General features: G+C 50.8%; 6 protein-coding genes across 14 annotated transcripts; 2 read left to right on the forward strand and 4 right to left on the reverse strand.

The window, feature by feature from the left end:
• Positions 1–57,828: 57,828 nt before the first annotated feature.
• Positions 57,829–78,571, reverse strand: OAT (ornithine aminotransferase). Of its 2 annotated transcripts, XM_032423376.1 has the most exons (11): positions 78,483–78,571; positions 74,387–74,473; positions 72,762–72,989; positions 68,579–68,803; positions 68,379–68,474; positions 65,069–65,196; positions 62,996–63,118; positions 62,240–62,368; positions 61,358–61,471; positions 60,141–60,285; positions 57,829–58,864 (listed from the first exon to the last, which is right to left on the reverse strand). In XM_032423376.1, the coding sequence occupies exons 3-11, from the start codon at positions 72,958–72,960 to the stop codon at positions 58,704–58,706; spliced, it is 1,320 nt and encodes a 439-aa protein (XP_032279267.1). In that variant the 5' UTR covers positions 72,961–72,989; positions 74,387–74,473; positions 78,483–78,571; the 3' UTR covers positions 57,829–58,703. The 2 variants fall into 2 exon arrangements, with proteins under 2 accessions (XP_032279267.1, XP_032279268.1); XM_032423377.1 differs by lacking the exon at positions 74,387–74,473 and having other exon boundaries at positions 78,483–78,548.
• Positions 78,572–94,844: 16,273 nt separating this feature from the next.
• NKX1-2 (NK1 homeobox 2) lies at positions 94,845–99,616 on the reverse strand. The gene is made up of 2 exons (XM_032423349.1): positions 99,366–99,616; positions 94,845–97,726 (listed from the first exon to the last, which is right to left on the reverse strand). The coding sequence occupies exons 1-2, from the start codon at positions 99,577–99,579 to the stop codon at positions 96,981–96,983; spliced, it is 960 nt and encodes a 319-aa protein (XP_032279240.1). The 5' UTR covers positions 99,580–99,616; the 3' UTR covers positions 94,845–96,980.
• Positions 99,617–113,728: 14,112 nt separating this feature from the next.
• LHPP (phospholysine phosphohistidine inorganic pyrophosphate phosphatase) lies at positions 113,729–234,118 on the forward strand. Of its 4 annotated transcripts, XM_032423086.1 has the most exons (8): positions 113,729–113,915; positions 130,169–130,356; positions 134,472–134,625; positions 140,217–140,280; positions 141,191–141,283; positions 159,510–159,601; positions 219,512–219,598; positions 233,390–234,118. In XM_032423086.1, the coding sequence occupies exons 1-8, from the start codon at positions 113,791–113,793 to the stop codon at positions 233,484–233,486; spliced, it is 900 nt and encodes a 299-aa protein (XP_032278977.1). In that variant the 5' UTR covers positions 113,729–113,790; the 3' UTR covers positions 233,487–234,118. The 4 variants fall into 4 exon arrangements, with proteins under 4 accessions (XP_032278977.1, XP_032278979.1, XP_032278980.1 ...); XM_032423088.1 differs by lacking the exon at positions 219,512–219,598; XM_032423089.1 differs by lacking the exons at positions 219,512–219,598; positions 233,390–234,118 and adding an exon at positions 193,899–194,919.
• A 4,018-nt stretch (positions 234,119–238,136) lies between these two features.
• Positions 238,137–356,062, reverse strand: FAM53B (family with sequence similarity 53 member B). Of its 3 annotated transcripts, none has more exons than XM_032423484.1 (5): positions 341,606–341,770; positions 309,852–310,116; positions 301,835–301,889; positions 287,791–288,569; positions 238,137–242,289 (listed from the first exon to the last, which is right to left on the reverse strand). In XM_032423484.1, exons 2-5 carry the CDS (start codon positions 309,927–309,929, stop codon positions 241,921–241,923), a joined length of 1,281 nt encoding a protein of 426 aa, XP_032279375.1. In that variant the 5' UTR covers positions 309,930–310,116; positions 341,606–341,770; the 3' UTR covers positions 238,137–241,920. The 3 variants fall into 3 exon arrangements, with proteins under 3 accessions (XP_032279375.1, XP_032279376.1, XP_032279377.1); XM_032423485.1 differs by lacking the exon at positions 341,606–341,770 and adding an exon at positions 355,982–356,062 and having other exon boundaries at positions 241,921–242,289; XM_032423486.1 differs by lacking the exon at positions 341,606–341,770 and adding an exon at positions 311,827–312,080 and having other exon boundaries at positions 241,921–242,289.
• On the reverse strand, positions 355,229–378,015 carry EEF1AKMT2 (EEF1A lysine methyltransferase 2). Of its 3 annotated transcripts, none has more exons than XM_032423487.1 (6): positions 377,856–378,015; positions 376,780–376,845; positions 375,650–375,764; positions 362,160–362,267; positions 359,686–359,902; positions 355,229–356,168 (listed from the first exon to the last, which is right to left on the reverse strand). In XM_032423487.1, the coding sequence occupies exons 1-6, from the start codon at positions 377,990–377,992 to the stop codon at positions 356,074–356,076; spliced, it is 738 nt and encodes a 245-aa protein (XP_032279378.1). In that variant the 5' UTR covers positions 377,993–378,015; the 3' UTR covers positions 355,229–356,073. The 3 variants fall into 3 exon arrangements, with proteins under 3 accessions (XP_032279378.1, XP_032279379.1, XP_032279380.1); XM_032423488.1 differs by lacking the exon at positions 377,856–378,015 and adding an exon at positions 377,652–377,819 and having other exon boundaries at positions 375,646–375,764; XM_032423489.1 differs by lacking the exon at positions 377,856–378,015 and adding an exon at positions 377,652–377,819 and having other exon boundaries at positions 375,646–376,845.
• Positions 378,016–384,274: 6,259 nt separating this feature from the next.
• On the forward strand, positions 384,275–412,067 carry ABRAXAS2 (abraxas 2, BRISC complex subunit). Its single transcript, XM_032423339.1, has 9 exons — positions 384,275–384,378; positions 388,287–388,377; positions 392,152–392,188; positions 395,038–395,104; positions 403,625–403,815; positions 404,619–404,738; positions 405,247–405,331; positions 406,868–406,982; positions 409,395–412,067. The coding sequence occupies exons 1-9, from the start codon at positions 384,280–384,282 to the stop codon at positions 409,862–409,864; spliced, it is 1,275 nt and encodes a 424-aa protein (XP_032279230.1). The 5' UTR covers positions 384,275–384,279; the 3' UTR covers positions 409,865–412,067.
• The last annotated feature ends 16,622 nt before the right edge of the window (positions 412,068–428,689 follow it).

The raw sequence follows: 428,689 nt of genomic DNA on the forward strand, positions 1-428,689 counted from the left end.
ACACACACACATATACCACATACATACATAGACACACACAACACAACACACACAACACACACACAATACAACACACACTCCCCACATATACACACAGATACACACACCACACCACATACACACACCACACCACACACACACACACACACACACCACACACACATAGACACAACCCACACACAGGCACACATCCTCATATACAGTCACAATCTCAGGCAATGCACACGTGTTCACACATGTAAGCACACATGTATTCACACATACACCATCACATACACATACACACTCAATACACAGATCGTACACCCTGGTTCCCTCAGGGTCATACACATCCACAGCACACACCCACACATTACCACACATGCACACACACACACACACACACACACCCCATCCCCACCAGCTTCCTCCCAGGGCCTGGCATGTGGCTGGTGCTCTGTCAGGGTTGACAGCATTGATGAAACGTCAATCAGGGGAAACTGCATTCGGGGATCCTTTTTTCCAATTAATCTTTCCGGGGGTTGGCCATTAGCTCCTGAGCATGTGCGGTGTGCAAGCAGAGGCCTAAACTCATGCTGCTCGGAGTCAGAGAAAGATCATTTCTCTTTCCCACAACTGCATCTGAACTGACCACGCTTTAGGGGATTTTTCATGAAATATGACTTTTTAAATTGGGCCATTTCTAAGTCCTATACTTTACTCAAGCTCTTAGGCAAGGGGGAAGTATAAAAGATTCTCTCCAAGCAAACCACCTCCCCCACCTTTTGGGGGTCTTTGTAAGGAAAAGGGAAACTTTCGGAAAAATTGCCCATGGCATACCATCCACCAGGCTAGAGGCTGCAGCTTCCAAAGCCCCCCAGACTGAGCACTAGGAATGGAAGCCTCCAGGAGTAAAAACATGGCTGAATTTGTTGAACTGTGTTTTCTAAGGAATATCCAAAAAAAACATGCATTATTTTGTAATAAGTTAAAGGTTATTCTTTAGAAGAGGAAAGGAACGATCCTGTTGACACAATGAATGTAAAGAATTCAGCAGAGTGCCTGAGAAAAATGGCTCCTAAATGTTATTTTTTGGTTGTTTGGTTGTAAAGAAATCGGCTTCCTCGACCATTTGATGCCCCTTCCTGGAGGGCCTCAGAATCCTCCTTCTGAGACCAGGTTTGTGGGCAGAAGGCTCCAGTCTCAAGCTCGATCCATGATACCCACTGAAGAAGGAGGCTTTCCACATAAGCTAGTCTTAAACCCCTGACTCAGGATGTGAGAAATCCCAATGAAAATACAGCAACGCTGGAAACACTCCCACGATGCTGACCTTAATATCCGCCTCCCGACAATTCCCTGGTATGTTCTCGTTTATGACAGGGCCCCGCCGAGCCTGCTGTTTCTTATTAGAGTGTTATTCTTTATTTGATTTCAAAATTATTCTTCATGTGTCACCTTTTTCCTTGGGCCATTTTCCCCCTCCAGTGAAATCTTGGCACCCACAACAGCTCTCAGAACTAAATTAATTATAAAAGCATATTAATGTCATCTCTATAGCGATGAAATTAATTTATTCAATACATTCAAGAGGAAGTCATCAATTATGACCAGTGACTATAGCATTTTGTGTTACAGCATTTACTATTCGTACAAATTTTAATATTTCCTCTAGCAAGAATTGCCATAAATATCATCTGCTGTGCAGCCTTGATTTATGAATTAAGTGTACCTTTTAGATGCCGCTAGTGTTCAAACACTACACATTCTATTCTTATCAAGTGTGTGTTCTGGAGGGGAGTTTCTCCCTCTCTGAAAAATAAGGATCTCCATTCTCTTAGGGATGACCTCTCCCCTTAGGATGTGGAAATAGGCACCAGAGATTTTGCTGGGACATATATGAATTTCTTGGAAGTGCTTCCAACCATCCTAGGTTAAATTTCCCAAGACACACTATAAACTCAATACAATGGAAATCTATCTGTGCCTTCACGTCAAGATCTGAATATTACTCAGGGCCCCATGTGGCACAGTCTCAGAATGAGTGAGACATTCAAAGAAACATAGTCTGGTCTTCATTTGTGCCCTCCCAAGACCATTGGAGGAGAGCCACGATCCATGGCAAGTCTTGTTAAACCCCTCTTCCCATTCGATTCTTCCAAGTCAACCACATGACCCATAGCTAGCCAGAAATCCTCTCTCAACTGTTCCCCAAAATTCCCCAGGAAAAGACAGTTGACATATGTCTGAAAAATAACTTGTATGCCAACTATATAAGAAATACCTACAGAGCAAAAAGAAAAAGGCAGGCATCCCAATAGAATAGGGCAACATGTTAGAACAGGCAATTCACAGAAGGGGAGGCCCGAATGGGCACTAGGCATGTGAGAAGGTGCCTGGCTTGGTGATCCTCAGGGATATGTCAATTAAAGCCACAATGAAATTAAAACAGAACACACTCCCTAGAGTGACTGCAAAGAAATAGCAGAAAATGCCAAGTATTGGTGAGGATACAGAGCAACTGGAACTTTCACACACTGCTGGTTAGAGTGTAAAAGGGTACCATTTGGAACAGCTTTTGGCAGGATAGACTAAGCTGAACATATGCATTCCTTATGACCCAGAAATTCCACTTCTAGGTAAATACCCAAAGGAAATGAGTCCATATGTTCACCAAAAGACATGTATTAGAATATTCACAGCAGCTTTGTTCACAAGAGCCCCAAACAGAAGACGACAAAATGTCCATGAACAGAAGACTGGAACAGGGTTGCCAGATAAAATACAGGACACCCAGTTCAATTTGAATTTCAGATAAATAACAGACAATTTTTCAGGACAAGCGTGTCTCGTACAGTAATTATTACCCAAAATGAACTACTGCCATACATAACATGGATAGGTCTCTCAGATGCGATGATGCACGAAAGAAGACAGACACAGGAGAATACAGACGGAGTAGTTCCATCTATATGACACTCAACACAAGCCCAAACTCATCTACGCTGTACATAGAGGTCATGATACAGGATAGTTAAGGGGGATGGGTTGTTCCTGGATGGGGACACCAGGGATATTTTGGGAGCCTGGAATGTTCTGTTTCCTGATATGGGTGCTGGTTGCACAAACAAGTTCCTGTGTGAAAATCCATCAAACCGTACACTTAAAATAGGTGCCCTTTTATAAGAGTGAGACATGCTTATAGAAACAGAGCTTGTTGTTTTGCAGTGGTTCAAATTTAATAGAAAATCGTGCATTTTACCTCACTACCCTATTCCATTCTCCTGTTAATGGACATTTTGTCTATCAACACGTATCATGAATGTATTTTATACATCAATAAATGTTAGGAAAAACCTCATAAGGCACTGCTATCCATATGGGTCCTCCCATCTTCCCTAAGAAGGGAGAAGAATGTCAGTGGGCAAAGCTGGGGTTTTGCGTGAGTTGGTAGGAGGGTCAGGGAGGAAACAGGACTGCACATACTCAGCAGTAGTAATTTTTGTAACACAAAAAATAAATCTTCTGAAGTCCAGAGACATAACCCCTCTTTCCATCCTCTTAGGATTTCAATTCAAATTGCCTCCTAGGGACCTTCAAACTGTTATCTGTTTTGCAGAAGGAGGGAGGGTGGTGATCAGTTGAACATGTGTATTGGAGTCCCTCTCCCCCTCCCCCACAACCACACACCTGGCTCTGGGGTTGGGATTGGGGAACTGGTGGGGAACCCCAACACAGTCAAGAGAGATGCTAAGAAGTGCAGCTGCTTATCAGAAGGTGTCCCACTAAGGTGGAAACAAAGCATGGAGGGAAAAGGGACACCAAGATACTAGATCCAAAGGACCAACAGGCAGCCCAGGAAATGTGGTAAGGGTGAAGGTTAGACTTGGCTCCAACCGTCACAGGAGGTGTGTCCTGAGCACACTATCCACCATCTGAGCCTCCATTCCTCATCTGAAAAGTGAGGATAAAAGTGGTGCCTGTCTCATTGAGTTATGGCAGGAATTGGGTGAGATAACGGGTGGCAGACTGTATCTTCTGAAAGTGACCGCAACATATTTCTTAGTAAGCAGCCGGGCCCGTCTTCTGCACCGTAACTGGGGCTTCAGGGAGGAAGCATCAGTGAAGGCTTTGGCTGGGGAGCTGTCCCCGCTAGCTCTGTCTTTGCCAGCCACTGTCACTCCCGAGGCACAGAAAAGACCTTAAGTGGACGCTTGAGAAGCTTGCACAGTGGGACTGGTCCTCTCTTACTGCTGAGACACCAGCTAACAATCTCAACTACCAGAAGTGAGCAAAGACACCTCCAGATTATTCCAGCCCCCAGCCATCAATACCCCAGGTCATCAGCCCTTGAGTCATCCCAGCTGGGGCTCCAGACAGCACGGAGCCAAGACATGTCATTCTCGCTATGCCCTGTTCAAATCTCTGATTCGTATCCATGAGCACAATAAAATTATTGTTTTGGGACACCTGGGTGGCTCAGTCAGTTAAGCATCTGCGTTCGGCTCAGGTCATGATCCCAGGATCCTGGGATCAAGTCCCACATCGGACTCCCTGCTTCTCCCTCTACTTCCCCCCTGCTAGTGATCTCTCTCTCACTCTCTCACTCACCCTATTATTTATTTTATAATAAATAAAATCTTTTTTAAAAAAATGATTGTTTTAACAATTACATTTGGGTTTTTTTTTTCAAAAGATTTTATTTATTTATTTGACAGAGAGAGACACGACAAGAGAGGGAACACAAGCAGGGGGAGTGGGAGAGGGAGAAGAAGGCTTCCCGCAGAGCAGGGAGCCTGATGCGGGGCTCGATCCCAGGACCCTGGGACCATGACCTGAGCCGAAGGCAGACGCTTGACGACTGAGGCACCCAGGCACCTCTAAGTATGGGGGTTTAAGTTAAGTTTGTTATACAGCAATAATAACCAAAAAATAATGTGTTATATCAGTTAGCTTTTGCTGCATAACAAACCACCCTAAAATTTAGTGGTTAAAACAGCATGTATTTATTTAGCGCATGATGCTGTGGGTCAGTTGGGCAGTTCTCGTGTTTGAGCTGATTCCGTTGATCTCGCCTGGGCTCTTTCCTGTATCTGTGGTCAGCCAGCGGGCAGGCTGTGGCTGCATGATCTAGGATGCCCCACTCACGTGTCTGGCCGTCAGCAGGCTGTCAACAGAGGGACAGAGGCAACTGGGCCACGGGTCTCTCTTTACCCAGAAGGCTGGCCCATGTTTCTTCACAACGGAGCAAAGTTCCAAGAGCAGCAAGAGAGGACCAGTCCCACTGTGCAAGCTTCTCAAGCGTCCACTTAAGGTCTTTTCTGTGCCTCGGGAGTGACAGTGGCTGGCAAAGACAGAGCTAGCGGGGACAGCTCCCCAGCCAAAGCCTTCACTGATGCTTCCTTCCTGAAGCCCCAGTTACGGTGCAGAAGACGGGCCCAGCTGCTTACTAAGAAAAGACTGGCACCGTGCGGGCCTGAGGTCAGCCTGTGCAAATTACCATCACTCAGGTTCTGCACTTGGCTGGCCCGGCAGGTCGGCGGTGCTGTGCTTATGAATGTGCTTCTCGAAGGCTCATGCTGGGTGGCGCTGGCTGGTATGACTTGATGTCCTGCCGTGGGGCGGAGCCAGGGTGTGGGCCCAGCGGGCGGCATTTAGAACTGGTGCACTTGCCAAGGGCTGCCGCCCGCAGTGGGCTGCGATTGTGAAGGTGCACACATCACACGGTCACACCCACCAGCCCCCTTACCACATGGCATGCCATGTGTGTCACTCGCTTGCAAACATGCCATCTACTCTGGGACCGCTAGCCCAACCATTGCCAGGCTTTGTTGCTGGGGGACAGGTGAAGGCATTCCCAGAAGAAGGAGCAACTCATGAAAATACATGGAGTTGCACGTGGGCCTGGGGGACCAGAGAGGTGCAAAGTTTTGTGAATCAAGTGGGCACAGGAGGATCCCGACTCCCTGCCCCCGAACACTGAAATTCAGCTCATGGATATTAAGGGGTCAGGGAGACAGCCAGGCATGCAGAAGGGTTTCAGGACCACCCCCTGGGGACAGTGTGGAGGAAGGAGAGACTGACCATGCTGACCAGGTCAGCGATGTCCATGGCCCAGCGGGGAGCGGCTGGGGGGAGTGCGGATGGAACTGAGGACCTTTCCAGGCTGGTGTCAGCCTCCTCGTGGGGTGTGGGCGTGGGGACGCCGGAGGAGCTGGGGCAACGTCAGGTTTCAGGATGCACAACGGGGTGGGGTGGGGGCTGTTACCCCCGTCAGAGGGCACAGGGGAAGGAGCGGGTCTGGGGGGAAGCCAGGCTCTGTTTGAGACGGTTCGAGGGTCTGAGCTGCTTGTTCAGCATCCAGGGGCTCATCATCTTTCCTTCCCTGTGCTGCAGCCCCTCAAGACCTTTCCGCTCCCTGCGAAGGACAGACGGGCCCCACTTCCTACCCCTACAGCCAAGGCCTTGGGGAATGAGAAGAGAAGTCAAGAAGGCCCGGGTGAGAGGCTCAGGTGACCGTGTTGGAACCCCGGGCACACATGCTGTCTCCTCCGTCCCCTGAAGGTGTCTGTCTTCCCTGGCATGTGTCCCTCCAGGCCTATGCCCCTGCTACAATAAGCCATGATGCGCCATTTCTCACCGTTGAGCAGGAGACCCTCCCAGGGGTGCCTCCTCCCTCCCACCATGTCCCAAGCCTGTCCTGGGCTTGGACCCATAGGCCGCGCATACACATCCGCACCCCGGCCCCACAGATGGTGAGCACAATGCAGAGCTGTGAGAGAGGTTATTTTTGAAACTTATTTGCAAGGTAGATTTCTTGTAAGTGCAGAAAAGCAAAGCCAATTCTGTAGATTTTTTAAAGGCAACACACAGAGCGTGGATGTTCTCTGAGGGCACGTTTGCAGCATCATTTTCCTTACCTCATGGCCATACCTGTTCAGACCCTACAGTCACTCCCGCCCCAGACCATCAGCAGCTCTAGGAAGCTTCCACCGGACACCTGTGGGGCAGGAGGCAGGGGGGGTGGGGTTGCCACAAGGAGGCATGGGGGGCTCTCGCGTCCAGCGCACAGGCAGTGACAGGCTCAGGGCCCTACCAAAGAGAAGGGCAGAGCCCGGGCACCGATTCTCAGGTTGGGGCCTCCAGTCATGGGAAGGGACATTCATCTACTTTGGGACCCACAAACTCTGGCACTATCTACTCCAACACCCTACTGCTCCTTCCCTGGGCGCCCCATCTTCATGAAAAGGACCACCCCCATTTCCAGCACACAGCCTGGAAGAGGGGAGAGATGCCGTCTGCACTGTTTCCCCCCCACTGCCCCTCTTCTGTCTCCTGGTCCTGGGAGTCCACCCTCTTGGGCTTCTCCCTTCTATCCTCCATCACCCTTCCAGTCTCCCACATCTAACCTCTCCTGCTCTGGGCACTCTCCACATGGCAACAGGAGAAGCTTGCCTGAAGCACAGTGTATCTGGCATGCTCTCCCTCACTAACCTTCTGTGGCTCCCATTGCCTACAAAATCAAGCTCCCACTCTTCAGTCCTGCAGGACCTGGCCCCACTGCTCCCCCAGGGCCTCAGACACTTTGCCTGGACTTCAGCTCTCATGCTATGCTAGATGGGGCTCCCTCCCTAAGAGGCCTCTCTTCTCCCTTAGCAACTCTGAAATGTCCTCTTCCTGGTTACATCCTCCATGAATCCTTCCCTGGTCCTGATGAGACCTCCTCGGGCTCCCCCACATCTTTCCCTAGGCCCTAAAGGTACTCATCCACTTTGGGTCACAGCCTCTCATGTTTGCTGTCCTCTCTGACCCTTGTGAACCCCAGAGGGAAGGGGGGCCTTCGATCTTCATCTCTGAAGCCCCCTTGATCAGTTGAGGCAATGCTAGCTACCATCACAGAAGAAGCTGGACTCTCACCGGCCTGACACAGGAACACGTGAGGCCTCGTGTCACATCTGTGGTCAATGTTCCTGGCCGGGCAGCCTTCCACAGGCTCACTCAGGGCCCGGGGCTCCGTCCGGCCTGTGGCCCCACCCTCCTGCGGCCCTTGGAGCCCTCTCTATAGAGATGGCACGTCTGACTTTTGGGGTTTGTTTTTATTATGGTAAAAAAAAAAATACACAGCATGAAATTTACCATGGTAACCACGTTTAAGTGTACAGGACAGCAGAATTAATTACATGTACCTTGTTGTGCAACGGGTCTCGAGAACTTTCTCATCTTGCACAACTGACCTTCCATCCACTGAACGACTCCCTCCCCCGCTCCCTGCACACCAGTTTTCGATGCTGGCCACTAGGACAGGTGTCACCTCCCCTCGCGTTCTGTTAGCAAGAACTCACCACATGGCCACACCCTGGGGACCAGGAGCCTGCAGAGGGGGACACAGACGAGGCTTCAGTAAATGCATGTGCACCAGAGAGGGGAGGAAAGACAGGCTTCAAGGCGGGAAGGAGGAAGGGTTCGTGCCCGCGTTTCCCGAGCACCTACTGTGTGTGAAGCATTGAGCTGGGCACAGCGACACACGTGAGTGCTGAGCAGCCCCATGGAAAGAGCCCCAGACCTGGTCCAGTCCTGGTTTCTGGGCTGGAGCAAGTTCATGAACTTCCCCGGCCTCAAGAGAGCCCTCCATGAACCGAGAGGGAGCCCACCTCCAGGATGGGGCGATCACATGAGATGAGACGAGCAGAGGGCCTGGCACACAGTAGGTACTCGAGAGCAGACATCACCGTCACCATGGATCTTCCACAAATCCTGCAACGGGAAAACCCAGTCTCAAGTCGCCTGGGCCGCCGGCGCCGTTGATACGTGGTAGGGCCGGATCTGCGCCCGCACCGAGGCGGCAGCCAGCCCCCCAGGGTATCCCCGAGACATCCTCTTACTTCCCGGCCCTGGCCTGATGCAGATCGGGGAGCTGGGGGCCCCTCAGACCTCATAACCTCCCTCCACTGACCTCTTGCCCACAAAGCCCCGTGGAATCTGCCAGATGCCGCCCACTCCGTCCCCACCCTTTTGAAGGAGCTTCCCCTGACAATTCTCAATAAAAACACTGCAGAGCCTGGGCCAAGGTCTGCTGACGTCTCTTGGTCCAGCCCATCTCTGCCTGGTGAGTGAGTCCCTGTCTTCTGCTGCGGACCCTGTCCAGGATTTATCAGCCCCGGGCCCCCTCCGGGACGCAGCCTTCCCCCCACCCCCAAACACTTCATCTTCGGGCTGGTGCAGCCAGCAAGCCCACGGAGGGGTGCTCACAAGCACCACGCCAAAGAAAGCAAATCAGAGCTTGTGTCCCCGAAGGCCAGCCACGCGTCTGGTGGCAGTTCCCCGGGAAGCAGCGCGTGCCGCAGGGCTGATGGGGAGCAGGACTGTCAGAGCTGACCCAGCATCGGCCCCCTCGGGACGGGATCAGAGGCATCCTTGAGCTCCCGCTCTTCCTGCTGGCCACTCCCTAAACGCCGTGATGATCCAGGAGACATTCACGCCTCCTCCCCTCTGCCCAACGGCCGCGCAGGCCTTAAGCTTCAGAGAGATGCGGAGGAGGGCGAAACTGTAAAAACCACTCCTTCCTGCGTTCCTTGGAACATTCTTACCTCACTGGCACGAGGCAGCTTATCGCGGAAGAATACTGATCTGTGGTCAGTTTCTGGCACTCCAGGGCTCACTTTCATGTTTGGGGGGCCGGGGGCTCAGAGAAGGCCCCTGCCCACAGCCCTGCTGGCCGAGCTGCGTCTGTGTTGTTTGATCCCCGGCCAGTGAGGCTGCAAGGCCACAGGAACCGTGGGCGGGAGGCTGGGCAGCCCCGGGGGGCCCACGGCCCGCACACCACCTTCCAGGCCCCGAGGCTTGTTAATGTTTGATGCATGGTGGTCTTTCATCTACGCCGAGGTGCCCAGCAGAATGGAGGTGAGTTAAATCACCCGAGCCCTGGCCCAGGCTCAGGAGGGAAATAAACCTCGTTGTTCTTCATCTGCACCCTGGGCCCCTGGCTGGAGGACCCCGCCCCAGCCGGCGCACCCCACACCCCCCCACCCCCGTGCATGGCCATCTCCCTCACCCCCCACACCATCCTGGAATGAGGCAGGACATTTGTCATCTTCGGGTTCTCAAATGTAAATCCCAGCAAACCCTGTTTCCAGCTGCCTTGCTTCTTCTAGATGTGCCGTGTGTTTTCCAGGCTCCGCGGGGCCGGGCCCTGTCCGGGGGCTGCAGAGGCTCTGGCCACAGTGGCCCCCAGGACACACTCGGGGCTCAGTCCCAGAGTCAGCACCCCGTCGGTTCCCTGCCCGTGACACCCCAGGCCCCACAGCAGAGCCACCCCTTTCCCCCCACAGCCGCAGGCCCACCCCCAGGCCCAAGGTCATCAGCACCAGGAGAGGGATTATCAGCAGCCATGACCATGGGAGGGGAAGGATCCAAACTCCATCACCTGGGATGGGGAGGAGGTCCAGGACCTCAAAGCAGAGCATGATACGCTGGGGTCCTCGGTGCTCCCGGAGATCCTTGCCTCCGGGCCCAGCTGGTACCGTCCCCTCTGCCTCAGACGCTCTTCCCCACCCAATTCACACCGCTCATTCCCATCACACTTTCAGGTCTCAGCCTGGGTGCTGCTTCCTCCAGGCAGCCCTCTCTGACCATACCAGACTCACACAGATGTCCGTCCTCCTTCTCTCTCAGCTCCCAGCACTCCCCACCCCCATGCTGCCCCTACCACTCTGGGAGGGAAGATCCTGTTTGTCTGTCTGTCTCCCTCTGCAGGCTGTGAGCACCATAGAGCCCTGGTCAGCTTTTCACGGCCCCTGACACAGCATCCGCATGAATACCTGCTGCCTGAATGAAAAGACAAAAAGAATTAAATGAATGAATGAATGAATGAATGAATGAGTGTTGGGCTTGTCAGTCCTTCCCAAGGACCTGTGCTGACCCCAAACCAGAAGTAGGCAACCCATGTGGCATGGACAAGCTTCTCTCCTGCCCTAGGTGCCCTGGCTGTGGGACGCCCACCTCAGCCTCACTCCTGAGCTTCGGGACCTACAGGCCAGTGCCCAGCAGCCCTCAGCCCATGGAACTAAAGCCTTCCACAACTGGCTGGCCCCACTGGAGGCTGGTCCCTGCTCGGACCAGGCCCCTCCCACGACAGGAGTTGGCGGTGTGCCTGTCCTACTGCTCCCCATGGTGGAGGGGATGGCTGAGCACCTCCCACACTCACTGTGCTGGCCACAGCTGGCTTCCCACCATTGTGTTCCCCTCCCTCCAGGAGGATCCACAAGCCCCATCTGAGGACCCTGCCTCCAACAATACAATGAATGCTGATAGACCCTGGGGTCCCCTGCCCACCCACCGGCTGCACCTCAGTCCTGTCCCTCCAGCCTGGACTCCAAGAATCAGCTCACTTAAACCTAGGCCCCATTTCTCAGACCTTGGAGCTCCAAGGTCCCATCCTCAGGGCGCTGGGCTTCTCACTGCACTCTTTCTTCTCAGTTTTCCCTTCCCATCTGTCCCCTTTGGGTGAAAAGACTTCCACACTCACCCCATCTGGCCTGAAGATTTCCATGCTCTCTCAGTCTGGTATGAAGACTTCCACACTTTCCCCATCTGGGTGAAGACTTCCATACTCTCGCCATCTGGTGGGAAGACTTCCATGCTCTCCCCATCTGGTGTGAAGAATTCCATGCTTCTCCCCAACTGGTGCGAAGAACTCCATGCTTCTCCCCATCTGGTGTGAAGAATTCCATGCTTCTCCCCATCTGGTGTGAAGAATTCCACACTCTCCCCTTCCAGAGTGCACTCTCAACACTCCACCTCAAAGCCTTTTACCACCTCTTTGACTGTCAAATGTCTACAGATCCTTCAAGAACATTCTCCAATCTTCTCCCTCATTAAACCATTCCTGATCACTCTTATCAGAATGAGCTTCTCCTTGGTCTGGACTCCATTTACTCATCCAAGCACTTCCCACAGGGGCATCATGTCTCTATTCCTTGCCTCTTATGGAATGAGGTAAAATCTTCGAGGGAGACCCCTCTTCTCTATCAGCATCCCCTTACCCTCATCTAGCCAGTGCCGTCAATGACTTGGGGCTCCTCTCAGCTGATCTGCCCACTGACCTGAACCTTGCTGCCCAGGTCTGGTATCCCTGGTTCATTTCCCACTCTTAGCACCAGGTTTTCCTCTACTCGGGTCAACAAATCAGGGACAGCACACTGGGCTGCCATCTTCTTTTGGATTTTGGTTTGGCCCCTGGATTCTGCCTCTCTTACCACATCCCCATCCTATACTCGACAGATTCCACTCCCAGCCACAGTTTACCTTCAGATTTCCTGTCCTGTCCAGAGCCCTAGATTCCTGCCCATCAGGGGGAGAGTGGGCCATCCAGATGAGACAGATGCCCACTGTTTTCTGGAAAATGTTCTTTGCTCCCAATTCCTTCTTCTCTCCCACCCTTACCATGGGATCCCTGTGGATAGAGATATTGTGTTCCTCTTTGTTGCCAAATAATATTCCATCATATGAACAGACGACTTTGTATTTATTAGTTGATGAGTATTGGGGTTGTTTCTACTTTCAGCTATTGGGAATAATGCTGTTATGAACATTTGGGGGCAAGTCTCCTTGTGGACACGTGCTCTCAGTTTTCTTAGATATGCAGGTAGCTGCAGAATGGTGGGTCTTCACGCTCTGTGTTCAATTGTTTGAGGAGCCGCCATGCAGAGAACTTCTCTCCCCTCTGCTGTACTTGAACCTGGGAGGACACACACTGCTGGTGGCCACCTCATTTCTCAAGGGAGAGCGTGGGGAAGAAATGGTGAGAGAGAAAAAATCCCGTCCTGATGATGTCGGACCAGCCAGTCCATGGACATCTCAGTTACATAAGTCACTGCATGCCTTATTCATTTATTTCTTCTGGGCTCATTCACTTTATTTAAACCAGTTTGAGCTGAGGTTTTTGGTACTTGCCATGAAAATTCTTAACTGTCAGCCTCACTCTTTGTGCTGATTCCCAGGTCTGGACGCATTCTCACATTGGTTTGAATCCCAAACAGAACCCACAGCAGGCGCCCAATCTCTGCTGGCAGCCAAGGCTGTGGGGGCCACCACAGCGTCACTGTGCTGGTGTAGGGCGGTGGGCAGCCGGGTCGGGTGCTGCCCTTCTCGGCACTCATAGCTGGACTGACCTCACGGGCCTTTTCCCCTCCACATCATGCACCCTTTCACCACCTACTTCTGCTCTCCACGCGGGGCTCCCTCCTATTCATGGACCTGGCCCATCACTTGCCCGCACTCTCCACGCCCAAAGTCAGTGGCCCAGGCCTACTCACGAGGCCATCTCTGTAGAGCCCCGTGGCCCTTGGGGTGCTCTATGACTCTGCCCAGATGGAATTCACAGATGCCAAAACTACGACATCCAGTCTGCTAGAGGACTATTGAAAATAGTTCAGTTTGAGATGGAACAGTAACCAACATTCAGGGGTTGCCTTGGGCACTATTTTCCTCTCTCCTTATGCACACAGCCAGGCTGAGCGGCCAGGAGAAACACAGGCAGAGCCTTGCCAAGGAGGAACTTGTCCCTCACTCAGTGACTCCTCGGGCTCAGGAAGGCAGGACTGCTCCTGCCCGCGACTTAGGCTAGAAACGCTCGGGCAGGTCCGCACTGGCTGGGTCTCCGGGCCCTGCCTGCAGGCATGGACGGTCAGAGCAGAGGTGTGTATAAGCCCGTCTGAGAAGGGCACAGTGACACCTCTGAAAGGTGTCACCTTGATCTGCAAATTCTCCGCAGATCAGTGAGCCTGTGAGGAAGGGTGGGCAGGGGCGCCTCACCAGTTGGAAAACCCAAGAGTAAAGTGCCCACCCATTTGGGGAACCCACAGCACATTGTGAGAGTCTCATGTGGCCAAGGATTGGCCAGCACACTTCACTTTGTGCTCCCAGAGTGCGATCAGTGTCGGCAAATGTTGCCTTGGGTTAATTAAACTTATGAAGAAGATGTGCCAGAAGGCGAGCCAGCTCCCTGCCATGGCTTAGGTATTTCCCGGGGAGCTGAGGGAGGGGAACTCTGCCAGCCCCCAGCACCATTCCATAAAACTAATCACCCTGAAGACTCATCACATAAGGCCCTGACACAGTGCTGGATATTCGAGCTCCTTAAGGACGCAGACCAGGTCCCACTCATCTCCAGTTTCCAGGGCCTTCCTCAGCCAGGCTCACAGTCGGGCACCAAGAACTCCTCCAGCACACTTTGGGGAGTGAGAGTAGGCTCCCTTTACTATGCCCCTGGATGTGTGGAAGAAAGGATCATACCCACAAGAGGCTTCCTCTTAGACTGTCCAGCACGCACAGCAATGCAGAGATTGAGGCTAAATGATCCTTTCATTTTCCCCCAAAAATATCCCATCAGACCAAGTGAGCCCACCTTGAATGGGCTGCAGGGGCTTCCTTCTCTTCCTCCCCCCCACCAGTGTCCTGTCCTTCTCCTGACTCCTCCACCACCCCTGAGCATCCCACTTGTTCCTCACCCTGGCCCATGTCCATCTCTCAGTCCCACTGGGTTTGCCGCCTCCCATGAATGGAAGAGCAGGGAGAAACTCGGGGCCCTGACAGATGGTGGAGAGGGGTTCCATGCAGCTCCAGTCTCAGGAAGACGTATCCACTGGCAAACCTACCTCATCCTGTTCACTCTGACTGCCCTTACCTCTGCACCAGCGCCATGAGCCTTGGCTCTTCGCTCTACCCTCCTGCTAGCCTCACCTGCAAAAAGCTAGTGCTTTGCCCGCCTGGAAGTGGCACACGGGTGTGCTGGGCACACGTCACCACGTGGGTTCGTTTCTCCCGCAAACAGCTCTCGAGCACTTCCTCTGGGCACTGGGCAGGCTGCTGCAGGCAACAAGAGGGGAGTCCCACAGGCCCCTTCCCGCGTCCAGGAGCTTCCAGCCCGGCATCAGGTGCCACATACGTTATAGGCACGTGGTACACTCCAAGATTTGCCAGCACAATCTGGGGGACGGCCTCCCAGTGGGAGGATGGGCCCCAGGGTCCCCTCAGCACACACGTTTCACATGCAACCTCGCTTTTAGCCTTGGGCCGACCTAACCGGTACAATTATCACCCCATTCTTCAGATCAGGAAACTGAGGCTCCAAGACGAGAGGGAACTTGTCCAGTGGCCAGACTGAGATCTGACCCCAGGTCTGAGCCCAGACCCTCAGGAGCTTCACCCGTGGCCTCTGAAGCTGTCCCAGTCCTGGGTCATGGGGACTGCATGAAACACAGGGTCTACAAATGTCCTTTCCCATTTCTCATCATGAATCTTGGCTCCTCCATGGTTCCTCCGGGCCAGATGATTTTTGTGGGAGCTCAGGGTTGAAGCTGGGTCTGCAAAGCCGTGTTTATACCTTGCCCTATCCTCGCGGAGCCTCCAACCAGACATTTTTGTGCTGTGACCTGCCATTTTCCCATGACGTGACCAAGTATGCTTTCCACATCAAATCATTTACTTTCAAAATATGCATGTTTCTCTAGGCACGCTCATGTCAATACCTTCGAGAGGCTGATGGGCTTGCAGAGAGAACGCTGCGGGCCTCAGCTGCTCTCCTGAGCCTCCCACGGCTCGGGCCCCAGCAGCCGGGTGGAGGCTGAAGCCACAGCAGCCAGCCCAGGGCAGTGACGCTCTGGTGCTGCCCCGTGGCTGGCAGGGCCACCAGCTTGCTAAACACCCTCCGGAAGGGGTCTGGGCAAGTCCCGCAGTGGGACCCCCCTGCAGGAGCGCTGGAGAACCCTCACCCAGGACACTAGAGTCAGCGCCAAGGGGCTACACAGAATCCCCCTGCCACCCCGCCCCCTCCTTCTTCCACCACACCCCCCCACCCAGCCCCAATCACCCCAAAGGGACAGGGTCTCTGGGAAGTCAGAGAGCACAGGTGCAGGGAGTTCGTGAGCACAACACCCTAGGTGAAGCCATGAGGAGCGGCTGATGTCAGCAGGAGACTGGTCTGCCTCCCAGAGGGCCACCTGGGAGAATCAGGAGCTCCTCCCGCGAAGCCAGGGGAAGACCAGGCACCACCCTCCCATCCCCACCAAGACCCAGAAGACAAGGAATGCCAGGGACCCACCGAGATGAGCTCTACCTGGCCACGTGGGTAACCAGTGGGAGGATTTCCTTCCAGGTCAGACCCACAGGCCTGCCAGCCCCAGCAGGTCTGACTCAGGGGAGTCACACGAGACAGGTCACAGTGTCCCCGTAACACAGCATCATGACATCACCACGTCACACTGTGATCATGTCACAGAGTCAGCACTGGTACCTCTTGAGTTTTCTGGGTGCGGGGAATGGCTGTTGAGCAAATATTTTCAGGAAAGCCATCCACACCCAGCTACGCCCCAGAATCCCGGCTGCTACAGAGATAAACATCTCTAGACCTTGAGGTGGGCATGCGCTTTCACTACAGGCTACAGATCCCCTGCGGGCTTGGCAGCGTGAAAGGTTTACGTGACTCCCTTTGGGGTTCAACCTTAAACAGTGCCAGAAATTATTTATACATCTTCCTGAGCATCAACTCAGGAAGAAATTCCTCATCAACACATAAGTAAGCACAGCCAGATCCAGAAGCATGGTGACCTGCAGCACCTCCCGTCCTTCTGCCTTCCTCCAATTGTCCCACTGGGCAGAACAAATGTCTCTATACTCACAGACCTCTGCTCCCAGGGATCATTGTCTCTCAAACAAGACAACCAAAAAAGCAGTGGACCCCCGCACCCTGAGCCATGGCCCTGGCCATAAGAGAGAGCCACTGTTCACTGCACGGACGCTTCTCTAACGACCCGTCAGGAGCCAGCCTCAGGCAGAGTACCAATTGGGAGTCCCCTGTTCTGACTTCCCAACCTCCCCACTCCAGGACTCTTATCCCACACACCACTCACCTGCAACTACCAGAACAGGCTCATTTCATGAAGGAAGAGCACCCCAGTGAAAGCAGGTGGCCCAGAGCTGCAAGACCCGGGCCATGACAGCCAACAGATAGACAGAAACAAAAATGGCGCCTCCAACTGGAGGCTCAGCTTGGAGGAGCAAGAGGACTATCTTTAAAACAACTGTCTTTGAGGGGAGAAAAAAACGTAAGGCTCAGACACCTACAGGGCCACTTCAGCTGGTTCCCCAATGTCTGGCTCAGCTCGGCCATGCCACCTGGGTCACTGAGAGCCACCTTGTTGCAGCGGCAGTCGGGCCAGCAAGGCAGCCCATCAAGACACGCACAGCGCGATGCTCACATTTACTGAGCAGATTCTATAGGCAGAGCAACGGGCTCGGCACGGTGAGTGCGCCAGGTCAGCTGATCTTTTGCTAATCTAGGGTGAGGCCTTAATCAAGATTAGGCCTCATCCTGATCCCCAGTCCAGAAACTTCCCAGCACCTGCTACCTCACTTTCGGTCACTTGCTCCATCGCTGGTCATCTGGAACCCACAAACGATGTAGCCAGCTACTGGAGCCCCCTCATCCTGTCTCTGAACCTGCTTCCTCGTCTGAGCTAGGGATGAGAGTACCTGTAGGGATGTTTCCCAGGTTAAGTGATAGGTATTAAGAACTTGCCATGGTGGGGCACCTGGGTGGCTCAGTCGTTAAGCGTCTGCCTTCGGCTCAGGTCATGATCCCAGGGTCCTGGGATCGAGCCCCACATCAGGCTCCCTGTTCGGCGGGAAGCCTGCTTCTCCCTCTCCCACTCCCCCTGCTTGTGTTACTGCTCTCACTATCTCTCTCTCTGTCAAATAAATAAATAAAATCTTTAAAAAAAAAAAAAAAAAGAACTTGCCATGGGACACCTGGGTGGCTCAGTCGGTTAAGCATCCAACTCTTGATCTCAGCTCAGGTCTTGATCTCAGGGTCATGGATTCAAGCCCCACGTTGGTCTCCACGCTGGGCAGGGAGCCTACTTTAAAAAAAAAGAACTTAGCACAGTCAATTATATTTCAAAAAAAAAACAAAACTGGGGGACCAAAAAAAGATGAAATGCAAAAAAAAAAGAAAAAAAATTTAAGAAGAACTTTCCAAGAATTAGACACTCTTTCGAGGACTTTGGTGAAGTATTTCATTTACTCCCTCCAAAAGCCTTATACAGAGGGTACTATTTTAGCCCCATTTTCCAGGTGAGAAAACTAGGGTTCAGCTAAATCCTGTGACTTCCCAAAGGCATACACTGGGTCAATGTAGAGCCCTCACATGACCACTGGCCCCAGGACCGTGCAAGAGGGGTGCTCTCATGATTATTTAATTAATCCTTAGAACCTAAAAGAGACCCCAGGCATAGAGTTGTACCTCCTGGTCATGGCCAAGAGTAATCCAAACCTCCCCCAGAGCCAGCAGGGCAGGCACAACTTCCCCAGTCCCTGTCCCCAGAACTCCTGCCATCAGCATGCATGGACCAACACCTGGGGTTGGACTCAAGAACCCTCCTTACCGGACACCCAGTCCCTGAAGGACAGGAACGGCCAGGTTGGTGGCTCCAGACAAGGGAGCTCCAAATGCCTGGGACAGGCAGGTCCTTGCAGCACTCCTCCCGGAACGAAGCAGAACACAGCAATGGCCCCACACCAGAGCCCAGCACCTACTCCAGGCTCTGGTCCCAGCCCTTCACGGATGATGTACTTCTTTCTCTCTGCAACTCTATGAGGTAGCTGCAGATGGGGAAACTGAGGCACAGCAGTTTAGTGACTTGTCCAAGGTCATGCAACTAGAAATGGTAGAGCAAATATTTGAACCCCAGGATCCAGCTCCTCGAGTGGTACCCAGGTCTGATCCCTATGCAGGGATACTCAGCCTAGCAATGGCCCAGCTGGCCATTTATCTCCACACCGAAGCCAACCTGGGCCTCCCAGAGCCGAGTCCAAGCTCTAGAATCTGAGGACAGTTACTCCTGAAGATTGCTCCTGAGATCCAGGCATCGGCTGGGAACAACACTGGACATCGGACGCTCACAGCAGTGAGGAGCAGCCATCTGGCCTGGGATGGGCCAGACCTCTCCTGGGCAGCCAGACAGCTCCCAACCTCTCGGGTTCATGCTCCAGCTCGACTCTTCCTGGCTGTGTGACCCAGGCTAAGTTCCTTTACCTCTCTCTACCTCAGTTCCCTCATCTGTAAAATGGGGATGATAAATGCAGATCAATCTAAAAACAGCTATAGAATTACTCTGTAAGGGGAAGTTCTCCCCAGGTATTGGCAATATGCGCTAGGAATTGGTTGCTCTGTGCTCCTTGGCATCGGGAAAGGCAAAACCTGGCCTTTTCCAGGGGCCCCGAGGACATTCGTCCCTCCTGGGCATGTGGCACTCACTGCCTGTCCCTACGTGGGACACACATTCATTATCAGTGCGCGCCGGAGAAACAGAGATGAGCTGGGGGTCAGTCAGACTGGGGCTTTATTGCAGTGACCCCAGAAACCGTGGTCAGCTCTCCCATGTCCTGCTTCTGCAGGGAAGCCGCGGCCCACCCTGACAGCCAGGCTGGCTTTCCCTCTGTCGCCCACACACGCCCGTCACGCATGCTCGCGGCCTCGTGACTCGCTCAGGCAGCGCTGGGGGCCACCGGCAGCCACACGTAACCAGGACTTGGGAGGATGCCCCTCAACGTCAAAGCTCCTAAGAGCCAGGGCAGGGAGGAGGACCTGAGTAATGACAGCAATCGCCTTCGTGGAACCCGCCACCCTTGGCCAAAAGAAGCCAGGCATCATGGAGAGCTGGCTCCGCGTCTTAGCCTGTGGCCAGGACAGTGCTAGAACGACGGTGAGCAGCCGTGGCCAGCGCAGCCTGCATCCTGACAGCCTCGTCCTCGCAGGTGGGTCACAGTCCCCACCGCCCTGTCTGTCCTGACTCCCCCTGACTCCTCGGGGGCTGCTGGCCTGCTCGGAGCCATGCAGGGTGGAAGAGAAGGTCTCTGCAGGGAAGCTTCTGACCAAGAGAGTAACGGGCCCTCGGGCCTCTCCAGGCTGGGCAGAAACAAGGGTCTGGGCCACTGCAAAGCCCCAGAAACAAAAAGCATGTTAGTTGGTCCCAAGCACCTCTGCAGAGTGATCAGAACAACTTCAGGGCACCTGGGCGGCTCAGTCGGTGAAGCGTCTGCCTTTGGCTCAGGTCGTGGTCTCGGGGTCCTGGGATCGAGTCCCGCATCGGGCTCCCTGCTTGGCGGGGAATCTGCTGCTCCGCCTGCTTGTGCCATGTGTGTGTCAAATAAATAAATAATCTTTATATATTTAAAAAACAACAACAGCTTCAGTTCACAGTTTGCAGACACCCACCTCCTGAGTTCTGGAAATTTCTCCTTCTAGGTTTCCAGCCCTTGGCACACTCATCTCCTTCCCCACCAGCTGCTCCCTCCCAGTCTCTTCTGCCGCCTCCCTAGCACTGCCCCCTAAATGTCAGGGTTCCCTCATGGTCCATCCTTAACCCTCTTCTGAGTCTGCCCTCTCCCTGGGCAGACTCCCTTCATGGTCTCGGCTTCAGGAATCCCGCCGTCTCTAGCTCCACCTCTGGGCCTCAGGCCCCACATGCCCCGCGGCTGGCAGGTCCACTCTGGCCCTGGCTGGTACAGTGGATCCAGGCCTCCTCTGAAGGACACCCGAACCAGGGGCCTCAGACTCCCACTTCCAACACCCACAGAGGTTTCTCCACCCGCCTCCTTGACCTCAATCCCCAAAAGCAGGCCATCAAGGCAGGCAGTGCCTTGCCCAACCCTGAGGCTCCCCAGCCAAGGAAGGCCTGAGAGCCCCAGCCCTGAGGACCTTGACCTCACGGGCCACCTGCTGTCTGACCCAGGGTGGCCTCAGAACCTTCGATCGGTCCTCACTGTGAGCTGTCATTATGCAGCAGTAAGTTCCCAGATGGACACACTCCCCTCCAAATACCCACACACACCCGTGCCTAGGCCACAGACCGGATAAGCCACGGGGATTTCTCACCGCCTGCTCCCCTTTGTGACGAGGCCCAGGGCTCTAGGTGCAGGTCCAGTCTGGGGCTTTGCTGGGGCCTCCCAGCCTCCTGGTACAGAAGAAGACAATCTTTACCCTCGCATCTCTCCCTTCTCAGACGTCTTCTCTGGCACTCCCAGAATCACCTCCCAGCACCCAGACTGTGGGCACAGGACCACATCTTCTATGTTTAACTCCTGCTATTTTTTTCTAGAATCAACTGATGCCTGAAGAAATAGAAAAATGTAAATAAGATTATTCCGGCCACTGCCCTCACCTTCCTTATACACTAAGATTCTGTTACAAATCTGTATCCACATTTTTTTATAGAGAGATGTTTGTAGATCTCTAGATAGCTAGAGGGATGGACGGAGAGGAGGATGGATAGATAGAGAGAGAGAGAGAGAGAGAGAGAGAGAGAGATAGATAGATAGACAGACTGGAGGCAGCCCTGAGCCAGTCCAGGGATTACCCAGAGCCCCGCACCCCCAACCCTGCAGCCCTGGCTGCTGACAGGTCCTGGGGCCACGGACCGTGCTCGGCCACAAATGCTGTGAGCCCAGAGCACTGTGGGAATTGGGTGTCCCTGGGGGCAGTGCTGGGCCAGCTACAGGTGGGCCTCAGCCACCTCACCCCTCAAGGAACCTCCCTCCCTGGCTCAGGTCTCCACTCCCAAATACACAATCCCCCAGTCCTGGTCTCTTCTGGAAGGCAAGGCAGGAAGGATGGTGGGCAGGGCGGGGGGAGGTCAAACCAAGACAGGGGGCACAGGCTCAGAGAAGCTCTCGTAGGTGAGACAGAAGGGGGTGGGAAGGACTTAGGATCTCAGGGCACCAACATGTCATCTCATTCTCACTGTGGTCCTTCCGGGTAGCTGTAATTATGTCCATTTCTCAGATGCGGGAACTGAGGCTCAGACATGCCCCAGGTCCCAGCCCCTGGACCACGAACAATGCTTCCAGGCAAAGGGAGCAAAGCTAGAAGAAATAGCATGTTCCTTGGGAGTGGAGAATTTCATCCATTTTATGAAGGTGGTATGGCCCCATGAGGTCCATGAGGGTGACGAGCAGGTGGTCATTGGGCAGGACAGTGTTGTGTCCCTCTGGCCCCTCCCTGAGACAGGCCCCCGGGCGCCTCAGTGGCCCCAGAACACGGACAGCGCTGCCCATTCCCCACACCGAACAGCCTTCAAAAAGCCCAGTGCTCAGCTTTCTTTTTAAAAGCTCAGCTAATTAGAAGCATATTTTATTTTCTCAGGGGAGGCAGCTGTGGGATAAAAATCGGAAGTGTAAACTCTGGTGGTGGATGAATCATCATGTTGCTTTTTATTAATTTTTTTACGGTGAAGTTTTTATGGTTTTCTAAGATCACATGGAAGAAGAATAAGGCTCATCTCTCTCATTATTGCCCACGGCTGTTTACAGTAGAGTTCAAAAGGCCAAGGCTTTGCTGGAACAATCTCCGGGGGGTTAGAAGCCGCTGCTGATAACTAAGCTCCACGTGTATCTCAGGGCACTGAGGGCACCTGCCCGGGGCCCCGGCGGCCAGAGGCCAGCGGTCAACACCGGGGACCTCAGGTCCTCCCATCTGCACGTTGTAGGTGTCCAATGAGTCATATGGGATGAATGAGTGAATTGACTGATTCTACTAAACCTTCCGTTTGACCGAGGTAATTAAAATAATTGACCTATCGTGGCCCATTAATAAGATAGAATATGATCTAGCCATAAACTTAATGATTGGGATAATGGGAAAGTATTCCCCTTCTATTACTAAGTGAAAAAGCAAATGATAACATAGTGTGTAGAGTAGGATGCAAGTTTTATCTTCAAAATATAACCTATACGTATATAAAGGCACAGAAACGTAAGGCTGGGCGCCAAAGCTGTTGGCAGCTCTCTCTGAATGGTGAATAATGAACGGTTGGTCGTTTCTTCCTCCATATTTGCCAGTTTTCAGTAATGAGCCTGCGTTACTTCAGAAATCAGGGAGAAAAAATGTTCTAGTAACAATAGGAAAAAATATCATAAAGTAATTGACAGCTTGATTTCCTGGTGTGAAAGGTGGGCATGACTTGTTGGCGTCCTTCTCGGAGCTCCTGGGTGTCCGTCCCTGAGATTCCCCGAGGATGCCTGGGAGGGAAGGGGGCAAGGTGTGGGCAGATAGTGCCTCATCCCCACATCCAGCTTCTACCAGGCGGTGCATGCTCGGTTCAGCATGGACTTTACTCGGAGGCACCAAGAAATGACACTTCATATTTTTCAAAAGCAAATTAAATCTGACCCCATGCTCCCATTCCTCTGGGCTAATGGCAAATTCACTCTATCATTATCAGGGATCCCTCTCTGACCAGGGTTGCTAGATTTAGCAAATAAAAATATCAGATGCCCGGATAAATAACAAATAATTTTTGGTATAAGTATATCCCATGAAATACTTGAGATATACTAAAATATTCATGGTTTATCTGAAATTCATATTTAATTGGGTGTCCTTCATTTTCTCTGACAACCCTATCTCAATCTCCTAAGGGTCCTGCAAAGACCCCACAAGGGTATTCAGGCCGCCAGGACCCACTGGCACCCACTGTGAGTTCGGAGTCTATCATGGTTCCCTCAGGGGCAGGAAGCTCACCTGTCCCCATGCTGAGTGGGGTGATGGGAGGCATCTTTGCCAAAGCCGGGCACCTGGTGACCAGAGGTACAAGTTGGTCACTGCCCAAGGCCCTGCCACCTCTCGGGACACTGCGGGCATGGGGCCTAGGTGTCCACCGCTGTTGGGACCCCCTGTGCCATCCCTGAATCAGTCCGGGGCCTGACAGGAGACTGTGGCTCATCAAATTGGGTGATTCGGGTAAGGCTCATAAAGAGGCCATTTACAAAACGTGGGCCCGAGGACTCAAGCCTACCAAAGGGGTGATGGGAGGGCATGCTTTCCAGAACCTGCCACAGAGATTGTGAAGGCGGCTGGCAAACAGAAGCTAAGACCCTCAGAGGCCCCAGAGGGAGAGATCCTGGAAATAATCACTCACCTCCATCTCCTTGCTCCCACATCTCCTGGGGTGCCTCCCTCCCACAGGCCAAACCAAGTGGAAGCCAGGGGCCAGGAGTGCCCTGGGGCCATCCCCAAGGGTCCCCTTCTGGGGGCCCAGAGCAGGCGGGAGGGGCAGAGAGGGCAAATAGATGACATGCAGCTGCATGGTGCCCATAGATGGAGAGGACTCTCCTTCCCAGCCCCGCCTCCCACCACCGCTGCCTCTCACTCCCGGGGTCCCCTGGGAGAGCCCCCCACAGTCCCTCAGTGAGGGGAACAAAAGGCCAGGGACAGGCATGGTCTTCAGGCAACAAGTGGCCCGAGGCAAGAGAACAGAGCTGCCTGAGACGTCTTAGAGCAGGGGACGGAAGGAAATGCAGGAGAACAAACACTCATTTCTATCTCATCTGTTTTGATCACATCTGATTTGTGTTGGACTCCCACCTAAATCCTGGCTCAAAACGGTGTTGCAGCTTAAAGAACAAAGAAGCAAAACAAGGGCTACAAGCAAACCAAATAGACAAACGCACCAACTCAAAATTAAAACTCGTCCGCTTGGAAATGCGCACGTAAAGGAAAGCACCGCCGGCTGCTCGGTCTTAGCACGACGTTAATTAGTCATTAATTAGCCCCGCTCCACGGAGGATGCCTTCCTGGTCTTCTCCTGATCCAGGGGTGGAGCTTATTTTCACAAGCCAATCAGCAAATCCCATTTTCCCTGGATTCAACAATTGGTTTGGGAATGAGGACCTAGGCCAATCACAATCAGGGAGACCGCTTCTTCTATAAGAAAGCAATTTAGGGGGTCTCCTGGGTGGCTCAGTTGGTTAAGCGGTAAGTGTGTGTGTCTTCAGTTCAGGTCGTGATCCCAGGGTCCTGAGATCAAGTCCGGCATCAGGCTCACTGGGGATTCTGTTTCTCCCTCTGCCCCTCCCCACTGCTGGTGCGCACTCTCTCTCTCTCTTTTCGCCCTCTCAGATAAATAAATAAAATCTTAAAAAAAAAAAAAAAATCAACTTAGAAGAGACTGGACTTTTCCCACTGGACACAAATAAGGATGGATGTAGCCCCAAGCAGTCATTCTGTGCCCATGAAGAGAGAATCTGCCTGAAAATATGCCAACACCAAGGAAGCAAAGTCGAGAAAGGAAGAGAGAAGCTAGGCCCTGGTTATATCTTTTGAGCCTGGATCAAACCATCCCTGATACTGCTGAGCACCAATAAAATCCCATGTTTTGCTGAAGCCAGTCTGAGTTAGGCCTTCTGATACAAGCTGGATTCCTGAACAGCATGTGACGTGTCAAGGATCAGAAGCATCACTCCCACTTCTTTCAAGGCCAAATACGTAGAAAACAACCAGCTTCCTCAAGAAGAAACCACTCCATCCAGATAGGAACCAAAATATCAGCCTCTGAGGCAGGGACCAGAAAGGGACAACCGGGACCTGGACTCATCATAAGGAGCAGTAGAGGGAGCCCCTACTCTGCCCAAAGTGTTGAGGCTTCTCGCAGCTCCTTTGCAAGAAGCAGGACAGCACAGTGGCTGTGAGCAGGGACCCAGGGCCAACTGGCTCTGACCTCTGGGTTTGATCCCAGCCTTATTCCTTGCTAGCTGATCATCTTGGGCAACTTTTGTAACCTCTCTGGTCCTCGGCCTCTGCCCCTGAGGATAATAGCACCTACAATGTGGACAGTCTCAAAGACTACATGTGGTAATAACCTGTAAAGTGCTTAGAACTGGGTTTAGCACAGAACTAGCCTTATTAAGGGATTTTTCACTGCTGTTGTTGTTATTAACACATATTTTCCAGGGCACTTGGGTGGCTCAGTCGGTTGACTGCCTGACTCTTGATTTCAGCTCAGGTCATGATCTCACAGTCGTGAGAGGGAGACCTGCGCCGGGCTCCATGATCAGTGCGGAGTCAGCTTGGGATTCTCTCACCCTCTGCCCCTCCCCCACTCACTCTCTAAATTAATCAATTAATTAAATCTTTTTTAAAAAAATAAAACCACACATGTGTCCTCCTCAGATGAGCTTCACTCTGGAGATTTGTGGCCCTCCAGCTGCATGCCCACACAAGGGGTTCTCCTGCCTGACCTGCATGGGCCCCAGGACACACCTGCAGAGCATCTTGCATCAGCGCTCTCCCTGCAGGCCCCACCAGCCTCACCCTGTCCTGGACCTGGTGGGCTGCCCTGGGCCCCCGCTGATGGTCCAGGCACATACAGACTCAGTGATCTGCAGCCTTCCCCCAACCCCAGACTGTGCTATTTTTCTGTTGCAAATTACAGAAACCCTCCATGCCCTGGGTTAATGGGGGAGGTGACTTTACTGTCAGGATTCAGGGGCCCCTGAGATGTTGTCACCACTCTGCCTTCAGCCACCTCCCTTAGCCATACTTACCTCTGGGTTGGTTATGATGTAGAAATTGGGCCCCAAGCTGAAGGCCAAGAAAGAATTCTTGAGACATCTTCAGTGCAAAAAGGTGGTTTTATTAAAACAGGGGGACAGGACCTGTGGGCAGAAAGCTGCGCTGGGGTCATGAGGAGTGACCCATTATATACTTTCAAGTGGGAGGGGGTTAGGGATAACATAAATCCCTAAGGAATTTTGAAAGCAAGGTTTCCAGGACCTTGAGGGGTCTAGCTATTGTTGGGAAAAGGTCATTTATTACTGTCTAATAACACCTTAATCATGAGACCCTTCAGATGCATATCAGTGGTCCATATGCTTAGAGGATGATTGCTAACTTGTATCTTGGGGGGTAGAGATAAAGGAAGTTTCCAAAGGAATTTTTGTATGTTAAAGTAGACTCACAGGATCCTGGGGTGGTTGGGATAATGTCAAGCTAAGATTGCCTTTTGCCTTTAGCAAAGTATTAACATCAAGGCACTGAGTTCCTAGAGGAAGGTCATTCCAGCTGTTTCAAGGATTTGCCGATGGGCTGTAATTAGGAAGGAAATTTAATTCTTTCTTTTCCTTTTGTCTCCCACATCAGGTTATACTTCCCGCAGGTTGTTTTCAAGTCAAAGATAACTTTTTTAAAGTCTGAAAGTTTAAAAGACCATCACTTTAAAACTTAGAGGTAACAGGAATAGGGGAAATCATTTAGAATCGGCATTCTAAATGTTCAAAAGTACCCCAAGAAAGCCAAACAATAATGAGTATACTACATGTAAAAAATTCACAGGTCATGGCTAAAGCTGCTCTTTGAGGAAAATTCAAAGCCATTAATATATTAATCGGAAAACAAATGAGTTTAGCTCAAGGGGCTAGAAAAAGAAAAACTAACCAGCCACACTCAAGGCACAAGAAAGACCTAAGTAAATAGATAGGACAGAATTCAATAAAATCAAGACCAAAACAGAAATAACGAACACAATTAAAATACAAATATATAAGACATAAAATGGAAACAGGTAACAACTCAGATATAACAACTATAAATTAAACATTTGAGGGATATTATCACAACCATAGGCCAATACTTAAAAATGCATTAAATGGATACATTTCTAGAAAAAAAAAAATGAAGTGCCAAAATTGGCTCAAGAGAAAATAGAAAAGTTGAATAGATCAATAGCCATAAAAGTAAAAACCCAAGAGAACCAACAGACTATTAGAACTACCAGGAGCACTCACTATGGTTGCCAGAAACGTAATCAACACACCAAAAGCAACAGTGTTGCTCTGTTCCAGCAAAAACTCATTGAAAAAATGTAGCCAAAAATATAGTGCATCTAGGAATTAGCCTATTAGAGAATGCACAAGATCTCTATGGAGAAAATTTTGTATTTCGTAAAGGCACAAAAGACTGTGTGAGAAAATGCGGAGATGTGCCCTATTCATGGATGGCACAGCTTAACATTGCCAAGGTCAGTGTTCCTCAAGCTCTTCTGTAAACTTAAAACAATCCAATCAAAGTCACAGCAATACATTTTCAGGAACTTTACAAATTGACGTGAAAATTCATATGAAAAATAAAGATTCACGAATAGCTAAAAGATCAAAGAAGTGGTTTTGGCAAGGGAACAGATCAGATGATCAAAGAAACAGAATAGAAATTCCAAAATCATACCACAATGGTCGTAGTGGCATCAGAAATTAGGGAGGAAAAATGAATTATTTAAGAAATGAAGCTGGGGATTTTGGCTCGCTGTGTGAAGCAGATGCACGCTCCCACTACGTAGAGCCTATACTCCAAACGGGGCCCAACATTTCATCCACACCCTGACTCAATGACCTCATCTACCAACTAAAAATGATTTGCCCATTTGACAATCATTAGTTTGAGTATTGCAGCGTGTCTTATAATTTCAACATACATTCACAATATTTTTCAATGTTGACTGCATATTTTTTTAATCTTTTTTTTATTTAAGATTTTTTATTTATTTATTTGACAGAGAGGGAACACAAGCAGGGGGAGTGGGAGAGGGAGAAGCAGGCTTCCCACGGAGCAGGGAGCCTGATGTGGGGCTCGATCCCAGGACCCTGGGATCATGACCTGAGCCGAAGGCGACTGAGCCACCCAGCTGCCCCTTGACTGCATACTAAGTGCTTAGTAATTCAAACTTTTCCTGTGTGGAAGAGCAGTTGAATGTAGCAAGTTCAAAATGAAAGGCAGATTCTTGAAATCCTTTCACCGAATTAAGCAAGCAAATAATCAGACAGGTTTAAAGGGAAGATAAGCTGGTGGAGCATTCAGCTTCTCAAAATGGGGAGGTAAACTCATCAAGATGGACAACGGTCCTCCAATTCCAACAAATTAGCATCAGGAAAGCAGGAGACAAGAGGTATAAAGAAAAGTATTTGCCTTGGATATTTTCTTCCTTTGGAAATAGAGATACTTCAGATTCTCAGTACAGGTTATGAAGAAAGAAAACAAAAGCACTCTTCTAGAGGGGAGGGGGTTGGGAGAATGGGTAGCCTGGTGATGGGTATTAAAGAGGGCACGTTCTGCATGGAGCACTGGGTGTTATGCACAAACAATGAATCATGGAACACTACATCTAAAACTAATGATGTAATGTATGGGGATTAACATAATAAAAAATTTTTTAAAAAAGAAAAAAAGAAAAAAAAAGCACTAAAGTTCTTTAGAGGCAACCATCAGGGCGCCTGGGTGGCTCAAATGGTTAAGCGTCTGCCTTCGGCTCAGGTCATGATCCCAGGATCCTGGGATCGAGCCCCGCATCGGGCTCCCTGCTATGCGGGAAGCCTGCTTCTCCCTCTCCTTCTACTGCTCCCCCTGCTTGTGCTCTTTCGTTCTCTCTGTCAAATAAATAAATAAATAAAATCTTAAAAAAAAATAGATGCGACTATCAATGGTATCTGGAAAGTCTTCATATTGTACCTAACGACGAGACTGCAGGAAGCGCCTGGCTGGCTCAGTTGGTAGAGCAAGTGATCTCAGGGTCATGATTTCAAGCCCTACGTTGGGCGTAGAACTTACTTAAAAAAACAAAAAAACTGTCCACAGAGACAAGAAGATAAAAATGAAAACTATTACATATGTTTATATAATATCACATGATAGTATGATATACTATAATCACACACATACATAGTTTAAGGATTAAAATATGTAAATTAAAGTATAAAGCTAATAGAAGAGAAAAAGCTTTATGGTCTCAAAGGAAGACTTTCTTGAACAAGATGCCAAAAGACAAAGTATGAGAAGATAAATGACAGATTCAACTTCATCAAAGTTGAAGATTTCTATTAGATAAAGAACACCCCAAACTAACCCCCGCGCACACACTGAACAGATGAGTGACAGATGGAGAGAAGTTTTTCCTCATTGTCTAAAACTGATGAGGAATTATCATGCAAATTACACAAGTAACTCCTACAAATCAGCAAATGAAAGAGAGTCAGCCCCTCCGGTAAATGAGCAAAGGTGTGAACGGAGATTAGCGGCGGGGAGAGCCCAATGTCTAACCATAAAAGGAGAGCTTTACCTCTCCAGTCACCAGACCGGGAACCTGCCTGTTCGGCTTCCCCCAGCGCTCCGGTTCACTAGAAATAGAAGGTCGGACAGCTGTGAGCTGCGGAAACAGGTTCCCTTCCCGGCTGGGAGGGCGGACTGCTGCAGGGCTGCACACAGCCAGGCAGGAGGACCCCCGAAAGTGTGTGCACCACCCCCAGACACGGGGTGTGTCTCCTGCGGATGCGTGACCCTGACGTGCTTGCACGGCCACCAGAAGCACAGGGAAGGGGGCACAGCGTGATTTGAGGTACAAAGAGTGTAAGGGCCCATCACTCAGGAATGGGGGTGTGTGTGTTGTCTTTGTCCATCAGGGCCACTATAACCAAATACCATAGACTGGAAGCCTCTTAAACAACAGACATTTATTTCTCATGATTCTGGAAGTCCAAGATCAAGGTCCCTGCAGATTCAGCATCCCATGAGGGCTTCTTCTCTAAGAGTACTGATCCCATTTGTGATCCTCCACCCTCATGACCTAGTCACCTCCTGAAGGCCCCGCCTCCTAATACCTTTGCGGGGTGTGTGTGTGGGGGGGGGTTAGGTGCAACATCTGAGTTTTGTGGGGACACACACCTTCAGTCGAAATTATACATAGACTCACACAGTGAAAATTCCATGCGGCCATCAGATATCCTGAACCACATTACCTAGAACAAGGACCTATCTCAAAAACTTAATGTCTGGTGAAAAAAAATAAGACAGAAAATGAAACTTATGGACCAATACTCTCTATGTAGATTCTAAAACACACACGACATGGCACTCAATCATTTTCAAAGAGTCACTTATATTTAAATGAATGTACAATGTATTGACAATGGATCGGAAGGATTAAACTCTAGTGAATTAACTGCACTCAGTGGGTGTTACGGGGAGGAGGGAAGGGGAGCGAGGAGAGGGAAGGAGGGTGGGGAGGGGGTAAATACAACCTAAGTGCAGCCAGGTGAAGTGAGCCAGGACCTGAGGGGCGGGGCGGGGGGGGGGGTTGGTTTTGTTCCAGGATTTCCCAGGGCAGAGGACCGGAGGACCGAGGCCCCAAGGCCACGGGGCCACAGGGCCACCAGGAGGCCGGGATTCACCTGCAGGGCCTTCCCAGCCAACAGCTCCCATCCTGCTTCCCTCCGCCAGCCTCAGGTGAGCCCCACAGGCCCAGGCTGGCATGTGGAAAGCCCAGCTTTCATCACCAATCAGCACCAGACCCCAACCCCCTGTTTCACCCAAGAGCGTCCACGTCCCCGATGAAGCCTCTGAGGCCTCTGCCCCCTCAGCCCCCCACCGCGGGGCCAGAGACCGGCTCAGATGAGCAGAAGCACTGTGGGGGGCCCCGTCAGAGGGGGGCATTTGCTTACCTTCCTGCTGTTACCAACTTTTTGAGGGTGACTGGGCAGTGGGGGGGTCTTAGGACAAGGTTGCTGTACCTCACCCACAGCACCGGTCCTGAGGACCCGCCTGTGGAATCTGGAAGAGGGACAGGATGGATAGAAGAGAGGAGGGAAGGCAGGAGGGAGGGAGGGAAGGGGCGGTGGCCACACAGAAGTACAAACAAGCCAATCTCAGACACACCAACCGAGCCAAAGGAGGCAAAGCCCTTGGACAACAGGGGCTTCCATGCACACGTCTGGGGTGGTAGAAACCTGCTTCATCAAAATCTGGAGAGAGCTGAGCACATCTTGAAATCTTCAGGCAAATAAAATTTATCCCTTTAAGCACCAGTCTACTTTAACCATTTAATGTTGCAAAATGTACTCATGGTCCCTGCCTTTAGTTACGCACAGGACACCAAGCACAATGTGATATTTTCTCAAAAGGGTCGTCATCTGGAGCATTTGTGGGACATCACGAGGACCCCCCCACCCAGGGCTGATGAGGCCTGTGTCCCACCTGCCTGCCCCACCTAACCCCCAAGGCCTGCCGCTCTCCGAGCCTCCTTCTTCCCGGCTGACCTCGGGGCCTCTCATAGACTGTTCCCCCTGCCGGGACAACTCTCCCACGACTGAGAACCTGAGAACCATTGGCTCAGCATTCGCTTCCACGCACACTAGGCCAAAGCCCTGGGCTCCATCCCCATGCCCAGCTCTGTGCCACTCAGCGGGCTGCAGGAGGACCTGTTTCCTACCCGCTTTGGGGGCCTGGCAGCCCCTTCTCTCTCTGCGGGCTGCAGGGAGGACCAAGCGCTCTGTCCTGGGCTCCAGATGCAGAACTCTCAGCAAGCCCTGGGCTGAGACGGGGTGAGGCTGAGTGAAGCTTGCGAAGACCCCAACTCAGAGAGGAGGGGAATGCGGGCGGCCCCAGCAGGACAGTTGGCATTCTCCGCTGAGTGAGTTTGTGGTCACGTGGGACAGCTGCAAGGGGGCGGGTGTTAGAAGCACGTCACCAGCAGAGTGGGAGAAAGGCCTGGCCCCCAGCAAACCCCACCTGCCCCTTGCCAGCCCCCTACCTACCCCCCCACCCCACCCCCCGGGGCTCAGTCTCTCATCCTCTTCTCTCTCCACGCTCAACCTCGTTCATCTCATCCAGTCTCAGGACTTTAATGTCACCCGGGTCTGAAATTCCCGAATCAACCTTTCCAGATGGGATCTCTCTCCTGAACTTCAGGCTCACGCATCCAGTGGCCCACACAACGGATCTCTGCTTGGATGTCGGATAGAGATCTGTGTCCATCATCTATTGCTGCGTAACAAACACCCCAGAACGTAGTGACCAAAAGAACGATTGATTATTTCTCATGACTCTATCGGTCGGGACTTTGGGCCGGACTCATCGGGACGGTTCTTCTGCTCCATGAGCTGTGGGCTGGGGCCACCCCGGGGCTGCATTCCTCAGAGAGCGCGGCTGGCACAGGAACATGGAAGAAGGCCTTTCTCCCGTGTCGGGTAGGTACTCACTGCCATCCACGGGCTTCTCCAGTTGGCTCCCTCGGCTTCCTTTCTGCTTGGTAGCCGAGTTCCCAGAAAGCCAAAGCAGAAACTGCCAGGCCTTATCAAGCTGAGGCCAGGAACTGACCTAGCATAATTTCCCCATGCTCCCCCGATCCAAGCAGGCCACAAGACCAGCCCTGGTTCAAGGACGGGGAGGCAGGGGGAAATAATGGCCGAGTGGCATGGGGACAGGGAGATGGAGGGGAGGAATTGTCAGCAGCTCTCCTTGGAGATTCTTCTACCAGGACATCTCACACTCAGCCTGCCGAAATCCAACTCCCGCCCTTCCCCCACACCTGGCACCCATGGCCTTTCCCAGCCTGGTGGATGACACCTCCATCCTCCCAGTCTTCACGCCAGAACCATGACATCTGGTGCATTATAAGTCCCGTCGGCTCTGCCTGGAGAACATTCCTGAATCCTGCCCCTTCCCTCCAGCACCACTGCGGCCAGGTGAGTGAGTCACGATTCCTCATCAGCCTCCTTGTCTGCTCTCCCTGCTTCCACCCTTGGAGTCTCTTCCCAACAAAGCCGCCACGTTGATCTTTCTATACTTGAGGTCAGATAATGTCACTCCTCTGCTCAAATCTTCCAGTGCCTTCCTATTTCTCTGAGTAGAGCCGAAGCTCTGACAATAACCCCCAGGGCCCTGTGCTGTCCGCATGCCCCCATACACACTAGGACATTCCTGCTCCAGACCTGGTTTCCGAGCACTTGCTCCTGTCCTGGCTACCCTGACCTTCTGTCCGGAGCGCACCCTGCAGACCATAAAGCATTCTCTTAGCCAGGAGCAGCTACATAATCTGCAGGGCCCGGGGCAAAATGAAAATGCCAGCCCTTGTTCCAAATGATGAAGAATTTCAAAGTGGCAACAGGAGAGCATGAAACCAAGTGCAAGGTCCTCTGAGCATGGGGCCCCATGCACCCGCACAGGTCAGATGCCATGGAGCCAGACCTGCCCGTACCCCTCATCACATCTGGCCCTTGGAACAGCCCTGTGAGGCAAGCAGCATAGAGATGATGGTCACCTTCTCCAACTCCAGATAAGGAAGTCGGCTCAGAGAGGGTAGGCACATGGCCAGGGTCACGGAGCTGGAAAGTAGAGGGCCAACTCTGGACCCTACACCTCGGCATCAGAGTCTGGACTCCTTCCTCCACACCAACCACCCTCCCCTCTATGTCCGGGTCCAACCTGAGAGGAGAGAGACTCTGGGCGCCCCCTTCCAGGCTCCCCTGCGCAGCCCCCAGGGACACTCCCCTCCCACCCACCCCGGGTCATGGTCAAAGCGCCTCCTCCCAGAATTACTAGTTGGAGCTTGCAGCTGGAAACGAGGCCTAAGAAAGAGAGACAGAGGAGAGCAGAGCCCAGTAGGAGAACAGCAATTCCAAGGACTGGATTAAGATACAGAAGGAGAAAACGCACAGGAAAGGGGAGAGAAGGTCTCAAATAGCATAAATCCGAGTCCTCTGGCTCCGAGCCCCAGGAGCCCAAGAGCCCTGCCAGGACACAGGGCAGAGCCCCGCAGGGCCGGGTCCGAGGGGACACAGCACAGGGCCAGAAGCCCAGGGGCCCTAATTAGGGGATTACACAAAGCCTGGGAGTGGGACCACCACAGGCCCCAACCTGCGTCGGGACAGACTTAATGGCCTGGGCTGGAGTCACCACCAACATAAAATAGTCTTGTTCCCCGGTGATTTTTACAAGGCATTTATGGACCTGGGACAACTTTGGGACAGCACTCAGCTTATGGGGCCGGGTGCCCAGACAATGGGGGCAAAGAGGCAGGTCAGCACAAGGACCCTGTGATGAAAGCACAAAGGCAGGGAGAACTGAGGGGCATTCACCCCGTGTGCAGGGCGCAGGGCCTCCCCCACCTTGTTATGTACAGCCACGGGGCTGAGCCCAGCAAGGGACCTTCACCCCTGCAGACCAGGGCGTGAGGCCCCAACATCGTAACTGGATTCCTGGGGCCTGGGAAGCCCACCACCAGCACCAGCGTCTAAATGTAGCCCCAGTGGATACAAAAGCCATCAGGGCAGGGCCTCTGAGCTGCTGTCCCCCCCCCCCAACAGCACCAAGGACCCTGGAAATACCATCAGCTCCCATAGACCACCCCATTGTTTCAATCAGCTCCCGTGCTTCATAGTCATTAACTTGTTGTCCCCTCCTTGCTAAGCAAAGACAGCCATAACTAGGTCCAATGTGTGTGAGCTAAGCCCATATGCAGACGTGACTCCAGCTCAAAGCGGAGATGGTGGGTGCCCGGGCTCTTCGGGCTCCGGTGACGGTGGACAACTCCATGATTTACTTGTGTGTAGCTACCAGCTACTGAGGACTTCCCACGTGCAAGCCCCAGGAGGGGAGGCTTCGCAGGAATCATCTCTTTCAGGCCTCATGTCCCCTTGGGAAGCAAGCCCAGCATCCTCAGCCCCAGCTCCCAGGTAAGCAATCAGGTTCACAACAGCCCAAGGACACTTACTGGTAGGCAATGGGCCCAGGACTCCACCGCGGATCTGCAGCAGGTAACACCAGGCTCCGTCCACCCCCACGTCCATGTTCACCACGCCTGAGAGGCATGGAAGGTGCCAATATCGGGAAGGAGAGGCCAGCTCCACCTGGCACAGCCAAAGAGGGCTTCCTGGAGGTGGCGATGTCCGAGTCAGGCCTAGAATGACGGGTAGGGTTGGCTGAAAGAGAGGAGCAAAGAGAAAAAGAGAGCATGTGTTGGAGCCTGAGCACGGCAGGCAGGAACCAAGGCGTCCTGGAGCCACGTCAGTACACGGCCTTGGAGCCCCCGAGCTTGGGAGTTCTGTCCTACCGTCATCAGTAAGCGTACCAGTCACCACATGGCCCAAACTTACCGTTGTTCTTATAGAATTCTATTTTATCCGCACAAATATCCTTGCAGAGAAGAGCAATGCTTCTCCCCAGAAGACGGAGATGCAGGAAGGCTGAGGATCTTGCTGGCTGTGTGATCTCAGGCGGGTGGTGGAGTGGGTCTAGAAGGTGGGCGCCCCTGCAGCCGGTGTCCACACGCTCAGCCGCCCCGCAGAGAGGCTGCTGACGGGCGGTTTGTGTGAGCAGGCAGAAACAGTGTCGGACTCGGAGCAGCGAAACCCCGGTTCCACTCTCAACCCTGACACTCACGACCCAACCCCAGGCCAGCAAGTTCACCTCTGGGCGTCCCCGGGCCATGCAAGTGCTTTGCTGAGGATGGGAGGCCGAATAAGGACCCCAAAGTGGTCCAATCCTAGTCCCCAGAAGTGTGACTGTGCCCCTTTACATGGCAAAAGGGACTTTACAGATGCGCTGGGTAAGGATCTAAGGACAGGAGTCGATCGTGGAGTATCTGGTGGGCCCCCTGGAATCACAGAGGCCCTCGGGAGAGGAGACAGCAGGCCAGAGTCAGAGAAGTGATGACAGAAGCAGAGGTCAGTGCTGGGCTTTGTAAATAGGAAGGGGTCACAGTCTGGGGAACGCAGGTGACCTTGAGAACCTGGAAGAGGCAAGGAATAGGCTTCTTCCCGGGAGCCCCCAGCAGGAAACAGCGCCACCCGCACCTTGACCTTAGCCCTGTGAGACTGATTCTGGACTCCCGACTCCCAGAACTGTAAAATAACGAACTCGTGTTGTGTGAAGCCACATTTGTGGTGCTTTGTTACAGCAGTAAAGGGAACAGGCTCTCCTACCGCCTCACGGGGGAGCAATTCCTGCGGGGACGCTGCGCCCGGAGACTCTTACAGAAGGGCCTCTTACGGTCAGAGCAAAATTATTCTGAATTCTGCTCCTGGTGTATAGAAAAACAAGCTTCAAAAAATAAAAAAATAATAATAAAAATAAAATTAGAAAAAAGAAAAACAGGCTTCAGATAATCCCATTCTACTTCTTGGGAAGGGTTTAAAAAAAAGAAAGGAGATGATGGGGCGCCTGGGGGGGCTCAGTTGTCAAGCGTCTGCCTTCGGCTCAGGTCATGATCCTGGGGTCCTGGGATCGAGCCCCGCATCGGGCTCCTTGCTCAGTGGGAAGCCTGCTTCTCCCTCTCCCACTCCCCCTGCTTGTGTTCCCTCTCTCACTGTGTCTCTCTCTGTCAAATAAATAAATAAAATCTTTAAAAAAAAAAAAAAGGAGATGAAAACTATATAATAACTTTAAACAGCAACCGACTCTTCCTGTTTTCCCTAAATAAAACACATTTCCTTCTCCGAGGGTGGTTTTAAGCTGCTTTCTGACAAAATTGAACCTGTTTGGGTGGAGGCTGCAGCCCATCCCCAAGTACCTACATCTGCCGGCGGATGCCGCCCCATCGAAGCCAGGCGGAAATAACAGCTCTGGGAAAGGAGCACTGTTGGCCAAGCAAAGGCTTTGGCGGGGTCGAGGGTTTGAGGGTTTGAGGCTTTGGGCAGGGAGTTTTCCAAGAGCTATAAATATAACAAGTCAACTTTACGGGCAGGGGGATGTGGCCATATTTTATTAATAAAGCTAATGAAAATTTACAGCGGGCAGGGGGAGGCCGAGCTAAGGAGATGCTGCCCACACTGACCACATAGAAAACAGGATCCTATGGATGGTCCTGGACCAGCTCAGGGCATTGATGCCTGGCCCTGGGGTCTGCCTTCCTCAACCCTGCTCTGAGCACAGATGGGCTCGGTGAGCAGAGCCCCAGGAGATCTGACCTGCATCCTGCTAGCCCACCAACCGGTCACACCCCTGCCAGGAAAGCCTCTGACTGTGGAGGATGAGGCCAAAACAGGGGGACCAGAGACCCAGAGATGGAGATACACACACACACATAACCTCCTAGTGGTTCTGCTTCTCTGATCAATGTCACTTTTTGGCCACCCAGCATCCTTGCATGCCCTTTCCCTATTTCATGAAGCTTGGAGTAAGGCAGGGGCCCCATCCCAATTCAGAGGCTGAAAATGCCAGAAGCCCCTGCCTTCCCAGCCTCCTTTGCAGCCATTTGATGGGTTCTGCCAGGGGCACCTGGGTGGCTCATCCAACTCAGGCTCAGGTCATGATCTCAGGGTCCAGGGATCAAGACCCGCATCAGGCTCTGCACTCAGCAGGGAGTCTGCTTCTCTGCCTCTCTCTCAATTGAATAAATAAACCTTAAAAAAAAAAAAAGTGTTCTGCCAATCAGGGGCTCATGGAAGCTAGTGACACAGAGTCTGGCCACCACGCTGGGGAGGTTGGGGGCAGCAGAGATACCCACATGCCAGTTCTAGAGGCTTCCAGGGTTGGGTTCAAGCAGCAGTGGCCAGCTCATTCACTAGCAGGGTCACAAGCACACGTGGCGATGTCCATCCCCACTATCCCAGGTGTCTTCCCGGGGCAGCTCTGCGGAGTGATTCTAAACATTGTCCCCAGCTGCACAGCCTCCCACCCTAGTCGTCTGGCAGTCCTGTGAGCTGCTCCCTAGCATTTAATGCATTTCTGGTTGGCTTTAATGAGCAAAATTAGCTTCAGCTGCTTGCAACTAAGCTCCCTGATTGACGCACAGTTTAGTGCGCACAGCTCTGCCGGCTTTTGCTTGCAGCCGCTCTGGCTCTAGAATTCTGGTGGGAGGGTTTGGGAGTGGGCCAGGGACTGAGCTCTGTGTGACCTCCTGCATTCGAGCTGGGCTGCTGGCTCGCTCCTTTCCAATGAGCGGTGCTCTGAGCTGAACTGCGCCCCACGCCCTGCCAAAAATTCAGATGTTGAGGCCCTAACCCCCAATGTGACTATATTTGGAGATGAGGCCTTTATGAGGAACTTAAGGTTAGCTGAGGGCATAATGATGCCGCCTAATCTGGTAGGACTGGCAGCTTTGTAAGAAGACGGGGACAGGCATCCCTCTCCCTTCCATGGGAGGACACAGGCAGAAAGTATTATCTGCAAGCCAGGAAGAGAGCCCTCCCTGGAAACCGCCTGTGACAGGGCTTGTTCTGGAACTTTCCAGCCTCCAGAACAGGGAGAAAGTTAATTTCTGTTGACTGAGCCCCCCAGCCTATGACAAGCCCAACCAGACTAATAGAAGTGGTATAAAAGAGTGGTCTGAGCATGAGCTTCGGCAGTAACCAGCCTGGGTTAGGATCTTGATTCCTCGATGGCTTAGGTAAGTGTGTTCTTGGGTAAGTTACTGAGCCTCTCTGAACCTTGGCTTTATCTGTAAAATGAAGATAATAATACTGAAGATTTGTAGGAGACCTCCAGGATTTACTGCCTGCCCAGCAGCCCTACTCCAGCTCCTGGAGATGGAGTCCATCTTTCCTGGGGTAAATTCATTCATGACTTGTTGAGGATGGGCGTGGGTCTCCAGGCTCATTAAGATTTCCCAGGATTTTTCTGGTTAAAAAGGACTATCTCGGGGACACCTGGGTGGCTCAGTCAGTTAAGCATCTGCCTTCAGCTCAGGTCATGATCTCCAGGTCCTGGGATCAAGCCCAGCGTCAGGCTCCCCGCTCAGCAGGGAGTCTGCTTCTCCCTCTGCCTCTGCCCCTCCCCCACTTGTGCTTGGGCTCGCTCTCTCTCTCTCAAATAAATAAATAAGATCTTTAAAAAAAAGGACTATCTGACGGTGCGTGGTTAGCTCAGTCGGTTAAGCATCAGACTCTTGATTTAGGCTCAGGTCACGATCTCAGGGTCATGAGATCAAGCCTCGTGTGGAGCTTCGGGCTGGGCATGGAGCCTGCTTAAGATTCTCTCTCTCTCCCTCTCCCTCTGCCTCTCTCATCACCACCAATCGCACGCGCACGCTCTCTCTTTCTCTCTCAAAAAAGGAAAGGACCATCTGTGTTTGCTGGGGTTGCTGTGAAGGCTGAAGGCAGCCATCTTGGACATAATGCAGAGAGTGCCCTTTGGGGTGATGAAGAGGGAGACAGCGGAACTGGGATTCAGCCTCTACATGACAGCCAGGGAGATGGGGCATGATGACCCCTTCCAGCCCCTGCATCTAGCTGGGCTTGAAGCTAATTATACTACTGAACCTCTTAGTTCCATGAGCCAATCATTCCTTTTTAGCTTAAGCTGGTCTGAACTGGGCCTTTTCATCTGAATAGAGAGTCTCTGAGGATTAAATGAGAAAACACAGGGAAAGTGTTGAGCATGGAGCCCGGGACAGAGTCTGCCAGGTTTTCTTTCCCAGGACACTTGGCAATGTGGTTGGACTCCAGGCTGACCCAGGTCCCAGGCCCCCTGTCACTCTCTCCATTACCCCAAGGGCAATCTCTGATCATGGCCCATGACCACCTGCAACCAGGATGCACTTCAGCCTGCCCTGCCCCCCAACCCCCGTGTTAGATGAAGCTTAGGTTTATTCTGGGGCCCTGGCTACACATAATTTTGCATCCTTCCTAACATTTTGCTGTGGGCATTATTAACCTTAAAAAGTAGAACTGTGAGTTAATTTACCAGCAAAAATGGTTTTATTCAGGAATAGCAGAGAATTACAATCCAGGACAAGCAAGCTACTGCAAACCACAAGCAAGCCCAGAGAACAAAGAAGAGGAACACTCTTTTATAGAGGAAATAAGGACACTGGGAAGGCTGTTATAAACAAAATGTCCATTGGAATAACTGGGAGTTTGGAGTATGGTGACTTTTCATTGGCTGATTTGTGACCATGTCTCATTGGCTGGGCTGTTGCCGGGGGAGAAGGAAAGTCTTCTTCCTCCTGCTGGGAGAGTAAAGTAGCATCCACCCTGCCAGGTCCCCCTCTTGCTGTTGGATTTGCAATTGACAAGGAAGGGTAGAGCCTGAGAGCTTCCTCTGCTAGCCTCCCGACTCCAGTCTAAACCGGGTTCACTTTTATTAATTTTCACATTTCCCCACATCATTAATATTCTTTGAAAGCCTGACTTTTGGGCGCCTGGGTGGCTCAGTCGTTAAGCGTCTGCCTTCGGCTCAGGGCGTGATCCCAGGGTCCTGGGATGGAGCTCCACATAGGGCTCCCTGTTCATCAGGGAGCCTGCTTCTCCCTCTGCTGCTCCCCCTGCTTGTGCTCTCTCTCTCTGTCAAATAAATAAATAAAATGTTGAAAGAAAGAGACTTTTAATGTCTAACCCTCTAAAATGAGGGTTTCCCATCATTTTTGTTAGCCATCCTCTTGTCTGACACTAAGGCTGTTGCCTATTTTCTACTTTATAAGTTATGCTGTGAAAGCATATTTGTACACAGAATTTTGACTGCATCCTGGGCTACTTTCCTGGATGGATTTCTAGAAGAATGAGTAGGTGGTGGACATTTGTAGAGGTCTTGATAGCCGTTGAGATATGCAGTTTTGAAGCAGTATGCACATCCTTTTATAACACCCCATTGCACTCTTAGCCAATCTTCATTGTTCAAATTTCTTCCATTAATTTCGTGCTGTGGGCTGGGTACTAGAGTAAGCATTCTGCACGCCTTTTCTTATTTATAACAACTCTATTGCGTGGATAAGATTACTGCCCAGTATTAGGGGCCCCTGGCTGGTGCAGTCAGTTAAGTGTCCGACTCTTGGTTTCAGTTCAAGTTGTGATCTCATGGTGCTGAGATTGAGCCCCACATCAGGCTCCGCACTCACCGTGGAGTCTGCTTAAGATTCTCTCTCCCCCTCTCCTTCTGCCCCTCTGCTCATGCTCTCGCTCTCTCGCTCTCTCTCAAATAAATAAATAAGTCTTTAAAATATTATAAAATAGTCTACCTGGGTGGCTCAGTCAGTTAAGCATCTGCCTTCAGCTCAGGTCATGATCCCAGCGTCCTGGGATCAAGTCCCGCATTGGGCTCCCTGCTCAGTGGGGGTCTGCTTCTCCCTCTGCCCTTCCCCCTGCTCGTGATCTCTCTCTCACTCTCTATCAAATAAATAAATAAAATCTTTTTAAAAAATAAATAATAATAAATAATAAAATAAAATTTAAAAAGATTATTGCCCAGTTTTAGAGAAGAGGAAACTGAGATTCAAAGGAGGTTCTCAACTTGCCAAAGGCAACACAGCTAGAAAAGATAGAGGCGGGGCGCCTGCATGGCTCAGTCAGTTAAGCATCTGCCTTCAGCTCAGGGTCCTGGGATCGAGCCCCACATAGGGCTCCCTGCTCAGTGGGGAGCCTGCTTCTCCCTCTCCTTCTGCTGCTCCCCCTGCTTGTGCTCTCTCGTGCTCTCTCTCTGTGTCAAATAAATAAATCTTAAAAAAAAAAATTAAAAAAAAAAGATAGAGGCAGGATGGGTTCTAGGTTTGTCTGACTCTAAATCCAATGCTGCTCTCCCATTATGAAACTCTCGGAGGGAGGGATCACTTCCTGCTGAGAGTCCTACCTGAAAAGAATTCCCCCTGCTGGTGCCTGGGTACTACCTGTGTAACAACATGAACTATCCCACTAGAACCACATCCTAAATTATCTTAGGTCTGCTGTCATGCAGATCACACCTTAACATAATCAAGGTTGTTGCATTGAGGACCCATTCTATTTTTTAATTTTATTTAAATTCAATTAATTAATATATAGTGTATTATTAGTTTCAGAGGTAGAAGTCAGTGATTCATCAGTTGTATATAACACCCAGTGCTCATTACATCACGTGCCCTCCTTAATGCCCCTCACCCAATTACCCCATCCCTCCACCCTCCTCCCCTGAGATTAAGAATTCCTCATATCAGTGAGGTCATATGATACATGTCTTTCTCTGTTTGACTTATTTCGCTCAGCATAATACCCTCCAGTTCCATCCACGTCGTTGCAAATGGCAAGATCTTATTCCTTTTGATGGCTGCATAATATTCCATTGTATATATATACCACATCTCCAGAAATGGAATCTTAAACCAGTTAATCAGGGGGCGCCTGGGTGGCTCAGTCAATTAAGCGTCTACCTTCAGCTTGAGTCATGATCTCAGGGTCCTGGGATCGAGCCCCACATCGGGCTCCCTGCTCAACAGGGAGTCTGCTTCTCCCTCTCCCTTGGCTGCTGCCCCCATTTGTGCTCTCTCTCTGTCAAATAAATAAATAAAATCTTAAAAAAACAAAAAACAAAAGGGACCCCCTGATCAGTGCTAATTAGGTCATTTGCCTGATAAACCCCTGCCATCCCCTAAAGGAAAGTGACTTTGCAATAACCAGCCCTGTTTTTTGCCAGTTTAACCTCCTTATTCCCACTCCCTTCTGCCTGCAAGTCTTTTATTTTGTGCAGCTCCTTAGAGCTCCTTCCTCTCTGCTGGAGCGGATGCTGCCTGATTCTAACTGATTTTTGTTCAAACCCTTAAAATGTTGAATATGCCTCAGTTTATCTTTCAACAGCTGTCAGGTGATTTCTGCAAGAAGGTGGGCAGAGCCAAGATGCATTCTAAGTCCCCAACCCCTGAGCCCACCAAACCCTCTCCAGAGTGCCTGCCCGTGGATGGCAAAGCCCCACTGGGGTTCAGGGGCTGGGATTCCCCTTCTCCCTCCACACCGATGTCCCATGTGATGTTACGGGCTTGTGAATCTAGGTATGAAGGAATTCTTTTTTATGATTCCACCTCAAAGAGCTGATGTGTACTCCAGCGCTCACTTCTGGGCACCCTTTCTTGAGGGATGGGAGGTGGTATCTTTCCCAGCTCCCCAAGTCCCTGCAAGGGTTGTTCGCAGAAGTTATGTCTGAGTTTTGTCTCCAGCATGAAAAACCCTACAGAACAGCCTTGGGAGTCTATGGTTCTGCCCCTCTGTCTGGGCTGGTGCCCACGGTCCCCAGGGGCCAGGGGAGGGGGTCCCCTGCCAGGCTGCCGTGCTAATTTTAGAGGGCCGGCTGTTGCACCAAGTAGCACCCCGATGCTGTGCCCTCTTTGTGGGTGAAGACCACATGGGGGTGTTCAGGGCCTTCCTCCCAGGGCCCTTTCCTTTCTGAGATCTTTTTTCCTCCTTTTCCACCCCGGCCCCCATCCCCCCCTTCTCCTGAATCAGCTGAGTGTCCGTGGCGATTGGCACAGGCCCAGTGCTCTGGGCACTGGCAGCTTGGAGGAAATGGAGAAGAGGGAGCGGGGTACGAAGATGGTGGTGGGGAGCACCCTCCCTACCCTTCTTCTTCCCTAAAGGGTCTGGAGACCCCCAGCCAGTGGAGGAGAAGGTCCTCGGTGGACCGTGGGTCCCTCAGTGGCCAGTCCAGTGTTGAGCCGGCATCTGGGACAGCAGACCCTTGCTTGGTAGCTTCCCGATTTCCACGTGTGTAAAGTAGGTGCAATCATAATTATGTAATAATATATATAATGTACTGTGTATAATCACATATATGTGATTATAGGGGCTTGGTGTCACCCAGCTGTGGGGGCTGGTGAAACGGTCTCTGGGAGGCTGGCCCTGCTCTAGCTGGTGACCATTGGCAACCTGTCAGGTTTGACGTCAGCAGTGAAGGGAAGGTGGGTGCGACGCAGAGGAAGTCAGGGGAAGCCAGGATGAGCAGAGCCCACAGGATGGACTAGGCTTACCGTGCATGATGGCAATGGCCTGCTTCTGGCACCCTTCGTCCCAGCCAAACGGCCCCTGGCCAGGAGCAGCAGAGGCTGAAAGGGGCGCTGAGGCCAGGCCAGCCGGGTAAGCCTGCGCAGGAGCGATGGTGTGTGTGAGCTGCCGGCGCCCAAGGCCCTGCTCCAGTCTCCCCAACGGAAGGGAACATGGCTGCCACCGGACCCCAAAATCTCAGGCAGGGGCACCTGTGGCTTAGTCGGTGAAGCATCTGACTGCTGGTTTCAACTCAGGTCATGATCTCAGGTTTGTGAGATGGAGCCCCACTTCAGGCTCCACGCTCAGCACAGAGTCTGCTTGGGATTGTTTCTCTCTGCCCCTCCCCCTGGCCCCTCCCCCCTCGGCCCCTCCCCCTGCTTACCCACGCACTCTCTCTCTTTCTCCCTCTCTAAAATAAATAAATAAATCTTTCAAACCAAAACAAAACTCAGGCCAAATATCTGTCATGGCCCCAGCCAACCCGGAACTATGGAGGGAAAGGAGTTCTGGGGAACGCATCTGCCACACACGCATGTCCTCTACCCCCAGTAACTTGGGCCACCGGACACTGCAGCTTTGCCCTGGTGGACAAGAATGACCAGAGGCATCCTGAGCCGCCACCAACCCTACAACCAGGCTGGGGCCACACTGGGTCACCCCAACCAATAGATCTCCCTAACTCGCAATCTTGGGCAGCTGGGAATGGGGACTTGGTGCCCAGCCTCCTCCCAAAAGGCCCTGGTTCCTTTTATGTCTCCTCTCTAAGAACCTCAAGATGCACCCTCGCGCCCCCCAGACCTAGGCGCCTGCCTGCTCTTCATCTGCATCACTGAGCGGGGCTACAGATGGGACTCTTCAGGTAAACACAGATGGTAAGTTAACTTGTGCCTTATCAGGCAGTCTGTTACCCATGGTGTTCCGGTTTGGGAAGGAATCGTTATGTGAGGGTATAGACAGAAAGCCCGGAAGGAAAGATGCTGGCATATCACCACGAATTCTCTCAGAGAGATGGGATAATGGATGATTTTTCTGCTCTCCTGTATTTTTTTCTATATCATTTTTTTCAATGAGCATATATGACTTTCAAAATAAAAAAGTATATTTATAATACAGTCAGGCTTCTCTCACCCTCTAGTCCACTCGGAGCAGATCAACGTATTTAATGCTCGAAGGCCCAGCTAAGGAGAGCTTGGGGCAGGGCGAAGTCACACGCTGTGCTGCCATCCGGGACCGTGGACACAAACAGTAGCCACACAACGAGGCCACGTCTTGGCCTGTCAGGGGCGCTGAGGCCAGGCCAGCCGGGTAAGGCTGCGCAGGAGCGATGGTGTGTGTGAGCTGCCGGAGGGCATATCGGGGGCATGAAGCCACAGCAGGTGTAATCATCAATCCCTGGCCTGACAGGTTGCCAATGGTCAGCAGAGATCTCAGGGTAGGAAGCTGGGACCAGCATCCTAATGTACGTGAGATGAGCAGGGGTGGGGGAGAGTGCCAAACATCCCAGGTGCTGGGGTACAGCCAGGGCCTCTCCCTGCGTGGTGGAGGTCTAGCCCAGAGCACACTGTTTCGAAGGCATGAAGGCTGGGGAGAAAGCCTTACAGAGAGACAGCTTGCCCAAGGAACAGGATAACCAGCCAAGGGAGCCGGGGGTCTGAGCCAGCTTCTCGAAGGCCGTTCAATTCCAAATCGCCTCCTCAGAGAGCAGCGCTCAACCCCCTCACTGCATGGATGCCGAGCAAAGAGGAGGATGTGCATCAGGGTCTCCAGGCCTTCAGCTTCGAGGCCCAAACTCGGGTGGACCTTAGCTCAGGGCAAGTGCCCAACTGTAAAGGCTAGAGAAGCAGCAGCTACCTTCCAATTGACATGCTTGATACACATTTATTTGCTGAGCGCCTACGACCTTGAGGTGCCATCTGTCTTCTCTTCGCTCTCCCCCTCTGGCCCCTGGCACCGTTCCTGGCCCCATAAGCACCCTACAAACCCTGGCTGACGTTGAAACTGCTCGTCAATCTCTGAAATTAATCCATCTCAAGATTCCTCGGCAGTTTTCCGTAAATTGACTCAAGATGCCCAGCTGGAGAGGGGAGGGCAGGCACGTTGAGGAAATCAGAAACCAGCCTCTCCCACCTCCTCAGGAAGCCTTCCAGACTTGGACTCTTCCGTTTTCCTTCACATGTGCATTTAGGGGCGCAAATATCTGTGCTGGAATAAATACGCAGTTCCTTGTGAACATCCGTGCTGTAAGCACAATAAATCAGCAGAAACAAGAGGCCCCTCCTTCGTGGAGGATGGGCCTTGCTTTCTAAGCACTATCAGAAAGGCGGCGACCTCAATAAGCCACCATCACAGTTGAGGGCGGAAATCAAAGCCTGTCCTGTGGAGGGTCCTCTGCGCTGCATTCGTGGGACGCACCCTGGAGAGACTTGGGGACGCTTCCAGTGGGAAGCTCAGGTGGTCACAGGGCCAGTGATGTCCGAGCCAGGACAGGCACCCAAGGGGCACCCCCTGAGGACAAAACTGCAGGAACAGGGGGCGCTTGGGTGGCACACTCTGAGCGTCCGACTCTTGGTTTCGGCTCAGGTCATGATCTCAGGGTCCTGGGATCGAGCCCCACATCGGGCTCCGCGCTCAGCTCCGATTCTGCTTCTCCCTCTCCTCTGCTCATCCCCCTGCTCATGCTCTAAATAGAGAGATGATAGATAGATGATAGATAGATAGATGATAGATAGATAGATAGATAGATAGATAGATAGACGCAGCATGCATCCCACCCGCACAAACCCCAAACCTGTCGCTCGCTCACTATCCCTCAGAGAACCAGAAGCTTATTCTGCTTTGTGCCCCCGACAGATGCCTCTTAGCAGGACAGACAATGAACAGCTAAAGGCAGCTTCCTGGCCTCTGGGGCTGCTCTCTGGAGACTCCCAACTCGGCATCCCCCGCCTCCAAGGTAGGTACTCAATAAAGTTGGCTGAATTATGGATTCCAAACTCCCCACAGCTGGCTCATGATCACAACAAACACGTGGTCTGACTTAGTCCCAGGAAAACAAAATCTGTCCACAGTTGCCCAAGATGAAGTCATTCAGTATTCAGGGAGTGGACGCTTCTCTTCATCGCATCACTGACCAGACTTTCTGGATTTGATCATCACATTTTTGATTGGAGGGTTCTCAACCAAAGCACCTGGGAAGTCTGCTAGAAAGAGGCATGTGGGGGACGCCCCTGCTAGAGTGCTCCAGAGACTGAGGACCACTGGATCGCAGAGGGACGGGGGGGGGGGGGGACAGGACACTGTCCCAGTTCCACCTCTGACATTCTGTGTATTTGGTGTCAGTCACTTTACTGGTCCTAATCTCTGCTTTCTCGTCCGTAAAACAGATGTAGTAAAATCCTGCACCCCTCGACCACGTAGGTCTGCCTGAGACACAGAAGCTCACTCTGCAGACCTCATAAAGCAAGTTGTCAAGCCACAAATATTATTTAATTTATGTGACGAGGCTGTCTTTGCTCCATGACACCCAGATTCAAGAAACATCTCACTTGATAATTTTTCCAAATTACCTACTTCCTCATGTTGAGTGAAAATGTCATTAACACATGAGGGTTTGGGTCTAAAAGAAAGCAGACACAAACCAGTCTCCTTCACTCTGATTTCCGACTCCAGAGAGAGCACTGGGTTGGAAGTCCCATGACCTGGGTTCAAGTTTAGCTCCTGCTACTAACTTCCTGCATGTTCTTGATTACGTCTCTCCTGCCTAGGGCTCTTTAGGGTCTTCTAGCTCTGAAGTTCAAAGTCTCTAGTTTAAAGAGGAAGACCTTACAGGGTCGAGGAAGTCACAGATTTATTTCCAGATTCTCTCATCTTCGACTCCATCCGCCCACTGATGCTTCATTCAAACCCAGAGCAGAGGTGGGGACCCCAGGCAGATGTCAGATTCCCCAGAGACTCGGACCCCCCCCCCCCTCCCCGGGGACCTTCCTGGGCTCCATCCAGCCTTGCAGAGCCCCAGCCACACTCCCTCTCCTGCCTCGAGCTGGAATGAAAAACCTACCAGGCCTTAAGGGACGGCTTGAGAAACAGCAACCCACTTTTCAATCCAAATTGAGAATTGTTTTGGGAACAACCTGCTAGCTAAGCAAACCTTTCCCATTTTTTACCTGTCCAAGCACATTCTTCTGCATCCTTGAGAGAGAACAATGGGAATGAGCTCTCCCCTCACTTGGGTCATGGAATAATTCACACGGGAATTCACTGTGTGTGTGGCCTCTGTGCAGGAGTCTGCCCATCACCACCAGGCACCTGTCACCAAGTCGCAGTGTGCAGACCCCTGAGTGTATTGCAGGGAGCCGCCAGGACCCCCCTGGCGCAGGACCCCTCAGCCCTGTTGGAGCCCACTCACCCTCTCCCTGCTTCTGGTGGGACCGCCGCGCCCCGCTCAGCCCCCCACACTAACTCCAGCAGCAGGCAGCTGGCTGCTCCACTCGGTGCCAGCCCTGGGATCCATTCGCTGCACTCCAAACTAGCCTTCCGTGGGTGTCTACTGGGAGCCGACCTCCATGCCAGGCACACAGGGTGGGCCCAAAGTCAGGTGACCCTGAATGAGCCCACCGATGCCCACCAAGATTCCTTAGACCATTTCTAAGCAAACAAGTTCGTGCTGTTGTAATAGTAGCCCCAACTCCAGAAGGGTCTAGAAATGACTCTCAGCTGCCACTCTGTGCATGGGTCGGCATCCCTACACAGAAGTGGGTCCCTTTTCCAGGAAGCCCCAGGGACCCCTGGGGCCTATCTTCCTGCTATCAATCAGCACATCTACGGGAATCTCCCTCACCTGCCCCACCTAGAGCCCTGCGTGGCCCTGACACTTGTCCTGTGTGCAGTGAGGCCACCTGGAGTGGTAGCGAGAGGTTATGTGGCCCGTCGCTCCCCACAGGGCTGCACAGTCCAATTGCTGTGGAGTTTTCCACAACATCACATGCCCAGGCCCCATCCACCCCCAGAAGGCAGACTCATGGAGAAGGTCCCAGCCCCAGCACGGTGTGACCTTGGACAAATCGGTTAACCTCGTGGAGCCTCGGCTTTCTCACCTGTGCAATGGGGACAACATCCCGCTATGAGATGAAATGAAAGTACCTGGTGCTTCATGACGTGCTCACGACCAGACACATAGAGAACGAGAAATATGTGCACAGTGCACTGAGTAAAGGACCACACTGCTTGGGAGCTTCCTCCTGCCCCCGAGCCCCACCCAGCCACCCCAGAGCTAGAGGGGTCTCCATCTCTGCCCCTGTTGCCCAGGATGCTGAGGGGAGCAATGTGCAAGCCTGAACCTCCCAAAGCACCAGGTAGGGATCTGGTATATATTAAGCCCACCACCTAGGGCTGGGTTTTGTCATCTCATCAGGGAGGACTGGGACAGCATTGCCATTTTTTAAAAAGGATATTTATTTATCATTATTTTTTAATTTAGAGAGAGAGAGAAAGAGTGAGCAGGGGGAGGGGCAGAGGGAGAGAGAGAATCTCAGGCAGACTCCCTGCCAAGCACGGTGCCCGACGCGGGACTCGATCCCATGACCCCAAGATCACGACCCGAGCTGAAATCAAGAGTCCGATGCTTAACAGACTGAGCCACCCAGGAGCCCAGCACGGCCATTTTTTAACAAGCTCCCTGCCTGGTTCTGGAGCAGCCGGTCTGCAGGGCCGGGTTTGGACTTTGGGTTCTAGCTGGTCAGAAGCAGCAGGCTCTTCGGCAATTGGGCCACAGTCTCCCCCACCCATCCCACCCTTTCCTGCAGCCCACCCACTGAATTAGTAGGCAAAGCCCGTTCTGGGGGAGCTGAATGGGTCCCTTCTGCTCCGAGGACATTCCTCACAGTGTCCCTTTGTAGCCAGCCGACACCCCAACCAGGCCAAACTGGGGCCTCCGCTGTTTACCCTCCATGCAATTGTGACTTTGCCTCCTGGCTCCCACCTTCAAGATCAGGGCCGTGCTGGGGCTGCCGGGGGGCTGCGTGTTCCTCTGGAAAAGTGGCTGGCCATGGGCAGGGCTAGGTCTGGCTGCCACAGAGGTGCCCGGGGCTGGCTGTGTGCAGGGGGCGTGTCAACCCAAACACACGTACTCTGGGGGTGAGAGCACAAACAGCCAAGGCCAGGCGGGAGGGGAGGCTGAGTGCTGGCAGATGGGGCCAGGTGCCGCTCCTGCAGCCTAACGAGCTCCACACCCACGGAGGCAGAGCTCCCCCACCGTGAGGTAGAGCAGCCTAAAGAAGGCTCCACGGAGACAGACATTCCTCCAAATGGGGGGCCAGACTCCTCCTCACTGCAGGAGAGAGCCCTGGCTACACCCAAGGGCAAACTGGCAGAACCTCTCCAGAGAGGGCCATGCTCCAAGTGGGGTGGCGTGGGGTCACAACTCTGCCTAGGGACGGAGGTTCAGCCCACGCAGCAGAAACAGGTGGGGGGCACAGAAGCCACGGGGGGGAGCCACCTCCCCCACCCCTGGCCTCTAGACCAGGCTGCACCCAGCCCCACCCTGGGCCCTGCTTACCAACCCGGCCCCAACCACTCTTGGGTTGGAAAACACGGGGTCGCTGTTGTCGTGAGCATGGGGTTTGGAGTTTCAGTTAACTCCACTGCACACACCGGGCTACATGGGTACCAGACTCCATGGGGGTCAAACTTCAACTCCTGAAGTCTGAAGACTCTAGAGCTGTCTGACCTCCCTGGGACCCGGTCTGGGAATTACCTCCCTAGGCAGGGCTGCTATAGGGATTCGTGAATCTAAAGCATGAACTGGCCCTCAGTGAGGAAGGACAGGATCAGCATTCACTCATCAGGTTGAGACCCATGGGGACAGGGACGGGCACTGGCAGGTGAACCTAGGATTAGGACCCCCAGGCCACCCAAGCCCAGGGGAGTAGTGAGCCCTCCTAAGTGAAACACTGACTCACGTCCTGCCCAAAGTTGCCCACCCAAACCACTAAAATCCCTCACTTTGGACAAGGCCTTGTGGGTTAATGGGTTTGGAGGTACCTCCCCCACGCCCCGTGACCTTAGCACCCCCACACCCCCGCCCGGTGCTGTGGCCCCTGGGGTCCAGAACCCCAGGAGGGTTGTTCAAAGCAGGATTCCTGGGGCCATCCAGACCTACAGAAGCCACCCGTGGAGCAAGGCCCAGGACGCCTGCATGTTTATCAAGTCTCAGACCATCCCAGTGCCCTCCAGAGCTTGAGAATTCCCAGAGGAGAGGTCAGGGGCAGAGGCGGAGACAGGCAGGACCAAGAACCCAACACTGTCCCCGACCCAGCGCCTCGCTCCCATTTTCTAAATGAGGAAACTCGTCCAAGGCCATGGAGCTGGTAAGTAGCCTCCAAGGACTCCGAAGCAAGCTTGCCCCGCCCCCTCCCGCAGCACCTGGCTCCTCCCTGGAGGGGGAGGGATATCACCCCTCTTGGCTCCCCACTCCTCTCCCCCGCATCCAGAAGCACAGCGGCAAGGCCGGGTCTGGGCCGCAGGCACTGGCCTTGCCCTTGGCACCCACACACCCACGGCCTGCCAGACCTCGCTGGCACGGGACCGTCACGATCTCAGTGACCCACGGCAAGATTAGTGAGCCACGGCCGGGCCAGCACCAGGACCCACATCCTGCCACTCACTGTACAACTCCCTCCCCCAACCAGCGGGACAAACACGGAGGCCCGGAGAAGCCAGAGAACCACCCCTCCACCCGCCACCGTACGCCCCATCCCACCCCTGCACCCCTGCACAGTCCCTGCAGGACCCTCGAGCCGCAAATGCCTCCGGTCACAGCAGGGCCGGGAGCCCGGGAGAGAGGCCCTCCCGTAGTGTCAGAGCGCCCCCTGCCCCCTGCCCGGTGGAGGCACGGGCGGCCGGCACTTGCCAAGTTGGCCACGGGGCTCTTTAAGTCACCGACCCGGCGCGGTGGGTGATTCTCCAGCTGCTCGGGAGCCCGCACCTCTGCACAGTGAACAAAAGGGGTCCAGAGGGGCGCAACGGGCGGCGTCTGGGCTCCGAGAGGGTGGAAGCGATTCGCAGACCCCCGACAAGCCAGAAAGCCGAGCCCCGGAGGCACGTGTAGGCGCCCGGGGGTCCCCCAGCAACAGCGCTCGTCTCTGCGGGGAGCAGCCGTGGGAGCTTCTGCATTTCCCAACAAGGAGCATAGCTAATAGTAATAAAACGACGTTCACGAAAGCACACTGCATTCCGCGCGCGGTCGCGAGGCCCGGGCGGGTCGCCGCCGCCGCCCCTGGACCTCCTGCACCGCCCGGCTCTGCAGCGCAGGGACGCAGGGAGCGCCGGCGACCCCCGGGCCGCCCCAGACCCCGCCCCGCCCCGGCCCCCAGCGCACTCACCGGGCGCGCGACCCAGAGCTCGGGCCGGGGAAGCAAAACTTCGCGGACAGCGCCCCCTGCCGGCCCGAGGGGCCCTGGGCCCCGAGCCAGCGAGCGGCTCTGGCCAAACCCGGCTCCCGGTTGTGCTGAGAGGTGCTGGATGTTGGGGATGAGGGCCAACTCGTCACAGCCCTGTCCTCCGCCCGCAGCCCGAAGCCTCTTCTCCGCAGTAATGGGACTTCCCATTTCCAAGGAGCTGACTTAGAGGAGTAACTAGGTCACAAGAGGATCTAACAACCTGAGACGGGGAATGGGAACCTCACAACCTGTGGGGGCTGTTTTCTGGCAGGTTCCTATCTGAAACCTTCTGCCGGGGGTCTCAGACCCCTGCCTCCTCAGCGGGCGCGGAAGGCGTGCGGAGAGCCCAGGGGTTGGGGTCCCTCCTGGGCCTCACCTCCAGAGACCCACTCAACCAGAACCACACTTTAATACTGGCTTATACCCCACATCTCATAAAGGGCGGACAGGCGGTGACTTGCCGAAGGCCACAGAGGGAAGAGCCAAGCTGAAGCTCTGACAGCTCACCTGCCACCCCTTCCCTCATCCCACAGTTTGGGAAACCAGGAGGCGCCGCCAGCTTCCGGTCCCAGGCCCCACACGTTGGCCCTGTGCCCCGGGGCAAGTCCTCTCCCCTCCCCCAGGTCTGGGTGCTAACATGAACCGATAGGCAGTAGACCCTCCATGGCTCTAGAATTCCTCACCCAGGTTCAAGCAACCAGGTCCTCCAGCTCTGGATGTCCTGCAGCTCTGTGTGCTGTTTGCATTTTTATTTTGAAATCACCCCCAGGAATAATGACTTCCAGATCATTAATAACATGGCTTGGCACTCAGGAGTCACTAAGTTAAAGTGCTTTGTGATGAAAGGGAAGGTAGAAGAGATTGGGGGCTGGTGAATCTTACCAGCATCTTTCACTTTCCATCTCCAAGAGGAAGATCCACCCTACAGGCCTGGGGAAAGGCCACCCAGAACAGGCACCTGGGACCCCCACAGCCCCATCACTCAGCAGCCAAGCCACAGTCCTAGCGAACAGGCTGCTTTGAACCCAGTTCTGCTCTACCCCCACTTATCTTTAGCCACCATCTGCTCTGCACTTAGGTTTTGTGATGCAAATTATAAAAGCCATATTAGCTCAGATATTTCATTAACGATTTGTGGGACTTAGAGTAGTGCTGAGGGGGAAAAAAATTCTCATTTGCACATTAATCAAAATAAAGGCTGGGAGCTAATAAAACTCCTCTGAACCATTATACATGCATGAAACAGTAGAGTAGGGCCTGAAATATATTTTACAGTTTTTCCTAAGTGGGCTAAGCTGCTTTTTTTATATATTACTCATCTGAATGGCTCCTGCTGGTATTTTTCAGAATCCATTCCCCAAGTTAGAAACAAATTGAAATGCTTTTACACATACTGAGGGCCATTCAACCACTCCTTAGACAAATGGAGGCACTGTCTGTCCCCCACCCCCTAGTCCCTGGGGCACCTGGGACTACCCCCTCCCTCCTCACAGAAGCCTAGCCCAGACCACTAGGGCTCCAGGCCTCCACCACCTATTACTTTAATAACTTAAGGCAAGTTGCTTTGCCCTAAGACTTCGTTTTCTCATCTGTGAAATGGAAACGATTGTGCTGTGGCAAAACAACACACGTGGAATAGTGCTTGGCACATACTGGGTAATAAATGGGATTTCTTTGAAGCACTGCCTCTCCTCCGGGGCTAGCCAAGTGGTACTAAGTACTTTACAAATAAATGTACTGACTAGGGGCGCCTGGGTGGCTCAGTAGGTTAAGTGTCTGACTTCGGCTCAGGTCATGGTCTCAGGGTCCAGGGAGTCTGCTTCTCCCTCTCCCTCTGCCCCCCCACCCCACTCCTGCACTCACGCTCTGGCTCCCTCTCTCTCTCTCTCGCTCTCTCAAATAAACAAAATAATTTTTTAAAGTGTACTGACTAAAAAAACCCCATGAAGTCCTTCTCTTTCACCAGTGGACCCCAGTGCAAGCCCAGTGCCTGGCATGGTGAGTTGAGTGAATGACACCCGCATTCACACTCATCCACTCCTACATCTACCTTCAACACCCACTTTGCAAAGGCTGCGCATTAGAATCCCCCGGGGGCATTCAATATACAGTCGCCCAGGCCCTCTCCCCAGAGATTCTGATGCAATTGATGTGAGGTGGAGCCTAGATGTTGATATTAATTTTTTTAAGCATACCAAGTGACCCTAGTCTGCTGCCAGCATTAAGCACAGATCTAAACCTACAAGTGGCTCCCATATGGTGTGTTCCCCTCTTGTAGGGAAGAGGCTGGGAGCTTTAAATTCCTAGTGCCTCAAATGCACTGTAATTTCGCCTCACGTGCTAGCCTAGGTAAATCAGATGTCTTACCCAACCTGAGTTTTCTTATGTGTCCAATGATAAACTTAGACCAGGTGTCCTAGGAAGACAAAATGCAAAGAACAAATCATCGTTGGGGTTTCTTATGGGCTGAATTGTGCTCCTCCCCTGAGATTAATAGGTTGAAGTCCTAACCCCCAGTACTTCAGCATGTGACTGTATTTGGAGATCAGGTCTTTAAAGTGATAATTAAGTTAGAATGAGGTCATTAGGGTGGGCCCTGACCCAGTGTGACTGGTGTCCTTGTAAGAACACACACACACACAGAGGAAAGACCATGTGAGAGTTGCCCCCAGAAGTAACCAGCCCTACAGACACCCTGACGTCAGACTTCCAGACTCCAGAACTGTGAAATAAATTTCTGGCATTTATGACACTCAGTACTTTGTTATGTACTAAGTACAATGGTACTTATCACTGGAAGTGCGAAATAACACCTGGATTATCTTTCTTTGGGCGATTCAACCCAGGGCCTGTACCTGGGCATCCCATGCTCTCCATGGCTTCTGCTTTAGGCCACTCCTCCCCTTCAGGGCACAGCCAGCTCCGCCACCTCTACCCCATCTCTCCCCCTCCCGCTAGCCCCCTCATCTAGAGGTTCCCTCTTCCTCCAATTGAGAGTGGCGGGGACCCCTGACTGTGATCACATGCCCTAGGCAGCATCTGCACCTCTTAGGTTAGCAACTCGCTTACTAATCTACGCCTCTGCCGGGTACTGTGTGGGGACTTTACCTATCCCATAGCGGTTCATGCCCGCACCTCTCTGGAAAGGTGGGTATTGTCCCACTTCCTCTGAGGGGGAAAGGGAGGCTCTAAAGACAAGTCTATAGCTCTGACATCCCAAAGCCTCTCCTCCGTCCTGCCTCCCCACTACCTGGGCTCCCCCCATCACCAAGCGCCCCCTCCACAAACTATAGTGAAGCAAGCACGTGGGTCTTTCCGCCTCGCTCTCCACGTTCCACACAGCCAGCCCCACAGACGTGGCTAGCAAACCAGGAAGCGTGCACTGGGTGAATGGGTCTGCAGCATCCCCCCTGGCAGGCTTGTCTAATATATCTGGCGTCACCCCACTTCCCTGCTTCCCATCCTTCCTCCACTGACGCCAAAGGAATTCCAGACTCCCCAACATCCCACCTTCTTGCACGCGAGGTTCTAACTGCTCCCCACGGCACCCTGTGCTTTCCTACAGGGTCCTTTCTCAAACTATTAGGCCCACAGAGGATTTAGCAAGAAGCTTGTCGATTTCTTAAATTCACCTGGCCTTCAGGGCTTCTCTGATGGGTGAGAATTGCTGAATGCACATCAAACGGACTCCTGCCTGATGATCATAGGCCTGAAGGCAGCATCAGCATCTGCCTCTGCAGGGACTGGGGCCCCCTGAGCACTCACTGGAAATGCAGAATTTCAGCTCTGGCTCACACTGAATCAGGATCTGCATTTTAGGAAGACCCCTGAGCCAGGTTTCTCAACCCTGACTGCACACAGAATCCTCTTGGGGAGCTTTAAACTTACCGGTGCTTGGGTGCCAGCCCGGAGACTCCGACAGCCCTAGTGATGCTAAGGGGCAGCCTCAAGGCCGTCTGCAGGTTCCAGTCAGGGGCCTCCGGGAGGTTTGGAGGGAAGGCTGAGACACTGGTACCGGTCCTGGAGTGCAAACCAGGGATGGGGAACTGGCAGCCTCTGCACGTTTGAGGAGGAACGTCACACTCCCGTGTGCCATGTGTCCTACAGACAGACCTGTCTAGCCGCTGCCAACACTTTAACCAGAAACTCCCACCCAGACCAATAAGCACCGCCACTGGTAAGAACAGACCCCCTGTAACCGCCCACACGTTCAGTCATGAACCCCCATGCTGCTACGAGGTAACTCGATGGAACCTGGGGGTGGCAGGGAGCCACACAGCACCATGGCACGTAAAAGTTCATTCCCGGGGCACCTGCGGCTCAGTCAGGAGAGCCTGCGACTCTCGATCTCAGGGTTGTAGGTCCGAGCCCCATGTTGGGTGTAGAGATTACTTAGAAATAAAATATTAAGGGACACCTGGGTGGCTCAGTTGGTTAAGCGTCTGCCTTCAGCTCGGGTCATGGCCCCAGGGTCCTGGGATCGAGCCCCGCATCAGGCTCGCTGCTCGGCGGGAAGCCTGCTTCTCCCTCTGCCTGCCACTCCCCCTGCTTGTGCTCTCTCTCTCACTCTCCCTGATAGATAAACAAACAAACAAACAAATAAAATACTGAAAAAAAAAAAGAAATAAAATATTTTTAAAAATAAAAATAGGGGCACCTGAGTGGCTCAGTCGGTTAAGTGTCTGCCTTCGGCTCAGGTCATGATCCCAGGGTCCTGGGATCGAGCCCCGCATCGGGCTCCCTGCTCAGAGGGGAGTCTGCTTCTCCCTCTCCCTGCCACTCCCCCTGCTTGTGCTCTTTCTCTCTCTCTGTCAAATAAATAAATAAAATTTTTAAAAATAAAAATAAAATAAATAAAAGTTCATTCCCTTTGACACAGCAATCCACCTCTAGAGACCTCCACGAACACAGACTGTAGGAACATAAAGCAGACACAAGCTTTGTTTAAAGAAGGAAAAACTGGAAACAACCCAAGTGTCCCCCAGAATGAAATTATAATATATCCACAGGACAGTCCTCACACGCTGAGATAAACTTGTAATTACTGACATAGAAAAGCCTCCAGAATACTATGTTCAGATAAAAAAAAAAAAGTTGCACAATACCATGCATAATAAGGATACTTTAATAAAAATGGTAAATACCAGTATAAGCACAGGAAAAAAGCAATTATTGTCAAAGGGGAGAAGGGAGTATATAATAACAGACTTTCTTTTTATAATGTCTATTTTTCTATCACCAAAGACGCTGAAATGCTCTTAGAAAACACACACAGTAAAGCAAAAACATTCTCAAACAGCTTAAAAATGTTAGGTAATCAGAGACACCGCCATCGTAACAGATGCTTAAATAGAGGGTTACTTTAAATTTAAAGAAAAACTGAAAATAAACCTTTCTTACAAACTGTATCACTTAAAACATAATCTGGGAATGTTAAACACTAATTCCTAATTAAACATGACATTATAGGATACACCCTGGTGCTGGCCAATACGAAGTTTCCTTAAATCCTAATATTTCATGTAAGCTTAACCATTAATCCTTCCTAAAATTCAGTGATTATAATTTAACTTTATAAGGTTAAGCAAGTCTTCCATGTACTATCCCATAAAACTTTTTCAAATACAAAACATCTGTTCAGTAAGGAAATTATAAAAACATAAATTACACTGCAGGGCTTGATTAAAAGGCTCTCTATATACAGGTAGGTACATTTCACCTTAGAAGAACACACGCACACAGAAACTTAATCGTACAGAGATGCCATTCCATTCTCTTACAGTCGCATTACACAGCACACCGTGTGTTTATAAATGCCACTCTATTATGCATGAACTGAAAAAAAAAAATGTATATTAAAAAAAAGTCCGTGAAGACACCGGGGAATGGTGCGTGCCTCTGGGAGGTACAGGAATGCGACAGAGCTCACACGAACTGCTGGCTCCAGCTGGCTCCGGGCACCACTGGAAACAGCCCCTCCCCTCAGAAAGACAGGATGGTCTTGTTAATGATTTCCACCGACTCCTGAACCTCATCCTCCTTGATCACAAGCGGTGGGGCAAACCTGATGATGTCGCCGTGGGTCGGCTTGGCCAGGAGTCCATTATCTCGAAGCCGTAGACACACATTCCAAGCATCATAATCTAAAGAAAAATGGCCAACATGCATGCTGATGAAAGACAAATGTTTGAGCATCCCCTTGCAGTACAGATGGGCAAGAGCCACCTGGCAGAAGAAAACTCCCAGGGCTTACTAAAGAAAGACGCTTAGAGTTGCAAGAGCGCTTTGTTCTTATTCTCAAAAATGAGGTTATTTTTCAGCAAGTGCATAACTAGGTTTGGATGGTCTGATCAGACATACAGCTTTATTCATTTTTCAAAAATGAAAAACACCAGGCAAAAAAATTATGTGCTAAGGCTGTCGTATTAATTATGAGGAACCAGTGCAAAAAGAATCTGGGCAGGACACAGAGAAGTTAACAGGCAGAGAATGAGCAATACTCAAACTCAGGGAACACTACACATTCCTAAGATGGATCTGCCTCCTGAGCTTGTGGAAAGAGACTGTCCTCATTTTAGAGTATAATTCTCAACCCTGGCTGCACGTCAGAATCACCGAAAGGGTTGGGCCAATGCCAGGGCCCCGCCCAGACCCATCAAATCAGAATCTCTGAGGGGAGCCTAGGTTTGGATTGTTTTTAAAAGTTCCTCAGGGGGGCACCTGGGTGGCTCAGTCGTTAAGCGTCTGCCTTCGGCTCAGGTCATGGTCCCAGGGTCCTGGGATCGAGTCCCGTGTCGGGCTCCCTGCTCAGCGGGAAGCCTGCTTCTCCCTCTCCCACTCCCCCTGCTTGTGTTCCCTCTCTCGCTGTCTCTCTCTCTGTCAAATAAATAAAATCTTTTAAAAAAATAAAAATAAAAAAAAATAAAAGGAAGGGTTATCACAGGAAAATCCAGCAAGGAGCCCTCGACGGCCAGGACAGATGATGTACTGCGACAGCCCACACGCAGCAGGCGGCGGAGGGGGAACTCCGGTCACCGCCATCACTGTCACGCGTCGCTCCGACTGCTACTCCCGCCACCTTCACTGCCGGAGCAAGTCCGCCGGGAGGGGGGGGAGCACAGCGAACAGGAAGCCCCCCAGGGAAGTGCCGTGTGCAGGCCGTGGCAGCAAGTAACCGGACACCGCGTGCTGCGGCACGGGCCCAAGGCAGAACGGTAAGTGACGTCGCGGAGCAGTTCAGTCCTTCCCGGAGGAAAGGGCTCTATTTCCACAGGCCATTAACAGAAGTCAGATGAGACTCTGCCTAACAGACCTGGTCAACCATTTCAAACAGGGGAACCCAACAACCAGAGAAAATACCGCAAGTGTTTCAGTCCTTCCCATAAAAATAACATCTGGAGTAAAATGTTCGCGTCGTACCTTTGGTTTCCCGAATAACAATAGCATTTAGCAATCCTTTCCCCCTGACGGCTGTGACAATGTCAGACGGCAGCTTCATGAGCTCATTCCTCAGGATATTACCCATCTTCTCTGCATTTTCGGCAAGGTTTTCTTCTTCCAAAACCTGTGTTTAACGAGAAATTACACAAGTGCTAAGATTGCCCTGGTTAAAGTCATTCTTTGGAAAGGAACGTGGACAATAAGCAAAGGAAGAACACGATCAGATAAAGACCAGAGTCACTGAACTTTTGTTTGTTTTCCAAAGTCTATCCCAGTTTCATTTTTCTTTTAAGTACGCTCCGCACCCAGCATAGAGCCCAACATGGGGCTTGAACTCACGACCCTGAGATCAAGACCTGAGCTAAGACCAAGAGTCAGACGTTTGACTGAGCCACCCAGGCGGCCCAACCAGTTTAGTTTCTAGTTAAACATATACAAGCCTCAAACAGAGCTTGCTTTAGTCACAAATCCATCATCAATCTGATTTCGTGGCAAAATAAGAATGAAAATTTGTTTAATGCAACTGATATCTTATTAGCTGAATAAATCAATGGACTGAATATACTTTAATTTTTAAACTACAGTTTCATTTACTTTTTTCCCTAGAAAGTCCATCCATGGAGATCACATAATTTTATGCCTTGTAGTAGGCCCCTAAGGAATAAGTCCAAAAGTGTTCAAATCTACACTTTAAAAACAAAGGAGGGGGGAGCCTGGGTGGCTCAGTCAGTTAAGCATCTGCCTTTGGTTCAGATGGTGATCTCAAGGTCCTGGAATCCAGCCCCGCATCGGGCTCCCTGCTCAGTGGGGAGTCTGCTTCTCCCTCTCCCTCTGTGCACTCTCTCTTACTTTCTCTCAAAATAAAATAAACAAAACCTAAAAAAAAAAAAAAAAAATAGCCTTGCGGGCCAGGTCTGCTCACAGAGTAAAAGCTCTGAAAGCCACCCAGGGCCTCTGGCCCCAAAGCTCCAGGTGACTGCAACTCAGAAAGCCCCAGAGGAGTCCCGTCTACAAGACCAAGGTTAAATTACTTTTTGAGAATGCCTTGCCCCTAAAGACCCTCCTCTGGACTTCATGTTCTATGATACTTGGTAGTCATTATATTTCTTATTACGCCCCTGGGCTCAAACTTAAAAGCCACGTCGACACCACCCAGACAAAAGGACACCAGACAAATGGTCTGAATCAGCTGTTACCTCCAGGGCCGCAATGGCCACTCGGCAGCCCAGCGGGTTGCCTCCGTACGTGGACCCGTGCTCCCCCGGCTTAATGGTCAGCATTACTTCATCGTCACACAAGACCGCCGACACCTACAAAACAGAGAATTCGGGACCAACCAAGTCATTTCCCGGACTGACCGTTCCCACTCTCAGCAAATATTTATGAAGCTGGTATTAAATGTGACATGAAGCTTCCACAAACAAGGGCTATGCATCTTTCATCCTAACTGCCAGGGACGAACTGGTGATACCCTGGGCTCAGTGCGAGCTCGTCAGGCACGCTTTGATGGCTCCGAACAAGAGCATTTCGGAACCAAGAGGGAAGCGGTTTCTGCAACGACAGAATTTAGAATTCTTTCCACTTGCCAAGTGAAATGCCTGGTTTAACTGCCTAGAAAACAACAGTCACGCGCTACGGTCAGAGCCCTTTACCTGTCATCCAGTACAATGACTGGCTCTGAACAGTAAACTCAAGGACGAAGCTACAACAAAACATTACTCTTTTCCCAACCTCTACATGAATCAGTCACGGTTTTAGACAATTGGTAATGCTAGGTTTCTGAACAACGAGAAAAAGCACAGGCTTCTACAGAAGTACTTCTGGGGTAAAATGCTTCCATCCAAAACAAATGTCGGAGCAAATTCCAAGGTACATGCAGTTCTCCGGGTAAAGTTAACGAAGCCGATCGGCCCCCTGGAATGCCGAAATGTTCCTATTACACGTTCAGGGTGCCTTGCAGCGCACTCCGTATAACCAGGCCATGGGAAAGGCACATTGTCATGATTGGCTGACGTAAAAATATCTTAAGGGCAGACTTCACAAGAGTAGGGACTAAAGAAGCTGAACCTTCAACTTACAGGGTACAAGCCACCGGAAAGCGCCTTTCCCAGAAGAACCACATCAGGTCTGACCCCTTCATGATCCACAGCCAGCCACCTTCCAGTTCTGGCCAATCCTGTCTGTATCTCATCAGCAATAAACAGAACCTGTTAGAAAACAAGGGAATACATTAATTACTGATTTTGTTTCCACAGGGCAAACAGCGAACATTTCCCCACACAAATCTGTCATTCTGACATTCCCTCAGATTGGTGAGAACCTTTTAATTACCGACTTAAGTTCAACAGCATCCTATGGAAATCCTGCAGACACACAATTATCTCCTGTGTCAGGCCACTCCCTCCCTGAGGCCCATTCTGCTCTATTCCACAGGGTTTGGATAGAACTACTCTCTGGGAACAAATTAATTCACTTGCTTATTCCAAACATTTCTTAAACAGTTACTTCTTAAATATGGACTAGCTCGGTGGGAAGAGGAAGAGAGCAGAGGGATACAACCAGGGGCCTGGGGAGGATCAGAGCACAGGCTGCTGGAGTGGAGAGGAAGAAACCACCCTTGGGCCCGGGAAGTCTGCAGCTCTGCCTGAGCCCAGGCTTGGCCACTTTCCAGAGCTAGTAAAAAGTCAACTTCTGTGTAGGCCGCTGACAGAGCGTACTAGAAAGTTCTGAAGCTCTCAGAATGAGGTCTCCCCCTAGTGGAAAGGTGATGTCATCTTTGCTTCCACACTACCGGCCCAGCCCTGAGCGAGGTAGACAGGTGCAAGGTGGGCGACCTGGTGCCGGGTGCACAGCTCTCGCACGCCCATCAGGTAACCGGGATCTGGAACGACGACGCCCGCCTCACCCTGAATTGGTTCTACCATGAACGCAGCAACGTTTGGATCCTGAAGAACACGCTACAAAAAGATATGAATACATTTTAGTAGCTTCCTTTTTAGCCTATTTGGTTAAATAGCCTAAAAATAAGTTAAATCTGAAATCACACACTGCATATATTTTTACATTAAGTATGCTAATTAAGTTTTTGTACTAACTTATACCTGACATCAAAGTATAACATTTCCGGGTGGCGCAGGCGGCTGGGTATCCGACTCTTGGTTTTGGCTCAGGTCATGGCTGGGGTCTCGGGACTAAGCCTACGCATCAGGGTCTGCACTCCAGGCAGAGTCTGCTTGGGACTCTCTTTCCCTCTCCCCTTACCCTTTCCCTGCCAACATGCGCTGTCTCTCACTCTTAGAATGGATGTAAATCTTTACTTTTTTTTAAAGATTTTATTTATTTATTTGACAGAGAGACAGTGAGAGAGGGAACACAAGCAGGGGGAGTGGGAGAGGGAGAAGCAGGCGTCCCTCTGAGCAGGGAGCCCGATGCGGGGCTTGATCCCAGGACCCCAGGATCATGACCTGAGCCAAAGGCAGACGCTTAACAACTCGGCCACCCAGGTGCCCTGGATGTAAATCTTAAAAAAAAAAAAGTATAACATTTCTGACACTCAGTTACCAAGAGCTCCAAATATTTCAGCTTTAAGCTACTCTATCCTTTTTTTTTAAGATTTTATTTATTTATTTATTTGACAAGAGAGAGCGAGCGAGCGCACAAGTAGGCAAAGCGCAGGCAGAAGGAGAGAAAGAAGCAGGCTCCCTAGTGAGCAGAGAGCCCGATGGGGGACTCGATCCCAGGACCCTGGGATCATGACCTGAGCCAAAGGCAGACAAAGGCAGATGCTCAACCGAGCCACCCAGGCTCCCCAATATCCTTTATTTTCTAATACATAGTTAAATGTACTATAAAAACTAAAAAACATACCTTTTTACTTTTTTGTTTTTAAGGATTTTATTTATTTATTTGACAGAGAGAGACACAACGAGAGAGGGAACACAAGCAGGGGGAGTGGGAGAGGGAGAAGCAGGCCTCCCGCCAAGCAGGGAGCCCCATGCAGGGCTCGATCCCAGGACCCTGGAATCATGACCCGAGCCGAAGGCAGACGCTTAACGACTGAGCCACCCAGCCTCCCCAATATCCTTTATTTTCTAATACACAGTTAAATGTACTATCAAAACCAAAAAAACATAGCTTTTTACTTTTTTTTTTTTTTTTAAAGATTTTTATTTATTCATTTGCGAGAGAGACGGAGAGAGAACAAGCAGAGGGAGAGGGAGAAGTAGGCTCCCTGCTGAGCAAGGAGCCCGATGCGGGACTCGATCCCAGGACCCTGGGATCATGACCTGAGCCGAAGGCAGACGCTTAACCATCTGAGCCACCCAGGCGCCCTACTTTTTTTTTTTTTTAAGATTCTATTTATTCATCTGACAGAGAGAGAGCACAAGCAGGGGGAACAACAGAGGGAGAGGGAGAAGCAGACTCCCCACTGAGCAGGGAGCCCGACATGCGGCTCAATCCCAGGACAGGATCCCAGGACCCCAGGATCATGACCTGAGCCAGAAGACAGACGCTTAACTGACTGAGCCACCCAGGCACCCCAAAAACATAGCTTTTTAAAAGACATTTTCAGTGAACCTTTTTATTTTACAAGCCCTCCACTCATAATTTTAAAAGGCTAGCTGAAAACTGAGTAATTTTATCTAATAAAGTAATTAAACATACACTATCCAAGTTACTTATGCAGGATACAAAGAGAAAGTAGCTGGTTCTCAGGATTAGACCATGGCACCTGACTTCCCCATGCTGGAAACCAACAGACCATTACAGAGACCAGTCTGAAATCTTGGCCCAACTTATGTTAGACAGACGTTCATTACAGTCCCATATCTATTTTCAATTCATACATTCAACAAATGTAATTTCTATTACTCTGAGCTAAAGCACTGTGAGGCTAAGTGCAGTACCTCAAGAGCAGGCAGATCATTATATGGAATGATTTCAAAACCTGGCATAAATGGTCCAAAACCATCATAGCTGCTTGGGTCTGTGGAACTGGAGATAGCCGACAATGTTCTCCCCCAGAAGTTTCCAGCTGAAAAGGAAAAATAAACAGAGATTATTTCAAACAAACCCCCAAACTTAATAAGCATGGTCCCCAAAAAATACCTTAAGAAGTTTGATTTTTTTAAAAAATGAGGTTTTGCTTTACACAGCCTCCGGTGAGCTTTCGTTTGTTAAAATAAAACCTGATATTAGGGGGAAAAAAACCACCCCGCTATTAAACACCATGGCTCACACAACCACCAAGGCCTGGCCTCACAATTGCTATTATAGGCACTTCTCTACTGAACGTCCAGACTGTAATCTAGAGCCCCAGAGGACAAATACTGGTCTTTTCTTTCAGTAATCCCAAACCCTAACAACTGAGGCATTCAACATATGCTTTTCTAGACACAGTGAATTTATAATAGCAATAAGAGAAAAAGAATATCCTTTACAGAGAATTAGTATTTTCCTTTTAAATACCCAATACTACAGAATGAACTTTAAATTTCATTTGCAGATGAATGGATAAAGAAGATGTGAGATATATACATATATATATAATGGAATATTATGCAACCATCAAAAAATGAAATCTTGCCATTTACATTGATGGGGACTGAACTAGAGGGTATTAGCTAAGCGAATAAATCCATCAGAGAAAGACAAGTTCATATGATCTCACTGATATGAGGAATTTGAGAAGCAAGACAGAGGATTACAGGGGAAGGGAGGGAAAAATGAAACAAGACGAAACCAGAGAGGGAGACAAACCATAAGAGACTCTTTAATCTCAGGAAACAAACTGAGGGTTGGTGGAGTGGTGGGGGGTGGGAGGGATGTGGGGGCTGGGTGATGGGACATTGGGGAGGGTAGGTACCATGGTGAGCACTGTGAATTGTGTAAGACTAATGAATCACAGACCTGTACCCCCGAAACAAATAATACATTATATGTTAATAAAAAATTTTTTTAAAAAAATTTCATTTGCAGAAAACATCCCCAGGCAATCTAAACACTTTCAATTTTGCCTTCCTTGGTATTATAATCTTTTTTGTGCTAAATGACTGACATTGTTCTTTGTTCAGAAACATCTTTTTACCCATTAATTTATTTCATTAATAAATCTGAGGCCCTACTATGTGGGGCACTGTCCTTGGTGTTGGGGACAGAGTGGTCTGCATGGAGCTTGCTTACAAGCTAGAGGGAAGAAACACCATAACCTGAAGCAGAGTAAAGCAAATGCATAAGATAATTTGAACTGGGTCATTCAAGCAAGGAAAGAAACAATGTAGCATAACAGAGAGGCTTGGGGGCTCCCCTACTTTTTTTTTTTTTAATAGCTTTCTACCGCCTCTGCGCGCACCAACCCAATTAACCCAGTACTGAATTACTATGTTTTGGCTTAAAGCGTCCCTCAACACTACTCTTGCAAAGGATCTCTCACATGAGTGACCCCCACTCTCCTCGTCCACCAGTCACAGCACACTGATTTTGACCAGGCTTGTGAAAGAGAAAATGCACCAGGGGCAGCCGGGTGGCTCAGTCAGTTAAGTGTCCGACTGCTGATTTTGGCTCAGGTCATGATCTCAGGGTTGTGGGAATGAGCCCCACAACGGGCTCTGCACTGGGCATGAAGCCTGCTTAAGATTCTCTCTCTTCCCTCTCCCTCTGCCCCTCCCCCGCCTCAGCAAGTGCACTCTCTCTAAAAAGAAAAAAGAAAAGAAAATGCACCAGTCAGCCCAGGAGCCTATCTGCTCTCCCCCTAAGCAGCCTCAGGAGTCTCCTCCTCTGTGGCTTACTCTGCGGGTGGGGGAAGGGAATTTCAGTTGGGAACAGCCTTCTCTGTCTCTACCCAACTGACTCACCAACTGCTTTCAATACTCAGGTGAAAACACCTTTGCACCGTTTGCTAATATGTAAGAGACTAATACAATCTGTAAGAATGAAAATCACCAGAAATGCCATTTTTGTTTGCAAGAAAAGTTATGTTATGCCATCCTACCACTAAGGCACGAGATTCCAAAATGGCAGGTCACAGAGCTGAGCAAAGATTTCTTCTTTGGGAATAGTAATTTGTCACCCCCAAAATCAACTACACCTGGTCGTCAGAATATTTAACAATTTCAACTACTGAAAGAATGCATTTTGACCATGTGCAATGATGAATTTATCCATACTTTATGTTTTTAAAAATTAAAATCAAAACTTTATAAAAAAGGCAGAACCTATCAACTGAACATCATTATAAAGATTCCAAGAGTCAAATTATATCATGCAGAGGACAAACTGGTGGTTTCCAGAGAGGAGGTGGGTGGGGGTATGGGTGAAATAAAGGGCATCAAGAGCACACTTATCACAATGCGCACTGAGGAATGTACAGAATTACTGAATCACTACATTGTATACCTGCAACTACTAGGACGCTGTACGGCAATTATACTTCAATTAAAAAAATGAATAAAAAGTACAACTAGTAATAATAAATAAGAGGACAAAGAAACTTTTGGAGGTGGTGGAAAGGGTAGCGGCTTAGATTGTCATGGTGGTTTCATGGGTGAACACCTATCTCTGAGCTCAGCAAGTTGTCTACATCAATTACAAACATCTTTTGGTATGTCAAAAAATAAAAGCAAAATTTAAATAAACAAATAAGATGCCAATACAGGGTGGGTATGGAGGAGAAAGGTCAGATTCCATCATCTGAAGTAACTGTTCATCTCCCAAATCAGTATCCAAGTCATTCCTCTCAACCATTCCCAGAAATCTATCCAGGGCAACTCCAGCCCTCCTCTTCCAACAGCTTCTGAGAACATGATACAATAACACATCAAATACTAAGATTCAAACTCCATATCATGCCTAGGACACGGCCCCATTCTAACACAACCCAACCTCAACAACCTGACAAAAATGCTCTACCAGTAAAGACCATCTAGTTAATGAGAAACCTGCTATGAAAAAAATCCGATAAGCAGATGATAAATAAATCATACAGTCATTCATTTTAGGGAGTGAGGAGTAGGGAGTTACTTAGCAGAGAAAAATCCCATTTATGTAGAAATACTTGGAAATAACCCCAAAAGAGGAAATCTCTCAATTTTTATGAAACATTTAGCAAATAATACATCGCAGAGGAGGCAAACACACTGGAAATATTCCATCAGTAAATTGAAATAATAATGACATCGTATGATGACATCACAAAGGCTAATGTTGAATTTCACATACCTGCAAAAACAATCTTTGCTTTGTACTTTGGAATACCCTTAACGGTGTAGCCCCACCTACGAGCCAGTTTGCAAGCGGTCTCTCCAGCCTCCACTCCTATCAAGAAAGAAAATTTTTCAGTTAAAAAAAAAAATCTTAAATTATCAAAAAGTAGTAAGATTGTTTTCTTGGCTATTTAATGTAAAAAGGAAATATTTTACCTGTATTCATAGGAAGAACTTTGTGGTAGTTGAAAAGTTTAGTAATATACTCTTCATATTCACCAAGCACATTATTATAGAAAGCCCTGGATGTTAAGGTCAGTTTGTCTGCTTGACTTTTCAGAGCATTCACAATCTTCGGATGGCAATGCCCTTGGTTGACAGCACTGTAAGCACTGAGGAAGTCAAAGTATTTTCTGCCTTCTACATCCCATACATAAATACCTAAATATATAAAGAGAGTCATTTTAGAAAATCACTGAGTTACATAAAGTTCAAAGATTAAGACTGTTGGCAAGCCTTCTGAATACCTACACATGAACCTTTACTTAATACAGAATTGTGGTTAAGGCATGTTTTAGCTCAAGCATAGTCTGATTGATTATAAATAACCTGGTTTATAAGGAATTATATTTTATCTGTCCAGCTTGAAATTACACCTTTAACAAGAACACAGTAACATGAAAAGGTTTATAAAGTCTGGAGTGAAACCCTCACTCCCAGAAAACTGGCATTTGGAATTTAAAAGCAGAAGTTATACATAACATAAAAATCATGATTAGTTGACTGTAACTATCAGCAGAATGAGAAAATATATTTCCAGATCACAAACCTATCTACTAAGGATCTAGTATCCAAAACACAAGTCAACAACAAACAACCCAATTCAGGGGCGCCTGGCTGGCTCAGTCGGTTAAGCGGCTGCCTTCAGCTCAGATCATGATCCTGGAGTCCCGGGATCGAGCCCGGCATCATCGGGCTCCCTGCTCAGCAGGGAGTCTGCTTCTCCCTCTCCCTCTGCGCCCCCACTCGTGTTCCCTCTCTCTCTCTCTTGCTCTCTCTCTCAAATAAATAAAATCTTAAAAAAAAAAAATTCAAAAATGGGCAAAGAACATGAATGGACATTTCTCCAAAGAAGATATACAAATGACCAAAAAGCACATGAAAAGATGCTCAATATCTCTGTCACTACAGAAATGCAAATCAAAATCTCAGTGATAGCATTCTACACTCATAAGGATGGTTATAAGAAAGAAAGAAAGAAAAAGAAAGAAAGAAAGAAAGAGAGGGAGGGAGGGAGGAAGGAAGGAAGAAAACAAGTGTTGGCAACGATAAGGAGAAATTGGAACTCATGTATTACCAGAAACTGCAACTCATATATATTGTAAAATGGTGCAGCCGCTGTAGAAAACAGGTGGGCACCTCCTCAGCAAGTCACACATAAAGTTCCCATCTAACCGAGCAATTCCACACCCAGGTATATACCCCAAAAAAGTGGAAGACATGTGTTCAAACAAAAATTTGTACACAAATGCTCATAGCAGTACCATTCACAGTAGTCAGAAGGTGGAAACAACCCAAATGTCCACCAACTAATGAATGGATAAACAAAATGTGGTCCATCCATATAATGAAATATCATTCAACCATAAAAAGCAATGGAGTACTAACACATGCTACATGGGTGAGCCTTGAAAACATTACACTAAGTCAGAGAAGCCAGACACAAAAGACCATGTGTTGCAGCCATTCCATTTATATGAAATATCCAGAACAGGCAAATCCACAGAGACGGAATGCAGGTTAGTGGCTGCTGGGTTTTAGGGAGAGGGGAGACTGTAGAGTGACTGTTTAATGGGTAGAGGGGGGGCCTTTGGGGGTAATAAAGTCCCAGGACTAGCTAGAGGTGATAGCTCTACAATACTGTAGATGTACTTAGTGGCACTGAACTCAACGATAAAAATGGTAAATTTTAAGTTATGTATGCTTAAAAACAATTTTTTTAATTGACTATAGATTTTAAAATGTCCTGGGTAGCTTACCAGCTAACTTTTACCATGTACTTAACATAGTGTGTTATAGGTACTTCTGTATCTTATCAAGAAAACCCTATTTAAAAAACAAAACAAAACAAAACACCCCTGAAAGTATTACCATCCTACAGTACAAAGATATGGAAAGAGATGCTTGGACTTAGAATTAGCCCAAGCTGGCACATACAGAACCAGGACTTCACCCCAGGCATTCAGATTCCAGAACCCACACTCTGCTAGTGCAGGAATATTTTTACAGACAGTTTCCAAATTCATAACATAGAAGTCTAGATTTTCATTTGTTCAAAATCTAGATTACAGTGCTGGTCCTAAATAAAAATACAGCAAAATGATAAAGATGTTTAATACTCTTATACATCATCTTCTGGCCCAAAGCTAAGTAATAAAGTTTGGTTTTATTAGGTTAAGGCTGTTATTTCAAAATGTGCATTAAATCACCACTTGGCAAATATCAGTAATCATTTATTCAGGTAGAGAATAATTAATGGATGCTAAAAGTGTGAGTAAAAGTTTGCAGAGTCTCAAATCATGTCCCCACAAGATATTCAAAAGGACAAAACAGTATCTTTGTAGTGAAGAAGGCTGGCAGTCACTACCTTACCAGCCAACTTCCAAACTGAGGTTCATTCTACAAAATTATTGACCTGTACTATTTAAAAACATCAAGATCAAGAAGACAAAGAAAGACTGAGGAACTGCTCTGGATTAAAGAAAACTAAACAGACCTGAAAACTGAATGTAACCCATGATCTGAGATTTTCCTTTTACGATAGGACAACAAATGAAATCTGGATCAGGTCTGTAGATTAGATAATGGTGCCTTACCAACGTTAACTTCCCTATCTTGACAATTAACACTATTATTTGAGAAAAGTCCTGTATTTCAGGAAAGACACACTAAGTATTTAGGTGTAAAGAGACATCACGGGCGCCTGGGTGGCTCAGATGGTTAAGCATCTGCCTTCGGCTCAGGTCATGATCCCAGAGTCCTGGGATCGAGTCCCGCATCGGGCTCCCTGCTCCGCGGGAAGTCTGCTTCTCCCTCTGCCTCTCTCTCTCTCTCTCTCTCATGAATAAATAAATAAAATCTTTAAAAAAAAAAAAAAGAGACATCACATGTCTGCAACTTCCTCTCAACAGTTCAGGAAAATATATAGCGCGTGCGTGCGTGTGTGCGTGTGTGTGTGTGTAGAGAAAATGATAAAGTAAATGTGGTAAAATGGTAGCACTCAAGAAATCTGCATGAAGACGCCTGGGTGGCTCAGTCATTAAGCGTCTGCCTTTGGCTCAGGTCATGATCCCAGGGTCCTGGGATCGAGTCCCACATTAGGCTCTCTGCTCAGCAGGGAGCCCACTTCTCCCTCTCCCTCTGCTGGTGCTCTCTCTCTGTGTCAAATAAATAAATAAAATCTTTAAAAAAAAAGAAAGAAAGAAATCTGAGTGAAAAGAAAGAAAGGAAGGAAGAAAGAAAGAAAAAAGAAAGAAAGAAGTCTGAGTGAAAAGAAAGAAAGGAAGGAAGGAAGGAAGGAAGAAAGAAAGAGAAAAAAGAAAGAAATAAATCTGGGTGAAGAGTAATAGAAAATTCTTTGGGTGCCTGGTGGCTCAGTCAGTTGAGCGTCTGCCTTCAGCTCAGGTCATCATCCCGGGGTCCTGGGATTGAGGGGTCCTGGGATTGAATCCTGAGTTGTTCCCTGCTCAGCAGAGAATCTGCCTCTCCCTCTCCCTCTGCCCCTCCCCCAGCTTGTGTTCTCTCTGGCTTTCTCTCTCTCTCAAATAAATAAATAAATAAATCTTTAAAAAATAAAAAGAAAATTCTTTGTACTATTATTGCAACTTTTCTTTAAGCCTAAAATTATGCCAAAATAAAAGTTAAAGGAAAGAAACGACAGCACTATTATAGTACTTTCCTTTTTTTTAAAGATTTTATTTATTTATTTGACAGAGAGAGACACAGCGAGAGGGAACACAAGCAGGGGGAGTGGGAGAAAGAGAAGCAGGCTCCCTGTGGAGCCGGGAGCCCGATGCGGGGCTCGATCCCAGGACCCTGGGATCATGACCTGAGCCGAAGGCAGACGCTTAACGACTGAGCCACCCAGGCACCCCCTTATGTATCTTACATTCCCTCCTGGCAAGGTCCATAATGGTAAAGACAATGAGTTCATCTTTGTATTCGCCCCCTTACCTAAGACTGCAAGCACTAGATACTCAATAAATGTTGAATTAACTACATCTGCAATATAGAAATTAAATGCATCTGGAAAAATGTATACTGAGAAAACTTAAAAACAATTTTTATAAAAGGTTTCAAGCAAAAGGGAGAAGGGGCATTGGATTAATTCAAAATGTACCTTTTCCTCTCTCCAGGGCTACAGGTAAAGGATGGTAGTTGTGTGCACCATATTTAGATTCTCGCTCAAAAATGTAATCAGAAGATGGAGGGCCTTGGATTGTCTTTTTAGTCGCAACAGACGTAGCAGAAGCCACTGAGGAATGAACTCCACGACGAAGCACAGCAATGGTCTGCAGATGAGCTAGTCTGGAAAACATCGTGTCCTTCAAGTAGGAATACCACCCACCTGTTCAAAAAGAAGAGAAGGCAGTAAGAGTAAAAGTCTTCCCAGAGTCAGTGCATGTCGGCTTATCATGTGTTGAGCATTTACCAAAGTCCGCCAAAGAATCAAGAAAATGAGGGACGGGCGCCTGGGTGGCTCAGTTGGTTAAGCGACTGCCTTCCGCTCAGGTCATGATCCTGGAGTCCCGGGGTTGAGTCCCACATCGGGCTCCCTGCTCGGCGGGGAGTCTGCTTCTCCCTCTGACCCTCCCCCCTCTCATGTGCCCTCTCTCATTCTCTCTCTCTCAAATAAATAAATAAAATCTTTAAAAAAAAAAAAAAGAAAAAAAGAAAATGAGGCAGAACAAAGACCCAGTCCTTGCCTGGGGAAGCTTAACGGAAATAAGCACATACATGTTGAGAGTCAAACCTGACAAGGACTACAGCAGGATGTGCACAAAGTACTACAGGCAAGGAGGCCAAGAGAATAGGTAAGAAAATCGAGAAAAACTATGGATGGGAGGTCAGGGGCTTTGACTCTCACTTACACTCTTCTCTTCTGTGCCACTCGCGTGTTCTTTACTAAGCACACATACTTTTTTTAAGTCATCAGTACTGAGAGTACATCAAGGACAAGGAACTCACTCTGGGGGAGTCAGGCAAGGCTGCACAGCAGAGGGGCTAGAGAGGTAGTACCTGATCTTATGGAGTGAGCACCTGTTATAAAGGGACTGCTGTGGGGCCGGATCCTTTCAAATGGGCAGTCCCCTCAGTACGCAGACCAAATCAGAGAAGGAGGTGGGATCGGGCCCCACATTGGGCTCCCGGCTCAGTGGGGAGCCTGCTTCTCCCTCTCCCTCTGCCACCACACCCCCACCCCCCCCCCCCCCCTCCGCTCTTGCATTCACTCTCTCTCTCTCTCTCTCAAATAAAAAAACAGAATCTTAAAAGTTGCCAGGGGCACCTGGGTGGCTCAGTTGGTTAAGCTTTGGACTCTTGGTTTGGCTCAGGTCATGATCTCAGGGGTGGAGCTCTGCACTCAGCAAGGAGTCTGCTTGTCCTTCTCCCTCCCCCTCTGCTCCTCCCCCCTCATTCAAAGGGAGGTGTGCCCTCTCTCTCTCTCTCAAATTAATAATTTTTTTTTTAAAGTTTACAAACACTAAGCATACTTACTATGTCTATATTTTTTTGTCTATACTTTTTTAAAAAGACTACTTAAGTAATGTTTAGACAGAGTTCCATGAATGACAAGTCAAATCACACAACCTCCTAGCACTCATTTTAAGCTGCCAAATTAGCAAAAACTTAATACTTGGAGTTTGGCTTACTTCCCTTTCAGCTTGGCACGACATGGTAAATCCAGTATGTTCAGGAATTCACAGTTACTAAACAAAATCCAGCACTCCGTTTGCCCAAACTCACCAACTATCCTTTCTTCCCACAGTTCAGATGAGAATACAGATTTTTAATCTGAGATGCAGAGATGGTGTTCAGAGGATCCAATAACTCCTGAAATAAAAGGCAGAATTGTATGCATAAGTGCATTCTCCGAAGGAGAAGGTCCTTAGCTCTCACCAGGTTTTATCCGGGGGAGGCACGTTATATAGGAACTAGCAGACAGGGGACAGTGGCTAGCAAAATGCAAGGTCTAGCTATACAAAATGAGACAGAACTTCCCCAAAATACTACTGTGAAGTCTAAAACATGGATTTTAACTTTATTTCTTGGCCTTTTATGCTCTACGCAGTAAGAATTAATGCTCTGTTCGACCAACTAAAAAATTAACAATTTCTGCCTTGATCAAATTAGCAATAAAACACAGCATTCCATGGTGGTACTCTGAACTAAAACCCTTTTTGAAAAGAACTATAGGGGCGCCTGGGTGGCTCAGTCAGTTAAGCATCTGCCTTCAGCTCAGGTCATGATCCGAGGGTCCTGGGGTCGAGCCCTACATCGGGCTCCCTGCTCAGCAAGGAGCCTGATTCTCCCTCTCCTTCTGCTGCTCCCCCTGCTTGTGCTCTCTCTCTCTCTCAAATAAAATCTTGAAAGAAAGAAAGAAAGAAAAGAAAAGAAAGAAAGAAAGAAAGAAAGAAAGAAAGAAAGAAAGAAAGAAAGAAAGAAAGAAAAAGAAAAGAACTGTAGTCCTTATCACAGCCTTAGAAGGGTTTGTACTCTTAGACCAGTAATTTCACTCCTAAGATCCTATCATAAATACTCAGGAATGTGGAGAAACATTCATGCATAAAAGATATTCAACAGTAGGAGAATGGATCAACATAATCACATACATAACAACATGCTGTCACTTAAAATAATTATAGTATAACAGCACAGAGAGGTGTTTTACGATGTGTTTAAGTGAAAAAAAACATATATACAATACTTTCAAGATTATAAATAAAGAAGTAATATAAGGAAAAACTACCTGGAAAGGCACAAAAATGTTCACTGTGATTATCTTTCTACTATTCTCTACGTCCCACATTTATAATCAGAAAAAGAACTGTTACAAATGAAGCTGAATGTCTGCCTAGGTTGTCACATTCGACAGAGAAAAAGCTTAGGCAACATATAAAACAAAAACTAAGGGGGAAAGAAGTGTTTGAGAAGCTCTGAGAAAACGGTCTGTGGTTAAAAGAAAGGCAGAGGTCATTTCCCCTAGGAAGTGCAGCCTGGATTACAAGTAGGTCTAGAAGTTCATTTGTATGAGACAGGGTCAAATTCTAAGATGAAAACTACTCTGTAGTGATTTTGCTATCAAGGTCTGCAGCTCTGTGACCAGAACCATGCAGAGAGGCACTATGAAAACAAACTGAGGTATTAAAAAAATACTAAGAACTCTCTTAACTAACATTTTTTTTTTTAAGTAAGCTCTACTCCAAACGTGCGGATTGGCACCCCAAGGCCATTAAATTTAATGAAGTGAACTTTTTTTTTTTAAGTTTTTATTTAAATTCCAATAAGTTAACGTACAGTGTAGTTTTTTAAATAAAAAAAATAAATTAAAAAAATAAAAAAAAATTTAATGGCCTTCAAGAGTCAAAATAGTATGTGTAAGCCTGACCAGTCCAGGCTGTTGTCTTGCCTTTAACCAAGGCCCACACTCAGGTGCGGGGTGGGGGACATGACAGGATAGACAAGCTGCCACTGACAGGAAAAATTTTATCATTGTTTTCAGTAATCTACATAATTCACAAAGCCCTTCTTCAAGCTATTATTACTCCCATCTATCTAATCCATCCTGTCTACATGAAAACATACCTAAAATAGAATTTCCATAAAAGGCTGCATTTTGAAGAGTTAATTTAATTTAGCATACACTATGAAATACAAGTTTTTTTAAATAACTCTAAGAAAAACCAGCAGAATTTCATCAAAAAGCCACTTAAAATATTCAACTTGTGAAGTAAATTTGACTTTCCTATATCGGTCAAATATTTACTTTTCTTGAGGTAACCATTCACAAATACAGTCTTTTTTTTTTTTTAAAGTTCTGCTAACAAAAATTTGTGGGTTTTTCTTTTTTTTGTATGTAATCTGGCTAAAATTCAACTCAAGTGCGTCATTGGCACAAACACCTTAACCATTACTATTGAAAAAGGACTGGCTCTGCCAAACCACACCCTCCGCACACCTCCAAAATTTGGTCCATTCCTACTTTTTTTTTTTTTTAAGTAGGCTCTGCGCCCAGCGCAGAGCACAAGGGGGCTTGAACTCACGACCCTGAGATCAAGATCTGCCTAACTGACCGAGCCATGCAGACACCCCAATTCCTCTCTATTTTAAAATATATGAGATTCAGGGATGCCTGGGTGGCTCAGTTGGTTAAGCAGCTGCCTTCAGCTGGGGTCATGATCTCAGGGTCCCAGAATGGAGCCCCGCATCAGGCTCCCTGCTCAGCAGAGAGTCTGCTTCTCCCTCTGACCCCCTCCCCACCTCACTCAAATAAATAAATAAAATCTTTTTTTTTTAAGTATATTTATCTTGATGAGCGCTAATATATGCAACTGTTGAGTCACCACATTGTACACCTGAAATTAACATAACACTTTTAACTACACTGGAATTAACATTTTTTAAAATGTTTTTAAAATTAAAAAAAAAAAACAACGGGCGACTGGGTGGCTGAGTCATTAAGCGTCTGCGTTAGGCTCACGTCACGATCTCAGGGTCCTGGAATCAAGCCCTGTATGGGGCTCTTTGCTCAGCAGGGAGCCTGCTTCTCCCTCTCCTCCCTGCTTGTACTCTCATATCTCTCCTCCCTCTCTCTCTCTCAAATAAATAAAATCTTAAAAAAAAAGAGAGAGAGCAACAGACTCTACTTTCATACTTGGATCTTTTTCATAATCCGGAACTAGATTCTCTGAAGATGAAACCAAGATATTCTAAGAAAGAAGTCTATTGTTTATTTCAAATAGGTAAGATAAAGAAATTGGATTACATAAAGAACACTTTCAGGTTCAAACTGAGAACGAGTTTACCTACAGAAACTCTTACAAACCCAAAGAAGAGATTTAGAATTGAGAAAATTACAGATTAGTAATTTATTAAAGCCAATTCATTTCAAACTCACTTTTCTCTCTTAATTTATCACCTCATCAAAGAGGTAAAACTGAAACCAAGAAGGTAAGAGTTACAAAAGGTGGAGACCACAGGTTCCTGAGAGCAAGTGCCCCACTGATTTCAACCAGAATTTACTGATGTTCAGCACTGTTGGCAAAGAACTCTACGGATGAAGTCTTCCTGCTGAAAGCCTGTTGGCCCCAATCCCTTGACACCATCCAATTAGTCTGCACGTTACTGTAGATAAGGCTCTACTTCTGCAATTTTTTATTTGGACAAAGACTGGAGGGAAAAACGATGTTGGGGGAGGGGAGAGATAAGCAGGTTGGAGGCAGGGCCCAGGCACTACCCGGAAGGATTCGAACCCTTTTCAAGGGTCCATCGGCGCCCTCCGTCCCATTACAAAAGCCACCGTTTACTGAGCAGTTCCCCCAAATCCAGAATGTACCCTTCTGGTAGACCTCGGGAACCCAGGGTGCCCGCGGTGCCCGGTGCCTCCTCCCCACGCGCTAGCGCCCCAACACCTTCTTCTCGCAAACCCGAAGGCGCGCAGCCAAGGCGCAGAGACCCCGCAGCGCTGGGGGGCCGCGGGCCGGGGGGGCGGAGGGCGAGGGCCCGCCCGGCGGTGCCACATCCTCAGCCTCTCTCTGCCTCCTGCCTCCCTCGCCCGCCCGCCCGCCGCTCCGGGCCGGATTGCGCCGCGCCCCCGCCCGCCGAGGCTGCGCGTCCGCCCGCTGCCCCCGGCCCCGCAGTGCCCGCCGCCCGCCGCGTAAAACGGCCGCAAAGGCGGAGCCTGCCCCCCGGCAGAGGCCCAGCGCGCCCCCTAAGCCCGTTCCCCACCCCCCAGACCCCCGACCCGAGACCGAGGCCGCCTGCGTCGGCCGCCTCGCCGGCCGCGGTCGCGGACACCCCGGTCCCGGCCCGAGCCGCGGCCCCTCCGCGCTAGCGCGGATACCTGGCGGGGCTTCCGACGCCGGCCGGGGACACGCGTCGTCGACAGCACAGCAGCGCGACGGTGGCGCGTCACAGAGCCTAAGACGCGGCTTCCGCCCCGCCCCCGGGACGCCCTCGCCACCCATTGGCTGGCGACGGAGAGCTGGGCACCAATCGCCGTGGGCCCGCCCTCCGCCCCGCCCGCCCGGCTGCGGCGCGGCGCGGACCCAACCTCCCACCGCGGTTCGAGCGGCTCCCGCATCTCCTGGGCGGGGCTGCTCTGGGCCGCCGCCCGGTCCCTGCGCTCCCGCGCTGGCCTGGCCGCTGCCTCTCGGCCGGTCGCTCACTGTCCGCCCTTTGCTGGAGGGACGACGAGGCCCGAAAGGATGGAATGTCTGTTGGGCCTCGGGCTCCCGGAGTTTCCAGGATCCCAGCCGCGAGGGTCTGGATGACTGGCAGGACCTCCCGCCCTGCGCTCCCGGCCATGCTCCCTGTCCCTTGCCACGCGGAGCCTTCTGTGGGGCGCCCACCCAGCTACACCCCAAACACAGCTGCGGGACCCCTCGAACCCTGTTGCGCTTCTGAACCCACCCCCAGAAGTCATCACGGCAGCTGGAAAACACACTGCCGACCTCCTCGTGCTGCGGGTAGACACTTAAATGACCGCGACACACCCCGTGTAAGTTTCTCTGTGGCGCCCTCCACAAGCCATAATTAAAACTCAGAACTCAAAATGGACAGTCCAGGACAATCTCGTATGAGAATAGGAAGGGACTTGGACATAATTTTGCCTCCACCATTTTTGTTATATATTGGAAACCAGAGACTGGGAGAGGGAAAGCGACTTGCCCAGGGTCACCCTGCAGGTGAGAGGCAGCCCAGCCCCGTGTGCCACTGCCCTTCTCAGTGCGCAGTCCAAGACAGCTGCAGGGACAAAGGACTGCACCGTGTTTCCTTAGACCATCGTGGTCAGGGGCGCCTGGGTGGTTCAGTCTCTGGATTTCGGCTGAGGTCATGATCTCTGGGTGGTGAGATGGAGCCTGGGAGCTCAGCGGGGAGTCCGCTTGAGATATTCTCCCTCTGCCCCTCCCCCTACGGGGGGGTGCTCTCCCTCTAAAATAAATATATAAATCTTAAAAAAAGAAAAGAAAAATAAGAAAGAAAGGAAGAAAGGAAGAAAAAGAAACCATTGTGATCAGTCAGGACCCCAGCTGGAAACATATGGCACACTCCAAATTGGAAATCTGAAGTGCATTTGTTAAAGGAATTATTTAAGCATGGACTGGTAAACCACAAGGGTGGGGAAGTAACCTGGACTCAGTGCACCATTGTCAACCCTAGGCTGGTTCCCAAAACCCAAAGAGAAGAAGAAAGGAGAGGCTACCTGCCTGAGCTGTGGTCATCAGTGACGCCACTGGGAGGGCTCCGAGGTGATAAGCATCCCGACCTCCCACCTCCTACCAGAGTTCTCCATGGGCTGGACACGTTAGGAAGCCAGAGACCTAGGGAGCCCCTTTAAGGAAGTCTCTGCAGGTTACTCTCCAAGAACACAGACTCAGTGGGAAAGGGTGGAGAATAGATGGGGTAGAGAGGCAAATGGAAGACATTCAACACACGTAAGCAACTGAGATTAGTCTTAGCTGAGTAGAAAGTAAAGTCAAAGCTACAAGGTCAGGGCTGGAAAATGGTGTGGGCACAGAGGCAAAGCTGTAAAGAGCGGAGCCCATGTGTGCAGATGTCCAGAGCAAGACACCAAAAGGGATTCAGTCCTCCTTGGCTCCCCCTGCCCTAGACCAAGGTCACTTACTCCAGCTGTTACAGCCACGCACTCTCTGGAGCTCACTGAGAGCAGGACTTTGCCTTTTACTTCTTTGATGTCCCTCCACAACCCTGAACACTGTGTGATTTCTTGGAAGTTAGGTTGTTCTGCCCAACAGGTCAGAGAGGGATCATTTTCTCTAAGGTCCTGTTCTACAAACCTGGGCAGGTATATAGAGCCAAGCCCAGCTCTTGGATATCTTACAGAGCCCAGGAAACCTCTCCTAAGCCTTGGCAAGTAGGGGCAGGTGTTTCTGAGTTCATGAAGGGGAACATGACACCCAAGATCTGAGTGTAACATCAAAATATGTCGCATTGGCTTTGGACTCACAGACAAGATGCTCTTTAACAAAAAAGTTTCCATACGTAAGAAACTCCTGAGAACGTCTGGGTTTTATCTCTTCTCTCTTATCAGAAAAATGCAATAGGTACAAAGAACATGATAATATTTTATGGTTTCTCTACTACCAGGTTATTTTGCAGCATAATGTGACCTTGGAGCCCTGTACTGAAAAGCAGCTTATTTTCAACCAAGAAACAGCTATTCTATTTGTATGCTTTTTACTTGTACAATCTAGAAACGTTTAAACAGAACATACTTTACAAAGATTTTTGAGCCTCTAAAGCTGTTCATAGATTCAAGTAATTAACTATTCAGGAGCCATAAATCTGGGAGATATAAAGACTGACCCTATAGGGGCACCTGGTGGCTCAGTGGTGTTAGGTGTCTGCCTTCAGCTCAGGTCATGATCCTGGGGTCCTGGGATCCAGCCCGGAGTAGGTCTCCCTGCTCAGCTGGGAGCCTGCTTCTCCCTCTCCCTCTGCTTCTGCCTCTCGCCCCTGCTCGTGCTCGCTCTCTCTCCCTCTCAAATAAATAAATAAAATCTTTATTTAAAAAAAAGACTGACCCTATAGCAGATACCCAACACCTAAATTAATTTCATTAGTTCACTCAACAAAGTCCTTTGAGAGCCTACATGCCTGGTTCTGCAATAAGTTTTGAATCAGGCAAGAGCACATGGGTCAATTTAGTGAGAAAGAAGTTCAGGAAGCGCTCTTTCAACAGGAGTGAACTGGATCTGGCAACCTGGACCATCTAAAAAAGCTAAAACTATACAAAAAGAGGAAACAAGTCTTCATTTTTCTCCCATAGGCAACTCTGAATTACTCAGTGACCAGAAAAATGGTTTATGGATTCTGCAGGCCTCTGACTTTTTACTACTTCTTTCATTGTCCAACTTGTTATTTCTTGTTATTAGTACAGCTTACATATACTTGGCCTTGGATTGATTAAAAAGGAAAAATCCAAGCTGACAACCAAAGAGAAAGCCTGGTAAAGAGACTCAGAAGATAAGTATTTGGTGATTTTGACCTAGCAGGAGAAATTTTCCTTCCCCCAGATTATATTCACCCTAAAAAGATATCTTCCCACAAAAAACTCAACAACACACATGACTTGTCCCTCCTGTTGCTACTGCACTGAGCTGGGGCAAACATTTGTATCTGGAGGAGAGTAAACCTCTTTAAGACAAGAAGGGATCTGGCAGGAGCAAGGTAAGCAAAGTAGTAAAGAGCGGGAGAGGAGTAGCTGGTAAAAGTTCTGAACTTGGTTCTGAACTGGGGACAATAGGCAGAGATTCAGAAATTTTGCAATTGAAATACTGGTTCTGATAGGAGAGTCTGCCTGCCAGGAGTACTTACTTTCCCTCCCCAGCAGCTGAATTCCACTTAAGAAATCTAGGTCCATGGGGCACCTGGGTGGCTCAGTCGGTTAAGCATCTGCCTTCAGCTTAGGTCATGATCCCAGGGTCCTGGGTTCGGGCCCCACATCAGCTTCTCTGCTCAGCAGAGAGCCTGCTGCTCCCCCTGCTTGTGCTCTCTCCCTCTCTCTCTCCCTCTTTCTCTCTGTCAAATAAATAAATAAAATCTTAAAAAAAGAAAAGAAGGGCGCCTGGGTGGCTCAGTTGGTTAAGCGACTGCCTTTGGCTCAGGTCATGATCCTGGAGTCCCTGGATCGAGTCCCGCATCAGGCTCCCTGCTCAGCAGGGAGTCTGCTTCTCCCTCTGACCCTAACCCCTCTCATGTGCTCTCTATCATTCTCTCTCTCTCAAATAAATAAATAAAATCTTAAAAAAAAAAAGAAAGAAAGAAAAGAAAAAAGAAATCAGGTGCATGGGGCACCTGGATGGCTCAGTCAGTTAGGCATCTGACTCTTGGTTTTGGCTCAGGTCATGACCTTGGGGTTGTGCGATTGGGCCCCGCATCCAGCTGCACACTCAGTGGGGAGTCTACTTGAGATTCTCTCTCTCTCTCTCTCCCTCTGCCCCTGCTTGCATGCACACCCTTGCTCTCTCTAAAATAAATAAATAAATATTAAAAAAAAAAAAAGAAAGAAATCTAGCTGTAGCACCTGTCCTCCACATGACACATTCCCTGGTGACAAAGGCCACAGGGGTCATTCACCTGCAGTCCTTGTTTCACTACCATATACCTCTAATTCTACCTATATCTTATCATCCCACCGAGACTCTAAAGCTCTTGAAAGTTGAGCCTGTTTTGCAGGATTTTTACAGCTTCCCAGAACCCATCTTCACAGTGTTCTTCGTAGGAATGATTATTCTACACAAATTCCGGACAATCCAGAAGCCCATTCCTGGGGGCAGGAATTCGTGGCACAGCCAGTGGCCATTATGGGAGTATGATCCTGGAATTCCAAAAGCCCAGGCTACCCAAAGCCCTCCCCACTCTTACACTAGTAACAGCCATTCAGATTAAAGCCCTAGAAGCTTGGGTTGAAGAAAAGAGGACACTTTTTTCTTATCTAAGTGCTGAAGAAATGTCACTTGGTGTGGTTAAGTTTATAAAGTTGAGTGCTGGAGAGAAGGCGGTGGACCAGTCCCTAGCACGGGTCATAAGATCTCCATATCTCCAGGAGACAGAACTGGGTCCAGAAGGGGAGCCTCTGAGAGGGCTGTGTGCCTGGAAGGCTAAGTAGAGAAAGAATGGGAAATACCAAAAAGAATCATCAACCACGCCAATTCGGTTCACCCACCTAGCGGGGAAGCCCATTTCAATCAACTCAACAGCAAGTGTTTAAAGAGAGACTCAGCTCATGGAGCTGAAAAGTCAGCTAATTCCATTGATTTTGGCTCAGGTCATGATCTCAGGGTCATGATCTCAGGGTCTTGAGATCCAAACCCCTGTCAGGGCTCTCCACTCAGCAGGGAGTCTGCTTGACATTCTCTCTCTCTCTCCCTCTGCCCCTTCCCCACCTCCCTAAAATCAATCAATCAATCAATCTTTAAAAAAAAAGAAGGAATTTCAACTAAGAACAAAAAAGTTAAAGTAAAAATTTTTACAAAAATTTAAGTAGGGAGTTTGCAGCCATTTACATTAGAAAATATTTGCCTTGCTAATTAATTTAAAAAATAAGAGAAACCTCAAGTACTAGTTAAATATTTACATCCTTATCTATCCAGGTACTAAGAAGCTCAGTGTATTTTGCAATGATTTTTTTATTGATTCCATGAAGGCCAACCCTGAGTGCCAAAACTTGGATAACTTTTATTTGAAGTCAGACAATCCGGAAGCCCATCCTGACTCCACTCCTTAGCTGGGTAGCCTGAGACCCCATGGCTCACTTACCCACCTTGTAAAATGGGTTGTCCTGAGGATCACAGACAGATGTGACACTCTAAAACACCCAGCTAACTCGAAGCTACCCAGCGGTTCAAACCATGGTGGCATTATTATTTTTATTTACAGTGATGAGTAAAGGTTCTTTTATAAGTCCTCATGATCATCATCTGGGCTTGACTCTTCCATCTTCTACAGATTCCTACTGAAATCTGGGTAAATCGTGTATCGTACTTAGAAAGCTAGAGAAGTTAAACAGGCAACAATATTTTACGACTGGGATCTGCTGGAGTAAATTTTATTTGGAAAAGGCAACTTCTTTTTAATAGTTGAAGTGTTGCTCAGATGCCTCAGACGCTGTTCCCACTCTGGGCCGACACATGACCACCATAGAGTTTTCGCATAGCCTCCTTGGAGTTTGGGAAGCACAGTCGGGCTGGATTATATGTTAAGAACTTGACTCTGAGCTGGCCTTCTTCTGGTCCATGAACAAGCTCTGGTCATACCTTCCCACATGTTTAATTTTCTAAAGGAAGCTTGTGATAAATCCGGGGAGGTAGCCCAGTGCCCCACTGGGCAGATTGTTGAAAGACAGTCCCAATTTTCTTCTCAATTTCCAAAGAGTCGTATTTGAAGGAACTTTGGAAACCTTCCAATTGTGTAAACTATCTAGCTGTTTTTTTTGTTTATTTGTTTTTTTGTTTTGTTTTTTGCTAAGTCTGTAGATCTACTTCCCTGACACTTTCTCTCCCAAACAACTTCTTTTTGTTTTGTAAAAGTTAATGCCTTTGCCTCATTTACAAATGAACAGTACACCCCAAGAAGTCTTCCTCCTGCCCCAAACCAATGCAGTCGGTATCCCCCACCGTGGGCAACCTTTTATATTAGCTTCTTGTTAACCCTCCTAGGGATACTTCATACAAATAGAAGCAAATACAAATGCATACCATTATTTCCTCCACTTTCTAACACCCGAGAAAGCAGGTTACATGTGCTCTTTGTGCCTTGCCACTTAATATGGCCTGGAGCTCCCTCTAGGTCAATACGGAGAGATGGCCCACATTCTTTTGTTTATAGCTGCATTCATAGCCCCATTGCTGGACACCTGGATTATTTCCAATCTTTTGTTATTGCAAACAGTGTCGCAAGTGATAACCTCCTCTCTGACATTTCATAAAGGTGTATCTGTAGGATAAAGTCCTAGAAGTGGGATTGCCGGGTCAAAGGACTGGCCTGCATTTCCAATTTCAAGGCTAAGACTCTAAATCCTGGTCTCAGAGGAGAAAGAGTAAAGCAGGCTACTCCTTGTGTGGTCCCTGGACTGGTGCTGGTCTGCAGTGGGTAGTGCAGAAACTGAAAGCTGTTGGAAAACTTAGAGCAATTTCCCGCTGCAACATTTACCTGCGTGGTCATTTTTCTAAATAGTTGGTTTTATTGACCTTACCCACCTCGGATGACTAGAAAGAAGAAAATTACTTCCATTGCGAGGAAAAATTATGAACAACTTCTTTTTTAATGTGATGTTGACTCAGATTTGTTACCCAATTTCTGAAAAAATTATGGAAAAATAGAATCATCCCCAGACACCAAAGAAAACAACAAAATCAGACTAACCAAAAAAGTGGAAGAATTTTCAATCCTTTAATAGCAATTGATTGAGTGCCAGCATATTCCAGTGTGAGAGGTAAAAAGATCCCCAAAATATATGCGTGAATTGGCAGGGAAAGAGAGAGACAGAAAAAGAAACAGGCAGGCTCTCCCAGATGAAAGAAGCAGACAATGACAGAATATAAAATGTAGCAGGTGCTAAGTGATATGCTGAGACATCCCCTGCAGAAGGAGCTGACCGCCCAGGCAGAGAAGGACAATGTGTCAGGAATCATCTTGTCTGCCAGGACACCAATCTTTATTTTATTTTTTTTTAAAGATTTTATTTGGGGCGCCCGGGTGGCTCAGTCGGTTAAGCGTCTGCCTTCAGCTCAGGTCATGACCCCAGGGTCCTGGGATCGAGCCCCGCATCAGGCTCCCTGATCGGCAGGAAGCCTGCTTCTCCCTCTCCCACTCCCCCTGCTTGTGTTCCTGCTCTCGCTATCTCTCTGACAAACAAATAAATAAAATCTTTAAAAATAAATAAATAAAGATTTTATTTATTTATTTATTTCTTATTTATTTCAGAGAGAGCAAGAGCACAAGCGGGGGGGAGGGAGAGGGACAAGCAGACTCCATGCTGAGCCCAGAGACTGACACGGGGCTCGATCTCATGACCCTGAGATCATGACCGGAGCCGAAATCAGGAGTCCAGGAGTCGGATGCTCAACTGACTGAACCACCCAGGCGCCCTCAAGATACCAACCTTTAAAACATAAGAAGGGAGTGTAAGATGAAATAGGGATGTGCAGGAACAAATGTTCGAAATTCAATTTATATTTTATAATCTCATCCTTTTCAAAGTATATTTTTATTTTGCAATGTAAATTATCTACTAGCACTGTAGTAAACATGTAGAATTTAAGCAAATACATATACTGGGGGTGCAGACTCACTATGTTTTATTCTGAAAGATCAGAGATCAAAAAGGCAGGAAGACCACTGTGGCAGGACTGAAGGGGAGGGATCTGGTCTGTCTTGCTCACCATTGTACTCCCAGGGACACAGTGCCTGACCCACAGCAGGCAAAGAAGGATCATGTGGGGTCTGATGTGGCTTTGAAAATAAGTATCTGCATCGAGGGCCCAGCTGCTTCTGCAAGTATGGTTGCTAAATATTTAAGCTTCCAAAGAGAAAGATAGGACAAAACATCTTATATCTGTCCTGCCACGAAGTTGTCATTCAAATACAGTATTTTTGCCGTCTGGAAGTGAAAGAAAAATTAGGAATTAGCTGGCAGATCCAATTACATGGGTTTATACTCCATAAACCTTGCTGCCAGGAAGGAATACATTTCTCTAAGCCAGTGAAAGTAGTTCTACTTAAAATTATTTTGGGGGCGCCTGGGTGGCTCAGTCGTTAAGCGTCTGCCTTCGGCTCAGGTCATGATCCCAGGGTCCTGGGATCGAGTCCCATATCGGGCTCCCTGCTCCGCGGGAAGCCTGCTTCTCCCTCTCCTACTCTCCCTGCTTGTGTTCCTGTTCTCACTATGTCTCTCTCTGTCACATAAAAAAAAAAAAAAAAAAAAAATCTTAAAATTATTTTGGGGGGCACCTGGGTGGCTCAGTAGGTTAAGCATCAGCCTTTGGGTCAGGTCATGATCTCGGGGTCCTGGGATCTAGCCCCTTGTCACCAGGCTCCCTGCCCAGCAGGGGGTCTGCTTGTCCTGCTCCCTCTGCCCTTCCCCCCCAACCTGCTCTCTCTCTTGCTTTTTCTCTCTCAAATAAATAAAATCTTAAAAAAAATTAGTCTGGAAAACCATGATGGAGTCTGTAAGGGGAAGTCTGTAAGGGGAAAAAAGCAGTTATGACTTATCTCAGGAAAACAAGTAACTCTGATTCTTTGAACTTACCCTGCTAATACCATTAACTTCTACGGTGATGATGCTTTGCCACACCCTGGGAGTTATAAATGCCTGGCGAGACCTTTGTAAAACATAAACCAGATCGGTAGCGAACAAGCATGGCAAAGGCGGTGTGAGTGGCATATTTATTTCCAGCCTGAATTCCAAATGACATCAGTGCAAAGGAGAGTGTTCCTTCATGCAGAAACAGCTGATGAGAAGGCCATGGCATTTTCTACACTCTGCTGCACCAAGTGCACAGCTCTCTGTGACTTTCACTCCCCCGACCTCCCCTCCCGTGCCCAGCCAGGATCGTTCTGTTGCACTTCCGGATGCTAGAGTAGCACCTGGCGCACAGCTGGTGCCCAAAAAGTGTTTGTGCAAAGGATGGGAGGAGTCTTTGGACTATATGTTTATTTTCATGTACAAAAAAAGGGGGGAGGGGGATATGTGGTTTGAATATATAAAGAATTATTAAAATTCAACAAAAAGACAACCCAATTAAAAAGTGAGCAGAAGGTTTGAAGGCACATTTCTCCAAAGATATATAAATGGCCAACATGTACATGAAAAGATGCTCAATGCTGTTGAGTGATTAGGGAAATACAAATCAAAATTACAATGAGATACACTTTACATCTACTAGATTGGTTTTAATTTTAAAACAATAATAATAAAAAGTGTTGGTAAGGATATGGAGAAATCAGAACCCTCATACATTGCTGGTGGGAAATGTACAATGGTCTAGCAGCTGTGCAAAATAATCTGGGATTCCTCAACAGCTTAAACACAGAATGACCACGTGAGCCAGCAATCCCACACCTAATTACACATCGAAAAGAACTGGGGCGCCTGGGTGGCTCAGTCTGGTAAGCAGCTGCTTTTGGCTCAGGTCATGATCCTGGAGTCCTGGGATGGAGCCCTGAGTCAGGCTCCCTGCTGAGCGGAGAGTCTGCTTCTCCCTCTCCCTCTGCACCACCCCCCCAACTCATGCTCTCTCTGTCTCTCTCTCAAATAAATAAAATCTTAAAAAAAAGAAAGAGGGGCACCTGGGTGGCTCAGTTGTTAAGCGGCTGCCTTCGGCTCAGGTCATGATCTCAGGGTCCTGGGATGGAGCCCCGCACTGGGCTCCCTGCTCAGCAGGGGGCCTGCTTCTCCCTCTCCCACTCCCTCTGCTTGTGTTCCCTCTCTCACTGTGTCTCTGTCAAATAAATAAATAAAATCTTAAAAAAAAAAAAAAAGAAAGAGGGCGCCTGGGTGGCTCAGTTGGTTAAGCGACTGCCTTCGGCTCAGGTCATGATCCTGGAGTCCCTGGATCGAGTCCCGCATCGGGCTCCCTGCTCGGCAGGGAGTCTGCTTCTCCCTCTGCCCCTCCCCCCTCTCATGTGCTTGCTCTCTCTCATTCTCTCTCTCAAGTGAATAAATAAAAAATCTTTAAAAAAAAAAAAAAAAAGAAAGAAAGAAAAAAGAGGGGCACCTGGGTGGCTCAGTTGGTTAAGTGTCTGCCTTCAGCTCAGATCATGATCCAAGCGTCCTGGGATGGAGCCCCGCATCGGGCTCCCTGCTCAGCGGGGAGCCTGCTTCTCCCTCTCCCTCTGCTGCTCCCCCCTGCTTGGGCTTTCTCACTCTCTCTCTGTCAAATAAATAAATAAATAATCTTTAAGAAAAGAAAAAGAGAAAAGAACTGAAGACAGGCATTGAAACAAAAACTGTTTCACAGATGTTCATAGCAGTACTATTCACAATCACCAAAATGTGGAAACAACGCAAATGTCCATCAACTGATAAATGGATAAACAAAATGTGATTTATCAATTCAGCCACTAAAAGCAATGAAGTACAAACACATGGATGAACCTTGAAAACATTATGTGAGAAAGAAACTAAGCGCGAAAGGCTACATGTTATATGATCCCACTTATATGAATTATCCAGGAAAGACAAATGCATAGAGAAAGCAGGTTAGTGGCTGCTAAGGTGTAGACAGGGGAAATGGATAGTTACTACTCAATGGAAACAGGGTTTCTGCTTGAGGTGATGAAAAAGTTCTGGAACCATATAGACATGATGGTTGCATTAACATCGTGAATGTACTTTTTTTTTAGGATTTTTATTTATTTATTGAGAGAGAGAGAGAATGATAGAGAGCATGAGGGGGTGAGGGGCAGGGGAGAAGCAGACTCCCCGCTGAGCAGGGAGCCCAATGCGGGACTCCATCCTGGGACTCCAGGATCATGACCTGAGCCAAAGGCAGTCGCTTAAACAACTGAGCCACCCAGGTGCCCTAACATTGTGAATATACTTAATGCCACTTTAAATTGAACACTTTAATGGTAAATTTTATGTTATGTATATTTTTCCACAATTAGAAAAACAAAAGGCTTCGGGGCACCTGGCTGACTCAGTCAGTGGGGCTGAGACTCTTGATCTCAGGGTTGTGAGTTCGAGCCCCACCATGGGTGTAGAGATTACTTAAAAATAAAATCTTTTAAAAAAATAAATAAACAGGGGCGCCTGGGTGGCTCAGTCGTTAAGCGTCTGCCTTCGGCTCAGGTCACGATCCCAGGGTCCTGGGATCAAGCCCCGCATCGGGCTCCCTGCTCCGTGGGAAGCCTGCTTCTCCCTCTCCCACTCCCCCACTTGTGTTCCTGCTCTCGCTAACTCTCTCTCTGTGTCAAATAAATAAATAAAATCTTTAAAAAAAATAAAAATAAAAATAAAAAATAAAAAATAAATAAATAAGCTTAAAGAACTTAAAGTGTTTTGAAAGATTAAGAAGTGTGACTCACATGTAAGGTATTTTTATTAAGTCAGCTTGTGAATTTATCAGACAAGACATCTTTGTGGTATCGCCTGAGTGATTGCTGTTTGCTCCTATTCACCAATATTACTGTGCTGATTTATATGGAAGGAAGCTAATTTCAAATCAGAGAGGTGCTTGAACTTTGTTTTGATGTCTTTAGAAAGATTCTGTCAGAATCTTGCTTAGAGGTAAGTAGGGACTTTTAGGCTCCAAGAGGAGTTGATTTGTTTCCTTCTTCCCGTAGAGATATTCCTAGGAACTAAGTATTCTGAATCCCTGAGAATTTAGGGTGACTTAGCCAGCCACGATAATGATCTACCAAAGAGAGCCCCCTATGCAAAAGGAAAAAATGCATTTGTGAAAGAAGAGAACTTTCCAAAAGGGGGTAAACTAGCCTTTTAGTGATTATTCTTAAACCTTCCTGCACATTTGTGGTAATTTGTGGTAATGCTGTTCTGAAAATGCGATCTAAATCTCCCCCAGACCAGCCCCTTCTGCCTCAGGATCTGCCAGTTATTCAGAAGCAAAGAGAACATTTTGTAAATGTATTGACTATACACAGAAGAAAATGGCTCACAAGAAGGGAATTGATTTTGTAAAATAAGTAATTTTCTAAGATCGTCCACTCAGCTCTTTTGTGTGGACTGTCTACTGTCCTCTCCCGCCCCCAGTGTTCTTGGCCAGGTTAAGTCTCGCAAACGATGAGTGTTGCGTGATCAGCTGCTGCCCGGAAGACCGTTTATTTAAAACCTAATCCCCAGGGTGCCTGGCTGGCTCAGTCGGTTACCTGCATAAGCCAATTTATACATTGGCAGGAAGAACTTTAACATTTACTGAGAGCGTATTATGTGCCTCTTAGGCTCAGAAAACTTGCGGAAACTCACATCAGATTGCAGAGCTAGTAAGTGGTAGAGAGGAAATAAAGGGTGGTCCTCTTTTTGGCTCCACAAACCACCATGGTTGCAGGAAAGATAGGAATACACAGACTGTAATCTACTCTGTGCCTGGGAACTCAATAAATCAATAAATTCCCACCATCCAAAACAGTTGGCACAGAATGGGTGCTCCGTACAGGTCTGTGGCAGGAAGAGGCAGGGGACAGAGGAAGGAGGAGCAATGGAATACCTTTTCTTTCTAATACTGACACTTACCTGTGTAAGTAAGTATTACAAAATGCCCAAACAGCTGTCAGATCATTAAAAAAAAAAAAAAACTTACCAAATATTTTATATGATTGGTGGCCCGATGTACAATTTAAATCATCCTGATTACACCAGGAGGGATCTGATATCAATTTGTCTCATTTGGTGAAGGTCAAGGTGATATCCTCAATTTTACCATTGTAGAGAAACCCCATTTTCATTTGTAATTAATAAAGTAATTTATGGGGTGATATTTGAGACCCTGTGAATATTCCCAGTTAAAAAAAAATTTTTTTTTTTTAAATCGTCCTGGAGTTATTAGGCCCAGCTTTCAGGTTCTGCTCTTCTCTTACTCTCTGTGTGACCTTGGGTAAGTCACATAACCTCACTGCATCTCAGTTTCTTAGGTAACCCGGACGACCTTGAGTAAGTCACCTCCTCTCTAAGACTCAATTTATTTCACCAGTGGGCAGATATGAACTAGGCACTTCACCAAAACAGATCCCCAGTGGCCAACAGGCATCTAGAGAGATAGTAACATCATAACCCGTTGGGAAATGAAATTTAAAACCAGAGTGTGACATGACTACATACCTTCCAAAATCATCGAATGACAAAGGTGGTCATTCCCATGTGGAACACCCGGGACTCCCCTTCCTTGAAGGTGGGAATGTAAACTGTTACAACCACACTGGAAAACTGATTGGCTGTATCTACTAAAGCTCGGCATATGAGCACCCAGGAACCCCCCTGCTGGATATATTACAAATGAAAGTATGAAGATATAGTTAACAAAAGAAGTGTGTAAGACGGTAATCAAAATAATGAAAGAGTATTTGATTACCCACCAACAGTAGAATGGATAAATAAGTTGCATATACAATACTATGCCAACAGCAGGAGGAATGAATCATCTACAACCATATACCACAACATGGATGAAACTCATAAATAATGTTGAGCAAAGACATCCAGGCACAAAAGAGTACATACTGTAGGATTCCATTTTTATAATCAGAAGAAAAGAAAACCAGGCACGACTCATCAATGCTGTTAGATGTCAGGATAGCGGTTACGCTGGGGGAGGTAATTATTGGAAGGGGACACAAGGGGCCTCTGAGATGCTCATCATGTTCTGTTTCTTGATCTGGGTGCTGATTATAAAGGTGTATATATTTTTTAAGATTTTGGGGCGCCTGGGTGGCTCAGTCGTTAAGCGTCTGCCTTCGGCTCAGGTCATGATCCCAGCGTCCTGGGATCGAGCCCCACATCGGGCTCTCTGCTTCGCGGGAAGCCTGCTTCTCCCTCTCCCATTCCCCCTGCTTGTGTTCCCTCTCTCGCTGTGTCTCTCTCTGTCAAATAAATAAATAAAATCTTTAAAAAAAAAAAAAAAAAAAGATTTTATTTTTAAGTAATCTCTATACCCAAAGCAGGGCTTCAACCTACACCCCTGAGATCAAGAGTTGCACGCTCTACGAACTGAGCCAGCCAGGCGCCCCTATAAAGGTGTATTCTGTTCGCAAAAATGCACCAAGCTGTACACATCTGATATTTTCAGTTTCCTGTATGTTTATTATACTGCAATAAAAATTTTGTAAGTGAGGTGGTTGGGCTAGGGAGAGCATGCTTAATGTCCTTTCTAGCTTCAAGTGGAATAACAATTCCTTCATTGTGCCAGGCACTAAGCTCCGTGTTTTCCACACAGATACTGTGTAGTCACGTATCTACAGAGGGGTAGAAGTGGCTTTGAACATGTAGTCCTTGAAAATCACAGCCCACGAGAGGGTTAGGTGTGCAAGCATGGCTGACCCCGAAAGCGACCCTCCTTCCAAGGCTCTCTCTCCCTTTGTCTCCACAACTGGGTTCCTCTGGGATTTGCCTCCAGCTTCTAGCTGGAGGTGGGAGGGGGCACTTCTGGTTTCTCTTTGCCTGAGTCTGGGTCTTCCCACTTCATTGACTCTTAGGTGCTTCCCTTCAACTGACTTTAAGGTGGAATTACGTTTTTAAAAGTGTACTTATTAGCGTTTACTGAAGAATATCTTTTAGCCTACTCATAACGTTTAAAGGTAGTTAAACAGGTCTTATCAGTTATTTCTAAAAAGACAAATACACTTGGGACACCTGGGTGGCTCAGTCGTTAAGTGTCTGCCTTCAGCTCAGGTCATGATCCCAGGGTCCTGGGATCGAGCCCAGCGTCAAGCCCCACGCTGGGCTCCCTGCTCCACGGGAAGCCTGCTTCTCCCTCTCCCACTCCCCCTGCTTGTGTTCCCTCTCTTGCTGTGTCTCTCTGTCAAATAAACAAATAAAATCTTAAAAAAAAAAAAAAGACAAATACACTAAATTGATCTGTGCCCATAAAATGGATGGGGATTTCTCAATGTATGGCAGGCTTTCCACTCACTCCCTTAAACTCATGTGGCTCCTTGGCTGTGTGGTTTCAAGTGGGGATCTGCAATGGTCACTTTTTTTTAGATTTTATTTATTTTTGAGAGAGAGAAAGAGAGAGCGCGAGCAGGAGTGGAGGGGGAGGGGCAGAGGGAGAAGCAGACTCCCCGCGGAGCAGGGAGTCCAATGAGGGACTCCTTCCCAGGACTCTGGGATCATGACCTGAGCCAAAGGCAGATGCTTAACCGATTGAGCCACCCAGGTGTCCCTGCAATGGTCATTTTTAACATCAGAAATCTACGACCAAGGGGCAACATGGTCATTTTTAACATCAGAAATCTACGACCAAGGGGCGCCTGGGTGGCTCTGGAATGTACTTCCTTTAGTGGCAACAAGCTTTATTTTTAAGAATAAATCAGAGTCAGGGGCGCCTGGGTAGCTCAGTCGTTAAGCCTTCGGCTCAGGTCATGGTCTCAGGGTCCTGGGATCGAGCCCCACATCCGGCTCCCTGCTCGGCGGGAAGCCTGCTTCTCCCTCTCCCACTCCCCCTGCTTGTATTCCTGCTCTCACTATCTCTCTCTCAAATAAATAAATAAAATCTTTCAAAAAAAAAAAAAAAAGAAAGAAAGAAAGAAATCTACGACCAATGGACAGCCTAAGCCTAAAAAGTTATTTACCTCGCTCTTTATGGGGTATTAAGAATTTGTAACATAAGTCTACCAAGTTAATGTCCTAAATATCTGGTACTTAGGGGTTGATCTAATTTGTAGCCACTAACAAAATTCTGTAAGCTACTTCACTTTTGCTGTGAAAATGGCCCTGTGTGTTTGTGGATACTGCGTGCTAGTGTGGCCACTGGGTGTCTATCCAGCATGGGCTTGGAAAAGTATCTAGCATGGCATGAGAAAGTCATGTTAGGGTAGAAATACCCTCTATTTGTGGAGACTAGCTGGTGGGGGGAGGGAGACACATCTATACAAACTCCGATAATTATAAAATTAGTTAAAAACTCTGCTAATAGAGAACAAGAAATAATTAAATGAGAAATCATTACAAAAAGGATTTATTAGACAAACACATCAATCGATTGAGTCTAAGGATTTGGTCGGAAAGCCACTGGGCCTTTCAAAGCAGCAGAAGTCCAAAGTCACACACTTGGAGCATTACTCTGCCACAATGTGTAGAAACCAGAAAGGTCAGGAATGACAGCATTCCATGCTAGTCCACAGACAGATAAGCCTCCCGCCTCCCTCCCTAGTCCCTCTCTTCCGCTGGAGTCTTCTGTGATGCTGGTACCTGAGAGAGACGAAATGTTCCCCACATCTTACAGAAATTCAGCTTCTTGTTACAGATCTTGACTCTGGGCACTTGAACTGCCTGTTCATGACACATGGGATGTTGCTTTTCAAAAACCAAAGAACAGTTGTTGAGGGAGTGTTTCTCAATAGGTAAAGTGAATAAAACATTCTCAACTACAGTAACTGCATTTTTAATCTCATCTGGCATCGTCTTTTAGAAAGTTACAATGCGGTTGTCTGGGGACACTCTTCTTTAACATAGAAGGAAACAAGTAATTAGCACGTCATATGTAATTAAAGGATACCCATTCTCAGATCTTGTAAGCATCTGGTGAATATGAAGTTTTCATTTAATTTGGCAGAAGGCGGGATATTTTCTATCATTCCTGATAATAATAGAACTAGATATTTCAAAATTATAATATCATGAGTTCATGACACCAAACTGGGCTTGCTTTATCAGAAGACTTTGATCGTTAAATTTAATTGTTAATGGCACAGGCTATCAAAAAATAGCAAACAGTATGGTATCCGTGTAGATATCAGCCGACCTCAAGCAACAAAGGTAAGAATGAAATAGACATGACCTGGCTGGGAACCTCGGGGTTTCTGAGATATGAACTCCAAACATATCACATAGAAGACTAAAGGCAGTATTCCAAATAAATCTGGCATGAGAACTTTATAGAATAATTTTTTCAGGGACATAATAAAAGTAGCAGTTGGAACTAAGGGCCATACAGTAAGTTCCCACGGTTGAATTCATTATGGGAATGTTTTTGCTTGGACAAAACATTGTCTAAATGACAGTCCTCCTTTAGCCCAAGAACTACTTCCTTCACACCCTTGACAACCTCTTGCATGTTGTGCCATCCCGGAGTCTGTTGGGAACAAGAATGGCTCTAGATGAAGCTCTAACAATGTTGAGTTTGTGACTTTAAAAAATAGTCCAATTTATGACTGTCGTGTGTACTGGGGGAGCTGTCCTTTCCCAGCTCTGTTCACTATTTGGGAGCCTAGGAAATGCCAGGACAGACCAATGAGAGTATGAAACACTGCCTCAGGCATAAACTTCAAGATTTTAGTTGAACCATTGGTCCCTTCATTATCAATTTTAAGCACGTGAGGCATTGCCTGTTGGTCAAAGCTGCTCTCAAAAACCTGCAAGACAGCCGAACCGCGCCTGCGTCAGCAGCTGAGTCTAACCACAAAGCCGTTACATTGCCCAGCAGAAACTTCTGGTCTTCTCAGAAAAGTAAGATACCTATTCTCTCAGGAACAGCCTGTGGGGGTCTGTTTGGAACAAGAATTGCGCTCAAGTCTTAATCTTAAATGAAGATCTAAAAATGTGCAGTTTTGTGCATTTAAAAATAGTCCATTTCACAGCGGCAGTGTGTGCTCGTGGACCCAGCTCGTTCAGTATCTGGGAGGAATCACTGGGTTTGGGCCAATAACCAAGTATGAAAAGGGAACCAATACGCTCCAAAAGGGGGAAGCTGCTTACCCTCTGAGTGAGCTAAAATGTTCGAAGAAGATTCCATCCTAAGTGTGAGCGACCGGCGGGCAGGAAGTCTTGGCTCCCTGGCATCTCCATCCCCGCAGCCGTGTTAGCCCTGCTCAGGGCACCCAGACTCTCGGAAGGAGCCCTTGGACGGAACTGAGCCTGACCGAAAGTGAAGAGCCGGGGTCAGAAACCGGAAGCGTTGAGGACAGCCTTCACTCCGGACACTTTTAAAGACGGCAGATCCCTGACCCCCTTTGTGGACCGCGTGGATTCGGGGGGTCTTCGCGGCGGGAAGGGGCGCGGCTGGAGCGGGCGGCGCAGACACCCGCTCACCACGAGGGGGCGGTCCCTGCGCGTCGGCGCCCCTCAGTGGAATGGGGAAACCCGCCACCACGCCAATCACTCGTGAGTCCCGACGAAGTGGACCCCCGAGAAGCTCCGGGTTCATAGGTGCGGAGCGTAGAAAGGGGTCAGGTAGGAGGGCCCGAGGAAGGACGCAAAGGGGCCCCCGGCGGCTGCGGCCGTTGGCGGGAAGGAGGTGGCGGCCGGAAAGAGGACGTTGGCCGCCGCGTAGGAGGGGAAAGTCTGGAAAGGCAGTGCGCCCGGGCCCGGGGGTCCGGGACTGCCCCCCGCGCCGCCGCCGCCGCCGCCCGCTCCAGCGGCCGTCCCGGGGGCCCCGGGCTGGGGCGCGCCGCTCCCCGCCTGCGCCGCACCGTCGGCGCCGGGGTTCTGCTTCTTCCACTTGGTCCTGCGGTTCTGGAACCAGATTTTGACCTGCGTCTCAGTGAGGCTGAGCGACAGCGCGAGGTTCAGGCGCTCGCACACCGACAGGTAGCGCGTGGCCCGGAACTTGTTCTCCAAAGCCACCAGCTGCTCATAGGTGAAGGCGGTGCGCGCGCGCCTCGGCTTGGCGCAGCGGGGCTCGGCGCGCCGGCGCCGGGGCCGCGGGGAGCCGGGCGAACCCGGGGAGCCCGCGAGCCCGCGGGTGCCCCGCTCCCCCGCCGCCAGCGCCGCCTCCCGGGACTCGGGGGAGCGCGCCGGGTCCGCTTGCAGGCGCGCAGCGCGCTCCTGCGGCCGCCGCTGGCCCGCGTCCTCGGCTTCCTCCTCCTCCTCCTCCTCCTCCGCCTCCGCCTCCTCGGCCTCCGAGCCCTCCAAGGGGGACGACGCGCCCGCGCCGCGATCCTCAGCATCTAGTGGAGAAGGAGAGGGTGACCAGAAGCCCGGAACGACCCAGCCCCTCCGGGTCGCCAGACCCCCTCCTCCTCTTCCCCAGAGTCCCTAGCTCTGCCTCTCTCCCGCATCTCGCTCCCCCCACCACCCCGCGATCACACATCCTCGCAAGCCCTTCCCAGGAGTTGAGGTTTAGGGGTGCGGTGTCCTCTTGCCCTTTACTCATTTGCTATCTAGTTGACGTCCAAGAAATGAGTTTTGAATGAATGAATGACAACCCCCATTAAGAAAATATAATGACCATATTGGACAGTATTGGGCGGGTAGGATCACTGTACATTGAGACATCGAGATGTCAAGCGCGTTTAAGGCTCTGTCTCCCTAGTCGCTAGAAGCCTGTTTTGGTCTGGAACTCCTAGCAATTAAAAAAGAAGTTATTAAGCTCCCTCGCCCCCTCCCCCTTTTAAAGTGAAATTCCCTCTTTCCCATCTTCTCTCTCCTGCCGTGTTAATAGAGTTTCAGATTTGTGCGGGACCGGATCGATAGATGTCATCTATTAAAGGTAAGTTTTAATCGAACAATATTAGGATCAGACAGGGAAAGGGGGTTTGAAGTCGGTACCTGCAAGCTGCGGGCAGGAGATATGCAGGCGCCAGTAATAGAATATCGATCACGGCTGTGGGGGGAGGGGAGAGCGGCCCCTCCGAGGGGCGATCCAAACAATTACCAGGCGGACTACCCGGGCCCAAGCACAGCCGCCAGAGGCGCCCCGAGCCCCAATCACTGCCAAACTTGGGGAGGAGAAGCGGGGGGCTGTGCCGCATCCAGCCTCTCTCGGACTTGCGCCTCTGACTCGGAGTCCCTCCAGGGAACCTCCTGCCCACGCTCCACCCAGCACGGATCCTGCTGTCTTTTGTCCGTCTTTCCAGACACAAACTCTCCCAGACCCCTCATCAGGTGCCCGCCAGAGTTAGGAGTAAGTGAAAAAACCTTTCGAAGAGAAAGGACCAAAGGCCTCCCATTACCCCGCCCCACCCCTGCTCCCGCCCCAGTCAACGACTGGGTCTGGAGAGAGAGAGCAGAGCGCGTGGGGCAGCGGAATCTCTGCAGGTGTCGAGATGGTTGGAAGTGGGCACTAGGTGCGTAAATCTGACTTCGCACTCCCTTCCAGACACCGACACATGATTTAGCCTCAGCTTCCTCGTCCATAAAATGGGGGCAGTATTCATCATGTTGTCTACCTCGCCGTTTCTGAAGTTTTCCATGACTTTTATCTGTGGTCTAGGCCCTGGCACGTGGTGGGTGCGTTATATGCCCGATAAATGAATGAGCCTGGATAAGGTGGACGTTGGCTGTTTAGTTTCCACTGCGAGCAAAACAGAGCTGTGGTGCTTAGTGGTTTGGCCGGTGAGCAGGGACGGCCTTTGGGAGGCAAATCCCAGACCCAGGATGCTGGGGGCCTCTTTTCTGCCTCAATTCAGTTCCAACACAGAGACAAGGCAACGCTTTGCACTTCGTCCTGTGAGCCTTCTCCCTTTGGTGAAGGCTCCGCTAACGGCCACTCACTCGGTCCCTGGTTGTCCACCCACCTCCCAGCCACCCCATCGCATCATCTGGGCTGGGGCTTCCCGAGACCCGGGGGCCGCTTCGCATCCTTACCAGAGGTCTCCCGCTGCCGAGTTGAGTCCCCTGGGCTGGCGTCCTTCCCCGCTTCGGCCTCTGCCAAACTTTTCTTGGCTTCCCGGGGAGCAGGGCGCACGGCCGGGAGCGCAGCGCGGGTGAATTTCTGCGGATCCAGGATGTCCAGGACAGAGAAGGAGATCTTGTGGTGGGAGGGAGCCGCCTTGGCCCCGCCGTCCTGCCATGCCAGCATGCCCGCCGCCCACAGGCCCGAGGCCGGCGGCGCGGGGTCCGGGATGGCCGCGCTCTGGCTTGCCTTCGGCTGTGGCCGGGCCGCAGCTCTCCAGCCAGTAGGAGGGTCGGGGCGGCCAAGTGGATCTGGGGAGGGGCCCGCGGAGGCGGGGCTGGGAGAGAGCCGCAGGGGCGCTGCGCCCGGATTGGCACTTGCGCGGCCCAGACCCCCGCCACGTGCAGAGCGCGCTCGCAGCGGCCCCGAGACTGCCCTGCACCGCGCCGGGGCAGCTCGCCTCGGCTCGGGGGCGCCTGCGTGAGCCCGGTGCGCGCGCCCGCCCATACACCGCCGCCGGCTCCGCGCGCCTCTGCCCGACCCACGGGGACTCCGGATGTGCGCGAGCGAGGGATCGCGGGACCATTCCATCCTGGGGATCCCCCCCCCCCATACACACACTGATTTGGGCTTCGGTTTGTGACTTTTCCCCGGTGACTTTGAATTGGGGATATAATTGAGGCCAGCAGTGATTACTTGAAGGCAACGCTCCGCACATCTCCTGCCCCGCCAGGGAATCACAGTGATGGTCTCAGACCTGGTCACCTCAGATTTAAAAGCTCTAGTGTTCCCACAATTTACAGTTTACAAAGCCCCTGGGCTTGCGCGATCTCACTTGGTTCTCCGAGCATCCCTGTGAGGAGGGAGTGGCCTGGCAACACTATCATCCCCATTTAAAGATAAGGAAATTGAGATTCCAAGGTGAGAAGTCCGTTGCCCAAGGTTACTGTTGACTGGTGACAGCGGCCGGATTCAAACCGAGAGGTCTTCTTTTCCCGGGCCGGTACCCTCTCCAGGATATCCTGCCATGTCAGAAATGGAGGAGGAGAATCCTGCCCTGAGTCCGAGGCTTTCCGTTCTGCCCAGAGCCGGAGCCTAGCGGCGCCGGGTCACAGAACAGCAGGGGTTTGGGGGAGAGGTCCGAGCCCCCGCTAGGGTGTCCCGCCGCTTTTGGGAACCTTGGCGGGTTGCGGGCTCAGAGCCAGGCGAGATGAGCCTGGCTCGCTGAGCCGCCAAGCACAGCCCTGATGCCCTTCAGTCCTTCCTCACAGTCACAGATTCAATCATGTGCAACAGAAATTGGGTCTCTGGGACCCAGGTTGCATCTTTGAACCCCCCATCCCCTTCTAGCCCCAAGAAGAAGGGGGGAAAAAAAGTTAAAAGATGCTTGTCTGGTTTGAATGTACGGTCAGAGAACAGATAATCGAGCGGGCTCCCATCTGCCCCGCCAAGTCCCCTGGAATGATGAACATCAGTCCTTGGGGGAAACTTCCACCAGCCAGACCCATCTTAACGTTCCTTCTCCTTTTGTCGCTTGGGGAGTAGTCTGTGAGCAGTAAGCATTTACCCCAGCAGCAAATTCTGAGGCTTCTCCTACCCCTCTGCCCAGAACCACTTCTAATTCTGCTGTTCCTTTCTTCCCTGCCCCATGGGGCTTCCAAACAATGACTTGGCAATTAATATTGTCCGAGAAGGTAGCTGTAGGAAGAGGAGGAGAAACTCGCTCATTAAAGTGCAGGGGTGGGTGGGGCGCTGTTAATCCCATCTGTTATGGAAGGGAAGACCCTACGCGCGGGTTTCTTGTAGCTTTTCTCATTCAAACCTGTGGCCCCTCCCAGAGGCGGCCCCTGTATTCCCTGCCGACTTTAAAGCCCTGCCGAAATTCAAACCCGCTCTAGTCCTAAAGCTCTGATGGATTGTGCTTTTACAGGAAAGCAGGAAGGGAAGTGCCCTGCCCGAGCCCCCGGCCCACCTCCCACCAGAGGGAATGCACGCCCTGTGAAAACCAAAGGAAAGGTGACCCTGGAACTAAACGGTGGCACCCAGGAAACTGGATTGCAAATCAGAGAACCTTCCGGAACACATACTGATAGGGTACTTGGCTTTCTGTTTTGACAACTCTTTCTCACCCAGATCTCACTTGATTTTTGTTTTTTTAATTTCCCTTTCTTTTTCCTTCCCTCCCCATATTGAGCTCACCCATATTGAGCTCACCCTCCTGTTACTTTTTTCCCCGCGCACATTCATATTTCTTCCACATTTGGGTTCTTCAGAGTAGAAATAGATCTCCCTAAGGTAGCTCCAGAAGGGATATTTGCGGCCTCCCACGATGGGTCTTATCTGTTCTGTTAGCAATCTTGCAGCCATTTTCCTCCGGAAGGTGGGCTGACATTCCAGAGGCGCCCTATACCCAAACCAGGGAGACAGGGAAGGCTGCAGACAGCCAAGAGCAGCCCCAATCTGGGTCATTTTCATTTCGCTTTATAAATTGCCTCAAAAAATTTTTGTTTAAAAGATATGAATCACCTTTCCTTTGAAGTCGACAGGTGTTAAATATAGAAAAGGAGCAGCAAAGGGAGAAGCAACAAATTAGAGACAAAGACAAGAGCATATAAAGGCCACGTTTTTTAAGACTCAATCTTAAGAACTTCTTTTAGTTCTTTTTAATTGTTCTTGTCCTTTATTTTTTTCCCCTCTATTTCTGATATGCGTGCTCAGTTCAGTACAGGTTACCGTGTGTGGCTTCTGGAAATAGATGACGCAGAAGAAACAGCGTAGTGTCTCCCATCAACATTGAAGGGATAGAAAATGCTCCCTTTGACTCACCTAACTCAGAAGTCCCCCACCCAACAAACAGGCAAAATTCCTCAATTTGGTGAGGGGAGGGGGGCCTTAGGGAATTGTCTTTCTGGCCACCTGCTTTGTAAATGACCAGGAGCTAGTGAGACCTCCGATAGGTACAATTTGGTCTTGTGTTCACTCACTAACATCCTCCCACATGTATTTATACCTGAGGTGTTCCTATATCCAGCAAGCCACCTTCCCTCTGTGCATGGAGTTGATTTGTTTTTCCAACGTGGGCATTAAAATTCTGCCTGAGTGCTGTCTTTAAATTGCTTTGATGCTAGGTGGGTTCCAACCCTGACCTGTCCTGATGGCAAGTGATGGCTGTAACAAGCTCAGGATCAATATTCATAGCGGGTGTCCTGGGCTGATAACACTATCCAAGACAATGTTCACTATCAGTGCAGACAGCTGAGATATTGCGCCATTAGGGATGTTGTGTTAAATAACCTGATCCATTTCTGGGGCTATTTAATGAATTTCACAGTTTAGATAGTATCTTTAAGGAGAAGGCAAAGGCTATTCTGGAGGCACTGATGCAAATCGATGGTGCCAAGCTTCCCAAGCTATTCCACAAACAAAGTGGCCTATAATTCCAGCACAGCCTTGAAGAGCTGCTGCCCAAGACGTGAACAGTGTGAACACGGAAAGAATTTGCTGTTTATGCAGAGAGAGAGCAATATTATGAGCCGTGTCAAAGCACCTTAGATAAAATCTTATGTTCCTGAAATAAAATAAACAAATTCTCTAGGTAAAACCCTGCAGTTTGGGCCAGCCCCCTGGGGAGGACATAGATGCCAAAGAGACAGCTTCATAAGACATAGCTTGGTGACAAAGGGAGAGAAGTCAACTGCAGGGATAGCCGTGTGGGCAACCCCATTACTCACGACATTAGCCAGCTTTCCCCAGGATGTATTTCAATTCAAAAACAGGTCTGCAAAATGGGAAGGGGGAAGGTGCTGGATTATAAAAGGCAACTAGTGATCCTAGCAGAATCAGGTGTTAATGTTTACTTGACTCTACACCCCTGTTGCCCGGCAGAGTTCATTTACAATTAAAGGCTAGCATTTACAGTTTACCACCAGGGCTTTGAACTCTGGCTGCCAAGCCGAGCAAGTATTCCTTTTAAAAACCCACCTCGGAGGCTTTGATTTGTGAAAGCTCAAAAGGTAGCCTTCCCACCAAACCCCACTGCAGCCAAAAGAAAAGTGGGTACTCAACATTTTTGCTTTAAGAAATCAGTATTTCTTCTTGGAAATCAACAGGTTAAAAAAAAAAATCAACTTTTTTTTTTTTTTAAATCAACTTCTTTATCTCAGAAATGTTGAGGAAGCATCAAAGAAGGGGATAAAGCAGCAGTTATATTGGTTAGTTGAATACATGTTAATTGCTTCTGATAATGACAATTAATATGAATAATAGCTGTTCTTTTTGAGGAACTTGCTCTGGACCAGGCGCTCGGCCAGGCTCTTTGCTCATTTTGGTTACTTCATTCAATCCTTCCCAACCCCACAAAGCAGGCATTGTTACTCTCCCCAATTTGCCCACGCCCCCAGCGCTAGGAGGTGGTGAAGCTGAGATCTGAACCCAAGCAGTGAGATTTCAGAACCTGCTTTGGGAAAGTTCTGATCAAGGAATCACCTTCCGGCCCCAGGGTGATATCTAATCATAGACGTTTACGGAATGGTTTTCCTTCAAAGTTACACCGAGGGCTGGGATGCATAAGAGGGCCTGCAGGAAAATAAGTGAGCTCAGCACTTCTTGGGGGGGGGGTACCGTGGTGCCCTTTTGGGGATCCAGCTCTGGCAGCTCTTACGTTCCGTGTTTTCTAATGTTTTAAGATATTCCCAGGAGGAGCCCAAGACAAAGGAATTGCCAGGCAAACCAAATTGCTCTGGGCATCTGGAAAAGTAGAGACGTAATTGGAAGAAGGAGAATGGAAGGAAAAAAGCCAAATGACAAGCTGAGGACATATGGGGAGAGAACTGGTGAGGGACAAGGCCAGAAGGAGCAGGGACACGAGTGCGGTGTGGGCTGTTGCTGACTGTGACCATCAAATGCCGTGTTAAAGCCTTTCCCAAGGGAGGCACATGAAGAATAAAGACAAGGAAGCAAGGTGGGACTTTGCAAGTACATGAAGCACCTGCTTCCCTGTTGAATGGAGGTAAGTATGCTCCGTCATTTTTAGGCAGTCTCCTGCAAGGTAGGGGTCAAAGCCCTCTGTTCCCCACATCTGTGTGTAAATTTCATGCCTTCAGAGGCTTTTCCCTGGTCTCCCTGCCTCCGGCCTTGCCGCCTCCGCAAGCTCTTCACCTCGCGTGGGTGTGCAAGCTCCAGCCCTCAGAGGGCCAGGCCTGGCCTAGAGGAGCAACACCAGCTGGAATGCCAGTGTCCTATGACAAGGGGATGCTGATGCTCCACCTGGAGGATGACGACCTTGTAGGAATGCTGATCAGAGCTGCCAGATCTCCATACTGCCCCAAAGTAGCTGGGAAGCTGGATTCGTATGTGGTAAGTCCAAAGTTTTAAATGCTGGCAACCAATTCAAAATGTTGAAAAAAGCCCATCAGAAACATGTCCGTGGGGGCGCCTGGGTGGCTCAGTCAGCTAAGCATCCGACTCTTGGTTTCGGCTCAGGTTGTGATCTCAGAGTCCCCCTGTGATCCAGCCCCACATTGAGCCTCATGCTCAGTGGGGAGTCTGCTTGAGGATTCTCTCTCTCTCCCTCTGCCCCTGCCCACTCTCTCTCTCAAATAAATAATCTTTAAAAATAAAACATGTCTGTGGGTCCCAAGTCTGCCACCTCCACTGTGCTCATGCCAAGTGACCTCACCTGATTCACTGCTCATGGCATTTCCATGGCTACTGTGATCCACCGGGTGAAGACAAAATGCCTTAGCTCCAAATATGAGGTCCTTCACGATCCAACCCCACTGTTTGGGCAGCTTTGGTCCCTGGACTGAGATGTTCCGTGTTAGATGTGTGTGGGTTAGAAGGCAGGGCCCATGCATGCTGCCTTCTCAAAGACTTTGCCCAGCCTCTGGGTCCTGGTGAGTGGGCAGTGGGCCAGGCTGGTGGGGGCGGGGAGAACCCCAAACCCTTGGGCTGGCCCATTCCTGGGCTGCCCAAAGCAGTCAGCTCAACCATTGAGCTGGACCAGTCAGACCCCAGGAGTCTGATCAAGACCCACGGGCATGTTTCCCGCCCATGGTGGGTGGTTGAGCTCACTGGGCGAGAAATATGGAGATGGGGTGACTGTTATGGGGCCACATGAGCACAGAAGTAATGAGGAAGTAGAGCTTGGCAAGAGCTGGGGAGCAAAACAGAACAGATGTGCAGAGCAAAGCAGGGAAGCTATGATAGGCACAGGCAGATGGGCGAGCACCAGCGGCTGTCTGAGCTCCATTCTTCCAGAGGCCGGCTGTGAGGCTGCTTCTGGGTTCCCGGTGAGCCTCTGTGCATCCTTACAAACCTTCCTCCTCACTTTGATGGGAGCCACCCTCATTAGTCAGGGTTCTGCAGGGGGCCAGTGCCGATAGGCTGTATGGATACAGAGACAGAGATAGAGAGATACATTGAGATATGGAGAATTTTTGAAGATTTTTTTTTAAAGATTTTATTTATTTATTTGACAGAGAGAGACACAGCAAGAGAGCAGTGGGAGTGGGAGAGGGAGAAGCAGGCTTCCCGACGAGCGGGGAGCCCGATGTGGGGCTCGATCCCAGAACCCTGGGATCATGACCTGAGCCGAAGGCAGACGCTTAACGACTGAGCCTCCCAGGCGCCCTGAGATATGGAGATTTTTTAAATAAGGAAGTGGTTCATGCAGTTATGAAGGCTGGCAAGTCCCAAGATCCGCAGAATGTGTGGGCAAGCCGGAGACCCGCGAGAGCCGATGGTGTAGTTCTGGTCTGAACGCCGGCAGGCTCAAGCCTCCGGCAGCGCGGCTGTTGCAGTTTGAGTCTGAAGGCAGGAAAGAAGCCATTGTCTCAGAGTGAAGGCTGTCAGGCAGGGAGGACTCTCCTTTACCTGGAGGAGGTCAGCCTTTGGGCTCTACTTAGGCCTTCAACTGATTGGATGAGGCCCACCCATACTGGGGCAGGCAATCTGCTTTACTCCATCTGCCAATTGCAATGTTTATATCACCTAAAAACCACCTCACAGACACACCAAGAGTAATGTTTGACCAAATATCTTGGCACCTCGGGGCCTAGTCAAGTTGATATACAAAATGAACCATTACACACCCTGGGAGGGGCTCTAGTCGTGGCAACGAGAGGAACCCTGGGTAGAACTCGCTCTCACACCTGTGTGTGTCGCTCCAGCAATGTTCTCTCCATCCCACACCCGCCAAGGAGCCTGCTTTCAGCTTCAGGTTTCCTGTGTTCAAGTGCTCCTTCCTCTGGGAGGCCTTCCCTGCCCTGCCCAGGCTGACCCCGACACTCCTTCCCACAGGGTGCCCAGCCTTCTGGCCAGCCTTGGTAGGCATCGCTTGCCTTTGCCTGATCAGCATCCTCGCCCCTTTTCTGGCATCGGTAGTTTGACTTTGCTCAGGTCACCCCACCTCACTGCCCTTCCTATGTGGGACTGCCAAGCAGGGCGCCACCTTGCCCTGGCAATTGGGTGGGAGTGGGCTCCTGCAGGACTGCTCAGGCTCTCTCCCCTGGGAATCTGAGGCAGTGTGACACTGAGCTGGGGCTGCTTGATCTCAGTAGTAATGCCTGAAAGAAGTCGTCTGCTAATTCTCACTCTGGAGCTGATGGTTCTAGTACTTTCTGAGGTCTGGTAATCCAGCATTTTCTTTGATTCTGTAAATCGTCTTACAGCCTTCCCAACACATTCACTGTGCCCCCTTGCATTTTGGAATTCAGTTAGCCAGGGTCCAGGAATGCTGATTGGCACAGCTTTTGTCATACTGTATGGGGGACAGACTGTCTGGTCCTTGGTCTTCCCTAAAGTTGGAACCCACACTGGGGAGCCTGGGTGGCTCAGTCAGTTGCATGTCTGACTCTTGATTTAGGCTTCGGTCATGATCTCAGGGTCGTGGGATCAAGCCCCTCATCGAGCTCTGCACTTAGCGGAGAGTCTGCTTGAGAGTCTCTCTCTCCCTCTGCCCATGCCCCCACTCTCACTCTGTCTCTCAAATAAATAAATCAATCTTAAAAAAAAAAAGTTGGGGCCCAGCATTTCCCTCTGGTGTGCTCATTAACACCCTGGCATTTAGCAGATTGAAGATTGCAAAGGAATAAATGGTGGCCCAATAGCATAAACCCAAAGCTCTATAGTCTGATTAAGAGGGATTGGAAACCCCATACCTTCAGAGCTGGTACAGGCTACGCTGAAAATAACAATATGATCCAGAAGTGTTTAGAAATGCATATGGGTTCATAATGGATCCTCCTTCCTCCCATGCACTTGTGGAACAACTTTTATGCTTTTAAGCAGGCCACGTATGCTGGGCAACCACGCCCTTCGCAGAAGAAAACTGTCAGGGTAGAAGGGATGGGAGGAAGGAGATTACTTTATCTCTCTCACCCGGCTTCAGGTTAGCAGCACCTGTACTCCTTCCCCGAAGGCCACAGGTCCCCCAGCTGCAGCTCTCGTGCGGCTGGAGCAAGAACTCGTCCGGCCTTCCGCTGCTGAGTACAGATTTTTGCTCTTTCCCTTACTCCCGCCCACACCTTTGGGAGTAATCTCTTCGGTACAACGTACCGCATGTGAGTGCCTCAATGGTCTGCTTGCCAGAGCCTCATAATTCAGTGTACTTATTTAAAACTGCTAACTCCCCGCTCTTTGTACAAACAGGGAGCATGTCTCCATGGCCAAAGATGCCGAAGAAATATGGCAATCCTGGGAAACTATCACACACTGTGCGTCCTCTCCCACACACCTTTACCCGAGTTGCTCAAAGGCATTAGAGCTGACAGCCTGAGCCTCACCTCCTTGTCTGCTAGGAGATCCTGCCAGGCAGTGACAGGAGGGAGGGAGGAACCAACTGATGAGCATCATTTACGGCCTGTCCAATCAGTACCTCTACTAACAACATGCACATACGTGGGCAATGTCTTGGACACGTTCCTCTACAAAGTGATCTCTTTTTAGGAAAAAAAAAAAAAAAAACCCATCACAGGATCATAGACTATCAGAGCTGCCCCCTGGATGGGAGGTCATTCTAGAGTCTGGAATCTAGGCTTGTTACTTAAAGTATGGTCTCTGGACCAGCAGCAGCTGCCTATCCGAGGGCATGTTAGAAATGCAGAATCGCAGGGCACCTGGTTGGCTTGGTCGGAAGAGCACACAACTCTTGATCTTGGGGTTGTAAGTTTGAGCCCCACATTGGGTGTAGAGATTACTTAAAAAATAAAATTAGGGGCGCCTGGGTGGCTCAGTCCTTAAGCGTCTGCCTTCGGCTCAGGTCATAATCCCGGGGTCCTGGGATCGAGCCCCACATCGGGCTCCCTGCTCGGCAGGAAGCCTGCTTCTCCCTCTCACGCTTCCCCTGCTTGTGTTCCTTCTCTCCATGTCTCTCTCTCTCTCTGTCAAATAAATAAATAAAATCTTTTTTAAAAATTAAATTAAATTAAATTAAGAAAAAAAAAAGAAAAAGAAATGCAGAATCTCTTTTTACCCCGGACCTACTGAATCAGAATATGGATTTTAATAAGTTCCCCCAGGAAATTCACATGTATCTTAAAATTTGAGAAACGTTGATCTAGATCCAGAGACCAGCAGCATCAGCATTGCTTGGGAGCCTGTAAGAAATGCAGGTTCTCAGGCCCATCCCAGACCTCCTCAATCCAAAACTCTGAGTAAGTCCTCCAGATGATTTTAATGTACATGAAAATTTGAGAGGCGCTTCTCGACCGATGGCTCCTTACTTTCTTTTCTACTATGGCCCACCTCAGTAACACAGAAGACCCCTTGGCCCACCCAGACCTTTCTTGGTCTGGTCTCACTTTCCAGGGGAGACAAACTTTGATAAGAATAGAAGGTTCCTGGGGTGCCTGGGTGGCTCAGTTGGTTAAGCAGCTGCCCTCAGCTCAGGTCATGATCCCAGGGTTCTGGGATCGAGCCCCACGTCAGGCTCCCTGCTCAGTCGGGAGCCTGCTTCTCCTTCTCCCTCTGCCTACTGCTCTGCCTACTTGTGCTTTCTCTCTCTGTCTCTCTGTCAAATAAATAAATACATTCTTAAAAAAAAAATAGAAGGTTCCTGTGGGGGACCCTAATTTTGCCTGCGCAGTATCTCTTCCTTCTTTTTCTTATCCACTTGGACTACTTAAACAAAATGCCACAGACTGGGTGGCTTCTACACAACAGAAAACTATTGCTCCCAGTTTTGGAGGCTGGAAGTTCAAGATCAGGGTGCCAGCGCAACAGGGTTTGGTCCAACTTCTTCCAGGTTGCAGACTGCCTGATTTCTTGTAGTGCTGTCACAGGATGGACAGATGAGCTAGCTCCCTGGGTTGCTTTTATCAGGGCATGAATCCCATTCATGAGGACTCCACCCTCATGACCTCATCACTTCCCAAAGGCCCCACCTCCTAATACCATCATGTTAGGCGTAGGATTTCAACTTCTGAATTTTCTCGAGGACACAAACTTTTAGACCTTAGCGCTCTTGTAATAGTGCCCTGCTTTTTGCTGGGAGGCTCGCCCTCCCAAATTCCATGTGTGGTAAGACTGTGAATACCAGCCCTGGTAGGGTACCTAGGTCAGGCTGGATCATCATAGTACCACTTCCCTCTGAACACAGACATGAGGAGTTTGGGGGCTCTGATACAAGAGGGCCAGAGTTCTTTCTGGAAGCGTCAGACCAAGTTGAGGAATAAGTTCTTCCCCATGTGGTTTACCTGGGATTCTTTTGGCCTGGAACTGTCACAGCTCTCTCTCCCAGTTGCCTGGAGAAAGCCCGACCACACTGAGAGAGAAGGAAGTCAACCCAAAGATGGGGCAGAGCCAAGAAATGGAGAGTCGGAGAGCCTAGGATATTACCATTTAAGCCTTGGAACCAGCCATGCCTGAAGCCATCAATTGCTCGACTATCTGGTTATGGGAGCCAAAACATTCCTTTGAAATTTAAGTCATTTGAAATTGGGTTTCTGTTACTGCCAACGAAAGAGTCCTAGCTAATACAAGCAAATCTAGAAGGATTATACGACATCTACTATAGTCATAGAAGATTAGATGGATTCACATTGGAGTGGAAATTCAGACATGATTTGTAGACTTATAATTGGAAATATAACAGGCCCGAAGCTCTGCACACTAGAGTGTTAACTGAACTAGCTCTGGCCCAAAAGATATAAACAAGAGTCTATTGGATCAGGATTTTGGGGAAGCTTTTGTTTTCTTGGTATAAGGGCAAGACTCAGCTGTCACAGGTCCTTTGCCCTTTTCCTTCCCCTTCTTCTTGCCTGAAATGCAGACATAATGTTTTAGGGATGCAGTAGGCACCTTGAGAGCATGAAGGTGAAAGCCTCATGTTAGGGATAGAAGAGCAGGAGAGGGAAGGAGTCTATTCCCTGATATCCCTGGAAGCTATTGTACCTGCCCAGGCCTGCCTCCCTCTTGACTTCCTGACATATGAGAAATGTATCTCTATTTTGTTGAGCAACTCTAGTTGGGTTTCCGTTACACACAGCCAAATGAAACCCTAACTTATATAATGCCTTTCACCCATTATATCCAAAGAAAGGTCACGGACTTTTAGGCTAGGTCCAAGTCCGTCAGTGGTTCAAAATACCATGTTGTCACCTTGGACCAATGTCATTCTTCAGATGAGGAATCTGAGACCCTGTATTCATTTCCTATTGCTACTGTAACAAATTGCCACAAACGTAGTAGTTTAAAGCAACACAAATTTATTATCTTACAGTTCTAGAGGCAAGAAACCCTAAAATCAAGGTGTCAGCAGGGCTGAATTCCTTCTGGAGGCGTCAGAGGAGAATCCATTTCTTTCCCTTTTCCAGCTTCTAGGGGCTGCCTGCATTTCTTGGCTCAAGGCCCCTTCATATTCAAGGCCGTTTTCGAATCTCTCTCTCTCTCCCTCCCTCTCTCTTTTACTCCCTTCCTCCCTCTCCCTCTCTCTCTCAGCTCTGCTTCTGTTGTCATGTCTCCTTCTCTGACTCTGACTCTCCTGTCTCCCTCTTTCCCTTATAAGGACTCTTGTGATCACACTGAGCCTATTTGGATCATCCGGGATAACCGCCCATTTCAAGATCCTTAGCTTAATTGCATCTGCAAAGTTACTTGTGCCAGGTAAGGCTCTGGAGAGAAGGATGTGGACACCTTCTAGGGACATTATTCTGTCTACCATAATCCTAGATATAGAAAGTGATTTACCCAAGGTCATACACGGCCGGTAGAAAGGGAGAACCATGGGCAGGCTCCTCACCACTGGCAGAAATGCCCTTGCTTCTCCTCCTTGGCAGGAAGCTACTCTTCAAGGTCCACTTCAGGCTGTCCCTCGGCTCAGAAACCACTGCTGCCTTCTCTGGTTAACAGAGCCCATCCTCTTGGCTGTGTCTATGTCACTCCTTGGCTTGGCACACATTTAATCAGCAATCTTCAAAGTGTACGTCTTGTTCTCTGTAGTCTTGACTCAAAGGCAAAGATCACACCTTCGACCTTTTTGCATTCCTAGAGCCCTGAGCCCACAAAGTAGACGTTCAATACATGTATACAGAGCATGATGTTCATGCAGATTACCCAGACTGACTCACTCAGCTCCTGTACCACAGAATCTGGACAGCTAAAAACTGCATTTTCCAAACTCCCCTGCAGCTTGGACTAGGTTCTACCAAGCTAGACATGGTGAAAGCAAGGTAAGTGGTAGCCACAGGTGTAGAGAATCCTTCAAAGGCATGGTGGTGGGTGGATTTGGTTCTTTGGGGCCTGTACTGTCAGGTCCCTGGTAACTTAGGAGCCAAGTTACCCCAATGGAACAATGCAATCGGGCATTTCTCATAGCTGCATGGCTCTTGGCTATATAGTACCTGAGCTTGGTTCTCCAGTTCCCGTGGAAATCTGTAAGTTTCTCACTGCCTGTGTAAACCTTTAGTGGGTGTGGTTTCTATTTTCTGCAGCTAAGACCCATGGCTAATATTCTTTTTTTTGTTTTGTTTTAAGGTCTAATATTCTTTTCTCCCTCAACCAGATTGTAAATTCCCAAAGGGCAGGAACTACATTTTACATTCCTCCTGTAAAATCAACAGAGTACAAAATTCCCCAGTAAACTTAGCAATACAATATGCACAATTCATTGAATTGAGTTAAAATTCTAAGATTCTGACAAATTCTATGTCCCGTCTGTGACTGAAGAACCTAAAATGAAGTGGGCATTCTAACATGGTCTTCTTTTGATACCTCAAAGCTAAGTCAGGCCCAGAGGAGTCTGATTTTTTTCAAGTTTCTTTTTTTTTCAATTTAAAGATTTTTATTTATTTTTTATTTGAGAGAGAGAGATAGTGAGTGAGCAGGAGCACGAGTGTGTGGGGGGAGGGGCAGAGGGAGAGAGACAAGCAGGCCCCCCGTTGAGCAGGGAGCCTCTCGAGGGGCTCCATCCCAGGACCCCAATATAATGACCTGAGCCGAAGGCAGACGCTTAACTGACTGAGCCACCCAGGGTCCCCTCAAGTTTCAATTTAAATACTTGGAAAGGTCAGAGGGGCAGTCAAGGAAACGTCCCCTTTTCTATCAATTTCTATTTATTGCAAAAATGAGGTAACATTTAATGGATTGTAACAATTCATCCAAAATGTCATTGGCCTAACACGCTGCAATGTTCCCATTTTCTTCCCAGCCCTATTCCTACGCATCCTTAATTTTGCAGGGCTGTGGTCTACATTACTGCCTGGTAATGTAAAATTTACTAGTTTTGTAGTCTGCTTTCTCCTATGTTATAACACAAGCAGTTTCCACGTTGTTACCTAGTTTTCATTGTTGGTGGCATAATATTTCTTTCTGTAGCCATGTTACACTTGTTTGCACACTGACTCTTCCTCCAGCTTGTTCTGGCCTGATAGCTTACACTGCACTCACCGTCTTTAGAATCACTTCCTTAGCATCACTTCCCAGGCGTGGGATTATCCGCCCAATTGGTCTAACTATCTCCATTGCTTTTAGGGCTGTCACACTCTCAGCAAAAGGATGAGGACACCAACGAAGCACTGATCTCTTTAATGTTTGCTGCTTTACAGGTGCCTCCTTGTCTTGATTTGCCTTGCTCTGGTTTTTAGGGAGGTTGACTATTTCCCAGGGGCTTGTTTTTTGCTCTTCCTGCCTTTTGTCCACTGAGCTCTCCTGCGGAGATGGCTCCGACTTCGGGGGCGTGGGACCCGGGAATGGAGAGGCGACAGCCAGGGGTCCGTGGTTTGCGCCCCGCGGTTCCGGGTTTACACCCGGCCCACCCCGCTGGCCCCGCCCCGCCCCGCCCCGCCCCGCCGGCCTGCACAGCCCAGGACTACACTTCCCAGGCGCCCCTGCGCGGCGAGCCCGGCCGCAGTTCCCAGCCGGGGGTGGGGACGCGGAGTCTGAGGCGCACGGCAGAGCGCAATGGCCGCGTGGGGGGAGCGGCTGGCCGGCGTGCGCGGGGTGCTGCTCGACATCTCGGGCGTGCTGTACGATGGCGGTGAGGACGGCGGCACGCCGATCCCTGGCTCCGTGGAGGCGGTGGCGAGGTGAGTGGGCCGCGGTGGGCGCGAGGCTCGGCGCTCAGCCGGGTCCCACCGGCGGTTTCTGGCCCGTGCCGGGGTCGGGGGCGGGGCTGCGGCTCTGGCCCCGCCCCCGCCCTCATGCTGGGACCCCACCGGGGCGGGACCCCGCCGCCGCACCCCCAGCTGAGTGCAGGGCCTCTGCTGGTCCGAGGTTCGCTGTCCCACCGGGCGGCCCCTGCCTGCTGCGGCAGCTGAGCCCTTAGGATAGGGCTGGTCTGAACTGAGTTGTGCGGTAAGTGCACAGTCCACGCCGGATTTCGAAGACTTAGTGACAAAAACGTAAAGAGCTCTTTGTGTTGCTTTATAGGGATTACATGTGGAAGTGATAATAATTTGAATATATTAGGTCAAATAAAATATATTAAGTAGATTCCACCTGTTTTTTACATTTTAATGTAGTTACCGGAAAACTTGAAGTTATGTATGTGCTGGCATCATTTGCTTGGTGGTGGAGAGGAGGGGGAGGGCATCTTGCCCACCAAATCTTGAGCACAGAAAACCACGCAAGGAACACGGTTGGCGCCACTGGACCCTCCGCTTTGTAGTTGCCATTGGCAGGACGGGCCAGTGCTGCCATGATTTTGATGGGCAGCCAGGAAGGGCTAATTGCCCAGGACTTGGCTTCCCAGATTCACTGGTTGGAGGACCCTGGGTTAGTGGCTTGACCTCACTAGGATTCAATTTACGTATCTGTAGATGGCAATTAAGTGAGCCTCTTGGTCCTTCTCAGGGAGCCCACCCTACCAGTGTGTACAGGAGCCAGACTGTCCAGTGTAGCAAGGTTGGAGGTGTTTGAGAGGCCAGGAACTCAGAAAAGGGAGACATGGCCACAAGGAGCGCGTGTGAAGGGCATCCCAGACCTAGGAGACTCCCCACGGCCCTGGGAGCTTCATTTCCTAAAGTCCAGGTTTAAGTTCTGCCCTTTGCCTTAGTCTCTGTTTACCCCCAAGGCTTCAGACAAACTCCGTCATGAACAAGAACATTATGTGATGGCACTTTATGGTGTCAGGAACATTATGGGAATGCAGCAGAGGGCACTGGCTATATTTTGGGGTTAAGTGAACCTAGTATGGGGAAGCATGAGGCCACAGTCTCAGGGCCGTGACTGAGGCAGACAAGTCTTCATGGGGCTCATGTATGCAAGGGAAATGGACAGTAAACTTGGATGCAGACGAGTAAACACAGGATTTGCTGAAAAAGTGACAGAGGGGAGGTTGGACTTCTCTGAGGAGAAGGCATTGGACTCAACCAGAGGGTACAAAGGGCCACCTGGGCGAAGGAGCAGAGGAAGTGCATTACAGCTAGAGGGAACAGCAGCTGCAAAGGCCTAGCAGCAGAAGAGAGCTCGGCACGTTCATGTTCATGGAACCAAAGAGGAGCTTGGCTATAGTGGGGACTTGTCGCGGAGATGTGCCTGGATTTTATCCTGAGCGCAAGTGGAAGTCACTGAAGATTTCAGGCAGGAGTGTCATGTGATCTGATTTATGTTTTAAAGAACTTGAAATGTAAAAAGCGAAACTGTATAAGTACCAAATGAAAACAGGAGAGATTTCCTTTGAAATCTTAGAGTAGAGGACCTTTATAATTAGGCCCCCAAATCTAGAAATCAACAGCAAAAAAAAAATCAACAGCCTAAGAGAAAAATGCACAAAAGATATAAACAATTAGTTCACAAGGAAGAAAAAGTAAATGACCCCTAAGCATGGGAAAGATGCTCAGCCTTACTTAGGTAAGAGAAATGCAAATCAAAACTATGCCAAGGTGCCATTTTTCATCAATACAAGAAAACTGGCAAAAATGCACAACTTTGAGCATACATTCTCTTGGTGAGAGTTTGCGGAAACAGACCCTGTCAGACATTGCTTGTGGAAGATACATTTGGCATTATCTCTCACCAGCTCCACTTCTGGAAATTGCCTTGCCTCATACATGAGAAAGGACATCAGTGCGAGGTCATTCATGAAAGTAACTTTTGGAAATAGGAAAACACTGGAAACAGCTCAAACACCCACTAATAGGGGAGTATCATGGTCCATTCGTCTATTTAGGGGAACACCATGCAGCAGAAAGAGGAATGAGTGTGCCTGTCATATCGAGGTATCGTCAGTGAAGACAGCAAAGCACAGAACAGGCTGTGCGGTATCTGTCTTTTGGGTGGAAAAGGCAGAAATGAGGGCCTGTGTTCCTGCTGCTGTGTTTGCTTAAGGAAGCTGAGGGAAGAGCTTCACTGTTTGAAGAGCTAGGGGGCGGACAACTGGGGAGCGCTGGGGGGGTTGATTCTTCACTGTCCAGCTTTGTGTATTAACTTTTTTAAACCTTTTTGAACCATGTGAATGTATCTCCCATTTGAAATTTTGAATTCTTTGTGAATCATATGTCAGTAAAGCTGGAAAAAAGGTACCGCACCAAAAAAAAAAAAAAAATTACAAATATTTTAAGATCGCTCTAGTTGCAGGGGCGCCTGGGTGGCTCAGTCGTTAAGTGTCTGCCTTCGGCTCAGGTCATGATCCCCAGGTCCTGGGATCGAGCCCCGCATCGGGCTCCCTGCTCAGAGGAGAGCCTGCTTCTCTCTCTCCCACTCCCCCTGCTTGTGTTCCCTCTCTCGCTCTCTGTCAAATAAAAAAATCTTAAAAAAAAAAAAAAAAAAAGATCGCTCTAGTTGCAAAGTGGGGAACGGCCTGGCAGTGGGGCAGACAGCAGGGCTCAAGAGAGGAAGCAGGGAAAGCAGTTAGGAGACCATCGTGTGGTCCAGAGAGAGGTGGTGGGGCATGGACCAGGGATTTGGCAAGAAGGGAGTGAATGAAAGAGATGTTTTGGAAGTAGGACCAGGAGGGCCTGCTGATACAGTGAGTATTGTGGGGGCCAGGGAGAAGAGGAAATAAAGAATGGCTCCGAGTGTCAGACTAGAGCACCTGCAAGGATAGACGGGGTGGGAAGGGGGTGCAGGGCAGGTGTTCTGATAGCTCATGTCAAGTTCTTGGCCCAGTGCTAAGTGCAGGGTAGACCCCATGACAGCACAGTATACATATATACATACATACATATGTTTATTTAAGTTACGGAATTTTTTATTGAAGTATATATGCAACCTTATATTAGTTTCAGGTGGACAGCATATTGATTCAGCAATTCTATACATTACTCAGTGCTCACCATGATGAGCGGAGCTGCCAACAGCCACCAAACGACCTTGTTACAATATTATTGACTATATTCCCCGTATTTCTTTTTTTTTTTTTTAAAGATTTTATTTATTTGACAGAGACACAGCGAGAGAGGGAACACAGGCAGGGGGAGTGGGAGAGGGAGAAGCAGGCTTCCCGCTGAGCAGGGAGCCTGATGTGGGGCTCGATCCCAGGACCCTGAGACCATGACCTGAGCCGAAGGCAGACGCTTAACGACTGAGCCCCCCAGGCGCCCCTATTCCCTGTATTTCTGGGCAGGCGAGGCTGCTCTCAGAGGCCGCCTGTTCTGTGCTAGGTATTCATGCTTTCCTCTCACTGTCTTCTGTGGTCCCCTGACAGTCTGCGGTGGGGAGGGGCTGTGCTTCGCCTTTATCAGCTGAAGCCACTGGGGCTCGGGGCTTGCCAAGGTCTCCGCCGGGATGGCCCAGGGACCATGGGGATCCAAGTCTGCCTGACTCCCAGCCGCTGTGCCCGAGCCATACTTCGAGTCCTTTGTGGGAGGAGTGGCTATTGAGAAAGGTCTGGGGCTTCCAGCAGCCCGTCCTGAGTAATGCTCCCACCCTGACACAGACCTGTCCAACAAATGCATGCGCAGGTCGCGGAGTGTGGCGGTAAGGAGGGGTCCCTGGCCTGTTCACCTGTGCGGGTTCTGCACCGGCACCTTCCCACCCATCCCCAGGAGGGTTTTGTTTTGATTTACTTTAACTCAGGCTGATTTAAGTAGCTGGGATGTCTCTGCTAACAGCTACAGTGTAGGAATCTAAAGCCGTATAACAGCAGTCTTAAAATACATCAGAGCCAGTTTTGTGGCTGAGGGGGATTTCCTTCTCCAGGGCATGTGGGATTTTTTTCGGTGAGGGGACATAGTGCTACTTACCCTGGGAGATTTTATCATCGTGCTGCCCAGGGGCCTAGAGAACTAATGGCCTCGTCCCTCTGAAACCTCCCGGGTTCCCAGGCCACAGGACCAAGTCCCCATGCCTCCTCCTAGTCCACCAGGGCCTTCTCAAGTGAGCTTCGTGGCCCCTTGTCCACCCCCTTGCCCACTTCATCCCATTGCTCCCAGTCACAAAGACTTCTGGGTAGGGTTTTCACTGATGAGCCCCTTTGTGGCCAAGCACCCACCGAGCCTGGGCCCACCCACACCCTGGTGGCTCTCTGGACATCCTTTTCTCTTGGGCTCTTCAGCCCGGCCTCCAGTGGCCCACTGATCACACTCAGGCCTTCCTTGTGGGTGGCCCTGGGCAGGCACGAAGCCCGGCGTCCAGACGCTCAGTGGTGGTGAGAGTGGTGCTGGAAGCTTCCCCCTGCTTTTGGAGTTTTCCATGGGGATGTTTCACACGTGCGGGATACCCCTATTTTGTAGCATTCGAGCCGAGCCTGGACTCTCCCAGGAACCTTTTAAGGGACAGGTTCTGCCTGCCAAGGTGAAGAACACTGTGTGTTCTTTACACCCTGCACTCTGTGGCCTCCTTGATATGCGAGGCTCACTTTGATGTCCCAGGAGCTCAATGGAAGTCCCTGGGGTGAGGGCAGCTGCAGAGAGACAAGCATGATGGGGAGGGGACGAGGTCCTGGGGGACCGGTCACCCCATGGCAGCTCCCCAGTGCTGCAGGCTCCCAGCAGCACCGTCCATTTGGGGAGCCCTGGAGGGGGTGGCTCCCTACTCTTCTTCCTAGACTTTCTGTAGTGATATGTCATCCCCAGGTTTTCTGAAAGGTTCCCACCGTTTTGGGGACATGGAGCACATGCGGAGGATAAACCCTGCTTTCCAGAACCATGTGGACCACAGTCATAGCGGACGCAGTGATTGAGGGAGGCCTGTCGGGTCCTGCCTGGGTGCTTCCCAGCTGGCCCCCAGGTAGGGATTTCGGGCCCCTTTACAAAGTGATGGAGGCGCAGAGATTCAGCAACTGGCAGAAGTGAAAAAGGTGGCTGGGCCAGGTTAACTCCTGGGTTCCTGTGACCTGGGGTCCCGTGACTCCAAGGCCTCCATGTCCCTCCCAGCACCACACTGCCTCCGGTATAGGCATTTGCTCCTTCATGCACTCCCAGCCAACAAGTGTTTACTGAGCACTTCCAAACTGCCAGAACCCTCGGCCATGAACGAGGCAGAGAGAAGTCCCAGCCCTCTCGAAGCTGAGGGTTCAGTTGGGAGAATCAGTGTAAACAGCACCTGGAAAGGCCCATGTCCGATGGGGGTGGGGGGGACCTGGCCGGCAGGGAGCCGGGGAGCTGGGGTGGGGGAACATAGCCTTGCAGGCCCGCTGCGGTGTATGCTGGGATCTGCAGATGTCATCTGTGCCAGGAGTGTCCCCGATGGAACCGAAGGCCCAGGCTTCTCAGGCCACGCCGGCTGCTTCCTCGAGCTGCTGGGGACGGTGCTGCGAGCTCTCTCACTGCTCTGGGATTTGTGGGCGGGCGTGGTAATGGGACATCTGCAACCAGCCCGGGGTGCCCCCAACAGGCCCTTTATTGGAGCCCATTCTTGGGCATTTGGGCTCTCGGAGGGGAGCCATTCAGAGGCAGGGCCGGGCCCAGCGGGGGCAGCAGGGGCTGGCCCAGGGGCTGGCCAGCACAAAGGAGAGCCCCAGAGCCATCTGCATGTGAAAGGCAGGTGGGCATTTACTGCATCCTGTCTCAGGCCACTAAAGCACATCTGCTGGGCCCAGCGCGGCCCAGCCTTTTTGTGGCCAGCGGAAGGAAGCAGGCCTCGGCCCAGGGTCGCTTTATAAAGCAATTCCCACCCAGGGACTGCCAGACCCACAACCCATCCTTCCAGGTGGGGCCTCTCAAGCCCCGGGGTGCCCCGGAAGCCCTGGGACCCTGTTGACACCGAGGCCCCTCCCGGCAGGTTTTAGAGCAGCGACGGACGGGGCCAGGGGCACCTTGTCGGAAGTCGCCAGCCTGCAGACCTTAGGACCAACCCTTCTTCCCCTCCCCTCCTCAACGCTGGGCCACCGTGGCAGCATCTGGGCCTAGGAGTGGCGATACTAAGAGCTGCTAGGGACCGAGGGACAGTCGGGAGCCTCCCCTGTCAGGCTGCCTCATCCCATCCTGCCGGAGGAGGTCCCTTGGGGATATTGGAGGGGGCAGCTGCTTGTTTGAGCTTGTTTAGGCCAACAGGAGCTTTCCTCACTCAGCCCAGACCTGCGACAAAGTGTGTTAGGACAAGACGGCTCCCTCCTTGTGAACAGTCCCGGCCAGGGCATGAAGGTATGGAGTAGAGTCCAAATCCTTTTGTCACCAGCCCTGGCCCATGCATTCCCCCAGGGTGAAACTGTGGCTCCTTCCACACCCCTTCCTCTCGGTTTTGAAAGCACGGAGGACTTGAAGGCACAATGCTTCCCTTTCCTGACATCACACCCTCCTCGCCTTCTGCCCCACCTTCCTGCCTCCGCCCTGGTGCTCCCAGGTCACTGGAGCCTGAGTCCCTGCAGATCCCGAGCCAGGACTTTCCAACCTTCTGTAGCCTCAGAGCATTTATCCCCCAAATGAATCTGCGGTAGGAACACCCCCCCCCCCCCTTAAAAACAAAACAAAACAAAACAAAACAAAAGAACGATGTTTGACAAATGTATATTTTCTCTGTTCAAATCTATAATTGATGATGAAGCCAGTCAGTGAAAATGATCAAAGTGTTTTGATGAATAACAATATTGAAGTCAGGGCCAGTGGCCAGCCCAACAGTTTATTTTATTTTATTTTTTTTTAAGGATTTTATTTATGTGTGAGAGAGGATGAGCAGGGGGAGGAGCAGAGGGAGAAGGAGAGGGAGAAGCAGACTCCCCACCGAGCAGGAAACCCAACGTGGGGCTCGATCCCACGACCCTGAGATCATGACCTGAGCCTAAGTCAGACGCTTAACGTGCTGCACCACTGAGGTGCCCCAACAGATCCACAGTTTATATGTTTATAGTTTCGTGTGTGTGTGGCTGGGAAACGAGCTGCATGTCTATCAGGAGAAGAGGAGGGAATAAATTACGGTTCACCCAGACCGTATAGTATTCTGCAGCAGTTTGATGTTGACATTAGTTTATATCACATGAATGTTGTATATAGTCGGCAAAAGATGTTCTAGAATAATGTGTATAAAATACCATTTTTGTCCAAAAAGTAGAGGAGACCCGACAATCCACACATATCGGAGATAGAGCAGTAGAATCGTGCACCTGACCCACACGGAGGGAAACAGGGATGTTGGATGGGTGCATGAGGCCGCACCGGACAAGAGTTGTTTCTCGGGTTCTCATCTCAGCACGGGCGGGCAGGGTCACCATATGGAAATCAAGGACAGCCAGGCTAGTGGTTCTGGAACAGAGTTAATGGTTCACCCCAACCATGCTGCCTCTGGTAGGAAGCCCCTGAGATTAGGAGGTCATTGTGGCATGGGTCGCTCAGGAGGCTCACAAAAGGAGTTGTGACCACCATCCCCCCCACCCCGCCCCTAGCACCCCAAGAATGTACGGAGAAGGCATATTGGCAAACCCAGCCTGAGCCCTGGCTGTAGTGGTGTGTAGGGCAATTTCCCACGACCGGGGGGCTGATAGGATTCTGCCCACTTGTAGGGAAGGAACCAGAGAGTCTGGCTTAAGGATGCCTCGCCGGGAAAGAGAGTGGGGCAGGTGTGCTCCCCAAAACAGGTGCTGCTTCCTACCTGTCACCTCAAAGAATGCAGGTGTCAGCTCTTGGAGGAGAGGGCCTGGGTTTTGAGTCCCAATGCTGTCCTGTGATTGTGATGTGGTCTTGGGCAGGTTTCATAGCCTTTTTGTGCCTGTTTCCCACGTGCATCACTGGGGGTAAGTTAAGTGGGATATTTTCTCTTAAACCACCATTTTACTTGTGCCACCTCTAGGAGCTAAAGGAGCATTTTGTGGCTTGAACAGTCAGATAATGGGGAAGAGGTGGTTCTTTTGCAAATATGAAGAGTCTTTTGGTTGTTGAACTTGGTGCTGATTCAACCCGAAATCACTCAGCTCTGCCCAGGTTATATTTTTCACATTTGTATACATTTTCATGGGGCCAGTTCATAATAAAGGGTTCTTTTCTGTGTTCTGCCCCTGAATAAGGCACTCAGCCCCTCCGAACCCCAGGTCCTCATCTGTAAATGGGGATAGAGACCCGTCTCCCCAGTTGTCTTGAGAAGTCACTCTGAGCCTGGGGGGGTGCACTGGGGGGCTGGGGAAGGTGCTGGCAGTCAGTGCCTGGGAGCTGTGGCTACCGTGGGGCTTCCTTTTGTCCCGGGGGCCCCAGGATTTTTGCCCCAGCCTCCCTTGGCTGGGTTGAATTTTGCTCTCTTTCTTAATGATGCTCTCTGGGCTCCCTACGTCCTGGCCCCTCCTGGCCCTGGTTCACTGGGCATGTGGCTTCCTGTCAGACTGCCTGCCTCGAGGACCCAGATGTCCCCAGCCAGAGGTGTGGTTGACACTGTTGCTACCCACGTCTTCACTGGCATTTACTGAGTATTTGCAGCGTGCTAGGTGCTTCTGATAACGGTTTGTAAATATCGTCTTCACGACAGCCCGATCGAGTAGCTGCTGGCAGCGTCCCGTTTCATAGATGTGCGAACCGAGGTTGGAGAGGGTCAGGTCAGAAGCCTCAGGCACACAGAGGTGGCGGAGGTACAACGGGCGTGTTGCTTTCTGAGTCAGGCTGTCACCTCCTGCCACCTGGCTCTGGGTGTGCCTGGTCTCTGTCCCCTGCAGCTCCTGGCCCGGCCCAGCCTGTGATGGCACTCAGGGACGACTGGCTGGTGAATGGTTCTGCAAGGTTAGGGAGTGGTCCGAAGAACCCACAGCACCTCAACACATGTCCTCAGGCACCTTGCGTCCCTCTGAACGCCAGTCTCCTGCTTTGTGAAATGAGCCCTTGGTGGAATGCTATCCAAGCTCTCTTCTGGTTTCTAGATTCCCTGCACTTGATTTTAAGTTGTGTTTATTAATAAATAGTACACTGATGTCTGTGGGCTCAGCATGCCCCTTTGGTCTGAGCTCTGAGGATCTGCCAGGTCAGAGAGAACATGCTGGATGGCAGGTGAGGCGGTCACAGGCAGGGGGAGGAGGTACCTCGTGTTTCGTAAGGGCCCTGGCTTTGGAGCCTGCCCGATGTCTATCTGACCTCATCGCTGTTCTCTGAGGTCACTGGCCAGCCGGCCCGACTGAGAGGCCCAGCCAGGGCCCGGCCATGTGCGTCACCTTGCCCCTTGTTCTTTCTCTTCTCTCCAAGGATTCCGTTTCTTGCCTGGACTCTGACGACATGGTGATGTGCATGGCTGCCCACAGAATGTCAGATGGAGAATGGGGAGGGACCCTAAGGTGGGGGAGCAATTGGCTGTCAGCCTAGCCGAAAGCTCTGGTGGATCAGTGGAAGGAAGGGGGAGGTGTGGCGAGCCCAGCCCAAGCTACTGGCAGAAGCTGTTACAGGTGCCCCTTGGCGTTCCCGGTCCGATGGTGATACCAGCATGTGGGACGGCTCACGGCATGCGCAGTCCTGGAGGGCAGAAGACCAGGCACTGCTGTTACCCCATTTCATGGCTGGGACTCTGGGACCCCAAGAGTCTGGCCTCTGGATGCCTGGCATTCTCAGGGTGCAAGTGCAGGACCCCGGCTGGGAGGCCAGACCCTATTCTCATGGCAAAAGCCCTTCCACTGCTGCTCCAGCCGCGAGGCGCCTTCCTGACCCCAGCTGATGCCCATCACTGGGGCCCGCAGGGACCTGGGCTGGGTCCCTCCCTGAGTCAACATGGGCACCTCTTGGTACGTGCGAATGACTGTGTTTTCCTGCACGCAAAATGCAGGACTGACCACATAGCTGTCTGTGCTCCACTCACGGGCTCCTGTTTGACCTTCTATTTAAAAAAGAAGAAAAATGGGTTCTTAGAGCAAGTAAGTACTTTGCAGGATTCACCTCTTCCAGATGTGTGTTTTCAGTCTCTGTGGCTTCCAAGAGAGACAGCGGCTGGCACGGCCGAAGAGCCCTGCTAAGGCTCCCGTCTGGGATGGCGTCTGGGGGCCATTAGGGCGGCTGAGACCGACGTTCGCCGAGGGCCTTGGCCAGGCGCTGCCGCCCGCGTTCCGGTCACAACAGCCCCCTGAGGTGTCGTGAATGTCCTTTCTCTCTCTAAGGAAACTGAGGCATAGCTTTACTTATCTGCTGCTATTCCCCTTTTAGTAGTAACAGGAACCCCCCACTCCACCAGGGCACGTCTTGAGTTGTGGCCCCAGGGGCAGAGCAGGCTGAGGCAGGAATGGGGGACTCCCCCTCCGCACCCCTCAGTTCCCCTCTCCTCCTGGTGTGTTTCTCCTGTGTCCTGGCAGATGTTCTCAGCTGGGACGTAGCGAGCGCTCATCGTGTGCCAGGCCCGTGTAGGGACATCACAGGTCTTGCTGGAGCCTTGCAATGTGAGACAGGTGCTGTGATCATCCCCATTTTACAGATGAGGAGACTGAGGCACAGAGAGAAGGGATAGCTCGCTGAAGGTCCCACAGTCATTAGGTGGCAGAGCTGGGACCCTGTTCACAGTCATCAGACTCCAAAGTGCCTCCTTATCACCACGGGGCCACCTGGCCTGCTGCTTGGCAGTAGAGCGTCTCTCAGGCACGTCTGTTCCATCTGTTCCATCCGTAGCCTGCATAAAGGAGCGACTCACTCCGGCACCTTGTGCGTAGGCTCAGCCTTCCTTTACCTATCTGGACGCGTCCAGCTCCATTGTGCTTTCTTCTCTGGAATCCTCTAGAAACTTTGCATCAGAAGGATTAGAGACGGATGCAGGAGCAGTGGTGAAGCAATATCGCCCAGGGGTGGGATTAGCTGTGAACGTGGGTTTTCTTCCTGAGGTTCTCTGGATCCAGGAACAATGTGGTTCCTTTGCCAGGTGGGCCCATCAGATCTGGAATTCGGATTAGTTAGGGACTTCCCACAGAACGGCATTGCCACACTCCAGGGGTGTGAAAGCCAAGTCGAAGATGAGCTCTGCCTGGACAGACTGGGGATGGGGGCCCCGGGGCGGGCAGGGGGCGCTTCCTGGAGGAAGGGAAACATGAAACACGCCTTGAAGGATGACTGATTGGGCTCTAGGGGAGGGTGCAGCAGACTCTGGGTGACTGGAGGCCTCCCTGGGTCACACGAAGGTGACAGCTTCCCAAGGGCAGGGGGTGGGTGAGGAGGGAGGATGGGCCCAGTCAGGAGGGCCTTGTCTGGGGCAGCCTTCTTGCCCCCCTGGGTGGCCTCCCCTCCCAGCCCTCTGTGGCGAGCCAGAGAGGGCAGCGGGCTGTGGAGCTATGCCAAGGTCGGTCAGGATGTCCAGTAATCGCCCTAGTGCTCTACCTGCTACCGAGCCGTAATGAGAGGGTTTCCATTATTTTCGGGTGAGCGCCCCTGGCAGATGCCGACAGCCAGCAGATGTGTGAGGTCCGAGGTGATTTGCAAGGGACCAGTTCATGTGATGCACAATAATTGCACCAGGCGACGTTGCCACTCAAAGGCTTGTCCTGGCCTGCCGGGATGAGGTAAAGGTCAGTTCAAAGATCCGTTGTGGCCGCAGGAAGTGGGGGCAAATCCCACTCTTGTGGGACTCCTGGGGAGGGGGCAGCGGGCTGAGGTCGGGGCTGGGGTCTCCGGGGCAGTCTGGTCCGAGCCCCACTCTGGGATGCCAGGGCCCTGCGGGAGGACACTGGTTCCGGCCTTTTTGGGTTTTGGTGGGGTGGGGAACACAGCCTGGCCCGGAGCTGGGCCCAGCCCGAAGCTGAAATCCTTTACATTGGCTTTCCTGGGAAGATGCAGGCAGGCTGTGCTCAAGTCCAAGGCCGTGCTGCGCTGGGGCTTTCCTGACGGTCTGAAGCCTTGCTGTCCCGGGCCCCTGAGGCCAAATCTGACGGCTGCAGCAGACCCACCAGGAGATGCTGAGGATTTGGTTCTCTGGCTGTCTCGTCTGTTTGCACTGCCGCAACAGAAAACCGCAGGCCGGGGGGCCTAACAGCAGACATTTATCGGGGAGCCCAGATCTGGTGCCAGCAGGGTCCGTTTCTGGTAGAAGTTCTCTTCCTGGCTTCTGGGGCCCGTTGTCCTCACATTGTCTCTTTGCGTAGCGGCGAGAGATCTCTGTCAGAAAAGGACACTAATCCCTATCCTCTCATAACCCCACCCTTGTGACCTCACTTAGCCCTCATTACCTCCTTAGGGCTTCAACATAGGGATCTGCGGGGGGGTGGGGGGACACAGCTCAGTCCATGTGTGCCCCCCCCCCCCCGCACGCACCTGGGCTGCTGGGTCTTGGCTGGGGGCGCCGCGCTCCCCTTATTGGAAACATGCAGGCCTGCACTCACCAGCGTGTACCTGCCCCCACGGGGTTGGTTCACAGCTTGTGGGCTCTGCTGCTTATAAGCTGTCCGACTTTATTGGTCTCTGCCCCTCAGAGCCTCCGCTCTGTCATCTCTAGAATGGGGACAGTGGTTCCGGTCTCCCGGCGCATTGCTCAGTCAGCTCGTACTCAGGGCACCCGGCCCAGGGACATATGTAGGGAATAAAGCATGTGGTTCTGGGCCAAATCAGATCACAGACACTGAGCCCTGAGGCAGGGCTCAGTGTAACGTTGTATTCGTGCTTTACTCTGTTAATAACCCACACTTTTATTATTTTCAGTGATTACGAGAAACAGAGAGGGGACCTGGGACTTGTCCCAAATGTTCAGAAAGGGGGTGCCGTCGGTGGTGGGGGGAAGGATGAGCAGACCCACAGGGAGGGGACTTGCCAAACATTTTGCACTAGATTTTTTTTCAGGGACTGATTTAATCCTAAAACCAGTACTTTGATTTTAAAGCATATGTTTTGTGAACTTCGGTGGGTATTTCAGAGGAGACCCGTGGCTGAAGTGTCCCGAAGTGAGCTGTGCTATTTACTCATTTGTCATCGGCATCTGAAGTTGCGTCCTGAATAGGAGATGGGAGGCACTGTCACACCGATTGTTCACTGTTCTGAGAAGGTCACATCATAATTCATGAGCGATAATTAGTCCCCCGACACCCCTGCACTTCTTCACTCAACTGCTCCATTAACTTGGGTGCGAATCACACATTCCAGGCGCCAATCAATGAAGATCTGTGCATAATGCACAAGGTGATGCTATTAGTTACAACATATTAACTGCCTAATTTAAAAATACAAAAGCTGTCTTTATGAAGGGCAATTAACCACTAAGCGTAATTGATCATTCATAACCCTCTGATTAGGAAAGACAAATATTAAGAAAGGACTGAACCACCTGGGCTGTTGATTAAGACATGGTTAGCCTCGAGGTGTGTGTTCACTCTGTTGTCGGTCGATCTACAGATTTCTTTTCAAGTGGCACCTGTCAGCTCCAGTGCATGGAGGGTCAGGAGGCTCGTCATAATGTGGGAGCACCTGCCTGTTTCCGACGGGGCTTGTGAGGGGGCTGCAGGCTCGGGACACCCTTGGGTGCGGCAGTAGGTTGTGTGGTCGGTGTGGTTCTGAGGAAGGGTCCCTCTCACGGGCTGTCATGTGGATTTTCCATCACTCATTCAGTAAATGGGAGCCTGCTGTGTTCCAGCCCTGTGTGAGGCAGGGATGCCGAGGAGCATGGACCAGATGTCATTGCTGATGTCATGGAGCACGTAGGTCTGGGAGAGAGACAGTAAACAAAGATATAAGTCAGATGATTGGAGATATTGGTGAACGTTCAAAGAAAGAAAAATAAAGCCAGAGGTAGGATAAGGACAGCGTCACACAGGGTGGAAAGGGGGACATTGGACAGGCTTGCCACCTTTTCCCAGTTCTGTTATCGCCAAGGAGCGTTGCATGTGGAGCTCCCTCCATCCCGGGATGGAACAGATGGCCTGAGGCATCCCTGCCCGCTCAGTGACACTCCGCTCCAGCCTCATTTTCTGGCTCAGCTTCCATATACCCAAGGCTGCTCGAAGATTCTGAACCTGACTGGGTCCTAGGAGGGCGGGGCCTACCCTGCACCTGCTCCTCCCTCTGCTCCGCCCACCCTTCCCTGGCCAGCTTGTCTGCTCTGCAAGATTCCTGTTGGACCTGGCTCTTCGGGAAAGTCTTTTCCGAGACCCCATCCTGGTAGGAGACCTTTCCCGCCTTTGGCTCTGGAGGGTAGTTATGGTGCTGTTCCATATCAGTTCCAGGATCCGTGTTGGGGTCAAGGAGGAATTAGCCCATATCCCTAGCGCCTCAGGTCCAGGAAGAGGAACAGAAGGTACTTGACCTTCTGAGATTCAATGTCCTCACTCGTAAAGCAGGATAAAAGTATGTTATCGCTAGGGTTGAGACAGAGTTTTTAGTTGGGGGTCTCACTTATTTGCCCAAATGGAGGTTGATTTCAAGTCCATAGTTCTGAGTAACTGGGTCTGCTCTTTGTGTTATCTCTGCACGTGAGCACAAAATTGGAGCACTTACCTCTCGTACATGTGTATTTATTGATAAATACTAAATGACAAATTACGCATTTATTAACTGGATCAAATGTTAATACAATTTATATTACAAAAAATGTAAAACTTGAAAGGATGGCTGAAAAATAAATATGTCTTCCTGCGCATTTGGAGACCATTGACATGGATGTGTTTAGAGACCTGTTTACGAACAGTGCGAGGTAACGATTAGTGCCCTCGGTTAATTTTCCTAGGGTTTCCCAGGCCTCCTGACTTGTAGCCTGGTGTCTTTTTCATGACCCCACGCTGCAGCTCTGTGCAGATGCTGAGTAGGACTGCCGTCTTGCCGTGGCTTGTCCAGGGAGGGCTGTGCGTTCCTGGCCTGGGCCCGCGGGGACATCCGCCATCACGCTGGACCCCTTGCTTGTGGGCTCAGCCATGCCAGCCCCTTTTCCTATGCAGCCCGAGTCCATTCTTCCCTCTGCTGGGCGCTGTTTCTTTGCCTCCTGGCCCGCATCTGTCTCTTCATCCTGTTCCAGTCCTTCAGAGCACCTCCCTGTTCACAAGCACAAATCCCCCTTCCTTTGTGAAGTTTCCCTCCCACCCACCCGGCCTGTGGCTCCAGCTGGGAGCCTGCCTGTGATCAAGGTTACAGTTCTGTGCACTGGCCCCCAGCCAGGCACTTAGTAGGTGCTCAGTAACTATTTGTGGGAGGGTTGGATGTTACTGCATTTGGGACCTCTTTAGGTGTCCACCTTGTGGCTTTGTATTCCAACAACCTGCCCAAGCGCAACCAGGATGCAGCAGGTGTTCTGGGAGCTCAGGAGAGAAGAATGTGAGTACAACTGGCCAGCCACAGCACCGAGGTTCACGCTGGGCTTGCAGGGGCTCCCTGGGTCCTGTCCGTCCATCCTGGGATCGTCCAGGTACCTGATGACGGTCTGGCAAACTTTTCTTCAGTGACAGCAATGAGAAGACACACCTGAGCTTGGTCCCTCCACCTTTGCACTTTAGGGGAAATACGGAGCTCACATGCAGAGAGGGAATGCCGATCGTGGTGGAATGGTCCAGAGAAATTGCTGCGGATGTTCGCGAGAGACCTCTAGCCAGGCCAAGGGGTTGGAGTGGTGGAGGGGAGATACCTGGTGGGTCTCGGGAGATGGGAGAATTGGCATGTGTAGAGAGGCACCGTGTCCCAGGCAGAAGGAGTGGAGATGTGTCCCAGGTGGAGGGAGTAGGGACATGTCCCAGGAGAGGGAACAGAGAGGTGTCCCAGGTGGAGGGAGTGGAGATGTGTCTCAGATGAAGAAGTGGGGGGTGTCCCAGGCAGAGAGAGTGGGGACAGAGACGTGTCCCAGGTGGAGGGAATGGGGACATGTCCCTGGCAACAGGCTCAGTGAGGATGGAAAGGAGGGTTGTGGGGCAGGGTCGGGGTTCCCTGGAAGGGGTCAGCTCCAGCTCAGCAACCCCATCCAGACGCCGGGGTCAGCCGAGGCCGGCCTCAGGGAGCCCCGGTGGTCTAGCCCCGCTGGCGGTCCTGGTTGCCCTTGGGAGGTAACCTGGCTTCCTGCTCGGAGGCCCCGTGCTCCACGTGCGGACAGTACCTTCCGCCTGTCGTGTTCCCACCTCCAGACTGAAGCGCTCGCAGCTGAAGGTGAGGTTCTGCACCAACGATTCGCAGAAGTCCCGGAGAGAGCTGGTGGGGCTGCTTCAACGCCAGGGCTTCGACATTTCCGAGGGCGAGGTCACCTCCCCGGCCCCAGCCACCTCCCTGATCCTGAAGGAGCGAGGCCTGCGGCCACACCTGCTTATTCATGACGGTAGGCCTGCTGGGCCCTGGGCTTGGTGGGGGCCAAGGTGCCTCCTTTCCAGGTGGGGGCTGAGGGACGGTGTCCCTCTCACCTGGGTCAAACCACTGGGGAGGACACGAACACTTGGCTCATGGGCCTGTGGGGTGGAAACCTCGTGGGCTCCCTGCTGGGGACCAGACCCGTTCCATCCCTGACTGAGTACCAGAGGATCCTTAGAGGCAGGTTCCAGATGGAACGGTTTTCGCAGAGGAAAATCCTGAGCCTGATTTCTTTGATCTAGAATGGACCAAGAGGGCAGGGAATTGTCACAGGGGCAAAATTTTAGCTTCTAGGGTTTGTGGGGCGGGGGGGTGGGGGAGGGGGAGGAAGGGAAGGAGGATGAGGGGCTAGATTGAAGTCCATAGGTTTGTGTCTGCCACCCCCCATCCCCTCCACTCCCCCTACCTCCCCTGTCCCCCTCCCCCAACCCTGAACTTGAACTCTATTTGTGAATACCAGCCCTGCTTTCTGGCAAATGGCATAAGGTTTACATCCTGATCTTCGTCTGAATGCAAGGAAAGAGCCCTTTTGACCCTCTGTGGAGAGTTTTTCTGGAAAGAAGTGGAAGGAGCAGTATTATCTGGTGCCTTCTGAATATTTAAAAAGAAGAAACATAAGCACTTCTTCAGAATTCAGGACACTTCCCTGTCGTTGCACTGAGCCCTCTTTCTTCCCCTGCACCGGGTATTTTTATTTACAAACCACTGGCAGAAGCAAGCATACTTCTCTGCCTCCCGGCAGGAGTGGGGCCCCCAGAGGTTGAGGGTGCTCCCTGAAAGGCCTGAGTGTCAAATCCATAGCTCTGGAGCCAGTTGAGGGCAATATGCCCAGCCTTTAGAAATCCTCTTTCTCAAAATCCTTCCTCTGTGATCTGGGATCTCTGCCAGTGTATTTAGAACAGGTCCTCAAAGAAAGAGAAAAACTTAAGAAAGAAAATCCCCACCCCTGGGGCAAAGGGAGGAATGGGGGTGGAATGAGCTGGGAAGGGGAGGGAAATTCAGTGTTTGCCTTGAAGGGGGCATTAATCGATATTAGAGCTTGAGCAGGCTGGAGGGGAAGCCAGATGCACTCCTGCATCTGTTTTCCATAAATATGCCTGCTTTCAGACTTGCAATCTTTTTCCAAGTTTTATCGTTGATGAATTCCACCCCCCGCAACATTTTATTATGAAATTTTCAAACATACAGCAAAGCTAAAGGAATTCTACTTGAAATATTTGTATGCTCATCACCTGACTTTACCAGTGACATTTTACTATATTTTCTTCGTTACGTCTACCCATTCTTCTGTCCATCTTTTCATCTTATCTTTTTTTCTTAAGATTTATTTATTTATTTGAGAGAGAGAATGAGAGAGAGAGGGAGAGAGTGCTTATGTGGCAGGGGGGAGGGGCAGGGAGAGGGAGAGAGGAACTCTAAGCAGACTCCTCGCTGAGCGCAGAGCCCAACGCAGGGCTGGATCCCACAACCTTGAGATCATGACCTGAGCCGAAATCAAGAGTCAGACACTTAATCAACTATGCCATCCAGGCGCCCCATTATCTTATTTTTTTGATGCATTTCAAGGTAAATAGCAGACATTGGGACACATCTCGAAAACACTTCAGCACATCATTAACTAGAGTTCAACATCTGTTTACATTTTTTTATTTTGATACAAAATTTATGTACAATGAAATGCAAAAATCTCAGGTGTACTTCTGAGTTTTGACAGATGCACACGTCTGTGTATCCCAAACCCCTATTGTGATGCGATCTAGAACTTTACCAGCACCCTGAAAGTTCCCTCACGTGCTGTCCGGTCAGTCCCCATCCCCTACGCTCTTGGAGGCACCCGCTATTTTGATTTGTTTCATCATGAATAAGTTTGCCTCATTTAGATTTTTATATAAATAGTATCATGCAGCATCTAGTTGTGTCAGGGGCTCTCCAGACCACCTTCAAGCTTGACGATTTGCTGGAAGGACTCACAGGGCCCAGAAAAGCTGTCAGACTCAGTTATAGTTTAGCGCGGTGAAAGAACATGGATTGAACTCAACAAAGGGAAGAGAGGTGTGGGCGAACTCTAGGAGAATCCGGGCCTGACCTTCCAGCGGTCCTTGTCCATGGAGTTGCCCTGAGACGCACTTAATTCTCCCAGCCGAGATGTGTGACCATACCTGCAACATGTAGTCACCCAGAGGAGCTCACTGGATCCTTGTGTCGGGTTTTGAGTAGGGGTTGGTCAGGTAGGCACGCAGCGCCTGTGGACTGACCTTGGCTACTTAGTGTCCGGCCTCCCAGGGCCTCAGGCTTACAAAAACACTCTCTCTCTCTTTTTTTAAAAGATTTTATTTATTTATTTGAGAGAGAGAAAGAGCGCGCGAGAGCATGAGCAGGGGGAGGAGCAAAGGGAGAGGGAGAAGCAGACTCCCCACTGAGCGCAGAGCCCGACCTGGGGCTCGATCCCAGGACCCTGAGATCATGACCTGAGCTGAAGGCAGATGCTTAACCGATTGAGCCACCCCGGTACCCTGAGGACCACCTTTCTTTGGAATCTGCAGGGTCTGAGCAGCCCCAACATACTGTTGTTGAGATGTACCTGTATGGTTGCAGTTATCAGTAGGTTTTTTTTCTTTTTTGTTGCAGAGTGCTATTCCATTAAGTGAATATGCCACGCTTTGTCCATTCCCCTGTTGAAGGACACCTGGCTGTTTCCGACTTTAGGCTATTAGGGAGGAAATCCACTACGAATGTTTCTGTGCAATTCTTTTTTTTTTTTTTTTTTTTTTTTAAGATTTTATTTATCTATTTGACACAGAGAGGGAGACAGCTAGAGAGGGAACACAAGCAGGGGGAGTGGGAGAGGGAGAAGCAGGCTCCCAGCCAAGCAGGGAGCCCGATGTGGGGCTCGATCCCAGGACCCTGGGATCATGACCTGAGCCGAAGGCAGACACTTAACGACTGAGCCACCCAGGCGCCCCTCTCTGCAATTCTTTTGGGTAAATACCTAGGAGTGGAATTGCTGGGTCAGAGGGTAGGTGGCTGTTCAGTTTTATCAGAAATGGCTAGCCTTTCCCCAGAGGGCTGTGTCATTTCACATTCCGGCCAGCCAGCTCTTAGAGCCGCTCTGCTTCCCCACCAGCACTTGGCGGTGTCAGTCTTTTTAATTCTTGCTATTCTGGCAGGTTGGAAGTGATATCATGTGGTTACTTCCATTTTTTAATCCAGCAAGGTCAATATCTAATACCAAGATAGGTGAGAGTCTGTTTCGTCCTAGGAACTGAAGACATAAGGCTGATGACTCAGTTTAGTCTTGCAGCGTTCTCGGTTTTAATTTAAAATTGGGGAGGGTAGGGGCGCCTGGGTGGCTCAGTCAGTTAAGCGTCTGCCGCCGGCTCAGGTCATGATCCGGGGCTTCTGAGATAGAGCCCCGCATCAGGCTCCTTGCTCAGCAGGGAGTCTACTTCTCCCTCTGCCTGCCGCTCCCCCTGCTTGTGCTCTTTCTCTCTCTGACAAATAAATAAAATCTTTAAAAATAAAATAAAATAGGGGAGGGCAGAAAAGGCAAAGGAGGAAGAGGCTTTGCTAAGGGTATTGGTGAGCAGGGGGGATCAGCTGCTACTCCTCTCAGCACGTCTGTATGTCCCCGCTCTCCTGTCTTCCATGGGGTTGGGCTGGAATGTTCGATGGTCTTTACAGTTTGGGTCCAGCAGTACCGACCCTGTAAAGGTTGCCAGCAGCCTCATTTCACCCGACATCTGGGAATCTGTGTCTTCCAGGCAAATGCCCCTTCTCACTTGCAGAGCTATATGTTTCCTGCCTGGGGGATTGAACTGAGTAGCCCCTGGGGTAATGCCAGTGTTGGGGTGGGAGCCCCAGGGACGGGCCCGTCTTTCTCCTGACAAATCCTAACTGTGGGGAGTGGAATTCTTCATCTGTAAAATGGGAGTAAAACCCCTTCCTTACCCACCTCCAGTACTGGGAGGATCAGGAAGCGTGTCTGAGGAAGGGGCAGGGCCCACATGGCAGACAGAAGGTGTCCCTGGTAGGAGACGGGACATAGGCCACATCTCCCCAGGGCTTTATCCCTCTTTTTCTTTCCAGGAGTCCGCTCAGAATTTGATCAGATCGACACGTCCAACCCCAACTGTGTGGTCATTGCAGATGCTGGAGAAGGCTTTTCTTACCAAAACATGAATAAAGCCTTCCGGGTGCTCATGGATCTAGAAAAGCCTGTGCTCATCTCTCTGGGAAAAGGGTAAGTCAGCTTCAGGAAGAATGTTTCCAGCTGCTTTGGACGACGCTCTGTGGGTCTCTGGCTTACAGAATCAGTATATAGTGCAGAAAAATGGGTGTGGGGTGGGCACGGGCTGCCTTCCTTTTCCCTCCCTGCTTTTTTCTCGCTTTTTCCTTCATCCTTCCTTTCTTTTAATAATTTGTGAGGAAATGAGAATCCTCTGACTTCGGGGGAGCTGGCTGGTCAGGCTTCCGTGTGGACGCTGGGCTGGGAGAGGCTGAGGCCGGGGAGGGTCGCTGCGGACGGAGGCCCCGTCGAGGTCTCAGAGTGCGGGTGCTCACTGTCCCAAGGTTAGGTGTGTTTGCACAGGATACAGCACGAGGCACTGAAGGATTATCTCCAGGGGACACCTAAGTAGTAAAGAGGAGGCTCGAGGGCCTGGAGGAGTGCTCTGGGCCAGGCTGCACATCTCTGGCCGCAGAGCACGGTCTCTGTAAAGTCCTGATTTTGTTACCAGCACTTTTGTCTGAGTCTTTAGCACAGTCCTCACTGTCTCTTTCTTTAAAAAAACCCAAGCCAACCGTGTTGGTTATTTTTCACAACTTCTTTTACCACCAAGACCGCGCATGTTCGTGGAAGGAAAATTAGAGAAAACAGATGAGCAAAAAGAAGAGAACAGAAAATATTTCCATTCCGCTGCACAGGTTAACAGCTGTCAGCACGTTGGTGTGTTTCTTCCAAGTGGTTTCTGGCGCAAAGAAATCATTACAAAGGGACGTACTCGGAGCATCAGTGTCAAACCTGACCTAGTTTTGTCAGCCGGGTTTTTGTTGTTCACCAGATAATAATTTGTGAACAACTTTCAACTCAATAAATAAATGTCTCTGTGGCACAGTTTTGCTGTAATCATTTTTACAGGATATCCTGTAGTTTCTTAAACCGATGCCTGCTGATGGACATTATTAGGTGGTTTCTGATCTTATGCCAGAGTAAGGCCGCGATAAGCATCTTCACGTTTAGGATGATGTGCGTATCCGAGGCTCTTGATCCATGTTGCCAAGTTGCTTTCCAGAAAGCTGTGCAGACTTACTCTGTCATCACCAGAAGCGGCACTAGGATTTGAGTCACGGGCTCTTAAAGTTGCAGGGACCCTCTGGAGCCCTGCCCCAGCTTTTCGTGCCTGGCAGGGATTTGGGGGCCGTGTCTGGGGAAGCCTTTCCCAGCTTGGGTGCTTCTGCTGATCGGGAACTCCCTCCCTGTGTCCGCCGGACGGGGCTGGCTATTGGAGTAGTCAAGGGAGGGACCTTTTTTTTTTTTTTTTTTTAAAGATTTTATTTATTTATTTGTCAGAGAGAGAGACAGAACACGAGCAGGGAGAGAGGCAGGCAGAGGGAGAAGCAGGCTCCCTGCCGAGCAAGGAACCCGATGTGGGACTCGATCCCAGGATCCTGGGATCATGACCTGAGCCGAAGGCAGCCGCTTAACCGACTGAGCCACCCAGGCGTCCCAAGGGAGGGACCTTTTGTTCGTCCAAGCGCCATTGCTGAGCACTTTATGTACTCCATTTTGTTTCATTCCCACCACAACCCTGTGAGCTGTAGGCAATAGCAGCGCCATTTTGGAGGTGGGCTTATCGAGGCCTAAGGAGGTGAAGTAAGCCAGGGTCCCGGGCCAATAAATCCTGTCACTTCCAAGCTACATTCGAGAGCAGATGTTTGGCCCTCACAAGATCTTAAATTTGGGGGGGGGGGTGTGTTTAAAAATGGGAGATTTTATATAAAATATACAGATTTCTGGATTCTTCTTAAAAAATCAGAAGACCTAATAGTTCAGGGCCCCACATTCCACCACACCCAGAAGCTTAGCTGAGGCCACTGCGTCCATTAATTCCAGCTGACCGCAGACCCCACCACTTCTGTTGTCCCCTTCACCAAGCTCAGAGTCTGCTCTCACTTTATGTGCGCTGTTTTGGTTGTTTTTCTCATGGTATTTTTTCATGGCTATGTCTCTGTCAAAACAGACAAACAGAAGAGATTTCAGGAATGAGAGGACAGATTTCTTTTAGGAACTAAAAATATTCTAGTGTGTTTATCATGCAAATAGAATGTGTCCTGTATTAGTCAGGATTCGTCCCAGAAACAACCAAGAGAGGCTAGGTGAGTCCAAAATCTGCAGGGCAGGGTGGCGGGCTGGAGACCCAGTGAAGAGCTATGGTCCGAGTCTGAAGGCTCTCTGCTGACCGGATTCCTTCTTGCTCGGGGAGGTCACACTGTTCTGTTTGTGCCTTCAACTGATTAGAGGAGGCCCACCACAGAACGGAGGGCAATGTGTTTACTCAGAGACCACTGATTTAAATGTTAATCTCACCCAAGAAAGACCTTCACAGAAACATCCAGAATAATGTTTGACCAAATATCTGGCACCTCGGCCCAGTCAGGTTGACACATAAAATTCACCATCCTAGCCCCTTTCTGACCTCACAACCTTCTACGGTGTAGAGCACTATAAACCATGGAACCTGGCCTGCTTACCTCCTTATGTTCCAGGCTTGGTCCTTCAGGCGTCCCTAAGATCACCAGCCCCTCACTAGAGAACAGCATAATTAAGAAGCTCTGTTGTAACTGATTTACGTTAAAACTTTTTTCTTTAAAATTGTCCCTAATTGTTAAACGTTATTGTTCCAGATTGTGGGTAGTGGTCAAAGTAGATATGTTGTTGAAAAAGAAAAAGAAACAGAATCAGTTGCTTTTTAGCTTCGTCATTCTGCAGTAAATTCAAGAGTAGGCAAGGGTTGGTTTTACAAATAAGCGATTAGGGGTGCCTCTGACTTAATGGGGCTTCTGACTTGGGCTATGGGTTGGGCGCTTTGAAACGAGGGACAGGAACTGAGAGCTTTCGGGCCCAGGTCAGCACTGGGACAGCCCAAGGACCCATGAAGAGCTGCTGTCCTGTCCAAGTGGGGGGCATGGACGGCGAGGGGTCATCCTCCACCAGCATGGGGCCGCACGGTGTCCCCAAGGAGGCAGGATGGCGGAGGCACTGGGGCAGAATGTCCTCCTCCTGGAAATGGAGTGATTTACATGTGGCATCTGTTTGGACTGAGAGTGGGAATTGCCTTTGTAATTTCTTCTGTCATGCTGCCGTCAGAAAATTAAGCTGTTTACGCGACAGACTATGGAAGGTTAATGGTTCTTGTGGGAAAGGTCAAGTGGTCATTTTGAAGGGAGGTCGTGCTGAGTAATCGGAAGGGCAGAAGAATAAAGCATAAAATCTATCTGACTGCTTCTGCCCCCAGCCCTGTCCTGTCTCCCCAGCATCCCCAGTTTCTAGTTTGTGGCTGGAACACTCACGTTCCAGCCAGGCCTCCTGTTGCTTTCGTGATGCCAGTAACAGAAGATAGAATATCAGATCTCTTAGGTTTCGGGAATAACCTGGGCCTTTATATTTAGAAAAAATTAACTTAGGTACTTGTATTTCCTGTGTCTCTAAAAATGTTTTCAGCTAACAGATGGCCTTCAAGGTGGCTTTTGATTTTCCTGAATGAGTAAGGAATAAAGGGAAATTCTGGACGCTGTAAAAACAAACCCAGATTCAGTTAAAAAAGAAATTGTAAGGTTTCTAATTTTGATTTATGGAAGTCAGTTTTTTCTTTAGGCTCTAGACATGAGTGTAACAAAGACAAGGTTTTGATTATGTATTTTAAGCTGCATGCTCAGGTTTTTCCTTCCATCGGGACTAAATTTAAACTTCAGAAAGTCCAGGTTCCTGTCACTTGGGAAGAAAGACTGGGGAGTATGGGCCAGGCAGAAGTTGTGCCGTGGAGGTGTCCTTGGAAGGTTTTTCCAAAGGGAGGTACACCCAGCTCAAGTTGGCCCAGGGCACTGGCCAGAGGCCCCCAGAATCCTCAACTCCAAACAGAGCTGTGCCCGTTTCAACAAGGTGGCCTTGTTTTTAATTTGTCCTTTGGCTTCTGGGTCAGCCTCTCTCGTGCTTTCTGCATTCTCTCCTCACCTCTGTCCTTTGTCCCTGGCTCACCTTGACATGTCCCTTCCTCAGGGAGGCCCTCCCTGGTCCCCCTCCTGTCCCTTCTGGGCTCCCACTGCCCCCTTCTTCCCCTCCCACAGCAGTCATCACACAGAGGGCGAGGGGACGAAGCTGAAGCCTGGGCCTGCAGCATCGTCTGGCCCATGGGGTCCTCAGCAGTGCTGCTGGTTGATTCTAAAAGCCTTGCAGGCTGGCCTGCATGGAGCCAGAGAATGCTGAGTGCTGGGTGAGAGTGGGCAGGCGGTCAGGCTCCTGCAGCCTTCAGGGCCTCAGGTGGGGCCGAGAGGAACAGGCGGGACTCCTGGGTGCGCAGAGCTGGAAGAAAGGGGACAGCCCTGCGGCAGCTCCTGGGAAGCTCAGTTCTAACATTTCAGTAGGCACAGAACAGGTTGCGACTCCCACAGATGGGAAAGACTTGTGTTCATCCTTTCTGGCCCAGCTCATAGCTTACTGCCTGTAGCCTGGTCCGGGTAAACAGAATAATAATATTTTCTAATATTTTTTGAGTGGTGTCTGCATGTGAGACGTCATGTTAAGAACTTTGCATGCATTATTTTGTTTGAGCCTCGCAACAATCCATGAGGTGGGCACTGGGGCCCCTGCCCCCCCCCCCATTTTACAGATTAGGAAACTGAGGCCCAGAGGACTTCAGCAACCCAAAGTCCCACAGTTAAAAAGAAGTAGAGCTTGGATTTGGGCCCTGGAGTCAGCGTGCTTCACTCTCTTTTCTTTGGGTCTCTGCGTACGCGTTGTTCAATGTTTCTCTGACTCAAAGGGCATGGGAAAGAGAGGACACCTGACGTGATGGGTCTCAAAACATTTGAACAGTCCTGGGCTCCCATTAACCCTGTCTTTTGAGCGGCACAGATTAAACTACCTTTGCCCCTCTTTATAGTCAAATGGCTTTGCTCCGAGGGAACCGGACTCGGTCCACCACGTGTCCTGAGGGGTCTGTGTGGCCCGGGGTGGGCCAGACGGTGGAGGCCAGGGCCAGCGCGGGGCTCACGGCAGTCACGAAACTGTCCTCAGAAAGGCGCAGTCCCGCAAGCCGAGCAGTGGCGGTCTCCAGTGAGACAGGGAAGAGAGAGTTGTCCTCTCGTGAAAGCATCTGGCGCCCCTGAAACCTGGCACCTCGACCTCCGGCTAATCGGAGATGCTGCGGGGTGCCATGGAACTAATGGAGTTTTCTTCGGGCAGCAATTAAGGGTTAATTATTAGCAGGTAGGGGTTCACCACATGCTCTGTGGACCTTCTGCCCTTTCCCAGAACACAGGCCACTTGCCTTTCTGTTGCTGACAGGATCCGTCTGCCCCTGGGGTCCCCATAAGGCTGGCAGCAGGGGGCCACTGGGACTGAGAGCTGCTGGCCCACTGTCCCTCTTGCCCGGGCACGGTGACCCGCCGCTGGGCTCTGTTGTGCCGACCTCCGTCGGTCGTTCCCAGCGTGGCGTCTGGACTGACCCTCACCCGTGGCTCTGCTCTCCTGAGCTGGCAGAACCAGGACAGGGCAGTTTCTCTTGGCACAGCTCCCGGGCTCAGCTCACCTTGTTCCCTCCTGCTCTTTTGTAGACGCTACTACAAGGAGACCTCGGGCCTGATGCTGGACGTCGGTGCCTACATGAAGGCGCTCGAGGTACCTGCCCTGAGTCTGTCTGTGCCTTCTTCAGATCTCAGGGCTGTCTGGGATGTTTCTGGTCTTTCTGGAGAAGAGGGTGTACTCCATGTCTGAATCACCTCTTCTGTTTCCACAGTAGGGCCTCCTGTTTGGGGCTTCAAGCTGAGCGCCCGCTCTGCTCCAGAGCGTGGCCCGTCAGCCGCCCTGGTTGTCACTGTGCTCTCCTGTCCCTCCTGCTCCTCCCCACACCCTAGCCCGCCTGCCGTGGACCCGGCTGGCCTCCAGCCTGCTCACTGCTGCTGTCCTCTCAGACTCTCGGCTTCCGTCTCTGTGCGGGCCACCTGCTTCATCCCTGACCCTGCTCATCTGCAACACTTTGAGCTTGATGTGTCCTAATGGGACTCCCTCCTGAGTCCGTCCTCCAGTTTCCAGGGCCGGGCCCAGACGGGGCTCCCCAGGGCCCACTCTGACCCATGCCTGCTCAGCCGCCCCAGGTCAGCTGACCTGCCATCCTCATTGCTACATAGGCTCCTGCCTACCCGCACTTAGGTGGGAGGGCTGGGCAGACTGACCGATAGAGCCCTGGGCCTTTTCCCCTGGAGGGCCTGTGACAGAGTTGGGGGCAGGGGAGAAGCAAGTACGCAAATGAGAGCACCAGCCAAGGTGGGGGTGGTGGTGGCCCACCTCCTGCTGTGCTCAGGTTTTTGAGCAGATGTCAGGGGGCCTGGTGGGGGTGCCCTGAGCATCCTGATGCTCTTGCCTCTGAGATGTGTCTCTCAGCCCAAGCGTCCTGCCTCTTGGAGGCCCCTGGCCCGTGGGTGCACATTTGGGGCACTTTTCCCTTGATTCCCCAGAGGGAGGCCTTCGGAGCAGTATTCGCCTGTGGCTTCATCCTCAACCCGTGCTGTGTCCTTTTCTCTTTTCCCAGTATGCCTGTGGAATCGAAGCCGAAGTGGTGGGGAAACCTTCTCCTGAGTACTTCCAGTCGGCCCTGAAGGAGATGGGGGTGGAAGCCCACGAGGTAGGGTGGTCTCTCAGGGGAGTGTGTGTGTGTGGAAGCCAGTCCGTCGGGGACGGCCCAGAGCATGGGCTGGAGGGCTCGGGCAGCCTGTGGAGGTTGGCTGGGCAGCCAGGCGTGGACCCTTCCACCCACGAGAGCTGATTTTACTGGGAAGGGGGAGAAGGACCACAGAGGAGGCCCACTGAATGCTTTCAAGCAGTCAAATTAGTTTCAGCGTAAGAGTAAGACACAAAGGCCTATGGCCGTTCCTAAGTGACATCTGCTTCTTCTCTGGAAGGAGAAGAACTGACCAGCCCTACCAACGTGTTAAAAATAGTTCGCAGAAGAGGCGAGGAGCGGGCAGCCCAGGGATGGGCGGAAGGCGTGGGGGGCTGGCCGAGGGTCGTGGGTTGCCAGGCCGTGCTCGCCCCAGTGCTGCGGGGTACACGCCATCACCCGCGGTGGCCCGGAGGTGCCTTCACACGTTTGGGTGGCGGAGGTCAGCAGTCAAGAGCAAGAGCGCCTTACACCGGGCGCTGCTCGAGTTCCTGGTGTGCCTGCCCTCTGAGAAGCGGCTCAGATATGAAACATCGACCAACGAATTGATGAATGAAGAATCGCGAAGAGCCCATCCCATTATTGAGGGGATTCCTCATATGGTACCGCAGGCGGCTAGGAGGACACGGCAAATCAGAAGCAAGAAGAAATGGAGCAGCTCTAGAGCATCGTGGAAGACAACACACACAACTGAATTTTCTTTCTTTTTTTTTTAAAGATCTTATTTATTTGAGAGAGAGAGACAACGTGAGAGAGCGTGTGCAGCATGAGCAGGGGGGAAGGGCAGAGGGAGAGGGAGAAGCAGATTCCCCACTGAGCGGGGAGCCCGATGTGGGGCTCGATCCCAGGACCCTGGGATCATGACCCGAGGTGAAGGCAGACGCTTAACCGACTGAGCCACCCAGGCATCCCACAACTGAATTTTCTTAATACTACTTACCTTTTAAAGAGTCCAAGTGGCAGGGAAGACATGGGGGAGAAGAATATCTCTGCCTTTTCCTACATTGACTGTCATTCCGTCGGTCTCCTTGGCAGGACTGTTCGGTTCTGCCTCCGTGGAAGAAAAGCTCATACGAGGCTGCACCAGCCCAGCCAGCCTGGGCTTTTCCAGTCGGTCCCTGCCCATGACCATAGCCGTGTGTGTGTTCTTCCTCTGCCTTTGGACTTGGATGGCCATCTCACTCTGCAGGCATAATTAATGCAACCAGAGCCACTGGGGCGCCTGGGTGGCTCAGTCAGTTAAGTGTCTGCCTTCAGCTTAGGTCATGATCCCGGGGTCCTGGGATCGAGCCCCATATTGGGCTCCCTGCTCATCTGGGAGCCTGCTTCTCCCTCTGCCTGCTCTGCCTGCCGCTCCCCCTGCTTGTGCTCCCTCCCTCCCTCCCTCCCTCCCTCCCTCTCTCTCTCTGTCAAATAATTAAACAAAATCTTTTTTTTTTTTTTGTATAAACAAAATCTTAAAGAAAAAGACAACCAGAGCTGAGATAATGTATAGATTAATGATACGTCTTGAGTGGTTATCTCTGAAAGCTCAACTACATTGAAATCCTGGAAACCTACTTAATTTGCAGGAAAGGTGCTCTGCCTTGCTGCTCTCAGAGATTTAGGGCTATGGGAGGCCTAAGCTGCAGAAATTTCTTTCACTGCAGTTTGGTTCTGCCCTTGTTTTTCGAAAGCTCTAATTTGTAACTACTATATCAGAAGAAACATTTCAACCAAGTTTTTCCTTGGAAATTAACAATCCTGCCTGATGACTGTCCCATCACCTGATGACTTTATTTCTTACCCCATCCAGCGAAAAGTTAATAATTACAATTTAATATGTTTATTCTAGACTCAGAGTATTGGGCAGAGTCCCATGTTGAAGCTGACTGAAATAACTCCGAAGGGGCCGTGCGGGGGTGCTTGTAGACAAGTGCATTTGAGCTAGTGTGGCAGAAAACCATGATAAAATGGAAATTTTATGTCCTTGCAAACCTTCTGAGTTTGTAAAACTACCTTCATCTCTTTGACATCAAATGCTTACGTTAGTAATGATAAGAGGACACTTTTCCATAAAAAAAAAAACAGTTCATTGAAAAAGACAATACGTAGCAAGATTCAAATATGTAAGAATAAAATCATGCGTCTTGCCACCCTTATAGGATGACTGTTTTTGAGACAGATGGCCTCCCCAACATACGTCTTTAAAAAAAAAAAGCAGTTATGATTTTGATGTCCACAGGGCCCCCCATTTCCCAGGGGATGTGGAGTTGGTCCCCAGCAGCAGGTGGTTTATGGAGAGCGTCGTTGAAAAGACAGTGGGCACATGTCTGCAGCCGGGTAAGGCTGCCCTGATGTCTGTTTTGGACATGATGCTGGGGACATTGTCAGCACCCTGCGGTGAGGCGAGTGCCCCCAGGATCACTGTGATGCTCCCTTCTTGTTGGATCCGAATTTCCCACGTGTTCCTGTCTAGAGCACTGGTATTTCACGATGCATGGAGAAGGCTGGCTGTCCGCCCCAGAAGTCTAGAACCTCTGCCCCCAAGCCTCCTTGACATCTGTGAATGTCAGGGCACAGGGAGTCAGGGGTCCCCAGGAAGAACCCAGGAAATGCCTTGTGAGCCTTGTAGGAGAGGAGAGGCTTGTGTTTTGAATGAACAAAGACCACAGGCTTAACGACCCTGGGTTTTCACGACTTTGTTTCCTAGGGCAGAATTTCTTTTTTTATTGTGGCATATTTCAGAGGGATTCTCCCCATATATCCATCACTCAGATTTAACAATTAAAAGATTTTGCCACATTCCCTTCTTTTTCCTTTTTCTTTTTTGACTTGGTTTTTTTTTTTTTTGCTGTTGTATTTTATTTATTTTTTATTTTTTTAAAAGTTGATGGTATTTTGAAGGGTTTATTTATTTATTTGACAGAGAGAGAGATAGAGCCAGAGAGCACAAGCAGGGGGAGTGGGAGAGAGAGAAGCAGGCTCTGCACTGAGCAGGGAGCCTGATGTGGGGCTCGATCCCAGGCCCCTGGGATCATGATCTGAGCCGAAGGCAGATGCTTAACCATCTGAGCCACCCAGGCGCCCCTTGCTGTTGTATTTTAAATCCCAGATTTGTTGTTATTGTATCCTTTCATGTTGTAGTATGTCTTTCCAAAAAAGGTGGTTATTTTTGAGCTAACTACAGTATGTTAATACACCTAACAATGGCCAAAAAACACACAAAAAGATACTCATTGTCATTAGTCATTGGGGAAATAAATGCAAATCAAAACTACAGTGAGATCCCACCTCACACCCACTTGGATGGTCATCCATAATAATTTTTTTAAAAGATTATTTATTTATTTATTTGACAGAGAGAGCACAAGCAGGGGGAGGGCCAGAGGGAGAAGCAGGCTCCCCACTGAGCAAGGAGCCCGATGTGGGACTCGATCCCAGGACCCCAGGATCATGACCTGAGCCGAAGGCAGACTAAGCCACCCAGGCACCCCTATCCGTAATAATTTTAAAAACAAAAGCAATGGAAGATGGCCGGTGTTGGCAAGGATGTGGAGAAATTGGAACCCTCATGTGGGGACACTGGCCAGATGTGAAATGGAGCCAGCCACTCTGGAAAACAGCTTCTGGATGAGGTAAACAGAAGCACCATATGACCCAGCAATTCCACTCCTACGACCGCATCCAGAACAATTGAAAACAGGTGTTCAAACAAAAACTTATGCATGAATATTCAGCAGCACTGTTCACAATAGCCAAGAAGCAGAAATAACGCAAACGTTCATCAGCACGTGCACGGATCAACAAAATGTGGTCTGTTCACACAATGGGATATTTCAGCTATAAAAAGAACGAGATGCTGATAAATGCTACACTGTGGATGTACCTAGAAAACATCATGGTGAATGAAGGCAGCCAGACACAAAGGGCCACATTTTACATGTTATATGGCGTTTATATGAGATGTCCCGAATAGGCAGATCAGAGATACAGAACAGATTAGCGGTTGCCGGGGCTGGGGGAGGGGGAGTGGGGACGGGCTGCTGATGGGGACAGTCTCCCTTTGGGGTGATAAAAACGTCTGGACCTGGACAGGGATGACGGTCATACAACATTGTGAATGTACTTAATGCCACTGACTTGTATGCTTTAAATGCTTACATTGGTAGATTTTGTGTGTGTGTGTGTGTGTTTTTTTATCACAATGGGAAAAAATCTACCTACAAAATCAACAGTGATTCCTTAGTATTATCCAATAATCAAATTTAAATTTCCCTGGTTGTCTCAGAAATGTTCTTTCATGTTGATTTGTTTGAATCAAATCCAGACAGGGTCCATATCTTGCATGTGGTGGTTTTGTCTCCGAAACTTCTCATTTTAACTTTTTAGCATGGAACATTTCAAGTAACTATGCAAGTAGAGTAGTATAATGAACTCCTAGGTACCATCACCGAGCTTCGCTAATGATCAACTAACAACCACTTAGAAAAAGCTTATTTTTAACTGTTCATTTTGAAGAATTTCACACTTAGAAAAGTTGCAAAATTAGCACAAAGAATTTCCTTATGCCCTTACACCAGCTTCCCCAAACGCTAACATCTTACATAACAGTCATTGATCAGTGATAAAATCAGATGTCATCAGCCAGCCCACCAGCGTCTTTGTTTGGGGCACGTTGCTTATTGCAATGGGATCCCCCAGGTCCTTCCTTCTGGGCCGGTTCCTCAGTCTTTCTAGTCTTTAAGGACGGTGGCATATTGGAAGAGTACTGGCTGGTTATTTTGTAGACTATCCCTCAACTTGGTTTTTTTCCTCATGTCTCCTCATGATTTAATTTAATTTTAGGTTACGCATTTTTGGCAGGAATGTCCCAGAAACAGTGCTGTGCCCTCTCGGTGCATTCCATCGGGAGGCACATGAGGGCACGTCTCCCCGTTGTTGGCTGAGGTTCACTTTGATCAGCGTGTCGGAGGTGATCTGTGCCAGGGTTCTCCACACTGCAGAATTACTACTTGTCCCATTTAACTAATAAGTATCTTGTGGGAAAGCATGTTGACTGTATAAATAGCCGCTTTCCCATCATTCTTTTGCCCTCTTAATGTTTGCATCCATTGATAATTCTTACCGAAGCAGTTATTACAGGGTGTTTGCCAAACAATGAATTTGTATTTCTATCATTCCTTCTATATTTATTAGCTCGAATTTACTATAAGAAAGAGCTTTCCTTTTTTTCCCCATTGATTTGTTTATTCCAACATGGACTCAAGGATATTTGTTTTATTCCCTAAGTTACAGTCCTTTCCTATTGTTATTAATTTTGTTGCTCAGATTGTCCCATATTTGGCCATTAATTAATCTTCAAGATTAATAGCCGCTTGTTTAATCTATACTCCATCCGTTCTTCTCCTCTAAATTATTTTGAATCATATCCCAGAAATCCTGTTACTTCATCTGTAAATATTTCTGTGTCCCTAGAAGATAGGAATTCTTTTAAAAATCATAGATAATGCCATTGCCATGTCTAAATAATACCAACAATAATTTTGTAATATCATCAAATATCCAGTCATTGTTCACATATCCATGGTCTTAAAATTGTTTTATGTTGCTTACAATTTGTTTGAATCAGATCCAGATGAGGCTCTTGCATTGTGATTGGTCAATGAGATTCTCAAGTGTTTTTTAATCTACTGATTCCCCCCAGCACCCCCCCCCCATCTCCCTTTTGTTTTTCCTTGCAACGTTACGAAGGGGAAACGGTGGTTTGTTGTATGGAATTTCCCATGGTCCGGATTTTGTTGATTGCACCTGTGGTACACTTTCATGTTCTTTCTGTCATCTGTTCTCTGAATATTGATAGTTAGATCCAGAAGTTTGGTCAGAATCTGGTTCAGTTTTTTGATGACTACTTTATAGATGGTGGTGTGTCCTGCATTAGCAGGCTGAGAATGTCCAGTTTTCTCCTTTTGTGTTATTAGCTGCTATTCATGATTGGTGCTAACTCCTGTAATTCATCAAGGACTGTAGAATGGAGCTCTTTGAATTCTGTCATTCCTTCTTCATTTTCCCCTCTGGATTACTTCTACATAGGAAAACTTCTCACCAACTGTTTGTTACCCTGAGGTACAGTTCACATAGGGAACTCCAGATAAATGCCTGTTTCTTTCTCATTGTTCATTAGTTTTCAAAATAATGAGTTGATTCTCTAGCATCCTTCCAAGGTAATGAAGGAGATTTAAAACTACATATATCACTATAAATAGATAGACATAAGCAGATTTGATGTGTTTCAATCCATTGCAGTCATGATCTTATTCATGTAGAAAGTATTTCATCTTTGACCAGTGGGACCCCCTTAAAGTTGGCCTCTGGGTCCTTCTGACCTGACCCTAGTAGTCTTTGAGGTTCTTTACTTTCTGTTATGACAGGATGTTCCACACCTGCCTTGCACATTTCCTGTCTCAGGCTTGGGATTCACCTTTCTTCCCAGGAGCCATGCTTACCTTTAGTGGAAAATGGTATTTAGAAACCATAATTGGAACATTAACAGTTCTTGTTGCTACTGGGCTGATCATCATTTCTAAGCCTTTTTATTTATTTATTTTTTTAATTTAAGATTATTTATTTATTTTGGGGGGAGCACGAGTGGGGGGAGGGGCAGAAGCAGAGGGAGAAGCAGACTCCCCACCGAGCAGGGAGCTCGATGTGGGGCTGGGTCCCAGGACCCCAGGATCATGACGTGAGCCAAAGGCAGGTGCTTAATCAACTGAGCCACCCAGGCACCCCTTTTCTGAGCCTTTTTAGTCACTAAGGCTCAGAAAAGTATCTATCTTTAAACATGAACTACATCTGGAGTTCGTACTGAAACCTCTGATGCATCAGGCCTGTGGGTTTCTACTTGACCTCATCAGTCTTCTATCTGTATTTCCTTTTTCCACATCAAAAATCTTGGCTCTCAAGGATACCAACAGAATCAGTCCATTTGTTTCCGTCCATAGTACACATGGGAGTCTTGAATCTCAGAAACTGTGGGAAAGAACCAAACATGAGCAGTGTGGTGCTGCCACGGGACTAGCAGTGCCCCGAGACTGGGACACTGTTGTGGCTGGGGTCCCAGTGACTGGACGGCCATCAGTGTCCCTGTCCTGACTGATCGCTGAGTCTGATGGGACCAATTACCCTTATTGCTGAAGATTTCTTGTTTGGACAGTTCTTTTTTTGTATAGAGCACCTCCCTCTAGAGATTTACAACCAAAATGCTCTATTCTAGAGCCACAGGTATAGTTCTGTCTGGATGGCCTGGCACCAACAGGACCCTCTTTGAATTTGCTTGTAATTTTTAGGGAATTGGTTTTCAACATTTACATTTTTTTATAGTTATGTAAAATATTTACTTGGCTTCAAAATCAGATCCACAAAACGAGATAGTCAAGGAAGTAGAGCTTCTGTCCTTTTCTTTCTCTTTCTAATCATCTCATTGGAGCCCTTTTTATAAATATTATGGCTTACCTTTTCATTTCTTAAATATAAACAGCTATGTGTATATATATATATTCATTTATTTTTAAAATATTTTATATATTGGGGCACCTGGGTGGCTCAGTCGTTAAGCGTCTGCCTTCGGCTCAGGTCATGATCCCGGGGTCCTGGGATCGAGCCCCACATCAGGCTCCCTGCTAAGCGGGAGCCTGCTTCTCCCTCTCCCACTCCCCCTGCTTGTGTTCCCTCTCTCGCTGTGTCTCTGTCAAATAAATAAATAAAATCTTAAAAAAAAAAAAGTTAGCTCACGCGAGCAGGGGGAGGGGTAGCAGGAGAGGGAGAGAGAGAATCTCAAGCAGACTCTGCGCTGAACATGGAGCCTGATTTGGGGCTCAATCCAACGACCCTGAGATCACAACCTGAGCCGAAACCAAGAGTTGGATGCTCAACCAGCTGAGCCATCCAAGGTCCCCTGTATATATTTATATTCTACTCATAGGATAAATTTAAGAGAGAATAAATTCTTAAGATAATTTGTTACGGAGTAGGAGAAAGGCTAATGTAACTTGAGTTTAAAAACCAGTATTTAGGGGGCGCCTGGGTGGCTCAGTCGGTTAAAGCGTCTGCCTTTGGCTTGGGTCATGATCTCAGGATCCGGGGATTGAGCCCCGCGTTGGGCTCCCTGTTTGGTGGGGAGCCTGTTTCTCCCTCTCACTCTCCCTCTGTGCTCTCTCTCTTTCTCTCAAATGAATAAATAAAATCTTAAAAAAACACCCAGTATTTAGAATTGTACGTCATGACATTATCATTGGTTATATTGGATAGTTCAACCTGGCATGGTTCCCCTCTCCCTTTTTTGCTTTTTGGCACTTTTCAGTTATTTTCGCAGCGGGTAGTTTTTACATTCTGAATGAGAAACTGCCCTCCCCGCACCTCAGAGAGCAGCTGAGGCCCGTATGGGGGGCAGGTTAATCTGGGCATCTCATTTGGCGGGGGCTGGGGCTGTGGGGTCGGGAGTGGGGGGCTTCGGCTTGGGGATTCCTCGGGAATCTCTGTGTGTGATGAGGTTGAGGTCCCTTCGGCAGTCGATTGTGAGCATCGGAGGCCCTGGGTAGCTGAGGGATTGTTTTCTCTGGCGGCTCTGAGCACAATCTTATTTACCTCTCACATTATCGTTCTCCCTTCCCCCCTCATGTGTCATTTCTGTCTCTCCCCTTGACAGATAGTTGAGCCGTAACTGCATGTTGTTAACGCTCTCACCCCGCCGTTTTTCTAAAATGTTCGTTAATGTTGTTTTGAGCCTCAGGATGTGTAGACATTTTAAGGCAGTATTTTGAAATAAGGCCATTTCAAATGAACTGTGTCTTATGCACAAGGTAATAATTCTCTGTTCCTGCTTCTTTATTTTTAATGAAAAATGCCTATGAGGAGCGATCCTCAATGCCAGGTGGTAGCAAATCTTAAATTTTTCTTTTTTTTTTTTTTTTCAAAGATTTTATTTATTTATTTGAGAGAGAGAGTGAGATAGAGAGAGCATGAGAGGGGGGAGGGTCAGAGAGAGAAGCAGACTCCCTGCTGAGCAGGGAGCCCGATGTGGGACTCGATCCCGGGACTCCAGGATCATGACCTGAGCCGAAGGCAGTCGCTTAACCAACTGAGCCACCCAGGCGCCCCAAATCTTAAATTTTTCAAGCTGCTTTAATCAATAAAGTTATCACCAGTCATTTCCCTTGATAACTGCTCCTTCCAGGCCCTGGCACTCTTCCACTGCTGAGTCCTCTGCCTGTGCTTGGAATGGACATAACCACCCAAATCCAATTTTCACTCTAACCTTTCCTCAATAGCCTAGAAATAACAGATTGCTGGTATTACTCTAATAGATTGGAAATTCAGACCTCTTAGAGGTAACCAGGCCCTTTCCGGGATTCAGTAATAAGGCAAAGAATAATATACCTTAAAGGTTACTTCTAGAAATACCTAATTTCTCATGGCTTAAGGCTTCAGAATCCGTGGGTGGTTTTATAGCTTCATACTGAAGCCCAAATGATGTGAAGGTTTTGGCAGTTTTCCATAAACACAGAAATTGCGTCCATTGCAAATTATGCGGGTTTCGTGGAAATTGGGACTGTTGAAACCAGAGGGCTTAGTTAGCACAGGAGCCAAGAAGCTGGGGGCGACCGTTTAACAGATGGGGGGCCTGAGGCTTGGAGAGGAAGGACCTCGACTACCTGGAGCACCGCATGTGCTGGGCACACCGGGTACCATCATGTATCTGTTTATTTCACGAAGTCCTTACTCCAGTCCTTGTCCTAGGTACTTGCATTTCCATTAGGGCAGCATTTCCCCACCTCGGCACCCTTGACATTTGGGGGCCAGATCATTCTTTGTGGTGGGGGGCTGTCCTGTGCAATCCTTTCCCTAGTTGTGAAACCACAGATGTCTCCCAATGTTGCCAGATGTCCCCCCGGGGGCCAGATTGCCCCCAGTTGAGAAGCACAGCATTAGGGAGTAGTCACAGAGACCCTAGTACTGAACCCAAGATTACTCTGCTGATGAGGCATGTGGCCACGAACCTGTCCCCTCCAGGCCTTTGCTGTACCCCGGTTCTCAAGGAGGGGGCCGACCACATAGCAGGATTTTTAGGCTTGGTAATTGAACTTTGAAAAGGTGTATTTAGTAGTACAGGATCAATTGCTGTTTTGAAAACTACTAAGTATCGTTGGCAGAATACATACTATAGACAATAAAGTTAGACAGGATCTTAGGTGGGGAGGGTAAATGCCCTCAGGACGGCCTATCGAATATGGGGGGCAAGATTTGTAGGTTTATCCTGAGAGGGCTGGGCATAAAACATGGACGCTGTCATTCTGCTCACTGGTTCTCAGATCATTCATTCTAGCTACGTGGCTATGGGGACAGGCTCTTACCCTAGTGGCGAGACCTGTGGCTGGGGAGTGAATGTCATGTGGGGCCACTGGGGGCCACTCATTTCTCTCATGGCCTCCTCCGGCTCATGGATTTCCTTGGAAGGCCCATCCCCAGTCCCCTCTACGGCTCAGGCCCTGCCCCCCATTTGCGTGCACACACTCGGCTGTCAGTTCAGGGACACCTGGCTGGGACAGTGTGAGCCTGGAGCACCCGGAGAGAGCGAGCCAGGGGGAGTGGCTCATCCGCTCCTGCAGCCCCGATTGGAACGTGAAGCTCTGTCCCCAGACAGTGACGGGCCTAGCACTGCAGCCTCGGGTTTGAGAGCATCTGGAGTTTCGGGAAGTTACAGCTCTGGGTTTGCCCTTGGCTTATATCTCAGTCACAGGTGTGTGTAAAACCTTTAAAACCTGACTTTTCCTAAGCTGCCCCCCTCCCCGCCCCTGCCACCAAGAGCCTTTTTTAAAATAGATTTTCTTCTCCTCGAAGCACAAGAATTTTATCGTATGAAGTAACTGATGTTCATTAAAGGAGATAGGAAGGGACACCTCCGCAGGAAGCCTGTTTCTCCCTCTCCCGCTCCCCTTGCTTGTGTTCCCTCTCTCGCTGTGTCTCTCTCTGTCAAATAAATAAAATCTTAAAAAAAAAAAATAGGAAAAATTCAGAAAGTACAAGGAAAAAAACTTCATCGTCCCACTAAACTAGAATAACGCAAATCATGCTTAACCTTTCCAGTTTTTTTAGTTTCTATATATATATATTTTTAAAGATTTTATTTATTTGACACAGAGAGAGAGCACAAGCAGGGGAGCAGCAGGCAGAGGGAGCAGGGGGCCTGATGTGGGGCTCGATCCCAGGACCCTGGGATCATGACCTGAGCCGAAGGCAGACGCTTGACCGACTGAGCCACCCAGGCGCCCCAGCTACTGTGATGTTCTTTACCATCCCCCACTGTTGGACATTGAGCCTCTCCCAGTTTCCCTCTTGTACCCAACCCTGTGAACACCCTTGAATGCACGTCCTTTAGTATGTATCTGATCATTTGTGGAGAAATCCCACCTAGTGGGGAAGTTGTCAGGCCATGATGCACATTGCTTATTTCTGTTTCAGAAAGGTGGTGTCAGTTTACTTTCCTTACCAGCAGTAATCCCCCACATCCTCACCACACCGTGTTTCTTACTTTCTGTAAAACAGTGGTCTTTGAGTTGTGCTGTGTTGGTATTGTTCCTGACGAATGCGGCAGACGGTGGAGGTGGGGGGGATTACTTAGCAGTGAGCCATCTGCAGGTCTCTGTGGGGGTCTGGGTGCAGGCAGAAGACCTGGGGCTTCTCGAGTGCTCGATGTCTTCTCGAGGTGTCTCCCCGTGGGTGTGTGCGCCCCTCGGGCTGAGATCCGGACGGAGTCCAGCGCTCCTTCCCCGCCAGCCCTACTGGCCCGCAAGAGGGAGAGTGCTCCTGGGCAGAGCCCCGGGATGACCAGAAAATGTGTGCTGCGTGGGCTTGCTTGGGAAAGCTCCTTGGCACTGAAAGTTCCACTTCCACACATCATCACCTGTTAGAACAGTTTCTTCCCCGGGCACCCGGAGGGTAAAGAGATGGTGGCAGGAAAGATTTCAGAAAGGTGAACAAATCCACGTTAGGGCTCGAGCCAAAAAGCCCGCCGGCAGGGCTGTGGTGCGTCCTCCAGCCCTCGGGATTGCCGTGCTCCCTCCGCCACAGTGCAGTCAGAGAGGAGGTGCCTCCCGGGCCTGACAGGTAGGGGTTTTTTATTTCCCCCGACAGTGCACCTCTTGACCTCTATCTTCTTGCCAATGATTTTTTAAATCCTAAATGATTTGGCAATAATTGCTCCTCCTGGCGTGATTATTGCCCTTCACCGATAGTAAATCTGTGAAATCCCCAGGGGCCCCAGCGCATTTTGGTATGCGGAGCCCACAAGCTGGCCCGGACAGGCATCACTGCCCCAGGCAGCTGCATACCCCGCGCCTCCGGCACCCCTGCGCCCCCCCAGCCTCACTCGCAGCTTCGGGGCGCTGCCTGGGTCGGGCGGCGGCTCATCGTGCACAAGCCCAGCTGCTGCTTCTCCAGAGTGCTCCCTCCGAGGGCCCAGGTCTCTGCTTCCATCTTTGGGGGCCGCAGCAACAAATGTGCTTACCCCCAAAGCCCTGGGGGGGGCTCTGTTCTGAGGGGGAAGAATTTCTGCTGCCTTGGGAGTGCGTGGGCACACAATTTTCTATTCCCCACGAGCATGGAAGGCATCAGGCTTGACCTGCAATAATTGGAAGGCCTGTTTCATTTCCAAGGAACTTCTAGCAAGGTGGCCTCTGGAGCCTCGGGGGGCAGTGGACAGGATCCTAAGTTGGAGTGTTATGCGTGTGCGCTGGCCGACTTAAGGGTTTCGGGACAGCGCCTTGAGAGGGCAAAGCAGAGCCTCATCCTGGAGCTTATGGCTGGTTCGGCCGCCTGGGCCGAGCGGCCCCCCTGCTCCAGCCCCCTCCTCCCAGCCGAGGCGTGTGGTGGCCTGGGTGACCCCGGCTTGCAGGATCACGTGTGTACAACAGGCTCTGCTGCTCTTCCCCCGTCAAGTCCGGATGCACACGTTGCTGGCTGTTTCTTCTTTTGTGATTGATGATGTCCCCAGAGCTGCGTGGGAGCTTGATGGACACACGAATTACACCCGCTTGGCTTTGGCCGTGTTCTCCCCAGCGTCAGTCATTCTAGAAAAAATTTACAATTTTTACCATATCTGGGTACTTGCCACCGGCACTTTTATTTACTTCATTTTTCTTTAAATCAGGGTCCTGGGATCGAGCCCCGCATCGGGCTCCCTGCTCGGCCGGGAGCCTGCTTCTCCCTCTCCCGCTCCCCCTGCTTGTGTTCCCTCTCTCGCTGTGTCTCTCTCTGTCAAATAAATACAATCTTTAAAAAAAAAACACATAAAAACTTAAATAATTAAAAAAAATTTTTTTAAAGAGGCTCCATGCCCAGTGAGGAGCCCCAACACGGGGCTTGAACTCACGACCCTGAGATCAAGACCTGAACGCTTAACTGAGCCACCCAGGTGCCCATAAATAAATGTATTTTATTTTAAAAATTTACTTATTTTTAAAGATTTATTTATCAGAGAGAGAGAGCAGAGTCAGGGGAAGGGCAGAGGGGGAGAATCTTCAAGCAGACTCCCCGCTGAGTGGGGAGGCCGACGTGGGGCTCAATCCCAGGACCCTGAGATCATGACCTGAGCTGAAACCAAGAGTTGGACACTTAACCAACCGAGCCACCGAGGTGCCCCTAGATAAATGTATTTTAAAAGGAACTTTGATCACTCCTATAAATGGAAAACCAGAATCACTTACCATAAATAGATTATTCAAAAAATAAACACAAACTAGTTACATTAAAATGCATGTCCTTGTTCTACCTAAAATCAAATAGTGTGTCTCCTGTATGACTTTGGGAAGTGTGGGATTCGAGAAAGGATCTGAGGGCATTAGTGAAGCATATAAAGTTTAGGATATTCACTGGAAGAAATGCAGTTCATTTCAAGTTCTTCACGCATCTTGCGGGGCGGGAGGGGTGCTGTAGCCACTCACCTTTGGCACAGTTCTTAGCTCTGGTGGTCATTGTCCATGTCCAAGCTTCCTCCTGGGGCCAGCATCTGCCTGTGGCTTCACTGACGAAGGCCCCTTCAGCCTCTGCTTGAATATGATCGAGTGACGGGCTCAGTACCTGCGAGACAGCCCGAGCCGGTTGTTAAAAGAGCCTCGTGTGCACCCGGAACTACCTCCCTGGCCTCCAGACTGGCGCCAGCTCAGTCTTTGGCCTTTTCCACAAGCTCCTCCTGATTCCTCCAGCTATTTGAATGCCTGTTCAGATGTTTTCAAGGACAGTTGCTTCAGGCTCATTAGCCTGTACTTTGTGGAATTCACTGTATGGCTTGCCTTGGTGAATGATGGCAGACGGGTTGTTAGTACACATGTGGTGTCCCCTGCTGGGAATGCCTTCACCCCTTTCCCTACCTCCTAACCTGGTTGGCCTCTTTTGCTCTTCAGGTCAAAGCTCAAAACCTTACCTCCTCCAGGAAGCCTTCCCTGACCACCACCCCCTCACTGCCTCCTGTACTTTTTCATAGGTCTTGGCTGTGTATTTGTGAAATTACCTAGTGAACATCTGTCATCGTTTTGATTTTCCTTGATTTTGGCTTGTGGGTTCGTTCATTGGTTTGCCACACTTGGCATCTGGATTGCAGAGAGGAGACTTGTGGAGTAACTGTTGGTTTCGAAGCTTCTGTCCCGGCAGCATCAGGACACCTGCCTTGTCACAGGAGTCTGGTTTCTCAGGCCTGTCTGGCCTCCAGCCACGTAAATTCCTGACTGGACTTGAGAACAGATCTAGGAACACGTTTCTAGATGTCTGAGGCGTTGGACTGATTTCTTCCACGTCTTCTCCTGAAAATATTTTGAAGCTTTTAATCAGAGTTCTGTGGTAGTCGAGTGAGGGAAGCTGCTCTTTTTTCTTTAAAAATACATTTATTTATGTAAGAAAGTATGAATCAATTTGAACAAGAATATTAATAATACATATTGATATTGGCAAAAGGAAGCCCACTAATGACTAAAGTTCAGGCAACACTGACGTAGACTCTACCTTGGTGACCAGTGAAGAGTCCGGTTGGCTTTGCCTCCTACCTGTCTCCGGACGTGGACAGCCACGCCTTCATCCCGAATACCGATCCCCTCAACAGGCTTTTGTTGGTCATCAGAGAAGTGCCGGCATCAGCATACATCCCTGCCTGTGGGAGCTCACACGTTGCTGGAAGAGAGAGATAACCAGTACAATGCAGTAGCGGGCGTGCAGCGCAAGGTGGTAATCCAAGGGCTTCGGGAGGGCCTTGGAACCCAGACGGGTTCAAAGGTGGTAGTCTTGAAAGCCTGTTGGGGGTTGGCCAGTAGACGAAGGGGCTAAGTGGACAGAAAGGTCAACATGCACCATGGGTCACCTTCTCTCTTTTCCTCTGTCAGATCCATATTTCCAGTTAGTACTCTTTTCCTTTCACCTAAGAGACTTCCTTTTACATTTCTTTTGTGTGGATCTGTTGGTGATGATGTCTTTTAGCTTAAGACATCTGAAAATATATTTCACCTTTGTTTTTGAAAGATACTTTTGCTGGGTATAGAATTCTAGGTTGGCATTTCCCTCTCTCGCAGTGCTTTAAAGATGGTGCTCCACCGGCTGCTCACCTGCACTGTTTTCAGTGGGAAATCTCATATCTTACCTTTGTTTTTCAGTATGTAACATGCTTTTTTTTTTTTTTTGCTCCAGCAGTTTTTAAGATTTTTGCCTTGTCACTGACTTTGAGCGATTTGATTATGTTGTGCCTTAATGTAATTTTCTTCATTTTTCTTGTGTTTAGTGTTGATTGGGATCTTGGATCTGTGGATTTATGTTATTGTGTTTGGGAATTTTTCGGCCATTAGGAGAGAGTCAAATATTGTTTCTGTCACCCCCTCTCATCTTACCATCAGGGATTCCAGTTACACGTGTATCAGGCCCTTTGAAATCATGTCATAGTTTGATGATGCTCTGTTCACTTTTTTATTTTTTTATTTTTTATTTTTTTAAAGATTTTATTTATTTATTTGACAGAGAGATAGACAGAAGAGCACAAGCAGAGGGAGTGGCAGAGGGAGAGGGAGAAGCAGGCTCTGCACTGAGCAGGGAACCCGATGCGGGACTCGATCCCAGGACCCTGAGATCATGACCTGAGCCGAAGGCAGATGCTTAACCATCTGAGCCACCCAGGCGCCCTCTCTTCACTTTTTGAAAAGATTTTATTTATTTGAGAGAGAGAGAGAGCGTGACCGGGGCAGAGGGGCAGAGGGAGAGAGAGAAGTAGACTCCCTGCTGAGCAGGGAGCCCAATGCAGGTCTCCATCCTAGGACCCTGGGATCATGACCCAAGCTGAAAGATGCTTAACCAGCTGAACCACCCAGGTGCCCCACTCTGTTCATTTTTGTTAAATTATTTTTTCCTCTGTGTTTCATTTTGGATGGTTTGTATTACTGTATCTTCAAGTTCATTAATCTTTTCTTCTGCATCGTATAATCCAGTATTAATTTCATCCAAGGGGTTTTCTGTTCTAGACATAATGTATCTCAGGTGCTACCTATGTAAATGAAATGTAAGCATTATTTAGTACTGCTCATTTGCCCTTAGTTATAAATATCAGTAAGTTGCACTGTTACTAGTAATTAAAAATAAAAGCAGTTCTTCTCCATTGGAAAAAAATCTGGTGTAGTTGCCATCTCTAGAACTTCGATTGGGATCTTTTCTTTTATCTTCCATGTCCCTACTTAACTTTTGGAGCATATGGAAGATAGTTGCGGTAACTAATTTAATGTCCTTGTCTCTAATTCCCACATCTGTGTAGTTTTGGGTCAGTTTAGACAGACTGATTTTTTTTTTTTTCTGCTCATTATGTGTGATATTTGTCTTCTTTGCATGTCTGATCACTTTTTTAAAGTAGTTGCCAGACGTTGTGAATTTTACTTTTTTTGGGTGCTGGATATTTTCATATGCCTGTAAATATTTTTGCACTTTGTTCTGGGATGCAGTTAAACAACTTGGAAACAGTTTGATCCTTCCAGAGCTTGCTTTTAAGATTTGGGAGGCAGCAGCAGAGCAGGTTTTGGTCTAAGGCTAATTACTCCTCACTACCGAGGCAAGATGCTTCTGAGAACGCTACCCAGTGCCCTGTGAATTATGAGATTTTCCAGTCTGGCTGGTGGGAACAGGCACTATTCCCAACCCCGTGTGAGGTCTGGGCAGTGTTTTCTTTCATTTTTCAGTGTGATTTTTTCTCTGGCCTCGGGTGGTTTCCTCACTCACGTGTGCTGATCAGCAGTCTACAGAATGCTGCCTCATTCAGAGGGACCTTCTGCAGATCTGCGCCCTTCCTCTCTCTCTGGGTACCCCCCTCCTCTCTGATACTCTGTCCTGGGAACTTTAGCTGCCTTGGTCTCCCAGCCCCTAGCTCTGTCCCTCAATTCCAGGAGTCTGCCAGGCTCCGTGTGGTCCTGCCTCCCTGCACCCACAGTCTGGAAACTGGAGGCACTTAAGGGCCTCACCTCATATGTTTCCTGTGTCCCAAATCATTGTTCTTCACTGCTTGATGTCCAGTGCAGTGACTCGAAAACTGTTGTTTCATTTGGTTGTCTGGTTTTCTAGTTGTTTCAGGTGGAAGAGTATATCCCACAGGATGCTTTTTGAAATGACAACCAGGCTGCAAGCATTTCCTCTGTGTGTGTGTGTATTTTTGTTTGCACGTTATTTTGGTTTTTATAGGTTAACGTCTTCATTATTGAAAGCAAAACCTCCTAAACTGTGAGCTACAGAGATTTGCCAGAAATTTAGTTAGTTTTCACAGAACTAGTGGTTGGCTCCTGGTTACAGAGTATTTAGCTGCAGGTAAAATCGAGCCTGTGTTTGAGTAGAGGGAAGATGGGGTCAGCCTCCCCACACATGCCTGTGACACCATATCACCTTTACACCTGCTGACTGATTTCACGTTGCCCACATATGCACTGTTGGAGCCACTCGGCTCTTGGGCGGGGTGGGGGGGGTGCAGCAGGAGATATAGTCAAGGTGGGTTGACTTTTAATCAATATGATGACAATATTGCCTTGTTTAATTTGTATGATGGTGGTTTTAAACATCAAATCAAGCAATTGATTATGTCGAAAAAGATGAAGGCGCACAGAATAAACTGTCCTGACATCACTTCTGAGCCCATGTCCCTGCCTGGCAGGCCATCATGATTGGAGATGATATCGTGGGAGATGTTGGCGGTGCCCAGCGGTGTGGAATGAGAGCCCTGCAGGTGCGGACGGGAAAGTTCAGGTGAGTGCCCCACACGTGGTCAAGTTCACCTGCCTGCCTTCCTCCGTGGATTCCTGGGGTATCCGTGTTTTTGTTTTGTTTTCTTCCCCAAAATAAAGGGGGTTGTTCTTTTCAAAAAGAATGGTATATGGACATCTGCTGACCCCTTTGTAACTGTCCTCTAAGGACAGGCCTCACTGATCTTTTCATCACAGAGAGTGGTCAGGTAAAGCAGCTTTTGATACAGGGTCCAAGATTCAAAACTGGGATTTGAATAGGGTGGAGTGTGGAGACGAGAGCAAGGGCTCCAGCTGCCCCAGGCCACAGCAGGTCGGGCTGAATTTGGGCCGTGCTCCGTTGGGCAAGGTGGTCAGAGCCTGCCCTGCCCATGGAGCTTCCAGCTTGTGGGCAGTTGGCTCCTCCTGGTCACCCTCCTTCTTCTGCTCTGCCTTCTCCGTTTGTGGGGGACAGAGAACCTAGGGACGGCAGGCCTTCAGCAAGGGTGAGGTGATGTGACGGCGTCGGTGATAGTGCCTCCCTCCCGGGGACAGCCGCCTGGCCTCTACAAAGGAGGCTGGGTTCTGTGCGCCTGACAGCAAGTGGGGGACTCTGCCGCGGGTCACTCTCTGGAGCCGCACTGTTGAGCACGGTGGTCACAGGCTGCCTTGAACTGTAGCTGCTCTCAGTCGGATGTGCTGGAAGTACAAAATACAGATTTCAAAGACTGAAGGGGAGAGAAAGAACGTGAAAAAGCTCACTTGTCATGTTTTATACCGATAGCATGTTCAGAGGCTGGTATCTTATGTTAATTTCACCTGCTTATTTTTATTTTTGTCAGTGTAGCTGCTAGAAAGTTCTTGCTTGCCTCCTGGCTCACATCAGGGCTCAGTGCATTTCTGTTGGGCGCGGGGGCCCCTGCACCTCCCCCTTTCCCCTGCAGATGGCACTCGCAACACACAGACCCCAAAGGACAGCCGGAGAAACCATGTGCTCTGCGGGCCCCTGTGGGGCTGGGAAGCCACAGAGGCCTCCATGGCACCCTGCACAGGGACCACTTCATGGTGTTCTCTGTGGTTCTTCTGTGTGGGTCTGCTTCCCTCCAAAACGCAATCAGGTCTTCCTGAGCTGACCTTTATCTAACTGGAGTTACTGCATGTTTCACCAAGCATAGCTGGTTCTTCCTGGTGGCCGTGCGTCCTCCGTGCTATGAACACACCCCACTCTTCCCCTTCCCTGGCAGGGACACTTGGGTGGGTCCCGGTTTGGCCGTTCTTTGAAGTGCCGCCAGGAACACCTGATCCATGTTTCCTGGACACGTGGGCATGAGTCCTCGTAGGGTAGGTCTGCTTAAGGTGGAATTGCAGGGTCATGGGGAATGCATATGGTCAACTTTACCAGGTAATGCCAGACTTCCACACTGGTGGTGTGGGTTTATGCTCGGCCTGCAGTGGGCAGGGCCCCACCTGCTTCCAGCCTCTTTCCCACTTGGCTGTTTTGAAGGGGAAGCCTGTGTTCTTGCTAGTTTACGGGCTTAGGGGCCTCAGGGGCAGTGTCAGCACCTGGCAGTCCAGTCCACCCGGATGCTGGGCCCCCCAGGGCAATGGGGAGGGACCCACAGGGGCCTCGGGGGAGAAGGCATGGGAGAGGCAGAGGTGGGCATGGGTGGTGAGGTCAATGCTACGAGGGTGGGAGGGGCGGGGGGGGCAGACATGCCCCTCTTGGCCCTGCCCTCCGGCTGTGCCTGGGTTGGACTTCCTCCACACCTGCTTGGTTTACCTGCTCTTTGATTGGCTGGTGGTGGGGGGACAGTGTCTGGCCCCTCATTTTAGCGCATGTATGCCCAGTAGGGGTAATATTGCCCCCAAGGGGGTCAGAATTCCTGTTAAGGATGAAAAAACTTAGAAGTACCGTGGTTGGGCCCTTCTGAAGGGCCATAGTACATAAACAGGGTGGGGTGGTGGGCACCTTTTGTTTCTGCCTGTGCCGAGTATGATTCTTGTGTTCCTTTAGGGTCACCCTTGTGCCCCCAGCCCCCCAAAGGCACAGGCCTGGGCATGGGACTCAGGCTTGGCCAGTCTGAAGCCTGCAGAGCTCCTGGCCACAGTTGATGGGATTGTGATCTGAGTCGGGCTGGTGAGTTAGCCCAGGATTTTCCAGAACCCCTAGGAAAATGGCCAATGAAGTATAAGCCAAGAAGTTCCAGTGGCCATTTTTGGTACCCCAGAGAGAACCCTGATCGAGGATGAAGTTAACAGTCAAGAAAGCAGAGTCTAGAGATGGGGAGAGAGAGATTTCAGTGACATCGTTGGAGCATCTGGATCCAGCTCTGCCTGAAGCTGATCCCTCCTCTAGCCTTTTTGGTAAAGTGGGCCATTAAATTAGGATTTTTATGAGCAACACAGCAAGGAGCACGGTGGTACCTCGGCATCGGTGCATACAGCTCTGCGGTCTCCCTGGCTGGTTAGCCCTGTGGGCTTCTTTCTGATGGATGCCCACTGGGGAGCCTGCCCCAGGGCTCCCCTGTCTTTACATGCCGATGATGTCCCCATGCTGCCCTTTTCAAGGGGCAGACAGAGACCTCCACAGTGGCCTTCAGCTCACGCCACTGCTGGCTTTCTCCCTGCTCTAGAAAGTCCTGGAAAGAACCTCATTTAACGTCAGAGGAAACTGCCCACAAAGGTGTGCCAGAGCTGTCTCAACATGGAATGAGCTGCCTGGAGAGGGGGGTGTCCTCATCACTAGAGATGACCTGCAGAGGCTGGTGGACCTCCTCTGGGGAGGCTGAAGAAGGGGCAGCAGCAACATGCGGCGAAATGAAGCCTCAAACCCATCCTGAGGCTGCCGATGTTGAATCAGGTCTTTTCTGTGCCTCTGGTCCCTGGGACCAGCCCAGGAGGCTGGTCCTGTTTCCCCGCTGACAGACACAGAGATTTCAGTGCCACACTGAAGGTGGAAGCTGAGGTGGAGGTGGAAGCTGAGGCCCTGTCATTCAAGCCTCACATTCTACCTGGGCTGTGACCTCCTGCTCTAGGTCCTGGGCTGTTGTCACCAGAGCTGGAGCCCGGCCGTGAAAGCCACAGGCAGAAATGGAGCCAGGTGTATAGACATCCGAGTAGCGAAGAGACTGGAAGGAAGGACAGCTGATTGTTACAGATGATTTAGTTAAGTGTCTTCTCAGTATTTTATGATGAGATTCCAAACAAGAGTTATTTTTTTTTAAAGATTTTATTTATTTATTTGACAGAGAGAGACAGCGAGAGAGGGAACACAAGCAGGGGGAGTGGGAGAGGGAGAAGCAGGCTTCCCCCCAAGCAGGGAGCCCGATGCGGGGCTCGATCCCAGGACTCTGGGATCATGACCTGAGCCGAAGGCAGACGCTTAACGACTGAGCCACCCAGGCGCCCCAAGAGTTATTTTATAAAGTACACTTGTGCCCCCCACCCATAGGTTTGTGAATTTGGAAGATTCCAAAAAAGAAAACCACCTAAAAGTACAACTTCAGGGGCACCTGGGTGACTCAGTCGGTTAAATGTCTGACTCGATTTTGGCTCATGTCGATCTCAGGATCATGAGATCGAGCCCCCCGTTGGGCTCCGCACTAAGCATGGAGCCTGCTTAGGATTCTCTCTCTCCCTCTGCCCCTCCTCCCCATCTGCTCGCACTCGCTCGTGCTCTCTCTTTCACTCTCAAAGAAATTAAAAAAAAATAAAAGTACAGCTTTATTAGTTCACAAACAGAAACCAACCCAAGTACCCCAATATCCCCAAGCCTGCGTGCAGCTCTACCCTGACCCCCCGTGCCCAGAGAGGACCCCTCCTCACTCACAAGACTAAGTCACCGAAAATAGGTCTCTTCATGATGGAAGTCTCCCACCCCCCAGCCTGGCTGCCCCGGTGACGGCTCACCCAGCTCCTTCTGCCTCCCCTTACGACGTGACACAGCCAAGGTGCATTCTGCACCCTCCGAGGTGTTTCATCCAGAAGGGATCAGGGCGAGGGGCTCCGGTCCCTGTGGCAGTGAAACCAGGGCCTTCTCTGGGCCACCACACACGCGCAGCGGTCTGCGACCTCCCCGTGGCCATTCCCTCCCACAGGCCCAGCAGGGCGTGGCCTCATTGCACCCTACACACCAGCTTACACACACACACACACACACACACACACACACAGTTTGACCTGTGGAAGAGTGGCAGCCACACAAGGGTGGCTTCCCAGGCGCCCCAGCACGGAGGGGGTGCTCGGGGCTGTTTTCTCTGGCCTTGTAGCCTGTAGACCCCAGAATGGGGTGGGGGGCTTGGCGTGTCGCCAGCAGGGGGGCCTGAGCCCCAGCTGGAGAGGGGGCGTCGGAAGTCTGTCTCGAGCTCTGCTAGCTGAAGGGCCACGCCAGCCCAGCTGTGTCATCTAAGAGGGTCGGGGTCACCATGAAGACCTGCTGCTCCCTGAGCAGGGCCCCGGGGGACGGTGCAGCCTGGCCTTCTCTGTGTTCTCCAGGTTCACCCCTGCGCTCTTCCTTCCTGTTCTCATACGCTGCCCATCCCGTCTGCCCTGGGCGTCGTGCCTCCTCCCAGATCTGGTAGGGTCAGCTTTCATTTTCCCTTCCTCCCTGCACTGCCTGCTGCTGGGGCCGCTAGAGGGCGCCGTGCTGCCGGTCCCGGGAGGGGCCGGATGCACACCCACTCACACGTGACATCCCTGTCCCACGCACTCACACCAGGTCCCACGCTCAGCAGACTCACGCCCAGGTCCCACACCCTCACACATACATACCCAGGCCACATGCACTCACACATATCCACACCCAGGCTCCCCCCACTCAACGCTCACACCCAGGCCCCCTCAGACTGCCTGCTGGCCACGCCCACTCGCATGCCCCCGCTTTCTCGCAAGCGGCTGTGTGTCGGTGCTAGGACTGGGGCGGCAGGCCTGGGGTCCTGCCCTCCCTCCGGGCCCTCGCCGTCCTCTGCTGCCCTCCAAGGCCTGGAAAACATGGAGGTGCTGCGTCTCGGGGTTTTGCTGCCAGCTGGGGCCCCAGGAGTTAAAACAGGTGGGGCAGCCTCGCATCAGCTCGCCAGCCCTTTTTCTCTTTTCCATCTTGCACCTTTTCAGGGGAGAGGAGCCTGAGACCCGCGAGTGCTCTGAGCGCAGGGGCCTCCCAGCCTAACCTGCGAGCACAGTAGAGGCCAGGCCTCCACTTGAGGAGGCAGCCCTCCAGCCCCTTGTGCCCTGTCACCTCCAGGCCTTTGATCACACTGTGCCTGCCACCTGTTCCGCTGCCCCTTCCTCAGCTCGCCTGAATCCTGCTGTCTTCCAGCCCTTCCCTAATGAAGGAATTCCCAGAGTCCTCGCACAGGGAAGCGCCCTGAGGGGACCCCCCGGCTTCATATGGGGTACTGAGAGGAGCAGAGGGGCCGTCTCAAGGGCAGGGGAAACCCGTGGCCAGCAGAAGCCTGTGACGGATTCCACGCCAGGGCCCTTTCTGCTGTTCCCCAAACACACCTCACCTCCAGAAGAATTACCTGGCACTCCCTTGACTTCCCACAGCCTTCTTATTTTCCAAACCATTTTTGAGATTTCCAGAATAGAAAAAAATTGCATGTACCCATCCCCTCGGGCCGGACCTGGCCACGCTTCACCCGTTGGTCCCTGAGGTCCTTTGTAGCGAGGAGCGTCCAGTCTGGGGGCAGGCAGCTCCGTGGGCCTCTCTCTAGACTGGTTCGTTGGTCTGGGGCACTTCGCTGGCCAGACCTCAGCTCTCAGGACACTGACACTCTTGAGGATCACAGGACACGCGCTTTACCTGACGTTTCCTCGTGATGTGACCTAGGTTATGCACTTTGGGCCAGAATGTCACAGAAGTGGTGCTGTGTGCTTCTCAGGGCGTCTTATCAGGAGGCGCGGGATGTCCATTTGCCCCGATATTGGTGGTGGTAACACCGATTAAGATGGTGACAAGTTGTGCAAACGTACGGGCTTTCTTCCCTTTTTGACTTATGACCACTTGTGGGGAGATACGTGGGGACTGTGTGAAATCCCTCTCCTCACCCTGCTTCTGTCTGTTGGCTCTAATGTCTGTTGGTACTTCTTGAATTATCTGTTTCTATGATGGTTGCCAAAGTCATTCCCTCTTTTCATTCTTACATTTGTTGTTGGCATTCTACCGTAAAGAAGAATGTTTTCTTCTCCCCATTCCTTTACTTAAACCAGTGTGGATGTATGGAATTCTGTTTAATTCAATGGGTTACGATCTGTTACTATCAGAATTTATTTTGAGGCTCACATGGTCCCCGATATGGCTAGTGGCAGCCCTTTTCAGCCAGCTGTGTGGCCTTTTGACCCATCCCCACCATTCTCTGAGCCCTTCCTTAATTTTCTCGCACAAAATAATGTTCTGTCTTTGCCTCAGCCCTGGAGCCATCCACTTCTCAAGGAGCCCTGGTTCCTTTTACTGGAAAGTGATATTTGGAATCGAACCCCAGTGCTCTAGACACGCTTCCCATGGCTCTGGGTATCACTGCTCTCTGACCCTCTCCATGGACAGAGGTGGGACACGTACGCATGGGTGTACATGTGCGTTCACACGTCCATCCTCCAGAACCTCTGTATCCGTATCTGTCGAAGACAGCACATTCCCCCCAGCATCTCTGATTCCAGGCCAACACTGCAGGCTTCAGCCCAGCCTTATGCCTTTGCAGATTTGTGCCTTCCTTCTCCTACGGGGAGAAGCCTGGTTTACATTATTCTCTCTCCATTTGCGTATTTGCTCAGTCTCCTTGAATATAGCCAGCCTGACCCTGCTGGGCTGCTGAGTGCCTGCTCCTCACCTCCTCGACTGCCCTCCCACCCACCGCCCCAGAGCCTCCTGATGGGGGGCTCTGGCCCCCTTTTCAGGCCCGGGTGCCACGGGCTACCCTCCCACAAGGAAGGAGGGAAGACACCAGACGTTGGCCACCTCATCTGCCTCCCTGCTCTCTCCCACCCTGCTTCTTGAGCGAAGGGATGGGTCTTTGCCATTTTTGCTTTCCCCACAATGCCTTGCACGTGGTGGGCGCTCAGCGTTTGTTAAACTGAGTGGGAGAGCGGCCCTTCAGCTTTCCAGCCACTTTCACGTTGGTGGCCCCCTTCCAGCCTCGCGGTAGGCATTTGAGAACGTGCTGTTTTCTGGGGAAGGAGCTGACTCCCCCAGGGTCCCCCCGACTAGTAAGGCAGCTCCCGGGAGGTTGCCAGCATGTCTGTCCCAGCTGTCCCTGTGCCTGGATGAAAGCCTAGCCATGTCGCGTGCGTGCTCGTATGGGAAGAGCGGCCCTTTGTTGCTGGCTCCCGGGCGCTCACCTGGGCTGGTGCTATGTGGCAGGGCGTGTCCTCCCCCGACAGACAGGAGCCCCAGGCTCACATCCGGGCTCTGCCACTGTCCAGCTGGAAGAGCACTGAGCCTCAGGTTTCGCATCTGTAAAATGGGGGTGGAGGGGGGAGTATTCCTTTGTATCCTGAGCAGCTTTGGTACAGCAGGAGCTCCATAAATACACAGCTGCAGGAGAGAGGTCAGTGAGATGCCTTGTCTGCCCATCACAGCAGGGCCCGAGGCTGCTGGCCTGACCCTCCACATGCCTGGGGCATTCCTGAGGGCAGGCTCAGCCAGGCCCCCACTTCTGGGTGCGATCACAGGGGTCATGCCCCGGGATAGTCGTGGCACCACTTTGAAAATTCGCCCCTAGAGACCGTGACCTCCGATTTCCAGAACATTCTCACGGACCGGCTCCTGGCCTTCCCTTTGTGTGGGGGAGGGTTGGCAGTGCTCAGGAGTTTCTGTCCTCGGGCGGGGCGAGGGGAGAGTCCAGGTACAGCCCCGCTGGTTTCTCCTGCCGCTCCGAGCCTGTGGCAGGCAGGCAGAGCTTGGCGGGGCTCAGCGCAGGGCCAGCCTCACCCCGAGGAGAGGGGCTTGATGGGAGACGTTAGCTTTTCTTTGAAGAGGGTGCCGTTGGCTGTACCCCAGCTCACTGTGCGGCCAGGAGCAGGTGGCTGCTCCCAGCCTCCCTGACCCCCATGCAGGGAGATGGACCCCGCTTTGCCTCAGCTGCCTGCTCCTGCCACCCGGAGGGCATCTGGAAGGCAGCTCAGCTTTGCAAGCACTCGCTGTGCGCTCAGCAGCGTGTAGGGAGAAGAGTCCCCAGTCCAGTGGGGGCACGGAATGTGTGTCCGGGGGGCGGGGGGGGAGGTGGCTGCTGGGGGCTCGGAGAGGCCTCTGTGAGATGCAGAATGCAGGGGGATGAGGTGTCTAGGGTGAGCGTGGCAGCACAGGGGATCACCTGGACGGCGGGGCCGTGTTGGTGGCCCTGCTTCCTGTCCTACCCGTAGTAGGCGCAGGGCCGGACCCGCTGCAGGCTCTGCGTGACAGAGTTCGGGGATTGGGGCTGAGGACCCAAGGGGGCCTGGGGTGGGAGCCTGGGGATGGTGGGTTGGCAGGAGCAGAGCCCTTCGCTGCAGCAGGTTCCTGTAAAGGCCCCAAAGCGTGACCGAGAGGTGGTGGGCTGCAGGAGAAGGCCCCGAGGCGGGGTCACCCGTGTTTCAGGAGCAGACGCCCCTCACGGGGCCAGCTGGATGGCCACTGCTGGGGGATTTGTGTCGCTGTCTTTCCCCTTGTGCTGGGGAGCTCAGCACCTGGAGGCAGGCGCCGGGTCGGCCTGGGTCTCACCACAGCATCTGGCGTTTTCTCTGATCGTAGACCGTGTCCTGTTTGTGGGATTGTAAGGAGAGCTGATGGCAGGGAGGGGCAGCAGTGGTTTGTCAGAAGCTGCAGCGGTGCGGGCAGGAGGCCCGGAGGGGTGCCTCTCGGCCTGACCAGCCCTGGCCCAGGCACAGGGGGCGCCGGAGGAGGGCCTGGGCTTTGCAGCCCGGGGCAGGGGATGAAGTCCCTGGCGTGTGACCCTGCATGGGCTAGCTTACCTCTCTGTGCTCCATCTGCATTTCACAGATGCTCTTGCGGGATGCTGGGGAGTACAGTGAGCCTGCGCTGGGCCCTGTCTCCTCCCTTCCTGGTGCCTGACTGGAGAGCTCTCATGGTTTCTGGCTCGGGCTGACCCAGGGCTGGGAAGAGCTCATTGATCCACCTGTAAACATAGCATTGAGGCCTTGGAAATACTTCCAAATAAAGACTTTCACGGAATCTGAGTCTTTCTCCTGTGCCCTGGTCTCTGGAGCCTAGTGGGTAAGCACGCAGGTTCTGGGACCTGCTGCCTGGGTGTGAATCCCAGCTCAGCTGTTTGGCCTTGGGCTGGTTCCTTAAGCCCTCTGGGCGTTAGCTTCCACACTGTAGGTGGTGGAGTAATGTGTCTTCTTCCTAAGGTTGTTGGGAAAACACAGATCATGACAGCAACAGACGTAGGACCTCCTGTGCCAGAGATTATTCCATTAGTTCATTTACCCTCAAAGCAACTGTATGGGATGGTTAAATTACTTCCGAGAGGTTGAGTGACTCGCCTGGGGTCACAGAGCTGGTGAGAGCTGGCCTTTGAACCCGGGTTCCGGCAAGAGCAGCGTTACCTATGATTACTGTTGCTCTGTTTGTTTCTGCACTGTTTTAAGTTAGCCCGGTGGATTTTTAAATTGAGTCAGCCACCAGGGACATGTGCTGTGAAGTCCTGCTAGGCGGGGGCTGGTGCCGGGAGGAGCCACTCACAGCGGCCAAAGGAGCTCCGAGCCGCAGGGCAGAGAGAATGTGGGCTCAAGGTCCTCGGGCTGGGGGCCCCAAGCCTCAGTTCTGCTTTGGTCCCTCGGAAATTAGCGGGATCCAGGTGGGGCTTCCAGACCCTACCCCTAATTCAGCCGGAGCAGCTCTCCTGTCTGTATCGGGCTTCCTTGTGAATTCCTGCTGTCCTAGCCCCCTAGTGTCCCAGCAGGTTCTGCTGCTTTGAAGCATTTAAAAGCTGATCTTCAGATCCCATCCCCACTCCACCTGCCCTTTTACAGGTGCGGAGACAGGCCAGGAGTTGAGTTGGGGGCTGGCAGGGCACTGGCCCCAGGGCCCCCACTGTGTCCTTCCCATCCCCGCCCGTGCATGCAGCCCCAGCACAGAGCCGAATGGGCCTGGCCGTCCTTGGGCTCCCTCCCCAGCATTCCACCCGGAGGTCTCATGGGTCTCATGGATACTGTGTGTCTGGGGGCTGGTAGGATCCAGATGGCGTGTGGAAGTCATTGCTGGTTTTGTTCTGGCCACAGTCAGCCAGGAGGGAGAAGAGGGGATTAACCTGTTTGGAACCTGCCAGTAAAGGGGAAGCACCAGTGTCTTCATATAAAATAGCTTAAGGATATTTTATTTTTATTGGGGGGTGCAGAGGGAGAAGGAGGGAGAGAGTCTTAAGCAGGCTGCAAACCCAGCGTGGACCTGGACTCCAGGCTCAATCCCACCACTGTGACCTCACGACCTGAGCTGAAATCAAGAGTTGGCTGCTTAACCGACTGGGCCACCCAGGCGCCCCACCATATAAAGTAGCTTTTTTTTTTTTTTTTTAGATTTTATTTATGTATTTAAGAACGAGAGGGGGGAGGGAGAGAGAGAAAACGAGCAGGAGGAGGGGCAGAGGGAGAGGGACAAGCAGACTCCCTTCTGAGCAGCAAGCCCAACTCCGGGGCTTGATCCCAGGACCCTGAGATCATGACCTGAGCCGAAGTGAGGAAGTGAGCCAACTGAGCCACCCAGGTGTCCCCTTATGCAAAATAGTTTAAATATACTCCTGCCCTGCCTCTCCACACGCCAGGATGGAAGCTCACCAGTGCCTCCTAGTGTCCTAGATCCTCTCTGCAGGCCTGAGAAGACCCCCACCCCTGCTCCCAGACCTGGGAGCGGTGGGCACAATGTGTAGGCAAGCCAAGGGACCCTGGGGCCCCAGGGAACCCAGCTGGCATGTCCTGGAGCCAAAGTAGAAGTCTCCGGAGGTTCTGCGAGCCAAGGCCTGGGGAGGCTCAGGGTTTCAGGGCCACTGTGGAAGGGACCCTCTGAAGGCAGGCAGGAAGCAGGACAGGCCCCCATTTGGCAGAAAACATTGGGAATCTGAGATATTTAGGAACAAATCTTGTGCTGCAGCTCTGAGCCCGGGAGAGTTGGGTCGGATCTGGCAAGGATTGGTTTGGATGGTGGCTCTTGAGCGGCCGTGTTGGAAGCTGTCAGTAGTCCTTTAGCTGCTGGGAAACGGATGGACTGGGCCGTGAGCGGCTGGGCGCCTGGACTGTGCCTCCTGGCTCTGCTGTGGGCTGCCAGGTGGTGGCTCGGGCCTCCTGACCTCTCAGGTAATGACAAGAGTAGCTGTCTTTCTGGAATAATCCAGCATTTACCAGGTGCCAGCCGTGGCACTTTTTCTTCTTTGTGCAACCAGCCTGTAGGTTAAACACAGTTTTCTGGTTTTTTTTTTTTTTTTTTAAGATTTTATTTATTTGACAGAGAGAGACACAGCGAGAGAGGAACATAAGCAGGGGGAGTGGGAGAGGGAGAAGCAGGCTTCCTGCGGAGCAGGGAGCCCGACGCGGGGCTCGATCCCAGGACCCTGGGATCATGACCTGAGCCGAAGGCAGACGCTTAATGACTGAGCCACCCAGATGCCCCTAGTTTTCTGGGTTTTCAATGAGAAACTTGAGCATCAGGTTTGTCTGACCCCAGAGCCTCTATTTGCAGTCCCTGCTGAGTGTGTCCAGACTCAGTTTCCCCACCTGCCCTCTCTGCCCTCTGGCTGCTGAGAGAGGTCCCGGGAACACGGGAGCTTGGGGCTATTGCGGGCGCCTAGGAGCACGTTGGGGGTGTCAGAGCTCAGGCCACGTGGTGAGGCTCTTCATTGTTGCCGCAAGTGGGGACCCGGGCTGGAGGCCCGAATCGGGGTCACTGAGAGGGGACTGTAGGCACACGGTCGGGAGCAGGCTGTTCAGGCAGGCGAAGTGGGAAGGCGGGGCCCCCTGGAGCACCTGCCTCCCTGCCCAGCCGCAGGCCGGAAGAGGACAGCGGCGGCGTGAGCCCGGAGCTTCCCTGAGCTCTTGCACAGGGGCGTTGAGATGCTACCTACAGGCTCCGCCCATTGTAGACCACGGCAGGGCCTTACGTCACCCATCCCACTGTCCCCACTCTACAGAGGAGGGATATGGAGGCCAGAGAGCCAGGGGGCCAGCATAGGGCGGCCCTAGGAGCCGGGCTCCCCGTCTCCTGCTCCTGTGGCTCCCCTTTCTGTGCCTACCGCCTTGGGGGTGGGCCTTGGAGAGGCCAGCCAGGTGTGAGTACGGTAGGCTGCGTCGTAAACAAAAGCTGCTGGGCCTCTTGCCCAGGTGCATGTGTGTGTGGGTTTATACCCCAAACGTGTGCCGCCGCAGAACGGAGACAGGGCTGCAGGCAGGGCTCAGATGTGGGGCTGTGGCCCAGGTGACGAAAGCACCTCTGAGGACCTGGCAGGGTCCTGGGCCTCTGCTATGGCGAGCCCTCTGGTGGGCACCACCATTCCAATTCCCCCTTCCTAGGGGACCCCCCAGAGCCTCCCAGCCCGGTGCGGAGGGCTGGGCCCACCCTGCCGTTCGCTGTCGCTTTTCCTGCGGTCTGCAGGTCTTGCCTCCGTGGGCCCCACTTCCAGAGCGTGGTCTCCCGGTTGCCTCCTCTCCTCACTCCATCGGGATGTTTCGTGTGAGGAAAAGAGAGGCGCAGGGCTACAAGGCTCTGGTCTGCACGTGTCCAACAGCTTCAGGAGAGCAGGCTGCCACTCTGAGCCCCCCTGCCCTGCTCTCCTAGGAGGAAACAGCGGACAGGCCTCTGTCGCCTCCCTCCCCTGAGACAGAGGGCCACGCACGTCTGCCCTGAGCTGTGTGGATGCCCACAAAGGGCTTGCGACGCAGATCTGGAAGAGACCCCTGATGGTGAAGATCTGGGGACTGGTGTTCCATTTGTTGGGAGACTCACGCATCTAGGAGAACCCTTAGGAATTCTCTGGGTCCTCCCCCCACCCCCCAATCTTACAGAAAAGTAAGCCTCCGAGTGGCTTCTGACGTGCCCTGCTCACCAGCGGTTGGAAAGCTGACTGGATCCTGGAGTCTGGGCGTGCTCACCAGCGCACACACTTACCGCCTCTCAATTCCTGCAGCAGAGGCGTGGTGAAGGAAGGAAGCACTTCCTGAGAAGTTTGTGCTACCTCCCATGACATTTCAAGGCACTTTATTTCTCAAAATATTGTAGGGATTGAGTTATTTTTAGCCTGGCCTCGCGGGATCGGAGAATACAGACTTCTAGTGTAGAATGCTTATTCACAGCCTCTTTCCAGGGGAGATGGATGGTTTGAGGAGATGCGGCGTGCCCCTGAGGCGTACCAGAGGGCCCCCATGTCTTCCCTGTGGCTCACCCACCATCTTTAAACCCAGATGCTCGCCCTCCCCCTGAGCTCCCCAGGGTGCAGGTTGGGGATGGTGGAGGGGAGGCAGCAAAGCATCCTCAGTCAGAGCCACTCTCTGTGTTCCCGTCCTGCTCCAGTCCCTTCAGGCCTCAGTTTCCTTATCTTTAAAATGGGAATAATGAGGGCGCCTGGGTGGCTCAGTGGGTTAAGCATCCGACTTTTGATTTTGGTTCAGGTCATGATCTCAGGGTTGTGAGATCAGGCCCCTCATCGGGCTCTATGCTCGATGGGGAGTCTGCTTGGGATTCTCTCCTTTTCTCCCTCTGCCCCTCCCCACTCTCTCTCTCGACTCTCTCTCTCTAATAAATAAATAAATCTTAAAAAAATAAAAATAAAATGGGAACGAGTGTTGGCCCTCGGGTGGGGAGAACAGAACAGCATGTTCTGCAGGAATATTCAGCACATTTCCTGGCACAGAGCGTGTGCTCAGCGAATACTAAGTAGTGTTATTATCACGGGTGCTCCCATCACTGTGATTATGTGAGGAAACCAGCCCCGGGATCACTGTGGAGGGACTTGCCTTGCAGGTACCTGGGCGCATCTGTCCCTGCACCCTCACTGCCCTTCTGTGGCCAGGTGAGCCCCTGTTTCTGGGGAGATGCTCTGGGTGTGCCCATGCCGTCAGCTTCCAGAGGCCAGGGGTCCCCCACCCGAGCAGGGGCCTGCAGCCCAGGCACATGGCCCTACCCTGTCCCTCCTGGTCCACGAGGCCCCAGGTCCCCACCATGTGGTGGTGGGGCTGGGAGCAGGGGAGCCACACAAGGAGGGACCTTTCACTGCAGTCTGGAGCCCTGCACACACTGAGCTCCGGAGTTGCTCTCAGTGTATTCTGGGGGAAGTCACCGACAGAGAGCACAGTGTCTCAGGGAGCTGGCTCCTTCCACCGGGCACCCATACGGTTGTGGTGGCCCAGCCTCACGCTCCCGGCCCTCCTCGTAGCCTGCTCTTTTCCCTCTGCTCTGCTCTTCACAGTTGAGTCGAGTTTTTGCTGGGGACCCTGGGCTGCTGGGGCCGGCCTCTCGCACCCAGGGCTGCCTGGAAAACCGCCCACGGTTCCCGGTGCTCCCGTGCCGCCCAGCACCCCAGCTCGGCAGGCGGGGCCGGGGCAGGGGCCTGAGGGCTGCGGGGAGCCCGCGAGTCTTCTCCAGCAGGCCCTGTTGTGGCCCCCAGCCCCCAGGGGCCGTACGGGTACAGGTACCAAGACCAGTGGGTCAGAGTGCTTGGTAGTTCGTAGAAGCCATTTGTCCCCTTTCCTGTCCCCTAGGTTCTGGCCACAGGACTGGGCTCTTGTCCCCCCAGGAGTCGGAGCCTGAGTGCCCAGGGGGCAGAGCGGCCTGTGTCCACACCAGTCCCTGCCCCGATGGGTGGAGGCAGAGAGGGGGCTTCGAGGGGCTCTCTTGAGATACACCTGCAGCTCACACTCCTGGAGCTGGAAGCGCCTCCGGACTCGGGGGCCATCTGTGGGGCTCAGCCACAGGGTGACTTCTACTCATTTACTGACTTACGTGGTTACAGATAATGTTCCCAGCAGCCCAAGGTGAGACTAATGTAGCCCCATGTACAGGTGAGGAAACTGAGGCACAGAAAGATTGGGTTAGCCACCAGCCGCTAGTGGGCACTGGTTCTCTGTGTCCAGTCCGAGCGCTCAGGCTGGGGCTGTCTAGGGCAGGTGCCGAGGGGCCTCTAGGGGCTCCCCAGGGGCTCCCACTCTTGTGGCATCTCACGGACTGGAGAGCAGGCTCTGGGGAGGTGGAGCCGCCCTCCTGCATCCAAGCCTGTTCTGGCCTCCCTTACCCGAGGTTCTCCTGCCCCTGCACGCAGGGACCAGAGGGACGGGCAGGACAGATACCAGCAGGGGAAGGGGGCAGTTGGGGGGGACCAGTCTTCCACCTGCACCCCAGGGCTTGGCCATGCTGGAGGCCCAGCTTTCCCGGAATCCTCTTTCTGGGCCTCATTCCTCCTGCTCTCGCCGCCCTGCGTGCTACCTTCCTGATGGCTTCCTTGCTCTGCCTGTTCTGCCCCCTAGTCTGGCCTCCCCTCACTTTCATGGGTCTTTCTGTGGGCACAGCCCACCTGCATTTCACCACTGGTGTCCAGTTGTCTGCCTGAGGCATGCACACCCCACGGGGACCCGAGTTCATGAGTGACCTGAGCAGGGGGCACTGCCTGTCCCCCAGCCCCGGGTGCCCCCTCAGGCCTGCCTGAGGCCACATCATCCACATCATCCACATCTGGGACTGCATACCCCATCCGGGAGCAGTCATGCCGGTGGGACAAAGCAGAGATGCCCCAGGAAGGCCGAGACTTAGGAGCCTGGGAACAGGGAGTCTTTCTGGGCTCAGGGCCTTTTTCTCAAGATGGAACATCCTGGATGCAACACGAATTCAGTTGCTGGTATGGAGCGTGCGCTGGGGTGTATCTTGCATTTCTCATCTGCTGTGTGGTGGGTTCCGTGGGGCCTGTCGGGGCTGGAGCATGGCAGCACGTGGAAAAGCCATTTTCACCCCAAAGAGCTCCATTAACCCTCTCGGGGATTAATGTTTTTGATAATGCCTCTAATGTTTGTGTTTTCTTCCTTTTTAAAAAATTAATGTAATTTTTCTGATTATAAAAGAAATCCATACCTTTTTGGGAAAATGTAGAAAAGCACAAAGAGGAAAATCCACAAAGGGAATCACGGTTGGCATTTTGTTTTACTAAATGAGACTGGGAAGCCTGGTTTTGGATTTAAGATCATACCCAAAGACTTGGCTTGCCTCCCAGTGCGGTTCCATCTCTGGGATGCGGTTGTGCCCTCGCTGAATGGCAGCCTCCTGGCCTCCCGGCCAAACTCCCCAGGGTCCAGCCAAGTACCCCAGGGTGGAACCAAGTTCCCCTGGGGTGGAGCCTGTCCCGGAATCTGCTAGCCCAGCAGAGCAGGGGGGCAGGCTAAAGGCCCCTGAGGCCCCCCCACCCGCCCCGGGCTGACCGGACAGAGAAGGTCTGAGCCTGGCATGTTCCTCTCCTTCCCCTTTGTGCAGAGAAAACCCTATTGTCCCATCCTGTCTCCTTTTTCTGGAACCCCTGGGTAGGAGGAATTGTGCCCCCCCCCCCCCCCTGAACATTTTACAGCTCTGGACATGCCTGCTGGTCCACAGCGCCCAGAGGCCAGGAGCAGACTCACTGGTGGCACGGAGGGAAGGGATGTGTGGCAGATAGGGACAGTCTCCAGTGTCTATTTCCATGTACCTATTCAGGTGTGTATGTGGTGGGTGGCCACGGAGATCCTGGGGGGGGGTCTTCATGGGCCTCTCCTCCCTCCCTCGTCCCTACTCAGCCTGGTGGGGCACAGCCAGCCCTGGACTTACCCTCCATGTGGGGTGGCCTATGCCCTCACTCCCATGGGCAGCAGGGGCAAAGGGCCGAGAATTGGCGCCCCTGAGTTGCAGCACTGGCCGGGCTAATGGGGGTGATGAGCGGCCTCCACACACCCCTGGCTACTGTTAGCCTCTGGGCCAGCGTCCCATTTATGGTGGTCAGGATTCTTTTTCTATTTTTCAAACTGATTATTGACATGTAACATGCAGAATAGTGTACAGAATTTAGGTATACGAGCTTAACACATTTTTATTAAGTGAACACGCTTGTGTAAGCAGAACGTGACCAGCCTCCCGCACCCAGACCCCTTTGGGTCTCTTTCAGTCACTTTGTCCCCTGAGATAACCACGACCCTGACGACCTCTAACAACAGAGGTTAGTTTGCCTGTTCTGGAACTTTCTCTAAAGGGAATCATAGCGCACGTACTGTTCTTTTTCATGGTCAGCCTTTTAAGGGGGATCTGCAGGGTAGGGGGCTGTGCTGTGTGGTGTCAGGTGGAGCCTGGCTGTAGTTCTGCAGGGTGAGGGGGAGTTTGCTGGAGGGACGAGAGCTGGGGGAAAGGCAAGTCAAGAAGAAGAGTGTGAGCCTTTGTTTTCCCCATGGGCCCCCACCGGCTCATACAGATGGCAGCCACATCCCTGGTCCTGTTCTTCTCGAGACTGGGACCAGGAAGCCACATGTGAAGTGGGAGGCCTGAGTGGTGCTCGCTGCCCACTCAGCCCTCAGAGGAGGCCCATTCAGCACCACACGTCCTGTGTTGGACCCGTGCCTTTGTCTCCTAGACTCTAAGCCCACCGCACACGAGATGTGCCATGATTCCCAGGGGCACCAGGAAGAAGCTGCTGCTCAAAAATGTCTCCTCAGCTTCTTCCACCATGAGACCTAAGGGTTAAGGCAGATGCTTATGGGAGGGGGACAGAGGGTACAGGACAGGGGGTGGTGTAGGACAGGGTGACTTGGCCCGGCCCCGCCCCTTGCCGAGGCTCCGGAAGAGGTAGGAGTTGGATAGAGAGGTCTCTCAAGGTCCCTTCCGGCTCTGACCACCTCCCAGTTAGATCTGACATGGGAATGACTGCAGGGCCCTCACCCACAGTGAGAGCTTGGGACGCAGGGCAGTGTCCCACTGTAAGGCCTTGGGTGCCCAAATGTGCGTGGGCAGGGAGGGTGGGTGTGCTGACCCCCAGGGCCCAGGGCTGGGCTTCAGGGGCTCACGTGCAGAGATGGTGTAAATGGGACACTGGGGGTAAGGAGCTTTGTGAGGGGCTGTCATCGGGTTCTCTGTGTGCCTGGAATTACGGGTACTGCTCTGTGGGGCAGGGGTGCAGGAAGGGCTGGCCAGTGGCCATTTGCACTTTTGTCCTGGACGGACCCTGACCTTGGCAGAGGCCTCCAAGACGTGCCACTGAGTTGAGTCAGGTTCATACCCCACAGGGGCCACTGATCTTGTCTTTGTTTGAGAGAGGAGCACCCTCCTTCTTCCATCCCAGCCACCTCCCAGGACCCCTGTGGGATGCTAAGTGCAGGCAGGCCAGGCTGCTCGAGCCAGCATAGCTGCCTCCGTTCCTGACAGGCCCTGACATCACCTCTTGGCTGGCAGCCCCTCCCTGCAGGAGCCCTGGCCTCTGTGTTTATATCTTATCACCGCGATGTTGTGTGGGGAAGAGTGTGATCAGAGCTGTGCATACAAGCTTTGGCACGATGGGTGGCTGGGCTGGGCCTCCATGTTCTCATCTCTAAAATGGGGAGAAGGGTGCTGACCCCACAGAACCTGACAAGTAAATGCATCTGGTGCCAGCAAGCCTTTGGTCAGGGTGACCTTTTCTTGGCATAGATGCCAGCACTTGGTTGCCAGTTGCGTGTCATCCGCCCATGGACTTGGGTCCCATGGCTTGATGGCACCCATGGAGGTGTGACACACGGGTCCCGTTGTGCTGCATGCATGGGCCGGCTCCCGGGCACTGTGGCTCCCAGCCTCATCCACTGTCTTCCCTTACCCCAGGCATGTCGGTGCCTAGAGCCGAGCCAAAGACAGAGCTTCTCCAGGGGCAGCTCTGCTGGCAGCCTCCCCCCCGGCAGCCCCCCAGTACAGGGTGGAAAGACGCCCTCAGCCACTACCTGGCCCCACAGCCCTTCGGAGGAAGAGAGCTCTTGTGCCGGAGGGAAGCTCAGAGCTGGGAGTTGGCTCCTCGGGGCAGGCGGCTGAGCAGGTAGGTGTGCACCCCTGCAGACACCCACATCCTCCCTGGACATGCGGGGGTTTGATCACGCGGCCTTCGCTGGCTGTACGGGATTGAGGGGGATCAGGCACGGCGCAGAGTTAGAAGCGTGCCTGGCTCCCCGTAGACACTCCGCAGGTCACTGCTGCGTCCAAACCGGCTGTGACTTCAGCTCACCCGTTGAGGGCCATCTTGCAGTCCCGCATCAACCTCCGGCTCCGCTCCTCCTGAGGCTTTGTACTGGTTTTCGAAAACAAAATCGGAAGCCACAGGCGACACGGTCAGAAAGCGTTCCTGAAAATTACCGCAGATCCTCAGGTGTGACTCGGGTCTCGGCGGTAAAGGCTGACATTGTCATTTTGTTGAGAGTGAGGTGAGAAGTCCCATGTGTGGGGGGCGGAGGGGCATGCAGCCACCTCTGCGGTCAGCTCACCAAGTCCACCGGTGGACGGTGGGCGTCCCAGCTGCAGTGCCACTAGGAGGCAGGACGTGGGGCACTGAGGAGGCGTCTGTTTCAGGGGTATGCTTGGAATCGGGGTGTTCCTCCCTCTGCCCGCCAGGCTGGTGGGAAGGTCCAAAGTGTGTAGGACTCCGTGAGGGGCACCGCGTCTGCAGGGGGCATCTCTCGGGGCAGTGTGGGGTGGAAGGGACGCGCCACTGGACCGCCACGCTCTCCTGACCTTGGGTGGCCGCTAAGGGACAGGGTCCCTTCGTGGCTGCTGTGCCTGGAGCAGGGCTGGGTGGTGCACACGTCACGCCTTCCCTGGCGGCTGGCCACTCACATTTATCAAAGGCCTGTTCTCTGCGAGGCCCTGCCAGGCACTGGGATGTAGCTGCCAAATATTTGCTCAAATTATTAGCTAAATAATAAGACAGTGAGTTATTTTGTTGTACTTGTGCCCAAGAAGTTGCCGGGAGAAGTCCGGAGCCATCCTAAATTCCTCTTCGGTCATGTCCTGCGGCCGCCAAGTCTTATGCTCTCCCACCTGCAGATTTCAGGCCAGCCACCCCGTCTCCTCAGTGCCGCTGGCCTGGATCCCTGTCATAAACCCCTGGTCCCATCAGGACGCCTTTGGCCACAGCTGACAGGACGCTCCACCAACAGGGGCTTCAACCCTCAACCCTTAGTTATTTACCTAAGAACAGCCAGCGATCCTCAGACTCAGGGTTGGCACTGCCGTTAACAAGGGCAATCTTTGTCTTTCTGGTCCACCAGCCTTCATGTCAGCGTAAACCCAAGTTTTTTAAGGCCTGAAGTTTAGAGAGCTTGGACAAGGGGGACATTTTAAGAAAAAAAAAAATACAACATTAGGTTTAATGAATACAAAATTAGGTTAGAAAGAATTGAAAACATATGTTCAAACAAAAACACGGACGTGAATATTCAGAGCAGCGTTATTCATGATATCCCCAAAGTGGAAACAGCCCAGATGTCCATCAGCTGATGCAGGGATGACAGAATGTGGCCAGTGTGGCCCGCCCGCACAATGGAATGTTGTTCAACCATAAAAGAGAACGAGGTCCTGTGGCAGGCGGCACCACGGATGGTCCTTGCAGACACTGGAGTGAAGGAAGCCAGACACAAAAAGCCACATGTTGCGTTGTTCCGTTTATAGAAATGTCCAGAATAGGCAAATCTGTGGAGATAGAAGGCAGATTCGTGGTTGCGAGGGGCTGTAGGGGAGCCAGGACTGGTGAGTGACTGCTTCATGGGTGTGGGGTTTCCTTTGGGGTGATGAAATGTTCTAGAAGTAGATCGTGGTGATGGGTGCGTAACGTGAACGCATCAAAAGTTACTGAAGTGTACACTTTAAAATGGTGGATTTTATGTTATGTGAATCTTACCTCAATTTAGAAATGGCCTTTGATGTGAACACATTGTCACCTCATGGTCATAAGATGGCTGCCATGGTACCGGGTGTCACGGTCACCTTCAAGGCAGTGCCAGTGAGCTCTCCTCCCATGAGAGTCCCTTGCAAGTGGCTACAAAAGCTCTCCCAGAGGTGCCCCCCAAGAGTCTTCCAGTCATGTCTTTGGGACTGGGTCACGTGACCATGCCAATGCTTCCTAGCTCCCTCCGGAAGCACTGGCCTTGGAGCTCCCGACAGCCTGTTCCTCCACGGCTGTGGGCCTTTGCCGTGGCAGGGACGTTGATGGTGACGGCGGTGATATGGATGAGGACGGCGGTGACGTGGCTGGCAGGGAAGTGCTTTCTATGCACTTCTTGAATCCTCTCCCTTAAAACTCAGAATCAGATGATGCTTTCAGCCCCATTTTATGGACAAGGGACGGGGTGCTGGCGGGCGAGTTCCTTGTCCATAGTCATGTGGCGGCGGCAGGGCGGGTGGGTGGTGCTGGTGGCAACAGTGACCTTCCCAGCTCCGTTTTCTGAGCCCTCGGGGGGCTGGGCCCGTGGGCCGTGGGTCATCTGATCAGAAACAGCCCTCATTTGAGAGTTAAGGAGATTGTGGCTCAGGGCAGGGTGGGGTGCTGCCCGGGGTCCCGAGCTAATGGGCGGCAAGGCAGGACTCAGAGCCAGGACCTCTGAAAGCTGTGCTGTCCCGGTGTTGGGAGACAGACCGGCTGTGGGAGTCTGCAGCATGCCAGGGCCTCGCCCAGTTGGGGCCCCGCGGGCATCCACATTGGGAAGACACCCATGCCTCTTCCAGACCCCGAGGCCTTCCCCAGGCTCCTGCGCCCAGCCCAGGATTCCCCCTCGCTGACCTTTCCAACCCAGCCTCCTCACACGAGACGTGCCTGTCACTGAGCATACGGTCCCCATTGTCCACCCCAACTGTGTCTTTCGGCCACCCTCCTCTGTCACTGAGTCACCCCTACCCGTGGCCTGAGCTCACTCACACCGCCATGGGCATCCGGTCCCCATCCTCCCCCCCAGCCCATCTCCAGTCCATCTTCCCTGGGAGGCAGAAGGACCTAAGGTGTGCACTCCATCACCCCGCTCCCTGCCTTGAACACCCTGTGGTTTCTTGTGGCGAGTACTGGTCTTCTGTGTCCCCTTGCCCTCCGGTCTCACCTTCCCCGAACGTCCCTGTCCTTATCACATTCCATTCCCCTTCCTTGTCCATAGGCACATTGACATCTCGTTCGTATCAGTTTGTAGATAACATTATAGTTAGAATTCTGTGTTCTGCCATTGCACTTAACATTGTACCACACATACTGTTTTTATTATGGTTTTTAAGATTTTCTACACCTGTTCCCCCTTCTCTCTCCTACCCCCACCTCCATCCCAGAATAATCTGTCTTAACCTGCTCAGCCTCTCTCTCTGCTCACGCGTGTACACCCCCACCCCCCCCCACACACATATGGGGGCTCGTCTTGTTTATCTTTTAAAGAATGGAATCATACTGTTTTTCTTTGCACCTTGATTTTCTCACTTCACACCTGGATACCCGCCAAGTCCCGGGCAGAAGTGCTAGCTCATACTTTTTAATAGCTGTGCGCCTGTCCCTGGTGTGGATGCTCGAGCTTACTCCTCCAACCCCCTACTCATGGATATTCGCGCTATTTGCTTTCTTTTTTTCCATTACAAATGAAAAAATATGCTCTCTTAAGCTTATTTTCATGTTTTAAAACTGTTTAAATTTCATGTTTCCAATTTCTCATTTCAGAGGTTTGGACTTTTAGATTCTCGTAATGATTTTATTATTTCCATTAATGTAAGTCTTTGTGGAGAAAAGAGAAGTTTTGGTAAGCATGCAGCTTGCCCTCCCCGGTGTCCACTGGGTGAGGTGTGAGCGTGCAGAAAGGGAAGCCTCTGTCCACCGTCCCTTCAGGTAGGTTGCACCCCGGGTCTCCCTGTGGCCCGTGCTGAGTGCATGAAAAGCCCCCCTTGGCCCTTGAGGCCCCTGACCTGGCTCCGTGCTTGGTGACACAGCATCGCCTCAGAGGGGAGGGCTTCTGGCTGCGAGGAGGTCCAGGCTGACTGTCTCCCTCCTGGAGAAACAGTTCCAGGGGCAGCAGGCCCGCCCAGGCTGGTGAGGGTGCGCACAGCGCTGAGAACGTGACCTTATTTGGAAAGAGTCTTTGCAAATTTAATTAGTTAAGTCAAGGCCCTACTGGAGTCTGATGGGCCCTTAGTGCAATGCAAGAAGAGGGGAAGAGACAGAAAGACACGGTGAGAAGTCCGCCATGCGTAGACAGAGGCAGAGGTGGAGCGACGTGGCCACCAGCCAAGGAGCACCTGGGGCCACCAGCAGCTGGAAGAGATAAGGAAGGACCCTCCCCAGGAGCCTTGAAGGCAATGCAACCCTGCCAGCACCTTGATTTCAGACTTCTGGCCTCCAGATCTGTGAGAGAATGAATTCCTCTTGTTTTAACAGCCCCCCCCCCCCCCCGGCAGTTTGTGGCGCTTTGTTACAACTAGTATTAGTCAGGCCTGTCTAGCACTGACTGAAACAAATACGGGCATCCCGTCATTTAGTCTGAAAACACTTCAGTCCAGAGCCAGAGACTGGCAGGCTGTGGAGGGCAGGGCAGGGGAGTCAGGGAGACCGCACGTCTGGGGCCTGAGCAGCTGGTGGAGGGCTGGGGGTGGGAGCTGGGCTGGGGGCTGTGGGGAGGCCTGCCTTGGCCTCGTTACGATGGGGGGGAGGCCTGTTAGACACCCAACTGGAGCGCCCCCCCCCCCCCCCAGCAGATGGCTGGGCCTTGGAGGCTTGAGCTCCAAGTGACAGACCAGGATTGAGATCAGCCACACAGCTTGTCCAGCAGCGCCTCTCAGCCAGACCCTGGGCCCGGGACGGCAGGGTCAGCTCTTCTGCCACAGGCCAAGCCACCCTGACCCGGAAAGAAAGGGGGAGGGGGACAGTCCAGAATAAATATATGCATTTTTAAATGCATGGCCTCTTTTAACTTGTAAGTAGCAGTGGTGATTATCCTGTTTAAGCCCGAATGGGAACTGAGTCTAATATAAAAATCTAATTAACTTTTCCCCACAAAAGGATTTCCAGCAATGCATTGTGGACATGAAAGCCCTCTGATCAGTGAATCTTATCTGCTAAATTCAGAAGTGTAAGGGAAAGAAGGAACTGTTTCTGAGCCTTCCTTCTGAAAACCAGCTTTCTTTCCTTTTTTTAAAGCTCAAGTCTTATGTGTAAAACCTTAGAAACTCCTAGAAGAAACCACTTGGTACTCTTTGCCCTTAACTGGAGCACAGGATATGGGCTTCCTGTGGTGCTGTGATTGGCAGGAGTGGGCCTCCTTTCCTTCATGGAATAGTCTGGAATAGTCTGCCAGGCTGGGCCGGCCTCTGGCTGCATCGGGGGCCTGGAGTCCGGAATCCGAGGCTCGGGTTTGAATCCTGGCTCCGTCACTGCCTGATGGGGCACTTTGAGGCCAGTGACAGACTCTCTGAACCTTGCTTTTCTTGTCTGTGATCGGGGATGGTAATGCTTCTTTGTTGGCTGTTATGAGGATTAAATCGAATCAGGTTGTGTCTGTGAAGCGTCTGGCTTGGTCATTGCTGGCCGTGAGGGCGTGGGCGGCACAGACGTCCTGACTTTGGTGTGCAAGGCAGATGGCCCATCTCCCAGCCCCTCACAGGCTTGGGGGATTGGATGGACTCCTCTCCTCTTGGCGCCTGCCAGTGAGGCTTGAACACTTCCAGCGCTGGGGAGCTCATTCCTGGCCACGGGAGCCGGGTCCACCGTCAATGCCGTTGTCTCTGGACCCTCTTGCCCGATCTGTGCCTTGTGGGCTCAGCCTCAGGCAGCCGTGGGGCGGGGGGCTTGGGATGACCCTGGTCTTGTTTGTTGGGAGGCCTGCCCCTGGCCTCCCACCCTTTGTGTGCTGTCAGGAGAGAGGACCCATCCCCACTCTCCCTGCGGCACCTGTGTCGAACAGTGCCTCTGCTCTCGTTTGTCCACAAGGCTTCTAGAATCGTGTGCGGTGGAGGGAGAACATCGCGTGCTTCATTTATAGGGGTGGCTCGGCTGCAGTACGTGGAGGCCACCACACCATGTAAGGGCCCAGCCCCAGCGTGTTCATGCACCGGACCCTTCCTTCTGCATGTGAACACGTGTGTGTGTGTGTGTGTGCACGCACACGTGTGCGCACACAACTTTTCCCCACAGTCACTAACTGGGCAGGAGACAGACCTGCTTCCCCTCTCCGGGCTGAGACTCTGGGAAAGGGTCTCTGGAAGGCCAGCTAGGGGAGCGGAAGCCGGGGCAGCAAGGAGGGGCCCAGCCGGCATGAGAGAGCTGAATCGCCTGCTCCCTGCCCTGCCACCACCTCTGTGCCCTGGGGTAATGGCTTCCTTGGCAGCGAGGGACCGGCCCTGTGCCCCACAGAGGGGCGTGAACTAGGTGGGGATCTAGAGCCCAGCTCTGGAGCCCAATAGCCTGAGTGAAGATCCCTGGTCCGCCACTGAATAACTGGCGGTCTTGGGTTCTCTGTGATCTCGCTGTGCCTCTGTTTCTGCATTACCCATCTGTAAAATGGGACCACAGGAGCTATCATTTCCCCTGGTGCGGGTTTTCATCATCATCATCATGCCCACTGGCATCAGTGCCCATCTGCCCCCTGGGGTTCCTGAGGAGACAGCCCCACCCCAGGCTCATTACCCACCTGCCTCAGAGACCAAGCAGAGGGCAAGGCAGGTTGACTGATGACTAGCTGGCCCATCCGCAGAGGTGTGGAGCCCTGCTCCCTCTGCCCTGCCACCCCTCCACCCAGAGTCCAAGCCTGCCTACCACCCCCTGGGCTCTGGACTGCTACCCTTCCGTGCCCTCTGGGAGGTCGCACTCCGCCATTGACAGACATCCACATCCCAGACCCTCAGACACCCATCCTCATCCCAGTCCCCTCATGGAAGCCTGCTGATCTTGCCCAGCCCTGTCCCCCACTGCCTCCCTGTGGGCTCTTCTCTCACACTGCATGTTTGGGGGGGCATGTTCGGGGGGGTGCGTTCCCTCCCTAATCTCGGGGAGGTGAGGGCCAGTTGATGGGATACAGTCCCGAGAAGGATTCAGAACCACAAGAGCCAAAGTGCGTAGCGGGGGCCTGGGGCCCGGGGCTCAGGGCCCGAGGACAGAAGTGCCAGTCTTCTGAGGTGCTGTCGCCGTGGTTCCTGCCCGGCTGGCCTGGCCTCCCTGGGAAGAAAGTGCACGTGTGTGCGGGCCGGTTGTGACAGGCACGGGAGATGCCCAGGAGATCCCTGGCAGGCCTCCTCAGGGAGCAGTGTGGCTTTGCCCAGACGGGGGCTCCCGCCTCGGGCACGCTGCTGAGCCGCAAGTCCCCCCTCGGAGCCGGGACTCATGCTGGGACAGCCATAGGGCGCGGCGCCCAGCTGCCTGCTCTGAGGTCTTGCAAGTTGTAGGAGGGACCCTGCGAGCAGGTCCAGTGTCCTGAGGCCCCAGGACCCTTCCCATCCCCTCCACCAGCTGCAGGCACTTCCTGTCCTCTCCCCCTGCTCTGCTGGGCTGTCCTCTGGAGCCTTGCCTTGCCGTCCCCCTTGTCACCCCATTTTCCAGGCTCCTGGGTGGGGGTTCCTGGCACTCCATCGCCCTGTCAGAAGAGGGGGCTCTGCCCTCCTGCCCTCTGGCCCATCTGGCCCCTTGGCCTCCTCACTCCCCACCCTGGAAAGTAGGTTAATAATATTCATCAGCCCTCTCCAGAGATAAGGAGAGAAAACCATCTCTTCCTGGAGGGGCCGAGCATCATAATTAACGGGCTGATGAGTGTCCTGATCTCCTTGAGGGAAGAAAGGGGCCCGGAGGTGGGATGGGGGGGCATGCTCCAGCGGCCAATCTGGGCACAGCTCTTAATCCTGTAGACACTGCTTTGCAAGCTGGGGCCCTGCCATCCCCGCCTCCCCGACAAGGCCTAGACCGACCGGACGCGTGGCCCCCGTCCTTGGGAAAATGCCAGAGATCATGCAGCCCACCCTTCTCTTCCCCTCCCTCCAAACCCCCAGATGCCCCTGAGCCTGCGAAGGACCAGCCCCTGCATCTAAACAGCCTGACCCTGAAGAATTAGGAGGACCCCCTTGCTGATTTATATGCTATACACTTGGGGTTTAATTGGAGCATAATTGTAATCCATATGCCTGTTAAGGTAATTACACTTATAAACCTAATATAATCCATAGATCAATGGGTTCTGAGCTAATTAAGGCAACTGTAATTAACATTTACAAAAAACCTTGCAATTACTGGGATATCCTTTAAGCTGGCCTTCCGAGCTGATAATGAGGCTGGCTCGGCGCTCTGTGGCCTCCTAGAGCTCTTGGCTTCTGCCTCTCAGGCCTCCGGGCTCGCACCCTACCTTACAGGGGTGGGGTCACCCGCCGTTACTGCCGCGGGGCTCTGCGGCAGGCGCCCGGCTGATGACAGCAGTCCCCGGGGAGGCAGGCCCTCTGACTTGGCTGTCCCCAGGGCCCAGCTCGGGCTCTGGTTCCTAGACGCATCCTGGCAGAGCAGCTCTTGGAGAAAGAGAATGAGAAATTCACGTGTGGAACTATAAAAACCAAACCCGGGGAAACATGGAGTTTCCTACCTTGGCCTCCGAAGTGTCTGGTGGCAGTGGGGGGCGGGGGGGTCCTACCTTCGGGCTTTCCTCCCACCCCACCCCCTGCACCTGCAGCCAGGCTACCCCTGTGCCCTTCTCACTGCCCTGGGGGTCAAAGTGGGGTGGGACTGCCCTACTCTTTCCCCGTGGGTGGGGAGTTGGGCCTGGTGGGTGTGAGGGGGCTGCATGCGAGGATCAGGGGAGCCCAGCCAGTGCCCAGAGGCCGTGTCCAGGGCTGATGCTGAGGGGAGCCAGCCAGGAAATCTAGATAGCCTTCATTGCCGGTGGCTTTTGCATGGTCTCTAAATTGGTGTGTCCAGGAAAAGGAACCCTGACTAATACAGAATGTTCCAGACCTCACCCCTCTCCTCTCTCCACCCCTTCCCAACCTCAGGAAAAGTCCAACAGCTGCATGCTAGGGCCAGGATTGCTCCTGTTCCTGTATGTTGCCTGGTTCCTGGTAATATCAGCTTTGTGAGCTGCACCGAGGCCTGCCAGCCTCCCCCACCCCCCAATCCGGAGCGGGAGATAAGCGGCCGCCTCAGCAGGCAGTGTCCGTGGGGGGGTGGGGGTGGGGAGGATTACCGCAGGCTAATCTGTCTGGAATCTGCCCTTTTCCTGCCCAGGGAGAGGGACAGGGACCTCCTTTTGTCCTTGCAGCACTGTCCTCCGGGAACCAGGTGCTCCTTTAGACAGCACCCTATGGTTCCTTCGGGAGGGATTCCGGCGCAGATAGAAGGAGCCCTCAAGCCGGTGTTAGGAGGGAGTGTGGCAGGGCTGTTAGTAGCCTGAGCTGCCTGGACTTAGCTCCTGCCTCTGCCACTTGAGCTGGTATGACTTCGGCAGGTAGAAGTTCTTTAACCACTGTAAGACCGGTTTATGTAATGGGGCTACGATGACTAAAACAATGTGCATAAAGTACTTGACATAGTGCCTGGTACACAGTAGGCGCTCAGCTAATGCTCCTGCTGTTGTCATCTCTGTCACTGATAGGAGCTCTTGGGGAAACGGGCAGATGGGCGCAGGGCCTGAGGGAGGCAGCGGTGTGGGGGGGAGGGGCCAGGTGAGACAGGCCCAGCTGGGGGCAGGGCCGGGGTGGGGGGCGCCGGGGTCTCCGCTGTCCCCACCACGCTGGTTGTAGGTCTGGTGTATGTGGTGGTCCCAGTGCTGGCTCTTCTCCCTTCTTTATTTCCGCACACTTTCCTGTCTCTGAACCCCGGAGACTTGGCAGCTCTGGCCGAAATTTCCAGATGGGACCAGGTTCTCCAGTGGAGGAGCAAGGCCCACAAGTACAGGGTATATCTCCATGGGAACCAGGTGGTTGGTCAGGGGTGGTACACACGTTAGGGGAGAAAGCGACAAATCATAGTAACAGCTGTAATTTACTGAATACCTCCTGTGTGCGAGACTCTGGGCTAAGCATTGCACAGACTCACTCACTGACCCCCGGCGACAGCTCGATGTGGCTGGCCTTCCAGTCGCCTTCTGTGGATGATGAAACGGGCTCAGAGAGGTTGAGTCATCGGTTTGAATTCGTCCAGCAAGGGAGTGGCTGGGCCAGGATTTGAACCCCACCATTCTCACCACCACTGTGCTCTCTCCCTCCCAAGGAGAGTCCCCTACCCTCTCGCGCTGTCCTGGGCCAGCCAGTGGGGCTGAGCAAGGGGGTGGTCATGCAAATGCTTCTCCTGCGTGGAAGAGAACAGGAAAGATCTGGTTGGGCTGGGCTGCAGCCCCCACCCTGTTCCTGTTCCTGCTCCCGCTCCGTCGGGCAAGGTGAACATCCCCTGGCTGGACCAGAGGGAGGAGCCTACAGAACACTGGGGGAAGGTGCCCTCTCCAGGAGGAATGAGAACTGCATCCTGGAGACCTTGCCCAGGGCCTGCTGGGTGGTGGTGGTGGGGCGTCTGCTAGGCACCCCTCCTTCCGAGGGCCCTGCAAGGATGGGGGCATCTGCGGACAGGTCACCTGACCCTCCCACAGCCTGGGTTTTGAGGTGCAGGGCTCTGGGGAGCATGGATGGACCCCCTTTCTCTGCACGGGGCAGCTGGAGGGCTGGCCTCATTGCTCCCCCTCATCTGGGACCACAGTTCTGCCCTGCCTGTCATCCAGGGCCTGAATACTGTCGTTTCACATATTTTATCCCATCTTCTGGTTGCCTCAAGGCAGGAGAATCACTCTTGTGACTGTTAGCCTCTTTATTTTCTCAAAACTTCCATATAATAATTCATGATTTTTCTTGTTGATGATAAAACTGTGGGCATTCCTGAGCCCCTCTTCTGGGTGCACACGGAATTGCTGGGTGCAAAGATGGGCAGACTTCTAAGGTTTTTGGTGCTTCTGCAGAGTCCTCCTTCCCCATGTCTGTGGCACCCCCTCCGCATGGACCACCTGCTCTGTGCCTCCACATTCTCACCGAGGGGTAATACCAGTGAACAGCGTCATCAGCTTCTCAAAAACGTCTCTGTTGATGGAAAAAAATGGTAGCGTCTCTGATTACTAATGAGACTAAAGGTTTTTTCTCATCTTCTTTGGTCACTGATTCTTGTTCCTTCTCTAAATTGTGTATTTCTATCCTTTTCCATTTTTATTGTATGTTTTCAAAACCAAGGCTTTTCTTTTAACGAGAAATCTGTATTTCATCAAAGATGGAACGCAGAGTCTGTGGCTCATTTATTCCCTAGAGAAGATGCTTGTGTTTTGTTCCCTAATCTAATAAGATACCAGAAGATGTTGGCAAATTACTTTGCAGCAGGCGGGGCTGGTAGCCGGCGTGCGGAGGACCGTGGTCTCACCGTGCCCTGCTCACAGCTGTCTTGACAGGCCCCTCTCTGCACTAGGCCCAGGAGCAGCTGGACCCCCAGACCAGGGCTTCTTCCTTTTCCCCATCCCCAGTGTCCAGGCCAAGGGGGGCCTGGCATGCACTCCAGACCCGGTTTTCAGCTGCTGAAGGAAGGAAGGAGGCCCAGCAGCGTGGCTGGTGGATCGGGACCTGGTGCTCAGCAGATGCCAGTTGAACGAGCAATGGTGCTCACGGGGCCCGCGTGAGCTCCGGCCCAGAAGCCCACTGGTGTGCCTGCAGACGCATGCATCCCAGCCCCCTTTGTGTTGGGAAAGTGAGTCAACGTATAGCTTCTTGTGTTTGCTTTGTGCTCCAACTCCTGTGTCCCCAGGAATCGGAGAAGCAAGGACACATAACTAAGTGATTTCTTAGAGTAAGTCACTGTCCATTTGGAAAATCTATTTCCTAGAGGAGGACTAGGGGTGGCTGGTCTTGGGGTGGGGCTTGAACCTCATGCGACTTCGCTGTTGCCCAGCCAGTGGGCTCACCCCCTGCCCCCCGCATGGCCATCGATGGGGCCAGGTGTCCTTCCTGTTGTGCCGTGATGCTAGGCCAGGCTGGCCCCAGGGGGAGAGGGCCCAGAGTAGACTCTGGGGGGACCGAGGGGCGGGGGTCCCACTCGGTGGTCCTGGGCATGTTGCCAGAACACGTAGGACCACAGGCCGCCTAGGGAGTTCAGGGCGTGTGCAGGAGTGGGGGAGGAAAACCCAGAGGCAAGCAGGGGGTACAGCCTCGGCCCCCTCTTTCCCTGATCCTAAGGATGGTCGAGTGGAGCCTGTGACAGTCCAGGATGCACAAAGCCGGGAAGCAGTCGCATAGTCCCGCGTTCTCTGCCGCTGCTGGGCCACGTGCACCAGGGGATGGGCCCAGCGGCTCCCTGGCCGTGCACTTGGTGGCCTTTGCAGGGGGAGGAAGTCATGATGACACTTCTGGAATCTGAGCCCCGTGTCGGGGAGCAGCTGGCAGGGCTTCCATGTCCTCCCTAGTGGATGTCCTGTCAAGGCTGGTGGACCTCCTTGTCCCGAAGGAGCTACCATCGACCCACACTTCCAGCACACTCACACGTAGCTACACGCCGTCCGTGCAGGTACGTGCATTGCTCGGCACAGCCCCTGATTGTAATCCCACTTTCCAGGTGAGATACAGAGAGATGGGAGGGATAAGTCACGTGCGCAGGACCCACGGTGGGAGGTGGACGGGGCTCAGCCCCTTGGCAGGGTGACCCTGGAAGCCAGGCCCTGAGCTGCTCTGTTTGTCTCCCTCTTGGTTGTGGGGAGTCCTAGCCTCTCCCGGGGGTGGATATGCTTGACTTGTGTTTGTTCAGTTCAGACACAGAACCTCCTGGAAAGGCTTGCAGGGAAAGATCAGGCAGAAGGCCTGAGCCGCTGTCCTGGCCAGCCCTTCGGGGGCCCTTGCACCACCACGCTCCCCACTGCCCACCAGACATGTAACAGAACGGCTCAAGACCCACTCTTATTTTGGTACAGCTTTTTGTCCCCATTTCCATGTTTTGTTTTTCCTTTATAGTCCCAAGTGTTGAGCCTAGCAGAACACAGCTGTCTCACCAAACAAAAATAGATCCCATCCGAGGAGGGCTCTGCGGCCACAGACATTCTCATGCTCTCAGCAAAACCAAGTTCCCTTGCCAAGCGCTCTTTGAGAGGATGTTTGGAAAAAATGTCAAGGCATTCATTTTTCTCTCGACCTTTTCGGTTGGAATTGCGGGGCCTTAACACTGGAAGTAAAAGAAGTTATAAATAAAGGCGCGGCCAATGGCCAGGCCTGGCCGTGCTCTCCCAACTGGCCGTCCGTGGTTTCTCCACAGCTGTTAATGAGCACGAGGGTCCCCATGTGGCCCTGCCTCTGTAACAGGAAGTTAACGGATGTTTCCAGATAGCAGAGGGCCAGAGAGCGAGGGTTCCACACCCCGCAACCGAAGAGAGGGAACGCTGTTGGAGGACTTACGGGGGCGTGGCTTCCTGCAAGATGGTGCCATCTGAAGATGTTTCCACTCTTGGAAGGTTTGCTGAGTCTGTCTAGGATTTTGGAAGTGCTGATTCTTTATTGCCCTTCGGCTCTCTGACAGCACTCTCTGCTGGAGGAATCTGGGTGGGTCTCAGGGCACCTGCCCCGGATGCAGACCAGCTGCCTCTTAGCTGTATTCACTTTCCTGCACTTGCCTGGCTGTGGGTCCTAGACTTCCAGCCAGGGGGCCATCTGGTTTCCCCAGGGCCCAGAACCTTCCAGGGAGGCCCCAACCCTCATTGCGTGCTGAAACGGAGGCCACCCACCAGGGCCGCAGAGGGGGTGTGGTGGTGGGGCCGAGGATGTATCTGCCGTGGAAGATGCCCATGTGGGCCCTAGCCTGCCCGGGCTGCAGGCCATCTTGCCGTGGAGCTGTCTCACGCAGGACAACGAGCATCTCTGTTGTCTTCATCCAAGGGGGCTTCTTCGGGCGAGTCTGGGGGAGGCTGTGGTAAGGGGCGGGGGGTTGATTCTCGGAAGTGCTGCATTTTACTGCACTTTTGGTCCTTTGGTGGTGCTGTCTACCGTGGAGCCTGAGAGCTCCTGCACGGGGTGCACACCCCTGACTCTGTAGCCCCCAGAGTACATTCCATGGCGTCCATCTTCAGTGGCATCTGCAGAGTGACTCCCTGCAGGGGTGTTACCCCCTGATGCACCCCCGACGCTGGAAGGCCTGGGGGCAGGGGCGAGACGGCAGCTTCAGGCGCCCAGGGAAGAGGCGTAGTTCCACTTGCAGGTCCTGGGTCTCGGTTGTATCACGTGCACTGCCATCACAGTCCTGCCTTGACCAGAGCTTGTAGTGTTGAGGAGAGAGCTCAGGTCCGGAGGAGACCAGCGGCCTGCGATAGCTTCAGACAGGCTAGTTTGCCTTTTTTGGAGGGGAGAGGACTGGTTTTGGTTTCAAATTTTGATTTTTAATTTTATGAACATGGTATGTTCGTACGGAAAATTTGGAAATTATAAACAATTCTTAAGTAGCTAAAAGAAATCCTTTTGTGATCTACCAGTAACATCGATTATCATTTTGGAATGTTTTCTCCCAGCGCCCTTCCCCCCTTTAGTATTTTTCTTTTTTTTTTTCTTTTTTTTTTTTTAATTTTATTTATTTATTTGAGACAGAGAGAATGAGAGAGAGAGAGCACATGAGAGGGGTGAGGGTCATAGGGAGAAGCAGGCTCCCTGCCAAGCAGGGAGCCTGATGCGGGACTCGATCCAGGGACTCCAGGATCATGACCTGAGCCGAAGGCAGTCGCTTAACCAACTGAGCCACCCAGGCGCCCCCTTTAGTATTTTTCAAACACAGTTGAGATTCTGTTTCATGTACAGTTTTACAGAATGTACTTGTCAACTTTGAAATAGGCTCATCTGCGTTTTCGATATGGGCTACAGGGAAAAGACCAGATTGCCGACGCTTAGCTGTGGGAGAAGGAAATCTAAAAATACCCTTTCGTTGGCCTGGCACAAGGAACCCCATGGCTCCACGTTTTCCTCCCAGGAGAGTAAAGGCAGAATTAGCCAAGACGAAGAGTGGACCTTCTGGTGGGTGTTTGGTGTTTACACTCACAGGGCACATGTCGTGCTGTCCCCGTCAGGCCCAGAGATGAGGAAGGGGCAGTCACAGGAAGGAGCACTGGAGCATGGCCTGGCCTGGCTGTGGAGAGGGCTGGAGCCCAGCGCCTTCCTCAGGAACCTCGGTAGCTCTCCAACTTCTTCTGCAAAGCAAACACTTTGCAGGGAGCTAGAGAGGTCTTCTGTCAGACGCCCGCTACTTTCCGATTCCTCCAGCTAAGTATCACTAAAAACCCTGGACGTTGGGTATAAAACAAACATAAGAAGACTCTGGAAGGTGGAGAGAAGAAGGCACACAGGCTAGTGACCTTGGGACCCGAGAAATGACACAGCAGTGAACTCCCTGGGTTGTCTTTTTGTGTCCTAGATCCCAGACTTGAAGTTGAAGAGGCCGGACGCTGGAAGCATCAGTGGACACAGACGGAAAAGCCCCACAAAGCCTACTCTCTCTAGCCTAGGAAATAGGCAGCCTAGCAAGACCGCAGACTCGTAGACAATAACCGTTATGCCAGCCAGATACCACAGCAAAGCTGTGGTCTGTCTCCATCCGTGCCAGCCAGGGCTGAATGTAGAGCCAGAACTTCCACCCTCATGAGGCTGTCATGAGCCCCCACCACTGGGGAGGGGCAGTATCAGAGAAGGCCAAGTAGGGCGCCAGGAGCCAGGAGGTAAGGAGAGCCCCTCCGCTGGGCTAGCGGTGGAGACCACACAGAGATCCCCCCATCCAGTGGTAATAAGGCCATCTCACCCCCTCCTCCTTCCCGTACGGAAAGCAGTTATGAAGCATTTCTCTTCCTCCCAACTAGGGTGGAACTCCCACCCTCGACTAGCAGTAAGAAGAGCCCCTCCCCCACATCAGGGTCAGCAGAGGACAAGTGGGGAACCTGGACTGCTGCCCTCCCTGGTAGTAATGCGGCAGCTCTAACCCCCTTCGCCTGCCAGAGGTGTGTCCAAAAACCAACTAAAAGGGAAGGTTTAAATAGGATCTAGAGTCTCGTACCATAATATCCCAAATGTCCAGGTTTCAATACAAAATCATTATCGTGCCAAGAACCAAGAAAATCTCAACTTGAATGAGAAAAGACAACCAATAGACTCCGGCACTGAGATGACACAGATGTTAGGACAGAGATTTTAAAGCCGCTATTACAAGAATGCTTGAAACAAATGATAAAGTCTCAGCAAAGACATAGAGGATGCAAAGAAGAACCAAATGACAGTTGTAGAACTGAAAAATACAGTAGCCGAAATAAAAAACTCAGAAGTGAGGGGACAGAGGAAACAATCTGTGAACATGAAGACAGAGATAGAGGTTATGCAGAGGAGAAAAAAACGGGCTGAAGAAAATGAACAGACGTTTCACCAAAGATGATATACACAGATAGCAAATAAGCACATAAAAAGATGTTCAGCATCGTTAGTCATTAGGGAGATGCAGATTAAAACCACACACAATGAGGTATCACTACACGCTTATCAGAAGGGCTAAAATAAAAAGATAGTCACCAGAACACAGGCTGATAAGGATGCTGAGAATCTGGACGGCTCTGGCCTTGCTGGTGGGAATGTGAAATGGTACGGCCGCTCGGAAAACAGTTTGGCAGTTTCTTAAAGAATCTAAACATGCAACTGTCATAGGACTCAGCAGTGGTACTCCCGGGCATTGCTCACAGAAAAATGAAAACTCATAATTCACAGGAAAGCCTGTACGTGAATGTTCATAGCAGTTTTTCTCCAAGCCCGAAACTGGAAGCGATTCAGATGTTCTTCAGTGGGTGAAGAGTTTCACTGTATATCCATTCCGTGGAATATTGTTTGGCAAAGAAGAGAAACAAACCGTTGATGCACTGGATAAAATCTCCAGTGAAAAATGCCTGTCCCCAAAGGTTATGTACTATCTGACCCCGAGTACCTAACATTTCAAAATGATAAAATCAGTTTTAAAATGATAAAATTATGGTGATGGAAACCAGACTCTTGGTTGGCAGGGATTAGGGAGCGGGTGTCGGGAGAGGGGAGGGGACGTGGCTACAAAGAGCATGAGGGATCCTAGTACTAGGGATTGAAACCTTCTATGTTTTGGATATAAGGATGTCAGTATTTTGGTTTTGATGCTCTCCTATAGCTTTGCAAGATATTACCATTGAGGGAAACTGGGTAAATCTGGGCTTACTAGATTTCTCACAGCTGCGTGTGAATCTACAATTACTGTAAAATAAACAGTTTACTGAAAAAGCAGTGGAACAAGGAGGGGGATCCCTTTGTATGTAGCAACCAGAAAAATGCCTGTGATGTCATCGGAAGTGCCAGGGGCTGATGACGAACTGTTTAAGAGTGATGCTAATTCTGGAATAAGCATGCTTGTGGGGAAAGACTCTGGAAGACAACCTACCCAGACGCTCAGGTGGCTGAGTTGGGGGACTGGATCCACCTGTCTGTCTGTCTGTCTGTCTGGTTCCTCAGTGGGAGACAGATGAGGAGGGGGCAGTTGTGGTGTGATGCGGGGGAGGGTGGGCAGCGGATTGTGCTGTGGAATTATGGGTAATATTTTTTCTCTGTCTCTAAGTTCTAAACATGTGTCCTGGTTATATTATTATTATTATTATTTATTATTTTTTTTTTTACGATGGAAGAAGTTACATATTAAAAAAGGAAACCACATGAGCAAAGTTAAGGTCTTCTGCTAGCCATTCCCAGAGAGCTCGTAGGGTGCGCTGAGCCACCAGACGGTCATCTGACAACAGCTCTGGTTCTGGGGAGCAGAGGGGGACAGAGCTCTGCCTAGTTTGCTGCTGGGGCTTTGCCCTGCACTTCTCGGACACGAGCGCGTCCCTGGCCCAGATGGCTGGTGGTGGGCCTCATTTGCGCCACACACACCTGTCCCGGCCTGTCTTCCCAGCCAGCAAGAAGCCGGCAGGCGGGAGCGAAGCGGGGCTGTTACAGGATCCTGTGTGTTTCCATTCCAGTGATGTCCTCACCCCCATGTGTCCCGTGTTAGGCTCTGTGATACTGTGATTTATAATAAGAAATAAAGATTTGGTCTTCATCTTCGTTTCTGGCACAGAGCTCCTAAAACCTTTGGAATCCCCTCAGTGGTGAGAGCATAAAGGTGTCTCATTCATAACAAACCCCTTTCAACCACCTCTGAGTTTTTGTTAATGAGATGACTTTGGAAACTTCTTAAGGATGGGACTGGTTGCCATGTTGGTACTTGGTGCCTCACCCACCAGCCCCCTGGGGGAGAGGAGAAGGAGATTGACTACCATGGCCAAGGCCAAGGATTTCAGCAGTCATGCCTGCGGAATGAAAACTCCCTAGAAACCCGGAAGGATGGGCTTCCAGGAGCTTCCGAGTTGGTGCAGCCGTGGAGGTACCAGGAGAGGGACGTGCTCGGAGAGGGCGGGACAGCTCTTCACCCCTTGCCCTGGACCTTGCCCCGTAGCCTTTATAACACTCTTTATAATAAACCGGGAAGCATAAGGAAATGTTTCTCTGAGTTCTGTGAGCTGCTCCAGCAAATGAACTGAAGCCAAGGAGAGGGGCGCGGGAAGCTGAGTTGTAGCTGGTAGATCAGAAGCACAGTGACAGTCTGGGCTGTGATTGGCGTTGGGGGGGGGGGGCACGATCCCTTGACCTGTGGGATCTGAGGCTGTCACCAGGTAGACAGTGGCAGGGTTGGGTTGGATGGGGAGCCACCTGCTGGTGTGGGAGAACCGCCCGGCGGTGTGGGCAGCTCCATGCATCCTGCAGAGGTCACACTGGGCCCACCTGAGATTCTCAGAGGTCTTTGCTGGGCGAACCCCCCTTCCCATAGCAGCTTCAGCCAGCTGAGAGCACGTTTGAGAAGGTCTTTTTTCCTCCCTTGGAAATCTTTTTTGGTTGAGTTGGACGGTTTTGTCTGCTCCCTGGTTCTTTAGCCACTTGCAGAAGCCAGGAGTGGCTTCCTGCGCGTCCTTTCCTGGAAATTGACAAAAACACAGGTGCCTGCCGGCTCGCTGTGCAGGCCACCATCCCCAAGATCTCGCTGGCCTTTCTCTACGAAAGTGTGTTTATACATAGGGTGACGGTTTAGTTTGTGGGGAGCAGGACCTGGCGAGCTGTGTTTCCAGATTTTGCACCTATTTTTAAGAAGGGCACTATTTTTAAATTGATAGTCTCCAGCCCAGAGTCTATGTGGAACCCTGTGTCCTTCGGAGCGGTCACTGGGAGAGGGCCCTGTACCCAGAAGCCTGATGAGGAAGTGAGGCCGCCTCCTTGGTGGCCACCGTCACCCAAGAATTGCAAGGTGGTTTTCTGGGATCAGTTCTTGGCCCATCCGGTTCTGTTAGGTGGGGGTAGGAGCACAGCTCCCGTCGTCCCGGCATGCAGCGGGAGACCTGGGCGGCATTTGGCCTTGCTTGAGGTCACCGGGAGGCAGCTGAAGACACTGGCGCCCAGAGCCTGGAACGTGGCCACCTGCTCGCTGCTCCAGCCGCACATCGTGTTCCCGCTGGCCTGAGCCGGGTTGGAAGATCACGGCTGCCCTTCCCTGCTTGTGTGTGAAGGAGAAAATTGGCCTTGATGCCTTCAGAAAGGCAACAAAACAAAGGCACCGAAGTGGACAGTGAGCGCCCCTGCCGTCCTCGGGGGACGTCCAGGGAGGTGGGCTCTGCGCGGGTAGCCTGGCCCCTGGGGGGCCCGCAGAGCTGGGCTCAGCCTCTGTGCTGTGTTTGTTGTGGGGGTTGTCAATGCCACACTCAGGCATCTCGGCAAGCGAGGCTCCGGGACAGGTGCTCGAGCCCAGTGATTCCCCAGCCCAGCCGGGCCAGCGAGTGGCACCTTCTCCAGTTACTCCCTGGGGTGGGGGGGGGTTCCTGGAGGCTGGACGCCACGTCATCATACCCCTTCCCCATGCTCAGGCACCCTCATGGTACCAGGAGGCTGCTTGGCATCGCTGGGTCCCCAGGGAGACCCACTCTCAGAAGGGGTTGTCCTGGCCCCCCAGGGGCATGCTGCTTACTGCGCCCCCAGGGGCACGAAGCTGGGAGGCCGTGGGTGCTGGCCACCGCTGCTGGGTTTCTGCCCACTGTCCTCTGGGTTTCCCAACGTTGACACGAAGCCTTTTGGCTCAGGGGACGCGTGTGAGGGGAATCGCGGTCCGCGGAGCGAGCTGGGGCCGGCTTGCACATCTCTCCCCCACTCTCCAGCGGTACCGAGTCGGCGGCCTGAGATCAGCCTTGGCGAGGTGTTTGGCGCGGCGGTCGGCAGATGCTCACGCCCCGGGGCTTGCTCCCGCCCCCTCAGGAAGCTGCTTTACTGGCACACCTCTAGCTTTTGGGGTCTTTCGTGCAGAGCGAGTGGAATCCCAACAGAAATTTGGCCAGGTCTCCTCTCCGTGAGGCTGTTAGGCTGAGAGGTGGGTGGGCAGCCGAGGCCAGGGGTCTGGGGGCGAACAGCCGTACCTGGAGGCTCTTCATCCCGGCCACCCAAATGGTTTCCACTGGATTTCCCCAGGTGGCCCCACTTTGCCCAGAAGCAGCACCCTACCTCCCCAGGTCAGGCACCCCGTTTCTGTGGGTGCTGGCACTCTAGGCCACACACCCTTAACCCGGCCTGCAGAGCTCCCTGTCTAGTGAGGGGGGTCCCACAACGAGGAGTGCAGGGGAGGGGAAGGGGGAGTTCCTTGGGACTCCAGAACCTCAGAGCTGGGGCTTCCGCCCTGGTCTCAGAGTCCCCGAGGGTGTGGACCTGGCAGCCCCCTCCTCTGGACCCTCCAGCCCTTTGTCCCGACCTCTGCTGGGGCTGACTACTTTTGGCACGGTCCCCACAGTGGACTGCAAGCTTCCTGTGGGCCAGGTCCTGCCTTGCTCAGTGCTGCGCCGTTTCTGCCACGTCTCTAGGATGCGGATGCAGGCATGTGGGGCCATGAGGAATAGCGTAGCGGAACATTCCTGCGTACAGGGTGACGCACCTGAGATGCACTGCTCCTGGGCGTGAGCCTGGCGGTGGGAGTCCTGTGTCGGACATTGTGCTTCATCACAGGCCCATGGGGGCTGGGGGGACACACCAGTCTCATTTAAACTTTACACCGTCGTCCTGCTGGTAGTGACCTTTCCCCCTGGGAAGCTGAGGCACAGGAAAATGAAGTGACAGCAAGTACCTGGGGACACTGCTTCGCACCCCGGTGGTCTGTAACGAGCTTGTGCTGGTAACCACCATGCCAGCACCGTCCCTCATCACCCGGCTGTGGGCGTAGGGGAGTCACCTCTGCTTTATGAGAAGCTGGCCCATAGTGGGCCAGCACAGGGCCAGCCGGGGAGGGGGCTCCAGGCCTATGTTTTGGGGTTCTGAGTGCCCCTCCACACACGCAGCCTGGGTGAGGCTCCTTGCAGCCCCGGTCAGCACCCCTGCGACTAGGAGTGTGTCTGTCCTGCCTTCTGTCCCCCACCCGCAGGGAGCTGCTCTCGGCTTCGTCTGGACGTGGGACTGTGGGGCTGGGCAGCTGGGAGGTTTCGGCTCCTGCAAAGACTGGGACTTCTTTTCTCTTGATAGCTTTGGGTCAGGCATTTGGGGATGTGCAGATGTAGGTACAAGGCCTCTCGGCCCCTTCAGTGTGTCACCAGCTACGCAGCACGGTGGCCCCAGTGGGACGGCCATCAAGCTGATTCTCTGCGGCTGTCCTGGGTCGGGCCAGCGCTGAGCTTGGTCATGCTCCGTCTGAAGGCAGAGCTGAAAGAGCTGAAAGAGCCAGGGTTTCCAAAGCCAACAGGACGTGGAGGGCACGACAGCCTGAAAAGTTTGTCACATGTGACTCGTTTGCTAAGAAGTATTTGCCGGGTGGCTCGATGCGCCTGGCAGCCCAACTAGGGGTTCGCTGCCTTCAGGGAGCGCAGGGTCTAGAAGGGAGACAGGTGCCATCACATCAGATGTGATGAATGCCGTGAAGGGAAAGACCCAGGGCGCACAATGTTTTTGGGTAATGACTGTCAACAGTAAGTTTTCTCTTTCTTTTAAATATTTATAACGTACAGTAAAATGCATGATTCTGAGATGTTCAGCTTGATGAATTTGTACATGTGTACCGCTGTGAGCCACCACCCGGATCCATCTGTGTCATGCTCCGGGCCCCAGAAGGTTCTCACGCCCCTTCCTGGCCAGCAGTCCTCTCCCCTCCCCAGGTAACTACTGTTCTGATTTCCCGCCAGTAGATTAGCTTTCCCACTTTGAGGTGTTCCTCACAGCAAGTGAGCTTCCTCACTTCACTCCTTCTTACGGCGGAGTAATGTTCCATCATATGTCGAGACCACATCTGACGTCCCGTTCATCAGCTGATGGACACTTGGGTTGTTTCCAGTTTTCGGCTCTTGTGTAGAATGCTGCTGTGAACATTTGTGTACACATTTTTGGTGGACATGTATTTTTAATTGTCTTAGATATATGACTAGCTGTGGAATTTCTGGGTCATAGGGTGACTTCATGTTAAACTTTTTAAGGAATGAGCAGCCGTTTTTGAAGATTGGATAAAAATATGTAAGGAAATGGGGCATCTGGGTGGCTCAGTTGGTTAAGTATCCAACTCTTGATCTCAGTTCAGGTCTTGATCTCAAGGTTGTGAGTTCGAGCCCCGCGTTGGGCTCCATGCTGGGTGTGGAGCCTACTTAAAAAAAAATATGTAGGTGCGCTTGGGTGGCTTAGTCAGTTGAGTGTCCGACTCTTGGTTTCGGCTCAGGTCATGATCTTGAGGTCGTGGGCTCGAGCCCCGCATCGGGCTCCGTGCTCAGTGTGGAGTCTGCTTCAGATGCTTTCTCCCTCTCCCTCCTCCTATGCCCCTCCCCCCTCATGCATGCTCTCTCTTTTTCTCTCAAGTAATAAATAAATAAAATCTTAAAATAATATGTAAGGAAAAGACTAAATTTATTCACTTCCATTCAAGAAACTTGCCAAATAACATGCCAAGATCTGAACCTTGTCATTGGTGACAGAGGCCAGCTCATCAGTGAGATCGAAGAACTCTTCAGTGGAAGTGTTTTTATGGTGTTTTTACACTGAGACATTCACTCCTTTAACCTGCGCTCACGGGCCGGCCACTTGGTGCCAGCCCCCGACGCGCTGGGCATGTGAGAGGCGTGAGTCCTGCCTCGAGGACCGCACGATCGATGACGGGTGATAGGGATGCTAAGTAGGCAGGTCGTATTGTGGGTGAAGAGACGAGAGAGGCTCCTGACAATGAACGGGGTGCAGGCGCCACACTAACACACGGGGTCACGTGAGACTCGAACAAAGCCTTGGAGGAGAAGGTGGGGGCCGTGCAGATTGCTGGGGAAGGAACGGCCCGGAGCAGGGTGGCTGGGGCAGAGAGAAGGAACAGAAGCATCAGCCGGCGGGAGAGGGGTCACGGCCTTGCAGGCCTTCCGAAGGCTTTCGATTTCATTCGGCAGAGATGGCCCATGTCAGGGTTTCGCACAAGGGAAAGGTATGGTCCGACTTCAGGTTTTAAAGGGGTCCCTCTGCTGCTTTGTTGGTAAGATGAGGGGGGTGAGGACAGAAGCAGGGAGACCAGGTAGGCGGCTTCTGCAGTCACATCATGGCGAGGTGGTGGTCACTGGCACAAAGCAGCATAAGGATGTAAAGAAACGCTGTTCTAATAACGCAGAAATGCGTCCACTGCCAAGCGATGTCGCCTCATTGTCACCCTCCCGGAGATAATCCTCTCTCTTACGGTCTGACGTCCGTCCTCCTGGACTCTTTTATGTGCATACTTTTTTACTTTAATGGGATCATACCCTGATAAAGCTCAGTAGTCCTGCTTCCCCCACCAGAATACCCCGGTGTCTGTGTCGACACACAAGGAGCCTCTTCTCCGTCTTGCAGCTGCACGCATGTAGGACACACTCGCACTGTTGTCTGTTTAACGATTCCCAGACTGGTAGACGGTGCTGTTTCGAGCTTTCCCCTATTTTAGACAGTGTTGCAGTGAAAATTCCCATGCCAACATATGTGTGTGTATTTTTAAAAATAAACTTTTTATTTTGGTATAATTTCATAGCTCCAGAAAAGTTACCAAGATGGCAGTGAGTTCCCGTCTGCTCTTCACCCGTTTCTTCTCTGGTTAACACCTTGGGTTTCCGTGGTCCCGTATCACAACTAATGAACGGCCATGGTGCATCTATTGGTTTATTTTGTATAAAGTCTAGACTTTATGTGCATTTTACCACAAACATGTTTTTGTATACTCATTTGATTGTTTATTTTTTAATTTTTTTCAAAGATTTATTTATTTATTTTAGAGAGAGAGAGTGAGTGCGCGCATGCACGCATGAACGTGGAGGGGCAGAGGCAGAGGGAGAGAGAATCTCAAGCAGACTCCATGCTGAGTGTGGAGTGATGCGACGCTCAGTCTCACGACCGTGAGATCACGACCTGAGCCGAAACCAAGAGTCAGACAAGTGCTTAACTGACTGCACCACCCGGGCGCCCCTGATTCTTTAAAATAAATACCCCGAAGTGGAATTGTCGGGTCAGAGGGAACATTTATTTATTTATTTATTTAGATTTTATTTATTTGAGAGCGAGAGCTGGAGAGCGAGCACAAGCAGCGGGAGGGGAGGGGTAGAGGAGAGAGGGAGAAGCAGGAGCCCAATCCGGGGCTCGATCCCAGGACCCCGGGATCATGACCCGAGCCACTTAACCGACTGAGCCACCCAGGTGCCAGGTCAGAGGGAACATTTAGAGGTGCAAGGTGAAGAGGTCCCAGCTGCCAGTCTTGCAGCAATTAGTCAGAGACAGGATGGAGCCAGGCAGCTTCCCCACACCACGCCTGGGACACAGAAGATTCCACGTTCCCAAACTGTGATTGCCTGTCCCTGAGACTGGGCAGGTCTGAGTTTATGTTCGAGGCCTGGGAAATGGAAAGCCACCCTCAGGGCCTCAGGCACAGGGGCCCCAGGCCCGCAGCTCCGCTAACCCTGCGGTCACCGTGCTGTGCCCGTCCGAGAACACGCCAGGCTCGGGCTCGGCCACCCCGGTGTGCCTTGGGAGTGGTGTCTGGTTGTGCCGGGCATGGAGCAGGTGAATAGCAACGGGCTCTTTCTCACGCCTCTGTGAGTCCCCAGAACTTCCCACACGGAGAGCCTGGCTCGGAGGACTGACGGGGGTTTATCGGCTTTAAACTTGACAAGGTGTCCTGTGTGCAGAGGGGTGGGTACATCGGGACTGTGGAAAGTCCTAAAGCTCCAGATTCACAGGGACTGACCCAGGCATCGGTGCTGTCCCAGGGCCACAACCAGAGTCCTGAAGAGTCTGGGCTGAGGGAGGGGAGTGAGCCCCGTTCAGTGAGCCCCTGGGATGGCCCCGGGGGTGCAGCATGTGAGGTGGACCCCGGAAGATGAGAGGGAGGTTGTGTGGAGACAGGAGCAGGGAGGGCACGGAAGGCAGGGGAGGGAAGGGTGTGGGCAGAGGTGCGGAGGTGCGAGACAGGGGTCTGTTATCTTGAAGAACTAAGGATAGATTCCCGTGTTTCACCGGCTGAGGCCACGTGTCTTCTCATGGCCTCAAAGTGTGAGGTAACTTACGGGGCTTCTTCGGTCTCCCTGCTGTCCCCGCCCCTTGCTGGTCTCCAGATGTCACAGGCTTCAGGGCTTGGCTTAGGCCCACTGCTCTCCTTCTCCATTCTCCCCCCAGGTGACCCACACAGGCCTTAAACCCAGCTTCCCAGACCTCTGCTTCTGGTAGCCTCCTGATCTCTGCCCTCGCCCATCATTAGACATCTCCAGCCTGGCAGGTTCCAGACAGAGCCCTCTAGAAGTGTAAGCAGAAACAGGATATTTGCATGGCCTTAACATGCCAAATACTCAGCAGTCACAAAGGGAAAAATAGGAAGTTTACAGTGGAGGATCTGGTAGATTGAACCTTAGCCTAGTGATCAAGGTTAATGGCACTTACGTGCTCCTGAATGTGCCCTTCTCAGGGCACCTCAGCCCCGTGTGTCCTTCCCCATGAAGCGTGGGAAAACCTCAGATGTCACCACGTTGAGGTAGGAATTGCAGGCAGGGACTTGAACATGTGCCCGCAGCACGCTTCCTCACAGTCACCAAGAGGTGGAAGCGACCCACATGTCCATCAGCTGGTGAAGGGATAAGCACAATGTGGTCCGTCTTGATGATGGCAAATCATTCAGCACGAAGTTCTGACACAGGCTGCGACACGGATGAACCCGAAAGACGTTACGCCGGGTGAAATAGGCAGATGCAAAAGGACAAACATTGTAGTATTCCACTTAGGAGGGAGTCCGAAAGCCAGAATAGGCAAATTCGTGGAGACAGAACGTAGGCTGGCCGTTGCCAGGGGCTGGGGCGGGGGATGGGATGTTACTGCTTCCCGGGGACAGACTTTGTGTCTGGGGTGATGAAGAAGTCGTCGAACGAGTTCGTGGTGATGGTGACACAGCATCGTGAATGAAGTTAATGCCACTGAACCGTACACTTAAAAATGATTAAAACGGCAAATTTTACGTTCTATTTATTATACCACAGTTTAGAAAAATTAATACGTAATATACCCAAAACCACTGAGTTGTCTGCTTTCGGTAGGTGAAGTGTATGGTATGTGAGTCATATCTCAAGAGATCGGTTATAAACACACACAGTGAGGAACATTGTACAAAATCGTCACTGTATTCTCAGGAACGTTTCCTCCTTCCCTTCATTCTGCTCAGACACCATCTATCAGTCAGCTCCAGCTGCCGAAACAAAACAGTACAGACCGGGGCTGAAACACCAGACATTTATTTTCTCACAGTTCTGGAGGCTGGACTTCCAAGATCAAGGGGTCGGCCTCTGTGGGGTAAAAGATGAAGACGGGGGGCTGGCCCTTGTGTCCACCTTGTCCCTGCGTCCCTGACCCCTCCCGTGTCACCTGCCTTGGGTTGCGGGGGCCGTGTCCTATTCCTCCACCCCCTGGCTGCCGAAGGCCTTGTGTGCATGGAAGAGTGAGTCCGGGTTCCACCCTGTGGCATGGTGGGTGTGTGAGCGGGAGTGGTGGCCAGGGCAGGACAGCCAGGGCAGGGGGAGGTGGGGGCGGCCCGCTGGCCCACCGAGAGGCTCGCGCCCCTTGGGTGTTGTGGTGACATTAGCCGTCAGCAGTTCCTAAAACGGGGGCACGAGCCGAAAGCAAGCATGGATCTCAGCTGCATCGGTCACTCCTCTGTGGTCCAGAGCACTTGGGCCTGGTTTTCTTAATCGCATTGTTCTCTGAACACCCACAGTTTTGATTATTAGCTGTCGAGGATGACTTCATGTGGAGATTTTACTGCCTAATGGAGTGCACACATATTTAAAAAAGAAAAAAAAAAACCTGGCAGGACAAGAGTAAAAATACAGCTTTCCCAGAAATATATTTAAAGAAAAAAACCCATTAAGAACCCAGAAGAACACAAAGCGCTAGTGTGAAGTGTGAGGTAGTGAGGGAATTCGGGGGCACGCTTGGGCCACAGTGGTTGGCCCAGACCCCCCCCGTATCCTGCTCCCAAGGTTCCCTGCCAGAAACACAGGGTGCAGGGAGCTTCTGCATAAACACACACAGCCCTCCTAACCACCCAAGCCAGGGATGGCAGGAGGACCAGGAAGAGCTCCAGGGTGAGGTCCCACACGGGGCGCTGGCAGTCAGTGTCCATGCTGCCGAGGGAGACCCCACCATCCCTGCTCCCTCCTTCCCCAGCCTTTGCCTCCCCCCCCATCTGGCCCGTGCCTGGGTGGGCTGCTGAACCCGGGCCTGGGTCAAGGTGACTAGGCTGTTGATCGCTGCCCTGAGCTGTCGGGTGCGTTGCCCCATCCACGCAACAACCTCTAAAGGATTCAGAGCAGGAACCATTACTTGGATTCTGAGGATGGGGAGATTAATACTAGTGCCCATTGAGCACTCACTGGTGTTAGGCCTGATGCCAACTCATTTAATCACTACTAGGAAGTAGGTGCCATTATCATCCCCACTTTAGAGCTGGGAGAATAAGGCCCCGAGAGGTGCGAACTCGCCCAGCTCTGTGGTTGACCAGGAGATGAACCAGGTGCTCCTGGCCGCCAGGTTCCAGGCCCTGAGGACCAGAGCTAGGGCGGCTCCCCAGGCTCCAGCCAGCTAGAGATGGGCTGTCCCCTGGACCCACGCCAGCCTCCTGGGCACAGGGGGCGCGTCCATCCTCAGCCCACCCATGCGGCCTTGTTCCCCATCTAACCTTTTCTTTGAAGCAAGACATGCCCTGGAATGAGCCCACCCTGCGATTTTATTGATCCAAAGAAAAAAGTTAATGAGGTTTGTAAACTGTCACTCTTGACACTTTCCAGAGGGCCTGCCTCTGGCTTCCAGGGCCCTGGGGAGGCCGGGGCCTGAGGCAGGCGGTAGGCAGGCTTGCCTCTGTCTGCCCCTTACCTCCCTCTTCAGACGAGGCCAGGTGGCCTTCGAGGCCCGGCCTGGCCCTGCCTTCCCCCCCTCACAACATGGTGCCGTGGCCGCCTCCCCAGCCCACACGTGTGCACGCGCCTGCACACACCTCTGTTCCTGACTCCCTTCTCTGCAGACAGCTCGGCCTCTCTCAAAGCCCCTTGCATGCTGCGAGTAGCTTTCTAACTCCCATGTGGTGATTCGTGCATGTGTGTCCCCCCACCCACCCCCGGGCTGTGAGCCCCCTGAGGTGAGGCCATACCGTCATGGTCACCAACGTCCCCACACCGGCCCAGCCAGGGAAGCTGGCAGAGGGAATGCTAATGCCACCAGGATTCGGTGGGTCAGGCCATTCGTCTTTTGCCCCTGCTGCTCTTTCCAGAGGCTGCCTGAGCCTTCCGCGGTGCCCGGCCTCCCATGGCAGTCACTCTTGGCTTGCACACTGTGGTTTGGACCTTTGGAAAAAGAGCCTTTTGCATCATCTATCTTTGGCCACACCCATGTCAGGCTGCTTGGAGGGCCCCTTCGAGGCCCAGAGAGGTTTCTAGTAAAGGAGATTGCATGGAAAAGGGCTTTCCTGGGCTAGTAATCTGGGGAAAGCTGGCTGCTTTAGGCTAACGTGGACGGCCCCGGTGCTGAAACACGTCCTCCCGAAGGCCTTCCAGACGCTGTCACTGGGTCTCCGCCTCTTTTAAGGCAGGTCTGCCCCGTGCTTATCCTAAGTACACACGTGTCCTGGCTGGCTGAGCGGACCCCAGAATCCCTCTTTCTAGGAGCATCTCACGGCACCAGGGTTTGGCGTGCGTTTCGCAGAAGGAACTCCCGCTCGGGGCAGCGCTGCCACCACCAAGGGACTGGCGAGTGTGAGTCACTGCCGCCTCTGGATGGAAACAGCTACTGGGAAGGTAGAAGAATCGTAGCCCTGAACGCCTTCCAGTTTCCCTTAGTTGCATTCATGCGACATGGCAGCAACAGGGAAAATCGCACATAGGACCTATTTATTTAGAGGCCTGGCCAGCTCCTGGAAAGGAGCCTTTCAGGCTTGGCCAGGAAGGCGGCCAGAGTCGCGTTACAGCATCTCAATGTATGGCTGTCCTGCAGCTCGCATTCCAGTCTCCCGTTGATGGACGGGTAGATGGTTTCCAATTTTTGCATGATTATAAATCATCCTGTGCTGAACGGTGTCGGCAAAGCTTTCTTGTGCAAATGTGCTAGGTTTTCTTTGGGACAATTTTCCCCCCACTTGCCTGGTCATAGCATCACTGTGGAGAGCTGGTTAAATACACATCTTACCAGGTCTGCCCTGGCAGGTCTGACTTTGGAGCCGGGAATCTTTGATTTCTTTCAACAAAACTTCAGTGATTCCTGTTATCGGGGAAGGTTAGCACGCCCTGACCCAGAAGCAGGGGAGCTGGCTCGGAGCGGACCAGCTTTCACAGTTTACTAACTGGATATTGCCGGCCACTCCACAGTGGATGTGCCCATTTCTGTCCCCTCCAGCAGTGGGAAAGAACCCTATTTTCCCACATCCTTGCCAGTTCTTGGTACTGTTAAGTTTTTCAAAAGCTTTTCCAAATCTGGAGTATGTGTAATAATATCTCATTTTAATATAAACAGCACTCCCTGTACTTTTCGTGTGGTTGAGCTCTTTTTCAAATGTTTCATGACCGTTCAAGGTTCCCTTTGTGGATTATCTATTCATATCCTTCGTACACTTTACTATGGAATGCTTGTCACTTTTAAAATTAGTTGACTCCCGGGGCGCCTGGGTGGCTCAGTCGGTTGAGCGTCTGACTCTTGGTTTCAGCTCAAGTCATGATCTCGGGGTCGTGAGATCGAGCCCCGCATCAGCTCCTCCCTCCATGTGGAGTCCGCATAGGATTCTCTCTCCCTCTCCCCACCCCCCCGCTCTCAAATCAATAAATAAATCTTTAAAAAAAAATTACAGTTGGCCCTTGAAAAACACAGGTTTGAACTGCGTGGGTCCACTTATATGCATGATCACTTTATTATATAAATACAGTATATAACATGTATGACACGTACAAAATGAGTCAACCAACTGTTTATGTTATTGGTAAGGCTTCCAGTCAACAGTGGGCTATTTTGGGGGAGTCAGAAGTTATACATGGATTTCCGACTGCTGGGAGGTCCTAACCCCCACGTTCAAGAGTCAAGTGTAGTTTGTAACAGTTCTTAATACATTCTTCTCCTGCTCCTTTGTCAGTTATTTGTGTTGCAAATATTTACGCTCTGTCTGTGGTTTGTATTTTTTTTAAAGATTTATTTATTTGAGAGAGAGCACGAGCTGGGGGAGGGACAGGAAGAGAGAGAGAAGCAGACTCCCCACGGAGCAGGGAGCGCAATGTGGGGTTCAATCCGAGGACCCCGAGATGATGACCTGAGCGGAAGGCAGACAGTTTACCAACTGAGCCACCCAGGACCCCTGTGGTTTGTATTTTTACTTAGTTTATGGTGTCTTACTGAATGAAAGTTTTAAATTGAAATACGCGTTTTGTGTCTTGTCCAAGACATCTTCCCCTCCCCATCGTTAGAAAAATACTCTTCTGCATTCTCCTCCAGGAGTTTGAAAGTTTTGCTTGGCACATTCAGGTTCTAAATCTACTTGAATTTGACTGGTGTGCATGGCATGAGGTAGGGATCTGATTGTATTGTCTATACAGTAACCAGCGGCTATTCAAACACCTCATTTCAGTCACCACCCTTTCCCCCACCGACTTGGAATGCTCCCTCTGTTGTGTGTCAGCTTTCCATCTTTGTTCTTATCAGTCCCTTTAAATGTGTTTTTTAAAAAATAAACAGCTTTATTGAGGTAAAATCTATAATCACATAGTTTACCCATTTAAAATCTATAATTTGAGAGTTTTTAGTATGTACAGTCACCATCACCATCGGTCAATTTTGGAACATTTGCATCACCTCTAAAAGAACTGTGTATACCACCCTCCCCATCTAGCTACCCACCCCATCTCCCCAGCCCAAAGCCACCACTAATCTACTCTCTGTCCCCTGTAGGTTTCCCTATTCTGGACATTTCGTATGAATGGAACAATGTGAAAAGTGGGTCTTTTTTTTACTGGCTTCTTTCACTTGGGTATATACCTCAGAGTGGAATTGGTGGGTCATATGGTAACTAATTTTAGTCATTTGAGGACCTGCCAGACTGTTTTCCAAAGCAGCCACACCATTTTACATTCCCACCAGCAGTGTATGAAGGTCCTGATTTCTCTATATCCTCACCTGCACTTGTGATCATCGGACTTTTGATTCCAGCCGTCTTAGTGGGTGGGAAGTGATATCATTGTGGTTTTGATTTGCAGTTCCCCTCCCTTTGACAAATCTGAGGCCATGAAGACTTACCTCTGTGTGTTCTTCTAAGAATTTGATGTGTTTAGCTCTTCCATTTAGATCTTCGAGCCATTTTTTAAAACTGATAAGCATATTTTATTGAGCATATATTTTGTTCCAGCTACTGTTAAGCATATACAGATGATTTTATTTATCGCTTAACATGGTCCTAAAAAGTCATTTCCATGGCAGTCACATTTTTACAAATGGGAAACCAAGTTTTAGATATATCGACTTAACTAACCATGATCACAAAACATCATAGGTGAAAAAGTTCAGTTTCCAATTCAGGTCTTTCTGGTGCCAAAAGCCCTTGGTGCTTTTTTTTTTTTTTTTTTTTTTACCATATAATGTATTATTAGTTTCAGAGGTACAGGTCTGTGATTCATCAGTCTTCTGTAATACCCAGTGCTCATTACAACACATACCCTCCCCAATGCCCATCACCCAGCTACCCCATCCCCCCACCCGCTGCCCTCTGGCAACCCTGTTTGTTTCCTATGATTAAGAGTCTCTTATGGTTTGTCTCCCTCTCTGATTTCGTCTTGTTTTATTTTTCCCTCTCTTCCCCTATGATCCTCTGTTTTGTTTCTTAAATTCTACATATGAGATCATATGATAATCATCTTTCTCTGATTGACTTATTTCGCTTAGCATAATACCCTCTAGTTCCATCCACATCATTGCAAATGGCAAGATTTCTTTTCTTTTTTGGCCGGGGGGGCGCTGAGTAGTATTCCATTGTATATATATACCACATCTTCTTTATCCATTCATCTGTCAATGGACATCTGGGCTCTTTCCATAGTTTGGCTATTGTGGACATTGCTGCTATAAACATTGGGGTGCACGTACCCCTTCGGATCCCTACATTTGTATCTTTGGGGTAAAATACCCACTAGTGCAATTTTGGGTCGTAGGGTAGCTCTATTTTCAACTTTTTGAGGAACCTCCCTACTGTTTTCCAGAGTGGCTGCACCAGCTCGCATTCCCACCAACAGTGTAGGAGGGTTCCCCTTTCTCTGCATCCTTGCCAACATCTGTCGTCCTGACCTGTTAATTTTAGCCATTCTGACTGGTGTGAGGTGGTATCTCATTGAGGTTTTGATTTGTATTTCCCTGATGCTGAGTGATGTTGAGCACTTTTTCATGTGTCTGTTGGCCAGATCTTTGAGCCATTTTGCGTTTATGTTTGCCTATGGTGTGAGGTAAGGGTCCAGTTTTATTCTTTTGCATGTGGTGATGCCGTCATCACGGTGCAGGCAGGAAAGAGGCCACGGCCCTCCTGTGGACCTCCACCTTGCTAATACTGATTTTAATGACTCAGAAATTTTTATAAATTAAAGGTTTGCTCATTTCAACAGACCTTCGCTGGATGAACAGTAATTAGGTTTTATTGTCATTATCTTGGAAATTGCCCTGCCGTGCATCTGTGAACATGGGCTTATTCATATGTGAGCATATAAATCATTGTCTCAGGGAATTGTTTTTACCTAAGAGGAACTTGGAGGATTATCAAGTTCAAGTGGTGTGCTTTAAATGTAACAACTAGCTCTTTGGAGGGAAGGGGAAGCCCTGATGGGTAGCGCTTCCCACTTACCATGGCATAAATACTCCCAGCAAGGCTGGTGCAAGCCACCAAAGCGAGCTCACGGAGCGTGGAGTTGGGGGGAGATGCGCGGTCAGTACGCACCGGCTCCCGCACACCGCCAAGTGCACCCCGCTGCATTTTTGTTCCGAAAAAGAAACTGGTCCCACAACTCTTTCTGGGGCAAAACTCGTCTCTTTCAGCAACGTCATCATCAGCTGGTTTCGTCCCCAGTGCTTGTCTGTGGCAGTGCTGCCTGGTGGCCCTGGGAGAGGAGAGGAGGCTTGGGAGTCTGATCTTTGCAGGGAACCAAGAAGCAAAGCGGTTTCTGAGTGGGCTGTAGGGCAGGCACAAGAAGGCAGAAAGAGCAAAGAAGTCCCAATCCCTTAGGAAATGCCACCAGGAGGAGCATTCTCTAGGCTCTGAGCCCTGCACCGCCCACGTCAGATCCACTTAGAGATGCTTAGAGAGAGGGGAAGGCAGGTGTCTGGAGAACAGCCCAAGGAGTTCAGAAACCTCCAGGTTCGGGGGCGTCTGGATGGTGCAGTCGGTTAAGCATCTGACTCTTGATTTCAGCTCAGGTCATGAGCTCAGGGGTGTGAGATCGAGCCCGGTGTCGGGCTCTGCACTGGGTGGGGAACCTGCATAAGATTCTTTCTCTCCCTCAGCTTCTCCCCTTCTCCCTCTCTAAAAAAAAAAAGAGAGAGAGAAACAGAATAAAAAAAAAGAAAAAGAAATATCCAGGTTCAGGAGATTTGCCCGCAGCCACACATCTCTGCTCCTAACCTCTGAACCCTGGTTCCCGCCAGCAGTTCCCCTAAGACGCAGCGCCAGCCGGAGCTCATATCAGAGCTGGTATGCCAGCTGCCCGTTCCAGCCGTCATTCCTCGCTCTGGGGCACAGAGCCCCCAGCAGCGCCTTGGAGGCTTTGCAAGGACTCCCAGACCGCCCTCCCCTCAGCCCTCCTCACTTGGGACTCAGAGTGGGGAGGTGGGTCCAGGGTGCGGTGGGAGCCTGGCCGGGCGGGGGACCCTGGGCACAGGGGAGGGGTCCCCACGGAAGAGTAAGGCTGCCCCCAACTCAGTACGCCATGGCAGGGGCTCAGCGAGCAGCCTGCCCTGTCATTTTGACCAGGGTCACCCTTCCTTCTCACCTCAGCTCCTGTCACTTCACCTTCTGCTCTCGATTCTGTGAATGCTTCTCTCACCCTGTTCGATTCACTCCTTTCTCCGTCCCCCCCATTAACTCTGAGGCCAGGGGGCCCTTGACAGTGACGTGACGAGACAGGCCGCAGGCCCTACCGTGCCCTGCCTCCTCCCAGTCACCACGGTCCCTCCACTCGGCTCTGTGCCCTTTGCTCTAGCTCTTTATTCTCCAGGGTGGCTGGAACACACCCTGAGTTTAGAACAAGAAAAGCCAAGAAACATTTGCTGGGACGTCGGGGGCTGGCCCTGACCTCACAAGTGTCTGCAGCTCAAGTGTGCCGACCAGGGGGGCTGGCTCTGGGCCTTTGTCACCATGGGCATCCCAAACCCGTGGGCCACCCCTCTGGCCTGCCAGCCACAAGAGGAGGTCTCGCTGCCCACTGTCCCCTTCCCAGCAAACCATGCTCACAGGAAGAGAAGATACGACCCACTGAATGGCCGTTTGTTGAGGTGTAGGGGCTCCGTGCGTTCTCAGTCCACATGAAGCCATGGACGCGGCCGAGTTAGCCTGGGCCTCGCCTCCGAGGTGACCGTGGATTCTGGCCCACCTGAAGCATTGCTCTGCAGAGCAGCAAGCTATGCTTTTTAATTAAAAAAAGTTTTTGCCAATGTTTGCACAAAAATATCCATATTGGTGGGTTCTTGCTCCTCAGGACCTGCTCTGACAGCTTGCAGGGGACAAGTTTGCCTTCCGAGGGGGGAGCATTGGAACGTGCCCAGTGCCTATCTTGTCCCTTGGGGGGCCCTGGAGGGCACAGGGGCTGGCCCACATGGTGCATGTGCTCTGGAGCTGAGGAAGGAAGAGCAAAGGGTCGGCAAAACCAGATGCTCGTTTTCTTGACCAGCTGTGTTGCCAGCAAAATGTGGTTATTCATAACCATGGTGGAGCATCCGTAAATCCCGGTTTCCCCCCAGCAGTGCAGCTAACGAGGACTCTGAAATGATCTCAGGTGTCCCTCCACCAAACCATCTTGGAGGATGGCCTGTAGTCTACAAGAACCGTGGCTTCTGCCGAGCCTGTGTAGACCCTGGCCAACCGTGTCCCTGGGCCGCAGGTTTACGAGCAGCGTCTGGGGCAGTGTGTGCAGGAGCAGTGTGTCGGGGTTTCCAGGGGCTACCCAAGGCAGCCCGGCGGGTGGAGCGGAGTCTGGGTTGTGCGTGGCAGGCGCCTTTTCCTGCGTAAAGCAGCTCAGAGCTGAGAGATGGCGCCTCCTCGGGGCCCGCGGGCTTCCGGCCTGCATCCCAGGCCCTGACGCTTTTTCCGCTCCATTCACGAAAGCTCCAGCTGCTGGGTTGAGCTGTGCCCACCACTCTGGCTTCAAAGCTGCCCCCAAAGTTGAAGGCCAGTCCGAAAAGATTAAAACTTGGCTTCCAAAAGGTGACGCGGGCTCGGCCGGAGCAGCTCCGGCCCGGTTCACAGCCCGTGTGTCCACGGCAGGACTGCAAACGAGAGACGGTGTGGACAGCCGCCCGAGGGCTCAGCGTGACCGCTCCGTCCAGGGCCTGGCGTGCAGGGAGGAGCTGGGCCGCCAGTTGATGTGAGAACCCCACTCTGGAGGCCACGGTGCCGCAGGGCTCACCCCTGTGCAACTTCAGTGTCCGCCGGGGACTGGCCCCCCACGATTCCCAGGTGCTGGGCTAACGACACGGAGCGAGGCCTTTTCCTGACCATCCCGGACAGCCCTGTTGGCCACACCCGTGCGTCCCCATGGGCAGCCCCGGCCTCGGCGGCAGAGCTGACGTCAGGCTCTCGGTGCCCCCGGGACCCCTGGGGCTGCAGCCCCTTGATGTGCGGGCCCCCTGCGTGCACGGACTCTCCAGCGCCCGGCTTGGCTTTGAATGGGTTCATTCTTCCCGACCCTGCCTCGGCGTGCCTGGCCGCCAGTTTCTTCAGGCTGGCGGTGCTCGGAAGCTGGCCGCTGCCAAATCCAGTTGTTTGGCTTAATGTTTCAAGGCCAAGTCCTTTCAGGAAAGCTCTCTCCACCCCCACCCTCCCCTTTAGAGAAATAGATGTGCGATTGATTGGCTTTGCAGGGTTTTAATCCATCATTCTCTGCAGAGAATGGCGTGAACAGCCCATGCGTTCGTTCCCATCCCATTCTCCCTCTCTCCTTCCAAATGTCCACAGAATGGCAGTGGGAGAGTGTGGAATAGGAACATTTCGAGGCTGGGGGTACAGAGCAAGCACTGGCTGAGGTCTGTGCAGAGGAAAGTGCCACGGGCTGCCAGAGAGTGACAGTGCCCATGGGTGGCCACGGGGAAATGCTGGAACCTTCCACACAGGGTTTGCTGCAGCTGGACATCCTTGCTGGCACTCCTCTCTCTGCCTGTGATGTTTTCAAAGGCCTGGCTTAATAATCCATCTCTGTATGTGTACGCCCACCTCTTCCCCACGGTAGGAGGGGCAGCGCCGTGCCGACTCTGGACTTGGCCTCTCCTTGTCTTTCCTGGTGTGAGGGCATGAAGGGCACACTGTCAGGGGTCTGTCTTGAGCTCCGAAGGCGCCATCAGAGCCAAGAGAATTTTCCTGGCTCCCAATTCTGAGCCTGTCCTGTCTGCCTGGAGCTGCATGATGGGCCCATCCAGGCAGAGGCACCCGGCGATGCCCAGATGAGGGACGGGGGGAGACATTGGACCCAGAGACAGAGGGGGTCTGGAGCCCAGCACTGCCACTTACCTGCTCTGGGACCAAGGGAGTTTACGGCCCCTTTTCTGAGCCTGCTCCCTCATCCATAAAACAAAGGCTAGATCATAATACGGTGCAGATGGAGGACAGAATGGGTTCCTAGCATGGGCTGTGCCCCATAACGTTAGGGAAGGGACTGTGGTTTTAGCACATGCTGTTGCCCACCTCTTGGAAGGAAGCAGGATCCCTGTCACAGATAGAAAAGATCTCACCCATCACCCTGCTTTCATGAAGTTTCTGCAGGAAAGCTTGAGGCATTCCTATCTCCAATGGCTGTCTGCACGGGGAACACAGAGCAGCCTCCAGGGTGTGGAGGGAGGGGGCAGAATTTGCAGAACACAGCCAAGGGGAGAGTGGGCTGGGTGTTATCGTCAGTGCTATTTGGGGGTCCAGGCTTGTTCATTAGAGAGGAGGTAGGGCAGGAGGGTCGCCCCTCCCCCCGATGCCTGACCATCAGGGCGCATCCTCTTAGTATCCTAGCATGCTAGCATGTCCTGAGTGTCTAGTTGGGATGGGAGCTTACAGGGAGAAAAGACAAAACCCTGGGCCCCAGAGGGAGGAGTCCGTACCGCCCCCAGGGGGAGAGGTGGGGAGGCAGGACTCCTGGACTGGCAGCCTGACTCCCACCCTGCTGCCCCCAGGTTTGTCTGGGAAGCCAGGGCTCCAGACAGCACAGGTGTGCAGTGTCAGCTGTGGGACCAAGTCCGGTGTGGAAACTGAGGCCCAGATAGGTGGAAGGGACTTGCCCAAGACCACACAGCCAGGCTTTGCAGGCATGGAAACTGAGGCAGCATCTCGTGAGGGCAGCCCTCAAGGGGTCTGCACCTGGGAGCGAGGGGGGGGTGCTCTCCACCCAGGCTACCCATTAGAAGCACCTGGGGAGATTAGACCACCCAGCTCCCAGGCCACACCCCGGACCAACCAAGTGAAAAAAACCTCTGGGGTAGGGTTCAGGCATCAGCATTTCTAGTCGGTCTTTCTGAACAACCAGCTGTTTGTTTCAATAACATTCTCTTTCTGTTTTCAGTTCATTGCTTTCTGCTGTGATCTTTTACGAATTCTTCCCTCTGTTTGCCTTGGGTTTATTTTGCTCTTCTTTCTCTAGTTTCTTAAGGTGGGAGCATAGATGAGGGGTTTGAGACTTTCCTCTTTCGTCTCTAATGACATGAGCATGCTGCGGTGGCTGCGGAGCTACGAGTTTCCCTCTGGGTCCTGCTTTAGCAGCACCCCACAGCTTTGACACCAGGTGGTGCTGCCGAGCAGCGGGGTTTGAGAACCAGCGTCCTCATCTCGTGTGGCTCTGGGCCTCCCCACCGGGAGCTGAGAGCACGTCCCAGGCCACTCTCCAGGGTCGTGAGGAGGAAACTGGGTGTGGCCTGCTGAAGAACTTTGTTTCGGGACGATTTAAGACACTGGCGGGCCATCTGTGCTGCTCTCGCCTTCCCCCACCTCGTTGCACACACTGGGGAAGTTAGTTCTCAAGTTTATATGGAAAACAAGTGAATAGCAGGCCTCTGGGGGTGGGAGCGAGGAGAGAACCAGACTTACCTGGTGCTGGAACAGTATGGAACGGTAGGGTGCCCGCACGCGCCCGGGCCGAGGGGCCAGTGAGGGACGGTGTTCCTGCGCGTGCCAGGCCCTGTTCCTGGCGTCTGGTGCCCGGGAAAGAACGGTATCATGGATGGCATGCAGGGCCCTGCTTCCCACTGGAACTTCAGCCCACACAGCACCCCGAGGAGGCAGTCCTGGTTCCCTCCTCCCACCCATCACCAGACGGACGGCTGCCTGTTCTGGAATCCTGGCGTGCCCAAGCCCTTCCAACATACTGAACCTCGGGCTCGAGCCCTGAAAGCCTCTGGTGGGGAACTGAGGCAGTGAGGCTGTTAGGGGCAAGTTGGGTCACTGGGCCGTTCCCAGAACTTGGGGAAAACCCTGGCCCAGAATCCCGAGCCTACATGGCTGCCCACGTCCCGGTTCCCCCTCTCTGGGCCTCAGTTTCCCCATCTGCAGAGAGGACAGCATCCCCCCGAGGATCACTGAGTAAATGCAGTGGAAGGTCACTGCCATCCCCACCCACAGCCCGAGATGGTGGATGGGACCCTGCTGGAGCTGCTTCCAGAGCTTTCCGGAGGCTACAGGGCAGGCTTGTTTGGGGCTGGTTTATGGCTTCCCTGTAAATCGGACAGCACCGGGGTCTGAAGAAAATCAAAGCAGTGTTGAGTAAATGTTCTGGAGGAGCAGCTTGTCTGCCTGCCTGGGGATGGAATGGACGAAAACAAGATTCCGTCTAGGAATCGTCCAGGGCACGGCGGCCCGCCAGGAGCCAGGGCAGCTTGGACGGGGTCCCTGCATGCACAATTGGCCCACTGTGGGGCGTGCTGCCCCGGCAGGCTGGCGTCCCCCCGGGCCGGAATGAATGGCCCCCTCGTCAGGCGGCTTTGACCATTTACGAGGTGCCGTCTGGACTGTGATGAATGAGGTGGCATCCATCAACTTTTCGGGGAACCTGGCCGGGGAGGAAGGTGCTAAGTAAATAGGGGGAGGGGCACTGGCCTCCTTGCTGGGTCACTCTAGGCCTTCCGTTTCTGTGCCTTGGTTTCCCCATCTGTATGGAGGAATTGATGAAGAGACCCCGAGCCCAACCCTAGCTCCCATGTCGTAAGTACGGGCAGGAGAGAGAGGGTCCTGGGAAGAAGGGAGCCCAGGGACCCCCTTCTGCTCGGGGCTTTGCCATGTGGGTGGCAGGCAGACAGCCTGGGTACCCAGAGCCAGGCTCCGCTATCTAGAAGGACACCCTCCTCATCTTGGGTGCAGTCTGGCTGGGCCATCTTGGGCCAGCATCTGTTCTTCCTGGGCCTCGATTTCCTCACCAGAAAAAGGAGGCGTTGTGCCCTAACGTGCCTCCAGCTTTTGGGGCTCGTTTGCTCCTCTCTCTGGTTGTGTTTCGTCCAGCAGGTTCAGGGAAGGTGGTGTACTGGCGTCAGAACCGGGGTCCAAGTCCCGGCCCTCGCCACGTGACCTGAAGCAAACCCCTTGTTCCCGTGCCCTTCTCTCCGGGGATGCGATACGAAGTCTAGGCGGGTATGCGTGAGGTGCCACACGGTTATGCTGGGCAGACCCGTGGGACTTTCCATCCTAAGGGTGCTGGGTGTGGGCCTGTCCAACACCCACCCGATGGCTGGCAACCGGGCAGAGGGGCCACTGGAGGACCAGCCCGGGGGTGATCGCCGGCGGCATTTGGGGTTCCCCCCGGGGTTACCTTAGCGCACCTGGGCAGGCCCCTGCTCTGTAATGAACTGATACGCTCTGCAGAGCAGGTGGCATTGGCCATGCCTGACCAGGTGCTTGGCCCCAGGGACAGGGCTGGTCTGGACTGTCATCCCCATGGCTGGCGAGCCCTGGGTCCAGGCAGGGTCGCTGGTGCCTCTCGTGCCTGTCTGGGCTGGAGCATCATCTCTCGACTTTCCAGCCTCGTTAACGCCTCTGGTGAAGCGGTGGTGAGCCGAAATGAAAGACTGTTTTTACTATTATGCGCATTATTAGGACAGCATTACTGCAGCCTCCAGGGGAACTTGAAAGACAAAAGGCTCTGTCTCTGATCCCTCCACGCTTAGACAGCTGTTTATCTCAGGTTTCCGGCCAGCTCCCCGCTGCATCCGAGGGCACGGGCATGCATAACCCTCTGGTCTTCTGCTTCCCCTTCCTCCTGCCTGTGCCCACAGCTCTGGCGTCTTCCACGGAGCAGAGAGAGCAGACGAGGCTTCCGCGCTGCCCCACGCTTGGGCATTTGGACTGGTTCCTTCTCTGTTGTAAGTACACTGTCACACACGTCTCTGAAAGTACTTTTTCCCTCCATTCAGCAAACTTTTATTAAAGACTTTCCCACGCGCCCGACTCTGTATGAGGTCTCTTTAGAATTAAATCTTCAGGAAAGATTTCCAGGAATGGGGTTAAAGAACAGAATTCTTTTTAGCGATCTCCACATCTACAGCAGACGACCCCCAGCAGGAGCACTGTCCGCTTGGCATGTGCGGGGAGGAGGGCGGCGAGGGAGAGCGCGTGGCACAGTGTGCGAGGACAAGGGGCAGAGCCACGCGTCCGCGGCAGGACCACGCGCAGGACAGGGAGGCCGTCCCAGAGGCAGGGGTGCTCCGCAGGGGACAGTCCTCATGAATCAGCATGTCAGTTTGAAACCAACGAGCAGCCCCTCTGGAGGGTTCCTTGATGCCCCCTCTGGATGATCTGGTCCTTTTCCTGCTGCCTGGTTTCCCGTCTGTGGGGCCAACAGCACCGCTGCCTCGCACCCCCCACCCCCCCGAGTGCTCGCGCTAAGTACCACCAGTCAGCCCGACCGGCACTGTCCCAGAGCCCACTGCTCACCCACGTGCCTCGCACACAGCATCCACCATCGTATTCAGTCCTCACAGCAGGGGAGGTCACCTGCTCGGGCAGGATGTGGGCCCTGGTCCCCCAGGTCCAGAGCCCGTGGGCAGAATGCTGCAGCCAGGGGCCCTCCCATCAGGGCCCCCGGCGACCTCCATGAGGACCGGGAGGCTATCGTTCTCTCCCTTTGCACGTGAGGAGCTCACACTCCGAGCTCGGTGGCAGGTGGGAGCCAGGCCCGCAGAGCCCTGCTCCCTGCCTGGCACGGCATGTCCTTTCCCAGCTCCAGGACAGAAGCTGGCACGGGGAGCTGGTCGTGAGTGAGCGGGCGGCAGTTTGTCCTCCACCCTCGCTGTAGGGCCAGGGGCCCCTGATGATGGTTAGTAAGGGACAGGCCGTGAACGCAGGACCAGAGCCCACTTCGGCGCTCAGTGCCCAGCATTACAGTGTTTCAGTTACGGTCTCATCGAATGGGGCCAGCTGCCTCTTGAGGACAGAGCCAGTCCTCTCTCCATGTGACGGTCTCGGGTTGGCCTTTGGAGGGACTTCTTGAGCACACTGGGGCCCGGGCATTGGAGACGGATCCACTCAGCCCATGTCCGTGCAGGCCCTGGGCCAGGCTGGGTGGATGAGGGCAGACGGCAGGCTGCCAGGGAGGGGAGTGACTGGCGCACCACCCCCCGGGGCAGGGCGGGGGGGTATCTTCAGAGACCTGTTCTGTGCAGGATCAGGACTGAACAACAATATCCCAGCATGGGTCTCATTAAACACAGGCTCCGAAACTCTGCTTGGTTCCCAGGACCTCTGCTGGCTTGTCTACGCTGCAGCAGCCTGGCCCCGGCCCGCCTCCCCTGTCCCACCTGTCCCAGGCCAGCATCCGCCTGTCCCCTGTCGGCCCCTGAGATCAGACGTCCATCCACAAACTGGAGAGAGGGGTTAGAGGGCCAGGAGCCTCCGCTCGTCTTACGAGTGGAGACTCCAAAGTCCAGAGAGAAGAAGGGACTTCCCTGAACAAGGGGTGGCTGGGGCGACCTGGGGAGCAAGTGGGAGCTAGTTTGGAAAAACCTGGGCTGAACAGTCCAGTGACCCGCTGTGCCAGGTGCTGGGAGGTCAGGGGAGCGGGTGGAGCCAGTCCTGGCCCCAGCCCGTAACAGGCTCCTTGGAGTGCGACAGCCAGGAGTCTGTTCATTTGGGAAGGATGACCTCTGAGTTTCTGCGGACAGCCTGCTGGAGCCTCACTGCCCTCACGTAGGGCAGGGATAAGACCTTCCTGGTCTGTGCTGTGAAGAAGGGCATCCCTCCTGAACCATCAGTGGCTCCCATGTAACCTTCAGGTCTTCCCCCTTTGCTTTGGCTGCCGGGGAACTCAAAGCCGCAGTTTTTGGCTCTAGTTCCCAGGCCTGTGGTATGGGTATTTCCCTCCTTCTTCACTGTGGTTTCTGAACCATCTCTCTGACTTCCCCCGGCTGTCCTAGGAGAACCATCGCTGTGTGCCTTTCTGAGCCTCCTGAGACACTTAAAAAAAAGCCAGCTCTGTCTTATCCGTGTTGTTCTCTGTAGCAGGAGCCTGTTTGTTTCATTGTATGACTGGATCACATCCTGCCGCCGTGGACAGACCCTGGGGTGGTTCCCAGTTTGGGGTCATTGTGAACAGAGCTGGGGGGACGTCCCTGTCTCCATCTCTCAGGGAACAGAGGCTCATGGCCGCGGGGCACGTGCCCAGGATGGGCTCGCCGGGTCACGCGGTATTCACGGGTTTCCAGTTAGGAGATATCTGCCAAGCGGGTTTTTTCCAGAGGGCCGTGCCGTGGGCCCTCCCGCCAGCCACGGGGGAGAGTTCCTGTTGCTCGCGTCCTGCCCGCCTCAGCATCCTTCCCTCCGGCTGTTCGGGGGGGGGGGGGTGTGTACTGCTCCAACTGGCTCGTGACGCTGAGCCCCTCTCCGCGTGCACCGTGGCCAGTGTAGACCTGGCTTGTGAAGTGCCGATTTTTAACCCTGTGTAGGTGGAACATGCACCAAGGCTGGTAAGTCAGAGGTCCCACGCGTGTCCCTGCAAGACCGTGGGGTTCATGAAACCGCATCTCTGAGGTCACGTTGTACTTTCCCACACGTTGGACCCTAAGCAGCACCTGGGGAGGGGTGGCGGCCTGGCTCCTCCCCGACTTCGGAGACTCTGCTCCCAGGCTGACAGACCAGGGCAGAGTTTGGGGCCGAGCCTTGCTCTGCCACGTGAGCACCGGGCACCTTCCTTGACCCATCCTGAGCCTCAGGCTTCATGTATCCGGGGGGCATACCGGTGCCACCTCCCGGATTAGCTGGAGGAAGTGCCCGCGCGGGGCCCCCCTCACAGCAGCCCTCCGTCAACAGCAAGGTCCCCGGGCCCGGTCACCTGGGTCTGTGCACGGTGATGGAAATGACACTAGGCCTTCAGTGAGCGGGATTCCGTGACCCTTCCGCCCCCAGGCTGGAAGGCACCACCCTGCAGCCCCCCTCTCTCCCGGGCCACCTCACGAGAGCCCAGAGCTCGGGTGTGCAAGCCCAGGCTTGCTGGGGGGGGGGTCTCCCTGACCTCCTGTGGTCCGGCCTCCGAAAGAGACGGGGGGTGTGGTGGCTTTCTGGGGGAGGCCGGGAGTGAGCGCCCTGCCCCGTGCTCCCCAGGGCCTGGGTGGGAGCGCACGCAGCCTTCTGGGGGGATTGGGCCGTTGGAGAGCATATTGCCGGGGGCTGGGCCGGCGTGTCTTAAACTAAACACACACCAGGTGTTCAGCGTGTTTTTATCAAAATATTCTGAAGAGCTGTCAGGAGTTCCTGTGCGGGAGGCCAGATGCCCAGCCCCCCGAGGGCCCGTGCCTCTGCCAAAGCGAGCCTATTTTAGGTGAGGCCCCCCCTTGCTTGCTAGCCCAGCCCACCCGGCCCCTGGTGGGGTCTAGACCGTGCTGCAGGAGCTTCCGGCCAGGCTGGGGAGGCAGACAGGCTCAGACCCTGGCTCGCTGAGCCCGGGCAGGCCACTCCCCCTCTCTGAGCCTCCCTCTTGCCAGCCATAACATGGGGGCAGTAGCACCTAGGTCTTGGGCCGCTGTGGACACCAAAGGAGCCGAAGTGTGCAAGGCCCCTTGCCAGGTCCCCGGAGGGAGAGGGCTCTCAGTGGTCGTCACTGTTATGAATGACACCATGAATAGTGCGTCCTGTTGGCTTGGAGAAGTGGGCCCCAAGGGCAGGCTTGGGGGGCCTAGGCTAGGTCAGCAACTGCCCAGTGGCTGCCCCCCCCAAAGGAGTCCAGAGTGGCCCCTTGCCCCCTGTCCCCAGGCACATCCACACGGGGCATCGGCCACCACCGGTCACACTCAGCACCTGCCAAGCAGGAGCATTGCGCTCGTCCCTGCAGCCTGGCTGGGTTCTGTCACGAGTCCCTTGGGAAAAGCCCCCCCGAGATAGTTGGCCCTCAGGACCCACCGCCTTCTCCAGAGATGGCGCCTGCTCTCCAGACATGGAGCCCAAGGTGAGCTTCCCAGGAGCAGCTGTGGACCTTGCCCGCCCCCCCCCAGCCCCCCACCCCCCCGGCAGAGGGGGCCCTGGAGGGTTCTTGCCCACCCCGGTGCATCCACCCAGATCGCACGTCTGCTGCGGGCCACACCCTGTGCCAGCTTCATCGTCTCCCCCCCACAGCCTGGGGAGGGGGGGTCCCCTCAGCCACAGACGACAGGCTCTGAGCGGTGAGGTGTTTGCCCAGGGTCCCACGGGGGCAGGGCCAGCCCAGTGCAAACCTGTGGGCCGGGACAGTGGGAGGGCCACACACCCTCTGTCTGGCAGCCCCGGCCCTCCCCGCCCCTGCCCAGTCCCCGCCTGAGTGGGCAGCCCGAGCCCTGCGTGCGGCTGTCGTTAGGGGCCTCTAGGGTCAGGCCTCAGATGCTCTCTGGGAACAAAATGGGGGAAGAAAAGAGAAACCAGCCTTGCTGTTTGGACGACCTGTGGGAGCCACGGGGGTGTGTGAAGGCTTACTGCTCGTGCCCGGCTGGGGGCACCCCCGGCGTGCCCTGCTGCTCTGGGGACAGAGCTCTCCACTCTGGTACTCTAACCACAACAGTGCCAGGCCTCCATTCTGGAGCGTCCCAACTGGGTTCCCTGGGCCTGGGTCCCAGAGGCACAGGTGTCCATTCAGGGGTAGGATGGGTCCTGGAGACCAAGGGGGGGGAGGGTCCCCTGAGTCGGGCCTTGTGGGGGAACTGGGCATGGGCAGTTTGGGGGAGCCATGGAGTTACAGAGGAGAGGAGAAGTGGGGGTGGTTGGCGGGCTCCTGGGCCACGTTAGGGCGGGTAGATCTGGTGTCCGTGGTGGTGGGGAACCGTTTGGACCCATCCCTCCGCTTCTGTGGCGCCCTCGGCTTCCTGTGCACCTGCTGCCAGCCCCGGCACCTGGCTTAGCTCAGAACGCGGTCCTCGGGCGCGAGAGTTTGCTTCTCGGGGTTCACTTAGACTGGCCACATACAGGGCTGCCCAGGCTGGGTGTTGGCCCTGGCGTGGGGTGGCATTTTCATGCTTCTGACTGTCCGGGTTGGGGGTGAGTGGTTCTCCAGAAGAAAATCCTCTGTGGCCCCACACTGCCACCCAGACTGGGGGGAGCTCAGATGCCTGGGGGCTCAGCAGTGGGACTTCCTCCAGGGAGGGCCAGGAAGGTGAGACCAGACCAGGCCAGGCCTCTCAGGGCCCTGGGGCCTAGGCCCTTCTGCCTTTCACCCCTCAGCTACAAGATGGACTGGCCCTCACGCCTAGACCTCTAGGACGGCTCAGGCTCAGAAGGAGCTAGATGCCTTGGTCATGGCCCACAGCCCCCGGATGGTCAGAAGGAAGGAGGCCACCTGCTTGTCTGCTCAGAGTGCCGGCGGCGTGTTCCTGTCTCTGGCAGGACCAAGGCCTTATGCCAGGAGTATGAGACCACCATGGGGTTGCCCCTGACCTCAGGGAGTCCACAGTCTGGAGGGACATCACACAGGTAACCAGGCACTTGCAGTGGAGTGATGGGTGCTCTGGTGGGGTCAACACGGGGGCCGTGGAGCATAGAGCGGGCACCTAACTGAGGTGAGGGCTAGGGCGAGGGCTTCAGGGAAGGCTTCCTGGAGGAGTTACTTGTTCCTTGGGAAATGGGTCCCAGATAGCAGCGCTGTAGGGCAAGGCGGCAAATCCAGATGCCCACAGGGGCAGGCAGGAAATGCAGCGGAGTGAACAAGCCCGGTCTGAGAGCCGGGACACACCAGAGAGTGGGGAGCACGACAGACTCGAAGCCGCTCGCCCCATTCGGGGGCCACATCAGCTCGTTTCCGCCTGTGGAATGCCGGCGGGTCGTTACTGGACCCTCTCGATGTTCTGGAGAAGCCAGATTTCCAGCTTCTGTGTCTGCAAAACACTCTGTGGGCCGAGCCCGACATGTCCGGAGGCCACCGGCTTGTGACCCTGGCCTCACTGCGCGTGTGAGCTGAGCAAAGCCTGGCGTGGGGGCTCCAGCCAGACCCGGGGGCTCTGGGGACCTCTGTGGTCCGTGTGAGGGAAGCTGCAGGTGACGGGCACTGAGAGCCGCCCAGGAAACAACTGGCTCCGGGGGTGGCTTCTGCTTGACGGGGCGCCACCAGGCCGAAACACACCGTGAACGGGCCGTTTCCTCCCTGGGGACGGAGTGGCCCTGAGGCGGGGTGCCGGGGTCCACGGTGACCTCCCCCCCCCCCCGGCTGGGCTCGGGCCCCCACTGCCCTCTGTGTCCCCCCGCCCCCCGCCCTGCTGGTGACCGCGAGGCCCATAGGAGAAGTTGTCCCGGCAGCTTCTCGGCTCTGCTGGGCCCAGCCGCGGGGGAGGCCGCACGCAGTGTGAACTGGGCCTTTTCTTTCGTTTTCCTCGTTGGTTTTCCCCAAACCCTGTGCTGTCCCCACTGCAGTTGTTGAAGCTGGTGGACACCTCCCGGGGCCCACCACTGTCCCGGGGCTGAGCCAGACGCCTCTCAGTCTGGCCGGAGGTCGGCCGGCACATCGGTGATCCCCCCCCGCTGCAGAATATGTCCTGTGTGCTAAGGGAAGAATCGCGAAAATGAACCCAGGTTTAAGTTTTCCAGAAAGCCAGACACAGGAGGTGTGAGGCCCAGCGCTGCCCTTTACTGCTTGCAGCGTCAGGCGCGTGCCTTCCCCTCGTACATCCGTGTCGTCCTCTCTAAAACAGCGAGTCGTGGTGCCCACCTCATGGGCCCTTGTGCAGGGTACGTGGGAGACTGTCTTCAAAGGCACCTGCCATGGGGGGGCTGGCACACGTTGGTGCCCTCATCCTTGGGTGCAGCATCTGCAGCTCACCCATCCCCCAAGCCAGGAGAGCTTTGCTTGCATTCCGGGGCCTGCCTGCTGGCTGGGTGGGAGCTCTAGTCTGTGGCAAGTGTCTTCCCCTGCCTCAGTTTACCCACCAGGGCTCAGAGCCCCTGAAAATTGGTCCAGCAAGTGCTTTCTCCAGCTGGGAGAGACTCCCGGTCCTTCCCAGCTGGAGGATGGGTCAGCCAGGGTGGACTTCTGGGCCCTGGGCTGCCACCCACCTGAACGAAAGGGGTGTCCAGTTAGCCCAGCACTGCCCCTCACCCCAGCTCACCTCCATGTCCAGATGAGGGTTGGACCACCGGGAGACCACAGGGCCTCACTGGGTGGGACCTCCGCACTCTCTGGGGGGCAGCCCCGTCCACCACAGCCTACAGTGCTCATGCAGAGTGTATGTGTCCCAGTGGGTGGGCACGGGACCCTGCCCTACCTTGACAAGCAGAGGGGGAGGGCGGAGGAGACGGCCAACCTGCGGTCCCCTGCCCCCTCCCCCACTGATGTCAGGCCCCTGGCTCAGGGTACAAGGAGGTTGGTGGGAGGAAGGCGGAGTGAGGTGGGTCAGACCTGCATGTCGTCCCGGGCACACCCCTGTTCTCGGCATGGGGGCACCGGGAGGGAGGGTTACCTGTTGCCCCTTCCCCACCCCTACCCATTACAGGCGAGCAGACAGCCAGACGAGGGGAGGCCCAGGTGCCCGCCAGGGATGGGAGCCATGGGGTGTGGCCACCTCCCCCAGCGGGGTTCTGACCCCAACAGAGGTCCCAGCCAGCAGAACTGTGTCCCCATTTCCTCTCCTTGCTTGGTTGCTGTGGGCCTGAGAAGGGCCCAGGGCAAGTCCTCTTTCAGGCCTGGGTTTTTCTTTCGGTGTGTTTTCCCCATGTGATTTTCAAGCAGGTCAAGGAGCCCCTGTCTGCGTGAGCTGGTTCGGCAAGGGCAGGGCCCGGGGGCTCCAGGCCAGCTTGTCCCAGGACAAGCGGTGGGGGACACAGGCCTGAGGGCTAGGTGAGGACAGGGACCTAAGGCTGCAGCCCGTGACTGCCCGGCCCCTGGCTCTTGTGTCCGTGGTGACCTCCTTATTGGCAAGGACCAGGTCAGAGCCCCTTGTGAAGTGGGGGCCCAGCAGACCTCGGCTGGATGAAGGCGCCGGCTCGGGGGCAAGGGGCTTCTGCAGTGGTTTCTGTTAGCAGAGGGCCCAGAGTTTTCCCAGAGGGGCCCTAAGTCCAGGCCAAGCCCATCCACCCCACCTCTGGAACCCAGGTCCCGTGCTGGCCCAGGGGACCGAGGGCTCGAGCAGCCATCTGAGATCGAAGGCCGACTGCCCTCCCGGCCACCGCACTGCCAGGTCACTGACCCTCTGGCACCTGCCAGCAGCCAGCCCGGGTCAGGGGGCTGCTGGCGGCCCCTCGGGCTCCCAGCCAGCTGCCCTTCTGCCAGGCGGCGTCCTGGGCCAGCAGGTGCACGCTGGGAAGCGTTTGCAGGCCAGCTCTGGCCCCTGGGGCTTGGACTCCTGGGGCTCAGACGGAAAGACACCCTTGGCCCAGGCTTGTCACCTGTGGCCCTGTGAGCCGACACTCTGTGTCCTTTCCTCCAACTTCGTCAGCCCAGCCTGCTTGGCGTCACTCTCTGAGGCCAGTGCCCCGTGCCCTGAACTTGGCTGGCCTGCCCCCAGCGCCTGGCTCTTCCAGAACAATCAGGGCAAGGACGTGTGCCCTCCCCATGTGGGCAGGGGCCGACCAGGGTGGGGAGGCGGGCCTGCCACAGCGGCGCTGACCCTCCAGAGCTCCCCGAGGGGTGGCTGCCCCCAGGTCCCCGCACTCGCTAGCCTGGAGGTGGGGGGGGTCTGGCCGCCATTTCTCTTTGGCTGCTACAAAGACCGTCCCTGTAAAGCCGTGCTGGCCCGCGCACAGATCGGCCTTGTTCTCTGCCTCGGTCTTCCCTCCTTCCCTCTGCTCACAGGGCACGAGGGGGAGGAATAGCTGATGACAGGCGGCGCCCTGCCCGGGCGGGGGGGCCTTTGTTCATTCACTCGATGGCGGACATTTCCTGGGTGCCTGCTCTGGGCCCGGCCTGCGTGGGCGACCACCAATGGCAGGAAGCCGGGCTCCCCCCTCTGGGCAGCCCAGGTCAGCAGAGCACCTGCCGGAATGGCCTGGCGGGGGTGGGGGGTGGGAGCGCGTGCCACGTGCTCAGAAAAGAGAGAGCAGCGGGCCCTGTGGGGTCGAGCTGGAGGTGGGAACGAGTGAGGTCTTGAAGGGTGAATAGGAGTTTGCAGCTGGAGCAGGTTTGAAGAGCATTCCTGGACACAGTGTAGACAGAGGTGTGGGAGGGCAGGGAACACCTGAAGGAGCAGCGGGCCCTGGACGCTGGCCCGCAGATGGAGGCCCCATGAGGGTGGACTTGTCTCCTGTGCCAACGAGCCGGCCGTGGCATTGGGCGGTAGGGTCACCAGTGGAGTTTACCCAGGCAGAGGTGGGAGCAGATGAGCATTTGGAGAAGCTGCTCTGACCCACCCACTGGATCTGGGCCCGGCCAGAGACACCTGAATGCCACCCCAGGAGCCCAGGAGAGCAGAGAGGACTACGTTGGCCCTCTGCAGGGCAACCCTCCGGGGGAATCTGCCTCTGCCTCTGCCTCAATCCTCGGGCCAGGATCGGAGGCCATGCGCCCCTGCCTAGTTAGGGTGACATCCGCAAGGACCCATGTGTCCATGCCAGCCCCTGGAGGGCGGTGAGGGCAACGCAGCGGGTGGGGATGGTGGTGTCCAGACTTCGTGTCCCTTTTTCTGGAAGCTTCCCTGGCCCCGCAGCTCCCTCTAAGTGCCCTCAGAGCCGGGAGGGTTCTGTCGTAACCATGCTCCGTTCTCAGAGCAGCCTCGAGAGCTGGGTCATGTGCCCACTGCACAGATGAGGACGCCGAGGCTCAGGGAGGTAAAGAGACAGCTCATGGCGGGCAGAGCAGCGGGCCCTGGGGAGGGGCAGTGCTGCGACCCCACAGGGACCCCATGGGGTACAAGGAAAGGGGGCCTCCCGAAGTCACAGAGGGGCGGGGGGGTAACCAGGACACACGGGGCCGAGAGCAGGGCCCCCGAGGCTGCCTCTCGGCGCGGGAGACTCCTGTGTGTCTGCCTCCCCCTCCCTGCCCCAACTTTGTGCACACTCGCCGTCTCTCGGTCCCTTTCTGCCCATCTGTCTTTCTGGCCTCCTTCCCTCCACCCCGTCTCTGTCGCCCTCCCCCATGTCACTGTTCCCCCTCCCCCCGCTCTCTCACACCTTCTTTGTTTTGCTCTTTTGCTCTTTTCTCTCTCTCTGTCTCTCTCTGACTCAGTTTCTGCTCCCTCCTCCTCTTCCTCTGTGTGTGTGCATCTGTCTGGGTCCCTCTGTCCATCTGTCCCACAAACCCATCCTGCCGTCACTGCCTGGCTGTGCTCTTCTCCCCCTTCGTCCCCCCACGTCCTGCTCAAGGCCCGAGGGGTCTCTTGGCCCCTTTCTCCGTCGCCCTCTCTGCTCTGTTCCCACTGCACATCCTTGCCGGGTCTCCTGGTTCGGCCTCCATAGCGCGGCGTCTCTGAGGCCCTGCAGGGCCCGGGTCACCGGCCGGCGCCGAGCAGGACCCTCTCCCGCTAGTCCGCTGTTGGGCCAGTCCCCTCCCGGTACCCCGGCTCCCGAGCCACAGCCCACGGCAGCGTCACGTAATTAAGACATAAAAGTCCGTGATTTCCTCTGTGTGTTGGCAAACACCGGCTTGCTGCTAATGCAATCCTTTCTTTTAATGGATTCTTGAATTTAAATGATATGTAATTAAACCTAATTAGCCGGGTACGCCATTCGGCTAGGTGCCGTGCGCCGAGCGAGGCTGGCGAGCAGCTCGTTACAGAGCATCTTCCTTCCTGGGCGGATCTCTTGTTCCCTCTCAGGGTCGAGTTCATTTGACTGAACTTAGGTAAGCCTGGCCCAGGGGCCTGGGGCCGGGGTCTGAGGAGGGGGGCCCCGGGCCAGCCATGCAGGGACTTGGAGGATGAGCCGGGTGGGGTTTGCTCTGAGAAGTTTGGTTCCTTTGAGCTGTCACGCGGACCTCGCTTTTTGGGGTGAAAGCTGGGAATGCCATAGGAACGGGGGTTGGGGCACAGAGCAGGGGCTGGGGGGTCAGCACCTGCCCGGGCACGACCTGAAGCCTGCCTGGCCGTCCCACTGGCCCCAACAACCCCCTCGTAGGCAAAGGGCTGGGGCACCCCCGCCTCGTTGGCGAGTGGGGCTTTGGCTTTGGAGCGGCCCCTGGGCCCCAGGGATAGCCGAGGGAGCCCCCAAAGGGCACCTCCAGGGTGGCGCAAGACTCAAGCCCCGTGCACACAGGCCGAGCGAGAGGGGAGAGCGGGGGTCTTCCTTCTGCTTGGAAGCAGGGGAGCAGTGACAGCGGGCCGGGTGCCTGGCCTCCCGCCGGCCACTCCCTGCAGGGACCTGGAGCTGTGCCCTCAGGTGCGGGGACTGCTGGGACTCCGGGCTGTCGAGACATCCCCCCCGCCGGGGTTCTGGTCCCAGCCTGCCTGCCCCTCCCACTCCACACAGCCCCCCTCTTTGACTTCCCTGTACCCCATATACTAAGGTCTGTCCCCCCACCAGCCTGTGTGCCCAGGGCAGGGCCCAAGGCCGGGCCACCACTCCGTCTCCCTGCCGGCCCAGCTCCGGCACGCAGTGTGCTCCCCGACGGCATCCGGGCTCTCAGTAATTGAGGTAACACTACTGAACCCCCCCACCTGCTCCTCGCCAGAGCCCGAGCATGCGTTAGAGACAGGGACGCCAAGACACAGAGGTGTCAGGTGTTTGCCCAAGGTCACATGGTGGGTAGAGGGTGAAGCCACGCTTATCCTCAAGGCACAGATGGGGAAACTGAGGCCGACAGTTCGCCGGGGTTGGGTTTACAGCCTGTTCGGGGGCTCTGCCTCCGTCTCTCTCGGGCCCTCCCGCACGCCTGCGTGCCCAGCTTGCTGAGCCCTGCGGTCAGAGCTGCCCGAGGAGAATCCCCCTCCCCGCCCCGGGGCCTGGGTGGCGGGGGCGCTGCACACTCTGGGGCCAGGGACGGCCAGCAGCGCCCACCGGATGCTTCCGCACACCGGGAGGGCCTGAGTGGGGAGCGCTGGCTTCCCAAGGATGAGGAACGTCCTGCAGGAAGGGCTGTGCACAGAAGCCCTGGGCAGCCGGGAGGCATGAGTGCCATCCTGGGTGGACGAAAATGGAGATGCCCGTGGATGGCGGGTGGCCAGAACCAGAGGTCTGCAAGACTGTGGGGTAGAGGCCCGGGGAGTAGCTGGTTGAGGCTTTGTGAGCTGAGTAGTGCATATTCCTTTCTTTTTACAGCAGCTTGAGGGCTGTGCAAAAGCAGGCTGCCGGCAGGATTTGGCCCAAGGGCCACAGAGACGAGCCACAGTGACGGGAAATAGATACCTCGTGCTTGTCAGATTACACGTGACTCTGTTACACACCCGTTTGTGTATATACGTAGAGAGTACCCCGAAAATGAACAGTGTGATGTATTTTCCCATGTGCCATCCGTGTAACCGCCGCCCAGGTGAAGATCTAGAACATCACCAGCACCCCTGATCACGTTCCCCCGAGAAGTAACCATGTAGAGACTGGCTGTGCCTGTTCCTGAACTTGGCAGAAATGGGTCGTCCAGCTGGGGTTCCGGACCCGCGCACACTGCAGCGCGGGGAGTAATTCCCTCTGAGTAGGATTGTCGCGGTGTTCTAATGCGTGTTTCTCCATCCGCTGTTGACGGACATCTGTGCAGTTAACCCTTTGTGCTGTTATCGCCAAACCTGCTTGGAACGTTCTAGTACGTGTCTTTTGGTGAACACGTTGATGCATTTTTGTTATGTGCGTACCTGGGAGTGAAACTGGTGGGTCACAAGTAGGTGCCGACGCACAGTTTGCGAAGTGCCCACGCCGTATGTAACATTTCGATGGGGACAAGTACGTATTTCAGTGCTGCTGTGGGATAACATACCTTAAATTCCCACGGTCACTGGATTGTGTCTGTGATTGAAAGAGTGAAACAATCCCTTAAAATACCTGCACCGACAGGAGAGCTCTTCTCGCTCGAGTTGCGGGCCCAGTGGGTGGTGGTGAGGATCCCCGTGCACTGAGCCCCTTGCGTTGCACCAGCCCAGGGGGTGAGGTCCCAGCCCTTCCCACAAGTGTTGAAGACTTGTGGGATGTCCCTAGGAGCCCACCCCAGGTGCCTGCTGTGGCCAGGACTCCAGCCCTAGTACAGTTCCCGCCCACGTGCTCACCGGGAGCCCTGCTCCACCTCAGGACTCCGGCCACAGCCCCTCCTCCAGGAGCCCCACGGTGGGCTGCCCTTGGTGCCGCACGGGCCCTGTAGCTGCTCCCCTTTATGGCGTGGCCTCACTCACCTCAGGAAATATCTGGGGCTTTGGACAGTTGTAGCCCCGCAAATCTCACCCAGCCAGAGAGCTACTTTGCCAGGAGCACCCCCTCTATCGTGTGGGAGCAACCTCGGAGGACAGGGACCGGTCGGCATGTGGACCCCTGGGGTTTGCATGGGAAGGCACTCAGAGCAAGGCCAAGCTCATGGCCCTGCTGTCAGGAATGTGACCTTTCCACTGGCAGCAAGGACCCCTCTGTGGGGCCCTGAGCAGGCTTCGGGTGGAGAGGTGACCAGGTGGAGAGAACAGGAGGGGGGTGTGTGCGCCCTGACTGGGGGTGGCTGAGACGGGGAGTGGGGGGAGGGGGGCATCTGGTAACGGGGCGCGGAAGGATCTGGAGGCTTCCTGAGGGCCGGCCAGGCCTGTGCTAAGATGTGGGGAGAAAGAGGCTTCAGAGGGGTCACAGACAGTCTAACCTGTGGCCCTGCTCTCCAGGCCGAGTGACGAGCAGCATCCGGAAGTGAAGGCTGACGGGTACGTGGACAACCTGGCAGAGGCCGTGGACCTGCTGCTGCAGCATGCCATCAAGTGACGAGCCTTGTGGGGCGGCCCCCAGCCTCGCGCCTCCCCCCGCCCGCCCCGTGCCTGGGCCAGGTGCCCCTGCTTCCCCCCCAACTCCTGGGGAGTTGTGGCTCCCCGGATGGCCTGTCCCCCCGCCCCAGTGAAGTCTGAGGGTGGGACAGACCCCTGGGTGCCTCCGGGAACACCCTCCAGCCACCTGGCCCTGTGAACATCCCCGCTAACTGGACTGAGGGACCTTTACCCCCTGCCCCTCTATCACTCATTCTGTGCATTTGACGGAGGAACCTGGGGAAGGCGGGGGCTTCCTGCTCCGTCCATGCGGCCCTGGGGGCTGAGCCAGCCTCCCTGGGACTGCCCAGCAAGCCCCCGCCCGCCTCCTGGCCCCCACCCAGAGTCAGAGTGGCCACTGGGCACCCCCTCCCTCTCCTACCCCAAAAAGCACCTTGGAGCCCGAGGCTGGGGCAGCTCCCGGGGCACTGAAGACGGCTGTCCTTCAAAGCAAGAATTGTAACAGCGAGGGGCAAGGCTGCGGGCCCAGAGGGTGCTTCCGGGGCCCTAACTTGGTAGACTTGAGTGTGTCACGCCCCACGTCGGCAGGGGCAACTACTGTTAAATAAACTGCCCTGACCCGACTCGGCCTCTGACTCAGAGTTTGATGCCTGGGGTGGGAGAGGGAGGGGGTGTGCAGGCCCCAGCAGTGGCCCGGTGCTGCCACGCGCTTGAGCCATTGAGCAGCAGAGGGCCGGGGCCCCAGACACCCGAGCTGCCCCAGCCCCTCCGGGAGAACGGAGGCCCTGAGGGGACAGCGGGCTGCCCTCGGCCCCACCAGGGACAAGCAGGCCCGGGCGAATGCTGGCCGGCTCTCCCGGGCCGCCCTGCGGAGGGTGGTGGTGAGCCACAGGCTTCCAGAATTCACTCAGAGCCCAGGGTTTCAGGTTTCAGAATCAGTCAGCGGAACAGATCACTTGATTGCTCTGTTTCCCCTCAAATCAATCCAGAAGTCCCTGATGAGTCTTGGGCGACAACCGCACATGAAAGAAGCCCTGGGTCCTCCAAAACAGGGTTTCCACCAAGCGGAGGCAGGAGATAAAAGGCTGGACCCTGAGTCCCGCCCGACTTGCCCTGGCACCAGAGCCCCGGGCCCGGGGGGGCTGTGCTGTCCCCAGGCGGGCCGGCCACCATTAAATCAGGATTAAGAGGACCCAGTGGCCAAGTCTTTTCATCAGGAGGAGAGGCCACCGGCGGGGCTGGTGTCCGTGGCGGGCGGGGGAGGAGGGTGTGTGGCCTCTTGGCTGGGAAACAGGCACATCGCCGGCCCCTTGGATTCCCCTCGTCACAGCTTGTTAGGAGATCAGCGGGCCGCGGGGGGCTCAGCACGCCAGGGCTTGGAGGGAGCGTCAAGGGGACGGGCCTGCCACGTTCCGGTCAGGTTGTCTTGCGGGTCCTTGGTTTTCCTCTTTCTCTTTCACGGGCTGTCCCGGCTGGAGCTTGCGGCCCGGGCAGCGCCCCCACCGCCCAGAGGCAGCAGGCTCCTGTTGTCTGTCCACGGACCAGCTGCCTCGCAGGAGGGGGACAGGTGTCCGAGGGACAGCTCTGGGTGGGGGGCGGCGCAGACATCTGCTGGGTCTGGCCGGAAAACGTGCCGCCCCCGGGGCCATGGGTTCAGCAGAGTGGACATCCACACTCTCCCCGTTTTACAGACAAGGAAGTAGAGGTGTGGACAGAGGACCCGCCCACGGGCTGACAGCTGGTTAAGGGCAGAACTGAGACTCCGACCACGGTCTGACCCCACATCCCATGTCCTTTCTAGTCCCTCCTACAGTCCTTCCGGGGGGGGGGGGGTGGCCTGTGGTGGCCCGGTGGCCATGGCTTTCTTGGTGAGCCTGGCACACTGGCATGCCCCCTCTGGAGATGAAATGTTCTTGGGGACTGAGGTCCATTCAGCCCTAGCACGGGGGGCGCCCTCTACAAGCTTCAGCTGCCTTGACTGTAAAAGGGGGGCCTTGTTTCCTGAACAGGCATGCACAGAGCCCTGCGGGGGACCAGGCCACGCCAGGATGTCCTATCACCTGGCTGGGTCTGACGACCCGTCCTGCTGCCACTCTCCCTTTGCCCGGAAGGGAGAAGGGGGGCCTCCCTCCCTTCCAGGGTCCTTCTAGCTGCCCGCGGTCCACCTGCAGCCGACCCTCCTTCCCCAGGTGGGAGCAGTTCCCAAGCCACGGACTGACGGAGCCGTTGGCCGTGGGTGGGGCTGGAGTTCAGGGCCGCCAGGGGCCTAGTTACCTGTCTGCGGTTGGGAGATGCACCAGGCCTGCCGCTAAGAAATAGACCCTCCGAGCCCAGGGAACAGGCCAGGTTGGCTCCGTGGGCCCTTCCGGCAGAGCCCTGGAGTGAGTAGCGGCCTGGGCCCGGCCACGCTGCCCAGCAGGACGTCCCAGGCTCTGGCGGCCACCAGCCCAGCCACGTCTGGGAGGGGGAGGGACAGATGGGGTGCAGAGGGGAGGACAGTCTTGCAGGGTCTTCAACGGCTTCACCTACAGCCCCCAGACCTTCCAACGCAAGCGTCCACATGGTACCGGCCTGGGGCTGCATATGCCACCGGTGAAAACCCGATTCCACCTGGGTTAATCATGCAGCAAGAGAGTTTATGTCTCACCTCATTGCCAAGTCCAGGGCTGGCTGGATCCGGATCCCAAGGAATTCCCAGGTGACCCTGAGGCAGGGCAATGGCAGCCCCACCCAAACTTCCCCGAGAGAGGAAGGAGGCAGCGTGGCACCGGGAGGACAGATGAACGTGACCGGAGGCTGGGAGCCGGGCCCGGAGTCCGAGCCTCAACACCAGGCACGCACGCCCGTCACGGGCCCCGGGCGACTTCAGTGCTCCTCTCCTCCTCCAGGTCGGGGGCGGGGAATAAGGCCCCTCCAAAGGCCTGGGCCTTCCTGCGGGGCCAACTCTGCCCCTCCCGGGTGGATAGGGGCGCAGAGGTGGGGACAGAGGGCGGACACACGTGCCTGCCTCCTGGGGGCTCGTGGCGCCACCTCCCACCTCGGCGTGATTATCCCGAGGGCGTCCCTTCCTCTCTCAAAAGTTCCCCATTTAGATGGTAAATATATTGGTATAAAAAGAAACCAAAAGTCACTCAGAGTCTGACCTCTGTTACTGCTGAGGGGCATTTCCTTTCGGCCTTCTTTCCAGGAGGAATGTTTTTAACACTCTCTGGACCGTCCAAGTCCGCTGTGGTGCTGGAGGTTTGGGGCACGGACTCTCGTGTAAGCCCCGCAGGTGTTCCAACCTGCCCACGGCCGCAGAAGCCGCTCGGTCAGCGCGCTGCCTACCATCGGGTGCAGGCGTGGGCCGGCCCGGCGCCGGGGTCCGCAGACCCGCGGCCGGACCTGTCAGACGGCAGAGGCCGCGTGCCGCCCCGCAGGCCGGGCGCCAGTGCCCAGGGCAGAGTCCTGCTTTCGAGCAAATCTGTAGGCACAGCGGCTCGGGGGGCAGTGTCCTTCCCCTGCCACTGGGGGAGGCACAGGGTGGGCAGCGGGGTGGCCATGGCTGGGCCCAGGCCGAGCTGGAGGCTGGGGCCCAGCCGGGGACCGCCGCTGAGGGGGGCTGGACGTCTGTCTAGGGCCGCTTGCGCGGGGAACAGGAGGCAGAGTCCCCGGGTCCCTGGGCCTTGGCCGTGCAAGGATGCCTAGGGAGGGGCTGAGGGGCTCCCCACCCCCCCAGGATTCAGCCACAGCAGCCTTGCGTCACCTGGGGCGTGAATTCGGTGTTCTGCACCATCCTGGAACGGGGGCTGCTGAAAAGAAACCCAACGCACAAGAAGCGTCCAAACACAGTGCTTTGGGGCCTCATGCCCGGAGGGGCATCCTCAGCACCTAGTGGATGTTCGAGGCGAAAACTCTGTGGTCCGACTTTGTGAGCAAAACGTTGGGCTAGAAATTTAAACAAGCCTCTCAAGCCTGTCCTCAAGGCTGCAAATGTCCTGACTCTCCGGAGCTTGGTTAGCCAGGCGGCGGTGATCTGGAGGGCCAGGCCCAGGGACCGTGTGCCCCGGAGCCCACTGTGGGTCCGGCTGGGAGCACGGGCCCCCCCGGCCCCGGGCGGGAGCAGTGCAAGTGGGAGCCACGCTGCCCTGGTGGGGGACGCGCCTAGCCGGGAGGGGGGTGGGCTGCAGGGCGCCAGGCCGGGCCTTCCGTGGGGCACACAGCGCTGCGGAGGGCCCCGCCGGTGACTCGTGCAGGCTCTGCGGACGGCGGACTCCTCTACCACGCCTGACTCGGAGGTCACACGTAGCAGGCGTCTCCGCTCTGCCGTCCGGGGGTCCCTGGCTCCCGGCTGGAGGAAGGGGCTGGGCCCCTCCACCTGCAGACACGCACCCGTGTGCGCACACGCATCGCTCTGGGGGCCGGGCGGCTCGGACCGTGCTCTAGAAGGGCTCCCCCGTGACCAGCCCTCCTGCTCACAGTGGCTCGCTCCACCTCCCGCCTCCGAGCCTCAGGACAGCTCTGAGATGTCTGCCCGCCCCGTCTTACAGACCCGACCCCAAGGCTCGGAGGGGACAGAAGGGCCCGGACTCTGCCCCCTGCCAACCCAGAGCTACTGCTCCCATGGACGGAGCGGGGGAGCCGACAGACCACACAGCAGGCTCCCAGAGGCTGGGTACTGAACCAGGAAGCTTTATTTACACCAGTAAGAGTAACAAGCAAATTCCTGAGAGACTAGAGCGGCTCTGGTGCAGGACAGTCATGGCCCGCGCGGGAGGCCAGGCAGCCGCGGGCGGAGGGGGCGGCGCGGGCCCAACGCGACTCGCTCCGGCCGCCTCACTTCCTGCAGCCCCCGCGTCAGCCCACGCGCTGTCCCCGAGCCCGGGACATCTCCCCCACGCACTGAAAACACAACTTGTTTGCCAAAGAGACTATGCTAGAAGATCAGACTATCCTACCTAGGCTACGGGATCTCTGCTGTGGTCTGGGTGGGGGGTTTTCATGATCTTTTCTCTTCTTTTCTCTTTAAAGATGAGGCCATGTTTTCTCTGACTGGAGCCAATGGGAGGGGTGTGACCAACTGCGCGGATGTGGCAAGATGCGGCGTCACTACCTTTGGGGGGGGCAGAGCGGCCGGCCGAGCCCCGGCCCTGGGGCACTGCTCACACCCAGGGCCCAGGCCCGAAGCGGTCATCGTTCGGGGAACGGCCCCAAGGCCACGGACAGCACGTGACTCTAAGCTCACGGGCAGACATGGAGGCTCAGGCCGGGCCCTCGGCAGAGCGCCCAGGGCTGGGTCTGAAATACCACGGAAGCTCGCTCAGAGCGGCGGTGCCCCGAACGCCCCCCCCGGCCCCCCCGCCCCCGGGCAGCCTCAGCCGGAGCAGGGAGCTCGCACACCACCCCTGCACTAGGAGACCCATCTGAACATTTGGGTTTGTTTCCTTTTCAGTGTGGACCTTTCCTTTATTTAAATTCTCTTTGCGCGTACGAATTCACAAAACTTTCCTGCTACAAACATTTTGATGACAAGTAAGGCTTTCCAAGAATGAAAATCTATGGATGATCGGCACAAGCGCCCCCGTGGCCCGGATGTTGTGTCTGCCCGCGGGCCCCGCACCGGGCCCGGCCTCCACCGCGAGTAAGGCAAGAGGGTTTGTGGTAAACGGTGAGGCTACGGCCCTGACCCCGGCCCCGCCCGGCCCCGCGGGCAGACAGCGGCTCCGGTCAGTCCTGCGGCCATAGAACATGCTCCTTCTGGAATAGGTAGGGATGCGCGCGACAGGGACTCTCCTCCCCACCCCGCTCTCCTGGAGCCACGACTCTGCGTTTGTCCTTCAGGGTCGCAGGCAGGCAGGCGGCTTGGTTCAGCCCTCCCTCCTGGCTCGGAACATCCTGGGTCTCCCTTCAGAGGCAGGAGCTCCCGGGCATCCCCTAGGAGGGGCAGGGCCTGGACGACGGTGGGGCTCCTGCACGGTGAGCCTGCCAGCCCGCCCACGGCCGCACGGGGACAGTCACGCGCGGTCAGAGGGAGCCCCTGGGTGAGCCTCCCTCCAAGAGCCTCCAGACCAGAAGTCCTGGTGTCAGCAGGGCGGAGCACGGATATGCCTCCCTGGACGGTGGGGTGGCACCTGCCACATGGGGTCGGCGCTCTCCAATCAAAGGTGAACATGAAACGACCGAAGGGCATTTCTTTCTCTGAGCAGAAGGGACAATGGCCATCCTCTTCCCCCACTGCTGCTGCTGGGGGCTTGGGCTAGGAGCTTCAGTGGGAGTGAGGACAGCAAAGAGGGGCCTGAGGATGCTGGAGGGCCAAACTCTGCCTTGGGCTGGGGTACCTTCTGCCCGAAAGTGCCCTGGGACTGGGTTTGTGGGTCGATGGGACCAGCTTGGGAGGCGGCAGGAAGACTTGGCCTTCCTTGCCACCAGGCCTGAGAAGGGGGGAGATTGCCGGGCAGGGTCTGAAGGCAGGTCACCTGCCCCATAGCCCTGTGACACACACCCACTACCGTGTGCCTCCCCAGGTGACTCTGAGGAGAGGCTGCTGGGGGTCACCGCTTAGGCCCCTCTGGCTCAGCTCTCGGTCCCTCTCTGTGGCCTGGACCAGGAGATGGGGCCCCGCCTCTCCTTCCACAGGAAGGACTGCTTTAGAGGCCACTGTGGCCACTCTTGGTGTGGGCTGGGTGCCAGGACTGCCCACCCCAGGCTTTCTGAAGACACGAGGCACCAGTGTGTGCTCCAAATTCATAATGCTGCCAGACGTCACCCAACAACGACCCCAGCCTCCTCCGGGTCTGTTCTAAGAAGACATGTCCTCCATGACCCATTGTGTGGGGATCAGGCAAGATGGCAGGTCTACCCAGAGCCACCAGCTCCCTGCTTTGTCTCTCCAGGGCCCTGAGGGGACGTGCCTTTGGTGGGAGCCACGGAAGGGTAACTGGTTCCGGCCCCAGGACCTGCCATGTGCCCACACAACCACGATGCTATCCGACCTGAGGCTTTGAACATAATCTGGGAGGGCCATGGAGTTGAGATTTTCTCTACAAGCATCTGATGGTTGATTTTTAAGAAACACCACCCTATAAATCAGAACTTGAGCACCACGCTTTTGATCGGGTAAAACAGTGAAGGTGTAAGTAGAGTTTCCCAAACAGGGTCCTTCTTTTGGGGAAAGAGGGTGAGAACCATTCGTACTTACGCTGTGGAAGAGAGGCGTTCGCTGTCCACAAAAAATGAGCAAAAGCAAAGAGACTACGAACGTGCCTTTGTTACGTGTCAGCAAACTCAAGAGAACACACCAGTTATTTTTAGCCCCACGGGGAAAGGACCCAATTGCTACTGTCTGCCGAAGACGCCAAGTTCGCTACAAGCCAGACTCCAAGAGAGCAGAGCCCGTGTGGGGTGTCTGCCAGTCGGGCTTCCTGAGAGCGAAACCTCAGGGGGTCGGGAGGGGCGTTGGTGGGGGGGGCGGGGAGTCCGCAGGGGTGCAAGGAGCTGGGGACGCAGCGGTAGGCACCCTGCTCCCCCGGCTGACCAGCAGGGGTGCTCGTCTGGAGGTGGACGGTACACGCAGATTAAAGCCCGCAGTCCCACCGACCAGCGCGAATGTGCTTAGAATACTGCGGGGCCTTGCGGGCCCCCCCGAGCAGCCAACAGACCTCCTCCACCCCCGAAATGTGCACAGGGCCTGGGTGCATGTACCTGCTCACAGCTCCTGCCTCCTGAGGGCATTTTCAAGAGGTTGCCTGTTACTGGTGACCTCTCCCCACTCACCGGAATCAAGCTAATCACTCAGTGACAGGTTCGCCAGAGAATGGCCACCATGTGCCAACCCTGCCCAAGCGGCAAGTAGTTCTGTCTTTTCGGCCAACAGATCCACCCACGTCTACCCAACGCAGACGCCCCTAACGAGCAGCCCAAGCTGTTCCCCAGGCCCCCAGAGTTCCGACATGGAGAGCCCCCGGCACCCCAGGGCCTCTGTATCCCGCACTTGGAATTAAGGCCAAACGGTTCTGATGTTACTACAGAGGAAAGCGTCTCCCGAACCTTCCCAAGCCTGAAGCAGGGAGACCTGGGAGAGAAGGCACGGAATACAACGGAGTGAAAGAAGCTGTGGGGCCGACCCCCCGAAATGAACCTGAGCAGGAGGCCGGGTGGACCTGAGCACAAGCCCGCCCCCAGCAGCCCCGCTGGCAGTCGCGCGCCGGGCAGCAGGCCCTGTGGGACCCCAGCGAGGCACCCAGCGGAGGGGGTGGCCGGCCAGCAACAGGGGGAAGGGGCCCAGACCGGGAAGCTGCTGTCGGGCTCCGGGGGCGCGATGGCCGCGGCCGCCGTGCGGGGGAGGGGCGGGCGGGCAGGCGGGCCAGCCTCTCCGGGGGCCACTGCGCTCGCTCGCCGGCACCCACCGCCCCCAGGGAGCGCAAGTCAGGCCCGGGACGGGGGCTCCCCACCGCCCCTCAATTGTTCTCTATCTGTTCGATGTCCAACTCGCCGTCCAGGGAGCAGGGGCTGTTGCCGGCTGCCCCGCGGTCCCGCCAGGCCGAGGCCGGCCCCCAACTCCTGGCACAGCCCTCGGCCAGGGCGCAGCCGCCCGACTCCTCACAGCACTGCTCCTCCTTGCAGGCCAGCTGGTCGTCGAAGGCCGGGGGCAGAGGCTCGGGGACCGGGGTCCCCGCGGGGGTCCTGCCCCCCAGGCTGGAGGCCGAGGCCGAGAGCAAGGCGGTCCAGGACCTGGTGCTGCTGACGTGGAGGGCGAAGGGACTGTGCGGGCTGCAGTCCTCCATCCCCGCGCTCAGGCAGCTGAGGCTGCTGAAGGTCTGACAGTTCTGTGGGGAGACAGACACACCGGTCACTGAGGGTCCCATGCCCGTCCCGAACCCAAGGGCCGCACGCCGCAGACGGCTGGCTGCAGCCCCTGGGGCTATGTGGCGATGGGTCCGCTGGGCAGGGGCAGCCCACCGGAGCCCGGCCTCCTCCATCATCTGGGCAAGAAGAGGGGCCATCGGCAGGTCGGCAGGAAGAAATCTGCCCCAGTCAATGAACACTGGGTTAACAGACGCAAAATCCAGTGACCCACAAATTAGGAAAGGGCCCGAGCTTGGCGCCGCCCGGTCGAAGGGAAGCTGCGGTAGGAAGGCCGGGCTCCGAACCCTGCGCAGACCACCCTTCTAAGCGGTGGGCTGACAGAAACGCACCACCTCCCTTCAGCGGGCAATTTCGCTTCTAGAATTTCCATCTACAGAAAACACTTCAGGATGCATGCAAAAAATCAGCAAAATGACGACTCCTTGTCATACTGTTGAGTTGAAATGAAGCACAGGTAATCCGAATCCCCCATGGTAACAGTTCCATAAAGCATGTCTTTTCAGACAAGGGGAGGCGAAGGCTCTGCGGCCTTAGAAAGAACACTGCCGGAGTGAATTTCCAGACCGAAGGGAAACCTCATCAGGCTGCAGAGCTGCACAGAGGGGTCTAAGGCCCACCGACCCCCTCACCATGACCGGGAGTGGGAGATGGGGCCAGGAGGGTAGCGCTGACATCCCAGCCATCCAGAGAGCTGCTTCCCATGTGAGCCTGAGCCCCGCCTGGAGACACCGATTCTCTAGTGAGGGTCAGGCCCCTGTGCCCTCAACAGGCACTCGGTGGTGGATGTCGCAGCTCTGCAGGTGGGAGGCTGGGCTCACCAGCTGGGGCCTCAGGCAGACCCCTCAGTCACCCTGGCCTCGGCTGCCTCACCTGTTAAGAGGCAAATAACGGTCCCTACCTTTCTGTAGGGCTCTTTGAGGGCCCAGTGGGAAATGGTGGCTGCCCACCAAGTGCTGCCTCTGTGTGGGGCCAGCCTGGGGAAGGAGGCAGCCGGGGGCCTCCCTGAGTGGCAGGCGCAGCTCATACAGGACCCAAGCGTGCTTGGGGACACCCGTTCTAGAGAGGGGGCAGGCCCAGCACTGTGCACAAATGGCTTAGGTTAAACGCCTGCTTTCACAACAGAGCAAAAATCGGGACAGAAGGTTGTGACGGCTAGGGGTGCCCACAGCCTCGCCCTGGGGACCCCCCCACAGGACCAGCAGCAATGCCGTCCCTTTCAAAGGGGACCCGAGGGGAGAGATGTGCTGGAGGACAGAAGAGAGGCCTTTGGGCTCCGGCTGCTTCCCCGCAAGCAGACAGCACGCACGGGGGAGCGGGGCGGGGACCTGGAGTGCCGAGGTCACAGGCCCGTCCCGAGGGCCCTGGTCCTTTCGCAGGCTGCGGTGTTCACAGGTCACTCTGAAATAAAGATGACCACCAGCTGTCACGGCAAACAGGCTGCTGAAACAGGCTCAGCAAACGGAGAAGAAAAGCCGCTCTCTCTGGACGAAGGTGGCTATGCCGTCGTGTGCACGCTCATTGTTCCTGAACGCTCCAGAGCAAACTGGTCTCATGGGTTTGCTTTTCTTGGAATCTTTTGATTAACTGAGAAAGGTGAAGGCTGGGGGGCTGGCCGGCTCTGGGAGAGAGCACTAGGATTGAAGAGAGAAGGGCCGGGCCACCGATGAGACCTGCGAGGCTGGCCCAGGCCTGGCGGAAGCCCAGGTCATGGCCCCGGCAGCCTGGCGGCCCTCCAGTCCCCCGGTCCGGGGCCACCGTGGGGTTCAGCAAGGCCTCCGTCCGCACAGTACACATTCCGTTCCCCACCACAGTGGAGGGCTGGAGGCGGCTCCCAGATCAGAACACGACCTGACTCTTGGCAGGTAGAGGCCCCAGACGCCCCCAATGGGAGGGTCTCTGGGGCCCCTTCTGCCTCCCAGCCACTCTCTTATCCTGCCTAGACCTGAGCCAGGACGTGAGAAGGTGGGCGGATGGCCTTGCCTGGACAGGGTCGTCAACCCTCCACCTCAGCCTGTGTCCCCGGCTGCCCTGGGCAGGAAGTGTCGTGGAGCCCTGGTGCCCGGGGAGCCCGATCCGGCACCCCCACGCGGCTGAGCAGTCAGCCTCTTCGCCCTAGAGGAGCTGTGGTCTGCCGTGAGTGGCGACACGAGTCCTGTTATAAAATAATAATGTCCATCGCTTCTCGGCCTTTTGGCTAAGATCAAGTATAAAATAATAATGTCCAATGTAAGCCAGATGTGCTACGAAGGGGTCACAGGGAATGCCCCTGGGGATCAGCCACGACTGTTCACCCCGGGGTGCGGGACCCCCGCCGCGAGCTCTAACACGCCAACAGTGGGAAGCGCGGTACAAAGCTGAGCGGGAACCGCTCCCGAGCCTGCATTCCCCTTCCCCGGCTGCTCAGACGGCCCCACCCAGACCGACCTCGGGGGTTAAAGGAGCAGGTGGGTGGGGGTGGAGGGCTGTGTCTGGGCACTAATCATGTTAAACATTAGCCACACCGGCAGCAGGACGCTGGGGACCCCAGTTTGCTGGGACCCTCCTCCTTTTGCCTGAGGTATTCCCTGAAGAGAGCTGAGGTCAGACAGGCTATCCCAGACCTGGACTCTGCCACCAGTGAGTACCAAGGCTTCAGACAAGACCCTCTAAGCTATGGACCTCAGCCCACCTGCCAAATAAGGGGTGGCCCCAGGTGCAGCTGTCTGGAATAACTGGGTCCTTTCTGCTTTGCAGCAGGACAAGAAGCTGCCAGGTCTGGTTGGTGAATGTTGTCACAAGCAGACCCCAGGCTGTCACTGAACCCCACCCCCCCCAGAAGTCCTCAAAGGCACCTGCTCCTTGACTGCAAAGCCAATGTCACCTTGAAAACTTTGTTGACTCAAAACTCAGCCGTTTCAGCCAGAGGAAAAACCAAGACCAGCCTGCTGAATGCCCCAGCTGGTGGCAAGCCCCACCTGCCAGGGAGGAATGTGACCGACACAATGGGGCAGTGTGTGTCCCGCCCAGACTCCATCCCCTGGTGAGCCTACCCCGAGCCGACACCCAGGGCCTAGGGCTACCCGGTGCCCACCACGCCCTGGGGACAGGGTCCTGCCTAGCCTCTCCTGGCAGCTCACCCTCCCCAGAAGCCCAGCTCCCGCAGAACACTGCTCGGGCCTGCTGGAGGCCCGGAAGCCTGCGTGCCCTCAAAAATGTCTGGGGAAAGCTGCTAACGAGTTCAAAGCACCATGTGAACACATCATTCCATGGTGAAATGGTTGCTCCAGGACAAACAGTCCCCCACCCCAAACTCTGCTCTCCTGAGGCCCAGCCCTGGCCCAGGGATGGGCCACCCACTTGGGCACAGGCCCGCTCAGGTAACCAAGATCAGAAGGAGCCATCGTTGTGGCCTCAGGCTAGTGGCTGAAAACATTGTTCAGCACCCCAGTCCTAGAGTCTGGGGTGACTTCCAAAAGGAGCCCCTAAATGTCAAGATGTTCCCATCAGACCCGCCAGACCTCAGCTCTAGCCAGCACATTCCAGCCCACCCCAACCGTACCCCCGGGCTTTCCCAGTCAGGAGCAACAAGCCCCCCTTCCACATTCCTACATCCTCCTGGGTGGGAGGCCCTTGGCCCAGCCCTGGGGACAGAGACAAAAGTCCTCACCTTCCGCAGTGCACCCCCAGAAGAAGTCTGTGTGGTCCTCCTTGAGGACGGAGGCCCATCAGACCCTGAGCAGCGACAGCACCTCAAGAGCCAGGCCCAGCTCCCTTCTCTATGCCCAGTCTCCCCCACCCACACTGAAGGGTCCAGGAAGGTCACAGTCCCTCCAGATGGAGGCACCTGTGCCTGGGGCTGCAAGCTAAAAAAATACCCCCCTCCCCCGGAAACTCAAGTTAACTCAATAGACCCTCAGCCCCATCTTGCTGCACGTGCCAACTTGGGCCCACAAGCTCCTGCCCTCCTCTAGTGTTATTGCTCTGAGGTCAGCCCGGAGAAGCACAAGGGAGGGAATCCAGAATCGTCTACTAGCTGAATTGCACCACAGGCTTAATCAATGAAGACACAGAGCATAAAGCTGGGGGTAGGGAAACAACACACTTGCCCCGAGAAGAGCTCGGGGATGCCAGAGTCCCCCTGGAGGAAGGGGTGGAGGCAGCCCACAGACAAGGACAAGGGTCCCCTTTCTCCTGACTGTCCTACCCTAAAGGGGGCAGGCTGTTCTCGTTCCCGTCTCCCTGGGCACCCACCCCCCCACCCCCATGCCCTGAACCTAGCACGTGTGGTGGAGCAGCTCGGGAGGGAGCTTCTGGAGTTGGAGGAACTGGGCCCACGTCGGACTCCTCCACGGCTGACTTTCCAGAACAGCAATGCAGGTCCTGGCCAGAGGCGGACTGCTGAGTCCCGCAGGAGCCCGGCAGCCGGGAGCCAGCCATCTGCTGTTTGCTGGGGCCCCTCTCCTTGGACGTCCTGCGTCCTGAGCATGGTGCCCCCACAGAGCTGCCCTTAGCATCGAACTGAGACAAGACATGCCCCTCCACCCCCGAGGCACACCCCTTCCCAGACAAGAGCTGTGGCAGAGCCCTCCACTCCGGCTTTGGCCGCTGGTCTTCTAGACAAGCACACTTGGCTTTTCCTCCATTGAAGGCTGTCCCCGCTCTTTTCCATCCAACTTTACAAATCTCTTCATGTTACACATTTTGAGGGAGCTACCTGCAGTACAAAGTTGGGCATAAAGAAGCCCAACTCACAAGTCAGGACGGTCAGACCCGGTACCGTCCTGGCCTGAGCTGCCTGGAGCCTTGCAGCTGCTCTGCTGGAAGTCGCTGGGCCCAGGGCTCTGGCCAGGCAGAGGCATTTCCTCCCCAAACACTGTGACGAGAACAGAACTCTCCAAGTATCAAGAGAACACCAGGCCATGAGAATGGCTAGCGGCCTGGAAATTTTCTAAGTCTCATTTATGCTGGAAGTTGGCACAGAAACAACCAAGAAGAGAAGACATGAGGTTTCCTGGGGTGGGTCTTATTTTTTGTTGTTGGTTTTTTTTTAGTATCTCAGAGAAGAGAGAAAGGTCCCAACACACGCTGGGCCGAACGCGAATCCCTCTCTGGCAAATGTGAATTTGCGTGAAGGCCAGCTCTCTCCGAGGAAGCCCCTGGGGCCCGAGGAGTCAGGTGCGGGGGCTGCTTCTCCCAAGGCCGCCCTGGGTCAGCGCTGTGGGGGGTCGTGGGGACAGGCCGGGGCTGGAGATGGCGGCCGCCAGGGGGCTCGGCCCTGTACGGGCTGGCCCCCGCTCTGGGCACCTCGTCACCATGCCCCTGCCACAGCCCAGCCCCACTTCCTGCACGGGACGGGTCAGCTGTCCGCCCAGGCCTGGGTCAACCCAGCCCACTTCTGTGCAATGCTTACCTTTGGACTCCACGAGAGGCAGCCTTTTTGAGCCTGGACTGTTTCTCCACCCACGGGAACAAGGGAAACCCAGATAGGCCCTGAAAAGGGGAGCCTCTGGGGCCCAGTGAGCCCTGCTGATTGGCACTGGCTACCCGGGGCTCTCCTCCAGATCACAGGTTCTAGAACCAAACAGCCCAGAGGGCCAGGGACTATCTTTGGGGCATAATGATGGCCCTGGGCAGTTACTAGGATGTCCCTGGCTTCCTGGGCCACCGCTTCCTCAACTTACTTCTGCGGAGTCCACAGTTTGCTGAGCACCTCTCTACCTGACCATCCGAAACCCAGCTTTGCCTCGCCCCCTCTGAAAGCCATCCGCGAGCCTGTGTGCACCGTGCCTAGCCCTGAGCAAGTCCTGGCCCTCCACCCCACTGCCTGGCCTGGGCACCGGCTCACAATAGGTGCTCAGGGCAGCCTTGGGGGATGAGAAGGAAGGACCCACCTGGTTCGCCCCACTAGCTTGGCTGGTGTGCCCGTGCAGCCCGGAGGTCCCCAGGGTACGGGCAAGAACAGGCCTTGGTGGCCCAGAGCCCGGCAAGCCCTGTGAATGGTGCCTCTCCCCTCCTCCACCAGGCCACACTGCGACAGACATGGTTTCTGCACCGGGCCCCCAGGGGGGCAGATGGCCTGCCTGGACACAGAAGGTGTGGAAGCCAATGCGAAAGGGCCTTCCAGCACTCAGGCAATCAGAAAACAAACATTCTGTTTCTGCGGCGTGCATCCCAGCCAGCACACACTCAGGACAGGACTTGTGAAACCACCTCGCTCTCGGGTTGGGGTAAGGAGAATTCCTTGCCTAACAAAAGTCCAGGGACCTTTCCAAAGCACACAAGGGCTCTGGCAGGGGGCCAAGGTTTAACAGGCTGCTGGGATGCACGAGGTGTTGGGGGACGGCTTCTACAGCAACAGGATTGGGGGGCATGGAAGGGGGGCCCTCGGAGGGCATGGTGGGCATGGTTTCTGTCCAGCTGCCTGGAGCTGGGTGCTCTGAGGGCCACATCGGGGCACAGGGAGCCAGGACTACAGAATATCGGGGCCCTTGCAACTCCGTGTCTCTGTTCCAAATAGTGGCTTCCAGAGAAAGAGGATCCTTTTTGGAAAAATGAGTAAATTGTAAACCAGTTTAACAACTGTATTTGCAGACTGGCAGACTGAGGTCAAGACCAGGGATGAGACTTGCCCCCATTTGCACGGCTAGTTGATGTGCAACCAGACCTCTGACTTCCAGGCTGCGCTCAGGAGAACATCTGATCCTCAGGCAGGACGGTGACCCAGAAAGGGCTAGACAAGCCCGGGCTGGAATCCCAGCTCCCGTGTGCCCTCTGCGGGACCTTGGCAAATCATTAAACTTCTCAGTCTCAGTTTCTCATTTGTACCAGGAGGCTAAGAAGAGCCCCAAAGTCATAGCATTGTTTGGAGAACTGACTGCAATGAGAGCACCAAGGAGGCCAACGAAGGTGCTTGGCAAACCTGAGCTCCTCCCGCCCTCCCCCCTTCACCCCCCGCCACACTGTGCTCAGGCCCAGCGGGTGTGCCCAGGGCACTCTGGGGACACAGCACTGCACAGCGAAGGCGTCAGGGGGCTCAGCTTTTGGAACAGAATCTATACTACGGGTGGTCAAATCCAACTGCCCTTTTTTTTTTTTAATTTTTATTTATTTGAGGGAGAGAGAGAGTGTGAGAGAGAGCACGAGAGCAGGGTGGGGGCAGAGGGAGAAGCAGACTCCCCATGGAGCAGGGAGCCTGATGCAGGACTTGATCCCAGGACTCTGGGATCATGACCTGAGCCGAAGGCAGACGCTTAACCGACTGAGCCACCCAGGCGCCCCCCAACTGCCCTTTTTAATCCAAACCTGCTTTCAGGAGCAAGAAGACACGGCAGTGACACAAAAGGTAAAATCTCTAGGAACAGAAACAGAAAAACTGGCAAAAATCATACGAAGAAAACCATCAAGAACATAAACGCAGGCTTGAACAAAACAGAATAACACAGTGTGTTGCAGACAGGAAGACTCAACCTCAAAAATTCTGTAAATTCTCCCCAAGTGAATTCCTAAGCTGAATACTATCCCAATCTAAAATATCAACGGCAGCCCCCCCCCCATCTTCAAACAAAGTGATTCTCAAGTTTTTTTTTTTTAAAGATTTTATTTATTTATTTGAGAGAGAGAGAATGAGAGACAGAGAGCCTGAGAGGGAGGAGAGTCAGAGGGAGAAGCAGACGCCCCGCCGAGCAGGGAGCCCGATGCGGGACTCGATCCCGGGACTCCAGGATCATGACCTGAGCCAAAGGCAGTCGCTTAACCAACTGAGCCACCCAGGCGCCCGATTCTCAAGTTTTTAATGGGAAATAAACAGGAGAGATTAATCAGGAAAACTGTATGGAACAGTGAGGAGAGAGTCTCTACCAGATGCTAAGACATACAAGAAAGCCTTAATAACTAAGTACCCTACCACGTGAGGACACAGAGACTAAGAGACCCAGCTCAGTACACCGTGCAGGTGGAATCTCAAAGCACAAAGCAAAAGATGGAATTCTCGTCGCTGGTGTTGAGATAAATGGGGGGCCATTAACAAAGAAAAAAGAAAAGTGGGCTCCACACTCATGCCATATACACGATAAAGTCCATCCACACGGACCAAAGATTGCAATATGAGCCCTAGAAACACGGGAGAATCCCTTTATAATCTTGGGATAAAGGGGCCTCTCTAAAGCTCAACATCTAGACCCATAAAATAATAAATTTGATAAAAACACACACAGGTCAAAAAAATGCCACAAGCACTGGAGGGAATGTAAAATTGTACAGTCACTTTGGAAAACAGTCTGGCAGTTTCTCAAAATGTGAAACACAGAGTTACCATGCAACCCAGCAATTCCACCCCTAGGCACACACCCAAGAGAAACAAAGACATGTCCACACAGAAACGTGTGCACGGGTGTTCACAGTGACATCGGTCATCTTGTCCCCAAAGTGGAAACACCTGCACTGTCCACCAACCAGTGAACAGATCAGTAAGACGCAGTCTGTATGGACGACGGAATACTATCCAGCCACAGAAGGGAGAAGCCCTGACACCTGCTGCCACAGAAGGGACCTTGGAAACACCAAGCTGAGTGAAGAAGCCACGCAGAAGACCACGTGCCGCACGATTCCAGTTACACAGAAAGTCCAAAACGGGCGACTTTCAGTCCAGAGTGTCAAATACAGGTTGCCCAAGGTTGGGGGCGGCTGAGGGTGATGGGAACTGACTGGGGGATACAGGGCTTCTTTTGGGGGTGATGAAGTGTTTTAAGATGGGTTGCAGTGACCCACTGGCACACTGATGGGAATACAGAAATTCAGGAATATATCAAAACCACTAAACTTGTACACTTTAATTTTTTTTAAGATTTTATTTTTAATTTATTTTTTAAACGCATTTTTAATCTCTACACCCAACATGGGGCTCTAACTCACACCCCTGAGATCAAGAGTCACATGCCAGATGCCCCTGAACTTGTACACTTTAAATGAGTGAAGTGTACAGCATGTGAATTGTATCTCAATAAAGCTGCTAAAGAATGGCAAAAGCAAAGTCAAAGACAAAGAACAAATCAGAGATCAAGATCTGTAACTCATATCATAGGCAAAAACTAATCTCCCTAATACACCATTAAGAAGAAAAAGACCAATAACTCAACTTTTTTAGAAGGACGAATGAACACAGCTCAGGACATCCGAACAGCTTTCGAAAAGATGAAGAACAGAGGCTCGACTGCTAACAGAAAGGCGAACTGACACAGAGAGACCATATGTCACCCATCCACTTGGCAAAACCCGAGTGTGACCAGTGTGTGTCGGTGGGGACACGGGCCACCTGCAGAACCCATGAGGGTGGGCGGCTCCTACAACGTCACCTGGGCCACATCCTCAAGGCGACACACACATGCAACCTGTGGCCCAGCACCCTCCTAGTGGAGTGCATCCCCCAGAGGATCCAAGAGCCCTGCAGCTCACCGCTGAACACGCCTGCTCAGGCTCGGGGGCCTGGCAGGGGGGCCTGGGAAAGACAGGCCACATCGACAGGGCGGAACACCTTGCAGCTCGTTTCTGACATGGAAACACCTCCAGGATCTGTCATTTAAGAGAGTAAAGTGCAGAAAAGTAGATACAGCAGTTATCTTTTGTGTAAGAGAGGAGAATAAAATAAGAAAATTCTTATTTGCTTCTATTTACACAAAGGAGTTCTAGAAGGATCACAAGAAACAAAGTAGCAATTAACCTGAAGGCAAGACATTCCACTATTATTTTAATTTTTGAACACGTGAAGGTACTATCAAAAATTACAGTATGTATGCGTGTGCGTGTGTGTTTATTTTAAGAGGAGGATACACACTAAGTTAGAAATTAAGAGAAGGATGATCCACAGGCCAAAATCTTATTCAAATGGTCACTTCCCTTTTCAAAAAAAGGAGGTCCCCCCCATCTCTCTATTAAATCATTTTGATGTTTCTCCATCAAATTTCTTTTTGACTTTCCTTCTTTCCTTATTGGCAGGAACGAGGCTTGTACATTTTTGAAAATTGCACTTTGCACAACCGTGCAGGAAAAAAAAAAGCCCCTACCAGCCCTGAGTTCCTACACTTAATAATCACCAAATTAAATCTGAGGTTCATACAAGAACCGGATGTGAAAACATCAGGAAGTGCCAGCCCCGAACTGGCGAGTGGGCCACACACGTGCCAGACATCTGCGTGCGGGCAGGCAGCGCACGGGCGTGCTCACCGGGCTGGTGGGCGCTTTCACGGAACACCGCTGGGTGGGGGGGGGATCCCTGGAAAACGTCTCACCGCCGCAGGGGTGCACGTGGCTCCCTGCCCCCCCGCCCAGCAGAGGCTGGTCTGGGGCTTCCTGCTCCATGGGGGAGCGCGGCCAGGGTTGGTGGGCAACCCCAAGGTGGGGCTGGGGGCTGCTGTGTGCCCCAAACCCTGGCTCTCCCGGAACAAGGCCCGTCTCTCGGATGCCGCCGACCCTGTGCAGTTGGGCCTGTGTCAGCCACTCGAGCAGCTGCCCAGCCCTGCCCGCAGGGGGCACTAGGAGGAGGCTGCGTGTTTGCCAGGAGGGGGTGGGGAGGAATGGCCCCTCGTGCCTGCGACAGCCCCGGCACCGAGTGAGGGGACCTGAGGACATTTGGGCCAGGCGTCCACGATCGTGGTGTGTGCGCTGGAGCCCCCCGTTTCCAGCTGCCATCATGTTTCTACATCTGGCAAAGAGAGGAGAAGCAGAGATGAAGTTCAAAGTGTCAAATTCAGCTGTACTTCCTTCCGATTTGGTAGGGGGAGAGCTCTTCTCCACCCCCACCCCCCCACAATAAAATCTAAACCATGAGAAAGGTAAGCAAACACTGCAGGAACATGACTACCTGATTTATCCGCTCAAACAGGCCTCACATGGAAAACTGCAGAAGCAACATCATCCAGAAGCTCCTCACGGGCTGCCCCTTTCAGGTGACAAAGTGCTCCCCATCTTAGGATGAGCCTGGCTTCCCAGTGGGTACCCACACCCCTCCCTGTTCACTCCCAGGAGCCAGCATCCTGACGGGTCACAGACACCACTGGCTCTCCTCACACTCAGCACCTATGTAGCCAGAGTGGGAGGGCAGGCTTGGGGAGCAGGGATGTGGTGGAGCCCCAAAGCAGGGGTGCCCTGCTCTGCCAAGCTGCCTGAGAAGAGGCTCCACAAGACGTGTACAAAGTGTCCAGCTCTGCTCACTTTTGCAGCACGAAGGTGGGCTCCCTCCCCAAACCCAGAGAGGCTCCTCACTGACATAGCTGGCCATGGCAGGTGACATGGGTCCCCTCCCAGCTCTGTGACTTGGTCAAAGGCCAAGAGTCCAAGGGCGACGGCTCCCCGGGAAGGCGCTGCAGGTAGGAGAATGGTCCCCGGTAGGGGCAGCACAAACGAAGTCTAGGTGCCACTCAGGAGGGCCTCGGGCCAACCGTGCCCGGCTCTGGGCCTCCATCTGCCCTCTGTTCTGGGAAGGGGTGGAAGGGGTGGCCCAAGGGTCGCCCCTGCTGGCTCTGGGCCTCACAGCCGGCTGCAGAAGGCAGGAGACAACAAACATACTCCAAGGGCAGTGTAACCCAAGATGCGTCTGATGGGGATGCAGGCACCTGGCTTCTGGCTCCAGCCCGCCACACACCAGGTGTGTCCTGGGAAAGTCCTGCCGGCTCCGGGCCCATCTGCGCAATGAGAAAGTCGTCCTGCCTGGGCCCGGGGTGTCCCCGCCCTGCCCTGAGAAGCCGCTGCGCCCAACCAGCTTTGACGCGACTTGAGGCCTGGCACCAAATCCAAATCAGAACTGTCCCTCTGCCCCAGTGGCCCCAAATGGCCGCCCTGAGGCCAGACCCTGTTCCAAGTTCCAGGCCCGGTGGGTCCCATGAATGTCCTCACGGGCCTCTCAGCTCATTATGGCTCAAACCTGACCCAGCACTTTCCTCCCTGAGCCTTCACGAAGAGCAAACACCTCACGCCAGGGCCAAAGGCCCAGTTTTCGGCTCCCGGCAGCTCCATTCCCGCCTCGCCTGCGGCCCCCCTGCCCACTCAGCTCCCTCTGGAAATACCCTCCCTCAGCCAGGATCACCCCTTTCCCAAACCTCTCTCTCCCCTTATAGCCCAGCTACAACCCTCCCCGGCCCCCCGTGCGCGCCATCCTGGAGCCCCCACACCCAGACCCGTGGGCGCTCTGGTGGGCTCTGGAGGGCCCAGGCAGGCAGCAGGCCCTCCGCTCATGCACCCTTGATGCCTGGAGGAGTGGGGTCGGCTACTGGGTACAAGGCTCAAGTGGTGACCCAGCTGGGGCGGAACCCTGCCTCTGCCGCCAGGACGGGGTCTCCTCCGGCTCCTTATGCAACTTGTTTCCCTTTCCCCATCTGTGAAATGGGGAAATAAAACCGCTCTCGTGGGGCTGTGACGGCAATGAAACGAGATCACACGCAGGGCCAAGTCAGCGGGGTTGCGACACCACTTCGCCGTGCCCAGCTGCGCCAGGACGGAGGCGCAGGGGCCCGAGCTGCGGCCCCAGGAGGAAGCGGCGGCGGGACTCACGGCGAGAGCTGAATCGCAGGCACGCCGGGTGAAGGGGCGGTGCGGGCCTGCGCTGGCCACCAGAGCCCCGTGGGGGCGAGGGGCGGCAGCGGCCCAGCATGTCCCGGCTTGCCCGAGCACGGCAGGTGGCCACGGACACGCCTGCTGGCACCCGGTGCGGCAGGACATTCCCGGGCACATTCCGCTTCTCTGGGCCGGCTGTCCCCACCCACGGAGCCAAGGTGAGTGGCAGGGACGCTGCGCGTGGGGTCCTGGTGCTGAGCCCCAGAGGCCCCATGAGAGGACTGCCTCACCCGAGGGCTTCATCTCAGCACTGGCTTCGCTTTGGGGTGGGGATGGGGGGCTCACCCTGGTCTCTTGCCCACCAGGTGCCCTTCCCGGTTCCATCTCTCCAACCAGATCCAAAGCTGCAGCAAGGCAGGGCTTGCATCCCAGAGCAGCTAGACCAGTGGACCTGGCTCAGAGCCCCAGCTCTGCCCAGCGCCCCATGGGTCACCTGAGCAGGTCCCATCCCCTCTCACAGCAGCTCCTCTGAGCTGCAGGGAGGGACGACCAGAGACCACCGTGGGAGCCAGAGGGTGCACAGATCTGGGAGGCCGCGCTGTGCTTACTGGACTTCTACACGCCTGTGGCCGCCAGCCCAAGGCACTCCTCAGTCTCTGCTGACCGGGCACCCCTAGTGCAGGGGCTCCTGGGCTAAAGGATGGGGCACCATGGGAGGGGGTCCTGGGTTCTCCAGAACCAGGCCAAACCCAGCCAGCAGGAAATCCAGAGTCCAGGGCAGGAGCAGGAATCGGGAGACATTTCCTTAAAGGGCACTAGAGGTGCCAGGAGGTCCGCGAGAGGCTGTCGAGGAGCCCCATCTTCAGTAGAAAGTGTGCGGCCCTGAGCACACAACCAAACAGAGAGCAGCGTCTGCGCTCTCTAGCTTAGTGACTCTGGACGAGTCATTTCCACTCTTAGAGCCAGGATGGGAATCACGACACCGACCTCGTGTGGAAGGGAGCGTGTCGATGGCCCAGTCAAGGCATCCGAGCACCAACAGAATGTGGTTCCCACTTGGGAGGCCTGACCACAGGCTCCGGAAGGGCTGGCCAGGGCGGGTCTCGTTTTCTTTGACTTTCTCAGGGACACACCTCAACATAACTGTTAATTTCCTGATAGGCTTATTTTTTCCCTTTCTATTCTTTCTCCTCTGTTCGTTACTGTTTAAGTGTTTGGCAGGATGTGCAAACACAGCACCCGCATCTCGAGGGGCACCCGAAGGCCCAAGAAGCCCACGCGGTCTGAGCTAATATACCTGAGGGGATGCCCAGGGCCGGCACCTCGTCCCAAGGGACGGGCTCTGCCATCAGCCCCGTGTACGTGTGGACAGCCCAAGGCTGACTCAGCAAACTCCCACAGAAGGGGCAGCGGCAGGGCCAGGCTCAACCCGGCTCTGTCTGTTCAAGGCCTGTGCCCTTATCCAACACGCTACAGAAATTCAGAACAGAAACCCAACCTAATTTCTACCCAGCTAGAGCCACCAGCCATCCTCACCTGCTACTTGAAAACAATTCCAACAGCCAAAGGCTCCTGGGACAACAAGGGCTCCAAGAGGGCCCCCGGGGAATGTGCAGGGCTGGCTTCTGCCCTCAAGCACTCCGAAGTCCAGACATTTCTTCACGGATAGGAAACTGACTCACAAGGTTGAGCTATCGTCCATTCCCCCCATTGTCCCCTGGACTCTTGTCTTGCTCAGGAACAAAGTCAGCATCTGGGGGGTCGTTCTCGTGTGCTGGCAGCTGAGGGACCTCTGATGACAGGGCTCACGTCTACTAAGCATTTACGGCGAGCTTCTTCACAGGGACCGTCCTGCTGAACCGTCACAACCACCCCGGGAGAGGGGCAGCGCGCCACTGTCATCAGAGGGTCAGGAAGGTGCCAAGGCCCCACAGGGAGCGAGTCGGCAGTCGGCCTCCAGGGCCGAGGGCCCAAGTGCGGGAAGGAGGGAGAGAGGGGAAGGACAGGGCCTCCCTGATCCAGGCCGCCGGCAAAGCCGCAGCCAGGCCAGAGGCCGGCGGGGGGTGCGCCCAGGCTGACCCCACGCAGGGCCAGATGGGAGGAAAGGGCAAAGGCCGTGAGTACATTACTTTCCTCTGGAGCCCACCCCCAGGTGATGAATGATGTGTCAGGGCGAAAAGGCTGAAAGCACCAAGGAGGAGGCAAACCAGCAAGACAAAACAAAAGAAACCAGCAGCGCGCCGTTACGACACCCTCGATGCGCACAGAATCCCAGGCGTCTTCCCGAGGGCTCCAGGTTGGCCCTTGCTCCCTTCTTTCCCTTAGATGTAAATGCATGCATATGCATGTGTGTGCGCACATCCCTCACTCGCTCTCTCTCTCTCTCTCTCACACACACACACACACACACACACACACACACACAGCTCCGCCATCTTGTAATCGCTTCAAGATGCTGTGGCTCCCACAGTGACTCAGATGATGACACGGTCAATTTGACTCTGACCCTCCAGTGGCCCTCCTGGGCCAGAAGGGTGAGGTGAGCTGTAGTGGGGCAGGGGAGGTGCCCACCAGCCGGAGACCAGCTTCCAGGCCTGGGGCCCCAGCCTCTGGCCTCATACCAACACTGGCTGAGTTCAAGTCAGGAAATGAGCCTACCTCTCTTGCAAAAATAAAAATGTGTAACAATTTGAAAAAAGCACAGAACCCAGGGGGAAGTCCCTCACTGTCCATCTGCAAGTGGCTGGGTGTCATCGGCAGAGGCCCGCGCTCACCTGGAACAGGGCGCCCAGGGCCACAGGGGCCTCGAGGGATAGGGTCTCAAATCCCTGCGGGAGCGGCCACCACAGCCTCGGACAAGAGCAGACCGAGGCTGACCCACCCCCAAGAGAGGTCCCTGCCCCTTGGCCCCTTTCTACCCTCTGTCTTCCAAGCAGAGAGGTAGGTGGATCCTAAGGAAAACAGCGGCTGACACACATGCTCCCTTGCACTGGGCATCTACTAAGTACAGGCTGCAGAGACTCAGTGCCCGTGGCCTCACTTGTTCCCCTCGGCCCCCCAGAGGCTGAGGAGCCTGTCAGGCCAGCGAGCGAGAGTGGCCCTTCTCCATCTGAATAAAATGGCGTATGCACACAGCACCCTGAGAACCTCAGGGGAGAGTGAGTCCTGGGGGCCCTAACCGGCAGGTCACTGCAGCTGCAGCCAGGGGTCGTGCCGGTGGGCTCGGGGCACCGGGTAGTCATTATTCTTTCCCCTCTCAAGGACGCCGACTGTGCCGACGCTTATCAGCAATCTGCCCAGCAAGCAGGTCAGGGATCCTAACGAGGCTGGGGCCCCAGACAAGAGGGGGTGAAAGCTGAGCCAGGCACACAGACAAATCCCCCACAGTGACGGACCTTCCCCTCTCATCGAAACCTGCCCTGGAGGCTGTGGCCAGAGCAGGCCAGCTCCAAGGTCAGGCCAGAGGGGCCAGAGTGATTTTGCTGTGACAGACGGCCCCAGATGCCACTTCTCAAGCCCGGCACCTCCCCTCCATAGGAGGACCAGCCTGGGGTGGGGATTGGGGGGGCGGGGCATTGGGGGGGTGGGCCCCGCCTTGGTGGCCCAAGAGACAGCCGGTGCTCAGGCTGGCTTGCAGGCATCCCGCTCAGCCACAAGCGGCCAGGCTGACGTCCTGCCAGCAATGTCCCCAAGTGAACAAGGAACCTGAGATCCTGTGGGTCAGTACCCGACCAGGACACTTGTACCCTCACAGTTTACGTTCGCAGAAACACAAGAGCGACTCCTAAAAGGGTGGCCTTTTCTCTCTTTTGCCCTTAAAACTGGTTCTCACTGCAAAACTAAATATGAACCAAGAGGTCTCCGCCAGTCCTGCTGGCAGGGTGGGGGTGAGTCCAGGATAGACCCCTTTAAATTGCAGCATAAAGCTCTCCGGCGGCCGGGCTGAACTGCCTTTCTACTTCCCGCTTTCTCTCGCGCTCCCTCCCTCTTTAATCTTGCCATTGTCCCCTCCAAGAGAGACCTCATAGTGTTCCCATGAAAGCAAGAAAAATGGACGCTCCGGAAGGTATTGTGGGACCTGCCCGGGCAGAATCGCTCACATGCCTTTTTTTCACTATTAGCTTGAGATGATCTTAGAGAAAGAAAAAGAGAGAGGGAGACAGACACGCACACAAAAAACACAAACAAAAAAGTCCCGTCCTCGATGGCTGGTGAGAAATAAAGCCGCTCTCTGTCTCTTGAGAGGAACATCAATTGTCGGAGCACCCAGGTTAGTGGAGAAGCACAGAATCGAGCGTCCCGCTCACCCGGCTGAAAACAAGAAAGCAACTTCCAATTGATTGGGGGAAAGAAATTAATTGCAGCTTTAGAAAAACCTTTTCTCTTCGGCAGGGCCTTGGGCCCATTGAAGCCCAGGCTGCTCGGCAGGGCTCTTAGCGGTTACCACCATTCACCACGCGCAGGTGGCTGATACATTTCCCAGGGCTCGTCGGCGTGGGGACTGCGCGGTGCCTTTCAGCGAGGGCTGCCGGGATCTATACAGGGCCACTTAAATCAGTCTGAAGCTGTGAAAGGCTCCGCCGCTCACAGCCCGGGTCCGGCTGCCCAAACAGAGCCCCGGGAGGGCCAGCAGGCGGGCGCAGGGCCGGGAGGACGGTGCCAATTAAAAACCCCAGCCTGTGGGCCATTCTCTCCCTCATTTTCATTCCTACAGCTACATTGTGTCCACTGGCAGCGGATTCCAAAAGCAGGGCGGCCCACATTCACCTCCCAGGGCTTTAGAGTCGCCATCCCGAACTAGGCTAATTAAAAGCGTGGTCCCTCCCAGGCTGCTCCTGGGGAGGAGCGAGGGCAGAAGGCTCAGGAGACAAGGTGCGACTGTGAATGCTGGGCTCTTCCAGGGGCAACTGGCAGGCTGGGAGGAAGAGGTCCCTGGAAGGAGTGGAGCCCGTATGCGCATCAGCCCCTTGAGTCTGTGGAACATTCTAGAGCTCCCTGCATCTTCCGAACCTCAGGAAGACAGGGCAAACGTGGTATGGGTGGGAGTGGGCCCTGCTGCAGGGCTGACACGCCTCTGGGGTACACCTACCACCCATGCCTGCTCCCAAGATGCCCAGGGGACAGCAAGCCAGGAAGCCGGGGGACACTGACTGTTGAGACGGTCATGGTTGGTGGGAAGAAGGGACCCAGGCCTGGCACATTCTAACTGTTTATCCAACGCCCGCTCTGGCCCCCACCCCCGGGCCTGTTTCAACTGGAAAGCAGCAATGATGCGTGCCCCCTTGCAGAACTGCTGGGCTAGCACGTACGCGGCGCACACAGACAGCTACGCCCAGTGACAGCCACCACTGAGACCACCAACCACAGCACTGCCCAGTGGCCACCACCTTCAGAAGTTCTGCCAGCAAACCAAGGAGCTCTGGCTCCATGAGACCCAATCAGACCCCCCAGAAACGGACGGGGGGGTCCTTGCTGCCATGCTGCCTCCCTTCCTGGCACCCTTTAGAATTCTAGGACAGCGCCTAGCCCAGCAATGGATGAAGATGTGTGTGTGTGGGGGGGGGGGGGGGGGGGCAACTCTGTTCTTTTGGCAAAATGCGCGTTAATTCCGGCTGACCTGTGACGCACTCGGCAGGTCTTCTCCAAATTACCAGGGTATCTGAGCTGCATGAGGTCCTCCCCCAGGAATGTCTCAGAAATGTATTGCTCAAAGATTTCTGCCACAGAGGGAGGCCACAGGTGAGCTCAGAGAGGCTGGGGATGTCGGCTTCCCAGATGGTGTTGGGAGGGGGCATCTAGGGAAATGAGCAAAGCCCGAGAGCTTGACTGGAGAGGGCATGCGGATCCTGGGGGTGCCACTGGCAATGGAAATGGCAGAGGGACACAGAGGTGGGCAGCCAGAGCCTCCTCTGGTCGAGATACTGGGAGATGGAAGGGATGAGGTCTCAGGTCCCTGTACTATGGGGACCAGCACTGCTGGAACACCTGCCCCCGAGGGGGTGAGGATGGCCCCTGCCACACCCAGAATCCGATGGGGCCTGCCTCTCCTATTCTCCCCTGAATGAGAGGAAAAGGAGCCAGGTGTATGTACGTCTGTCTGCAGGGCAGAAGCCAGGCCCTCAAGACAAAGACCCCAGCAGTGGTCACCTCCCTTGGGGCCAGCAGCAGCAGAACTGTGACCAGGCTCTGTCTCAATGGCAGAGTCCCAGCGTGGCCCCATGGCCCTGCGAGGAGCTGGCTGAGCCCTCAGTGCAGGAAGGGGCAGCCCAGGGGCTCTGCCATCACGGTGCTCTGTGATCAAACCCTGCCCCTGCTCCTTCCTCCTCTTCCTCAAAAGAATACCTGGGACTATTGGTCCAGCTTCTTTTTGCTAAACTTTTAAAGTTGAAAATTAAGAGTCGTAACAAAAATAACACTGATCCGTACTGAGTGCTTCCTGGGGCCCTGCTGAGAGGTGAAGCCTTGGTCCCTGAAACAGGCTCGGCCCCTGAAACACGCTCTGGGGCTGGGCCGAGCTGGCGGCAGCGCCCTCCCCTCCTCCAGACTCCCAGGAGGGGCCAGCTCTCAAGGCAGACAGGTGACGGTAAATCGAGTATGCCTTGTGCCAAGCAGTTGCTAAGATGGCTCCAAGAATCCTGAAGTCCTGATCAATGGGCAAGATGGCCCTCTGCTTTGGCAGTGGGACTCTCGCGCTTTTTCGCACGAAAAACAGCGATGCACACTGCCGGCAGCTGCCTGGCAGAATGCCTGCTTGCCTGCTCTCCCTGGAGGGGCTCAGGAAGAGTGGGCTGAGAAGCCATCAGCCAGTGTCACCATCCTTCCCGGCCCCTGGGGCCGTGGGCTCCGAGATGGAGAGAACAGAAAATGTGGGGCCGACAAAGCTAACAGACCCAGCCCCGAGGCAGCGGGCCCCGTACCACCCGTGTCTTCAGGTAACAGGATGCCCCACTGCCCAGCTCCACCCACCCTGCATGGCGCTCAAGCTGAGTGGGGCCTGAGAAGGCACCTTTGCCACTGCTAGTTCAGAAGGATCAGATTTCTTGTCTGAGGCCAGGCACGTAACAGGGCCCCAGAGACTGCAGCCACCAGGGAGGCCAAGATCTTTCACTCCAGTCTGTGGTTCTCTACCACACAATGTCCTCCCAGGGACTGTCGTGACTTGGGAGGGCATGGGGACTGCAGGCTTTGGGTGGGAGAGGCAGGGATCCCACAGCACGGGACAGCCCCTCTCCGTCCAACAGAGAATCATCCAGCCCAAGACCCCGATGGTGCCGAGGCTGAGAAACTCGGGTCTTCCTCTGGCAGCCTCACTCCCCATGATGAGCGAGTGCAGCTTGCTTGCTCTCAGGCACTTGCCAGGTGCAACAAGAATGCTCCCACTGTGGCTTCAATGCAGACTCAATTTGCTCTGGCCCCTTAGGGGCCACCTTCCCTGGGCCTTTAGCGCCTGTGGGGAGAGGGAGGAGAAATGGGCAGCTCTGCAACGAAGCTAAAAGGAATCGGGAACGAACAGCACCGCTTCCCGACCAGCTGCCCCAAACCGGGGTGCTCCCACGGTCACGGCTCCACCTGCCATTTCCTCCCTTGGTCCTTTTGCTCCCAGTTCTGGGCCTCTGGGATGTCAGGCCAAGGGCGGAAGACCCAAGCTCAGGTTCACAGTGGCCACGACTCCGTGTCCTGCTCTCCCAGCACAAGTGGTAAAGGTCACTCTCTGTGGCTCTTCCCCAGCCCCCCTCATGTGAGCCCTTGTCCGAACTGTCCGACTGCAATACTGGGAGGAATCATAGGGTTACTTTAGAGGAGGCTAGAAGCAGGTATGACGGATGCCCAGGAATTCTGGCAGAACTGCCGGCATCTTTTTCCCCACTGCAGAAGTGCCTCGGGCAAGCCAAGGGTCAGTTTGACCGCATGGTCACCACTCTTTCCAGGTCTAAAGTGAGGCTCCATCCACAGACCCAAGGCACCCAGGGGCCGTGGCAGGGTGATCTGATCAGCTTCCTGCCAGGACCATCACTTGGCACCAAGCCCTAGCTGGGAACCCAGAGCAGGAAACCAGCCACTGCCTCTGAGAAGTTCACAGTCCAGGAAGGGACGAGGTCAGGAAGGGGTGCTCAGAGTGAGGTACTGGGGCCAGTGTTTCCGGACCCTGTGCTGGGTGCTCCGTCAAGCGCTTCTGAACCATCATCTCATTTATTTTGTACCACTTCCCCAAGGGACTCTACTATCATCCCCATTTGTAAATGGGGGACTTGAGCCCCACTAGCTTGAGTTAATGGCTGGCACAAAGCCACGCAAGCCTCCCCACATCCCAGAAGATGCCTGAGCTCCCTCCCACCCCCCACCCCCGGTCCTCAGCTCCTTCTCCTGCTCCTAATAAACCCCACATGGTGACAATTAGGTGCTTCGGGGCCCCAAGCTGGATAATGATCTGTCCATTTTGAGGCCCCAAATGAACTGTAAGTGTCCTTCAGCTGGTCAGGCAAGAGCGGGAAGGGAAGGCAGCCTGCTGAGGACCATGTGTGCTGGATCCTTCACATGAGCACGATTAAGTCCTCACAACAGCTGTAAGGAGAGAAGTGAGCATCACCGACACGCTAACGTGGAAGCCGAGGGTACATGCCCAGTGTCACAGCGAGGGCGCAGCAGAGCGTGAAGAAATCCTGTGCTCTTCTGACGACCCCTGTGGTGGGACCCGCGTCTCCCCCGGAGTCACCACCCGCTGGAGGTGCTGAGGACAGACCCAAGATGAGCCAAGAAAACGTCTCTGGCTTCACGAGACCCACAGAGGAGGAACCTCGGGACTCCTGTGCTAGCACCGTACTGGGGTCGGGGCTCCCTGCAGGGCCCAGACAGCAGGAGGCGAACATGCAGCACATCAGGGGCGACACCGAGCTGTCAGCCAGCGGGGCGATCAGGGTGGGGCGAGGGACGGGAGAGGAAGTGGGTGCGGGTGAGGAGACAGTCAACAGGAAATGCGCTGGGAACGTGCCCGTGAGGCAGGTTGAGGCCAGGATGCCACCCCCAGACTTCTGCATTCTCAGCCCTCGCTCAGATGTTGAAAATCTGCTTGTTTCTGCAAGGCAAAATGGCACGCTCTTCCTCCTTGAGAAAGCCCTCTTTCAGGGAGCGCTGGGGGGCACCCAAGCTTCTGGGAGGAAACAAAGATACTAAGGCTCCTTGACTCTGAGAACATGTCGGAAACCCCAAATTTGAGGCCACAGGCCAGGGCACAGCAAAGGGCCAAGCCTGGGGCAGGAAACCCCCAAAATGGAGAGGGAGGATGGGAGGGCAGTGGCTGCTTCGAGACCAACGTGCCTGGCACCCATGAGCCCCGTCTCTGTGGACAGGAAAGCCTGGGGGGGGGGGGGCAGGGATGAGCCTGCATAAAGTCACCACTCATCTCCTTCTCCCTCGGAACCTCCATCTCCCCATCTGTAAAATGGCAATAGGGGCCTCCCAGCCAGCTCACCTCAGAGGATCGCCAGGAGACCTCAAGAATAATGTCGTGAGGCTTCAGAAGGGAGAACCCACTAAAATAGCAGCAGAGCCCTGGACGGTGCTCCCACCACCAAGCCCCGAGAGGCGCGTCTTATCTTCACTCTGCAGATGAGCAAACAGGGTGAGAGAGACTGAGTAACTTGCCCAAGGTCCCAGAGCTGAAGGTCGCGCCACCAGTACTTGGACGCCGCCACCTGCCCGCCTGCTCAGGGCTCCTCTTGCCACTAAGAGGCCGGGCTGGAATTAGCAATCATGGGAGGACGCCCTGGGAAGACAAAGCACCATCCCAGCCCTTGAGGAATGGGCGGCGTCCCTGGAGAGACCAGTGGGAAGAGCTTGCCACCACAAGAGAGGCACTGGGAGGCTCAGGGCAAGGACCGAGGAGACAGGAAGGAACCAGTGGCAGAGGACAGCCACGTCCTACCCACCTGCAGGAAGAGCTGTAGGCCCGCGAGGGAGGGTGTCCAGGTGGGAAGGGCAGGCAACGGGAGCGGTGGAAGACCCGGGGGCCAGTTGCTGCCCTGTCATCAACTGCGTCTCTATGTGACCCTGGGCAAAGGACCTCTCTCTTCACTTTCTCCAGATACACAATGACGGGACCGGACTCAGGTCCCTCAAAGCTCCGAGACTTACGAGTTCCAGCTAGAACCTTCTGCACCTCTTCATCCTCGAAACGGGGAGCATGGAAACCATCCTTGATTGTTGAAGTTTTCACACTGTCTTCCCAGAGGAAAATACCATTGTCTTAGTAGACAGCAGCATCCCAACCTTGGCAGAGGCCCCCCTATTGTTCTTGGGCCCACCTGGCGCCCTCTGACCACCCTCCTGGCCAACCGGGATGGGGGATGGGTGGACAGGGTGCTGCCTGGCACGCTGGCCCAGCCATCAGCGGCTGCCGTGGGAAGCCGAAAGAACAGTCCCGGCCGGCCCGCCTCCATGTGAGTCAGCAGCTGTTTCTCCCAACATACTTTTCCCCACCGCATACCACAGGGTACAGCCAACATCTCAGCAACTGCAGAGCTTTGGACAACCCAGTTCTAACAAACTTCCCCATTAAGCCTGAGTCCACGTTCATACAACTGTACGAAGGATACGTGCCATGAACAGGACCCAACTGGAGGATGGCAAAAGTCATGACCCGACAGCCGCCGTCACCAGCGCTCAGCGTGACAGTATCGCGGTCTCCCAGGCGTCAGAAGTGCCAGGGCGTTCTCTCTACTCCCTCAGGCTCCCAAAGCACTAACATCTACCAAACACATGCTTGTCCCGGGAACCAAGCCGCCCCTCCTCAGTGTCACAATGCCTCTACCAGGCAGGTATTGTTAGTCCCGTTTTTTTCTCTCTTTTTTTAAAGATTTTATTTATTTATTTGCGAGAGAGAGAGGGAGGGAGAACACAGAGGGAGAGGGAGAAGCAGACTCCCTGCTGAGCAGGGAGCCCAACATGGGCTCGATCCCAGGACCCTGAGATCATGACCCGAGCCGAAGGCAGACGCTTAACGACTGAGCCACCCAGGCGCCCCAGCCCCATTTTTCAAAACACAACAAGCTGAGGCCCAGAGAAGTCCCATGGCCAGGATCCTTCAGCTAGTGAACAGCAGAGGTGAGAAGGACCCCCAGGGCCCGCTCGCCCCCAGGCTAGCCCCTGCCCTAACGTGCACTCGGATCTCTAGTTATCTACTGGGGTATTTACAGCATTAAGAACCAAAGTCAGAAAAAGATGATTTGATGACATGTACAGACAACATAATTATCTACCAGACAACTTTTCTCCCTAATGGAGCCAGAATGTTTTATTCTTAGTATTATAATTGAGCATAGGATAATTTTAAGATCCTGTAGGCTCTGCTTTACTCTGAGTGAGCACTAAGGAGACAGCAACTAACGCTGGGACTTCTCCCTACAAGGAAACACGCTACCAGATGGAAAAGGCCAAAGGTAAAGAGCCTTCGTGAAGGGACAGAAGCCCAGGTCACTGCAGTACCTTGACATGACAGCTATCTTCCCCTGTGATTCAGAGTCGGGCATGAGGCCAAGTCCTCAAGGTGTTCTGGCTGCACTCTCTATGCTAGATGATGGTGATGATGATGATGGTGGTGGTCGTGGTGATGAAAGTGGTGGTGATGATGGTGGTGATGGTGATGAAGGTGGTAGTGATAGTGATCATGGTGGTAGTGATGGTGATGATGGTGATGATGGTGATGGTGGTGATAATGGTGGTGGTGGTGATGAAGGTGGTAGTGATGGTGATGACGGTGGTGATGATGGTGATGGTGGCGGTGGTGGTGGTGGTGATGATGGCAGTGATGAAGGTGGTGGTGATGATGGTGATGAAGGTGGTAGTGATGGTGATGATGGTGGTGGTGATGGTGATCACGGTGATGGTGATGATGGTGGTGGTGACAGTGATGATGGTGGTGATGAAGGTGGTGGTGATGATGGTGATGATGGTGATGATAAGGTGGTGGTGGTGGCGATGACGGTGGTTGTGTTAATGGTGAAGACGAAGGTGAAGGTTAACAGTTCTGGTAACTGTGAGGACAGCAGCTACCATCTGCTGAGCACCCGCAGTGTGGCCAGGTATGGCCAGGTGCTTTATGGCCTTTGGCTTAAGTGATCTTCACACCAACCCTCTGAGGTAAATTATTATTATCCCCATTTTCCAATGAGGAAACTGAGGCTCAGAGTGGTTACGTGGTTAGAGTAGAGAGGCTGAGACTCTGGACTCTAAAGACACTGTTCCTCCTCTACCTCATGCTCCCCAAGTGACCGACTGCAGAGCGGAAACCATTCCTGCTAATGAGCAATTTCCGGTCTCTAGTTCCCCAGTACAAATGTATCAAGCCAACCTCCTTTAGCCATTGGCATTTGTTTTAAAAGGTGCAGGCTTACCTGAAAGGAAAGGGTTCATCCTAAAGTAGACCTTGTGTGCTGCAGACTCTGACCCCTCTCCTGCCTTCATCAATGAGAGCAAGAAGCAAACTTCTTCATACAACAACGAAGGAAGAACAGTGGGGGCTGACGGGCGTTGGGAGGACAATGAGGGGCACAGTTGGACTCCATGGACCTCCCTCTACTGACGGCCCCCCAACCTCTCTTTAGAGGCTGCTTCCCGCCCAAACCACTCCAAAGCTCTTCGAAACTATTCCACTGGTTTCTATCCCCACCTTGGGGAAGGAAGTCCACATTCCAGCTCCCTGGAGGGAAATCCACAGGCTTAATTGAGTTTCTCTGATGAAGCCCCAAGCTCAGGGCCAGCTAGGAAGGGATATCTTCCAGATTTCGTGAGGAGCTGTGCCTGAGGCTGCGGTGACTGGCTTCTTCTACACCAAGAAGGCTGGGGTATGGCAGGGGCTGGCAAGAATGGCCCCCCCCTGGGGACTCTGATGCTGTGTCAACAGGGGCATCTATGATGCTGGAAACAGCTCGGCAGGCCCAGGTGCCCAGGCAGCCAGGTCCCACTCTCCGCCCTCAACTTTCAAGTGGCTCTGCCAAGAACCAAGGACAGATGGGCTGTGGGTCCTTCGCTAGGGCGCCGCTGGGATGGTGACATCAGGCAAGGGGCCAGACATGCCTGGGCTCAGAGCCCTCTCTGCAGCCCCCTCCTCACTCGGCAGGTCCCTCTACCCAAGCCTTGCTTTCCTCATCTACAAGCTGGATAAGCACAGCCCATGTCAGAGGGGTTCCACAAGGAAGAAAGGAAACAAGGTACATAAACGTACTTCATGAATCTAACGCGTTGCATGGATGGGAGGGTCCACGCCACACCAGGCCTGGAAGACCGGTCATCCGGTTCAGGGCCGGCACCAGCTAGATTCTCCAGCTGAGGTTTCCCCACTGACCAGCACTGGCCAGAGGCTCAGCTGGCAAACCACAGGTGCCGGGCTCCACCCAGCAGGCTTCTGGTAACTCCAGTTAACCCCTTCCTAGGTCAGTCTCGACACAGGAAGAATGGACGCTCAGAGCCGCAAAGGAACCCACGGGACACCAGCCACTAGCTAGGCTGCCACATCTCCCTTTATTTGGAAAGAATGTGGCTCTCAAGACATTTGGATATATTCTTTTTTTTTTTTTTTTTTAAGATTTTTAATTATTTATTTGACAGGGAGAGAGAGAGAGAGCAGGAACACAAGTAGGGGGAGGGGCAGAGGGAGAGGGAGAAGCAGGCTTCCCGCTGAGCAGGGAGCCCAGTGTGGGGCTCGATCCCAGGACCCTGGGATCACAACCTGAGCCGAAGGCAGATGCTTAACAACTGAGCTACCCAGGCGCCCCATTTGGGTGTATTCTTAAAAAAAAAAAAAAAAAAAAAAAAGGCTCATATCCATTACCAAAGGAAATAATTACAAAGCATTAAATGAGAAAAATATGTCATGCTGTGCTTGACACATACTAAGTATGACTGTCATCTTCATCCAACATGAAGGTGCTCAGAAAAGACCTTAGGACAAAGGACTCAAAGCCTTGGACCTGGCTGGCCCTCCCCAACCCTGGGTGTGAGCAGTGATGTCCTCTCCCCACGAGGACCCAAACGGGACCACACTAGAACACGAACTCTCAGAAAGGGGGCATTTCTAATGGTTGCCATGTTGGGGACAATGGGAAAGCAGGGGGACTCCCGGGATGGGATGGGACTTCCGGTCCCGGGGCCTGCAGGTGTGGGGGCGGCAGTGGGGATGGAACAGTGAGGACTTATTTTCCACTTGCAGCAGCACAAGCAGAAGGGAGTGGCAGCAAGGCAGAATCTGCCTCTGACTCAACCAAGGTTCTCGGCCGTCCTCCCCTCCCAGGACCGGCTGCGGCTGCGCGGTGGGCGGCCCGGGGCAGCACGCCCGAGCCCTGTCGTGCACAGGAGCGGCTTCCTTCCCAGCACCGCTGAGGGGCGGCGGCAGGAGCTCGCTCCCTTCCATGACCAGGATGGCCAGAGCTGATGGGTAGGGCTGCAGGTGGCTCAGCCTTCCTGAGGCCGCTGACTTGACCCCCTCCCGCTTGGGAGTTCCTCAGTCTGCAAGCTAGTCCATTTTGAAAAGGAGCCCTCCTGTGACTGCTCACCTGTCCGCGTTTGGCCAGGGAGCCCCGAGGGCAGGTTCACATCAGCTGATCCTCGCTCCTTTGACATGCAAGAGAGGCCGGGCATGGAGGTCATTTGCCAGCAGTCAGGATTCAAATGAGCTACAGGTCCCAAAACAGTGCCTAGGTTATGTAAGCACCTGACACCTCCTCACCTTTCCCCACCAAGACATCCCCCCCACCCAAGACTTTCTTGGGCCAATACAGGACACGTCGGATGCTGAGGGAAGGGGAACGGGGAAGAACCAGCCGGCGCTGGGATTCTGGACGATGGCCCCTCCTTGAAGAAGGCTTTACCACTCCAGGTGATACACCACTGCCATCCGGGGCACTGCTCAGTGGTGGAGCTGGGGCTGGCCCAGGTGTAGTCCCTGACCCTGTCCCCTGCCCCAGCGTCTGGGGTCACTCACGCCACCCGTCCCCACGGAAGGTCTCTCCCCCAGCAGCCACAGCACTGTGTCTGACATAACCTTCTCTGCTCCTGCTTATTGTCTGTCTACCCACACGAGGGGAAGCTTCTGGGGACCAGGGCCTGTGGCCATCCTGCCCCACACGGCATCCTTAGTGGCGAGAGCAGCGCCTATACACGCTAGGTCCACACCCAACAGCACTGGCCCCAGAAGAGAATCCGTACAGAGGGGGGGATCTGGGTCTGCTTCTAGTTTTCCTGCCCTGAGGTGCCCAGCATACAACAGGAACCCAGAGAGAGGTTCTGGATTGAATGGAAGGTGAGAGAGACAGAGCAGACATGGGTCCTAGGTGGGAAGGAAGGAACTCAAGCGGAAGCCCAGATTCTCCCCCCGAGAGCAGACATCATGTAGGCACATTCTGGGTTTTCTCACACAAAATGCACACCCCAGTGTGCACGGGCAGTGTGGACACACAGAAGGGCCCACGACTGAGCATGTCCTGAATGAGCACGGGGGCCTCGGGCTCCAGGGGCACTGCTGTGGTAGGTGGGCAGGCGTTCCCGGCACCACTGCCCTAAGACCCAATGGGCTACTTTGAGAAAACGAGTCAAGCCAGCTCCCCAAACTCACAGGCAAACTATTCAAGAAGAAAAACCAAAGCACCAGCAGGGCCCTGCCCAGGAGGCAGCCCTGCTCCAGTCTGTGGGAGGGGGCCCATGCTGGAAACGGCTCTTATGCTTGGACAGCCTGGGAACATCTGGTCACACTGTGTTTGGCACAGCCACTGGGCCACCGAGCCCCCGGCCAGGCGGCGGGTTAACCAAATCATGTGAGGCGTGCTGTCGAAGCCAGCGGAGTATTTCTGTGCCGTTAACAGGAACCTGCATTATTACAAACTCAGGGTCCCAGAGAGTCAACACATTCACCACAGATTTTGGACCAAAGAGCCTAAAAGAATTCAATTCTATTTTGTGCTGGGCCAAGAATTTTGTGGTGACTTTTTTTTTTTTAAACTATGTGTCCGCTTTTCTTATTGGATAGAGCAAGAAATTGGTGCTAAGCTCATGTGTTTTGTTTTAATAAGGACTGTTTCTTTCATTTTTCTCTTTTAAAGGAACAAACTCTTATTTCTTGTCATAGCTCCGCAGTGCATTTGAACCTGCAGAGCCCACAGGCTCACGGGGCTGGAAGGAGCGTCAGGAGTCCCCACTCAGCGTCACAGCTGTTTAGAAAAAGGACTGAGAACCACGACATTTAGTGCTGGCTACCTCTGGGGTGGATTCCAGAAGGATTTCACTTTCTGTGTTTTTTTACTTTTCTGAACTATAATGTTTTTTACCTTCCAAACTTTGAATTTTTTTACATGTATGCATTAATTTTGTAAGCAAAAAAAACCAATAAATTTAAACAAATCTAGAAATCATTTGCATTCATATAGACGCGTTTGCCCCTACTCCAACAAGAATATTGCTATGTGCCAAGAATTAAGTCTTATGGGCCATTACGTCCTCAATGTGAGAGAAATGTCACTTCATTTAACTCTCTATTACCAGACCCACTTCACAGATGAGGAAACGGAGGCTCAGGTCCCACAGCTAGATCTGCAACCAGCTCTGTCTGCTTCCCAAGGCTCTGCTCTCAGCCAGCCTGCTCCACAGCCTCCCAGCAGACTTGAGGGCTCCTTTCTCTCTGCCCCTTTTCCTGCCTGGCCACTGAAATAAACCACAAATAGTACAGAGGCCACGGATTGGGTGGGCACTCTGGAGATGTCTGGGTCATGACTGGTGACTTCTCTCCCAAAGTCAAAGAACCAGGTCAGTGCAAGGGGAAGGGGCAGGCCAGCAGGAGCCTGGGGAAACGGCTCTGCTAGATGTGAAACTGAAGAACGCACTGGTATGTTCGGGAATCGGGACCCTACCGGGCAACCGTGAAGGCCCGGCCATCTTCGGTGCTGCCCGATACTGTGCCCCCCTGGGAGGTTTCAGGCCACCTCTGCAACGGTTCCAGGTCATGGACCCCAGAACAGATGTCGGGCGGGTCCCCTCCCACCTGCTGCTACAGGCCCAGTCCTGCTAATATGTTAATGGTGCTTCTCAGAAGCTGCTCTGCCAAGGGGTCGGTCCCCACATGTCCATGCAAAATGCTGCGTTCTCCACCCCCTCCTGGAGACACAGCATGTCCCTGCTCAGAGAAGCGTCACCTTTCTGAGACCTGTGTCACTGGGTTAGACCTTTGAGAAGCTTCTGTACAAGTCCAGCACAGAGTGAGAGTCTGCAAAGCCCACCTCAGGAGACGGGCACAAAGGTGCACACGAGTTCCTGACCACGGGCTAGGCACTGTGACAAACTTACCTTGCCCTCGTCCCACAAGCCAGGGCGGGAGCTGCGGGCACAAGCTGCCAGTGGCAGCCCTCCAGGACTGCATTCCTCCCCTCCACCTACGCTTCCATCCCCGCCTGTGAAATCTTCTCCAGCCTTCCTCCCTCAGACCCTGCTTCCTGGGCCTCCTGAGGCTGCCCGGTGCGCACTGGCTCGGCACACAATCCTAACCGTACCTGCCGGCTTCAAGTCCCACACCTGCCGGGGACTGGTTCCGTGGCCACGGGCAAGTTATGAACCCAGTCTCTGCTACCCCGTCCTCAGTGGTGAGCGGTGTGACCAAAACGGTACCTGCGTCCCGGGGGTTGACTGAGCATCAAGAGAGCTCAGACCAACGGGGTCAGAGAAGTGCCTGCAGCCTCATCCTGGTGACCCAGTCTTTCTCAGAGCCCCAGCATGCTGCTGCAGGGCTCAGGGTGGCACGCGCCTCGCTCAGGCCGAGACGGTGGCTGATGCGCGCTCACCGCAGCATCCCGTACACAGTAGGAGCTTAGCTTAGTTGACAGCACTTACAGAACGTGTGCAGCCTGTAAATGCGAAGCTGAACTCCTCCTTGGAACATCGTGACCCTAACCTGCTGCTCTGCATACAGAGACCCCTAGAGTCCATGCAGAGCTGCCCACAGCGCGGCCGCCCCACAGCCCCGGGCGGGAAGAAGGGGGCGCATGGGGAGCAGCTTTCTTTAGCAGGGAGATGTGCACTCATCATCAGCCTCCCTCCCTCCCTCATCGTCCGCTCCGCAGCAGGGCTCGCGCCAACAGCAATGGTGGAAGTGGTTCTTGGTCACACGGAGGACTTTCCAACCACATTCCTGGGTCCCCGAAGACGCTCCAGCCCAGGCCACAGCCTCCTGGCTCTGTGCGGGCTCCTGCGGGTTTCCCAAGCGTGGGGCGGCGGCAGCCCTGGAACAGGCCAGCCTCTGTGGACTGAGTCTGGGGTGGAGCGCAGGATAAAAGCACGGCCAGCGGAGGCCTTTAAATGTCAGGGCAGTCATCCCTCCCTTATTTCACAACGCTGCTCCAAAACCACCTCGCTGGGCCAAGTTCTGTTACCACAAAGTTAATATCCTCTAGCAACTTCCGAGCTGGTTGTCTGCCTCTGGGGCCAGGACACATCTGGCCAGCAGAGAGATTTCTGGATCCCTGGCCAGGGTGAACTTTCTAGGGGTTTGTCCTGAATGACGAGAACCCCAGGGCCACCACCCACCCCTCCCCCCCCCCCCCCACTGACTGTGTCAGAGTTTTGTTCTACCAGACTGAGAGGAACAGCCTCACCAAAATTCTTCGAGGGACGGGAGAAAATGCAGGCAGTGAGTAAAAGCAGAAGGAAATGAACAATCCTCACTTTGGCCCACGCTTCTCAGGCATGGCAGCAACAGAAGAGCAGCCTGGAAGAGACGAGAGCGTTGGGACTGGACAGGCAACCCAGCACACGCTTCCAGAGCAACGCCACTGTGAGAACGCAGTTTTATTTAAAAAAAAAAAAAATCACGCTTTTGTGCCCTGAGATACGCTGAATGACTCGGTCTGACGCCAGGGCCCCGGTTAGCCAAAACTCACAAACTCTGGCCGCTCCTTTTCCGCTGCTCCCTCTCCATCACCGTGTTCTTATTTGCCACTTGAGGAGCACAGGAAAAGGCCACGCAGGGGCCAAGTTTCGGCTCAGCAGAGCTTTAGACAATCGGGTGGGCCGCGTTATATCACCCCCACATTCCTGACCGCCAGGGTAACAGTATTGGGGCCCTTTCTATGACTAGCTTTCAGTGAGAAATTGACAAACTCCAGTTGCTTTCCATATGGGGAAACTAAGGCACGGGGCCATCTAGATCAGGGGCCGGTAAGAAGGGCCAAACAGTAAATATTTTAGGCTTTGTGGCCCGTCCAGTCTGTTTTAACATGAAAGCGGCCATAGGCAATTTACTAAATAAGCTGACATGGCTATGTGCCAATAAAACTTTATTTGCAAAAACAGGCAACAGCCTGTGGGTTGTGGTTTGCCGATCCCTGATCTAGATGGTTTGAGGTGACAATGGTCACCTCTCCTGGAAGACACTGGCCATAACTGTAGAGTTATGAACCCTCCCCCAACACACACTTAGGAGGCCCCAGGGGTCCACCCGGCAGAGCTCTAGTTAGAATATTGAATCTATTGTAAAATATTAAGTCACACCCCACACAGAACTCCACAGACACTGGGCCTTGGTCCTCCACGGTCCTGCTCTGTGATGAGGGCATTCCCTATACCCTCCCAGCACAGGCTGAGAGGCTCATGGCTCCCCTCTATTCCACCTAAAACCCCAGAGGAAGCAGAGAAGGCCCCAGCAGACTGAAGCAAAGGCAAGGCCAGCTCCCCTGGATGTGTGGCCTCCAAAGAGCCCTACCGGGGTCCCAAAACCTGGGATGAGGACCGTACTCCCCCCTGCTCTTTTCCTTCTCCGGGCTGGCAGGTTGTGGGCCTAGCCTCATGGCCAGCACCCTGCACCGTTGGTCTCTTTAGGGCCTGGGGCTGGGGCAGTGGGGAAGGTCCACGGAGGGAGAGGCCCTTCATTTTCTCCACACACCATCCCATGCCGAGCTGCAGGCATCACGCAGCTTCCTGAGCTCCATCGAGGCCACCGTCAGTGCCCCCATTTGGGCGCCGCACCCTGTCGCTGCTTCGAAATGGTCTCAGGTTTCAGTAATGATCCACTGTAGCCTACTTCATCCAGAATGGTGACAACTGTCACCTCAGATCGTCTAGACAATTCCAACAGCTGGTGGAGTGGGGGCCAGATCAGGCTTTCCTGGCCATGTCACGTGAGAGCCCAGCTGCCATCCCAGAACTGGCCACTGACCTCTGATCCCATCCACGTCACTGTCCTCAAACCAGAGAGCCCTGCGTGTCCAGGGCCGACCTGTCCCACCAAGGACCCACCACAGCTGAGGAAGGAAGACCTGCTCCCAGCCCATCTTCAGCTCCGTGACACCAGCCCCCACTGGCTCTAACCCTCTGTGCAGACACCCAAGGTGGGAAGGGCCTGGCACCCTGAGCTCTGCCGAGGGCCCCTGATGGGGATGGAAACTGGAACAAGCGTGGACCTTGCAGGCACGCCAAGCCCTGGGAGCTTGGGGGCCACTCGGAACCCCAGTCCCTTCTGCAGAATGGGGACAGTAATCCCCACTTTCCAGGACTGTGATGAAGACAACACGGACCACCACAAACATAAATCCTGTCTCCAGCCCACAAGGAAGGTGGGGACGGGGACACGCAGGCGTTGCAAGCACGCGGTCACCCACGGCGAGTGCCATCAGTGCTGCGTCTGCACTGTCACCAGACTTGCAGGGGGTGCGGCCCAGGCCACAGGAGGGGCAGGTCTCGGCTAAAGGTTCCCGGCATGACCCATGCTGTCCGAATTCCCAGGGAGAAGGGACAGTGTCGGCAGCAGGCTGACCAGGCGAGTGACCCAAACCAATGCGGGAAGCCCCAGTGTCTCACTGCTCTGGCTTTCTTGGTTCCTGGGAGGAAAAGGAAGCCGTATCTGACTTGGTTCGCCTCCCCAAGGACAAAGTTGGTCATCCTCCTCTTTCCCCTGATGAACGTTTACATGCCTTCTTGCCCCGACCTGTTGGTCTCCCGGGTGCACTCTGAGACCAGACCCCCAAGGCAGCGGATTCAGAGGGTCCCACACTTAGCAAATGACATCTGATCCTTTCTTGGGAACCTGATGGCTTTCCCCCGGGCTAAGCACAAAGACCCACTCCTTTCCCCAGCCTGCGAGGCCCACCTGAGTTGGCCCTGCCCACCACTCGCAGCCCCTCCTGGGCACCCCCCTCGCCCAGGATGCCCCTCACACCAGCTTGCTTTGCCCTGAAGTTGCCAAGCCCATCCCAACTCCCCACCTTTGTGCTTGCTCTTCCCTCTACTTAGGATGCTCTCCCTCACCACCTGTGCATGGCTGAAGGCATCTCGTCATTAGGTCACCTCCGAGTGGCCGCCCCGTCACTCCGACCTAAAGCTGGCCACATCCACCGCCTCTCCTCCCACCTGGCATCCACATTCAGCCTGTTGTATTTTCTTTATAGCACCTACCGCCACCTGAAATTTTCTTGCCTGTTGCTTGCTTATTACCTACTCCCTTTCTAGAAAATAGCTTATATGAAAATGATAATCGTGTGTGGTTTCCAGAGATATCCTCGGGGCCTCGTTGAGTGCCAGGCACTCATGAGACACCACGTGAGACAAGGAGGGAAAGAGCAGAAGAGTGAGAACACACCCCTAGTTCTGGGATGCTAGGTGGTACGGGGAGACCACGCTCGGCCCAGAACTGCGCAGCAGGAAGAGGGCAGGCGTTCCCACAGCAGCTCTGGCGGACCCCAGAGCCCGGGGCTCAGTTCCAGGCCCACTGGCCTCTGAGCCCGGCGGCGGCGGGGGGGGGCGGACCGGCTCTTCCCTCTGCTCCCCTCGAGGCTCCGCCAACAGGAGCACTGGGAGGGGGGCTGCATCTTCCTGCCTGTCTCCCGTGGCTGTCACCGTCACCGGCCCGGTTCCTGACCCGGGAAGGCCCTCTGTCCCATGCACGAGAGCTGAGGCTGCAGCCTGCAGCCTTCCCGACATGTGCAGAAGCAGCCGCACCGCGCTTCCTGTCCCCAGCCCCGGCGGGCCCTGGGCCCTGGGGCCTCCAAGCTCTGCAGCTTGCAGAACCGCGGCCTCTTCCCTTTGTCACCCTCGCCGGGGCGGGAGCAGCTTCCTGCAGTTGCTTCCTCCATGATATCTGGTGTTCACGTCTTGGCTTCTCGGTTCTCCAGAAACCCAATTAACAACTGCTCACGGTGACCCCTCTGTGGACATACGGGTGGTTTCTGTCCCTTGCCGGGGCCCTGGCTGCTGCAGGCAGTCTTCCGCACGCTCTCTGTGCACAGAGCTCTGGTGAGGAAGCAGCTGCGGCCCCCACCACCGCTACCACCCGCTCCACGCAGATTAAATGCATTAGAAGGCCCTGCACTATCTCAGGAAAGGGTTGGCGCCTGGTGGCCTTCGGTGACATATTACTGATGTGAGCTCACTGCTACTGCTCGCGAATGGAGCTTCTGGTCACTGCGCTGTATTTTGGAAGCAACCATCTCCTTTGTTTTCCAAGACAGAAAAGAAAGCCACCCCTCTCCCCCCCGCCAAAAAGAGTTATCCAAGAGCCCTACTATGCCCAACTTTCAAAGGAGGCATTGTTAATCATTTGGCCCTAAATAGGCAATTACCACCCACTCCAAGTCCAGTCGAACCAAGTTCCCGCCGGCCTGGGGACTGCAGCAGAGGGCCTGCCCTGCTGTGTGGCATTTGCTTTCTTTAGTTCTCAACTGTGGCCTGATGCTGGGAGAAGCAGCAGTAATTCAGGACGGCTGATACTGCAAAAATGTTGTAAATAAATGGCCCCCGTCCACAGGGGAGATTCTACGTCACTGCCATGCTTAGGACCGTGGAGAGCTGTGCTGCCAGAGTCGAGAGTCAGCTTCCACCCTGTGCTGGCCCCATGAAAACCCGTGGCTGCACCGGGCAGAGGCACAGGCTCGTGTCAGATGTGTGGGCTCTGGGCCTGGCTCATAATCCAGCACATGTCCATCTCAGTGATACCTTTCTCTGCTTCCCCATCTCCCACCCTCCCGGGGGCTCTCTCAGCCCCACAGCCTTGCCAAAGGCTCCTTCCCAGGAGGTGTTACCCCAACATCCCCAATAAGGAAGCAGGAAGAGGGTGGGGAATGCCAAAATCCTTCCAGGTCCGTCACGCATCCCCGTCCCCTGCGTCCTTCCGGGCTGGGCTGGGATTACAGGCTCTGGTAATGGATTCAGAGAGGGCACCAGAGATGCCACATTTCCCAGAGCTGCTGCCCAGCTGCCGTAAACAGACCAGATGTGGCACAGCTGAACCGGGATCCAGCGTGACAAGCACTCAAACCTGTAAGAGAATCCTCCTGTGGCCCTAAGCTGCCCCCAGCCTTCCCCAGCCCAAGGCCAGAGCGGCACCCACGTTCGAGCGGGCAAGGACTGAGAAGCTTCGGCACAGGAGTCAGAGGTCCAGGGACAGGGTAGGAATCGAGCTTCCACAGCAGGGAAAGACAGCCTGGGTAGGCAAAGCACCGAGACGCAAGGATTTGGGGGTGGGATGGCTTCAAGAATGCTTGCAGAAACCACAGGAATCGCAGTGATCGACTAGACTTCACTTTTACTGAGAAAAGATGGAGAAGATATACTGGCAAAGTGAGGGCTGCGGGCCAGAAACCAAGACAGACTGACATCCAGCATACACTAAACTGAGTAGTTTAAAAGAAGCGGTCTTTGGGGATTAAGGCGATGGATTCTCTGCCCAGTGAGGTCCGTGACTCTGGTGACTTGGAAGCTAATGACAAGATGAAGCCATTGGCCGGTCCTGTTGTACACCTCCAGAATGTCTGAGCCTCAAACGCAGATCAACACGTGTACTGCCCCCACCGTGGGCTCGCCCACTATCATTTGCCCATGGCCTCTTGTCTCCCCACAGCCCTCAGTCTGTGTGGCTCACCCTGCCAGAAGGAGCTTTCTTCAGGGTGCTGTCACTGCCCTGCTTAAAACTCTCTGATGCCCGGGGCGCCTGGGGGGCTCAGTCATTCAGCGTCTGCCTTCGGCTCAGGTCATGATCCCAGGGTCCTGGGATCGAGCCCCACATCGGGCTCCGCGCTCTGCGGGAAGCCTGCTTCTCCCTCTCCCACTCCCCCTGCTTGTGTTCCCTCTCTTGCTGTGTCTCTCTCTGTCAAATAAAGAAATAAAATCTTTAAAAAAAAAAAAAAAAAAAAAAAAACAACTCTCTGATGCCCCCCTCCTTGCACTTAAAATAAAAGCCAGAGGACTTGAGAGTGCCTACTGAGGAAGCCCCTATGCTGGGCCATTTGCCCCCTCCTCCACTCTATTCCAGCCACACTGGGGCTCCTCCCAGCCCCTCCCGACTCTGACCTTTACACCTGTGCTTCTCCTGTGGCCCCCCCCATCTCACCCCCGAGCTCTGCCAGGGCTGCCTCGTGGCTTATTTCCCTCGTGAGGCTGAGTCTAATGTGCTGTGAGAACATTCTGGAAGCCTGGCCTCTTCCAAAGGCTCCCACAAGCCTGAGACACCTAGCACACACAGCACCTGGACAGGGCATAAGCAGTCCCACTGGGTTCCTGCTCCTTCACTCTGCCCCCAACCCCAGACTCGGGATGATGAGCAGGGACTCGGAAGCTGCCTTTAAGAACCCACGCACAGGGACTTGACTCACAAATGCCCATGCTGCATGTTAGCTGTTTTTCCGGACAGTTCTAAGGCAGCTACGTCCCCAGCTCAGCACAGGTCAACCCCAAGTCCTCTCTGGTGCTCGGGAAGGTTCACTGCCAGGTAGGGATGCCACTGCTCTGCTGGCACAATGACTCAGCAGGGGCCCATCCAAGGACTTGGAAGTAGGAAAACTGGGCTCTGGAAGCCCTTCTCCAGGTCACGCCTTTCCAAACCCAGGCTGACCCAAGGCCATCTGACTGAGGGGCCTTGACTGCTGGTGCGGTCTCCACACGAGATATGCCCACCCTGGCCTCTGCAGTCACCAGGCCAGGCCTGTGCCCAGCTCTGCTGCTCCCAAACGCCGCTCCGTTGGGGAGCTCCCGAAATACTGTGGCACCAGGGATTCAGACCCTGGAGAGGGGCCCAGGAAGCTGCAGTCTGTCTCGGCCGCCCCTGCGCACAAGTACACATGGTCACAAACCCAGGGCTCAAAGAGGCAAGACAACAGGCTCACAGTCACAGCACAGTGAGGTGCAGAACCGGGTCTCAACCCGGGTCTTCTAACTCCAGACACAGCTACGCTCCCAACGACAGGCCACGCTTCGTCTCCCCCGTGCTACAGGAAGCATCTACCATGCAGCAGCTGGGCAAAACCCCAACATCGGAGACCCAGAGCCCTAGGTCCAAACCCCCACAAGGCAACTCAACAACTCAAGTCAGGCCCTCGGACCAGCCACAGAAGCCTCTGGGCGCCAGGCCCTCTTCTGGGGAGCAGAAATACGGCTGAGGACCTGAGCGGCAGACAAAGAATCCCCACAGTGAGGACAGCTCGCATTCAATGAATAGCAGCTCCTTCTTTTTGACAAATTCTCTCCCTACTCCTAAAATGTGGCCGCCAGTAGCAATGATGACAGCTGGCTCTTACCGAGGGCTTACCCTGGGCACACATGAGTGTGTCACGCTGATGAACTCATTCAGGGTTGCCAGCAACACAACAAGTGAAGGTGTTGCTACCCCACCTCGGCGATGGGGAAACGGGTGCCAAGAGGTCAAGGAAGTTGCCCAGGATGAGGCTCAAGCCCACCACATGGGCAAGGCCAAGGCCCTGTTCTCTACCAGCCCTCTGTTTCCCCACGTCTCAGCCCACAGTCTGCTTCTTCTCCAGCGGGCTGGGGGGCAACACAGGGTTTCTCGAAACCCTCCCCTGTGGGCCCCTGGAGTTGAACCAAAGAGGCAAGGACCACCTGGCCCATAGCCCTTCCCACTCTGGCTTCCGTGGAGTGGGACTAGAGAGATCCTCAGGTGTGCTGGCCTCCAGAGGACAGGGCCCCTAGCTCGCAGGCCTCTGTGCCCAGGACCAGAGCAGGGCCTGGCAGCTGAGGACGCTCCAAGCACATCTGGGGAGCCAGAGGGGCTCCCACCTGGACGACTGGCTTCCAAAGCAGAGGCCCTCCAGAAAGCCCTGGGCACCCCAGAGCTTTGTTGCCTCACATCTTCTAAGACACCTTTTGGCTCAGAAAGGCCCACAATTAAAGTGTGGAAAATCACCGAGTGGCACTAAAAGCTGCCTCGCTGGCATGTCCCCAGCTGAACTCCTTCTACTTTTCTTTTTCCCGGGGAGATCAAAGCTATTGTGTCAACACTCAGCCCCAATCCGAGTGACCTGAAGCGGATTGCTTATGCAAGCTGGGGGCTGCAACTAGGGACAGCAAGGAGTGATCCAAGCGTCTGCACAGGGGTTTCCCTCAATTGTGAGAACCCCCGTCAGGGGTGCTGCACTGTTACTGACAGGCCTACCTCTGCCAGAAAAGAAACCCCGGACAGAACTGAAACTAATCTCTGGCTCAGCCCTCCCCCCATCACCACGGCTGGCAGGACCCCGGCCTCACGCTGACACCACCTCTCCCAGGAGCGGCGAGCCCCGCTGACGCCCAGAACCAGAGGAACAGGAGACCAGCTGCAGGGTGCGGCTCTGATGTTCATCGGAGCGCCAGCCACTGGCCGGATCCACACCGCCTGACTCCTCCCCTCACCCATGAGAAACAGGAACTGCCATTCCCATTTTACAGACAAGGAAATGGAGGTCTACAGAGGGTGACTTGCCTAAGGCACACAGCTCAAAAGTGGCAGAAAGGGAAACTGAGCCCCTTTCTGATTCCAGAACTCATGCTTTCACCTCCCCACCCTCTAGGTCCTGTAAGGGTCACCTACCTGGAAAGGCCAAGTGGGCCATCCTCGTGGAGGACAAATCACAGCAGCAGGGGGAGCACTGAACCCAGAGTCAGGAGGCCCAGGTTCCAGCCTTTAGGAGTCCTAAAGAACCACGTGGCTTTGGGCAAGTCACTGACTCCCCCGGGACTCCAGAGGCCTCACCCTCAAGTGAGGAGACTGACAGAGGGCAGATCGATCAGCAGTGGCTGCCAAGATCACAGACGGATGGAGTCTAAGGCCTCCCAGTTCAACCAGAAAGACTGCTGCAATCGATTAGCAATGTCTGTCAGGAGCACAGAACAGACGTGCTGGATCAGCGCCCAGAGCTGCCACCCCTGGCCAACCACCCCTTGACGGTCCAAGTTTTTTGGTTTTTTTTTTGTTTTTTCTTAAGATTTTATTTATTTATTTATTTGAGAAAGAGAGAGAGAGAGAGAAGGTGAGCAGGGGGAGGAGCAGAGGGAGAAGGACAAGCAGACTCTGAGCTGAGCGTGGAGCCCAACATGGAGGCCTGATCCCACGACCCTGAGATCATGACCTGAACCAAAATCTAGGGTCACACGCCTAACCGACTGAGCCACCCAGGCGCCACTCTGACAATCCAAGTCTTAAAGACTCTCTTCCTTTGTTCAAGCCCATTCTGATTGTTTCCTTTTATTTAGCATTTATTTCATTCCAATTAGCAATCCCGGGCTTTCTATGACCACCTGTACTCTGTGCCATAAGGGCGGTCCTTCGCTGAGTGCCTCTGTCTGCCGTCAGCGTGGTTCCCCAGGCCAACAGGAAGGGCCTACGGGTACAAGGCAGCAGAAAACGAAAACCAGCAGCACAGCCGGCCGGGGGCAGTGCAGACAGGAGGAGGCCTTGAAGGCTCGGGCACACCAGGCCCGAGCCCAGGGACTTTGCCAAGGGAAAGCGCAGCTGGCTGGGGCTGCTGGGGCTGCCTGAGCAGGGCGGTCGTGCAGCCAGGGGTGTGAGGGCCACCCCACATGGTGAAAGGAACCCCAACTGGCAAGCAGGGCGGAGAGTGGAAGGCTGACCCAGGGACGGCCTGCCAACAAAGAGCCACGGGTTGCCGATGAGCATCTGCGATACCCCTGACGGCTTCCGGCAGCAACTCCTTACCCCTCAGAGCCCCCACAGCCCCAGCCAAGCCGGCTGTCCCAGACTCGTCTCCCGGACTCACCCTGGACCAGCTCTCGGCAGAGCATCTAACCTCGTGCTGCTCCCCTACCCCGCGCCGCCCCCCGCCAGCTTGCTTGGGCCCCTCACACATCTGCTACCACAACAGTTGCTGCCTGTTCTGGGGCTTGCTCCAGGAGGTTTGAGGACTCAGTGTGTGGGCAGCTGCGATCAATCAAACCTCTGTTTCAGCATCCCGACCCCTCCTCACAAATGTCTCGCTTCTGTTTGAAGCACTGTTGAGAAATACAATTTGTTGCTCTTGCAAGCTGACCAGCTTGGAATTAAAAATACAGCAAGACTGGGACGCCCAGGGGCACGGCATTCCGTGGGTAATCTTTTTAACTGCTGCTTTCTTCTGAGATCTTTGCTCACACACATGTGATCTGTGTCTAAATGGCCATGCATAGCTCAGGTCTCGCTGGGAGTCAACCAATGCTTGGTAGTCAAGCCAGGTCTCAGAGAAGCAGTAACAAATCATGTCAGCAAAAGTCCCGCTAGTAAACAACTCCTATGCTCAGGCTGGGCCCTGCTCTCAATGACACACATTGTCATTCTGCAAAGGAGGCTCCGGCTTCACAAAAAACACCAGGCAGAAGGGGTCACGTGGGGAAAGCTGAGAGGGAGGTCAGCAAAATGTGACCTGGGCAGGGACAGGCACGACTGCCCCTCTGGGCTGCCTTCAAGCAGCTGCTCCCAGAGCTGAGTGGTTGTGATGACAATTAACAGGACGGGGCGGGCCTTCCTGGGCTGGGTCCTGGCGGCATTTCTCCCACTGGGGTGCCCTCCTCTCTGCAACCACCCTCTCTCACTCCGGAGTCAGATGGCTGGGGCACCTGCAGCCTCGTTCGGCATCCCTGCCCACGATCCGGGTACTGAGGTTTTAAGAAGACATGAGCAGGGCACCTGGGTGGCTCAGTCGTTAAGTGTCTGCCTTAGGCTCAGGTCATGATCCCAGGGCCCTGGGATCGAGCCCCGCTTCGGGCTCCCTGCTCCGCGGGAAGCCTGCTTCTCCCTCTCCCACTCCCCCTGCTTGTGTTCCCTCTCTCGCTGTCTCTCTCTCTGTCAAATAAACAAATAAAATCTTTAAAAAAAAGAAGACGTGAGTAAAGACAGTCTGAAAGCAATTGCTATCCCCGGGCCCCCTGTGCCCTGGCTTCACTGCCCGCCGGCTGGAGAGCTGCGCCCCGAGATGCAGCTGGGAAGGGGCAGGGCCTCTCGTGGGCTCCCAGGATCATGTCTCCACTCGCGGTAGTGATTCCGACTCCGTCACCACTTCACACCCCTTGGCTCTGAGCACGGAGCTCACCAAGGGCTGGGCTGAGCTGCAGGGCAGGCCTCCTTCCCATTTTCAAAAGGAAAGGATGAGGCAAGAAGAGGAACAAAGAAGAAGTAAATGGCAAGGACAGAAAAGGGAGGGGAAAAACAGAAGGAAAGAGACAGGCAGATACAGAAAAAAGGGAGCCCTTCTAATGCACGGAGTGCGCCTCCTGGGACCTTCACGCTCTCTCCCAGTTCCGCCTCTGGAGTCGCCCGCAACGAGCCCATGCCCTACCCCCCAAGATGTGCAGCAGCAACGCCAACAATAACGGTCAGCACTCGCTGCACACCAGCCAGGGCACCAGGTCGTGTCGTGTGTGTGTGTGTGTGTGTGTGTGCGCGCGCGCGCATGCAGGCCAGCAACGAGACACGCACAGACGTCTTCAGAGCTACGGGTACACACACACGTTCATACGTACACACATCTGCACGTCCAGCCGGAGATGCACGTGTACACGCTGACACATCACACGCGCGCACACACACACACAGGTGCGCACACACACACAGGCGCGCACACACACACGCACACACGGGTGCACACACACGCGCACGCACGCACACACGCACACACACAGGCGCACACACGCACACACACGGGTGCGCACACATGGGCACGCACACGTGCACACAGGTGTGCGCACACGCACACGCGCACACACACAAGCGCGCGCACACACACACAGGCGCGCGCGCGCGCACGCACACACAGGCGCACACGCACGCACACGCACACACGCGCGTGTACTATCTCCCTTATTCCCCCCGACAGTCCTAGGGCAGTAGCAACAGCAGCTGCGGTGGTGGAATGATGTGCTGCACAGAGACGTGAGGCAGTTTGCCCGGGGCCGCCAGCCTCCTGACGCTCATCTGGAGGCCTTGCGATGTGCTGATGTCCCCCCAGCCCCCAAATGCAGATCCAAAAGTGAACACCATGTTCCAGAAGGATCTCGGGAGGCGCTGTAATGGGCAAGGCCGGAGGGGCTCTGGGCACCCTGCCTCACGGCCGGAGGAAAGCGCCTGCGTGTTCACCCATGTGCCGGCAGTGTGTGCAGCCCCAGAGAGCGCCTGCAGGAAGCTGGGGTTTGTCAGAACTCCCAGGCGCTCCAACCGAAAAGACACTCTGCACCAATCTCCTACACCTGGTCGCAGATGTACACACACAAAGGGGCTCCTTCACAGAAATGTTCAATTAGCACCCCTCGCCCCCCCCCAAATAAGTGAATATTTATAAACCAAGATCACAAGACCTATGAAAAAGAGTCCAAGATCCAGCTTGGAGAAACAGAGCCATGCTGACCGTGGTGCAAGCCTATCTTTCCAGAGATGCGCAGACCCTGCTCCTTCCCTGGCAGTGACAAATGCTGAGAAAGCCACAGCCCACAGAGACTGGTATCTGGCGGCAGCAGTCCCACATGGGCTGTCACCTGGCAGTGAGCAGGTGTCTGTACGCCGGTGACAGGCTCGGCTCGTGGGGTTCCCAGGCACAGGGTCCTACACGTTCCAGGCTGGATCTAGGGCTCTCTGCAAAGGCATTGGGGTGGCCTCAGGCCCGGCTTTCAGAGCTCCTGCAAAAGTAAGGTCCATGAGGCCACAAACTACCCAGCTGGGGAGCCAAAGCAGGCCGGGCCCCGTGGAGAGAGGGCTGGCTGGGGCTCTAGAGGCACGGTCGGGGTGGTTCAGGGTCCATCCCCAGGGCTCCGGCCTCCCCCTCCTGGCATACACCCTTCCCAGGGGCCCCGTCTTCACTTTCCCCGGACTCTGCCCTACCCAGGCCTTGGCTAGAGAAAAGCAGGCGGAATCAGGGCGGCCTCCCCAGGATCTTGGAGGCCTGCCTGGAGCCAGTGAAGCAATCTACACATCTGGGCACAGCCCCACGGAGCAATATATTTTCAAGCAGTTTCTACCCAAGTGAGGACGGGGAATGTCTTTAGTGATGCCAGTGCTGTTCCTCCAGCTTGTGGGCAGTAAAACAGAATAACATGTGTAAGTTGTTTTTATTACCTATCTAGCTTATTAGCTCATAAAATAAGCTCAACATTAAAAATTTAACTGAAGCCATTTATCGCATCCAGGACTCAGGGCTCTGGGTTTCCCTCAGAAAGTCACCTAAATCTGTCACCTTTCCAGCCTTTTTACCTATTTAAATTCCTGCAGGGAAGGAAAATTCCAGTCGCGTGTCCAACGTAAATGAACGTGGGTTTGATCGTTGTCTAGCTAGTAAAGCAAAGAATGTCCGCCACTCAGGAAAAAGAAAGGGACACACCTGGAGGAGTGACGGAACCTGGCCAGTGCGGGGCGGAGGGTGGAGCCCCAGTGGCACGGGAAAGGCGCAGCATGTCACCAGCTTGTCCTCCGGCTGCCCCAGGCCAGGCCGGGCTCTGGAGCAAAGGGCCAGACAGTCTGGACTCTGGGACCAGGTGCATGCTCAAGACTCGAGACACCTGACCCTCTTCTTTTGTTGGGAGGGGGGGACCTCTACACTGGGAGAGGGGCTAGAGAAAGGAAGGAAATGCCATCAACAGAAGCTGCATTTTTATTCTAAAGCAAAAGGAGGTCCAGCTGAAAAAGCAGCTCTGGGCACTGAAGGAAGGCCATTCTGCCCAAAAGAGGAGTGGACATGGGAGCCCGCCTGCCCAGAGGCGGCCACATGCTGCATGAGCAAGGCCAGCCAGGTTCCGTCCCTTAACACCCACCGGTGACCGAGGCTTCCATAACAAGACCAGCAAAGACAACAGTTAAACCGTAGCATGAAGCACCTGAAGGCCTCTAGACACAGAACAGAGAGACCCACACCTACCCGTCCTTCACTGGATGGGTCACAAGGGCCAACCCTAGTCCCCAAGCCTCACTGTCATGCTCAGGCCTCCTCGGTAAGAACCAAACACAGGTGGCACCCAGGTTCGGAGACTGTCCCGTAGACGGTGTACTCACTCCACATTCATCTCATTCAAATCAATCCCCGAGCGCAGTGTTAGCACAAGGCGGGGCTCCAAGACACAGAGGATAAAGTGCAAGGGACGGGGCACGTGGCCGTAGGCCTCGCCTCCAGTGAACAGCGAGGATGATTACAAAGGTGGCACAGAGGATGGCAATCACAATTTCTGGATGGTCTCATGCTGTCAACAGTTTCATCAAATGAGTAAGTGCTTCCACCCATCTCTCACCCTCTGAAACCATGACCCACGGTCCTGATCTCAGGATCGGCATCATCCGAGTGACAATGAATCCTGGCCTGTACTGCAGGGCTGGGGTCCTGGGACAGAGGCTCCAGTGAAATGCTGGAAGGGGGTCACCAGTGCTTGATGACAATGGTCTCCCCCCAACACCCCACCTCTCACCATCTGTCTGCTCCAATACCACTAGCATTGCGTTCACAGGGAAAAGGCATCTCTGATTTAAACGGAGAGAAAAAGACACTAAAAAAAAAAACAAAAAAACCTTGATTTCATCTTTCTTTGAAGAGCACTTAAAAAACAAGGACTCATAACCCGCTTCCGGGCATTTCTGAAACCGGCGCCCCGCCTCTGCCTGGGATGGGGATGGGCCAGGGCCAGGAGCGGCTCCCATGAGCACCGAGATGCTCCTGCGACGCCTCCCACGGGGCTGGGGCTCTTACCTGTGCCATCTTAGCAAGGTCTAGGGAAGGTCTCTGCTCCTGCACCTCTTCTGGGCGCCGCCGCTTAACACCGACCTTCTTGTCGTTAAGGACACACGGCTGGGAGCGGCTTCGGGACAGCCCGCTGGAGCGTCTGGCCAGCTCTGGCGTCGAGGCAGGTGTGCTGTTGGCTGAGGGTGGACAGTACTCCGCAAAGGAAAACTGCTCGTGGGAGCAGGACAGGGACCGCTGCATGTCGAGCCGGCCCCCGCCCACAGGGTTCGGGTCGGGGCTCCAGATGTCACCCGCCTGTCCACAGGTGGCCGAGCCTGGCGCCTCCTGGCAGGGCTGACCTCCGAGTCGGTGGTGGAATCCCACCTGGTCATAGGGCGAGGAGAGCGCGTTGGCCCGGGAAGGGAGGCTGAAACTGGAGCTCCTCTGCATGGTGCTGAAGCCGTTGGAGTAGCGCTGGACGCTGCCTCCGCTGTAACAGCGTCGCTTTTCTACGGGAGTCCAGACTTTGGAGCCCAAGGGCCTCCACGATGTCCGGCAGCTGGACATTTCATCGGAGAAGGACAGTGACCGGCACTGGCGCTTGCTGGGGGGCGCTGAGGGGTTCCCGTTGTGGTCGCTGAGGCTGAGGTCTTTGATCAGGTTGGTCACGGCGCAGGCGGTCGCGGCCTCCCGGTGCCACAGGGCGCCGTCCTGACACTTCTCGGGCAGGCACTCCCAGATGCCGGCGTTCGGCTGCTCAATCTGAAGAGGGCATTTCCTGTCCAGGTCTCTCCATCTGTCATTTTCTGGTTCAGAAATGACAAAGAGAAAACAGGATTTGAGAAGGCCTCCATGCCAGCCCTCGATCTCCACAACCAAGAGCCCATTTTAGACAGGATTTTAGAGGCAGGAAGGCCCTTCAAAACCATCCGGTCCAACCTCACTTTATGGATGAGAAACAGAGGCTCAGAGTGGGGATGTGAATCCCACGGTGTTGAGTGAGGCGCAGAGGGAGGCCCAGGATGCACGTACCCCCCAGACCTCCTGGCGCAGCTTCCTTTCCAACATTCCACACTGCCTCCCGGGAAAGTGCAAAACAACAGTTTTCACCCAAATGCTTTCCCATCTTATAGGTGGGAAGCCGGCCTGCCCCAGCCCTCCCCTGGCCTGCAGCAGTTGGGGCAGGATGTCTGTTCCATCCCCTCTCGAGCTGGGGCTCAACGCCCTGGCAGAAGACCACGACCCAAGAGGAGTCTTTTGGTACTTAGGAGGGTCAAGGTCAAACGGGGCGGGCAGTGCTGCAGGTTAGCTCATCCAAATTCCATCTCTAGAATACTTGTTGACAATAGAAACTGGAACCTGTACTGATTTATGCCTCCTCCATCAAAATGCTCTGCAACATCAACATCATCACCAATGACAGCCAGTCATGGAGCACTTTCCTTGTGTTCACTTGATTTCTCACTGAGATCGATGATGTTTAAAATGGGTAAAATCTGTAGGAGCATGTCTTGGGCTGCACAGACATACAGGGATGCTTTAAACTTACATCGTCAGGTCTCTACTTGAAGACATGAATAAATAAGCTAACCCCACTAGGAAACGCTGACTTTGCACCTGAGCCTTTATTTTAGTGAAATATTCAGGAACTATGTGGTGTTTTTCTACTGAAGAATCAGGCACTGTGCTGAGGATCTTAGGAGGACACAGATAAACCTGACGTAGTTCTTGTATTCAAGTTTATAATACAAAAGCAAAGTTGAGACCCATATCCTGTGTTGCCAGGGACCACATCTTGGCATGTTTCTATTTTTTTAAATCTACACACATTTATGAACGGTACACAGGGGAACATACAGAAAACTATGGCTTGAGTCCATCAGTTGTCAGAAGGACAGAAGCAAAACCTGAAATGACATTCAGGCAGGTGTTTGATGCACACCAACTCTCACGGCACTGCCATTGTTTACTGAGCAGATAACCCCCATGGCGGCTGGAACCCACCAGGCGCCCCGTGTGGAGGGTGAGTAAGTGGCTCGGGGCCACACAGTTGAAAAATGACTGGAGGCTAACTCAGGCTGGCCCACCCCAGCGCCCTGCTCTTTTCACCATGCCACAGTGTCGAGGGGGACCACGGAGCCCAACATTGGACCTGCCCTCAGCAAGTTTCTGAGTCACGCAGGATGGGCCATCCACTCAGAAAACCACGGTGAAACCCACATGAATGCGCCAGTCAGCAAGGACCACACGTCCATCTCCTCGATCAGGGGTCACTTCTCAAAGGATACTGAGAGACACAGCAAGGGACTGACCCCATGCTGAGTGTCCACAGCTACTGGACAGGTTCAAAGGGAAGGACCAAAGGGAAGGCTCAAAAGGAGCCTCACAAGCCAAAGATCAGCCAAATCAGGTCTAAAGGTGCCGCTCCTTCACCTAGGGCACCCTGCCACAGTCGTGAAACATGCTTAAGGTGTTGGGAGCCTGGACAGGGGACACGGGAAGAACCGCCCAGAGGCTGCTCTCATGAGACGGCCTCAGAAGCTGGGAATGCAGGGGAGGGCTCTTCCTTAAACCCAGTTAGGCCACTTGGGAACAAAACAGGACAGTCACCAAATGTCCAATTCCCCTCCTCCAGCAATCTTCTTGGGCCCTGGTGCACGGCAAGTCTCCATACATGTCCCTTTAACTAAATCTGATAAAGTATTACCATAAACTGCATTTTTGCAGGTAGCGTTTATGTTGTTCAAAATACGTCTTCACTACTCACTGCCCCTAGAGCAGCCATGATTCTTTTAAAACAGTTTCAATTTGACATTTGTTAGTAGTTGTAAGATCAGTAAACTTATAATAAAGTAAAATTAAAAGAAATACAAACATCGACTGAGTCACTCTTGTTAGCTGATTTACAAGAAGAAAAGTTATCCTCAGAAAAAAGTGTAGATTTGTATGTAATGATGTTCTTCAAAGTGATACAAGGGGGCGCCCGGGTGGCTCAGTCGATTAAGTGTCTGCCTTCGGATCGGGTCGTGATCCCAGGGTCCTGGGATGGAGCCCCACATCACATCGGGCTCCCTGCTCAGCGGGGAGCCTGCTTCTCCCTCTCCCTCGGCCCCGTCCGCTGCTCATGCTCGTATGCACACGCGCGCGCGCTCTCTCTCAAATACATAAATTAAATCTTAAAAAGAAGTGATGCGAGTGGCAGTAAAATGGTAAACACAACTAAAACACCCTGCAGTCGGGCTGGTGATATAAATGATCAGGGAATAATATGGAGTATGAAAACAGCAGAGTTCCAAAGAATATTAATGATGTGGAGAAATGTTAATATGTAATTCGAAGCCTAAAGAAACAAGATAGAAAAACTGTATAGATAACATGATTCCTGTTCTGTAAAACATGCATGTTATATGTGATGATTAAAAGAAAATAAACCAAAACGTTCATACTCGAATGGGGGAGAGCTGGCTGATTTATATTTTTTTCCCATTTGTTTTGCTAGAGTTTCTACACTCTCTGTAAGGACAAATGTATTTCCAAATGTGTGGGGGACGTGGCCACCAAACCCACTGGTGCTGTGCCAGGGTCAGGACCTATGACCCCAGCCTCCGCTAGGTCTGCTCCTTTGGTCTTTCAGGGAGTTCCCTTGGAATAACACTGGCCACCAACTTCTCTTTTGGGACAAGGCACTGAGGCGCCAGATGGGCTGGGAATGTGGTGACTGAAGAAGGACCCAGTGGGCCCAGCCACAGAGCAGGGAGGGCCCCAGCATGGCGCCACAGTGGCCCTGCTTAAGGAACCCGAGGCTCACTACAGACGGTCTCCATCCCAGGCCCTGGGAAACCCGTGAAATTAAAAAGAATTGATCCCACCCTCAGAGGATACCACTTTCCATTCTATTTTAATTTCACTGCCCTGGAACTGTCCCCATCTCCAGGGAAGTCACGAGAAGAAAGGGGACCTGGGAGCCAGTTAAGCATGAAGGTTCAGTCCCTGTCATCTGGCAGCGCCATTCCTCCCCCGTGGCCATCTCGTGATCCTGAGGCTTCTTGACGGGACCCCTCAGGCCTCCCTAATCCAGGCTCACCGACTCACTACTTCCAGAGAACTTCCTGAGGCCCATATCTTTCATGTCTGTCCCCAGGCAGCTGCCTGTGGCCTCAAAGAAAGTACTAAGTTTTAGCCTGCCATCCAGACCCCATCCACTCATCGGCTCCCCAGTTCACCCTACTCCAGGCACACCGAACTTCCTGACATCAGAAGTCAGACAAGAAGCAGGCAGAATCGAAACCATCCTGGACGGTCCCTGGAAGAGCCAAGAAAGCACACTCCTCCTGGTTTGTGTACACAGCCCTGAAGAGGACTCCTTATAAAACGGAAGATTCATGAAACAACTGCGGGAATGGGCACAGGCATTCCCTATGTGGGAGGTGGGTGTTCCGTCTGGGTTTAGGTTCACTATCAAATCCCCAGTGGGGGCTGGGGTTGGACGGCTAACTCTAACGTGTTCCTGCTTCGCTGCAGGAACCACTCCGCTCTGTTTTAAGGGTAAGCCTCTGCGACCTTAACGGTAAGATTCCTTTGCCTCGGGGATGACGAAGAGTCAGTTCTCAACTGGGTCCACTGGGGTTAAATGCGAGAGCAGTGTGTCTGCAGTGAATCTGCAGCTTCCCCCCCCAAACACCAGCTCTTTCATGCCCTTACACCTTTGTAAAGGCCTGGACTGTTCTCCTGCCTTTATCCTTCCAGCAAGAATCTCTTCCTTATCATTTAAGAGCCAACGCAAACATCTCCTTCTCTGTAGATGTGCCTTCTCCACATTAGCCACTGGGCGCCCACAGTTCTTTGCCTGACTTTCAATCTTATGGCTCAGATGTTAACTGAACCTTAATTATCTATTTACAAGTCTGCTTCCACTGAGCCACAAGCCCTCGAGCACAGACCCAGCATGGCCCCCCAGTGCCCAGCATGGAGCCTGGCACACGGCAGACTTTAGCTGGTGGTAGGTAGAGGAAGGAACAGATAATGTGCAGATAAGAGCTGCAGAGCAGGCCGAGGGTGATCACTTGGTCCCACTTGTCCCTTATCCTTGGCACTGGTCACCCCGCCTCGGCCAGCTAGGCCCAACCTGGGGGCTCTGCCTTCAACTTCCTGCTGTCCCGAGGCCATGGATGGTTGCGTGTGAAGCAGCCGGGGGTCTGGCTAGCGGTATGAGCTCTAAGATACTCTGGAAACACAAAGCAATGTCTAACACTGAGTGCTGCTACTGTGTGTCAACACCAGCCAGGTGGCCACTTGGTCTGTCTGAGGGGCAGATAATATTTTAATTGTTACTATCTTTATCTCTTGAAAAAGTACAACATAAGAAAAGTAAAAACAATCGGGGCTATGTTTAGCCCTTGTGTTTTCCCCCTTCGCTCAGAAAACAGAAAGCAACTTGCTGGGTCAGGTCACCAGACAAAAGAAACAGGAATAGAAGCTACTTTTTAATGGCAAACAGCCCCGAACTTCTGGCCCTGACGTCACTCCGGACAAAGGGCCTCGGCAGGGCTCCGAGGAGAGGATACTGGACACCCCCGCCCCTCCATTCAATACCACTCTGCACAGACAGCGATGACTCTTTCAAAAGTGACAATGGCCACGGACCTGGGGAGTCCACTGAGCAGGGGTCACCTGGACGCTGGGAAGGGTGTGGACATGGGTTTGAACCTCAGCTCTGCAAGTCACTTAATCTCTCAGAGCTTCAGTTCCCCCGTCTATAAAGTGAGGGAGACAGTAACGACCTCGCAGAGCTATTCTAGGAATCAAACAGTTGCCCGGGACAGGGCCTGTGAGGGCAGAGCGGGCTCTGGCAGCGGTGGCACCATGATGAGGACAGTGCTGGACAAGGCGCCTACAGCTGAGGCTCAGCTCTTCTGCCCCTGGGTACCAAGCTCTGCAGGTCTGGCTGGAGTGGGCACCTGTATGCTCTACATCAGCTTTCCCCACTGTGGTTTTGGGACCCTTGGGTTGGCAGGAGCGTCCCCTGGGGTGTTAAAATGCAATTCCCAGGCCCAGGCCCTGACTCAGTAAACAGAATGTCTAGGGGGAAGGGTCTGCATTTAAATAAGCTCCGCAGGTCACGTGAACAGCCAAGGTGCTGAGAACCACTCCTACAGGCTACACGGGGGCCCGGGATCTCACACCTGTGTCAGGGTGGCCGCTCACTCGGCCCATCCCGCCACACGCAGGACGCTCCCGGAGGCTTGACCATTCCAGTTTCTACAAATTTGGATTCAGAACACCATTAAAAGTTGGTGCTTTGGTGTTTGTTTTGTTTCCAGCTGGTAACAAGAAGCAGAACTATAGAGAAGGAACCCTTTTTCCCTTCAAGTCCTCAGAGGGTCCTTTTTCACAGGACGGGGTGGGGGCCCCAAGCTGCATAGCATGTTCTGGATGGAGAGCCACAGGAAGAGGCCTGGGAAGCCAAGGGAAGTCTGAGGCCTCCCACTTTCCTCCCGGGACACACCAACACCAGGCCTGGGGTGGATGAGGGCCCAGCACGACAGCGCACAGCTCGGGAGAGCCGGCACCAGCCACACACCCTTCGTGCACTCCCCAGTCCTCTCAAGTTGCTCCATCCCCCGTTGAGCCTATCTTCACAAATTTGAGATTATTCACAGGGGTGTGTGTGTGTGAGGTAAACATACACAAGGCTCTACCTCGAGATGGAAGGACGAACCACAAAGTCTCATACAAAAGCAAACAAACCATCCAGGTCTCTCACAGATGGCCCGACTAGGTGACCTCCCAGGTGCCACAAGGCTGAGGCTTGCAGTCTGAGCTTGAAGTCTCTGGAAAGGCTACCACCAGCCTGGGAGGCCCAGGAGAAGCCGACACTCACACGCACGGGAACACAACCCCAGATCCCCCAACCTCGCTCACAGGCATCACGGTCCTGCCACGCCCTGATGAGGGAGGTTCAGAAGGCTGTTGGGCATACAGATCTAGAGCTCAGAGAAAGAAAACACTCGGAGGAGCACAAATAGCATCTGACTTCAAATGTTCTTGTTTCCATTTCTACCCTTAAACTTGAAGGGAAATTCCCAGGGGCCCAGATTCTTAGGGGACTACAGCCTTCTTTGGTTCAAAAGCTAGAGGAGACTTACAGCCCTGGACATCTGTGTGCTGTGTGTCACAGGCTGCCTCATGGTGACAGAACCACAGAAGAATGTGGTTTCTAGAAAAGGTTAAGCACCTGAAGCAGAAACCCAAGATGTCAGACTCCTGGAGCCTCCCCGGCCTGGGTCGCAAGCCTCCAGCCAGATCGAGACTGGCTGACTCATTCTTGGACTTCACACCTATCTACTTGTGCTGACGATGACTCTCTCTCTCCTGCCCTGTGGGTTGGCTGGTGCTAACTTGGCCTCGGGACTGCAAAGACTCTGCTTGATTTTGGGTAGAAGCTCTAACCCTTTCAAGGGGAAACTGGAAAGTATCTTTCTGAAGGCAGCATTACTAAGCCAATCTTACAAAAAGAACACAGGGGAAAAATATGCAGGACAATGCCCTGAGCTATCCCACAGGGGGTCACTGAATTTTTTTTTTTTAAGATTTTATTTATTTATTTGACAGAGAGAGATAGCGAGAGCAGGAACACAAGGAGGGGGAGTGGGAGAGGGAGAAGCAGGCTTCCCGGCAAGCAGGGAGCCCAGTGTGGGGCTCGATCCCAGGACCCTGGGATCATGCTGAGCCGAAGGCAGACGTTTAACGACTGAGCCACCCAGGCGCCCCTCTCTGCCCCATGGGGTTACTGATTTTTAAATGAACTTCTAGAGCCCCTGGCCCACTGGAATGCCTCTTTCTCTGTGTCATCAGAATGGAGATTCAATTCAAAGCTGTGTCGGGAAGAAAAGGTTCTTGGGCTTTGCCTGACCAGGCCCCAGCCTCTGGTGGTGCCCTCTCGATAGCAATGAATCATAAAACATCAGCTGCATCTTGGGTTCAGGGACAGTGACACAGGACACCCAGCTCCTCGGTCAAGGCACGAGGACAGGGAATTAGGACGGCTGGAGAGAACACTCCACCAGCCCCATCAAGGGAAGCAAGGAGCCTGGCTTGAGGGGCTCTAGGAGAAGCCTGAGCAGCTACTAAGCTTCAGAGTGGTAACCAGGGCCCTGTCCTCACCAGCCGGGTAGGGGTGGCCCATGGCAGCTGCCACAGCTTCTGGGAAGCCTCTGGTCTTACAAAAAGAGGCTTGGTGGGATCCCCCAACAGATAGTATGGAGGGGTAAAAAACACACCGGACTGAGCATGAGGAACATGGGCCTCAGTCTCCCATCTGTATGGGGCAGGGTGCCCACCCTGACCTCCAGGGGCATCCAGAAATGTGGGGGGCACCAGTATTCTCAATGGCAACAAGAACTGTGACGGGACAGAAAGGTCACTTTTGCCCATCCCCTTTGGCATTCCCATCCTGGCTGTGGGTACATATGGAGCAGAGGAAATGGGCACCTGCTTGCGATTCATCTCCGAAGTGATGCGCACAGCAGAGCTGAGCGCTGTTACAGAGAGGAGAGACGTGGCAGCTGGGAGAACTATTCAGAAAACACCCGATAAATGTGTATTAACTGTTAATTAACTAATACCCCACTGGGCTCCTTGCTGGGGCGGGGAGAGAGCACAAGCATACATCCCATGCACGCTACTCAACTGTGGGGCATCACGGTGCTCCCCGTCGTACGGGTGGGGAGCCTGAGCTTCAGAAGAGCGTCACACCTCACCGAGGGACGCACGGCCAGCAAACAGCACAGTGTGCAGTCCCAAGGCCATGCTCCTGCAGTGGGGCCTGGCTGCCCCAAACCGGACCACCTTTCTACCTGGCAATGCATCATGGCAGGTGGTGCCCAAAGTCAGTCTCACAGTTGTCATTCCCCATCCTCTGGCACCACTGTGGCCCCCTCCCCACCCCAAGGCAGGCCAGCCTGGGCGAGAAGGCAACCCGAGAGGCTCCCTTTCCACTTGTCACCATAAACAGCCATCTTGTGCCAACTACACTTCGCACCTACTTCCAGTCTGTACTTTATTCCAGAAACACTGTCGGAAACCAATACATAGTGCGAGGAAACATTTAAAGCACTCTCTATGGACAAACCTTAAACCATTTTAGGGACTGAAAAATCACGATAAATAAAAATAAATAAAAAATAAAATTAAAAAATCATACATCTGCATGCCTGTATGGGGATGTGCTTTTATTTTTATTTTATTTTATTTTTTTAAGATTCTATTTATTTGACAAAGACAGACACAGCGAGAGAGGGAACACAAGCAGGGGGAGCGGGAGAGGGAGAGGCAGGCTTCCTGTGGAGCAGGGAGCCCGATGCGGGGCTCGATCCCAGGACCCCGGGATCATGAACTGAGCCGAAGGCAGACGCCCAACGACTGAGCCACCCAGGTGCCCCGGGGGGATGTGCTTTTAAAAATGAAAACAAGGCTCTCTTTAGCCAATTTCAGTTAATAATCTGTTTCTTATAGGAGGCTCTGGTCCAATGATCATATTCCAAATGGCTAGCCCTGAGAGACAGCAGCAGCAGCAGAGACCAGAAACTGGCCTGAGCAGCTCAGGGGCTGCTACGGTTGTCCCTTCAGTCTTGGTCACGTGCTCATTCTAAGAAATCGAAAATGTCCCACCTCCAAATGCCAGCTTTCTCATACAAGGTGCAATCACATTCCACTTTCAACAACGAGTGGCGGAGTTAAAAGACGAAAAGCTATGAAATCTCAAAGTGAAATCTTCCAGTCCCGCACGGCCCAACACAGCCAACTGGTTTACCCTGTAGAAATTAATACAGAGAGTGCCCCTGGGAACAACCCTTTCATGTACAGAGTAGACTTTAACAGCCAAGTAATTAAACACAGAAAATAAGGGCGTATAATTAAAATGCTGACGACCCTAAACCAGAGTGGCACAAGTAAGGCTGCTATAATATTTTTACAATTCCCTTTTATACATAATGCATGATCCTTCTGCTCAAGTTTCTCTATGTTCTCTGCCTGCGAAATAATTTACATTAATAAATAATTTATTACCATAACTCCTAAAGTAATTATGGGTTTCCATGCAATTTTTTTTAGCATATGAATTGTTTTGTTCTCTGTTCATTGACTTGTATTTACACGACTTTTCCTAGTGGCCCTTTTGCAATAATTGGTATTGCATTTGCTTTCTCACATACTATTTGATTTCCAGGTCTCTCCTCGCCTGAGTGGTGAGGAAAATGGAATGTGTAGTGTCCATCGTCCCTGTGATACAGAACTCATTTAATGGGTGCAATTAGCCAAGGGTGGTGAGTGGAGCGTGCTCTCACCCCACTTGCCCTGCTTCACCAAAAAAGATTAAACTAACACACGTGTGCCCCTGGGTCAGCACGAAGAAGCATCTCCCACAGCAAGCGATGGAGGACCGGGGGAGGGGGGGCTGCCTCTCCCAGCACAGAGCGCTTCCGTCAGGTGCGGCCAAGCCCCCTTCTCCACCCGCTAGAGATCATGGCCAGCAGCAAGGGCTGGCCTGCCTGACAGGCCAGCTGACCAGGGGGCAGGCCATGGCCCTGGAGCTGCCACCTGACCAAGGCTTCCTGTGTTAAGAACACAGGAACCAGTCATGTACATGGCTCTTCCCCAGAGAAGCCGCTTGCAGAGGAAATTCCCGCTCTGCACAGAAAGTGTTCTCGGGGTGGTATGGGAGGGGAGAAAGGAAACCAGAGGCAAACACTGTCTCTGCTAGAAAGAGCCCTTCGGGGACCGGGCTGGGCTCACAACCTAAGAAGGTTGCACTGGGCCCTGGTGCAGAGCAGGCCGGGCGGTGGCCTGGCCCTACTGTCCCTGCTTCTGCCATTCACACCTCGTCCTGGCTTTGTTCACTCCCCCAATTTGGGAAAGCGCAAAACCGCTTCTTTATATCAAGTTCCCAAACTTAGGGTGTGTGTGTGGGGCAGGGGGAGACAACGGTGGGGAGGGGCCCATCATCCAGCTCACAGTAACATAAAGTACTTAAAAAGACCACACACTGTTGTAAGTCCTTGATTACATGAGTAAGGCATTTTATCTAAGTGGGTGTAGGGGAGGCCGGGCTACTCTGAAGGGTGGCTATTTAAGAGGAAGCAAATAGGCCGCTGCACTCCCCACCCTAATGCGCTTGCCTGGATTTTCTTAAGAATGCTCAGGAAACTCAAACTTGCCCTGGCTTCCAACTAGGACCCTTGCAATGGGGGCTTGGGAGGGAAATGCCCTGAGTCACAGGGCCAAGCTGTCCCCAGCAATCACCGGAGAATTCCACCCATCAGGACCACAACAGGAGTTCTTTATCGCCAGGAGACAGGGGGGTTGGTGATTACAGTAATAGGACATTTTGTCTTGGCTGCGTATTGTCCAGTCCTGGAAAACCTCAAAACCCTCTTGAAGTGCCATTAAAAAGCAGGCATGCCAAAAATGAGACCTCACTGCCTGGGATGCCCTCCCCGTTCACGGCACAGGGTAGGGCCAACACCTCGGTGCACAGGTTAAAATGGGCGGGAGGGCGCCTGGGTGGCTCAGTTGGTTAAGCGACTGCCTTCAGCTCAGGTCATGATCCCGGAGTCCTGGGATTGAGTCCCGCATTGGGCTCCCTGCTCGGCAGGGAGCCTGCTTCTCCCTCTCACCCCACCCCTCTTGTGCTCTCTCTCTCTGTCTGTTTCAAATAAATCAAATAAAATCTTTAAAAAATAAAAAATAAATAAAATAAATAAAATAAAGTGGGTGGGAGCGGTCACCTGAGCTTCCACCAGCACACAGGCTCAGGAAGGCCTCTGCCGGCTGACATCCCACCTCGGCAAGTGCCCGGGAAGGGGCTGAGGGTGGGAGGGGCTGAGCTGGTGCCTTCTGCGTGCTGCTGTCTCTTTAAATAGTGCTAAGAACTGCAATCTGCAAGATGAGGGGACTGGGGCTCAGGGAGATGGGTTGGTCTGCCCTCGGCTCTGAGGACCCGAATCCACAGGGAATTCACTGTTTCTCCATCTCTCCGCTCCCTAGACAGACGCCCCCTTGAGGGCAGGGGCTGATTTACTCTCTCTCTGGGCCAAGTGCCTGACACAGAGTAGACCCTCAATAAACACCTACTGGAACAAACCACCGAAATGAACCGTGGTGAAGGAAAAGCCTTGGTAATGCACACTTCAGATGGGCCAGGGTCTCCCCAAATCAAGGAGGGGCTGGCCAACAGGCAGCTGAGGAGAAGGACGAGAGGACCCGGCGGACCCCCACCCGGCCATTCCTCCGCTGCCTGGCAGTGGCCTGGAGCCAGCCTACGTCAGGCACGGACGGCCTTGAAATAAAGACCAACACCTCCACCACCAGTTTACCAGGCTGGCCCGGCTGAAAGCTCACGTCCAGGCTGGGCTGAGGAGCTGAGCGTGCCCAGGGGCCTCCCTCTCCTTCCGGGCAGGACAACGGCAGGCAGTTTCCCCACAGCACAGCTGAGTCAAGCCCATGAAGCAGGCAATGAGGCAAGCTTCTGAGCCACGTGGCTAAGTCGCTGAGGGTTTGTTGAAAGCCGATAACCACCACCGAGGTGCTCAATCAAGCCCCATGGGGGGACAGGTTTCAGAAGTGTGTCACAAGGGTAAACCAAGGCCAGGTGATCTCCCTGTCCCCATTTCCTCTGGGTGGCAGCATCAAGAGGACCACCTGGGGCTCTCCCACTGAGCTGCGGCTTGTGACTGAGAAGAAAACAATCTTCCTTCTCCCCCAGCTCTGCCAAGGGAGCTCGGTGGGGAGTCGCCTCACGAGGCCTTGGTTTCCTCATATGTGAATGGGGCGTCCCCACTGGCCCCACACCAGAGTCGCTGCAGAGTCCCAGAGACCCTGCAAGGAAGGAGCCTGGCGCTCACGGCAACATATCCACACCCCCCTCCACCCTCATCACCCCGTCTACAGGACAGAGTCTAAAGAAGACAAAGAAAACACTGTGCACAGAGTCAAAGGCTGAGAGAAAAGGAAAGAAGACCTGACACAGTCCTGTGAAGCCAGGCCTGGAATCCGAAGGCCTGCAATGGTCACCCACCATGGGAGCTTGGTTGCTGCCTCAACGCAAACATTACAGAAACTCATCCGGCAGGGTGTCCCCACAGGGGGCAGGAGTCATGCGGAGACGGCGAAAGGAGAGATTGTGCCTGATCATCTAGAGCACAGAAAAATCAATATAATCAATACAGTCATCTCCTCCGCCCCCTTATAAAAAAGAGTCATTCACACTTGCGTGGGCACAAGAGACCAAGACAAGCCTTCTGGAAAACATGTCAACAATACGAAGCAAGAACCTTAAAAATGTCCCTGCCGCCTGGCCTCTCTAAGCCACTCCTGGGAACTCCTAAGGAATAATCCAGAAGGCAGACAAAAGACAAAGACTTAGACACGTAGTCACCGTTCATCACAACGGCAAACAGAACAGCCATTCCACCCCACAAACAAGAGACAGTTAAATCGTTAAATACACGCTGACGCACAATGAGGTACTATAGACTCACTAAACCACAGGCTGGGCCAGCGCTAAGCCCTGGGGAAAGGACAGCAGTAAGGACTACTAAGTGCAACCAGAGAAAAAAAGTTTTTTGTATACAATTTTTTATAATCATTTGTTCATCGTAGACTTGGCTATGTCAAAACCTCAAAGAACATAAAAATACACCAAAATGTTAACCAGTTCTCCCTGGGTACTGGGGCTAGGAGAGATTTTTATTTTATACTTTACACTATGGTGCGTCTTCTGAATATCTCAAAGGGAACATGATTACCTTCATAACCAGACCGAAACTCTCAACATACTGGTTGGAGATGACATCTGTAAACCACACCCCAGCGGCCACCCGCTCACTCAGCCCCCCAGCCCGGGTGCCACTCCAGCACGGCTGGGCCTGAGACGGTTCGAGCACAGAGACGAGACCCCACTGCTGCTCTTTGTGCCTGGGTCCAGAAAGGGCTTCCAGCATCTCACCTGGAGGACTCAGGCCCTGGTGGAAGGACTAGAGAAGGCCTCTTCACAGCCACCTTGGTTACTCACCCATAATTCCACAAGAGAAAAGTGTCGGTCCTTGACTCATCTTCTTTGGCGTGTGCTGAAAACAACCAGAAAAGCTATTCACTCTTCAAGTCATAAGAAGCACGTTTGCACATGACCCTGCACTGATCCCTCGCTAAAGTCACAATTAAAGGGGTAACTGCCTTTTGCCAACGTCAGATTAGGGAAAGGAGAAAAAAGCATTCTAAGAGGCAACATCTGCCCATAATTAGACGTGGACTCCCTGTCCAAAGTCTCCATTGAGTTATGGAGTCCATCAAGTTAATGGCTTCAAAAAACACACAAGAAAGCCCCACGACTTCTGACACTTGGGGATTTTTCCATGTGAGTGCCGGGGAGGAGGGCGCAGGAGGGAGTGTGATGCACACGGTTCACTGCGCTGGGCTGCAGAGAGGCCGCCCCACAGCGCAGGCTGGGAGAAGAGGAGGCCTCTGGATGACAGGAAGAGCCCCCAGGGAGGAGCAGAGGCCCTTCTGCCACCCTCAGCTCCTTCCCTCCCCCGAGACCCCAGGAGAACAGCTCGTCGTCCTCTACACAGAAGCACCAGGTACAGCTCGAGCGGGGGACCCTGCGCTGTGCAAGCTGCTTCGCCACTACACGGAGGCCCCCAGGCACCCTCTCTGAACTGAAACAGAAACTCAAAGGTTATGTTTGGTTGCAGCAGAGAGCGATGGCTTTTGAACTCCTTGGCACTGTATTTCAATGGCTTCCCTTCCCACCATAAGCATTCCACGCCTCCCCTCAAACCCCACACCCAGCCTCACAAAATGCTATGGCCACTGGGAGAGAAACAGGCCAGTGGGGCCTACAAGGGCCCCAAGACCAGGCACTGCTCCACGGCTACACAGTGACCTGAGTGCAGAACATTCCGGGCTGCCCTGTGCTAGTTGAGGCACGGGTCAGGAGACCTGTTCTGACCTCTGGTGAGGAGGGAACGGTGCCCACGGGGGCCCCAGGAAGAAAGGTCTGCCTCAAGTATTCCTAAGACTCATTCCTTCCTTCCTTCCTTCACCCAATCCTAAGTACTGGTAATTATTCACATGAAGGCTGCACTAGGGGTTGAGCACGTGATGGGGAAAGAAGCCTTCGGTCCCAGAGGAGTCAGACTGTCCAAGAGAATGCCAACTTCTGAGAGGAGCCCCAAATAACAGGGACAACAGGCATCCAGTCTGAGAAGTGGGCGGGAACCAGGCCCCGGGGCTCTCAGGCCCAGAAGCAGGAGGGTGGAGCTGACTAGGAACACCTGGCCCTCCCAGATAAAAGGGTGGCGACTGCCTGGCCCCAGCTCCCCAGTTCAGAGACCTTTGCCCTCAGTCAGCTCTGTGTTCATCCAGTCAGGTTATTAAGGGTACATCCTGCCCAGCCCGGGACACAGAGGTAAAGGATGCCTGCCTTGGCCCTCAGGAAGCTCACATTTCATGGAGGACACAGTCACATAGACAAACCATTACACTACAGAGAGTGTGGGACCAGAGAGGAGAGGGCCAGGCCAAGGGTGCTGGGGTGCGGGAGGTCAGGGCTGGCTTCCTGGGGGAAGCATTGGAGCTGGTGCTCAAGGACCAGAAGAAGCCTGCAAGGAGCAAAGGGGCTGAGGCAGGCCTTCTCCGGTACCCCCTCCTCAGTTTAAAACACTCATTATATTTTCAGGATAGGTTGCCCTCTTGGATTCCACAGGGACTTTAACCATCCCATCTACAGTCATCAGGGAAGTATCTGGAAAAAGTTAAAGATGGCTGCATCTGCCTCCCTCCCAAACGACTTGGTTAACACAGCAGGATGCACAAAGAAAGCCCACACCAAAGCCACCTAATGGAGAGTGGGTGACAAAGGCTCAAGAGCCCTGCCTCCGCGCCATGAGGCCCCAAACAACCAAGCACGCAGCCCAGGCACGCCAGGCAGTCTCTGCTCCCAGGGGGAGGGTTCAGAGACAGAAGTTGGGCTTGGCCTAGGCCAGGGGCCTTGCCTGCCGAGGGAGACAACTCTCACACTGTAGGAGCAGCCTGGCGCAAAGCAAACACCCACCGGAGAACCAAAGCCTCCACCCCACGCTTGGGTGGAGGGGGCAGGTGGCAAAGCGAGCGAAGGCAGGCGGCCCACAAAAACCCAAACCAGGATCGGGCCAAGGAAAGCAGAAGACAGCAAGAAGCCTGGAGCCGCCTGTCTGCTGCACGCAGACCCACCGAGGAGGGCGTGGGGTTTACAGACAACAGGATGCGAGCTAGGGAGCCAGCCCGCTGACTTGTCCTTCCACAAAGCCGGCGTGTTCCCGACAGAGGGGCACGGCGGGGCCCTCTAGATCTGGGCCCACGCAGGGACTGTTGACACCTGTGTGGGTGCCAGAGAGGCTGGGGTCTGTGCCTACAGAGGGAAGCACTGGGCCGGGCCACAGGGGCTCCTGGACCCTTGCTCACGCATTCGTTCGCTCAGCAAGGATTTATCCCTGCTGGCTGCAGACCGTTCGTTCCCCAGCCTGGAGGACACACTCTTGGGAGTGCTTCTCACCGCCTCCAAGGCCCTGCTCTGAGCCACCACCACCCTCCACAGAAAGACCGAACCAGCCTCCTAACTGGTCCCCGGCCTGAGCCCTGGGCCCACCCTCCATTCTCCACCCAGAACCCACAGAGGCCAGCCGACATTGCTCTTCTGCTTACGAACCTCCAGTGACTTCCCACAGCAACCAGAGGAAAACCCGGCCACCTCTCTCCCCACAGCCACCAGGCCCGCGGGAGCCAAGCCCAGGCCACCTCAGGTCTCTCCAGGACAGGCTCCTCACAGGCTCCCACCTCGTTCCGGCCACCTTCCCTGACCATCTGAGCCAAAGGGCACCCTCCCCACCTGTGCCTTCCTCTGAGTGCTCCACGCTGCCTGCGTCATGCCTTTGCTCCTGTGCTTATTCTCTGCCCCTGGGAATTAGGCTGCCTAAGGCTGCCATGTTGTCCCAGTGCAGAACAGGTGCCACGTGACTATCTGGTGACCAACAGCTATGGCCACCTGTCCGCCAAGCCTGTCTTCCTCCTGCTGCCGCTCACCAAGCAAATGCTGGGCCAATGCAAACAGACTTTCACTGGGCAGAACCTGCCACCTCCCCAAATCGTTGGGCTCATGCCAAGTCGAAACGTGGTGGAGAAGGGGAGAGAGCGCCAGCTGGACAGTTGGGGGCCCCTCTGCACCCCAGGGAGTAAGAGGGAGCGATCACTTGCACTCAGATCTCACAACTTGAAGGAACACCTTCTCCACGTCCCGTTCTCAGTGAGCCCCATTCCCGCTCTCTCACTGAGCATGTGAAAGTGCATGACCTTCTGCTATCAGCACCCGACTCTTGCACTGGGCCTCCTCCCTCCATCACTGCAGTGTCTTGGCGGGCTTATGCCTCCATCTCTGACAAGAGACAGGACACCGGCGTGGCCAGCCAGGCCCTCTTTGCTCCGGGGCTCTGAGTCCTGGACTGAGGAAGTGCTGGGGCTGCTTTACCCAGCGAGAGGCCTGGAGCCTGCCACGAGCACCTGCTTCCAAAACCCTCCGAGCTGCCCTGTCCCTGCCCTTTCTGGGGCCTCACTCACCAGCTCTCCCGCCAACTCCCAGGATGTCAGGCCCAGACATACGCTGACCACTGTCAGGTTTCTCTGAGCCCAACTCACTGTCAGGCTTCTCTGAGCCCAACTCACTGTCAGGCTTCTCTGAGCCCAACTCACTGTCAGGCTTCTCTGAGCCCAACACCAAGGGACCCTCAGGGCTCCAGGTGGGCCAGAGCCAGTTTATCTCCGGTATGCTTAGACTATGATAAAATTCCTGCTGGTCTGTACCATTCTGCAGCCAGCCTTCCCAACCTTCAAATCCTCTGCACCACTGCAAGAAGGCTGGCCCAACCTTGCGGCAAGGCCCAACAGGCCGTAGGGACTCCTAGCCTCGGGTTCATACGACACTCACCGTGCACACTGCAGCCAGGCCCCAGGTCTTGGCTGGTGTTTACAGAAAAGAGGACAAGGAGCACAGCTCCCCTTATATTTCTCCCACCGTGATGCTTCTATTCTCAAGCCTCCCCCAGCACAGGGCCTGGTCTCTGTGAGATTCCTCAGATCACAAGGGAAGGTTTTAGAATCAGATCCTCCACAGGGAAGGCAAAAGCTGGAAATCAAACTGGGGCTTCAGGGGCCATCTGTCTGACTAAAGAAAGAAGGCCTGACTCAAATAAAGACACAATTCAGGTCTTTACTTAATGAGGAACTAGGTCCGACAGAAAATGGCAGAGCTCATCTCTGGCCATAATCATGCTTCTCCATAGCTTTGCTCTGCAGATTACTGACTAAACCCATCACGTCACTTTTTCCCCATAACACTGTTATGGGGAACCACAACGCAACGCGGGCAGGCTCACACTCATGCACTTGAGCGGAACAAGCAGAGTACCCCAGCCTCCAAAAAGGAACACAGTGAGACCACGGCCATGGAAAGCAGAAGACAGAGCCATGCCTAACAAGAAAAAGAGAAGCCCAGAAGGGACGAGTGCCCTTGTGTAGAGGATCTCAGAGAGCAGACGGAGATGGAGCGGCGGCCCGGTCTTCAGGGGCTTCAGGGTTAGCCAAGGCACAGCTAGTGGCTTTGTTTGCTCAGGGAAAAGGCATCAGACTGCCTCAGGCCATCTGTGCACCTCTGGGTTCTAACTTCAGGCCAGCCTGGGCCTGCCAGCCATCCTGGCTGGGGCTGTTGAGCCCAATGCCAACTCTGAGTGGTCTCAAGTACGAAGACCCTCAGCACCCAGGGAGCTGGGTGCGAGGCCTGGCATGGCCACGGACTCTTCCAACTGGGCAAATCACAGCCTGGGCATCCTAATCTGACAAGAACAAAGGGAAGGACCTGCTCCCCAAACCAGTGTCAGCTGTTGTGGGAAATACCTTGAGGTTGGGGAAGGCGAGGCAGCCTACAGCCGCGCTCCATCCTCTCCTCTGGAACAGTCTCCAGACTTGAGAGAGAGGCTGAGACACTGGCCAGGGAGAGGAGGCAGGCCTGGCCGGGGAAGATGGTCACTCTGGCCTGGGAGAACGGGCCATGGCCTGAGCGTGGGCGTGCGGGAAGGGGGCTGGGGGACACTGCTCCCAGGGTCAACCGTCTGGGCTGCCTTCCAGCGGCAGCAGCTAATGTTAGAACACCAGGAGGAAGAGCCCACTCCGCAGAGGAAAGCAACCAGCAGAGCGCGCAGGGCGGGGGGGAAGGGGAACTGAGCACAATCTTCACTGCTGTGCATTGTGCAAGCTACGCCAGTGCTGGGGCCAGGCGGGGCCCTCAGCCCTCTCTCCCCAGGGCCAGGCGCAGGGAAAGGCAAGACGCTGAGCACTTGTCAGTCCTTTTTTCTGTTTTCCTACATCTCTCTTGGGAACAAGGCCGGTCACTTGTCACCAGCATTTCATTTTTAGAAAAAGAACAAGAGACCTCGGAGGGCAAGGAGGGAGGGGCTACAGGTTCCTTGCTCAGTACCTCCAAGGTGACTGGGTGGCCCCCAGGTGACTTCTCCCACAGTTTGCGACTTTCTCTCTCACTGCTTCCCTAATTCCAAAGTGGCCTGTGATTCATGTTTTCTTTTTTAATCTGAAGCCCACCGCCCCCCCTTTCTGTTATCTTCTTAGCCTGATTAGAAAACAAAAGAGAAATGCTTTTCCATGTTCCTGTTGTTATCTTGATGGTATTTACACGAGGATGGCGTTGCCAGTTTAGGAAGCTGAAGCAAAGCCCCTGTCCGCTTCCTCCCAACCTTGCCGGCAGGGGAGAGCACATTTACCCTCCCTTCCGTCTCATGGACGTCAGCGCTAGACTCAAATGATCTGGGGTCTTTCTCGGCTGTTCCCTGTGCATGCCTGGACTGGAAGCCGGCCTCCCTCGACTTTTCTGAGAAGATGAGTTTCCCTTCCCCCGCTAGGGCCAGGAGGCCACGCTTTTGCTGGCAGGCACTCAGGCCATGTCTCCTCGAAGAGCAGCTCAGCTGAACTGGGGCTCACGTGCCCCGGGGCCAGCTCCACGGCTAGCCCCAGCCAGGCCGGCCCCGCGCGATGGGACCAATTCCACGGCAGCTGCTGAGGCCAACAGCACAGCTGGAAGCGGGCAGGGACCCTCCCCTGGGACCTCCAGACGGCCCTCACCCCAGAGGTCGTTCCTTTCTGGTCAGAGCTACTCTGGGTGTAGTCTTCAGATTTCAGTAGGAAGACACCCCCGCCCCGCGCCCCCGCCCACACAGCAGAAAGCAGAGCGGCTCATACCTGCACCCCCAGCTGTGAACCTGAGCAGCAGCGACAGAGGAACTAAAAGTGAGGAGCTGGGCGGCAGCTGGGCTGCAGGAACCCGCGTCCATTCACTCTACGAACGTCCCTGAGCACCTACCATGTCCCAGGCCCTGGTTTCAGGCACTGCGCACTCAGCAACAAGCAAAAGAAACAAAATTCCTTGCCTTCATGAAGCTCACATTTCAGGGCAGTCATTCAACAAACAAGATCGAAATGTCAGAAAGTGACAGGCGCTAGGAGGGAAGGGGGGGGAAGGGCAGAAAGTGTTGGGGAGAGGGTGGTTGTGGCAGAGTTCAATTTTAGGCCGAGTGAACAAAGAAGAAAGAGAGGGAGGGAGGGAGTCCTGCCAAGGGAGAGTGTTCCAGGCTGCAGAAGTGCAAAGGCCCTGAGGCAGGCTCGTGCTTGACATGCTGAGTGAGGAGGTCAATGTGGCTTGAGCAGAGTGAAGGGGGCGGGGGAAAGCAGAGACAGAGCAGCATGGTCACAGAGAGCCAGAGTACATGGACCCTGGGCCTCCTGGTAAGGGCTCTGACATCTGCTCGGCCGGAGATGGGAAGCCAGCAGAAGGCCAGAGCTGAGGAGAGACGCATCCGCCTTGTAGTCCCTCTGGTGGCTGGCACAGAACAGCTAAGGAGCCAGAAGCAGGAGACCAGTTACAACACATTCCCAGATACGAGAGGACAGCAGGCGGGACCTGAGCAGCAACTGTGGGCTGGCGAGAGGGAATCTATTTACAGACATACATTCAGTGCAAACTGGAAAGAGAGCCGTGATGGGCAGAGACCTGACCCATCTTTGCTCGTGGAATTCTGCCAGCCCAGGGCCCGGCACACGGATGGTGGTACCTAAAGGCCTCCGGTCTCGATGGCTGTCCCACACTCCTACAAGGGTTGGAGACCCAGCCGGGCCTGTCTGCTCTCGGCCTGATGGTCGGTGTGAGCTTGGGGAGGGAGCCCACAAGGGTGCTAGGGTGGGCGCTCAAGAGGGGCTGCAAAGGGCACCAGGAGGGGTGCTGGGCAACGTGGCAGAGTCCTGTGGACTTAGCAATCTGCAAAACTCCTCCTCAGGTTTATTTTTGTCAGAGTGGGACCTCCTCCCGCCCTCTCTGCAGGGGAGCAGCCCCACTCACTTCTGAGGAATTAGGGCTGGAAGGAGGTTAAGAGACTCCCCTGTTCTCAGTCGGAGAAGGCCGAGCTGTCTGCCTCTCCGGCCCAGCCCATCAGGCCACTTGGTCACAGGACAACTTTGGGGAGAAGGCGGGGAGGGCAGCTGTCACCACGGCCCACCACCTTGGCCGCCAGACCACACCTTCTTTCTCCACGTCTCCCACCCTTGACATTCTTGAGGCAGCAGCTCTCCCTCTGCACTGCCCTTTGGAAGTGAGGCCTGACCTTGGGCCCCACTCGGGCACCACCTCCCTTCGGGAAACCACCTCCCCTTACCGGGTGGAGACCAGGAGGAATGCCAGTCTCAGCCTGGCAGGGGTGGCAGAACCCCGATTGGTATTATTTACCAGGCTGCTGGCCTTCCTTCCAGCTACTTCTTGCAAGCACTTAGCCAGGCTCTGGGTTACTTCACCCACTGCCCCAGGGTGCAACATCTCCCAGAGCTCTGCCCTGGGCACTTTGGACTCAGTCTGCTAAGCCTGCATGTTCAGTCCACAGCCCCACCTGGACATCAGGCCTCAAAAAAGGTCATCAGAGAAATGAGGCCCAATAGGTCCTTACCAGCTCAGGGTTGAAGGTCCTGCATGCTCTGGAGTCAGCTCCCTGGTTGTCGAGGCTTTTACTTAGGATCATCACCATGGTAAGGACCTCAGGCGCTGGGCTCCATCCCAGGGTGGGCACGAGCCATCTTCGGTTGGGCAGACTTGGGCAGAGGTGACCTCTTGGGCACCTCCCAGGTGACTGGCATCAGCAGGAACAATTCCCAATCGGCTGCTCACGCTTGGGGAAGGGCTCCTCCAGGAAATGGCCAAGTGCGCTCAACTCCCTGGAAAGACAACAGAAAGGCAAGATCAGGACTTGGGAAGACTGGGGCTCTGAGAGAACTGCCCGCGCACCCTCCTGCTGGGGCCCTGCTCAGAAACAGAACTGCCTCCCCGCTGAAGGTGATGCATCATGGCTGCAAAGGCCAGGATCCCCTTCTCAGAGGCCCCCGTGCCGGCCTTGCGGCACCCCTAAAGCCAACACACTAGTGGGTACAGCAATGGGTCTCCATTCAGCCGCGTGGCACCTTTAAGACCTATCTCAGGGTCTGGGTTGGTCACAGTCTGCTGTCCCCAGAGTGTACTCGAGTCATGTGGCATCTTATACCCAGCTGGCTTTACAGATCGCTTCGGTATATGCCCAAGGCTGAGGGTCAGACACACACCAACCCCACAGTCAAAACTAAAGGGACCAGCCCTCAGGCAGCCTCGGGCAGCAAGGCGGCTACTGTCCTCCACCGAGGTATGAACAGAAGCTACTGGGAGAATCGGGCGGGTCCATTTAAAGGCACATATTTCCCACCCCTGGAAGCACCACGTTTCAACAACGACACGTTTGCAACACTGGGGGCCTTTGTAGCTTTGTCCCCTTCCCCAGACGGGGCCAAACCAAGTCACAGCCTTCGCAGGGCCTGCCCACACCACCCAGAGCTGCCAGCAGTGACAGGACCCCGTATGGCGCCATTCCGCACAGCCCACCAGCACCTCCTCCCGCATCACCCCCCAAGCAAATGCTGAAAGAGCAAGGCCTTAGCTCAGGTTTGAGAACTCGCTCCTTATACATTAATTTCTCCGATCCTATTTCCCCATCCCACCTCTCTGTGGTCACACCTTCAAAGAAAATCACATGGATGCAAGGAAACTGAAGATCACCATCACAAAATGAAAAATAATGACGATAATAGCAGAAAAGGGCAGCTCCTAATCTATAATTAAAAACAAACTGCTCAGTGCAGGAAAATGCTTTAGAATCTGCTGCTCTGTGTAAAAATTAATTGCACCCTGGTATTTACTTGCCGTCCAGATTGTAAATCATATTTTCCTGTTTACTTCGATTAGACTTTACAGTGGGTGTTATTGGAATTGCTCAATTACGGGCCAGCTGGCAAGCACAGGAAAATTACCTTCTACTGTTCTTTGAAAACAAGGTTCATCCAAAGTGCAAGAGCGGGGAAGGGGAGGGGGAAAATCAATACATTTTCAAAGGATTGGCTGTTCAGGAAGAGACCTGGTGGCGTGTAGGCTCCCAGGTCACACTGGAGTTTCAACACCACCTCAGTCTAGAAGCAACACATTCTGACCAAGAGTGAGCTGCTCAAGGAAAGAATGTCAGACCACTCCTCCCAGCTCAGGCCAGAAAGCCGAGCCAGAAATGCCCGCCAGCCCCCTGGACGCTTGGCTGGAGAGCGGGGGCTGGGGGGTGCTACGGACTCTCCCTTCAAAGGGACCCTTTGTGCTGCCTCAGTGGTGGAGGCGAGGCCTACTGACGGCCATCTTCTTTCTGGGTGCAACCTCATTCGGTTCTGGAGCAGCCGGCCATTGGCCCAAGACCCAGGGGTGACCTGCCTTTACCACCCCCACCCCCCATTTCTTTCTTCCCTAACAAGGCAGGACAGCTTAGTGGTTACGAGCTCGGGTCCTGAGTCAAGGACACCTGGGTTGGAGTCCCAGCTCTTGAAATGCATTGTCTGAAGGACCTTTACCAAGTTACTTACTCTCTCTCCATAACGCAGGGACAACAGTGCCTGCCTCAGAAGATTCCGTATCATCTGAAAACAGAGCTCAAGCCCTCTGCTCCGTGAGATGCCCTAGCTCATTTGAGGAAGCACTCAATAAACAGTAGCTACCATCCCTACTTTCATCAGGGAGACAGTAGGTCCTGATTCGTTCTCAGCAGTGGACACCCAAGCATCTAACTGTCCTCTCGGGTGTTTTTTAAAGAGAAATTCCATCAAATTTTTTAAAGCTAAATGCCACCAGGATGGAACTGGGCATATTATGGCCCATCCCTCTGGTGAAACAGTAGGTGGTCAGTAAGAATGATGCTGTGGGAGTCCATTGCCATGGAAACGCGTTAGGCCATCGGGACGCAGCCAACGGGCACCGCAAACACAAAGCCGGACCGAGGCAGCAGTGCGGGCGGCCCTGCTCTTCTAGCTCCGCCCCCACTGGAGCCCCTACCAGGGACCAGGACTCGCGGCGGCAGCGCGAGGGGGGAATACGAGAGCGCCATAAGCTCCTGGAAACAGGTGGTCAGCAAACACGGCAGGTGCCACACGGAGCACAATCCCTGTCCTCGGCGGTCATGGGGAGTTCTGTGAATGCAGGCGTGAATCCAACTAAGGCAGGCAGGAGTGGGGGGCACTGGAGCGGAGTTGTAGAGACCCCTCTGCACGGTGGCCGGCAGCACGCAGCACGACCTACAGGGGTCCAGGAGTGGGGACAACCGAGACGCCATCGACAGGGGCTCAGTGGAACCATGTAAAGGGATACCACGTCGCTTTAGGCACATGTAACGAGGCAACTCCGACCGTACAGACGGGAAATCCTCTCCAAGACACACTGTGAAATGAATACAGCAAGAGGAGCACAGCACGGTCCGAAAGCATGGCTGCCTTAGGGAAGGCACCGCGGTTCTGGAGTAGAAGACACTTTGATTGTATAGCTTTGTGTGCTGCCTGAATACCTCATCCAGTACATACGATACCTTTTTGGTTAAAAAGAAAATAGGCAAGACTGCAACTTGAAGGAAAGGCACACGAGCAGAGGGAAGGCTGTGAGCAAAGCGCGGGGCCCTGCCCCGTACACGGTGCATGGGACTCGGTGAGCACCCTGGGGGCAGGAGCAGAGGGTATGTGGAGAGGTGGCAGTGTGGGCACAAGGAGCTGGGAAGACAGAGTCAAACCAGCCGGAGAGATCAGAATGCCAGCTGAATGCAGACTTTATCATGTAGCCATAGGCGGCTCCCCGAGGGGCTGGGCTACTCTGATCTGTCGAAAAAGTGATTTTAGGGGGGCCCTTTGCAATACCTAGCGCAGTACCCTGAATACAGTACGAGTTCAATACACATTTTGGAATGAAGCTAAATCGTAGCAACATCTGAAATGATCCAGGCACATTCTCAGACCTTGTGAGGCAAATCCAGACCAGCAGAGCCTGGCACAATCTGGAATTCCCTGGGATTCCTTTGATCCGTGGCATGGGCCTCGCCAAGTTCACTAAGGAATGCCGATGCCCGTCCAGAGACTTAGAGCCGAGTCTGAGAATGGGGCCAGGGACTGCTCAGGGAAAAGCTGGGGGTGAAGCTGGGTGGGGGGTGGGGGGGTGGGTCTCCACCTGTGAAGGCACAACTGGGAGCATGGCTCTGCCCAAGGTAGGAGGTGTCCCAGAGCCACAGCTGGCGTGATGAAGGTCTCCTGGAGGCCACCTCTGGGGCGCAGACCCCGCTCTGGTCTGGTGGGTTTTCTCTTAACCCATATGAACAGCTTCTATCTACTGAGAACCTACTGTGCACCAAGTACTTTACACACATCAGCTACACAACAGGTTCATTTATCCCCGTTTTACAGACGGATAAAGCAACTCACCAAGGGTATAAGGGCTGATCTTGCATCTGAACCCACGCGGACCAGCTCCCAGGTACATGCTTCCCACTGGTGTCCACAAGCAGCACGGCCCCCACCCCTCACCAGCCCCTCCATCCTAAGTGCATCTTTCAAAAGCCCACTCAAGCCACTAGCATATGACCCAGCGAGTGGTCTCCTTGGCATTTATCCCAGAGAAATGGAAACTTATGTCCACACAATAACCTGCACATGGATGTTCACAGCAGCTTTGCTCACAACAGCCAAAACTAAGAAACAACCCAAATGTCCTTCCAGGGGTGAACTGTTAAACAAAGTACAGGTGCACCGTGGGCTACTACTCAGTGTTAAACAGAAATGGACTACTGACACCTACTTGGGATAACTCTCCAGAGAATGATGCAGAGAGAAACAACGCAAGCCCCACACATTAATTATGGCATGACTCCGTTCACAGGACATGCCTGAAATGATAAAGTGAAAGAAATGGAAGACTCGAGGAGGGGACCCGGGGCCGGAGATGAAGATTTGGGCTGGGGGTGTGGGAGCAGGAGGGGGTGGGAGCGGTGATGAAAAAGCAGCAGGAGGGACCCTCGCAGTGATGGGGATGGCTGGTACCTCGACTGTGTCTGCCTCCATTTCCTGCTTGTGATGCCCAACTATAGTTTTGTCAGACGTCACTATCAGGGGAATCCCAGTAAATGGTACACAGGACCTCTACTATTTATTACAACTACATGTGAATTTACAATGCTCTCAAAATTTAAAAAGCCCACTCAATCTATGCATTTATCAAAACTCACAGGAGTAACTATCAAAAGAATGAATTATACTGTAGATAAAAAAAAAAAAAAAGCCACAGCCCACGTGGCTGCCAGCCCCTGTACCAAGGAGACCACGTGCGAGGCAGGGCGAGGACACGCACTGCGGGGTCTGGCGGCCGTGCCTCCACCTTGACCGTGTCACCTGACTCCACGGTTTCCTAATCTTTCAAATGAAAGCAGGAACACCTTTGCTCTGGGGGCTGCTGGGAGATAAGAAAACGTGTATGAAAGCGTAGGGCACAGCACAGGCCCCAGCCCTCAGCGCCCAGCCCCCTGTGCACAAGTAGCCACTGTCTGTCTCTCAACATCCTCCCGGCACGTCTCTGCAGATTCCCTGCCTCTGTCTACACCTTGTACTGTCATTTCCCCGTGCCCATATTTACACGGCAAATTAGACTCCCTGCACAGTGCTCGTGGCAGACGGAGGGCCTCGCGCCCCGCCTCCACACACATCTGGGGTGCCACTGTCCACAGGAGGAGGGGTCTCCCCCTGGCATGGGCCCTGTCTATTCTGGGGCATGTCTACTCTCCGGCTCTGGCCCCGGGAGCCTCCGCTCAGTGACTCACCTTCTCCGGCATTTCCACTGAAAGAGCAAAAGGCAAAGTCGGACTGTCTGCTGACCCGTGATCCCACTTCCCCGTCCAGCTGGCTATTCCCGGGTACAGATGCGGTGGCAGAGGGCTCTGACCGCCCCTCAAGTCTTTGCCCCAAGGGTGCATTTACCTAAAGACAGCCCCTCCCCCACCACTGTGCCCAGAACCAGACCTGCAGGGTGGAGTGTTACACACAGGTGTCAGGGGGCACCAGGCGACACTGCCCACCATCGGCAAGAGGCCCTAGAACCAGCACCACAGCACCTCAGTCTCAGAGCCGACCCCCCCCCCGCCCCCTCTATAGCCCCTCCACCTGCCCCCGACAGCCATACTCCTGGCCTCCACCTCCCACCTCCCTGAGCATCGACCACAGGCTGGGCTCTTCTCGCTTAACCTCTCACATTCCTATGAGTGGGCATCTGTTAGTAGAACTCCCATTTTCCAGATGAGAAGACTGAGGCTCCAGAAAAACATCCCCAGCATTTGCCCAAGATCCTACAGCTAGTGGGGCAAGGGTGAGATAAGAATCCAGGTCTGCCTCTCCAGCGCTCTCTCCCCAGAGCCACAGGGGACAGTCTGCTCCCTCACACGTGTCCTTCCTAACATGAGACTTTCTTGCTGTTGTCCCGCCATCTTCAATGTGCCTTCATCCGTTTGTAACCCTAGAACCCAGCTGTCTGACACTACTGTGGTCAGAGGCTCTCAGCTTCTGGCCAGTGCGAGCCCTGCCTGTGCGTGCTAAATGAGTTTATATACACAAAGGAGTTTTGTAAACTCTAAAATTCTATATAACTCTCAAGCAGATTAAAGGAGTTTACCAGATGCTTCTCTAGTGCACTTTGAAGGGTTATCCCTTGAAAAGAAACTGACCACACCGGGAATCACTAAGACAAAGTCTTCCTTCTTTTAAGGAGTATCTGTATCCTGCGTTGATCACTTGCACAATTTAGTTTTATAGCAGAAAACTATCTCACCGCCCTAAACACAGCACTCAGCGCAAAATCTAAACAGGCCCTTGGCCATAGACAGTGACTTTCCTGATGGCTTGAGCCAGCCATTCCTCAGCGCTGCCCCTTCCCCTCCGATCAGGCAACAGAAATGGGAGGGAAGCAGCCCCCTTCTGCAAGGTCTTCAGGAAGGCCGCGTGCATTTTTAGACTTGCCTCACTTCAGCGGTCCGTGTGACAAAAGCAGTCTGGGGACAGAACCTAGAAACAAATTTAGGGACACATGGTGAAGCGCATCTTTCGGTGGGTCGTGCCTTCTGCCACCTTCTGCCAGTGACAAACCGCTAGGAGGGCGGCCAGGGGAGCCGAATCCTGTGGGCGGCATCAAGGCTCCTAGCTGCCCCACAAAGGGAGCCGAACCTTCCCAGGGTTGCCTTTGGCTTGCGGTCTCTATACCTACACATCCCCAGAGTTTGAAGGATGAACGTTAAAAGCCGTGGGAACTTCACCAGAGCCCGACCTTTCCAAGGCCCAGGTAGTGCCTGGAAGCTCAGTAAGGGGACCCGGGGCTGGAGCATGTGTACCCTGGGGCTGCAGCGAGACGGTCAATGAACTCCCTCGGCCCAGGTTCCCAGGCCTTCAATCCTCCCGAAGGATAAGTGACGAGAGACAGCTCTGCCTCCACCACCTTCGACGCACAGGAAACCAGAGACCCACAGAGCCTCTTTAGTCCATACGGTAACACCACAGACATGCCTAATGCCAAACACTGCCGATTTAAGGGAACTCCACAGTAGAGGCAGAATCCAGGGAGAAACTACAGTTTGTTTTTACCACTTTCCTAGTATCTTCTTGGTCTGTATTTGCAGAAACAGGAGGTGACACAGAGTCTACCTTTTAGCAGAGCGTGAATAAAATAAGAATAGCCATGGCAACCGCACTGGATTCTCTGCTTAGTGCATCCACAGTGTCCCTATGAGTGGGCACTGTTGCTATTCCATTTTACAGAGCGACAAACTGAGGCACAGGCCCTAGGCCACCCAGCTGTGAAGGACAGAACAAGGACTCAAGCCACATCTGCTGAACTCCAAAATCTTTGTCTTGACCCCTGACTCTTCTACTCCAGGCTCTGTGAATTCCATAGTAAGGATCCCTCAAGTATCTGATTTCTCAGTTAAGCTGACCGAATGCGGAAGCACAGATGCTCGGTTTGCAGGACAGCCCCCCTCTACGCGGCTCATCCTGCAGTACTGCCGGCTGAACACCGACCTTCTGGAACCTACTGCTGAAGCACAGCACGAGGGTTCATCTGCAGGCAGGGCGTGCGGAGGCAAGAGGGCGTCCTCGCCTTCTGTCCTAACTACACGGACGGGCAGCTAGGCCAGGTGCCATGCAGAAGGTGAAGTGCTCCCCAGGAACACCGGGGTGCCCCCAGGCCACGGGAAATCGTGCTGGCTTCTTGCTACACCAGCTGGAGTCCAGGTCCACCCGCCCGCTCTCCCCGGGCCTCTGCCTCCGGCTGTCTCTCCACTGCAGCCACCCTGCCCTTCTCTCCAAGTCCACTCCTAGGGTGTTCATGGGGGGCCCTCCCCTCCACATGCACAGTTTGGGTGTGGGCCTGCCTAAGTCATCCTCTGGTCTCTGCAAAGAGCCTGCCACAGCAGGACCCTGACGTCCAGGTCTGTCGGCGGACTCAACAGAACCGGGGAAGAGCAGCGGATCCCTGTCCGGAATCCACACGGCCACCCAGCTCAGTCCCAGATGAGCGGTAGATCCCTGCGTGAGCTACGTGATTCTGCTAAGCTCCCTTTCATCCTTTGTCATCTGTAAGAAGTGATCCTTGTTCTGCCCACCTCAGGTGGAAGGTTAAGGAGGTAAGACTCGGTAAGGTGGGGGCTCTTAAAGAATGTCCCCACGGGCACTGAAGTCCTCCGGCGAGCACCATTCCAAGCAGAGTGTAGGCCTTTATTAAATGCTGTGGCTAACAAAGATCATGTCTTCTCAGCCACAGCATGAGCTGCTGGGGGCAGGAAACAGGCTTGTGAATCCTTCAAGCATCTCACTCCTGGGATGGGGCTGCTGGACATTCGAGTCCGTTACTGATTTTCATGCTCACTCAGGGCTCCCAGTTGCACGTGATTGGGGGGGGGGGGCTAGGCTGCCAGAGGCAAAATGACCTAAAGCCTCATAGCTGGCATGTGCCTGCGTCCCACTCTCAGGGGAGAAGAGGTACATTCTCAGGGGAGAAGAGGTACATTCTCACTGCAAAAGTCAAGCACCTGCTCACCCAACCCTCACTCCCCACCCCAAAGTAAGGTGTACCCTTGGAGGTGTTTTCTTTATAACTGAGATGAATATACCTTCCCTGGCCTAGTCCTTCAGGTGATCGAAGGCCACCAAAGGTCCACATCTGGAGAAGGACCGGCAGTCACATTACCTGCCTAGAAAAGAACCCACCCCCTGCCCTTGGCTGAACAAAGTCACCCCAGCTCCCTTACGAGACCATCTTACTGGAGGGAAAAAACAAAACAGTAAAATGAGCCACTGAACCACATCAGGACTCTGTTCTCTGGGACTTTACGCAGTCACTCTCAGTGTTGTAGGGATTTTCTGGGGTTTTAAGCAAATAGCATTTCGAGAGGAGGGGAGGAGTAACATTATACAGGGACATGAAAGTGTCGAGACCCAGAGCCAAAACAAATCTGAACATGGGAACGAGACAGCCGGTGTTGCTTCTTGAAACCAAAGCCAACTGCATGCATGACTTGTCAGGAGCTCGTTTATCAATGAAAAACAACCGACAGACAAGTTTCCTATGAACACTCTGGTAATTCCCACTACCGTTCGTGTCATTTTAACCCACCAAACACCACGAGAGACGAGTGTGCTATGGACTAGAATTTGCTGAGCAAACTCAAAAGGAAGGGAATGAAGGACAAGGGGTAGGAAGGGGAAGAGAACCAGTACTTACTGAGCACAGAGCCAGACACCACCTTCGCCTCCAAACCAGGGCAAGGGAGAGAAGGGCAGAGAACAGAGGATGGTGAGACACAGCAAGGGCCCCAAAGATAATCTGAAATGTTAAGCCACTTAGCCTAAGACGACTATGACCTGTTCTTCAGTCAGACCTATTTACAAGTACAGTGAATTTAATCAAACCATGAGGAAACACCAAAAGAGGTAAGAATAAGAAGTTAAAAAAAAAAAATTTTTTTTTTAGGAAAATCAAAAGTAGAGAAGCCCAAACAAGAGGCAGTGTGGTCCGGGTAGAGCCAGCAGAGCTCAGGAAACGTGGGCTCTGGAGTTGGCTCTGCTCCTAAGCAGCTCTGCCTGCTGGCCAAGCCACTCTCAGGCTCTGGGCCTCATCAAATGGGAGCCTGGGCCAGAGGAGCTCCATTTCTGACTAGTGAGCGTCTACATGCAGCCACCTGCCAGGTCACTGTGCCTCTCTGAGGCTCGGTCTCCTCGCCTGTGACATGCACATGGGAACCCTGAGTGTGCAGAGTCTCAACAGCAGATTCGAAGGTGTGTGAGCTGTGAGAAAGGATGGTTAAGAGCTGATGGCACCCATCCTGGAGCAATGGCTGACGTGGGCTGTGTGTGCAGGCCAGCCTTCCTGGTCCTGCTCCAACCTGACCTGTCGTGCTCAAGGTCCCAGGAAACTGGACAACAGCAAAGGCCACTCCTTACTCATTGCCATCAAGAGCCTCAGGGGTGACGTTCCATGCGGTGAAGTGGGAAGCAGGGAGCCCTCCTGATATTCTGCTCTGTTGGGCAATCCTGGGGTCACGCGAGGCTGGGGGAGGTGGGGTTACAGAACCAGCCCCTCTTTTACGTATCAATGGAGCAGAGATGGGGCTGTTGTACACGTTCATTTTCCAAGCTCAGTCCTTAAGCACACGGTGTCTTTCAGTGACACTAACCGAGTTCTGAATTAGGAGCTTCTTGGAGGCCCAGGAAGTTAGTCATTCACCAGCTTTCACACCTTCGTCTCCCACCTCTGCAACAAGAACATCCTCATCCTAAAATGTTTATGGACTCTCAGGTTCCACAGACAGCTACATTCTCCCGCTCCTGCAAGATGAGCCACCCCCAGGCTGGGCGGCATGCGTGGCTTTCATGCCAGCGTGGCTCCAGAAGCTCCATGGGCTCCAACTGTGGCCGCGGCCCAGCGCTACTCCCACAGAACTGCCAGGTCACCGCGCAGAGGGGTCCTAATCATTCAGGAGCTGGCACTTGGGACACAGCTGGGTGAGCAGCGATCTCTTTATTTCAGGGGCCTCAGGGCCCCAAACAGTATCACAAGTATCACAGTGAAACACAGGAGGTGACGTAGGAGGAACCCAAAAGCTCTAGAAGAACTGGTAGGAAGATGAGAACCGCTAGGTTTCCCATCTGCCACCCGCTCGCAGATCACACCCTCACCTCATCTTCCTACAGGACTTCACCCTCCTGATCCGGCTGAGTCATATCTATCAACCTAGTTTACAGGGTCTGTGCAGAAATTAATCAGACAGGCAACAATCTACATTAAGCCTTCCACCTTCTGCCCTCGACCTCCTTCATACAGCAAACACCACCACGCATTCAAGACCAGCGTCATCTGCCAAAACCAAACTCAAGAGACTTCGCTGCCTGACATCTGTTATAACGAACGACAGGTACACCTGAACTCCACAGCACCTCTCAGGTCAAATCCCCAAAGTCATCTCTCCGGTACCTCCCGGGGCGGGAATTCCGAAGGGTGGGACGAACCCTACTAAGCTCACTCTGGCCGTGCGGCACTCTGCAGAAAGGCCAAAGAGACTCCTTCCTGTAAGAAGGGCTTCGCTGAGGTCCTGATGCAAAGCAAAGCCCAGGCATTCTACTCCAAATTACTTGGAACTGGCTGTGGAATGAATACAAGCAGCTTGGGGAGCAGCTGCTTACTGGGTCTTGAGCCCCTTTTTGATTTTTTTGGCAGGACGTGGGTGCAGGAGCATGGCGGGGCACCTCATTTATAACCCCACCTCCACTTCCTTCTCAGCACTCTGGATGTGACACCAGGACCTCCTTGTGTTAGGGCAAAGGCCTTGGGGAGCTGAAGAGGAAAGGACGTAGCCAACCAGGTTCCCCTGGCTTCGGGGAAAGGTGCCTTGGAAGCCCTGCTGAGCCATTCCAGAGCCTTCCACCTGCACCTTGATGGCTCTGAGACTCCAAGGGTCTTGGGAGAGTTGACCCGATTCCCAAAGGTGAGCACACCATCCTCCTCATCAGAAACAGCCCTGAAAGAAACAGGTTCACCCCACTGTCTGTCCACAGAGTGCCTGAAAAACAACCAAATGGACCAGCTGCTGCCATGCTTGTCTTATTGTCATTGTCCCCATCCCGGAGCCACCAGAACCGGTGTCAGAGTCCTGGTCCCAAGTGCAACACTCCCCTGATGAACTGTGCCAGGGACTGAGGGAGGAAGACAGAGGGACCCAACCAAGTTCACACAACCCCCCAAGTGTTCAAACACGTACACCACAAGGCATAGTAAGTGCCCGAATATGATGAATGCCACAGAACAGAGGAGTGGGCTGTAATCCCAAGTGGGGAGGTAAATTCTGGGCAGATGTCCTACAGGAGGCGGCAGCCTGAGTGCTGGGCCCTCACAGATGGGGAGGAGTTCAAGAGGCAAAGACAGAGCGAAGGCGTCCCAGGAGGAAGCCAGCAGGCTGGGGAGCTGGGAGATTGGGGCCCCTTCCCAGCTTCTGGCAGAAGGAGCCCCGTGCTGGGCACGTGTCCAGCTGATGCCGCTGCCCCTCCTGAGGCCCGGGAAGTGGGGGGCTCTGCCACTGAGGGTGGCCTCGGGCCTCCGCCCACCTCCCTACCGCCTGCCCAGCCTCCACCTTGCTCTTACTCCTTCTAGCTCTCAGGGGTCTGCCCTACCATACCTGTCCTGCTCTCCCGTTTGCCAGCAAGAACATCAGGCAAACGAGCTGAACCACAAGGGACACCGGCTGGTGGTTTACTTAGCTGAACGAAGTCAGGGGACCCAGGGGGTCTTGACAGGGTATCCCAAACCTCCCCCTTCCATAAAACGAGAGCGTAAAGATACAAAGCCACAGAACAGTTATTTCTATCTGCCAGTCTACCAGCAGCCCCTGCGCTGACCCACGCAGCTAACCCAGAATGCCAACACACAATACGAGAATTGTGCTCTCTCTTGGGAAGGGGGAGTGGCCACGCACAACCCCATATGAGAATGTCACAATCGTCTCGGACTCCCGAGTTACAAATATGTGCTCAAGGCATGTGCTGAGCACGCGCTCACCACGTGTTTACGCAGCTATGAAAGCACAAAGGCACAAGGGCCGATGTGCTTCAGCTGCCGGGGCCTGGCCTGGGGACGGCAGAGGGCCGGGGCAATGAGGAAGGGCTCAGAACAACACCACAGCAGCGCGGCATTCAAAGCCGTGACTGCTTTATTGTCCCCGAGTCTTTAAACAGCAGGAGTGGAAGGGGGACACTCCTCTACAGAACAGAAATGCAAGAAAACTGCAAAGCTTGGCAAAACTGGTAAGCAACGTCCCCTCCTAGCTGGTCCGACTCAAACTAAAAACATGCAACGAACAGTGATCTCAAACTCACTCTGGACAACGGGAACCAAAAATAAGATGAAATCAATCTTTACAGGCCGTCAACAACTGGACAACTCAGACCTGACCGTCTGGCTGACTCTGTAGGGATGTGGGCACATTAGCTCCTAGCTCTGGGCCTCGGTTTCCCTGGTTTCAGCAAGTTCTCCTTCACTTCCGGCAGCCCAGGCTGGCTCTTTTGTTGTCGGGTCAGAGAAAGAAGGGGTGAGAACAGCTGCGTCCGGGTGCTGTCGGTGCCCCCACCAGGCCCCCCAGTACATGGGGTGCTGATTGCAGGGTGCCCGAGACAAAGGGCACCTCAGCCAGGCACTGGCCCCTGGGAGGTCTGGGGAAGCACCTGGAGAACACAAGCATCAGGAGGGACACAAGCTGCCCCAGAGGGTGACCGCAACTGAGGCAGGGTCATCCAGCGTCTCTGTGCTGCCTGTTAGCTCAACCCGACGGGGGCCCTGCTTCAGTGAGAACGCGGAAAACAAACCTGAGAAACCCAAGTTCAAAACTCAGAATGACCAGCGTTGCCCTCCTTTGGCGTCAGGGTTGGGACGAGGAGGGGAGGGACGGCAGGGGTGGACAGTGGGCGGCATGCTATAGGAGAAAGAATCACCTACACGTAGGAAATCAATGTCTAACTATGACAATGGAAGTCTGAAGACAAACAGCCTCCATGAAAACGGTGGGTGCCTCAGTCTGCTCAGGCCGCTATCACAGAATACCATGAACTTCGTGGCATATAAACTTCAGGCATTTCTTTCTCATAGTTCTGGAAACTGGGAAGTCCAAGACCATGGGGCCAGCAGATTCAGCGTCAGATGAGAGTTGTCTTCTCACTATGTCCTCACATGGCGGAAGGGATGAGGGCGCTCTGGGGACTCTTCTATCAGGTTGCTGACTAAGCCCATTCATGAGGACTCCACCGTCGTGACCTACTCACCCCCCAAAGGCCCCAGCTCCTAACACCATCACATTGGTTTCAACATACAAATCTGGGGGTGGGGGGTGGGGGGAGAAACACACTCGGTCCATAGCAACTGGAAATGAAACCTCTTTGGACATCGAGGCTCAAGTTTCCCAGAAAATAAGATGCAAAGTTTTCTAAGTATGTACCTCCATGCAGTGCAAAAATAAAAAGGAAGATCAGACTCACGAGTTGCCAAGGGCAGGCATTCAAGTCGCGAGCTGGGACCTGCGCAGGCTGACCCACATCCTCGCTGAGGTAACCCTAGAGCATACGACAGCCGCTTCAAGTGTGGTTTCGGCGCAGTGCTTCTCAAAGTGTGGTCCCCGGACCAGCAGCAACAGTCTCACCTGGGAACTTGTCAGAAATGAGGTTTCAGTCCCCACCCCAACTGACTGAATCAGAAACTCTATGAGTGGGGTCCAGCAAGCAGTGTTGTAACTAGCCCTCCAGGTGTTTCTGGTGCTCCCAAAAGTTTGACAACCAACGTGTTTGTGCATTTGGTACCCAGAACCCTGCTAACTGGGAGGACAGCATGGCAGATGAAAAACCTGGGGTCCATTGAGGTCGAGTGTCTTGCAAAAGGCCATGAGATCAATAAGGGGTGCAAGTCTTAGGCCCACCACCAGCACTTCTTCTGGGCCAGGACCTGGGGATCTAGGTACAGATGACCTAGCGCTAGTCCGTAAGGAGCAAACAATCTGGAGTGACACTAAGAAGCCCAAAGGTTGACCATCTAATGAAATGTTGTCAGAATCAGAAGGGGAAAAAAAAATGCTTGCAGAATATTTGCCACAGGAGGGAAAAAATGGGGTTGAGCAAAACAGGTGAATGAAAGAGGTAACTGATACTAAATATTTGGGGGACTATGAGAAGAAAACCTTAATTCCTAGAAAAACATAAATTGCCATTTAGAGAATCTTTTCCTCACTTCCGCTTCCTTCACTGAGTCTCTGCCAAAGAGACTGAGCTAGAAGAATCTAAGTATGTTTTCATTTATTCTCGGAAATCTTTCTCTTTCTACCACCAGCAGAAATTATCTACTTGATAAATGGCAGCTAGACTGCTTGTCAAGATAATTTAAAGATTAAATCTTTGTTTAAAAAAAAAAAAATCCTGCAGCATCTGTTAAAGTCACGGAGACACTTTTAGACTAAAAAGACTAAACTGGGTGAAGCACCTGAGTGATTTTATAGGGCTGGGGGCGAGGAGGGGGGACAGAGGAAAAGGATGTCGCAGGGCGTCCCAGGGCCCCCTGGGTGGAAGGCACCTGGGCCGAGGCTGGTTTCTGAGCTAAGGGCCCTGTTTGTGGCGCTGTCCTCCCAGCGTCAGCGGCCGCTGTGGGAGCAGCAGGGAGAGCGCTCCACTGAGGAGAAGGCAGCAGGTCCCCGTTGCTTAGCGCTGGCTGATCTTGGCCAATCTGCCTGCAGGTGTGAGACCTGGCAGGATCACGATGGGAACGACCCGGAGCCCGGCCATTCACCACTGCTCACCCTGCACCAAACTACCTGGAAAGCCAAACATCTCAATCTGTCCTCAGAATGTCTTGTCTACTCCAGGGATCTCAAACTCCAGTGGCTTCCAGAGCCAAGCAGGGAACATAAATGGGTGAAGAGCGCCAGGCGGAAGCTGCCGTGTGTGCGGAGAGCGAGCACTGGGGAGAGGACAGCTAGCTCCTCTGACCGCTATGTCCAGCACTGGGCGGCTGTGTGGGGCAAAGGGCCCAACGATAACACTCAAAATCTCTGGACTTGTCAAGAAAAGCTGAAAATCCAGACTTCTTTGTACAACCCCAGCTTTTAAATGTCGGCAAGAAATGCAAAAATTCATACAGCATCATGGGAGCCAAGCAAATCGTGCCCGAGAACCACATGTGGCCCCCAGACCACAAGGGCACAACCTCTGGTCCCATGGACGCTGACTCAGACTGAAACGGCCTGGACGGTGAGGTTTCACCTTGGTCTGCAAAGCCGTGTGGACTCGCGGGGCGTCAGTGCCCCAGTCGTGCTCGTCCGTCGGCCTCACTCCTGGCTCATTCTGAGTGAGCTCAAGGCCCAACAATGACTAGAAAGCACAGACTGTCTTGAAATCCCGAGCACATCAAAGTAGAGCCACGAAACTCCCAGGCCCCAACACTACGTGCCCTCCCACTTGCGTACTTGGGGAGGTGACCGACCTGGGTGGTGTCCCTGGCCTGGCCTCCACTCTAGAGGGCGAGCTGTGGCGTCTCCGGGAGCAGAGAAGGGCCTGGAGCCTGCCCTGCCCTCATGAGGAGGGCTCCCTTCTGGCCCCGCTCACAACGCAGGGTTGGGGCAGGAAAGAGTTTCCATGCCAAATACTTGAAATAAATGCAAGCAGAGCCGGCAGATGGAACAGACAATTCTGGATCCCTGACGCCTACAGATGGCTGGCTTCGGCCGGGTCATGGTGAACAGAACAGCTGCTTCCTCAATCACATCTCCTGCACAGAACACAGGATTCTGTTTTGATGACTTCTACACGAGATATAGAAATGAGAGGGGGGTTTCCTGCCTTTTAGTTCAAAATAGCCTGGGACAAACGAAGACTTCTTGTACCATAACAACACATTAAAAGGGAAAGCTCGATGAAGTGGGTTTTCTTAAATGTCAACCCACAGAGCAACCTACTTCTCTGCCCACAGGCCATGATAAAAATGCAACTGGGGAGTCTATCCAGGGGAGCAAGAGATTTCTTTCAAATAGCAGCACGGTCCCTGACTGGGGATAACACCAGGGGTTGAGGAGACAGGCTCTGAAACAGATGAACTGGGGTCAGGACCCGCGCTCTCAAGGATATGGCTGGAGCTCAGTTCCTTCCCCGTAGAGAGGGGCTAATTACCTAACAACTGATTGTGGGCCGGGTAGATGAGGATGCGTACACAGTGCTTGGCACATAGTAGGTGCTCAACAAAAGCTAACTCTCTAAGTACAAAAAACAACTTCCACTGTAATCTTATTCGCACCACGGTTCTTTTTGCACACATGTGGGTTCTCCCCGCTTCTGGGCGATGAGACGGCAGTGAGCAATTCTGGGCCCAGCCCAACCTGCCATGCTCTCAGCCCTCCACTGCCTACGGAAGGAAGACCCAGGAGACCATGTGGGGAGTGGCCGGCTAGAGGCCAGCAGGGTCAAGAGACGGGCATGCAGGCAAGCCTGGCCTTCCGGGGCTATTCTTTTCCTTTTTAAAGCAAGAGACAAAACCTCTCTGTGTGCATCCTCTTAACCCCAACTTCCTCCTTACCAAGTGCTTTGGTCATGCACCTACTCCATGGCTAAATCCACCAGGCTGGGCTGGTTTTCCCCTTCCCTCCCTCTTGCCCAAGGTTCTGAAAACTCTTCCTGGTATCTTGCTCTTGCACCCTCAGTCTTCATTCTGTCTGTACAGGAAGTGGGCACTGGCCAAGCTGGGGAGACGCGTGCAGACTGTACCCATACAAACCAACACGGACAGGCCCAGCCGCTCCCAGAGCGGGAGCAGACCAGACTCCTGACCACACACAGCATGTCGCCACAGACCCCAGAGCAGCCATCTGCGGACCAGGGACGGCCCAGCAGCAAACGACCACACAGCTCTCCTCCGCACTCAGATCCAGGAGCGTGCACAAAGGTGCGGGAGCTGGCTCTGGCACGGATGCGTTATGACTGGGTCCAGTGAACTGAAAACCCATGCTCTCTATATTTGCCTTCCCACCTCAAAATGACTCTGCCCCTAATTAGCTTCTGAAGAGTTTTTTTAAGATTTATTTACTTATTAGAGAGAGAGAAAGAGAAGGAGAGTGTGCATGAGCAGAGGGAGGGACAGAGGGAGAAGGAGACTCACCGCCAAGCAGGGAGCCTGACCTGGGGCTCCATCCCAGGTCCCTGGGATCATGACCTGAGCCGGAGGCAGACGCTCAACCAACTGAGCCACCCAGGGACCCTGAGATTCTTATTCAGAGAATGTTGGAACCAAGCAGGACAAGAGCTCCACGCTAGTCAATGACCTGCCTCAGTGTTGCAGCTAAGAGCATTTTAAGGGGAAAGCCACATGACATGAGCTAGCTGAGGGAGCTGAGACTCATCTTCCTTCCTCAAGCTCCATGGCAGCCACCGTTCTGAATGAATAAAGTAGTTCCTTATCTGTGTCCATGGAAAACACGGCCATTTCATCAGAGCAGAAAGGTTTCTATCCGAGCGTGGGGGGGGATGGGGGGGATGGGGACAGGGACGTGCCAGGCACAGCACTGCTGATGAGGCCACCAGCCCAGGTGAGCCAAGAGGTACAGAGAAAGGAGCTGGGCTCACAGGCTAGAGAGCGGGGCAGGGCTGAGGGGGATCAGCAACTGGTCACTTGCAGTCAGGACCTGTGGCCTGGGCAGTCTGGGTGGCTTGCCCACAGGTCATACAGAAGTCTGGGGGGCAGCTTCTTCCGGATCCATGTTCCCGGCATCATGTCACCCACTTCTCCATCACCTCTGAGTCAGTAAACTCACTTTCAACTCTGTGCTTTGGGCCAGGAAAGCCCAGTGTTCTTTTTTGCACTGGAATGCCTCCTTTGGTTCTCTCAGATCTGGCTTTTCTACACACTGGGAGACAGTCTAGGGCGCGTCCCCCCAGTGGAGGTTTCTGTGTTTACACCTGCGTTGTCCAACTCTGAGCACCTGACATGTGGCTACTGTGACTGAAGAACTGAGTCTTCAATTCCACTTAGTTTAATTAATTTAAGTAACCTTATAATTTTGTCAATTATACCTCAGTAAAGCTGAAAAATATTTAAATAGCTCTATGTGGCTAGTGACTACCATACATTACAGAGCATCCAGGATCCATATGGACAAGAGTCAGCCCACTGTCCCCGTAAAGGGCCAGGCAGTGAACGGTGCAGCCTCTGGAGACCGTGTGGTCTCTGTCGCCACCACTCAGCTCTGCTGTAGTACGGAGGCAGCCACAGACACCGCAAACACAAATGGGCTGCGCGCCAATAAAGTTTTATTTACAAAGGCAGGCAGTGGGCCAGATTTGGCCTGTGGGCGGAGTCTGCCAACCTGATACAGAACACAGAACTGGGAGTTCAAATCCCAGGACTACTCCCCACCAGCGGGATGAACCTGGGCATCTTTATCTTGTTAAACCTCAGATTCTTCATCTATAAAGAGGGGACCATCATAGCGCCCAGTCCTTAAGGGGGATGTAAGAATTAAATGAGAAGTCTGTATCACACTTAGCACGATGTCCGCACAGAGTGGGCATTCCAAAAGTACTTGTGGGGTGAACGGAAGCCGGATACGTCCTGGGTGCTCCGACTTCTGGTCTCCTATGCGATCACTGACACACTACAAGACAACCTCCCCGGGCAGTTCCCTTTTACTATGCTGGGTCAGAATGAGGTTCCGGGTGCTGCAGAGCCACACGAAGATGCATGTCACCCTTCCCAGCACTGCCTCCCCACGAGTCCTCTAAAACTGGAAAACACTATCCCAGCCCTGTGATGGGGCCACCAAGAGATGCTCTCTCCAATTCCTTACAGAGTTGCATGAGCCTCCTGTGAGCAGGCCCAGATGCGTCCTTCTTCCTGCATTCAGGAGGAAGCCCCGTCCCTGAGGTCTTCTCCCCCATCTCCTTGCCAGGATCATTCCCAAGCAGAGAGGGCACTCCAGATGACTGTCTTCCCCTCCAGGGCCCTAAGACACCACAGGCTGTGGCCGACATGCTGGCTTAACTGCAGCCACCAGGTAGTTGGGCCAAAACCTGAGCAGAGGCCAAATCAGCAACAGGCCCAGCCTGGCAGGATTCAAATGGGCCCAGCCTGACAGGCCAAATCAGCTGGGCCCCAGCGCTCTCCTTCTGCCACAGCTCGGGGCTGGAAATTAGGTCCCAGTACCCCCAGGAGCACCTGAAGCCTGGTCATGCCACTCCCATGCCACTCATGAGGGAAATAACCTGGTTTCCCCCAGACCCCACGGATCCCCCAGAAACTGGACAGGGGCAGCCTGCTCGGTCACTCTCGCACAAGTGCAGGGGAAGGGCGGGGCCAGGCATTTTCACACAGGTTCAAAGCCGAGCAGGACACCTGCAGGCCCGGGGAGGCTCCCCAGGCCCCCGCGGGCAGACACCATGCTGGCTAGGCTCTGACCCAGCAGAGCGGTCACTGGGGCCCTGTGCCGCGACCCGGAGCACTAATGCCCTGGAGTCTTTTCCGTAACACTCAGGGACATGCCTGAACCTCACACAAGTTTAGAAAACGGATTGGTTTCTTAGGCAAGTCAGAACCCATTCACCTGTGAACCATCGCCCCCTCAGCAGCCCGGGTTCGGAGCCACAGGCTCGGCCCCTATTCCCAGCACGTGGCTCTTCCGCTCCAGCTCACAGTTCCTGTCGGCCTCCTTTGCCTCAGCCAGGCCCCATCTCTCTTCTACTTTTCTTTCTAATACGTGAGGGTGTCTGCTAACCTCCCTGGGAATTAGATGAACACGGAGGTTTACTGCCCAAATTAACACTATTTAAAGCTAACTCACTTCTCTTCTCAGGCCTGAATGCTGATGAGCAAAACCCTACATACAAGGCTTGGAAAAGACACCCCAAAAGCCGAGATGGGCTGCTGACCTGCCCATCCTCGTAGGCTCGTTATTTTCCTCAATTCTCCTCCTCTGGGCCTGAGTCACATGCCGCACAGTCAACAGGGCCTGGAATCTGGGCCGGCATCTGAGGGTGTGGAGGCCACAGAAGCACTGGGCGCCAGGAGTCAGGTGACCCAAGGCGGAACATTCTCGCGTGTTTGTGTCAGCAACTCCCCCACCCCTGGAGAACACCGGTGAGAACACGCTATGACAGAGCCCAAAGGGCACTGAAGCTCCTTTTTCAATCACACCAACATTGCTACTTTTTTCCGTTAAAGGGAAAAAACAAAAACAAAAAACAAGTAGTTTTACACTGAATTGGATGTTTTCAACTCACCCAATGCCAAAAGGTTTTGCTCGTTTTGATTTCTTTAGTTCCAGTGTAGGCACAGGCAAGGAACTCTGGAAGTTCTTGGGGATCCCAAGTGTCCCTGCTGAAAACAAGAGCTCCCTCTAAAAATAAACAAAGACCACATCCCTCTGGCCAAGGAGATGGCACCTGAATAAAGTTCCACGTTCTAAGGAGCTCGTCTTGTGCCCTCCAAGGAGGTCACTCTAAGGTCAAAAGGACTGGGCCCCTGGGCAGTCTCCCTGGAAGGTGGCCCCAAGTGAGGACTGCTGGAGAAGACTGTCCCCCCCCATTCCAGGTGGTGACTGACCAAGAGCTACCCCCTCTGGCCCTCACCTCTCCCACGGCTCAGTTGGTGGGCTCCCAGTTGTCTGCTCCAACCCACCCTGCACTACCACTCCCCACACACTGAGCCTCCAAAAGTGCAAGCATCCACAAGCATCCACATGTGGCTCCCGGTTCCCAGCCCTCTGCTTAAAGACGGGACTCCTTTGCTTTGCACCTGCTGCCATCCTGACCTTGACCAGCATAGCCCAACAAATTCTTCCCACCCAAGCGCCCACGTCCAGGTGGCTGTCAACCACCTGCTGTTCCCCCAAACACCCCAAAGCATCATGCTTCCATGCCTCCACATTCATGGCGCCGTGGTCTGGAACATCTCCTACTCCCCATCCTTCACGTGTCTCAACTCCTGCTCATTCTTCAAGACTTTTCAGGAAGCCTTTCTACCCTCCTCCCTTAGGCTCGGTTGAAATGACTTTCCTGTGACTCCCACGGGACTGTGGACTCACAAACATCTCCGTTAGATGCATCATGCTTCGTCTGGCACACAGTAGGAACTCAGTCAAAACAACTGCCGTGTCTTGGGGAGCCTGGCCGGCTGAGTGGGAAGAGCACACGACTCTTAATCTCAGGGTCGTGAGTTCAAGCCCCATGTTGGGTGTAGAGCTTACTAAAAATAAAAAAATAAAAAAATAAAAAAACAACTGCCATCTCACTGTCCATGACACAAGTCTGTGAGCTCTGCAAAAACAGGAACTCGCTTTACTCATCTCTGAATTCTTCAGGGTCTGACACACACAGAGGGCGTTTACTAGATACCGACGGACTGGACTGTGCCCGGGGTACCACCAGCATGGCAGGGAGGCCTGTGGTCACCACAGGAACCATGACACATCTGAAGAGGCACGGAAGGTGAGGAAAATGAGTTCTGTCACACCCACCAAGACCAGAGGCAGTCCAGATGTCTCTGTTGCCTCCCTCACACAGCCCCTGGTCATAGCTTCATCATGTCCAAGAAGAGGGTCTGTGTCAAGGCCATCCAACCCCAACCACCGTGACGGGTCCTCTGCAGGGGGCTCTCCATGGCCAGCCCCAACCATGGATGCCAGCGTCTGAGGGGAAGGGGCTGCTGCAGCCTGGAGTCAGGGCCCCCGCCCAGAACCCAGTAAATAATACCAAGCCTTCACACTCCTGTACCAAGGGGTCTCCTTGGGGGCAAGGCTGCCCAAAGTCCAGCAGGCGATCTCTCATGCCAAGACTGTCCACCCTGTTTACCCCACAGGATGCCAGGCTGGGGCTGACGAGGTGTAATGCTCAGAAGACATGTGGGTGGAGACTGTCAGGAACCACTGGCTTGCGCCAAGAGAAGCTCAGTGACCACTGAGGAGGGTAAAGGCCGTTCCCTCTGTCAACTGGGTCAAGGGCTTGGTTCAAAAGCTTTAACGAGCTGAGATGAGATCTTGCTCCTGGGGAGATGGCCGGTCACGTTCAGGTAGCACAGGGGTCCAGAGGCAACTGGAATCATACCCTAGGGGTCAGCGAGAGGCGGCCAGGTGGGGGGGGAGGGGTGCGGTGAGCACCCCAGCTGTGACCACATGACCTGCCCCAATGCTGACTGCAGTTGTGAAGGCAGCTCGTGGACTTGAAAGAAGGGGCGAAACCAAATAAAGACATCAGCTGCAAAGAATCTAAAGAGACTCTAAGGAGGAGGTAAATGTGCCTCCCACTCTCAGTCCAGAGAGGTGCGCAGCCCTGGAGCCTTGCAAAGAACACACTCGCTTTCAGAGGTTGGCGAGAGCAGAGCCAAGGCTCCAAGGCCAGGCTGTGACGCTTACACTCGTTTACTTTTCTCTGTTTAGGACCAAAATAAGTCACTTTTAGTAAACAGAGATTTTGTTTCCTAAAGAGAAAGCTTAAAAGATTTCCCCAGGCTTAACTCTTGTTAAGAGACACACTGCAAACTAAAGTATAACACATGCTTTCAACCGTTCCTCCCCAAAAACACCTTAAGACACCTGGGAGTGGAGAATGCTGGGTGAGGAAAGGCTCTATGTGCCCCACTCTGGCCTGTCCAGCCGAGCTCAGCGCTGTGCTCCATCCCGTCACCCACCGGGGCCATGAGGGCAACTGCCCTTGTCCTTCCCTTGTCCTGCCAGCCCTCCAATCTGTCCCCCCCACAGCACGTGCCTGCCATGGGCTGCACAAGGTGCTCACTAATGTTCGTTGGGCGCTAAGGGTCTCCCCCCAAGGACTCCCTCAGTGTCCTACACCCACAGGCTGGGTGCTGCCGGCAAGGCCATTGTCCAGATGCGGGAACCCAGGCTGGGAGGGACAGTCACCTGCCCAAGGGCAGACGGTCAGCAAAGGGCAGACCTGGAATTTGAACCCAGCCTCTGACTGCAGAGCACAGTGCTGCACTGGCCCTGAATGGTGCAGACCTGGGTTTCACCTATGCTCTGCCCGAAGCTCCTCCGTGCTCCTTCCCTGGTGGGAAGGCAGCCGGCCCTGGACCACGTGGCAGCACTTCTGCCCTTCGGGCCCGATGCGCATCTCCTACCTGCCGTCCCTCCACACGGCACCACACCCCACACGGGGGCTTCTCAGACAGGCTCTTAACCACTCCTTAAAACGCTGGAGGCAGAGCCAGCAAGATGAGAAATCCGGGGCCCAGGTGGGGGGGGGGGGTCACATGGCACACCAGTCCAGCAAGAGAGGGGCAGCATGGTCACCAGAGGGCCTGCACTGGAGGACGGCCCCCAGGACCATACCACGGGGACCCCCGCATTGCACACCCCCTCCGCAGTCTCAGAATCACAGACATACACACACACCCCCGCCCCCAGAAGACGACTCCCTCTCCTCACCCAGAGAGAGCATGGAGGTGGCCAGCTACAGAGGACGCGGTCCCTCCACCCCTGAACATGCAGAGAGGCTGCTCCCGGCCCGCAGATGGAACCTCCCTCTGCTCCCAGGCCCCTGGCCAACATGAATGCCAGAGCAAGGGGAATTCCAGGCCGAGGCCTCTCCCAGCTGGGCCTTGTCCGTCAGGGCACTTCAAGCAGAGGGCAGCTGGGAGGAGGGTGGCCACCCCTGGGCGGAGGACAGGCAAGCAGGAGCCCTGGAACCCATACGAGCCACCCCCTCTATCCAGGGCCCTGCTGGAGCTGCCGGACACAGAGAGGCCCCGGCCAGGCCCTGCTGTCCAGGAGCCCACGGGCCTCCCTGGCAGGCTCTGTGGCATGGCCACCCAAGCCCCTCGTGGAAGCAGCAGCACGGTGCCCCGGCAATAATGCCCAGGGCACGCTGCCCCCCACCCCGGACGATGCACCCTGCTTTTAGCAGGATCTGCATCACCTTTCCACTAAGGCAGGCGCTGGAGGAAGAGTGAGCATGGCATGGCGGCAAGAATATAGGACTGAAGCCAGCCAGAATGAGCTCAAATTCCACCGTCCCCACTCACTCCGGGCGAGTAATTGCTCCGAGCGGCAGTGTTTCCAGCAACGGATGGAGCAGGTTCCTCAGCCATCTATGCTGCGCTGAGGATTAAATGAACTAATGAAGTCAAGTGCCCAGCCCCACTCGGGACGCTCAGCAGGTGCCCAATCAACGCCTGGGAAATGAATGCCTGGAGAAAATAATACCACCCCCCTCTCCCCCACCTCATTAGGCCCAAGCCCAACTCCCAGCAGAGGAGAAAGGGCCCTTATTTACCACCACCAGCCAAGGCACAGAAGAGAAGAGCAGGTGGACAAACCTTGGCCAAGAAACCAACAGCCTCTTCATCAAGCTCAAGGTTTCAGTACTTTCCACTGGGACTCAATTTCCCCCGCTGGAGGTTTAGTGAGGCTACACTCAGCAACCTAAGGAATCCCTGCTGAGCATGCATCAGGGGAGGGGGTAAAAATTGGGTCGGACTGCTGAAGTGGACCGAGGGCGACGGATGGCACGTTTCACCAGCCGGAAGGGCTCTGAACAGTGACTCCGTTGCCTGCCGGTCTGTGCTGCCTACAGCACACTGTCCTGCAAGCAAGACTGCGTCTCAGAGTCGTCTCTCCGCAGAAAACACGACGCTGGAGCAGGGGACTCAGAAGACAAAGGTTCTGGTTCCTCTGTGCACCGGCTGTGTGGCCTTGGCAAAGTCACCGCACCTCTGCGGGGGAATTTCTCCTCTGTAAGATAAGCAGGCCAGAGAAGCTCATGCTCTCTACAGCCCTGGTCATTCTAAACATAATTCCACGACACCTAATCCCAAGCATGCGGGCAAGAGGACAGGTTCCGAGCAGTCGGATACAACCAGGTGGCTGGACAGTGTGACAGTCGCTGCAGACCCAGGTGAAAAGGAATCACTGCTCACTCAGAATCACCAAGACATGGCCGGGACCCAAACTGCGTCTTCCTTCCCCTGAACCCCAGAGGGATACCAAGTGTCAAGCCTGCAGAAGGGACAAGAAGCTGAAAAGACCAGCAAGATGGTGGGGAGACAGGGCCGTGCCTGAGAACTATCCTGAGGCAACAAGATGAATAAAACCTGCCCTCTCCGTTCCAGAAAAAAGGTGGCTCAGAGGGGCTGTACCAAATCCTGGGCAGGGAGGCACGCCCAAGACCTAGCCCAGCAGAAATAGAAACTACCTGGATGATGTCTCCAGCAGGCACTTCGCCCAGAGGTGAGTACCTTTCAGATCCTCCTGCACTGAGACATGACAACAATGGAAAATTCCAGTAGGTTTATTCCACTCCTGAAGAGGAAGGTCCCTGAGGAAGCGAGGTATGCATGGGGTCTATTCCAGCCCTCATTCCTCAGTCCTGGATGCACAACAGGATCAACTCAGAAGCTTTAAAAATACCAATGCTGAGTCCTACCCCTTCTTTCCAGGATTCTGATATAACTGGTCCTGGATGAAGCCTGGGCATTGGCTTTTATTTTTTTTTAAACCTCTCCAGGTGATTCTAATGTGCAGCCAAGGTGGAGAACAACTGCTCTAGAGTCTAGAATCTCAGCACAGAGACCCCAGCCGTCTCCCACAAACTCTTTAGGAGCAGAAAGGGCAGGAGATACAGCCAGGCAGGCCTTGCTGGAGATAGGTATCCTCACGCCACCCCCCACCTCCACCCCCAAACCAGGTTCAACCTGCAAAGAGCCATCTGTCTGAGACAGAATGCGGGGCCTCTGCCCAGCCCCGACTGGGGCGTACCACGTTCCCACACACTGGAAGCTGTACAATTGTGTTTAGTTATTTGATTACTTGAGGCATGTAAACAAAAAGTGATATTACACAAACCTGGGGTGGCAAGCACCACAAAATGATTTACTTTGAGAGATCTGAATCATAAATGCAAAAAAAAATACACTGGAACCCTTTTAACAACATCTTTGAATGGAAAATGGAATCTGAATAAATAGGGATGCTTCTTCTGGGCTGCCAGATTTATTTCCCATTTCCCCTAGAAGGTCGCCAGGAATAATTATATTTTCTTGTGAATCTGTCTTCTGTAAGGATGAAGCAAAACATCTCCATCTTCCCAACCGAGGCACTGCCTTTGGTCCTACAGTAGATCTAGAATCCAAGCACTCCTTTAAAAAAAAAAAATCTTTTTTAAAGCTGTAGGAAAAAGGAAGAGCAAGGGAAACAGGCAGTCAAAATTTCTAAGTTTCCCCATGGTGTTAACAAGACTAAACAAAATTTATGCTTTGAGATAAAACAGAACCTAGTGCCTCTAACTTTCGAACACATCAACCCATAGCATGTGTGTGCAAAACCACCGGGCTCTGAAGCGAGACAGACCCGGGCAGAACTACTAGCCTCTTGGCCTTGCAGCTGTGTGGCCTTAGGCCAGTTACTTGGCCTCTCCGAGGCTCCATTTCTTGAGCTGTAACTGCAGGAATGCTTTGACAATTAGAGCGTGTATGCAAAGCCCCTGGCCCAGGGTGGGCCTTCAATAACCAGTGGGCACTGCTATTATTCTTTGAACAATCCACACCCATTTCGGCTGAAGCCTGCTGCGCCCAACTTTTCATGGTCCTGAATCTTGGGAACTAGGGAACCACATTATGCCAGTGCGGAAGGAGAATCTGTGTCTTTGTTTCACGGGCGAAGGAAAAGAGCAAGAGTGGTCAGGAGCTGGCCTGCCCCTGCATTCTGGGATCAAATGGGCTGTTTAGCAACATGATTTGCTTTTACCTCCTGAGAGTGGCCCCATGGAAAAAGTCCCTCCAGGGACTACAGATGCCGAAGGAGCACTGTTGTTTCCGAGATATTCCTGCGCAGTCTGGCCCAACGGCCCCCACCCCACCCCCCTGCAAAAGACAGCTTCCCCTGCAGCCCCCACAGCAGGAGAGGGGCAGGACCGTTAACGAAGCGGGGGTGCCTGTCACACTTCTCCATAACCCCTGACGTGATGTGAAATTCTACAAGGTAGACCCTTTGAAATGCAAAATCTTCCAGAGTCCTTCAAATGTGTTTTTATTTTCTCGGGTTCCTAAGGCTGCTTTCAGACCCACCCATCAGCATTTCCCCTCTCAATCACCCACATTTAACAAAAAAAAAAGAAAAGAAAAAAAGGAGGAGGAGGTGGCTACAGCAAGGACGTCTCTGTTTTTTGAAAAAGCTCAAGTATCTCCAGTCGATGCAAGGAAGAAAAAAAAAAAAAATCTTGTCCTCGGCTCCAGCCTCCTTACATCCCTCCTCCAAGACATCCTGAAGCCAAGTTTCCCCGGCAAGATTTCCTCCCGTCCTGACCAGCACAGCACCGACCCTGCCACCGCTCAGGCTCTCAGAGGGCTTTCTTAAATCAAGAATCCGGGTGCCCTCCGACCCAAGTTCGGGAAGGTTAAGACAGGCACCACCAAAACCACAACCCACAATTTTTGAAGCCCAAGCCTTGATCCAAACAGGAGGTTTGGATTAAACATCAAAGAAGAAATTACCTTAAAACAAAGTTGTTTGGCAAAGAAAATTACTTCACCATAAGAAGAACCCTAGGGAACGGTAAATTGCTTTTGAATATAGACTTTTCAGTGGCGCGGTCATTAATCATGTTAATGTAAACTGCGCTAAAACAAAAATTTTCTAAGCAAGTCTCTGGGCACATCAGCGTATCTAAGCCTCTGGGTTTGTTTCCAGAGCTCACATCCCAGCACGCAATGAAACTGCTGTTAATGGGGTCAGCTATTACAGTGCAGTCCCCGACCCTGGGCCATAATAAAGGTGACTCAGCCATGTAGAAAGAACCCTCGTAAAGTCAGGCAGGAAACAAACACAGAAATTAATCAGAGAAGGAGAGTCAATGATTTTGGAAAGTGTATTCATGGGGCAAGTTTAAACAGCAACTCTCTCCCTGGATGATCAGACATTTCAGAAAGGAGCTAAGGGAGGCCAGTCAACATTCCTAGCAGCACGCAAGTCCCTCGGCCAGGCCCTGTTTTATAGGGTGGAGGACAGGGCAGCAGCTGGACAAGGCGAGGGGGGGCGTGGAGCCCAGCAGAGTTAAGCTGCGCTGAGCCCAGCCAGACCCGGCCATGTGCTTCATGTTGGCAACAAACCGGTTCTTTCAAGAGAGGAAGAGTCTGACAAAAAGGACAGCTGCAGCAAAGCAAGAAGCTGAGAGGCAAAAAAAAAAAAAAAAAAAAAAAAAGAAAGAAAAGAAACCACAAAACCCACCCTCAAAAAAGCCCCAGGTTTAGGATTCTCCCCTCACGTCAAAAAAAACAAACAAACAACAACAACACTCACCTTTGGGGGTTACAAGGGCTAGTTAATCTATTAACGTGTCCCCCTTGCTGGATCAATTAAAGAGAGCCCCTCCACATCTGGTTTCCATCTAAAACCAAAACTTGTATTATCAGCATATTACATAACAAATTATGCCTGCAGGTTTCTTTTATTACACATCAGCGAGGTGTGTGTGGTGGGGGGGGGGGGTAATGATGGCAGTTGTGCTGGTCTGAGTATTTGCTTATTTCAGGCTTTTTTAAGGGCGAGAACAAAAAGTTTCCGTACAGTATGCAGTTCAAGAAAGTCACACTCGCCCGGATAAAACATCAACTCAACCATCGGCCAGTGGGTCCAGCGCTCAGTCTTCAGGGCCCGCTGCAACAGGCAGGGGGGGGGAGAAGGGCATCCTGTTTAAAGAGCACTGCACAGGTACCCCACCAGCCTGTCCGAGGCGTCCTCTGCTGACAGCTCCCGGGGTGTACAAGGCTCCCTCCTTCCCAGTCTACTGCAGGGGAAGAGAGCTGGCTGGCCTCTTCCGAGCTTCACCATGGGTCAGGCGCCTGCCCCCTGAACCCGCTTAAAGGACACCCAGCCCATTAGGCTTCCAGAGAACTGGGGAGATGGAGGCCAGGGCACAGTGAAGGAACCAATAGGGGGACAGGGAAAGATGAAAGGTATGGAGAGAAAGAGCCTCAGAAATGCCGGACAGGGCTTCCCATAAAATGTCAATGAAGTAGATCCACCAGGACGACAATAAGGCATCTTAAAGCTCTTCCTAGAAGAACTTTGTGAACTTCCAAAATGCTACTAGAGGCGCGACATACCCTAAATTGAAAACAGAAGGGAGAAACGGACTACAAACGTTATCAATCACAATCATGGAATGCTCTACTTGTCCTGCCAGCCTTAGGAATTCGAGTCCACTTCTGCAGCTTTTTTATTTAAAACTTGTCTTCAAGGTTAAAATGGTTGCACATCAATATTACCTTCTCAGGGGAAAATAGTGAGTCCTTGGCCAAAATGATTTGAACTGGTCTTAAAACCACCTTGTTCTCTGGAGGGGCATTCAGGGGCAAAAAAAACCAGACCTGCCCCAAGCCTCTCCTTCCTTTTCTAGACTGGAACAACAGTCCAGGAGCTGGATCGGCCGCTCCTGGATCTGCAGGATGGCTGGCAGCATCCAGATCCTAGCTAAGGGCAGACACGGGGTCAAGGGCCACCAGTCCTGAACTTAAAACCCAAATCTTCTCCCACTAACACAGGCCTATCAATGCGGACAAATAATTGTTTACTGTTTATCTGGCTGTCCAGAGCTGGGGGGGGTGGGGGGAGAGGACCCAAACCCCACAGATCTGCAATTCAGTATCAAAAGTGTAACTGAGACAAATTACTGCTAAGTGGATAAATTAAAATGAAACTAAAACCTGGCCAAATCAGCAACAGTGAGTTTCACCCCGTCTGCTAACTTCACTCCTTCCCAAGTCCTCAGAGCGGGTGGCATCTTCCAACCAAGTCTAGGATCTGGAGCAAGGAGGGATCCCCTTCCAGCCTGTGGGAAGCGCTGGGAACACATATGTTAGTTTGTCATTTGGAAGTCTGCTAATACGTTGTAAGCAGCACAAGACGCTTGCCTGGCTTCCCAGGCCAATAAACAATGCCATTCCAACTCCTGCAGCAGTCAATAGAAAACAGTCCCTTGTCTCCGCCATCCAACAATTCAACAAACATTTGTTCCTGTTGAACAACCCTCAGCCTGGCTCCATCCGCACCCGCTCCGGCAAGGCGAGCGCAGCGGCGGCGGCACCACCAATGCCCTGCCCCAGGGTCCCGGGACCGCAATGCAGCCCACCGGAGGGGCCACTCGCCCAACACCACCGAGTCCCGAGGCTGTAACGTGTAGAAGACTCAGAGTGTGGCCTATAGGAGGCAGAATCCCATTCATCAAATGCTGCAAAGAGCTGTTCTTTGTTCACCAACGTACGAAGTACAGTACGTGTTAATGAACCCCGGCGGTCAGATGGAGGGAGCCCGGCTTCAGGGGGCTTCCGGGGGCGAGGGACCCGAGCAAGCTAGCTCGCGCGACTCGCCGGTGCTCCGCCGCTCTGTCCCGCGCCACGAGCATTGTTCCCCAAGTCTGCGGGCGGGGTGGGGAGCTGGGGGGTGCCCGAGAAGCCCCTTGGGGCAACGCAAACCGAGGGCCCTCCCCGGACTCTGGGTGTCCTGGCCGCCTTCGTCCCTGCCCCACTAAGAGAAACTCCCAGCGGGAAAGCTGACTCCCACAGGCTTGCAAATCAAGGACTGGCAAAAATGTGACTCGACCAGTGTGCCCGTGCCGGACGGCCCTTCTCGCCATGTGCAAAGCCACGCCGGCGCCCCCACTCCGCAAGCCCCCGCCGCCGCCACCCTGCGGGCTTCCCCCGCCCGGGGCAGAAGGCCCCCTCACCCCTAGTGCGACCGCCCCGGCCGGTCCAGCAGCCGCGGAGCCCGCCGCCGTGCGCCCGCATCCCGGACGCAAACTTCCGCGAACAAAAGAGTTGTCTGCAAACGGTGCAGGAACTTCGGGGCGAGCCGGGGCGCCCGGGTCCCCGGGTCCTGGCGCCTTCGCCGCTGCCGCGAGCCAGGACTCAAGTTGAGACGCGGAGAGGAGCACACCCCCCGGCGCAGCCGTCCCTGCACCCGCCCCGGGGAAGCACAGACTTTTCTGCAGGGGCCGGGCTGGCTCTTTCCCCTGGCTGCGCTCTGACAAGTCTCACGCCTGCACCAGGGGCGACACTCAGCGCCCCAAGAAACCACCCCACCCAACGCGAAACAAGGCAGAAAAAAAGAAAACCAGTAAAATATTTTTTAAAAATAATAATAATAATAAAAACCAAAACGGCAAGCCCAGCACACGCGCGAAGAGGGGTCCCTCCAGCCAGCGGCTGCGGCGCACAAGGCAGGGACCACCGCTCGGGACCAGCCCCCCTGCCGCCACCGCCACCGCCGCCTCGCAGCCCGGGGTCGCTTACTGTGCGCGGCGGGGTGCGCCGTCGCCGCCGGCGCTCGCCAAGTCGTCCGGGCTGCCCGCCGCGCGTCCGCCGCGCGCACGCTCTCCTGCCGGCGCCGAGCGCTTTGTACCGAGCGGCTCCCAGGGAGGAGGAAATCGACTTGTCACTTCCTGAACTGTTTGCAACTCGTCCCTTTAACCGGCCCGGGCCAGGCCGCCCGCGCCCGCCGCGCCCGCCGCCGCCGCGGGCCGCCCGACCGCGGCTGTGTGTCGTTGGGTCGGGCGCTCTGGCGGCGGCGTCGCGGGGCCCTGGCGCTCGGCGGCGGCGGCGGCGTGCAGGAGCCGGGCGGCGTGCGGCGGCGGCGGCAGCGGCGGGCGAGTGTGCAGTGCGCGCAGCCGCCGGTGGGCGGAGAGTGGGGGGGTCGCGGCGCGCCGCCGGCGGGGCTAGAGGGCGTCCTGCGAGCTGAGCCGCGCGCCGCTCGCCGAGCTCGCGCCTGCGAGGCCCCGGGACGCGGGAAGTGGCCCCGGATCCGGGCCGCGCCGCCGCGGCCACCACCCCCGCGGCTGCCCGGGCCCGGAGCCAGGGGTCCCGCGGGTGTCTTCCCCCGCCCCCCGCAGGAACCGGGGCAAAAACCCTGGGCCGCGTGGACTTCAGACGTCCAGCTTCCGGGTTGTTGGGTTTTGAGGTTTCAAAGAAACGATCATTTCGGTGGCGTGCTGGGCAGCAGAGGATGGGGGGGCTGTGTTAGCGATGTCACACTTTGGGAAAATAAAACGCTAGTGTCCCTACTGATCGAAATAAAGGAATGTGTACTTCAGAAGCCACATGCAAAATATATGCAACTGGTGAAGGAAGGATTTGTGGTTGCTAAGCAGACGCAGAGCATGTTTCGTTCTGTAACTTAGGATGTTGACTTAAGTTCAGGAATGTAACCCTGATAGAATAAGCAGAGTATTTTCATTGTACTGCTCACCTGGGGGAGGGGGACTGTTTTCCTTGTGAAGTGAAGCCCTAGATTTCCCATTACTCCGTCCTACTAGTGTATGTTATTTTATTGACCTTGTATCCAAAGAGATTTTTTAAAGAGGTTTTTTTTTTTTTTAAAAGAACTCCCCTATGCCTGTTTTGTGTTCTCCTTTGCCAAAAATACAAAACACCTCATTACTTTACATGGATTGTGTCTGCGCCGTTTGAATGGTCCTATTCATAAATCAGGAAACTTTTTCTGTTGCTTCTAGGAACATTTAATTGGTTTTAATCCAATGTTTCAATTCCAGTATCAAACATAAATGAACAATTAACTTCTTGAGCTTGTATGCACTTGGGAAACTATTATATTTCATGGCTATCGCTGCAATATTTCAGTTTCCCATCACACTGGACCCGTTCTTTTTCAGAAAACCATGAGCTAACATCTTTCACACCAGCTACAGCTCCAGTGATTTCTTCTGCACGATTAGGATGAACAACCATCAGGAGAAGGATGTGTGTCTATTCATTCAAATAGATGATGTGGGATATAACCAATTCATCCTACAAAAACCAAAATGAGCTAATAGGCAGAATGCTAAGATACTGATATCCTTATCCATAAACACTGCTTTAGAAGAATTTACCAAGGGCCAATTTTGAAAGGAACGAGAACCAAGTCTCCCTAAGTTAGACAAAGAAAGGCACAAGGGATAATTTGAGAATGCTGCTAACACTTCCCTAATGCCATCTTATCACGTGTCACCACGGCCTTTTAGAGCTTTTAAGAACATAGTTTAATTTACTTTTTATTAGGAAGCCTAGAGTGACTCCTGCTGGCAAACATTCAGCTTATTCCTACAATTACCAGTTCATCGGGTCAATGGAGAAAACAAAATGCAGGGGGTGGGGGGTGGGGGGCTTGTCCAGAGCCTGGAGACCATTATTGCAACCATGATTCTGGTTGCTTTCAGGATGATTTTAGATTCACAAAATTCCAAGGATTGTGGTTATGGCAAGCTCTTTGCTGCAACGCCTCCTTTCCAACCTAAAGCAGCCTGTTTTTCTGGTTCTGAGGCTTTCTTGCAAGTGCACAGAACTAAAATACCTGCTTAAGGAGTTGTGCTACTAACCAATGAATGGCTATTTCTCATGTATTTAATCTGAATCTCCAGAGGCTAAAAAATATATACATTAAGGCCTGTGTCACTTAACTTTCCATATTATGTGGTTCTTCCCACATTATGCAGTAAGTTCTATAAGATCTAAAACACCCCCACTTTAGGGCGCCTGGTGGCTCAGTCAGTTGAGCGACTGCCTTTGGCTCAGGTCATGATCCTGTTACTCCCAGGATCGAGTCCCGCATCGGGCTCCCTGCTCAGCGGGGAGTCTGCTTCTCCTTCTGATCCTCCCCCCGTCATGCTCGCTTGCTCTCTCTCTCTCTCTCTCAAATAAATAAATTAAAAAAAAAAAAAAGGTAAAATACCCCCACTTTTTAGGGCTATGCTACATAGTTATTTATTATTTAAAAAGTCCTACCCAAAAGGTTGTATATGAAAGTTTTGCTCAATTCAGAAGAACAAATATAAACTCAGTCCCACTCTGGATGTAAAACAATGTAAGCTGTAATCGGGGGATGGGGGGCTAAGCTGTCTACCTTTGTTCAATCCTTAAAGGTCAAAGCCAAATCAAAACCAGATTTAGAGCACAACCAGGCACCTAAACACAAATTCATAAGCCAGTTTAGGAATAAATCCATAAATAATCCAAAAATGATCACTTGTAACTTTTCCATTATCATTGATCAACAACACTAACTTGGGTAAACCATGAACAAGTGGGAAATATAAAATGTAGGGATTACATACAGTCTCACTGCAAGACCAGCGTGTGAAACCCAGGGATAAAGCACAGCAATACTGGCCCTCCTGGCCCCGCTCAAAGCAGACACACCAAATGGAGGAATGCTTGTGTACATGGCACGCATCATGTCTACTCAAAACTGCCTGGGAGAATTTAAACTGAGGATCACTCTATACTAGAGAGTTCCCCTTTTCCAAGCGTAAAGCTCTTAAGCAATAGAAGACAATAAGGGTGTATTTTATTAAGAAAGGGTGTAACCAACTATAACTTGTATCAACAAGCTAATCAAGTATTCACCTAAGCACATTTGTGCAGAGGAGGGTAAAGGTTGGGTTTTAATTCGCACTAGGAGTGTCCTAGTAGTTAGTGGGTGTTTTATTTTTGTGCCTTTAGAACCAGATTAATGGGATATTCAAGCAACAAGGAGCTAAGCTTTGAAGTCTTAGCAAGTACCAGTCAATGTTGTTCAGTTTTACCCAACAAACCTATGTGTGCCTATGGCTGTAAAGAGTTCACCGCTAAAAAGTGATAAACTAGTTTGTCTCTGAGAGTAACATAGTATTCTTTTTAGAATAAAGTGAGTGAAACAAACATCAAACTTGTTACACATTGGACCCAACAGCACAGTATGCAGATGTGTGTATTAACCCCTTTATTCAGCTTCCAAAAGCCACTGCCTCTGTCACAACTGTTGTATTAAAAGCCAGTCATTCACATTTCACACCGTCCTTTCTAAAACTGAAAAGATCTTTTATAAAGCAAAAGCTTTTAAAATTGCTTATAACAGATGATGGGAAGACAGACATGACCAAGTCCACCTGAACCACTTTCAAAGAAATTGGCTACTGAAAGACAACAAGTTAGCAAAATACATTTCTTTGAATAATATGTAAAGTTTTTGGTTATAGATGAAAGCCAAAAATCTGAATCTACTATAGGAACAATTTTCTTACATAGATCTTATTCAGAAAAATAAGTTCTACAATTGTTCCCACACCTATGAGCCAGCTACAACCAACAGCCCTACCTACATAAGCATTGTGATAACACACTAATCCTTCTGTTCTTCCCTTTCTGTCCTTTTTATATTGTGTTCTGAAACCTTTCCACTGATGAAAATGAATTATAGCTCCGGCTGGCATCTCTTCCATATAGACAGATATATCTACACAGAGGGAGAGAGAGGGGTATCTCCCATATCTATGCGCATATCTTTTTTAAGAGGTACTTTGATTCTTGAAGACAGTTACTTTTTGATTCAAGAACTAAAGAAAACAAATTTATTTTCATTGAAAAATAACCATGGCAGTGAATTTAATGATACCAATCTAACTCCTTTGATACAAAATGAGAGTTGAAAGCAGCCTGAAGCGGAATGCCTATTGAAATCAGTGCACGTGAATCGGCCCAGCTTTGTAACCAAACGTCTAGCACCATTGAGGTACGAAGCCTGCCAGCTGGGACAGCATTGTGCACCACAAAGTGTGGGTTGTAAGCCTAAGTCCTGAGCACAAACCCTGGTTTCCAAGTTGGCAGGTGCTGAAAACACAGCAAATGTCACGCTTGCAACTCACTGGATGGAAGAACACTGGGTAATGTAAGCTAAAAAGAACAGAGCAACAGTTAAAACTTATTTCAATTTGCTATTTTTTTTTCCTTTTTTTTTGGCAAGTTAATAGTAGCTATTGGTGTTATGTGCTACCAGAAAACACAAACATGAAAAAAACTGACATTGAAAAGTTTATGCATGGTAAATAAGCAAAAGTAAGTATAATGAAGGCTTTTCACAATCTACTGTCAAAGTTACTGGTGTATGTAAAACTTATCAAACCTATTTTACTATTTTATTAGTAACACTGAAAAGCATAATTCATTCTTGACCTTTCCCCGATCTATTTATGATCTGAGCTGAAGTACTCTAATGTCACTATTAACATGGTTAGTCACCTATAACCTAGCCTGGCCTCAGTTACTCCACCAAATACGTAACTAAAAACAAGTTACAATATTTTCATATTGTTACACATTAAGTTTTATCTAGAAAATATTTCAAGAGCACACCCACACTAAATGTTTATGCTATCATCTTCAAATGAAAACCATTTCAATTTTTTTCTTATATATCCTTAAGTGGAATTCAGATTTAGTATTTACGATACAAGCCCAAAATTTAACTTAATTTTTCTCTCCTGTCAACTATCTACCATATAAGTCACTGCCTCAAGAAGAATCTATTTTTAACTCATCCCTAGTGATACGCTCAAAGCTACTGCCATCCTGCCTATCCCCATAAAAATTAAACAGACTGAATTTCATTTTCATTAGGTAGAAAGGAAACTGTGAAACTACATACAGTTTGTGATTTCACAGAGTTTGAATACCCAATCTAAAGACTGAATCCTTTGGATTTAAAATATCAAGAAAAAAAATCAGTCTCTGGCTCCAAAGGGTAGAACATCCCTGGGAGCAGTGTGAAAAGAACATGTGCCCTACATGGTATGTTAGTCTGTGAACTTCTTAACTCCACTCAGCAGTTTGTCAATCTTCTATTTTAACCAAAAGCAAAGACGTTTTGTTTTATTGTACTCATTACTGTTTCTGAGGGACTAGCCTTGCCTATTTTGTATGCACATACCCTGCACCTGATCTGAAACAGAGAAGAACTGATATGAGAAGTCAGCTTACTATTTTAAATACTACTTTACAGCTTCTCTTAACTTTCACAAAGAAACAAAACAAACAAAAATCTTGATCAAAACCAGGTTACTTAACCATAGTACTATTAAACTACCTAATTTTAGTAAACTATCCTACGGACATACATTATCATCTATCGACCTCATCCCTGTAGAACTTTTTTTTTTTTTTTTTAAGATTTTTTATTTATTTATTTGACAGAGACACAGCCAGACAGGGAACACAAGCAGGGGGAGCAGGAGAGGGAGAAGCAGGCTTCCCGCCGAGCAGGGAGCCCGATGCGGGGCTCGATCCCAGGACCCTGGGATCATGACCTGAGCTGAAGGCAGCCGCTCAACAACGGAGCCACCAAGGCGCCCCATCTATAGAACTTTTTAAAAATAGTTCAAAGGGGCGCCTGGGTGGCTCAGATGGTTAAGCGTCTGCCTTCGGCTCAGGTCATGATCCCAGAGACCCGGGATCGAGTCCCGCATCGGGCTCCCTGCTCCTTGGGAGCCTGCTTCTCCCTCTGCCTCTCTCTCTCTCTCTGTCTCTCATGAATAAATAAATAAAATCTTTAAAAAAATAAAAATAAAAATAAAAATAGTTCAAAGACTTAAGCTCTTTGAGGCTGACCAGAGAAAGTGACACTGCTCTGGCCAGCATTTCTCCAGTCACACTAAGCAGCCCAGGCACTGAGATAGTCACTTAACCACCAATAAAAAGGTTAAATAAACAAATCTGAAAATCAAATGTTTTCTAGACTAGGATAAACAACTGATTCACTGTAAATTATATACGATACTGTCAGTTCCAGTATAAACTAAGGTCAAATCAGATAAACTATTTAAAGTATTATCCAACATCAAACTTTGAAATGTCACTGTGAATGGCACCGTTAACTCAACTTAAAACAAGGAAAATAAGTATGATTCACTAATCAAAGAAATCAAATCTAGATGATGCAAAGGTGGAAATCAATGATAAAATCTTAGCCCACTGTTTCCTAAATGCCCAGGAAAACCCAAATCCAACTCGGTTTTCATTAAACCTAATGCATGGTTAGTTAAGGGACCTGCTCATAGTTCCCTTGTTTCATGTCACTGGAAATAATGCCTTAGTATGCAGACCTAATGAAGAAAGGTGCACCATGTCCTTGACCAATTCCAATGCATCCACATGAACATTTTCCCCATTATACCTACATTTATTACTAAATAATTATCACTTAAGCAGACAATGACCTTAAATCTGAGTATTCTTAAGGAGTCTGCTGAAACACATCATAAAGAACATTTGGTGAAAATCTGGCATTCTCTCTGATCCTCATTTCTTAGCTAAATAAAAAGGTGCTTCAGCACTAGCCCTATCTATAGACTCAAGGAGGAGCTACACAGTAGGATTTTTTAAGAGGTTCTGGAAGGCCCACCTGTTGCCAATGTTCACTCTTACTCACTTATCTACCACTCCTCCTCTCTTCCCTCATCTAAACACTCTTAGAATACAGTCGAACTGAATATATTAACTCAGTGGCACTGAAGGATACAATTTCCAACAAGTCAATACATTAGCTACAATGGGGAGAAGGAGTTCTTGGAGAAAAGACTAGTGACTGGTGTGTGCTAGGAATCATGCTAAGCTGCTTCACACTAATTCTTCCAACATTCCTGACCCTGTTACAGAAGGTCTCCACAACCGCTTCTCTCTCCACTACACTGGAACTGCTCTGAAGAAAGGTTCTGAAGGGAAACCACGTTTAAGTAAGTATTACTATCCATTAGGCACTTTCCCAGCACCTTTAACATACTTCAGCATCCCTGAGGTAGAGGACAGAAAGACAGTAACCCAGAGAGGTTACAAGGCCTGAGAAGGGCAGACCCATATACTATCTACTCAAGCATGGGTCTCTGTGTAGCATGAGAAGGTCTCAGAGCCCTGGGACTTTATGGTTCTAAATTAGATCATCTGTGAGCATGATTCCTTTGTGTGTGCTTAGACCCCAATCTTGATCTCTTTCTATATGTAAAATTGAAGGAGACTAAACAATCAGATGCAAATTTCTGAGTTTCTTGGATAAAACATGGTCAAACAAATACAAACTAACTTATCAAAAATATATATGAGAGACAATCAATACCAAAATCTAAAGTTTACCAATGAATGCGCAAAGATGTTTTAGATGGAAAAATACATGATTTTTCCTCCAAATGTTTTATTATATGTACATCTATTTCTCATATACATAGACACCGTGACTTAACAGAACGGTAAAGTGACCTAACAACTGATATTTAGCTAATGGGAGCATTTAAACTTCTCATATATAGTGGAAACCTGTATTTCTAACCTAAATCATAAGCCCTTCTCTAAATCTTGGATCAATTTCAGCAGGTATTCTGGATTGAATGTTTGTTTCCTGCCCCCAAATTCACATGTTGAAGCCCTAAGCCCCAGTGTGATGGTATTTGTAAGTGAGGCCTCTAGGAGGTAATCGGAGTTAGATGAAGTCATGTGGGTGGGGCTCTCCTGATGGAATTATCGCCCTTCTAAGAAGAGACACAGGAAAGCCTGCTCCCAAACTCTCTCCCTTGTAAGCATGCACAAGGAGGCCATGTGAACATACAAGGGGATGGCAGCCACCTGCAAGCCAAGAGCAGAGACCTCAGAATGAAGCCTGCCTTGTTTGCACCTTGACCTTGGACTTCCCAGTCTCCAGACTATGAAAAGTAAATTTCTGTTGTTTAAGCCACACAGTCAATGGTAGCCCAAGCTGACTAGTACAGGGGTAGAGAAAAACTAAATATCACCTACTGAACGCGCTCATTTTACAGAGGAAAACTGAAGCCCAGAAAAGGAAAGCGACCTGCCTATATTCCAATCATTTTTTCCTACCAAATCCCCCCAAAAAATCATTTCTCTTTGATATTTACTGTATTACTTAACAGATTTTCAACACTAGGTTACTATAAAATGAAAGGAACGAAAATAAATTTCAAGTTCAGAAAATAATGTGATACTGCATGTGTCACAAATTAAATCATTAATCAAATGGACTTAATAACAAAATGATCCCTCTTACTTCTGGCTACCTAACATCTTTACCATACAGAGATTCCAAGAGGAAAACTCAGAGCACTAAAGCAACAAACCTCTGGAAAAGACCAGCTTATTTCACAGTGGGGTCCAATATGTGGATTTCCCCTCATAGCTTAATCTGGTTAATTTTTTTTTTTTTTTTTTTAGATTTTATTTATTTGACAGAGAGACAGTGAGAGAGGGAACACAAGCAGGGGGAGTGGGAGAGGGAGAAGCAGGCTTCCCACCCAGGCGCCCCTGGTTAATTACTTTTTAATTAAATAATAACCATAACAATCGGCACTTCCAACTACAAAGCCATATGGAATTCAGTCCTATCTCTTGAACAAACTATATTATCAATTCTTTGACCCAACTGGTTCTCTTCACGAAATCTGAGCTTTCCCTCTACACCTGTAAGGTTTCCACAAGGAATAAACACCTCTGACTTGTGTGCCTTGCTTATGATGGCTGCTCAAAAATCAACAAATATTATTCTCATTCAAAACAACAGCATAAAAGCAGTTTCGCTGAATCACAAATGGGCCTCAAAAGGTTATATTTATAAATAAGACAACATGCAGCTTTTCATTCACAATTTCAGGCCTGTCTTCCAAAACTTGCACACAGCTCTTCAATTTAGCCCAGTATGTTTTATTAAATGCCACATTATGATTTTCCCCATTCAGACTCCAACTAGGCTTCTTGTTGAGGACATGGAAGGAAAACTTAATTATTGCTGCTTCAGTGCATCTAAATTTATTTCATTACCAGAATCAACAGAATAGGGGCTAGATGCTGTCGCAGAAAGGCAAACGGATTTGGAATGTAAACTGCTCCTTCCTCTCCTCTTTCCCCGCCCACCCCACCCCTCCAAGTTCCATGGTTGGAAAGCATCCTAACGTCTTTTTTTTTTTTTTTAGCCAGGATGTACTAAAATTAGATGGGAACAAAGGACTGACATTTTCATACTAGAGGAGGGGTGAGGAGAAAACGAGCGCCAGCAGCACCCACTCTCTGCTCCATTTAGCTCCCTCCCCCTGACTCCGCCCATCTTTGACAAGGAGCTTGGACCGCCTGAGCAGGAGAGCTGCGACCATCCCAACAGCACTTCTATTCTGCTAGAGTCACAGAGAATAATAAACAGCTTCACATCTGTAAGTATGTTAATGAAGAATGAGAAATACAGTTCATGGTCCCCTTATTCAACAGGAGTGTTTTCATATTTTTTTTTAAGCTCCTCATATAACATCCAGGATATGCTAATCCTGGTTCATGTGTAAATTTTTAGGTATTTGGGAAAACAAATGTGTTAGATTGGCTTTTCTTACAAAGCTTCTGGATAGCATGTACAATAAAGATCACTCACAAACATACTTATTTTCTGATGCAGTAATAACAATACATATTTTAAAATATAACATAAAAGAATTTATCATTTCTTCAGAATGGGCCACTTAAAAATGAAAAAAGTACATTTTGGTTTTTTTCCTATCTTCCTCTAATAAACTGGGCAAGTAATTTGCAAATACTCTAAGGCACAATTGGTCTCTTGGTTGTAAGTCTTTCTTACAATGGTATCAGCATGACAAAAGTACATTCGGCCAGCCTCTACATCCAGTTTTTGAAGTTCTACTCCATAAAAGCAGGATATTGATACATTCATGTCTTGCGAATTATTCCTATCTTTTTAATTTGGTTTCCCTGGGCCCAAACTACAGGTCTACACAGTGACAGCTCAAAATTCAGTTAGAGAAGCCCTTTTAATGATTAGTCTAATGCACTGAGTTGTAAAGATTTTTAAAACTCAGTAAGTACCGACTCAAGCTCTCTTTTTTCCTGGTTACTGGAGCCCATCTTGACATCTAAGCTGGAAATGAATGATCTTTCAACAACACTCCAGGGATTTTGCTAAGGTCATATTCAATCATTCATTAGGCTTCTTACCCCTCGCTTTTCAGAGTTCCATTGTAGAGCTGGTTTTATTCAGCATTTATGTAGCCTGTGGGCTTGGGTATTTGTCTGCTTAATGTTGAGTTTCATTTCTATGCCCCTAACATAGGAATCCATCAATTGACCAAAGAATTTCAAACTATTCTTTTACTTTTCTAACAAATTGCATGGTGTGTATGAAGAATAAATTAGCATTAATTTTCTTCCATTAACTGTTAATAAAACATGCTCATGTGCTCCCCCTTCGTCTAAGGACATCTCTGTTTCCTGCCTAACAGAGAAATGACAAGGGTTTCCTAATTTTTTCCCACTAAGCAATTGTCCTTCAACCTACCATGCTCCTGGTCTCCCACAATCAAGCTCTAGGTCATGGGCAGCCTCCTTCCAGTGGAGTGTACTAGACAAGACTCCTTTCAGAGCCCATCAACACACCCCCCCACACACACAATTAGCTAAAGAGGTTACTACTGTGGAACACAAGACACTTGGTCTCTTGCTTTCAAAGCAGAAAGCTGTCTCTGGAGCACGTACACTCTAGTTCACAGTGCCAACAACAGGAAATCAAACCCAGGCCTCCCCACAGCAGCAGAATGCTAGCCTGGAGAGCAACTGAGTTTTCACATTTGTATATATTTTCATTATGGACTAGCAGACAGACACATACATGCATGCATAAATACATAAAATAAAATTATTTAAGAAAACATAAATCAGAGTCGATTGACATAAGCAGGGATACTCTATTTCTTTGCATATCAATTTAGGGAAAAATATTTCAATGGTTGGAGGCTAACACAGGTTCCTTAAAAATGAAGCTTTCTACTATATTCCGGGTGAACGTGAATTAAGGCCAACATACAGTACTATATTACAGAACCACAGAAAATTAAAAATAATAAGTGAACTGAAACACATTATTCACTCAAAAACTAAAAGTCTTTTGTGTATGTTTACCTCCCTTCTTCCCCCCCAAATAACAGAAAACTGCATGCGTGTCACAGACGAAGAAGAAAGGCAAACTTGCTGCTACTACAATGGGGGAAAATCAATTCAAGGACAGTTTGTACTTATTTTAAAATGGCTTCAGTCAAGCTGCCAAGAGTAGTGTCAGGTTTGATTCTCATATGCATAAATGCCAGCCCCAAAAAGCAACTCTAACTTGTGCACCTGGCTTAAGACAAAATGTTCTGAAAACTTTCTATTTGTTAATTGGTGTAACCCACCCATTCAGCCTCAAATCCCTTCGGACTGGCCTGCGCGCTTCCTCCACACAGAAGCGAAGTGCCGGCTCATAACATCGTAATGAGAAGCAACAATGGCGTGCAGGCTCTGGAGAGAAACTTCGTTTGCATTTCAAACAAGTTTCCTCAAAATAAGAGTGTCTTTTGATGAAATAAAATTACAATTCCAACTCCTTATGCAGAGAAACCAGCGCTCACTACATAACTCACTGCTCCCTTTTATAACCGTATAATTCCTTCCAGTCACCCACACAGTCATGTGCTTTAACGAAACTCAGTTTAATAGTCACATATTTACGACTTGCTTCAGTAACTTGGGGCCATTTACTAGCCTGGTTTTTTAAAGTGTGGTATTATTTGAAAATACTAATTTACTGTTTGATTTTCGGACCTTCCATTTGTTCTAATTTCAACCTCTGAGAGGCCGGCTTCCAGCAGGATTAACTGATAAGGAGAGATGACAAATCCCTTCTCCTGACCTGAGCAACAGCTCCACGATTCCCCCAAATCCTCCATCTTTGCAAATGGAACATACATACCCCACCACGAGGGTGACTTGCAGAGCTTTTCAACAAAGGCCCGCTCCAAGCTATCAGTGAATCAAACCCAATGCCTCAGTCTGGTGGCACAGAAAGCCCATTCTGTTAGAGTGGTGCTTTAAAATAGCATACATAACAACTCAAAATTCTAAAAAATAGTACTTCCACACTACTATCATATTTGATATCAAGGAACAGTAACATGAAAAAACAACAAAGACCAGATCGTCTCAATAAATTATAAACTATTTTTCTGTGGTTTAAGATCCTTTGCCTAGTTTGTAAAATCAACACAATTTTTCTTAAGTTTAAATCACATATATTTTGAAGTAACTTCTCACTCTTTGCATGTTAAAAATTAAAGCTTTTCAAACAATGTTATTTGTGTTGAAAGCTAATGTAAATGTCTTCAGTTATTTTGTGCAAGGCAGGTAGTAATCTTAATAGTTGATTAATGTTGATTTAAATCAAACCCCTCTTCTCCCTCCACCCCCTGCCCCCACTCAGACACACACAAAAAAGAAAAAGGATTGTAATGCTAGACTTACTCATTACTAAGTTAACATTTATCAAACAAAAATTCAACAGACCCAAAAAGCTGAAAATCATAAAAAATTGTATCACTTTAAAATTTGTATTGTGGCTCCAATATGAAAATATTAGCCCAAATAGAAAAATGGCATATATTAACATATCTCTTCAAAAACATTAATAAATAAACTATTTCTCTTCCAAATTAGCCCTAACTAAAACATCTTTGTCCCCATGTCTCTGAAGGCTTATATATACATATAGCCTACACCACCCTTGCACAAAAGAATGACACTATTCAGTTCTTGATTAGGACAAAAGAGAGATGGAGAAAAGTAGTGAAGGAACTTACTAACTCACAGTCCACAGACCAACACTGTCACTAACAAGAAGCCGCAGAGCTCTTGAAAATTCAACTACTAAACTTCTCTGGACCAGTCCTGGTTCCCCTACTGAACTTTAAGCACCAATAAGGCAGAGACTTAGCACCTGGGAAGCAGAATATTCTAGGGGAAGAGAACGGGTTTTAGTCAGACCCAAAGAATCCTGGCTCCATCCTGTACTAGCCTTTTTTTTTTTTTTTTTAAGATTTCATTTCGGGATGCCTGGGTGGCTTAGTTGGTTAAACGTCTGCCTGCGGCTCAGGTCATGATCCCGGGGTCCTGGGATCGAGTCCCGAATCGGGCTCCCTGCTTAGCTCTACCTGCCGCTCCCCCTGCTTGTGCTCTCTCTCTGACAAATAAATAAAACCTTTAAAATAAATACATAAAGATCTTATTTTTAAGTAATCTCTCTATCCAATGTGGGGCTCGAACTCACAACCCCGAGATCAAGTCACATGCTCTACCAACTGAGCCAGTCAGGTGCCCCAATCCTAGCCCTTTGATATGTAGAAACAGGAATAAGTTAATACATACCTTGAGAAGATATTTGAAGAATTCAGTGACTTAATTATCATAATGTAACTTAACACAGTGTTAGCAGATAACAGGATCTCTTAGTTGTCTTTCCTACTTCCTGTTTATCCTTCACAGTGTGTAAAGGCCATCAGCAGCAAAATAAAGCTCAATAAATATTTCTTGATCAACTCATACATTTATCTGATTTTGTTTAATTATACACATGAAAACTAGGGGATTTTTCTCAGGTATTAATTTTTTTTTTTTTAAAGAACCACCATTCAACCCAAAATATTATACTTATTATGTTTCATAGACAGTCTAATAAAACACTAAGAAAGTTGGTGTTTATTATTCTGGCCCTGGAGTAGTTTCGTCAAAACTTAACGAGCAGCTATATTCCATTCAACTTTACCAAAGCACAAAAACCAAGAATACATCTTTCTATAAATTCATTTACTGCTTTAAAGTTTTTGACTGTTTAGCAGTTACAGGAAATTTTTTTTAATCGAAGAGAAAAATATTTACATTTCAAATACAAAAGAAAACTTTAAAATGATTCTTGGTTGGTCTCTAAAACTCAACCGCTCACATGTTCATATTCTTACCAACCCATTATATCTATTCAACATGTGCATCCTGTGTACTTACTAAGCATTTATTTGCACTTGCATTTCTGTGTCAGGTTAACTTTGATGTGGAGCTTCTTAACAAAGCTAACTGAATTTGTCCAGTGAAAAGTCTCACGTTTTCTGGAAAACCAATGCTGTTACACTGTTTCCAGATCTGCCTCCAAAGCTGAACGTGGGTGTTGGCAGCTCTTCGAAAAGTTCAAATCCTGTTAGACAAGATTAAAATACTTTTAATAGGGACTGAATCCCACAGTTAAGGGAAATCTGTACGAACAATGTACTTGGAAACCTTTTATAAAACTTTATTAAGCTGTGACTGAATTTCACTTGATAATTTTTCAGATCTACTGTATGTGCACAGAGTGTGCATACCCACTAACACTTTAAATTGAACAAGGAACAGACAAGCCCAAAATCAAATCGCAGAAAAGAGGCTTTCCTTCCATCCCTCTTTCCCCCACTTTGTCTACGATCCCTTACTCTGCATCTCCCTCAGCCTGCTACACCACCTCGCTTGTAGGTAGCAGCTGTCATGCGCTGAGGTCTCACCAGGAATCAGGCACTGTTCTGAGGGCTTCATACGTAGTAACTCGATCCACATCACACGTATAAAAGTACTTAATACAGAAGAGTCAAACAATGTGGAAATAAAAATGAATTTGTAGATGAAAAAGTTCTGGAGATGGATGGTGGCCGCAGCTGAACAACAATGGAAACGTACTAAATGTCACAGAACTGTACGTTTTAAAATGGTTAAATGGTAAATCTTACCTTATATATATTTTACCACAACAAAAAAGAATTTGTAACCAAAGATCAAGACCCAGACTGAACTAACGAAGGATCTGGGAAGAAAAGAAAGTAGTAACTTTCAAAGCAGCACAGCGTGATTTAAAAATTAATGTGGATTCAAGAGTCCTGGGTTCAAGTTCCAGCTCTACCACTTACTAGGTGAAAGATATGCTGCCAGGACCCTCAGGTTCTATGCACGGAGGTTACACCTACCAACGCCCCTACCTACGTCGCAGTGATTTTGTAAAGATCAAAATAAGATAACACGGCATTTTCCTGAACTATAAAATAAAATGGAAAGTTAACATTTTATTATTTTGTTTTTAAAAACTAAGACAAGCAAGGCTGGGAAGTTAACCATGGTTTTCCCTCAGTGATGGGACTATTAGTTTGAAGGGTAGATTTTCTTCCCTGGGAGGTGGGGGTGTCTGCATTCTCTACACTTCTATGCCTTGGGCTTCAGCTGAAATAACTCTTATAAAAAGAAAAAATATAAAAGAATATATATTACTGTATCAACTGGTCTTTTATACTGTTTCATTGTGCATTCTAATTCATATTCTTAATCAAACTTCACCATATCTTAACAAATAGCTATAAATTAAAATGCTCATTAAAACTGATCATAAGAAAACTTTTCCAAAGAGGGATTTTAAATAACATGAAATATCTTAATGCTGGAAAATGGAGCCACTGTGGTGGGTACATGGGTACAAACCCTATCTGTTTTCTGAAATTTTTACACATGCTTAAAGTACTTAATAAAAATGTTCAAGAGAAAATGGAACTGTCTGTGTGAATTTTCCAGGACTAATCTTTTAACTCCTTGGACCAACCCTACAGAATTAAGTGCTTATATTTTAATAAATAATACACCAAAATTTTAAAAGTGGTTGTATTCCAGTGATAAGTAATAAATTATCTTTGTTGGGGTTATTGACATTTTTCAATCTTTTTCATAACGAATCTGGATTATTTCCGCAGTAAAATAGGTTTTCTGGAGTTGTTTTTAATTCAGTAGTTTCAAGAAAGTCCAATTCCTTGGACATCAAATTAGAACATCCCACTATCTGGCAAATGATTCAAGTAATCTGGCAAATGACAACACAAAATGTTTATATAAATAGGGCTATAAAGGAAAAATGCAAGATTTATTTCAACAGTTTTATGTTTTGAATAAGGAAAGAAGCAAAGAACCTTAAAAGACCAGTGAAGCAAGCTTCACCCTACACCAAAGGGACCATGGAAGCCAATCGTGAGAAGCCACTGACGAGCCCCCGGGCAGCGATGCGTGTATTCTGTTAGTGTTCTATATCCAACTCCAAACATCATATTCTCAGAGACACATGCCTAAAGAATGTCTTCAATTGTATGTATTTAACATTTCCTGTTGTAACATTTTGCTTAAATTCTGCATTAAACTCTAAAACTGAACATAACTTAAAGTAGTTCTCAGACACAGACACAATTTTAAGCACTCTTTACCAGGCTAAAGTCTGTTCCTCATTATCAAAGACAGACAAATATGTTTTCGTCTGGTGGTTCCAAGGGTAAAAGAGAACACCTGTATTTAAAAACCGGGAAAGAAACTTGCCCTACACAGTGTTAACTTCGAGCATTTATTAAAACTGTCAAGTTTCAGGAAGAAGGAAAGACTATGGATACAGGGCCTCAACAGTTCTAAAGGAAACAAATTTAACATGGAAGATAGTAAAATTAATGGCATGAAATACAAGACAATAAATCACATGTAATTCTTGTTTTCCAGAGGCAATAGTAATGAAACCACAAGCTCACATTCCAAGCCTCAAATACTTCAAGTTTTACATTATATAACCTGCCGAAAAGTCACTGAATGCACACAAAAGGACATGTGTTAAGTGTTCTCCCTCCTACTGCCTATTCCCTTATTACCAAAAAGAAAACAAACTAAGATAAAGTGCATGCAATATAGTTATAAATTCATTTCCCATCAGCTTGTGGCAACTGAAGTTCAAAATTTAACAAAAATTTAGACCATATCGTTTATCAATACTCCATCCTAAAAATTCCTCCCATTTCTTTAAAAAAAAACTTCATGCTAATCTAAAAAAGAGTCTGTGAAAAAAACAAGCAAATACTAGTCCTGGATTCTCAAGGTACTTTCCCAGAAATGCCTGTGCACTGCATGAACAAATTGGCAGGTAAAATATTCCTTAAAACATGCAAGGAACAGTCTGCCAAAGAACTCAAAATATTTGTGTATAGATTACAGATTCTCAATTCTCACAAGATCCCCATGTAGTAGATACAGCACTAACTATACTTTCCTAATGGGGCCAGAAAGGATCCTGTCTTGGCACCAAAACCTTGAAAAAAGGTAGATATTTCCTCAAGAATTAATAGGGACTATTTCTACTACAAAGTCCCTACTTTTTGTTTCTGTGCAATGTTAAGAATAATTGTTCTATGTACACTAAAAAGAAGATAAATCCTAAATACCTAAATGACCATTTTCAAGACCCAGAAAACATCTATAGAATTAAAACTCTCATGTAAGATTTTTTAAAATACTACTTCCATTTGCATATTACTGAATACTATCATTACTGATCACCAGTATATCAGTACACTAAAGTCAGAAGCACAATATACGTGCTTTCTGTTTGAGTCTCTAAATAAGAGATTACACAGCTTAAATGAAGAACTTAACTTTTATAGGCTCATAAATGTTAGTACCTAACTGCCAGGATTTCTTGGAAAATTTTAGAAAGGACTCTGGATCTCTGGCTATTATTTCTTTGTCCTTTGCATATATAGTTAAAAGAGAAGAAAAACAGGCAATTCCCACAAACGGAACAGTAAAACACTAACGCCAAGGGACAAAAAAAAAAACCATTTAAGTATATGAAACCTGAGGTAAGCACACATTAACAACATATAGCCATTTACCTTCACTGAATTCATCTAGCAACTCTTCCTTGGTCCAATTACACGAGGTTATTAGAAAAAAGCCTTTCACGTTCAACGCCCCAGAGAGGGACTTCACATACTGCTTCCTCTTCTCAATCGCATTGTCAGGATTAAGGCTTATGGCATCAAAAGTCCCTTTGTCAATACAAATATGAAATCCAGACAGCTTTGTGGAAAGATTCAAAAAGTCTTCTACCTATATTAAAAATCAATGTTTTTATGAGAACAATTAACACACAATCTCTCCTGAATTTAAGTGACAATCTGTAAAAGATCATGGATAAAAAGACCAATTAGTTATGATGGCATTTTACATATAATAACCATATTTTCAACTTTATAGCTAACTTTCACGTGCTTCATTTCAAGATCATTAAAGCTAAGATTGGTGGAGAGACTGACAGTGTTTCCTGGACATTCCGAATCTCTACAAATTTGGAAACAAGTCAAAGCCAGGTGTACTGCCTGATAACACCAGCATGTAATGGAGCCTGCAAGCCCGGCTTATGGAAAAGTTATTTCTGCCAAAAAGTAGAATATCTGACATGTTCTTAAAGATGACAAAAATTATGCAGAACTCAAAAAGGTCATTAGAAATAAGATGATTTTTAGCTGATATGATTACCAGTTGTGTGACTACAAATCAGAAGTCCCTCAAGCCCTGACTCAGCAGCTGACAAAGCAACTAACGGATAAAATGAATGGCATAAAGCTTAAGAAATCAAAGGACTATTTAAACTGCAGTTACTTAACTTTATAAATATCATGCATTTTAGGTTGTGGAAGTCATACATCAGCCTATCATTCATTTTCAATAACCTATTAATACATTGTAAGCATCTGAAACAGTGACCTGCCTCAATTTCATTTAATACTTTGCCAATGTACTTAATTCTGAAAAACTACTTTGAAAAATTAAGCAATTAGCTCATGATTATTCATACAAACTTAATACAGTAACCACAGTATATTACCTAAAACCCTTTGATTTAAAAATGTGGATTTTTATGTTTATTTACATTAGAACATGGGTTTTTTCCCTCTTCCCTCACACCAAAGTATTCATTATCCCTGAAACAAAAGGTGACCACCATTCTTAAGAGCTCAGTTTAGAGAAGTTCCTATCTGAAACACCTGTACCAAAGTCCTCACTTATTCAACAAGTATGTCATGAACATCTATTATACGCAGGGACTTTTCAGTCACTGAGAATATAAGAGTGAACAAAAAAGAAAGTGTCCCTGTATGAGAATATATCTTATATTTTCTAAAGGGAGAGACAACAAATAAATAAGTTAAACAAATAATTTTAGATGAAGTGCTATGAAGACAATAAAAACAGAATAATAAAGACAGTGAGTGACTGGGAAGAGAAATATTTTGGAAAAGGTAGTCAGGAAAGGTCTAGGAGGTGATATTTGACCACAGATCTGACTGACAAGAATGATCCAAACAAGCTCAGATCTGGGGCAAGAATATTCGAGACAGAGAGCAGCAGATATAAAAACTGGAAAAGGACAGGCTAGACATGTTTCCGGAGCAGAAAGCAACCCAGTGTGACTGGAATACTGGTGATAAAGAGGAAAACAGTGAGAAATGAGGGGCTTTCTAAGGTGGGGTCGGCATTCAGATTCCATTCTCAATGCAACGGGGAAGCCCTTGGAGGCTTGTGAGCAAGGCAGTGATCACTCTGCTTGCCCTGTGGTAACAAACAGTGGGTGGCAAGAGGAGAAATGGAGAGGCCAAGTAAGGCCACTGCAGCCATGGGAGGCAAGAAATGATGGCAGCTTGGACTTAGGAGGGCACATTGGAAACAGCAAGGAATGATCACACGCCTGATACACTCTGAAGATAAAACCAACAGAATGAGGCATAGGACTTAAAGAAAAGAGAAGAATCAAGGATGACTCCTTGGGTTTTAGGTTAGTACAACAGGTGAATGGGAAAGACTATGGTAAAGCAGGTTTATAGAGAAACTAAGAGTTTCCTTTCAGACTAAATGAGAGACTATCGTTATCCAGGCAGAACTGTAAAATATGCAGTTTTTAAATCATTCTAGAGCTCAGACAAGTCTGGGCTAGATATTAAATCCAAGAGTCATCATCTCCTTATGGATCATAGGACACAAAAGTAAACTAAGTAATCTTTGGTGGCACTACATCACTTCACGTATTTACAATTTTTTGACCTAGTTAATCCAAAGTTATTAGCTAGTATTTGTGAGTGTTCGCAAACATGAGAGAATGAACACATTTGCATACAAGGAAGAGGAGAAAATAGCTTCCCCAAGTTGACTAGACTGAAAATTTTAAGTTACTTAAAAATGTTTCAATTTGGATTATAATTAATCCTTAATTTAGAAGTTAAAAAGATATTGTTAGCAATTATACTTTAGAAATGCTTAAACTTTATAACTTTTATTATAAAAAAATTAATAGTAATATAATAGTTACCTTCAACTTAATGTTAGATAAACCCTCTTTCTCTATAATACTTCCAGAAAGCTGTATTGCAGAAGGAGAGTAATCAATTCCAGTAATATTAGAGAAACCAAATTTTGCCTAGAGACAGAGAAACAATTTTATACTTTAGTTTAAAATAAGGTTTTAACATACTGCTTTGCTTATGAATTATAACATCCCTTTAGCACTGGGACTCTTTTATTTATTTAATAGATCAAGTGACATATACTATCCAATAATCTACAGTTTAAATTTTATTGCAGAATCTAAATAGAAACTAAGAGTTCGAATTTATATCAAGTGACAATTCATTTGCTTTTGTAGTATTTGATTTCTATTTCAAAAGAAAATTCATTCTCTCAAAGATAATGAGAATGTATGTATAATATTTTTGCCCTCAAGCAGAAAAATGTAACATTAACTTCTGATGTTGACATGCTCTAATTCACACATAAATCTGTCACAAATTTTACTTAGCACAATTAAGTTATATGAATAAATGAAATGCATACGTAGTAAGTTCTTGAAAAATTTTCCTTCAGTGTAATTACAAATCATAATTTTTCACCAGCCATGTGATTATTAACCACGTTACATTTGTATAGTAATTTTATTTTTGAAATGCTCACAAAAAACTATGTGAGATAGGTTGGGCAGGTATTAACATCCCCAAAGAATTAAGGCGCATAGGACATTAAGAGTTTTGAGCCTAAAGCTATAGTTCTGGCTATTTACTAGTCATATGAACCCACCCAGAGTGTGTGGAACCTGTGGCAAAAGTATGATGGCTTCTGGTCCTCACCTCTACCCCCTAACACTATGCCAAACATTTTTAGAACAATTAGGCTAAAGGTAATTTCAAAGGAAATGTGAAGAAGAAAAGCAGTTGAAAATTACAGTGTAGCCTGAAATTCTCTTCCTGCTCTTCACTATTTACTCAATTTATTTCCTTCAAAACTTAACCTACGCCTACACCTACATCTACACCTTCCCATTAAGACTCCCTTGACTTTTCACTATGTGACTGATTCTAAACTCTAGTAACACACCGATTATATTCCATAGAATTTTGTTCCCTTTGATTATTTTTATTTTAATCTCAAGGTCTAACATCCTCACTTTGAGGCCAACCTCCAACTCTTTTAGGTGTCTCACTCTATACTCTTTGAGATCTTCATTTTCTCCCAGTTTCTCTAAATTCCTGCTCTATCAGGAAGCCAGGATAATCCTATTAATTGACTCTTACCAGTTGCCTCTTCTCCTATTCCTATTTATTCTTACAACAGAACTTAAAAAAAAAAAAAAAAAATCATATATAGATGTTTTAGGTTTCTAGAACAATCATTCAAAACCTCAAACTATCTGCAATATTTTTCACATTTGGTTTCTAGCACTTAGTAAAAAATAAGCAGACATTCAAGGAAACAACAAATGACCAGAAAACAAGGGGGAAGAACTGACATTAGAAAAGACCACAGGAGACCCAAATAAAATAATAATCAGAAACCAATTTTAAAACAACTGAAATAAATAACAGTTCGTAGAGAATTCTGAGAAATAAAAACTGTAACAAAGAACCAAACGAATAACAGAAATGAAAAAAGCAATAATTAAACAGATTCAAGGGTGGGCTTGACAGTAGATTAAACAAAGAAACAAAATTAGTGAATTGGAAGAAAGGTCAAAAGAAAACACTATTAGGCACAGAACAAAAGGCATAGACAATTAAAAACAGGAAAGAACATTAAAAAAATGTAATGGAGTATAAGATCTAAAAAATATATAATAGGAATCTTAGGAGGAGAAGAAATGAGAACTGGGCAGAAGAGAAAATGGCATATGGGTGAGAATTTTCTAACACCAACGAAGGACCCCAAGCCACAGACTGAAGAAGCAATATAAACCTAAAGAAGACTGAAAAAGCAAAGAAAACCAGTATAGTGTATCTAATAAAAACCAAAAACAGGAAAACCTCAAAAGCATCCACAGAGTGGAGGGTAGGGAGATATACAGGAGCAACAAATTACCTTCAAAGACTAACAATTAGACTGAGAGCTGACAATAAGTCATAAAGAATGGAAGCCAGAAAACAGTGAAGGAAAAACAGCCATCTAAAATTATATGCCCAGGGGCGCCTGGGTGGCTCAGTTGGTTAAGCGACTGCCTTTGGCTCAGGTCATGATCCTGGAGTCCTAGGATCAAGTCCCGCATCGGGCTCCCTGCTCAGCAGGGAGTCTGCTTCTCCCTCTGACCCTCCCCCCTCTCATGCTCGCTCTATCTCATTCTCTCTCTCTCAAATAAATAAATAAATAAATAAATAAAATAAAATAAAATAAAATTATATGCCCAGCAAAAAAAAAAATCCATCAAAAATGTAGGTGAATCATTTAAAAAGCCCTGAATATAAGCAATGACTATTAACATCACAAAAATACAGACAATAAAACATTATGTGCCACAGAGGCAAATATAAATGACCATCTATTAAGTTCATTTAAAAAAAAAAGCAAACTGAATTTGTAAAAGCCTGAATCAGAGATTATCAAAATTTTACTTTAAAGGAACAGGGCAGGGCAACCCTGTTGGGACCCCTCTCACTCCCGAGAGACTTTTTTTCTGTATCCTTGCTTAATAAAGTTCTATCATTTTACTCATAATAAATAAATAAATAAATAAATAAATAAATAAATAAAAAATAAAAAATAAAGGAACAGGGCATAAATATTTTAGGCTTTGGGACCCCTCTCACTCCCGAGAGGTTTTTTTTTTCTGCTTCCTTGCTTAATAAATTTCTATCACTTTACTCATAATTAATAAATAAATAAATAATAAATAAACAAACAAACAAACAATAAAGGAACAGGGCATAAATATTTTAGGCTTTCCCAGCCACACAGTCTCTGCCACAACGACTCAGCTCTACCACCACAGCACATATACAGGTACAGACAATAGGTATATGAATGAGTGTGGCTACATTTCAATCAATATTTTTAAAAACAGAGAAAGGCCAGATTTGACCCTCAAACTGTAGTTTACTGAACCTTATTCTAGATCTAACTCCCAACCTACAAAAAATACAGGGCGCAGAAAACATTTTAAATGATAGAAGTACAATTAGAAAATCCACACTGTGGAAAATCATTTGGGACGAATAAACTACCTTTTACAACAAAAATATCACAAAGTAAGGAAAAGCTGTAGGGAGAAAAAAAGCCTTAAGAGACTATCAACCAACTGCAACATGTAGACTCGATAGCAGAATAGAAATAAGAGGAAAAAAAGTCTGTGAACCTAAAGACCTATCAAATCTGATCAACAGAGAAAAATGGGGAAAAAAAATGAACAGAGCCTCACAGACCTGTGGAACAATATCAAAAGTTCTAACTTTGCTATTTCCAGACTCCCAAAAGAAAGAAGAGTGATATAAAAAAAGTTGTTTCCCATTGATGAGTATAATCATGAGGTTTTTCTTTTTTAGACTGTTAATATGATAGGTTATATGATTTTCATATAATGAACTGGCACTACATTCTCAGAATAAGCCCCATCTGGTCATAGTGTCTAATTCTGTTTATATATTACTGGACCAATACCTCAAAAATTGCAAACTCACTCAAATGAAATAAATACCCGTAACAGGACTATAAGAAAGTCAACAAAATTCAACATCTATTCTAGAAATAAGAAGCAATCTCGTCAACGTGATAAAGGACATCTAAAAAAACATCCTACAGCTAACACACACCCCCCCCCCCTTTTTTTAAAGCCAACACATCCTTAATGGTGAAATGCACACGTAGATTGGAAAACTAAGACTGGAACAAGGCAGGAATGTCCTGCTGTTACCACTCCTAGTTAACATTGTATTGAAAGCCATATCTAGTGTAATTAGGCAAGAAAAAGAAATAAAACGCATACAAATTAAAAAGGAAGAGCTAAAACTGCCTCTATTCATAAACAATGATTGTCTACACAGAAAATCCCAGAAAACCCACCAAAAACTCCTAGAACTAATAAATGCAAGGTTACAGAGTACAAGGTCAACACAGAAAAATCAACATATTCCTAGCAATAAACAATTAGAAACTGAATTTCAAAAAGCAATACCATTTAAAATACTCCAAAAATATATATTGATACAAGTATAAAAATATGTACAAGATCTATATGCTGAAAATGAAAAAATGCAGATGAAAGAAATCAAGGAAGACCTAAATAAATGAAGAGACATACCATGTTCATGGATTAGAAGATTCTAGATAGTAAAGGTGTCAATTCTCCTCAAATTACAGATTTAGTTCAATTCCAACCAAATTTTCAGCATGGATTCTTTTGTAGATAAATACAAATTGATTTTCAAATTTATTTGGAAAGGCAACAGAATTGGAATAGCCAAAACAACATTTGAAAAAAGTAAAAAATTGGCAGAATCACACTATTCAACTTTTAAGGTTTACTAAAAAGCTACACTAATCAAGACAATGTGGAGTTACAAAGGGATAGACACATCAATGAAACAGAGTCCAGAAATAGATATACAAAAATATGGCCAACTGATTTTTGGCAAAAGTGAAAGTTCAATGAAGGAAGGGCAGTCTTTTTAACAAATGGTATTAAAACAAAGGGACATTGGGGCACCTGGGTGGCTCAGTCAGTTAAGCGTCTGCCTTCGGCTCAGCTCATGATCCCAGAGTCCAAGGATCAAGCCCCACATCGAGCTCCCCTCTCAGCAGAGAGTCTGCTTCTCCCTCTGACCCTCCCCCATCTTGTGTGCGCTCTCTAATAAATAAAATCTTTAAAAAATATATTTTTTAAATAAAACAAAGGGACATCTATATGCAAAAAAAAAAGAATCTTGACTTGAACCTCATATCTTATACAAAAATTAATTCAAAAAGGATCATCATAAAAAATTAAAACTATAAAAATTTTTAGGGAAAAAGAAAGGAGAAAAAGTAGATTAGGCAAAGACTTATTAGACAGGACACCAAAAACAGGATACATTTAAAAAAAAAATTAGGGGTGCCTGGCTGGCTCAGTTGGTGGAGCAAGCAAGTCGTGAATTCGAGCCCCACGTAGAGATACTTAAAAGAAAAAATATAAATAAATAACTCAATAAACTGGAACTTTATCAAAATTTTAAACTTTTACTTTTCATCTCTTAAGAGAATAAAAAGAGAAAAGCCAGACTGAAGAGAAGCTAGAAAACATTTACAATCATGTTTCAGAGAAGACTTGTATTCAGAATATACAAAGAACTCACAAAATTCGACAGTAAGAAAACAAACAATTCAATCCGAAAATGAGCAAAAGACTTGAACAGAAATTGCCCAAACAAGATATAAAGATAGCGAGTAAATAAGTACATGAAAATATGTTCAACATAATCAGCCATCAGAGAACTACAAACGAAAACCATCATTAGATGCCACTATACACATATTAGAATGGCTAAAAGAGCAAACATGGACAATTCCAAGTGTCAGCAAAGATACAGACCAACTGGAACTACCATACATTGTTCATGTATGTGAAATGTGAATGCAAAATAGTACAACCAGGCAGAAAAATGGCTTGGCAGTTTCTAATAAAATTAAACATATATTTACATTAGAGAAATTAAACATGTTCACACCAAAATGTTTACACAAATGTTTATAGCAGCTTCTTCATAATTGCCAAAAACTAGCAACAACTCATACGCCCTTCAACAAGTAAGTGGATAAACAAACTGCATGCAATATATCCATACATCAGATACATTTCAGAAATAAAAATGACTACTGATACACACAAAAATGTGGATGAATCTCAAAAGCATTATGTTGAGCAAAAGAAGGCAATCTCAAAAGATTATAATGCTGCATGATTCCATTTTATAGGACATCTCAAAAACACAAAACTAGTGATGGAGAACAGATCAGTGGCTACCAGGGGAAAAAGGTATGGTTACATAGGATGCAACTATTCTGTATCCTGACTGTAAAGGTGATTACATCAATTTGTACATGTATTAAAATCCATAGAACTCTATGCAAAAAAGTCAATTTTACAATATGTAAATTTTTTAAATTTAAGAGCAAATTATGAATAACTTGATGCTAATAAAATTTTAACATTTAGAAAGATTGATAAATTTCTTGAAAAACACAATACTCTTGCCCTATCAAAAAAAACCTCCACATTCCAGAGGATGTCACCAATAATTCTTCTGAATGTTTAAGGAAGAAACAAAGCCAATTACAAATTCTCCCAAAGAATAAAAGGAGAGAGATTTCCCATCTTGTTCTGAGGCCAGCATAACCTTGATACAAAAACCTTACATGAAAATTTCAGGTAAGGAATATTACTGGCTAATCTCTCTCATGAAACTATATAAATCATAAACAAAATAAATACTACCAAATGAAATCCAATAATATATGAAAGGATAATACACAGCAATCAAACTTGGTTTTCTTCAGGAATGGAAGTTTAATAGTGAACAATCAGGGGCACCTGAATGGTTCAGTCAGTAGAGCATGCAACTCTTGATCTCCAGATCGAGAGTTCAGGCCCCACAATGGGTGTAGAGCTTACTTAAAAAAAAAAAAAAAATTAAAAAAAAAAATCAATTCCTAAAATTTTTTTAATAAAAATGTCAATTAAAAAAAATAAAGACACCCTATCCCAAAAACAATCAATTCAACATTAATAAAATCAAGAAGAAAAATCATCTAATCATCTCAATGACTATCAAAGAAAGCAGCTAATCAACGCCCATTCATGATTAAAAACTTACATTAGGAATATAAAGGAACACCCTCAATCTGATAAAGACTATCTATAAAAACCTGTAACTAACATCATATGTAATGGTGAAATAGTAGAAGCTTTCCTCTTATACTAGGCAGTGTTACAAGGCTATCTGCCTTCATAATTTCTATTCAACACTGTATTCAAGAGTACACAGCATTTCAATAAACAAGACATCAAAGTTGAAATTGAAAAAATAAAACTACATGACATTACATTATAAATCCAAAAGAATCTATAAATAAACTATTAGAATTAATATCTGAATTACTGGATACAAGATTAATAGAGAAATCTGTTGTACTTTTATTTACTAGCAATGAACTATTAAAAAATAGTATTTTTTTAAGATTTTATTTATTTAGGGGTGCCTGGGTGACTCAGTTGGTTAAGCATCTGCCTTTGGCTCAGGTCATGATCCCAGTGTACTGGGACGGAGCCCCACATCAAGCTCCCTGCTCAGCAGGGGGATGGGGGGGGCTGCTTCTCCTTCTGTCTGTTGCCCCCCTGCTTGTGTTCTCTCTCTCTGTCAAATAAATAAAATCTTTAGAAAAAAACTTACTTATTCATTCAGAGAGAGTACAAGCTGGGGAAGGGGCAGAGGGGGAGGGGCAGAAGAGGAGGGAGATAATCCCCAGCAGACACCACGCTGAGTGCTGAACCCAATCCCACGACTCCAAGATCATGACCTAAGCGGAAAGCAAGAGTCAGACATTTAACCGAGTCACCCAGACACCCCTGGAAAATAAAATTTTAAAAGCATAACAGTAACTACTGCAACAACAACAAACATCTAGAGACCAATCTAAGAAAAGATAAATAAGATCTCTACAGAGAAAACTACAAAATATTACTGAAAGAATATAAAGAACTAAATAAATGGAGGAACATTATCACGTTCATGGATTCAGAGACTCAATATTGTAAAGACCTAAATCCTCCTCAAATTCAAGGCAATCTAAATCAAAATCCTAGGATTTTTTTCCCTGAAAAGTGATGAGTCTAAAATTTAAATAAAGGGCACCTGGGTGGCTCAGTCGTTAAGCATCTGCCTTCCGCTCAGGTCATGATCCCAGGGTCCTGGGATCGAGCCCCACATCGGGCTCCCTGCTCAGTGGGGAGTCTGCTTCTCCCTCCCCTACTGCCCCCTGCTTGTGTTCCCTCTCTCGCTGTCTCTCTCTCTGTCAAATAATTAATAAAATCTTAAAATAAATAAATGAAATTTAAATAAATATGCATCCTCCCTGAATTAATCTGTAAATTCCTAATCAAAATGCCAGGGTATTTTTTTTCCTGAAAAGAAGTAAGATTATTCTAAAATTTAGATAAATATGGAAAAAGCTAACTAACAACAGCCAAGACAACAATGGAAAAGAGACCAATGTTGGAGAATTTACATCAACAGAATATGAAGGGGCACCTGGGTGGCTCAGTCGTTAAGCGTCTGCCTTTGGCTCAGGTCATGATCCCAGGGTCCGGGAATCGAGCACTGCATCAGGCTCCCTGTTCAGCGGGGAGCCTGCTTCTCCCTCTCCCTCTGCTGCTCCCCCTGCTTGTGCTCATTCTCTCTCTCTAATAAATAAAATCTTTAAAAAATTAAAAAAAAAAAAAACCAATATGAAGACATAAAGCCACAGTAATCAGGACAGCAAGATACTGGCATAAGGATAAGCAAACAGACCCAAAGGAATAGAATAGAGGATCCAGACACAGACCCAAGCACACACCACTACTTGGCTCATGACAGAAGTGCAGTGGGGGAAAGAATGGACATTTCTACAAATGGTGCTTGGTTAAGTGGACAGTCATAAGGGAAAAAATAAACCTCAAACTTTACCTCACAACATTCACAATAATTCATCAGAACCTAAATGTGAAGAAAACAATACAGCTTCTAGAAGAGCACAAAGGAAAATATCTTTGTAACTCTGGGCAGGCAAGGTTTAATATAGAATATTCGAAAGCACCAACAATTTTTTAAATGATATATTAAGCTTTAGTAAAATTAAAGAACTTTTATTCATCAAAAGATGCTATTATAAAAGTGAAAAGGCAAGTCATGCATTAAAGTATTTGTGATACAAAGGTCATATACCCAAAATATATAAAGAACTCCTACAAATCAGTAAGAAAAACATAGGCAACCCAATTTTAACATAGGCAAAAACTTGGACAGGCACTTCACAAAAAAGAATAGCCAAATAGCCAAAATGCATATGAAAATATGTTCTACATTTTTAGTCATCAGGAAATAATAAAACCATGAGATACCACTACCCACCTACCAGAGTCACTGAAATTGTATAAACTGACAAGACGAGGTGTTGGCAAGGATGGACTTCTCACACACTGCCAGGAGTATCAACTAGTACCACCATTTTGGAAAATTGTTTGGCAGTATCGGTAATAATCCAGTACTGGAAACAGCCCAAATGTCCATCAACAGGAGAACAAATGCATAAATGAAGGAACGACTGCATAATTAAATAAACTGTAGTATTTTCATATAGTATAATACTCTATCACACTGAAATGAAGCAACCTACTGCTTCACCTAACAGTGCAATACTGAAAGCAATCTCTGGAAAGAGGGAACTTCACAAATCCACGTTCAGCAGAAGATCAAAAATAAATAACATGCATAACCATAACATCATTTAAATCATATCAAAAACAGGTAGGGCACCTGGGTGGTTGTCAGTTAAGCGTCTGCCTTTGGCTCAGGTCATGATCCCAGGGTCCTGGGATCGAGTCCCACATCAGGCTCCCTGCTCAAAGGGGAGTCTGCTTCTCCCCCTGCTCCTCCCCACCACTCATGCTCACTAGCTTGCACTCTCTTTTTCTCTCTCTCTCTCTCACAAAAATAAATAAAATCTTTTTAAAAAACTTAACTAAAAAAAAGAAAACAGGTAAAACTCAATGTAATGGACAAAGAATAATCTTTTCAAAATATGGTGGAAACAATTCAACATTCATATGACAAAAAAAAAAAAAAAGAACCTCGACCAGTATCTCATACCTTACAGAAAAATTAACTCCAAAATAATCATAGATCTGGGAGCCTGCGTGGCTCAGTTGGTTAAGCATCTGCCTTCAGCTCAGGTCATGATCTTAGGGTTGTGGGACTGAGCCCCACATCGGGCTCCTTGCTCAGCAGGGAGTCTGCTTCTCCCTCTGCCTGCCACTCCCCCTGCTCGTGCTCTCTCATTCTGACAAATAAATAAATAAAACCACAGTGAGAAACCAGCACAGCTAACACCAAAAAACAGCCTAACATATGATGATAGACATCAGAATAGTGGTTAACTTTAGAAGGGAAATGGGGGTGAAGGGAACGCACAAAGGGGCTTCTTCTATGATGCTAACAATGTTTGATTTCTTGATCAGTTTGGTGAGTTACACAAAGGTGTTCATTTTGTAAAAGCTATATACTTAATGACCACTTTTTTATATGTAAATCATACTCCATTTAGTAAGTACACATTAAAAAAGAAAGTAACTTCCCTTAAAAGACTCCACATGTAGGTGGCTTCACCAGTGAATTCTACCAAACATTTAAGGAAGAAACACTAATCATTAATAAACTCTTTCAAAAAATACATTCTTATTTAATGATGCCAGCATAACCTGATACTAAAACTCGACAAGAACACTACAAAAAAGTTAAATTACTGAGACAATCTTTCTCATGGGCTGAGTTGCAAAAATCCTAAACAAAATATTAACAAACTAAATCCAATGATGTATTTAAGTTGGAATTCATTCCAGAAATGCAATTAACATTTGAAAATGATCAATGTAATTCATCAACACGAACAGGCTAAAGAAGAAAGTTCATATGATTATCTCAATAACAGGAAAAATATTTGATAAATAACAAGATTTATAAGAAACAACACACTTGCTTTCAGCAAAGGAGGAATAGAAAGAAACTTTAGTCTGATACCCAGTGATCCACAAAACAAATTTACAAGCTAAGATCATACCTAACAGTGAAACTTTCAAAGTAATCTCTGGAAAGGGGGAAAAAGACAAAGATGTCTTCTGTTACCACTTCTTTTCAACTTTCTACTAGAAGTCCTAGACAGTGTAATAAGAGGAGAAAAGTTATAAAAGATTGGAAAGGAAGAAAGAAAACTGCCATTATTCAGTCTACATAATTATACAGTTAACCATTTAACAACACAGGAATTAGGAGTGCTGACACCCCTTGCAGTCAAAAATTTGCATTTAACTTTTGATTCCCACAAAATTTTGCTAATAGTCTATTGGGATTTTGGGGTGGGAAGTTGGTTTTGTTTTGTTTTGTTTTGTTTTAGAGCGAGAGGGAGAGAGCACCCTCGTGAGCGGGAGGAAGGGGCAGAGGGAGAGGAAGAATCTTAAGCAGGCTCCATGCTCAGCACGGAGCACAACATGGTGCTCAATCTCACAACCCTGAGATCATGACCTGAGCCAAAATCAAGCATTAGACGCCTAACCGACTGACCTACCCAGGCACCCCATAGCCTATTGTCGACTGGAAACCTTACTGATAACCTAACAACCGATTAACATGTATTTTGTATGTTATGTGTATCACATATTGTATTCTTACAATAAAGAGAAAGGAAAATATCAAGAAAATCACAAGGAAAATACATTTACAGTACTATACATACATATATTTATTGAAAAAAATTCCACAGGGGCGCCTGGGTGGCTCAGTCATTAAGCGTCTGCCTTCGGCTCAGGTCATGATCCCAGGGTCCTGGGATCGAGCCCCGCATGGGGCTCTCTGCTCGGCAGGGAGCCTGCGTCTCCCTCTCCCACTCCCCCTGCTTGTGTTCCCTCTCCTGCTGTGTCTCTCTCTGTCAAATAAATAAAAAAAATCTTTTAAAAAAGAAAAAAAATTCCACAAATAAGTGGGCCTGCATAGTTCAAACCCGTGTTGTTCAAGACTCAACTGTATATGTAAAAAATCTGAAAGACTCTACTTAAACTATTAGTCTCAAAGGATAAATCATTAGCCTCTACAAATAAACTACTAAAATCCAAAAGAATCTACAGGTAAACAAGAGAATGAATAAAGCTGAGTATAATTAAATCTTATACAGCAATGAAAATGAATGTGTTACTACTACACACAACTTGAGTGAATCTTACAGAAAGTGGAGAACACACTAGAAAGAATACATACTGGAGTCCTCCATTTATTCAAAAACAGGCAAATTAATCTCTAATGTTAAAACTCCTTGCCATTAGTGGTTACCTTTAGAAAGCAAGGAAAGAGTAATTTAGAAAGGACTGGTAGGGAGTTCAGGGGAGTTTCTAGAGTCTGTAGTATTTTTTACTTCTTGACCAGGGTGATAGTTCATAGGTGACCACAGGTGTGTTCACTTTGTGAAAATTCACTGAGCCACATGCTTTCGATTTGTGCACTTTAACATATATATATGTTATACCTTACGTTTCAAAAACATTTACCAAAAATTTTTCTAATCATACTCCACTGCTTAAAACATTTTAATGGCCTCCCATAGCCTAAAAGTAAAATCTAACCTGTTAGGCATGGCATATGATATGGCTCCTACCTTTAACTTAATCCTCATCTCTGTCCATCCCACATACACACTTTATATTCTAACTTACCAAATTATTTACAGGCCCAGTATGTGCTATGCTGCTTCAAACCTTCACGTCAATTTTTTTTTTTCCCTAGCAATCTCCACACTCAACATGGGGCTTGAACTCACAACTCTGAGATCAAGAGTCACACACTCCACCAACTAAGCCAGCCAGGCACCCCCCAAACCTTTAAATATTGTTTCCACTGCTTGAAATTCTCTCCCTCTTTACACCCCACCCACACTCACCACACCCTGCCCCTGCAATTTCCACCCAACTTGGATATTAGCTCCTCCAAGACCCTTCCTATCTCTGTTGCCCAAAGTTAACGGCTCTCTTTCCTATACTCAGTGATCTATTATTGCACATATCAACCTACTGTGTTGTTTATATGTCTGTCCATCCTCTATTATATTAGAACAATTCAAGCACAAGGTCTACGTTTTCCGCTTGGCAGGTGGAAGCCACTCAATAAATTTCACCATTATATATATATCCTCATAAATTAAGTCAGTAAAGCCTTCCACAAGGAAGCCTAAGTGTTTAATTTTCTCCACAGTACGTACATGCCACAGCAATGAGCACACAACAGGTACACAACAGTGATGGTGTAGTTAGTAGAACGTGTGCCAAAACTCAGCTCCACAGACAAAATACTCTCTTCAAATCATACGCTCACCTAAGGTAAGGTATTCATGTCCCACCAGAAGTGTAAAAAGGTCATCTTTCTTTCATACACACACATTTCCAGAGTTCTGAGCTAAAGAAACCAATTAAGATCATCTTGTCAAAAGCTTTAGGAAAGAACCTACACTACCCCCAGAGGAATTAAGTGGCCCAAAGGGCCAAGACTAGGACTCAGATCCCCTGGCTTCTCATTTAATGCTTTCTCACAATCCATGCAGCCTCCCTTTTGGACTATGTGACTTCTGAAAGTAAGTGGTACAATTGCTCTACTACTTTTTTTTTTTTTTGCTCTTCTACTTTAGATTAACATGATTAGTATCCTCATTTCCAAGATTTTTTTAAAATTTCATTTCAAAATTTGGCTTTAATACATGAATACTAAAAGTACCAACAAGTTCAACCAAGAAAACACCATTTCCAGTTCCAATATCAAGCACTGAAGCATCCAATGGAATCTTGCGTTTTTGCATCCACCTTATTAGCCGATTCATACTCTCTTCTCCAAACCTATTAGAAACAGAGAATCCGTTAATCAAATACCAGAGGAATATAGAGCAAAGATTACAACTATATTCCATTTAAGCAGCTTATTCAATATGCTCAATTAAGCCTTTTTTGAAAGAAAGAAGTAGCATCTGTGACTGCTTAAGCTTCACCTCTACTATTATTTAGGAGAGAATGCCCCCAAGAATAGAACAGAACAGATAAGGTCAACGTTACTTATTAATGTTTCACTACATCAGCATTAACACTTGTATATGTTGATGGCTCAAAATTTTATTGCTTATTGAAAAAGGACGATCACAGGATGACAGCAACTTCCTAATACAGGTTTCCCCCACTAACTGCAAGCAGAGCATTGCTATGAAATCTTTCCTAAGGCAAAATGGCACAAAGCGAAGAAGCAATGACCAGTAATTTATGTGGTGAAATTTTCTGAGCATTCCCAGGCCCCAAAAATAACCTCTCTTACGCCTGATACCGCAAGACACATCTTGCTAACAGAGGCACAAAATAAATCAAGATAAAGCACAGACGCTCACAGACACTGTTCAAAGCTATGGCAGCCTTATGCTGGGATGCTGAGTGTAGTTCCCCAGGGAAGGAGCCTGGGAGCACCACTCTTGCTGCTAGGGGTGTGTGCTGCCTCCCTAATGGCTCCCTGAAAAACAAAGAGTGAACGCTATTTTTGCTTTTCACCTTTCTTTGTACAAGCGAAAATCTTCGGATTTCTTTTAGTTAGCAAAAACAGGTACTACTGTAAGTCTTTCATAAAAGCCAAGAGACATAATGTGGATTTTCAAAAAGCAGGGGATACCTGTATTCTCATCAAATTTAAGTCTGGACCATTAAAAGAGAGAGAAGAGAGAGATTCTTTAAATCTACCCGCTAAAGCCAGAATCAGTCCAAGGTTCCCAAGACTTTCAGGTTGTCTTTCTTTGGGGGTAACCACTTAAAAGACACACACACACACACTCACTCACTCTTCTGAATCATAATTCCACTATTTTTTCTAACTCACCAGATTTCTCCTGTATCTCCATATTCTTGAAAAGTTTGCAGCTCTCTCTCATAGACAGCATCCCAACTATATAATCAAATGCAAAGCAAGATTCTTGAATCAAACTGAATTACGATTTAAATATGTGTCTAATACATTGTAGGTTTTTATGACAAGTTTAAAACATTATCAGTATTTTCAGTAAGTGCACGTAGATCAATCTCTTAACATCCTTATGTTAAAAGAATGAAAGACAGATAAACAGAATAAGTTTACACATGTAAAGCACTAAGTACAATACCTGACACATAAAAATACTATATATTTTAGCTTAAAAAACAACACAAACAAGTATGTGTCCAAGGATCCCTAAATCCCAAAGTCCAAAACTTTCACTGTACAGGCATGGTGTCATTATAGCACATTTCAGTCTAAAACGTGCAGACACAAAGATTTCCTACCAATACAGTGGTTACTCGCAAGGGAACTCAACAAACACAAGCTCTGCCTAAAGGTTAAAGTTTAGGATTTACTCCTTGTAAGTAGTTTCCCCTCCCCATCATGTGCCTTCTCTTCCGACTTCACCTCTCTAGAATCGCTGCTCCCTCTCAGTCCTCCAACTCACCTCTCGTCCTTACCTATTCCCTGTCATTCGTTCACCCATCTATTAATTCGTTCATAATTACTGAACATCGATCTAAGGTGAGATCACTTTCTCCTCGCTCGCTCCTCAGGTCATCCTTTACTCCCACCCCTTCCAGCTCCCACGTCCCTACCCCACCCCTTGCCCACCAGCCCTACGTCGGCCCCACCCCCTCGCCCTTTCCCCAAGCCTGCCCCTCTGGTTCAAGACCCCCACAAGGCCTCCCCAAGAGCTTGAGCCCGTTCCGCACCTCTCGAGCCCTTTACACGTCGACTCCCTGAAATGCCTCTTATTCCAGCCTCGGGATTCCAGCCCGTCAGTCCCCTCTTAGCTTCCTCGCGTCACGCCCCCAAGGTCGTCCCCATCTTCCGGGGCCCTTTCCCCCTTCCTATCGCCTCCCCGGGGCCCAGCCCGGGCGGTGCTGCTCACGCTCCCTGCCCGATGCCACACTCACTGCTCTCGGGTCCCCAGCGCCGACGGGGCGAAGCCATCCTCTCCGGGACTGCCCCTTCGGGACCGCTCCGCGGCCCCAGTGCCGTCCCTGTCACCGCCGCCGCCGCTGCAGCCGCTACCGCCGGCGCCCGAGTTCATCCCGCTCCGCGCCCCGGAGGGCCGTTGGGGCCACCATAGAGACGAGGCACGGGCAGAGCGGACTCGTGGGTGGGCGCCTCTAGGCGGCGGGAGGCCACCCTCTCTACTACTCCTGGCCTCCACTTCCTTAGCTCGTCTTTGGTCCTGAGTGGAGGTTCGCAGACCCAGGCGTGGACCGAGGGGGCCTCGCCTCCCTCTCTGCCCACCAACGCCAGAGTCAGATGCACCCCCTTCCTGAGGTGCCCGCCTAAACGCCACTACATTTGGGGACTGCTGTTTGTAAGGGACTGTGAAAAAGAAACAGGTCCAAAATGGAGTCAGTTTTGCAAAACCTCACTAAGACTTAATATCCTACTTAACTGCAGTTTGAGCCTCTTCCAGGAATGGAATTTTAAACCAGTCTGGAATTTTTCTCGTGGGCACTAGTGAGGTAATCTGCCTGATAAAACCCCCTGCCTTCCCTTAAGGGAAAGTGATCTTGCCTGAAATAATCCATTCTTTTTATTATTATTATTATTATTATTATTATTATTTTATTGAAGTATAGTTGACAATGTTACATTCGTTTGAGATGTTGAAATAATCCATTCTTAACATACTAGCCCCCCCGCTTCTGCTATAAAAACCTTCCATTTTGTACAACTCCACAGAGCTCCCTTCTACTCGTGAGACTGGTGTTGCCCAATTCATGAATCATTGAATAAAGTCAATTAGATATTTAAGGTTACTCAGCAGTAGGGTTGCCGGGGTGGCCCAGTCTGTTAAGCCGCTGACTCTTGATTTCGGCTCAGGTCATGATCTCAGGGTAAGCAGATGGAGCCAGGCATCGGGGTCCACCCTCAACTCACAGTTGGCTTGAGATTCTCTCACCTCTCTTTCTCTGCACCCATGCTCCCCCGCCCCAGCTTGCATGTGCACTCTTGTTCTCTCTCAATAAATAAATAAACAAACAAAATCTTTAAAAAAAAAAGTTACTCAGCTGCATTTTTTTTTAAAACAGGACTACTGAATATACTGCATTTTGGAAAAGGCTGACGATGGGAAAACCACACTACCTGAAGCCAACACTGCTCACTGAAAATGCACAAATCACCTCATGTATGCACGTGGTGGTAACATCTGGAAAGTGGATGGGGCAGTCCACTGCATTATTTGGCTTCCTGGTCAGAAATTTAATTTGTAGCTGGGATTCTGCCTTAAAAATAGCATCCTGCCCTCTTGACATCACTGCTGGACATGGGAATTTATGCCCAGAGAAATGATTGCCTTACAACACCACCACATCACATCCTCCCCATCCCCCCAAAATACTCCAATCATGGGGGTCAGAGTGTTGTGGAAGAAAGTGCTGGGAGTCAAGATGCCTGGATGCCTGTCTTAGCTCTGCCCCTAACCAGGCACCTGACCTTGTTCAAGACTCCTAACCTTTGTGTGCTTCAACTTCCTCACCTGCACCATGCCTGAAACAGGCGGTGACTGGTTCTACCAGGTTGCTCCCAACCAATGAACCTGAGATTCATCTGCCTCTTGTTCTGACTACCATTGGGAGTTCTGCAGTATAATGTGAGAAATCTTATGGGCCAAAGGTCGGGGGCGGGGGGTGTTTTGTAGCAGCAATGAACTACTGACAGTCCAATGTCCTAGGCAAGGCTCTCAAAAGCCCCTAGGAAGGCTGCCTTCCAACCAAAAGGAATGTTTCCTAGGCCACGTTTCTGTTGACTCAGCAGACAGAAGTCCAATAAGTCCCTAGAGGTAAACAGCACCAACAGTTCACAGAAACTCCAGTTAGGACCGAATGTGCATCTCCTCCTATACAAGATGTTCCAAGATATTCCAGCAACCACTGGTGATAGAATACAGTAAAAGACAGATGGGGATCCATGTGTATAGTGTTAAAGGACTCAAGAAGGAACATAAGTAACCTTATTACATTGTAATAAAACCACCAAATGCCACAGGCAATTAGTGCTGCCCTGGGCAAATGGTTGTTTTGATCTTTTCTAGGCTCTAGATGCTAGAGAAAGCAAGCTTGAATGTGACTAAGTCTTAAAAAGTTTTAGGTTCTAATGAAAGATAAGGCCATCTTCAATCTGGTGTCTTGCCAACACTGAAGATGTTTTTGCTGTGTGTGATGAACGCTATAAACAGTTGTTGGTATGGAGCCCTGGAAAAACCCTCTGTTTATACAGAGCTCCTGCTCTGGCTCCAGGATTACTCTGGCTGTTTAGTCCTGACGGCTGTGTGGGGCACCACCTCTGATCACCCAGGGCAACAGGATTCTTAGTGGAGGGTGGAGAAGCTCAAGCCGAGTGGAGCTGCCCATCACCAGGGAGAAGGTGGAATGTGCCAAGGAACACAGTCCTCTCACCAGGTGTCCGTTACATAGGCAGGGGGAGGCTCTTCGGGTGCTCTGGGTTGCCTCGTTCCCCTCTCATGTTACCAATCCCTGCAGCCCGGAACCCTGCTTACCTACAACTTCCCCAAAACCGTGCTTTCAAGAGTTCTCACACACTTCCCATTTGGCAAACCAAGGGTCAAGTTCCAGGCTTTAACTTCCTTGATCCTCTGTAGAGATCAACACCGCTTAGGACGCCATTCTTGAAAACCCCTCCCTATTTTCCCAGCACCACCTGCTCTTAAGTGAGCCTTTTAAAAAGGGAGGTAGGCATGCAGCTCTAGAGTTGGACTCGGGTTTTGAGCCCTGACCCTATCATGTGGGACTACAGGCAAGTTCTTTAAGTTCTCAGGGCCTCAGTTTGCCCATCCTTTCAGAATAGTGCCCCTGGCGTAGGGCCACGTGGCGATTAAATGAGAGAGTTCTTGTGAAATCTTACGTGCCTGACACATGGTAAATGCTCAATAAATGCCAGCACGGTTTCTTCAGTTATAAAATAGAGTTTAAAATAGGTCTCTTTGGGGCGCCTAGGTGGCTCAGTCAGTTAAGCGTCTGACTTCGGCTCAGGTCATGATCCCAGGGTCCTGGGATCGAGCCCCTGCATGGGCTCCTTGCTCAGGGGGGAGCCTGCTTCTCCCTCTCCCTGCTGCTCCCCGTGCTTGTGCTTTCTCTGTCTGTGTCAAATAAATAAATAAAATCTTTAAAAAATATAAAAATAAAAAAAATAAAGAAAATGCATCTATTTCAGAGCATTGTTAGGAAGATTGAATAAGTGCATAGAACGTACATGTAAAGAGCTTAGAACAGAGCCTGACAGATGGTCAGTGTTCAGTAAATGTTAGGTATTTTTCTTACTATTAGTGACTTCCAATTTCATCCTCTATCCCCAGCTCTAGGCTTTTATTTCAGTGGCCTAGATGTCCCTTGTTATGTGAAACTCAACCTGTTCCAAACTGAACTTTCTTGCACTGCCTTCTCCCCCAGCTCCAATGCCTCCAAACCCTGTATTCCCTGTGTTCTCCATTCATTTGGCCCCTGACCATCCTACCATCGGCCAAAGCAGAGCATCATCCTTGTTTTGTCTTTCCCCCACCCTCCACATACAGCTCCTCCTGGTCTCAGGGCTCAGGGGCATTTTTGCCACTGCTCTGCTTTCTCTTGGGCTACTTCAGGCTCACAGCTCACTGGGGCCACCACAGCCCCTTTCCAGTAGACCTCCCTCACACCATTCAGCTCTAGGCCACTTCTTTGGTCCCAGCTATCCTCTCTTCCCCTCTCTCCCCCCACAGAGGTCCCCAAAATTCAGCCGGGTTTTTTTCTCCTTCGATGCCGGACACCACCCATTCCTTCCCTTTGCATTTTCTTGCCTGATCACCATAGACTATAGAGTCAAGCCACCTTGAACTTCAATCACAACTTAGTTCCTACCAGGTGTGACCTTGCGCAAGTCACTTAATTTAAACCTTTTAGGTCCCAGTTTCCTTGACTACCCAATGGGCATAATCCAAATGAAACTGGACTTTCTTGTTTCTACTTTCAGACCCATCATAGCAGAGTGTGGCATTTGCCTGCATATATGCGCTTACAGAAATGCATTGTTTTGTTTTGATAAATATATAGAAATGGAATCTTACCGTTTGCATTGTTTGCAAGTTGCATTTTAACTTAACAACATTGTGGCGATATGGGACGCCTGGGTGGCTCAGTTACTTAAGCGTCTGCCTTCAGCTCAGGTCATGATCCCAGGGTCCTGGGACTGAGTCCCCCTGGAGATACACCAGGAAGCAAATCAAAGATGAATCCCTGTCTTCATGCAGTTCAGAATATGCCAGGCGAGGAACAAAGGCAATGTGCTGGAGAAATGAGTAAAATAGAGATGATGTGAAGTGGTGATGAGTGGGAAAGGGGAAGGGAAAACAGAGGAGGAAGATTGAGAACGTCAGGTGAAGGGTGCAATCTGGTTAGGGTAATAAGGAAGGATTCTCTGACAGGGTGGCACCAAGTGAAAACCTACAAGAGGTTGTCATAGGTTATATCCCCAGGGAAGCAGAGTCTAACACTGAGATGAACATGAAAGAAGTTTATTAGGGAGTGCTCTCAGGATCACCACCTACTGGGGAAGGGAAAGAAACAGAGCTGGGTGGAGGAAGTGATTGGGCTGGGGTACCACTACAACACCTCAGCTAGCACCCCTTTCCCTCACAGAGCACTCTGGAGCTAAGGTGACCCTTTGGAATTGCCCCAAGTTGGAGGGAAGGAGGTGGACCTTTATCCATCTACATGGATAAAGCCTTGAATGTTGGTTGCCCAGAAAAGGGGGAATGACCTTAGGCAATGTCTCTTTCTTACACTGAGGGTAATCCAGGAGAAAGCAAACAACTTCTCCAGCGACTGGGATGATAAATCTATCAATTCCACAAGGGTGGGTATGGGTCACACATCACAGCATCTAGAGCAGAGATAGAGGAGGAAACCTTGCAGCTATCTGGGAGAAGAGCACTCTAGGCAAAGGGAACGGCAAGCACAAAGGCCCTGAGGTAGGATGAGATAGGGATATCCAGGAAGCAGAAAGACTAGTGTAGCTGAAGCAGAGTGAACAAGGAGGGCAGCAGCAGGAAAGGAAGTCAGACGAGGTCATTACAAGGTTTGGGGTTAGATCAAGAAGCAACATGATTTAAATTTTAAATTCAAGTTTTATCATGATCAGTTTAGTTGCTATGTTGAGAACAGATTTGGCAGGGAAGGGGTTAAAGACAGAAGCTGGAATGTAGGGTTTCTCAACATCATCCCATTGACATGGGGGGGGGGGGTTCTCCTATGCTTTGTAGGATGTTTAGCAGCGTCCTGTCCTCTAACCACTAAATTACCAGTGGCACCCTCCCCCCAGTTGTGACATCTAAAAACGTCTCCAGACTCTACCAAATGTCCCCTAAGGGGTAATATTGCTCCCAGTTCAGGCCTCTTGAGTTAGAGACTGTTAATAATGATCCAGGAGAGAGCTGATGGCTTTGACCACAATGATAAGTGAGGTGTGCTGGTGGTGAGTTGTAAGCCTCTACATGTATTTTTAAGAATGTGCTGACAGTTCAAAGGGGGCGTGTCAATAATGATTCCAAGGTTTTTGGCCTGTGCAACTGTCAGAAAACAGTTCCATTTGCTGAACTTGGAAAGAGTGTGGTAGAAGGAGCCTTGTGGGAGATCAGAGTCCAGTTTTGAACCTGAAAGATTGAACGAATTGAAGAATAATGATCCCTGAGTTTCTTTTCCTAACTTTGTTATATTTTATTCTCACTGTTATTTTGTTGTTGTTGTTATGTTCTTTCCATGATTTTTCATAAATTCGTGTTCTTTTGTACCCAGAATCCAATCGCTTCTTACCACCTCCACGGCTGCCACCATTTCCCTTCCAACCACCCCCAAGCTACCTTAGTCCTCCCCGCTGCGGGCTATTGGAGTACCACCCTTCCCCCTCCCCCGTCTCCCTCCCCCACATTAGTCTCGACACTGCAGCCAGAGTGGTCATATGAAAATGGAAATCACAGCATATTACTTCTACGTCGAATCCAAACTATACAATTTCTTGAATCATCGCCTTCCTTTCATCCTTGAACATGGCAATGTTGGCTTTTATCAGTAAGAGTTTAATTTGCAAAGAGACAAGACGATTTGGGGAACTATCAAGGGCTATAAAGAAGAGGCAGTGTCTGAGGTATGCTGGGCGCGAGACCCACGCAGAGGACACGTCCCCGGGGTCGGTTCCGATCGTGCAAACCTGCTTTTCTCAGCCCTCGCTCGCTGGCGCTTCGACCCCTTGGCCTCACCGCCGAAGACTTCATTTCCCAGGATGCCAAGGGGCGGGGCCGGCCGGAAGGCTGTGTTTCCTCCGCAGGGCATGATGGGGGAGTCGGAGATTTCCATCATGGCGGCTTCCATTTCGGGCTACACCTTCAGCGCTGTGTGTTTCCACAGCGCCAACAGCAACGCCGACCACGTAGGTGCCGGGCCCCCCGCCGCGGCTGCTGGAGCCTCCAGCCTTCGTCCCGGGCCGGTGCCTGCGGCCAAGACGGGACCACTCGCGGCTCGTCCCCCGGGCTCCCGGGCGGGCCCGAGGGGCTGGTGACCCGGGCGGCTCCCGCCCCCGGCGAGCTCCTGCTACCTAGGGCTCCTTCGCCCCCGGGATGGGCCCCCTCACTCAGTGCCTGCTGCCTCCTGGCCCTCTCAGGACAGCGGTCTCCCTTTTAGCAAAGCTGTCTCCATTGGCCGCCGGCAGTGTCAGGAGTCGCTTAGTGGAAACCAAGCGCCTGCCCCTCCCTGAGAGTCAGGCTTCTGGACTTGCGAGGGGCTCCCGGGGTCAGCAAAGCGCGGAGAGACCGAGCTTTATTCTAGGAGCCGGGCACCCAGCCCCGCCCGCCGGTCTCACAGGTTGTCATGGGGTGCGACGAGGGAAACCATGGTTGTCACTATTCATGCTTGTTAGATACGTTCGTGTGTTTTCTTCCCCTCGATGGAAAATGGAGAATGTAAACAGGAGTGTTAGGTGTAGGGTCTGCTTGCCTTGAAGTTGCATATTTAGTTCTTTGGCGAATGTTCTAAAACCACGGCGCTAGTCGTAGTGAAATAGGGAAATGACAGGCCTACGTATGAGTGATCGGAAATGCATAGGCTTCGGAGCTCGGAGGGAGCAGAGCTTGTCTGCTTCAATGTCTTTATTTTACTAATTGTCTTTTAATGTCATTCGCCTAGATGGAAGTTTCTTTGTGAAACTAGATAATTTTTATCTTTAAGTCCATATTTAATCTGTCCACCAAATTGAGAGATGATTTTAAGAGATATTAATAGTGAGTTATTCGAATTCATTTAATAAGTGTGGGGGTTTTGAGGTTATCATTACAAAGCAAAATGATACACTGTAGAATAAGGAACTGGATTTGGTTTGATGTCTGCAACTTTAGCTTCCATTAATAAAAACTGATGTCATAGAGGGGATTCTGTTAGTAAATTGGATGGCATTAAATTTTATTCTACTTTTCCTATAGTGTTGATGGTAGAGATTAATGATAGAATACACACAACGTGGGTTTTTCCAGAGTTAGCAGATGTCTCTGGATGCTAAGGCCTTTGATACTACAGCCAGCTATTTAATAATGTAATGAAGTTCCATATATAGGTGGTTTGTGATACTCCTAGTGTCCATGGAAGTATTAAATATGGTTTCAATAATGGCTTTCTAACATCTCTAGTTTTTGGAGTACCTAGTAATATCACAGTTTATGTAAAAAGCAAGGTTATTGTAAGAATAAGCAGCTACCTGTTGAAAAGCAGATAGTTTTTCTGCAAATGGCAGGGAGTTGCTATTTTACTTAGATTGTTATTAATTTAATTCAAGAACTATTCCTTTAATACCTATGCTGTGCCAGGCATGGTGCTAGACTTCATGGAAATTTTCACCATGACAGTAGTTTGCAAGTGTATTTTATATGACCATAGCTGGTTATGTTAACCTTGCCACAATTATATATGTGGAATACTTTAATGTCAATTTTATATATTTTTAAGTTGAGGAACCAAATTTGCTTTTGTAGCACATTCTTGTTTTGTCCAGGCAAGAAATTAGTTTAAAACCACTCATTCTATAGAGCTGGGTTAGCAAGCTTTTTCCAGATAAGTAAAATTTTTGACTTTGTGAGCCATGTGGTTTATGTAGCAACTACTCAGTTCTGCTCTTGTACAGAGAAAGCAACCATAGATAATACATTAATTAGGATGACAGTTTCTAATAAAACTTTATTTATGGACTCTGAATTTGAATTTCATATAATTTTCACATGTCCTGTTTTTTTTCAACCATTTAAAAGTAGAAACTCTTCTTAGCTTGTGGACTGTACACTAACAGGCAGGAGGCTAGATTTATCCCACACACCATAGTTTGTTTCTTCCTGCTATAAAGTAACAGTGGCTCCCATAATCCAGACCAGCAGATAAAAAGCATTCGTTTAACTTAGTTTTAGAATGTCTTGCTGTCACTGTTGACTTTTTCAAACTGAGGACTATGATAGAGGTGCCAGATAAAATACAGGGCCCTCAGTTAAATTGAATTTCAGATAAATAGGACATAATTTTTTAGTGTAAGTATATCCTAAATATTACATAAAAATTGTTGTTTATCTGAAATTCAAATTTAACAGTATCCTATATTTTTATTTTCTAAATTTGGCAGCCTTTGGCTGTGGAACACTAGGGATCTGGAGATCAGTTCTTAAAATGTATAGTTCTGTAGGAATTTAAAAAAAAATTGCTTTCACTTTAATTTTTATTGATTTGTTACAAAGAGAAATCTTCTCTGAAAGACTTTCATAGGATAAAACAAGCTTCTTTAGTCACTGTTTCTCAAACTAGTAGTCATAGATATTCTTTCAGGTTTGAGAGAATTTTTTTTTTTTAAAGGGGATTTGTATATTACTCAAGTTTGTGAAATGCCCCATACATGATTTGGGAATTTAGGACACTCCTCCCCTAATCTAATACAAAAGCTATGCTGTAAAGCGTCTGTCTCTCCCTCCTCACTCCCACAGATTACAACTGGTAATGTTTTTTTTTTCTTTTTAAGATTTTTATTTATTTATTAGAGAGCGAGAGAGAGAGAGAAACAGCATGAGAGGGGAGAGGGTCAGAGGGAGAAGCAGGCTCCCCGCTGAGCTGGGAGCCCAATGTGGGACTTGATCCCAGGACTCCGGGATCATGACCTGAGCCGAAGGCAGTCGCTTAACCAACTGAGCCACCCACGCGCCCCTCCAACTGGTAATGTTTTTAAGCTAGACAACCTCTTTAATTGATTCGAAGGGTCAGCCTGGAATAGGAAGGTATGTAGTACAAGGTCATTGTTTCCACAGATGTCCTCAGCCAGTATTTATTGAGCACCTCCTATGTGGCGGGCACTGTGCTAGTTGCTGAGATACAGCAATGAACAAGCACAAAGTCCCTGCTCTCCTGGAGCTTACAATTTAATAGGTGTAGGCGTTTGTTTGTTAATTTAAGGATGTGCCACGGCAGACTGGGAGAAGACTGGGAAGAAAACGCAGGGGACAGAGTGTTTGGCACGCCCTGTTTCTGTTTCACTGGCCGAGGAAGGCCTCTCTGATAAGGTGCCGTTTGAGTAAAGAGCCACACAGAGGGAAGGAGCAAGCCGTGTGGTTACCCAGGAAGGGAGATGGCAGGGCAGCCTGTTAGCTCACCCTCTATAGGGAAGTTACTGAGGCACATAGAATTAATGTTCTCCAGCCGTGCTTGTGCTCAGCACAACGGCAAGTGCGGCCACAGTAGGTTGTGTGCTGCGTAAGCCAGGATTGATGGCCTGTGTTCTCCAAAGCTGTAAAGAAACTAACCTCAGCGTTTATTAAGGAAGAACGTTCATGTGAGTGATGTATTTGCTGAAATCCTCGTTTCCCGCACCCTGTACAAGAGCAATTCGTTGTGCATTGTTAACTTCTTTATCCTTGTATCGTTAACAGTGCTTTTAAAACAATGAAATAAACTGTATGCTGTTTCAAGAAAACAACCTTGGAGTATTTCTGCTTCCTGAGCTTTTTTGATATTGGTTACTACACTCAGTAGGATTTAGGAAATGAATTCACTCTCCTTATTTTTGCTTAAAAAAAAACCAGGGTTTTTTTGAAGGGATTAAAATATTTCATTGTGTATGGAATCCTTTTTTCAAACAATCCAGTTAATAGATACATCTCAGATTGCTTTAGTCTTGTTGGTTTGAATAGTAGTTTATATGGCAAGCCTATTTGGATTATTGTTAAAATTATAAAATTATAATGCCCTTAATTCCTCTTAATTCCAGTAAAAAATCATCTTTATTTTTAGTCTGCAACTATTTTTTTTTATTACTTTTAGGAAGGATTTCTGCTGGGAGAGGTAAGACAAGAGGAAACCTTTAGCATCAGTGACTCACAAATCAGCAACACAGAATTTCTGCAAGTAATTGGTGAGTTTGTCACTGAGCAGAAAAATTCTTTTTCTGTATCAATGCTGTTTGTTTTGTTCTTTGGTCCTTAACTGGTTTTAATCTGAAAGATAAAGAGTACATAAAAAGCAGCTAAAATCACAATGCAAATCATCTGCACTGATAGCTAGTATGAAATGTTTTATAAGTCAGTGTGAACTTGCTGTGCTGGCTGTAGGTAGTCCATAAAGCTCGTATCCACCAGCTGGTCTTTTACTGAATTGCTGTGTGCTCTCTCGATAGTCTCTTCAAAACCACAGTGAACCCCTGGTTCGCATATTGGGCTATTCCCTGTTGTCAGCATCACCACATACTGTAATGCGAGGATCTTTGGGGCTGGTCCTTTCTGGAGGGATCTGGCAAAGATGTTCACACTTGTTTTTATGAGCTATTTGCTAAATCTACACAGCCTTCTGAAGAACAAGCCAAACAGTCAATTTTGGGGTGATTGCTGGGGAAGACGAAGGAGTATTTATAGATGCGCCCACTGTCTTTGGATCAGTCTGTCTCTTTTTTTTTTCTCTTTGGATCAGTCTCTTTTTGATAAATAGGGATCAAACTCCTTTCAGCTGCACCCTGAGCATGTCTCCAAACAGCATATCCTGATACTCAGAACACAGCAAGGGACGTTTCACTTAGGCCACCACCATTTACTGACCATCTGTGTGTGAGGCGTGTGCCAGGCAATGAGAGGAATACCCAGATGCATCCCTATATTCCTGGAGTGTGGGGAGGATAAGACAAGTGCACAGAAGTCCCAGACAACCATACGAGATGAGTACTGTTAAGAAAGGAACAGAGAAAATCCCATCAGTTGAAAAAAAAAAAAAAACCTGCTAGTGAGTGAAAGCAGTAGAGAGTAAAGGTGTCATGAAGGAGGTGAACCTAGGGTCAGTGGGCGGTGCATTCAGAGGAACAGAGAGCAAGGAGTGCACAAGATATACAGGGAATCTGGCCTGTTTCTATGTGATGAAAATACAGAATGTGTGAAGGTGAGTGGTTTCTGGTTTGAAATACTGCTGGCAGGTTAGATTATGTTGGGGCCACATCATCAATTTCAAGCCTTCTAGTTCTCATATCCTTCTAGGACACGATGAGGATTGAGGTAGGGTTAGGATTGGGGGAAAACAAGAAACAGTTCATTTCCTAAAGGACCCAAACGATAAAACCCACTCCTCACAATACTGACTTGTTAAATAAAGACTTGATATGCTGTATACGGCTCTTCTTTCACTGAGGTTTTGTTTCTGTTTTGCTTAACTCTTTAAAATCCTAAAATAGAGAATTTGGTTTCATTGAACATGATTGTAGTTTTATTATTTGCACTTGGATTTTCAAAACTAATTTGGTATATGAAGGTTAAAATGCCAGACAGTTAGTTAACGGACTGCAAACCATGCAAAAAAGAGCTGTCCTACCTGGCATGACCATAAAAATAGCACTTCTGATGAATATTCTGGCTATTTATTTATTTTAAAGAAATAGAATGGCAAATAATTCAAATTCTATAGCTTTATGCACCGTATCTGATTCATAAACCTGCTGGTTCTTGCAGTAAATACGTTTCCATGGTATTGTAGATCCAGAGAATTACCAATTGATAGAGTCCCAGTTAAGGCAGTGCCATGACAACCATCTTCTGCACAATGTGTAATTTATTAGCTATATTCAGTTCACTGTGTGAAACGGTTGTGGATCTCATGGGCAAACTGTTTGCTGGTATTATCTTAAATGTATTGTTATCATTATAATAGTTTTCTTTTAAAAATAAATACATGTTAGAAATAGAAACAGGGACTCCAAACCTGGGTTGAAAGGCCAAATATTAGGTAAAGTGCCGTGAGTAGTATTCCAGACCAGTGGTATCAAGAAATTTTCTGGCATAGCCTAACCTCCAGAGTAAGATGTTTTAAATAAAACGAATCGACCAAAGTTGTTATTTGTTGCAAATGTCTGAATCCATGCACAGACACTTTTACTTTATACAGTAAGGACTTCATATAGAGTGCTATATTCTGAACCACGAAGTGTCACATTCTGTGTTAAAAGCTGGGCTGACTCACTTTAAGCAGAGCTGTCCACCCTTAGTTCTAGAAGGGGAGGGAGCAGGCAGCCACCGAAGAGCTTCCTTAGTTAATTAGATGATACCACTGCAGTTATTGGAAAGGATGGAGGAGGGAGTAGTGGGACTGTTGAGTCTCCACCAGAAGGGGAAGCAGAGGTAGGAAGATCAGTGAGAACAGCCAGATGTAGGGGTGGGGTGGGGGTGGGGGAGGACCTCTAAGGAAATGAGTGCAGAGACGCCATATATACGTGAAGAGGAATCTGCCATGTGAATGAACTCTAGAGGCATGGCAAACTCTAGAATCCCAGGTGAGGCTGCCCTGCTCCTGCCTGTTTCCAGAGGTCTATCTATCAGTCAGTGTGCCAGCCAGCTTCATTCCAATCTGCAGCTTAATCACGTTTGAGGCCTTCACCCTGTTTTCTCCATGGAGTGTTTAGGCATTGCAAAAAGTCTTACAGAGAAAGGTTCAACTTCCTTTAGCAAATGCTACATGATATCTAGGTCATATCTTTAGTGTGCTTCTAATCCCAGTTGTAAATCATGACAGAAGTCTGCTGGGGCAGTTGATGACAGCAGTGTGTATTTGGGGTTCAGATTGACTCTAGGGTTTTTAGAAAATACTCGTTCCTTTAAAGTAGAAGGTGAGCTTTTCTTTCTTTTTCCTGAACCCTCTGTAAAGTTTTTGCTACAAATGTTCCACATTCTAATTGCTTTACTAATAGTATCGCAGAAATAATGTAGGATGATGTACTGTATTATTGTTGGGGGTAAAAGAAGGAACAGTTTCTGGATGAGGTTTTCTTATTTGCATCACTGTGTCAGCAGCCATGCCAGGCAATGAACTCGTCTTTCCAGCGGAAGGATTGCATCTGTGTGTGTGTTTTGGCAGCATCGACATCAGTACAGAAGCTAATGGGCATAGTCCCATGGCCTCCAGGGTCGTGGTTTCGTTTTAATTGTGTTAAAATTGCAGCCTAGAACTCTGTGGCTGTGGCTTTTTAAACAACAGGTGATGAGTCTCTGTCCAGAAGAATGTTATTAATAGGATCGAGTGGTTAATTAGTCTCATGGTCTTAGAAAGCAACCCAGATCCTAAGCCCCCTGATGAGCTTGAAGGAATTGTTCACTCTGGTTAATCACAGCAATCTTTCCAGAAGCTGTTAGGATCTGCTTATAAAGGACTGTTTCCCTTGGTGCTGACCATCTTTGAAGGGGTTAACAGGCCTCCAGAGCTTCCTCCTCCCTTCCCCTTCAAAACACCTAGCCCAACTTGTCCTGAACCATTAGTGGGTTATTGATGGTAGGGTGGTTAGGCCCTCCTCTCCCCAGGCTGCCCTCACATTGCTTGTCCACTTTGATTAAATGTTTCCAGTTAGCTGTTGAGATTGCATGAGGGTGCACAATGGCTGCATGTTCCTGAATAAAAGCTTTCAGATGTGTGCTCATCAGACGTGGACAAATGGAAACAGAATGTGTTCTCCAGTTTACTTTATCCTGAGAAGGTGTCCCTGAGTTGCAGTGTTAAGAAGACACACTGCCCTCAGTAGTGTACACACGGCACCTATTTGGGAGAGGAAAACTTGTCTTTATATTGTTTGAGGTTTCGGTAAACAAACAAACGAGCAGGCTACTTCATACTTGCCTGTGTCTTACATGATCAACTAAGCTGTGTTCCTTCTTTCTAATTACAGAAATCCATAATCATCAGCCGTGTTCAAAACTTTTTAGGTAAGCCACATCCTTCTTTGTCACTTTGAGTCCTTATTAAAAGATTAATTGATTAAAAACTAGTGAATGTAGGCTTGTAGCTGCCTGTGGCTCTGAAGTGACAGGTATAACTGGGGGCATCCAGATTCACTGGTACGGTCAGTGTGTGCGGGTCATGGAAAGGGGAGGGGGTGGTAGAAGTCGTGGCCTCAGTGGTTTACAGTGAAAGCCTACTCCAGCAGCCTCCCAGGCCAGGGCTTTGCAGCTACAGAGCAAGAAGTTAGTCAAGAATCGCATACAGATAAAAGAATTTAATGGGTGTTTTTAAGAAGAATAAAAAATGTTCGGTGTTCAACTTTAAAATGTAAGGAAAGGGAACATGGAACTTTCTTTTTGTGTGTATGTAAGTTAACATACACCAGTTGCATACTAAGACCAACTAAAGGACAGCAAGAGAAAGAAATGGGAGGAGTGACATTCAGAAGGGAGGGAGCAAATGACAGACGTGTGGGGGGTGAGAGAGACAAGGGCCAGTAACCCCCATCCACCAGACTTCTCCCCAGACAATATGCAGGCCTCTGTCTGCTCTCAGCCCCAGAGCCCTCCACTTGCTGGCTGGTATAATGATTTCAGCTCTTTCTTAAACCCCCCTGAGAGCATGTTCTACCTTCCCAGAAGCTAGTACCTCCCTTCTCCGAGCTGCCCACAGTAGTAGGATTCAGCGTTCTTGGTCAGTACTCCCTTCTTTAACACCTGCCAATCCCTGGTGTCCAGCTGTTACTGCTGTATGTCCCCTGCTGCTTTCACCCTGACCCCTGTCCCAGTCTCAGCTGGCCCAAACACCTAGGCCCTTGCACCCAAGAACTCCTGGGGACCCCCCCCCCCCCGCCCCACCACACACACGGACACACACACACACACACACACACCTATCCACTGATTATTTTAGAGGATTGTCCTCATGCAGCATGGTTACCTGTGGACAAAGTCTGAAAACAGCCAAGATCCTCATCACTTTTAGATTTATACGTAACTGAAAGAGGAGTGGGAAGCCAGACAAGCAGTGCATTTGAGAAGAATCTCAGAGCAAATGAAATGATTCAGGCCCTGGTCCACACATTGGCTGTGTTTGGTCCATGCAAGTGTCTGATTTGGCCCTGACTCTTCAAAGCTCTTCTACGTGCGCCCTGCCTTGCCCTTCTGAGGAATTCCTTACGACACTGTCAGTAAAGGTGTCCCAGAAGGATTTAACTAAGTTTAAATCATACACCTATAATTCTTAGAGCTGAAAGAAACCTTAGAAATCATGTGTCTACTCCACACTCTTTCTTTTGTGAAAAGGGAAGTGGAGACCACATAGGTTAGGTGACTTGCCCAAGATCATACAGTGAGAAGCAGAGCTGAGCTGAGGCTGGTATCTCCTGACTCTCAGTTCAGTGGGTTTTTTTTGTTTTGTTTTATTTTGTTTTTGTTTTTTTACTCTTTCTTGAACTTCTTACTGCTTTATTTATTTTTAAGATTTTTAATTTATTTATTTGACAGAGAGATAGAGAGAGAGTACAAGTAGGCAGAGTGGCAGGGAGAGGGAGAAGAAGGCTCTCTGCTGAGCAGGGAGCCCGACGTGTGGCTCGATCCCAGACCCTGGGATCATGACCCGAGCTGAAGGCAGCTGCCTAACCTACTGAGCCACCCCAGGCACCCCTTCTTACTGCTTTATAAGGCCTGGGCTTAACGTTGGTGGGAGGAGGGAGGAAGGATGGCATTCCCTTTTTTTTTTTTTAAAGATTTTATTTATTTGAGAGAGAGAGAGAGAGAGAATGAGAGGGGGAGGGGCAGAGGGAGAGGGAGAAGCAGACTCCGGCTGAGCAAGGAGCCTGGTGTGGAACTCGATCCTAGGACCCTGGGATCGTGACCTGAGCTGAAGGCAGATGCTTAACCAGCTGAGCCACCCCAGATGTCTCAAGGATGGCATTCCTAAAAGCACAATCAGTGGTAAGAAAGCCCACACATCATTATGCCTGCTCACGGTAGGATCCTGGTCAGGGAGGTCTATATGAGGGGCAGACCTGGCTTCAAATCCCAGCTCTCCCATCTACCACCTGTTTGGTTTGAGGCAAGTCACTTAACCTAAGTATCTTTATCTACAAAAATGGGAATAAAACTTGGGACATGTTGGGCTGCACTCTACCTGCTTAACAGCATTGAGGCAAGAATGAAATGAAATAAGATGAGAAAGCATGCAGCCGAGCCTCTTAAGCATTCAACAGATGTTCATTTCCCTTCTGCATTTCTCAGAAAATGAGCGCCTGTATTTTTTCTCCATAAGTAACTGATACTTAGAAACAAGGAAAAGATGGGGCGCCTGGGTGGCTCAGTTGGTTAAGCGACTGCCTTCGGCTCAGGTCAAGATCCTGGAGTCCCAGGATCGAGTCCCGCATCGGGCTCCCTCCTCAGCGGGGAGTCTGCTTCTCCCTCTGACCCTCCCCCCTCTCATGTGCTCTCTCTCTCTCTCTCATTCTCTCTCTCTCTCTCTCATTCTCTCTCTCAAATAAATAAATAAAATCTTTAAAAAAAAAAAAGAAACAAGGAAAAGATGTCGCAGCCATTGGAAACCACACATTTCCTAATTACTTGCGATCAGTACCTCCCACATGTGGAAGTAATACCCTTTGAATGCAGCAGTCTCTTGAGTATTCTCTGATGCAAAAGCCACCTTATATCATCAGTAAAGCATTGAGATTGATTTCTCTGGTTATCTATTGAAGATAAGCAATTATATCTTTATATCTTGATTACCAACTCTTAGGATTCAGTGACCCATAATACCACACAATTTTAATAAAATATATTTTCTCTTTTAAAAAAAACAGTTTTTATGACTATGCAAGCAAAGTTAATGAAGAGAGTTTGGACAGGATTCTTAAAGATCGGAGAAAGGTATGTTCTATTTGTTGCCCAGTCTGATTTGGAAATCACTCTTTATCTTATCACCTAAACTTAAAACCAGACAGGAATGTAAAATGAAACAATATGATTTGATATTAATGTATGAAAGTTCTGTTGACTTAAGTAGATTTTAAGGGTAAATTGCAGATCTGAGACGATGTTTATAACCTATCAATAGAAAAAATTTAGATATTTATAGTGTGATTCCATTATGTAAAAATCAGAAGGAAAAACAAGAACTATACTCTAGAGAGTTAAAAATTAGTTGAGTTGATTCTGGGTGGTTCTGCTTTTCTCTTTTGTTATTTAAAAAATAATTTTGCAAATATCTTATATACATGCATTAATTTTATAACCAGGAAAAATATTTCTAAAAAATGTAAGTCATAATTAAACATCTCTGGATGTTACCCTTTCAAGTTCAGTTAATGTCAAACATAGATGTTTTTCCAAAAGGTAATGTGTTCATTATTTCTGCCAACATAGGCATATAATGTTCTGATTATGGATGGTAAGCAAGTCTGAATAGAATTGAAAATGAACCAGTCTTATTGCAGCAGCATTGTCTGATGATCTCATTTATAATTTACTCTTTTGTACCATGTGTGGGTTTTACTTTTCTACCTTGAAATATTAATTCCAGAAAAATAGATTTGTTATTAAACCATCCCTTGAGGAAAAAAAATATTAAAACTTTTCAGTTTGTCACATAGAAAACAAAATGCCTTTGTTTGGAAGCATGTATTATGAAAAACCTTTTAAAAGATTACTCGTGGAAAAAAAGAATCAGCACTGTGGGACTTGGTCCCCAAGGTGTCTGAAGAAGGGCATCAGGAGTAAGTGCAGTCAGAGTAAGTCAGCAGCCTTTCTGATCGACGGGCTGCCTCAGTAGGACTGTCGATTGGAAAAGCGGAAAGCAAAGCAGGTAAGATGGAAGGAAGACTGGGAAGGCTGGAAGAAAGGACAGACAGCTTTGTGGATGATGACGAGCTCAGGAGGTGCTCGGTCTCCGTAGAGTCACCCCGTCGCCGTCCGCCTGGGAAAGGGAGTTAGAGCAGTCACAGGCATTGGGGTCCAGCGCTCTTTTTTTCAGTGACTTGCCCAGGAGCATATATTCTAGAATCTCTCGGGAGTCCATCCTTCCTATCCCAACCACTAACCTATCTCCTCATTCCATGTATTTTCATATTTTAGACAGTGAACTTTTATTACACTTTCTAAAACTGAAATTTATTCCATGAAAATTCTCATCAGAGCACAGTTTTCTAGAGCACTCACTACACATTAAAAGTAACGGGAGTATTTTTTTTTAAGTTTTTTAAGGTTTTTGTTTTTTTTTTTTAAGATTTTTATTTGTTTATTTGACAGAGAGAGACACAGCGAGAGAGGGAACACAGCAGGGGGAGTGGGAGAGGGAGAAGCAGGCTTCCCGCTGGGCAAGGAGCCCGATGTGGGGCTCGATCCCAGGATTCTGGGATCATGACTGAGCCGAAGGCAGTCGCTTAACTGACTGAGCCACCCAGGCGCCTTTTTTAAAGATTTTATTAGAGAGAGAGAGAGACAAACAGCATGAGTGGGAGGGTTAGAGAGAGGGGGAGAAAGAGAATCTTAAGCAGACTCCACGCTGAGCTCGGAGCCCAACTTGGGGCTCAGTCCCACGACCTGAGATCATGACCTGAGTTGAAACCAAGACAGGGATGCTAACCGAATGTGCCACCCAGGCGCCCTGAAGTATTTTTTCTAAATAGATGAAAAAATTTAAAGTGACAAAAATGAATAAAGAATATGAACAGGAAATTCACAAAAGAAAAAGAAATCCACAAATGGCCAAGAAATAAATGAAAAGATGTTTATCTTCAGTCAGGAAATGCAAGTCGAAACAGCATGATACTATTTTTTTTGCCCATCAGATTAGCAAAAGTGTAAAAGGATTGCTAATACCCAGCTTTGGTAAGACTGTGAGAAATGGGGAAGCTGTAGTTGGTGGGCTTGTAAGTTGATAACAAACATTTAGGAGAAGAGTTGTGCAATAACAGAATTTTATTTTTTATTTTCTTTATTATTATTATTATTTTAAAGTAATCTCTATGCCCAGTGTGGGGCTCAAACTTCTGACCCTGAGATCAAGAGTTACATGCTCCACGTACTGAACCAGCCAGGTGCCCTGCAATAACAGAATTTTAAATATGCAGTTCCACCTCTAGGAATCTGGCCCAAGTAAACATTTGCATCTAGGCACAAAGATATGAAAGGCTGGCTTAATGAATAGTTTAACTCTGCGCCAGGCCACGTTCTAAGCATTTTCTGGATGTTGGAACTCGGAGGTAAATTGCTGTTCTTACCATCCCCATTTTACAACTGAGGCAACAAGGGTGAGTAACTTGCTAAAGGGTCCCCAGGGTGTAATGGTGGAGCCCACACTTAAACCCAGCAGCCTGGCCTCTGAACCTAGCATAACAAGTATGTTTGTTGAGTCTTTGCTTAATAGTGAGGGTTTTGAAAGAAATCTCCATGTCCACCAGTGGGAGATGGTCAAGTAGGTTGTTCTGGCACCTCTGTACTGTGGGATGTGAGGCAGCCATTGAAAAGAATGAGGGGAGTTTTTGGTAGTGACCTAGGAAGATCTCAAAGTGGTGTTACAGGAAAAAAGTAGTCTTATAATTTGAGCCTGTTTTATGTAAAAACAAAAATCTGAATGAGTATTCAGGTGTACAGAAAAAGATCTGGAAGGAAGGCAACCAAACTTGAAAGTGTTTACTTTGGGAAGGGGAGTGGGGAGATGCTGCTGATGAAGAGGAACTTTATGTGAGGAGTTTCTTTGTAACAGTGTTTTCTAATTGCAAATAAGTTGAAAAAAAGAAAAGGACTCTACCAGGTAGTTTTTTTAGCAGTAGATAAGGACACATTTCTAAATTAACTTGGGGGTTTAAAAATCGGATTTGCCGGGGGGTACCTGGCTGACTCAGTAGAATGTGTGACTCTTGATCTCTGGGTCGTGAGTTCAAGCCCCACGTTGGGCGTAGAGCTTATTAAAAAAAATAAAATTGGGGCACCTGGGTGGCTCAGTCAGTTGAGCATCTGACCCTTAATTTCCGCTCAGGTCATGATCTCTCTCCTTCTGCTCTTCCCTCCCACCCCCCCACTCATGCACTTGCTCTCTCTCAAGTAAATAAATAAAATCTTAAAAATAAAAAATAATAAAAAAATAAAATTCGATTTGCTGTTTTGATCTGTAGTATACCTGCCATAGGTTGTTATCTGGAGAGCATGTGGTCTCAAACATAGAAACTCCACAACATTGCTAAAACATTTTTGTTTAATGGTAGGCTTAAGATAGAGGCTAATGTTTTTTTGTTTTTTTAAGTAGGCTCCACAGCCAGTGTGGAGCCCAACATGGGGCTCGATCTCACAACCCTGAGATCAAGACCTGAGCTGAGATCAAAAGTTGGACTTTTAATGGACTGAGCCACCCAGGCGCCCCAAGGCTAATGTTTTTGATACAAGAATCCCCCAGTAGGTATAACGTGGTCATCTACTGCAACATGCAGAATTACTGCCCTGGCAGAATCCATTTTGTGTTTATGAAGTTTGTACAAGCCTCAGGTTTTGGGCTAAGGCCAAAAAAGCAAGTGAGAGGGGAGTTTCTGCCTTCTGGAAGCATCTGTTCTGCAGTAGATGATGATAAACATAACTTCCACCTTAATATCATCGTAAGGCCAAAAGGCTCACAACATGAAGATGACAAGCATGCCCAGTATTGGGGATGATTGCTTTGGCTCCAAAAAGTGTAAGTGAATGTCTAGTTGAGAGTAGAGAGGAAAGTCTTTGTGAAAAGTTGTCTAAGAAACTTCAGCAGAAATAAGGTTATAGGGAAAAATGTCCACAGTTTTTCTTCATGGCCCAGACATAGTTGTCAGAAATGGGCTTTTTAGCGTCAAGGAGGTAGTTTCTCAGTAGTCTTGCAACTAGCTTGTTAGCTCTAAAAGGTAGAATCGTAGGTGTCACGAATGTAAATTAATTTGGCATCTCATCTTTCATTGGTAAGAATAATGGGGTTATTCTTTTAGCAGATAACAAATGAATAAGTTGATTACTATCAGTTGATATCCAAAATAAATGTATAAGGCTCCTGTTCCTCAGAAAATACAGATAGAATAAAACAATTGGAATCCACGTAAGTGAAAAGCATTATGACTCATCCAGTAGCCACCTGCAAGATTCTGCTCATCAGTGAGTGTTTCATGAGAGCAGCCAACGTGCTAGCAGTGTTCAGGTCTCTGCAGGGAGGCAGGGGAGGGAGTAGAGACACACCCCCATCCTCCAAAGGAGCGAACTGTAGTGTTACTGCTCATACCCCCGACATACTCCTCAGGCTCAGAGTGTAATGTGCCGTGTTCTCAGGCATCAATACCTCCAGCCAGGTGACGGTTTTTCTTACCCACTTTTTTTTTCTTTGAAGAAAACCACTCTTCACTTTTTTTTTTTTTTTGGTATTTTTGGTATTTTTTGGTATTTTATTTTTTATTTCAGCTTTACTGAGGTACAATTGACACATAAAGCTGTAAGATTAACATTGTGTTAATTTGATATACCTATACATTGTGAAATGATTCATTATGATTTCCCCACTGTGAAAGGATTAAAGATGGTATTTTAATCTAAATGTTTCATTAAATGAAGGTAAGTGTTCAGAGGGTGCCCTTGTTTCCCTCCCTTCATCTTTATATGTGGAGGGGCTTCAGCTGGAGCTTTGGTTTTCAAAGTGTGGTCCCTGGACCAGCAGCATCAGCATCACCTGGGAACTTGTTAGAACCTACTCTTCACTTTTTTTTTTTTTTTAAAGATTTTATTTATTTATTTGACAGAGAGACAGCGAGAGAGGGAACACAAGCAGGGGGAGTGGGAGAGGGAGAAGCAGGCCTCCCGCTGAGCAGGGAGCCCGACATGGGACTCGATCCCAGGACCCCGGGATCACAACCTGAGCCAAAGGCAGACGCTTAACGACTGAGCCACCCAGGCGCCCCTACTCTTCACTTTTTCATGAGCATTATCATGTGACCAGTTTGGAATTGCAGAGTTACCATTGTACAGTGGAAAAGATAGACAGGTTCCACATCTTGGCTGTCACTCAATAGCTCAGTGACTTGGGACAAAACATCTCTTTTATAAGATTTATATTGTCAGAAATGTTTGGGTTTTCTTTTTGTTTAAAGAATATCGGGATGGCCTGGCTGGCTCAGCCAGCAGAGCATGCAACTCTTGATCTCAGAGTTGTGAATTTGAGCCCCACGTTGGATGTAGAGATTACTTAAAAAATAAAACCTTTAAAAAAATTTAAAATTTAAAAAATAAAGAATATCAGAATTAATTGCTTTAATATAACTGGAAGTTATGCTTTATGTTCAGTAATACTCCATGAGGGCAGCAACTATTTCTTTGGTCCCTGTATTTACTTGCATGTGATGTGAACCCCATGGAATAAACATTACTTACCTCCCAAGGTTGTAATAATTAGTGAAAATATTTGTAATAATAGCTACCTGTGGGCCTGGCACAGGGGCTCAGCAAAGGTTGGTTCATTCCCTTCCTACATGAAAGTACCAAAAGATAATCTAAATTTACTGTTAATTTTATTATTTATTTATTTATTTTTTAAGATTTCTTTATTTGAGAAAGAGAGCATGAACGGGAGGGGCAGAGGGAGAAAGAAACTCAAGCAGATTCCATGCTGAGCATGGAGCCTGACGCCGGACTCAACCCCACAATCTGGAGATAATGACCTGAGCCAAAATCACGAGTCAGACACTTAACTGACTATGCCGCCCAGGCACCCCTAAATTTACGGTTAATTTTTTTTTTTTAAGATTTTATCCATTTATTTGAGAGAGAGAGAGCACAAGCAGGGGGAGGGGCAGAGGGAGAGGGAGGGAGAAGCAGGCTCCCCATTGAGCAGGGAGCCCGATGTGGGGCTTGATCCCAGGACTCCGGGATCATGACCCGAGCCGAAGGTAGACACTTAACCAACTGAGCCACCCAGGCACCCTTTACTGTTAATTTTAATATGACGCTAACAATTTTAAGCTACCTTTACTTCTTAAAACAGGATTTTCACTTAAAATGTTTCACAAAAGAGGCTATATGAAGATTATTCCTCTGATAAAGAATTGTCTCTACAACAGATTTTTCAAACTTTAATGTGCACAAGAAAAAAACTCAAGAAACTTATCTTAAATTCAGATTCCTGGTTCTACCTTTGGACGTTCTAATTCTGCAGGTTTGGGTGGGCCCAGTAGCATTTTAGTAAGCTCCCGGATGTCCAGCAAATCACATTATAAGAGATATTCTTCCAGAGAACCTATCAGTTTAATTCACTTAGGCAGTTTAGTTATCCTACAGTTAGAGCTGATGAAGCTAAACTTCTTAAGTCATTGTATTGAGGTATAATTGACATACAGTGAACTACACGTATTTACAGTATATACTTTGGTAAGTTTTGAAATATTCATACACCCATTAAACCATCAGCATAATAAGATGATGAACATATCCTTGTAAGTCTCCTTGTGCCCTTTTTTAAAAAAATATATCTTATTCAAGTATAATTAATACACAGTGTTATATTAGCTTCAGGTATACAATATGATTCAACAATTCTGTACATTACTCAGTGCTCGTCATGATAAGTGTACTCGTAATTTTCTTCACCTATTTCACCCCCCCCCCCCGGCAACTACCAGTTTGTTCTCTGTATTTAAGAGTATGGGTTTTTTGTCTCTTTCTTTCTTTGTTCGTTTCTTAAATTCCACATATGTAAAATCATGTGGTATTTGTCTTTCTCTGACTGATTTCTTTCACTTAGCATTAAACCCTCTAGATCCATCCATGTTGTTGCAAATGGTAAGATTTCATTCTTTTTTATGGCTGAGTAATATTCTATTGTGTATATATATGCCACTTCTTTATTCATTCATCTATTGATGGACATTTGGGCTGCTTCCATACCTTGGCTATTGTAGATAATGCTGCAATAGACAATAGGTGTGCATGTATCTTTTCAAATTAGTGTTCTTTTTTTTTTTTTTAATACTGTGAGGATTTTCTTTTTTTTTTTTTTTTAAGATTTTATTTATTTATTTGACAGAGAAAGAACACAAGCAGGGGGAGTGGGAGAGGGAGAAGCAGGCTTCCCACTGAGCAGGGAGCCCGATGCGGGGCTCGATCCCAGGACCCTGGGATCATGACCTGAGCCAAAGGCAGATGCTTAAGGACTGAGCCACCCAGGCGCCCCTCTTTGGGTAAATACCTGGTAGTGGAATTACTGGATCATATGGTAATTCTATTTTTAATTTTCTGAGGAACCTCCACCCTGTCTTCCACAGTGGCTGTACCGGTTTGCATTCCCGCCAACAGTGCACAAGGGTTCCTTTTTCTCCACATTCTTGCCAACACTTGTTTCTTGTGGGTTGTTTTGGTTTGGTTTGGGTTTTTTTTTTTTTTTTGCTATTCTGACCGGTGTGAGGTGATAACTCATTGTGGTTTTGTTGCATTTCCCTGATGATGAGTGATGTTGAGCATCTTTTCATGTGTCTGTTGATCATCTGTATGTCTTCTTTGGAAAAATATCTATTCATGTCCTCTGCCCATTTTTTAATTGGATTATTTGGGTTTTTGTGTTGAATTGTATGAGTTCTTTATGTATTTTGGATATTAACCTCTTATTGGATACATCATTTGCAAATATCTTCTCCCATTTAATAGGTTGTCTTTTAGTTTTGTTTCCTTTGCTGTGCAGCTTTTTATCTTGTTTTTTGTTTGTTTTGTGAGAGAGAGAGTGAGTGAGCACAAGAGGGGCTGGGGAGGGGCAGAGGGAGAAGCAGACTCCCCACTGAGCAGGGAGCCCGACGTGGGACTCGATCCCAGGACCCTAGGATCCTGACCTCAGCCGAAGGCAGATGCTTAACCAACTGAGCCACCCAGGCGCGCAAGCTTTTTATTTTTATGTAGTCCCTGTAGTTTATTTTTGCTTTTGTTTCCCTTGCCAAAGGAGACGTATCTAGAAAAATGTTTCTACGGCTGATCTCAAAAGATTACTGCCTGTGTTTTCTTCTAGGAATTTTGTTTGTTTATTCATTCACCTGTTGATAAACAATTGGGTTGTTTTTACTTTATTTTTATTTTTTAAATTTTTTAAAAGATTTTTATTATTTGTTTGAGAGAGAGAGAGGGAGAGCACAGAGGGAGAGTGAGAGGGAGAAGCAGGCTTCCCACTGAGCAAGGAGTCTGATGCAGGGCTCGATCCCAGGACCCTGAGATCATGACCTGAGCCAATGGCAGACGCTTAACCGACTGAGCCACCCAGGGACCCCACAATTGGGTTGTTTTTAGTTTTGAGCTGTTGCATGTCAAGCTGCTATGAGTATGTGTACAAGTGTTTGTATGGATACATTCAGAATTAAATTCGTAAGATTTCTTGCAACTTTTCATCCTTTTTTCCTTCTGTTTTTATTGCAGAAAGTTATTGGATGGTACAGATTCCGGCGAAACACACAGCAGCAGATGTCGTACAGAGAACAGGTTATCCATAAGCAGCTTACCCGCATCCTTGGGGTGCCCGACCTCGTCTTCCTTCTCTTCAGCTTCATCTCCACCGCCAACAATTCCACTCATGCTTTAGAATACGTCCTCTTTAGACCAAATCGAAGGTAAAGAAAGCGTTCCCACCAGCCTCAAATAAATAGTAAAGATGTTGGTACATGTAATTGGGATTTATGACTTTGAAAATGTGCATTTTATAGCATCTTTAAAGAAAAGCTTTTATAATTCTCTTTCAGCTAGTTTTCTTTGTTTGAGAGAAGGTATTTTCCTGTCAGTTGTATAAATTAAAATTGTTTTTGAATCAAGAAGCATTAGCAAGATATGTTAATTATGCATAAAACCTTACAGGAATAAACAGCTGGAAATCATCATTTGCTTCTCCATAATCCATTATGTAGAAATACAGTTTTACTGCTCTGGAAGTAATTTTAAAACAGATTTCAAAGAAAAATTGTCAAATTGATCCACCTACTGGTTAATGAGGGTTTTGCATTGTGAACTCTTGAAAGCAAAACAAACAAAAAAATATGATAATGATGTCTATCTGTAAATAACAGAAAGGTTTCCTTCTGGAAATTCACTTGTAGACTATATTACATCGACATCAATGAAAACAAATTGTTAAATAGCCATTCTCAAGGTTTCATTAATTAATCAATCAGCAGGTATTTCCTGAGCTCTTACAACCTCCTCAGCACTCTGCCAGTTGCTGTGGGGACAAGACCTCTGCTCTCAAGGAGTTACAGTCGAGTTTCTACTAACTCAGGCATCCTTGGGTTGTCTGTGCAAGTAGCTGTGCTGTGAGACCTTCTGTTAGTTCAGCAGTGCAGAGACTCCAACTCCTCCTGCCAAGACCCACAGTTGAGGAAGAGCAGCGCCTTTAACACGAACTCTCTTGACCTTCCTACAGGTATAATCAAAGGATATCCCTTGCTATCCCCAATCTAGGCAATACTAGCCAGCAGGAGTATAAAGTGTCTTCAGTGCCAAATACTTCTCAGAGTTACGCCAAAGTTATCAAAGAGCATGGGTGAGTTGAAAGTGAAATGAAAATGTCTTCCTGCCTTTTGTGAAGAGTATTTAAGAGATTTATGGAGACATGTGAAATCGAGTTTGATGTGATTGAAACTGAAAAATGCAGTCAGGTCATCCTCTAGACCACTGCAACTGTATGTCAGAATTTTATGCTGATTGAACAGATAGTTTATTTTTACCAATATTTTTTTTTAAACATTTGCTACAAAATTTTTTTTTTTTTATATATAAAAGTTTGGACAGAGTATGTATATTTCTGAGGTTCCAAAAGCTAAATGTAGCCACTGAAAAATGTATAGCTTTTTATTATGTTTTAAGTTGTCTTGGTAACATGGGTTCTTTTTTTTCTCTTCTGTAATCCTAGTAGTGTGGACATTGTTGCTGAGACAGTCCCTTGGAGTTGCAGCGTTTATGTAATGGGTCGAGGCGGAAGTGATAGGAAAGTGCCTTTTGGGTCCATAGCAGTTATAATAATTTTGTGACCTCTTTTTCCTGTCTTCCAGTACTGACTTTTTTGACAAGGATGGAGTCATGAAAGACATCAGGGCGATTTATCAGGTTTATAATGCACTTCAGGAGAAAGTGCAGGTAACTGATTTATTTACTAGTTTTTGTCTTATTTATATGCCCAAGTGCTTTTAATTCTACTTTAATTTTTAATAATCTCCCAACTAACAAATGAATCATAGTCCAAAAGTAATAATGTGCTTTCCCAAAATAATCTCCTATGTGCAGAGTGGTTACTCATGCCGGCCTACAAAAGGCTGTCTCATTATGCGCCTGAAGTAGAGAGTCTGAAGTACAGCATTAACATTACTATTCTGAATACTCGTGACCCCACTTATAACAGTGTTTTCTTTCGGGAAATCTATTCCGAGTTTAAAGGATTCCTAAGATCACAGCTGTCTCCATCAGTACACTCGAAGTTGAGACTGCATCACAGGGCACCCATAATTGGTACAGCCCTGCTCCCTCGCTCTGGGTCACTTGCTTTGCCCCCAGCTACCTCCATCAAGTGGGAGGATTGCACTGGAGCCTGTTCATTCCTAGTCATTCATGCAATAAATATTTATGGAAACATCTCCTACAAGCCACTTATTGAGCTAGGTGCTAACAGTACTTTCCCAGGATCTTTCATCATCCCCAGTGTGTTCTTAGGAGTCATTTGCCCTAAACCCTAAGAACAAAAGAGGCTTTGAGAACAAGAAGGAGGGTGGTAGGCCTGAAGAAGCCCCAACGAATAGAGAAGGGAATGTAGGCAGCTGCTGAAAAAGAAGAAAGCAGAGGGATCCGCCTGGGACTGAAGAAGAAAGCCTACAACAGGCAGTTTCCAGTGTCCATGTTCCACAGTCAGGTCACGGCCCACCTAGCAATATAGGGAACTTTAAAGAGGCTCACTCGTGACCGGCCTACTTTCCATAGTTTCTGTGATTTCTGCTATGGAAGGAACGTACAGTGAAAAACAACTTTTTGTCCTAAGTTCATGACCATGCTCTTTGCAGACTGTCCAGCCGACTTCAAAGTGGCTGTTCTGCATTTCACTGCCTATTGAATAAGGCCTGCTCTGCGAACACCAGTCTGACGTAGAGTGCCCTGATGCGGGTGATGAGATGGCAGAGACGTAGTCTCACTAGCCGCCTTTATTGCGTCTTGACTTTGAAACTATTTTCTTTTCCACTCCTCCTAATTATAAATATTTTCTGTTAAATAAGTCTATTTGTGACATCTGATTTTTGATTGTTGGTTATAAATTAAAGTTGAAAGCATCTCATTCCCGTCTTATCTTTTGTTTGTCCTTTGTGTGCTAGACTGGTATCAAAAATCCTTCTTTCAGTTTAATAAAAAAAGCATACTCGAAGGAAAAAATTAAATCTTTCCCACCTCACCCTAACTTTTCAAGAATTTACAGGCTAAATAGATAATCATCTTAACAAAATTAAGAAAGCGGGTCAGTGAACAATACTGGTTCCTTGGACCTTCATGATTTTGTTTTACCTTACCTGTCTGCTTTTTAACTTGATAAAGCATCTGGGCTCTTCCTAGGGTTGCAATCCGTGCTATCTTCATGGAATGCCTTGTGCTTGGATTTGAAACTGATTGTTCTTGTTGTCATTTTTCCCTCAGGCAGTGTGTGCAGATGTAGAAAAGAGTGAGCGAGTTGTTGAATCTTGTCAGGCAGAAGTGAACAAATTAAGAAGACAAATCACTCAGAGGAAAAATGAAAAGGAGCAAGAAAGAAGTGAGTTTTCCTACTAATTTCACTGTTCAGTATCAGGGAAATGTCTTGTTTCAAACATCAAACCATATGATGAATCATAGGAATCCTCTGCAATCGTCAAGTCCCCCGTGAGGCTGTTGGCGAAAGAGCATTCACTCGTACTTCCAGAAGAGAAGTACTCTTTTTCATGGTAACCTTTCAAGTATCTGAAACTAGAAGAGAAAGAAGACTAACCATAGAAAGGCTGAAGCAAGTTAGAGTAAATCCCGAGAAGTGATTACTGCAGACTTATGCCTGAGTCGACTACTGGGATCTATTTACCGCGGCTGTGATGTTTCTGAGTTAACCCTGGCAAACCTAGCGTGTAGGGACCACGTCCTGTGTTCATCACATACCAAAAAAAGGAGCTACCTAATATTCTTTTCACTTCATATTTAGTTCTTAGGGTCACAGCAAAGACTTTAAATGTCTGGTTTTTGGTAGCTGTGGATGAATGGATACAATTGAGCTAAGGAACCAGCTGGTTGAATGAGAATGAGGCCCAAGAACCTATTGATTCCAGCATGGGAACAGACATGTTTGCTATAATACCACTAGATTTAACATCTGTGCGTTAAATTTATAACTTTTCCTAGTTTAATAAGAATACTTGCAAACCAATTAAAATGTAATTTATATTTCTGGGTACGTGATAATCTGATTCATTTGTAGTGTTATGTTTTTCGAGAAACAATCAAATGCAGACAGGGATTTACATACAAGAGTATTAATCACAACTTTATAATTCTAAAATCTGAGAAACAACCTATTGGAGGAGTTGAATAAATAGCAGTAGAAATGGCATAGCTATATGGTGGAATATTGTACAGCCACTGAAGTGAATTTTTAATGACATGGGATAATGCCCAGTATATAATCTTAAGTGAAGACAGTAGGATGTAAAATGACATAAACAAATGATCTCAGCTGTGTTTTTTTTTTTTTTTTTTTTTAAAGATTTTATTTATTTATTTGAGAGAGAATGAGATAGAGAGAGCATGAGAGGGGGGAGGGTCAGAGGGAGAAGCAGACTCCCTGCTGAGCAGGGAGCCCGATGCGGGACTCGATCCCAGGACCCTGGGATCATGACCTGAGCCGAAGGCAGTCGCTTAACCAACTGAGCCACCCAGGCGCCCTCAGCTGTGTTTAAAATACACACTCTTACACACACAAGGCTGGATAATAAAACTGGAATTCAGAAAAGGAGGGTGGGGCCGACATCTAAAATTTATATCTTTTAACCCCAGATCTTGTGCTCTTTTCACCAAAAGTCTGACGGTGTTATCTGGATGATAGAATTGTGGGAGATTTTATTTTCCTTGTTCTCTTCTAAATTTTGTACGAGTATTTTTCTTTTCGTTTTTTTTAAATTTTTATTTATTTATTTGACAGAGAGAGACACAGCGAGAGAGGGAACACAAGCGGGGGGGTGGGAGAGGGAGAAGCGGGCTTCCCGCTGAGCAGGGAGCCCGATGCGGGGCTCGATCCCAGGACCCTGGGATCATGACCTGAGCCGAAGGCAGACGCTTAACGACTGAGCCACCCAGGCGCACCATGTAGCAGTATTTTTCAAGGCTAGGGACTCATGTAGATAGGAGTCCAGATGTGATCTGAACTCTTCCAGAGCAGGCATAAAAATACGCTGTATCAGGAACCTGGCTGGCTCAGTCGGTGGAGCGTGAAGCTCTTGATCTCGGGGTTGTGAGTGTGAGGCCCACATTGGGTGTAGAGCTTACATTAAAAAAAGAAAGGAAAAAAAAAGTGCTATATTTATGGTCCAGAACCTGGAAAATTGGCCACCTACCATAGGGCTTTCAAACTTTTAAGGAATAAATGGTGTAAAAAAAAAGAAAGAAAGAAAGAAAATGGTGTATGAGTGTATTGTGACTGGTAGTTGTAAAGAAGTATACTTTTTTGATGCGAGGCCTGTCAAAGAAGAAGCTCACATTCAGATGAGTGCCAAGTGTGGTAAGGACTGTGTATCTCATCCTTCCATCCCCACAGTCTGAGAGCACAGTGATTAACGGGAGGAAAATGGCACAGGGACCTGCATTTAAAAGACCTGCATCTGCCCCACTTCTGGCCGCTCCTTTAGTGAAGTCACTTCACCTTTCTGAACTCTGGTTTCTTTGCCTAATGATTTGGAAGCAGTGATACTAATGATGATCACAATAATACTTCAGAAGGTTTTCTGAGGCTTAAATGGATTAATGTATAGCAACAGGATTTGTCAGTTATGAAGTACTATGCAAATGTAAGATAATTAAGAGTCATCATCAGTTTCACTTCTTTGTTGCCATTTTCCAGAACATTCAAGTTGACCATTTAATGCGTTGAGATGCAAAGCTGTGAAAATAGAGAAAGCGTTACGATTTTCTTTCTGTTTCCGTCCAGGATTGCAGCAAGCGATGATCAACAGACAGGTGCCGTCTGAAAGTTTGGGGCCAGCGTTCAGCCCTCGGATGCCCTATTCTGGGCTTGCAGCTGAAGGTAGAAGTACACTTGGAGATGCAGAGGCCTCTGATCCTCCTCCCCCTTATTCTGATTTTCACCCAAACAATCAAGAAAGTACTTTGAGCCATTCGCGCATGGAAACCAGTGTCTTTATGCCTCGACCTCAAGCCGTGGGTTCTTCCAGTTATGCTTCCACCAGTGCCGGACTGAAGTATCCTGGAAGTGGCACAGACCTTCCTCCTTCCCAAAGAGCAGCTGCAGACAGTGTTGAGGAATCAGATGACAGTGATTATGAAAATTTGATTGACCCCACAGAACCCTCTAATAGTGAATACTCCCATTCGAGGGATTCTCGACCCATGACACATCCTGACGGGGGCTCCAGGAACACTCAGACCTCCCAGATTTAGCTAAACAAAGAAACTCTCCACTTAGCGCTGTTTTTCTTAATTGCTTATTGAGAGAGTTTTTTGAGGACTTAATCTGGGGGGAGAACTGCGTTCTCAGACCCTGGCCACCCCACAGGAGGGTACTCGGGCACAGAGCTGGTGGGAGCCTCACGTCGCCGGTTCTCACCTGCAGACACAGTGTGCAGATTTCATGACAGAATCATTAAGATAATCAGATTGTCCTAATTCTGGTGCGATTCATGGATGTACTGGTAAATTTAGGCAAAGTGAAACTTATCAATGTAGTTTCTGTTCTTTAAAATAAATTGGAAATTAGAGACTAAGCACAATTAGTCTATAAATGTTCTATAAATCAAAAACTTACCTCTTGCACTATCATGCCTTGAAATTTACTTTTTCAAAGGGAAACGACTTTAGCAGCAGCCTTCAAAGAACCTTCTTTCTATGATGAGCCAAATTCATCTTTGCCAGAAAGAAATTTTGATAATTCCAAGAAGCCTGATTGGAACAAATCGGATGTACCTTCTCTTGTCTGCATGACTTTCTGAGATCAAAAGAGAGGGCTTTGTTTCAACTTTTTTCTACTAGCCTGATACATATTGTCACTTAAAATGGTTGCCTTTAAAAAAAAATGTAGAAATACTAATTACCAGTAAGTAATCATCCAAATGAGTATGTCATAAAATAAATTACTTATTTTTCTTTCGGGGAATTACAGCGACTGCTCTGTTGCACTAGCCACATTCACGGTCTCTGTTCTGGAGTCTAAAGATGAAGGACGCACAGCAGTGGGTGACAGAGAGGAGTTACGCTCCAGACCTGAGCTTTATGATGAACAGATTCCAGACACAGTGGATTTAGCTGAGTTCATATGTAAGGGATATAATTCATTTAGCTCTTCTGACAAATCCTAGTGTTAGTTTTATTTGTGGAGGAAAAGACATTTAATAAACTGTTTGGGAATCTTGGTGAATAAAGATTCATTTTAAATCCAAATAACCATACTTATTTTTTTTTTTTTTAATTGCTATTTGGAGGATAGTTGCAGAATGTGTAGAGGCTTTCTGTTGGGCTGCACTTATATTTTTATTTAATTACTGCTTGTTTTCTAGTTTTGCCCAGAATGTGTGAAACCACTAAAGACATTCGTGAGCATGTTAGGCTCCTGGTTTGGAAATGATAAGACCCACCATACAGTGATGAGGTCCGCCCACAAAGTTAACGCTTTGGGACATACCTGCCTTTCCTTTGAACTAGCTAAAACCTGTGAGAATAAGGAAGGTGTCAGAGAGGCTTCAAATCCAGGTTCCAAAAAAGTAGTTTCATTTTGTTGGAAAGAAGTTTACTCCCTGAGCTTCAGTTCCAATGCACAGTTACCCAGTGTAGACTGAAACATGAAATACTCAAACTGCCGTTCTTCAGAGAGCCACGCTGTGGGGTCTGTGTTTTCCTGCTCTCATGGTTTTGTTGGCCTTACACCACTGCCATTGGATTTGAAAGGTTGCAGACCACTTTATCTGCAAATGTGTTCCGGTTTTTATGAGCTCCCTTCTAGCGGCTGAATTCAGCGCCAGTGTGAATTTATTTTTTTTTTTTAAGTGCCATTGCCATCTTCTCTGTTCAGATTTTGACATTCAGGAAAATATCTTTATTTTTATGCCATACTGAAACCTACAGTGTATATCTGACAAAGCAGTTCAATGTGACAATAAAAACTTATTTAATCATGGTACCGTTGTTTCCTGTGTGTCTGCGCCCCCAGAAAGGTCTCGCCTCGGTGTTCTCATTCAGGCCGCTCTCAGGAGACTTGATATAGTGTTGTAAGGGTCACAAAAACTCATCTGCACGCAGAGTTTTGGTAAGGCTGGTTTCGGGGGAAATCAAAGAACACAATTTACTAAAATGTTTCTCTTGATTTCAAGGAGCGTGTGTTGAGTATCAAGAGAGAGGAGTATTGAGTACAACACATAGTCTTAGAAAGTCCCCCAAAGGCACCTTTCAAGTAAGAGCTGAGCTTGTTTGAAGAGACTGCTCAGCCTGAGTCGACCATCTGGAGCTGAGAGAACTTGGTGCTGTTAGAGTGTCTGGAGTGACAGAACCACCTTAGGATGACGCTCTGCTGGCTAGCAAGAGAGCTCTGGATTCCGTGGGAGCCGTTCCCAGTGAGTAATGTATCTCTTCCAAAATCTGAGGCCATAGTCTGTTTTCAGGGGGATTTTAAAATGTGGGATTCTACTCTGTCTCCTCCAGCTATTGAGAGAAGAGAAGACTGGATTCTTTTAACTTAGAAGTCTGGAAATACTTAATAACATATTGTAATTGGCTTTTCTGGAGAAGGATCAAAACAGAAAAATGGAAATCTCCCCAAACGTTCAGACCCTAAGGATGTAGGTTTTAAAATTCCAGACAAAGTGGAACAGTGACAATAACTGCTTTAATAAAAAGATTTCAATGTACCGTCTTGTGAATCCGGATCTTAAGGAGGTGAAAAAAGAGCCTGGGGAGTGTAAAATAAAAATACAATAGAAAGAAGTAATGGTTATTAGCTTTGTTCTTGGTCTCTCTGCCTTGAGCATACGTTTCATTTCAGTTACTAAAAGATCGTCCTACGAGATTCTGCATCCCTCTTTCCCACGGCAAACCGTAATTCTGCCAGACAGGGAGACTGAAAGGGAAATTGCTTCTGCAAATGCGGTGCTAATAAATAATGGAAAATGTTTACTTTTCAACTTGATGGCAAACAGATTTGGAAAAGTTCTGGGATTTCGCTTAAATTGTCTTTCTTTTCACAGTGAGTTTCGTGATGTCCTAAATAAAGCAGGAGAGTCCAGACGTAGGGCACATCCAAATTGACTTACTCTGACCCCTGGGGATGGGGGAAGGGGCACCCCCTCTCTAGCAGTGAGGCCTTAGAACATCACCAGGGAGATGTGCCCTCGAATGCCAGGTGCCACACATGGTCCAGAATGTATACCGAGAAGTGGCTTTCTATGTGTGCTCAGATTTAGCAAAAGGACATTCACCATAGTATTTGCCTTAACAGCAAAAAACTGGAAATTAATGCTAATGGTAGTGGAATGGTTAGATGCGGTACACCCACAGAAGAAATAGCCATTAAAAATACTGATGTAGAAGTCAAAAAGATGTCTTGCCATGGAAAGATAGGTTTTAGGAACGTGAAGTAAGTCAGGTTTCCAAGTGGTGTGTAAGTCATCGTCTGAAACTTATGGGGGAAAAATAGGTAAACTGCTGTTGATAGAAAACAACCTGGAAGGATATTCAACCAAGTATCAACAGTGTTGTCCCGATGTCAGGGCAATGCAGGTGACTTTTTTCCCCACCTTTGTTGGTATTTTCTAGTATCCCCACTCCGATACCTGGGAGCTCTGCCGCACTCAGGCATCCCCAGTCTTCCTGTGACCCTGAGGGTCCTGCGACCACAGTGTCCCAGCGAGGGTTCCCCCCCCCCCCCCCCCTTAGCCTCTGGAGCGACGTCCCTCAGCGGAGCCGACTTCTAAAAGTTCCGATTTTGTGCTCCGCGGCTCTATCACTTGCCAGAAGCCACCGACGGAGGCTCCCTCCCCCCACCATCTATCTTCCCGAATATCGCCTCGGATTCACTTCTCCGAATGTCCTACCTTCCAGAAAGTGGTCGCTTTTCTGTTCAGAGAGTTGCTGCTATTCTTTTCTTCAGTTTCCTGTTGAGTTCGTAGGTGTTCAGAATGGTTTGATCCCTATCCAGCTGAATTCCTGGGACCAGACGAAATCCAGGTCTCCTCCTCCTCTGCCATCCTGCTCCTCCCACCCCTGCATTCAACTTTTATCTCATTTCCAGATGAAATCACGTACTTACATTTTGTTTTGCATTGGCACGGATTTTTTTCCTAATACAACTAGAGCTAATTCTATTTTTCTTTGTTGGGAACCCATTTCCTAAATTTCTAAGAAGCACGTAAGAAAGGCCTTCTGAGGTTGAAAGTGATTCAAAACTGAAGCAGTTATTTATGATAATATTTCCCTAAGGCAAATGTGCTTCCTACAAAATGGATTTTGGGGTATTAAACTGTAAAAGTGATTTCCTTGATCTTGCAGAGAACTAGATTCACGTGTCCTGCTTGCTGTTACTCTTCAGTGTGGTATCCTTCCTGCTCGGGTAACCTTACCTTGTGTTGAGTATTAACAGGTGTAGACATACATACAAACAGGTCTGGAGGTGTTTGACTCTAAAGCAAATATATGCTTGCTTGATACATCTGCTGTGGTCAACCAGTTGTGGATACCGCTCGGTAGAGCTCGAGGCTCCTAGTCGCTGGTCTTGATTGATTAGAATCAGATGTGGTTTAGGGGCACCCGGGTGGCTCAGTCGGTTAGGCGTCTGACTTCAGCTCAGGTCGTGGTCTTGGGGTCCTGGGATCAAGCCCCGCACTGGGTTCCCTGCTCAGTGGGGAGTCTGCTTCTCCCTCTCCCTCCCACCATGTGTGCACACACTCTCTCTCTCTCTCTCCCTCCCTCTCTCTCAAATAAATAAATCTTGAAAAAGAAACAGATATGCTTTAGCTGTACTAAAATGTGGACCATCTAAAAGACCTTTTAGACAGTTTCAGGGTGTGGTGTGTAGGAGGAATTTGGAGGCCATACCTAACTGCTCTCTAGAAACAGTAAGTCCAAGGTAGGTAGCTGGCACATGTGAGATTTATGCAACTTGAATCCTTAAAAAGTTCTCCATCTTCTCAATCTGTCACATCCTACTCATCGTTTAAGGCCTAGGTCAAATGTCACCTCCCTTAGGAAAGCTCTCTGACTCACCTGGAAGGCTCATGCAACCTGAGTACTTGTTCCCGACACCTGTCGGGTGCCTGGCAGGTATCTGGATAGAGCACGCAGTACATCACGCAGAGTTCTCAGTATGAATAACTCCCCCGTAGCACACAGAGCCCTCAAGGGCAGGAGATTCTGAGTCATCTCTGAATTCTTGGCACCAGCACAAGCGTGGCATAGAGCGGGTATCAATAAATACCTGTTCCTTGACTGTTGAATGGAAACAAGGGGACCCAAATAAAACTGCCCCGTAGATGTACTTGTTCCTGAAGAATAGGCAATAAGACAAAGATTATCATCTGAGGAAGTTACTTGTATACATTTTGACTTCTTTAAGCGGCATGTGTCCTGAAAACACTCTTGAGAGTTTCCTACCTCAGCCTGTTAGGGCCATCATACGGTGCTCAAGGTAGGCACAAAATCAACATAGTGTCAAGGCCAGGTAGGGGATTGAGAGATTTCCATTCAACACCAACTTCCCCCTATATTAGCAGTGTGGTCTCAAGAAGTCTCAGCCTCTGGTGACCTTTCTTATCTTATCCGTAAAATGGGCTTGAGTGTGATGCTGCTTGTCCTGCAGGGTAGTTGAGGGGATTGCTAAGAAGCATAAAAATGCAGGTACCTGGGTGACTCAGTCGGTTAAGCGTCTGCCTTTGGCTCAGGTCATGATCCCGGAGTCCTGGGATCGAGCTCCACATCGGACTTCTTGCTCAGTGGTGAGCCTGCCTCTCCCTCTCCCTCTGCCCCTCCCCCTGCTTGTGCTCTGTCAAAGAAAAAAAGAAAAAAGCATAAAAATGCCTTGTAAACTGTAAATTGCCACAGAAGCAATTACCTTACAGCTGGCTGGACCTCATTTTAATGTCTTCCTAGGAAAGGTGCCCTGAGAAGCCAGAACCCTCTCTGAAGGGAGTTGCAGGCAGTCCCTGGAGAAACCTGGAAGGGCCTGGAAAGCAGTCTCGTGAGTATCGTTTCTTTCATGGGTTGGGTTTTCCTCCAAGACCAGAGTGGGTTTCTGTCAACCGCGCTCAAACACAAGGCCTGGTGCGGCTCCCAGAACGACGTCCTGCGGCCACACTGGAGATGTGCTCCGAGGGTACGCGCCATTCCTCCAAGAACAAAATCTGCCTTTTAGAAACAGCACTTGTTTTCAACTTCACCTTTGGCCATTTTGGAAAACAATTTGTGACCTTTTATTAAGCAAACAAGCCTAAGTGGATCTTACCAATTTAAGACTGATGAAAGGTATTGTGCCCTTTCAAACAGTGCTGGAAACGTTCACTCTGCTTTCTGAGTAAAGCTCGTTTGCTGCCGGAGCAAGGACAAAACCCGGCGGCCAGGGTCGCAATCAGTAATCTGGGGCATCTGGGTTTGGCCGTGTTGCACCTCACCATCTCGAAATCATTCATTCCTTCTTTTTTCTCCACTATGAAAGTTTTCAAAGATGGGTAGAGATTTTTCCTGCCCTGGTTCCAAGGATTGTCAACTATTTGACACCCTTGCTTAATCTTCCTCTTTTCCTTCAACAAATTATTGCTCTGGTCTTTCAAAACATGTTCCCAACATCTCATCCTTCTGCCTCCTCCTAAATACTTCTGCGTGTCTATCTAAGAAATGAGGGCATTTCCTTACACAATCACACCGTTATCACCCCAATGAAATAAGTAATTCCTTGCTACTTTGTAGTGCTTTGTGCATGTTGCAGTGCCCTTGGTTGTCTCAAAATGCTCTGTCTACACTGTAGAGATCTCACTGTCACCCCTCCATGACATCATGGGCCTCCTGATGTGATGGGACTCTGAGCACACTTGCCCTGTGGAATATTCGGACTTTCTAACCTGAATCCAACCAAGTCTTTGGGCCTAACTTCCAGTACACAAGAAACACACAGGGACAGAGTAAACAGTGTCGTGAGGAGACAATCAGGCAAATCTAGAACATGGGACACTATAGCATAACTGGTCTAAATTCTTCAAAAAGTCCGTGTCAATGAGGGGAGAGAAAAAGTCCGTGTCAATGGGGGGACAGGCCAATCTGACTAAAAGAGATTCTAGAAACACAACAACCTGGATTAGCTGTGACTTTGAAAACAAAAAACAAAACTATACGTTTGGGAAAATTTAAATAGGGACTCGGTTAGATGATATTAGGAAATTGTGAGTTTTCTCGAGCACAATAATGATATTACAGTTATGTGAGAGAATCTCCTGATTTTTAGGACATACAGGCTGTCTGTTTAGGAGTGAAAAGTCATGATGTCTGCAGTGCACATTCAAATCGCTCAAAAATCATGTATACAGAGAAAGACAATATGGCAGAGGTCAACAACTACTGAATCTAGGTGATCGTGTGTATACGAGGTTTCGCTATACTCCTACTCTTCCTGTATGTTTGAAAATGTACAGAATAAAGAATGGGGAAAAATAAAAACACGGATGATGATAATTCCTACTTCACTATTCCACAGGCAGGATGATATTAAAAGTATTCAATGATGTGGAATATAAATTAATATGGAAATAATAAAGTAATATATTTTCTTTTATTTTTGAAATAACAAGATAGATAAAGACATTTCATATAGACAGAGATAGATAAAAATGAAGGGGTATATGTTGTAATGTAAATTATTCATCACATTATTCTAGTAATTTCCAAGTCATTTATTGAAGTTCAGAAATTGCTGGTGTGATCTTTTGCTCAGCACAGCTGTTGCTGGCTAAATGGCGCCCCTGTCTGGGCTACTATCTGACTTAGGGATTGCATCAAACTTTTCCAATGGCTTTCTCATTAAATCAATAGCATCCAGTGACAGTCTCAGGAAGTAGAGAATCAATTTTTATCAACAATTATGCTCTGAACACTGGACTCTCTCGGTTTCTATTAAACCCACAGCATCTGCATTTGGAATTTTTCTAGCCTTTATCAGAGTGACATTTTTATATAGCCAATCTCTGTTATCAACTGTCTTACAAATGCTTTATTAGAATGTCAGATAAGTTGGCTCAATTTTATTAATTTTTGTTTAATTAAAATCCACAAAGCTTTGCAAACATCAGTTGGCCAATTTCAGGATTAAATCAATTAAAACGCATCAAAGCTTACTATGCTCATTTATTTATTTATCTTAATGATTTTTATTTATTTGAGAGAGAGGGAGGGAATGAGCAGGAGGGGCAGAGGGCGAGGGAGAGAGAATCTCAAGTTGACTCTGCGCTCAATCTGATGACCCTGAGATCATGACCTGAGCTGAAGCCAAGAGTGAGACGCTTAACCGACTTCACCACCCAGGCACCCTTATGCTCATTTATTTTTATGATAAAATAGCAAATATGTTCTCATGTAATTTATTGGACAATTTAATAGTTTTTTTCCTAGGAATTGCCACATTGTTGTTTTCTAAGACATATCATATTTCTTTGTTTTTCTAATACCTTCTGTTCCTTTTTCATTTTTTTTTTTTAAAGATTTTATTTATTTGACAGAGAGAGACACAGCGAGAGAGGGAACACAAGCAGGGGGAGTGGGAGAGGGAGAAGCAGGCTTCCCGCTGAGCAGGGAGCCCGATGCGGGGCTCGATCCCAGGACCCTGGGACCATGACCTGAGCCGAAGGCAGACGCTTAACGACTGAGCCACCCAGGCGCCCCTTTCAGGTTTTCTTTTACCAGTTTTCTATGCTCATCCTCTATTTATCAACTTCAATAATCAAAACATTTCTTTCTTGTAGAACTCAACAAAGTACTCAAAGTACTGACATCTCTCTTCGAAAATTATTTCCTAAAATCACATCTCTTTGTTTTCATTTTACAAATGTTAACTACTCCTACACTATAATTTCCATTAAAGAAAAAATTGAAGACTCAATTCAATTTCCAAACTATTCCTGTAGCTTTAGTACCTCAGAGTGCCCATGGATCCAGATATTCTTCTGATTTTCAATTTATAGGTTCTCAGCTCATAAGATACACTATTTAATTTTCTTGGATAGTTATTTGGTATGATAGTAAATGCAGTGCTTTTTAAAGAAAAGATTTAGTGATTTAGGTGATTTACATATTTTATTTTATTTTTAATTTTATTATGTTATGTTAATCACCATACATTACATCATTAGTTTTTGATGTAGCATTCCATGATTCATTGTTTGCGTATAACACCCAGTGCTCCATGCAGAACATGCCCTTAATACCCATCACCAAGCCAACCCATCCTCCCACCCCCCTCCCCTCTAGAACCCTCAGTTTGTTTCGCAGAGTCCATAGTCTCTCATGGTTCGTGATTTATATATTTTATTGTATTGTTTACAGATAATGTATCCATGAGATATCAAACATCCAGAAAATATTCTAAACTTTGGCCGGAATTTTAGATTTCCTTACTAGCTTTACACAAGCACTATCTACACGAAATCACTGATGTTTACTTAGAAATTCTTCCAGTGGAATCATTTTGATTGAGTACCAACAATAAAGCTCACTGTATTACTTCAAATATTGCTCATTGAGGACAAGAATCATTACATGGCTTTAAAATCTTAAAATCTAAGCGCCCGGCTAGCTCAGTTGGTAGAGCATGAGACTCTTAAAATCTTAAAATCTCACTTTTGGGTAAATTACCAAGATTTTCTATGTATAAGAAATGAAAGTTCATGGGACACCTGGGTGGCTCAGTCTGTTAAACAAACGTCTGCTCTCAGCTCAGGTCATGATCCCAGGGTCCTGGGATCGAATCCCGCACCGGGCTCCTTGCTCAGCGGGGAGCCTGCTTCTCCCTCTGCCTGCCACTTCCCCTGTTTGTGCTCACTCACTCTCTCTCTCTGACAAATAAATAAATAAAATCTTTAAAAAAAAAAAGAGAGATGAAAGTTAATCAAAAATGATTAAAATTTGGGGCACCTGGGTGGCTCAGTTGGTTAAGTGTCTGCCTTCAGCTCAGGCCATGCTCTCAGGGTCCTGGGATCTGTACTTCATTCCTTTTTATGGCCAATAATATTACTTTGTATGGATATACCACATTTTGTTTATTCATCAGTTGGTGAATATTTGCATTGCTCCCACTTTTTGGTGATTATGAATAAGGCTTTGCAATGAGTTTTGCAATAATATATAAGCTCTCATCGTTAAGAGGTGGAGTCTATTTCTCTACTCCTTGAATCTGAGCTGACCTTATGATTCGGTAATAAACTGGGTAATAGAATGTGACAGAAGCCTCTGTGTTTCTGCTGTCCTTCTTCACCCCTTCTACCACCATGAGAACAAATCTAGGAGGGTCTGCTGGACCATAAGAAACATCAGGGAGGAGAACCCAGTTGTCCCAACCAAAACCATCATAGGCTGTGTCTACAGCCACCTGACCCCCAAACACAGGAGAGCACCCAGCCAAGATAGCAGATCTGTCTGTCTACCTATAGCTGACTGCAGGTAAGTGAGGGATCTGAGCCAAGACCAGAAGACCTGCCCAGCCAAGTCCAGCTTAAATTGCCAACCTGTGGAACTACGAGTAAGATAAAAGGTTATTATTATAAGGTGCTACCTTTTGGGAATGACTTGTTAGGCAGCAATAGCTAGCTGATACAAGTAGGAAAAGCCTGGGTGTTAATGCTGAACATTTGCTAAAGATGAGGCAATCACGTGACGCACAGTGCAGTTCACCCTATCAGTACCAACAAGCTGCCATCATCCTGGATCTGTGGACCAAAAAGGCAAAAGGGGTTCCCAAATGGAACAAACCAGCTGACATCCGATCACCAAGGAAGGGCCCAAGGCCGGGCTCCCCAGCATCCCACCATCAGCACAGAGGGCGATGCAACACAGTGGAATGAGCCCTGACCTTTACGTGATTGAAGAAACCTATCCTGACGATGCTGGGACCTTGAGCAAAACACCTCACCTTCCTGGACCTCAGTTCCCTGCTCTGAAAGAGTAAGGTGGCAAAGGGTGAAATTTGAGCTTGAGGGAGGTGTATAGAGTCAGAAGGGGGCTGAAGCTGAGTCACTTGGTGGCCATAGCCTGGAGGGAGGGTCTGCAGTGTTCCTGCTCCTGACATCCCTGGAGATGTCCCAGTTCCTGCCCAGCCTGGTCCTGGCTCTCCGGCTCGTGTCTGACAGTGTGCGAATCCTCCTGTTTTCTTGCTAACTTTAGAAATAGTTTTTGTTCCTTGCAACTATAAAACCCTTGCTGATTCACAACTGTCAAGGAGTTGCCAATCTAGAATTCTAGAGAGCAGCTAACACAGTCGCTTGGTTAATCATTGGTAAGGATGTAAGGGATACGTCGGTGAAGAATTGGGTATGGGGCAGGTGTGCAGAGAGAGGCTTTGGAAGATCTTCCAAGAGTCTGTTACAGAGAGGCAGCGTGGTTCAGGACAGTCCACAGCAGAACACAGAGACACTCCAGTGTGTCGGGCATTATTCTAGGCCCCACGGGGAAGCACAGATGGGACAAAAACTGTGAAATAAACTAGAATACAATGCGATATGTGAAACGGTAGATGCATCTTCAAAGTATAGGAATAGTACAAAGGAGGGTCAGGGACGGCTTTTGGGAGGAAGGTATATCTAGGTCAGAAAGACGGGAGCGAGGATTGGCCAGGCCAACAAGAGGGGGTGGATGGCAGGTGCAAAGACTGGGACACAGGAGGCAGCTTGGTGTGCTCAGTGGGTAACCAGTACTTTTTTTGTTTTTAATTAACTTTATGTTTTTAGAGCAATTTTAGGTTAACAGCAAAACTCAGCAGAAAAGAGAGTTCCTGTGTACCCCCTACTCCCACACATGCAGAGGCTCCCTGACTGTCAATGTCCCTCACCAGAGAGGTACATTTCTTATCTTCGCTGAACCTACGCTGACATGGCATCATCAGCCGAAGTCCGTAGCTTACAATAGGGTTCACTCTGGGTGTTGCATAGTGTATGGGTTTGTATGATGTATGTATGATGTATGATGACACGTAACTACCACATAGTATCACACAGAATGATTTCACTGCCCTAAAAATCCTCTGCGCTCTATTCATCCCACCCCTCAAACCCCTGGCAAATACTGATCTTTTTACTGTTTCCATAGTTTTTGCCTTTTCCAGAATATTATAGGGTTGGAATCATACAGTACAGAGCCTTTTCGGATTGGCTTCTTTCACTCAGTCATAGGCATTTAAGATTCTTCTGTGTCTTTTCATGGCTGGATAGCTCATTTCTTTTTAACACTGGATAAAGTTCCACTGTCTGAATGTACCCCGGTTTATTTATCCATAGTGACCAGTAGTTTGTGACTGAATGTGTGAGGGAGAATATTGTGGTGGGCAAGGCCCACTGTTGCTAGAACATGGAGGCCTTCTCCATAGTACATGGGAGCTGGTCCTCGTCGAGTAGGTTTGGAGCCCACAAAGGGATATTCAGCCTGAGGGAGTAACGTGAGGACTGGGTCTAAGACCACACATGGACCAAGTTACAGGCTGTGGGTTCCATCTCAGCTATGCAACCTTCTGAGCCTTAGTTTACTCATCCTTTAACTGGGCTGATGCTAATACCCAGCCCGGCCTACATCAAAGGGTTGCCATGAGACTAAGCCGAGAGGATCCAAGAAAGAGCAGTATGAATTGTTATGCAGGGTGCCCAGTAAGGATTTTTATCCCAGTAAAGCCATCCCTCTCCTCCTCCTCATTCTGCTCTCCTCAGCTTATCTAGATGAATGCTGTTCTAGCTTGTTTCTTCTGGTCAAAACCCCGAGCAGGTTCCCTTCCAGATGGGAGAGATGGAATGTTCTCCACTTACCTGGGGAGAACCACTAGGGCCCCAGTCACTGCCCTCCCCCCATTTTATCTCTTGACTACATTGGGCTTTGGGTAATAGAAAAGGTCTTGAAACCACAGCTTGGTCTAGTCCAGTCCTGATGAAAACATTAATCTGCACTGTCCACAACAGGAGCCACGAGTCACGTGTGGCTACTGAGCACTTAAAATATGGGCTAGCACAACTGAAGAACGAAGTTTTTACTTTTATTCATTTTTTAAAAAAAGATTTACTTATTTAAGTAATCACTACACTCAAGGTGGGGCTTGAACTTACAACCTTGAGACGGAGACCTGAGCCAAGATACAGAATTGGACACTTAACCGACTGAGCCACCTAGGTGCCCCTACTTTTATTCATTTGTAACGAATTGGAATCTAGATTTAAATGGCCACACGCCACATGGCCAGTGACGACCACACTGGGCAGCACAGGATGCTAACCCCTTATGGCACAAAGAGGGAACTGAGGCAAGGGCAGCATGTGATGTGCCGCACGTCACCAAGCCAGTGAAAGATCCAGAACCCAGGCTGCCTGCCTCCTCTTTCAGCAGCGTCCACTCCAGATCATCACAGACTCAGAATGTTAGCCCAATAGAGATCATCTCGGCCACATTTGTCCCAGATTGAAGTAAACAAAGAACGGGCTGGAGCATTCACTCTGGAGCCCCCACGGGGTTTGGCACCCCGCTCAGGAGGCTTGGCTGTCCTCAGCTCAGCCTGCGATGCCCTTTGTGGTGTCCTGGCCCGCAGATGCAGGCAGGCCAGAAGCAGGCAGGGGTCAGGGGGCCTCGCCTGAGCAGCTGCAGACTCGGTGACCCCTCCCTGAGCAGCACGCTCCTTTCCCCTGACCCAGCTTGGATCAGAGGAGCTGGATCAAGGTGGAGGTCAGCCACATCTCTGCAGCTCACGCACGCATTCCACCTGCTCATTCCCCAGGCCTGCCCCCTCAGAGGTACCCAGGTGCAGGATCAAATTAATCCCCATTCTTTATCCGGAGGCTGGCACGCAAATGTCCACCCACCCGGGGAGAGTGGGCACAGAGTTAGGAGTGAGGCTGAGTGACATCCAAGCCCTCAGGAGAAGGGGGATGGCAGGAGAGATCGCTGGCACCTTCCTCTAGCCATCTGTCCCCACCAAATCCTGTGTGAATGCACTTCGCTGCGGCCAATGCTGGGGACTCATGCTCCAGGAGCCCGGAGACCTGGCGGGACCACTTGTCAGCCCCGTTTCCTTAGCTGGAAGATTCGGCATCTGCTCTCCCTTTCTTCCTCTCTCTTTTTCGATTCCCCACCCTTTCCCTCTTTCCCTGGTCACTTCTCTTTTGTTGGAGTAAATTTTTATGAAAGTGTAACATATATACAGAAAAGGACACAAGTTATAAATATATGGCTTGTTAAATTTTTACAAAGCGAACATACCTGTGAAACCAGCACAAAGATCAAGAAATACACTTATTGTGGAATCAGTTCACAATATATAGTGAATCATTATGTTGTACACCTGATTCTAATGTTATTTGTCAATTACACCTCAATTAAAAAAGAAATAGAACATACCTGTGCCTTGGAATGCCCCCTTATGTCCGCCTCTCAATCATTCCTCCTACTTCCTGACCTCTCTCACTGTTGTGGACTGACTGCTTGGGTCCTCCCCAAATGCCTATGTTGACACTCTAATCCCCAACAGGATGGTGTTTGGAGGTGGTGCCTTTAGGAGGTGAGTAGGGTTATTAGATGAGGTCATGAGGGTGGGGCTCTCGTGTCAGGATCAGGAACTTTTTTTTCCCCTGATTTGTTGATACCTTTTTTTTTTAAGATTTTTTTTTTTTAAGATTTATTTATTTGACAGAGAGCTAGAGAGAAAGCACAAGTAGACAGAGTGGCAGGCAGAGGGAGAGGGAGAAGAAGGCTCCCCACTGAGAGAGGAGCCGGACGCAGAGCTCGATCCCAGGACCCTGGGATCATGACCTGAGCAAAGGCAGCCGCTTAACCTACTGAGCCACCCAGGTGCCCCAATACCTTTTTTTTATTATTAAGTTCAGTTAGCAGCATATAGTACATCACTGGTTTCTGACATAGTGTTCAACGATTCATTATTTGTGTATAACACCCAGTGCTCATCACAACACGTGCCCTCCTTAATACCCATCACCTGGCTACCCCATCCCCCACCCCAGGGATCAGGGACTTTTTGAAAGAAGCTGTGAGAGAGCCTGCAAACCTGGAAGAGGAGCCTCACCGGGACCCACCTGCTCCAGCGTGTCATCTCCGACTTCAGACCTCCAGAACCGTGAGCCGTACGTTTCTGTACATTTCCGTTGTTTGCAGGCCCCCTGTCTATGCTATTGTTACAGCAGCCCCAGCGAAGACGTTCACCATCAGTTAGTTTTGTCTGTTCATAAGCTTGTCTGCTTCTTCCACTCGCCATTATGTTTGTCGGATTCATCAGTGTGGCTGAGTACAGCAGTCATCCGACCGTGGATGAACATTTGAGACTTTTTGGGGGATGGGGGTGCAAATAATGCAGTTGGAACATTGTCCTGGGTTTTGGTAGACCTCTGTCTGCATTTCTTTTGGGTATATATTTCAGGGTGAATTGCTGGTCATGGCGCACGTACCTGGTCGGCTTTGGGAGACACAGCCAGCAGTTCCTCGGTGCCGTCACCTCAGTGTATCCTCCCAACCACCAAGCAGGAGGGCTCCAGGGTCCATGCTTGTCTGCACTTGGTATTGTCAGCTTCAGACATTTTAGCCATTGTGGTGAGAGCGGCCACCATTGTGGTTTGAAGTTGTGCTTGCCTGGAAACTAAGGAGGTGGAGCACCTTTCTGCATGTTTTCTGGCTGTTCACCTTTTTTTTTTAAGACTATTTATTTGAGGGGGAGAGTGTGTGAACACAAGTGGGGGTGTGGAGCAGAGGCAGAAAGAGAAGCAGTCTGACTCGGGGCTCAATCCCAGGATACCAAGATCATGACCTGAGCCAAAGGTAGATACTTAACCGACTGAACCACCCAGGTGCCCCTATTCAATAACTTCTTTTGTGTGAAATTCCTCTTTGAGTTCATTTTTCTGTTATGTTGTCTTTTTCTTATTGATTTGTAAGCGTTCTTGTATATTCCAGACATAGTTTTCAAGTATGTATATGTGTACATATTGTATATGTTGGTGTGTTGTGTGTATGTGAATATATATATAACCAAATATCTTCTTTCTTCCACTCAGTGACTTACCTTTTTACTTTGCTGCACAGAAACTTTAAATTTTAATCTAACCCAATTTACCACCTGTTTTCCTTTAGTGGTTAAGGGTTTTTGCATCTTATTTAAGAAATCTCAGGGCGCCTGGCTGGCTCAGTCGGGGGAGTGTGTGACTCATGATCTTGGGGTTGTGAGTTTGAGTCTCATGTTGGTTGTAAAGATTACTTAAAATCTTTAAAAAAAAATCCTTACCTATTCCAAGGTCATGAAAATTTTCTGCTTTTTTTCTAGAAGCTTTATTTTTACTTCTCATATTTTGATTTTTGCATGTTGTCTGAAGTAAGGGCACAATTTTTGTATGTTACGTGATCTGAGGGTCAAAATTTATTTTTTCCATTTAAATATCCAGCGGGCTCAGCACCAGTAATTAAAGATAACCCTTCCCTGTAGCACCCCGCTGTTACATCTGTTGAATCAAATGCAGGTTTCTTTTTTTCTTTTTTTTTTTTAAGATTTATTTATTATTTGAGAGAGCGAGTGAGAGAGCGAGGGGAGGGGCAGAGGGAGAAGGAGAGAGAGAGAGAATCTCCAGCAGACTCTCCACCAAGCACAGAGCCCAGCTTGGGGCTCAATTCCACAACCCCTGAGCCAAAATCAGGATTTGAATGCTCAACCGACTGAGCCACCCAGGTGCCCCAAATGCAGGTTTGTTTCTAATCTCTCTGTTGCACTAGGGGCCTGTTTATCACAGTGTCAGTTTATGACAACTATTGATGTCTGGTAGTGGAAAATCCTGGAATTTTGTTCATCTTCATTATTCTTGGCTCTTTGCATTTGCATATAAACTTTAGGATCAACTTGTCAACTTCCACATGTTCCAAATAGTCTTGCTGGGATTTTGATTGCATTGAATCTATAGATTGATTGGGAATATTTGCATCTTTGTAACAAGGATGTCTCTAACCCACAAACCATTTATTTATATCTTTATTAATTTCTTGCAGTACTGACTGTAGGCATCTTGCAAATCTTTCATTAGTTTTATTCTAAGACGTGTGTGTGTATGCGTGCATGTGGGTTCATACATGCACACATAATATAAACAGTAATATTTAAAATTTTCATTTCTACTTGTTTATTACTAGTATGTTGAAATACAATTGATTTTTGTTGATATTGGCCTTGTATTCAACAACCTTGCTAAATCATTCCAAGAGCTTATCTAGAGATTTCTTGATTTTTCTATACATACAATCATGTTTCCAATAATGACAGTCTTATTTCTTCCCTTCCATTCTTTTTTTTTCTTCTTAAAGATTTTATTTTATTTGACAGAGAGAGACAGCAAGAGAGGGAACACAAGCAGGGGGAGCAGGAGAGGGAGAAGCAGCCTTCCCACGGAGCAGGGAGCCCAATGCAGGGCTCGATCCCAGGACCCTGGGATCGTGACCTGAGCCGAAGGCAGAGGCTTAACGACTGAGCCACCCAGTGGTAGAGCACATCTGTGTCTCATTCTTGATCCCAAGGAGAAAGTTTTCAATAATTTACACTCAATAAGATGCTTATGATGGGCTTTTTGCAGATATTCCACCGGGTTGAGGAAGTTTTCTTAGCTTTCTATGATCTTCTGAGTTTTCTGAGAGTTTCTATTGCTATGAATGATGATTGAATTTTATCAAATGCGTGTGATTCTTCCCCATATTTGGTTAGACAACATTGATTGATTTTTAAATGTTAAAACAATCTTTGATTTGTAAATTTCAATGGCATATTATCCTTTCCATTTATCCCTGGATTTAGTTAATATTTTGCTAAGGGATTTTGCATTATTGTTCATGAAAGACCTTCACTTGTCATTTTCTTGTAATGTCTTTATCAAGTTTTGAAATCAAGGTTACGTTGGCTTTACAAAATCAGCTGGGCACTGTTCCATCTATTTCGATTTTCTGAAAGAGTTTATGTAAGATTCGAGTTATTTCTTCCTAAATTGTTTTGAAAGAATTCTCTGGTGAAGCCATATGTACCCAGAATATTTGTATCTTGTGTTCAGAGTTTTTAATTCAAAATTCAATTTAGTAGATACAGGACTATTCACATTTTATATTTCTTGTGTCAGTTTTGGTAAATTACTTTTTCAAGCAATTTGTCCATTTCATCTAACTTTTAAATTACATAAAATTGTTTATGATATCATTACATGATTTGTATGACTTTTTATATAATTTCATACTAATAGAGTTGCACGTATAGTACAGATAACTCCTGTGTGCTCTTTACCCAGAGTTCAACAATTTTTTACATTTTGTCCCATTTGCTGTTTTTTTTTCCCTTAATCATTGAGAGCAAGTTGGAGATATCACGCTACTTTTATCCTTAAATATTTCAGTGGATATTGATTTCCTTGGACAAGGCTCTCACTGTGTTTTTAATAACTGTTGCATGCGTAGTTATGTCGTCTTTGTCAATATTGGTAGCATGTGCTGTTTCTGTTTTTTTCTTGATCATTCTTACTGTAAGTCTATATATTTTACTTTCAAAAACAACTTTTGACTTGATTTTAAAAAATGATAAATCTATTTATTTCATTTGTGCTTTTATCTCTATTTGCTTACTTGATTTTCACATATTCTTGACCTTTTTTTGCTTCCTTTGCCTCCCGTGATGGATATAATGGTACCCATTTCTAAGGCACACATTTAAGACTACAAATTTCCCTTTAAAAAATACAGCTGTATCTGAAGTCCACAAATTTTATATTTATCCACATATGAACTATATCTGGCACTCTTCATTCCTTTTGTGTTGATCCAAATTTCCATCTGATCTCATTTTCTCTGTCTGAAAAAATTGCCTTTAACGTTTTTTTTTTTTTTTAAAGATTTTTATTTATTTATTTGACAGAGAGATAGAGAGCATAAGTAGGCAGAGAGGCAGTCAGAGGGAGAGGGAGAAGCAGACTCTCCACTGAGCAGGGAGCCCGACGTGGGGCTCGATCCCAGGACCCTGGGATCATGACCTGAGCCGAT

Source organism: Phoca vitulina, unplaced genomic scaffold (genome assembly GCF_004348235.1).
Source record: "Phoca vitulina isolate PV1807 unplaced genomic scaffold, GSC_HSeal_1.0 scaffold28, whole genome shotgun sequence".
In the NCBI taxonomy this organism is placed as follows: domain Eukaryota; kingdom Metazoa; phylum Chordata; class Mammalia; order Carnivora; family Phocidae; genus Phoca; species Phoca vitulina.

What these genes read in the sequence shown, in the direction of transcription:
- EEF1AKMT2 (XM_032423487.1), bottom strand. Translation starts at nt 377,992, where the DNA reads ATGAACTCGGGCGCCGGCGGTAGCGGCTGCAGCGGCGGCGGCGGTGAC. An exon ending in GTGTTTTCTTGGTTGAACTT is followed by an intron (nt 362,268 to 375,649) that starts GTTGGTACTTTT and finishes CTCTGTCTCTAG; the next exon opens with GCAAAATTTGGTTTCTCTAA. An exon ending in TATCTAACATTAAGTTGAAG is followed by an intron (nt 359,903 to 362,159) that starts GTAACTATTATA and finishes TTTTTAATATAG; the next exon opens with GTAGAAGACTTTTTGAATCT.
- FAM53B (XM_032423484.1), bottom strand. Translation starts at nt 309,929, where the DNA reads ATGGTGATGATCCTAAGTAAAAGCCTCGACAACCAGGGAGCTGACTCC. An exon ending in GGACCTTCAACCCTGAGCTG is followed by an intron (nt 301,890 to 309,851) that starts GTAAGGACCTAT and finishes GGTTGTTTTCAG; the next exon opens with CACACGCCAAAGAAGATGAG. An exon ending in TTTCTCTTGTGGAATTATGG is followed by an intron (nt 288,570 to 301,834) that starts GTGAGTAACCAA and finishes TTTCTGAACCAG; the next exon opens with AAAATGACAGATGGAGAGAC.
- ABRAXAS2 (XM_032423339.1), top strand. Translation starts at nt 384,280, where the DNA reads ATGATGGGGGAGTCGGAGATTTCCATCATGGCGGCTTCCATTTCGGGC. An exon ending in AGAATTTCTGCAAGTAATTG is followed by an intron (nt 388,378 to 392,151) that starts GTGAGTTTGTCA and finishes TTCTAATTACAG; the next exon opens with AAATCCATAATCATCAGCCG. An exon ending in AAAGTTATCAAAGAGCATGG is followed by an intron (nt 404,739 to 405,246) that starts GTGAGTTGAAAG and finishes CCTGTCTTCCAG; the next exon opens with TACTGACTTTTTTGACAAGG.
- NKX1-2 (XM_032423349.1), bottom strand. Translation starts at nt 99,579, where the DNA reads ATGCTGGCATGGCAGGACGGCGGGGCCAAGGCGGCTCCCTCCCACCAC. An exon ending in TCGGCAGCGGGAGACCTCTG is followed by an intron (nt 97,727 to 99,365) that starts GTAAGGATGCGA and finishes CTTCTCCACTAG; the next exon opens with ATGCTGAGGATCGCGGCGCG.
- LHPP (XM_032423086.1), top strand. Translation starts at nt 113,791, where the DNA reads ATGGCCGCGTGGGGGGAGCGGCTGGCCGGCGTGCGCGGGGTGCTGCTC. An exon ending in TCCGTGGAGGCGGTGGCGAG is followed by an intron (nt 113,916 to 130,168) that starts GTGAGTGGGCCG and finishes TCCCACCTCCAG; the next exon opens with ACTGAAGCGCTCGCAGCTGA. An exon ending in GGACTGGTTCCTTCTCTGTT is followed by an intron (nt 219,599 to 233,389) that starts GTAAGTACACTG and finishes CCTGCTCTCCAG; the next exon opens with GCCGAGTGACGAGCAGCATC.
- OAT (XM_032423376.1), bottom strand. Translation starts at nt 72,960, where the DNA reads ATGTTTTCCAGACTAGCTCATCTGCAGACCATTGCTGTGCTTCGTCGT. An exon ending in AGCAAAGATTGTTTTTGCAG is followed by an intron (nt 65,197 to 68,378) that starts GTATGTGAAATT and finishes TTTCCTTTTCAG; the next exon opens with CTGGAAACTTCTGGGGGAGA. An exon ending in TGGCCATTGCGGCCCTGGAG is followed by an intron (nt 60,286 to 61,357) that starts GTAACAGCTGAT and finishes CGTTAAACACAG; the next exon opens with GTTTTGGAAGAAGAAAACCT.